A 576,716-nucleotide genomic window follows, 5' to 3' on the forward strand; every position below is an offset into this window, starting at 1 on the left:
CTACACATTTAAATTAAAAACTTCCATTTCTCAAAAGGCACTAGAAAACAATAAAATGATAAGCCAGAAACTAGGAAGTAGATGGCTGTCCAGAAATAACTCATACCAATCACTAGAGAAGCGTACAGAATTAATGAACAGGTAGGTGTTGATAGTGCGGAGGGCTGTGCAGCAGCAAGGAGTCTATTGGAAATCTTGGTACATTGTGCTCAGTTTTGCTGTGAACCTAAAATTGCTCTGAAAAATAAAATCTATTTAAAAAATCATAAACAAGCATTTCACTGAGGAGGAAACAGAAAAGACCTTAAACATAGGAAAATTGCTCACTTTTGATAATGATTATAAACATATAAATGCAGACTTCAATTAGTCACCATTGCCATTGATACCCAGTAGACTGGCATAAATTCTGTCTGATGATGCCAAGTGCTGGCGTGCATGTGAATCAATAGAACTGTTTTATACAGCTGGTAAGTATGTTTATTGTACAACCACTTTGAAGGCTAATTTGACATGGCCTTGTAAAAATGAATATGTGCATTTTCCAGTATTTTACTCTTTTACAGATGTGCTAGGATACAGTTATGTAGATGATATCTATAATAGCTAAAACAACTCACATATCCTTGGAAAAGACTGTATATAAACAAACTGTGGTGTATAAACAATGAAGTACTATACAGATATTTTTGAAATTATTAAATGGAAATAAGTGAACTATAGCTATATGGAATAATATAGAATAATATAAAAAAACTCGAAAAAAGATATCATGAATTACAGCAGTAAGATAATATTTTCCTTGCTCTCAAAAGAAAGCAAAGCCTCTACATACATAAAGCGATAAGATCATTTCAACAAAGGAAAGAAAGAAATAATTAGTCCAAAATTCCGGATAGTGGTGGAATCTGAAGGTGGAACAGTGGCATGGAATGAGGGCATACAAACTGGTGGATGTAAGGGATTGGCAATGGTCTGGATCCGAAGTTGAGTGGGGATGATAAAAGATAAATCCTTTATTACCAGTTTCCTAGCTTCTGTGCCAGTTACATATTTTCTCTTTGTTTAGGAATTCTGTTTAGTATGGATGCATTTTCACAACATCCATTTATTGCAGCAATCAATTATCAGTAAAACATATCAAGTATTTAAAAATTTGGGGGAATGACACATTCACAGAACACACTTATCACCTTGCAGTTTTACCTCCTAAAGATTCCACAGACTTACAATCAATTGAGTAAACAAGGGATTCGTTTCTCAAAAGTTTAAATTCGAGCTGAACATAATTCTACCCTAAAACCTGTTGCATTTCAATATAGGAATAAAAGTCAGAATCAGTACATTTTCTTCTTAACACTAGTATTTCTAGAAAACTATACAGTAGTGTTCAGGAGAAACTCCTGTTCAGAAGTACAACAAAGCATTCAAGGCCTTAATTCAGACTTTGAACCATTTTACTCCAAAGATGAGAGTCAGTGCTAAGTTGGGTACCCCGTGGGATTCTGGTTTATTTTATCACAGACTCATGTCTGCTCCATCATGCAGTGTCTTCCCTTCCTTTGGTCTAGATATGCTAGAAGCTGGAGGATTCAAGTACAGTTTACATATTTATGAGGAAAATAGATTTTGTATTACAGTGGTTATTCCCATGCCAACTCTGCGCAGGCTGACTCTTCCAGGAGAATATTGTAGATTAGAAAATAGCTAGGCTCATAAGAGGCATTCTCAATGTGCCAGGAATTAAAACGGAGAGAATCTGAGCTAAGTCAGCTGAAGTAGGACTTTTATAAATACACTATATGTATATCACTGTCTCATGATTCTTGGACATTTTGCCAAGACACTAGAGCACTCTTCTGTCATCATTATAAAGTACTTGAGCTTGATTCCAAGATGAGCTGATCTGTATTCTACCAAAGTATTTGCAATATTTATTTTTACAAAGCTTGACAAATGAATGAATGAGTGAGAGAATTAATGAATTTTGAGAAATAGCTTAAAAAAAAAAGTCTACACTTCCTTTGAATGATAGGAAATGTACTCCTCACGAATAGAGGTAAAATGTGACCTTCTTACCCTGGGCCCTAAATTACTGCTTTTATAAATTTCAGGAGAAGGCCCTGCTGGCCAATGCGGAAAAACAATCTTGCAGCTGCATCAGAACTTTGAGTTGTAAAAAAAACTCAACTGTTTTCTATAGAAGCCACATGATCAGAGTGTGGAAAATGTCATTAGAATAGGTTGAGCTACCGTCCCTCCTCTTCTGTGGGCATGTGGGCACTTGTGTAAGCTGTAGACCTGTAACTGGGGATGGGGCTACTTATTCAGGCAACTCTTCCTTCTCATTAGAGCCGGTGCTGGGGATACAAAGAAGTATTAAGACACAGCAAATACAACAGGTTTACTTAGGTGAAATAAAAGTTCATGAAGTAACCTTGTTAATTAACTAACCTTGTTAATTTAGAACTTGTCATATCATAGGCATTGTATGTAAATCAGGCTAAGCCATCTTGCCCTGACACAATTATAAGCACAAATATTTGAAAAATCAGTTGAGCACTAACAACAACAACAACAACAACAAAAAACCAAAAAAATCAGTAATAGTTTTTTCCAAACTAAAGTGGCAAAAAAAAAAAAAAATGCAGAATCCTGCAATATACATTAATTCCCGGATATTTTTATTTTAAGGAAAGATACTTGCTTTCTGTAATTGTCTTATTTTGTGTCACAGCTATTAGATTCATGTCCTCTCTGTAGAATCAAGGGTAAATGGCCTTTTAATGTGTGGTTCAACATTGCACCAACGGATACACTAAGCAGCTCAGACTCCAGACTCTTGTCACTTCCTTTTGTTCCTTTATTCCTTCTTCCCCAAAAGTTCTTTTTCCAAAGACATGTTAAAGCCTTCTTGCATTAAGAGCACCAGATAGCACTTCCAAATTATGTCTGGGGACCATTTTAAACAGCAAACCACCAACAAAAAGCACAGAAATGCCGGGGGAAGGGAAAGTGGCAATAACTAGACGATGAAAAGGACACTTTTTAAAGAAAAAGATCTGAAACAAGAAAACAGAGCATGGCCTCATTCGACCTCAGCTGGGAACATATATGTTGAGCTACTCAAATTTGCAATCTGCAGATGACTTCAGAGGCACACTCTTAGTATTAATTTTGGGTTATATATAAATAAATTTTAGTAAGTGGGTAAATTTTCAAATACCTTTTGAAATACCTTGAATAATTTTCAAATACCTTTTGAAATATCTTGAATAATTCATCCTAATGCTACTGCTTAGAGTCATAAGGAATAAGCCTATCCCCTTCACAGGAATTAACCTTCCCCATGTGTGAAGATAAATAGTTAACATTTGTTTAGCATTTGATAGGTGCCAAACAGCTTTTCAGAGGATTTGCATTTATTCATTGTTTCCTTATCACGGTTGTATGAAGTAGAAACATTTTTTTTTAATTTATTTTTAATTTTTTTTTTTTAAAGATCTTATTTATTTGACAGAGAGAGATCACAAGTAGGCAGAGAGGCAGGCAGAGGGAGAGAGAGATAGAGGAGGAAGCAGGCTCCCTGCCGAGCAGAGAGCCCGATGCGGGGCTCGATCCCAGGAACCTGAGATCATGACCTGAGCCGGAGGCAGAGGCTTAACCCACTGAGCCACCCAGGCGCCCCAAACATTTTTATTTTTAAGAGAAGCCAACAAGAACAGAGAGGTTCCATTATTTGGTCAAGTTACACAGTCAGTAAGTGGAGTAGATGGAATTAAATGCAGGCCGCCTGGCCCTAGGCCTGTCCAGTGAAGCACTGTGCTTCTGCTCACATAGCAACTGCCCTGTTCTCCCTACTGCCAAATGTCCTGAACACGTCCAGTAGCTTGGTCTCAAGTAATCCCTGTTTGGATAGTTAGGTTTTATCTCGGAGTCAAATTAAAGTGCAGAAAATTTTGTGTTTATATAATATGATCTTGGCTTCTTGGGAGAATACTTTTCACAGTATTTTGCCCTGGGCTTATACCAGAGTACACTGTAAGTAGGATATGGCACTTGTTACTTATTTTTTGGAGAGATTGTTTTTGAGGATATTATTTTCAATATTACTCCTTGTTCCCAACATAGAGAGCCATGTGAGTCATTTCTCTCAGGCCTACTGCCATGAAGAGCCTGAATAATTTGCATGTGTCTTTTTTTCTTTTAGGATAATGTGAGTCAGATTAATAACCACATTTTCTAAATGGGTGCAAGGAAACCCTAGGCTTCTAAAGACCATGTATCCATAACCTACCTAATCCTTGAAACTTACGATACTATATAATCATTACCTGTTTTAATTCTCCATTCTTTTAGACATTTTATTCTATTGGATTTCTACCTCTTACATATATCTGTGTAAGCTACATGAAAACAACTGTGGGATGAAATGGGGAAGCTATATAAATCAATCAACCCATAAATGATTTTGATTTGCAGTCCACCTCATTTTCCCTGTCACTGTCTTCTAATGCGTTCTAACTTGTGAACACAACTTTGAAAGTGGCATCGAGAACTGAATGTGAAATTCCAGAAATGCTCTGACCTACATTCCCAGCCTTGTTCCCACTTGCTTTGATCTACTTTTATTTAGAAGATATCATATACTCTGTGTCTAACTTATCTTAATTCACTGTTTATGGGATTCTATTATTTTATTAAGATATAAGGATATTTTTGGTAAGTTCCTGTTTAGATAAGCATTTTCTTTATTCTTCTTTTCATTTTGTTATTTTATTTAATGTTTTTATTGAAGTATAATTAACATACACTATCATATTAGTTTCAGGGGTACAATATAATGATTCAACAGTTCTTTGTATTTTTCAGTGCTAATCAAGGTAAGTGTACTTTTAATGCCCTCTATATAATTTCACCCATCCTCCCATCCACCTCTCCTCTGGAAACTACCAGTTTGTTCTTTGAATTTAATAATTTTTTTTTCCCTTCCATTTCTTCTTCTCTTACTCTCTACCTTTGTGGTTTGATGGCTTTCTTTAGCGATATGGTTGGATTCCTTTCTCTTTATTTTTGTGTATCTGTTCCCATTATATTTTTTTGGTTACCATTAGGGTCATGTAAAACATGTTACACCTGTAGCCATAGTGGTCACTCGAGTTTGAATCTGTTCTAAAGCACTAAATTCTTATTCCCCTTCCCATGTCTTATGTAGATGATGTCATACTTTACATTCTTTTATTCTGGGAATCACTTGACTGATTTTTATAGATATAATTGATTTTTCTGCTTTTGTGCTTTAACCTTTGTACTGGTTTTATAAGTGATTAATTTACTGTTTTTATTATGTTTGTATTTACTTGTGAATTTTTTCCTTTCATAATTTCTTATTCCTCATTATGGTCTTTTCTTTCCCTTTAAGATTTCTTGTAGGACATTTAGTGGTGATGAACTCCTTTAACCTTGTTTGTCTGGACAAGTCTTTTTCTGTCCTTCTATTCTGAATTATACTCTTGCTAGAGAATTCTTGGTTGCAGGTTATTTTCCTTTGATATTTTAAATATATTTTGCCACTCCTTTTGGGCCTCCAGAGTTCCCACTGCAAAATCAGTTGATAACATTATGGGGTTTCCCTTGTAAGTAATTTTTTCTTCTCTTGCTGCTTTAAAACTTTTCTCTTTATCACTACTTTTTTCCATTTTAGTTATTGTGTGTCTTGGTGTGGTCCTCCTTGCATTATATTTGTTGTGGGCTGTTTGTGCTTCCTTGATCTGAATGTCTGTTTCCTCCCCAGATTAGGGAAGTTTTCAACCTTTATTTCTTCAAATAAATTTCTGTCTCCTTCCCTCTCTGTCTTCCTTCTGAGGTGCCTATAATGTGAATGTCATTATGCTTGGTGATGTCACTGAGTTTCCTTAACCTATGCTTATTTTTTTATTATTCGTTTTGCTGTTCAGTATGGTTGCTTTTCATTAATCTGTCTTCCAGCTCACTGATCTGTTCTTCTGTTGCCACTACTCTGTTACTGATTCCTTCTAGTGTGTTTTTAATTTCATTTTCTGAGTTCTTCATCTCTGATTGGTTCTTTTTTATATTTTTCTGTCTCTCTGCTGAGAGTCTCACTAATATCCTCCACTGTTACACTGATACACTGAGTATCTCTATGATGATTGCTTTGAATTCACCATCAAGCATATTGCTTAACTCCATATTATTTAGCTCTTTTGCTGTGGTTTTGTCCTGTTCTTTCATTTGGGCCATATTCCTCTGTCTTCTCATTTTATCTATAAGTATATTTTTTAATAATTAAAACCTTATTTTAATATCATATGCATTTGTTTCTATACTTATTAAAGGTGTAGTTAAGCTCAGCAACTTATTTTTAAATCTTATGAAGATAAATCTAAACAGGGCCAAAATGACTACATTTTCTAAGAATGAGTAGATGAACCTATATGGGTGTGAGCAGTGTTACAACTGCATAGATTATGCTCCAAGGTAAGCAAGGGCTCTTAGCTTTGTAAATGTTGTCAACATAGCATCACCATCACATCAATTTAATTCTAGAAGTTCATGCTAATCATGATTAAAGAATATTACTTTTGCTACCATTAAATATAGTTATTTATTATGGGTTATAGATTTGCATATTTTTTAAAAAAAATTAAAACATGATAGGTTTGAAAAAGTGAAATTCCCCTATGAGTTTGTATATCTTAAAACTTTAAAAAATAATTCAAAAACATCAAGAAGAGAGAATACACTGCTTCCTGTCTTCTAGGAGGAATCAGTTAAGCATGTTGTAAAGTAAAATATGGCTTGATTTCTAAATAATTTAATTTTGTTTTATTAAGAATAATTTATATTCTATTTGAGACTTCTAAAAGATTTTAAATACTGTGTTAAGAAAAATGGTTTCTGGAGTGCCCAGGTGGGTTAAGCATCTGCCTTCAGCTCAGATCATGATCCCAGGATGTTGGGATCGAGCCCTGAATTGGGCTTCCTGCTCAATGAGGAGTCTGCTTTTCCCTCCCCACCTCCCCCTCCTCCTGTTTGTTTTATTTCCATGACTAAAGATATGATATTGAATATAGTTAAAGAATAGCTTATGGATTGACTTTTTTTTTAACTTTGATAAGTGCATTTTGCAGGAGATAGTTAAGTAGATAGGTAGGTAGATAGAAGATAGAAGATTATGTGTATGTATCTAATCATTAATATAAAAAGCAGAATCCTCACTATTCCAGAGAACCAAGAGGGCAGGCCTGACTAAAGGTAATACAAAAGGTAATACAAAATGAAAATATGGACTGCATTTTTCCAAGAATTTGCTCAATTTTAAACATTAAATTTAAGCTTTTTATTAAGACAGTTCTGAATTTTAAGTATGCAAATTTAAGTGGGGGAAAGTGGGAGAGTGGGTAACTAAACTTTAAAGTGATAAGAAGAAAAACTGCATTATAATACATAATATATATTATTGTATAGAATAGGTTATTACAGACAAGTATTGAAGAATTCTCTTGGCAAAAGATATACATTTTGATACCCAGTAGTTCTGATATTTGTAAATGTAGTCATGTAAATTATTTTTTAATGCTTCCACACAAGGAAAAAGTGCTTCCTTGACTTAATTATATCAATGAGTGAAATAACAGACTCTTCCTTAGGTATTCATATTCTTTTTGATAGTCAAAATCTTAATGTTTTAAAGATAATACAGGTACTTTTTGATGTATGGCTTTTTTTCTTGGCATGAATCCCTTAAAATAAAGTAAAATTCATCATTTCCAACTTATGTCAAACTTTGGGAAACAATCCTCCTTCTAAGTAGTGGAGACAAGTTTATTGGCAAAACTATAGAAAATATAAGTTCTACTGACAAAAATATTTTTTATTGGAGAAGATTCATTTATGTTTAATTTATCCAGAGTCTAAAGTCATCTGAAGTCAGCAGCGAAGAACTTCATCATGAAAGCAACATTTTAATTTCTATGCAAAGGACTGTATGTTAAGAAATCACTTAATGTGGGACTTTAAGCCATCTAAAACTAACATTTTTATGAACAGAGTCTAAAGATGATGGTATTTTTCTATGTTTGATACAAACATTAACTCTTGGGATTTGGAAATAATAGAAATAAAAACCACCGAATGAAAAAAAACCCACAAAATCTTATTCTGTCCTTTAATTTATTCATTGGAGGCATAATATTTAAAAGCTTTAATGGTAACATTCATTCAAAATTAATTGAGCACAACTCTGTGCTGTGCACTGCTTTAGGCACTTGTATTATGTAATTGAATCTAGAACTCAGAGATCCCATTTGCCTTCTCCTTGTCCTGACTCACTTATATTCTTTCTCTTTTTCTTACTTTCTTTTGCATATATTTGCATATATTCCAGTGGGTGCAAGTTTTTTATTATTTTAGTCATTAATCTAGACCTGTGCTGTATCTGATGGGATGGCCACTAGCCATAGATTACTGTGAAATTTAATTTAAATTTAAAATTGAATTACTCAGTCTCACTATCTACATTTTAGTAGAGTCCATAGGATTTTATGATGGATTGGATGAGAAATGAAGAGAAAAGAAGCCATCCATGAGGATTCTAAGTCCTTTGTCCTGAGCATTGCTATGGGTGGATTTGCTAACAATTGAAATGACAAAGACTGTGTATGGAGATTAGTTACTGCATTTATACATGTTAAACTGAAGACATCTATTTGACCTCTAGGTGCAGAAATTGGGCATAGGGAGTGAGTGGGCTTTGGCTATACAAGTCAGGCATTCAAAAGAGAGGTTTGTTTGAAGATTTTAATTTGAAAGTTAATAGCATACAGATGATAGTAAAGCCTGAATCAGATCACTAAATCAGCAAATGTAGACAGAGAAGAAGAGATAAAGGACTGAGACTTCAGACATGCCAAAATAAAGATACCAGGTAAAAACTGAGGAAAGGGTGTATGTAGGAGTGTGGTATCCTGGAAGCCCAAGTGAAGGGTATATCAAAGGGGCAAAAGAAACAATTAAAAAAAAATATTTTGTTTATTTATTTGACACACACAGAGAGAGAGATCACAAGTAGGCAGAGAGGAGGCAGAGAGAGAGGGGGGAAGCAGGCTCCCTGCTGAGCAGAGAGCCCCATGTGCGACTCGATCCCAGCACCCCAAGGTCATGACCTGAGCCGAAGGCAGAGGCTTAGCCCGCTGAGCCACTCAGGGACCCCAAAAGTAAACAATTTTGTTAAAGCCTTTGATAAGTCAAATATGATGAGAACTGGAAATTAACCATTTGATTTAGCAACCTAGATGCCTCTAACAGAAGCAGTTTCTGAGAAAAATTAGAGTGAAAGCTTGATTAGAGGGTATTTAAGAACATATTGGAGAGTTTCAAAACAGAGTGTAGAGGTGACTTTTTGAAGATTTTTGCTACAAATGGGATAGTAGCTAGCAGGGAAATGGAGTCAAGAGAAGGAACTTGTGTGTATGGTGATGGAATGGTCCAGCAGGGAAGCAAGAAGTATTGATGACGTAGAGGGAAAAGAAGAAAATTGTTGGAGGGAGGTCCTTGCTTAGAAGAAAGGGCATAGAATCAGTGCTCCCATGGAGTGATTGACCTTAGACAGGCTTGCAGGGCACTCTTCCATAACAGTGGATAATAGAGCTCATACATGAACAAATAGATGCTAGAGGAGGTACATGAGGTGGTGGGAGTCTTGGGAGTTCTCTTTTGAATACTTGCTTTCTTCAGTGGGGTGTTAGGTCATTGAGAGTGAGCATACAGGAGGAGATTTGGGGGAGTCGGGGTTAAAGCAGGAAGTGGAAGATAGACATTTATGAGTTTATGATACATAGTATCATTGGCTGGCAATACTGAGAGTCCTTTTGAGGTACAAGGCACAAAGTAAGATAAGTCCACATGATTGTGTGAGTTTTCCCCGGCTTTCATTCATGCAGATACAGTTGTGGAATAGGGCAGAATACATTTAACCATGGTCCTGGCTTTGCCAAACTAGTATCAGAGAGAAATACAGGTAAGGAGATTAATTTTATAGACAAGGGAGTACTTAAACTCATAAAGGGGGATAGAGGACCTCATGGAATGAGGAGCAATGACAAGATGGTAGCATCTAGAGCAGCGGTTGTTTGTGTGGTCTGGGCACTTCTGAAAATTCTCTCATATTCTTGCAGGGAATCCAAACTATTTTCATAATACTAGTAATATGTTACTTGCCTTTTTCACTCTCATTCTCTCATGAATCTACAATGCAGTTTTGCAGAAGCTCATGGTGTGTGATATCAAAACAGATTTAATACAGAAACAGATATGAGACTCCATCTGCCTTCTTTAACTAGACCTTAAAGAGACTGTCAAAATTCAAACAGTCTACACTTCTCTGTGAATTTATTTTTGCTTGGGAAGTGAAGTGATTTCCCAAATGTGGAACTTGCTACTAAAATGTGTATTTATATTTATGTATGATAAATTTACTCTTGCTATTTTAGTAAAGTTTTAAATCATTTTTTTCATTTTTAATTTATAATCCAACAAAAACAGTAAATATCACCCACATAAATAAAAGATTTTTGGCATCTTCAGTAATTTTGAAGACTGAAAATTGTCCTGAGACTTAAAAAATTTGGAACTGATAAATATTGGTAAAATTGGTAAAATTTGGAATTGGTAAAAATATTGTTGAAATCACAGTAAAATAAGGAATGATCTGGAAAGATAGGAGGTATTAATAAAAGAGTAGAATGCATGACATTGAGGTGGAGGAGGAATTAAAGTTATAGAGTGCAAAGTCTGTAGCAGTAGTGTCCAATAAAATTTTCTGTGATAATAGAAATGCTGTATATTTGGGGCTGTGCAGTATAATGGCCACTAACCATGTGGCTATTGAGCACTTGAAATGTGGATAGTGGAACTGAAAAGTGAAATGTTAATTTTGTATTTAATTTATTGAATTTAAATATAAATAGTCACATGTGTCTATTATATTGGACAGTGTGGTATAAGACTGTGTGGCTGAAACAGATTGGAGGACAAGACTATTGGAAAAGAAGAACTCAGCAAACATGGGCCAGAGTGTTGGAAGGATCAGCTATAAGTGTATTTTGTATATTGAAATCATCAAGCATTGGGGTGCCTGGGTGGGTCAGTGGGTTAAAGCCTCTGCCTTCGGCTCAGGTCATGATCTCAGGGTCCTGGGATCGAGCCCCACATTGGGCTCTCGGCTCTGCAGGGAGCCTCCTTCCTTCTCTCTCTCTGCCTGCCTCTCTGCCTACTTGTGATCTCTGCCTGTCAAATGGGTGAATAAAATCTTAAAAAAAAAAAAAGGAAATCATCAAGCATTAATATATTAATAACCAAAATGACTCATTTTCATAGAGCACATAATATGTACCAGGCTGATACCCTCACATGTATTTATTCATTTATTCAATACAGTAGCTCTGAGATTTACAGTACTCTGATGTCTATTTGATGAGGAAACAGACAAATAGCTGTTAGGTAATGGGTCATAGATGCCAGGTGACATGCAAGGAGGTTGAGGCAGATATAAACCCAGGTACTCTGACTTCAGAGTCCATTCTTTTAGTCTGGACATTATATTGCCCTTCTATCTGAGGTTGTTAATCTTTTCAAGTTGTTCTTTAAATATTGCAGGTAGCTGATTTGACGCTAGCTACATTTTGTACTAGTTGCTAGACACAATCCTACTTAAAGGGCTTAAGAAGCACCTCTAGCAAGACTTTACCAATAGAAAATACACCATATAAATAATTAACAGGTGTGCCCTGGCACAGTGCTTTTTTGAACCTCAGCCGGTGAGGTGTATTGATGGCTAAAATTCCTTTTCAAAGGGAGGATATCGGCCTGACTGAATTTACATTTTCCAGTTGAGCTAATTAGCCCTCCTGGCTATTTTAGTAGTGCTGATAATTGTAAACACTTGTAGGTATTCGTGATGATAATATGGAAACACTGCATAGATTTTTTCTCAGGGTACATTTAAATATCTCCAGGCAGGATTGATGTTCCTTTGTCCAGGACATGAGATGGTGCAACATTAGCTTTACCAAATCCTTATCAATACCAACGATGATAGATTTAGAATGCATTTTGCTTATAAGTGCATTTGGGTTAATGATAGATTATAGACAGTCTTTAAAGAGTTCTAGCAACAGAATGAAACGGTAACATAATTAAAAGAGAATTTAAACTCCTTTTTATTAAAACATTAAGAAAAAGGTAGACATATCAATTACTTAAAGGTAATAATTCATTTACTTATTTTTTATTCCTGTCTCTTGTTAAGTATTTAACATCTCAGGTAGTTAATGAATCAGAGAGGAAGAAGATGTGGAGAGAGTGCTGGTACTTAAAACACGGGCGGTCCTAATGGAATGAAGCTCTCAACAATTTAACAATCCTGTAGATAGGAATCATTACTGCAAAAGAAAGTGATGAAATTAGAAAGTAGTGTTCTTCAATGTTAAAGTCAGTAACAAGGCCATGGGATAGGAATTCCATAACTATTGTTCAAATGTAGTGACCTGGCCACCATCCTAGTTGATGGTGATCTAGAGTTGAACCACAAAGACATTGTCTCTGCTTTCAAGTTATAACACATAGTGTTAGAAAATTAAGAAGAACCTGCAATATTCAACCTTCTAAGAAGATTCAAGTATTTGATAGTGAAGAATAGTTACACATAAATAAAAATCTTATAAATATTACTTTTTTTTTAAATTAGTTTCTAGAAGAAATTTGTCAAGAGAAGTGTGAGGTCTGTATAAAGAGTAAATAGTATTTAGAGCCCTGATATTTTTCTCTATATATTCAGTGCCTCTAGTGTGACATAAGGTGTTATTATACCTCTCTCTGTGCCTTTTATTTTTCCATCTGTTGGATTATCATGATGACTAATATCTGTTAACAACTCTCAAAGGTATAATGAACCATGCTTACTTTTCACAGAGCTTTGAAAACAATTTTTATTACCTTCACAGTCTGATGCTGCTACAAGTTTGACAAATTTTATTGCTATAATACATTTTATATGAGTATCAACACATAGAACAGACATTATTATCTATTATTCAAAAAGTATTTCCAGCTATGGTATTTATTTAGAGGTAAACATTCTAACCAGTTGCTGTAAAATATCTCTAGTTACTTAAGTTTATTTTACTAAAACAAATGATGGTTTATTTTTCTTCTTTATCAGGGCAATACCTTTGTTTAATTTCTTTCATAATATATACTTTGGTGAACCATTATGTACATATTTCACTCAACAAACACATTTGGTGCTAGCATGTACAACTTAAGTTAGAATGATGTGAAGAATACAGAGGTATATACAAGTGATTTCTATGATATTGCACTTAAAAATTTAATTGAAGAAACAAAAGTGAAACAGTATAATATACTTATTGTATAGTATAATAAATATAGTACAGTAAAATTAATCAGTATTACAATGTACAGAAAATAAAATATATTTTATTCTTTATTTTTGTAGGTAGATGACTGGCTATTTTGCTTGCTCTAAGTGTTTTTTGTTTATATGTTTGCTCTAAGTCTTAAATCTATCATTTATATTTTCTTTCTGTGTATTTTTGTTATAGCTATTTCTTGATATATACTTAGCCCATTCTTTGCTTAGTTCATTATTGTTTTAGAACTTCATAGAAACCATTGAAATAGTTTCCTTTGGTCATCTATTTTTTGCCTTCCTATTTGGAAGTTTCTGTAGTGTGTGTGTGTGTGTGTGTGTGTGTGTGTGTGTGTTCCTGCATGTGGACCTTCATTTATTGTGTGGGTAATTGGAGCTTGTGGTGGTCAAAACTCTGAAGAAGTGGTTTTATTATGATGGAATTTACTTGTAATTTAAATTGCCCATCAGCCTAAAAATCTTTGTGTTGTGCGATTGGCTGAATTGTTCTCAATAGGAAAGCTTGTGTGGAATAGTAACAAAGTATTTTGTAATACTAGGTCAATATAAAAGGGCCAAGAATAGGAAGAAAAGATTATGACTGTGCAACATTTCCTCGTGATCTAAAATCCATGAAGATTTTCACATTTTAGCATTTTAGTGAACATGTTATAATTTTTAAAGTTACAGTATATTTTACCTTTGGTTTATTTTGAGAATTGCATCCTTTTATTAAAAGAGAGCTACAAGTTAGTGATCTCTTTAAAATTATAAGGTGAGCTATTTTTGGAAAGGAAGAAAACAAAAGATAAATCTATCCTTTTGTGCTGTGCATTAAGCATTTGTATCTTTTCTCTATTTTAGGATTTAGATAATTTAGCTCTTTATTTCCTAGCAGTAAGGGAAAACATTATCGTTACATCAGAGCATTTCTCCATAACAGTAAAATTGCTTATTTTCTATATTTTTGGGGATTTTCCACAATGCAGCATACACTGAATCTCTAAGTTTCTATATAACTTGGAAGATTTTATTAACTTTCTTTTTATATTTGGTTTGATAGTTTATTATTTTTATAGACAAGGTATATATATTTAACTTAAACTTTTAACACTTCACACTCAACACACACATATGTGTGTAAACACACACCCAGAAACAGAGACAGAGATTTAACCTTTTAGTGCCTTTTAACCTTACACTAGTAATTTATATTACTATGTTATACTAGTATTACTGATTCTATTACTTTGAAGAGTTTTACTCTTTGATGAGCAACAAACATTTTTGAGGACTTTGAGGACAGAAGGACATTGGGACTTTTACAAGACAGAACTTACAGATTATGAATTTTAACAACAATCAAATTAAAGAAAATTTTATTGAATGTCAAAAATCATGGACTGTTTAGGGACAGTGCTTGGCACATGCGATGATTGGTGTTACTCTCAGTACATATTTTTTGAGATAATGAGATACCTTTATCCACTTTATTGATTCTTTTTGCTGAACTACTTTCCTTTGGCTGAGGATGGCGTAATACAGTGGCCTGGCCACAGTGCTACAGGCTTGCTCCTGAGCTGAGTGAGCAAACCAAGGACTTTCTCCCAGCACTGAATCTCATCTGTACAGAGATTCTTCATCTTTAGTGATTTCTTAATACCCTTTCTTGAATCAGATTTTATTTGTCCAATCTAATCCATTGAGACATCTCAGCTAGTCACATGGTTTCAGCTATCTGTATTCACTTTGCAGAGTGAACCTGAATTTGAAGGGTACTTAGAACTGCCAAATAATGGTGTTCTTGCATAAGCCTTTTGATATTATTTTCTTGTGGGTAAGAAGCTTCAGTTATATAATGTACTTGTCTTAGATACCAAGAAGCTGAGTAGAAGAGTCATTAACCAGATGACAAACCAAAACTTCAGACGCATATTTGATCACTGTTTTCTTCTTTTTATTTTTAAAGGGCTTCTAAGAAAGTTATTTTTATAGCAAAAATAACAAAGCAATCATAGAGTTTATTAAAAGGAAATTCTGAATAAAATATTCTGTCTTCTTCTTAGTCTAATAGAATTGTTGTCAACATAGGTCAGATGATTGTGCCAAAACGCCAAGATTGGTGATGATGCCACCTAACAGGTACTACAAACTCAGAACAATATCAGCTCAGATCACACGAACTTTGGTGTATTAATTGCCAAAGCACCATATTTCAGACTGCTTCATACTGAACTCAGTGGTAGCAGTTTAAAGGTTTGGTCATTAGTTCAGAAGAAAGTAAAAAAAAAAGTCAGAAAAAGTCAGAGAAAATAACATTTAAGAAGTAAATTCCGGGGGCACCTGGGTAGCTCAGTAGGTTAAGCCTCTGCCTTCGGCTCAGGTCATGATCCCAGGGTCCTGGGATCGAGCCCCATATCAGGCTCTCTGCTCAGCAGGAAGCCTGCTTCCCTCTCTCTCTCTCTCTGCCTGCTTCTCTGCCTACTTGTGATCTCTGTCAAAAAAATAAATAAAATCTTAAAAAAAAAAAAGGAAGTAAATTCCTGACTTCACAGAAAAGAAATCACCTCAGACAACATTTGTTCTTACTGTGACTGTATTTTCTTGCCCTGGTTCTCCTGATTAGCTAAATTCACAGTTCTCATTAGAATTTCCAGAGAAAGATGCCACTCTGCATTTTGGTGTGGGCTGATGGAGGCTGTTGAAGACTGATTCTCATTTTGGGCCTAAGAGAATTTTCAGTTGAAGAAAGAATGATATATTACAAAAGATGACTTATTTTCTTCCTCTATAATTTAGATATTCTATTTCCCCCATTGATTTCCCAAGGTCAGAGATAAATAGTTACGCAATTTGCATTTTCCTCTCCATTGCAATATCTGGTATGTAACAAGGTTATATATTTCATTGAAAAAAACAAGTAAGGGGCACCTGGGTGGCTCAGTGGGTTAAAGCCTCTGCCTTCAGCTCAAGTCATGATCCTGGGGTCCTGGGATCGAGCCCCGTGTTGGGCTTTCTGCTCTGCGGGGAGCCTGCTTCCCCCTCTCTCTCTGCCTGCCTCTCTGCTTACTTGTAATCTCTTTCTCTCTGTCAAATAAATAAATAAATAAAAATCTTAAAAAAAAAAAAAACAAGTAAGTTGCATTATTTTCCAGTCTTCCCTCATTTATTTAATTTCACTAATAATAATTGGGGAAAAACATTAAATTTTAATAATACAATTTTAATATAGTATGAAATATACCTCATATAGTTTTATATTTGACCATAGTATGTTAATAGCGTATTATGTACTATAAAATATAACTGATGTTTCAAAGGAATGTACTGATATTCATAATAGAACATGAATATTATGTACTATATTATGTTATATAATTGTATTAATTATGAGTGCATTACTTAAGTTATATGTAATATCATCACATTAATATTATTGCATTAAAAGCTCTTTTGAGGGGTGCCTGGCTGGTTCAGTCAATAGGGTATGTGACTCTCAGTCTCAGGGTTGTAAGTTTGAGCCTCATGTTGGGTATAGCGATTACTTAAAATCTTTAAAAAATAATAAAAAAATTAAAGTTCCATTGAGTACTTGTTATGTGGTAGCTACTGAGTGAAGCACTGTATAGCTTCTAATGTAATCCTCAAAATTATTTCTGACTTATTTTCCCATTTTCCAGAGAAGGAAATTGAGGCAAATTAAATTGCTTGCTCAGTGAGCAGAGGAGCTGATATTCAAACCAAAATATGTTTAACTCTAAAATGACTTCAGTAGACACATCTTAACAACTCATACATCACATCCCTGTAAGAAACAACAGTGCACAAATCTGAATTTTTATTTTTTTTTATTTTTTTTTTAATTCTAGTTAACAAATAGTGAATATTGATTTCAGGAGTAAAATTATAAGTAAATTTATAATTTATAAGTAAAATTATAATTTAATAATTGTAATCATATAATTATATATAATTTAATATTCAATAATGCTAATTTAATAATTATAATTATAAGTAAATTTATAAGTAAAATTATAATGATTCATCACTTACACTTAACGCCCAGTGCTCATCAAAACAAGTGCCCTCCTTAATAACTATCATCGGTTTAGCCCATCCCCCACCCACCTTTCTTCCAGCAGCCCTTAGTTTGTTCTCTGTAGTTAAGAGTCTCTTATGATTTGCCTCCCCCTCTCTTTTTTTCCCCTTTCCCCTTTGTTCATCTGTTTTGTTTCTTCAGTTCCACTTACGAGTGAAAATATGTGGTATTTGTGTATACACACATATATATTTATACACACACCACATCTTTATCCATCTATCAGTCGTCGATGGATCTTTGGGTTCTTTCCATAATTCGGCTGTTGTTGACAGTGCCACTGTAAACATCAGGGGGCATGTGCCCCTTTAAATCAGTATTTTTGTCTCTTTTGGGTAAATACCTAGTAGTGCAATTACTGGGTTGCAGGGCATTTTATTTTTAACTTTTGGAGGAAATTCCATACTATTTTCCAGAGTGGCATTCCCACCAACAATGTTAGAGGGTTCCCTTCTCCTCATCCTCACCAACATCTGTTACTTCCTGTGTTGTTAATTTTACCCATTCTGACAAGGGTGAGATGATATCTCATTGTGGTTTTGATTTGCATTTCCCTGATGATGAGTGATGTTGAGCATCTTTTCATGAGTCTGTTAGCCATCGGAATGTCTTCTTTGGAGAAGTGTCTACTCATATCTTCTGCCCATTTCTTAACTGGATTATTTGTTTTTTTGGGGTGTTGAGTTTGATAAGTGCTTTACATATTTAGGATACCAACCCTTACTAGCTACGTCATTTGTAGAAATCTTCTCCCATTCTACAGGTTGCCTTTTAGTTTTGTTGGTTATTCTGACTAGGGGTTTATCAGTTTTATTAATTCTTTCAAAGAACTAGTTCCTAGTTTCATTACTCTTTTTGTTTCTACATCATTTTTCTCTGCTCTAATCTCAGTTATTTCCCTTCTTCTTTTGGGTTTAGGCTTTATCTAGTGTTCCTTTTCTAGATCCTTTAGTTGTAAGGTTAGGTTGAGTATTTGAAACTTTTCTTGCTTCTTGAGATAGGACTGTATTGCTATACTCCCCTCTTATGACCACTTTTGCTGCATCACAAAGATTTTGAACTATTGTGGTTTCATTTTCATTTGCTTCCATGTATTTATTTCTCCTTTAATTTCTTGGTTAACCCATTCATTCTTTAGTAGGATGTTCTTTAACCTCCATGTGTTTGTGATCTTTCCAAATTTTTTTTGTGTGTGTGTTTGACTTCAAGTTCTGTAGCAATGTGGTTTGAAAATATGCATGGTATGATCTCAGTCTTTTTGTACTTGTTGAGGCCTGATTTGTGACTCAGTATGTGATCTATTCTAGAGAACGGTCCATGTGCAGTTGAGAAGAATGTGTGTTCTGTTTCTCTAGGATGAAATGTTCTGAATATATCTGTTAAGTGTATCTTGTCCATTGTCTTATTCAAAGCCATTGTTTCCTTGATTTTCTGCTTAGATGATCTGCCCATTGCTCTAAGTGGGGTGTTAAAGTCCCCTACTATTATTGTATTGTTATCAATGAGTTTTTTTAAATATTTGTTATGAATTGATATATATTTGGGTGCTTCCAAGTTGGGGACATAAATATGTACAGTTGTTAGATCTTGTTGGGTAGACCCCTTTATTATAATAATAGGGCCCTTTTTCATCTCTTGTTACGGTCTTTGGTTTAAAATCTAGTTGGTCTGATGTATAGAGTTACTTCAGCTTTCTTTTAATGTTCATTAGCATAATGAATGGTTCTCTATCCCCTCACTTTCAATCTCAGGTGTCTAGGTCTAAAATGATTCTCTTGTAGGCAGCATACAGGTGGGCTTTGGTATTTTATCCATTTTGATACCTGTGTCTTTTGATTGGCGCATTTAGTCCATTTGCATTCAGAATGATTATTGATAAGTATCAATTTAGTGCCACTGTATTACCTGCAAAGTCGGTGGTTCTGGAGATTTTCTCTGTTCCTTTCTAGTCTTTGTTGCTTTTGGTCTTTCTTGCCCACTCAGAGAGTCCCCTTTAATATTTCTTGCAGGGTCAGTTTAGTGGTCAGGAACTCCTTTAGTTCTTATGTGTCTAGGAAGCTCTTACCTCTCTTTCTGTGTATTAGAAAGCTTGTTAGGTTTCCTGCTCCTGAGAGTGATGGCTGTATTAAGAAGAAGTTCTATAGTGTCTAGGGGCTGGTGCTTCAGAAAGGTTTTTTGGTGTATGCTGTGTGCACTCTTTTCTTGTGTTTTGGCTGCTCTTTCCCTCAGGTCAGTCCTTTGCAGAGTTTCTCCTTGCCTGCAGAGGGGAGTGTCTGGATCTTGTCCACCGTGTGTAGAGTTTTAACTAGGTGTGTTTGGTCTGCTTGTTAAAAAAAGGCTAGATTCTGGGGTGCCTGTGTGGCTCAGTCAGTTAAGTGTCCGACTCTTGATTTCACCTCAGGTCATGATCTCAGGGTCTTGAGATTACCTCTTTTTGTGGAATCTGCTTAAGATTCTCTATTTTCTTCCTCTCCCTTTGCCTCTACCCTACTCTCTGTCTCTTAAAAAAAAAAAAAAAGAATGCTAAATCCTATTTCCCCTAGAGTTTAAGATTTGCAGCACTCGATGGTCAGTAGACTCCTTGTGTGTTGGGGGTTTGTGCTGGTCTTCTGGGAAGGGGGCCTGCTGCTCTCACTCTCAGGCACACTTGTGCTAGTTCAGAAACACCTGCAGAGTGCGGGTAGGCAAAGCTTGGTGTAAGTGGCTCAGGCCTCCACTGTGGGGCACTGTACTGCTCAATGAAGTCCATGCATGCTGATGGGGAGGTTTGAGCGTGGCCTCAGCTGGCTCTCTCCTCCCTAAAGAGGGGGCCTTTGTACCCAGTGCTATTCAGTAAGCTCTCACTGAAGAGTGAATAGTCTCCCCTAGTTTGTCCTAGGCATCCCTCAGATGCCAGCATCCAACCTATTTGTGTCTGAGCCATATGCCCCACCAAGCAGCATGGTGCTTCTGTGTTTTATCTCAGGCGTACCAGCTGGTTTTCAAAACTACATATTGTAGGGACAAGGCAGGGCAGGGACCCACACTGATCCTCTGGGGATGGATCTCACCACATTGTGGCTAGGGCCAGTTTGTCCCAGAAGGACAGTCATGTGAATGCACAGGGGTCAGAGTTTATGGGAAAACACAGCAAAAAGCCAGCATCCAGGTTAGCTGCCCACACCAGGCATCTCTGTTCCTCTGCTAATGAATGGAGCAGCTCAGTGGTGCTTGCCAGCTCTTTTGTCCCCAGAGAAGCAGTGCCACCTCCCCTAAATGCACTCCAAAAGTGGGAGCTGTCTCTCCCAGTGCAACCCAAGGTATCCTCAGACCACACTGTCCACTCTGAGCCTCTGTCCTCCTTCTCCACAGGAGCACCTAGACACACACCAGCCTCCACCTCCTAATGGTGCAGACCTCTAAGACTTGAGTTTTTGAGCTCTGCTGCTTTTAAAAACTTGCCATAGTCAGCCCCTCTTGTTTTACATCAGTAGTTTTGGGAAATTGTTTCTGTTTTGCAATCCTCTCTGCTCTGTTCACTCTCCCTGTCTCTTTCATCTTTCCATGATCAGGGCTCCCTCCCCTCTGCAGCACTGTGAATTCTTTTCTCCCCCAAATCAGGGCTCCATTGTCTCTACCTTCCATGATGTGGCCTCTTTTCTCCTTCTAGTTGTGCAGTTTGCTCTCAGTCCTCAGATCAATTTCCTGTGTGTTCACAATGGTTTGATATTTATCTAGCTGTGTTTGAGGGTCGAGGCAAGCACAGGGTCCTTCCACCGCTCCACCATCTTAACTCCTCCCCAAGTCTGCATTTTTAAAAGACTATATCTGCTTCCAAGTGAAACTACTCAGTATGCCACCCAACATATAAATCTTCCTATACAGTATCACCAGAATAATCATAATTATTTTAGATGATACATGCATACTTTTCATGCATTATAAGTCGTGCTATATTTGTAATAATCAGACTGCTCCCAATAGCTCAATTCATCAAGGAGAGAAACAGACGGATGCTAACATGGCTTATCATCATTGTTTTTCTTAAATTCCAAATTTCAGTTGATATTAACCTAGCAAAAGCAAGCTAATTAAAGTAAAAAAATCAGCTGATTATTTTAATGCCCAAATGACAGCACTTGACGGTCTGTCACCAAATGTCACTCTAACACTTAGAATTTCTGAAAAGTATTATATTTAATGGAAGAGGATATGGGATATGTGTAACAGGTACTGCCAACTCTGTCTTCTTGCAAAGCCTCAGCTTTGCGTTGAGATATTAGAGCACTGGGGAATCAAAGGATACAGAGGCCTGGAGACACTCCTCTGTTGAAAAAGGAGCCCATAGCTAAAGCTTGGAGGTGCATTGATTAGCTCAGTAAGAGTACACAGCATTGAACACCTTGTAACTGTGCCTTCTGCCAATCAGTATGTCACCAATTATATTAACTGGCTATAATTAGTGAGTAAATTTTGTCCCAAATTATTTTAGTGTTTCTTTAAAGGGATGGGAGTGTGTGTGTGTGTGTGTGTGTGTGTGTGTGTGTGCGCTTTCTTTGCCATAGTGTTCTGAATGTATAACAAATTCTTTTTTCTTTTCCACCTCTGTAATTAGATGAAGAGCCTTACTTTTTGACAGAAACAGGGGAAGCCTTCCAAGATGACTACTTTCTAAATTTGTATAAATTTTTCCTAGATGGGGTTCTGATTTCCTAAATCCTTTTGTTCATCTGCAAATGTAGAAGCTTGCCATGTTCTGCTCTATCTGAATGGAAGCATTATATTTTAAATTTATTTCTTATGTATCTTTTTTTCTAAAACCTCAGAATAATTCCAGCCAAATATTCTACTGAATGCCAAGAAACCATGAGTATAAATATCTTATTCAAGTAATTATCTCACCGGCAGTATTCTTTCAAGAAATGACATGTCAGTTCTTTGTGAAAAGGATTAAGCAATTTAAGTGTAAAAATCCCTAAAATGAGTAGTTAAGGCTTTCCAACTTTTAAAAGTATTGTATGTTTAAGTTGAATTTAGACTGAAATATGAAGATTATGCAGTTTTTTAAACTAAAAATTGTGTCTGCAATGAAGTAAAGAAAGGCTTAATTTACCACTGAAAGACTCCTGTTCATTTAACTTGTGGCCATGAAACATGTTTTTCAATTAGTGTTGATGATTTAATGACATCCCAGAAAATAATAGAAAAAAACATTAAGATTTCACACGTATTATCTTTCCATTCTGGAAGAATCATCAATGACTATCCTTCTATAATAAGTTGTCACCCCAAGAAAATGAATGTATTATAACTCAAAATTCCTAAAGCATAAAGAAATCCTTTGCATAGATTAATAAAAATTAAAAAAAAACTTATAAGAATATAGTACTTATCAATTCACCTGAAAACTTTAATATTGCTGTAATAAATATTTAGTTCTGTTTCTAATCTTATTTAATAGTACTCTCAATCTGAGCAGGTTCAATGTCAGTGGGTAAAGATAGTAATGTATAAGATTATTAGTAAAATAGATACTTTACGTACAGTAATTGGTAGAATAAATTATAGGGAATTTTTTAGTTTCTTTTTATCTGGAATCCAAACTTTTATGAATGAGCCTACTCTGTTTCATTTTTAAGATTAAGAATTTCAGTGACATTGACCAGAGTTGGTCACATCTGTGTGATCCTTAAGTTGTATGATCCAGAGGCCTCCATGAAATGAGGCAACTATTTTCAATCCACTTTGGACATGCATATAGTCCTTAGGTATCTGCAAAAATAATGACTAAGAAATAAATAAAAACTTATAAGCGAACACCTTTGCAGTTATGGCTTACACAGCTAGTTAGTAAAAAAAAAAAAATAAAACAACTTTTGTTAAATTGGCTTACATTAATAAGCATAAAAATTTGGCACTAGATTTTAAATTTAACTATAAAGGTGAATTGATTTCATCAGTCAATAAAGAGTCCATATGCATATATTCATGACTTACTGTTAGTAACAGTATTTTCATGGATGTGTTAATATAGCTACTCTTAAGAGTAAAGCAAACGTTTGGGGCGCCTGAGTGGCTCATTTGGTTGGAGGGTCTGCCTTCAGCTCAGATCTTGGTCCCAGAGACCTGCACTGAGACCTACACCAGGCTCCCTGCTCAGTGGGGTGTCTGCTTCTCCCTCTCCCTCTGCCCCTCCGCATTCTTGTGTGCATGTGCACACATGCTTTCTCTCTCTCAAATAAATAAAATCTTAAAAAGAAAAAAAAAAAAGAATGACAAACCTTTAAGACAAGTAAAATAGACTGCATGACATCTCTAGCTTTTTCCCTCTCGGAGTTCAAAAGCTTGCCAAGTTATAAAAAGCACAGATACCCACTTGCACAAAATCTAACAAACCACAAAATAAGGGATAAACAAGACTAAACAGATCTTCATTAGGTAAGGCTAAGGACTCAGCATTAAAGCAAGGACTTCAAAATGGAAAATAATCCAAATTCCTTTAATATTTGGTATTTCAATATATCTTTGACTGTTTAGTGTTATAAAATATGTGAAACTCTGTACTCCACACAAAGATAAGAAGTCTGATGATGCGAGAGCATATAAATTCTAGATTATGACTCCTTTTTACTGTTGTCGCTACTGATACAAAACACAGCCTATTGATTCACCTTTTACTTTATAGAAATCCTGTGGCAGGAAGTGTAAATCTTGGGGTGTCTGGGTGGCTCAGTTGTTGGACATCTGCCTTCACCTCAGGTCATGATCCCAGGACCCTGGGATTGAGCTCTGCATCAGGCCCAATGCTCTGTGGGAAGCCTGCTTCTCCCTCTCCCACTCCCCCTGCTGTGTTCCCCTCTCGCTGTGTTGCTCTCTGTGGAATAAATAAATAAAATCTTAAGAAAAAAAAAAGGAAATGTAAATCTTTTAACATAAGGAGAAGTTGCAAAACTTTTGTCTGTGTCTGCCACTGACAGATTTCAGTATGGAGTTAAGTTAGAATAACAAAATAGTTCAAATTTTGTTTCTTGTCAATTAAAAGTGAGAAATAAAATGAGTAGATAAAAATTCCTAAAATATTGAAATTAGAATTTGCTAAATGAAACTTGACTTTGTAATGTTAATGTTTAAGTATTGAAAACATACCATATAATTTAAACAATAAAGAATACATAGCCATATTTACATTGTAATTTCTACTTTGGCCATGAATTTTATTCCAAAACTACTAGGTGACTGACAAGCATAGTCATGTGGAGTTGCATGTATGAGTGTGTGTTTTCTTAGATAACGTGAATTCTTATGATTCAGCATTTTTCATATTTTCTTTTAGAGCAAATTTGTATGAACCAATAGCAAATAGAAAGTTCATGTATAAACATTCTCCTCCACAATTTTAGTTTGTATACCTTAATCTGAAATAAAGCTGGGCTGCTGTTGTCTTATTGAGAAAATGAGTTCCCTTTGCAAAACTGCTCATTTCTAGAAGTACTTGAGCTGAAAATGAGAGATGTCTAATCAAGGAGCTAGACACAAAGGGAGCAAATTAAGGATCTTAATCCCAACTGTGATCTTAATTTTTCACTTAATTTTGCTTAAATTAAATATATCTTTCTAGAATTCAATTTCTTCAGAATTAAAAGGTCATATTAATTTTACCAATTGCCACTTACAAAAATAGTGTCATCACTTCAAGTCAAAAGTGTTAATATAGATCTCGAGAGTTCAGTATAAAACTTAATGAATAGTATCATTACTTGTAACAATTTCTTGTTTTACATAGAAGTTTTAATCTAGAATATCACTGTATTTAATAATAATAAAATGGCCATATAGTTTTTCCAAGACTTTGGGGCCAGATTTTTTGGAATTCAGGTTTTGGGAATTTGAAAAGGTTAAATGGTGTATATACTGCCATATCCTATGTCATATTTTCTCTAACAGTGTAGGGCTACAATTCATAATTAAATAAATGCCTGCAGTGGAAAATATATTATTTGCCTTATGAGTAGCCTTAATACCAATTTAGGTTAGATTTTGTTGCTAAGTGAATTACAAAAAGTCTATTATTTTTCAAAGTATTTGGATTTCAGAATTATGGACATGTAATATTTATCATTATTACAACTATTTGTTTTTCCCCTTTTAATCCTCAAAAGAATCCTGAATGCTGGGATTACTCACCCCACATTGTAGTAAAGGAAGTTGAGATTCAGAGAGTACTACAGATTTGTTGATTCAAAGTCCCAGTTGACTGATTTCCACCATATTATCTTTCTGCTAGGCCACGCCACATCAGAAAAGCAACATGAAGAGATAATGTAGGTGGAAGAGACATTTTTTCAGAATGAAGGGAAGAAAATTTCTAAGCCTCTTCCCACATTTAAAATTTATTAGGAAAGAAGGTGCTATATTTGTAAAAACATATTGTAAATTTGAGAATTGATAAAAAGGATATTTCTCGACCTTACTCATCTTTGAATTTGATCACTGCAAAATCTGACATTTCTTTCTCCAATTATGCATCCACTCTCCTATTCTGGAAGGTGTATATTCTGTTCTTGAAAAATGTAAGATTTGATTTAATATCTCAGTTTGCATAATAAAACTCTTGAAATCTCAGTAATAAAGCGTAACAAAGAAAGTTGTAACAGAAGATCAGAACTAGATTTGTATGAGTTTAAATCTCAGTTTACCAATTACATACCATGGGCAATCACCTTTGAGAAGTAGAATAATAATAGCTCTCCACCAGGGTTCTTGCGTGGGTAAAGGAGGTGGTAAGTGCTTAGTAAATAGTTGGTACTCAGTAAATGGTAGTCATGGTAAGTCCACTTTTTAAAATGAGGAAGAAGGAACGTTAAATTAGGAGACTTGCCCAAGGAAGTACGTCCTGAATCACCTGGCATCCAATTTAGTTAAGCAAAAGAAAAGAGGGAGAGAGATAAAAAGCTGTTCTTTAAGGATATGGATTCTATCTTTTTACTTTATTTCTTTAAAAAAATAAGAACAAGGAACTATGTTAATACATAGGTCAGAGTCTTCTCAGGAGGTTGTAGTCAAGCTGCCTGTCATCTTGAGTGGCAGTGATCCCTAGGCTCATCTACAGATGAAGGGTCAACTTCTAAGCTCATTCATATGGGTTTGGGCAGGCCTGGTTTTTATGGCCTCTTGGGACTAGGAGTCTCAGTTTCTCTCTAGCTGTTGGCTGTCAGACCTTCCTCAGTTCCTTGCAAATTGACCTCTCTATAGGGCAGCTGATAACCTGGGGAAATTAGGGAAAGTGGCTTCCCCCAGACCAGGTGATATAAGAGACAGTAAGAAAAAGAGAGCAAGAGAGAGAATGTCTAAGATAGAAACCATAGTCTTTTATAACCTAAACTTGAAAGTGACATACCATCATTTGCCCCGTCACCTACTGATCACTAGACCAACCCTGGTACAGTGTGAAATGGTACTATATAGGATATGAATTGCAGAGGGCAGGGTTATTGGGGAGTATCTTGGGGGAAATATTGAGAATGCTCAAGTAGAAAAATTTACCTTCATATTGGGAATCCAATGTGTATGCTGAAATAATATGTTCAAATGCTTCTTAGAGTATCTGTCATGTATTGGTACACAGTAAACAATAATTTCCTTCATTTTTTGAGTAATTACTATTAAATAAGAAATTCAGCTATTTAGAAGACTTTCTAGTTATATAAGCTTCTTTATTTTGCCACTCTGAAGTGAAAATAAGAGCAAACATTCTATTTTTGAAATTATTTCCATAATCCCCTTTCTCATAAACAAAATTAGACATGTTCTTATTCTGAGCCTTGCTTTGTTAATATCGTTTTCAACCTACAGTTTATTGAAAGGATTTTTTAGAACCATGTCCATCTCATGAGGGCATTTTATAGTATGCTAGATACCGTATTCACACCCGTAACAGCTCAGCAGACGAAAGCTGCAGTAGGTTGCAGGGCTTCCTTTCACAGAACTTCCAAGGCAAGTGAGCAAGTCACGGATGGGCTTACTCCAGCCATTTCATGGTTTAGGGCAACTGGACTGGTTTGAACCTCCACTCACTAGAGGTGTGATTCCCAGTAGTCTGCATGCCTCTGTGAATATCAGAATTACACATGGTTAAACTAATGATTATGGAACAGAGAGCCTGCAGTTGGGTCTTTGTGAAGCCATAAATCAGGGTCGTCTAAACAAAGGAATTTTGTACATGATAGAAGCCTAATTCTCAGTAGCGTTTTTATCTTCAAAAAACCACCAAGGAGGGGCGCCTGGGTGGCTCAGTGGGTTAAAGCCTCTGCCTTCGGCTCAGGTCATGATCCCAGCGTCCTGGGATCGAGTCCCGCGTCAGGCTCTCTGCTCAGCAGGGAGCCTGCTTCTCCGTCTCTCTCTCTGCCTGCCTCTCTGCCTACTTGTGATCTCTGTCTGTCAAATAAATAAATAAAATCTTTAAAAAAAAACAAAAACAAAAACAAAAACCACCAGGGATACAAATGTTAATTGATAATGGTAGATCTGAGCTCTTCTCCCCATTTGGTATGATGAATGTTATAGAAATTGCAGAGAATACATCCATCAATGTAATTCATGAGTGAACAGAAACACTACATCTGGGTTTGGGAGCTGTGTGATTTCCAGAAAGGGGGGACTATAGATACAAACTGCATAATGAGACGCTCCAGTCATACCCTGGAGGTCTGAGCCTGGATGCAAAATAATTAGCTTAAGCACTTGTTTGAATTGGTTTTGAACAAATGCATTGTTCAAAGTGACTGCAATTTTATTGTTGCAGGAAGGGAACACAATTAAAATTTGAATGTATAAGGAGATAAGGCCCAATTTGGAGTATTGCTGAATGATAAAATAATCTAAAATTGTTTATACTCAAAAGATTTGTTTTCTTATTACCACCCCCCTCCTTTTCTTTCTAGTCAAATGATAGGGAGAAGAAACTCAATTTAAATGAGTTAATTTGTTGTGTGGGGCTTTTGACATATTACCTTATTTAAATATTATGATGAAAGTAAGCTATGCCTTTTTATGCCTACTTTACAAATAAGGAAGATGAGGCTCCAAGATACTAAGAAATTTGCCTGAGATTACGAAGTAACGGAACGAAGCCAGATCTAATTTCAAATCCTATGTTTTTAATCCATTTACACTTCTACATTCCTGGCTGTTTGAAAATATGTTAATAATTATCAAAATATATTTTGGATGAAGCCAATTCAGTGTCTGAATATTTATCATTAAGAAAATAATTTAAGGGGCGCCTGGGTGGCTCAGTGGGTTAAGCTTCTGCCTTCAGCTCAGGTCATGATCTCAGGGTCCTGGGATGGAGCCCCGCGTTGGGCTTCCTGCTCAGCAGGGAGCCTGCTTCCCCGCCCCCTTCTGCCTGTCTCTCTGCCTACTTGTGATCTCTTTCTCTGTCAAATAAATAAATAAAATCTTTAAAAAAAAGAAAAGATTTAAAATGTATCATTTTAATATAGTCTGTAAAACATTGCAAAAGAATTAAATATCTTTAAAATAGCAATAGTTATTCATAATTTTATCACTAGAAAAATGAAGAATCTTTTTGAATTTTTTTTTAAAGCTCACAAATTTTCTAGCATAGAAATTCATTACTCATAAATTTGGCACTTTTCCACAATAAAGATGCATAGGTAGAGTGCTCTTATTCTTCAAGAGAATAGAAGTGGTTAATCAACCAAATGATCTTTCTTCTAGTAAAACATCTGGTGTCATACAAATATAATAAACATTAGAAAGAGCTTGGCTGTTGTGAGCTTTGACAGATCACTGAAATAGAGGGAGAGGTCCTTTTCTATTCTAAATACAAAATTTAACAAAAAATTCTCTTGCCATCTGGTTCTGGATTAACAGTATATATACTACTCATTGATATTGTTCCCAAGAGAAAGCGATAGGTCCCCCAATAATGGGTCCGTGATTAAAGGAGCGAGACTGATACAAAGTGAAGGTCAAGTAAAGCTTTATTTCACGCCAGCATCAAGAATCAAACCGAAAGTTCAGGGCTGCCCCTCTTACAAGAGAGGGCAAACTCTCTCTGGTTCACAGACTAGCTTTTAAGGGCAAAGGCCATGGGGTTGGGCCTAGCCACGCACAGGTGGCCAATGAAATTGTAACACACAGAGAAAGCTGCACAGTGACCAATTGAATTACAATTTACCCTAGTAAATTTACCCTAGGTATTTGAATCAGCCTATCACCTTGGTCAGAATTGGCGCCCAAAAGGTGCCCAGAGGGCGGGGCCCATACTCCTTGGTAACTAGGGAGACAGTATGCATCCCCCCACTGATCAGATGTCTCCACCTGGCCTGACCCACCGTTTTATTTGGCCTTTGTTAACTGGGGCTGGTTTCTGGGACTTGTTTTTAAGTAAGTCCCCTGAGGGAAGGGGAGCAGGGATAGTTTAAAGGTTAAACAACAAGGTTATTGCTTAACGGATGGATGGAAGTGAAGCACTCTGGCTAAATAGGTCCTTACAAAAGATACTCCTCATCAAATTGTAGAATGTACTCTCCTATGGTGCATATAATTAATTTGTCGAACTTTAGATACTCTAGAAAACATAGAACCATTACTTATGAAAGACCATACTGACAGCCAAGTAATAGAATAAGGCTTCCAGTCAATTCAGTCAATTTATAGTTGAAAAGCTTTTTGTATGGTCAAAATTGGTAACTAGATGAAATTACCTGGGATAACTTAGAGATCAGATTTAGATCAACATGTATTAACTTTTATTTGTATGAAATATAGTACCGTATTAGCTATATAACATGTTAAAATGTGTTTTCATTTATTACACATAATTAGAAATTGAAATAAAGTTTGCTACTGAGTTAAAACTGATTTTCTTTAAATACTGACTAAAATATTGTATGGCTTTTTTTTTTTTTTAAGACTTTATTTATTTATTTGACAGAGAGGGATCACAAGTAGGCAGAGAGGCAGGCAGAGAGAGAAGGGGAAGCAGGCTCCCCGCTGAGCAGAGAGCCCGATGCCAGGCTCGATCCCAGGACCCTGAGATCATGGCCTGAGCCAAAGGCAGAGGCTTAACCTACTGAGCCACGCAGGCGCCCCGGCTTTTTTTTTTTTTTTTTAGGTTTTTATTTTTATTTATTTATTTGACAGAGAGAGACACGACGAGAGAGGGAACAGAGGTAGAGGGAGTGGGAGAGGGAGAAGCAGGCTTCACGCTGAGCAGGGAGCCTGATGCAGGGCTTGATCCCAGGACCCTGGGATCATGACCTGAGCCAAAGGCAGACGCTTAACAACTGAGCCACCCAGGCGCCCCTAAAATATTGTATAACTTAAAAAATTAGTGACACATTGCTTTTATAAGCCAAACTTAAAACACTAAATATAATCTTCTCAAATATACAAATTATAATATCCAAATTCTTAATTATAGAATAAGGTTTATTTTATTTTATGAAATCACACCATCATCAAAATCACTGTATTTACACCATTAGCAAATAAAAAAATTAAAGCCAAGTAACAAAATCCAAAACATAAATGCATTTTTACATGCTAAATAGAAGTGTTCCAGACTTAATTATACAGATTTTAACCCTTTTTTTTCTTTTATTATATGTTAGTTTCAGGCAGATAACATCATGATTTGACATTTATATACACTGAAAAATGATCACCATAATAAGTTTAATTTCTCTTTCATCATATAAGGTTACATAAATGCAATTAAATATTATTAACTATAATCAGCATACTCTATATTACATCCCTATGACTGACTTATAATGTGACTGGAGTTTGTACCTCTTGCCATCCTTCTCCCATTTTACCTAATCCCTAACCACTTCTCCTCTGACAACAGTATTCTGCACCTCTGAGTTTTGTTTTAGTTTCGTTTAAGTAGTACTCCATTGTGTGTGTGTGTGTGTGTGTGTGTGTGTGTGTGTACCACATCTTCTTTATGCATTTGTCAGTTGATGTGTACTTTGATTCTTTCCACATCTTGGCTATTGTGAATAATGCTGTGATGAACATAGAGCTGCAGGTATTATACCAAATTAGTGTTTCCATTTTTCCGGTAAATACCCAGAATTGGAATTGTTAGGTCGTATGATAATTCTGTTTTTAGTTTTTTGAGAAACCTGGACACTGTTTTCCGTGGTGGTCCACCAGTCTACATTCTCACCAGCAGTGCCAGAGAGTTCCTTTTTCTCCATATCTTCATCAGCACTTGTTATTTCTTGTCTGTTTGGTGAGAGCCATTCTGCTTAGGTGAGAGATGATGTCTCATTGTAGTTTTGGTTTGAGTTTTTCTGGGTTGGTGATGTTGAAAATCTCTTCAGGTACCTGTTGACCATCATTATGTTTTCTTTTGAAAAAATATCTATTCAGATCCTCTGCTCACTTGTGAATCAGATTGTTTGTTATTGAGTTGTAGGAGTTCTTTATATGTTTTGAATATTAAACCCTTACTGGATATATAATTTTCATATATGCATATAATGTGCATGCTTACTGAGTTTAGTGGGACAAGGCCATGGTGGAACACAAGGCTGGAGTGTACCTATCCACTGCATTTAGCATATCAAGGCCACAGGAGAGCCCTGCACCAAGGTGGGCCCACTAGGTATATCAGGGTGGAACACAGGAAAGCAACAGAGCAGGGAAAGCATTGCCAGCCAGGTAAGAGCAGGGGACAGAAATGGTGCCCACCTGTGCCTCTGTCCCCAGAGAATTCCAGCAGACCCCCTTCCCCTGTAGCAGATGCTTTAATATTAGCCAGTGAAATCTTCTTCACATATTGTCTAGGCACTTTTCAACCTGCTTCTTCTGCACTAAGCCCTATAGTGGATAAGTCTATGCATGAGGTCTTCAGAAGCTGAGTCTCTTTTTCATAGCCCTTTGTGTCTCCTGGACATAAGCTCCATTGATTTTCAAAGCTAGATGTTTGGGGGTTTATCTCTCCAGTACAGGTCCCAAGGGTTGAGGTGCATGATGTGGGGCTCAGATTTCTCACTCCTCAGAGATACGTTCTGCATTTGTAAGAGTTCTCCTGCTTGCAGGTTGTTGTGTCAGGCGTGGGTGTTTTTGGTGAGATGGCATCTCTACCTTTTCTTCTTGTCTCAGTGTGGCCTGTTTATTCTTTGTTGTAGAAGATCTGTTCAGCTAGTTTTCAGGAATTTTTCAGAATTGTTTTATATGTAGCTGCTGATTTGGTGTGTCCATGGGAGTAAGTGAGTTCAGGGTCTTCTTAATGCTGCCATCTTGAACCATCACCCATATTTTTAACATTACACATTTTCTTAACCAAAAGTAATACTTGGTGTTACATGTCATTTTGATGTTACTGAGTAAATAAAGCAGGAGGAAATTTTGTCATTATTTCTTTCAAATCGTTCTTTAGAGCTTTTTTGCAGCCATATAACTATATACATTTTGTGCAGCCAAGTGAATTTCATATAAGGAAAAGGTCCCAAATCACCTTTTATAAATTTAAATGCTATATCATCAAACAACTACTTACCACTTCCTACTCAATGAATGTAATAATGTGGGGCTTGATCTCACAACCCTGAGATCATAACCTTAGCCGAAATCAATAGTCAGAGAGTCAACCAACTGAGCTACCCAGGTGCCCCTGCCTTTCATTCCAAAGGCAATGACTAGCTACTTAAGTCATTTTATACTTCCTGTGGGTTTTTAACACAACAGTAAAAAAGTGGTAACTTACTTAGTACACTGCATTCTTTCTGATCCGAGGCCAGTGCATCAAGTGAGACCCATCAGTACAAATTCATACTTACTGTTTCCTTTTTACATAAATATTAGACCAGTATTTAAACAAGATTCAAGAGAATTCTGTTTCTAAGCCAGCTGTTTATATGAGAATCATTGATTATGTAAAACACTTTGGTCAAGGTAGTATGATTTTAGGAATGTATACAATAGTAGTTTTGTTTATAGAGAAGCTAAATATACCAAATTTTGACAGGAAGTAAGAGTTCTTTTTCTTATGTATTAATTCATGGTAAAAAATTATAATTTGCTTTTATTCTGTTTGAGGACCCAAATAAATTTTCTTAACAAATAGAGATCAAGAAAGCTTAATGTAAAATGTAACTAATGCTGAAATTATGTAGTCAGATTCTATTCCTCATAGAATTTATCAAACCTCTGATAATATTAATATCTCATGATTTTGTATATATGTAAAGAAGGAGAGTATGATTTCATCAAAAAATCCTTGGGAAAGAATTAAAAAAATTAATATACAAATTTTTCTAAGAAATTTTTTATTATGAAAATTTATTAACATTTAAGTTGAAAAAAGTTACAGTAAATAACCATAAACACTTTAGCATGTATCATTAACTAAAAGTTCCAACATTTGTTTACATTTCCTTTTTTATGTAAAATTTACACACAGTTAAATCCACAATATTAGCTACACCATTCTCTGTATTGTGACAAATGCATATGACTGTATAATACAAATAGCTATTAAACATTGCTGTTCATACAAAAAGTTCCCTCCTACTCCTTCCCACTCAGTCTTTAATCCCACCCTTCAGTAGGTCATCACTGTTTTGACTTTTTCTTTATCATAAACTAATTTTGCCTATTGGAGAACTACATATAATTAGAATCACACAGTTTTTGCTGTTTTGTGTAAGGTTTCTATCACTCAGCATATCTTGACAAATCTGTGATTATAGATATATTTATGTTTATATATATGTGCTTTCTGTTGGATTTTAGCATTTTGGCAAGTATATTTTCATGATTCATAACACACACATTAGAAAAACACCACATATACTTTAATACTTTTGAGCACCAATAGTAGATAAACCCATATATTTACTTTTTAAATTTATTCAATGGGTCTGTGTTTGGGAGTTTACAGTTTGACTGGAGAAACATGAGAAAGTCAGAAATATCAATTCAGTTTGTTGACGTTAGGCAACACTACTCTCAGAGCAACAGAGCTACATACAAAAGAATGAAACTAGACCGCTTTCTTATACAAAATAGATATACAAATATGCAAAATATACAAAATAAACTTAAAATGGATTAAAGACCCAAATTTAAGATCTGAAACGTAAACTCCTAGAAGAAAACTTAGGAAGTTATTTCTTTGACATTGGTCATAGAAACGTTTTTCTAGATATGTCTCCTCAGAGAAGGGAAGCAAAAGCAAAAGTAAACTATTGGGACTGCACCAGAATAAAAAGCTTTTGTACATAGAAGGAAACAAAGCAAACTACCAAATGAGAGGAGATATTTACAGTTGATATGTCCAATAAGAGGATGATATCCAAAATATATAAAGAACATACACAACTCAGTGCCAAAAAACCCCAAATAATCTGATTTTAAAATGGGCAGAGGAACTAAATAGACGTATTTTCAAAGGAGACATATCATTGGCTAATAAACACATGAAAAAGTGCTCAACACCATAATCTTCAAGGAAATGCAAATAAAAACCTCAATGAGATATTATTGTCAAAATGGCTAAAATCAAAAGGGTAAGAAATAACAAGTGTTGACAAGGATATGGAGAAAAAGGAACTCTTGTGTTATGTTGGTGGGAATGCAAACTGGTGCAGCCACAATGGAAAACAGTATGGAAATTCCACAAAAAATTAAAAATAGAATTGCCATATGATTCAGTAAATAATTATACTATTGGATATTTACCAAAAGAAAATGAAAACACTAATTTGGAAAGCTATGTGCACCCCTCTGTTTATTGAAACATTATTTACAATAGCCAAGATATGGAAGCAACCCAAATGTCCATTCACAAATGAATGGATAAAGAAGATGTGAGGTGTGTATATATATAATGGAATATGTCTCAGCCATAAAAATTAATGAGATCTTGCCATTTGCAACACTATGGATGGACTTGCGGGGTGTAATGCTCAGTGAAATATATTAGACAAGGAAAGACAAATACCATATGATTTCACTCATATGCAGAATTTAAGAAAACAAATGAACAAAGGAAAAAAAAGAGACAAACAAAATAGACTCTTAAATGCAGAGAACAAAGCAGTAGCTTTCAGACAGGAAGTGGGTAGGGGGATGGGTGAAATAGATAAAGAAGATTAAGTGCACTTAAAAGGTGAGCACTGAATAATGTATATAGAATTGAATCACATTGTACACTTGAAACTACTGTAACACTGTATGTTAATTATGCTTTAAAAATCGGGTTTATGACAGAAGCAAATAACCAAGGATAATACAGAATTTACAGTATCACTCATTTTATATGGTTTACATTATATTAATAATGCATATGTATGTTTATTATATGTTATGCTAAATGGGAGGATTTGGGTGGTTGTTTTACTGGTATGGGCATGTCCTTGATTCTCTTAAAATGAAAACTGCCTTATATTGAATTCAGGATTCAGATGGTAGTGAGTGTGTTGAGTTGGGTAAACATATTCAGAAGCCTGATTTATAAAAAACATAAAATCACTAATAATTTTAAAAAATCCCTATCAGTCAAAAATATATAATTAACTTAAAAAGTCATAGTTGCCTACCTTTGCTATAAAATATGAATAATGAATTATTTAATTTCTTAATGAAATATGTACATTAAATAACCAATTGTAGCATAATAAAACAGGTATATTGCCATGTGAAATAAATGCATTGTTTCTTCATTATTTTTAATATTTAATATTTTAATATTTTATTTTTATCACTCTGTCAGTAAACTATTAAATCCACAACTCACCAAAAAATCAATTTGATGAATATTAGTTGTAGATAAATTAAAAATGATTTAAAAGAAAGCAATTCTAAAAACTTCATTATTTGCATCTTCTATAAAACAAACGACAAGTTTTCCTTTCACACGGTAAGTCCTTTACTCTAGTACATTTTAATCAGAGCCAAAAGATATTTTCAGAAAAGATTATATTTAAAATGATGACTAAGAAATTACTCAATTCATACGGTAGTCAATCTGTTATTAAGTGATAGCAGTTGCTGTGATAAGAGCATATCACAGCCTCATGAGGTTGGGTGAGATGAGGCCAATATTTATTCACACTCACATTAAAATAAGAGATATAGTTTTGTTTTCAAGATGTAGCCCTTTTATGTTTTTAAAAATAGATTTGAAATGATTATTTTTAAGGTTTTCTATCAAATGATAAAGGCAAAAATGGTTTAATGTGTGATTTACAGGAATCAAAACATGTACAGGACTGAAGATCCCAGAACTGACAGTACTATCAAGCTGGAAGCATAATGTGACAGATTGCATATATCTCTCACTTGTGCTAAGCATTATTAATAATTTCAGGCAGAGAGAACAAGTACCTGACAAAAACAAACATAAAATAGCTAACTGAAAGAAAACACAAATGTTGCTTAAAATGTAAATAGCATTCACGCATATGAAAACATCACCTACATGAGAAAAACACCCAAGATGTGGGCTCAAAAATGACAGTATCATAATGTAATTTAAAAACTCTCTTTGCCACTATACCTAGATTTGATCAGTGCATTTTCTATGGCCCTATCAATACCTGTAAAATACCATCTATTCATTTTATTTATGAATAAGTAGCATCTACAGACTCTATATGAAGCATCACATTAGGCACTTGAAAGAAATGTGTTGGTGAACACACAGAGCTTTGCATTTATCAGTGGGTAGCCTAATACATAAAGTAAATTACATAATACATTAAAAGGTGATCAGAAATGCCAGGCATAGTGTTGGGGGACCACAGGCAATTTTGAAAGGATGATTCAGGCTCATCCTCATTGAGATAATGGCAGTGGAGCTGCCATTATCAACTGAAAGAGCAACCAAAATGGTATCTAGAAGATATCCTACGCAAAAGGAGAACCATACAAAGAAAGACAGAGAGGACTATGTAGCTGATATAATAGAGATGGAGGGGAGCCATCACATACTGTATTTGCAAGTCACGTTAGGAACTTTGGTTTTGACTCTGAGGGAAACTGGGAGACAGTTTGCACAAAGGAGAGACTGTACTGGTTGGAGAAGGATTAAGTGGTGGTTGTATGAGGCAAAGAAAGGAAGCAGAGGTGACTCCAGGGTTCATTGGTTGGTTGGTTTTTTAATCAGAACATTGAAGAATGGATTTCTAGGGGAACCCTATATCCTAGTTATATATCTCAGTTTATGCCTGTAATCCAGTATAGTACATCTTTTACTTTGAAAATACCTAGTTGGAAAGATAAATTATTTAGTTTTCCTTTGGTCACTGAAAGAGAGATACTGTCAGGGAGGAGCAGTGTTTTTAGTTGAAGTGTTTTGTTTGATTTATCTGTATAAAATGTAGGTGGAAGTTTGAGTAGGCAGTTAGATATGAGTCTTACATCTCATGTCATCTCACTTGGGACTCAGTTCATGGTTGACGTTTAAAGCTATGAGACTATGTTAGATTATCAAAAAAGGTGAAATGCAGATAGAAAAGGAAGAAGGCCAAGGACTGAACTGAAGTCAGGGATATGAACGTTTACAGGGCAAATGAACCAGCCAAGGAATGACCAACAAAAAGAGAATAAGCTGTCATAAGATGGGAGGAACACCAGGAAATATTGCTGTCTTGGAAGCAATATCAGTAAATTATAATAAAAAGAAGCCACGTTAAGTCCCACATTGAGCTCCTTGTCTGCTTGGGATTTGTCGCCCTCTCCCTGTAGCCCTTCCCCTCCCTGCTCATTGTCTCTTTCTAAAATAAATAAATGTTTAAAAAAAGAAGAAGAAGAACATCCTCCTACATACCCATACCACCATTTTCATATCTAAGAAAATATCAATAATTCTTTACTATCTAATAACACATTCATGTTCCGATTTCCCTAACTATATCCAAGATGGCTTTTATAGCTGTTACTATTATTTTTTAAACCAGAGTCAATCCATGGTCATGCTTTGCATTAGGTTGTTATGTCTCTTTAGTGTTTTGGGTATATTTTTGGTACAGTCCTCATGATAGTTTTTTTTTTTTTTTAAAGATTTTATTTATTTGTCAGAGAGAGAGTGAGCACAGGCAGACTGAATGGCAGGCAGAGGCAGAGGGAGAAGCAGGCTCCCCGCTGAGCAAGGAGCCCAATGTGGGACTCGATCCCAGGATGCCGGGATCATGACCTGAGCCGAAGGCAGCCACTTAACCAACTGAGCCACCCAGGCGTCCCTGTCATGATAGTTTTAAAAGATTGATTGATTTATTGATTGATTTGAGATGGTGGGGGTAGGGGGAGGGTTAGAGGGAGAGAGTGAGTCTCCAGTGGGCTTCTGCTAAGCGCAGAGTGGAAGATGCAGGGCTGGAACTTGTGACCCTGAGATCTTGGCCTGGGCTAAGACCGGGAGTTGGAGGTTCAGCCAACTGAGCAGCCCAGTGATTAAAAAAAAGAAGAAGAAGAAGAAGAAGCCACCTTGAAACTTAGCTAGTTAAACAGCAAGCATTTTATTATATATAACAATTTATGGGTCAGGAATTTGGGCTGGGCTCACATGGGTGGGTGATCCTTTTGCTTTTCTTACTATTGGCTAAGGTCCTCAGTGGAGTTGGCTGGTGGAGGACTAATCTGAAGGGACCAGTACATTTTCCCTCATATGTGTAGCTTCTTACTAGGGATGTGTGGAAGGCTGAGTTCAACTGGGGATCATCTACTGGAGCACCTACAAATGGCATTTCCACCTTGGCAGTCTCAGTAGAATCAGACTTACTCTGATGGTGACTTAGGGCTGTTCTTTTAGACAATAGGTTGAAGCTGTCTGTCCCTTAAGTTCTGGTTCTAGAAAGTGGTACAGGGTGACCTCTACCATATAGGAGAGGGGGCACAGACCTCAATTCTCACTGAGAGAAGTGTAAGAGAATCCATGGCCATTTTTAATCTACTGTAGGAAGACTAAACGTCAGTTATGGCTGACAGCCAAACATAGAATTAAGATTGACAATTGGATTTAGTAACATGATGATCACTGGTTTCCTTTATAGGAGAAATTTCCATGTCCTGATGATGATGAAAGCTTGATTAGAGTAGATTTATAATAGAATAGGAGAGCAAGACATGTTAGATAAGGTTCCCCTTTAACCCTGGGTGATAAAATTGAGCAATTCTCAAAATAAAATTGCAGCTTAAATCACTCTGAATACTTTTCTAAGAAATAAAATCAGGTCTTTCAGAGCAAGCAGCAAATAGTGATCTTAAAATCCAAATAAAAGTTTCTTCAAGCATTTAGTGTTTTTCATGAAGTGGTCATGAGGAACTATATCGTACAATAATGAAATATCAAAAAATTATTTCATAACTTAAGCATAGATGTGTATTTTTTCATATCCTCAGTAATATCTGGCTCAATCGAGACTTTAAGGAGTAAAATTAAAACAACAACAACAATACAAAACACCTTTTCCCAATCCAGCTAAAATATAAATATTTGCCATCTTGTTTTATTATAATTTGTATTAATTTTGTAATTTTAAGAGATAGCTTTTGCTTACTAAATATACAGTTTTGAAACAAACTCAGTTTCTCAAGAAATATAAGAAAAATACCTGGGACCTGGGCAGAGAATAGCATTAATAAATAAGCCATTTTGTAAAAGGCAGAAGATTTGTATCATCTGAAGAGAAACGAGAGTTGAATAAGCCATTTGGGAGTAAAAATACATGACTTCAAAGCCATGTTTTAAATCTAAAATTCTCTTTCAGTATTTTAGCTTATTTAAAGATTGTTGATTGATCAAATGCTTCAATAAAAAATAAAACTACAGCATTCTATTCACTATTATTTCAGCTTTTGTACAATAAATGTGTAATACTAAGTATGAATATTTAATCAGTTAAATTTTCAATGATAATATTGCAAGGCTAGTAGATTTGAACTTTGAAATTGATTGGAAAAAAAACTGGATTTTAGTTTGCAGGTTATTTGCTATAAATATTTAAATGTATAAAGTAATTTTGGTATACCATATAATCTAAATGACACATATTAACTAAAGAAGGTATTTCTAAGGGCCAAAGAAATATGTTCCATAATTCAGACCTTGTAATTAATTTAGATGATAGAGAATAGAAGGATCATCTGTAATGGTTGGCACCCCTTTTTGCTGATGAGTATTTGCTGTAGCTCTTTGTTTTTGTTACTATTATGTAAATAATTTATGTCTTTAAACCTTCATAACATGTATTGGTTAAATTACGTTATCAACTTGTTTTAGCAATTCATTCCTTGCTAAGTAAGTAGTGAAGGATTATAAGGGAGTCTACAAAAAAGACATACGATTGATTAAAGAGTCCTGTGTTTTAAATTAAAGATTTTCAGATGAAGAAATATGTGTATTTTTTTTTTAAGATTTTATTTATTTGATAGAGAGAGACACAGCGAGAGAGGGAACACAAGCAGTGGGAGTGGGAGAGGGAGAAGCAGGCCTCCTGCCAAGCAGAAAGCCCAATGTGTGGCTCCATCCCAGGACTCCGGGATCGCGACCCGAGCCGAAGGCAGACACTTAACGACTGAGCCACCCAGGCGCCCTGAAATATGTGTATCTTAAAAAATTTTTTGAGAACTACAAAAGGTGCTAAACAAGCACAAATAACCTGTATTAATTTCCATTTTCATTCACCTATACAAGAGATTTAGACTGTAAGATAGCATGCAGGAGTCCTATTTGAAGGATGTATGAATCAACGTTACTGTTTACTGGCAAAAATTGTGAACTAAAACCAAGGTCATTCATGCCTTTAAATTATTCTCACCATCTTCACTCCCTATTCATCAACCCTTTTTCTAGTTCCAATCCTCACCACTACCCTGAAGTCCTTCTTCCTACTCCTCTGCGTTCCTTCAGGCTCCTCTGTTCTGAATACCCCTGTGGGTCTCTTACACCTCCCTCTGTGTAAAATGTCCAGTAGGCTGATTTTTAGCATGCCCCACTTAGTTGATAATAGAATGAAAAGGGATTGATATATCAAAGTGTTAGTAGCTTGGCCATTATTTATTGCTAAATTAATCGCCATATACTGTAGGATGTAGATAGATGACCTTGCTATACAACATGCGATGCAAATGTTGATTTCTTTCAGTTTGTATATACCGTATTATTAGCATATAGGGAACAGAGTTATGTCCATGGAATAGGCACCAGTTAAGAGAAGGGAAACTCTTATGTAGCCTAAGCAAACTTGTTTTAGTCAAAATTGCCAGAGAATCAGATCCAAAAGTATGTATTAGAAAGAGGAAGAGAGTGGGAAAAGGGGAGGAAGGAAAAGAGGAGACAGAGAGGGAGAGAGATTTATTATAGGAATTGGCTTATGAAGTTGTGGAGGACAAGATGTCCGACATTCTGCTCTCTGCAAGCTGCAGAACATGAAAAGCCAGTGGTGTAATTCACTGCAAATCCAAAAGCCAGAGGCTTTGATATCAGAGGACAGGAGACAGTGGACATCCAGTTCAAGAAAAGAAAGTAAATTCGTGCTTCCTCCATTTTTTGGTTCTTTGGGCCCTCAACAAGTTGGAAGATGCCTTCCCACATGAGTGAAGGCAGTTCTCCTTTACTAGGTCTCGTGATTCAAACGCTAATCTCTTCCAGAACGATCCTCACAGATAAACCCAGAAATAATGTTTTACCAGCTACCTGGGCATCCCTTAACCCAATCAAGTTGACACATAAAATTAACCACTCACATAGGTTTCTGAAACTAACATCATTTGCAGTCTACCTTCATGAGTTTTGCCATACTAGCATGCCTCATTTTTAAATTTTAAATTTAATTTTAAAATTTTAAATTAATTTTTAAATTTTAAATCAATTCCTTGTTTGATTTTAGTAAATGTATTTAGAAAAGAAATTGTATATCACAATGGTAAATGAAAACCCAAGGTCACTTGCCATAAGTAGTAAAGATTAATAACCACTATTTAGTTTTAATAATAATGATGAATATTAAAACTGAAAATATCTGTCCATGCACTGCCTAAAATAGCATGACACATAAAAAATGCAATATGAAGTCATTTACTTCCTGTCATTTAAAATATAAACAATCTAGGTAACCTGGGTGGCTCAGTGAGTTAAGCCTCTGCCTTCAGCTCAGGTTGTGATCTCAGGGTCCTGGGATCAAGTCCCACATGGAGCTCTCTGCTCAGCAGGGAGCCTGTATCCCACCCCCCCTTCTCTCTGTCAGCCTCTTTGCCTACTTGTGATCTCTCTTTCTCTGTCAAATAAGTAAATAAAATCTTTAAAAAATAAAATATAAACAATCTAATGGCAGTCCAAAAGAGCAAGTAAAAAGATCCATTGATATGAATGCTTTCTTTGCCCGATCTCTTTGTAAATCTGAAGATAATGATAGTAAACTAAAAATTGACAAGGAAAAGGAGATTTGAAAAGGGGGATGATGAGAAAGAGTTTGTGAAGTGGAAACAAGTCATGAAGCAAAAATCTTGTAACCTACCAAAAAGGAAATTCAAATATGCACAGAAGAAGCCTGTAAGGAGCCAGTAGATTTGCATTAATTTGTACTTCAGAAATCAAAGATGTTGAGAGCAGTGTATACAACCATAAATGAATCATTTAAAAAAATCATTCCTTCTCCTTTCTAAAGCTAATCCTTCCTTATGTACCTTAGTCCACATCACCTCTCATCTGCTCAAGAGTAGCGATCCAGAATTTCTCTCCAAAATCATCCATGCTTTATAATCTACTAGATCCTTTCCATCAGTATTCAAATATACTATGATTCCTGGCATCTAAAAACAAAAAAAAATCTTACGATTCTATTTTTTTGACCATTTAGCAGTCAGTTTCTTTGGTCATAGGGAGTTAGCCAGTTACTTCCTCCCATTCTCTGTTAAATGCACTTGAATGAGCACTTTGTTCTCACTTGGCCACAGAAACTAGCCAAAATCACCAAAGACCTTTATTTTACAAAGTTCATTAGCCAATTCTTATTACTCCTCATGCTTGACCTATGAAAACTCAATGTCTCCTGTTGAAACACTTCATTTGCCTTGCAGAACAACCCTCTTGGTTTTTATTTTCTCTCTCCCTGAATGACTTGTTATTTCTTCTTCTCAATCTCAGTCTCCTGTTGTTGGGATGCCCTAGTCTCAGGCTTGCCCTCTTTTCTTTGCAATGTATATTCATTCCTTTAGTGATACTATCAAATGTTCTATTTTAAATACAGTATTTATGCCAAGGATTTTCTAATTTTTTTTTAAAGATTTTATCCATTTATTTGACAGACAAAGATCACAAGTAGGCAGAGAAGCAGGCGGTGGGGGGGTGGGGGGGGCGGGAAGCAGGCTCCCTGCTGAGCAGAGAGCCCGATGTGGGGCTTGATCCCGGGATCATGACCTGAGCTGAAGGCAGAGGCTTTAACCCCCTGAGCCACCCAGGCGCCCCAAGGGTTTTCTAATTTTTATTCTTACCCATCTCTCTCTGTCTCTTTCTAGGTTCAAATTCATGTATTCAGATGCCTATCTGACTTCATTTGGATATTTAATCTCAATATCTCAGATATCCTGTCCAAATACATATCTTCCCCTCAAATTTCGTATTTCTAGGTACTCAGAAATCACTTTTTTGATTCTCTTTTCTCTCACATTTCAGAGATAATTAATCAGGAAGTCTTTCAAAATATATCTAATATCCAAACAAACTCAATTCCAGAGCACCATTTTCTCTCTCCTATATTACTGCAACCTTTCACTGGTTAGCTTCCTCACTGATCAATCAGTGTTAATTCAGCACAAGAGTTCTTTTTTAAAAGGTAAAAATTATTTTCACAAAAATGGAGCTTCGCTTTCAGTTACTATACCTGATTTAATTTGACTCTCCAGGGACACCTGGGTGGCTCAGTTGGTTAAGCATCTGCCTTCAGCTCAGGTCATGATCTCAGGATCCTAGGATCGAGCCCAGCATCAGTCTCACTGCTCAGCAGGGACTCTGTTTCTCCTCTCCTTCTGCCTCTCCCACCGCTCATGCTCTCTCTCTCTCTCTCTCTCTCTCAGATAAATAAATAAAATCTTTTTTTTTAAAAAACTGACTCTCCACAGGATTCAGAATTTCAAGGTCAACATAGTATAGCCTGGTCTTATTTAGGTATAATGATCCCGCAATATTCTTGCTATCTTTGTGCAATTCTTTGTCCTTTGTCTAGGAAAAATGGAAAATGTGTTTCTAAATAATGTAACTAGAGTAATTTTCAGTGACATGCTTATCTAAAAGAAACCATTTGTCTTCTATAGTAACATATCTTCCTATGTATCTAGGAAGCTTGAGTGATATGTTTAATATTTCAGAATATTAGCTCATCTGTGAAGAACCTGTGTAGCATTAATGACCTGTAATGGGAACCCCTATTGTTCTGACATGATTAATGGTGTAAACATGTATACTAAATAAACTGTTTAATTGTATCAACCTTCATGTCTCCAGACTTACATTTTTGTCTCCTCTACTGTAGAAAAATTGAGGCAAATATATAGACCCGTTCTTTGATATCTGACCATAGCTAGCTAAATCCAATAAAATCTTCAAAATACAGCTTTATTTAAAATTAAGGATGTTTTGAGAATGTGGTTTTCTTACTTTTATTTCTTTCTCAAAAAGTTTCAAATCAAAGTATAGCTCTTTCAGAAGATCTTGGTTCAGTTCCTTTCATTCTTCCTCCCTTCCTTCTTAAGAACGGAATACACTCACTTTATTCCTTTCTCGCAGCTCTCAGAAGGAAAACAAAGAATTGACACAGTGGATAGGATATAAAACAACAAACCATCTCATTTTAGAAGTATCTGTGTAACCATTTCATTGGTATAAATGTTGTTTCATTTTCCTAATGGCATTTGTTGATGCAGCAGCATGGCAGAATGGTTAAAATTGTGAGCCCTTGAACCAGCTCCTGTCCTCTTTCAGAACCATGTATACTGTTGTTCTGTTTCATCTCAGGGGTCAGTCATTTTGATCTCTGCCAAATATGATTAATTTTACTTTGTAATAGATTCACTATGCCCTTAACATGTAACTTTAGGTGGACAGTTTTAGTCAACAAGAAATAATACAGTCCATGCAGAAATTTTCTTTTGCATGATTCTTTCCCTGTTATTCCTTCACTCAAGTTTATTTATTTATTTTTTATCTCTCAGCCTTCGCAGCAAGATTTAGATTCTCAGTCATTTGACCTCATCCACTTTTCCGTCAGTGCAGATCATTTTAGATTGAAGACAAAATTTTTGACATCTCCTGTCTGACTAGCTCAGCATTGGTAGGTTAGTTGGTTACTCAAAATATTTTAAGTAGGGAATTTTTAAATGAATTCATATAAAATTTATACATCTTGTTTTAATATAAAGCATAAACATATTTGTTAACTTCCCAATTTTGTGATGGAGAGTCAGGCCTCTTCTTTGAATATGGGTCCATTAATCTGAAATTTATCATGGTATTTTACATAAAGCATACCCATAATGAGCTATAATTTTTTACTTCCAAATGTGTTAAAAGGATTAAGAAGTTAAAGATACATACAAAGCTGTCTGAGTGAACAGTAATTCTAGATTTTAGAAGTTTTTCTTCCAACCTTTAATAGCTATTTCTAGTACACTAAATTTGACAGCGATTTTTTGGTTGCTTTGTCCTTATCAAGATTTTCCAAAGCATTCTATTGTTAGTGGACACCACATCTTCTTCTTCTTTTTTTTTTTTCCCCCTATTTGGAGTCATATTTCATTTGGTTTGCAGAATAATGACTGAATTCCATAATTAAAATTAGGATAAATAGGCTCACGGAACAAACACCTGATTCTTCATTAGAATACAGCTCTACGGGTGAGCAGGAAAGTTCAGGTATTTTAATCAACAGCTTAGTATTCCAGACAATTCAGCATGTTGTAGATCTTCATGAATAAATTGACTCTGTAGTATATGTCAATCAATCTTGGGAATGGTTTAGGTGAGGTAAATTACAGTAGCTTTTATTGAAATTTTAATGGATCATGATGTCATTAGTCTCTTTTCTGTTTCATCTTACCTAAAAACCACTTTCAGTAATGAGTTGCAGCAGAAAAAAGAGACAAGGTGAAAGAACCCACATTTGAAACACATAAGTTATTTGTATGCTTAAAGTCTTAAATTGGAGTAATATATCCATGACATATTCAGTGCACTAATTTTTAGGAATATTTATTATTGCCAACAAGTGAATGGTGCATCTAAAGATGGATAGATAGATAATGAATGAACAGAAAAACTACATATTAGCAGAATAAGAAATGGTACATACTTGTTATTGAATCAATAAAATTTTAATTAATAGCCCAGGGTGATCACAACATTTGTTCTTAATTATTACATGTAGTTAGTTAATTTTCTTTTCTTTTTTTTTTTTTTTCAAATCTCTTGGTAAGTACTCACTTTTGCTTAAATTGTGCTAGTCTTTTTATCTGATGCTGACACTATAACTCACGCTTTCTTGGTTGTAAGCTTACTAGTATACTCTTTATCTCTATTTTATTGGTTTTAATTAGAAGGATTAATGGATGCTCATTGTATTAGTTGCTAGGGCAGCTGTAAGGAAGTACCCCAAAGTGAAATGTATCGCCTCACGGTTTTGGAGGCTAGAATTCCAGGATCAAGATGTCAGCCAGCTTGGTTCCTTTAAAAGGCTGTGAGAAAGCATATATTCCAAGCCTGTCTACCTAGCTTCTGATGGTTTGCTGGTTATCTTTACTGTTACTTGACTTGTAGAAACATCATCCTAATATCTGCTTTCATCTTCACATGAAATTCTCCCTGTGTATATCTGTCTCTTCACAGGTATTCTTTTATAGGCTCACCAGTCATATTGGAATAGGGCCCATCCTACTCCAGTATGACCTCACCTTAGCTTATAATAATTACATCTGCAAAACCCGATTTCCAAATAAGCTCAGGTACTGAGGTACTAGTGTTTAAGACTTCAGTGAATAAATTTCTGCAGGATATATTTCAATTGGTGTCACTTTTTATCTTTGAATATAAGAATTTATAGATAAATTCAACAAATGCAAATTTAGCTAGAAGAAACTGTCATGACTAATTTAACACCTTCACTGTATATCCCACAAGTGAGGTAAGAACCTGTATTACCAGGACACAAGAATTAAAATCCAAATAATATTATGACCTAAGAAATTTACATGGTTAAAAGCAGTAGATTTTTAAAATCTAATTTCCTCATCACAGGAAAGACAGAAAATCTTCCTTCTGACTTCTGCTTCATTTAGAATTGTATTTAAGAGTTATAAACAGGTTTGGTGCTTGGGTGGCTCAGTTGGTTAATCTTCCGACTCTTGGTTTTGAAGCTCAGGTCCTGATCTCATGGATCCCGGGATTGAGCCTGCCTGTGTAGGGCTCTGCTCTCAGTGGGGAGTTTGCTTGAAGCTTCTCTCCCTCTGCTATTCTTCCAGCTCTTGTGTGCGCACACTCTCTCTCTAAAATAAATAAATCTTTTTTAAAAAGAGTTAAAAACAAATGAAATTTTCTCTTCATCATCAATATCTCCAGATTTCACCTTCTTAATATGAATTGTCCATTTTTCATTGGCTATACTCTCTTCCTGTGTTTGCCTACATAAATAATTTAATTATAAAATATATGGTTCTTTCCCCTCTTCAGCAATGTTCACATAAATATCCTCTTTAAAACACAGAGTACTTTAGTGATCATGTTTTGTTGTTTCTGTTTACCATCTGGAGGTTTTCAACATTTCTTCTACGTCTCATCTTATGTTGTATATTTGCTTCCTTTCTCTTTTAGTTGCATTTGAAACTGATTTGTAAGAATTTCATTTGTTTATTACTCAAGTTTTAATATAATTTTCCTGTTATTCATTTTGGAAATTTATTTTATTTTATAATTAAATTTTCTGAAATTAAATTGTGTAAAATTTTTATCTCTGGGTGTTATGATATTTATAATACGCTGTATTTTTCAGAGTTCTTGTATGGATTTTAAAAGTAATTAGGCAATGGTGAAAACTGATGTAAGAATAGCAATTAGATCAAATAATCTAATTTAGACATTTTTAGAAATAATTTTTTTTCAAAATCATATAAACAAAATCTTACTCCAACTTTATAATTTTTAAATGTCTCCTTTTAGTGTTAAGAAAATTACAGCTAATAACATAGGGTCCCAAAGAGCACTTATTTGCATTTGTTACCCCCTCTAGAGATCAGCTCTTGCCATTATAACTCAATCAAAAATCAAGTTAAGCCTCTTGACATAATTGGAAGTTTCAAAGTGATCTGAAGAGCACAATTTTCTGTTACATATGTCAAAGCTAGATGGGAAAAATACCATGGGAACAGAAAGGTCAAGGGCTAATCCACTCCAAAGTCATTAAAGATCATATTTAAATTGCTTGGGAAACTTCAAGGTTTTTTAAGCTGTCATCAAATTTCCCACCAAAACAAGGTGCCTCTGACATGACAGCTGCTCTAGACAAAAAAGGAAGAGAGTTCCTTTTTCTGTCATGCTGAAATGGATCTTTGGCTTTCGAAGTTTATTTTTTCATGCAAATATTTGTATTACACAAATTTAGTTAAATTTTAAAACAAATTTGTACTGTGTCATAATAGGATTTTTTTTTAAGTCTAAATGAGCCTATTTCAAATTGCATTTTATAAGACTGTATTTGTAAAACTATTTGTAGCAGTTTGCACAATACCATCATATTACAAGGTTGAAGGTAAGGAGTTCCCCATTTATCCTGAGTATATCACCACCATTCAAGAGCTAGATCATTGGATTAGTTACATAGAGAATTAAGGCTACCAATGAGCATATTTTTAACAAATTGTCCAGATAAGATAATTATTTTTTTCACTTCATTTTGGCGTTGGAAGCCTATTTTATTTTAAGGCATTAAATCATAATTATTAAAATATGCTATAGGGATGCTATAATCAAAACAGTGTTGGACAGACACATATATATATCCACAACACTGTAGGTAAATTGATAGAAAAAAAATTAAAGTACATAAACATATCTAAATATGTACATATTTATGCATTTACTGTGTAAAAAAATCTGCATTTATTTCAAAGCGAAAATAAATGTATAACTAATGGTTTTAGCAGAAGATAAAAATAAGGGAAACAGTAAATCTAGGAGACAGTATGCAGCTTGGAAATGAAATATGCCAGTATGACCAGATGCTCTTTTATCCATTATATAGACAGTTGATTATTGCAGTATTATTCACAACAACCAAGATATGGAAACAACCTAAGTATCCTCAGATAAATGGATAAAGAAGATGTGACATACATGTCTGTATATCTATATAGACATAGAGAGATAATGGGTATATAGAGAGATAATGGAATTTTATTCAGTCCTGAGAAAGAATGAATTTCTCACAAGATGGACAGACTTTAAGGGCATCATACTAAGTGAAGTAAGTCAGAGAAAAACAGATACTTTATAATACCATTCATATGTGGAATGTAAGAAAGCTGAACTTATATAGAGAGTGTAGAATGGGGCAACAAGAGGGCTGGCCAGATTGGGTGGTGTTGGTCAAAAGATACAAATTCCAGGTATAAGACAAATGAGTTCTGGGGATCTGATGTACAGCATGGTAATTTTAGTTAACACAACTGTATTGCATACTTGCAAGTTGCTGAGAGAGTAAATATTAAATGTTCTCATCACAAAAAAGAAACGAAAATTAAGCGGCATGATGGAGGTATTTGCTGACACTATGGAAATAGGTGACTACAAGTGCTTCCTGAAACTCATTTCCCCCGCTAATTGCTAACATTTTGCAATATATAAGTGTATCAAATTAATATGTTGTACATCTTAAACATACACAATGATTTATGGCCATTTTAACTCATTAAAGTTGAAAGAATTGAGATGACAGCTCGCATAAAACAGATTGCCCTCCTTAATATGGGTAGATCTCATCAGATCAGCTGAAGGCCTAAAGAAAAGTTGACCTTCCATCAAACAAGAGGGGATTCTTCTGTCTGATGATCTATGAGCTGGGACTTCACCTTTCTTCCCGCCTTTGAACTCAAACTGAAACAGCCTTTTTGGGTTTCAAGCTGTATGAAATGCAGCTATGCCGTTAACTTTCCTGGTTCTCTGCCTTTGGACTTGACAGGACTATACTGTTGGCTTTCCTGGGTCAGTCCACAATTTGGAAACATCCTTCAGATTAGGAGACTTGCCATCATCCGTAATAACATGGACCAGTTTGTTATGATACACCTTTTTCTGTATTTATGCATACTCTGGCTTTTTTGTTTGTTTGTTTCTCTAGAGAACCCTGACCAACACAACCATTTAAAAAAAAATGAAGCAAGAAGGATTAACTAAAAATTCAAGTAGAGCTCACATCTATTAGGGACAGGGAGGAGGGGACACGCAGGGGAACTAAGCTCACGACAGGGTTCTCTTGCTTCATCTGGGTGGTGAACATGATGTTCACCTTATTATTAGCCTTTAAAGTGTACTTTATCATATGTTCTTAGTTATAACTACAACATTAAGAAATAATAACATAAAACAATAATACCAAGTGTTGGTGAGGTGGAAGAGACTGATAATCTTAAAAACTACTGGTGTAAGCATATGTAAAGTTTACTGATGTATTTGTTGAAGGACACTGGGCAGCTCTAATAAAATGTAAAATATGCCTACACTTTAAATAGCAGTCTAACCCTTAAGACTTTGCCCTTCTGAAATAGATGTGGCAGTAAATAAGAAGGTATGACAATAGTATTCATTGCAGCATTACTTGGAGTGACAAAAACTGGGAACAATAATGACCACCATTAGAAAAACTGAACAAATCATTCAATATCCATATTATATAGTTACTATATATAATATATATATTTTAATTGTTTATATCTTTAGATACTGACCCAAAAAGCCAATAGCTACAAGATATTATTTAGAGAGAGAAAAAAAAATTGTTTAATGTGTGTAGTGTGATGTCATTTTGTAAGAAGCAGTTTGGGAGAGCAATAGGTAATGAATGGAGTGTATCACTATGTTTAAGGCCGGTTTTATGCTACCTAAGTTTTATTTTAAGTCAAATCAAATATAAAAAGATCTAAACATCTGGATTGGTTTAACACTCTATATTGCTGTCATGCAGACATTTTGTTTAAGAATTTAATGTTTTAGACAGGAGAAACAGAAGTAAATTATTTGCTCTAGGCATACTGATTTTCAATAGGAAAAGTTCAAGTGCTAAAATGGGAAATAGGTGACTACAAGTGCTTCCTAAAACTCAGTTCCCCTGCTAATATCCAGAAAAGGTATATATTTCTCTTCAGCAATATCTGCGACCAGAAGGTAAGCAGTGGAGGAAGAGAGAAGATCCACAGCGTATCACAAATTCCCCCTTTCCTCTTAAATTCCTGCTTACCTTAGGAAAAATCATCCTTCCTCCTAGACAGAATGATAATGTGGCATATTACTGCATCTTTCTAATAGTTCTATTAACATAAGACATGTTCTAATGTGTATTTGATACACATTCCAGGTACAAAATGTGAATGTATTCTTGTATATGGGGTTATCATTTTACCATTTTTAGAGTCTAAAAATCTGTGTCTATTTGTGTACCTAATAAGATACATCTATAGCCAAACTCATAGTAACTAAATGTGCTACTGTTTTCCATTAATTAATTTTAAAATGTTTTAGACTGAATTGTGTCCCCCTTAAGATTTTTTATGTTGAACTCCTAACCCCCGAGGTAACTGTATTTGGAGGTAGGACCTTTCAGGTGGCAATGAAAGTTGAATGAGATCATAAAGGTATGTCCCTAATACAGTGTGACTGTTATCCTTGTAAGACGAGAGAGAGAGATGTCTGGGATCTGTGTGCGAAAAGACAGGCCAGACACACTGTTAAAAGATGGCCTTCATCAGACCTCTCGAGGAACCAAACCGGGCAATACCTTGATCTTGGATTCAGACTTCCTGGCCTCCAGATCTGAGAAAATAAATTTCTGATCTTTAGGCCATTTAGTCTGTGGTGTTTTGTTATAACAGCCCAAGTAGACTAATTTCTACATATGGCATGTTACATATATTGTTTTACAATACACAGTTATTATACAAGAGATAAAATTATATATAGTTTTATATATATATATACACACACACACACACATATATACAGGTTATATATATCATACAACATATAATTGTTACACAGCACGTACATAGGCAACATATGTGCATATGTATTTGTGCTAGGGTTGCCATAACAGAATATAAGACAGAAATTTATTTACTTTCAGTTCTGAAGACTGGGAGGTCCAAGATCAAAGTAGTATGTTATATATGTAACAAAAACTTAGAAATGTGTAAGGTTAGGTGAAACAGCCTCACTGTATTTGCTAAAATAAAAAAATATGGTAAGTAGAAATTCTTATCCTAATCATACAAATTCTATTGTACTTAGAATTTGGAAATGCTAGTTTTGAATGAGGCTGTCATACAGTTATTTTCCTTACCGCCTTCCTTCATCCTCCTCCTATTCCTCTATCCACATCTGGTATGAATGGAGAGAATGTTTGCTACAAACGACTGTAGATTTATGGTCCTAGAAAAATTGAAATGTGTACCAGGAGGTCAAGTTATTTAACCAGCTGTTCCTGGATCATGTTTTATTACTTAAGATTAGACTGTGATGATACAAAACCATTTAACGTGTCCCTGGGCCCCTAAGGAACATACAGGCTTGCTTAAGTGTTCATGAATCAACCACACTAATAAGGAATTGAATTGTTTTGGAAAATCTACTGGGAGGAAAATCCACTCCTCATTGGAGATAGTTATGAAGAAAAAAAGATCACATGGCAGGATAGGTTTTGAGATAAGGATACATAACAAATTATTTTCCCTCAAGAAATCTCTCTAGAAAGTAGTAAGTTTATCTTGAGCAAGAGAACATAGTTACAGTAAAAAGCACAATAGACAAGGAGTTCTGCATATGGAAATTTAGATCTCTACATCATGTAAACTCAATAAGGCTGATATTAACCCCTAAGGGGGCAAAAATTGGATCTTGGGGAGAGTGAAAAACAATTGGATACTACAGTGGTTTGTGGCCCTCCAAAGAACTGTAGTGTATAAACAGATATTCTGTATATCTGGGGTGGGGGACAGTTAGGAAAAGAATTATCTAAAGGTTCCTTAGGGAAGTGATTATTTAAAAAAGTGATTATTGTAAAAAAAAAAAAAAAGTTAAACACTGCTCTGGTAAACTGCAACATGGATTAAAAAAGTAGCTGGACCTGTCTGTTCCTCGTCTTCCAATAAGGAATTTGGCTGAAACACCATGTACTCAGGGCTCTCAGATCCCCAACCCGGGGATCTCCAAAGCACTTCCCAAATTTTCTCTGAATTTATATTCTCTTGTCCTTCTTCACCTCCTGAGTTCTTCTTTTAGTCTCTTTTCACCGTTCTACCAACCTAAATGCGGGACAGAGTCACTTTACAAGATTCTACAAAATAATATTAACAAAAAATTATATATATATATATATATATGCATGCACACAGGGGCACCTGGGTGGCTCAGTTGGTTGGGTGTCTGACTCTTGATTTCAGCTCAGGTCATGATCTCAGGGTCCTGGGATGGAGCCCCCTGTTAAGACTCTGCACGCAGTGTGGAGTCTACTTGAGATTCTGTCTCCCTCTGTCCTTCCTCTCACTTATGCACACTTGTGCATGTACATGATATCTCTCTCTCAAATAAATAAATATTTAAAAAATACATGCAAAGCAGGGCACCTGGGTGGCTCAGTGGGTTAAAGCCTCTGCCTTCGGCTCATGTCATGATCTCAGGGTCCTGGGATCGAGCCCCGCATCGGGCTCTCTGCTTGGCAGGGAGCCTGCTTCCTCCTCTCTCACTCTGCCTGCCTCTCTGACTGCCTACTTGTGATCTCTTTCTGTCAAATAAATAAATAAAATCTTAAAAAAAAAATACGCACAAAGCCTATGTGAGTCTGATAGATTTTACTCTGAAACTGAGTATAATAGGCCATACAGTTCAGTGGACAAAAAGTTATGTTATGGTACAAATCAGGCATTTATGTTCCTTGAAAACCCCTGTTGGCCAACCCACTGCCAACCTAGTTCCTGTCTGGCCTTTCCATCACACAGTGCTATGCAGGCACTCTTTCCTTTTTTCTCATTTTATCTCTCATATGCTGAACCCTACCTCCTAAAAACACACAAAACTTCTGCCTAAAAACACACAAAACTTCTCTCCCTTTCACACAAAAACATCCAAGATCTCTTCTCTGGAACATTAGAAATAAATGATATCTGGGTTACATCCCTAGTTCTTTGAAGATTTTAACTTCGGGCTTAATGTCTGTGATGGTTCATTCTGTGTGTCAAAATAGCTGAGCTAAGGGATGCCCACATACTTGGTGAAACATTAATTCTGGGTGTGTCTATAAGGATATTTCAGGAAGATATTAGCATCTGAATCTGCAGACCCAGTAAAGGAGATTATCTTCTTCTAATCCAGTGAGGGCCTGACTAGAGCAAAAAGGCAGAGGAAGGACGAAATGGCTCTCTGATTGAGCTAGGACATCCATTTTCTCCTATGCCTGGACATCAGTGCTCCTGGTTCTCAGACCTTTGAGTTCAGACTGATATTTATACCCTTGGCTCCCCTGGTTCTCAGGCATTTGAGTTTGGACTGGAACTACCACACAGCTTTCTGGAACTTCCAGCTTGCAGATAGTAAATCCTGGGACTTCTTAGCTTCCATGATCCCATCATGGGATCCAATACCCTGTAATAAATCTCTTTCTGTTTGTCTCTCCATATATATCCTATTGGTTCCATTTCTCTGGAAAATACTGATAATATACCGTGACTCATACGAAAATGACTCCTGTAACATTTCTAAGCAATTTTAACATCAGTAGTGATTATGCTTCTTATATCTCTCACTTAGCTCTTCAACTCATGATACTACTACCATTTTCCTTTCCTGCAACTTCCTTCATACCTTCTCATCCATTTTATATTCCATGTCCTAACTCTCTCACATCTCGTGTTCTACCATCTTTATTTGTTTAAAAAAAAAAAAATCACACGACCTTTTTATTTCTCCATGCCTATACCTACACAGCTTATTATGTATATATATGTATATATATATATATATATATATACACACACACACACACACACACACACACACACACACACTAGGTAAATAATTTTTTTTTCTTTTCTTTCTTGTTCCTTCATTACAAAATATAAAATGTATTGCCTCTGTATCAGTATTTAAGTATTTTCAACTTTACATCATGGATTTCAAGTTAACAGATATCAGGAGAACAGTAAACATCACTGATGGGTTTTACTTCTTCTAGGAAAGGGGTTAATACATTTTTGATTATACATGGGATAGTTGTATCATGTTAGGCTGAATTAAGACCTTGTTATTGTCTTTTATTTGGACATTAAGTATTATTTAAGATGTGTATAAATGTCAAGTTGTTAAGGGGTGAACTTATGAAGCTCATTTTTATATGTTAACTTTACTGGGCTAAAGAATGATCAGATATCTGGTGAAACATTTTTTCTGGGTATGTCTGTGAGAGTGTTTCTGAAAGAAATTAATATTTTAATTAGTAGGCTGAGTAAAGGAGATTGCCTTCACCATTGTGGGCAGGCATCCTCTCATCCATTGGCCTGAATAGAACAAAAAGGTGGAGGAAGGGTTCATGCTTTCTCTTCCTGAGCTGGAACACTCTTTTTTCCTTCCCTTGGACAGCAGAGCTCCCAGTTCTTGGGCCTTCAGACTCTGGGACTTAACACCAGTGGCCCCTACCAGGTTCTTGGTTCTTCAGATTTAGACTGAATTATAGCTTTCCTGTGTCTCTAACTTGCAGATGTTAGATTGTGGGACTTCTTAGCCTCTGTAAGCACACGAGTCCATTCCTATAATGATCTCAACTGTCTGTCTGTCTATCTATTTATCTATCTAGTTCTATAAGTCTGTTTCTCTTGAGATCCCTAATACATGTGTTTAGGTAACAAATTACCCCAAAACTTAGTGGTTTAAAATAACCATTTATTATACCCACTTACTTTATGGCTCAAGGATTCAGACAAGGCATAACAGGGATGACTTCTTTGTACTCAGAAATAGGCAAAGCCTAAAATGCAAATCCTGACATGTAGGAGCTAGAATTATCTGCCAGTTGGTAGATGCTAGCTGCCCACTGAGTCTCAGTTCCTCTCTAAATAAGTGTCTTCACAAAAGCTAGTTTGAGCTTCCTCACACTGTGGTGGCTGGCCCATCAGGAGTAGGCATGCCGAAAAGAGCAAGCCAGATGGAAGCTGTATTCTTTTTATGACCTAACCTCAAGAGTCACATAGTATCACTTCCACTGACTTTTGGTTGGAGCAATCATAAATCTCCCACCAGGTTTAAAAGAAGGGAACATCGACCTACCTCTTCAAGGAAGAAGTGTCAAAGTTTAAAATTAGATGAGATGAGAAATACCATTGTAGTCATTTAAGAGAGTGTTGTCATCCACATTTGCCTTTGTAGGTACATTCAAGAATATCCTGGTTCTTTGCCTCTTTACTGATGAATATAACTAGGCATTGTTAGTTTCTGTAATTCAGGATGAGAGTCAGTCACACATGTAACATTAGACCTGTTCTAACAACACAAACACTATACAACGTGTGTGTGTGTGTGTGTGTGTGTGTGTGTGTACAGGTATGGCAGTTCCTGACACAAAGCCCCTAAATACCATGACATTTCCTGAGTGATAGAAACATGTTTTGTTCTAGTAGGACAACTTTTGGCAGGCCCCTAGACAGCTTCAAGATGGGAGCTCATCGCCAGAAAGATGATACTTTGATTAGAAGCCTGGGACTTTCAGCCTCACCACCGCCCCCGCCCCAGGTTGTGAAGGGAAGGTGGCTGGAGATTTGAGTTAATAACCATTCATACCTACATGATGAAATATCTATTAAAAACCCCTAAACATGGGGCACCTGGGTGGCTCAATGGGTTAAACCTCTGCCTTCGGCCCAGGTCATGATCTCAGGGTTCTGGGATCGAGCCCCATGTCAGGCTCCCTGCTCAGCCGGGAGTCTGCTTCTCCCTCTCTCTGCCTGCCTCTCTGCCTACCTGTGATCTCTCTCTCTCTTTCTGTCAAATAAATAAATAAAATCTTTAAAAAAAAATGCCAAACAACAGACTTTGGCAAGCTTCTGGGTTGGTGAGCACATGGAGCTGCCAGCAGGATGGCATGCTGAGCGAGGGCATAGAAGCTCTATGCATCCCTCCATGTGGCTCTTCCCGAGTTGTATCCATTATAATAAAGTGCCTTCCTGAGTTCTGGGAGCCATTCTAACAAATTATTAAACGTGATCAGGAGTTTATGGAAATAGCCGTTTATAGCTAGTTTGATGAGAAGAACAGGAGGCCCTAGACTTGAGTGGAGGCAGTCTTGTGTGACTGAGCCCTTAACCTTTGAGCTCTGCAATAAGTCCAGGCAGTTGGTGTCAGAATTGAACTGAATTATTGGATACCCACTTGTCCGGAGAATTCAATTTTGGTATTAAAAAGCACTGCAGAGTAGGGAAGCACTGTCTCAGAAAAATCTTATCTTCAGGACATTTTAGGATTCACTTTTCTACATCCGCTTTCTGCAGTATCAATAATAGATAGACACCCAGTCTATTCTGAAGCTTTATTTGGAGATGCCCACTATTACAAAGTTATTTTTCAGAGTGAACACATCAACCAGAATTGGAGGCTAGCCAAATGATATCTCTTACATTCTCTTTAAGCAATTTACTTTAATAAGATTAGCATTTCCAGTTGTCTGATTTATACTTCCTTTATTATTGTTGCTTTCCTCTACTGTCCCCTTTGGACCTGTGCCTGTTGGTCCCAGATTTAACCTACATCTTATCACAATGGTCCAGACATGTTATGACCAGAGAATAGCATGTGATAGAACCTCAGTAAAGGTTAAATGAAGTTAAAGGGTTAAATGAATATTTCCTGACTTAATACTTGACTGCAACTTGAGAAGTATGTATTACTGTCTGCATTTTATAGATGAGAAAGAGGGCATGTTTAATCTTGCTATACTTTATTTAGGAAGTGGGAGACAAATTAGACCTCAAGAACTCTCTTAGCTTTCTATATGACCAAGATGCCTCTCTCTGGGGTTTAATTCTGCACCTGTTCTCCTTCATGGCTGAGGAGCTGCTCATTCCTGATCTGTGAGGCGTCAGGATTCTGCTGTCCTCCTGAGCCTACAGCATTTTCCTTGCTTTGTCCAATGACACATAACTATGGATATTGCAAAACTTTTGGGATGAACATTAGGACACCCTTAAAATAGGAACATTGTGATATGAGATCACCGCTGTGTTTAGGAACAGAATGTAATAGAATATAAACCTTGGGATGGATTTGGATCAGGCTGTTTTTTCAAAATGTTAGGCTTAGAATCTGAGAATCAGATAACCATATGCAGGGAAAAAAAAGAAAAGAAAAGAAAGAAACTGTCTATTTAGAATATCCCCTTTAAAAAAGATTATCCAAACTGAAATTTCCCAAATTGGGCTCATCCACCAAAGCAAAAGCCAATTGGAAAATCACAAACATTTAATTTGTGCTATGGAATGAGTACAGAAAAAGACAGAAAGATGCTGCTTTCCCTCTATGATTATAATACTTAATGATTCAATAAAATAAGTAAAAACATAACTACAATACAAGGCAAAATAAAGTAAGTGTTATAAGAGAGACCCCAGTAAAGTGTTATGGGGAGCTGAAAGGAAGGTCATAGGATTTTGTTAACCAAATGGCAGACCTTTCTCTCGGGCTCTGGGGGACTTGTTCATTGGTAGGGCAGCCTTTGAGAGCAGCAGAAGACTGTGCGGAAGTAAGGCCAATAGTAAGTGAATTTAATGGCTGAAACCGTTTTCTGTTCCTGGGCTTGTAATTGAAAGTCATTATTGGGCCTTTGAGGCTAATCCCAGTAGAACAAGTCTAGGGACTTTGGGCAGAGGACAAGGAGAGCAGGGTTGAAGCAGCAGCAACTTCTGGTAAACAAATTCTGAAACTTAGTATTAGGTAATCTCTTAGGAACAAAATTCCAGCCATCAGAGGGATTTTACAACTGCAATATATTAAGTTTATAGATATGGGTAGCAGCACAGGTGTGTCTTGAACTATAAAAATTGAAAATGTGAAAATAACCTAATAGTCATAAGAAGGTGGAAGAATGCCATTTTTTTTTTTTTTCTGTGAAATAATGGAAATGCATCTAAGGCCTGAAAATCCTTAAAGTGTTGAATAGGAATTAGATGACTTTAGTAACTGGACTGTCATTTTATTTATAAATAAAGCTTATATTTGTGGGTATAGATTGTCTTCTAAATCACTTGTATTTTGTTGAAGCAACTAATCCAACTTTAAAAGGAACATTTCGTTCTCTAGATCTCAGTTATTTAACTGAGTTATTTTATTTTCAATAAAGAGATGGATATTTAACAAATTGTTATGGGACATAGGAGCTTTTGGTTGTGAAGTTTTAATAAAGGTAGTCTCCATTTATCTTCCAAGTTAAGAAATAAAGTGGTCCCTTTAACCTATTAATCATATTAAGACTGATCCTTACTTTGTTTATCTAAGAAAAGATGAAAGCCTGGTCACCCCAGGCATGCGACATTGTCGACAGACTTTTCAGCACTCCTTCTAATTTATGGCTATTCCGTGGGAACTGAAAAATACTCAGGTGGCTGATGGTAGACATCCCAGTGATTTACTCACAACATCTGCCATCCGACTACATGGGCTCCATTCAGACGTCAGCTTCTTGTAAAAAGATGTTCCTCCTGATTTCCATCTCTTGTGCAGGTCGGTCTTGATTGACACTGGCCCTCAGATTGGTACTGAAAGAATCTGTCTCCCAAGAGAATGATCATGAATAAATTCACTTTTCTGAATCATATCATATTTAGTCAGGTAGTTAATAGAAAAAGGGGGAGATGAAGAAAGAACGATAAAAAGAAACAAAACCCTACAAAAAGAGTTAGAGGAATCTTAACCCTTAGGATTTCATATCTACTTATAAAATCCTGTAGTGTACTTTTATTTTTTTAAGAAAGCAGTCTTCCAGAATAAGCATCTGTGAGCTTAACCTTGAGCTTCTGACATTTATTTGTGAGAGATGATTACAAGGAACTGAATATAATTACTTTATTTTTATTAACCTGCAGGGAAAGTAAGAATGTATATGTCAGCACGTATTTGTGGACTAAACTCAGTGAGCTAATTATGGTTTAATAAAAGAAACAAATAATCTCAAATTTCTTATCTATCATGAGGATTAAAGTCAGTAAAGCTACAGATTATAAACAAACATTTTAACAATTAATCTGTAGTAAAAGCAGTTAGTTCCCACTACATTAATGGTCCACTCTGAGCTTATTTAATGACAAAGGAACACAATATAAGAAAGTCAACTAGCTCTAAAAATTGGGTCGCCTTGGAAGCATGCATGTTGCAAATACCCTGTGAGTTTTCCAAAGGCATAGTATACTGAAACCAAAAGCAAGTTTAGAGCTGTTAAGGAGAAACAATACCTTGATTGTTTTTAAGGTTACATCAAGCCATTTGGCACAGAATAAAACTTCTTAAACAAAACACAGGGAGCTCATCTAAAAATCTTTCCATCGTATTATTATGTACTCGACACCAAGATATGCTTGGGCTGGGCACACAGCCTCTAATTCCATCAGGTGCCAACCTTGTAGCAGCCCGTAGCAGTTTTCTTCTTTTACCAAAAGAAAACCCAGTACAGCCTCGAGATCAGGACCACCAATCAGAACCTGGGTTGGGATCCTGGCTGTACAACTTGTTGAGTTGGGACAAATCATGTCACTGTTTTGTCGTGCGTTTCCTCACTTGTCTAATGGAAATCATTTACTCACTAAATAGGTTTAATGTGATTAATGACTAATCACTAAAATGATTAGATATACGTGAGGTCTTCAGACAGCACCTGGCACATAATCAGTGCTGCATAAACATTAGCCATTATTAACCTGACTGTATCTGACTAGAGGGAAAAATGCACATCAAGCACATGGTGGCATCATGTACATGCATGCGTGTTATGTCATCTCCTGCGAACATCTCTCTGAATGCCCCCACTACTCTCTTGCCTTCTGCCCTCACCCTGCTCACATCCCCCACTAATCACCTGCATACATGGCTCCATTTCTCCCACAGAACAGCTTCTCTTTGTTTCAGCTTATCCAATCTTGGATCCTCTCACCTTTGCTTCATATTGTCTTCAGACACATGAAAGTATATTTACTGTAAACACCGAATGTGTTTCCTCTCAGCAGACAAAAGATCCATGAACTAGTATCTAGCCTAGTTATTCCCTACCCACTATCATAGATAAGTAACTGGGGTTTTTTTGCTAATACAGGTAACACTACTGTTAATGTGATGTATGCCTTATTCTCATAAACATTCTTTACCACCCAGTAACTTGGTGCCATTGGAAAAAAATGAATATATAGCAGTTGTTTAGTATAGTAATTTAGTGTAGAACATGAAAATGGACTTATTTACCTGTTGAGGCTACTTAGTCCCTAAAAATCATGGTTAAAAGCTATCAATAGGTAAAAATATGTGAATAGGTGTTCTTTAATCAGGACTTTACAAATACTAAGCAATATTTTATGTTTGCATATATTAGTGCAGTTTTGTTCATAGAGTAGTATTTGGTAATATTTTCATGCAGAGAGATAGTAATACAAGATAGAAGTATTTAGCCATTCTCCTGTAAACTTTCACTGCTTCCCCATTCAGGAAATGGTGAAAATTCAGAATACTTATCTAGCTGATTGTAAAGAAAGTCATTGCCTTCATTACAGATTATTTTTTTTTCATTGTTTCCTTCACTTTTTTTTTTTTTTTTTTTTGGATGCAATGGCCACTTGTTTCCCACTGGGACATTTAAAACCAGCTGTAAAAATCCCCTCTGTTAATTCCCTGCCACACATAACCACCCCCCCACCCCCCACACCCTCCCACCAGCTACACACACACTCTCAGTGCAGATTTAATTTGTGTGTTCCATCACCTGGATTTTTATTGATACAGTAATCTTTGCATTTGCTCTTGCAGATCTGAGGATTTCTGCTTCCAATACAATTTGAAAGATGCCTCTTCTAGTTAGCAATTTCTAGGACCACAGTATGTTTCTGTGTGGAGCTATATGAAGCTATCTTGCATTTTCTCTTTCTGAAGATTTGTTCTCTTTGTGTATTTGCTTAAATATGAGCTAAAGGTCTGAAGGCTCTCATTAAATCTGTGGTGATTTATATCATATTCAAACACCTTGGTCCTTCAGCTATAGAAGGGCAACTGCTTGTAGCAGGGGGGAGGTCTCAGCTTGGCAGACATAACTAACCATCACAGGTGTCTGAGACCACAGCCTTCCTCAGAAGGATTATCTTGGGGTCCACTGGGATTCAGTTTGCAGAAAGGAATGTGAGACTTCCTATGCAGCACGGGAAAGAACCCTCTGCCTCTCACCCCCAACCAAGAGTTATCAGCTTGGGCTGATGTAGGTCAATTGTATCTGCTGCTCAGAATTTCTTCTGGTCTAGTCTTTCTAGTGTATTCTTGATTGATGGCTGAACATAGGTGAAATAAAAGAAAAAAGAAAGAAACACCTAAAATGTGTTTTTTAAATTTTTTTCTTCACTTAACTGAGCAAATCTTAAGGCCTAAGATGGTAGAATAAATGTCTGGTGTTCTCAGGAGTGATGGAATGTGGCCCTGACAGCTCTAAGTGGGGTCCCTGCAGTCTCTGCACGGTTGGTGGGGACAACTGCAGCCTCTCATGCCAGGGTCACCACAGGCAGCCAGACAGGTGGCATGGAAAGTGTCATATGTTAGATTGCTTATGAACTAGAGGAAAGCAAAAGAGAGGGAGGCAGGAAGGAAAGGAAGAAGAAAAAAAGAAAACACTCCGTAGAACCAACAAAAAATGCTATGTGGAGATCAAACAATATTGCTACTTATAAAAAAAGACCAGTTCTATTAACTTTTGAAGGATTTTAGTAGTAATTTCCGTTACTATTTTCTTTCTCATCTTTGCAAAATTTTGCTCTAAAAGTTAAATCGGAGGGTCACCAAATAAGGAAAAAGAATGTAAATTAGAAAACTTTTGATGGCATTTCAAAATGTTTCAGCCTAAATGCGTTTTTTTCTTCCAAAATTAGCTTGTTCTCTTAAACTTACTCACAGTTTTATAGCTACTTCTTAAAAAGGGAAAAAGAAAGCAATGAAAAAGAAGAGAAAAAAAAATTTTTTTCTCTTTCCAGAAGAGAATTACTATTTTCAGGAGCATTTTCCTATGAGATTCATGAATCATTCTTGTCCTCTTTGAAGGGGGTTCTCGTGACAATCTTTATGCCTTAGCAATAATATTACAAATATTTGTTGTCACAACAAATATGCAAAGTATTTAATACCCTAAAATCTTTCAGTTTCATCCATCAACATCCTGATGTACTTAATGACACAATGTGAGCATAACTTAAATATATTGTATTTGGTAAAAATTAGAATAGGAGTAGTAAGAATAGTTATATTTTTTATAAGCACTAGATATAAAACTTAAAGACTAAAAGTTTTTGTTTCCTGTAAATGATAACAATGTGAACTTTAACATGAAAAAATGTTAAAATTTCTATAACATGTTAAAAATATTTATAAAATTGATAAGCTTTTAGCAGCAAATGAAAGCTCTTTAAATACAAATGTGTAGTCTTCATTAAAACTGTTTTTGTTTTTGTTGTTGTTGTTGTTTTGTTTTGTCTTGTTTTGTTTTCTACTGGGGTGCCTGGGTGTCTCAGTTGGCTAAGCATCTGACTACTGGTTTCGGCTCAGGTCATGATCTCAGGTCATAAGATCGAGCCCCTCATTGTGCCCTGCATGGGTGCCCCATGCTCAAGAGTGAATCTGCTTGAGATTCTCTCTTCCTCTGCTCCTCCCACCCCATTCTCTGTCTCTCTCTCTCTCTCTCTAAAATAAAATAAAATAAAATAAATAAATCTTTGAAAAGAAAGCTATTTTTTCTACTGATATTAAAATGAACCACTTAAAATAATTTTGAGTCTGATTAACTTGTTAATTTGATTTATAAAATGATATAGTTCATAGTATATTTTAATATTGATCTCCCAAAATGGACATTGTACCATATATACCCACTAGGAAGTATGCTAATGAACAGCCTTCTACATATGTCCCTTTGTTAAACATGAGGTAAAATCCCCAGAAATATTTGGTGCACATTTTTAAGTTAACCCAATGTGTGGAGCAAGTATTCTCCTTTGTCAACAAGAGTTGATTATTTCCTTAATTCAAGGGCTGAATGGGAAGGTCTTACCCTGTTTCTCTCACAATATGAGAAGCAAAAAATTGGGAATTCTACAACTTCAGACTTGTAATATCCATAAACCAAGTTCAATACAAATAATTATTCAGAAGCTTCTGTGTGCTGAAGACAGTATTAGATAATATAGAAGTATAAATGTGGATATAAGAAACAGCCTGCTTGCAAAAAAGAATCTGACGTGTACTAAAATAATGTCATACTAGGAATAACTGGACAAGGGCCATAAGAGAGCCACCAAAGTCAACAGAAGCTCTGAGTTTAAGTACATTAACATTGATTTTAAATTTGACTCCTCATAGTTTGGCTACTGTAAATAATGCCATAATAAACATCAGGATGCATGTATGCCTTAGAATTAGTGTTTTTGAATTTCGGGGGTAAATGAATGCCCAGTAGTGAGATTCCTGGATCATAGGGTATTTCTATTTTTAATTTTTTGAGGGACTGCCATAGTGTTTTCCACAGTGGCTGCACCAGTTTGCATTTCTACAATAGTATATGAGCCTTCCTTTTTCTCCACATCATCACCAACACTTGCTGTTTCTTGTGTTTTTGATTTTAGCCATTCTGATAGGTGTGAAGTTATCTCATTGTATTTCGATTTGCATTTCCTTGCTAATGAGTAATGTTGAGCAACTTTTCATATGTCTTTTGGTCACCTAGATGTCTTCTTTGGAGAAATGTCTATTCAGATCTTTTGCCCGTTTTTTTAATTGGATTATTTGTTTTTCTGGTTATTGAGTTGTATTAATTCTTTATATATTTTGGATACTAACCCTTTATCAGATATGTCATTTGTAAACATCTTCTCCCATTCTGTAGGTTGCCTTTTAGCTTTGTTGATTGTTCCCTTCTCTGTGTAGAAGCTTTTCATTTTGGGGTAGTACTGATAGTTTATTTTTCTTTTATTTCCCTTGCCTCAGGAGACATATGTAGAAAAATGTTGCTATAGCCCATGTCAGAGAGATTACTACCTATGCTTGCTGGAAGGATTTTTATGGTTTCAGGTCTCACATTTATGTCTTTAATCCATTTTGAGTTCATTTTTGTGTATAAAAAATACACAAAATTTTATTTTTTATGGGCAGCCATAAAAAGAATGAAATCTTGGTGGAATCTAGTTTGATTCCTTTCCATGTGGCTGCCCACTTTTCCAGACAACATTTGTTCAAGAGACCATGTATCCCATTTTATATTCATTCCTCCTTTGTCAAAGATTAATTGACTATATAATTGTGGGCTTATTTCTGGGTTTCCTATTCTGTTCCATTGATCTATATGTCTATTTTTACACCAGTACCATATTGTTTTAATTTCTACCACTTTGTAATATCACTTGAACTCTGGAAATGTCAGTTTTATTTTGTTTTGCTTTGCTTTGCTTTTTCAATATTGCTTTGGCTATTTGAGGTTTTTTGTGGTTCCATGCAAATTTTAGGATTATTTATTCAACTTCTTTGAAAAATACAGTTGTTATTTTGATAAGATTGCACTGAATCTGTAAATTGGTTTGGGTAGCATAGGCATTTATTTTATTTTATTTTATTTTATTTTTTTAAGATTTTATTTATTTATTTGACAGAGAGAGAGATCACAAGTAGGCAGAGAGGCAGGCAGAGAGAGGGAGAGAGGAGGAAGCAGGCTCCCCACTGAGCAGAGAGCCTGATTCGGGGCTTGATCCCAGGAGGCTGGGATCATGACCTGAGCCGAAGGCAGAGGCTTAACCCACTGAGCCACCCAGGCGCCCCTAGCATAGGCATTTAGCAATATTTGTGCTTTCAACCTGTAAACATGGTATGCCTTTCCCTTTCTATGCATCATCTTGACTTTCTTGCATTGGTATTTTGTAGTTTTCAGAATACAGGTCTTTCACCTTTTTGGGTAAATTTATTCCTAGATATTTTATTGTTTTTGGTGCAGTTATAAATGGGATTTTTTCTTCTTTTCACTTTCTGCTACATCATTATTAGTGAAGAGGAATTCAACAGATATCTGTACATTAACTTTGCATTGTACAACTCTACTGAATTCAGTTCTAGCAGTTTTTTGGTAGAGTCTTTAGAATTTTCTATATATAGTGTCATGTTGTCTATAAATAGTTTTATTGCTTCCTTACCAATTTGGATGCCTCTTGTTTTTTTATATTGTCTAATTGCTGTAGCGAGGACTTCCAGTACTATGTGAATACATGTGAATACATGTGAATACATGGATATCTTTGTCTTATTCCTGATCTTAGGGGAAAACCTCTCAGTTTTTTTTCCCATTGAGTATGATGTTTGCTGTGGGCTTTTCATATAAGGACTTTTTATGTTGAGGTGTGTTTCCTCTAGTCCTGCTTTGCAGAGGGTTTTTATCATGAATGGATACTGTACTTTGTCAAATGCTTTTTCTGTATCTATTGAAATGATCATATGGTTTTTATCCTATCTCTTATTGATGTTATGTATCACAGCAGTTATTTTGTGAATATGAAACCACCCTTGCATCCTGGGAATAAATCCCACTTGGTGATGTGTATGATTTTTTAAAAATATATTGCTGGGTTCAGTTTGTTGAGGATTTTTGCGTCTATATTCATTAGAGATATTGGCTGATAGTTCTCTTTTATTGTAGTGTCCTTATCTGGTTTTGGTACTGGGGTGATACTGCCTCATAGAATGAATTTGGAAGTTTTCTTTCCTCTTCTACTTTTTGGAACAGTTTGAGAAGCATGGGTATTAACTCTTCTTTAAATGTTCAGTAGAATTCACCTGTGAAGCTGTCTGGTCCCAGACTTTGTTTTTTTGGGAGTTTTTTGATTATTGATAGAATTTCATTGCTGGTGATTGATCTGTTCAAATATTCTATTTCTTCCTGTTTCTGTTTTGGTAAGTTATATGTTTCTAGGGATTTAGCTATTTTTTTTCTAAATTACTCAGTTCATTGGCATATGGGTTTTCATTATATTCTGTTATAATTGTATTTTTGTAGTGTTGGTTATTATTTCTCCTCTTTCATTAATGATTTTGTTGTAGCCCAAGTGTCCATCAGTAGATGAATGAATAAAGAAGATGTGTTTATATTTATATATATATCTACAATGAAAGATTTTTCAGCCATAAAAATAGAATGAAATCTTGCCATTTGCAACATCGATGGAGCTAGAGAGTATAATGTTAAGTGAAACAAGTCAGCCAGGGAAAGACAAATACCATATGATCTCACTCATATGTGGACTTCAAAGAAAAAACAAGTAAAAGGGAAAAAAGAGAGAGAGACAAACCAAAAAACAGACTCTTAACTATAAAGAATAAACTGATGATTACCCGAAGGGAGGTGGGTGAGAGGATGCTGGAAATAGGGCATGGGGATTAAAGAGTACACTTATCATGATAAAGTCTTTATATGCAAAGTTCCCAATTAAAAACCCTTTCTGTCCAAAAAAAGAAAAAAAGTTGACTCCTTAGTAAATTTTGTTCTTTTCCTTCTTTTCTTCCATTCTGTTATTCTTTTTTCAAAGAATTTAAAAATACAATATCTTGTCATTTCAATGTATAAAAAGGTTGGGCAAGATCTTCAAAGGGAATATAAAGAGGAACTGGAACTTGGATTTATTATCGTGATATCTATAATACATTTTATATTTTATTTTCTGAATAATGAGTTGTTGACAAATTAAAAAGACAATGGTGATTGTTTCACATGTTCAACCCTAGATGGAAATGACTCCACATATAGGAATCATTTTAGAAGCCAAGAATTTTTAAGCATCCAGGTGCTTTAAAACACACAAATTGTATTAACAGTGATTGTTCAGCATGGAATGCACATCAGTCCTCTATGGATTTTAAAACTTTCCCTTTCTTTCAGAATGCGTTTATGCATTTGGGACACAGTTTATAGAAACTTATGGATCTGGAGGGATAAACACTGCATGCACACACAAAAAAAAAACCTTCTGTGGTTATGGCGTAAGATCCCTAATCATTTGTTTTCAGTTTACTCAAAGAAAAAAGATAATTTTGGCAGTTCTTAATGAGCAAACAGATGATATCAGTTAAATTTCCTTCATAGTACATGCAAAAATATGAGTATCACCCCAGATTTCCATTAAGCAGAAGATTCTTTAACAAGGTTTGGATATATACTATTGATCTCAATTTGGGAATTTGGTATAAGATAGAGGATTATTATCTATTTGATCAGCAGGAGAGCCTTGGTGTGTTTGTGTGTATTTTGGGTTTGTGTTGTGCTCAAAGGTTTTTTCCCCTGGTATCTTAATTAGAAAGTGTAACCATCTTTCCACTAACATGTATAGTCTGGAAAGTGATGTAGCCTGGCTTGTGAAAATATTGCTATAAAGTTCTTGCCCTATTTATCCCCCCCAATTTTATAAAGAGTTGATTTTTTAAAGTTGTGATAATAGAAGAACTGTTCATGTAAATTATAACGTTCAAAACTTTGATGAATGACAATTAAAATGTATTATTAGGTATCATATACAGCAATACTACTCTAGAACTGATAAAACAGTACCTTAAATAGTAACCAGAGGGGGAATTGAAGTTTCTAAATCTCTGCTTTTCGATGCAAATACATATTTTAGCCAATCATATTTCAACCTGCAGGCAATAACCTAGAATTGACATCCCCGTCCCCTCAGAAAAGAAGTTGGCAATCTTTGCTGTAAACCAAGGGTAGAGGGTAGAGAACTAGTTAACTAAATAGCTTCCTGGGGCTGGAGAAAGAGGGACATGGAAAGGGGACGTGCTTGAAAGGAAAGAAAATGAGAGAGACATGTTAACAGGAATATTTTGCAACCTTTCCTCCTGCAAAATACAAGTTCCCACTAACAATATCAAGAAGTTGAGATTGCAGAAAAAGTATTCATTAAAAATATTAGTGATGAGGGAACAGAAGGCAAGCTGAGGACAAAGCAGAAGCTGACACCCTACAACCCCTCCCCCCATGGGATATCTGTGACATTCCTCAGGCACTCCTGGCTGCCCTAAAGCTAAGGAAAGGGAAAACAAATAGTTAATTTGTAGAGTCCACAATCCTGCAAGACCTGAGTCTCCCTCTGTTTACTTACAAAAGCCTTAGCAATAGGTTCCAGAAGGAAATGTAGATATAATTAAATGTCCTTATAAGCTGCAGCCCATTGACAGATACTTGAAGCGGGCAGACTGTAATGTTCCTCCAGGAAGTTCCCAACCGTCTTCATGTTAATGCCTTGCTAGAAGGAACAACAACCTTAACTTGACTATCGCTAGGCCTCTGGTATCCTGTGAGTCTTTAACTATGAAAATCTTTTTGAAACCTCCCTTTTTCCATACCTTATCCAACCCCATAGTATATAATCAGCCAATCCTCACAACCCCGGGGCAGCAGCTCTTTCTGCCCACGGGTCCTGTCCCTGTGCTTTAATAAACCACCATTTTGCACCAAAGACATCTCAAGAATTCTTTCTTGATTGTCTGCTCCGGACTCCACCCCACCGAACCTCACCTGTATTCCAAAACACATCATTAGGATTTGCCAAAATGGGTGGAGAGGTGCATTGCCATGGAGCTCTGGCTCTGAATCCTGTGACACCCTCTTCCTAGTGTTTCTTTGCTTTTGTCATCAAGGAGTCCATGATGGTCTTGTCCCTGAGCTCCTAAATTTACAACATCAGTCATTTCATTTCCCATTGCATTTAGAGGATATCATATATTCTTTCAATTGGAATTCAGTGTTATTAAATATTGAAAACTTACTGTAGACAAAACACTGAGAATATAGCAGTGAACAGGACATAGTCTCTGCTCTGTGTTTTGTGGTCTTACAATTTGAGATCAGAGGGGAGAGCACAGTCCTAAAATAAGTAACATCAAATAAAGGAGGTTCAGAAGTTTTGACAGTGCTTAAGAGCAGCTTGACTTGGGCTGATTCCTCAAAGTAAGACTTTCCTAAGCCATTAATAATTCATCTGATCTCTGAATGAGAAGTATATGGTAATTTACTCATGATGAGGAAGCAGATGGAAGGTTGTATCCAAACACCTGGAAGGGGAGAAAAATAGTGATAGTGTGTCTTCAGCAACTTAAACCAAACTCAGGGTGGCTGAGGCAAAGACAGGAAACAAAATGATATGGTGAGATAAGTAAGGAGAGAAATAGAGGCAGAAAATGGAACGTGTCGTAAGCTTTGCTATGAATCCAACTGAAAGGCCTCAGCAAGCCACCATCTCAGTGTTTTAAGCTGGAGAAAGATAGGACCAGATACACATATTAGACAAATAATTTTAGAAGCAATGTGAGGGGCGCCTGGGTGGCTCAGTGGGTTAAAGCCTCTGCCTTGGGCTCGGGTGATTGTCTCAGGGTCCTGGGATTGAGCCCCGCGTCGGGTCGGGCTCTCCGCTCAGCGGGGAGCCTGCTTCCTCCTCTCTCTCTCTGCCTGCCTCTCTGACCACTTGTGATCTCTCTGTCAAATAAATAAATAAATAAATAATCTTTAAAAAAAAAAAAAAAGCAATGCGAGAGCCTGGTATAGGATTAATAGGCTTCCCTGTTTTGATTGCCAGCTCTTCATCCTGTTGAGAAGGGAGGGTTCTCTAGGATGCAGATGGCTGAACATGTGACACCCAATGCTGGGTAGATGAGATTCACAATAGTTTATTTAGCCCCAGGGACTCATAGTTTGGGAGAAGAGAAAACCACCTATTACAAAGGGCCACATGGGGGCTGCACCAGGGCCTGTGGGAGGCAGGCTTTCCATTATCAGGGGAGTAATGTAATCTCTGTTTCCCACAGAGGAATGATTGGCTAATTTGAATAATATACCAGGAGCTGCCTGGAAACTGAAGCCCAAAAGTCAGAGTTAAGTGGGAAATGCACTTGGTCCTACTGCTAAACAGGTTGTTTGTCTGGGGGTCTTTATCCACAGTGGGGCCCAGGGGAAGCTTCAAATCCCTCTCCATTTTCCCATGTAGCAAGGCACACAATAGTAGTGGACCTTAATCTTAGGCCTTATGTCGCACTCCAGTGATGAAACCCCAGGGAAGAAAATTTGTGTAGATGTGAATCCTGAGTATCTCTGAAAGTTCTGAGCTCCCAGCCCTGTATGTGGAACTCCCTAGCTCACTCTCTCTCTCTCTCTCTCACTTCTGTTTTCTTCCCCAATCTCCATCACCATTTCCCAACACAGAACAGAAAGCCTTAGACTCAATTGTTTCTTTCCTATAATATGGAAGAATGTTTTCAGTGGAGCCCTCCAGGCTTGGTTCTTGAAATGCTAAAAAAGAAAAGGATTTAGAAAATCCTTTCTGAAGTCAGCAATCTGGCTTAACAGCTTTTTGTGGAACCAAAAAGGTCAAGTGCTCATCAGCCTTTGCCCTGGGGAGGCAAACACAAGAGTTTGTATTGGGGTGAAGACTTGCAAGAATAGGTTTTCAATCTTTATATATTATCATAGACTCTTGTTTTGTCCACAAGTTTTGAATACCTACATAAATATATCCTGATCATTTACCCAAAAAAGTCACTTAAAAATTTTTTTTTAAAGATTTTGTTTATTTATTTGACAGAGAAAGACACAGCTGAGAGAACACAAGCAGGGAGAGTGGAAGAGGGAGAAGCAGGCTTCCTGCCCGTCAGAGAGCCCAATGCAGGCCTTGATCCCAGGACCCTGTGGTCATGACCTGAGCCCAGAGCAGACACTTAATGACTGAGCGACCCAGGCACCCCCCAAAAATATCACTTAAAAAAATTCTGCAGAAATGTCTTTTGACATTTTCCCCATTGAATTATTTCCAGGATTTCCACTTACCTGCCCATGGAGGTGGTGGCTGTGCTACCCTGGGAGCTGGGGGATTAAGCAGGGGCTGAACACTGAGGGAGTGACAGAGGTGGGGAAGTCCTGTGAGTCACCAGAGAAAAGACCTGGTCTGGAGTTCAGAAAGGGAGTCAGTCTTGCAGGAAGGGTATGAAAGTCATCCTTTCATAGATCCAAGTAAAAACCATACTGGTGAATGTGATTTCCCAGGAGAGCACATCTAAAGAGAGAAGGGGGCCCAAACCCCAAGGACATGAGAGGTAGCATCCCTGAGCTTGTACCACCAAGAGAGAATACACTAATATTGACTTTCCAGATTTTCCACAGTAACCCTGAGTGAATATCTGTCTTAGGAATCAAGTTGTTTATACACACGTGCCCTTGCCATTTTGAGGTTTCAGCTCGGTCACCATCTGTGTGGAGTTTACCTAAGGAAACTTTATTTTATTGTATGTGCCTCTGAACAGGTGTTAGAAAATATTCACAACCTCCTGCTTTGGGCGCTGCTCTAGCTACATAATCCAAAACTCTCTAGCCTCTCACCCAAGTCATATCTCTGATTTGATACTGGACCTTCAGTGACAGTGATGATAGATTTCCAGAATATTCATTACAAAAATAGTCACATTCAGCACTGATACCTGCAGTCCCACGAATGCATCTCTCAGATATGCATGAAGAATATCTCTAATAGTTTTGTTCTCAAAGGATTTTATGCTTCTTTGGTTGGATAGAGGAAGCTTCGCTTTTAATTATAAACTTAAAATCATAGGGGAAATATGTTCCTTCTCACAGTGTCTTCAAAATTTGCTCTGCCAATTTGAATATTAAGATAGTGTTTTTTAAACTTTTTCTCCGCTTCACATTTCTGAGATCTGTACAGAACTTCTAAATAATGCATTTCTAAAATCCAGTTTATAATGGCACTGCAGGAGCTCATCGATAGTCCCTTCTGAATCCTAAGAAAAAGGAAACAAGAAATAATGTCTCCCTGTGCTTTGTTTTGAACATGTTAACTAAATATTACAAGAGCAGATTAGACAAGCAATTCCTTTATTTAGCTGAGTAATTGCCCACTTGAATCCCTAAAGATCAGTTATTGTAACATGAACTATAAGATTCCCACTAAGAGTCTTAAATGAGTCAATAAAAGGTCATGTTTATATTCATTAAAAACACTTGAAAGAATAATATTAACATTGACTTTGAGACCATGCCTGCACTTGCCCACTGAAAAGTATTTCTCTAGGAAATACACTGCTTTCGACATCAGTATTCTTCTAAGTATGCAGCAGATGTAACCATTAAAAATCACTTTCGATATCTTTTGATTTAGTATTAATAAAGTGAAGACTGTGTGAAGTTAATTTGTAGGGAAGGAGGTTTTGTTTAAACACTAATGCTGTTGATATCAGCCACTCAGTTCCCAGAAGCAGAAGGCTCCAGAGTGTGTAACTAATGTGCTGTTCAGCACTGTTGTTTTTAATCTGGCAAAGTAGATGTTAATGAGGGGATTTCTTACTATCCTTGTCAGTCCATTCTTAGCAGACAAATTGATACATATAGTTGAATTTGCAAAATCACTATGCACTTGGCTAGTATAAAAGAATATGGATCATTATGGGAAATTGTAGAGCACTAAGTAAATTATGATCGCTACTAAAACTTGGTTTAAAAGGTTTCATTGTCTCAGAATACACTTTTCGGTTACGTGCACTATAAAATGATGTAATGAAATATGTCACATGAATTAAGAGTTATAGAAATCAGAGTGGAAACATCAAAGAGCTAAAACCCCCAAAATTCAGTGTGTTCTTAGGCCCAGCGTAGTGTGGACTTTTCATTTATTTATTTTTAATGTTAGTAAAGAATTTATAACTTGAAATTATTTATTTGTTAGATTGTTTTTTTGTCAAATTAAAAAAAAAAACTAATCTCATTGCTTTTTGGTTTATACCTGTTACATTTGGGAGTCATTCTGTAGGTTTTAGGTCCTAAGATTAAAATTATAATTTTAGACCTAAATTGAAAGTACACTTCTATGATTTCCAATGTGTTGGGGAAAAGAAATCTGTTGGAAAAATATATATACCATTAACAAAGAACAGTAAGTCATCATGACTCTTGGAATAACACTAGAAAGCCAAGGAGAACTTAGGTTGATAACACCTAAGGTAGAGTTGCTAAGGTGAAAATGCAATGTTTCAGAATAGATTGTATCAAAGCATTCCAAAATTACGAGTCTGCTAGATTGACGACATCTAAGAATCCCCTTGTAAAATCAAACTCTAAATTAGTTTTTACACCAAGCTATAGAAACTCAATTCTTTACAAAATCAGATTAAATTGAGTCCAAAGAGAAGAGTTCAATACAACCACCATTGGCCTAATTCAAATCCTCAAGCCCTTTGTCACCAGTGGAGACATTGTCCTTGGGTATCTGCCATCTTGCAAGTAATAAGCAGGATTTGGGATTGCTGATGTGATCATTACCAGAAAATTGAGAACTTCAAAATGCAGAAATGCTTGGAACTTCATTCTAGTACCCCGAATCTAGGACTTTGAAAGGCAGTTAAGATGTGCAGCAGAAACCAGAAAGGTTGGGCGAATTTAAAGCCATAAGGACGCCACCATTTCTGTGAACATCTCTAAGGCCTTGCAATAAGAGTAATTTACAGACTCACACTCTTTACAGCCACTCTTATTATCTTAAGGAATGACAGGGATTCAGATCTCAAAATCTTAATTATGACTCATTTGGCAACTCATCCCTTGGCGTTTGACAGATGTCAAAGTTTAGTGTGGATGAGATAAAGCCAACAGCCATCTCCAAAGGGGTAGTACTCTCATATTCCAAAAAACCCGTGGGTCCTGAATATGGTCCAGCACTTTCTTTGGTTTTGGCAGATAGGAAGAGTGATTACAGCTATCACGAAATCATGTATTCCCTGTAAGGAAGAGAAAGGATCAAGGAGGTTAAGGAATCAACTGTTAATCCATGTGTCTCTTCTCCTTAGAAAGCTTCCTACTGGTAAACTGAGGTTTTACAGATGGGAGAAAAGTGGAATCTTCTTTTGCCAAATACAAGTGAATGAATTAAACAATGAGTCCAAGTGATGGTCTGAAAGAGAAAATTAGAAAGAAATGAAAATTGATGTCACTGGAAAAAATGAGAAAGAAGTTTTATTTTTAGGAAATTAGAATGATCTTATTCTGTTATTTAGAATTTTAATGATAATGTGTTAGAGGTAAAGAGGGCAGTCTTTCAAATTAATTAATTTTTAATTTTATTTTCCAGAATACAGATTTTGATCCTTTTTACTATTTTTGAAAAATAACAGTAGGAGTTACATTGAATATTCTTTCTAGATGCTTATCAAATTTTTCTTTCTCAAAACATAGGATCACTTCATGTTCTTGCATCTGGGTTGAATCCAGGTCTCCAACTTCTGGCCAATGGAAGTGGGTGAAAATAATATATGTACTTCTTGAGCTATTTCCAGGACCTTTTTTGGATGTTCTTTAGGGACCATGAATTTAAATGATCAGAATCACAAGATGTAAAGAGACTGAATCCCTGGGTACTTGCTTGAAGGTAAACTGCCAAAAAGAAGTAGTCCCAGTACACATCAGACTGTGAGGAAAGGAGGAAATAAATCCTTTGTTGGTACTGACTGTATAAGATTTCATGCTTTATTTTCAACCAGAGGATACTTTAGTGTACTCTGACTCACAAATTGGTATTATGTGAGGGGTAGTGCACAGTAAAGACCTAAAATATTTCATAGAGGTTTAGAGACCAGGTGATGGACAGCAAGAAAACTGATGTTGAAATTTAGAAAAGTGATGATACATATTGTACAAACATTTGGTAAAACTGATACACGCTGTAACTTAAAAGGCAGACTATGTGTCTATTTGACTAGATACTGTAAGGGATAATGATTGAGGGGAAAAAATCAAACAATTAGTATATTTTGAACATTATTGACTACTTTTAACAAGGTGTTACCATCAAAGAGAGGAACTTGAGAGTTAATTAGCCATTTGCAAGCAGAAATAAAGGAGAATAAAGTCCTGAAATTCTCTGCCTTGTAAAGTTGAAAACAAAACAAAACAAAACTAATTACAGACTCTAAGTCATTGTTGATGGTATTTTAAGAGGAATGAACAATGAAAAACTAGTAAGATGTCTTAGATGAATAAAATTAATCAAAACTAAAATCAGGGGCACCTGGATGGCTCAGTCAGTTAAGCATCTGACTTTGGCTCAGGTCATGATCTCAGGTCCTGGGGTGGAGCTCCAGTCAGGCTCTGCACTGAGCTGAGAGTCTGCTTCTCCCTCTTCCTCTCCTCCTTGCCCCACTCCAGTATATCCTCTCCCTCTTTCAAATGAATATGTAAAATCTTTAAAATCAGTATTTGTAGAACCTTCCTACCCATTGTCCGAAATAGGTGGTTACCATTAAGTTAATAAAGAAACAAATTAGTAAAAAGCAATGAAATGAAGATATTTAAGAACTACATCTGGAAAAGAAATTTGGTTATGGGATTACTGGTATAGTGGTCCTCCCTTTTCTACAGTTTTGCTTTCTGAGGTTTTAGTTACCTAGGGTCAACCTCTTTTGGGAAGTAGATGCTCTTTCTGACCTATCCTCCAAAGATCAGTAGCAGCCTAATGCTCTGTCACAATGCCTGCATCATTCACCTCATTTCATCTCATCATGTAGGCATTGTATCATTTCATGCCATCTCAAGAAGTCTAAGGACACTGTGATAGGGTATTTTGAGAGAGAATGAGAAATAGCACATTTATGTAGCTTTTATTATAGTAGATTGTTGAAATTGTTTTATTATTAGTTATTGTTGTTGATCTCTTGCTGTGCCTGATTTATAAATTAGACTTTACTATAGGTATTTATGTATAGGAAAAAGCATAGTATATACAGGATTTGGTATTCTCTGGTTTCAGGGATCCAATGGGACTCTTCTCCACTGTTCTATGAAAGGGAAGTATCTGCAAATGACCTCCAAAGGCTGAAGGGGCCATGAGACAGAAGAAAAAGGCTGATAAGTCCAGCTTGACAAGAAATTTTTTTAAAAAATATTCCTCTTTTTAAATTTTTTTTTAAAGATTTTATTTATTTGTCAGAGAGAGTGAGAGAGCACAAGCAGGGGTTGCTGTAGGCAGAGGGAGAAGCAGGCTACCCGCTGAGCAGGGAGTCCAATGTGGGACTCCATCCTAGAACTGGGGATCATGACCTGAGCCGAAGGCAGACGCTTAACCTACTGAGCCACCCAGGTGTCCCAAGAAATGGTTTCTTAAAGGGACTTACAGACAGAAGCATGTCTTGGGTGTCCACAGGATGAGTAGATCCCCATAACTGTATCTCTAGTAATGCCTGCTTTTATAGTCCTAGAGATTGGGGAGATAGTGCCGGTAGACTACCTGGGAAGAAATATTTGAGAATAGTTGTGTGTCATGGTCTTATCTCCAGAGCATATCAAAGACATGTCCCCATGATGTAGAGAATGATTAGATAGAAAGAAAGAATGTTTTGGGATGTGGGGTAGGAAGCTGTATTCAAGAAGTCTTCAGGTTACAGAGTGGTTCCTCATGGAGGATTTGTCCAAGATGGTGTTAGTCTCCCTCACACATCAGTAGATAAGGTAGAACAACTTTACATGTAAAGGGTAAAACAAATCAATAGTCTATTGGTTTGATAGAGTTTTATTGGAAAAAATCACAAATTTGAACTGAAGCCTTTGACTGCTTCAGACTTAAAACAAACAAAACAAAATAATAAAAATAGTAAAACCTTGAGCTCCCGATTTTCCATGAGCATGGGAGACCGCCTTTGGAGACTTATAACCCCAGTGAAGGTATTCTTGCTAATAATGCTCACTTCAGATATAGCCAGGGAGAACAGTGGACTAAGAGGAATATCCAAATGGGTAAATCAAGGGGCCATGGAGAAAAGAGAAAAAATAATTCCTTCTAGGGAAATGAATTTGTGCCTGATTGATGTAACTCCATGCTCAAGGCAATAGACCTTCAGAGGTCTTCCTAGTGGGGTTTCAGAATTGTAACAAGAGACAGTGTCCACTGTGTGTCTTCTATTCTTTCCCTTTCTGAATAGGAAATTCTATTCTTTATATGTTCCACCACTGGGTATAGTGTTATGTGTGTGCACGTGCATGTGTGTGTGCATGGGGAGGTAGCTAAAGAACTTGTTCATTTAGTCGATAGGTTGCCAATATAAAAGAAATCATAGCTCAACTATTGGAGAGGGTTGTGCTTTACCAAAATGTATAGAACGTTGAGCTTAATGCAGTCACTGGAAAGAACTTTGATTTTTCCTCTTCGGGGAGGAAATGAGTACATTACATGTAATAAAGAACAAGCAAAATTGGTAAATTATTTAATGATCCAAAGGGTAGAGTGTGTTAGAAATAATTAGGTATTCATGAAACTGTTTCCTTTTCCTTGGCTCAGAGTGAGATTATATTCGCAAGCCTTCTTTGCAATTAACCTGGGATCACATGAACAGTTTTATCTAATGGAAAGTGGGAGAATAATGAAAACCACTTCTGCCTGGCTGTTAATATCTCTTCTGGGAATATTATGTAGCTCTCTCTTGTCTTTCAGGTCTGATCTGAGGTTGTGCACTCAAGATAGTGGTGGTACAAGATGGAAGCATGCTCGGTCTCCAAATCCCCACTTCTAGAAAAGCCTAGGAATGTCGGAGGGAGAAAACATCATTTAAGGTATGTTATAATACCTAGTATTCCGTGTAATAGATCATTGACCCATTTCTTCCACTGCCACTATTTCCATTCGATCTACACTCTCTCCATTCTCACCCATCCGTCACGCAGATCAGAGTAACGTCCCAGGTGTGATTGTGTTCTCTGTAAACATTCCATACTTTGCAGACTATAGTTTCATCTTCAGATTATGAACATAGAATGTAAGGTTTGAAACACTCCTTTATTGTCTACCTCAGTTTTTTTCTAGTGCCTTTGAAAAAACACTCCCTGTTTTTATTTATCTGCTCGTAAATTTCCTATTCATTTCCCAAGGCTTCTTGTGTGCAGTTTTCCAGCCATCTTCAGGGGCAGGAGTAGGGGTGGGGGAGAAGTGAGCTTGGTTATTTTTTTCTCCATTGTCTCCCAGCATGTTACATATTTCTCTTATTTTATTATAAATATTTGCTTATGTGTATGTTTAACTGTAAATATTCTCCTCAAATAAAATCTGATTTAGAGGCGCCTAAGTTGCTTAATCAGTTAAGCATCCAGCTCTTGATTTCAGCTCAGGTCATGATCTCAGGGTAGTGAGATCAAGCCCTGCATCAGGCTCCACACTGAGTAGAGAGCCTGCTTAAGATTCTCTCTCTGGCAGGACATCTGGGTGACTCAGTGGATTAAGTGTCTGCCTTTGGTTTAGATGCTGATCCCAGAGGTTGAGTCCCACATGTGGTTCTTTGCTTAGATTCTCTCTTCCCTCTCACTCTGTCCCTCCGCCTGCTCTCTCTCAAAAAAATAGATCCCCCCCTTTTTTTTTAGTTTAATTTATCCTTATATTTCCATTTGCTGACATAGTTTATACACATATTAGCCCCATATATGTAATAAATATAACAAATTAAAAAGTAGCACTAGAAATGTTTTTGTATAGGCCAATTTATATAGTTATTTAATTGTCAAAAGTAGATTTTAGTCAAAGAATGTCTCAGGAAATTCCTTTTATCATACATTTTCCTGTCTTATATTTTTATTACCTCTTCATTCATTATTGTTGCTCTTCACACATAAAAAAGTATTCAGCATAAAGCTTCTGTGCAGTTTTTATTATGTCCTTATACTTTATTCATGGTGCTTTTATTAGCCATGTTTATCACAACCTAAGAAGTCTTCACTATGAAAGAGAAAAATAGTTGTATCATCCTTGCCCCCAGGTACAACTAAAATGTGTTTTTAATGTAGACTTAATTGTTACTGTAAAACTAAACTGGTAGTCCAAGCTGCATTCAAAATCAAATCACATCTCTAATTTTACAGAAGACAGTGAGCTTGGAATTACAAGCCCATGTCCATTTCTGTCTTATTCTTACTGAAAATTGAAAACTGACTTCTGGTTAAATTTTTAAATGTTTTGGTTTAGACTATAAAAAGTTGATTTCTATTTCCGTCATTAACACACTGAGATGAGATCAAATCATTTATGAATTCCTGCTTTGCCAGAAAGTGATGTCTCTTAGACCCTATCAAGAAGGAAATTTAAAACAAGCCCACTTTCTGACTTAGAACTTGATTTTATAATGAGGTGTCATTCTGCAGAAACAAGGAATTATTTTATGCTAATGCTGTATTTATTTCCTTGGCAATGTCAAAGAGACTTGCCTTGAACATTTTATAATGTGACTTAGTATTCATAGCGGTGACAGCTGAAGTCATAGTTTTCCTTCACATTTCTTCTAATTTATTTAGTTTGCAAGATATTTTGCCACCAAACACATGTGAGGGTTACTATAAGTCAACAAATACAAAACTGTGAACCCACGATGTAAGGCACTATGCTAAAATGGAGAGCTATAATGTAGCGCAATTCATAAGCCAACTACCATTCTGGAATTGAAAGAATCTCTGTTTTCATGTATATTATATCATGTAATCTTTATTAAAACCAAGGTAGAAAGAGTTATTACTACACCTCCTTCCCTTTTTACCGGTCCATTTCTATTTGAGTTCAGTATAGGAGTGAGTGCTTTTCCATTGTCTTGGCTCAGAAAAAAAAAACAAACAAACTGGGATTTATTTCGAAATACTTGAGTGGGGATGTTGAAGATAGGCATTTCTTTTTATGCACTTAGGGTTCCAGGATCCACTTTCCAGTTCTCTGGGGCTTATGACTGTCTGGAAATGACAGAAGGATTCTTTACATGAGGGTGGGTCTAGTGAGGACTCAGCAAATCTTGGGAAATGTAAGCAGAATCGTCTACGCTGAGTAGTTTCCAGGTAACATGCGGGCTACAGGTGACAGGAAGCATTCTTTCAACACCTGTGGGAAGAGAAATGGCTACTACTGCCCGCATTAAACTCCTTGGTGCCAGCCTTGGACATGTTCTCTCAAGTGATTATCCTGATGATTACTCAATTCCAGTACACCTCGTCCTAGAGTGAACCAGCCACTCCCTATGACCCATTCTTTGCCCATGTCTCTTTAGCTCAATTTTGTACTCCTATTTCCAGTTCTACTTCCTTAATGCTAGGATTCACTGTCTCAAATCTGTAGGCTGTAGTCACCTTTCCTAAATTGGTATCTTTGCTCCGCACCTCTCCAACCTCATGACTCCACATTGCCACATCTCCTAAAACACAGATCTGATGTTATTTCCTCAAGAACCAGGCTTCTTAGCGTAAAATTCCCCTTGTCTGACAGTCCCCATCTTTCATCTCCCCATGCTTCCCACTGTGGTCTAATACATGAAAAACTTTTTGAGTATTCTCTCCATTCACAATGCTCTCTAAACCATTAAATCTTTGCTCATGTTCCCACTGCTTGGAATGACCTTTTCCCTCCATTTTGTATGGAAAATTCAAATACCTTTACATCTGCAAATTTCCACACTGTTTTAACAGGGAAACGTAATGATGGCTCTTTCCTCAACAAACTGATCTTTTAGGCACACTTATTCTATCATTATCAAATGCATAGAAAAATTTTTGTGAATTTGTCTACCGCATTAATTGCCAAAGTTCTTAAAATCAAAGCAAGCAAAAACCATGAGCTTCAATGGCCCATTGCAAGCAAAATACAATTTATTTTCTACCTTCAGTGACTGTTAAATTTTCACCATAAATTCCTGCATCTTGCTTCATGATATACTTTTATTTGAAATACTCTGGCTTGTTTCCCATTATGTTAAATTTCTAAGATTCTATTTAAATGTCATTGCTATTATGAAACAATTGGTGTATGAATGATACAAACAAGATTATTTTCTTTTTTAAATGTATAATTCTACCCTGCTTCAGAAACTATTAAGGATTTCTTCTTCTATTCTACCATAGCACTGTATATATCAACAAGAACACAGAATATTGTTATTATCAAAGAGAAGTATAATGTAGTAGATAAGAACAGTGTCTCTGGAGACAGGCAGATCTAAGTATAAATCATAACGCATCCATGTACCAACTTTGAATTTGAGAGATTTTAACTTTGCTAAGATTAAATTTACCGGGAAAGCCAATTTCACTTAAATTCAGAGATTGTTTTATGTGCGTTGTGTTTATTAAATGACACATTTTCTATAAAATGCTTAATGAAATACCAGGGAATAATAAGTGTTCGACAAATGCCAGCAATACTAGATGATTTGTGCCTCTCTCAAGTGAGGAGATTGGGGAAACCAGATAAGTCCTATTTCAGTCCTCCAGGAAATCTGGCAATTCCATAACAGCCTGTCTAAGAGGGCAGGGCTGCATTTCGAAGCAAGACTGTCTACTATATTTGCAAGGAGCACAGCGGTAAACACTGGCTAAAAACCACTGTTCTAGATTTAATGTATCTTGAAGTCAAGCACACTACTTTAGTTGTTTTGCACCTTTATAAGTGAGTATAATTGTTGGCATAAAGCAGGTGTCTCAAAATATTTTGTAAACCTGAATTGGAAATCTGAAGTTAGATATTATTCCAGTTTTTCATTCAAAACCAGATTATATGCTAATTTTAATAGCTTCCCACATCCTATTTTCATTGTTGTTTGTTTTTTTGAGAAAGAAACCATTTAGCTACTGAGGAGAGGGTTTCAAGTTGGCACTGAAATAATGACATCACTGTGTAAGAGTATAATGAACAATGAATGGAATGTGGGCTTTTGAACATGGAGAGCAATATTTAGAGCAGCACATTTGCTCTGCATGGGTGGTAGTATTTGGAAACATTCATGGTAATGTCTGGGTCATTAACCAGGTCAACCAGACTGCTACTTAGAAGCCATGTCTACGAAAATAACTCAACCGAACTATTTCCTCCTGGCTGTTCAAAAAGTCATAGTGTGCCCTACACTCACACCTAAATCTGAAGCCTGTCAGTTCAGTAATCGTGCAAAGGAGAACAAAACTTCTCGAAGCTCTTGTTCCAGGTTAATGATAATCTGATCTCCAAAACATGGTTTGGAGAACCTGATTTTTTTAGTCATATATTTCACATTAGACTAAATTGATACGAAGTTGCTTCAACCTTCTAGAAATAAAAGGGATTTTTTTTTCTGATTCAGGAAAAATTTATGTCACAGGATTCTTAGACTCATTTATTTTCACAGAAAGATGAATGGAAGAAAACTTCACTTGATAGAAAATCATTTAGACTTCACTTTAATGTAAAAAAAAAACTGTTCATCTCAAATTTCTCAATTTTTTATTTTAAATATCTGTTAAAAGTATGTTTTCTATGTAAATTTTTCAGTTTTTTATTTGTCTCAGTTAATTGATTACCCTGTGGCTAAACTGTGATCTGTATTCCATTGTCATTTTTTTTTAAATACAAAATGAGCTGTAACAGTATTTACAGATTTTGATGGGCTTATAAGCTAGTATTTCTACAATAGCTCTTAATGTAATTTATATTTGCCTTTTAATATATTGAAAAAGTATTTGGTGATTTGGGCTTCCTACACAGGCAACCAAATAATATATATGGACTATACTACATAATACATGTGTTTCATTAAAATATATAGATTTCAGTTTTTTGTGGGCCAAGATCCAGAACACGAATTATATTTCCAATGTCACCTCATAAATTTATAAACTAGAACATGTTATATTACCCAGATGCTCTCCTTTCAGAATTGGAAACCTACTAACAATACATTTATATATCTTTTAAATATTAATGATGTAACCTTTCTCAAAGTATATTGAGGGTAATTGACTAATGATGTGCACATTTTTGAGTCTAAGAAAATTAAGGCCCTTTTAGAACATGTTTTTGGAGAAAAAAATCTAAATATAATTGGGGAAAACTACTCATTCTCCAAAATGAACTCTAAGTATCAATGATCAAAATTTGATCCTTAGATTCCAAATTAAGATAATAATAGCATCTCTGCCATGGAAATATAATGTAGATCAATGAAGTGTTAATTATATACATATTTATTTTTTCCCATCAATTCCTAGATTATTTCTATAATACATACATTTTATATTTAAAACATATATATTCATAGACATAGATATATTTTTATATATATAGTTTTTTCTAAGAGTCAAGAATGGTATTATAGTGAAATATTAATATTTTAAGAAAAAGGTTATCTTTTAAAAGTTTGGTAAATTCATGCCAGATATCCTTGTAGAAGTATCAGCAATTTAAAATATCTTGAACAGTGAATGAGAGTACCCATTTCTGTGTTTTCTTTTCTATTTAGAGTAATATAAATTTTAAAATCATTGCTAATCTGATAGGTAAAAAATACCCTAATGTTTTATCAATCTGTAACTATTTCATTACTAGTGCCACTATCATCTTTCATCTATTTGTATTTGGGTTTTTTTTTTCTTTTCCTTTTGTGATATTTTTCTTTTGCTGAACATTAAATGGCATACATGTAATGCCTAGCATCCACTCCACCTTTATGGTAGAGTGAGGATACAATAAGAAATAGAATGCAGAGGGGCACCTGGGTGGCTCAGTGGGTTAAGCCTCTGCCTTCGGCTCAGGTCATGATCTCAGGGTTCTGGGATCGAGCCCCGCATCGGGCTCTCTGCTCAGCAGGGAGCCTGCTTCCTCCTCTCTCTCTGCCTGCCTCTCTACCTACTTGTGATCTCTATCTGTCAAATAAATAAATAAAATAAAATAAAGAAATAGAATGCAGAGTGTACAACTGAAGGGTAGCAAGAATTCCTTCATACAGTGGTAGATAGAACTCGGGGTGCTTAAATGTCTCCTTTACCAGGATAATGATATATGTTTGACAAGACCTGAAACTCACAATCCACTCTGGCAGGTTGCTACCTACAGCTATCATTATGTATAAAACTTTAGGCATTGGGACTCCTGGGTGGCTCAGATGTTTAAGCATCTGTCTTCGGTTCAGGTCATAATCCCCAGGTCCTGGGATCAAGACCCACGTTGAGGTCCCTGCTCAGTGGGGACTCTGCTACTCCCTTTCCCCTTTCTGCTACTCTTATTCCTTCTGCCTCTTCCCGTGCTTGTGCTGTCTCTGTCTCTCTCTCAAATGGATAAATAAAATATTAAAAAACAAAACAAAACATGCCTCTGTAAAGCACTAGGGAGGCATGAGGGAGCCGTTTCATCCCTTGAGAGTTTTTATCCTAGTTCTGTTAGCAATCAGAGTGAAGAAAATTGCAACCAAGCTGTTATTCACTTTTTGTATTCATACTCAGACCATTTCTTTGTAGCCTGGCCTTGCCCTCACTGGAACAGGACTGAGGGAACAGGACTCTTGTTTACTTTCTTCCTTCCTTCCTTACAGCCTTCCTTCCTTCCTTCTGGCCTTCCTTCCTTCTTTCCTGGATTTAATTATTATTTTAGAGAGAAAGAGAGAGAGCACGTACAAGCAGTGGGGAGGAAGGTAGGGAGAGAGAGAATCTCAAGCAGACCCGCTGCTGAGCATGAGCCCTCTGCGGGACTGGAGGTCAGGATCCTGACATCATGACCTGAGCCAAAATCAAGAGTCAGATGCCCAGCCAGCTGAGCCACCCAGATGCCCCCAGGACTCTTATTTCCTGTGAGAAATCATCTCTCCTGCCTCCTTCAGTCTTCTTCACTTGGATGAAGGGAAGGCATGTAAAAGATTCATGTGATCAAGCATAACCAATAACAGAATTCACCTCTGACTTCATGACTGGTCCAAAATGAGTATGTAGCTCACAGCAGAGAAAATTCAAGCTTATTCTAGATTTTGTTAAGGGATCTCTTTTCTTCTTTGGTGGTTAGCTAAGAAAGTTGGATATATCCCTACACTGCCAGCAGTCTGCTTGCCATCATGGGAAAAGGGCTTGTCTGAAATGCAGCCAACATACTGGAACACAGAACAGAGAAGTGGAGAAAGAGTTTAGATGCCATAGTTTAAACAATTCATTCCAGCTATGTGTAAGTTTTCCAGCTTAATGAACAAATACATCCCTTTTCTTTTTTTTTTCCCCAAGATTTTTAATTTTAATTTATTTATTTGACAGACCAAAAACACAATCAGGCAGAGAGGCAGGCAGAGAGAGGGGAAGGGGAGCAGGCTTCCCGCTGAGCAGAGAGCCCGATGCAGGGCTCAATCCCAGGACCCTGAGATCATGACCTGAGCTCAAGGCAGACACTTAATGACTGAACCACCCAGGCGCCCCCCCTGTCTTTATAAATTCTCCATTTTTAATTGTGTTTATGAGGGTTTTTTCATAGGTGTTTGATGATTTTACCTTTTTCATATTTTTATGCAATTCAGTCTGACTTTTACAGTTTCTTCCTCAGGTAACAACATGTTTGCAAAATCATACTGTACCTATTCATTTCACCCATTAAAAAAAAAATCCCACTTGCAACATATACTAAATTCCCATTTTATGAGTCTCTTTTAGTTGGTGTTTCATTGCTTTCTCTGTCTTTGAAGATAGTACCATATTCATTTTTATTATTTTAGTTTTTGACACATTTTAATGTCATTATTTTTTATCCCTGCACAATTTTCCTTGCTGTTACTACATTTTGATTGCTGGGGTAGAATTTTAGAATCATTTTATCATGCTCCCAAGGTAATATATGGATTTTGATTTTAGTTATAGTCAGTATATAAATTAATTGATTATAATTCCTAATTTTATAGTGTTAAACCTTGCCATTTAAAACTATAGCCTATCTCATATGCTATTTAAATATCCTCAGTGATGTTTTATGGCATTTAACAAAGAGGCCTTGCAAATTTTCTTTTAGCTTTTTTCCCAAGGAACTCTATAATGTTTTCTTTTTAAAGTTATTTTTTTGCATTATGTTGTATTACTGTGTATTGCGAGTATACTAGAAATCTGTGGGTTATGGCATATCCCCTCCCCCCCTTTTTTAAGAGAGAGAAAGTGTGTCTGAGGAAGAGAGAGAGGGAGTATCTCAAACAGGTTCCATGCCCAGCACAGAGCCGGATGTGGGACTCGACCTCAACCCTGAGATCATGACCTGAGCTAAAATCAAGAGTCAGTCACTTAACCACTGAGCCACCCATGAACTCTGTGGCATATCCCTTTTTGTAAGACAGTGGTCATCTCATATTAGTTTTAATCCCCAAAAATTGTTTAACTAAATCTTTTGGGATTAATTGCTAGAGAGTTGCATTTTTGTAAACCTCAACGGTCTTTTCTCATCCTTTCCAGTGTTCATAATTTTTATCCCCTCTGTGGATTGACTAATATTTCCTATAATATGTTACATATTACTGGTAATGGACATACTGTTTTATTTCTGACACTAATAGAAATACTTCAAAAGTTTCTAGGATTATCGTGATAATCATAGTGTATGTGTATGGATACGTTTATATATATTGTTAAAAGGACAAACTGAGGCCTATTAAAATTTTAAGGGTTTATTTGTGCAAACATTAATTTTAACCCACAAGTGCCAAACAGGAGGCCCTTAGGAGCACCCGTGAACAGCAGCTACGGGCAGGATATTTGTTGATAGGGAACATGTGGAAACAGAACAAGGAAATTATTTGATTGGCTCCAGCTTAAGCAGTTGCATTATTGGGGAAAGCCTAGGTGACCGTGTTTGGTTGTTCTTCGTCACCTTGAGGCATTTTCAGGAACTGATTCTGTCTTAGATTTCATTTTGCTTGCTTGACCCACCAAGGCATGAAACACCGCAGTCTAATGGCCTCTTTGTTTGATTACACTAACAGTATTCATATACAACTTAAATTCACACGGTATATAATATGGTTGGATTGACAGGGAAGGGCTTAGGGCAGAGTTGTCAACATAATTTCTTCAGGGGATGCATATCTAGCCAAAAAGCTATGTGGGCACCTTGATAAACTGAATCACACACTGTTTACCTAAAGAGGCAACCATCATTCAATACTGAAACTGTTGATTTTCTGATTAAATTAAAAAACAGGCTTTTACGATACAAATGTCGACAAATCTTTAAAAATATGCAAAATGGGGGCGCCTGGGTGGCTCAGTGGGTTAAAGCCTCTGCCTTCTGCTCGGGTCATGATCTCAGGGTCCCCACATCGGGCTCTCTGCTCAGTGGGGAGCCTGCTTCCCTCTCTTTCTCTGCCCCTCTCTGCCTACTTCTGATCTCTGTCTGTCAAATAAATAAGTAAATAATCTTTAAAAATATACAAAATGATACTGTAATGGTGGACCATTTGAAAATGCCAATGCCCTAGGACAGCAACAAAATATATTTCCTGTCCATTCCATGGGGCATCACAGGTTGGCCGCAGCTGTGCTGCTTGTCTGCTCCACATCATATTCAGGTCAGGCTAGTGGAGTTGCAGCAGAGGGCAAAAGGAAGGTGTTGAGTCATTCAGTAGTTCTTAAAGCTAAAATTAGTAACATTCCACATGCCAAAACAGTCACAGGGCCAAAACTAACGTCTATGAGGATGGGAAATCTAATTGGCTAGAATGGGGCACAGCATAGTAACTACTTCAGTCTATAGTAACTAATTCATAATCTGTATGAATATAAAGTAGGATGAACAGAATTTGTCAGCAGGCCAGGTTTGGCTTGTGGGCTACCATGTTGTGAACTTTATTTTGTACTCTTTAGTTCTGAATTCTAGTACAAAAACCATATGATTGATAGTCTCCAATTCACTGAACCAAAAAATACAATTGATTCAGTGAATTGAAGCTGGGAATCTTCCAATATCAATTGGAAAATAGAAGAGTCAGAACTCCACAATAGCCTTTGGTGGCCTGTGGAAGAATCACTGAACCATCAATATTGAGTAATTATTTATAAAAACTAGAATTAAAATTCTTTCCTGAAAGTCAAGACAAACACACAATATCATTTTTTACCCTACAAATTTCCTAAACTTGTTTTAAAAGTCAAGCAATGAGGCCTCTATGTTAATTTCTAATTGTTGTATAGATCAGAGATGTTCATTTAAAAATACTTTTTCCTAATCGAATAATGGCCTTCAGAAATCACAAGCTCATTTCAGTGAAATCGGTTCATTAATTTATTACCTGTCAGCATTTCTTGTTATTTATTAGACCTTGTCAAGGTATTTCTTATTACCTGAAAATGTTTCTTGAACCAGTACAGTTGTTCAAAGAAAGACTTCCTGTCATAGCTGCAGGGAGGGCTGTCAGTGGACCACACGCAGCTGGCAGTCCCTTTAGGACCTCCTCAGCTGCAGTAGACCACTTTGCCCAAGCTTATGCTCCTTCCACAGCTGCCTCCATCCTGTGACAGATTGATCTGGGGATGTATCAGTCAGCCTGGTTGTAGGGATATAAGAAACTTGCAGTCTTGACCTAACTTGGAACAGTTCTTAGGTGTTAGCTCCAGAACTACCTATGGGATCAGCCATCAGTAGATGCACAACCTCTTCCTCCGTCCAGTTCAGCTGCTCTGCTCTCCCTTCTTACCTTTCCAAAGAAGCTCCTAGAAAGCCTTCCCTGGGCTAAATTTCATTTCGGAGTCTGCTATAAAGAGAACTCAACCTGAGGCAGTTTTGGAATATCCTTTTATTACTTTGTTGTCATATGAAGTAGGAAGAAAAACAGAAATTTCAAATCTCTAGAATTCCACATTCACATAGTACAAATTCTAATCAAATATGAAAATTAAAACATTTTTTAAGAGAATGAGAGAGAAAGAAACAATCTTAAAATACTATGGTAGAATAACTAAATATTTTTAACTGTGTCTATCGAGTACCTTGATTATATTTATCATTTATTATATATTTCATCTAATTACTAAATATTACTTATCCTTGTGTGGTGACTGTATTCTGTCATTAATGTGTGATCCCTGAATTGTTTTGTGGGCAGGTACTTCATGGTACTATTGCCAGATCTCCCAAATCTGTGCCATTGTTCACAACAGTGCACATATGGTCAAATGATTGCATCTGGGGAAAGGAATGAGGTGGGTAAGTTGGAAAGGGGACAGGGAAGAACTAGTTTCGTTCTGTTGTTTTTAACAGCACTGACTTTTTAAAATCATTCCATGAAATATTTGTATAAAAATAAATTTTTTTTAATATTCTAGGCATTGTTGTGTATACTTACCTCATTCAGTTCTTCCAAGAAGCTATGGTTTAAGTCATTTGTTCAAGGTTGCGTATATTTAGCAAAATAAAAGTAAACTTTGAACCCAAGCAGTCCAATTCTGAAAGGCCCCACTATGGGAATTACTGCATAGTATACTTAACCCCACCTTTAAACTAAATAATTGGTACAGAAAATAACTGTTCTGGAAATTCAAGCATGACATGAATTGGGAAAGATAGGATGGATTAAGTATTTGACCTGTCCTTTAAAGTACTGATGTGAATTTGAAATAAGGAGAGATATCGGGGGAAAACTCTGTGTGTCTGTGTGTGTGAACTCTATCTGCAGACAGCAGGAGAAGAGTGATCAAGGCTATGGAGATGAAATAATACAAAATAAACATTCTGTCCTAAATTATTGATTTATTTTAACATGCATAATTAATTAAAAAAGATAATCCTCCCTGGAAAATTCATGAACAAAAACAGTATCAGTATTAAACTCTCACAAGTTTCCATATAAACAAGTTGACATGAAAAGCAAAATTTACGGGGCCCCTGGATGGCTTAATCAGTTAACGTCTGCCTTCAGCTCAGGTCATGATCTTGGGGTCCTGGGATCTAGCCCCACATTAGGCCCTGTACTCTCTCACTCTCTTTCTCTCTCAAATAAATAAATAAATAAATAAATAAATCTTAAAAAATAATATAATGGCTGGTATATGCACACACATCTATATTTAAATATTCATTGGGAGGACATCTGTTCTCTCCTATGATCATTGCTAATCATACCCACTAAGGAAAAGAAAAGGCAGTAGTCAGTACCTGCTCTTCGATGCATGTACTCATTCTGCCTTTTTCAAAGGGGAAAAAAAGTAAAAACCTCCTGCACAAAACAGCTCTTTGTGGATGAAATGTGTCAGCTCAAATGCCAAGAAGTATCTTTGGCATATTCTTGAATTATTGATCAGATTTTTGTTTATGCTCTCCTAACTCTATAGAAAATTTTGACTATCACTCCCACATGTTTTCAGCCTTGTGTGATCATGTGCCCACTGCAAGGCATAGCCTGTTTTTTTTCCCCTTAAACAATGAGTTTCCATTGCTTAGCAAAACAGCTATCACAAGTCAGTGCTCAGTAAATATTTACTGAATTGATTCATAAATGGTCATTTGATGTAACACTGAGAAATTTTTCCATGTCTATTTCCCATTACACATTTGCTGATAGATTCTTTTGGGGAATGTTGCCAATGCACCACTTCAGAGATGGTAAGTGATATTTTAAATGACACATCACAAAGAAGAATAGTAATTGTAATTATATCAAGTCTTCTTAGTGAGCAACCTCTGGTATATATAGAAATTTCTACTGAAGGCTTTAAGTGGTTTTGTTATTTATGTAAGTGACCACAATATTGAATGTACCTTTAGCATTTCATTGGACTCCCAAACTAAATATATGATAAAGTGTATTTTTTGTTCAGCTGAACGTGAATATGAACATAGACTTGCTCTGTTTTAGAAATGTTCCAATTAATGTAGAAACTATAAATATGCTACTCTACTTTGTTTTCTTTCAACTTCCATAAAATCATTTTCATTTATTCTTTTTTATAATGATTGGCAGGATTCTTTAGGAATTTGCCAACCAAAATTAACAACTTTTTTTTTTTCAAATTAATCGGTGGCTTCTATTAATACGCCATTCTCCACAAAATGTGTGAAAGGGTTTCAATGCCAAGAATGCAAAGATAAAATAATATGCTGTATGGTAAAAATGCCAGTTAAATCTGAATGTATGGAGGACAAAAATTTATCAGATTGATTTAAAGAATAGAGCTTTTTGTTTATAAAATTATGAGGTACAAGACAATTTAAGAGAAAAATATTTCTGAATATTTCTTATTTGCTAGTGTTGCCTGATAAAAATCTCATTATAGAAGGTCAGATTTTCAACCTTCCATGATTTCCATTTGGTTTCTAAAATAGTCAATCTGGAAATATGAGTGAGCAGTTACTTCCAACTTTAAATTTTGGGGAATGTAACTAAAAATTGGCCCAAAAGTATATTCATTTTTGCACTGCTACAAAATAAAATCATTTTAAATTATTTTAAAATGTTAAAATTTAGACATATATATTTTCATGCCTAAGGAATATTATATATATGGTATATATAGTAATGTATTCAAATGTTATATATGTTTATTTTTCCAAACCCATTTAATTCTATTAATTTTATATTTTCATTATCTATGATTTTTTTTTTTTCTTTTAGAGAAAGTGTGTGTGCATGAGTGGAGGAGTGGAGGTAGGCAAAGGGACAGAGAATTTTTTTTTTTTTAGATTTATTTATTTCAGAGGGGGATAGAGAGAGTGAGAGCAAGCCCTGTGAGGAGGAGCTGGGGGAGGGGCAAAGGGAGAGGAAGAGAAGCAGACTGCCCCGCAGAACACAGAGGCCAGCCTGGAGCTTGATCTCATGACCCTAAGATGATGACCTGAGCCAAAATCAAGAGTTGGTCGCTTAACCAGCCGAGCCACCCAGGCACCCTCGTTACCTAAAAAGTTTTAACTGTTGTTTCTCACTTATGAGTACTTGTATTATAACCACAATATTTTCTGTACAATACTTAACAATAACACATTTGGAAAGTATGATTAAACATTTATAAATTGAGGAGAAATGAAGTCTTTTATTTTAATAATTCCACAACACATTACTTTCAGGATTTGGAAGTTTATTCATCTAGAAATATACATAGTATTTCTAAGAAATCCATTATCCCTTGAACATGGAAGGCAGCGTACAGGAAAAACAATGAGTTTTGAAAGCAGCTAAGGAGTGTTAGATAATTTCCTGTCTCTTAACGGTCATTCTTTTAGCAAGAAAATGGGGGATGATAATAAATTTTACCAGAATGGGTTCTTATTAAGGTTAAACTACCTAGCACATGCACCTAGCATATTAGTCATTCAGAATTGTTGGTTTATTTGCTTTTCATATTTTCCCGATTTAACCATGAAAGTGTGGTAATACATTGATGATTAAAAGTGTAATCTCTGCATGAGAATATTTGGGTGTAAACGTAGTTCTGTCATTTAATGAATATACTGACTGGGGAAAGATAGTCAGTCTCTCCTTGCTTCATCTGTAAATTGGGGATGTTATTATCAGTATTTACTTCATACTGTTTTCCTGAGTTTTAAAGAAGTTAATACATTGAGTAATGAGTTTTTAGATATTCTTAATACCTATAAATGAAGGTTGTGATTTCCCATTAATATTTACCTATGTTAGTGTTTTCCCATACCTGTAGGTTCAAGAGGGTCCCCCCAAAATTCGTGTCTACTCAGAACCTCAGATTGTGATCTTATTTGGAAATAGGGTCATTGCTGATGTAATTAAGGTAAGGATCAAGATGAGGTAAGGATCAAGAATGATGTAGATTTGGGCAAAGCCTAAATCTAATGAAAGTGTCCTTGTAAGAGACAGAAAAGGATACAGAGAAACAGAGAAGGTGATATGAACACAGGGACTAGAGTGACACAGCTGCAAATCACTGGAAGCTGGGAGGGAGGCATGGGATGGTTTCTTCACATCAGTGATAATGGAGTTTGAGGTATACAAGTGTGAGCAGATCAAGTCTCTGGCACCCCTGCATCCTTAGAATAAACCCTCTACAAACAGGAGACTCACTAGCATAGAGAATTATCTTCAAAGCAGCAATCATCTCCCTTGGGATATTTAGGTCTCCTTTTATGGAGCATTATAAATACTGCTGCTGACTGCATTGGGTCACAATGACTACTCTATATAGGAGATTAACTCTCCTAATCTGGAAATACCCTACCGGGAAAGGTTTGAATGAATTTAATGTAAAACTTACTGATTTTTCACAGTAATGTAAGTAAGTGGAGCATTTAACAAGACATTTGCTCACAGCACATGTGATAAGCGTCAAATAAATTAATCAATATGCTGACTCTGTACAATATTATTTTGTGTTTAGTCTCAAACACAAAATAATATTGTACAGAGTCAGTGTGTTCTTTAGAGGGTAGGAAGATCTTCACTTCAGTCAACATCCAGGAACAGTCTGAGCATCCCATTTACAAATTAAACTCTAAAAGTGATTTTGGACACAAAAGCTGAGTAATATGCAGTCTATTATTACCTTAAGTATTTTGCTACTTGAAAGTTGAGGAATTCACAAATGCTTTTACAGTTACATTTTTAACACCCATAATATTCTTAATAGTTCATCAAACTTTGCAAGGAAAAAATCTCTGAAACTCTGTCCTAAAGTAGGTGGAATTAATTGCCTAGATTTCTGAGTGGTTAGTACATTTAATGGGAAATTAGTGTTGTAGAATTGGGGCATGTTAAAGTTATATCAACTAGTTTTCATCCCAATTATAGCTTGGCTAGGGAAAGAAATTAAAAAGTCATTTGATGACAGCTGTATCTTAATAATAGGGATTTGGATTTATTTTAGAGTACATTTGATGTCTTTCTTTATGTTATATCTGATCATAGATTACATTTGGTACCTTATTTGACAGATCAACAAATTGCTTGCATTCTGCAATATTCTTCAGTAATAGAATAACCATCATCAATAACTGGCATGAGACTTTTAATCATTACCACTCTATTTCAGAACATTTGTTTATATACAAATCAATCCTACATATAGGTGATTAGCAATGAAATGAACTATGTGAGAAATTGCCTTTTGCTAATTAAACAAAACAAACTGTGTTGGCCTTAAAAACAAGCGTTACAATATAAAATATACCCTATCAAAAATTTCAAAGGAAATGAAAAATAGCTTAAATAAATACTGATCTTTTTATCATCTAATTCTAGGTTGAATTGTTTGCATGCATGAACCATCACAATATAGAAAGTTTCAATTACACAGATAAACTAGAAATCATGGGTCATTTACCAAAGGAGCAAAACTCAATAAGAGGTCTTATTGAACACCTAAGGGGATAAGATGTAAGTTGCCTTGGATGATTCTAGTGACACATACACAGATAGACTTTATATAAAGAAATACAAAACTTTGTCAGAAAGCTATTGTATTATCCTTGCAAGAGTGAAAAAACCATAACTCTAAGACACTACTTTGATTATCACAACATTGATAAATTGTGAATCCAGGCTAATGAATTCACCAAGGGGCTGGAGTTTATACCTGATCTGTTGGACATTAATTTGTACCATAAGACTCTGACTAAGAATACTCCTTAAGTTAGGAGTCTGTGTGTTAAGCTTAACTATAGTAGCTCAGTGAATTGGAAGTGGAATTTTGGTTTAACAGTACAAATAATTAACTGATCCACAGTTCAAGATTAATAAATTATCTAAAAGAAAATATGCCTATTAATGTCTGTTTTTGAGACAGTTGTATCTAATGACTTTAATTTGAATGTGTACTTTTATTTTCCATAATCTAATACTTAGTACATTTTAGTATGATATAGTAAGGCAAAAGAACCATGCAGGCACATTATCAGAGAGGTACATTTCTTTGTATTAAATAGAGTAACTTAATAGTTAATATTTCCCCAAGTTAGTTGCTTTATCTTTTTAAACTTTAGTGCATTTTAATCTGCTATTCTAAAATTTAGGTAAAATCCTTAAAACTGAATGATATTTTGTGATCTTTTCAATCAAAATACTGTAGAGGAATAGGAACTAATGGTATCTAATAGTCTTCTAGAGTGAATTAATGTCCTAAAAGATTTTAGGTAAGTGCACTATTGTGGTTACAACATGGCATGTGAAATCTCAAAGTGAACACAAGATGTTGAAACATTCACGTGATGGCTGTTCACTCAGCAAGCAGGCAGATAATAGAGCAATATTCCCACTTATGTAATAGAACACCTGGCTTAGAGACCTGTCAGCACACCTGAGGTCAGTCATCTGATCCAACACAGCTTCGGGGCTTAGTTTCTGCCTCCACCTACAGTGCTGCTCTCAGAAGAAAGGCTCAGTAGTCCTTCATATTTTATAGATCTGGTGTCCTTTCTTCTCTTCCACACCTTAATCCACAACTTTTCTGGTTTCTATCTCTCTACTTACTGAGACTATGAAGACTTAAGAGCTCATTCTGATTCTGTTCTATAATGATGAGATTGAATGGCTCTTTAGAAAAACTTAATTAGACTCTTTCCTTAACAACAACCAAAAGAACTGTTTGCCCTCCCTTGAAGATTAGGAATACCAGTCATTAATTAGAAGATGGTCAGTCTCTTCTCTTTGGAGAAGAGAGACTCTGTTCCTTTCTAGCAAATTATTTGCTGTCATCCTTACCATTACAGTCCTCCTCCACCCCAGTATAGGGAAAAAGGCTTCCTCCTCTAGTAGGAATAAAAACCATGTCTGCGCCTACCAGCATTTATCTGCATCATATTTTGATGAGGTCCTGGGACCTCTCTATTATCTAAATACCTGCTTCCCTCCACAAAGCTCCTTATATTTATGAAACTGAATTCAAACACTTCACCGAATCTCTTGTCAAGTCCTAACACCATTGCTTATTTATCCCTTAGCCTCAGTCATCTGGAAAAATTCCAGTTTTTGATTAATCCAGTTGTAGGCTTTTCGACCCACTGAACGTTTTGAGAAAATGCCACACACTTGGGAGTAATTGTGTAGAAGTCCATGGACTCCAACACAGACTGGGTCCTTGGCCTTGTCCAGAAAGGCAATCCTGAGTTGACTCATTCTATTGCCCATAATAACTATTTCAAACCTTTATAGTTTTGATAAAGGCATGCCCCCTCAGTACGTCCTTACTTTCTCTTTTCGCTTGATTTTAGCTACACCTCAGAGAGTAAAAGGGGCTCTCTCTGTTGCTCACTTCACTCCCATCCCACTGGCCTCCTTTCTCTTCCACCCCTTGAAACAGAATCTGCTCAGATGTTTTTTCCTCAATAGGGGGAAACTTGTGCTACTTTCCCTAAAACTGCAAACTCCCCATCTTTGATTTTCGATCTCCCTCTCTTAATTCTGTATTTCGCCATAGTACTCATCACCTTGTAACACACTGTATAATTTACTTAATTATGATATTTATTATTCTTTTCTGTCCACATGAATGCGTCACAAAGACTGGGATTTATTTGTTTGCTTTGTGCACTGAGTACTCTAAAACTACAACATAATAAACATTCAAAAAGTATTTGTGAAATAGATAAACAGATAGTTTTAAAGTCCATATAGAAATAAAGTGCTTCTAAGAAGCTTAGCTTTTTTGTTAAAGAGGAAGCTATAAAAAGAAATTATAAATTTTAAAATACTGATTAAAAATGACCAAGAAAAGACTATATCCCAACTGTGAAACATAACTAAATACTCAGAGTAACATTTACAATTTTATAAAATTATGTCAAAACAGAAAATTTACAATTAAAAAAACCTCTTAGGCATTTAGTAATCTGTAATCTAAGTAATTTTACAGGTGAGTTTTACTAAACACTTATTGGAAAGATAATCTCTAACATATTCATGAAAGGAAGTTGATGTAACACATTTTATCAATCTAGTTTAATTCTGATTCCAACACCATAAAAAAAGACTTTCAAAAAAGATTTTAAGGGCTCCTGGGTGACTCATTTGGTTAAGCGTTTGCCTTCAGTTCAGGTCATGATCTCAGGGTCCTGGGATTGAGCCCTGCCTTGGACTCCTGCTCCCTTGAGGAGTCTGCTTTCCCTCTCCCTCCTCCCCTCCACTCATGCTCTCTCTCACTTGCTCTAACTCTCTTTCTGAAATAAATTTTAAAAATCTTAAAAAAATATTTAAAATTTTTCATTTGTGGCTGTAAGTATGGAAATCCTAAGTAATACATTTAGTAACTGGATCCAATAATATATTAAAACAATGCAGTATTTCCAAGTGGGGTTTTCCCATTAGCAGAAGTATTTTTTATAACATTATTTTTTAATGTTTTGATGTAATTTATCACATTAATAGACTAAATGAAGGAAAAAGGACAGTTGATAAACTTCAAAACCCATTTATGTTTAAAAACATATTAGGAGGATTGGAATATAAGGCAACTGCCTTAACTTCTAGAAAACATTACATTAAATGAAGAAACTTTAGAGTCATTCTTATTATATTGAGGAACTGAACAACTATGTTAATACTTAGTATGGTATTATAATTTCTTGTTTATATTATGAGGGAACAATAGGTTTATGGATTAGAAGGGAGAAATAGTACTGTCATTATTATTGTATATTTACAGAAACAGAAATACCTTCCCGTATGTATTTAATAAGCATACCCAGAAATGACCAATACCAAAACAACTTTTAAAAATTCATTACTTCTATATTAGCAATGACATAAGTGAGATTATAATAATAACAAAGATACATTCACAATGGCACTTTTAGGTGGAACTTTTAGGTGTTTAGGAATCACAACCTATTAGTGCAGAAAATCATTATACCTTAAATGTTGAAGAATGGTAAACTTTTTAGAGAAGTGATAATACCAAATGTTAGCAAGGATTTATGGACGACACTTGGAAGTATTTTGCAAAATTATGTGTGGATACCCAGGGATCCAAGGATCCAATGCTTTCAGTTTATACCCCTCAGTTAATAGACTAGCTTATCCTCTGCACTTATAGACTGGGTTGTCCTCTGTTAATAAACACTCTCAAAATCTGAGTTTCTTAAACCAACACCGATTTATTCTCACATCACATGTCCATTATGGATCTCGTGGAGACTCTTCTCAGTGTTGTCTTCGTGTCTGGACACACACTGACAGAGAATTACCATCTGGGATATTGCTGGTCAATGTGATAAGATAGGGTGAGTGTTTTGGGGGGAGTATTACATCAACATTTCAATGGTTGGACCAGAATTGACCTATGTCACCTCTGTCACATTGTCGCATGCTTTCATTTGCCCAAAAGGCAGAGAGCCAGAAATACCTCATGAGAGGTATTAAAGGTAACCACAGTTTGCCCTTCAGGTCGTTTAGCACACTCTCCCTTCCACCAGCAAACTGCACTCAGTCTAGAAATCTTACAAGGTTATGGGCACCAACCTCAGAGTGTAGGACCTCTGGATACTGTGTGGTAGTCTCTTACATCAGGTCCGGATATGTCTCTTCTTGATTAAGAGACATAAAAGACCACGGACCTCCCGCACTGCCAATATACCATCATGGAACAGGGACAGCCATACCAAGTGCTCCGCTTCACAAAAGTGGAGGAATGAAGCATACGTTGCCCTCATTAGTCCACCGCAATTCTGAAATATATATGGCAAACACATTGGGAGCTAACGTGTTCTCAAAATGATGGGAAATTTCTCACATGGTTTCATATGGGGATTTACAGTAAGGTGATTAAGGCAACATTTGTGGTTGTCAGAGTTGAAAGTATCTAGAAGAAATGACTGGGGAGATGGAAAAGCAAAATATAGTAGATGTGTAATACTATGGAATACAACACTAGAATAAAGTAAGAAATGAAATACTGAACAGCATCATAAACCTATCTCATAATGAGTGTTAAAGAGTGAATAAGATAGAAAACCCTTTAACATAAGTTTAAGAAAATCATAAAAATTATTAAGTATTTTCCAATAATTTGATAATTGTTAACATATAGCAAAGATATCAAAGAAAATGCTCATATAGGAGGTAGAATAAGATGGATCCAGGGGACCCCTGGGTGGCTCAGTTGGTTTAAGCATCTGCCTTCAGTTCATGTCAGGATCTCAGAGTACAAAGATTGAATCCCACATTGGGCTCCTTGCTCAGCAGGGAGCCTGCTTCTCCCTCTTTTTGCTGTTCCCCCTGCTTGTGTACATGCATGCTCTCTCTCTGACAAATAAATAAATAAAATCTTTGGGAAAAAAAAAGGAGGGGGGTATCTGGGAGAAAAGAAAAAATAAAATGAGGTAAAGTGGAATTAAAGCAACCGTATATTGATTGCTAATGGCAATGCCCAGTGAACTGCAACGCTAGTTTACGTCTACTCTTAGCAGCAAAAGGTGGTAATAAGTAAAAGTTCACAAGGAACATATGAACAGTATATTGGCCTATAATAGGAGATCGCAATTAGCTCACAGCCAAGACCACAGCATATTTTGAATAGATGTTGTGAGTTACATATGCCAATTATTTGTGTAACGCACTGAGATGAAATGTTCTGTAGGGAATTTTCCTTACATCTTTGTGAAAACTCGATGCAAGAATAGACACTTTTTGTCAAATAGTCTTCACTGTACTTTTATATTCAATATTGGATGATGGTGTTCTGGATTTCCTCTCCCAAAAGTGAGTCCTATAATTCGGTTCACTCATTGCTTTAGGCATGCAGCCTATATTGGGTTTTCTTATTTTTCAAGTTTTGGGGTTTGTTTTATTTTGTTTTCCTCAAAAAAGCAAAGTGACTTCCATGACTTGGCCAGCCTGCTGGATGGTTTTAATATAGATTTGCTTCTCGAATGAAAGCCTAACCTCATTGACCAGGTCAAGTCCCATGAAACAAGAGGCATTTAAAGAAGGTAGAACTTAATTATACACAAGAGAACTTGGTTTCAGTGCTGTGGTCATAAGTGTCTGCTGGAAAATCTGAGACTGTAATATGAGAGTAGAGAGAGAGTAAGAGAGTCCACCTTTATGTGGACAGTGTATGCCTGATTATTTATATTTACAACTCATCTCTTCCTCGCTCCCTCCCCCACCCCAATCTTTCATTTGCACTTAAGTGATAATAGCCTGTAGAAGTCAGTATCTGTCTAAGTATCACTAGAAGTTTACCTTTAGATAAAACTGAGCTCCTTAAAAGTTTATAAATCAATGTGAATAACAGATTTTGGCCATTTTGCAGCCAATCAAAGCTACTTGAGATTGAAGCATAGATAAGTAAATACTGGGGAATTTTTTTTACAAGCAGAATTTTCTGGTATTATAAGAAAAGATAATAGTCTTATTTTGGTAAAATACTATCTACAATGTATACTCTTTTCATAAGAGTTCATAAGAATATAAGGTAGGTGTATATAAAATTCATTTCTAGTATATAAATTAGAGCAATATGCCAATTAATCTAATACTCACAAAACCATGCCATTATGTGGTTAGGAAGCTATGTAAGCTGAGTAAAGTTATAAAAAAAAGTTCCCCAAAATTAACACTGACTTTTTAAAAGCAAAATATTTCCTTCAGCAAACCACTGTATTATATGTCAACTTTGTTTGTTTATTTATTTATTAAAAGATTTTTATTTATTTGACAGAGAGAGTACAAGTTGAGCAGCAGGTAGAGGGAGAGGGAGAAGCAGACCCTCCACTGAGCAGGGAGCCCCATCTGGGGCTCGATCCCAGGACCCTGGGATCATGACCTAAGTCGAAGGCAGCTGCTTGACTGACTGAGCCAGCCAGGTGCCCCGATTATACCTGTTTGTGTGTGTTTTAAGATTTTATTTATTTATTTGACAGAGATCACAAGTAGGCAGAGAGGCAGGCAGAGAGAGAGGAGGACACAGGCTCCCTGCTGAGCAGAGACCCTGATGAGGGGCTTGATCCCAGGACCCTGAGATCATGACTCGAGCTGAAGGCAGAGGCTTTAACCCACTGAGCCACCCACGCACCCCTATACCTGTTTTAAAAAGAGTCCATAAACAGACTGATACTAAAAAACTCCAAGATATATTGTTAAGAGAAAAATAAAAATCAATGTTTAAGACAAATATGCATAGTACATTTTGTGTAAAAAGAGATAAGAATATATGTTTGTTCTTCATATATGCTTAAAGAAACTCAGGAAGGTTGAAGAAGACTTTTATATAAGAAGAATTTTATATAAGAAATTAATTAATATCCCTTAAGAATGGGAGTGGGGTGGTTAATGTCTAGATGGGGACTGGTATGAATGGAAAACTTTTCACTGTACATCTTTTTGCAGCTTTATTTTTCATTTGTTGTAAGCTATTATTCCAAAAGCTCATATTTTCAAAGGCAAACATTTTGCCAGATAATGCAGTTATGGAAAGATCATCTTTAAAGAGAATATACAGTCATTCAGGGAACTTGTTGTAAACTTTGCATTTTGATCTGTTTTCTTCTCCCCGAAATTCCATGGTAAGAAACTCAGTTTATTCACTTCTTAATAAATGCATTACTTGAACTTTACTGTAAGATTGATTTTCCATGTGATATTAATTTCTCAGCTTTTAGGTTCAGTGGGAAAACCAAAATACAGATCTGAATCACAAACTCCCAAGTTGTTTTCCTGGCAGGAAAGACAAGGTGCACCACTTTCTAAAAACAGAAAGACAGAGTTTACTTTAAAATGATTCATTCTTTTCTGTTGTTTTTGTCCTTTTGAGTAGTTTGGATGGCTCACCAAATGAGATCACAGTTGGACTTTGGAGGCTTACCACACAGTATTGTCAATTTACTATATTGGGACCGTGGATCAAAAAATAAATGGGGAACTCCCTCCCTGACTCTCTCTCTCTCTGTCTCTCTCTCTCTCACACACACAGACACACACACACACACACACACACACACACACATCATACAATGATGATACTGGTCCATACACACTTATCTTGAATTGCAAAAGAAAGAACTAAATAAAATGTATACAGTTATTGCTATAATGGAACATAAGCATCTATATAAAGCTACTTTAATATGGAGATCACACATAAGTGAGTTTAGGTGATCTGGAAATGATTAAATAGGGTTGTGATTCAAAACCAATGAAACAGGGACACTTGGGTGGCTCAGTTGGTTAAGTGGCTGCCTTTGGCTCACGTCATGATCTGAAGGTTCTGGAATGGAGTCCCACATTGGGCTCCTTGATCAGCAGGGAGCCTGTTTCTTTCTCTGCCTACTCTGCTTGCCACTCCCCCTGCTTGTGCTCTCTCTCTCTGACAAAAAAATAAATAAAATCTTTAAGAAAAAAATTAAAATAAATAAAACCAATTAAACAAAACAAAGCAAAACAAAGATGGAAAAAATTTGCTGAAATCAATGAAATTTCAAGTTTAAAACATTACTTCCAACAGAAAATGAGTTGGTGAAATAAAATAACTCTAATTTCTATCTATATACCATACACTTAATAAAAGAAGTAGAGTTTATTCTTTTTTAACTAAAATACCAAATTTAATTATTAACAATAAAGGGGTGTACTAAAACTTTGCTCTTTAATTACAAAGGCAAAGATTGAACTATGCTTACGTTTTGCAAAAATAGAATAATCTTTAGACAAGTTACCATTAACTGATGTCATTCTAACAGTTTATTTGTATTTAAGAGACATCAACAGGAAGAAGCAGCTATTAATTCTACCAAAGCTAACATTTATTTCAGTCAAAAATGCACAGAACTGGATTTCTAAGCCCCTTCTATGTGCAAAATATCAAGTGCCTGCTAGTCATCTTTACTGGGAAAAATCAGATTTTTAAAAATATTTTTATTTATTTATTTGAGAGAGAGAGAGGGAGGGAGAGAGGGAGCACAAAGGGAGAGCGAGGAGGAGAAGCACACATCCCGCTGAGCAGAGAGCCGATGTGGGCCTCCATCCCAGGATCCTGAGATCATGACCTGAGCTAGGGGCAGAGGCTTAACTGACGAGCCACCCAGAGCCCTGAAAAATCAGATATTTTTTTCCTGAAGAAACACAAAAAGAAGATTATTCCTAAAAAACCCAGGTTACCACATAGTGTTTGAAAATAATAATATATATATGTTCTTTGCTAACTGTTGTCATTCCCTGATCCTTTTCTTTTTCCTTTCTCTATTCCAACTACTGTACTTAAAAATGAAATAACTGAGAAGATCTTCTTAACTGCTTTTTGCTGCGATCCAATAGATCCCAGTCTTGTTTGTGGCAATAGTGGTCCTGGGTAAAAACAACCCATTCCCCAAACTCTCTTGTATCTAGCAGTTAGGAAATGACATAGTTTTGGCCCATGAGATACAGAAATCTACTGGGTGGTATTTCTGAGAGAAGTATCTTCTGTAAGTTTGTAGTAAAAGATGAGAAGGTTGCTTGTTTTGTTTCTCTGTCTCGAGACCTTTGCATGAATTGGTTTGAGTCCAATAGCTCTTTTTAACCATTTTCTAACGTAATAGAGCAGTGAGCTAGAAAGACATAGGAATCATCCCATTAGCCCTGTCCTGCCTAATTCTAGTCTTCTTAACATAAGACATCTATTTTATCTTACGTAGTAGCGTGTTGTTTTCTGTCAAATATGGCTAAATCTGATACTAAATACAGTGTTCTTGTGCTCTTCCACGATGCCCACACATTTATCACTAGATTTCTCAGTATTAAAATTGCTGATTGGTGTAATTAGGCCAGGTCTTTTAATTTCATGGAATATTATTGTTTCTTTAATAAATGAAGCAATTAAAAATTCTAATATCAATTCTACTCCTAATATCATTTCATAAGTGAAATGAAAAGTATTTTAACACCAAAAAGGTGGGAATGACAATATTAAAAAAAAGAGAGAGAGAGAGAATTTGGCTTTTTAAAAAAAGTTTTTATTTGCTTGTTTTTTTAAGATTTTATTTTTAAGTGATGTCTACACCCAACATGGGCCTCCAATTTACAATCTGGAGATCAAGAGTCACATGTTCTACTGACTGAGCCAGCCAGATGCTCCCAAGAATTTGGTTTTATAAACACTTGCGACATTGTCTCCCCAGAGTGCTTAAACTTTTTTGTAAATCAGCATGCACCTTTCTGCATATCATTTTTTGGGAATCATTGCACTGAATTATACATTTCTTTGGGAAAACCCACTATATTTTTCTCCTGAGCATAGCATCTGACACTGTTCAAGAAACATTTGCTGGATGATTGACTCATCCAAACAAATTTTCATACCCAAAGAGAAAAATGGTAAAGAGAAAGACAAAAAAATGTTCTCTCTTTTCCTTTACCAGCATCATGTGAAAATAATTTAAAGTGTTCTGTGGTGATCAGTGCAAAAATGAAAATGATGACTCATCCCTTGGAGTTTTGGTAAAATCTTGTCACTCTGAGAAGGAAAGCCTATCTTCTGGTAATCTAGTCCCACCTCTAGGTGCTTTCAGAGGCAGAGACCTTGGAGCAAAATCCGCAGGTTCCAGGCCTCTACCTACAGTATAACCTTCCACATATAACCTTCCACACAGACTCTCCTGCTGTGGCCTTGAATTTTCTCCTCTCTGAAAGAGTGGGGATTGTACCAGATGATTTTACAGTATTTTTTGCTCTGGCCTGCTATGATTATTATATATTAAATATATATGACGCAGTCCTCTTAGATGGGGTTTAAGGGTCCTTTCTTTTTCAGCCTCAGGGCAGATGGGGATCACCATCTCCGTGCTTGAAAATCACTGAAAACCATTACTAAGTGTATACTTCCATAGGCCTTGGCAATCTGAATAACTTAATTTCCTCTGTTTTTTTCTCCTGCTCCTTTAACTGTAGAGCTTAAATTGAAAAAAATGACTTAAATTATGAATAATACACTGGAAGGTGGGGAGGGGTGATTCCTATATTTGACACATGCTAGTGCTCTGCTCACGGGTGATAGGGATAGTAGAGAGAATTAGTAGTCACTTTTAAAATTGGTCCCATACATAGGAAAGAATGCTGAAATACAGTTATTAAGAGGAATTTTAACTGTTTACTTTTATACTCTCTATTAAACTGTAGAAATAGTGCCATGTGTGTATTTCCATCATTTATCTTGAAAGAGTGAAAATGCTACATGCGGACGGCTGCAATGCTGTTCTCTAATTCTGCTTTAAAAAAAAAAAAGTTTAACCTTCTAAAAGCATTAGGGAATAAGATCTGTGGAAGTCTTGAACAATATGAAAAGGGGATGGGGAAAGAGAAAGAGCAAACGGTTCAAGAACAAAGATTAGCCTAGTTTCTTTAGGCTCTCGCCTCATTTCTAGCACAGGAATTGTAGAAGCATTGTTTACTTATTTTCAAGCTTTTAGACAAAGACTCTCAGAACTGAACAATAAGATCTCAAAATACGAAGGTAATTAATCTAACTAAAACTCATTTAGAAATATCAGCGACATCAGAGAACAATAGCAAACTCATTGTGGGTGAAGAAACGCCTTGCAGATGGAGAGCTCTTTGTCATATCTCGGATCTACGGAGGAAGATCCAAGATACTCATATTAATGAATCCAAAATAGATCAAGTCCTCAGAATACATGTTTCTCTGGGGCTGTTTTCCTGGTTGGTGGTGAGTCTTTCTCGTGTTTACCTAAACATAGCCACTGAGAGCTCTGAATTCAGCCACCCTGGTGTCTTTTCCCTCAGGCTCCCTCCCTAGATCAAAGGACAACACCCTGGTTAAAAGGGAGAATAAATTCTTTTCAAGGCAGAGAAAAGGGTAGTGCTGGTCTATACCTGCCAAATTGTTGCTCAACAGTCCAATTCCATCACCCCTAACGCACTAAATCTTCTCCCAACAAACATTTGGATTTGAGATTATCAGGATCTTGTACAGTGCCAGGACCAAGAAGGCTCGATGACTCATTTGTGTTATGATCTCTAGCATTGCACGTGTGCAAAATTAGCACAGAGCAGAAGTGAAGGTAGTCTAAAACCGTTAATAGAAGCTTCCTTTTCTACATCTGTAAAATGGGTATAATATGACCCCCTATTTTAGTTAGTTGCTGACAGAAATAACTGAACCCACGTAAAACAGCTTAGTATCTATCTCATCTGAAGGATTGTTCTGTGGGTTGAAATGACAGCCTGTTTGTAAAGCGCCCATAGTGTGTGGTATAACCATGTTTGCTAAATAAAACAGTCAGCATTCAACAAATATTACCTAATAGTCTTATGACACTGCTGCCACTGATGTTGTTTTTCATGTTGATGACTGCCGATACTTTTAAGAAGTCTTTGTCTAGTGTAGAGTAGTACAAACAGACCTCCAGATCATTTTAAAATGACCTAATACAAGGAATACACAGGGCATTAGGAATGCCCCACACAGGTGCGCTCATATGTTTGACTAGCTCTGGGCTTATTTTTAAAAAAAGAAGCCAGAAAAGAGTCTATTTGTTGAACTATGTAGTCAGTCTTGCATCTTTCTGCATTTTTTTGTCCTGAAACGCCGAAACATAAACTCGTAAAAGCAGCTAGAGTTTATGAGGGGAGCACAATATTGGCTGTGTCCTAAGAAACCCAAAAAAGGCAGTGGTGGTAGTGTAGCTGTCAAGAGATTATAAGCAAGAGGAACACGAGGCTTTGGTAATAGAAATTCGTGCACTTGTATTGCCTTAGGCAAAGGAAGGAGGCATATTTAACCCTTTGACTGAAAGAGAAACTGAGTTGGAACATAGAGAAGCAAGACTACTTTTTATGAACGCAGATGGTGTTATCCTTGAAGTTACATATTTTCAAGTCTGGCTTGCTTCTCAAGACACTTTTCTTCTAAAATGGCCGGGCCTTTACTGGGACTCAGGATCAGCAAAACTGAGAGATCTACATGGCCTCAGCAATTGGAATATGGTAGTGTGAGCCCTTGCTGTAGGTCAGGGTCTCTTTGAAAATGTTCATCATGGTACCAAGGTCCCCTACCTTCTCTGTGGTTCCTCTACAGGTAGATCAATTCCAGACAACACTGGAATAAAAATCGCACTTCTGAGTCCTTCCTTAGGCACACAAATAAGATCTGTTAGGAAATATGCATGCGATCTGGAAATGTGTAATTTTTTTAAAGATTTTATTTCTTTATTTGACAGACAGAGATGACAAGCAGGCAGAGAGCAGGCAGAGAGAGAGAAGGGAAGCAGGCTCCCCACCGAGCAGAGAGCCTGATGCGGGGCTCGATCCCAGGACCCTGGGATCATGACCTGAGCTGAAGGCAAGGCTTTAACTCACTGAGCCGCCCAGGCGCCCCTGGAAATCTGTATTTTTAAAAAGTTCCTACAGGTAATTTTGATGCTTTGACAAATCTTGCCAAAATGCCAGATTCATACTCTGTAGTCCATTACTACCTCTCTGATACACTAAAAATAGTAAATGTGAAGGGCAGCCAGAAAGTGATAGTGACTTATTAACCTAAATTTTGAGAGAAAAAAAAAGTTTGTGAAATTAAAAAGCGCTTTAAAAAATCACTTTGAAATACCAATTAAAACTCTTCCAATTACAAGGAAATCAGTAAATGTATAAATCCCACTTAACCTCATTATAAAGAGTTTTAGGTATGAAAATAATATCAAGAAAAGAAAAATCCACACAAATGACTTCTTTATAACAAATTAATCTTTAGTTGTAGACTATCCATTTAATACTGTAAGCACATTAAGCAATGTCAGATGTAAGAGAATCTCTCTGGGCTGCATTTCCCTTAATGGGTTTTGGTGGAAAGCCATAGAGTAATTCTAATTCATATTTAATTCCCGAAGACACAGATAGCCCAGAGAGTTATCAAGTTAAATGCAAGTGATCCTAAAATACTTTTAGTATTTGAAACTGATGTGATATTCAAATTTGGATCTTAATTCAAAGGACTTGTTTAAATTGCTTATCAACCATTTGCTGTTTGTTCCCTAAATGTCAAATACCAATGAAGGTGAGTATATATTTCTACATATGTGTGTGTGTGTTTGTGTGTGTGTGTGTGTGTGTGTGTGTGTGTATAAATGTATGGATATATATGTATATACACTTATGCTACCCTGTATTTCAGAATACCTTTTGGATAAATTATCATGATGACATTAAATTAATCAAACCCCGTTTAGTGATCTTTCATATCAAGAATTAAGCAGTTGTTACAATTTGTAGGTATCAGTGCTGCTCAATATAATTGAATTCTGTTTCTAATATCCAAAATATACAATATTTAAGGCAATGGCCACATACGTTTTTACCCTTATTTAAGTTAGTTTTTGACAGTATTTTGACAGTTAAAAAAAAAATAGTGTTTGGGGGCACCAGGCTGGTTCAGTTGGTGGAGTATGCAACTCTTGACCTCAAGGTCATGAGTTTAAGCCCTGCATCAGACATAGAGATTACTTAAAAAAAAAAAAAAAAAAAAGTGTTCATTAATTCACAGAGCAATACTCATATATTCTCTGTTAAACTCATTCTTGGAGAGATTTCTAACAATGTCACCTATAACCTACACCAGTGTTTCTGAGTGTGGTGCCAGATCAGCAGTATCAATTATCAAGGAACTTGTAAGTAATGTACATTGTTGAACTCCTCTCAGACTTACTCAATCAGAAATTCTGCATTCCAGTGATCTGTAGCAACACTAGTAGACGTGCTAAATGCTCATAATGGTTGGGGCGCCTGGGTGGCCCAGTTGGTTCAGTGTCTGACTTCGGCTCAGGTCATGATCTTGGGGTCCTGGGATTGAGCCCCACATTAGGCTCCCTGCTCAGTGGGATGTCTGCTTTTCCTTCTCTGTCTGCCCCTCCCCCCTGCCCATGCTCTCTTTCTCAAATAAAGAAATAAAATCTCTAGACCAAGCCCCTGTTTGGTTCTGCACTCAGCATGGAGTCTGCTTGAGTTTCTCTCTCCCTCTGCCCCCTCCCCGGCACCTCTCTAAAATAAATAAATAAATAAAAATAGTTTTGTGTCTGTTTTTCCTTATTCTCACTAACAATAGTAAACAAAATATTAGTAACAAAATAGTAAACAAAACAAAATAGTATGCAAAAAATAGTAATTTCTGCCTCAATATGCTGACTGTAAAATAAAATTATTTTACTATTTTGTATTACCCTAATTATATGGCAGGTGAATATCTTCGTAGTTTATTGGCTACTCAGTAATCTGACAGGTAATTTCTGGGTTTTTTGTTTTGTTTTGTTTTAGTTCTTGGATATAGTTTTTAATCTTACCATTAGGGTTTTAATTGCATGTGGCTTTCCTTTGAATTTTTTTTAAACACTTTTTTTTTTTTTAATAGCTAGAGAAAGAGAATCTCAAGCAGACTCCCGACTAAGATTGGAGCCCCATGTAGGGCTCCATTTCATGTTCTGATGAGATCATGACCTGAGCTGAAGTCAGACACTTAACCGTGCCACCCAGGCACCCCAACCGTTATGAGCATTTAGCTTAACTGACTGAGCCACCCAGGTGCCCTAAAACTCTGCTTTTATATAATTTTACTTTCACATTTTTTTAATCTATTTATGGATGGTTTGAGGTAATGACCTAAATTTTTTTCATATGATGGCCAGTTGTTAAAGATTCATGCTTCTCTGCTGGTCGGGAAGTTATCTTTGTCATATTCAGTTTTCCTGTTGTCATGGTTCTATTTCTAAATTTTCTTTTCTTTTTCATAAGTCTATGGCCTTTTGATTATTATAACACTGTAACAAACTTATTATCTGGAATGATGTGTTTTACCATTTTTCTTTATATTAAATATAGTTAATTTTGGACCTTTTCTATTTCATGTGGATTTAAGAATGACTTGTTAGTTTCTCTGAAAATTACCATAAGGTTTAGATAAGAATTCCATTATGTCTTCGTGGATCAGTATGGAGAGAATTTACATGCTTTTCACACTGAATATCCCATCAAGAATACGGCTTACATGTCTTCATCTATTTAAGTCTTTGTCCTTATCAGCAAAGGTTAACCCCACCAGCCTGCATTTTATTAAGTGGATGTTGTAGTTGAGTACCTGTGTTGTCTTAGCTGTGTGTGTTTATAAGTCTGTGAGTTGCTGAGGCATACTAGTAGCTGTGTGCAAAACTGAGGTGCAGAGTGAGAAAGACAGGCCAGTCAGCGCTCCTTCCAGCCCATGTATGTGTGTATATATGTATGTATGTATGTATGAATAATGTCTCTAGTTTCTTTCAATATTAGGCCTCTCTGACATGACCAGGAATCTTATAAAAAAATTTTCAGGGCATATCTAAGCATGACTATTCTTCACTTTGGGTATTGCTGCCACAAATCACCTCTTTTTCTTACCATCGAGGTGGACTTTCTCCGGGATTTCCTTTTGTAGGAAAAGTCACATTGAAAACTGGGCAGAATTTGGAGGCAGGTTAGGTAAGGGATGACAATACCATGTAGATCACCACTTTCTGTGACCTACAAAATTGGAAATCTTGAAGTTAGAGCAGACTTTTCTATCAAATTAATTATATGTTGTAAATCTACCCCTTATAAAGATTAAAAACAAGACAAAGAAACAAATGAAACCTCCATGCCTCCTAGCCATAAATACTATTTACAAGGAACACAGGTAGACAATAAAGAAAAAGCACTCTGCAGAAACACACAGTGGGAGGGAGATTGCTAGACATGGAATTGTTTAGCTCTAGCTTTCTGTTTTCACTCAGCAGCTCCTGGCACAGAAGCGAGGTGAATGATATTCTCTCAGGAAGCTAAGATAGAGTCCACTCAAGTTCCCAGAACTTCACTGCCCATGCCTCCCTCTTCCTCGGCACCCTAAAACACTGTATTTGTACAAGGAAATTTCTCAACTCAGTTCGTTAAATTTACAGGATATATTTCTCATTAAAAATACCTTAGTCACGTATTGCTAAGTAACAGCTTACATAGCTCTAGACTGGACAGGGAAACTAAAAAAAATTTCCTCACCCATTTCTTTTTTCTCTGATTATTAGTAATTTGCAGCCTTTGCACTTGTAGCCCTCACATTAAGAAACACTGGGATAACTATTTGCTTGGCAGTTAACTAAAGAAAAATGCTCAGTTTCTAAAATATTTACTTCAAATCTCCAAAAATTGAATTATGTCAGCAACTACATGAATACATCAAAACAGAAGAAAGATGTATTACTATTTCCCCCAATATAGTCTTCTAGAGTTGGACTGACCAACCCAAAGACTGGCTGAAGATGAAATTGAAAACAACTCCATATTTAAATAACATCTTAGTCTGTTTTTCATTTTTTTACAAGATGAATCAAGAATTATTTATTTAATTTTAAATAAAGAAAAAAAATGCCAATGGAAGTACAATGCCAATATTAGAAGTACATCAAAACAATACTTCACAAAGCTTTGAAATCACTGATCTAATTAGTCAGTATAATCACGTACTTAAGGATATAGCTGCATTTTCATTTTCACACTGGACAAGCCTTTATTAGACATAAAGGTAAGTATTTTGTCCTGTAATGAAACATCGTATCCCTGTTCTTTACACTAGGTGGAAGTATGTTAATTTTCTTGGCCTCTTTTAGTCATCACTAATATTTAAAAGGAAATATTCCATTTAATATTTTTGTAGGTAGTCTTCCTTGTATTTCACACACTTGGAAAATAAAAACAGGATATTATTTTTACAAATATTGCTGAAAACATAGACATACATATCCAAGGAGCTGATCCCAAAAGGTGTGTTAAGTAACTTTCTAAAGTAGTCACAGAAGAACAAAATCAAAAACTTTTGTATACAGGGCACCTGGGTGGCTCAGTCAGTTAAGCATCTGCCTTCAGCTCAGGTCATGATCCCAGAGTCCTGGGATTGAGTCCTGCAAAGGGCTCCCTGCTCCGTGGGGAGTCTGCTTCTCCCTCTCCCTCTGCCTTTCCCTTGCATGTGCCAGTGCTCTCTCTCTGTCGTTCAAATAAATAAAATCTTAAAAGAAAAGTTTTGTATGCAATTAAAGTAATAAATTTAAATGAAGCTATTGATCTTTCATCTATACAACCAGATGGGCTGTTCTAGAATCTCTCTGTAGTGTGCATATTGGAGGCAGGAAGTAAAAGTACATAAAGATAAAGAAAATGTAAATGTATAGTGGTTTAAAAACATTTCCCCAGATTCTTTGACAATCCTTTCATCATGAAGTACAGCTTCTGTTCCCTCCCCTTCAAACCATGTGGGGCTTTATACTTGTCTTGACCAATAGGATGTAACACAGGTGACTTGCCTTGACTGCTAAGGCCACATTAGGAAAAGCCAGGTAGCTTCTGCTGACATCTCTTGAGACATTTACTCTGGGAGCCATCACTGTGCCATGTGCAAAGACAACACAGGCAGGTCCCATCAAAGGGAGGAGAGAGATGCCCACAGAACTCTGGCTCTTGGCATCTTCCCAGGTCAGATAACAGATAGAGATGTGAGTGAAGAACCCCTGAGTTAAGCCTCACCACTCCCTGACTGCAATCCATTGAGAGACCCTGAGCCAGAACTGCCTGTCTGAACCCAGATTCGCAAACAGAATAAATGGTTGTTATTCTTTGAAGACACTGTTTAAGATTGTTACACAGCATTAGAAAAGAATCAGTGTATGATAAAACTAGCATTCACAATGTATGCACTCGGGAAATACTATTTTCTCATAGTGCTTAATAGTATTGCCATATAAACTCATATAAATTATATGCCAGCCTAATACTGAAAACATCTTGGAGGTAGATGCTGACATATGATTTTCCAATGGTGGAAAAATTATAGCTTTCCTTATGTTATTACTATCAATAATTGCTTTGATTTCAGGAAGACCTTTTCTCGATTTCTGTGACACATTATTAGAATAGCACTACTACTTGAGATCAGAATGCAGAATGCAAGAATATGGTTTATTCTTTTTCTTATGAAAACAAGTTTGTCCTTATTAATCTGTCAGATTCTTTCCTAAGAAAATTGTGTATGTTCCCTCATTATAATTTCCATTAACTTACTCTATTGCATTCTAACTTGTTCTTTCTCCATTGGGTTATTGCTTTAAAATGTCTCAAACTTTTTTAAATGACTGCTGGTTTCCATGATCGTAGTTCTATTTTCCTAAATTAGATGCAGTGTAAAAATAGGATTTGGCTTTATTATGTTTCTTTTTTTTTTTTTTTCATTTTTTTCACTATAAAAATTCACTGTCATACTCCTTTAGTTTTATATATAGTGAATCCTTATTTCTAACTCCAGTGAAATGCAAACTAAAAATCCAGATGCTGTATTGCTATTCTTCTGATATTATACGTTTTCTCTCATTTGTTTCTTATTTGCATAATTTAAGATTTTAACGTTTTTACTGGTTTCCATGCACTGAGCTGTTCAGATGCATATTTGATTCTCAGGATCTGAAATCAACTAGGGACGGTTAAATCTTGTAGCGATTAGCTTTTTTTGAGTAACGAACCACTTCATCAATTAGAGGCTTAAAACAACAACCTTTTATTTAACTCAGATTCTGCAGTGGGGTATTTTGGATTGCCTGTGTTGTGTAGTTCTTTTGGTCTAGGCTGGTTTCTCAGACATGCATGCCAGGAGAAGTACATGTTTTATATAAAACTGATACTTTACCAAATACCTAATTCCTTTTAATTTTAACAGTTTTCAATTTCCACTTCATGAAAGGGAGAAGACAAAGAAATCTTCGTAGTTAAGGTGAATTGATGACTTAAGTTTTTCGGATAAACCCAATAATCCATTCAAAACACCATCTTGTTAATGAAGGAAATACTCATTGATGAATCATCCACCGTCTGCAACCCCTCTTTTCACCGCCGATAAAAAAGTACACTAAAGGGGCGCCTGGGTGGCTCAGTGGGTTAAGCCTCTGCCACCGGCTCAGGTCATGATCCCAGGGTCCTGGGATTGAGCCCCGCAACGGACTCTCTGCTCAACAGGGTCCTGCTCCCCGCCCCCCTCTCTGCCTGCCTCTCTGACTACTTGTGATCTCTGTCAAATAAATAAATAAAATCTTAAAAAAAAAAAAAGTATGCTAAACAGAAACAAGAAAAAATTGCATTGCTGCCTTAAGAATGATGAAGTAAATGAATTTTGGAGAGAGTGGTGCTTCTTTTAGGATACTTTCCTCTATCCTGTAAAACTTTTCCACAAATGCCTTCTTCCGTGGTGCTTACTGCCAATTTATGTTTTACAGAGAGGTTCTACTGTGATTTGGCCATAAAGAAAGAATTCCTCATTAGTTCAGATTTATTCCATGCTAAGGAACTTGCTTTCATAATGTGTTTTGGTTTCGGAAGCAGCAAAACTCATTGGAAAGAGATCTGTGTAAGAAGTTCAATAAACCTAAAATGATGTTCCTCTTTAGAAAATCAAAATTTTTTCTGCTCCAATTTTTCATTACTTTGAAGAAAAGAATAACATGTTTCAATGTCACATATGCATTAGGGTTAAAAAGCAGAGAACCATCATGCCAAATTTCACTTATTCATACACCATTTTATGAGGATCAGCTCTACTAAACACAGTATTTTGCTGTAAGTTGACTCATGTCTTAAAATCAAATCCCACATTATTCTCATCCTAAATAGTAATGTTTATGAAGTCACAAGCTGTATTCATTACTCTTTTCTAATAAACATGAACATTAACAGAAAACAATTATTCTATAAATTGTCTGAGGTCACTGTACATAAGACCCTTAGTAGCCATTATCTTGTATTTTGAAATTTTCACAATTGTTTGAGAATTAAGACCAAGAGTAACTATTTTCCTTTCCCTGGTGGTACCTTGTAAGAAAAATTGTGCTTATAACAGTGGATATTTAACACGAATTCATGGCAGCGGAGGTAATGTGGAGTAATTAGTTTTGTTCTTTGTGTCGTATTTTTAAGGCATCATGGATAAACTAGAGAATGTTTCTAATCAGAATAAGAAAATTTAGACCAGTTCAGGGCTACAGATTTTCCCAAGACTAAAGGTACTCAGACAGAGATGGAATGAGTAATTGCCAAAAAGGTGCGCATGGACTATATTTCACCAATAAATAAGTTCTAGGATCCCTTATAAGGTTTGTAGTCTTTATTATCCCAGTGCTTTGGTCCACTATAAAATACTTGTGATTTTTAATGTAGTCATTATTAAAACCCATTGTTTGATCTATTTATAGGGAAGAAGTTTTCAGGACTCTATTGTGGTTCTTCTTTAAAATTTAGTAGTAAAATAATTATAAGAATTCCCTAAAGTAGAGTTTTCAATGACCGTTCATCCTGTCTTATATGCTGGATCCTTTCTTATATGCCTGAAAGTAAGCTAGAGAAAAGAAAATGTTATTAAAATCTTAAGAAAGAGAAAATGCATTTATAAGTACTATATTGTCCTTATCATTATCATAAATTTATGTCATCAACTTGTAAGATGAGCCATGTCAGTACATATGTCAATACTGCCTTTATGACATGAAACACTGTAGATGTGACGTGTATTACTAACAGAAAGTCGAAAATGGAAAGGTAAAGTGAAGAAGAAATTCATATTTATTTATCGGTATAAGGATTTCATGCATTGATAACGAAGAAACAGTAATACGATTGCTTTACGGTGGCCTAATGTAATTGATGATAGCTTCATTGTAGCCTAGGCTATACTAATAAATGAATCTAATACTATTATACGGTCATGTAATTTTTTGAAAGCGAAGTCATAAAACAGCAAGAAAATGAACACATTATTAATTTTGTTTTGTTTTAAATATCACTCACCTCATGCCTATGTAAAAACGGGCTGTCCATGTTCGTATTTAAGTCTTGTGCACAGTGTTCTGCATGGTGAGTACTTAGGCAATGATAATGATGATGACACAGAAACGTCTCACACAGTTCTTGTTGTACAGTTATTAGATTTTCACACAAAAACACACACATACACACCAGGTAAGTTTAACTGTATGGTGCGATGATTATTTAGTCTTCATTAACTAGAAGTGGCTAATAATGAGGGTCTTCATCCTCATCATCCTTGCATTGAGTAGGCTGAGGGGGAGAAGATGGTGGGGGGGGCATTGGTCTTGCTGTCTCAAGGTGGCAGAGGCCAAGGAGGTAGAGCAGGTGGAAGAGAAGGCAGGGGAGCCAGGCACATAGGGTATAACTTTATAGAAAGACACTGTAATTTCTGTCTTTTTGTTTTTTCATTTCTCTAAAAATGTTTCTATATGGTACCAATCCTTCTTCTGCCATCTGCTTTAGTTTCATTGCCCATGTCAGAAAGGGTCCATGTCATAAAAGAATCAAAAGCAGCCTTGAATAACTGGAACTCTTTCTGCTAGACTGTCTAATGTCAATTTGTTTTTGCACTGCTTCTTCTATGTCTTCTTTCTCATTGTCTGGCACTTATATGAGAGCACTCATCTCCATCAAGTTGTCTTCTGTTAATTCTCTGTTAGTTCTTGAATTTCTCCAAGATCCAAGATCCATATATTGAAATTCTTCATCCCCTGCTCTTCCCCCCACCCTCCCATGTCTACAATCTCTTTCATGATTTCTTTGATTGGCTTTGTCATAAATCCTGTGAAGTCATGCACAACATCTGGACACAGTTTTTTTCCAGCAGGGATTTATTATTTTGGGCTCGATGGCCTTCACAGCTTTTTCTGTAACAACGATGGTTCTCCAATGATGTAATCCTTCCAGACTTTCATGATGTTCTGTCTATTGGGGTTGTCTTCCATGATGTTGACAGTCCTTTCCATAGCGTACCATGTGTAATGAACCTTAGAGATCCTTGAGATCCCCTGATCTAGAGGCAGAATAAGAAACATTATGTTTCGAGCAAGTAGACCACTTTGACACCTTTGGTGTTGAGCTCAGGGATGCTGGGTGGCCAGGGATTGTCTAATATCAAAAGGTGTTTAAAAGGCAGTCCCTTACTGGCAAGGTGTTTCCTGACTTCAGGGACAAAAAGCTTCCATGGAACCAATCCAGAAGAAGCGCTTTTGTTAACCAGGCCTTGTTGTTATACAATCAAAATACTGGCAGCTGGTATTCAACTTTTCCCTTTGAAGGCTCAGGGGTGAGCAGCTTTACTGTTATGGGCAGTCCTGATCGTAAACCTGACTGTATTTGTACAAAACAGTAGAGTTAGTCTACCCTTTCCTGTCTTAATCCTGCTGCTCACTTCTCTTCCTTAACTATAATGTCCTTCGTAGCATTTCTTTTCTAGAATAGGGTGTTTTCATCTGAATGAAAAAGCTGTTCAGAAAGATAGCCTTTTTCCTCAATGATTTTGTTAACAGTGTTCCGGAACTTGTCTGCCTCTTGGTCCTCAGATGTTTCTCCTGTTATCTTGATGTTTTTTTAAGCCAAATCTCTTTGTAAATTATCAAACCATCCTTTGCTGGCATTAAATTCTCAAGCTTTAGATCCTTTATCTTTTGCTTTTGACCTCAATTTTTCTCGAATCACAGTCTACATAACACCATTCTTATAGCAGTCTGGCCTCCATGTAAAAGCTGCATTTTCAATCCGAGATAAAAAAGGAATTTTGCAAAAAAGTCCAAGGTTTTGTGCCTGCTGGGGTAGTTCCAGCTACAGCTTCATGAATTTGTTTCCTTTTTTACATTGGTCTTTATCTGGAATCCTTAACTTGAAATTAAAATGGCAGGTAACTGTAGTTGCAGATGTCAATCTACAGTACACATCAAGTCATTCAACTTTTTCTTGTACCGTCGTGACTTTTTTCTACTTCTTGAGAGCCCTTCTGGCATCACTAGTGGCCCTTCCTGTGGGGCTCGTGGTGTTATTCAGAGTTTATGGTATTGCACTAGACACGTGAGAACCTGGAGAGATCACTTTTTACTGTGATGTGTGATTCCAGGAGAGACAAACTACTTAAACGCAAAAAGGTGATTAGCATCGCAGGGTGTTTTAAGCAGGTAACCGAAACACTTCAGCCTCCTGCAATAGCAACAGGAGGTGGCTATAAAATTCTTACAGTAGAATAGTATATACTACAGTTAATTGTATGTGGTTATGATTTAACAGTGCATCTTTTTATTTGCTTACATTTCTCTCCACTGCAGATTATACTATGTATCTTCTACAAGTGTTTGTTTTGATAAATTTTAACTTTTTATAATTGATTTGTACATATTTTATGTAAATGATAAACAGTATCTACGTATATTTTATGCATGAATGACATATCTAGGTTTTCCTTAATTTTTTCAATATGCTAGGCTGTGCAGTACATCTGCAGGTTTTTTTTTCCCCCCAAATTATTGCTGACTCCAAAACATTTTCCATTATATTTATTGAAGAAAATCCATGTACAGGTGGGCCTGCCCAGTCCAAATCCATGTTGTTCAAGCATCAACTGTGTACAAATTTTGGGGAAATTTTTTCATATTTTAAATCTAAATTTTTGAATAAAATGAATTAGATCGCACATTTATTTATACTACATACTTTTTTTGTTAATCCATTCCTTGTTTTTTTATTTATTAGACAGAGATCACAAGTAGGCAGAGAGACAGGCAGAGAGAGAGGGAGAAGCAGGCTCCCTGCTGAGCAGAGAGCCGGACTTGGGGCTTGATCCCAGGACCCTGAGATCATCACCAGAGCCAAAGGCAGAGGATTTAATCTACTGGGCCACCCAGGTGCCCTGGTTAATCCATTCTTGCTGAAAAGCCAGATGTTAGACTACAGAAGTCTTATAAAATCATTTTGACAGTCCAGCAGAGGAATTTTTATGAAGCATTAGATGAGTCACTACACCCCTATGCAAATGATAGTTATGAGTCTTCTCGTTCAATAAAATGTGATTTGAATGATGTGTGATTTCATTCTATTTCATGAGAATGAAACACTAAAAGACAATTCAAATCTCAAAAATTTCACATTTCAAATTTTCATTATCAAGTTCACATTATTTTTGAATTATACCAAAGTGCCAATTTGAATGAAAGCACAATTCAGCTTCTGTCTTCCTCCAAACTTGTATCCTGTACTTCATGTCTCAAAAAAAGAAGGAGGGAGATCATAAAAGATTTATGTTAATGTGTTAAATTGATGTAACATAGGTGTAATTCTCAAATTTGTATTGGACCATAGAAGTAAAATGTATCTACAGCAAGCTTATATTACTTACTTTTTATATCAGATCAAATCAAAATGGATTACTTGAGTATTGTATATGTCTATGTGTGTGTGTGTATGAAACTTGTGCTTTCTACCAGTAAAATTTTAAGTTACACTTGTTTAAACTTGAAAATATCTAAGTTAAGTCAGAATAACCTACAAAAGGAAACTTTTGAATTTTGAATATGAATATGTTGTGAATATTTTAATTAATCAGTAGAAAACTCTGATCATTAAATAGACTGTGCTCTTAGTTCTAAAGTGAACTTGGTATTATTTTGTATATCCCATAATAAAGAATTAATTTCCCTAAAAATAAACAAAATTTAGGCCTGTAGGAAATGTATTATAATTATTGTTACCTTGCTCTATTCCATTCTTATCAAAAGGGGCACTGAATGTTACTAAAGTTGGAAAACCGTTTCTTTTAAGTCCATCCATCTAGCTAGCATTAATTCAAAGGAGAATAAATTTCAAGTTACAGGCAATTTGTAATTGTTTCTAAACATGCCAGGTAATTCATAACAAAGTTTTTAGGTAATCATCCCAAAGTATGATTCAAGTATTTCTTCTAACTTTCAAGGTATTTAAATTTCAGGTGTTTATAATATGTGTTATAATGTCCTTCAATAAATACATCTTTAAGTGTTCTAAAATTAGATTGAGGTGATGGTCATAAATTCTTTATATATACTAAAAACCATTCAATTTGATACTTTTTAAATGGGTAAATTGTAGGGTGTGTGAATCACATCTCAAAAACTTTTTTTAAATGTATCATTTAAAAAAAAAAATATTTGACGTACATACCAAACTGTGTTTCTCCCCCTTGCTATTTCTCATACCTACATCTTTGTCAATTCTGCTCACTTAAGGACCCCACTTTGTACATATCTCTATCAGGAATGACCATATAGATTTTGTATAATCATCTGCTTATTCCTTACTAAAGTGTTATGTGGTCATTTGGCAGTAGAACTTGTGGTTTATTTTTCTCTTAATGCTTAACATGGTAAATAATACATAAAAATAAATATTGAACCAGTTAATTAACTCATGTGGTAAGGTAATAAGAACAGAAAATAAAAATTATTATCTGATAATTCTAAAAATGGAAATATGAAGTTATTACATATACTACCAAAAAGATGCCAAATGTTGAATATATGGATAGGCTTCAAGTTATGTGGATATAAACTTAAAAATTCTAGAGTAAGATGATTCAAAATTTCAACATACTTCTCCCCAACCTTACCCCAAAATAATACCACATCAGTTTTCTGTGGAATGCTTTTTCTTGCTGTATTAAAAATCTGGAAAAAAATTATAGCAATCAAATTTACATTCAGAGCCCTGCTAACTTACTTTTGGTTTGAGAAACTCTTCATGGTAATGTTGATAATTTCTCAAAATCATTAAATTTTGGCAGATTGTTGGATAAGCAGTAACATACCTGAAAGTCCAAATCCAAAAAAAAAAAAAAAAATTAGTGAAGCTGGAAAACAAAATAAATGGTCTAATATTTTGTTAGTAAGGTAACAGTTGAATAAAAATCCCCCCTTTTCTTTCTAATGAGACATGTTAAATATTTAATATGCAGTAAGGACTGTATATTATAGGATATTTGATACTCATGAAGTTATGTTCATGATAATATGTTTCACTGAAACATACCAATGTAAGTGGTCAAAGTGGTCAAAAAAACTTAAGTTCTTTTGAAAGAAAATGCATTGAATTTTAAATTTAGTACTTTTTGAAAAATCGTTAATTTGTACTACTGCAGTTCAAGAAATTTGAAAAATTTTTATTTAACCTGGCAGATTTATAGATCTCTTAAAAAAAAAATGAAATGCCACTTTTTTCCACTTAAAATGTAGCCATGCCTTAAATGAGTAGTGGAAACAAACCTAGTGTAGACTAGCTGTAAAACAGTGGAAGCCAGTTATATTATAACTCGTTGTTAAACAGACTGTATAATTCAAAATACTGTACAAAACATGGTTATATGCACTAAAACTTATTCTTCCATGATTGTGATTCATGATTTACTACTATATAACATTACTTTTCTAAAACTCTAGGATTACATGTGTTTCCTACTATATTATGATCATGGTAAAGAAACTCAGGCCCTCAGTAGAGTCTCAATTTGATGAAAGAAAAACGCATTTTGTTAGTGATCAATTATAAATTAAAAAAAAACTTAAGTATATAAAAACTGCTTTCTAGTCACTTGGAAAACCAACTGCTTGACACTGATATAATTAGGTAGACTTTAATACACTGCTGTAACACTTTTACTGATACCAACATAGAAAATCAATGCATTCATAAAAATTTTGTATTAAAAAAATCCAAGAGTTCCTAAATGCTTACTAACATTTTAGTTTATCAGTATTTTTAAAAAGTGAATGGAAAAAAGTCAGAGAAACTCATTTCTTTTTAACCATTATATATTCCACATTAAGTGTTATTACTTAAAATGCCTCATTGAATCCTTTTCAATAAAAATACAATACAAAATTTACATAACCTTTTCCATTTCATCAGCAGAAATGAGATTCTCTGCAAACACTTTGCTTGTCCGGGGTCTTGTGACTGAATCATTGGCAGGTGCTAATTGGCAAAAGAGAAGGCAGTTTGCAGTAAACACCTTTCTCCATGGAGAAAGTGCTGGGCTGCGAAACCCCAGTTCTTTGAACTTTATTGGCTGTTCAACAAATAGGCTTTTCATGGTAACAAATGCTTAGCGTTACATCATCACTGAACAAACTTATTTGTAACTCTGAGTATGTGGCAAGTTTCACTGGCTTAGTTTCACGATTAGTTTTATTACTTATTAAAAAAATAATCTAAACAGTCTGATAACATGGAACAGTTAAAAGTTTTTGTTTGGACAGTTATCCCTCCCACTGAACTACAGAAAGACCCAAGGTACAGGTACAGTTTTATATTTATTCTGCAGTGAAAAACTGCAGCGTGTGTAGAATTACAAGGCTCTAATTTCATTGAAAGTTTCTGTAATGTCATAAACCAAAAGACTGAAAAATAGAATCTTTTAAATCCTGATAGGAAAAGTGAAAGACTCATATTACCTCAATATGTTCTGTAATCTAATCTGTGTATCATTTGTTTCTTAAATGACCCATTTCCTACTCCCATATCAAAATTTGGAAATTATAAGATATTCAGAAAAAGTTAATATCTCGTTTAACATTCAATAATAACCAATTTAAAAACTCATTTCAGAAGGAAATTAACTATTTTCTTGCCCTAGAAATAAGACCAAATCATATTAAAATTTATGATATCAGTGAAAACATCTATTAAATTGCACATATAATTTGGAACAATTTAATCAGGATCTACCTTTTGCAAAATATTAGGCAATCATGATGGCAATAAATCCCAGAGTGACTTCAAGGGAGTAAGAATGTCTCTGTAAACCTTCCTGTGTATCTTGGGGTATTTTACAGTCTATAGCTTCTTCTAAACAAATATTGCTACCATTTCCTATTAGTTGCGGCTCAAACTTAAGTATGCAGATTGGCTTCGTGAATTTAATTTTTACCAGGAACAGAGTGCCTTTGGCTCAGGGAGGCTTCATTATCAATGGATAGCGGTATCCCAGGAAGCAATATTGTGAATAAACCATGCTAATCTTCATAAGAGTTTGTATCTTATTCCAAGCTGCCCATAGACTTGCAAATGTACTTTAAGGGCAGTAGAGGTACAAATAAAAGTTTCAAGAGTTATTTTCAAACAAAAATCAATGTGAGATATCTGGAAGCTGAAGGGAAGCAGATTTTGGCATTTTAAAGTTATCTTGTGCTAAAGGCAATCAAATCCCAGCAGATTCTGAGAAAGTTCTTTACCTCCCCTTTAACTGCCTCAATTTACTTTGGAAAGGGGATCTCTGCCAAGAAGAGAGCTATTACCAGAGATGCCTTTTTACCTGAGAAACTCATCTGCATAACAGGGCGACCTTTGATTTCCAGACTTCTCCTTTGCCTTCCTGTGAGTTGCCTTCCTTCCCTTTTATATACCCAGACCCCTGCCCCTTCCTTTAGCTCAGGATGTTATATAAGCATCAGTAACCTGGCTGCTCTTTGGGTCTCATATTTTTATGAGGTCCTGTATGTAAGAAATTGAGGGTTTTTTTTTCTGTTAATCTGTTTTATATAAATTTAATTCTGAGACCAACCAAAAAACCAAGAAGGGGAAATGTTTCCACTCTTATAAAGCTTATCGTAAAGGCCTAAGTCTTAGCCTCCTGATGTGATGAATAACGAATGCAGTGTGGCTTTGGCGTTTAGATGTCACAGCACAGCATTATTAGAGCACACACTGCAGTGGGTTTCCTCCGTGTGCTTCCTCTGCGTGTTTCCTTGTAATTAGCGCCCCATCTGAAACGACAGCACAGTGGTGGCGCTTGGGCAATTGAATCCAAAGCAACATGAGGCTGGAACTGCAGTGGAAACCACAAGCCCAAACACTAGCCCCTTGTTCACAGTGAGTGGATGCTTAGTGGCATGGTTGAGAAAGGCCAGCTTTAAATGTGCAGGCATAAGACACCCCACAGGGATACTTGGGGGAAAAAAGTGGAAGAAATCTTAAGGGATAAGAGGTTTCCTAGAAGTGGATGGGGAAGAAATATGGGGGAAATGTGTTGATTACATATGATCTGCAATGACACAATGTATGGACATATATCAGAGGTACTAAAGTTCTGGTTCCAGACCACTACAGTAGAGTGAATAATGCAATTACGTGAGTTGGATGAATGTTTTGATTTCCGAGGGCATATAAAAGTTATGTTTATGCTATCATGTAGTCTGTTAAATCTAAAATAGTATTATGTCTAAAAACCAATGTGCATACCTTAATTAAAAAAGACTTGTTAAAAAATGCTAACCGTCATCTGAGTTTTCACGGAGTCATCATCTTTTCACTGGTGGGAGCTCTGGCCTTGATGTTGATGGCTGCTGACTGATAGGGTGGTGTTTGCTAAAGGTTAGGGTGGCTGTGGCCATTTCTTAAAATAAAACAACAGGGAAGTTTGCCAAATGGCTTGCCAAATCCTGCTACTGCTTTATCCACTGAGTTTATGTAAAATTCATAGTATCCTCACCAGGAATAGATTCCCTCTCGAGAAACCACTTCCCTTCTTCATCCATGGAAGCAACTAATCATCTGTTCAAGTTTTATTATGAGATTGCAACAATTCAATCCCATCTTTAGGCTCTACTTCCAGTTCTAGTTCTCATGCTATTCCCACCCCATTTGTAGTTACTTCCTCCATTGAAGTCTTGAATCTCTCAAGGTCATCCATATGGGAGGGAATCAATTTCTTCCAAACTCCTGTTTCTGCTAATATTTTGACTTCTTTCATGAGTCACTCTCGTTCTGGGTGGCATCGAGAATGGTGAATCCTTTCCGGAAGGTTTTCAGTTGACTTTGCCTGGATGCATCTGAGGAATGGCACCTATGGCAGCTATAGCCTTATGAAATGTATTTCTTCAGTATTAAGACTTGAAAGTCAAAACGACTTCTTGACCTATGGGCTTCAGAGTGGTTGTTACATTAACAGGCATGAAAACGACATTAATCTTGTACAGCTCTCAGAGCTCTTGAGTGACCAGATGCATGAGCAGTAATATTTGAAAGGAATCTTTATTTCTGAGCAGTGGATCTCAAAGTAGGCTTCAAATAGTAAACCATGTTGTAAACAGATATGCTGTCTTCGGGGCTTTGCTCTCCCATTTATTGAGCTCAGGAAAAGTCAATCTCACAAAGCAATTAAGGGCTCTAAGGTTTTTGGAATGGTAAGTGAGCATTGACTTTAACTTAAAGTCACCAGCTGCAGTAGCCCCTAAAAAAAGAGTCAACCTGTCCTTTGAAGCTTCAAAACTGAGCATTGACTTCTCCTCTCCAGCTATAAAAGAAATAGATGGCATTTTCTTCCAGTAGAAGACTGTTTCTTCTACACTGAAAATCTGTTGTGTAGTGTAGGCACCATTATTAATGATCTTAGCTAGATTTCTTGAATAACTTGCTGCAGCTTCTACACTAGCGTTTCTACTGTTTCTACTTCCCCTGGCACTTTGATGCTGTGGAGGTGACTTTGTTCCTTAAACGTTATGAAACAATCTCTGCTGTCTTCAAACTTTTCACCTACAGCTTCCTCAATGTCTCTCAGCCTTCATAGAGTTCGAGAGGATTAGAGGCTTCCTCTGGATTAGATTTTGACCTCAGGGAGTATGGCTGGTTTGATCTACCCAGACCCTTAACTTGTCTCTATATCAGCAATAAGGTTGTTTCACTTTCTTACCATTCTTGTGTTCACCAGAGTTGTGCTTTTAGTTTTTTTCAAGAACTTTTCCTTTGCATTCACTAAGTGGCTCACTGTTTAGCGTAAGAGGCCTAGATTTCAGCCTACTGTGGTTTTTGACATGGCTTCCTCACTAAGCTTAATCATTTTTAGTTTTCAATTTAAAGTGAACGACACACGACTCTTCTTTAACTTGAACACTCAGAGGCCATTATGGGATTATGAACCAACCTAATTTCAATATTGTTGTATCTCAAGAGGGAGGCCCGAGGAGAGGGGGAGAAATGGGTCAGTGACCACTCACTAGAGTAGTTGAACATACACAACATTTATCGATTATGTTCGCCGTCTTATGGGTGCAGTCCATGGCGCCCTAAAACAATTATAATAATACCATCAAAGATCACTGATCACAGACCACTGTAACAAATGTAATAAAAATGAAAAAGTTTGAAATATTGTGAGAAATACCACAGTGTGCCGCAGAGACACAAAGTGAACAAATGCTGTTGGAAGAATGTACATTTACTGGTAGACTTGCTCCACACAGGGTAACCATGAACTTTCAATATGTAAAAAAGGCAGTTTCTGCAAAGTGTAATAACACAAGGTATGCCTATAAACTATGGACTTGCTGCCATTCTTCATTTAATAGCACTAACAGAACTCATTACCGCAAATGAAAATACTCTGGAAATACGCTGTGAACTTTGGAAAACTTTTGTACCTAGTGTAATGGGCAATGAGACACTCAGTCATGGAATGATTTTTGCCATATTGTTTTTAAATAGTTAAAATCAGATATTTACAGATATATGTAAGACAGTCTTATCCTGGATAATATGTATGTATGTATACATATATATATATATATATATATATAAAATAACTTTATGTAAATAAGATCATAAGCTCTTTACTCTTTTATAGTAGTCTTTCATTTTTCTGTTACTTGACTCTGTCTTTTCTCTTTCCCATACTTCTCAAGCAACATGCCTCCCATGACCTATGGTAGCACCTCATGTGAGTATCTTGTGCCTATATTTTGAATACCACTGCTTCATTTTTTTATGGAATTAATGTCTAGAAGTTAGACAATGCCTAGATTTCTCTGTTAAAAGTTAAAAAAATAGATGACTAGATGCTAGATAGAGCAATGATAGGTAGGTTGACAAGTAGATAATAGATTATCTTTCAGATGTATTTATTCAAAGATATTACCACATCATCTTTTAAAGAATGTAATTTACTCTTTTACACTGAATCTTCCACTGTGACAAGCATCCTAACTTGTTTGAATATTTGCTAATATTTGAGCATTTCCCTTCTCACCAGTTGGGTTTGAAAACTTTCCAGTTTATCAACTCTTCAGATTTACCTTTGTTTTTCTTTGTGTTTTCTGTTCATAGCCTTTGCCCATCATTCTCTTTTTGAGCTCTTTGAGCCTTGGCAGAATATAGTGGATATTCATATGAAACTGTTGGAATATCCATGACATATTGTTAATTAAAACTAAGCAAGTGCAGAGTAAGCTGTGCAATATAATTACATATTTGTTTCAAAAGTCAAGTAATCAAATACCTCTCTAGGTGTGCATTTATGCCCATGGACATTGAGTTAGTTAGGAGAAGAGTGTTGAAGAGTGTCACAGCCGGCTTTTCCCATGGGTTACAACTGGGGTGTTAGAGTGGAGGGGGACGTGGGGGGGGATGTTCATTGTGCATACATGCATTCTTCTAATGTATTGTTTTGTTTATATCATGAAGTACATTACTATGTTTGCCATTTATAATACTAATTTTAAATTTAATGAAATGAATTTAATTAATAATTGAATTGAATTGAATTGAATGAATTTAATGAATTTTAAATATAATGAAAGGTACTGTGACTTAAGTGGTAAAAGTAGGACTGCTTGGAAGAGGAAAAGTATATACTCCATTTCTCATAAAAGTACTCACTGAGCCTTCATGGCTCAGTCAGTTGAGCATATGACTCTTGATTTCTGCCCAGGTCATGATCTCAGGGTCCTGAGTATGAGCCCCCTGTTGGGCTCCATTCTGGGTGTGGACCTGCTCAAGATTCTCTCTCTCCCCCTGCCCCTCCTCCCTTTGCTCTCTCTTACTCTCAGTCTCTCTCTCTCTCTCTCTCTCATTCTCTCTCTTAAAAAATAATAAATAATAAGTTGTTTTAAAAATAATCATTGTAGGGACACCTGGGTGGCTCAGTCTGTTAAGCATCTGCCTTCATCTCAGATCATGATCTCAGGGTCCTGGGATCAAGTCCTGCATCAGGTTTCTTGCTCAGTGGGAGCCTGCTTCTCCCTCTGCCTGCCGCTCCCCCTGCTTGTGCACTCTTTCCCTCTCTCTCTCTGACAAATAAATAAATAAAATACTTGTTAGTAAATAAGTAAATAAAATAATCATTGTAACCATTCTATTTTGTTTTTTTAGATCTATTTATTTATTTATTTGACAGAGAGATCTCAAATAGGCAGAGAGGCTGGCAGAGGGGAGGGGGGGAAGCAGGCTCCCTGCTGAGCAGAGAGCCAGATGCAGGGCTCAATCCCAGGACCCTGAGACCATGACCTGAGCCGAAGGCAGAGGCTTTAACCACTGAGCCACCCAGGCACCCCTCATTGTAACCATTCTAAAGGCAAATTCAGAAAGAGAGAGAATAATCTCCTATTCTACTCTTATAAATTTAATGAATATTTTTGTAGCATTTTGAAATCATCTTTTTTAGTAACAGAACACTTGTTGGAATATATTTTTACTTTGACCAGTGAGTCTTTAGGACTATGGAAATTAGTGGGAAATGATGATATATGGAAAAAAGTCAATCAAATTTGATTAAAAGCCAAAAAATTTCATGAACCAGCCTTATCTGCCTACAACCACAGCTTGGAAAGTAGCTCTAAAGAGCTAATACTTGCATTAACTCATGAGACTGTTCCACCATTACTTATTAGATGAATATATTCTGTGAGATTCAAAGTCTATTTTTATGCTGCTAATGTAGGATTAAGACTATTTTAGAGTAAATATGATTTTCAAGAAGAAATCTCTGAAAAGGGAAATGTATATAAAGTAACAAAATTTGCCAGAACTTGTAAGTAATTTGGGGGCTCTAGAAAGATAATCAGTTAAAGGGAAGACTGAGTAATTCCCTAGTCGTTGCATAAAATTATATTTGATAATCTTATATTCATGATGAATATCTTAATGATGAACCTGTTCTTAAAATATAAAATCTACCAAGTGAAATCAGTCATTTAACATGAGATGCATGAACTATAATGTTGATATAATCTAATAATATTTTAGCATTAAGAAATGAAAAAAAAAAAGTAAACTTCCAGGCAACGTTTCCTCATCTGAAGAATGCAGTAATTCTTTTGCCCTTACCATACTTATAAGCTTTCTAGGTATAAATTAAATAGCTTTTTCATGTGTTTGAGTTCTCATTTAAAAAAAAAAAAAGGGATTTTCAGCTACAAATCACTGCATTGAAATACTAAACATGTGAAAATCAGGCTGCAAACTATAAATGTCAGATTGTAACATCTTTGTATTAGCAGAGACCTTAACTCAGCTTAAATTTATGAGAAATACCTTTAATGTGAAGACAACTAGAGATTATGGAAAATTGGAACAGAATATGGTGAAGTAACTTATCACTTATTTGGTCCAATTTGAAAGAGGTAAAGACATGCCCCCTTGCCAAGGGATCCTGCTGAGGGGCCTGAATTCTGACATTAATGCTCCTTTGAGAGTGTGGAGTTGTTACAAAGAAAGTATTATCTGGCCTACCCTTAACCCAGTAGTTCAAATTTCTTGAAACCATTCATTATCCAGTCTCCCAGCAGTGCACTGAGGTAATGAAATTCAAGATGGGTTGATTTTACATTACTAGGGGACTGGAAAGAATGTGGAGGGACGCATATTGACCGGAAGGATTAGGCACGTGAGAGGCAATGTGGCAGGTATTTAGGGGAAAAGGCAGTGATTTCCAGTGACCTGGAGCTGGGGCCAGGTGGAGTCGCTTGAAACGCTTCTCTCTGGGTTTCCTGTACTTTTCAGTCCCCTACACAGCTCTTCATAACAAAATCATTTGTCATCGTTTGTTATTGCCTAGGATTCTATCCACCATCTTCTCATGTTCTCCCTCTTAAGTAGTGTTTGAGTAATGTCTATAGCATTTCCCCCACTACTGTAAGGGATATATGTCAGTCTGTTCTCATTGATCCAGAAAGAAATGACCTTTGGTGATACCTCAGTTCACATTTTGTGCTTGCATTTTTGAATACCAATGCTTTCAGCCTAGAGCTAGTTTAATAAAGAAAAATGCAAGATAAAAATTCAAAGGGAATATATATCAATAGGACTGAATGGAAGTTGACTATATAAAAACCAATATTTGTAAAACATCTGGACCAACTAAATGAATCATAAAATGGTATTGAAATTCCAGTGAACTATTTTATGGGACAGCCTTAAAAGAGAATATCCTGTAGCCATTACGAAGAATAGAGCAGAAATAATAAAGGATAATTCTCAATATAAATTATTAAAGGAAAAAGCAAAACATATTTGCCACAAATGTTTTATTGATTTCCAAAATGTCTGCATCTTTTCCCATCATATATAATTCTAATGTCAAATCTGGTATCTTTTTTTTTTTTTCTTAAAGATTTTACTTATTTATTTGACAGAGAGAGAGCACAAGCAGGTAGAGCAGCAGGCAGGGGGAGAGGGAGAAGCAGGCTCTCTGTGGAGGAGAGAGCCCGATGCGGGACTCGATCCCGGGAACCTGGGATCATAACCTGAGCCGAACGCAGATGCCCAACTGACTGAGCCACCCACGTGCCCTCAAATCTGGTATCTTGTTTGCAGTTACTTTTTCAAGTATAGCAAGTCTTGCGTTTACCACATTTGAAGATAAATATTCATGTGGATGTATGTAAACATTTAAAAACATGGTGCAGTGTAGACTGTATATTACTCTATCATTGGCATAATCTTTTTCAAAGGGTTTAATATACACTTAGAGCCTTCTGAGGTTGAAATGTTTTCAGAAAGCAAAAAATTGAAATAGTTTCTAAGGAGGGGAATTGGGGGTCTGATGGTCAGGAGTGCAAAGAGGTTTATTTGGATAATAGACTGTATGCTACTGTTTCTTTTAGCTTTTTAACCAAATGCAGGTATTACTTCTTCAAAAACAATTTCATTTTTAAAAATTATGATCCTATAATGTTTACATGTATTTACCACTTTATCTCTCTACCTATACCATTAAAGGATGTTATTCCTTTAAATATTACTTAAAAAGTTTAAAATCCATGATATAAGAAGATTTAAATAGTACAATAGCTTATAGCATTAGAGAGCAGATCATCGGATCAGCTGATAAATATCATCATTGTGTTTCAGGATTTCTTTTCCTTTAGTGCCCAAGACTCTTGGTCACTCTGCCTCAAAGAAGGAAGAGGTAGACCAGAGAAAGGGTGGTGGGCAGCAAGAGTATAAAGCTCCCAGAAAGGGAGGGGACCCGAGAGGGTTGCCATTGGAGTTTCTAAGTCTACGTGTCTTTATCGGATTGTTGGCAGATGCTTTAATCTGATTAACCCTCCATGCATCTGTCACCCAATCACGTTTTTGTCCACACGCTCATCATCTACCTATCAGGTACTTGTTCATGTGGAAAGGGTGGAGGGCTCCTTTCAGGGTGGTGTAGAATAACAGGATGGGATCTTTTTCCTTTTAAGAGTAGCTTCCTCTTAGGACAGGGTTCCTTGCACCTACCTGCCTTTCTTCTGACTATCTCCAGAAGAGTGGCCCTGGTGGGTGACCACAGAGTGGTGTACAATGCTAAAGTGAGTGTTCATAAAAATAGGGACTTCCAGTTTCTTCACACCCTTGCCAACACTTACTATTTTCTGTCTTTCTAATTATATCCATTCCAGTGTACATGAAGCGATAATTTCATTGTGGCTTTAATGTGTATTTCTCTAATGAAGAATGACTCTGAGGATTTTTCATGTGCTTGTTGGCAATGTGTCTTTCTTCTTTGGACAAATGTCTCTGCAGATCCTTTTATAGAATGGTGTAGCCCTTTGTCAGCCTGGCGTTCTTCAAAATGTTAAGCACAGGGGCATCTGGGTGGCTCAGTCAGTTAAGCTTCTGACTTGAGCTCAGATCATGATTTTGGGGTTCTGGGATCGAGTTCACTGTCTGGCTCCAAGCTCAGGGGAGAGTCTGCTTGAGATTCTCTCTCTCCCTCTTCCTCTTCCCCTCACCCCCCCTCAAATAAATAGATAAATCTTTTAAAAAATGGGAAGCATAAAGTTTCCATTAGATCCAGCAGTACCACCTCTAGCTATGCAAGTACCCAAGAAAAATAAAAACACATGAGCATTCATTGTAACAACATGTCTCATAATAGCCAAAGGTAGAGACAATCCAAATGTCCATCAAATGATGCATGGATAAATAAAATATGGTATGTCCATATAATAGTAAATTGTTAGGCCATAAAAATGTCATGAATTACTGACACATGATACAAACATGGATGAACTTTGGAAACATTGTTCTACATGAAAAAACAACCATGAAAGATTGCATATTATATGATTCCACTCATAAGAAATTTCCAAATTAGGCATGTCAATAGAGACAGAAGATAGACTGGTGATTTTCTAGGGCTGAGAAGATGGAGGCAAATGGAGAATGACTGCTAGTGAGGGTTTCTTTTCTTTTTCTTTTTTTTTTTTTTTTTTTTAGATTTTATTTATTTATTTGACAGAGATCACAAGTAGGCAGAGAGGCAGGCAGAGAGAGAGAGGGAAGCAGATTCCCTGCCGAGTGGAGAGCCCGATGCAGGGCTCAATCCCAGGACCCTGAGATCATGACCTGAACCGAAGGCAGAGGCTTAACCCACTGAACCACCCAGGTGTTCCTAGTGAGGCTTTCTTTAGGGAGTGATGAGAATCTTCTAGAATTTTGATGGTGATACAACTCTGTATATGCTAAAAACCATTGAACTGTTTACTTTGAATGGGTGAATTGTATCAGATATGAGTTGTATCTCAATAAAGTTTTTTTTTTTAAAGAGAGGATAGAGTCCATTGTCTTCAAAAATCTTACAATCTGTATATTTCCAAATTATTAATGTTGTTGTTGCTATAAGCCTACTATGGGTACTGGGGAAACAAGGAAATAATCATGGTCAAGTATGAATCCTTGTTCGTATGTTGATATATTATTCCGCAAATGTTTCCGAGGGGTTTGCCATAGAACGATTAATACAAAACAGGATTAGAGATACAAAGTTGAATTACAAAATATCTGGATGGTGGGTAGAGAGACAAGAAGAGTGCTAGGTGTATGGCACTAAATTCTGTGACTTTATCCCCAGATATGGGAATAGTGGTAGAGGTGGAAAGATTTAACCAGAAAAGATGACACCAAAATTGGTTTCATAGAAAGTAAGCCAAGTAAAGGTTACCATATATTCTGAGACTCACCCTCCCTTCCCCACACCTTCCACCAGGGATTTGCCTTGACAGGCATATTGTTATTATTTGATCCTCTCTGCTAGCCACAATTGACTAGACCATAAATAAACCCTTGACCCAAACTGCTCCAGGTGTTCTCTCCTAGGAATTAGGAATTTGGACTTGATCAGTCCGTATGGTTGTAACTTGAACTGAAGGATGTCAATGCAGGAATTATAGGTCTGCCATTGTCTGTTATCTCTATAAAGAAACCAGGAAAGCCAGGCTGGGGAGATGGATAAAAGACCTTGAGAGAAGCAAACATAAGAAATAAAAAGCAAGTACTACTGGGTTACTGATAATTTGCTCATTTCTTCTTCCAGGCCCAGGAGCGCTTTTTTTGTTAGAGACTCCAGTACTTCTAATAAAATCACCCTTTTGGCTTTAGAAGAAAAAAATAAAAATGAGGGATAGTAAGGGTATGAAAGAAGTAGGAATTGATGTCCCATCTGAGGAGCTGGCATGTTCCAGGACACAAAACTGTGGCATTGGGCCATAAATTTATTTGAATATAAATTTGTGTATTTCATATTACATTATTTGTTTATCACAGTATTGGGGTTGTGTACAATCATTATCAAGCATGTATCCTTATTAGAGAAAATCTGGCAAAATCACTCTATTCATAGTAATGATACAGCAGTCTCCAAATATCAAAGAGCATAATGAGAATTCTCAATGGAAGGAAAGATCTGGTCCCACTGGAAGCTCTTATTCCTGCTCCTTCCCTAAAAATCCAAGCTATTTCATGTTTTTTTTTTTTCTTTCTGAAATTGTTATGTCACAGACGATATATTTGTAATTAGAAAGAAGTAAAATATAATAGCAGAACTTAAGCCTTCTAGATTAGAAATGTAAACCAAAAATACATCTAAATTTAAGATTCAGAGTGGTTTTTCCAAAGTATAAAGCAAAGAATGAACTTAATACTTAACTCACTTACATACATTAGAAGTTTAAATTTAAAAGGATTCAGAAACGAGAACTAGTAAAGAAATAGTCCAGTGAAATACTGAGGTAAAACAAGGATTAAAAGTACAAAAGTCATAAAAAATGTTCACATCCTGAATTAGGTAAAATGAATGAAAAGAAATAGAAAGTCACTAATAACTTTCTTACAGTTTATCATTCTCTGTGGACTTTTAGCCAAGAATGACAATCTCCAAGTTTATTTTGTTCATCTGACTCTTTCTCTAGCATCTCTTTGCGTGGATTGATCTGTATGCGTTTCACTATGTAGCAATCTCTTCCTATTATCATACAGAAGAATTTAGCAAAAGACATGATTTTTTCAGTGTCCCATCCAGACATTGTTCCCCCAGACCCTTATTATAAGGCAGCCTCACTTAGTATGGACAATGCCATTATAACCAGTGTAGTTCCAACAGTTAGCATATTGCATTTAAAAAAAAAAAAAAGAGGATGGCATTTTAAATTCTTAAGCCAAACCATTTATGCTTTACGTATATAATTCATGCACAATTTTAAGTAATGTTTTAGGAGGATTAAATGTGTCAACCAAGTTATGTCTCCAAATAGGAACATTTCATTGGTTCAGGCAAGGCTGGTGGATGCTTGAGGTTTTCTTCTTAATTTCTGCCTCATATAGCTGCTTTAGATCATTACAGGTGTAACTGAAATAATGCTAATGTCAGCTCACTCTTCTATAAATAACTCTATTGAAAATAATTTCGTATTCTGTATAGCAACATGATTCTACATATCAGACTCGATTACAGATGTTCCTGCCAATAAAGTTATGGAGTTCTTTATGATAAAAACTTTGTGTTGAACTGGATGTTATTTAGGAGAGCATTATACGTTTCAAGCGTTAACAGGAAACACCGACTGACAAAATCACATAGAGTAAACCAGTGTAATCTATTTCCCTACTATTCGCTCTGTATCCTCTAAAGAGCCCTTTCCCTACCCTACCTAAATTCTTTAGTTAGAATCTATGTCCTGTTCATCCTTTCATCTCCAGAGTCTGGCACAGTGCCTTTATACTATAGACGATCATTTCTTTAGTCCATTCAATTAATAGGAAGTTATTGTGTCCCATTCATTGCCAGGCTTTATTCTAAGTAATGGGTTAGAGCAATGTAATAATCCCTACCCTTATGGGGCTTGCATTCTAGAATAGGGAAACTTAAAATAAAAGGTAAAAATAGAAGATAGAGTACATTAGACATTAGTAAATGCTGTAGGAAGAAATATATCTTTGAGCAAGAATAGTAAATGATAGGGTAGAGAATGTTACAATTTCAAGAGAGGTAGTCGCGTGTGTTCTTGGTGAGGTTATTTCTGAGTGAAGACCCAAAACTGTGAGCCAAGCAGCCATGTGGAAATACAGAGGGGGAGCACTGCAGGCAGAGGGGAGAGCAGGTGCAAGAAACCCAGCAAAAGGCTGCCTAATGTGTTCAAAAAAAGCAATGATATCAGTGTACCTACTGTATGATGAGCAAAGGGGAAATTAGAAGCCAGAAAGCTAACAGGGACATCTAGGTCATTCTAGAAACTGGAGATTTTAGATTTAATGAGTTGGGAAACATTGAAGGATTACAGCAGAAGCATGACGTAATCTGCTTTGTGTATTTTACAAGATCCCTCTAGTCCCTCTGTTGAGACTGAGAAGAGAAAGGGCTGAAGCAGGGAGAACATGGCCATGTAAGGGGTGAAGAGACACCTGCAGCAGCAGGTGCACACATTTAAAAAAAAAGAATGGGAGATGCAAACAAAGTAGACCGGGAGGCGGGGAGAGAACTGCCTGCAAAAAGAAAATGGTAGAGTGTGATTTGCTGAGCTCCCAGTGTGTCACAGAGAGAAAAGGGTCAGGAGAAGTTGCTATTTGCTTGTTTGGCCTCCCACAGGTATGTGCTTGGGAAAAGGAGAAATCACATTTTTTAGATAATAATAGATATTCTTCTTTGTCACTATACTACAGCTCAGTAAACTATAGTCTCTTAAAGGTTAATTGCAAAAGAAATCTGAATCCATATCAGTAAACATTTTGCACTATTGCAATGAAGTTCATTGGCCTGTCTTGCACTTTTTAAAAAAAGATTTTGTTTATTTGGGAGAGAGAGAGAGCACAGAAGGAGAGTGAGATGGAGAAGTAGACTGCCTGCTGAGCTGAGAGCCCAGTGTGGGGCTTGATCCCAGGACCCTGAGATCATGACCTGAAGCGAAGGCAGATGCTTAACTGACTGAGCCACCCAGATTCCCCCGTCTTGTAATTTGATTGGGCTTTTTATTCATGCATGGTTTTATAACATCGTGTTTTGGTCATTTGGTAAATAACAGCTCACTGAGTTATGTATATATTCCACATGTTCACATATTTTATTATACAATATTTTTAAATATCATTTTCATTTATATCATGCCCATTTCAGTAAAAAAAAAAAAATACACACTTAAGTATTAGGAAGCAGAAGGTGGCAAATACAAATTGTCCATAATCATAATTTTCATTTGAAAGCTCAAAATTTATCCCTGGCAACAAATTGTGTTAGTTGTTTTCCTTGAAATGACTCATTTTCTTCATTTGTGAGGAAATGTCTGCCAAATACGCAGTCAGGAATTGCAATAATTTGTCTGTCAGTTGTTCTTTCAAATAAAAATGGTATTTCATGAAAAAAGCATATGTCGTTTTTCTAGGGACAACTTTTGTACGTTAGTATGCAGCAGAAGTGTTTTGTGTCACACAGAATGTTAAAAAGACATTCATGGAAGTGATGTGAATATTTTTACTGCTTCCTCTAGGACATTCTTAAATGAAAGTGACTTTTTTTTTTTTTTTTTTTTTTTTAACTCCAGGTGCCTGTTTGTGGCTTCTATTGTGGTTGGTGCCAGAACCTTGACCATGTGACGATAACAACAAATTTTATCCTCTGTTGCTTTTGTACCTTTGGAGCTAAGGTCAACATGGAGAAACAGGCAGACAACATGTAAATGCTAATATGAAAATAATTTTGATTTCATAGGCCCCCAAAAAAGATCATGGATATTTACAGGAGGCTGTGGATCAAACTTCGGAAACTGCTGGTTCAGGAGACTAGGAGAGTGAGTGTTCTGGGAAGATTATATAATCATCAGGTCGCATCCAGGTTCTTGGTATGAGCTTAACATGAAAACTGGAAGTCTGGTTGTGTGTTTCTTCCTAACCTTGTTCATCCATGTGGATATTGGCTAGGACTAGATAAAAGGTAGAATTAAACTAGGATTATAGCTTGGCTGAGCAAATATAAGGAAGGGAAAGCATCAAGAGAACTGAGCGTGCATGCCAAAGAGTGATAAGGATTGAGTCTGAAGTTCAAGCTGTAAGGTGAGGAAAGTTAGACATGATGGAGTGGGGAATAATAACCAGTAGGATTAGTGAATGCTATGTCAGAGTGGGGCCAAAGGATTGTTTTATTTGGTTCTAATTTGGAGCTAGAATGTTGGGAGATGACAGTTGGAGTGTGAAATATTTGAAAATGAGATTAAGGATATTTAAAATTACGAAAAGTGTTTTAAGTATGACGAGGGAGTGAGCAGCTGCAGTAGGGTCAAAAGTAGAATTTTTGGAGGAGAGAGAGTTAAGAACTGACAAATCATCTACCCACTAATATATCAGAGTGAAAAAGAGCATGCACTTTGGAGCTTTACTGCCAGAACTCAAATCAGGTAGACTTCTAGCTGTATAATTTGCTCAGTTCTCCTGGGTCTCAATTCTCTACATGGTTGATACTGTCAGTGATTATATTTATCTAATTCATGGTGTTGTTATAAGACTTAAATGAATTAATAGATATAAAGCACATAGAACAGTGCCTGGAATGCAGTAAAAAAATAACAACAACAAAAAACAAACAAACAAACAAAACCCAACCTTGTATCAATGGTAAATGTCATTAAATCTATTCAAGTCATCTGGAATTATGGCAAGAGGAATAATGAGAGAGAAAGCCTCAGTAAACCAAAAGTTAAACTGTTCATTATTGGAGAGATTATAACCCAGGGGTTATGACAAGGAGGAGAAATTGGTGACACAATGTGACGACAATTGAGATTCAAAACTGAGGGTTGTCAGAAGGAGGGAGGTAATGTGGTCTGGAAGTGACAATTAAGACCAGTTAGGATCAGTAAGGGCTCAGCAGTATGAGGAGTACTTGTGAGCACTAAGGGCAACGATGTCTTCAGGCAAAGGTTAGAATTAATCTTCCAGATTCTCCTCTACATTCAAGTAGCAATTTTTAATTATTTGTCATTGATACCTAAAATCGTAAAACTAAAGTTAACTCCTTCCTCCCAAGTGTCCACTTGCTCTCTACAAGTCACCATATCCTCTTGAATTTATCTCTGCACAGACTTTCATTGGTTTTGATTTTCCCCCTTTGTTTTAATTCTCAGTGCCACCAGCCAAGATCAGGCCAAATTACTCTGTGCCTGGCTATATATTATTATCCTAGCTGTTGGCTTTAACTCAAGTCTGTCACACATTTTTTTTCCCTTTTAGGCATTTCATCCTGAAGTAAATCTCTGTCTGATTCCTTTGCTTTCTCAAAAAAGAGAAGTGATAAAATTTTGTTAATATTTGCAGAAATCTCTTTGGCCTAGTTTCCAAGGTCTTCCTTTTAGCCACCAGCCCAAATAGCCTCTGAGCTTTACCTCCCACTGTGAGTTACCGAACATTCCCAGTATATTTTCCATTACTGTTCAAGAGAACTCTCTTCCTCCCTCTTCCTACCACACCCCAAGCAAATCAAGAGCTAAAGTAGGAGGCTCTTACTACTCATTTGATTCCAATGTGATGAAGACGGCAACATGTGGGCTCCACTTACCTGTTGTGCTCTTGTGGTTTGTACTTTACAAACAGTTGTTGGTGTTGGCCAAACCCAATGCTTATCCCTAGATAGCTGAAAACTTTAAGTGGGCTTGGCATTTCCTGACTTGTGACCTCAGGGAATTCTTATGGAGATTTGCCCTTATGAGGAAAATAACTCAGAATATACACAATTCTTCTTTTTCAGCTAAGAAGATAGACAGTGGATAAAAATGATATTGGAACCCTAACATTGAGGAATGTGTCTTTCAGGAAGCCCCTGTAGGGAAGATCTAATCCACCCTTGTAGATTCTTGGCTGAGAAACAACACTTGCCCTCACACCCCAGTATTAGAAGACAGATTAACCAGAGACAAACAAACAAGTCTAATAACATGTGTACCCCCTGTATACACAGTTGAGTAACTTACTGAAATGACTCAAGCCATGACCTAAAATATGACCTCCAGCTAAAGATAGAAGAAAGATGTTGGGAGTAAGGGAAGGGCATTTAAAGGAGATTACCAGAAAAAGCACAGTAAACAAGGTTATGGTTGTTATATGGATTTAAGACTGTGCCTTCTCCATTGATAAGAGTTTCTAGAGATTTAGTTATCCTTCCTGATACAGAGAGGGAGACACTCTTACAAATGGAGGTTTCCCTTATAAATGTAAATGTCTTTAGCAAAAGTGTAACTTTTACCTTCTTAATTGATGTTTCAGGATTTTTAGAGCTTCTTCTGTCTGCAGTTTCTTAAAAATAACAAGCGTAGATGGGCACAGTGGCTCGCGCCTATAGTACCAGCTACTCAGGAGGCTGAGGCAGAAGGATGGTTTGAGCCCAGGAGTTCTGGGCTGTAGGGTGCTATGCCGATTGGGTGTCAGCACAAAGTTCGGCATCAATATGGTGACCTCCCGGGAGTGAGGGACCACCAGGTTGCCTAAGGAGAGATGAACTGGCCCAGGTCGGAAAGGGAGCAGGTCAAAACTCCTGTGCTGATCAGTAGTGGGATTGCACTCCAGCCTGGGCAACATAGCGAGACCCCGCCTCTTATAAAAATAAATAAATAAATAAGCCTAAAATAATCCTTATAGCAAAGAGGTATATTTTGGGGTGGCAAATTCTGTTCCCCTTTACCCCACATTCTTCTGCAATTAGATTTGTCAGAAGAAAATTTTTTAGACCAAGTAAGACCTTCCAGAGGCATCCATTAAATATGGAAAAAGGGGATGGGATTCAACTGTATATAGAAGAAGTCTCTAGATGGGTTAATTAGAAATGGAGCCCTCTAATGAGTGGGGGTTATGTGACTGGGAAAAAATTTATTTATTTTTTTTCTTTTTTCAGGAAGAGGGGCAGGCAGAGGGAGAAGCAGGCTCCCTGCTAAGCAGGAAGCCTGATGTGACCCTCGATCCCAGGACACTGGGATCATGACTCTAGCCAAAGGCAGACACCCAACCAACTGAGCCATCCAGGTAAGGGACAAAATTTATTAACATGTACATTATAATTCTATTTTTTCCACTTCTGCAGTAACAAGACTATAATTTTTATAATGATTCTGCTGTACCTCTTTCCTCTTCTATGGTTTTGTCAACCGATTCCAGAATTTTTTACAATTCAGAATGTGGAGAGTGATGGAAATACACTGGAGTTTAGAGAGAGTAGGGAAGGATTTAGCATAAAAGATTAAGAGAAAAGGGGGGGGACGGGGAGTACAGAAGCTTTGTTCTTTGCGATGAACTGAATCTCTTCATTTTTGTTTAGAAAATTGAATTAGATATTGGAATTTTATTTATTCCTTATTTCTGGATTTATTCCCATGCTAGTCTATAGATAGACTGGACCATGTAGGCCTTGCTTTTGTTATTTTATTTTTATTTTTTTAAAGATTTTTATTTATTTGACAGACAGATCACAAGCAGCCAGAGAGGCAGGCAGAGAGAGAGAAGAGGAGGCAGGCTCCCTGCTAAGCAGAGAGCCCGACTTGAGGCCCGATCCCAGGACCCCGGGACCATGACCTGAGCTGAAGGCAGAGGCTTTAACCACTGAGCCACCCAGGCGCCCTGTAGGCCTTGCTTTTATAAGGATTTTAGTTTTACATGTTGCTCACAGTGTAAGAAAACTTCTTTGCCATTTCCTGAATATACATTACTATAATCATGGTTCCCAAATTTTGAACCAGCATGCGGTGGTATGCTGTAATAAACTCTCAAAGGCACTGCCAGATATTTTAAATATTCAAAGAAAATACACTAGTATTTGTTGTATACTGTATGAACTACTGAAGTAATTTGTTGGGATTTATACTACTTAGTAAGTGGATATGTTGTTGACTTTAAAAATATAATAACCAGTATTTTACTAGCAAAATGAACTTATTTGGAAATGTCAGAGGAATTGCAATTTGGGGCAAGCAAACTTTGGGGAACAGTTGGTAAGTATGGAGAATGAAAGAGAGGGACTTGTTTTATCCAGGAAAGAAGGAAATTTGGGAGAGTTATTTTGAACAAAAGTTTATTGGAGAAGGGTAAGGATTTGAGGTTGTGATGGTTTCTCATTGGCTTCGAACAGTGCTTAGTGTGCTGTTGCTTGGGCAGGAAGAAATCTTCCCTCTTTTTGTTAAAAGCAGATGAAATTCCTATGTGAAAAATGTCCTCCCTTGTCAAGATAATTCTTACCTTCTTTCTGCTGGTGGTGCAGGCTGCAGTGAGTGGTTCATTTATGAGAGCTCCTCCTTCAGGGATTTCTGAGTCCATTTTGAATGAGATTTCCTTTATTTATTTTCACATGGTCAAGTATTTTATTTTATCTTATTTTTTTGGTTTAAGATTGTTATGAAAGAAATACTGAGATACTAAGTCTCATGATAGAAAGTTCTATAACCTTTCCAAATTCCACACCTTCTCTTACTGCTTTCATTTGACCCAGAATGGTTTATTCCCCTATTTTTATTTGAAAAAAAATTATTCTCTACTAATTTTCATAATTGGTTTCAAAGGCTGCCTCCTCTAGGACTTCTTTTGTACCTAGTGACCTCTCTGCCACCATCCTCTGAACTTTTTTGGTCTGTTTTAAAGAGAAACAGAATTTGCCACCCTAGAATGTGCCTCTTTGACATAAAATTTTTTTAGGCTGACTATTTTTAGGAAACAGCAGACACAGGAGAAGCTCTGAAAACAAAGTAGGTTACCCTTTTGTAAGAGACACTTTAAAAGAAACCTCCATTTGTGAAGGTGTCTTCCTCTCTGTACCAGGAACAGGAAAATGACTAAATCTCTAGAAACTTTTATCAATGAAGAAGGCACAGTCTTAAATTTACCTAACAACCCTACCCTGTTTACTGTGCTTTTTCTAGCAACCTTCCATAACTGGCCTTCCCCTACCCCCAAAATTTTTCTTTTGTCTTTAGCCAGAGAAGGTATTTAAAGTGGTGACTTGGGCCATGTCAGGGAGTTACTCAATTTTCCTGGGTCTCTCCCAGATGTTCAGGGGGTATACATGTTATTAAACTTCTGTTTGTTTTTCCTCTGGTTAATCTGTCTTTACTACAGGGATGGGGTGTCTCAGCCAAGAACCTGGAAGGGTGGAAGGAAAATTATTTTTCCTCCCTTACAATTAAAACACTTGTAATGTTCTCTACTATCCTCTCCTATAACACTATACATTTCTCTGAGAGCAGAAACCACATCTCATTTATAGATTGAGATTTTTAAAGATGACAAGAACTTCAGAGATTATTTACTCCACACCATCTTTTTCACAAATGAGTTCAGGGAAGTAGGAAAAGAATAGTTAATTGATTAGAAAGCAGCCCAGTAATTTAGCGGCAGAACTGAGGAGTCCTATTATCTTCTCATTCTTGATAGCATTCCTTTCTGCAGAGAATCCCAAATGATAGATGTCTAAAATTATTTGATGACTGTATTATTAAAGTGATGATGGAATTAAATTGACTTTCTTTTAATAATCAGGATAATATAAATTTTCAAGAAATGCTCTCCTAAGAAAAAATTAAATTTAATTCACCATTTATTTTTCTTTGACATTGACCTTCAGATAATTAAGGGGTAATTTCTATTTACATTTATTTTCTGAGTGAAAAATCTGGGATTTAGGAATTTCCTTTACATTTCTACTTTAATGTGTCAGAAGTGTGACAATAAATACCCAATTCATTATATTTACTTGAAAAAATTATACATCTATAGAACATATGATGGTGTGAAATTTTGCAGCTCCCTGGAAATTGGTAATTTTATGTTGTAGTTAGAAATTATGCTGTTATTCATCCCTTCCTGATCAAAACTCTTCAAAGTGTAGGGATAGAGGGCACATACCTCAATATTATCAAAGCCATCTATGAAAAACCCATCGCAAATATCATTCTCAATGGAGAAAAACTGAAAGCATTTCCGCTAAGGTCAGGAACACGGCAGGGATGTCCGTTATCACCACTGCTATTCAACATAGTACTAGAAGTCCTAGCCTCAGCAATCAGACAACAAAAAGAAATTAAAGGCATCCAAATTGGCAAAGAAGAAGTCAAACTATCACTCTTCGCAGATGATATGATATTATATGTGGAAAACCCAAAAGACTCCACTCCAAAACTGCTAGAACTGGTACAGGAATTCAGTAAAGTGTCAGGGTATAAAATCAATGCACAGAAATCAGCTGCATTTCTCTACACCAACAACAAGACAGAAGAAAGAGAAATTAAGGAGTCCATCCCATTTACAATTGCACCCAAAACTATAAGATACCTAGGAATAAACCTAACCAAAGAGACTAAGAATCTATACACAGAAAACTATAAAGTACTCATGAAAGAAATTGAGGAAGACACAAAGAAATGGAAAAATGTTCCATGTTCCTGGATTGGAAGAATAAATATTGTGAAAATGTCTATGCTACCTAAAGCAATCTACACATTTAATGCAATTCCTATCAAAGTACCATCCATTTTTTTCAAAGAAATGGAACAAATAATCCTAAAATTTATATGGAACCAGAAAAGACCGCGAATAGCCAAAGGAATATTGAAAAAGAAAGCCAAAGTTGGTGGCATCACAATTCCGGACTTCAAGCTCTACTACAAAGCCGTCATCATCAAGACAGCATGGTACTGGCACAAAAACAGACACATAGATCAATGGAACAGAATAGAGAGCCCAGAAATAGACCCTCAACTCTATGGTCAACTAATCTTCGACAAAGCAGGAAAGAATGTCCAATGGAAAAAAGACAGCCTCTTCAATAAATGGTGTTGGGAAAATTGGATAGCCACATGCAGAAAAATGAAATTGGATCATTTCCTTACACCACACACGAAAATAGACTCAAAATGGATGAAGGACCTCAATGTGAGAAAGGAATCCATCAACATCCTTGAGGAGAACACAGGCAGCAACCTCTTCGACCTCAGCCGCAGCAACATCTTCCTAGGAACATCGCCAAAGGCAAGGGAAGCAAGGGCAAAAATGAACTATTGGGATTTTATCAAGATCAAAAGCTTTTGCACAGCAAAGGAAACAGTTAACAAAACCCAAAGACAACTGACAGAATGGGAGAAGATATTTGCAAACGACATATCAGATAAAGGGCTAGTGTCCAGAATCTATAAAGAACTTAGCAAACTCAACACCCAAAGAACAAAGAATCCAATCAAGAAATGGGCAGAAGACATGAACAGACATTTCTGCAAAGAAGACATCCAGATGGCCAACAGACACATGAAAAAGTGCTCCATATCACTCGGCATCAGGGAAATACAAATCAAAACCACAATGAGATACCACCTCACACCAGTCAGAATGGCTAAAATTAACAAGTGCGGAAATGACAGATGCTGGCGAGGATGCGGAGAAAGGGGAACCCTCCTACACTGTTGGTGGGAATGCAAGCTGGTGCAACCACTCTGGAAAACAGCATGGAGGTTCCTCAAAATGTTGAAAATAGAACTTCCCTATGACCCAGCAATTGCACTACTGGGTATTTACCCTAAAGATACAAACGTAGTGATCCGAAGGGGCACATGCACCCGAATGTTTATAGCAGCAATGTCTACAATAGCCAAACTATGGAAAGAACCTAGATGTCCATCAACAGACGAATGGATAAAGAAGATGTGGTATATATACACAATGGAATACTATGCAGCCATCAAAAGAAATGAAATCTTGCCATTTGCCACGACGTGGATGGAACTAGAGGGTATCATGCTTAGCGAAATAAGTCAATCAGAGAAAGACAAATATCATATGATCTCCCTCATATGAGGGAGAGGAGATGCAACATGGGGGTTAAGGGGGTAGGAGAAGAGTAAATGAAGCAAGATGGGATTGGGAGGGAGATAAACCATAAGTGACTCTTAATCTCACAAAACAAACTGAGGCTTGCTGGGGGGAGGGGGGTTGGGAGAGGGGGGGTGGGGTTATTATGGACATTGGGGAGGGTATGTGCTATGGTGAGTGCGGTGAAGTGGGTAAACCTGGCGATTCACAGACCTGTACCCCTGGGGAAAAATATATATGTTTATAAAAAATAAAATTTAAAAAAAAGAAAAAAAAAGAAAAAAAAAGAAATTATGCTGTTATTGCCTGCTCTGTGATTTTTTTGCCATATATAATTTTAGCTTACAGTTAATGAGTTTAGGACATTTTGTAAAATAATAGAATTATTCTTTTTATACTATCTACAATTAATTTTTCATAATAATCAGATAGTTTTCTTTATTTCCTTTGGAAAAGGAAAAAAATTTTCCTTTGGAAAATTATTTTGTGAAATAATAGAATTATTTTTATACTATCTACAATTAATTTTTCATAATAATCAGATAGTTTTCTTTATTTCCTTTGGAAATTTCCTTTCCTATTTATTTCTTTATTTCCTTTTATTTCCTTTATTTCTTTGGAAAAGAATATGTTAAAGGTTGTTGCTTTAAGAAATAGCATAAAGCAAAACCTAGTTTTACCTGATTTTAATAAAGCATAAAACTGATTTTCAAACTTAATGTGTAATGATTCTAATCACGTATTTATAATTTTATTTAATTTTAATGCCATATCTTTTCTATATAGTAAGGACTTTTTTTTTTTTTGTAGATTAAATGGACCCGAGTGACCAAATCTAATCATGAACTCTGAAAGTGGTTGTATATAAACCAAATGTACAACTGAATTCTCTTTAGAACACACATGCACACACCCATGTAAATATATATTATATAAATTTAGTTGTCTCTCCAGTCATAGAACTACCAGTTTTCTTGGGAAAGTCTATTTATAGACTTTTAATAAGTTACATTTATTTCTAGAATTCCATAGTAAACACTGTCACAGAATCAGAGTAAAGAAAATTTGAGTTTTAGGCTAGATTGCTCTATAATGCAGTAGCTTGTTTAAGACAATTATTTCAACTGTGAGGGAGAGAGAGAGAGATCTCTTTTTAAGCATGATTTAAGTTAATTTTATTCTTGATCTCAAGTATTTTCATATATGGCACCTTTCCCTTTCTTTTTTTCCCTTACTCATAGATTTTTCAAGTATTAAAGTGTCATATTAAGGGATCATGTTTTTATGGAAGAATCCATTACATGAGTTAGGTATTCAGGGTAAGACTGATTTCTCTTCTACACTAAATAAATGTCATAAAAATTTCAGTAAGATTTTGTTAATATCATATTAATTTGCGAATACTTCAACCGACGATGACCTGATTTTATTGTAAGCTTTGCATCTGAGGGCATTTCACAATTTACCTTCCAGTTAGCACTCTAGCATGGCAAGGTAGAGGAATTCAGATAACACATGCCACGCATATTTCAGCCCTTGGATTTCTGTTTGGATGATACTGGAATTGTAGACTTTCAGGCAACCAAATTATTTGCTCTAATGAAGAGGAATTGAGACTATTTTTACAACATAGCAAAAATTTCATCCTTTGAACCCCAGTTCTGCCTAACATGAAACACACCACTCATCATCTCTCGTACTCCTGAATGGTTCTTCAAAATGTTTATTTTAGGTAGAGAAAGCTTCTTAAATATTTCTGGAACTAACCATTTAAACAAAGAGTATACACAATACACTTTGGAATGAATATTACAGACAGAGAATCGTCATTACAACAAGCAGGCAAGCACAAAGTAAAGGCTGACCGATTTTTTTTTTTTAACCCAACACTAAAGCTGAGAAGTAAACTATCAGGAGATAAAGAGCAATCAAGATAAAAAGATCAAAATGGCTTACTCAAGTAGATTTCTAAAAGCCTTTCTCTATTATACTTGCTCCATAACATTGAACAGGACTGAATAGATTTAATCCCTGTGTGAATCTGATTTATCTGAGGATATTTTGTGATTAAAAACTCTACCTGCTTTTAGAATATCTGCCTTTGATTAAAAATAAAACAACCTCTTTGATTGTTTAGCATATACTAAGTAGTTTTAGTCTACTATGCTGATTATTCTAAAGCTTCTATAGCTTTATATTTTAAAAGTACTCCCTCGTATTACTTTTAGCTAGTTTGAACTGAACTCTGCAGTTCTGTGCAGCTGGTTTTCTAAGTAACCTTGGGGAAGTCACATAATATACTTCTGCGATTCCATTTCTTTCAACTGTTTAAAGAGGAAAAAATAACCCATGTGTCTCAGAAAATAATGGCTCTATAAAATATTAAGATTTACGCGATGGAAGATATTTAATAGATGCGCCTTTTTTATAAAACAAGAGTACAGGTTTCCCTCACTATCTGAAAGTAGAGTGCTCCTATGAAATCTTGTAAGTCAAAATGGCATAAAGCAAAGAAGCAATTACTATTAATTTAAATGGGAAAAATTTCAAGTTTCTCAGACCCAACAAAATAGCCTCTCTTAGGCTTTTCTGATCTGATTTTCTGATATTCTGGATCTTCTAATACATCTGCTAATGGATGCAGAAAATAAATACAGATAAAGCACAGGTGCTCACAGACACTGTCAGAGCTGTGATTTGGTGCCGAGTGTAGTTCCTGAGGAAGGAGCTTGGCGGTGCCATTCTCACCGCTTGGGGTGCAGGTTGCTTCTATGATGTGTGGCTGCACAATAAACACTGAGTGCTATTTTTTCTTTTTTTTTTTTTTTTGTAAAAGTGAAAATCCTCTTTAGCTTTCTTTCAGCTACTGAAAACAGGTACTAATGTAGGTCTTTCATTAAAATGAAATGTTGTAACGCAAACTTTCCAAAACGGGGTACTTGCATAATCTTCTTTAGCATTCCCTCAAATCCCCCATCAAATTTAAGGAAAAAAAAATCTTACCCATCATTAATAATCTTGATACATACTTTGGGCTCTTAGGGGAAAGGGCTCATCTGTTAAAGAATTAGTGACCCTCCCTCTCCTCCCAAGAAAAACCCTCTCACCTAAATGAATAAATAAGAGTGGAACAGGGAATGTTATTTTATTTAAGAAATCAGGGAGCTGGAGTGGGAGAAAAGTAGCAGGTTAGAGCAACTCACCCATCCTAGGCTTGGTAGGAGAAAGGGTAAGGAACAGAATTGACCTCAAACCTTCTGCTTTTAGGTTGAACAAGTACTAGGAGAAGTACAACGATGTAACTGTCTTCCCTCCTGTGCTATATAGGTGGTGAGCGCCAATGATGTTTGTACTGAGATGAATTGATGATGTTCAGTAAACAGAATAAAGCACAGTGATTTAAGAAAAAAAAATATTTTGCTAATGAATAGAACCACCTCAGACCTAATTTTAGTCCTCTGTTTACTAACTTTTTTACCTTGGGCACCTGAACAATCCTATGCTCTCTTTTCTTCATCTTTACATAGGCACGAGAACCTAAACTGCTGTGCTTTTTTTCTTTCTTCTTGTGGGCGAATGAAAATGCATTTAAAGCACAAAGCATGGTGTCTGATAAAAGGTCATTTTAAAATTCGGTTGATCTTGAAAGAACACGGGTTTGAATGGCGTGGGTCTATTTGCATATGAATTTTTTCTGATAAATACAGTATGTAGTATAGAACGTAGTATTTAATACAACATATAATACATATACAAAATATGTCTTAGGTGACTGTTTATATTATCAATAACAGTCAACAGTAGGCTCTTAGTAGTTAAGTTTCTGGAAGTCAAAAGTTATACACAGATTTTCAACTGCGGGGGAGGGGAGGAGAGGCACTCCTACCCCCAGCATGCTCAGGGATCAACTATAGTTGTTTTAAGACATTTGTATGAATGAGACATTTTTAAGTTGATGCCAGTTACAATTATAAAATAATTAGGTTGATTTGATAGCTTTAGACTATTAAAATTCTGCAGGATCACTCACTCACATCATGTGAAAAAAGAGGGAGAACCAAATTCCTATCTGCTCAGAAGGACGGCAACTCCTAGCTCTTCATTGTCACCCTGCCTGTTTCCAGAGTAGGGAGCCTGGGGGGCGGGGGCGGAGGCGGGGGACTGCTCTGCGCATGTCTCTCTGCTAATTGCCCTGTGAGAAGCCCAGGGCCCAGAATTATAGTTTAGGTTTTAACATTCTCGGAACCTGTCTACAGAGTGGGAAACATTGTTACTGTCAGAATATATTCTTGCAAACTATTTAATCTCAGCCATGTTAAAAGATACATTCATAGAAAAAAAATCACTGAAAGTTCAACAAAATGTTTACTAAAATTATGATGAATCATGATTTTTTAACGTTTTATAAAATTACAATGTTTTTTGATTAAAAACTGTCAAAACAGGCACTCGCATTGCCTTGGATGTAACAATTCTATTTCTTAGAATTTATCTTCAGGGACTATTCAGAGAAGTGTATAAAGGTGCCTACTGAAACATTGTAAACCATAACAGGAAGAAGCAGGTTAAATGTTCATCAGTAGATTATGTTGTTGAAATTATTAATACATAATGTCGATCAGCATTAAGATGATTTCTTACATGATATATATACATACAAATGTACATGCAGTAAAATATACAGCCATTAAAAATTAGGAAAACTAATACAGTCATTAAAAATATCCACAGTAGGGACGCCTGGGTGGCTCAGTGGGTTAAAGCCTCTGCCTTCGGTTCAGGTCATGGTCTCAGAGTCCTGGGATCGAGCCCCACATCGGGCTCTCTGCTCAGCAGGGAGCCTGCTTCCCCCTCTCTCTCTGCCTGCCTCTCTGCCTACTTGTGATCTCTCTCTCTGTCAAATAAATAAAAAAATAAAATCTTTTAAAAAAAATATATCCACAGTAGAGGGGAACCTGGGTGGCTCAGTCAGTTAAGTATCTGCCTTTGACTCGGGTCATAATCCTAGCATCCTGGAATCGAGCCCCACATCAGGCTCATTGCTGAGCAGGGAGTCTGCTTCTCCCTTTGCCTCTCCCCCTGCTTGTCCTCTCTCTCTCAAATATATAAATAAAATCTTAAGAAAAAAATCCAGAGTATATTTTAAGATGAAAAATTGATAATGAAACAGTATGAATAGTATAATCCCTATTTATTATATATCCATATCTATATATCTATATATCTAAAATTTGTACATGCTAACACAAGTGTATTATAGATTTCTCAGGGTGATGAATTTATAGGTTTTCTTAATTTGTAAATAGTTCTCTGATTCCTTTTTTTTTTCCATTGAGGATAAATGATTTTATACTTGATAAAATGAAAAACAAAACAAAATGAGTATTTGTAAGTCATACAATGCTTATAATATTTAAAACAGATCAACCCTTGTAATTTTAAAAATCAAAAACTTGAGATAATACGATTTTAAAACTGGCGATAACAGTCCAAATTCTCTATTTTTTTCAGCTAAAACAACTGAAACCCAAAGAGGTAAAATTACCTCCCAAGTTAGGCAGTGTATTATTGCTAAGTACCCAGTGTGTGCCAATCCTGTGTTTTTGTCATGGTTTTGTTTGCTTTCTTCATCCCATACAGTTAGGTAGATGTTACACGTGCGTCAGGTGTGTACGACATTTCAGACTGCACCACGGTTTTGTGCAACACCATCTTCTGGGTCAAAGATCTGGCCTGTGCCAAATCTAGAGATAGGCTTTTAGATAGTATGTTCTTGTACCTCCTCCTCTACTCCTTAATTTGTTGTCTGCTTGGTTTTATTTAAAAAAATATGTTTAAATAATGCCAAGATCATGTGATCCCTGAGGTTGTGGTAGTGTGGTCTTCACTTTGATTTATGGGGAAACCTGGGACTCTCTCCCAGGGAGCCTGAATACCTGCCACTGGCGGGGGACTTCCGAATGGTAAAGAGCTCCCCGTGGCTTCACAGCCCTAGGTAAAGTGGACCATCCACATTCCATCCATTCCTCCCAAGGAGGGAGCTTGTCAAGCCTGCCTTACAGAGCACAGCTGTGGACACCCCTGAGAAAATTCCCACAGCCCTAGGCCTTATCAGTTCAGAAACCTCCACTAGGCTTCCACCCCTGGAGCCCGCCTCCCACACCTGCGCCTCCTACGCAGCCTCCTTCCCTTCCGTGGGTCAGATGGAAACTCAGGGAACTTTGTGACCGTGTTTCTCAGTTACTCAAGCAAACAAGTATTCCCTACCCCATTTCTCATTATTTCAGCTGTGTCAAACTTCCAGAAATTCGAAACCCAGAAAATAGCAATAGAGTCAGAATTGTGGCAAAAAGTGTGATTTCCTGGAACTCTTAAAGAACTCCTTGAGATTTTATAAAAACAGCCACTGACTCACACTATGAATGGAAAGTAGATAGAATTTTAAACAATTTGGCAACAAAGATCAGCTTAATTTTTCCTTGGGAAAGTATACAAATGGGCAAATATTCCCACCAAATCTATTTAAAATGCATAGATGAGCATATCCCTACATTCCACAGACTGTGAAAAAATGTAAAACTTCTTTGAAGAAATAAGATTCCTTAGTTCAGTGACTTACATGGCTGCAATATTAAATAATTTTACAAGAACAGAACAGGGTTTGGGTACACAAAGACATGTAGTGTAATTAGGTACTTCGCAGTTCTGAACGATGACCCCAAAATGCTCGTAAAAGAATAAAGCTGTGAAATAATTAGAGTTTCTGAATCTTTCACCGAATACCAAGAATCTGGGCTAAAAGAACCGCCTTAGTGTTGTATTTTTCCTTTTTCCTTGAAGATATGTACTTGTCTTGGGTTTGCTATTTATTAAAAATGATGGGGAGGAGCTGCATATTCTTGAGGGCCTTAAAAAGGAAATTAATGGTATGTCTGTACAGCTCTTACTAAGTAACATGTTCCAAGACTTGCAGACCCCTGGGCTTTCTCTCAGTCTCCCCTGCTAGTTTCTGAGCCCAAGAAGGCTGAATTTTGAGCTGGAAGTTTTCCTAATAGCAACCATAGAGATAAATCATATTTGAAAGATTTTGGTGTCTTCATGATGTTCGTCAGGGTGTAACTAATAATCACCTCCTCAGATTGTAAAATCAAGTCGAAAAATTATTGAGGGAAGTAATGGCAGCTGCACGGACTTGTTTATTTCTAAGTCAGTACAAATTGTAGAACCACACATAATCATAATCATAGTTTTAAAGGAGCAGAAACACAAATCACTAGCCTGCCTTTTGTATGTAAGTGGTGAAAATTATTTTGTAATGTCTTTATGCATTGTGCATTAATCAACAAACCAACAACTAAGAACACAGACTAGTATTTTGCTCTTCTAATAGTTGAAGTTACAGAGAATGGTTCTACACATAATTTTGTATAAATTGTTTTATTTTTTTTAAGATTTTATCTATTTATTTGAGAGACAGAATGAGAGAGAGAGAGAGCATCAGAGAGAGGAGGGCCAGAGGGAGAAGCAGACTCCCCACTGAGCAGGGAGCCTGATGCAGGACTCAATCCCGGGACTCCAGGATCATGACCTGAGGTGAAGCAGTCGCTTCACCAACTAAGCCACCCAGGCACTCCGTAATTGTTGTTTCTAAGAATATTATAGGTCCATACAAAGTGATAAGAAACGAATATATGACATATACAACTTTAAATTAGTTTGGACATCAAGTTCCATAGCTTTGGTTGTCAAACCTCTGAGAAGAAGAGGAGGGGTTGTGAGCCTCCCAGCACAGAACCCAGAGAGCCTTCTCCAGAATAGATCAAGGTGATGATTATTAGGGGAAATTTGGAAATTCAAGGGAGTCTCAGCTTTTTTTTTTTTTTTTTAATATTTTATTTATTTATTTGACAGAGAGAGAATGAAAGATCACAAACAGGCAGGCGGGGCGGGGGGTGGGGGGCAAGCTCCCTGTCGAGCAGAGAGCCCAATGCAGGGCTGGATCCCAGGACTCTGAGATCGTGACCTGAGCTGAAGGCAGAGCCTTAACCCTCTGAGACATCCAGGTGCCCAAGCCTCAGCTTTTTATTCCTTCTTCAAGCAACCATGATTTAGCATCTGGTCTGCAGACGGTGACTGCATCATGAAGCAAACCAATCCCTCCCCTGATTGCTGGACCAAGGGTCTAGTTGTACTTAGAGTTTGTATTTACAAAGTGAGATACTACTCCCTTCTTGAAATTCTCTCTCCTCCCTTGGATCTTGTATGCTACATCTTGGGTTTGTAGTTTCTTTATTCCTCACAGGCTTTTTTCCCCTGTCAGACAGTGAAGTGTTACTGTTCTCTTGAGTTATTTCCTCAGCCAACTTCTGTTCTTGAATTTTCTCCTGCTGAATATTCACATCCAGTCTCACAGCTCCAGTCTCAGGTTTTCTCTGGAACCCACAAGCTGGTGACTGCCAAACAACAACCCCAGTCCATCAGCTCCTGACCTCTTCTCACACGTCCCGTCTGCTGCCTTACATCTCCATGGGATCTTCTACAGGAACTTCACATTCAGCTTGTCCAGAATTTAATGCAACATTTAGTATTTACTGCTGTGTTTTCAGTCTTATTTTTGGTTCCAGCGAGTACCCTGCAATCCAGGCAAGAAAACCAAGAGATGACTCCTCCTTATTTACTCACCTCCAAATAATGACCCCGACCTACTGATGACATGTTTATACATATGTTCCCTTTTCCCAGTCACAGTTGCCAATCCCCTGAAAATCATACGTTCTTTTTCCTGGATCATTGCCGTAACCTTCCAATCCCAAATTTCTCCTTCTCAAATAGATCCTCCTCAGAGCTGCCAAAGTGATGTATATAAAACACAAATACATACATATCATATCTCTGCTTCAGCTCATCAAAAGCCTCCCATTACAAAAGGGATTAAGTTAAAGCTTTTTGGCACACCCTCCAAGGCCTCCCTAATCTTACCTTTTCCTAGATCCCCAGCCTCATCCCTCCCCATTTCCCCCTCCACTCCCAACCCCTGCCTGCCTTCTTTGCTCATCCCATTTCCTTGCCCCTACCTCCAGCCTTTCATCTTTTAGAAAGTCCCTACTTGTCTTTTAGGTTCAGGAAATTTCTTACTTCCTCTTAGCAACTTCTGATCCCTCCCCCACTTCTTTCCCAGCAGGGATTGATACCCTTAGCAATCAAGAAAATGTACTACTATCTGTCACGTTATTACAGGAAACATCTTCACTTTCTGACTTTCAGTTCATGCCTACCAAAATCTGACTTTTACTATTCTATCCCATTGAAACTAGAAGGAAAAGCCAGTCACAATTTTGAGACTTTAGCAATGATCTCTGAGGCATTGCACCGTGTTGGCACTTTAGCCATATATTTGCAGCACATGTGAGTCTCAGTTTAGTCTCTTTCTCATTATGCAGTCTTTAGCAAGTTATTTGACCTCTCTCTGTCTTGCGTTCCTTATCTACAAAATGAGTATAATAGTGTCTTCTATCTCAAAGTTTATATGATGTGTAAACACATGGAAACTGCTTAGCACAATCTCTAGTCCATCATCACCGATATCAGTATTACTGTTATTATTCAGGGTTGATGTACATAGTAAATGTGTCTGTGTAGGTATGCAAGTTTTCCTATAAGCAATAAATAAGTCTTTTCTTAAACAATGACTTTGATGGAGATATAATAGATTTGTTTGAAAGCTAGATATAAATTTTTCACTTATTAAGTTAAGATGCCTTCCAAAGAATGACAATATAATAGTTTCAGAATATAATACAATAATATAGGTAAATATATTAGATGTTTCAAGTATCATATTTAGGCACAAGGAAATCTTCCCATTTAAAATATATATTTTCTTGCCCATCTTAAATCATTTTATTTTAGAAGATAAAATAATAGTAACTCTGAATTAACATTCTTATACATAGTTTATAGAAGTTTCTTGGCCTTTATACTGCATTCCTAATTCATAAAATTAAACCTGTCTGTTGTTGTTCTTGCTAAGAAAAATATTTTTTCCTAAATTTAAAAAAAGCAATTATATTGTCCCAGAAATGCAAATCATTGAATCTCAATTTATACTTTTACTGTTGTAGGTATTGTATAATTATTTTGCTTTCCTCAGAAAATAAAAAACAGGAACAAGATCTTAATTATGTAGTGAAAAGGCTATTTTAATCAAAAGCATACTACCAAGTGTCAATCTGTGGCTAATTGTTAAAGTGGAAAAGTTGTCTTTCTTTTCATTTCCTAAATGAGTCTTCTAATAGAAGCAGAGTGCCAATATACTGTCCCTTTGTCACCTCACCTAGACCCATCTCCCGTAGGCTGACTCCTTTCATCAAGATCTTTTCCTCCCCATATTGTTCATATTGTCTGATCAATGCTTATTCTCTCCATGATCTTTTCTGCATTTTGACTAGATAATGTAAAATAACTTCTGAGTCAATATCTTAAACCTCAAAAGTAACCTATAGATTTTATAGTACAGGTTTTTGAACATAAAATGAAACAACACAATGGTAATATTTCAATGGTTTGGGAAGCTGAGCTCTCTGGCATCTTAAATTTGAGTATATCTAGAGGTGACAGTTCAACTCCCTCATCCTCCCAAGGTAACAGTATTTCTGTTAACACAAGATGTTGTATTATTCTTTATAATAAAAAAAAGATTAAAATTCTTCGACATCTTACCAAAAACTCTTAAATACTAGTTTACATGAGTAACCTCTAATTTTATAGAGGAATATTTCTAGAACCTATGTAATCAGATAGATGGCCACAACATAGAGAATACATACTGCTATTCCAACATGCTTCCGTCATTGCTAAGATGGTAGGGTGGTGAGAAGTAAAGTAATTTTGAAAGTAAGAGAATAATAAAGGAGTAAAATATTAGCCAATAATATATAGCCATGATTATCTTAAAAGTGCCTACTGATCATACAAGTACTATTTTACAGTTTATTAACATTGTAAAAAAAGGTTTTGGAGGTCACCGACACTTTTTTTTTTTTAAGATTTTGTTTATTTATTTGACAGATCACAAGTAGGCAAAGAGGCAGGCAGAGAGAGAGAGAGAGGAGGAAGCAGGCTCCCCGCTGAGCGAGAGCCCGATGCAGGGCTCGATCCCAGGACCCTGAGATCATGACCTGAGCTGAAGGCAGAGGCCCTAACCCCCTGAGCCACCCAGGTGCCCCACTTTTTTTTTTTTTTTAAGATTTTGTTTATTCATTCGATAGAAAGAGCATAAGCGGGGGGGTGGGGGGGATGGGGAGTAGCAGAGGGAGAGGGAGAAGCAGGCTCCTACCTCCCAGCAGGGAGCCCAACATGAGGTTTGATCCCAGGACCCTGGGATCATGACCTGAGCCTAAGGCAGTTGCTTAACCGACTGAGCCACCCAGCTGGCCCTCACCCACAATTTTTGTGATGAAAATGTATATTTTTCCTCAAAAGCTTGTAAATGGAACATGCAGATGTTTACAAAAAAAGAAGTCACCTTCCTGAAGAATGGTAGTACCAGGTATTTTCCCAACTTTACAAGGAATTATGGTAAATGTCAAAGTGTGGGAAATTTATCATATAGAATTTTTATGTACACTGCCAATGCCCCATTTACTTATGAGACATCTGGAAATAACAATTATTTGTATAATCAAAATTGCAACTAATGACGGTCTTCTATTTTAATAAAATACATTAAAATGTAACTTTATCATAATCTCCTTTTTAAGAATTGGTAAAATGGGGGGCGCCTGGGTGGCTCAGTGGGTTAAGCCTCTGCCTTCGGCTCAGGTCATGGTCTCAGGGTCCTGGGATCGAGCCCCGCATCGGGCTCTCTGCTCAGCGGGGAGCCTGCTTCCCTTCCTCTCTCTCTCTGCCTGCCTCTCTGCCTACTTGTGATCTCTCTCTGTCAAATAAATAAATAAAATCTTAAAAAAAAAAAAGAATTGGTAAAATGGTTTCATAAGAGTTTGCCAATAATTAGATTAATATTAAGATTTTAAATTTTGTGGGTGTGCTCCATCCATTTCAAAAGTAATGAGAAGAATTAATAATGAACCTTCAAGTCTCTATAATAATACATCTTACTTCATTTTTAATCCTTTTATGATGCACTGACTTCTGTCCCAGAATATGTGTTTTGACTACTAATGTGGACAATCTATTTTAGTCCAGGAATTCTCAAATTTATCTCATATAGCTGAATCTTATAAGTACTCAAATGTTAAGGGTTAGGAACTTTAATTTTTAGATAATTAGAAAATCATTTAGTCCTAAATCATTATAAGGAATTTAGGTTATCCGACGCTAATATGGGAATAGAATATATATGTATCCCAGGAACCGGCCTCCCATAGGGAGGGACTCTGGCTAGGGAATGTCGTAACCAATTTTTGACTTAAGGGAACCATAGTTTATGTCAATTACATTAGTCTCTTGTCCAGGATTGACGCTGCACTCTACAGCCCCTTGAGCGCCTCCAGTCCTTGACCCTACCATCCCTACACTGTCCCTCCTGGCCTACTTTGGTTTTATCGCTCTTACTTAGCCTAATTACATCCTGTTGGTCAATCTGATCAATCTGCCTGCCCTTTCAACTTGTAAATCTTCCTTCATCATATTTGCTTAAGAAGATACCTAACCTGTGATATCCACTACTTTATACATGTTGGCTAATCAATCCACACTTCCATGCCTGGGTCTGACTCAGCTGTTGACCTCATACCTCATAGTCCGTTGATAAGCAAATCCCATCAGTTCCACTTAGAAAATATGTCCAGAATCCAAATAATTTCCCTGCACCTTCAGTATTGTGTCTCTGGACCACACGAAATTCATCATGTTCCTGAAATCTCCTAACAGCAATTTCAGGTTGACCACTCCTCCCTCTCATGCACCCAGTCAGTTCTCAATATAAAAGCCAGAATAATCCTTTTAAAAACATGATGTAGATTATGTCTTTCCTCTGCTTCAAATGCTACAGCTTCTGTTGTTATTGGAGTAGAAGCCTCCCCTTTCTGCCTCATCAACTCTTAGGTCCTATCTCCCATTCTGTATTCTCTTGTGCTTCACTGCAGCTGGCCCCCTCCTGGTCCCCAGGTTTCCTGAGCTATTCCCAGATCAGCCTAGAAGTGCTCCCTGGTGCCTCAGAGCCTTTGAACTCACCCTTTTGGCCTAGAATGCTCTTTCCCCTGGATGTTAGGTTGGACTGAAGATGGAGAAGGGCTTGTTTACTCACCTCCTTCAGGTCTTTAATTATCTTTAATTATCACCTTCTCAGGAAATCAGTCCTGACCACAGGATTTAAATTTTAACATCTCCACAACCTACTACCCTTTCTTGATTTTTTTTTTTTTGCCTCTATTGCATTTACCATCTACCACAATGCAATCTGTTTTTGTTTCTTTATTATTTATTGTCTTTTTCCCCTCAGAAAGCTCCATTAGGTCATTTGTCTATTTTATTCATTGTTGATTTTTTTGTTGTTGTTTTTTAGTCCCTAGAGCAGTGCTTGAATATAGGTTTTGCTTAACATAGGCTTGTTACATAGATTATGACTGTTCTACAGTTATTAGGCTTCTTTTTTCTTAAAACTTTATTTATTTATTCAGGGGAAAAATCAGTTTTTAACCATCATAATTAGTAAGCATTTAGCCTCTGGAATCTTGTGTTCTCTTTTTGGGTGCACTTATTGCCAGTTGCATGATGGTAGAGAAAATAACAATATCCACTTCACAGAGTGGTTGTAATACATTAGGCATGTAGAGTGTTTTCCAGAGTTCCTGGCCAGAGTAAACACTGGTCATGGTTATCCAGTGCTTTTATTAAAATGGGTTAGGTGGGCAGGTAGGTGCTACTGTATATCCTGCGTGCTGTAGCTCATGAAATCTGCTGACCATTGTGACACAATTACTATTGTGTTCGGAAACTCCAGAAATATCTGGACTCTTCCAGACTGCCAGGCCGGGAGGGTTAGTATTTTCTCTGGCCTTGTCTCATGTCATGTGTATACTATGGATATCTTAATTTATTCTGCAATGACTCACACTCACCAGTATTTAGTAGAAGTGTAAATAAACCCACAAATTAATGGTAAAAATGATAGGGAACTATAAGAAAAATTTAAAGTAACAAGAAATTGTCTCTGACACCCAGACCAGTGCAGACACAGCCGTGAGTCCCACAGGGCGTTCCAGGCTCTAGGGATCCCCGAAAGCCCCCCAGGGTTTGCCTTTTCCTTCTGGGTGTGGGCCTGTGACTCAGGCTGAATCACTACCACATAAACAGTCCAGCTGTTTCCATTTTCAGAGCTGGGAGCACTTCCTTGGCCTCCAGGTTGTCAAAGGTAGTCATTTGCAGTGCATTTAAAACTGTTGAAGTGATTTCGGCCTTAGAAAACCAAAAAATAAATCTGCCCTGTTTTTAGACTTATGAACCCACCTGGGAGCCCAATCCTAAATTATAAAAAGGAAAAAGTTACTCAGCTCTCCATTTAGAAAGCTCTCTTGCACCCGGACTCTTTTGCTTTAACAGCACATTCTAACATGGAGGAAAAAGAAAAGAAGAGAAACATCAAACGCTTTAAGAATGGCAACTTCAAAAAAAAAAAAAAATCATTGGTCACAATTTAGGACTTCAGGGACGAAAGGAACTAGAATTCATCTAACTGAGTAGCAGGGGATTGTTAGTATATACATTTATATGAAAATACACTTATTTTGGAAAAACACTTTGTTACTGTTTGCGGAAGATTTTGCAAGGTAGTACGTGGTAAAGTATTTAAAGCTATAAGTACTAAAGATGAGTTAGATCAGCCTCTGGCTTATTTCCCAGAAAATATAATATTCTATAAAGGAAAGCATTATAATCAGTTTCTTATGCTATTCATTCAGGTGTCTCATGTTTTACTGAAATTTAAACCAGATCTTCAAAGAGAAACCTACTTAAAATGTAAAGCAGTAAGACCAGATACCAGTAGGAGGTGAATGGTTTTTCTGTGTATGTATGAGAATTTAAGATGCATGAAATTTATAACTTTCATAGAATTAGTAGAAATAAAGTGTAACGCAATATTGATAAATTTATAAAATTAGTACAGACTTATGAAGGAAAAAGGGGCTCAGTTTCACTCTCATAGATAACATAATCAGATAATCCTATTCAGTTTCAGAAGCTAAAACAGATTAAGGAAATGCTAATCACTGCTCTAGGCACAGGCCTGTGCTTGGTGGATGTTGAACCAATAAATGAAGAAAATCAGCTGTCAGCCAACTGAGCGTGAGACAGGTAAACACCGAGAGGCTAAGAAATGCCTGGAATGAATTGCACAGGTAGTTATTAAGGATAGTCAAATGATATATAATGGCATCCAATTATTTCTGTTTTTATTAATTTTTTTTCAACATCCAGCTCCAATTTATTTTCCTTTTTCTCTTTTGGGAAGTCCAAGGGAGAAAAACACAAAACACGAGAAGGCCTCCAGTTTGGGTAGGGCACAATGACACTGGAATGGGTGGGTGGTCATGCCTGCCCGTTGTTGTGGATGACATTGGCAGTCCCCCTTTGCGTCTGACTTTGGTGCTATTCTCTCAGCTCTGGGTTCCACTGCTTCATCTGCTCTGAGAACTAACTGCCGGCCTGACTAGATGAGACTGGCCAGGTTGTTCTGCAAGGAACTGGTGCCAGAGTCCCCAAGGGGTTGTGGCCACCTGAAGTCATCTCGGACCCGAGCTGTTGAACTTGGGAGATGGCTCCTGAGGTTTGGTGCCCTATTCATGGAGTGCCGATTGTGCAGCATGCTGGCGAAGTCCGAGCTGCCAGCACCTCCCGTGGGGTTTGGCACCTGTCCCAGCTTCCTTCTCTGTCTTCGAGTTCAGCTTGCCCGTCTAATGCTGGGATCCAGCTTGGAGGCCCACTTGCAGTAAGCTGTGGCCACCGCCAAGTGCCTTGAGCACCTGCCGGCAGCTTCACTGCAGGACAGGTCTGTGTACCAGGTGGCCCGCGGTCCTCCCTGCCCCTGTCGTGCCAGGTTCATACAGGGCCGCAGCTATGTTAGAACTGAGGCGTTGGCTGCAATGGAGTGCAATGGCTTTCCTGTAGAAGTGCACCCAGCTTCAAGTTTTCTACTCTCATCTGCTCGTTTCTTCCTTCCGTTTTGAGGCGTTCAGGCTCGGCTCAGTCTTCTGAAGGGGCTTCACTTGGGGCTCTTCAGTTCCCGTGGCATCTCCTAGCCGGCTTCTGCCGCTTTAGATATTTCCAGAATAGTCCGAGGCGGTGCGCATTGGCTGTCCTCCACCGTCACACTGAAAGTAGTCTCCTGGCACTGGATTGGAATACATGGGAGGTACAAGAATGTATATTCTCTTGCTTTTGAAGTTACTTGAAAAAGGTTTATAACTTAAGTAGCCAGGAGAAGCTCAATGCTAGAAGAATTGAAGTAATGTACCCTGGAAAACTGTTTTATCGCTATTACTTAATTCTGTTCCTTTGCTCTGTAGTGTAGCTTCTTAAAATCGGTTTTGTACCAGCAGGGGACATTTACAATGATTTTCACAGTGACTGAGGGACACTAGCAGCGTCTGGCAGCTGGCAACTGGGGATGCTAACCATACTGCGATACAAGAACCGTTTGGCACAAGGACAGATCTCCCAGAACTTTGAAATATCTTGCTTAACATTCATATCATTGAAATACTTATTTATAATGATCTGAACCTAGAATCTTGTTTTTTACATATGAACACCTAAGTACTCAGGGCATGTTTTTAACTATACCAGATTTTCTAAGAATACAACTACAGTGTAAATGGAAGTGTTAAGGTGACATGTTTATTTATTTTTGTTTATTACCAGGGCTGTAATTGCAAAATACTGTGGGAATATCTCCTATCCTTCTATTTAAGGCCTAGACTAGAAGTGGCCCTCAGTGGCCTTTTTCCTGATGGTGTTCCTTAGAGCATCCTTCCCTATTAACAAGGGATGAGGAATTTTGACCTGAGTAAAAGACTATTTTTCAGTAAGGTTTAGAGAAGAGCCGCTGTAAACTGGCCACCCCAGGCATCCTTTCCCTGGTGTTGCTAAATCTTACAGGGACAAAGGACCTCCCAAGAAGAGGTAATCACAAGCTCATCCTCACCCTACCAGCCTAAGGGAAAAGGAAGCAATTTAGAAAGAGGAGAATCCAAACAGAGAGCACTCCACAGAGCAGAGCTTGTAACCCCTTAGTTCCTCCCTGGGAAAGCTCCTCCAACACAATGGCCTACTTTATCCCTCTATCAACACCGAGAAAGAGAGGCTTAGTGCTACTCCTACAGTATATAGCCAATACTTAAAACAATAATTCACTAGAGCTATTTTAAACTATTTTAAAAATCACAGGCTGCCTTAGCCTGGGGGCTATAATTTGATGACCTCTATTCTACAAAACAGTAATCTTCCATAAGGTGATTTATTTATTTATTTATTTTTATGTAGAAGTAATGGAAGATTTGAGAGGCAAAATGTAGAATTGCAATAGAGTGGATCTGGTCTCAAACACCTACAAATCATATTGAAGACAATAATAAAAGACAATAAAATCATCATGAAAGGAGAAGAAAATGTCCTTTATTGGGTATGTAATACATGCTTGTAGAATATGTTGGAAATTATAAAGGGGAAGGTTAAAATTATGGAAACAATTTCCTTCAGAGTGAAACACAGCTAAACTCTATTTAGCAAGATATTTTTGTTTACGTAAAAGTGTGACTTTATATACAACTTTATATTCTAATTTTCCCACCTAATATTATTTCATAAACTTTGGATGTGTTATTAAATGGGCTTCCAAAAACATGATTTTAAATGGCAACCTAAAATTCCAACATAAGGCTGTGTCACATTTTATTAGGTCCTGGTATCTTGACACACCAGTAGAAAACACAGTAAGGATAAGTGAAAGTTCAGAGGATGAGTAATGATTACTCAGTTTAACACGTTAAACCTAAAAAAAGAACGGCTGCAGGCATACCTAATTATAGATTTCAGAAGATGAATAGGGCATCATTTGAAGAAGTACCTCAAGGGAGGGTGGGTACCTTTATATTTGAAGGGGAGGGAGACACCTGGATGTATTTTTTCATTGTAAAGTTAATAGCTGTTTAGAAAAGCATTTTTAAAAATGGCCATAAGGTGTTTGAAAAGTCTTAATTCTTCCAGATATGTTCCTGAAATATAAAATAGAGGTTTTACACATCTAGACAGAAGAGAACACTTTGAAACCTACTGTAATCATAATTCAAGACAGTAAGGAGTTACTGAGCTGCTGCTAAGATGTTCCTTGTACATTGCCTGCATGGAAAAAACGAAAAGTAAATAGTATGAATAGGGTGGTTCCTCCTGCTTGAGAGTAACAAAAGTCTTTGCAGCAATGTTAAGACAGAGCTGATACGTCAAATACCAAACCGCCAAAATGAATTTTGCAGTTGAGTTGGCCTCTTGCAAAAAATTTTATCATTTGCAATTCTGACTTTCCCTCACTTGGTGTTATGAGTAAAAAATATCACACCAACATTTCTTATTATTAGAAAAGTAATTTATTGTCTTCTGACATGCAGATGAAAAAAACCAGACTAGATTAATTAAAATTTAATCATTTTTAAATTGTCTAAATTCCAAAAATGTAATTATTCTACAGAGTTAACAAATTACAGGCATTTGTTTTAATCTAACTAGGTATAAGCATTTCTCCAAAGCTTTCCTTAAATTTCCTGAGTTTATCGAGAGACTGTGTGTGTGTGCATGCATACACGTATATCATTTGTTGCTTAATGTAAAGCTATTCCATGGGATTTTTTTCTGTGAAAATTGCCTTATGGAAACATATTTTAATATAAGATCCCTCAGTAACAGCATCAAGCCTACACTCCACAATGGTGTTCAGGTACAGTTACGAATATTTTATGAGTGTCTTTTTTTTTTAAAGTGGCATTTTATTTATAAAAACAGGAAATTATTAGGTCAGATGTAACTTTGGTCACAACTTGGTTAGAGTCTGACCACAGAGCACAACAGCAAACTGTCCTAGCTTGAATAGAGATAGTCTCAAAAAATTATACAAATAGCCAAAGTAGATATAACCAAACTATTTTTTGCATATATAGATCTTAAAATTACTTTTTTATATCTTCTTTTTTCAAAAGGTTACTGATAGCTTATTAGAAGCCTTTCAAAATGCAAAGTGCCTCTCAAATAATAAATTATTGCAAAACAGCTGTTTAAAGAATAGGATGAACGTCAAACAGGAGGTGAATCATGTAATATGAAATGGGCTTTTATGTGCCTGTCTTGACCCAGGGCGCATTTCTCTCTCATCACTGCCTTATGGAATAAGGCAATAGAATATGGCAAAGGTGAAGGGGTGTACATGTTGATACGTATTGATTGTGTGACTGTGATATGAGACTGCACTGCCCGTCCTGTTGGAGTCTCTTTATCCGTTGCTCACTTTGAGGAAGGTGGTGACTCTGCTGAGGATTCCCACATGATGAGATTTTTGGGGGGCCTTCTAGGATTTTGGACAACCTTTAGGGGCCACCTGTAAGAAACAGAAGCCCTTGGTCCTACAGTCATAAGTTGCTGAATTCTACCAAAAACCTGGGTTAATTTGGAAGTGAATCCTTCCCTTATAGTGTCTAGGATGAGACCTCAGCTCTGGCCGAAACTAGGATTGCTGCCTTGTGAAACCCTAAGCAGAGGACCCAGTTAAGCCATGCCTGACTACTCCCATAGAGAGTATAAGGTAATAAATGTGTCCTCAACCCTTGAGTTTGTGGTAATATTATTCCTCAGCAATAGATAATATACTTACCTAGAAAAAAAACGTGGTTGGGGCGCCTGGGTAGCTCAGTCATTGTGTCTGCCTTCGGCTCAGGTCGTGATCCCAGGGTCCTGGGATAGAGCCCTGCATCAGGCTCCCTGCTTGGCTGGAAGCCTGCTTCTCCTTCTCCCACTCCCCCTGCTTGTATTCCCTCTCTTGCTGTCTCTCCCATTGTCAAAGAAATAAATAAAATTTAAAAAACAAAAACAAAACAAAAACATGATTGGTGTGTCAAGATTTTAAGGTTGTTGTGAAAAGAATTTTGAATATTTTTTAAAATATGCTCAAAGCATTCTTCTGCTGAGGATTAAATGTTTGTAAATTAGGCAATTGAAATGAAGTGGATCTTTAAATCAAGAAGGAAATGGTCATAAGACAGGTTGAATCTTGATATGTGTTGCATGCTCTTGATTTCTTCATTTTTGTTTTTGCTTGTTTTTTTTTATTTTTTAAATTTTATTTATTTATTTTTTTAATGAGAGCTGACAAATTAGTCATTTAGTGACATGGAGAACATCATTCACCTGTTTTGGTGATGGGTGGGTGGGGGGTGTGGGGGGTAGATTACACATTTGAGAAGAAAATTTTTGCAAGAAAGTACTGAGAGGAGCCATGAGTTAATCAGTAAAACTGATTCTAAAGAGGATAAAGAGCCCATCTGACTTAGTGTTTGCATCTTTAAAGTAACATCCTTCCTCCCTGCCATGACTTCCTGCAGCAATGCCTAGCTACTTTAGGTTTGGTCATGGAGAAAACAGGTAATCCAGTTAATCCAAGGTTGGAGTTTTGCCAGATGGTTGAGGAATAAAAGAGAAGTGTAGGAGTTTAGTTTATCGGCAAAGCGTCATTAGAATAGGGGAAATCTTAGAATCAAAGCAGGATAAAGAAGGACGTAAAGACAGAAGGCTGACAAATTGGAAGAAAGTCAAAAGGCAAGTAATCTAAAGGTCCAAATAAGATATATAACAGAGGTTGTAGACGTCAACCCACTGTTGGGCTGGTCCAGTTTTTCTACAGCCTGAAGCTGGAAAAAAAAAAAAAAAAGTATTTTACATTGTTAAATGGTCAAAAAAAAAATCAAAGGTGTGTATAATATTTTGAGACATGTAAAAATTGTAAGAAATTCAAGCTTCAGGTCCAAAAAATTTTTGTTTTGAACACAGCCATGCCCATTTGTTTACATACTGTGTACAGCTGTTATCACACTATCATGGCAGAGTTGAGTGGTTGCGACAAAGAGTGTATGCATACAAAACCTGAAATACTTGCTGTCTGGTCCCTGAGATAGAAATGGAAGGATTAAAAGGATTAGAAATCAAAGAAGTGAAAAATTAAACTTGTAGCAGGTGAGTTTTACTCAGAGGTTGGCTGCAGAATTAATGCTTTTAGAAATAGAGCCAATTTATAGTAAAAATGTTCAAATTATAACTATGAGATTGAAACCTAGAGAGACGTTCATTGTTGATGATTAGAAGGTCAAGGAATTGAAAGTGTTGTTGGGCAAATCAGTTATTTGACTACTGAAATTGTTTAGAATTCATGAGATAGGTGCCTTAGTCTTTGATGAAAAATGAGAGGTAATTAAAAGGTGGTAGGCAGAGAGTGGTTGGTTCAAAAAGTTTAAATTCCAAAATCACAGAGCTTTTTAAAAGGAGAATGAGTAGTTGCCTTTGAGAAAGATGGGTATTGAACTTAATGCCCTCTGTGCCTGCTTTCTCCCCTCCGGTAGACCAGAGCGGTGGGAAACCCACAGTGTCCTTTTGTGAGGAGGAGAAGATGAACTTGGAAGCCCTGTTCTCAATAAAACAAGGTCTTGGTCACTACTAAAAGGAATAAAAGTTTATTTTTAGACAAAATTTTCAGGAGTGTATATTAGTACCAAAATAGTTTTAAATGATCATCTTACTTATATTCAGCACACAGCATGATGATTTAAGATATTTTTCTTTTCAAAATTTCCTCTAGACTAGGTTTATCTTGAATTGAATATATTCTAAAAAAAATTATGTTAAAAAATGTATGCATAGTATATATATTATTGTTTCAGCTGCTTTATTAAGGTATAATTGACAATAAAAGAGACATACTTAAGATGTACACTTTGATAAATTTTGACAAATGTACACATATACTTGTAAAATGATCACTATGAATCCGAATGGCAAAGACATCCATCACCCCTGAAAGTCTTCATGTTTAGTCATCTATTTCTACTACTAGTAAGATTTTTTACCTAATTTTAACTTGAAGTATCTGGTATACTTCCTTTCATTCATTTGTTCTTTCATTCTTCAGTAATGAGTAAATGAGTACATTGAGATGAATGCATTGAGATGAGTATATATGCTCAGGCTTTAAATGGTAATGCCCCATAAACTGAGAGTATAAACATTATCAGAAACAAATATCATTATCCCAACATGTAAGTAATAGATATTTTTTAATCTCCTGGTAAGTCTATTTTTAATAAAGAAACAAATCCCTCAACTAAATGAAATTACTGTAAGGCACAGATTTTGTAAAATATTTTGTTCTGCAAATTTAGTTTTTCAGCCTAGTTTTCAAAAGCATTTTATACTCCTTTAAATTCTGACCTTGTCGTAAACATGTTAAAGAGTATTCCTATATTGATTGTAGAATATTAGCTCTATTTTATTCTGAGAGGCTGGATTGTCTTTCTGCAAAGGTCATTCATTTCATTAATGGGAATGGAGAGGCATTGGGTTGCCTACTACCTGTATCTCTTCCACAATACACAGGAGAGATCCCATATCTACAGCAATGCCTCTGAATATATAGAACATTAGGAATAACAGAAGAGCCAAGTTATTTAAATCTTGAAAAATCAATTACCCTTTTTGTAATGTTAGTTCCAGAAGTACCTAATAAGAGGTAGTTCTTAAGAGAAAAAAAAAAAAAAGTTTTAGCTCATTGTTTAAATGGTAGCAGGTTTTTTTTTTTTAATTTTTAATTTTTTTTAGATTTTATTTATTTATTTGACGGAGACAACGAGAGAGCACAAGCAGTGGGAGCAGCAGAGGGAGAGGGCGAAGCAGGCTCTCCTCTGAGCAGGGAGCCTAGTGTGGGGCTTGATCCTAGGACCCTGGGGTCATGACCTGAGCCAAAGGCAGATGATTAACCATCTGAGCCGCCCCGGCACGCCAAATAGTAGCAGTTTAAAAAAAAAAAGGTGTATTTAGAGGCTTCATGCAGAGGTTTCCATACCCCCCAAAATTGAAATGGAACTTATTTAATATCTTAACATGCTAATGTTAATACAAAAACAATATAGAAAATTCTATAAATTTTTATATTAAAGCTTTGAATATAAATGTATCAATTTCAAAATATTTATTCTGCTTAAGTGCACTCATTGTATTTGTCTCCATTACAGATGCTAGAAAATAATGCTCAGAGAAAGGTAATTAAGGGCACTCAGCTACATAGGATTAACTCAGGATTCAAAATATGCCTTTTTACTCTAAATATTATTCTAAAAAAATTCTTCCATGTAAAAACATCACATCATGATATTTATAGATGGTTGAGATATAAGAAACTAGGGTTTGACGTTATGAATTATAATGATGTTTAGTTTTTACCTTCTTAGTAATTACATCTTTTTAACTTTTTGACTTATAATAAAAATATAGAGTTATTATGATGTATGAGTTGGAGTTTTAAGGGAAGAGCTTAATAGGCAGAGGAAATACAGGTGTAAAGGCTCTGAAATGAGCATGTACCTGGTCAGGCTGAGAACTGTCAAAACAGTCAGTGTGATTCCAGTGGGGTGAGAGAGAAGAAAAATAGTTAAGGTCAAAGACATAGCAGGGGCCAGATCAAGAAGAACCTCATAGACCCCTTTAGGTATTTGACTTTTTATTCTAATTGATATGGATTGGAAAGGCATTGGTGGGAAGATACCAAGACATTTCCATTGCCTGAGATGGGAGTAGTAGGTTTACAGATTGAAGGGCAAAGAACAAGTCAGAGACCAAAAGTTCTGCTTTGAACTATTTATTAAACATCCATGTGGACATATATAGAAGGCAATTAAATATCCAAATCTGTTTGAGTATAGTCAAGGGGTTGAATTTTTTGATGTGAATTTGGGATCGTGAGTACACAGATTTTATGAAAAGCCCGGTCGTAGATTAGGTTAGTAGAGTGTATACCAGTAAGGGTTCAATGGAAGAAGGAGAACCTTCAGGAGATATGTGTGGATTTGTTACAGGGGTTTGACTATACACGTTTGTGGAAGGTTGATAATAGGTAAGGCTGGGGTCTTTGTGTCTGATGCTCGAAGTTGAAGTGCATAGAGAGGCAGTTAGAAGAGAGGAAGGGTGTAATGTTACAGGGGATGGGAGGGGGATAACAAGCTGGAACCCGTAAGTAAGAACTTGAATCCAATAAAGACAGAACTGAACTCAGTGTCAGCTCATGTTGCTTCTGACCTTCATGATGTGGGTGTGGAGGAGAAGCCAAGCTCCTGTTTGGCCCAGCCTAACTGGAAAGAGATAAGAAAGGGAATTCTGGGGAAGGTAGTTCACGCTTAGCCAAATCCTCAAATTGCAAATCCACTATAGGAGGTAGGTAGAGATGGAGAGGAGATGAGGGCATAGGTCTGAATCCTGTGGGACTCAAAAATTCAAAGGTCAAGAATATGAGGGTTTCTAGGAAGTAACCTTAAATGTAGAGATCATATCCTTCTTCATTAATTCCCAGTTATTTTTTGGCTGCAAAGAGGATGTGTTAGCTGGAGCTTGGACTCGGAAATGGAGGCCACCTACTGAGGACAGATAAGCAAGAAGATCAAAAATGCTCTTGTTTGTTATTTATTAGTTAGCTAGTTCATTGTAGTGCCACACCAGCCCTGGACATATTCCTGGACTGTGTTTATAAGAGAAGTCAGATTTGTCATATTTAAACCACTTTTATTTGGGGTTTTCTATTACCTGCAACAAAACCCAATTCTAATTTATAGAGTGGACTCAAGAGAAAATGAGAGGTGAACACATAAAGACACTATAGATAATATTTTGACAGAATTACCTATAAATTGGAACTCAGAAATCAGCCTCTAGCTAAGGATGAGGGAGGGCAAGGACATTTATTTTTTTTATTTTTTTTTTAAGATTTTTTAAAAAATATTTTATTTATTTATTTGACAGACAGAGATCACAAGTAGGCAGAGAGGCAGGAAAAGAGAGAGGGGGAATTAGGCTCCCTGCTGAGCAGAGAGCTTGATGCGGGACTTGATCCCAGGACCCTGAGATCATGACCTGAGCAGAGGCTTGACCCACTAGCCACCCAGGCTCCCCAGATTTATTTTTATGATGGGAAATGTTACATTTTTTTATGAGGTTGAGGATTATCCAATAGAGAGGAATTACTTAATCCTCTAGAAAAGAATTAACTCGATGCAAGGAATTATGAACTGAATAATAGAAGTAACAGAAAATCCCAAGAGAAACATGTAGTTTACTTGATTACTTATTCAGATTGGTGAAACTTACATTCACATTGTTCTCTTATTATATAGATATTAATATTTTTGTAGTTAAAGACAGCATTCTGGGAATTTAAGCAAAGTAGCATAATTTTTAATCAGGTAATCAGAAAGAGATGATATATCATTTTTTAAAAAGATTTTATTTATTTATTTGAGAGAGAGAGAGCATGCACACTCAGGAAGGAGGAGAGGCAGAGGGGAGGAAAGGGAAGGAGAAAGAATCCCAAGCAGACTCCGTTCCAAGTGTGGAGCCCAACACAGGGCTTGATCTCTTGATCTAAGCTGCAACCAAGTCAGACACTTAAGCAGCTGAGCCACCCGGGCGGCCCAGATATGTCACGTTCTTAATGCCATAAAAATTACTTCATTGAAAATAATTGTTAAAGCAGACTTTTTGTTTTAAAACTTACATTACTCAGGGAATCCTAATTCACTTTTCACCTTTATTTGTAACACACATTGTCATTTCTTGTATTTTAGTCCTGGATAAAGTTTATCAGATTTATTGTAGGAATATGATGCACCAATTAGCTTTTCATGCTTAGCTATGAAAATTTCATTCAAAGTGTGCGATTTTATTAACATTCCACTTTTATACCTTTCCTTACAATGGTAAGTGGTCCATCTTCAGATCATTAAGCAGTTTATTAAAATTCTCCTGCAATTAACTTTAGGCATAGTTAATTTTAGGCATCGCTATTGCACATACACTAATTTATCCTTGGAAACATTCTTAATTTCTTAGTCATATCTAATATAGTTAAAAATATTCTTTCTGGGAAGGACAGTTTTGTTTTTTGTTTGTTTTGGTCAGCAAGTATAGTGGGGTTGGTGTTCAGAACAATAGATATTTTCTGTTATTATTTTTGCATAATTTATGATGTATTATACACATAGGATTATAAAAAGAAAATGGAGTTATATGCAATTATATTATTATCCCAGAGTTATTGTAATATTAGAGGTGCTTTAGGTATGAGATACAATAATCATAACATCAGGGATGATTAAATTTAGTTCTAAAAACTATCACATTTTCAACTGAAGTTGCTAAAGTTCAGTCAACATGTTTTCACAAGACATATTTTCCTATTTATTCCCTTTGTTTCTGACAACATATATGGTCATCCCTTCAAAATGCAAAAGCCTTTTCATAAGAAATGTTTTCTGAACAGAAATCTTAATGTTCTTAAATGTTCTCCAAGAACATTTAAATTATTTTCCCTTAACTGGCAAGACCCATTTTATAGGTCATGCATAGTGGCCATGCTTGGAATATGAAGTGTGACATCACTGGATCAAGCACATTCTTTATTTTGTAATAGGAAACCAGTTGTGAGCAGGAGCAGGTTTGTGGTTTCGTTGATATATGAAAACCTGTAGTCCCAGTCACGGCCTCCACGTGGTGCTAGTGTTATGTACTGGACCCAAACTACCCAGTAATGCAAAATAACCACTCAGACTACCCATCAAAAATAATCACAGTAGTGAAACAACTGATTCAAATAAAAAGGCACCAAACCTGAAATTTTGCCTTATGCAAAATTTGGCTTGTGCACAATAATAATTTTGCCAAGTCATTTGTAGAAATTATAGTGAAGCTAAATAAAAGATGACAGGAAATAATGAGTTTAGAGATTCTTGTTTCATCTTGGGGATCTCACCAATGGGTTCAATATCACTTTTTGTTTTTATCTATGTATTCTTTTCTCTCTTCTGTAGATGGTTATTTGGAATGGTGTTAAGGAAAGGAAATCCTTGGAAAAGAGACTTCATAGGATTTCTGCCAGGTTTTTTTCTTTTGTCATTACGATTCCTTTGAACTCTAAAATTCACTTTCATAGCCAAAATCTGATTTATTTTTAATATTTTGATTTTCTGTCAGATTCTTCACAACTTTAGTGTTTTGTTTCCATTTATTTTAATGTGAAACAGGTATATTCATTGAGTTGATGGCAGCTTTATGTGATATATAAAATTTTATATCCATTTGCCAACTGTATGACAATTGAAGATACTATAAAATATTATAAAATATTTGGCCTTCTTGCTCAGTTTCTTGCCAGCTGACTAATGGATAATTGCACTGGCCTTATCTAATTCCTTCCTTTTCTTCTTTCATAATGGGACACAACTGTTTTTCTTCACTCTAGGCTTACACATTGGCCTTTCAAGACAAAGTGAACAATGAAATAAATTATTCAAATAATTAACAGAAATTATTTGGTCTCTAAATTTCTTAAGCCATACAGAGTGTATTTTACCTCTTTTTTCCCACACATTTAAGTATTTACTGAATAAATTACTCCATGTCAACTGGTTTGGTTCTGGCCTTAGCAGTGGTAGTTGAAAAACAGTGTGTGCAGCTTGCAGAGAAAATGAAAGAGGACTCAAGACTTGAATAAAGAAAATATTTTTTAAAATTATATTGAATTATCAATTCAATTACATTGAATTATTATTCCTGTCACTTACCTCCCTCCTTCTTTTCCCTTCCCTCCATTTTTTTTTTTTTTTAAGTAAATAATCCAGAAACTGACCTTGAAAAAATAAGATCACTTCGTGCCTGGAAGACAACAAACATAAGTGGTCTTAAATTCTAGAATGAGATTAAAGATGCCAGTTGGAGGGATAACTTCTTTACTGTAGTTTGTGGCACTTACTATTGGTCTTGTCCTGAGTTCATTTCTTAAGTGGACTGAGTATAAAGTGTTGTCTTTGGTTTAGGTACATTAGTGGTAATGTTCTTTGAAAATGTTGGACTCTTTTGGACAAAATCATATAAACATCAGAAACTATTCCTAAGTGATTTATTACCCTTAAATCCTTTCTTGGAAATGTCTTTCTTCTCCTGTAACTGTTTCTAGAAGTGAGTGTGTGTGTGTGTGTGTGTATGCACTTATATGTATATATATTTCCACCAATAACTATTGTTGCCTGACAATTTAAAAAATACCTATTTATTACACAACTATCAATATAGAATAAAGATATTTAGGGAAAAACTATTTGCTTAATTCCTTTGCAGATTTATTTTTTAATTATTTTGCCTACTGTGTTTAGCTCCAAGGTGTGCGGGATTACCAAGGTAAGAAGACAAAGCTAACAGCCTACAAGGGCCAAATCAAGTTAACTAAACAAATCACTAAAACCTGTGCAGTAGACACTTAACCTGAAGTGGGAAGAACAGAGTGTGTTCTGCCATCTGCCACCACCTCAGACAGAGGATTTTATCTGGTGGGTTCAGTCACAGAGGCTGTTGTCAACTGGATTACCAACTGCCTTGAGTTTTTATTCTAAAACTATATATATATAGCTCACTGTTAGAATTTATTAAAGGTAAGTTCCTGTTAGTATAGTAGTTCAGAAGGATCCCTGTGCAGTCTTATCTAAATAATACTTTCCGAGAAGACATATGTAACGGTTGGAGCAAAGGCCCTAGAGTATGGGTTTAAAATGGCAATTCTGTCACTCAGCAGTGTTTCACCTCAGGCAAGCTGCTTGGCATCTGTGTCCAGATTCTTCTTATGTGTAAAGACAATAAAAATGGTTTCTATTGCATGGGGCTATTCTCTGAGTTAAATTGGATTATATATGAATATGCCTTACGAGATGCCTAGCATATATGGAACACAACAAATTAACCTTATTATTAAATTATATTACATTACATTATATTCGTATTTTTATTCCATTAATGGAATCAGTTTGAAGTGCAGTGCTAGATGTTGCAGATGTGAGTCACACATTACTAACAATTCACCATTGGCGCCACCAATAACTCACAAATATATATTCCAACAGACATAAACCAATAAATTACAATGTATTATGGAAGTTTCTATTACATTTTTTATAGCAAGTGATTGGAACTCTGCCTTTTTTAGGAATTCTCTACAACTCATAAGGAAGAGTATAGGGAAACCTCTCAGGACCTACAAATTATTTTCAAATTAATAACACACAATAATTTTGTTTTGCCATAAAGAGGGCATGAGAGGCATCCCTACACTTTGCTTAAAATCAGTTAAAGCTGATACTTGAAGAAAGAAAAACATTTCCTGCTTTTCTTCATTGTCAAGGACCTAAAACAAAATTAGAATAAACCTAGTGTAAGTCAGAAACAAAGAATTCAAAATTTTATAAAATACAGGTTTTGCTCAAATTTTGAGGTTTTTCTTTTTGTTTTTTTTTTTAAATTGTTTTGTTTTTTAAGAATTGCTGGTCAAAATAGAAAAAAAATGAAAAAATCATTCTATTGAATTGTTAGCTCTCTAAATGGTGACGTAAGAATGGCGTCAAGCAAACCTCTTTTAGCAAGTGATGGGAATGTATCTCTGTGGTTCTTATTGATCGGATGCCATTCTTTGGACCGCTCTTGATAACACGCAAAAGGAAATTAGTTGTCAGTTTCTTCTCATCTACGTGAATCACGGAATGTGGGAAACGGCCAGTCCAGACTTGGGGAACTCTCAGCACGTCTATAGTATAAGGCCTTTGCACTGAGCAGCCAGTAAGTGCATCTGCAGTCTCGGCGTGTAAAGCCCGGTCGTAATGATGGCAGCAGGTGCAGCAGTGGCAGGTCCTATTGGTGGGACATTTGAGATGCTTTCACAGACCTGAAATGCCACGACCGACCACCGGAGAGAAAGTTTATCTTCAGTTCCTAAAAGGATCATCATCATTGCTGTTGCAATACTTTGATGTATTAATGGTTTTAATCCTAATTGTTCTTAAGATGTACTACTATCTATTCACCTCCCTTTACTGCTTATGACATCATTTTTGGGTACAGCATTCAGTTGGGAAAATGAAGGGCATGTCCCATTTTATTCTAAAAGTGAGGTAGGGATTCTCTGTATCTCTTAGCCCTCGGTTTCCACATCTCTTGCTGGCTTATGAGTAAGTTCTGCTGAAGTAAGTCTTAGTGACAGTTAGGAAGGAATTGCGATATTAGTGACTTACTGTGCTGTGCTTGTCCCAGAGCATGTTTCCCAGGTAAAGTGTGTGCATATAGTTACGAGAGGCTATGCCATGCTGTTGTAACAAATCAGGCAGTTCCTGTTCATGTAAAATGTACTGCGGGTCCAGAGAAGCTTTCAGGCCAGCTGACCCCAGTGTGGTGATTCAGTGATCTAAGATGCTTCAGTCTTACAATGTTACCATTTCAGTGTGAGTCCTCCTCTTCTTCTGCAAGCTGCTTCTCCTTTTCTGCTAGAAAAAAACTTAAGACAGAATTGTGTGGGAGCATTTCACTGCCTCGGCCCAGACGTGACACATTTATTTGGTGGTCAGAATTTGTCAGATGGCGTCATGTGACTGCTAAGGGGCTGAGAAATACGCTCTCTCATATATTTCTTTCCTGCCTGTCTTCCTGGGTAGGAAGGAAAGAAAGGATGGATATTCTTGGGAGCATTTGTAAGTGCTGTGTCCCATAGTAAGTGGGAACACTTTAAGTCATGCAGAGGTAAACTCTTACAATTTTTGTTGGTTTTCACATCTTTGAAAAATATCAGTAGCACATCAAGCCTATGAGGTAGTGATTTCATTTTATATAAATTTTTTTAATGGTTTTATTTATTTATTTGACAGACCGAGATCACAAGTAGGCAGAGAGGCAGGCAGAGAGAGAGAGAGGAAGCAGGCTCACTGCAGAGCAGAGAGCCCGACTTGGGGCTTGATCCCAAGACCCTGGGATCATGACCCGAGCCGAAAGCAGAGGCTTTAACCCACTGAGCCACCCAGACGCCCCTCATTTTATATAAATTTTAATTGCATACTATGTTATTTAATGTAATAACATTACATGGTGAGAATAGCAAACGGATGTCTAATGTTTTAACAAGACTGAGCTAAAGGAACCACTGTAAAACTCAGATTTTAGTATGTATAACTTTAGGCATGCTGGGAATATCAGGTGGGGCATATTTAGCAAATACCCGGTGTGATTCAGCAGCAGATTGTCTGGGATCACATACTGGGAGGGATTATTTCAGAGGCCAGTTGTTGTTCTGCTATTAAGCAGAGAACCAGTGACAGAATCCACCATAGGGAAGCCTGGGAATCCTGATGAGTACTCCATTCCCCCAGCCCCGTTTTTTCTCTCACTACCATGGTGTGACCCAGCAACAAATGGTTAAGATTTTAGAGTACAACATTTGATCTGGCAAGCAATACCTTCAGAATTGACATTTGCGCCTGGGTAGCTCAGTTGGTTAAGCATCTGACTGACTTTTGGCTCAGGTCGTGATCTCCTGGGTGATGAGACTGAGCCCTGTGTTGGGCTCCTAGCTCAGTGGGGAGTCTGCTGGAAGATTCTCTCCCTCTGCCCATCCCCCCACTCATGTGCACTCTCTTCTCTCTCTCAAATAAAGAAATCTAAAAAAAAAAAAAAAATTGCCATTTCCCTTCTTACCTGGTTTTCCATGTTGTCTAATGCTGTTCCGATTGGCAGTCTAGCTCCTCTGAAATCAAATATGATAATACCAGTAGGTACTGTTGCTAGTCCCAGAACTCTTCAGTTCATTGAAGCTATTCCTTCAACATTGGTGGCAGGTCAGTTTTTTCTCAGTTTGTTTTTTTGTTTGTTTGTTTGTTTTCTATTTCCATGTTTCCCAAAGGTACCTAGAAATTTCTTCATGAAGGTTAACATGTCATGATGTCCTGATTTGTCTATAATATTCTTGGCTTATATGTGGTTATTAATAGAAGACTCTTTTACTCTTAAAACATACCTTGTTTAGATGATACATTATGTGGTGACCCTGCTCCTGAGGGTCCTTCTTGTTTTATTTTATGATGCAAATGACCAATTTGGTCTCACAGACTATCGATCATTCCATCCATAGTGGCTGAAACCGCATGGGGACAGCTGTGGCTTTGGGTAGTTTGATTATTTTAGTATTTTTGATAATTTTTTTTTCTTTTGACATCATCTTTAGGTTATAGACTAGAGAGGAAGGTAGAAAGATATATGGAGGAATAAAAGGGAATAAGCAAAGGCATTGGTAACTGAAGGATAAACCAAAACACATTTTGAGAAACCCAACAAGCTCATTATTCTGGCGTGTACTTTAAAGTGCTATAATCAAATTTGAAGGATGACACGGAACACCGAAGATGAATCTTGGTATGTAGCTTGTAAACAGGTAACTGACATCCATAATATTCATTGTCTCACGGACAGTAATGGTTGAATTTTTTTTCCTAATGAATATGGATTTTGTATCCTAAATGAATAATCCTAATGAATCCTCAGGTCCATAATAGAGTTAGAGCAAGCACTGCACCATCTTAAGTGGAATTTCAGTTGTATGAGCCAGGCCATATATTTGTAATAAAAGTTATATGCCCAACGTTTACATTTCCTGGAATCCTATTAGATAACACATATAAAGGCTGCTATTTACTTGGTAGTTACTTCATTTCTGGAAGAGAACAAAAGAGGATTCCAAAGGTACATTATATCACACTTAGAGCAACCTTTAGGTCTGTAGCTCATCAGACTGGCTTTTAAAATATGCAAGCGCCTACAGAGACCACCCCAGGTTAAAAGTCTCTAAATACTTCATGTTGCTCCACTGTTAAATAATGTTTAGAGTTTGTTATCTTTTGTAGACCTTGGAAATCTAATTATTTATAATATCCAGTGACATTACATTTTACTAAAATATACTCTGCCTGTAATAGAACGTATCATGCTTAGGAAAATGGATAGATAATGCATGGCCCTACGTTTGCTTATATATAAAATGCAAAATATCAGGATAACCTGCGCCATCTTTTTGTTAGAATCATACGATTTTAAACATAGAATTCTCAAGAAGTGCCCTTAACAGTAACATTTAAAAACAGTAAGAAAAGTTAACAGCTGAAATCATTTGTTTACCATTTAACTCTCGACTATCAAATCACCTACCTATTCAAGTTTATTGGTATCTTAAAATAGTGACATCCATTTCCATGCCAACAGCTACAGAGTGTTTGGTTTAGTTTTTGAGATTGATGGAAAGTAGATTGTAAAGTTGACCTGTTGTGTTAAGCTTATTTACACAAACATAGTGTCTTGGAAAATAAACTCTGAAAGTGCATAGTGGGAGAATTTCACATCCTGACTCTTCTAATACCTGCTTTACTGGAATCTGTCAAAGAGAGAACCTCAACTTTTCCATAGGTACCTTATGTGGGAGAAAACTACTTCGAAATGTATTCTTAAACTTCGGCTGAAATTTATGACTAGCTTTAAGAAAAAAAAAAAAGAAGGATTTGCTTTAAATTGGTTTGAAGAATTTGCTTAAGTAAAATAAGTTTTTAGTATTAACACATTTATGAAACAATCACAGGTGACTTTTTTTTAATCAGGCTCTTGAAACATATGTTCCTTCCGAGAGTTGAAAATAACATTTCTAAGATGTAATCAATTAAAAAAAATAACCATAAATGTGAAAAAAAATACAATTTCAGTGGAAACAAACAAAAAAAAAACCCACTGTGGGTGCTGGATGGTGACAAATAGATTATTTAAAGTGATTTTGCATTTATTTAAGGGTTAATCTTGGTGAGTGAGCATTTAAAAGCCCCTTCCTGAGGCTCCATCCTCTTATGTTGTATAAACCTCAGTAATCAGCCTATTATATAGATCATTCTCCCTCCTGATCCGCCCTCCCCATCAAAGCATGGACTTGTCTCCTGTGCTGAGTGACGTGGGGCCAGTAATACTGGGAGGGCGGGTGGGAGCAGGGCACGTGGACCAGAAACACTTCCTAGAAACAGCTCAACCCTGCCTGAACTTTCCCTGTAAACACAGCTCGCTGACAGAACGGCATCCCTGCTGGGTGGATCCTGCAACTCCTGGAGGGAATGGCACTTCTTGTTTTTAATTAGCAAGGTGAAAGGTGAATTAAAACTAGCTGTTTGGCAAGTCAGTGCAAAGACTGACCGGAGAGTCAGAAGAGAAAAGAGCTCCACGGGGAAGGCAGTGCGTGTGCTCTGGGATTGTTTTTTTTTTTTTTTTTTTTTTTTTTTTTCCCCCTTTTCTGAATGAAGCGCTTGCCGAAGTGACTTAAAAAAAAGAAATACAATTTTCTCCTGAGTCTATCCGAATAGTTGCTGAAGAGAGCTCTGGACAGGACATGGCTCTGAAGGCTCACTCCTTGGAATGTCCTCTTGCTCCCGGCTTATAAACAACTGTCCTCAGGGAAGAAAGGTTTTGCATATTCCGAATACAGCCTGACAAATGGCACTTTGGGACTGTGCTTTCTGATGACAACGCGTTCATTCGATTTCTGACAAAGCCTCTCACGCACTGCCCCTGGAGGGGAGTCCTAAGTAAAACTCAGACCCACCTTAAAGTGAGGATCGGAGGGACGCCCGGTGAGCCCGGGGAGCACGGAGCACGGCAGCATGGCATCAGCTGCGAACCTTGTCACCTGGCTCCTGTGGGGTTACTTACTGGAGCTCTGGATAGGAGGGCACACGGCTGATACCCCTCACCCCCGCTTACGTCTGTCACATAAAGGTAGGTCACCTCTTTAGATCCTTTCGTTAAAAAAAAAAAGAGAGAGGTAGAAATTAAATTCTTTTAACACAGATCTCTGTTCTTCACAGAGCCTGAAAATGCAGCTGAAAAAAATGATTGCAAAACTGACCTAAGATTCTAAGTACCTCTAATTAGCATGTCAGTACTTAACCACACCTGAGAATAGTGCAAAACCGCATGCCAACTTAGAGATGTTATTTTTATCTTGTAAATATTAGGTTGTATTAATAAGAAGTCCATTCTCTAGCAGAGAAAACAGAAGAGGGCAGGACGCAGGTTGTGAATTGCCTTGAGGGGCTGAATCCCCCAAGTTAGCAGTTAGGTATTTAAATACCGATTTATGCATTTGGGGAAGCAAGGATGTGGGAGAAGGGCTTTAGAAACAGAAGTGGAGTTGATTATGGTTCTGTGTTGTCTGTAATGGGGATGAGGGGAGGGAAAAAGAAGCAAAAGGATTTCTTATCCAGGATAACAGAGTCATCACCATGTAATTAGAATGACTAACGAGTAGTTTTTTAGTAGAGTTATTAGAATTTCTTTTATGTCCAGCGAAAATATATTCAGAGTTTATTAGCAGTCCTTGTAAACTGATTTATACTGATTAAAGTATTAAGATACTATTCACTAGCATCTAGTCTTTTAATGTAAATTCATACTGCTTCACTGAATTTCTGTCTGTCAGAAAGTGCTTAAATATTTTATTCTGCAGCTATGTCTTGGAAAGCAGCATTTGCTCATAAATAAATTATCAAAAGATAGCTTTTGCATCAGGACCAGTAAAAGCCAGTTGTGAATAGGCTTGGTGATTCTTCCTATAAACAAACAAACAAACAAACAAAACCTGCATGTAGAGAGAAGGTGACTGCTGACCTAAAAGTAATTTGGAATACATTTTCAGAAAGAAGTATTTATTATCACTAATCATTGAGACAAATAACAGTTGCATAACAAGAATTCCATAAGAACCATTTTTCAATTGTGTGAGCTTTAATATTGTCCCTATTGTAGAATGAACAGAAACCTGTATTTTTGAAGCGTAGGTGTAATCTTTACCAGAGGGAGAAACAAAACAGGAAGCCTCAATCGCATATGACATGATTGACCTTTTTTTTTTTGGTTTTATTATAATCATCAGTTGATATTGACTATAGAAATTTCTTATTTTTAGAATAGTTAAAAATCTATGAAATACCTTTTTCATTTATATTGTTTTCCTATAGCACTCTCCAGGAGATAACATAAGTTTAAGAGACACATTGACACTAAATTTGTAAGAATTTGAAATAGAGTACCTAGCATTGACACTGATCATTTGAATTGGGAAGGAGTATCGTGGTATGTATCAAAATGCATATTTCTAAGAAGTTTGATCAAATATATCAAAATTTGGTGTGATGAATTATGGACAAAGAAAGATGTCAGAAGACGAACATAATAAATTGATTGTTTTTCTTAGGCAGACAAGCAGATAAGCTGCCAGTTTTGGCGAGTTACCATTCTGCTACACCTGACATTAGCCTTTTATACCTCATTATTAGGGTACTTGTTCTCAGTAGTTCAGTATTAGGGTATTTTCAGAGATACCTTCTTTCAGTATTTCATTAGCTTGTAGTATGGTCAGAGCATACCAAAATTCTCTAATGCATCTAAATGCTATGCATAATACTGTGATCAGACTTATCTCCATTACATCCTTCTTGTTTTTTTCATTCCATCTCTCTGTAATTGATTTTATGGGTTGTGTTCTTTGATGTGGGAATAGAACTGCTAGTCTCTGTGTGTACACTGGACTGGAAACTACCACCAAATTTCCCTTTGGTTTTTCTTAACCTTTTCATTTAATGGCACTGGCTGAAATGCTCACTGTTGGGCTTTTATTCAAAGACAGTGTATAGTTACCTGAAAATAGAATGTTCTCACTTGTGCAGTTTAGCTAGCTAGCAAAATCAGCTGAAAGATCACACAAGAGATGTAACCTAAGGCAGCAAACGCCTACCACAGGTGCCTCGGTGAAAGCAGAGGACTGGCAGAGCAGAAGTGTGCAGCCCCATCAGTCCACTGTAAGCCGCCCCCACTTACTCTTTACCCTTTGGAATTCAGTGGACCTTTTGGGGGGTATCCAAAAACTATGGGGGTTGTATTTCAGAGTATAATCTCTTACTATCTGGTCACATTTTAGTAATGGGTCAGTTAGTTGATTGATATTATACATGAGTACGTGATCCTTCAAAATAAGGAGCACTGGATATAAATAATGTAACACCTCTGAACTGCTGCCTAACCCTTAGGATATAAATCCAGTAGGGCTCCCTGGAGGTGGTCTCCTCCATTATCAGGATGGCACTTGAGACCACAAGCCTAGTGTCTCTTCCCAAAAAGGAGGCAAAAGTTTCAGTGTCATACACAAAGTTTGAGCTAAATTATGTGAAAATACCCATGGCATGCCCTTTCCTCTCTCTTCCATCCTTCTCTATTTCTGGAAGTGGCATGTTCTAAAAACAGAGCTTAAGAGCAGGGGAGACCAATAGAGCTAAAAGGGAAAAAAAGGCAGAGAAGGAGGGAAGACAAGGTAGAAAGTTGGTATCAGATATAGAGCATCCTCTTGCGTATTTCCCACTACCCTCCACCTGCAGTGGGATAAAACGGAATTCCTCCCTCATCTTACTGAATATCCACTGCACTCCAGTGTTAAGCAAATATGCTGAGAGCAAGCCTAGTGGATAAAGCTATGAGACATTTACTCTTGTTGAGGCAAAGAACATATCTTTTAATGTATTTTTTAGGTCTAAGATAAATTGGGCGAACAAATAAAAACTCAGCAAGGTGGTATCCTGCTTTGTAAGACTTTTCAGTCAAGATTTGAGTTGACATTAGTGGTACCAGAAAGATACTTAAGGGTTTATGGATAGTTAAGAATTACAGCCAACTTTATAGCCAGTAACCTAAAAAGGATGTTATTGGTGTGATTAATTCAGATTTATAATGTTCTACCCAAGGATTTCCTTAAAAAATAGCTGAGATCCTCATGACAGAAGTGAAGGAGAAAGAGAGGAACGGGAGTAGAGCCCTACTCGTCAGCCACTTCTCTCTGTTGATGTCTGTTCTCTCCTTCTCTCTCACTATCCTGCATTAATGAGGTTACAGGGAAGGCAAAAATAACTCTCTTGATAATAGAGCTCAGAGAAGAAAAAACAAATGAGCAAAGCCCCGTGTCAAAGAAGAAATCCCAATATACATGGAGAGCCCCAGAAATTCGGTCAAGGGAGTTTGGCAGATGAGGTAGGTAATCAAAGACCCAATAAAGAATGACAATCACAGGGGATGCCGGGGTGGCTCAGTGGGTTAAGGCCTCTGCCTTCGGCTCAGGTCATGATCCCGGGATCCTGGGATTCCTGGGATTGAGCCCCACATCGGGCTCTCTGCTCAGCGGGGAGCCTGCTTCCCCCTCTTTCTCTCTGCCTGCCTCTCTGCCTACTTGTGATCTCTCTCTCTGTCAAATAAATAAAAAAATCTAAAAAAAAAAAAAAAAAGAATGACAATCACAGAAGCCAGGGAGAGTAGTTGTGTAATCAGGGGATGTTTGGTGAAGAGATAGCGAAGTAAAGGCATAAATATGGCAGAAGATCTTTCCTAAAATATGTTGACATTATGAATGTAGATTCGAGCATTGTATATATACACATAAAATTGGGATATACAGTATTAATTAGTCTATATTTAGTTATAACCAATTAAGAACAGACTTCTCTTAGTTCAGAGTGTTCAGGATTTACAGTCTGAGGTCTCCACTCCAGCTCTAGTCCTTCCACTTATACTAATAGTAATTGTGACTCAGTTTCCTTAATTTGAAAATAGGGATAATAATGGTGCTTTTTGAGAGAATCAAATGAAATGGCAAAACTGTGAAAATACTTTATAAGCAAAAATTATTTTATTAATATTTCCTGAAGACTGATATAAATTGAGAAGTTTAGAAGGAAATGTGTCCTAAAGAGAAAAGTCTTTAGGAATGGCATGAGTTTGGATATCAATAAATGCTGGGATAATGTTAATAGAGAAGACAGAAGAAGTTGGTCTTAATTAGAATAAAATGTCTGTTTTTTTCTGATAGGTGGCATTCACTTGAAATCCCATCTTCCATACCTTTGGCTTCTGGATGTAATAATTTAGAAGATGATTGAATCATCAGTATATTTTTCTAAGATTCACGGACAATAGTTTTGCTTTAATAGTATGTGTAATATATCAATTAATTTACATTTTCATTTTATACTACAACATTCAATTTTTTTCCAGTTTTTATGAAAGAAAATTGAGGTAGAATTCTAGGAGAACACAGTAAAAGCGGAAAGTTTTAAGTGATCGATCATCCTGGAATCTATGGTATTCATTTCATATCCAGAGCAAATAAAAGAGAGGCAGTGACTAAGCCAAGTTTTTCCTGATGGAGCTCATAGCTCAGCGAGTAACTAGGTATTATCAGTAGTGATTCCCCGAGTGAATATGCATTATTTAGTCCTTATCTGGAGTTTGGGTATTACAGTGTAAAAACCTTTGTCCTTTATATAGCAATAGGGTGAGGGGAGGTCAGAGCTAGCAAAAACAGTAAATGGAATTTAAAATGAACTGGGCCAATTTTAGACTGAAGAATAATTTAGTTGCATAAAACCATTTCTTACAAGTTTTTCTGAAGAGCGTGTCCTGTCCATAATATAGAACCAATACTTGTTCTTGACTATTAAATATATGCAGTAGTCATGTTGTCACAGTGGAGTATTCTTTCAAACATTTGTTGCCCTATCATTACTTTGCTGTCTGTGTTAGATTTGTCGTGTAGCCTGAGGTGACTTCATAGAGGGGTTCTCTCTGGGTTTGGATCAACTTGGTGGCCTCAGTTCTATGACCACATAATAAAGAACCAAACGTCAAATTGGTCATTGGTGGTAGAAATTACTATTAGCAGTCTGCAAAGTCAGTGTTATTTCTTCAAAGATATCTACTGGAATCATCATCGGGAGTTCTTAGTGGGAGAGTGTGCAAGGATTTGCTCCTTTATCTTTGTGCGTAAAACTCTTCTGTGGTTTAGTAGAGGAATTTCGTCTGCAGGAATCCAGAAATGGTACTTTGCATACATGCATGCCCCTTTATCCATAGCCACCGCAGTGTTAAAGTAGTCTTGTAAGGTCAGTCTTAGAGAACTGAAAACAAAACAAAAGTGAAATCATACCATTAAAACATTTTCCAGAAGGTGTGGAGTGAAGTTTTAGATTATTTTCTTAGTTTCAAGATGCAGGGCTAAATGCTGGTTCTAGTCTTCTAGCACGACATCTGACACTTCGGAATATTATATAAATTCTACAAAGGATGATGGTTATTTTAATAATGATTTTCTCTCAGCATGGTTTTAAATAACATTTGAAGCATAAGAGACACTATCAATGTCACTAGTTATTTCTTGGAATTAGGCAAGCATTATTCTTTGTACTCATGATAAGGATGACAATGACAAGATTGAATATGACATAGGCTGGGTTTTCTGGACTCTGAATGAAAAGGATGTGTGAATGCCACAGTTGAACCCAGTATTATAGTCTCTGAAGAATGTGCTGATTTCAAGAACAGAGATGTCTTTGGAATTGATGACTTGACTTCATAGGATGGCTAAGGCAGCTGGTAACTCAAGAAATGTTCAGCCTCCATTAGTACTAATGGCTGGTTCAGGGTATTCCCACTATATGGCCCTCTTGCTCTGGTAATCTTGCCTCTACAAGTGTGGAAAAGGGAAAGAGAAATCCAGGACTTTCTGATTTCTGGGGCTTAGAAATGTATTTCCACTTCCATTCCTGGTAATAAACTCTCAGCCTTTATTGCTCTCTGTTCAAGGACTTAGCTTAAGGCTTTGGCACAGTACACACAGAAGGATAGCGTAGGCCCAGGAATTACAGAGCACTCTTACATTGTATTTTCATGGGCCTAAAGACTCTAGACTTTGGATGAGACATACTGAATGTGAATCTTGCTTCTGGCTATATGATCCTGAGGTCCTTATCTTTTCTGATTATGAATGTTCTCATCTATAAAATGGGGTAATATGTAACTTGCAGTAAGCTGAAAGAATTACACAAGACAAAGCAAATTATTTGACAAATACTTTAGCGTGGGAAGCTTTTTAGAGGTTATTCAATGAATCAGAAGCTCAGAGAGAACTAGTCTCCCCTGGTTCCCTTTTTTTTTTAATTCTAAAAGCCATCATGATTTAATCATTAACTTAGAACTGAAAATAAGGGAGGATCCTTAATCAGTATGGTTTTTTACTTGAAAGCAAAGATTTTTCTTTCATGAAATCTGGCACTCACTGTAGTAGGTGACGAGAAGGAACAAGGAATATTGGGGTCTGTCATGTTTGTAAGTCACTGTGGAATTATCATTATTATTATTATTATTATTATTATTTTTGGTAGTGAAGGAATTAAATTTTCCTTAATTGGAAAGTTAAAACTTAAAGAAAGAGGAAAGTTGGAACTTCGTCTGATGGCACCTGGGAGATAGCAGACCAAAGCCACAAAATAAACCAAAGTTACTAACAAAGGTTATTGTAGACCCAGCTTTATAAAGCACATAGAACTATTATTACTAAGACCAGACCACACTGTCAAAAGTTAAACAAAACAGTATCTTAGAAGCAGCTATCAATCTAGCATGTACTGCTTGCTTTGAAAGCAAAAGAAAGCTTTCCATTCTACCTTCCCCTGGACAAACAGGTAGGATAGCCTGTGTGGGCCGCAATTCCCCCCCTCTTTGTAGGTGTTTGATAATGCTCATTGAGTGGCTAGATACATGAAACAAAATGATTTAGAGCCCTGCTTTTGAAATGACAGTGTGATGGGGGATGGGGTGAGGAGTACCAAGGAAACTAAGGAATCCTGAAGAACTATTTATGGCTCCTTTGGTAAGACATGCATGAGGAGAGAGGCAGAGGGGTTAGGGCTCTCCCTGTTCCCCTCCATTCCTCTCAGGGCTATATGGTAGTGGAGTGACCAGAGCCTCTGGACATCCTCCAGACCTTGTTAGCCATATTCACACATTTATAATCAAGGTTCTTCTTCTTCTCCTTCTTACCTTTGGCTGCATTTGTATTTCCTGAGGGATTACCACACCCCTCCCATTTTTTTCTCTTATCACTTCATTCTTTGATTACCACACTGTGTTGCTGTCACCATCCTTTGTTTTGTCCTCTTCTGCTTTTTTTCCAGAGAGGTATTTTTATTTCTTCCCGACCTTAGGCCAGAAGTGGAATGAAAACATATTTGTAGCAAATGGTGTATATTTCTTGGCCCTCGGTTTATCTTCAGTATTTGTTTCGTTTTTGTGGTCTAATTCAGTGAATAGACAGGACCTTTGAGTTAAAAATCAAAGTTTAATTACACTCCTTTGGCATTCAAAATTTGTTGAAATTCATGACTTAAGAAATAATGAAATATGATACTGTGGCAAATCCTTTAGTATTTGCATAATAGCCACCTGGACAACTTGTCCTCTTTGTCTAGCCTGTGTTTCTAATGGGACCCTTGTGACTCTTAGGGAATGGACTGGGAAGGAATTAGGGTACCCAACAGGAGTGGATATTCCTGCCCCCCACTCTCTGTCTCAACTTGGGTTAAGTGTAAGTTAGCATATTCTATGTAAGTCTGTCTCTTTCTAGTCCATTTTGGTTTATTTTTTCTGAGTTTTAAGTTTTAATTCATTGAAACCAGAATAAAAAAGAGGTTTTTATTCACAGGGTAGAACAGAAGAGCAGCATCCCAGAGGATAAATCTTAGTGGTGATGTTAGATAGCTAGACTAACTCCAGAACCAGAAAGGAATAGCAGCAAAGAGATTGGGGATAAAAGAAGGGGAAAATAGAGGTCAGCTAGGGACACTGACCTTTTCCTTTCTGGCCAATTCCCTCCCAGGAAATGATGGGAAATGAGGAGGGCTTTAAATTCAAAGCTCAAGATGCACTGGGGAACTAAGCCAAAGAGGAATGTACTGACAGCATTGCATATAGCTATTCACGCCTCCTGATTGCTTTTTTCCTAACCCCGAGTCCAAGAGTTTATTATGGACCATGGGATTTCTCAGATCCTTTCCAATTCTAGAATTGTAGGACTCTGTTCCTTCCCTTATGAGACCTCCCAGTGTGTATAATTTCTCCAAAAGACATTTTAAAATTGTTATTAGGAAACAGTATGTTCTAGTGGCAAGAGTAAGTATGGACTCAGAATTTTAAAATCCTGGGTTTGAATCTACAGTGCGTATGTCCTATTCGATGCTGTATTATTCTTGCTAAATCATTGAACTTCTGAGGCTTACTTTTCTCACAAGTGTAAAGGGGCTAATGAACACAGTCAATCTCATGATTATTGTAGAAAACTTAAATGTATCATGGAAGTGGATATTGTGTTGTAATGACTTACAGTGTTCCCTAGTTTATGTGATTGTCTATAAACATTTTAAGATTTTTGAGGGCAAGGGGTATTTTTATTTTATTATTTTATTTATTTTATCTACCCTTGTGAATAGAATAAAACGACTTACTCAGATCTTTCCTAAAGCCAGTAATTAAAAGCTGGGTGTTTAGTATCTAGTGTATAAAAACCAAACAAAACTTTTTATTGTTGTTGTTGGCTTCTGTGTTACAGCCCAAATGACAAAATGATAAAAACTTACCTAATTTTTTTGAGAGGTAGAGCCACTTCTAAAAAATTCACCTGACAGAAGGCTTAGTTGAATTTCATTGCAAAGGAGATGAAGTTACTGGGGATTTTCTTTCGTTCCCTTTCCGAACTAGGGTCTCAGAGGGGATTCGCACTGGGGTGCTACGCAGAGTGTTAGAGACTGGCAACATCAGCATCCCTGGGGAGCTTCTGCAGCAATAATCCTGGAGCTTTCGGAAGCTGTGTTTTAACAAGCCCTGCAGGTGACTCAGTGATGGTGCTTCAGGGGAGCCTCACTTTCAAGTTACCTTTTTCATTTTTTTCCTCCTTTTAGGTCCATCACCTAGGTTAAGGGTGTCACTTATTCAGATTTCCAAATCACTCCCTTGGTCTTGATAAATATACTTACATTCATAATATCTATTATACCATTCTCTACCCACTTTTTTTTTACTAGATGATATATATAGGTAATTTAGCATGTACATTGTATCTGTTGTGAATGATCATCGATGATAGAAATTATGAATGGTGTCATTGAGTTCAGACAAGAAAACATCAAATATTGATGAGTTGTGGAATAGCATTTTATAATATTCTAGAACTCCTTCATCTCTCAGGGGAATGTTTTCTGGGAGTCAGAAATTAGGTCCACTTCATTTTTCTTTTGGTTATGCATCCTGATCGTTCCCTTCAGGGATTCAGAAGCTTCTGTACCTTTTTAAGAAATATTTATTCAGCCATTCACTTATTCCATGATTATTCTGTTGCACTTCTCCCAAGCTTTAGATATTGACTATCATGCTAGGGATCTAGGAATAAAAAGCACAGTTTTGTTAAATGTGATGCATTTCCTGAATGGGACCCTGGGACCGCAATAGTTAAAAACATAAGGAAATCTGAATAAAGTCTGAGTTTTAGTCAGTAATAATGGGTCAGTATTGGTTTATTAATTGTGACAAGTGTACCCATATTAATGTAAGCTGTTCATAGGGGAAATTGAGTGTAGATATATGGGAACTATCTGTACTGTCTTTACAACTTTTCTGTAAATCTAAAACTATTCTAAAATAAGAAGTTTAATAAAACACACACACACACACACACACACACGCACACACAGCATCTCTACTCAAAAACACTATTTCTGAGAAGCTTAAAGCCTAGTTCTAAGAAGAGACAACTCATGATGGAGCAGGATTTTTTTTCTATTTGGAAAGTTAACAAAGAGATCTTATGGAAGCATGGGGTTGGGAAGAACAACCAGAGGACAGTCTTGGAGATGAATAGGGTCAGAAGTGAGGAGCAAGGCATCTGTGTGTAATCCTATCTTGCCACCATTCTTCACCATCCAACTGCCTATAATGTGCTGTGTCCTCCTAGAAATACAGTTACCCTTGAATATCTAGGTCACTGAGTTCTACTATGTTCATAGTTTCCACACACGATAGTATCACAAATGTTTTGTGTTCATGCTCAATTAAATTGTCCCCATTTCTATATGACTTTAAGCAATTCTCCACTTTTTTTTTGCATGAGTAATATGACTAATGTAAACACAGGTAAATTTTGAAATTTTGGAAGACAAATTTATTATTTTATTGTTTGAACCCTTAGAATCTAATGCACTTTGGCTACTTAATGAATTTATTTCGTCAATTGCATTTAATATACAGAATGTAATTGTTAACATTTCTTCACATTAATGTCACCAATCTGACTTCTTTTGTAGCATGCCACATCTAAGTAGTTTCCTAATATAAGTGGCACAAAATAAGGTGTGGTAGGGCTTGCTGGGGGAGCATTCAAAACTCAGGAAAATGGATGAGAATACTTCTCTTCTGCTCCTGCTCCAAAATGTTAGGCTCTACTTTGGCTTCAGGTCTTCTGTTATGAAAGTTTTGAAGAGAAATCCAGAACTGCTTTAAAATTATTCAGGAAATATCTGTATATTATTGGAAGGCACAGTTTAGGCCTTTGGCAGAGAGTGGTTTGAATTCATCTGGGCCATTACGTGATCAATGTCACATTTCCAGCATCTTTTCTTCCCATTTGCTTTAAGTCATGATCTCCAGTGTCCAGTGTAGCCTTGCATTCATTTCTAGAGTGATGAACTATGAAGAGAGACAAAGAGCTAATGAATGAAATCAGAAACAAAGCCAAAAACAAAGGCCAGACCTTAAAAGAGTAATAACTTACTCAACACCTTCCTTTCTGGAGAATATTCGAAATGAACAAAAGCAAGGATATATGTTTTGTTTTTATCACTTTATCCCTGTGCAAAGGTTGGTTTATGAATAGTTTGACTATGGTGCCTTTGTTTTGTGGATTTATTATTTTAAAAGCATGGCTGTGGGCAATAATATAGTGAGAAGAATAAACAAGGTATATAAGTTTTATAATTAGAGTTAGTTTATGCAAGGTATTTTCAATTTATTTCCCAACTCAAGTTAATTGAGAAAAACAATAAAGAATTTATCTTAAGATTTTATCTAATAAAAATTGGCAGTGTATTTTGAAATAGTTGTATCCTTCAGGTTTTTTTTTAGTACCATACTAATTACTCAAATATAATAACCTAATATGAAAGAAGAAATTGATCGACAGAAATGGAATGGTGAAAAGTGAAGTTAACTCAGGAGAAAGCACACATTTGTCACTGTCCCTTTCTCCTAAAAGGAGTAAATAAATATGGAAACAAGAAGCACCTGATTATTTTATTTTTAGAAACTAAAGTTGTCAAAGTAAACACATAGGGAATAGGGTCATTTTGGTCATTTTGAGTAAGGTCAAAATAATATATTTTTAGAAGAAAATGTGGAAAGTAATGGAAATAAAATGATTTCTTTTGAAATAGCTCTGTCATTACTCATGAAACTGATAGAGCTTATTTTTCCTTATGAGAAGAAGAAAAAGGAAAGAAATTTCAAGTTTGACATTATCATGATACATGAATGTTATACATATTTCTGGTCAGATGAATGATAATATAATAGATACTTTATAATTGCTTAGAACTGGTACTGGAATATTGAGCTTGCTGACAGTTTAAGGGTGTGCTTAAACTTGAGTTAAACATATGGTGTATTCTTAGAATAGCCATACTACCCATGTTTAAAATTTAAACAGAAAAAAAATCTTTTTTCAAAGTCGAATGTTATCATTTTAATTGATGTACTCAGTTAGCCATATAACTATACCTTCTTATTAATAAGGGGATACAAAATATTTCCTTTTAATTGTCCAGAATGAAGAGAAGAGAGAAGCTAGGACTATGAAATACTACAATGGATATTATGAGCCATCAAAAAATATCAATTCCTATCTTGTTGTAATTATGAGAAGTTAATATGTTTGAACTTCAACACATTAATATGTTTTGATTTTCTAATAATTCCCCAATGCAAAATCCGCTTGTAATATTTAGATTACCACAGTAAGAAGAACAATATTACAGTTAAGTCAATTACACTTATAATTAAAAGAATGTAATTATATCTTTGTCATTATATTTCTCAGAAATAAGATAAAAGTTACGTACTGGGCGCTGCTTTTGACAGATTTTTTTGCCAAATGTTTTTTACTTGCTCCAAAATATGAATGCCCAAACTGAAGTCTGATGTATTTTAAGATTGTAGAAGAATTTTCCATATCTGAAGAACAAAAAAGAGAAGTCTCTAAGGCTTAAAATCAATAAAATTAGGCAAGAATAAAAATAAAAGGTTAGAAAATTACAAACAGTGGTAAAGTCTACGTGCATATAAAGCAGTAGGAACACATTAGATGCCTTTTATAATATTCTTCTCAAGGGATGCAAAATACATAGAATACAGGATTTTGGGGGGAATGCAGTTATATTTTGGAATATATAATTATGTTTACTAGGCATTTACATGCCTATATGAGCGAATATATAATAATAGGAATATATTTGTTCAGATTAGAATGCCATTTGTCCCATTAGCCTGCTAATATATACCCACTGCATTGTTAGCACAGATCTTGATATTACTTTAGTTTTGAATGTCCAAAATACTGGTCATACAAGGAAATGTACATACAACTGATCACTACTAAGTTTTGCTGTCTTGGAATAAAACTTGCCTGCAAAGGTCCTGCTGTAGGGAGTGCTGCCCCTGCGGAAGTTTGTGGAATACTGCAATTGTGTTACCTCCAGCTTGGGTGCACTTCCCTTCTCGGGTTCCCTAGCCAGGCTCCCAAGTTTCCATTCACACTGCTCCCAGCGCAGTTTCCCTTTGTCTTCACTGACTATTTTTTTCCTCTTAACAAATAGGCCCAGCTGCTCCTGCAGCCGGTTGCCCACACTCCCCCATGCTGCTCTTGCTGAGGACGGCAGCCAGAGCAAAACATAACAGCTGGGATTGGCTTACTTTGGCATCTAAATAATTTTGGGTGGGTCCATTCCTAACTTTATTATTTCATTTAATTTGTATAATCTTTCCTTCTGCTGAACTTTAAAAAAAAAATAGGTAAATGATATTGTTTCCCAAATGCTGTCTTTATCTGGCTGTGACTTTTTTTTTTAAAGATTTTATTTATTTATTTATTTAACGTAGAGAGTGACAGTGAGAGAGGGAACTCAAGCAGGGCGAGTGGGAGAGGGAGAAGCAGGCCTCCCTCTGAGCAGGGAGCCTGATGTGGGGCTCCATCCCAGGGTCCTGGGATCATGACCTGAGCCAAGGGCAGATGCTTAACTGAACCCCCTCCAGGTTCCCCCTGGCTGTGACTCTTACACCTGCCTGCTCAAGACAGATTAGTTCATTTTGCACACTTACTTTTTCCACTTTGAAAAAGTGGACAACAAACATTGCAGAAACAAATTTATTTATGTGATACTGGACACTGTACTTACCCTTTCTCTGACTCAAATAAGATGGAAAAAAATTGCCCCTCTGCCATGGATTGTGATAAGGATTAAATGAAGAAACGTTTGAATTCTTTTAGAAGAGTGCCTGATGCATAGTAAATGCTCAGTAAGTGTTTGATAGATGGAAAGTCAAAAGGAGAGAGGGGGCGGGAAGGAGCAATGGAGAGCACTGGAGAGTGGGAGTGGAGCAAGAGAGAGGAGGGAAAATGGAGAGTGGGTGACAAGGAGAAAGAAGAGAGGGTGAGAGAGAAGGAGAGATGAGGAAATAACTGCTGGAATATGGAAAACCAGTAAGTACGCTTGTATAGTTAAGACCAATGTTGCACATGTAGGATTTTTTTTTTTAAAGATTTATTTATTTATTTGAAAGAGTGCGTGCCTATGCATGAAATAATGGGGGGGGGGGCAGAAGGAGAGAATCATTTTATTTATTTATTTATTTATTTGAGAGAAAGAGTGTGAGAGAGAGCATGAGAAGAGAGAAGGTCAGAGGAAGCTTACTCCCCGAGGAGCTGGAAGCCGGATGGGGGACTCGATCCCAGGATTCTGGGATCATGACCTGAGAGGAAGGCAGATGCCCAACTGACTAAGCCATCCAGGTGCCTAGAAGGAGAAAATCTTAAGCAGACTCAGAATCTTAAGTGCAGAGCCTGATGCAGGACAGGATCTCAGGACCCTGAGATCATGACCTGAGCGGAAACCAAGAGTCAGATGCTCAACTGACTGAGTCACCCAGGCACCCCTCACAGAGGATTTCATTTATCTTATTACAACCAAAATAAAAATCAACAGTTAGAAAAGGACTGAAGTTTAGAAAAGCTTGTGGAATTTTACCCAAATCAGTGAATTTTCTCGAAGGTAGGAATTTTAGTGATTTAATCACATGCATGCCAGACAGGTAGTCAGACATGTTTATCATTTTGAATTTGTACACTCTTGTGAAAAGGGCATTCAGTACCAGATAAGGAAGTCCATTCCATTTTTAAAATTTTTGTTTTAGGGGCGCCTGGGTGGCTCAATGGGTTAAGGCCTCTGCCTTCCTTTGGCTCAGGTCATGATCCCAGAGTCCTGGGATTGAGCCCCACATCTTGCTCTCTGCTCAGCATGGAGCCTGTTTCCTCATCTCTCTCTGCCTGTCTCTCTGCCTACTTGTGATCTCTGTCTGTCAAATAAATAAATAAAATCTTTAAAATAAAAAAAATAAAAATAAAAAAAATTTTTTTTGTTTTAATTTTAAGAAATCTCAGCATCCAGCATGGGGCTTGAACTCAAGAGATGAAGAGTTGCATGCTCAACCGGCTGAGCCAGCCAGGCCCTGCCAAGTCCATTATATTTTTTAATGTTCTGAGGAGGTATTGCATACCTGATCCCGAATCTGACTGACTCTATCTTTTGATTTTTAGTTGTAGTTCTTTTCTCTAATACCATAAGGTTATAAGTCATGACAGAGGTCCACACGCTTAAGAGAGTCATCATGCCCTTTTGTGGCGATGGGTAGACATTTCTCCTGCCGTGGTTATCCTGACCATGCCACCAGGGTGCCCATCATGCTCCTCTTTGTCACTGTCCCTACCCCCCACAATGGAGCACCACAGTCAATACTCAAGAGATGCCTGCCTTGTCCTCACAATAGTGGTGCTGTCAACTAGTGACTTTTATTTATTAAAGCCACCTGAGTTTACAGCAGCTCATTTGGCAAATATGCCAACCTATTGGTTTATGTGGAGATTGCATTGCTGTTAGATTTTTCACATAGACTCTAAGGCAGCACGTTCCTTTATTTCACATGTGTGGTTTATTTGTTGAAGTGAAGGAAAACCCTCTCTTGCTCTCTCTAATGTAGAATGTGAATCATAAGCATAATAATGGCATTTGGTGTCCTGGAAAAGGACGTGAGCTCCAGAGTGAGACATTCTGAAATTTAAAGACTGTTTTTGCTATTGTGTTTAATTTTTCTTAACATCAGTTTTCACATTTATTATCTTTAGAAACTAGCTAGTTAGAAATGGTAAAACTTATGTTTATTTTAGAAATTCCTTTAAAGTTTTTTTTTTTAATTTAAAATACACATTGCATGGGCTTTCTCTAGAATGTCAGTAGTTGGAAGAAGTTTAACGCACATTTAAGACAATTTTTAAATTAACATATATGAAATATATGCTTTTGGCTTTCGGGAAGGATGTAGACCAATAAATGTCATTGCTGATTTTCTTCATAAACATTCCTAAGATAATTTATATAATTACAGTAAATTAAAGGTTAGTTTGAAATTCTTTAATATAAAGAAATAAAACACAACCTTTCTTCACAGCTCAAATAAACAGAAGACTTTTTAAATGTCTTAACAATTTTTATTTAAAAAGAATCTGGAATGGTCACCACAACAGAATGGCGGAATTAAAATACCACCATAGCTGTGATTGCTTAATTTTGTAACTTTAATTTGCTGTCATTTTGTAGATTTGCCAGTCTCTCTGGGTATTTGTAGAAAGTACTGAAATCTTAAAAAAAAAAAAAAAAGACATATGATTTTTCAGAATAATTTTTTTCATTAACTCCTTGTAAGTCAGATAGTAAGCTCTAGAAAAATAATTCACTGAGAACTTTATATGTTAAAAATATGTCATTAAAATTAAATTTTTAAAAAATCTGGTTTTTAATCAAACTTATTTGTGGTGTCTGTTCTGTTCTTGTTATAGGATTAACTTCATCAAGTGCTTTTTTCCTGTATACTGGTTTATGAGCTACTTACGCTTTTTTGGAATTTTGAATGTAGAGGAAAAATGACTCTAAAAATAATATTGAATCAGGTGGTCATCAAGTCCGAAGAACACTACATATCCATTGTTTCTTAAATCAATTTATAGCTTTCTGGTCTCACTAATGTAGTTATGGTCCATCTGCTTTATTACAATAAATTTATTACTCCTGACTAACATCTTACTGTCAGTCCAATTTACTCATCATACTACAAAGTGATCATTAAAAATGCAAATCTTACTCATTTCATTCCCCAAAATAAATCTTTAATGGAAGAATACCCATGGCTTTTTAGAGAAAATGCCTACTTCTTGGCTTGGTACACTTGGCGTATTGTGATCAGAGCCCCGTTTACTTTTACCCTTCTTTCTTGTTATATATCTTATTTTGAGTTCCAGTCTCCAGTGATTCTGAACTCCATGACATTCTGGACATCTGTCAAGCCTTTTCTTGCCTCCAAGCTTTTGTACTTTGCCTCTGCTTCCTAGGATGGCTTTTTTTTTTTTTTTTTCCTTTGTCTCCATCCTCCCTTTCTCTTCTGCTTACTCTTAATGTCTGCTCATTTTTTAGGACTTGATTTAGACACGGTATGCCTTTGCCAGTCTTCCATTAACCCTCACAGCAGTTACATTGTATTTCAGTTGTCGATTTATGTGTTAAGTTCACTAGGATTAACTTGTTGGGAATAGAGACAGTATTTTATTCATTACCATATCACAAGTATATATCTTAGTACCTAGCAGAGAGTAAGAACTCAATAAATAAATGGATGAATGTGTTGTGCTATGGCCAACTGGTCTTTTCTGGGTGTTCATTCTATACAAGAAATGTGGGAAAAGCTATACTTCATTGGCACAAAGAATCTTTCTCTAACTTAAGAGAGCCATAAATAGCCTGTTCACAGATAATTCCAAAACTACTCATAAATAAGTTTCCCAAAATCTTAATCATTGTTAGATTGATAAAATTTTCTTAGTGTCGTGAAAGAATACTTTTTTAGTACTACTCTTACTTTGTACAAATTCCAGATCAGCATCTTTGGTAACATCTAGTATATGAAACAGCCTTTTAAAAAGCCCATCAAACAGTGATTTACAATTTCCTCCTTCATAAAATCACTTAGTTACCCATGTAGCCAAATTATAAATTCTAGTAAAGGAAGTAGAAGCTCTTTATACTCTGTGACACAGTTATGGAAAAATATTTGGTGGGGTTAGTTTCATTCCTTTATAGTTAACCTCCTTAGAGCATTTATTAGCCCTTATATATGAAATGGAAATTGATCATTCTCAAAGGAGAAATTATATCTAAATACGGCTACAAAATGAAGATCATGTAGGGACATAAAACAGTAAAAATAAAAGTTAATGCTGAAAAGGAATTTGTTGACCACAAAAATACTTAAAATTATGCTAAGATTTGTTTTATACTTTGTATTTTTTATTTAAAACAATAATTCTTAACATATGTTTTAGAATTTTAACCAAATTAGTTATTTAAAATGGAGATAGAGTATGAATTGGAATCTTTGAAGAATGTTTCTTGGCAGATGTGGGATCTCATCTGGGACTTGAAGGATGGGTAGGACTTTAGTAAAGGGAGAACAAGGACGAAGACATAGCAGACTGATGCAGAAAGTCAAGACTGGTAAGGGAATTTTAGGGAATTTTTAGGAGAAAGCTGAACTTTGGAAATAGAGCAGGTAGTAGCACTGAGTATGTATACTGGGGACTGTTTGCTAGGTACATCCTTTTTCTTAGAAGGTGTTCAAGTGTAGCATATTGTGATTTTTGTAAACAGAAAAATTCAAGTGTAATTCCTTTTCCTATTCTGGCAAAATGTCCCATCTCAGAGCTAGTTATCTCTAACATGAGATAATGTGGTATTTCTATTTGCTCTAGAATGTACTTGTGCCAGAAGTAGGAAATGTAAAAAAGAGGGTTTTTTTCTTATGTTTAAAAGGTCATAACATGAGTGCTAATTGCCCTAGCTACTTAGATCAAGTTTTGTAATAATCCAGGTATTTCTATCTTGTTTATCAGATGCCATTGTTCAAAATGCTTTTTTTCTTTGTTTGCAGTCTGTATACCCCACTTGTCAAAAGATTAAGAAAATAGACTCACACACAATTCACAGCTGAATTTACCCCCAACTGAACATAATTATTGAAAAAAGAAAAGCATAGATGTGGAAGGAACCCCAAAGGTATCTAGTTCATGGTTTAATCTATTCAAGGGCAAAGATTGACCCTGCCACAGCACAGGTACTTACTGAAGACGTGGTTTTCTTTTCTTTTCTTAATCAACTTAATCCATTTTACTACCTCTAGGCAGGATTGTTTAAAACCTTTCCTGATGAAAAAATTCCATTTAATAAATAAAGCTTTCAGGAGAGAGATTCCACAACAGCTCCCAGTATTGAGCAAAACTCAGTGTCTAGAAAGCCGACTGAAAACATGTTCTTTATTATATCTCAAAGAGCTCATTCAGGCTACTTCCATTTAAGACCATCCTCTCTAGTGTTGTGCAGTTCACGTAAGATAGTAAAATTGCTTTATAGTTGCTAGAATCTGCCTTCTGGTGGGAAGGTGTGGGTGTCTGTGTGCAAACCTCTCTCCTCTAGTGGGAAAAACAATGATGGAACTATATAAAGTGTGGCATTGTTAATGTTAGTCTTTTTATGACCTGAGAAGGTTCATGTAGTTTTAACCTTTCTTTAAAAACAGAAATTTTTTAAATTCCTTCTTTAAAAGAAACTGCCTTTCTTTAAAAACAGAAATATTCCACCCCTGCCAGCTTCTAGGAGCCCCCGCCTTCACCCATGTGGTTGCCCATGTTATGGCACAACCCATCTGGGCCTGGTTTTTTGTTTTGTTTTGTTTTGTTTTTCCCCCCCTCCCCTCTGAGCCATAGTCTGAGCTTTCAAATTTTCTATAAATTTTCATCATCATTATTTTATTCCGTCTCCGGGTCCCTCACTGCCACACTATGTGCAAGGAGGGAGTAGAAAAACAACATGATAGTGAATTAAATGCCGTGTCTAACATGATGTCTACAGGCATTTTAGAACAGTTTAGAGGCATCAAATCACAAAGTAAGGATAACAGTGGTGGTCATTTCAGGTTACTTGTAGGGATAAAACGTAAGTCGTGCTACAGAAACGCTTACAAAAGTGCTGGGTGCAGAAAAGGTGCACAGTTAGTATTAGCTGTTGTTATTTGCTCTGATGAAGGTGGCATTGGTAGTAGTGTCTAAATACATTGCAGCGGGATCTGTGTCGTACTTGTTTCTATCTTCTGCAGGGAATAGAGTGCTTTGTCCTATTCATCAGTATGTTCAGTACATGTATGCATACATATATTCAATAAGCAAGTCTTGATTCAACCCAACAAAATTCTTTATTTAAGAACAATAGGTAGGAGGTGCATGGGTGACTTAGTTAATGAAGCATCTGCCTTCAGCTCAAGTCATGATCCCAGGGTCTGGGGATCGAGTTCCGCATCAGGTTCCCTGATCAGTGGGGAGTCTGCTTCTCCCTCTATCCCGCTTGTGATCTCTCTCTCTCTCAAATAAATAAATAAAATCTTAAAAAAAAAAAAGAACAATAGATAGGATGTTACTTAAGCATTTAAACTGTTGTGAGGTACTACTTGAGCTGTTTATTAATCTTTTAATTCTTCATTGGATACCTGATAGAATTGCACAGTCCTCCCTCCCCTTGGAAGTTAGCATGGCTTGTGACTTGATTTGGCCAATTAAATGAGGTCAGCATTGACAAATGGCACTTTTGTGCAGAAACTGTTATCCATGAGGCCGAGGGTGTGATTTGTCACATGTCCTCTTCCTGCCTCAGCAGTCACAAATCCACTTGCCAAGATGGAGCCTCAGTTACCCAGATGTCAGTGTTCTTTGCTAAGCTGGATCCCACATGACAACCTGCTTTGGATATGTAAACTGAGTCTGAGATTTCCAGGGTTGGTTTTGTTGTTGTTGTAGAGTAACCTGTCCTTTCTTAACTGACAATTGGCAATGCATTTATTTGCGAAGCAAACATTTTTGCTACTAGACATGACGAAGCAAACTATTTTCTCCACACACATAAATTACCTTCAGGTGTCATTCCGCGTAACTGAACACGCTGTGCCAACTTTCTCTACACTAAATGTGGTGAAATTCTTTCCTTACAAGGAAGAAACACAGCATCTGTTGTATTTGAACAGGAAAACTGCTTCTGGCTGGCTGTCCACAGTGCTGAATTGGAAATGAAATCTGGCTGGCTGTTTATCTCCCGATTTTTAGTACTTTGGAGCGATGACTTTGAGGAGCTAGACTTACCTATGTCATTGTATCTCACACTCGCTCTTCTGTCATCTTGCGCAATGCTAAGTGGAGAGTGTAGTGACTTAATTTGTGACAGGTACAACTGTTAAATAATCACTTGGGATTATTCGGGCCAACAGATCAACTCTTCTCTCAGTCGTAGCAAGAAAGACTGGAAGGTGGAGAAAATAATCCTCATCGCCATTCTTCTACACCACATATTGGTTTTTCACTGAGATATTCAGCAGTATTTCTGGAATTCCTGTTTCTTTGCTCTTATATATGAATCTTGCTTTGTATTTTAAATGCTTAAAACGATGTTACATCTTCAGAAGTCATCTTGGGTGTCTTTTTTCAGTAAATGATTATAAAGAAAATTACATTGCTTATTCTCTAATGGGAATGAGTAAGGAATTAAGATGAAAGACATAGTGATATTGGAAACTGAAAAAAATGTTATTTTGAAAGAACTGTCTTTTAAAATTTGTTTGCACCATCCTCAAGAATTTATCCTTAAGCTGTTGAGTTTATCCTTAATTTTTCACATTAGTTTACCATCTTAGTATTAAGAATTAAAAATTATGATATTATGGGGGTGCCTGGATGACTTAGTTAAGTATTTGGCTCTTGATTTTGGTTCAGGTCTGGATCTCAGGACCCTGAGGTAGAGCCTGAGATTGGGAATCCACACTCCACAGGGGGTCTGTTGGAGGTTCTCTCTCTCCTCTCCCTCTGCCCCTCCCCCTGCTGTTGTGTGCATGCTTGTGCTTGCCTTTGAGTAAATAAATAATCTGAACAAAAATTATTTCAAATTTGAAGTATGGATTGTAAAACAAAAAGAATATTAAATGCAGAAAAACACAAATAATCTTGATTCTAAAGCTTTGTTAATCATACTCATGTGGGATATTTTTAGGCCTGAATTCCTGGCCTCATGCTAGGGTAAGCCTATTTCTCTATGTAAATAGTAAATAGAACTCCTTGTTTGTTCAATTTTAGATGAAATGAGTAAAGAAAGAGTACTTTCTGAGAACAGTAGTCATTTCATATTGTTTTGTGGTTTACAGTGCTCCATTAAAAACAGCATGCTATTGTTGGGTCTATTTTAAACACTCATACAGTCTCATTCACAAAGGAGAATTGATAATTCCTTCCCATGGATTTTTTTTTTATTCTGTGTATTTTAGATTTAATTCTATATATTATTTACTTACTGATGGGAGGATGGTGAGAAGGGCAGGATAGGTTAAATGGATTAATTGACAGACACTAAAAAGGCAGTCTCCTTTGCTTTCATGTTGTAGGACAGTTATGATGTTAGGATGCTTCTCCCAGTGAATAAAAGTTACAATTTTTAAGTATCTACTTTGTGTTCCATGATGTAGATGCACTATCTCAAATCTTCCAGTTAACTTTATATTATTATTCCTATTTCACGCATAAGCTAAAAGAAGCTCAGTCATTTAGGTACCTTGCCCATATAAAGCCATGTAGCTGTTTAGTGACAAAACTGGATTCGAACCTGGTGTCTGTTCTTTCTGAACAAAACAAGCTGAATTATGAGTATAATTTTGAAAGATTATTTTCACTTAGGATATCACATTGTCTTTCCCTGTGATACATAGATTAGTCTTCACTGTGTTTTTCTATGTAAAATATTGATTTTTATCATACTAATGTTTTAAAGTTGGATAAATCTTGTTGAAGCATTACAGTATGAACTCTAAAACATGGCTTCCAAAGAACTCATTCCTCATGGTAAGAGGACACCTATCCCAGAAATAGACATTGATGTGTTTTACCTCGTCCCTGGTGAGAATGGAGCACTCTGTTCTTTGAAATCCAGGGATAAAATTAGACAAGGCAGGCCTAGAATGCACAAACCATACAATTACCAAAATATACTCTTGGCATTAGGAAGGCACTGGGGAGTCGGCAGGTATTTTGTTTGCTTATTTTTCTCATCAGCTGAGAACACAGTCAAATTTGGGCTATGTGACCTTGGGTATTTTGCTACCTAGGACTCAGTCCTTCATCTATAAAAATATACCAGCCTCCTGCCTAAGGTTACTTTCTGGATTAATTTGAATGTCATATATGAAGTTTAAATCACAGTGCCTATCATAGTAAAACCTTGAAATTATAAGTATTTACAGAAAACGTGAGAACATACATTAAGAAAGAAATTGTGTCACCATCTCTGTATTTACCTCTGAGGGATGAATATATATATGTATACGTATATGCATTAGTTATTGAGTGATACTCTGAATAAAAATAAAGCAGCTTACGGAGGATAGAATGTACTAGGGCTTCTTTTTTACATAGGGTGGTCAGAGAAAGCATCTATGACAGATGATATTAGAGATCTGAAGGAATATGGGAAGTTGGGGGAAAACATTATGGATAGAGAGACTCGCAAGTACAAAGGCACTGAAGCTGGAGCATCATCTCCTTTTGAACAGTGAAGTGAGCAGGAAGAACAGTGAGAGAGGAAATCCGTGAAGTGATCTATTGGTCTTGTCTGCGATACTGAAGACGATTTAGGCTATATGAATGGGAATCTGTTGGGGAGTTTTGAATGAAAAGGCTTTGTCTGACTTTCGGGTTGAAGAGGTTACTGACTTCTGCTTAAACAATGATAGACTTTAGGGACCAGGATTGAAACAGGGAAACCAATTTGGAGCCTTTCTTAATAGTTCAGGTAAAGAGACTTTGGTAGCATGGGTGAGAGTGGTATTGATGGAGGCAGAAAGAAAAGGTATCGTGGATATTAAGGTAGAGCTAACACAATTTGCTGATAGATTGTATCAGGATATAAGAGCTAGAAAGAAGCCAAGGATGAATCCAAGGGTTTTGTCCTGAACAACTGGGACAGTGTCATTGTTGCTTCTTCGTGGGGAAGGTTGCTGGAGAAGCAAGTGTGGTAATGCCGAGAACAGTGTGGTCGCTGGATGGTCTTAGGTCAAGGAAAATGACGGTTATTGGTGGGTGATCTGCAGCATGATTGCCTGGTGGTGGAATGATCTGGTGAGAAGAAACACTGGTGATGTACAAGTGGGACTGACGTCCTTGAGGAGAGCAGTGATAGGATTGACTAAAGCAGAGCACAGGCCAGGCTGCTGCAGCTACGCAGGACTGCATGGGATAGGAGTATTGACGAAGGTGATCAGCAGAATCGACAACAGGTGGGAGACCTTGGGATTTTTCTCTTGATAATTTCTAGTTTCTCGGTTGTATGTGAAGCAAGTGTCTCCACTGTGGGAGGAGCCGGAGGAAGGTGGTTGTATTAGTGGGCTTGAGTTGCCATAACAAAGTAGTACAGACTGGGTGGCTCAAGCAACTGAAATATATTTTCTCGCAATTCTGGAGACTAAAATTCTGAGATCAAGGTGTCAGCAGAGTTGGTTTCTTCTCAGGGCTCTCTCCTTGACCTATAGATAGCCATCTTCACCCTGTCTCTTACACAGTCACATCCTAACCTCCTCTTATATGGACATCAGTCATATTAACATAGGGCTCACCCTAATGACCTAAGGACTTCATTTTAACTTAAACTCCTCATGAAAGGACTTTTCTCCATATACGGTCACATTCAGATGTGCTGGGGACTAGAGTTTCAACCTGTGAATTTTGAGGGCCACAGTTCAGCCCATAAAAAGATGGCTGAGTTTGAGGAAATGGTCTGGAATGGGCTAGGGAAATTTAGGAAATTTCCCTAGGGAAATTAGCCAAAATTAGGAAATTTCAGTTGATGCTATAAACTGTTCAGTCACAGTTCCCATCGTTGTAATATCTATAACATTAAAAAAAACAGGGAGGGGTGTCTGGGTGGCTCAGTGGGTTAAGCCTCTACCTTCAGCTCTGCTCGGGTCATGATCTCAGGGTCCTGGGATCAAGCCCCGCACCGGGCTCTCTGCTTGGCAGGGAGCCTGCTTCCCCCTCTCCCTCTGCCTGCCTCTCTGCCTTATGATCTTTCACTCTGTCAAATAAATAAATAAAATCTTTAAAACAAACAAACAAACAAACAGATGAAAAAACAGGGATGGGGTGCCTGGGTGCAACAGTTGGTTGAGCAGCTGACTCTTGGTTCCTGCTCAGGTGGTAACCTCAGGGTCCTGGGATCAAACCTCTCTAGCGGTGGGCTCCAAGATCAGTGGGGGGCTCTGCTTGAAAGATTTTCCTTCTCCTTCTGCCCCTCCTCCCCACATTTGCATGTGCTCTTTCTTGCTCAAATAAATAAATAAATCTTTAAAAAAGAAAATTTAAGGGTAATTAAAGTTTTAATAACTCTATTCATGCCAATTCAATTCAATAAATGTTTTCTGTACCTATATTTGGTATTCAATAATATAGAAGATAAAATAGAAATTAAGAACAGTAGCTCTCTAGATTTCTTCAGTATACATCTGTGTGTTCCAGGTATTTTTGCCAAGTGCTTTACACTTGTTATTTCATTAATTATACCTGCAAAGGGTTAAGATTAGAAAAGTGGAAAAAGAGAGAGATTGGTAAATTGAGCTTTCATCCTATGACCTTCAGATTAAAGTCCTGTTTCTGCCACTTCCTCATACAATCTTACATTCTTTCTGAAAAGTCTCTGTGCATTACTTGCTTCAGGTATTTAATATATAACATTTTTGTTCATATTTTGTTTGTAGTTTGTCCTTAAATCAAGATTTAGTATTTTCCATAAATATTTTGATTTCATTTTACAGTTTACTGTAACGTGTATTTATGCTTTCTATCCAAATGGAGGGGAGTCTCTTTGATCTTTAAAAATTTGTTGTCTGTAATCGTTCAGTGGGCAGTATTTAATTTTATTGTGATAAAATGTAATGGAAAATTAAAAAATATAACACATTATATAAGTAGGAAACTAACATACATGATCTCAGGATACCATTTTTTGTATCACTGATGGAGCCTTTTTGGGCTTCATCGTTACGCTACATGATCAAATGTATAGCAGTGGTGAAAATTATTCAAAAAATGTTTAAAGAGAGATAAAATGTCTGTTTAAAAGTAAATTATAGGGCATAATGTTTAAATTATCTTTTTCAATACATAGTAATTTGCCAGACATTTCTCTATACTTTCTCAATACTTAGAAATTTGTCAAATGGTTTTTCTCTTAGTTCTTACAGTCATCCTTTTAATTCTTAAAATGAATGAAATTTTATGCTACAAATTATACCTTGGTCTACTTTTCTTTACTGAGCTCTCTGAAGCAATGAGACTTGGGTTTTTTACCACCTATGAAAGCTTAAATGTGCTCATAACAATTTTGGATCACATGCCATTTTAAAACCTGAAGAATACTGTGGATTCTCAAGAAAAATTCAAAACTTTGCATGTGCACTCAGAATGTTGTATGCAATTATAAGGGTAAAGAATGTGCTCTGTGGGCAGAGAAGATATTTACATTTCTAGTTTATGTCTTGAGAATCAGACTGATAACACAATCCTAAAACACCCAGTGATGTTCATACATTCAGAGAAAGTCGATTAAGTTGAAAAAAAGAGTTAAATGTGTCATTTATTATTATGTGGATACAAAAGCTAACTGATTGAATCTGTCCTTTTTTAAAGTTATGTGAGTACTGCCTGAGGTCATTTCATACTGGGGGATTCAAAAGGAAAGGCAAATTAGCTCAGTGGGAGCTAATCTGAGCATCATGTCAGTGGTTGGAGCACTTCTCAGTGCTCATTTAGAAGTTCAATATTCCTGAATTATTTCCAGTTGTACCAATCAGAGAGTGTTGGTACAGCTTGACATAGTACCATTCCTGTGGATTTAACATTTAAGGAATGGGAGTATATCTCATATCCTGAGTAAATAGCCCAAGTACAGCACAAAGATTGTGAAATGACACTATTTTTTTAAAAAAAATTAATTTTTTTTATAAACATATAATGTATTATTAGCCCCAGGGGTACAGGTCTGTGAATCACCATGTTTACATACTTCACAGCACTCACCATAGCACATACCCTCCCCAATGTCCCCACCACCCTCTCCATACCCCTTCCCCCCATCAACCCTCAGTTTGTTTTGTGAGATTAAGAGTCTCTTAGGGTTTGTCTCCCTCCCGATCCCATCTTGTTTCATTTATTCTTTTCCTACCCCCAAACCCCCCACGTTGTATCTCCACTTCTTCATATCAGGGAGATCATATGATAGTTGGGAAATGACATTATTTTTAGATTTAATTTCAAATATTTCTTGGAAACATCACCTTACTAGATCTTATTCTGTATTTTAATATTAGTCACAATATAATGTGGAGGCCGAGAAAAATCAAGGCCATCCCACCTCAGGTTTAGCCTTAGCATAAGTACAGCCATCTCAGACCCCTGTGCCCAAGGGCTGAACTTTCCCCTACTTTACTTTAGTTCTAAGGACCCCACCCTTCTTTAGTTCCAGGAAACCCCACCCTACTTTAGTTCTAAGGATGCCCACCCTACTTTGGTTCCAGAGACCCCCACCCTGCTTTAGTAACAGGAACCCATAAATACCCCTGCCTTAACTAAGCTCGGGGTCCAAGTCCCTACTCCGCTGTGTCGGTTATATTTGGGCCCAAGCTTAAGCTTGTCGAATAAACATTCGTGTGATTGCATAGGTGCTTGGCTCCTTGGTGGTCTCTCGGACGCGAAAACTCGGGCACAACAATAATACGCAAATAGGAAAATACATGTATTTGTTTAAAATAATAATATCTAACCTGATTAAAAAAAACAAATCTCGTTGAGATTGCCCAGGAAATGGATCAACTGCTAACATATTAAGGTTCACAAATTATCAGTCCAATGGCTTTTTCTAGATCACACTGACAGGAAAAAACATTAACCACTCTGTCTCTTTATTCTGTAAATCAAGACTTTCAAAGATTTTTCAGCTTGGGATGCATGGAAGGTAGCAATATTGCAAGTTCTCAATTTTCTCATCACATACAGTTACCTCAAGCTGCTGAATGCCAACCAGAGAGATAATGATTGCAGTTCACTGAAGTGTAATTAGGATTCTGGGTCTTAAAATATTTAATAAAATATTTGAGATATCAAACTTTTATTATTTGTTTCATCTGCTTTTAATTTTAAAATTGTATCTCCTTACATACTTAAAGGTTCATGTAATAACAGATTTCGATGCATCTCTAAAATAGTAAGAGAAAACCATTTAGGTTTAAAATCAAATCCAGAAAATTTAACACTTCTGCTTGAATTCGATCTAAGAGCCCTAACAGCCAGGCACTTTTTCACAAATTGTAGACAGCCTGATTCAGAGTATACACATAGGACTTAAATGGAACAAAATATCTGAAGAGAGGAGCTGCCCTTCTCTGCACATGCTTATTACTTATTAAACTAATTTCACTACACTTTTCAGGGGCGGGATGAAATTTCTTTGTCCTCCTTCAGTTGGTTTGCTTTGCAAATGCACTAATACACCTTATTCCAACAAGGAAGCTCTAGATGAGTTGTTAGAACCGTTTTTGCTTTCCAGAAATGTGGTTATCCTCAGGTCCATTAGGTGAACCACACAATTAGGGATATGAATCTTTATTCCCTGCGCCTGAAGACATTTTTGGCAGAGGATGATTTGGAAAGATAAACACATTTAACTTCCTATTCAGTTTCTTAGCACGTCAATTTTCTGCTTGTAGCCTTTAAAAAATATTCACATGGGCAAGAGGAGTAACCAAAGAAAAGTGTATGCAAGTGTTTGTATTATTACTCATTACAAGTACGGTGGTGTTGCCATAGATGACTACGACGATTAAATGGCTCTCTTTTCATGTAATATTTTAGAAGAATGCAAAGGTCTACAGCAGACAAAAATAAAATTGTGGCTTAAGAGATTAGAAGATATTTGCATTGTGAGAAAATCATTGTTTTTGGTCTTTTCCTTTATACTTTAAATAGAATTGTACCCATCTTACTGCTGGTATTAAAGTTAATTAAACCAGTATATTTAGTTAAACCATTATATTTAAACTAACATTGGGTAGACTATCTCCTGATCTCCTTAACAGAATGCCTACAGCATCATCTAGTTTTATTCTGACAAGATATGCCATTTTTCTATATGAGTAGTTATCAAAATAGTATTAGCACTTAAGTCATAAGAATACAAAACTTTAGGGGCACCTGGGTGGCTCAGTGGGTTAAGCCTCTTCCTTCAGCTCGGGTCATGATCTCAGTGTTCTGGAATCGAGCCCCGCAGCGGGCTCTCTGCTCAGCGGGGAGCCTGCTTCCCCCTCTCTCTCTGCCTGCCTCTCTGCCTACTTGTAATCTCTCTCTCTATGTCAAATAAATAAATAAAGTCTTTAAGAAAAAAAAAAGAATACAAAACTTTGCTACTTCTTTCTTGTAGTAACTTACAGATATCTTCATCTTGTGAGTAACTTACAGATACTCTTCATCTTGTGAGCAAGAAAGGATCAGCTGCAAGCTTTCATGTTTTTACTCCCTTTTCTATGTTTCATCTCCCTAACACAGTCAACAAGAACTGAAATAGCCCAATGCTCATATTAACACATGAACTTCAGGGATTTCTTTGGGTGAGAGCTAATGATGTACCCATTCGTACCACTTTGAAATGCTTTATTACACCCAGAAGTAGAGGTCTTTGACCAGCGAGTTAATGGTGTTTCGTGGAGAAATACAGCATTGGGTTAAAAGCTCATTGGAGAAATATTATATAATGTAACGAGTTTTTTCTTGGACGTGTACATAAAACAATACAAAATTGCACAGTGTGGGTGGGCTAAATTTCAATTTCAGTTTTACTTAAATATTATTGAGGAACTACTCTGTGCAAGTTGTGATACTTAAGAGGGATCAGTGTACTTTTAGCTATTAAGGGAATTATAACAGGAATAATGATACATGCAAACAAATGTGAATGGTATGGGTAAAACGGAGCAGCAGAGGGACATTATAAACGAAAGGTGGGAGGAATCATAGCAGGAAAAATGAAACTGATGTTTAAGAGTCCTTAATGTTTAAGGTAAGTTGGGACAACCAATTTTAATCGCTTTACATTTTGAGATTCAAGTTGATAGAGTCAAGAGCATTTTCCTTTGGTTCTAATGTCTTAGTTGGCTCCTGGATGCACCTGCAAATGATATTATTAGTCCTGGTGCACTTTGAATTATATCATGAGATTTAGAATCTGTTAAACTTAAGCACTCATCTGGAAAAAGAAAATGTACTTCTAAGTGTCAGGTGCTTTAGACCTCTGAAGGTAAGATGAGGGCACATCTTTTTTGGGAGGGAGAGGAGCCGTGGAGAAGGGCATGTTCATTGGAAATTATTGAATATTTGCTGTGTGAAAACAGATTTTTAGATATAATATCAAGAAGGGTTGTATGAAGGCAGTGGTAGCTCATATGGTAACAGTGACTCATGATTTGTGACCATCTCAACACTTCAGAGAATATGGTTTGTTTTTCTCACATTTTCTACTTCATCACATTGCTGTTACCGACTTTATTGTGTCTCCGGATGATTAAGCAGGGATGGAAAAAAACAAAAAACAAACAAAAAAAAAAAACCTACATTGCCCCTACCCTGAAACAGAATTAAAGAGACAAAATTCTCAGCCACCCTATTCCCAATGTAACCCAGAGCATATTGGAATCCTCCCTACTATTCAGAGTTAATAAAAATGTTCTTTTTTTTTTTTTTTTAAAGATTTTGTTTATTTATTTGACAGACAGAGAGAGATCACAAGTAGGCAGAGAAGCAGGCAGAGAGGTGGGGGGGAAAGCAGGCTTCCTGCTGAGCAGAGAGCCCGATGCTCGATCCCAGGACCCTGAGATCATGACCTGGGCCAAAGGCAGAGGCTTAACCCACTGAGCCACCCAGGTGCCCCAATAAAAATATTATTCTTCTTCCTCCCTCCTCTATCTCCCTCTCCCCTTGTTTCTCCTTCCTTTTTATAGTGGTGCTAATGGAAGTATACAAGCTTAGTCACCATTTATTGAACTCTTAGTATAAAAAAATTATGCTAAGAACATTAATTACATTATGTTTTATTCTTAACAGCTCTGCTTCAAGGTATATTTTGTGTCTGATTTTTTCAAGTAAAAGAAAATAGCATGTACTATATTAACCAAACAGGTTGGATTTATTATAAGGGACAGTTCATGATCCAAAGTACTACATATAACCACGCCTCAGGAAAGGAGAAGAATCAGGACCTAACAATATATTAGGAACTCAGGAAGGAAGCTCTCTTTTATCTTTGGTTTTAACTATATATCTGTAGCTTGGTTTTCTCTCTTTCTGTATACACAGGACAAGAGAAAGGTGGTCACTCTACAGGTTCCAGAGACTAGCCAACATTAATGACTATCTGTCAAGCCCTAGGCCAAATTCTTAGAAAAAGAAAAATTTGACTTTCCTAAGAGCTTGACTTAGCTATCCAAAACTGATGCAAAGACCTTTAGCTGGAGAGTTAGGTTTACTTGGATTAAAGATGGGTAAAGAGTGTGCAGAAAAACCATCTTGTGTGCATTCCCTAGGATGAGGATAAATCAAAGAGGGTAACTAGTTTATCCAAATTGACATAGTAAATAAATGGCAAGATGGGATTTCAGAACACAGATTTTTGAGTTTAAAGTCCAACTAGCTTTTGTTGAATTATGTTGGTTTTGTCTTGGTATCCTCTTAATACTATAATAGATTATTATAAATTTGGTCTTCTTAAACAACACAATTTTATTATCTGAACAGTTTGGGAGGTCAGAAGACTTAAATATGTTGGAAGGATCTATCTTCCTTCTAGAGGCCTTTGGAGAAATCTATTTCCTTACCTTTTATACTTTGAAGAGACCTCCTCCTTGCACCCTTCCCTCTGTTTTTCTCATCTTACAACTTTCTCTCACTGTGATCCTCCTACCTCCCTCTTAAGAGGACCCTTGTGACTGCATTGGATCTACCCATGTAATCCAGGATCATCTCCCCATCTCAAAATGCTTAACTTCTTTACATTGTTAAAGTCCTTTTTGACATGTAAAGTAACATATTCACAAATTCCAGGATTTAGGGTGAGAACATCTTTGGGAAGGCCATTATTCAGCCGACCACAACTCTCTAGATTCTACTCCATGCCTACTTAGTGCTGCCATTGGAATTACTGCTTAATCTTCTTTTTACAATCTCATTTTCTACACATTTTTAGTTCTTCTAGTTCTCTAAGATTATGACCTTGTTTGACATAAAAAGCACTATTTTTATTTGTTTCACCGTCATATTGGTTGAGATTCTTCCATTCTTCCAATAGTGAATATTTCTTGGTCTTGGCAATTCCTGGATCCTTAATTTCTAAAGTAATTCATCCATTTTTTGAGATGGACTTTGACACAGAGTTTTAATTTTGACAGGCAGAGATGAAAGCAAAGGGAGGGCATTTCCCAGAGATGGGAACAAAGGGAAGGATTTTAATGAACAAAGGCCCAGAAGAAGATATATATGGTATAGCCACAGAAAATAGTCTGTTACCTAGTCTGTAGGTAACATTTGATGGAAGGATGAAAGAGGGAATATGGATTGGAAGCTATATTTTGATAGTTTTAAAATTAATCAGAGTGTACTTATTTGATATGATTGATAGGCAAATGATTATTATCTAAAAATTAAGTTTTCTATAAATCTATTACTTTTAACATGTGTTTATTTATATGGAAAATGCTTGTATTTAAAAAGCCTGCCATTCTTTACATACACATAGGTTCTATCTTTAAAATTCCATAAAGGTCTTTCAAGAACAATTACATGATCTATTGTTTAGAAACAGATACACATACACACACATACATACCCCACACAAAGCCACCCACACATTAGCAGGACCTCAGGCCATGCTGGAGGTAAATAGCACTGGAACCCTATAGACATATAACTTTGAACTGGGATTTTTTATTCCACTTATCTCATTCTGTAGTTCTAATAGTTTCTAATTGAATGGTTTTCTGAATGTGGAAATTAAGTTTATATATAACTGTTAGGTAGTAAGTACCCAAATGGACTATATATGTACTCATTTCTATTGTATTCATCTTGGGTAGAACTATTTGTGTTGATGTTAACAAAAGCCAACTTAATTGTACAGTCATTAAGGACCAACTATGAAAGTTTTTAATAGCTATAAATCAGCCCTGGAGCAAAAGTGAGTTATTGAATTTAAGCTCACAGTATAAATGAACTATTTTGTCACCCATTAGATTAAAATGATTAAATTGCTTCTCTCCTGTGTCTCATATTCACATAGGATGTTTTGTACTTTTGCTTAACCACAAAATACCCTCTAGAAGGGAAAAAAAATAATCCCATAGCTTTTTAATGAAAGGGACATTGTGTATGTGTAACTTAATGTTTCCTCTAGATTTGCTATTTTAGAAAGGCCTAGAAGTGGAAAATATTAGACACTAGTGGCTTACAATGACATCATTCTGTATTTAATTAAAATGTGTCCTTAATGCTTCACTAAGGCTTTCAAAACCAGAGAGATTTATCTAATTATATTTTTTTCTTTTTTAAAAACTAGAATTCTTCTAATTTTCATATTTAACATTAATTTTCTAAAGGATGATAAGTGATAAACCCAAACATTTAAGTCTAGTTAACTCAGAACTGTTTTGCCTATGAAAATTTTCCTAGTGTCTGTGCTTATAAAGAAAAATTTCCTAATATTTACTGCTTATCCACTTATTTAGTTAATGTCTACTAAGAGCCACATATTTAGTGATACAGTCCTTTAGAAACAGGAAGTTTTAGAGATATAAAAATGCATAACATATAGATTTTGTTCTAAGGAAGTAAAACAGATGTAGAGTTAAGTGTATAGCATGTAATGGGTTAAGTGTTAGTAAAGACATAGAGAGATTTTAGGGAGCACCAAGTAGTGTCATGATAGGCTTTCTGGAGGTAATTTGTGTCATGATTATGTCCTAGGAGCCTTGTTGATTCTGAGTATTTGGTCCCTTTAAGAGAAGATTGGAATTCTCCCAGCTTAAGCTCTGCAAATGCTCAGAACAGCAAACTGCCAGCATTATTAATGCAGTGTATTTCCAAAGGGAGGACTCTAGCCTGTATAATAGCATCGACTCACCATTGATTTTTATATATAAACACTGACTCAGTTATCTATATGGGCAAAGAATGGATAACGAAGACCCAAGATCAATGTATAAAAGCCACTAGTATTCAAAACTTTGTATTATTTAATTATTTCAATGTGTTCCCTCACTAACCCATTTACTAAAGTTGACCAATAGAACATAATGACAACATTTATCATGGTGCCATTCTTATTGTCTTAAAGGCTTTCTAAAACAATCATATTTGATACTGTGAAAACTTGAAGTATACAGAAAGATACTGAAGAAATGCTGGATCTAAGATCTTACTGAATTTAAGTTTTGGCACAGCCCTTGGGCCACCTGGATAATCCATCCTAACACCTGCCACCACAGGTGGGTCTAGCTCACCTCTGCTCTGGCATTCACAGTTTCCGTGGAGCCAACTGGCATTAAACTCCATATTCATGAAAGAAAATAATATATGTGAGAGCCTTTTGGAAACCACAAGTGACACATTACTATGAGTCTTGATAATAATAGTACGAAGTTGGGTGCGGTGCCTTCCAAATACTCTTTCTCCTCTCAGTTTCCAGAGACGCATCACCGGAAATGTACCTGACCATTTTTTAATGTATATCATTTCTAAATTTCTCTCGTATATATTCCTCTGTACCTATACATATATATTTTTTCCATCAGGATGATTAAGTTCTTCCTTTATATCAAGTTGTGTTGTATTAGTTCTATTAGAACAGTGGGGGGTAGTGGTGGGGCATTAGAATTGGGTTTGATGACAGATTATAACAACTTGAACCTATATTATCTAGAGAGTGAATATTTCATAAATTCATACTATTTTACTGCAAAAATAACCAAGAAAAGTATAGTTGCATATTATTGTCTTAGATATGTTTAACCTATGTTTGGACAAAGTTGCATGTAGTATGGTGAAATGTAACATCACTTACTGATGGGAAGTGGGCAGGAGAATTAGAAAGCTTGCTAAATTATAACAATGTAATGAACATGTTCAAAGGACACTTTCTAATAGGTTTCATGAAAACCACAACCAATGAGTGAAAGCTGGTATCATAGGAACACGTGTTGAGTAAAACACAGTCAAGATAGTAAAACGCGTGAGCACGTAGAACTGAGTGCTAAGACTAAATATCACTAAAGGTTTTTTGGGCAGTGATACATTTCAGTTAGCAAAAATAACTATCGTAAAAAATACCAAGGTTTTTTTTTTTTTGTTTGTTTGTTTGTTTTTTCTGGCATGAGGTCTGAGTTGTACACTGACCTGATACTTCCATGACCACCAAGGTTTTGGTGGGCTTAGATCATAATTTCAAGTGTGTGTGTGTGTGTGTGTGTGTGTATGTTTCCTAGTCGACGTCTAGTCTAACATACTGGCCGTAAGATTTTGTGAATCACAATGTTAGTGTCAGAAGAGATACGTAGATGTATCTCTTGCCAGGAGTATAAAGTACATAAGGGCTATCCATAATATCCATAAAAGAGATGATTATACTGATGGTTCTATAAAGGTGAGTATTAGTGTTCTTTCTAGAAGTGTCAGGCAATCACCTGCCCAGTTGGTCTAGTCATCATTCCATAGATTTATTGAGACTAGTGTGGTCATGGTTTTGAGGTTTAAGTGGGCAAGCTGTAATTGGGCTAAATCAAAGGACCATTAATGGAACTGTCAGGTATGAGAGCTTTCTAAAGCCCTGCCTTAGGAAGTTATCACTTTCAGTTAGATTATAATATTGGTTTCTCTGTCATATAAGTTCTTATAAATACAGAAAAGCCCAAGATGCATCATGAGATCAGAGGGCACAGGAAAGGTGTAGGAAGGAGACTGGGTCACCAATAGCAAAAGATCCCATGTCAAGTAGAAGGACAAATAAGAATGGGAAACAGTACCTAGAGGCTGGCAAGCAACATCTCCTGCCCAGGGAGTAGAAAAGCAGGTGAAGGAAGAAGGTTGGAGAGTAAAGATTAACAGACTAGTCTCATGGCTTATTAAAATATATGTACAGATAGGGGCGCCTGGGTGGCTCAGTGGATTAAAGCCTCTGCCTTCGGCTCAGGTCATGATCCCAGGGTCGTGGGATCAAGTCCCGCATCAGGCTCTCTGCTTGCTAGGGAGCCTGCTTCCTCCTCCTCCTCTCTCTCTCTCTCTCTTTCTCTCTGCCTGCCTCTCTGCCTACTTGTGATCTCTCTCTGTCAAACAAATAAATCTTTAAAAAAAATATATGTACAGATAGATATGGAAGTAAAGTAGTCTGTGTTTAGTTATATATTTATTATATAATTAAACTACAACACTTACACATGCATGTGTTAATATATATACATATAGCTCTTGTCTTTATCCACTGAGAAAACCAAGAAGCAGTGACCCTCAGGCAGCAACAAGCATGTCCAGCATATAGCATTCTCTGCTAAAAGGAACCAGGGTTCCTTGGAGAAGTGGGCAGACCAGAGCAGGGAAGTACAAGATGAACTTGGAGCATTAATGTGCCATAAAGAAAAGGAAGAGAAGGGGTGCCTGGGTGGCTCAGTGGGTTAAGCCTCTGCATTCGGCTCAGGTCATGATCCCAGGGTCCTGGGATCAAGCCCCACATCGGGCTCTCTGCTCAGCAGGGAGCCTGCTTCCTCCTCTCTCTCTGCCTGCCTCTCTGGCTACTTGTGATTTGTCAAATAAATAAATAAAATCTTTAAAAAAATAAAAGGAAGAGAAGAGAAAGAACAAAGGGATGACAGACAGAAGGATGGAAGGAAGGGAAAAGATGGGTGGGGTGTTAAAAGGACACAGGAGCCAACCTGAAAGAGCTCACCAAGGCCAATGCTGGAACAGTTTGAACAACAAGTAAATTATGACATAGTGGATTATGACCAAAATATCAGTAGAAGATCTGTGAGTCCAAACTAACAAATAAATTACTAAATAAGTAAATGTGAGAAGGGACAAATGTTTCTTATAGAAGATTCTAATTAAAAGAAGTAATATTAATTATTTATTAATTACTTATTACTATTATTAAATAGTAATATTACTATTAGTAGTAATAACCATTGCAAGCAAGACACAATGATAGATACTGCAATTAGTGGACAGAAGTTTAAGGAGAAACAGAATGTTTGCATAGTCAAAAAGTATGCCTTCCTAAAGTAGCTTAATTACAAAGAAAAAAGATAGTAACTTTGCAGTGGGGAAATATGGCAAACATCATCTTAACCAAGTGTTCAGGGTAAACAGCCCCAGACTTAACCAAATTATAACCACCCCGGGCTCCCTGCCATGTGATGCACTAAGATGAGATGCACCTCTGTAGTGTCCTTCCTAACAATTCTTGACCTCAGTCTAATTTTGGGAAAACATCAGACAAATCCAAATTGAATGACATTGCATGAAATAGCTAACTAGTGCTCTTTAAGGGTGTCAGGGTCATGAAAGACCAGGAATGAATGAACAAATACCACAGAATGGAAGAAAACAAGAAGAAAAGACAACACTTACAATCTGGGATCCTGAGACAAAAACAGCATGAGTGGAAAAACTGGTAAAATCAGAATGAAGTCTGTAATTTACTTAACAGCACTGTACCAGTGTTAATTTCTTAGTTTTGGTAACTGTACCACAGTCAGATTTTAACATTAGGGAAACCCAGGTGAACAGTGTAATAACTCCATGCTGTTTTTGCAACTCTCTAAATCCAAAATCATCTCAAAATTAAGAAAAAAGAAATATAAGACTTGTCAGGAAAACAGCAGTCATTTTATAGGTCATGGAATTGTGAAAAGCTGCCGTTGAAGCAAGCACACTGCAATTAGGATGCTTTTGGTTGCAAGGAATGGAGAAACCAACTTAATTGTCTTAAGTAATTGCTTATTTAACTGAAGAAATGATGGAAGCAAGTGGGTACAGGATCAAGATGTTCACCTGAGACTCTGTCTTCTTTTGATTTAGATTCTCTTTACTTTAGCTTTACTTTACAAGCCAACTTTATCCTCACCCTAACGAGAGAGCTGCAGTTCTAGGCTGATTGCTGGTGTCCAGAGTGAGACACCTGCCGATTGCAGTGGCTTTCTTAAAAAAGTGTAAGGGTCTGCTCTCCTCGAAATTCCCAGGAAGCTTCATCCTCCAAAGATCTAACTGGAATATGGGGTGGATGCTCAGTACTGACCCAATGGCAGGTGCAAAGGGGATCACTTAGACCATTTGTCATGGACCTGGTTTCTAAAAGCAGTCACTGGCCAGGGGATTTGAACTATTCTGCCCACCCTGGAGCTGAGGATGGGGTGTTGAGCTGCATGGAGCTGTGTAAGTAGATGAACTAAACTCAGGATCTCAGGAAGGACAAATGATGGCTAAGAAGGAAAGAAACAGCCTGATATAATGTATTTTTCGAAATAGAAACTGTATGCTTGATTTGGGACTAATAAATCGATATTCCAATATGGAAACTATAGAAAAGAATATGGGGAATTCACACCCTCCTCCAAAAACTGGGAAGGTCTGCCCTCATCTCTCTATGGCCTTGGTATAATTATTTTCAGCAGTAAACCAATAGGTTTACTTATTAGGCCTTTAGATTCCATCACTTCCTAATCTGATCCATTTCCACTCATTTCAGTCAGCATCTTGGAAATGGTTCTTTTGTTTACATACATTTGGCGCATTTCCCATCCCTAATTTGATCACCTGCACCTGGAAAAATGGGTAATTTCATTTGAAGTTTCAGGTGCCCTCATTAAGGAACAAAGCATTACGTAAGCTTCCTGCTGGCTGAACACATTTAAATTGTTCTCACATAAGCGCCTCACCTTCTTACACACAAAATGTTATAGGAGAAGCAAAACAAAAGAGTGTCTTTTGATAGAGAAGGTAAAAATATTCCGTTGTCTCTAGAGAGAAAGAATCTTTAATTGGAGTAAGCTGGCAATGCTCTCTATATCGGCGCTGTTCACTCTATGGAAAACTCGCAGCCATAATGACACTAGTGAGTGTATTGTATAAAGAAAGGGCACAACTGGTCTGTGTCCCTCCAAACATTCACATAACTTTTTCTTTCTTTTTTTTTAGAGAATTTTTATTTATTTATTTGATAGAGAGAGAGCGAGAGCACAAGCATGCAGCGTAGCAGGCAGAGGTAAAGGGAGAAGCAGGCTCCCAGCTAAGCAGGGAGCCCGACGTAGGGCTCAGGATCCTGGACTGTAGGATCATGACCCAAGCTGAAGGCAGACGCTTAACCATCTGAGCCACCCAGGCGCCCCACATAACTTTTAATAAATGTGAAATAGAGCCTTTTCCACTTTTTAACAATTTTAGTTTTAAAAATTATCATCCATACGTAATTAGAGTTTTGCTGATGCCATCGTGGGAACTAGTTTAAGCTTTCTGTGTTTTCTTACATATTTCCATAGTGTATTTTAAAATATTAAAAATTATACTGATAAATTACCCTTGCACTGAGGCTCAATTGGATCCACAGCTATAGATCTGAACTCTTCTTTATCTCAAGATAAAGTATCTCCCTGTTTGATGGTTTTCTCAATGCGGAGAAGAAACCTTGACATCTTAGTCTGTTCAAAAGAGAATTCATTATAACACGGTCTGAACCTGTCCTTCCCACAACATGTTCACTTTCAGCTGAGAGCCGCTGGGAGGTGATAGCCCTGGTGGAGACCTTGGCCTTTAACTGGGGCTGCCATCTTTAATTCCTCCCACCTGCTTTTTGGCCTCCACTTACAATTACTAAGTACTCTTGATTTTACAGCTAAGTGTTTTTGTTTGTTTGTTTGTTTGTTTGTTTAAATCTGTGCTTTCTTTTCTAGTCCCACAATGGCCATCTTGTTACAACAGACTGTATATTTTCTACCTGGCCTCAGATTGTCTTCCTATCCCAGCAACTCCCCTCCCCCAACACCCACAAACACACACCCCCACTCACACAAACAGCTTTCAGGGAGAATACTACCTAGATTTGATTTCATGATTTTGTCATTCCCTGCTTCAAAATTTTTGATGGCTGTCTAATAACTAAAGTCTAATAAACAAGGCTGTCGATAATCTGGCCACCATCTGCCTTAGTAGTCTACTATAGTGAATCCTTTAGGTCTCAGCCTAATTGACTTTATTTGTGTCCTCCTTTTAAAAAACCCTTGCTTCTGTTATCTGTCATTCTCCAAGACCCCTTTCTCTCCTGTTTCCTCTCCTCTCCCTGTCTTAGTTGTGGCTGTTATATCAAAGAACCATAGCCTGGATGGCATGGAAACAGTAGGAGATTCTGTTGTTTTGGAGGCTGGAAGTCTGAGATCAGGATGCTAGCATGGTCAGGTTCTGGTGAGGGCCCTCTTTGGTGCTGTAGGCTGCTGAATTTTTGTTGTATCTCCACATGGCTTCCAGAGGGGCAACAAAGTTCTCCGGGATCCCAATTATAAGGGTGCAGATTCCATTCACAGGGATTATACCCTCATGACCTATTACTTCTCAAAGACCCATCTCCTAAGACCATTATCACCTTGGAGATTAGGATTTCTATCACCTTGGGGTTTAGGATTTCAACACAGGAATTTGGAAGGGACACAACATTTGATCCATTGCACTCCCTCACTAGGTTTTCTTCAGCTATTTGATCCACTCCCTATATTTTAACTAGCACCTCCATGGGAATTACTCCCAAGTTCAGTACTTTTAGCTGAAATACTTTCCTGACTCAGAACTGCGTATCAACTGCCTACTACTTTATATATCCCCCAGAGAACAGATTGAACCTATCACTTTCTTCTCCCCAGTCACTGTGTCCCTGTATATTCAATCATCAACTGTTGATAATTCTGCCTCCTAAACAGTACTGCGATCTGAGAAAAGTTCCAAGCTTTTTGGTGTAATGGGAATATTGACTATTGGTGGTGGGAGGGGGAGATAGAAAAAAATATAAATTTAATGATCTCAGGGTCCTGGAATCAAACCCTGCATCAGAGTCTGTGCTCACCACAGAGGCAGCTTGTCCCTCTCCCTCTGCTACTCCCCACCACTCTCCCTCCCTCTCTCTTCCATAAATAAATAAATAAATAAATAAATAAATAAATATCTTTAAAATTACAAGAACCAGAGAAAATGCTAAAAATATAGGATAGACTCAAATAGTACTTTAAAACCTGGAAATACTTAATGCTTTATAAACATAGCAAGCAAAGTATTACCCCCAATATATCCATTAGCCTAACCCTAAGTATATATTTATTTATTTTATTTAGCTTCTATACACACTTAGCACAAAGCCTAAGTTTGATATTGAATAATGATCTTCATTAAGAGCTGCAGAATAATTTAGAAGTCCCAATTTCATCCTTTTACATGTAAACAATATTTTAAAAATAGAAGCATCACCATATACAGTATTTCTAGAGTTTATGGCAAAATTTTTTTTCATTACATTCTCTATAAACTCTGTTAAAAATATGAAGCAAAATATGAACAGCATGGATTGTTAACATACAAATACTTTTTGTTTTATTCCCATAATTAGAACAGAACATTATATTTATAAAGCAGTATTGTGGTTGCATTTTTTTGTATGACTGTACTTACAAGACAGAATAATGTTACAAATGGATCAAACAATGTTGGATTTAGAATTACATAGGATACATTAGCGTACATCAACAAAAAATCTTCACCTAACCCCTATCCCATTTGCTATAATACAGTTGTTTTATCAAGGAGAGCTCTAGTTCTGGTTTCTTTTTTTCCTTTTTTTTTTTTTAAATTTTATTTATTTATTTGACAGAGAGGGAAAGATCACAAGTAGGCAGAGAGAGAGGAGGAAGCAGGCTCCCCGCCGAGGAGAGAGCCCGATATGGGGCTCTATCTCAGGACCCTGGGATCATGACCTGAGCCAAAGGCAGAGGTTCAACCTACTGAGCCACCCAGGCGCCCCTAGTTCTGGTTTCTTTAAGTGAAATGAACATTCTGCACTTATATGCTCATTATAAAAAGAAAAAGAAAAACAACTTTGAAATACAAAACAATACCAATTTTTTGTATCTTCTGGAAAAGTTTCAGCTGTTTATTTGAATTCAACTTATGTAAAGTCCCCAGTGTTTGATCATTTATATGGTTTGATTCCATCCCACTAAATCTGCCCAAACTATTTGCTTAATTTCTACATTTAAGAACTGTACATTAAGTAGGAATGTTGAAGGGATATTTGAATTCAGCTTTACCAAATGGTGGTTAAAACTATTGTTATTAGTATTATATTACATGTAATGAATATGAATGGATTCCTAATATAATAGACATTTTTATATTAACAGCTTCTTTAACTTGGTGTACGGAACACTAGACACACTCCTTAAATGATACACAGAGTGTAGTAATCAAATCTTCCTGTGTAGGAAGAAAATCACCACACTATAAGACAGCAACTACAACTTGCTACTGACAGGAGGTCCCATGATATCCTGTAATCCAATAAAGATTTGCACACATACAAAAACATTCTAAAATAAACAGTTCTGATGGTGTGTCTACATTCTGCTTATCTAAATTGTGTCAGTTTTATTTCTACTGGCAGTAAAACTAAACATTTATTTATCTATTCTTTGGAGAATTACTCTTTCTTTGCAAGTAACTTTAAGATAAAGTTATAGTGTATGGATGACATATGAAAATAAATGGACAGAAAATGAATAACTTCCTCATCAAGAGCTGGTGGCTTAAATTCTCATTTCACCAAAAAAAACAATTTCTTTTTCATTTTGATTAAAGTTTATAAAACATTTTTTGATGTTTTCATAAATGAAGATGCTTTAAGTTTCATGTAACAAAGCACAGCTGACTCTGGGTTGACATTGAGAAGGTTATCATGTCACATCCCAGGAAGATCCCAGTTCTTCAGTGCTATCAAAGATCCTGTTTATCATTTCATCTGCCAACTCCTGATATTTTCACTTCTCCCCTTAACCTGATTCCCTTCAGGGCCCTAACATGAGTTCTGTCAAAACAGGCATCGCAGGTGGACAGCAAGGTCCAGGAGAGAAAGAAGACTGTTCCCGTTTGTGAAGCTGTTATTACGAACAAGAAAACCCCTTCCTTATTTTTTAGACAAAATTATATCACATACCTCTGGCAAAGTCAGTCATGGCTAGGAAAAGGGAATTACCTAATAGACTAGCCAATATCCCATTTTTTAGTACTTCTCTGCACACATGGTAAAGGTGATAGTGGACGAGCAGAAAAAACAGGGGCTCTGATGGCAAGAAATGCCCTTGTTAGGCAACGTAACACTTCTGATAGTCACCAGACGTGTTTGTATGTTAGCCCTTGCTTATAAATTATTCGTCCTCATTTAAGAGAAGAAAATGTACATAAAATGTTTTAAACAAATTTGGGTATTTAATACCTTTTTCTAAAAACTCTCCTTGATATAGAAAGGTGTCTAGAATGATACACAGTGAACCTCTGGTAACTCCAGGGAACAAAATAGGGAATATGAGGGGAAAACACTTTTTAATTTAGTGCTTCTATGGTAATTGATTTGTTAATCTATTAGCTTAAAAATGAAAATAGGTTTTCATAGCTATGCAGTAAATTACAAAAATGATTGTATTCAGAGAAATATTTTTTCTATAATTTTAAAAAGGCAGTAGGGTGTGAATGCTGCTGGGTCGCATGCTGTTATGTATTTATCTGAGGAACCCATTTTTCAAGCTGTGAGGAGTCTATCATTGGACACGGTATACAGAAGGTATTTAAGGAAAGTATTAAAATGAAACAGGTTGTTAGAGCAAGCTTGAACTGTTAAGTCACCTTGAAACCTGGCATTTCAGGAGTGTTCAGATCTCCAGCATCCAGTAACACAGCCAGTAACTACACAGGGTTGTTAACCGCTGGAAGCATTGCTAGTCGGAATTAGGATCGCTGTAAGTGTAGAATACATACTCGCTTCCAATAAATATAAAATATCGCTATGAATTTTACATTGATTATATATTAAATGACATTTTGAATGTATTAGGCTAATGAAATATATTAAAATTGTTTTCATCTGATTCTTATTTACTATTTTAAGAAATGTATCTCATAAAAGATGTCAGGTTACATATGGGGCTCACATTTGTGGCTCACGTTACGTTTCCATTGCACAGCACTGTCTCGGTGTCTCCCAAGGAGGGCTGGTTAGAATTCTGTTGTGGGAGAGCTCTGCAGCCTCGTTGAAAGCAGCAGCTGGGCAGGCTACATTTGAAGTGAAATTACCAAACTCAAATCTTTATATCAGGGACAATAGCACTGCTTAATCTTATAGTTAATTGTAATCTAGATGTATATCATCTAGGCAGAATCTATATAAATAATAATCTTGGGTGGAGAAGAACCTTACTCTGAAGAAACTAGAGGAGGATACACCGAATAAGGAATGATGACTTGCTAAAGTCTGAGGATATGAGTAGTGTGGAGAGTAACAGAAGATCCTGTCAATCTGATAACTTCTGGACTAGTCGGAATGAAGACGGGGTAATATTACGGTGATTTCAAGAAAATGATAGTTGACCAAGTCAATGAAGTACCCCAAGAGCTGAGGACACACTTGATTCTGACTCGGGAATGGACCTGAACGTGACAGTGAAGAGGATTTCCGCCGCTTTCCGATACATGCATCTCAGTTTGGTGAGCCAGTGAAGATGAGAAGTGGGGGAGGCGTCTTCTGGAAAGTCCACGGGATGTCACCACAGAGACGGGCTCACCAGCGTCTCTTGGAAATCCCATGAGAAGCAGGATGCTGAGGTTGAAGAATGCCCCAGGAGCTCTAGGAAGTAGCCATAGGGACAAAATTTCCAGAGATTACAGTAATGGGGCTGTGGCTGAGATCGCACGTTGCACTGTTTTCTTTTTTGTTTTTATTATCATGAACTTCATCTACGTGTCATGCTAATATGCTGTGAGGCAAATGTGGACTACAATTTAGAACATTCAGGAACAAGATTAAGGCATTTAAAGACCACTAAAATAGAAAAAGGTTTAACACTTTTAAGCTTAGAGGTCTTAGCAAATCCATCTATAATAATGTGTGACTTTTGTCATCTGCTTCACTAGCTGGGAGTATTAATAGATGACATTGATTTAATATTCAAATTAATTTCTAGACACTCTTCACATTAGCTGGGCCTACCCTTTTTCTTGATCTCTCCACCTAGACAGAGAAATTCCTCACTGCTTTTAAATGTCCATCTGCCCCAACATTCAACTACAGAGGTTTTCACAATTCTAACTTTTTATTCTTTAAATAAGCAGGGATTTGGCTCTTTAAGCATATGAGAATCAATTATATGCAGTTTTAAAACTGAGGGACTTTTAACATTAAAAGCTCTCGGCTCAGTGGAGAGACTGCTTACCCCACCCTCTCTCTGCCTGCCTCTATGTGTGCTTGATCTCTGTCTGTCAAATAAATAAATAAAATCTTAAAAAATAAAAAGAAAAAATTAAAGAAAAGCTACTAAATAACTATGTATTTACTATTTTTATCCCAATCAAATCTAATTAAATTATATATATGAAAATCAAATTAACCTAGTGATAGCTGAAGTATAAAATGTTATGAAAATATAGAAGTTACTGCTTAGAGTAGCATTTAAATATTTTAATTACATATGTAATGCTCAAATACCTGTGTGGGTTAAAAAAATCATATAACAGATGCATATTTGATAAGCCATAGTTATTTCCATTCCTTTTATACAATCATTATCTTTAAAATTTTTGTAGTGTACTTTTAAACATTTTCCTATATAAGCTCATACATTTATAGATGTGCTATTTGATTTTTTTGTGCATGTATGTGTATTTACATGACCATATAGGCATGTTTTCACATATGTATATATTTTTATCTGTTTTCTATATAAATGAACTCACATTATATAATAATAGAATATTTGGGAATTGGATTTTCAGTCAACAATACATCCAAGATTCTTGGGGCGCTTGGCTGGCTCAGTCAGTAGGGAATGCGACTCTTGATCTCAGGGTCATGAGCTTGAGCTCCACAGAGAGTATAGAGATTACTCATTTAAAAAAAAAAAAAAAAAGCAGTGTATCTGAGATTCTTGCCATAGCTGAACATTTAGATCTACCATATTTTCATAGTATGGATAAAACACAGTAAGGTTGAAGAAAGCAAGTTGCTTTTCCGTTTTGTCTAGTGCTTTGTTGGCAAACTGTAATGAGAGAATAAACTATATTTTTTGGTCTAGAGTAGATGAGCCTCCAGGGGTTTCAGATGTAAGAGGTTAGCCAGTATCATCATGTCTGTTTACATACAAAGAAAATGTATCCAGAAAACATCAGAAACTTACCAAGGTCAAATAGTAAGCTGTGTGGTGCTGTCTGAGTGTAGATGGCAGCCTCCCATTTATGCCAGTGATGTGAGAACAGATTGTACTGGATTAAGGATTGTGTAAAAGGATGGATTTCTGAACTGAATACATAGTTGTGATAAAGCAGTATTTCTAAGGGGGGAAAAAAACCCAAATACCCAATAGATTTTATGGACTATAGGTTGTATTAAAAAGAAATTGATTCCCAAAACTCTGAGTGACTATGACAGCATGGCAGCAAATATCCAACACATGTGCGGATACATTGCTTAGGTGAGTTGGCATTTTAGTGGCAAAATAATATTATCTCTTTATATCAAAATTTATTTAAGTGAGCTACATTCCTTTTGCAAAGGATTGAACTCACTGAATTTCTACTGAGAATTATAGTGAATTCTTCTTAATACCCTAGGATTAATATCTGAAGACACAGTTTAGAACTCTGCAACACCTCCCGCCACCAATAAGTAGCATATGTATATCCACAGTTCTTTACCTTCTTGCCTGCTAAAAAGAATTCTGAGTCTGCCAGCTTGGCTCCTGGTCCTCTGCTAAGCTTCATCAGGGTAATGGGTAGGAAAAAAGGAGATGCCAGAAATACTAGGCTAAATTGGAAAGGATAGCTTTATTTCTGGAAGAGAAAAGTAATATATTCATGAAAGGAAGGAAAGGAGAAAAGTTTTTAAACATTTGGAGAAAAAACAGATTTTTGTGGACAGTTTCTGTGTGAATGTGAATTTACATTATAAATGGGATCTCTTTTTGCCATTTAAGAAAAACTTAGTAAATATTGTAGTAAACTTGTTATTATTTTTCAGTAAGATTGAAGTGGTTAAAGAAAGTAATTTGAAAAAAATAGACTTCCTTTGACAAAAAACTTTTAGCATGCTACATAAAGGTTACCATTAGGTGTGTAAAATTGAGCAAAACAACTGGAACAAAAAATTTTTTTTAATATTTAAAAAAAAAATAAAATAGCAAGGCTAGAGATAGAAAGTATTGGAAGGGAAAATACAAGTATGATACATGGTTGGTCAAGATTTAAAATACATAGGCTGAAGAGAGCTGAGAATAATGATGTCTTAAAATATTTCAGTATGAAAGAAATAGAACATCTAATGAAAACAGAATAATAAAAAAGGTGAATCTTTTAGATCTTTTTTTTTTTTAAAGATTTTATTTATTTATTTGACAGACAGTGATCACAAGTAGACAGAGAGACAGGCAGAGAGAGAGAGGGGGAAGCAGGCTCCCCGCCAAGCAGAGAGCCCGATGTGGGGCTCGATCCCAGGACCCTGGGATCATGACCTGAGCCGAAGGCAGAGGCTTTAACCTGCTGAACCACCCAGGCGCCCCTAGATCTTTTAGATCTTAAGATGCAAGATACAAGTAACTGAAGAGAAACAAGCTGTATTGAAATGTACTAATGCAAAGCAGGTGTGATTAAATAATAACGAGTTAACTATTTCCTACAGATAGGATTAAAAACATTTTAACCCAACAGGTGACAGGCACATAATTGAATTTCTGGCCTAACTCCAATTTATTCCTGTAAGAAATATTAAATGGAAAGTGGAATTAGTAGTATCTCTTGTATATTTTTTAATTAGATAGCCTAAATATCTGAAAGTTAAATACAAGAATGAATGATCAACATGTATATTTCCTAACAGCCTCAATGCCGTGATACTGATATATGGAATAACCTTTGAGCATTAGACTCAGGAAAGTGTTTATTAATTAAAAAAAAAAAAAAACTTTTTAAATAACACTTTGAATAACATTGTAGCCAGTACTTACTGGACACTTACTAAATTCCATGATTTTACTAAATTTAAAATAAGATACAGTATTAACTCATTTAATTCTCAAACAACTCTGAGAGCTAGTTATTATTATTACCTGCATTTTAGAGAAAAAGCTGAGATGTGCGTAAGTTAAGTCATTGCTAAGGTCACCCAACATAGAAGTGGTGGAAACAGGGGTGCCTGTGTGGCTCAGTCGTTAAGCATCTGCCTTTGGCTCAGGTCATGGTCCCAAGGTCCTGGGATTGAGCCGGATTGAGCCAGATCAAGCCCCACATCGGGCTCCCTGCTCTACGGGAGGCCTGCTTTCACTAGCCCTGCTGGTGTTCCCTTTCTTGCTGTGTCTCTCTCTGTCAAATAAACAAAATAAAATCTTTAAAAAAAAATGTGGTGGAAACAACCTAGAATCCAGGAAATCTGGGGCAAGAATATGCGCTCTTAACAATATTCACCATTGGCTCACTCAGCAGTTAATCCAGGCTATTTTTAAAAGCCACAGAAAAGTTCATTTTTAGGGAAAGGCAATCACTCTTCAAAGGCATAACTTTTAAAATCAATCCGATGACTCTTAAGTGGAAGACTTTTATCCCCCTAATTATTTCTGTGCTTTTCAAGTAATAAAGGGGCACTTACTGTGCATATGCCGTATAGAAAGAGCCATTACACCAGATCTACACCACCTTGTTCTAACCGAATAATTCATTTGCATTCCCTGTATTCTTTATATAAGTATAGTGAATAAAACAAAAACTATGTTTGCTCTAATTATCAAGAGACATTGCCTCATAATCCATAACATATTCTGAAGCCTCAAATAATTTAGAATTCTGTTAACTTGAATGAGTTAACACATATCATCTCGTTACAAGCAATCACTTGACATAGGATTTATTATTATGTTTGCACTTCTGACATTTCTTCACGTGATGCTATTCTGCAGCAGATTCTTCGGTTTCTGCTTACCAAACTTTAGAAAGGAATAAAAGAGAAGCAGTGAATTTTAAGAGCTTCACAGTATCCAATTTTTCAGATCCCTGTCCACTCTGACCTTTATTCTGTAACCTTCGGTGTACAAAATGTAGAAACATGGCTGTTCTCATAAGACTGACCTTGAAATTTCTTGCACTGAAAGAAATAAGGAAACCATGTATTTTTTATTTACTTTCTTTCCTCTGTCTTCATGCATACTATGACCCTTTAACTTGAATATAGCAATTTCCTAGCTCAAGGAAACCCGGAGTCTGTATTTATGCTGTTGACTATAGAGATTATTTCCTTCGCTGGAGCATGGTGGGTAATGACAGACCGAGCATGAGGAAGCGGAAACCTGTAGATTTTTATTATAATGTTTGGAGGAAGATAAGTTTACTTAAAACGACCTCTATTATAGTCCCTTCTTTGGCTTGTTGGTCTTCAAAGATAGGTTCTCACTGATTAAAATAGCATGCCAAATCTCTTTGGCTGCTTAAAGTGATATCAAACTGGAATATTATATTGATGGAACAGCTGAAAAGATCTTCAAGAGTCTCCAAACTTGAGATTATTACTCTTTTTTTGGCCACAAACCCATCTGAGATCTGATGGAAGCTCTACATGTTCTCCTTAGAAAGAGGTGTGTTTAACTATAACTGTGACATTTGCTTGATTGGCAGGGATTCAGGGGTCCTCCGGTCCCCCCCAAAGTCTCCTAGTATCAGATTCACAACTTTACTCTAGCCCAGTGCCACTGATTCATAGAGAATTAAAACAACTTGGTGATATGAAGATGACAACCTGAGGATGTGCATCCCGATGAATGCATTGATCTCTCCTTGCATATACATGTAGTTCCGTTTTTTATAATATAGTAAATTGAACTTAAGTGGTGACCCAGTTTCTGCCTCCCATTTTCACATGGCCTTCTCTTCCTCTCTCCTTGTGTCAGTTATACCAGGATACTTGTCATTGGATTTAAGGTCCACCAAAATGATTTTATTCTGAGATCCTTGATTATATCTGCAAAGACCTTTTTCCAAATAAGGAAAACTTATTTCCTAATAAGATTACATCCACATGTTCATGTTGTTAGGGTTACCATTCAACCCATTATAGTTAACCATTACTGATCATATGTTACGTACAGGGCATTTGATGTATTGTCCCTTTCGATCTTACCAAAATTCTGTGAAGTAGGGTACCCACCATAGATGAGGAGCTTCAGAACTACAGAAGTTAAATAACTTCCCAGACTTCACATGGTTTAGTCAGTGGTGGAGTTCTTGCTTGGCCTATATCCCCGCTATTCAAGGATTAAGGATTGTTAACTAGTTACCCAAAGTTAAGCAAAGCACAGGGAATTTCTTAAAGTCCTCTTGGACTTTGTGGTTTAATAAAATAGAAACTGTATGAACACAATTAAAGCTGAGATACAGAGTAGAAGATACATACAGTGAAGAGAAATCTGTATGAACTGTTCAGGGTTTTCAGAGGAAGCTGATTTTTCCAGCCACTTACCAATTTATGGTTTCTTAATACCCTAATATAACAAGGCTGATTATAAATGGCTTCTGTGATTTTCCCATTGCTTCAATACTCATTTTGCAAATCAACACTGTCTTACTTAGTGTGCATTCAATCATTTATTTATTCAGCTTATGTCAAGGACCAGAGAATGATGTTATACACTCAAGATGTAATGCTTAAGGGAAAAAAAAAAAAAAAAGGACAAATCTCCCCATCCCCGCCCCGTGTACATGTTAGTGAAGGAGATAAACAGCAACGAAATGAGAGGGCAAATACATAAAATGATCACTGTTTTCAGTGAGTGCTATGAAAGCAGTGAATTGGGGAGGGCATCCTAGTTTAAGTGGGGAGGGCCAGTCAGGAAAGACCTTTCTGTGAATGGGGTGTTGCTGTTGAAGTGTGAGCACAGAGAAGGATTTACCCATGAGAAGAGCAGTGAAAGGGCATTGCAGACTACGGAAACAGCTAGTACAAGTCATGGAAGACCAGAAAATGCTTAGCATCTTCAAATAACTGGAAACAATGGCTAGTGTGGGAATGCCACACACTGTGAAATAGGCAGGGGCTAGAGGATGAATGACTCTTGCTCAGGGTAGGGAGTGAGGCTATTTCCTGGGTGTATGGGGGAAATACCTGAAGGCTTAAGTAGGAAAATGATATAACTGAGTTCTTTTTGGGAAGATCGCTTTTGCTGTTCTCTGGAGCATGAACTGGAAGGTGGCAAGTATGGGGGAAGAGGGACAAATGAAGGGACTTTGAGAACTTAAAACTTACCTGTCAATATTCAAAGTTCATTTAAAGGATGGCCTGTCACTGACATACATGAAGAGTACACTGTACTTTTTAAAAAAAAATTTATATGTATAGTCAACAGTAGCTTATATTCATAGCAAATCAGTTATCTGGTACCAATTATCTTGTACTCCACAAATGTTGAATATATGATATATATGTGATGTAAGGTGGATATTGTTATGGGGTGATGTGTCATTGTTAATGTAAAAGAGAAATTCTATCTAAAAATAGTTTCTCTCAAGTAAGAGATGAGATGGCAATCTCATTTCTCCAGCATCTGGCCATCCAAAAGAAGTTAATTGATCAATGATAAATAGTGGGGATTTTTACCTGGTCTGTGTACTTCTCTGCAACTTTGTTTTCATCAACCATTGATTCTAGACATTTCACTTTTCCTTCATGAACACTTGACAGAAGTGGTCTACAGAGCAGAATTACTGCTGTTTTCAGACCTTCACTCAACCAAAGGAGAATGGAAGTATATAATTTATTGTCTAGATTTTCATGTATTTGGACTTGAACAGTCTAAAAATAAAGTTGCAATTTGTGTCTTAGGAAAACTCTGTTGCAGTTAGTTGCCAATTCTATTTTTCATTATCAGTACAAACTGCTGATCATATTTTTTTTTTTAAGATTTTATTCATTTGAGAGAAAGAGCCCCATAGGAGCTGGGTGGGGAGGTGGTACACAGAGGGGAGAGGGACGAGCAGATTTGGCACTGAGCCCCAAGCCAGGGCTAGATCCTGGATCCCTAAGATCATGACCTGAGGCAAAAGATGCTCAGTTAACTGAGCCACCCAGGTGCCCCCATTATTTTATTTTTTAGAAGTGAGATTATAGTCTTTCTTCCTTGGGGTGCCTGGGTGGCTCAGTCAGTTAAGAATCCAGCTCTTGATTTCTGCTCAGGTCAAGTTCTCTGGCTTGTGAGGTCCAGCCCAACCTCAGGATCCATGCTGGGCTTGGAGGTAGTTCAGGATTCTCTCGCCCTCTACCCCTCCCCCACCGCATGCATAAGCACTTTCTCTGTCTCTAAATTGAATGAATGAATGGATGAATGAGTGAACCCTTTCTTCCTTGTATGTATGAGAAAAATACTTGTATTTTTGACTGCAGTAGAAAGCAGATTTCTCTCCATGACTTGGATGTTAAGGAGTAGTATAGTTATGACCTTTCATTATGCTTGCTTTAATCAACTTTAGTTTTCTTATGATGTGTAATTCTATTTCTCCTCACAGCACATAAAGAGGAATAATGTTGGTATTTTGCAGTTAATTACTTTCCACTAGTAGAAACAGTGACAGGATTTCCTATTGCTAAGAAAAATCCCCCAACCACCACCCTTGATTGGCAGTGTAGACAAAACTTCTTGTGAATGAAATAAAAACATTCCCAATTCATTTCTACCTATATACTCTGACAGACTGTTTCACATAGAGTTTGAATCCTTTTTTTATTAACTCTGACTTCAGTAGCAGTTTAATGATTAGTTGGTCAGCTAATACCTTTCATCAAATTCCAGATTTTAGTTATCACTTGTAGTGATGAAAGTATGTCATCTGATGCCATATTTGTTTTTAGATTTAATCTACTGATGTTTGAAAACTTTCTTTTTCATAGTGCAAAATTTCATTTATTAAATTGAAAACATTAAAAAGTTCGGAATTTTTGTTTAAAGTTCTATGTAGGTTAAGTAAATAAACATTCCCTAAGAAAAACAAAATAAAATGGTATTTGTAGTTTAAAACCCAGTGGTATTATTATTCATTAGGGACAGGTCTTTCAGACAGGAAAATTGATAAAATTCAGTTCCCTTTTTTTATAATATAGAAGTTTAAGTTACAAGAAAAATAATTCATTGTTTGTGCCTGTAAATACTGCTGTGAGCAGTGCAGCGATATACTGCAATGGAGTATATATGGAACATTCTAAAACAGTTTGAAATCTTTAATGGTAAAATAATACATAATGGTAGGGGCTTAGAAAATATGTGTTGAATTTTATTTTTAAAGACACGTGAGAAGTGAAGGACCTCAGCCATGGTATGGATCCTTGAGCGATGTTGAATCTTACGAAGTTCTAAGTCTTAATTCCAGTTACCAGCATAAAATGACTTTAGCATTCTGATACTACTTTTCAAAGACGAGGTTAGTATATCAGTTTCAGAGTAGACATGGGCCAGGCTTAATTTATGAAACTTTAAACTACTTAAAATTAATTTAACTTTGTTCTTAAAACCCAAATTCATCATCTAGGGAATGTAACTATGCAATAATGAAGATCTGATATCATTTTGACGTGGCATTCAATGTATTAATAGGATCAAGGATTTTTTTTTTTAACTTTCGGCCCCTATATTCCTTAAACAGACATGCACAGTATTTAGCGCCTTGTATCTGCTTGGAGCAGGAGTTTAAAAAATAATACAGGCTTTGCCTTCAAGGCAAAAAGAAGAGGATTATATAAATTGACAATTATATATATATATATATATTTTAAAGATTTTATTTATTTACTTGACAGACAGAGATCACAAGTAGGCAGAGAGGCAGGCAGAGAGAGAGGAGGAAGCAGGCTTCCTGCTGAGCAGAGAGCCCGATGGCGGGGCTCGATCCTAGGACCCGGAGATCATGACCTGAGCTGAAGGCAGAGGCTTTAACCCACTGAGCCACCCAGGCACCCTGACAATTATATTTCAATGGCATGAATACTAAGATAGGATTAAGGAAACACAGAAATGAAATTTATCAGATTGAAAAGTTAAAGAAGGCCTCCCAGAGAAAATTCATTAAAATTAGCTGGGAAAGTGTACTCAGATAAGTGGAAAATCATTCATTTAGTAAAATACAACAAAGAGGGATTCCTGGGTGGCTCAGCTGGTTGAGTGGCTGCCTTTGGCTCAGGTCATGATCCTAAGATCTGGGATTGTGTCCTGAGTCCCGCATCAGGCTCCTTGCTCAGCGGGGAGCTGTCTCCAACTCCCCCTGCTTGTGCTCACTCTCTTTCTCTTTCTCTCCCCCACTCCTCTCTCTCTCCGATTAAAAAAAAAAAAAAAAAAGAAAAGATGCAATAAAGAAATGATCAAAGTCTAAGTAGAAGAAGGACCAATGTAGGTAAAGAGAAAGGGATACACATGATAGACATCATGTGGATAGAATATACAGGATTTCATGAGAAATTAGAAATAAGGGAGCTGATTGAAAGGAAGCATGGAGAATAACTTGAGTTGAGTCATTGATTTTAACTAAAATGAAGGTGGTAGTAAGGCTGAATTTACTTTTTTGACCACTTTACTTAGTACACAGAAGAAATGATTAGTGTAAGGAAAATGATTTTGAGAGTAATCAAGAAATTTCTTATTTTAAAAATAGGAAATAGAATATTCTGTCTGTTTGTAATTATTCTTGCTGTGTTTTAGGAAAAACGTTGGATAAAGACACTTAAGATGATACCAAGTTCATCCTCTTATTGAAGTCTAGATTTTTGTTGTTGTATGCATGATTTTTTTTTCTTTTTTTTATGGAATTGACTCATAGATTGGTTGTTTAGGCATAGAGTAGAGTGTGCTTTGGTAAACTAAATTGGTAAAAGCAAGAATCTTTATCATGTTTATAAGAACCTTTATCATGTTTTTAAAATTTTTATTTATTTATTTATTTATTTGAGAGAGAGCGTGGGAGGGTGGAGGGGCAGAAGGCGAAGGAGAAGCAGACGCCCCGCTGAGCAGGAAGCCCAATGATGCCAGGCTCCATTCCAGGACCCTGGTATCATGACCTGAGCCAAAGGCAGAAGCTTAACTGACTAAGCCACCTAGACACCCAAGAATGACTTGTTCTTTCAGTGAGTTCATTCATTGTTGGTCTTCCGAAAACAAATTTAACAAGGCAGTTTGGCCACTTTTTTAACTAGACCATCTTTTTCTTTTTTTAAGATTTTAATTATTTTAGAGAGAGAAAAAAGAGCATAATAGAAAGAGCAGGAGCGATAGAGGAGGGGCAGAGGGAAACGCAGACTCCCCAAAGAGCAGAGAGCCCAGCAGGGGTGGATCCCTAGACCCCAGGACCATGACCTGAGCTAAGTCAGATGCTTAGCCAACTGAGCCATCCAGGTGCCCCAGTAACTAGACCATCTTAAATTGGCTATGGGAAGTATGAATTAGGAAGGGAAAAAAAATAATAATTGTGGAAGTTGACATACTTGTTCCTAGTTTTTATTCAAATCCACATTGTATTTATTGTATTTATTTATTGTATTTATTGACTGGAAAATTACACAAAATATTTTGCATTGAACTAGGTTTCTATTAACCTTGTTTTCTTTTGCCTTATTTCTTAGCATGTAATGGTTGTATTCCTGGAGTTTTGTGTAGAAATATCTGCCAGTGTGGCAGGCCAGTTTTAATCATAATTTGATTTACTCTAATCCAAGTCAAAAATATACTAGACCCATTATGCAAATCTAAATTCTACTTTTTTGTCTATATTACAGATGATAAATTGAATTTTTAAAAGAGCTTTTTAAAAGATTTTTAAATTTCAATTTTAAAATTAAAAATTGGTTATAATTTTTAAAAAGAATACTTAAAATTGTTTTGCTCATCCAAAGTGAGATTATCACACTAGTCTAATCAAAATATATAAGTAGGTTACATTTATGTAGTTTATTACATAAGACACAGTTGATATATTAAAAAAAATAGCTATTAGTTTTTTTTTGAACCTCTGTCCTAATGGAGTTAAGGATAATTAAGTATGTCATTCAAATATCAAAAGTAAAGTCTAACAAAACTTCAATTCAGGATATACCTGCAAATAGTTGAGTTTTATAATGTAATAAATTATATCTTTTAGAATTTATCTTAATAAAGCATGGCCAAACTTAGCTCTTCATATATTCAGTACTTAAAATATGAGTAGTCATTAATTCAATTCCTATACATTTCTGATTAATTCAAATATTGGTACTAACTGACTCCATAACTTCTGTAACTTTTATTATTCAAGGTCTTAACAAAGCTCTTCAGGTCTATTTGAATAAGCTATCTTTTGTTATGTCTACATTTAATCAAATTTAGGCATAATACATTTTTATTCTGAAGTCATCTGCTTTTTATTATCCCGAGTCCTAGGTTTTCTCTTAGTTACAAGCGATTCTAGTGTAAGAGGGAGTTTGCCTTGAAATAGTTGTGGAAGACTATGTACTTTACCTGCATTTTAATAATTAGTCTTTCATTTGTTTTATGAATTGCCAGGAATGGTTAAAACATTTTTCTGGATTGGATGATACCTTTTGAATAGCCCAAGCTATGAATTCTATCTTTTATTGGCTTCAACAGTAGAAAAGGAATGTTAAACAATATAGCCATGAAACCAAATTAAATGTCAAAAGACTGAAGAAAACTTCTTTGGGGATGTGTTAAATATTTTTTGTTGTTTCTTTGAAGTACTTTCTTATGAGAGAGCTGTCCCAGTCATAACTGGATGCAAACATTGTTCTTTCACCAAAACTTTAGAAAGGTAGAAATTATGAGGTGATACCCCTTTCTTACATGTGCCAACATTGCGAGTTAATATTTAGATCTTTTTCAAAATTTGGCATCTGTTTAGCTTACATATTTTCCTCAAAAATCAATGTATTTCAGGTTAGTTTATTTAGAAGTAAAAAAGAATAATGTCAAAATTGAGATGGAATTTTATATGGAGACATTTTTTTCCATTTCCTTGTGATTTATTAAAATATAAATGCTCTAAGATTATTTATACTTATAATAAATATGAGAGAATAACACAGTATTACATTATTTCCAAACCTCCAAACTGAGATATATTTCTTTAGACTTTTAGAGCCAATTTTCATCTATTCTTGCTTTAAGCTGCCTGTCATCTAGCACATGCTTCATCTAGAATTAAAATAAGTGGATAATCTTACAACACTTTTAAAAATTTGTTTCAATTTTATCTAGTTTGCATTATTAGAAACTTATATAGTCAATGAATTTCATATCTATATATTACCTTACAGTGTAAAATAAATGCAGTACTAATTAAGTGGCTGCTTGCAAGACATACGTGAGTTTTTTAACTATTAGAATATGTCTTAGCTACTCTAATATTTTGAGAGTAACATCTTGAGCCTTGGCAAGTTACTGACATCCTATTGTTCAAATTCTGACTTAAGTTAAAATAGTCATGAGTATGGAAAAATACAAACTATACAACAAAGGGCTAGGGTACAACATACAGTTTTTAAAACTTTCTGCAATTTTGGTCCCATTGAGAAAAAGGAGCCCTGTATTCTTTTCATGTCAATTAATTTATTTTTTATCCTTTGAATTTCTTTTTTTCCCCCTTTTTTTAGATTTTATTTATTTACTTATTTGACACAGAGAGAGAGAGACACCGTGAGAGCAGGAACACAAGGGTGGGGGGGCGTGGGCATGGGAGAAGCAAGCCTCCCGCAGAGCAGGGAACCCGGTGTGGGGCTTGATCCTAGGACCCCAGGACCATGCCCTGAGCCGAAGGTAGACACTCAATGACTAAGACACCCAGGCACCCCTGTCCTTTGAATTTCTTGAGTTTTACATAAAATATGTCCCAACTCTCTTGTTAGGGCTAAGTAGTGCTATCCAATCAACCTGTTTCTCTGTATCTATAAATCAATCCATCTATCTATTTAATATTCTGTCCACATATATCCGTCATTCTGTTATGATCTACCTGTTTAAATGTAAATTTTAATGTAATTTTAAATTTAGGCCTAATTCTTTGGTGCTTTCGATAGGTAGTAAGTGGATAATACATTTAACTGAGGTGAATAGAAAACATATTGCATAAATGAGAGAATGCGAAATCCAACTTCATGGATTTTGAAATCATATAGAACACACATAACTTTCATGGAATTGTAGCGATGATAAAGACAGCTAAACATAGTTTGATCATCCTCTTGCTGCATAATACATTTTACACATTCATTGGGGGTACCCAAAACCACGCATTTGTATAACAAATCTACTTACGGAAAAAGAGCATTAATTAGAACTCCTTGGTAAATTTTAGCCATTTTGTGGTTATCTATTTTCTCTTCTACTTTAGAAACAGAACACCAATTTTTAGCTGGGATTAATGCTGGTTTAAAGTTTATATTTCCCATCCTTCTTTATAGTTTATATGCTATTTTCTTAACATTTGCATGTGTCTGAAATTTTCCAACTTAAGTTTTATATATTAACCATCATAATTCAATAGAGTGATAAACTTCTAAAGAATGAATGATCACGGTATTAGCATTTGCAAATAAAAATTTAAATTATTTTAATAAGTCCCTGGCTATAAGAAACACACTTTTAGTTGACTGTAGTGTATATAATATTCTTACAAAGAAATTTACTTTTCTCCATATCTTTCCAATCTCTTTATTTTTTTTTTTAAGATTTTATTTATTTATTTGACAGAGAGATAGATCACAAGTAGGCAGAGAGGCAGGCAGAGAGAGGCGGGGAGTGGGGGAAGCAGGCTCCCTGCTGAGCAGAGAACCCAATGCAGGGCTCCATCCCAGGACCCTGAGACCATGACCTGAGCTAAAGGCAGAGGCTTAACCCACTGAGCCACCCAGGCACCCCTCCAATTGCTTTATCCTGATATATATTCCAGTACATATTCTTTGATAGTCATGTGACACCATTCACTGGAATTCTCCTTTCTTTGTAAACTAATATAAGTGAATGCACTGTTGGAGGCTTGAAGCTATGCAACTGAATAAATATTTAACCACCCAAGTGCTTAACTCCGTGAATAAAGCTTTCTAAGTGGTGTTGTAAATAGATGAATTTATCTAGTTGTTCGTGGGTTTGATGAAATTATACTGTGAAGGTCAAAGCATGTAATCTTGTCCTTTTATTGAGGATTTCTAAGTTGGTACTTTCCCCAACAAATGCAAGGAAAAATGTTAAACTATCTTTCCTTTTTCAATTATTTGAAGGTTAGAAAAATCAAAGAGGGGAGATGATATAGATCTTTGATGTTCAGAAGGAAAATGACCTACAGCTTACAATAACATTTAATTATCACTGAGAGCAGACTGTGTTGCAGCTGTTCCAGATAATTATGAGCCCAAGGGCTGACATAAAAATAAAAGAAACCATATACTTTTGCATGAAAGTTTTGTTTCTTAAATCTCAAAAAGAGTAGAAAGCATAAATATGAGTAGAATATCAGGCACGTTGAACATGACTTTTCAGGGTGCTGAGTGGTGAGCGTTTGATTCTTGATTTCAGCTCAGGTCCTGGTCTCAGGGTTGTGAGGGTGAGCCCCATGTTGGGCTCTTATGCTAGGCGTGGAGACTGCTTAAGATTCTCTCTGTCCCTCTCTCTCTGCTGTTCCCCCTCTCCAAAAATAATGACTTTTCATAAATACTTGTTGAAATTATTGTGTAAACAAATAAAATTTGTCTCTGATAGCATATGTAAGTAAAATTAATCAATGATATTTGTATTATTAAGTCTTAGTGTATAGAATTATTCTTTTTTACTTTGTCACTAAATGATACATTGTGTTTAGGATATAGTTCATATAGTTATTGGAATATAATCCAAATCTTAACTGTGGTTTGATTCTACCTTGTACTGTGATCTGCTTTTATCCAAAGAACAATTTTAAGATACTCCATCTTTACTGCCACCTTTCTCCAACAAGGTGTAGGGGAAGAGTGGTGTGCTGTTATTTCTCGTCTTTTCAGCAAGGCTGTCTTTCAGCGTAAAAACAAACTTAAATTATGATGAATCAGACTTACTAAACAGATGCACATTTCGGAGGGAAGTGACATAATAACCTGTTTCAAAGCCAACAGCTGAAATGAACCACCAAATGGAGAATTTGTTTATTTTCTTCCTCAGCAAAAGCTGTTGCTCCCCTTATATTGTTCCTTATATCAGTTAGTTTTTGCTGTGTATCAAACCACCCCAAAACTGACTTACTTAAAAAACTCCAGTTTCTTTAGTTTGTGGTTCCGTGGTTGGAACGGACAGTACTTCTGGTTTGTGATAGGTTGGCTGATCTCAGCTGGGCTCTGTCATATGTCTGTTCAGCTGCCAGGTTGACTGGTCACTGGGTGATCTAGAATGGTATCACACGTGTCTGGCTGTTGGCAGAGGGTCAGCTAGTGGACTGTTGGCTGGCGCTCTTCACTTTTCCACGTGGGCCCTCATTCTCCACGTTAGCACAGGCCTGTTCACAAGTACAGTAAGAAGTAGGAAGTCTCAGGAGACAAACCCCAATGAAGTGACTACTTGAATAGTATTTGCTCTTATCCCATTGTCCAAAGAAAATCACATGGGTCAGTGTAGGCTTATGTGGAGGAGAATTACCCAAAGATGCAGATACAGGGAAGGCACTTATTCTGGCTAGCAGTCTACCTCACTCTCTCTTTCTCTCTCTCTCTCTTTTTAAAACAATTCTTTTTTTTCTTTTTTTTTTTTTTTTTTACTTTCTATTTTTTTTCCCCCTCAGAATATGGCCTTTCGGGGCACCTGTGTGGCACAGTTGGTTGGACATCCAACTCTTGGTTTCCATTTAGGTCATGATTTCAAGTTCATGAGATCAAATCCTGTGTTGGGCTCGTGCTCAGCACAGTCTTCTTAAGACTCTTTCTCTCTCCCTCGCCCTCTGGCTCTCCCACCCTGTGTTGTCACCTGTGAACACTCTTTCTCTCTCTCTCAAATGAATAAATCTTTTTTTAAAAAAAGATATGACCTCTTTGTCAGTGTATGTGTTATGGTCTTTGGAACACTTTTTCATGATAAAGATTTCTGTCCCGTGGCCGTACGCCTTTCCATTTTCTTTTCGAAAATTAATTTCATTTTCCCACTTCTAGTAAAGGTTTTTGACTACAAAAACACAATTATTTCCCTTTGTTTTTAAATTCTAAGTAATGCTGGGAACAAACTTGAGATGTTCTTCGGGCAGAGAGTGAGGCCTGAGCACTAAAAATTCTGCACAAAGATTTTTGTAATGCAAGTCTCTGAGGATTTGGTTTACATTTCTATTTAGTAAAGACCTGGGAGGAGAAGTCAAGGTTAATATTTGAAGATTAAGTTGCAGTCTTAGTATTTGCATATAAAACACAGCATTGATCAGAGGGAAGAGACATTATGGCTCTAAAATTTACAGTCATGGTCCATTTTTAAAGCCTTACTTAAAACGTTAAATTTTTTTTTTTTTTAAACAGGCTTCCAGGAGATAGTGACAAAACTGGTTTTAGTTATTTTGAAAATTAACTGTATCCTATAAAATCCTAAAGAAACAGTATTATACAAGACTAAAATATTTTAGTGATAAAAATAAGAACCTAAGAAGAGTGGAATATCTGATATATAATAAAGCAGCTATTTTTTTTAAGATTTTATTTATTTATTTGAGACAGAAGGAGAGAGATTGTGTGTGTATGAGAAAGGAGGAAGGGCAGAGGAAAAAGGAGACTCCCCGCTAAGCAGGGAGCCCAATGTGGGGCTTGATCCCAGGACCCCAGGATCCTGACCCAAGCTGAGGGCAGCCGCTTAACCAACTGAGCCATCCAGGTGCCCCATAATAAAGTAGCTATTTTTATTATCTCCAAAATTAAAAAGGATAAAATGAATGTATATATCTCTCTATTTATGATGAACTGCTTACCTTAAAGAGGTATTGTAAGGAAGCTTTTAAATAAATTGAATTCCCTAATTTTAAAGATTATAGTTAATTGCAGTGGTCATAGAACATTACAAACATATGCTCATTATTTATGCATAAATCAGAATGTCTCTCTCCTCCTGTTATTTTTATAACTGACCAGTTTCAAAATAGTGATAACAACAAACTAGATTGCCCCCCTCCATGTCAACTTTTGCCAGAAGATATCAATTTTCCTATGACAAAATTTGTCTTAAGACAAATTAAACATTTGCATTTATGTCCATACACTGATACATATGGTATGAATTTTAATTTTATTAAATATGATAGTATATATTTGATTAATTTAGGATAGTTAGAAAAGGATGCTTAAAGGAATGAATAAAAATTGACAATAACATTCTCCTTCAACATAAGTGTCCTTTAGAAACCAATTTTGAATAGTGTCTATAATTTTCAATGCTTCCAAAATTTAAAAAGCTAACATTTATTGAGTATATATTATATACTCAGGATATGTCATCCATAGTTCTGACAATATTGCCAATACTCCTTTACAATGAGATTGATAGGGAGAAATTAACTTGTCCAATATCAAATAACTATAAAGTCCAAAATGAAAAGATTCCAAAGTTCCTGTGCCACATTTTCTCTATAATTTTTTCTTGGATGGAAAAATAAGATTTCCATAAGCAAATTTTTAGGCAATGACTGTATGCATTTAGGTGTCAATATGCAAGATAACGAAGATGACTTATACAATGGTAAAGACCGAATAGGGGAAAGAAATTCTTCAAAACACATTAGAATTTAGAAAAGGTAAAGATGTTGGGACACATAGTCAACACTACTAGCTTACACTGGGAGATAGCCATGAAGGTATAACAGAATGATACTGTCTTGGACCTACGGGTTACACTGTGAAGTGAAATGAAGTGAAGCCAATACTACAGTATGACGTACTAGAACTTGTGTAAAAGGATGAGGCCAAGAGTTAGTAACACTGAAATAACAACCACACGTATGAAGTACAATTCAAATAAATGGAAGAAAGTCCAAAGAAGAATCAATTATTGAGTAAGGTTCCAAAGGTGGCATGTGAGAGAAATGAAATGAGTGGGGTGTTTTTAGCACCAAAGAGTGAAAACATTGAGTAAGGAAGTATAGAAATCATATACAACTTTAAATGTGTTAAAAAACTCACTGATGGTAAGATTTAAAATTCTCTGAAGGAGACTTTATTAAAAGAAACAAATTGTTATGAAGAAGCTATCTTGTGGGGGCAAAGGAGGAACTTCTTTATTGTCAGTGCAATAAAATTCAAGAATCCCAAAGAACGTCATAAAATTTCCACCTCTGTAAAGTGAGAAAAACGTGGACAGCTATGTGTTTTGTTTAGGCTGTAGCCTTGAGGCAAGGAAGCTGAGGCAGGAAACTTCTTATGATATAAAGTTTGGATATCAAATATATATTCTGGATACCAATATACAAATTGATAATGAATCACAAAACACATCACATCTTCATTGCACTTGCTTATCTATTCCCAAGAAATATTTTTCAGTTCGTAACAATTTCTAAGCCTATTATTACTTTCTCTTTTTAAAATATATATTTTTCTTTTTTTGTCAACCACATTATTGCATCTATTACATCTTTCCTCCAAATAGATACTGAACAGCAAGTATGAACCAGGCACTGAGTCAGGTGCCAAAGTTAAAAAGTTAAAAAAGATAATTTCCTCCCCTCAGGAGAGGACTGGGGGAAAATGATTAACAATTGTTAAACAGTAGTGACTAAAGAACAAAAACATTTACCAAGAATATTTTAGCCAAGTGGTATATTGATGGAAAACTTTTTAAAATATACTAATAAGAGTGCAATGTGGAGAACCCTGACCTTGAAACACCTGGACATGGCATTCCAGGAATGCAAATGAATGATTTTTTTTTTTTCAAATAATACTTAAAGTTCTTTTTTCTTTAATTCCTTGAAATGTGGTTTTCCCAAATTATGGTCCATTTTTTAAAAATGCCTCTCTCTGCAAAATATATTTAGAAAGACTATATAATGCAATGACTTCTTAGAGAAAGTGAACTACTGCCCACTGAAAAATAATATTTTAATTCTGTATTTTATTTTATTTCTAAGATTAGCTTATATATAGAATTCTAGGAAGTTTTACAGCTCTCATTTGGCCCTGTTTTCATACATGGTAGGTTTGAACTGATTGAAAAATGAAGGGAGAACTGGCCAATCTAGTTGAGTTGTTGTCATCTTGGGTTTAAAACTGGTTGATTATATTTCTTTTTTGGTGAGTTGAATTTTAGGCATCATTCCAGACAGATACCAAATAGGAGTTGATTAACAGCTTTGACTCCTGTGGTCAAAAGGAAGAATAATGTGAAAAGGTTTTGTTTAACTTAGAGAAAGGGAGGCTAAATGGGGATAGGAGAATCATTTTAAATAGTTACGTGTTCGTATTTCCTTATGACTCAAGTACTGAGGAAAAAATACGTAAAGAGTAGACTGACATATTTGGATTGAAAGCAAGGAGCAAGGATTGAAAGCAAAACCGATTCTCAGTTTTGGCGTGCATGAGAATATTGCTAAAACCCTGAGCACTGAGCCCCCACTTTTGAGTTTTTTGGTTAGGTCTGTGCTGGGACCCTAAAATTTATCTTTTTAATAAATTCCTAGATGCTGTTACAGCTGCTAGTCTGGGCACCATACCGGCATCAAGTATGCCTGGTTATGGGTGGTAGCCTTTGTGTATAAAAGTCGTCAGAACAATCAAAGCAAAAATAGTAATTAATAGTGGGGACAGAGGTATAGCCGTGGCAAGAGAAATAGTTACAGGCCAATTGTACTTTGTCTATAGCCTGTTCATAGAAGAATCTCTTTTTCCTGTCAAATGTATAAAATGACCACTACAGCCAGAGTCATATCTTAGAAAGGCACATTCTATCCAGACTATCCCTTGAGACTGGCAGACATCGGCAGCTAAATTCCAGAGGATCTTCCGTGTAGAACCCAGTTTGTCTGTCGTAAAACGAATTTGCTTAAACGGCTGACAGAAGTACCTTCTTCAACTTTTACAAGTGCCTATTATTGGCAACTGACTCTAGGGAAATAAGTCTATAGGTCCTAGCATGAGCTTTTTGGGAGCATGAAGCAGAGACATAACCAATCTCTCTCCAAAACAGAAAAGAGAGGGGAAAGTTATTCAGTAGATACTAGAAAACTGTAATAATCCAAGAAGAAGAAGCAGTAAGTAGAGCTAATTTTATGGACACAGGAAAGTCCATTGGAAGGAGAGGAGTTGCTCTCAAGGAAGATGTTACATACCTTCTCAGCTCTCTCAGCTATCTACTGACTTCTTTGATTCTTCGTGGTTTCCACTTCCTCGTGAATTTGGTGGAATCAGCTCCCTTCATAACTCTGTTGTTCGTTGTGGACAGGCAACCTTCTATACCTCAGTTCAGACTCATGAAATTCTTGGGACAGCTTGTGGGTTGAGTAGACTTGCAATCAGGGACAATGTGATAGATACAGTAATGAACAAAATAAATTCCTTCAAGGGAAACTCCTGGAGTTTACAGTGGTATGATTATCACTTGTGATAGGACATGGTCTTTTCAAGGTCATAGGACTGGGGAAAGGATTTTAAATCTTACCATCAGTCAGTTTTTGAACACATTTTAAAGTTGTATATCATTTCTATATTTCCTTACTCAATGTTTTCACTCTTTGGTGCTAAAAACACCCCACTTATTTAATTTCTCTCACATGCCACCTTTGGAAACTCACTCAATAATTGATTCTTCTTTGGACTTTCTTCCATTTTTTTGAATTGTACTTCATACGTGTGGTTGTTATTTCAGTGTTTCAGAGATTTTTAGAAAGTTCATTCTGGCTGCCACTACCTACAGCCCTGGATGTATCCCTGGGATTCAGAATGGTTCTTGGTAGAGAATATTTGGGAAAATCAGGCCCTTTTCAATTTAAAACGTTCAACCAAAAAAAAAAAAAAAAAAAAAACCTGTAAGAAATGATACCAAATGTAACCAGAAATCATCCTCCAAGAGTTTTCAGCTTTACGGTTAAGAAAACTCTGTGGTTTTTTAATTATTCTTTTAAAAATGCTCTTTTCAAATATTTCCTTTGAAAGATCTTCATTTCAAATATGCAGATTCAATTCTAACTAAAATGCTGAATGTGAGACTGATGAAGTATGAATAATATGCTTGGTTATCCATGCTTGGGTGGCTCAGCTGGGTAAGTGTCTGCCTTTGGCTCAGGTCATAACCCCAGGGTTCCTGGGATGGAGCCCTGTGTCAGGCTCCCTGGTTAGGCTTCCTGCTCTGGAGTCTGTTTTTCCCTCTCCCTCTGCCCCTCCCCCTGCTCATGGTCTCGCTCTCTCTCTTTCTCATGCTCTCTCCCTCTCTCTCAATTAAATAAGGAAAACTGGAAAAAAAAAAAAAAAGAGCCATGAACTACATGCCTCTTTCCCACCAGAGCTCAAGTCAATAGTGAACTTAGTGGGGATTTTCTCCATGGTTTTCTCTCAAGAGGGGTTCTGTGGCTCAAAACCGTTAGAAAATTCAGTCCTTAGGTACTAAATTAGTATGCTTTTCCACTTAGCTAAGCTAAAATGTCCTTTTTTTTTTCAGTTTTATTTACTCTAAAATCAGCGATGCCACGTACACAAGCAGTAGGTTATCATAAAATACCATTTGTGTTAGCATCTTGATAGAATACTTACCCCAAATGAATGGATGAACTTTGGGAATCCGTTTGTCATTATGCAGCTGCAGTAAGATTGGCACACAATTTCCAGAGTGAATTGAAAATGCTATCAGCTCGTTACCATGAGAGCTCATGAGACTGTAATAGGGTGCTCTCGCAAAGGGCATATGCTTAAAAAAAGCAGCTTAATTCAAAGCATCAATTGATTCCTTGAGGAACATGCTGTTAAGAAGGAAGTTGACTGCCAGAGGGAAGAATATGATCAGGGATTAGGAGGCAGGCGAGATTGAAAAACAGGAAAGGAAAAAAATGGAAGTGTTTGCAAAAACCTAAAAATTCTACTGTGAAATTATTTTAGAAGCTCAACAGAGAGGTAGGCCGTCAAAAATCTAAGGGAATCAGAGGAGAATGTTTTGTCATAAAGGAACAATAGAGGAATAAAGGATGTTTCCTTTGAATAAAACTTCTGGTTTACTTTGTGGAATATTAAAAGTCATTCAAAATGGATTGTTATTTTGAAGATCAACTTGAGTTCTCACTTCTGTCATGTTGAAAAGCATGGTTAACTCTCAGTTTATCCTGTATTTTCACATTGTCCACTTGGTACAATCGGGTAAATATAGATTCCTTGTTGGTTTTGTTAGGTCTGTGAGAATACCTGTGCTTTCTTAGCACATTTAATGGACACAAAAAGGACACAAAAATTCCCATATCATATATAAAGGACACAAAAATTCCCATACCATATATAGTAATTTCTTTAGGATTTTTTGATTAGTAATTTCCAATAAATTAAATCATAGTTTATCACATGTCTTGCTTTGGAAAACAGTACTATGTAATTGATAGTATTAGCTTACCTCAGTCCATATGCTTGAAACTCTCTTACATACTTCAAAAAAGATAGAGTGTGAATGTTAAAGATAAAGTAGAAACAGGTGCAGGGGGGTGGTTCATTTGGTTAAGTATCTGACTCTTGGTTTTGGCTCAGGTCATGATCTCACTCAGGGTCATGAGATTGAGTCCCCCCCACCCCCACCCCAATGGGCTCTGCACTCAAAGCTGAGTCTGCTTTGAGATTCTCTTTTTCCCTCTCCCTCTGCTCCCCCCGGCCAACTCTCTCTTTCAAATAAATACATAAATCTTTTTTAAAAAGATATAGGAACAAAGAATTAAAAGAGTTTTCTGAAAAAAGCCTTTTTGAATGTGCAAATTGCATTGGTATATAGATAAGGCGATTTGTTTAAAATGTAGAGCAGTTTTTAAAATTTATTTATTTATTTATTTATTTATTTTTAAATTTTATTTATTTGACAGAGAGAGAGAGGACAAGAAGGCAAAGCAGCAGGCAGAGGGAGAGGGAGAAGCAGGCTCTCCACTGAGCAGGGAGCCCAATGTGGCACTCCATCCCAGAACCCTGGGACCATGATCTGAGCTGAAGACATTGCTTAGCCAACTGAGCCACCCAGGCACCCAATGAAGAGAAGTTTTAAAGAATATTTTTTATAAAAGTTACAGTCTTCTTTCTTGTATAAATTAAATGAGTATGTATCAAAGATTATTTTAATTCATTAAAGAGAAACATAGTAAGACGTTATCTTACTAGTTGAAAAGAGAATTCTAAAAACCATACAATTACAGGGAATAAGGAACTTTAAAATGAATTTACAAAAAGATGCAAAGCATCTATCCGTAAGAGAATAATCAGTTGCATACCAACACATGTAATGAAATTGCACATCTTTAGACAAGAATCCTTTTGATGATTATCAGTTTTTTACCTAAAAGGCAATTAGGTGAGCTAAACATGACACCATGGTTTTTCCTACTTTTAAAGTAGGAGTGGAAAGGATTTTAAATCTTACCATCAGTCAGAGATTTTCTAGGGGTGCCTGGGTAGCTCAGTGGGTTAAAGCCTCTGCCTTCGGCTCAGGTCATGATCCCAGGGTCCTAGGATCGAGCCCCGCACTGCATCGGGAATCTCTGCTCAGCAGGGAGCCTGCTTTCCCCTCTCTGCCTGCCTCTCTGCCTACTTATGATCTCACTCTCTGTCAAATAAATAAGTAAAATCTTTAAATTACTCTTTTCTAAAAGTAATAATTGTTAGAATGTTAAAACAAATATGAAATAACTAAACCATTAAGACAGAATTTCCATTAATGATTACTTTTTTCCCAGCAAAATGCTAGTCTTTTATATATAAAAATATATATATGCATGTATATGTAAATATATATTATGTGTATTTATATATAAATGTATGTGTTTTATATATAAATATATATGTATATATATAAAATATACATAGTTTGTCTTCTAATTCTATCAAATACCATTAGAGGAAAGTATCATTTTAACAAAGAGGAAACCAAGACTCAAGAAGGTGACCTTCCCGTGCTACCATACCTAGTAACTAACTCTCTCAGGGAGGATTTGGACTTGTTCTCTTGTTCCAAGTCTCTTACTGTTTTTGCTACATTGAAATTGTTACGAAGAAGAGCAATAATTAGTGAAGCTTATTAAACACCAAAATGGGCTTCAGTTATCAACTGACCATGTAGCTGGTGAAATGTATACTTCATTTGAAACCTGTGAACCCAAATAAGGTAGACTAACCGTCACTTTTAAGTGATGAACTGCAAGTAACAACTCAAGGAAAGCCAAAAAGAGGGCCAAAATTGGAACATTATATTTGATTTATGTTGTATTTCTTTTTTTAATGAAAGAAAATACATTTCTTGAAAATTTGATTTTCGAGTGACATGACACATTATTAGTTATTACTAATAATTCTAAAGATAAGAATTTTAATCATCCAGTTTTAGAATGCTAAAATAGGAAGATTATTACCTCATTTTATTGTGGTTTGTCATACTAACATTGATTCTCAACCATATTTATATTAAAGTATATTCAAATATTGAGTTCAGTTCTGAAATATAGCCATAATTTAAAAACCCATCTGGAATACATCTCTGCTAATATTAGTGGCTCTGTTATTGTTTTCCAGCTTTATAATTTGACAACTGCAATTTTTGAAAAGTGGATAAATGTATATTTTTATAGCTATCTTTCCCTCCCCAAATGCCACATTTTATATTTTAAAGGGAAACTGCTGAAGAAATGCTCTTTAAACAGTGCTATATTTGTCTCTTGAAACCAAATACCAGTAGCAAAGACAACCACAAAAAAGTTATTCAGTAAAATCTTGGTACCAGCCCTATAAATTAAAACAATATGGAAAATATGTTGTTTTGAAAAATCAGGGCTGGCATTTTTTGAACTTTATTACCTGGGTTATTACTCATGGTAGAATAGGGCACCTTCGGTGATGTATTAGTCAGGGTACTTCAGAGAAGCAGAACCAATAGGATGGAGAGAGAGAGAGAGAAATTTATTATAAGGAATTGGCTCATGTGGTCGTGGAGGCTGAGAAGTCTCAGAATCTGCAGTTGGCAAGCTGGAGAGCAGGAGAGTGATGGTGTAGTTTCAGTCTGTAGATCGGCAGTCTGGAGACTCAAGAAGCACCAATTTTTCAGTTAAGTTCAAAGGCAAAAAACAAACATACCTTCAGCTCAGATCCCAGCTCAAGCAGAGAAATAGGTGGAGTCTCTCTTCCTCAGTGCCTTTGTTCTAGTTTTTAATTGATTGGCTGAGACCCACCCTCATTAGGGAGGGCAATCTGCCTCACCAGGCCTCTAGATTCACTGTTGATCTCGTCCCAAAAAAAGTACTCTCCCAGACACAGGCAGAATAATGTCTGACCAAATGTCTGTGCATTCCGTGGCCCAGTCAAGATGACACATAAAGTTTAATCATCACTGGTAATATCTTCAAATTATTGCCTTTTTCTTTTTTAATGGCTTGATTTATCCCAAGGGTTTCCCTCATCGTTTATTGAAGTTGTGTACTATCCGTTACATCTACTTTCCCAGGTTGCTAAATTACAAATACTATGAAAGTTATTATAAATATATTTTAGTTAACAAGTTAAATGGAGGGCGTATTTGGACGAGGACCTACAACTTCAGTGCACAGAAAAAATGTTTATTCCTCTAAATGATGTTGATACAGGAAAGCCATGTTACTGGTTTTAAAAACTTTATGTAGACATACAAATAAACCTAATTATTTTAGAATCCTATTTTATACATTTTGAATGAAGTGATAATGCTTTATTTCTTGGAATAAAACTAGAGTTTGCCTTCACACCTCCCTTCAAGAGTAATTTTTAATGAGGAAGATGGAGAATGGAGTAGTGTCCACTTAACCAGCTAAACTTTATTCTAAAGAGATACAGCCAGCTGCCACAATAATTTCATTGTTCAGAAGAGTAGGAGGAAATTGGAATATATTTCTTCCCAGCTGTCAGCATCTCTACTGACATAAATTATGGAATATAACTTGTTATTTTAATTTATAGAAACTCATGAAATAATTTCCTTGAATAATTTTTAAAATATTAACTAATGTTTGTTTAAAATAGCTATTTGAGGAGTGCTTGGGTGGCTCAGTTGTTAAGCATCTGCATTCAGCTCAGGTCATGATCCCAGGGTCCTGGGATGGAGCCCTGCATTGGGCTCCCTGCTCAGCGGGAAGCCTGCTTCTCCCTCTCCCACTCCACTGCTGTGTTTCCTCTCTTGCTGTGTTCCTTTCTGTCAAATAAAATAACTAAGATCTTAAAAAAAAAAAAAAAAAAGAGAGAGAACTTTACAAAATAACTATTTGAATCCCCTGAGAATTCTTAATTACTGACATTCATGATAATTAGTGAACACAGTTTAATATTTTTAAATTGGAAATTATGGGCATTGAAATGCTTATCATGTAAATGAGAGAGTATTAATTTTATTTTCCCATAATAAGAACACTGGTTATGATAAAATCCTATCATAATGTACTTTGTTAATTGATTAAACTGTATCAGCATAAGCTATTAATACTCATATGAAAAAATGTGCTGTAGTGATTATTTGATTTTATGTCCTGTTTATAGATGAAAACAAATTACTTATCTTTTACCTGCCCAGTGAAAATTAGGTAAATTAAAATTTATTTTAATTTAAATGCATATAATTGAAGAAACATTATAAATATAACTGTTACCTAAATTTATTAATAAAGAGTAAATAGGATTTGCTAACACATGGTAGGAGAAGTTAACATACCCAGGGGAAAAAAAAGAGAGAGAAGGCATCGTGAGGATGCAAAAGGAGATCCAGTTTCCTCATGTGCAAAATACATAAGCCAGAGTCTCTCTAGGGGTCTTTCCATCAGTAAAAGGTGTACAAGCTGATTCTTTCATTGATTTGCACTGAGACATGGGCAAATCGTGATCGTATTGTACATCAGTTTCTTACATGGGAAGTGTATTTGCCTCTAGTGAGAGAAATGAGTAGGTAAATAGCAAAAGTAATAGAAGTAATTCGGGATATGGATAATTTTAGCTGATAAAACTCATATGTTTGTGTCTCTAGTGGGAAAAAATGCTATGACTTTTACCATGTGCTTTGTTCTTTCAAACACATGTAAGTGGGAGGGGATAAAAGAGGAAATGTAACACACTCATCCACAAACATTTTGATGCAGAAAGCAAACTATCATTAGACAGATTTACTCCTGGGCTTAGTGTCAGAGCAGAATATTTTTTTTTGGTGAAATGAATTTCTAGTCCACAGTAAATGACAATAGGAAGAGTGATGTTTGCTTGACGATTCAAAGCTGCATCTGTTCTGTGAAAGAATGATTATTCCACTTACATTTAAATGTTTTCTATTGAATGGAATTGCTTCTATAAGAAATCCAGGGCTTTAAAATGTTTAAGAAAATGTTTATGCTTTTTATAAACCGAATGCTCTAAAATTATGCATTAAGCATAATGCATGAGAGACTGCTTTTACTTTAAGTGGCAAGATAATTGCATGTTATTATTACTGGATTAGCAAACTATTGACTTATTAAGCATTGTAACATGGATTTTTAAGTCCCAACGCCTTTCCTCTTCCATTTTTTCAAGTGTATCTACATTTCTAGAATTGCCCACAAAACTGGTTGAGCTCTATATAGATTTTGGAAGACTTACTAGTTGCTCATATCTATGCTTAAGGCCTGGAGAAGCATATGTGCTGCCTGATGTCAAGCAATTTGGTTAAAGCTTTTTTATGTGGATTTATCATTCAATTTCTTGTTAATCTGACAACCTTGATTTAAGATTACTATTAAAATTGAGAATAAATTATAAATTTTCACAATGCTTTTTATAGTAATTGTCATTTTTGTCATAAAATGCAAAAAAAATTGCTTTATACATACAAAATGCATGACTCTGGGTTGAAACCATGTCATAAAAGAGGTTTATTGGGTTCATTTCTTAATTTCTATTAACATAATGATTATATGATTATAACTATTGACATATTTAAGTGCTTTAAAAACTTGTATACTTAATATTCAGAGGGAAATACTTCTGATATATGGACTTTAGAAATAATTGAAAAAAAAATAAAATCAGAAAGAATAGGAAGAGCAATTTGGGCAAAATCATTAGACTTAAATCAAAAGTGCATGGGGATTCATAGTACTGTTTTTCTCAGCTCTTGTATGTTTGAGAATTTACATGATACAGTATAAAAGTCTTGACCTAAAAGAGACATTACCTGGTTTTTTGAAGATGAGTCATCAAGAGATTTTCTATTTAATTTATGGATTAGGATTCTGTAGATGAAGAAAAAAAGTCTTTTTCTTCCACTCTTTTAGATTCTCAGCTGTGGATCCATAACAAAAGACAGATTAACAAGAGGAAAGCATACAAATGTATTTAATATCACTTTTATGTGACACAGGAGCCTTCATAAGGAAATTAAGACTCAAAGAAGTGGTTAAACGGAGCGTTTTTGTTTTTGTTTTTTAAGATTTTTTATTTATTTATTTGACAGAGATCACAAGTAGGCAGTGAGGCAGGTGGAGAGAGAGAGGGAGGAAGCAGGCTCCCCACTGAGCAGAGAGCCTGATGCGGGGCTGGATCCCAGGACCCTGGGATCATGACCTGAGCCAAAGGCAGAGGCTTAACCCATTGAGCCACCCAGGCACCCCTAAACCCAAGCATTGATGAAAAGTGGGAAGTCCTGGGCAAAAGGATATGCATAAATGCAGTGAACCGGGGTGATACTTAGCAAGGCCTGCTTATTCAGATTCTCTTAGCATTCCTCATCTTCAGAGACCTGGATGCTCCTTCCCTCTGGGGTAGGAAGGGCACCTCTCATGTGAGCATCTTATAACCTGCTTCAGGAGAGAAGCCTCCTTGAGTCCTTCCAACACCTGCCATCCCCCAGTTCCTTCAGCTTAAGATATTCAATATGCCAAGGTACCGTAATTTGGGGTAGCATGTTCTAAACCCCATCAATTGGTAACCTTGTATAACTATAAACTTACAGACCATCATGAGAAATATTTAAATAAAAGTTAATTAATACTTAAATAAAAAATGTTAAAATCTGTTTAAGTTGCATTTTCAGTATTGAATAAATGGCAGAGATGATTCATTGTGGTGGCTTTTGTCAGCTGTTTTCAGAGTAAGCAAAGCCCTAAAATCACTTAATTCATTTAGTCATTCATACATTCAACAGGCATGTATTGATTACTTACTGAGGCCAGATACTAAGCTAAGCTTTGGAAATATAAAGATGAAGAAGACATGGTGCCAACTTTGAAGCAACTCACCTGAGGAAGCTGGAAATTCCCACTTGTGATAGGTAGTCTAGTGCTACACTGGAACACTGTCGGGGTCTGGATGGCCGTTACTTTGGTAGAGACAGAAGTCATTCTTGGTAGACAGAATGATGTGTGCAAGTTCATAAATGAGTGGAAGAGTATATGTATTTTTCAGAGTCAGAACTATGGTAGCATATCCAATTGCACAGTCATTATAGATTCTTTTGAGATGCCCTTCATATATAATACAAAGACACTGTGACCAATTTAAAACAGTGTCTAATAGAAAACACAATGTATGTGTGTGTAATAGTGGTAGCCCCAGGGTTTTTTAGTGTTCAACAGTTGGCTACAAGTGAGTTTGGCTTTGTTTCATGTGAATTCCACACAGTTTATCCCTATAAAACATTAGGTCTCAACCCACAGTGATTTTGCCAAGAGATATTTGGCAATATCAAGAGACATTTTTGTTGTTACGGTTGAGAGCTTGCTACTAGCATCTAGTGGGCAGAGACCAGGGAGGCTGCTAAACATTCTAGAATGCAAACAGCTCATAGCACAGAAAAATTAGCTGGCCCAAATGACAATAGTGCCAAACATAAGAAACCCTTCTCTGAGATTACTGTTGGCCATATTTTACGAAAAGCACACAAAAAACAAACCTCCGAGTTCTCCATCGTTAATGATATACATAAACGTTTTAGTATGAGTAAATTGTGTTACAAATTATAAAATATGTATACCTGTGAACCTGTTACCCACTTAAGATGTAAACCCTCTCCGTTTTATGTCATCTACCTGTGTACTCTTTCCCCAGCTCATCTTCGTAATTTATTCTGAGAGGTGGTTATTATCCTGAATTTTATGTTTTATTCTTACCCTTTAAAAATAATTATCCTTAAATAGTTTAATTTTGCTTGGTTTTGCACTTTATAAAAGCAGTATCATCATCTATGTGTTCTTCTGTTATGTATTTTTATTTTACCCAGTATTATGTGATAAGGAATCTAACTTTTTTTCCCTTTTTTTAAAATATTTTATTTATCTATTTGACAGAGAGAGATCGCAAGTAGGTAGAGAGGCAGGCAGAGAGAGGGGGAAGCAGCCTCCCTGCTGAGCAGAGGGCCCGATGCAGGCCTTGATCCTAGGACCCTGAAACCATGACCTAAGCTGAAGGCAGAGGCTTAACCCACTGAGCCACCCAGGCGCCCAGGAATCTAACATTTTTGAGAAAGCCATTCTTTCACTTTTGCTGCTGGATATACCTTATATAATTTATACAGCCATCATTTTTGACAGACATTTGGGCTATTTTTTTTAATTTTTTTGGTGCTTTAAAATGATTTTAAAAATGTTGTCATATGCCTCCTAATGGATCTATACAACAGTTTTTTAGGATTTATACTTAGAAGTGGAATTGCTAGATCCCAGAGTATGTGAACAAACATTTACATAATGCTGTATCGTTTATACCAATTTATAGTCCTACCGCCATGGGTGTATAAGTGTTCTTTTTGATTCCCATTTTTATCAACTCTTAGTATTATCTTATTTATTTTGGTTCCATCTGATGAGTCTAATATGAGAGCTCACTAAACTCTTAATTCTGTGATTATCACTAAGAAGATTGAAAATTTTTCATATGCATATTGACATTTATATTTCCTCTTTTATGAAAGTCCAAACATATTTTATGCTGTTTTACTGTTAGGATGTATCCATTTTTTTCTGCTGTTGATTTGTGAGTCTTTGGATGTATTTTCCAGTCCTCTTATGGAATGTCAAGAATTATAGCGGTAGGACTATAAATTGGTATAAACGATACAGCATTGTTGGAGTTTCTCCTAATCAGCTTATCAGAACTACTTGATTAAAACATGAATCTTCTGATGGATACATGATGAAAGAATGTTAAGAAAAGGAATTTGCAGGGGCGCCTGGGTGGCTCAGTGGGTTAAGCCTCTGCCTTCGGCTTAGGTCATGATCTCAAGGTCCTAGGATCGAGCCCTGCATCGGGCTCTCTGCTCAGCGGAGAGCCTGCCTCCCCCTCTCTCTCTGCCGGGCTCTCTGCCTACTTGTGATCTCTCTCTCTATCAAATAAATAAATAAAATCTTAAAAAAAAAAAAAAGGAAAAGGAATTTACATTTTGAAGTATTTTATTTTTGCCCTCTTAACTATTTATTTGCTTTTTAGAATCTCTCACAATTTAGTAACAGTGAGATATGGAAACTGGTGGCTAGTCTATAAACATGAAAAAAAATCCTGAAAAGATCATGTTTCAGGGCACCTGGATGGCTCAGTGGGTTGAAGCCTCTGCCTTCGGCTCAGGTCATGATCCCAGGGTCCTGGGTTCGAGCCCCACATTGGGCTCCCTGCTCAGCAGGGAGCCTGCTTCCCTCTCTCTCTCTTCCTGCCTCTCTTCCTACACGTGATCTCTCTCTGTCAAGGAAATAAATAAAAAATCTTTAAAAAAGAATTTTAAAAAAGATCATGTTTCCCAAATAAATGAATAGAATGTTAAATAGTAACTTCTTGTTTACACTTAGAATGTGTTTACCTACTGACAAAGGTATGTCACAACTTATAAAGAATCAACAAAAGGGGAGGAACAAAGAGCAATAACTCTATTTCCCCCTGTTTGGAAAGGAGAAATATAAAATGCTGAATTGAGGTATTGCCTGCTTATGAATATGTATATATTATATATATAATGTATATATTACATATATGTATGTATGTATATATGTATGTACACACACACACGTATATGTATATATAAAACATATGCATAGGAATTCAGAAGTTAGCCTGTGGGAATTGAATAGAATAACCATTTTAAGATACTAACAATATGATCAGTCTTTCAAAGCAGTAATTTCAGATTAACACAAAGCATCATCTGTCTTACACAATTGTGAATGTGGGTGTTGCCCCTTCTCCAAGTGATAGGTGACCTTCATATTCAAGACCATATGTATTTAATATTGAAGGGGGATTTAGACAAATGAAGACAGTTGATTTCCTTGGCTCTGGATATTTCTTTAACATATTTTCTGTGGATTGACTTGTGTAACCTCAAGCAGTGTGAATAAAACTGTGGTCTTTACTTTGCAAAAATAATGGACTAGAATAAATCTCTGCAGAATAGGGAAAGGGTATTCAAACATGCCAATGTTAATAGTGTGGATGATGGAGTTTGTTTGGATTAAACTAAAAAAGACTTACTGATTTTGAATATGAAAAGTCCTAAATGGGATTATTGACCATTCATTGCTAAGGTGAAATTGGTAAGGCAAGAAATGCAGAGAACAAAACAGGGGACGAGAATTGAATTTGACCTCACAAAGATTATGTTCTAGGAACGTGAGAAAACATTCACTTTGCTAACATTTAGAACTTGTAAGGCATTTGTTTGGGGTCTAGCAGAAGATGGAAAAAGAGGATAACTTACTTTAAGATATTGTTTTAGTGGTGATACTGATGGAAATATCCTATGGATATAGGGCTAAAGAAAGAGGAGTTAGACATTAGATATACATACAGGGAAGTTATGATTCAGTGGGAATTGATGAAATAGTAAAAGCAGAACTTCTATTAATTTTTAATAATGAGATAGGATAAAAATCAAACATAAAAATGTAACAATAAGTCATTAAAGAATTTGTGTTAGGGTGTGTATCAAGGAAACTAAATAGTGACGAACATCTAAAGCAGGAAAAGAATAATTGGATTCGAGTATCAGACGAAGTATTGGAATTAGGATTCTAACTCAGGTCCATCTGGTAGCTTTATGTTTAGCTGAATCCTTTAGAGTATGTGATGACAGTACTTGAATATTTAGAGATAATGAGGTTAGTATTGTTTCGTTGAGTGACTAAATGAGATAGCATGATAAAATACATCATAAATCAAAGAGATTTACAAAGACAAGTTGGTAGGGGTGTGGTTATTGATAAAAATGTTTCCATATGATTGGAAAATCACTTCTGTTATGTGGTAGAATATAAATTTCACTATTGAAAATTTATTTTATTTGGTGAGAAAAAAATGATAGCTTAAAATAAGATATGGTTTCTGTTTTGTTCTTTTTTTTTTTTTTAATTTTTTTTTAAATTTATTTATTTGACAGAGAAAGATCACAAGTAGGCAGAGAGGCAGGCAGAGAGAGAGAGAGGAGGAAGCAGGACCCTGAGATCACGACCTGAGCCGAAGGCAGTGGCTTAACCCACTGAGCCACCCAGGTGCCCCTGTTTTGTTCTATTTTTATATTTCTAAATTCCCAGAAGGTAATCACGCTGTTATATTCCTTTGTCTTGGGGGCATATATAGTAATGAAAGAAGTTACCAGACAAAAGTAAGCCCTCTTCCTGGCTTTTGTTTTACAAAACATGAAATATTGAGGGTTTATGCTTAGACTGGGAGAGGTAGGAGTTGAATTTGTGAATGAGAAGAATCTTTAGCTCAGAAAGTCTAGGGAGTTGGGGCATCCTGTTTTTCTTATTTGTCTCTAGTGGAGACTCCTACTTCCCTCATTTGTCTCTCTCCGGGGATCAGAGAGAAGGCTGTGTGGTATACTTCGGAGAGTGTGCTTAGTGCTCTAGGCACTAGGATTCTCTGCCTCAGGAAGAATCTTGATACCCAAGTTTTGGAAACACCAGAGAGCTAGACACCCTATGAAGGGACTGTGCACCCTGGAACCACAAACCTTTCAGAGGTGATAAGTGTGGATCCAAGACCAGAGAATATACCTACCAGATACTCTGTCCAGATATGAAAGACCTTGAGAATCTTCTCAACACTCTATAGAGAGGGAAGGAGTCTCAATAGTACATTTAATTGAAACTCCTCCTTCCTTTTTAGTGGAATCAGAGTCATATATAATTTTAGTTAGATAAAAAATGAGTCATTCTCGTACCTAACTAGGTACTGTAATACTCATAATTTCTTGAAAAAAAAAAATTCTGGGAACGGGAAAGGAGCAAATCACAGACCTTTATACATAGACTTGTTTCTAGCAAGCAGTGAAAACCTACTGTAGGGCTCTAAGGTGAAGCAGACTTAATTAAATATTTTTAATTCCCTACAGAATTGCAAATCAGTGTGTGTGTGTCTCTGTGTGTAATGTGAACAAGTTGGTCTCAGTTCTCCTTTTTTCCAAAAGCTCTTAAACATGTATGAACATGGGGAAAGGAGAGGCCTGGGGATAGACATAGTGTGTTAAAGGAGTAGAGAAAGATTAATTCTGGAACAAAGGTAGGAAGTAAAGGAAACTGAAGCTCTGGTTTGTGAGCCCATCTTGGACTCACTGGAGCCAGATATGGAAGAAGATATTCCACTGCGGGTAGGAAAGTTCACCCGTCTGGCTTTGGCAGCCTCATCCAGACTGGGAAATGCTACCAATTCCTCATTCTTACGTATTTTATTTTCTGTTGAAAGATTGGTGATTACTCTAGCATCAGAGTGGGCGATTTTCTTCGTATGTCTGCCTTAGTAAGCCTACTGGAGTCTGGCAGCTTGCCTCACCTGGCAGCTAAAAGGCAGGATATATACCCCTCTGCAAGTCTGTGGGTGGAAGAAAATTTGCCTTGGCCTGTGTTTGTTTTAGACAGACCTAATAACCACCATCTCGAGCAACAACCAAGAGATTTTGGCAAGTAGCCAGTTTTCTAAGGTTAAACATAAATCTTGAAACCTAAGTTGATAAGAATAAAATAATACCATGCATTCTTCATTTGGGGGGTGTTTATAGCAAAGTGTGTCTGACAAAACTGCCATGACTTACCTTAGTTAAGCTGTGAAAGTGACAGGACGGGTGGTTCTGTTGTGAAGAGAAAGTACAATCATACCAAAATTGGAGTTGATGGTATTTTTTGTGTGAAGTCTAGGCTTTCTGCTAAAATTTTAGCAACAATTTTGCAAACAAGATAAACAAGGAAAGGTTACAGACCAATGGTTCTGCAGGTGGCATCTTGATGAACGGGTCTTGGAATCTCAAACTTTATGTGTTACCTATGGGTAAATAAAACACAGTTCCATATACTGTGATTTTTTTTACTCTGCTTAAATCTTAAGTAAAAATAGCCTAAAGTAAGGCTTGTTGAAGCTTGCAAAAAAGTAAACTTTATAAATTATTCATACATAAAATAATAAAGCTCACAAATATTATGAATCTATCCATAATAAAGCTATATTATTATACATTATTTATTCATAAATAAAATTATAATGTTGATTGGAATATAATTAGGACTCTAATTCAGTATTCTAAGAAGAAAACTTGGCTCCTGTTAACATTTATTAATTCTTTACAAACTCAGGGCATACTCACATGGGCAGGTGGTTGAAATTTTAGGTAGGACAACTTACAGCTTCATTTGGGTTGCTTATAGTTTTCAATTTCTGCCATTCTTGTTTCATCATCAGACAGGATGCTTGCTTAATTTCATTTTCAATTTATTTTGTCACGCACTTTGTTTAAATAACTTTGAGTAAGATAAATATCTCCATCAATAGAATTTTGACCTAGACTTTAGTAACAATTTAACTAATGTGTTTGGTGTTTTGAACACATACTTGCCATATCTTTATTGCTAAGGAGATATATACAAATATAACCTGAATGTGCACTGTCTAAATTTGATCACTGGTTTATTCTTCATTCGACTGTGAGACTTGGTAGGATAATGAGATCTTTTCCTGGTTTCAGAGAACAGCATTGAAAAGTTTGAGAGACGCTGATAAAGAGTGATTTCAAAGTATTAAATACAAATCTAATTGTATTTGATATTGATACAAATCTAATTTTTTTAAAGATTTTATTTATTTATTTTAGAGAGCGAGAGCATGAGCCAGGCGGGGAGTGCAGAAGCAGGCTCCCTGCCAAACAGGAAGCCCAACACAGGGCTTGGAGCTTTATTCTAGGACCCCGGGATCATGACCTGAGCTGAAGGCAGGCCAACTGAACCACCCAGGTGCCCTGATAAAAATCTAATCTTGATGCAAAAGTGAAATTTAAATGAGCTACCAGAGAAAACAGAAATGCATATAAGACCTGGGAGTAAAACTGTAACAGGAAATGTTGGCCTTTTTTTGCTTGGTCTCCGTCCTTGCCAGTTCTTACTTCTCTTTTGCTAAGACTGGCACCTGTACCTTTGAAGATACCCTCCCTCCCTCTTTCCCACCCCCATCCCTGCCATTGACCCTACCCTCATCCTGTACTCACTGCATTGTCCTTCCTTCTGTGATCCCAACACACACATACAGCAATGTACCTATAACAGTGCATCAAATACCTGGTATTCACCTACCTAAGTTATCAAATCACCCAGTAAACCTGTAATTGTTCAGGTTACAGATCCCTATAAATATTGGTCCTTTTGTGGAACTATCTTACAAAATACTAATACAGTTAATTCCATTGGCTGAATGTAGAACTTTTTTCTAAAATGAAAAATTAAAACATAAAATATAAGCATGTAAGTTCTACCTCATCCAATATCCAAAATTGATATATTATAACACTAGTTATCTTAGAAATGCTTATATGAATATATCTGTTACAGTACTACAGAATGGTTTTGACATACATTTTCTCCTAGACTATCTGCACTAAAGGGAAGGGAGCCCAGTCATGGGTCCTTAATCACTAGAATTTGGCACTATGCTGTACTTTCCTAGTTTGACTCTTGCTGGCCCATGTGATTATTTTCTCCACTATGATCTCTCTTTCTACCACTTTTTGTTTCCATTTTTTTTAATTGTTTTGACCCAAGAGGGTGAACAAAAATTTTTGCCTAAGAAAAATATCATACTAGATATAAAACTACAGGCTTAATAGAGGCTTGAAAAGCTTTCAAGAAAAATCGATAGGCATTTGGAGATTGGAAAGAGACATTTGTCATTATGGAGGGCCCCATAAACATCTCTGCAGCCTGGAAGGACAGACACAAAATGGGTAAGACTGGAAACTGGGTGAGGCCATGGCCCAGAGGTTTATCTTGATGCCAAAGGTTTTTAAAAAAAGAACATTTGCCATTTTAGCAAATTAACATAGTTCTAAATGCACGGTGTGTCCTGCAGAGTTTTCTCAGTTATGGCTCCCACTTCCAAACATGCCTAACACTAAATGGGGTAGATGATGTACAGTAAAAGCATATCTTCAAATATTCATTTCGGTTATAGTGAGTCATAATTTAGTTGTTGGATTTAGCATGGTCAGTGGATCCTGATTTTCCATTAGTGTATTTTTGATACTTGCTCATTAATTTTTTTCAGCTGTTAAGATTTATTATTAGCTAGTACCAATTTAAACTTGAAGATGATTTTATCTAATACCCTAATGTTTCCCCAGGAATTAGAAAAAAAGTAAAACTTCTAATCTGATAAATGAACATCTTTTGTCCAAGTCAAGGGAACTATTGAATCATGGTTTTAAAAACACATAACTTCTCCAGGCAGCTCCAAAGGAGTGAGATGGAGGTGCCTGGGTGGTCCAGTTGGTTAAGCTTCCAACTCCTGATTTTGGCTCAGGTCCTAATCTCATGGGTTGTAAGATGGAGCCCCACATTAGGCTCCTCAGTGGAGGAGGGGGGTCTGCTTGGGATTCTCTCCCTCTTCTTCTCCCTTTGCCTCTTCTGCTCTTTCTCCCTCTCTCTCGCTGTCTCCCAATAAATAAATAAATAAATAAATAAAATCTTAAAAAAAAAAAAAAAGAAAGGAGTGAGATGAAGAGTCCCACAGAGATGGTATATAAATGTATGAATCCACAGCAGGAGACCCTGCTGCCTTAGGTGCAGAAACTCATCTTCGAGGCTCAGATCAGAGGCACTTGTCTTAGAATATCAGCTCTACCTGCGTATAGACAGTAAGCAATTAAGTCTAAGTTTTCCCATGAATGAAGTGAAAAAATCAGGTATCTACCATCCTGAGTTGTGATGAATAAATAAGGTAATGCATGTAAAGTACTTAGGACAAAGTACACAGGTGGGAACTTAGTATCTGGCAATTACTAAGTGAATTTTGAACACAGCGATTCAGAAATCTTTCTCTCACCAATGAACTTTCATGCCTCCCCCAATGCAGCCCTGTAGTCTCCTAGAAATCAAACCAGTAAACAGTCATCACCTTGAGGTTTAGAAATGATTACTATTTATATATGTAACTGCTCAAATGAAGAAGTAACACCATTTCTGAAGAATATTATTTGACAGGACACACACTGGATTTGTGTAAGCACTATAGTTCTCAATTATCTGTAATTAGGGTTTGAAGTAAATGGTGAGGTAAGGAAGGAAACAATATAAAGGATTTGTAGAGTCCACTTAAATATATTTTAACCAGCTGCCATTAAAGACCCTTAAAATGTTCGTATCATCTATGAGCCAATTATGCAAGTGCCTATTTCCAAAATGTCTTGTGAAGTCTTAGGAAACAATTTAATTGGTACTTTATAGAATTTTTTTGTTAATGTCTTTATTCTAAAAGGATCATACTCAATGAAAGAGGAAAGAGAAAGCAACAATTTAAAGATTTTTAAGAAAGAAAGCCAAATGGAAAATATAATGACTAAAGAATTATTGACTTAATTAAAGTTTAAACTGATCAGTTTGAAACTAGAGTGGTGTAAACATCACCCTGATATTGAGGTTTCAGCTTGTGTTTTGTTTTGTTTTGTTTTTTCTACTATAACCCAGCAAAAATGGGAGTATTATTCGCAACTCTGAAGTCAACATCGTGTACTGCATCATTTCATAGGCATGCAGGACAAGTCCAGGGAAATAAGTTATTCATGTGCTTCAGAAAAGAGAGCCTTATTTAACCAATTTCTCCCATTTCTTTCCATTTATGTCATCTTCTGCCAGGAGGAATTCAGTTTACTCTTAAGTTGCAGTTGAACTGTCTTAGCTTGTTGATTCCCCACAAGCACTTTTACATATATATCACCTTAAATTTCTGGAGCCAGTATACCACAAACATCCCATTACAAAGGAGCTTGTTAAGAGAATGATAGGAGTTGGAACTTTACCATATTGAGTAATCAAAAATACAAACTCAAGTTTGCATTAGTCCAGACACATACGCAGTCTCCTTGGAATCACAGACAAGGTATTTTAAATACTTGTAACCCTTAATGGATTTGGCTTTTTATCTTATCTAAGAAACAGAGAGAAATCTATTTAGTTTTCTCTTATCATTGCTTTTGGAATAACAAGTTCAGTATTTCAGAGGATCCATGAATATTAACTACCATATCTAAGACAGATCTGTTTTTTCTTTTTGATTGACTTATCCAAACTACTTTACATCTATTTGTCTCAGTTTCCCCAAATCCAGAGTCATTCCATCCATGTGTTTTATTAGTACAAAACTATCAATAATAATAACTCCCACTTTCTGAGCACAGACTATGCATAAAGGAATTTATACATTGTCTCTTACATCAGATGTACAAGTAGGTACAACTGGGAAAAACTGAGGCCCATATTAACATGGGAAGTAACCTTCTAAAGTCTCAAGACGAGTTAACTTCTTTATTTTATGTATATATACGTATAAAGTATCTTTTTTGGATGTAAAAGCCACAAAAAGTTTCAAACTTCTCCACTCTATATTTGGTTATAATATGAATATATAATTTGGTAACTCAGTCAAATGTTTTTGAGCATCTACTGTATACTACTTATAGTGGCTTGGAGGTAGAAATACATACAAAAACAGATAAATTACCACCTAACCTTTGCTTATTAGGAATTTACAGTCTAGTGAGAGAGACAGAAAATTTAAGTTGATTATAAAGTCAAATAACCATAATGAAAAGTTATAGGTATAATTTGATAGGAACAAAAATCTTCTATCTTCTCCCTGCTTTTTGGGTGCACTATTACATGCTATTTTAAGTTATCCTTTCTGATAGGACATTAATATTTATAGTATTTATTAAAGTACTATGTATTTAGAGTGATATATATTAGAATGCATATATGCATTTTAGAGACATAGAGGTGAGGCACACTCTAAGGACAAAGTATTATTAAATATATTTTGACCATATATGTTCTTAGAAAAGTATCTTCATAAAATATATTGGATTATTCACAGTTCAAAGACTAGCAGGACTATTTGACATCCTACTGATACTGTAATGTCCCAAATTGATATGGCTTACTAGATTAACATTAGATAAAAATTATGGACAATTTTATATCTAAAATGATACCTATATCCTTTTATACAAAAAAAAAATGTTCATAGAATAGCTAATTGAATTTGTTCTCCAACATCTTTTGAGATTAAAATTAACTTTAAAAAATAGAAATGAGACTTTTTTGTTAAACATGATAGACTGAACATGAACATTAGCCTTCATGTTTTCTCCAGACTTTAGATGTTGTTAATGCCAATGGAAAATTTGGTAGGAATGGCATTAGGAAAGGAGAAAAGGGTGGGGAACATGGCAGTAATAATGGAAAGAGAATCAGAGAGGAATTAGCAGCATTAACATTTGGAAGGCTGAAAACCCAAGAGGTAAGTGGTAACCAATTTAGCAAACCAAGAAAGCTGAATCCTAAACTGGAGTGAAGAAGAAAGAGTAAATGCAGTCTGCCAGAGAATACCCCGAAAGTTAAGGAATTGGCAATACCAGTTTATCTGAAATTCAGATAAGGTGGGGTTACATAGGAAGACCGATTGGAAGTCTGTTTAACAGGTAGTTAGAACATGGTCCCTGTGTGTGTCAGTCGGTTAAGCATCTGCCTTCAGCTCAGGTCATGCCCAAGGTCTTGGGATCAGTACTACAAGGAGCTCCCTGCTCAGTGGGGAGTGTGTTCCTCCCTCTCCCTCAGCCTCTCCCCTGGCTTGTGTGCTGTCTCTCTCAAATAATAAATAAAATCTTTAGAAAAAAAAAGTATTTAGAACATTAGACCCCCCTTTCCTTCTAAGCAAAGGATTTCTGAGTGGGGGAATCCAGGCATAGTTGAGAGGGAGGATAACTCTTCTAAAAATCAGGTGATGAAGAGAAATTTTACTAGCATGTGGAACTTCCAGCTCACCTGCCTTCTGGGCTCTCAGAGGCTGCCAGTAGGCTATCCCTAACAAAAAGTGTAGAAGTTTTGTGATGAATGACACTAGTCCAAAAGTAATATCCTATACTTTTTTAGAAAGTTGCCAAACAAAACCAACCTGTAGGTTTGTAGTTGAAGAGCCCCACTTACCCAGTTGGCACTTCTTACCAACTTTCCTGTGCCCCAGTCTCATATATAAGCAGATAGTCCTGAGATTCACCAAGTATCTGAGGTTTCCCTCCTTAAGAACCACTGCTCAGATGGGGAGTTGGAGCGTGGGGAGAGCTGCAATGTGGAGGCATGGCTATTTTTTATAACAAATATTGCAGAATTATTTGACTAAAGTGTGAACATGTATGTTTTAGCTTGGGCTGCTATAACAAGATACCATAGGCAGGATAGACTAAGGAACAGGAATATATTTATTTCTCACAATTCTGGAGGCTGGGGAGTCCAAGATCAAGATTTAGTTTCTGGTAAGCATCCTTTTCCTTGCTTTTAGTTGGCTGCTCTTTTGCTTTTTCCTCACATGCTGAGGAGGTGGGGAGGGAAATCTTGCTCTCTTCCTCTTAAAAGCCCACCAGTCCAATTGGATTAAGTCCCACCCTTATGAGTTCATTTAATCTTAATTACCTCCCAAAAGCCTTATCTCCAAATACACATTGAGAGGTTAGGGTTTCCATGTATGAATTTTGAGGGGAGAAAATTGAGTCTATAACAATGTATAAATTTGAATAAAGTAGAAACTAAATACTGGATATTTTCACAGGAAACCTATAATAAAATCAACAAAAATTATTCCTTTACTAGATTGCCAGTGAGATTTCTGTTGCTGAGGATGTTTTTTTGTTGGTTTTCTTTTACTTTTTTAAATATTTTATGTATTTATTTGAGAGAGAGAGATAGAGCTCACATGGGGGGCACAGAGGGAGAGAGAACAGGAAGCCCAATGTGGGGCTCCATGCAGGGCTCCATGCAGGGCTTGATCATAGGACCCTGGGATCATGACCTAAGCTGAAGGCAGCCCCTAAACCAGCTGAGCCACCAAGGTACCCCACTGGGGGTGTTATTAACAGTACTAGGAATACTATTTTGTTGTTGTTTTCTTGTTTCTGTTGTTGTTTTGTTTTGGATAGTTATATTTATTTGGCAATAATCTCAAATTGTTATTGTAAATTTGCAGTGGTTTTAAACACTATCTCAATGTATCTGGTTATTTAAAAAGTGAGCTGTTTTATAGTGAGCTGTTCTATAGGTAAGTTTTTTACATATTAAACAATTTTTAAAGATTTTATTTATTTACCTATTTATTTGAGAGAGAGAGAGAGAATGAATGGCATTAACAGCAGAGGGAGAAGGACAAGCAGACTCAGTGGGGAGCCTGACACATGGCTTGATCCCAGAACTCTGAGTTCATGACCAAGCCAAAGTCAAATGCTTAACTGACTGAGCCACGCAGGCACTCCAGGCAAGATTTTTTTTTCTTTTTTTTTCTTTTTTGCTTCTTTTGTTTTAGGTAGGCTTGGGCATCCATTTTTATCATATTGTTCATGTGATTCATGAAAAAAGAAACAAACATTCCTCAAGCATGTTTATATCACACCAGAAATATATAGACACTCTATTTTTATAAGTTGTTATCAGTTACTCAAAATCCTAAATATGGTATTAGTGACATACATTTGTCTTAGTTGGTCTAAGATGTTCTCCTAGCCGACTTCAATCATTTGATGTTGTGGTTATTTCCCTGTATGCTCGATCCTTTAAACACTCATTCAGTTTAAAGTTTTTATTTGGTCAGTTCATTAAAAAAAAATCAAATCTTCTTAGTCAAAGTGATCAAAGCTTTATTTAGATTTATAAACAAATAATTAATCTTAGTTTTACATATCACATTCATCAACATAGTAAAAAACTACAGCGTAGGTGCTTTTGAAAAAATTACCCCATTTATCAAGCTGACATTTTGGCTCTTTCACAAAAAAAGCAGATTCCATCATTGGTGTATATAGAGGCAAATTCAAATCAAATCATTCGTTCCACTTGGAGTTGTTTGATTAATGAGATCCTGCTTGGTTTTATTAATCTTTCTGCATTCCTCACCTCTCTCTTTTGACACATAACCATTCTCTTTGAAACCACCTTCATTTTTTTTTATGTATAATGCAAATTTGATTATAATTTAGGTTTAGAATTTGTTTCCTTCTAGAAATCTCATAAACCATTTATAGGACCTTTATTTGTAAGCTAATTATATTTATCTCCTCTACTGCATGTTGTGAAGGTGTTTTTCTAACCTCTGTTAATAAAACCCACCTGGCAAAGAAAACAAACATTAAAATAATTAATTGTGACCTTTTGCTTCAAGCATATATGTCTTACCATACCTTTTAGAATATGAAAAGTTATATTAGTGCAGCTTTAGATTTTAACATCAGAACAACATGGCCCTTAGTAGTCATTCTCAAAGTCAATGATAGGTCTTTAATGCTGTCTTTGAAGCAAGTGTGAATGGAATCAAAGTTGCTTTTAAGAATTCTATGGCTACTGTGATAACTGAAAGCCAAGTATATTTAATAGACAGATGAATAGTGTAAATGTTTACCATGTCAGCTTAATTGATTAATTAACCTTCTTTTACTGGTCTCTTGACCACCTTTAATGGGCTTGCTGCTTATCTTCTGTACTGTCAAAACCACCATAGCTTTAGGCAGGAAACAGAATTGACCACCAACTCGGCTGCTCCTTAGAGAACAAGGGAACTCTGCCTTTAATGCTCACTGAATATAGATTGGAGGTATGAAACTCCGTTATGACACTCAGGCAGGAATCTTTACCTAAAAATAGGAAGGTTATAAATTCAAGAGTTTGACAAAGCAGGGCACATAGCTCCTAGCTAGTGGATTCACAGGGAACATGGTCTATTGGAGATTAGAAGTGCACTAGAATCAAGACATAATTTCATCCCTGCCTCATGTGCTGTATTTTCAGGGTTTCAGAACCCAGCTGGAGACTGTTAATCAGAAAGCAGTCTTACTCCTACACGGGAATGGTTTCTCATTGCTCCTGCAAGAAAATCCAGTCCCTAGCTTGAAATCCAAGACTATTCAAAATCTGGATTCCGATTCCTTTTCTAACCTCTTTGCTTTTTACCCTAATTCTACCCTTTCTAAGGCAAAAATACTTATTTTAAGAAGGAGGGGAGGCCAACTGTCTGTAAGGTCAGGAAAGAAATCGGTTAGACTTTGTGAGCCATATAATCTCTGTCACAAACTATTGAGGCAGGAAAGCAGCCAGAGATCATACATTAAAATGTGGTGTGGTTGGGTGCCAGGACACCTTTATTTACAAAACAGGTGGCGGACTTCACTTGGCCCCTGGGCGGCAGTTCTCTGACTCCAGTTCTAGATCAGTTGGTTTACAAACGTGAATTGTGGCTGTTTAATAGTACATGGAATCAATTCATAGACCACAGCCAGGGTTTTATTTATCTGTGCAAGCTTAAAGTCCTCAGCCACTGTTTATCGTAAAGGTGAACCCTGATCCTCATGATGGGTTTATTTGTAGGATTTCTGGTAGCAAGCACTGGCACCAAGCCCTTGCAACTTTCCAGGATTAGCAGCAATGGGGATCAGCCACGGACAGGATCTGATCATATTGGATGAGGATGTCTTTGACGGCTCTCTTGGAAGCCTCACCCATGTGTTCCTGGTAATGGACTACTCTCCAATTCGAGGTGAATTGGCGATTGTAGAAATCTGGGCCACATGACCACGCCCCTCTGTCAGCCTCGGAGGTCCTCACATGTGAATAGCTCATTGCGCAGGAGCAGAACATGTCCAGTAGCTTCTACTGAAGCAAGTGTGGCTGGATTAGGGGCCTCACGTTCCCTTTGATGAGGCATTTGCCACGTTTGCAGTGTGGCACGGTGTGGCAGTTTTCTTGCGTCTGAAGACATGCATAGACTGCAGACGTCCCTTGGACTGCGTGGCCACAGGCATAGACAAGAGTTCCTCACCTTGTGGCTCTGCAACTGGAAAAGGCCAGTTTTTGTTTTATTTTTTAATAGATGCTTGTTTCTATTACTCTCATATTCTTTTAAAAAAATTCTGGGGGATGCCTGGGTGGCTCAGTGGGTTAAGCATTGAACTCTTGTTTTTGGCTCAGGTCATGATCTCAGGGTTGTGAGGTGGATCCCCGGGTGGGACTCTCGCTCTAGGGGAGCCTCATTGAAGATTTTCTCCCTCAGCCCCTCCCCCCATGCATGAGCTCATGGGAGCTCTCAAATCTTAAAAAAAAGAAAAAGTTCTGAAAGTATGATAAAACAAGAAACAAAATTAAGTATGATTATAAATGGAAAGATGTAAACTTATTTACAAATGATAAGATTATATTACTCAAAAATCCAAGAGGTTCGCCTGAAACCCCTTTGGAAGGGTGGGTCCCAAAGTTACCTATGCATGGGAATCACCTGGGGGAATGCCATTAAAAACTTAGTACCTGCTTCTCACTCCAAGGAGATTGTGATTTAATTGGCCCAGCTAGTGTTTTATTTATTTTTTAGAGCTGGGATTTAAAAAAAAAAAAATCAGAAAATACCAGTGTGTATGTATTACACATAGTAAGAGTACAAACTGTTTTGTGAAACCTTGTTTTTATTTAATTTAATTTAATTTAATTTTATTTTTTAAACATTTTTCAGTGTTCCAAACCTTGTTTTCAGATGCATGTTTTATGTCTATGTGTGTATTGGCTGTGAAGTGAAATCTATTTGTTACCCGTGAGCATGGTGTAAAAAGTTTGAAAGCTGCATGAAATTACCTATAATATGTGTAGACTTAAAAGGGGAGCTACACTGGGGTGCCTGGGTGGCTCAGTGGGTTAAAGCCTTTGCCTTCAGCTCAGGTTATGATCCCAGGGTCCTGGGATCAAGCCCCATATCCGGCTGTCTGCTCAGCGGGGAGCCTGCTTCCCTTCCACTCTCTCTGCCTGCCTCTCTGCCTACTTGTGATCTCTGTCAAATAAATAAAATCTTAAAAAAAAAAAAAAAAAGGCAGGGGGCGGGGAGCTACACTGACTTCCTTTGGAATTTGTTACATAGAATAATATTTGAATTATTGATAGAACTTGGGGTAAAGAGGAGAACTCCAGAGGCAAGAAGTCCTTCCAGAAATGCCATCATGGATATCACAAAGGGAAGTGAGCTCCTCTCTAGGACTCTGGCCTACAGCACAGCTGGGAAGGCAGGCGGCCAAGGATCTTACCCACCCGCGGTGCCTAGGCCATCGGACTGAGGACAGTTCCACGAACTCACTACTTTTCCTTTTCTGCCTTCTTAATTATTCATATTTCAGTTAAGCAGAATAAGAGAAGAGAAGGAAGTTTCAGATGAAGGTAGCTTCTCCTGGAATGAAATAATCCTGGTTTAGGTGAAAGAGGGACTTCAAACCCCTCTTCACCCTGTCTTGTTTCGGATGAAGGATCTTTGTGGCATTTTTTCCCTCTCTTCTCCTGCATCCTGACCTTGCTTGTCTTCTTTCCATAAGTGACTCAAACATAAATTGAGGTGAGAAAGGGGAGGTTATCTTTTAGATTGTAAATTCTGGAATTCTGTGATGCCCTAAGGAAATTCAGGTAATGTTAGGCCGAGGGGGAGGAAGAAAAGGAGGGAAAGATACGGAGGGAAGTTATTATAGAATGGCTTTTTGCTTTAGTTATTTATGTTTGGGGGAGGGAGAAATCCTACAGGTTTGTAGAGGGTGAATGAGAAAACCATGTGAAAACTAATTCATCTACATTTAAGATACAGAAAGGAAGTCCTGTTGGAGTTCCTTACCATACAGATCACATGGTATTTAGTAACAAATTAACACAAAGCAAGACCGTACCATACATTTATTTTATTTTTGTTTTTTGAAATGGGTAAGAGTCTCACCTAGATAATACCTATAAATCAGGAAGGACTTCAAAATCATATGCAATCATCTGTCCTTTTTTTATTTTAATTTCTATTAAACTGAAGTATTGAGAATAAGAGATAATAAGCACAGAGAAGAAAGTAGATCCCAGGTTTCAAGATTCCTGATTAGATTGTTTCCATTTTAGCAAAATTCTTTCTTCTCTTCATAAAGAAAAGGTTACATTTTGCCATATGTTATTATGGAGTCCATTCATATATTTATTCATTCAGGAACTGTTTATTGAATTCTTATTATATGCCACGCACTCTACTAAGTGCTTCTCTTTAAAAGTAGAACAAGCAGACTTGGTGTCTGCCCTCTGGAAGCTCATGCCTGAAAACATGAAGACATTGAATGTATCAGAGAGAGACATTGAAAATGAGAGATACTTTCAAAATACTCCGTTCTGGAGGGGAAAGGCAGTCGAATATGCGTTTCCTACATTCCCAGGAATGTCAGTGTTCATAAAATCCTATCTCCTAGAATGTGAGAACAGTTTCCTAGCTCCATTTTCTGTCTTTAAGTTAAAAAAAAAAAAAGTCAAAGACTATAATTAGAAAAATAAAGGTGTGATGAGATAAAGAAACCTCAAATGCTAAGAAAAAAATCTCAGATTTGTTTTTTTAAATGTTGTCTTAACATTTGCATTGAAATATCTCCTCAGTGTTTCCTTAATTCGCACATGCTTTTACCCAGAAGAAATAACAGCCAGCAACACATGCTAATTTTTAAAAAGTCACGTTTATCATGTGTTGGTTTGAGAGCCAAAAGCCAAATGTCCCACCTCCTGAGGATGGCCATATGCAGCAGTGGAATGCAAATATTTATACTGAAATTATTTTCATAGGTGTCAATCTTATGTCTTAATATGGTTCAAATTAATCGAAGAGAAACAGATCTTTCCACCGTAATTTATACAACAAAAGAAGTAAAATAATTGTTGAGTAAAATATTTTGGTATCTTTAAAGTATGCATTTTAATACTTACTATCTGTTCAAAATTAGAAAGTAAATTACAAATAAGTAATAAATGTCATACAAACATGAAAAACAAATACAGATATTTGAAGACATCTATAGTAGGCATATTCCAATCCAGAAGCATTTACACACAGAATACTTATGTTTAGAGCAAACTAAGATTTAGGAGTTTCCTCAAGTTGTTTGATTTATTTTAAATTATTTGATTTTCTTACAAAGTAGAAATAAATATTTTTATTAAACCAAATGATAACCTTAGGTGCTTAATAAGAAGAGTTATAATATTAGACAGCTATTAGGACAGACTGCTTGTAACTTATGTTTTATTGATTGTGTATACTAAAATAAAACTTTGATACAATTGCAAATGCCGAATTCCCTTTCTTTAAGAAAATCCATAGTAGTTTCAGGGGAAAAATGAGTATGTATATGTAGAGACATATGTATGTCTGTACATATGTGTAATGTATATATATATACATATATATACGCATGAATCCAATTGATAATATATGTAATATACACAATATAATATATATTTAGTGTAAGATTTATATATTGCCACAAACACATTGGATTCATGCTATACTTACTAGAATCTTAATTTAAAAATATAAATATTTTGGAAATTGTTCCATGCCCAACAAATAAAACAAATAAATAAAAAATTATTCCTGATTTTTAATGGCTATATAGTGTTCTACTTTATGATCCTTCCATAATTTACTTAAGCAGTTCTGATTGAAAGGTACAGTATCAGGATACCTGGGTGGCTCAGTCAGTTAAGCATCTGATTCTTGATCTCAGCTCAGATCTTGACTTTAGGGCCATGAATTCAAGACCCAACTTAGGTCCACTTAAAAAAAAAGAAAGCTACAATATCAACTTTAGAGCTTAGGAAAGAATTAGAACAATTAGTGCATAGTTGAGGGCACTGTGTCAGTGAAATGAAAAAATGTGCCAACCTAAAGAAATTGCATGATTTCCATATTTAATACCACATAAACAGAATTACTGAGACAATGAAACTAAGACACAGAAGGCTTAGAAGGTGGCAGATCTGATCATCAGTAAGTACAGTCCAAGTGCATTAAGATGTTATCTCCATGTCCAGTCACTGCTAGATGTGTTTTTTTAAGTTCACATAGGCAAGTGGATGGTTCCATTTTGTCACAACCCATGTATGTGACCCATAATCTTCCTTTTTTAATGGAATTATTAGTGCATTGTATTTAAACTAGCATTATCTAGTGTTAATGTTTTTTTAAAAAACATATTATTTGATTCCTCATCAAAATATTGTTAGATGAAGCAGACTACCGATGTTACAGAGGTGAAATGGAAGCTCAAAAGTTAAAGGATGTGCCTAAGACCGCACAGATCAAAAGCATCAGGGCTGGAACTAGAAAAGTTCATAAAGAAACTTTCAGTGTTTGTTGTCCTTTTGCCTCTCAACAAATAAATATGTACTTTTATTTTGAACCATAAATATTTTGTACACTGTTAATATCTTCCATTATGGTGGTGTGGCCATTTCTGTTCCCAAGAATTTCCACCCAGTCCTTCCTTGAGCAGTGGTCATCATAGCACCTTCAAATCACCAACCAAATGTGAAAGTCACCTTTGTCCTAGGGCTGGTTCCTAACACTCCAAAGAAAGCCTTGAGCATCTAGATCATCTCTGAGCGTAATGGTGGTTGTTCCATTTCCCTTGTCAGCCAAGAGTAACTCCTTTTCTTTAGGGGGTACTCCTGAATCCATGTCAATTTGGAGAGGCCGACAGTCAGGATCTCAAAAATCACTCACCTCTTCTCAGCATAGTGATCAATCACACTGTTCTATACCCTGAACAGAAAATTAGATTCAGAGATTGGGCCTGAGGTGTATCCCAGGATCATCAGAGTTAGGACCCTTAATTCTCCGAAATAGTGCCAGAAGCATGGTTTTCCCCGGGTTGCAAGAGGTCTGTCCAGATACAATGCAGCCCTCCCTGGGCCTGCTGACAACTGTACTGAGTAGTCCTGACTATAGGTGGAGAGAAGAGAATACAATCAGATACAGTCAGTGGTGGAGGGAGGCAAAAGATAAAGATCACTAACTAGTGATGAGTCCCTGATTTCAACTACCGAGGATCAAATTCCTTTGACTCTGAGACATGTGTCAGCATACCTATCAGTCACATGAATCCCTTTTAAAACATGCTTGGTATGATGAGAGTTGAAAGTCCGTGTCTGAGAGAATACTGGATTTCTGCACAAGTGTCTCTGCCTAGGATTCTCTTCCATGGATTCCCCACACGTTGGTAGGGTCTCCCTCATGCTGCGCAGCCTTTTGCCAACCCCCTTTCAGGTAATACTAAATCCCACCTTTACTAGCTAGTCAGTAGTGAATGTTCTCATCACCTTGAACAGCCACCTAGCTAACTACAGCTGTTCCAGGATTTAAAAATCCTTCATGTATGGACTACCTGCATTTACAAAATGTTGGTGAATTTTTTTGAAGGCAAGGTCTAATTTCTTCATGAGAAATTCAATCTCTTTACCCACTACTGATACAATTTTTGTAAGACACATTTTGCTAGCTTTTGACAGAAGTAGCTCAATTTTCCCCCAGTGATTTAGAGTATACAGAGATAGCTATTAACTGTTCTATGGCTTGGCTCATGCCTTTATCAGTAACCCTTAGCAAGGAAGTGACGTCGTGGGCAAACAAAAGCAAATACAGCGATGGGGCTATTGGAGTACAGTTGGAGGTCATGGTGCTGTCCCTAAAAAATGTGCCAAGTTACACTGCTCCCTGGAAGAAAAGAAATGGCCTTTCTCTTCTTTGATCGAGAATATAATTTTCTAGTTATTTGAAGAGGTGCTTCCACTGGGAGTCGTAAAATTCTTTAGTTACTATTGAAAACACTTATGTTACATTCCAGTGATCACTACTTGCATGATTTAAAATACTCCACCTGAAAGATAATCCTTAATGGGGGTAGAATAGGCAACTTGAATGCTCTTCTAATCTCAGACCTTGTCTGGAAGATTTTTCAAAAGATATAGCACTCTCATTATCTAAAAAGTATTTACTTGTCCACTTGAGCATGTTTTTCCACATATTTAAGCCCTTTACAGTATAGCTCATAAAAAATATCTGAAAGAGTCTCTAAAGATAAGACTAACAAATCACTACATTTTCTCTTCAATTTTGTTATGTCCTTTTATTCTTGTGTTACTTTCTGAAAATGTATTTGTTCTAAAGTTGTGTGTTTTTTTGTTTGTTTGTTTGTTTGTTTTTAAGAAATTGAGAATGTAGTAGCCAGGTTAAATGGATATTTTATTTTATGGCTCATACTTTGCAAATGGAGTCAGTAAGTGAAAGTGTTAAAATGATAGGAGTAGCTTCTTTAGTGAGATCTTGGCTTCTACTCATTCAGTCGTTCTTGTTTTTTGTTTTCTGTTTTACCTGTAGGGATAATTATTTAATATAAAAATGAATAGTAAGTTGAAGTGATTGTGAAGGAAGTTTAACAATATTTTTTATTTATGCCAAACTGTGCTCTTGATAATAGCGTCTTACAGTTTTGATTTAGTGCTTTATTACTCCAGCCATTTTCATGGCAGTCCGTGGTACATTCCAGCTAGTTTGAAACAAATCGTGTCATCAGTTCCAACAAAGGTGCTGCTCGGTTCTTGATGATAACTGTATTGCTCTTGTAATTTCAAAAGAAAGAGAAGGCAATGTTGGATGTTGTATTTGTGATTTTTGATGTTTAGCTTTTTATTCTTTCCTCAAGATGGAGTGTAATTTTTGGGTTTCCCCTAACCTAAAAATGTTTAATAGGTCCTTTGTTAAAGATGAGTTTTTACAATTAACAGTATATAAGACTGTTGGTACTTTATATTTTTTTAAACATTTTATTTATTTATTTGACACAGAGAGAGAGATCACAAGTAGGCAGAGAGGCAAGCAGAGAGAGAGAGAGAAGCAGGCTCTCTGCCAAACAGAGAGCCGAATGCAGGGCTTGATCCCAGGACCCTGAGACCATGACCTGAGCCCAAGGCAGAGGCTTAACCCTCTGAGCCACCCAGGCGCCCCTGTTGGGACTTTATACTGCAAACCTTTATTATGCTAACCTAGATGACAGTTACTTATGTCTTATCAAAGAGAGCATTATGCAAAAATTATGCCAAAAGCTATAAGCTTATAATTATATGAGTAATTAAATATAAATTAGAGAACCATTTTCATAATATGCATAAGCAGGGGTTATGAGTTGTCCCTGTAAACTTTCTATTTTTAACCATTCACTTCTTTATTTCCTCAATTTCTTTAGCAGAAACATTAGGTTCTAGCTGTAATCACTATGGAAATGTTTTTATAGTAGTTGACACGAATGATATAGTTTGCCTGCACATCACTAATGACCAAAGGTTAAAAAAAAAAAAAAAAAAGGAACTGATTAAAGGGCTTTGTAAATACTGTAATATACCTGATTCTGAGAAAAATGTATATTGAAAATGTTATCTTAGTTCAGGAAATCATTGAAATCATTGGTCTACCAACTAAAATTGAACTTCCTAAATTTCAGAGGTGGAATATTTAATCCCGAATGCTACTATTACATCTCTGCCACTTGTAGATTTTCAGTGTTGAAGTGAGATATATTTGGACATACACTTCTGAGGCTCTTGCACTATATAACATGACCTCTTGGATAACAGAGGTAATTGGACATATACAGGCAGAAGCAAGAACCTAAACCTCATATATCCCATAGGATCAAGGCTTAATGAGGAAAGGGTTATGTAAGTGCTGACTGCCTAGTCTTCCGTTGTCCCTCTTTGCCCACCCTACTCCAGGGAAAGAGCCAAGCCCAAACCCTGGAAGTAGAGCATTAATTTTCCTGAGCTGCCTTCACAAAGGACCACAAACCAAGGGGCTTGAAACAACAGTGATTTATTCTTTCACAGTCCTTGAGGCGAGAAGTCCAAAGTCCCCGTGTTTGCAGAGCCACGCTGCTTCTGAAGGATCTGTAGAAGAATTCTTTTTTTCTTCTTCCTGGTTTCCAGTGCTCGCTCTCTCTCTCTCAAATAAATAAAATCTTAAAAAGAAAAAGAAAAAAAAAAACAACTTGGAGACAACAGAAACTGTGATTGAAGGAAAAAAAAAAAGATCTTCATACAGATTAAATACTGCATCTGTCAGACAAGATCAGGTGTTGTTTTTGTTTTTGTTTCTACACCCATCATGGGACTTGAACTCATGACTTCAAAGTCAAGAGTCACATACTCTATCAGCTGAGCCAGCCAGGTGTCCCCCCCCCCCACTTTTTAATATGTATGTTTTAAAGTGAACTCAGTATCCAATGTGGGACTCAAACTCATAACCCTGAGATCAAGAATCATGTGATCTACTGACTGAGCTAGTCAGGCACCCTTGATCAAGCACTGTTTTTTTAGAAAGGTAAAAAATAAAACAGCTGTGTGAATTTAGGAGGAATAAAAAAATCATAGGACAAGTTTGGGAGATTAAATTTGAGCTAATATCCCAGAGGCAGAGAAGAGAAAAAAAAAAAAAAAGACAAGAAAGGATGGAAAAAAAGGAGAGAAAATAAGAAAATTTGGGACCAACCCAGAATTTCAAAAAATAAGCATTGAATGAAGAGAGAAGAGGGACTGTGTGAGAAAAGTCATCAATAAAGTCATTGAGGAAAATTTCTTAGTACTTAAAGAAATTTATTTCCAGATTGAGAGAGCCCATTATAATGGATGAGAACAAATTCATACCAAAGCAGCTCATAACGTTTTAGAACATGGGGAGCTGTAGGAGGCTCTACAAGGTTCTCAAGGAAATAAAGAAGTTACACAGTTTACAGGGATTAGAATTGCTTTGTTCTTCAATAGATTCGGCCCTAAAAGCCAGGAGGCACCAGAGAAAAGCTTCTAATTTCAAAGAAAGGATTTCCAGTATAAGATTCTGTATCTAGCCAAAGTATCAAGTAACCTAGAGGGCTGCATGCATCCGTTTCAGACATGCAAGTTCTCAGTTAACCTTGATGCACCATTTCTTAGGACACTGTCAGAGGATGGTTCCACCAAAACAGGAGAGCAGACCAACAAGATCCAGAAAGAGGGGATACAGGTGAGGAAGGAGTAAAAGGAATCCCTGGGATAAGAGTGATGGATCATCTTTAAAAAAAAAAAAAAAAAGATTATTTATTTTTAGAGAGAGAGAGCACAAGTGCAGGAGGAGGGACAGAGGGAGAGAGAGAGACTCTCAGGCTGACACTTTGCTGAGCTGCTGAGCGTGGAGTGGGGCTCAGTCCCATGACCCTGAGATCGTGACCTGAGCTGAAGTCAAGGTCAGATGCTTAACCGACTGAGCCACCCAGGTGCCCCAAGAGTGATGGATCATTTTATAATGAGGGCGTGCACCGACAGTGCAGCCAGTCCACTCTGCTTCTGGGCAGAGGCTCTGAGAGAGTTCTCTAGGGTGGTGATGCTGACAGACTGCCAGATACGCCTGGAAGCATCGAGAAGGGATTTAGGCAACTGCTGCAGGCTGGACATGGGATTTGTGATATGGGTATAGAAAACTAAGCAGAAAAAAATCCCCCAGAGAATATTCAATCTGATGATTAAAAATACCAGGAAGAAAGAAAGCATATCCCTATTATAGTATCACTTTGTTCAAAGATAAGCTTTAAAAAAAAGTAACAATATTTTATTAGTCCAAGAACCCAGAGTTCCGTGCTGTGTACAGAGACTAAGTTGCTAAAACACACCACCTGCTTCCAGGAATGCAGCTCAGCTCCTGCACAGATTGTGTTGTCCGCATTCCCGGAAGTGCTAGCTCAGTGCGTGATGAAACAACTTGGAATTTCTTTCTCTTTTGACTAAGTACTCTCAAAGAGCAGTCAGAAGCTGCTCTGCTTTCAGAACATGAGGTCCAGGTTTCCTAGAGATAGTTTTGGTCCTTTTATTTTATTCTGCTAGGGAAGATTTGAGAACCTCATGTCCTGTAGTGTACTTCAGGTAGATCCATAGAACACTGAGACATTCAGAATTTTGTAAATTTCTCTATGGATATGACTTCTCTATTAAGGGGAAGGGAGTGCTCTCCTTTTGAGTTCTGTAAGGTAAACTTGGCTGAGTATAAATAAAAAATGTAAGCTTTGCTCAAGCCGTGTTACAGTTTATGAAGTCTTAAGTAACAGTATTTTAGTTATTACAGTTTCGTATTCACTCATGATTATCAGGCAAATAGGTGGGTCCTCTTGTATGGAATTTTTAAATGAGATTTTAAAGCATTTTCCCCAAGAAAGGTGTATGAATTTTTATTTTTTTTTATTGTATGTTAGTTACTCATTCAGAATGCAGCTACTAGTTATCATCTAGGTCTCAGGCAACGGAATTGCAAGGACAAGGCATGGTTTGCCCTCATAATGGTGTAGTCTCAAAAAAGAAAAACACATCAGTATCTTTATAATCTGATAAAATGCATCCGCAATCATAGATGTAACAGGAAAACCAAAGAAAAATACGTGCACTGGGAAAGGCCTTAATAATATCCTTGTTTATGGAAAAGCTGAGGAAGAAAACTCTACCAAGGAAATAGAGTGATGTCCGGAGTACAAGAAGAACATACCAGAAAGTATCAGGAAAACCCAGGACAGGCAGAGTTCAGGATGGCAGAAAATTCCAGGGGGAAAGAAAGAAGGTAATGACAGGGAAAAGTTAGCAGTCACTTTGAGAGGACAGAAATGTCTGATTATTTTCTTGAACAGAACTTCTGTGGATTGGTGAGGTTGAAACCCTTTGTTGCAAACTTGTCTATTGATACCGTTTTTGTGGTATTTTTAAAAACACCACCCTGGGCTGCCTTGGTGGCTCAGTGGGTTAAAGCCTCTGCCTTCAGCTCAGGTCATGATCTCAGGGTCCTGGAATAGAGCACCACATCAGGCTCTCTGCTCAGCAGGGAGCCTGCTTCCCCCACTCTCTTTGCCTGCCTCTCTGGCTACTTGTGATCTTTCTCTCTGTCAAATAAACAAATAAAATCTTTAATAAATAAATAAATAAAAATAAAAAACTAACAATACCACCCTCTGATTCTTTCCTACCTCCATTCTCTAACTTCTCTCCTGAATAATCTCTCTCATTCTTTGCTTAACCCAAAGCTATTTTTTTTTTCCCTAGGACCACTCTTCTTTGTGAAAATCACTAGCAGAAACTTTTCCTAAATCACCTAACGTTGAGATTAGGTGGATGGCCATTAGGCCTCTTAGTCCTTAATAGCGCTGCTAGTAAGGAAGATGCAGAACCTCTGCTGAGCGAGTGTGTGGTGTGAGTGGCCCTGAACGGGTTTCGCTGACGGGCATTGACTCGGGCGCATCCCACTAGATCTTTGTCTGATCATCCCCTTGTCTGTTTCCTTGGATCCATCCCCTCTCTCTGCTCGGTTAGCCCTTACCGTGTGCTGTTCAAGTCACGGTCAGTAGTTGCCCAGACACTACAGTCGTAGGCTTCCCTGCCTTCCTTGTATTTCCTTCAATCCTGAAACTTGTTCTTTGTGATTCATTAAGGGTACCAGGAGTGATAGGAAAAAGTGGGAAATGAGGAGAAGCTAAATGTCTCAGGCAAGTTGAGCAAAGTGTGACGGGAAAGAAGTCCTGGATGAGTCAGTGAACCAAAGAATGAGGGATTAAATTTGAATTAGTAACGGAAAGCCCAGTAGAAGGAGGTCATAGTAAGAAGAGTAATGCTTAACATATCCTGTTTATCCCCAGTATATCTCCTGATAATGTCATAGATGTTATCTCAAGTGCTGTCTTATACTGCATTCCCCAGAAGATCTTTTTTTTTTTTTTAATTAGCATATAATGTATTACTTGTTTCAGGGGTCCAGGTCTGTGATTCATCAGTCTTACACAACACTCAATGCTTACCACAACACATAACCCTCCCCAGTGCCCATCACCCAGCCACCCCATGTGCCCACCCACTCCCCTCCAGCAACCCTTAGCCTGTTTCCTAAGATTAAGAGACTATGATGGTTTGTCTCCCTCTCTGGTTTCATCTTGTTTCATATTTTCCTGTCTTCCCCATGATCCTCTGCCTTGTTTCTTAAATTCCGCAGAAGATCTAAAGATGTGTACTGGAGTGCAAATGATTTACTTAAGAAGTGGTCCCAGGGGAGACTGGTAAGGGTCATGGGGGTGAGGGGTGGGCTGGGCACAAAAATTAGGAGAAAGACAAGGATCGCTTCAGCCTGTTCTCACAGGGAAACTTTAGGTTGTAACCTAAAGTAACCCCTAGAGGTGCCCTGACTGAGGCGAGGGATTCGGGTTTTTATATCATTGAGTCTGTTACATACTGGTCAATGGCTGGCCGAAGAAAGAAATTGCCGGCCACTTCGGGCTTTCTGTGGTGTTGGCAGAACAGCTCCGGTACCTGAGGGCAGTGATCTGAAAACAACCATGAATATAAGATGTTACCAACTTAGAGGTAACACAGAAAAAGAAACAAAACAAAATGGGAGAAGTGACCTGAGGGGATCTAGATGAAGCATTCAAAAGTTAACAAATTGTGTAGGACTGGAATGAAATGGCACCTAAATTTGCTCTCAGACCTTTCCAGCGATACCTAAAATGTTGCCTGTTGATCTTGGTAGAAGTCCTTTTTTCTATCCTTAGAAAGTCCAAACTCTGCATCCTGGCAGGGACTGGTCTCTAAGACACTATAGGAGGGACTGTGATGTGAAAAGAAAATGTTCCTTGGCAAGAGCGGCTACATACATCCCTATAAAATTTCCACCGGCATTCCGTGCATCTATACACAGGATCTTAAACAAATCTTAAAAGGTCCAGGTGCTTCCCAGAACGGGGACCAAAGCCTCTATTAACTGCAATGAAAACACTGTATTTACAGGCCGACTGCAGAGGAGGGAGTTAGCCATGTGGCTGACATCTTACCCTGCACTCGAATGCCCCGCACTCAAGGAGCCCCAGGGTGCTGTTGGGAGCCAGCCAGCCAGAGCTGGCTGCTCTCCACCTTATTCTCTAGGGCAGGTGTTAGTAACAGGCCAGTTACAAAGAATCTGAACTTGCCAATTTGCTGTAATCAGCAAGGCTAAGTTTGGCTAAAAATTGTCTCTGAGTGGCTCTGTCTTCAGGTAGACTCAGCAGTAACATCTGTCTATCCCCAAAGCAGTATTTGAATTGGAAATGCTAGATGTGCATATTTTCCTTAAATGAAATAGAGGTTAGCATTCCAGTCCTGATGAGAGGGGTGGATCTTGTTCCTTGAGAGACTCTTACTCCCTTCCTGTTGCAGAGCTGGTCTTGGGCTCCTTCTCATTGGTCCTCCCCAGCCTTCCTTCCACTGAGCCCACATCCAGATTTAGTTCCATTCCCCACTGGTAGAGCAGTCGTGGTGGTAGACATGGGAGGTGCTAAGAAAAAAAAAAAAAAAAGCATAAGGGTGAAAGGTCATGTTGGTTCCATCACCAAATCCTTCTCTTCCAGGTCCTTTTGTGGGTGAAGGAGCTCAGTAACTGAGATGGGGGCAGCTCTCCAGCCCATTGCTGAGATTCCCCCAGGCTCCTAATGAGTGGAATTTGCTAGCTGTATTCTCCTAGGAGAACTTGAGAGCAGAGATGTGAATGGCTCTCAGTAAATATTTAAATGGCTGCATGCTGTCTGGGTCAAAATAGGTTGGGTCTTATTCTACAGGGAGAGATCAGAAAATTGCCCCAAAGGAGGTAACATCTTAGCAGCACCACAACAAATGAATGCCAGGGTCGATTTGACTGTTAGCCTTCTTCAGCTGTCGCTTCTATATCCGTTTATTTTTCACATGTTTATTGAGCATCTACTATGCAGCAAGTGTGGCGACTGAAAGGCAAGTGCAGTGCTAAGGAGCACTGGGCAGATGAAGCAACCTGCCTCACGTCCTACCTCTGAACCTGGAAAGTTTGTGACGTTGAGCAAGTTACTTAACCTCTCTGTGCCTTGGTTTTCTCGTCCATAAAATGGCACTGAAGAAAGTTCTGTAAGGGGTGGTTGTGCAGGTTGTGTGGCACGTGGGGGAGATGTTCAGGGTAATAACTATTGTTATTACTGTTCATGCTTGGTTCTACCCATACAGAATCAGTAAGATAAAGTGCCTAAGACTCTTCTAGTTTGATCAGGTCTAAAGGGAAGAAAATTAATGATTATAGTTCAGTATGATAAGGGCTGTAATCGGTCTATTCCAGAGCTGTGGCAGGGGTTTCTTAGTGCAAGGAGAGGAGGGTGATGTTAGGGTTTGGTATGAGTTTTGAAACGCTTAACCTGAGAGACAAGATGATGAGGTCTCCGGAAATGACACAGACCTGAAAGAATGTGGTGCCTTCCAGGAATGCTACATAATTTATTATATCCACTACTAGAGGAGATTCTGGAAGCCTGGTAGGGAATGAAATCAGGGTAATGGGAAGTGCCAGGGCCAGGCCATGCTTTAAAAAAAAAAAAAAAAAAAAAAGTCAATTTGCTTTGGAGAACATTAGGTAAATAAAAGTCTAGAAAGTTTACTCTTGGTCTAGTGAGAACAATATATTTGAATTGAGTCTGAAAGCCAAGATAGGAGAGAAATTTATGAGAAAGAACTGCAGGGAGGGGTTTCGTTGGGCTGAAAAGCAGGGAAGGAGACCCCTGTGGAAACAGTGGTCAAATGTTAAGACTGTGGAATAACAGAAGGCCATGTGGAAGCTTCTGTGAGCAGAAGGCGTTGTTCTAGTCTGGACCCAGAGGATCTCAGGGAGGAGAGAGGAAGGACAGGAAGAAACATTACCACAGGCATTCCCTGACATCGGGTGCACTTTATCCTCTCTTTTGATTAATGACTATAATTTTCCGCTATTTTGCTGTTTTACATGAATCTTTTAATTTTATCCTTATAGTAATTCTATCTGGTAAGTGCTATTATCACCATTGTATGGATAAAAGAAACTGATACACATGAAGTTAAGTGATTTGCCTAAGATGAAATAACTAATAAGATAAGCTTATACTTGAACTCAGACTGAAATCAAAGTTGATTTTTACAGAGTTTTTCCAGTCTTTGAGCCTCTTTCCTAGTTATATGTCCTCTTACTTTTTCCTAGTCTCCAGTTTCAACCACTGGTATTACTATCATTGTAGATTTCCTTTATCTTTTCCTTTCTTTACCTGTGATTCTAAAGTGTTCACTGATCGGCTGTCTCTTATTTCTGGGCTACTGAACATATTCGGTAAAACCCACAGTTATTAATTCACGTTCTCAAACTTCAGCTGAATCCTTATGATGTTCCTCAGACAATTTCCTCTATGTATCTTGTCTGGTCTGTGGCCTTTCCCCATAAACACCTCTCATAGTGAGACTCTAATCCTTACGTACCGTCTACAAGTCCATCTCCAACTCAGAAAATGTCATATTTTTCTCCTTTCGTGAGGAAAACCAAGGCGATCATGTGGACTAGCTCAAATTTCTGTTCCTTCTGTAGATTCTTTCTGTCCACTTTTTACAACTCCTCCCACATTTATGTGACTCTAAGGCAAACAGTAGCTTTGGGATTTCTAAGCTCCTAATGGAATTCACCCTGCTAATTACTTTCCTCACCCGCAGTCTCCAAACCATTCTTCATGGTCCTTATTTACTATGCCTGTATAAACACATCCTTATTTACCTCTGGTTCCCCTAAAAATTTACCTTCATATCTTCCAATTTGCTCTTGCCTCGGATTCCAATAGCTGTTAAAAGCTAGAAAATCTCTTTCCACTGCCCAACAGGTACATGTCGTATCTCACTACCATCTGAATTTTGATCTCTAGAGGTATTTTTGCTTTTATGTTCTCGTTCTCTCATCCCTTACTTTACTTTTTTCACTCTTCTGTTGATGATTATTTTGCTGCTGTAGGCTTCTGCTGTCCTTCCCCCCACCCCCAATCCACTCCATTCTTCATGATAAGGTAAGGGAATAGCTTAGTCAAGAAAAATATTCTCTCTCCTTAGAAGAGGGCGGGTGATAATGAGGAAGCTAGTATACCGTGCATTACAAATTTTTTACTTAGTGATTTTCATATATATATATATATATATATTTTTTTTTAACTTTTCCCTAGCATGGATTGGAGGGAGTATAGCAAAAGCAGCATTTCTTGGAGTATGAATGCAGTCAAATTCTGCAATAGGAATCGCTGTTCTTCTCCTGAACTTATGGGTAAATAATGCTTGTGAAGTCGTCCATGTATTTAGAACAGACTCTGGAAGCATCAGTGCTTCATGGCCTCTTCCTCCTCTGCCTCTACAAAGCCAAGTTGTTCTAAAGGCCACGAAGCAGTCTTTCATGCTCTGTCTAGCATGAGGCAGCTGCAAAAACACATGATGAGGAGCATCAAGGCCATGGCTGAAGTCTTTCCTTGTCAAGGCAGGTGTGCAACTTCAATGCCTGGCGTGTAGGCCCTTAAAGGAATGGGGAGGATCTGGTATAGGAACCGTAGACATGTGTGGTGGTCCTTTCATTTTGGTAGTCACAAAGTACATTGAGTTTAAAATTGTATCCTGGGAAGGAAAACGTTCAATGAAATGGACACAGTATTCTCATTGTAACATTCCCTTTAGATATATATATATATATATATATATATATATATACTCTCTTTGCTATATATACTCAGAACATGCACATAGGATGCCTTGGATTGTTCATCTTTACTTTCACTGCTAGAATTTATTATTGTAGTTTCACGGGAAGGCCCTGGTAAGAACCAAGAGCTTTCTAAAACATGTCTTGAACAGTTAAAAACAATGTAGCCAAGTGAAGAAACCCGACTATTGAAACACACCATTTTGAGTCCACTCATGTTAAATATTTAAAATTAGGTGCTTTGAAAATATCAGAATACATTGGCTTTCTTGGTGACGATAAAAGTGTTCTGTCTGTTCTAAGGATTTCTGTACAGTTATTTATAATTATTGAGTTTACATAATACTTATGTAATTAATGTCTTACATAATTATGTTACATAATTATGTCTTACTCTGTTCAGTTACATAAGCAAGTATTTTCACTCAGCTGTGTCACAAATAATAGAAAATCATTTTCTTTTCTTCTCTTTTTTTAGGAGATTTATTTATTTATTTATCAGAGAGAGAAAAAGAGAGAGAGAGACAGAGACAGAGCGCAAGCAGGCTCCTATTGAGGAAGGAGCCCAGGGAGCCCAATGCAGGCCCCAATGCCAGGACCCTGGAATCATGACCTGAGCCAAAGGCAGACACTTAACTTACTGAGTCACCCAGAAGCCCAACAGAATATCATTTTCATGTTGACATTTTTTAAGTATGGATTACATTCTGAAAGATTTCAGATTGCATTATCTTTATTTTTAATGGAATTATATTTTTCCTTAAATAATTATAACTTACTATGAATTCTCCAGGTAAAATCGGTAGGCCCAAGTATCTTTACGTTTCTGTTTGATTGTTCGTTTGTTTTTGTATTTCTGTGAAACAGTGTTTAAAACTTACTAAAGTCCTGTTTGGAAAAAAAAAATATTTAAAAACAGAAAATATTTGTCATTTAAAGGAGGGAAACTGAAGCAGCAACTCTTTTATACATTAGTATACCTGGAAGTTAGTATTGTGCATAAAAATGCTTATTCAGTTAATGACTACAACTAAGTTTACAGGAAGGAAAATTACTTGATGGTTGATTGTGATATGTTACATAAAAATGTAATGACCTAAGGGAGTCACTGACAACTAGTTGTTTTATTTTTTTTTAATTTTTTTTAAAGATTTTATTTATTTATTTGATAGACAGAGATCACAAGTAGGCAGAGAAGCAGGCAGAGAGAGAGGAGGAAGCAGGCTCCCTGCTGAGCAGGACCCTGGGATCATGACCTGAGCCAAAGGCAGAGGCTTTAACCCACTGAGCCACCCAGGTGCCCCAACTAGTTGTTTTATATAAAGACTCAGTATTTGGGGGGAAAAAAAAAATCAAATCCAATATCTTTTTTTTAACAGTCTAGAGGCCTTGCCATTTCTGGGTGAGCAGTCTACTGTAAGGATCCCTGGTAATAGTTATTTCTGTAGTAAACTCTAAGGCTTAAGGGGATGGGTGAGAAGTCACAGTGCAGGCACATCTTCTTGGACTTTTCCCAGAGGCTTTTGTGATGGAAAGATGATGCACATTAGGAATATCCCCTCTTCCAAGCAGTCCTTCCTTAACAGGGGGGCAATAGGCTGAGGAAATCTGTGCCATTTTCTGCTGGTTTTCTTGATAATTTGTACACAGAATTCAGATCATCTTGAATATAAAAGAACAATTCAGGCTTAAAGCCCCAAGAACTTTATAACCACAATTTCTTGGGATTGAGGACATTCCTTCTTTTCCTAAGAAAAGTCCTTTATTGAGCTTAAAAAGTGCCCCACAAAGTAAAACACCGGCAGGGCAGGGAGGTTGCCTGAGAGGCCTCTGCCCCCTGCCTGCGGGTGCTAGAAGGCAAGGGAGGTGAGGGGGGAAGATGACGGGCTGAGGGTTGGAGGCTCTGGGTTGGGGGCGCCTCCAGTGGACTGATTGTTTCTCCATCCCATCTGACGAGGCCCCTGCTTTGTTTAAATTCAATCTCTTATTTGCCCTGGCAAGGACAAAGCACATTTCAGCTAGTCAGGCCTCTGCTGGGGAGTGGTTACTGTTTCAAGGGAGGGGAGAGAGTCATGCATGGGCAAAATAATTTTTCTTCATTTTTTTACTTACCATATATATGCTTCTGTAGGAAAAAACATGTGCCGGTTAGCAGGCAAAGCATCTAAATAAATAGGATACTAATCATTCCCCAGTTAGGATGCAGTTACTCCATGTTCCTCTTACTAATTCTCCCAGTTCTTACAAAAAAAAAAAAAAAAAGCTTCACAAATGCTCATATAAGCAGCACATTTCTATTTCACCAGATACTGTTATTAAATGTCTAGTTAATAACATGTAAATCTAACTTCATTGGTCTTTCTTCCTCCTTAGATTAAGAATAGGAATTTTTTCTCCTTCTACAGCTGAGGAGTTTCCAATTAAAGAGGGAAACAAAACCTAGATTGTGTGTTAAGCATGATATTACATCAGCCAGTAAAAAAAATAAAATTTATTTATACTTTAAAAAGTCAAGTTTGGTATGCAGTTACATTGGGCAATTAAGAAAGTTTTTATTTTTCTTCATTTTTAAGAAACACAGTCTTTGGGCAAAAAAATTTACAGAGATGTACTTGTTAGATCCTGAATTTGGACCACTGGTACATTTATACCAGAAACTTTGAGATTTTGAGAGCTTGATCAAAATATTATGGCATTTATGGGAGACATACATAACTGATTAATGACATTTGAAAACCCATTTTTGTAAGTTTGAAAAACACAGTGTAATTTTTGTTTCCCTAAATGTGCTGGAGTCACCCAGCTAAATTGCTTCTCTTGTAATATGAAAGTATATGTATAGGTGAATTTTTTTAAAGGAGACCCAGCCTTTAATGGTAAAAGAGATCCTAAATACGGTCTCACAGACATTTGATTTTGTGGCAAGTGCACATTAACTATGAGTGATGTATTTAAATCGATAAGATTTTAGAATTTGTTGGTGTAGCCAACCTGGGGCAATCATTGCATTAATTTGGTTTTAGAAAAATGTCTACTTTTTGCTTCTAATTTAAAACGTTTATGGAACCTCTGTGCTGATTCCCCTGGGAACTTTGCACAGAGCATTTGGAAGTGTTATGGGAAGAGGTAATTATGCTGTCCAGGGAATTTGTCAGGGAACAGAACTGTTGGAGATTAAAGGAGATGTGATGGGTGCAGGGGTCACAGCCTTGATTTTGAGCCAAGACTCACTATCACTTTTTTAATTGAGTCTGAAAACTAGAAAGCTGTGATGTGGTAGCCACCTATTACCAGGGAGGACACATCTAACTAATTGGAAATGAGTGAGCATGGGGCTTAACAACTCCAAAAACAAAGAACCAGAACTCCCAAATATGAATGGCAGTTCATTAAAACAAATAGATAAATAGAGACTTTCATAATTGATGTGTACCCTTCCTTCCTTTGATATTTTAAAAATAGAAATTCGTTTTGTAGACTATGAATACGTTTAGCCTCTATTCCAGCTTCAGTAAGACACTGAGAAAGTCGCTCTGCATTCCCAGTGATGCTTTGGATTTCAAAGCATTTTTGTTTTTATATATTAAATGAAGTTTGTAAAATTGTATTGTAGTATTAGCATATCATATCCTCATTTCTGTATCACACCAAAATTCAAAAGCCAGTAGAAATTATGTCATGTTGTCATATTGAAAATACAGAAGTTGCACGTGTTGGGATATTTACAATGTACTAATTTGCTGAATTTAGCATAATTGCCTTTGTGAGGGCTCCAGTTCCTTTTTAGCACTTTCTCATTCAGACCTCAGATGATAAATGACTAATTTCAGATACTACTTTTCATAAGACTCAGTTTTATAATTGCAAAATAGTTAATATGTAGTTATAAAGAAATCGGGCATCTATTTTGTTTCTCCTTCTTAAACTCCAGTTCATATCAAATACAACTGTCTCTATAATTACTTAATTTTTCCCCATTTCCTTCTTTCAGAAGTCACAGAGTATCCAAATAACATAAAATGCCTTTTTGGAATGTAATGCCCATCCCTCTGCCTTGCTTTATCCAACGTCTGTGGACACAGTGCAACTAATCCATAGTTTCTATTTCGAGAGTTCTGTGGTTTGGGAGTCCCTGTAAATGAAAACAGATCAACAATTTCAGCCATTAGTAATTCTACCGCGTACTTACAGCTGCTTGGGGGTTGCCAGCCTGAGACACCTGCTAATTCTATATCTCTGTGCAGAGACTCTTCCTTTCCCCCATCCCCCCTTTTCTTTTTTTTTCTTTTACTGTCTGGGAAGTGTATTTGCTTTCTCCCAGCACAATTTTAAGGGAGTAGTAACAGGATAGACTTGGGAAAACAGAATAAATCAGCCACTTGGATGACCACTTCAGTTAACTTAACCATGGGAGTCAAGTAGATGAAAATGTCAGTCCTGGGAGATTTCTGGAAAATACTTATCTTTATGTGTTGTTCAACCTCCACAATCAATTATAGTTCTCTTTTTTCCCATTTTCTGGGCATAAGCAAATGAGATCAACAAATTGTGATCTTGAATCTCTTGTACTGGAGTAACGCTGACATTGTGTGCTCTTTTCTCAGAAAATACTACTCATATACTGCAACATGCCATGGTCTCTGGCTGTTTTAATGTTGATATTAGCGAAGAGAGGGGGACCTTCTCCTTGACACTAACCTTGCTAGACGTGTGGAGATCTCATTGGTTCAAATTCTTACCCCTTAGGAGCCTTCTAGCTGCTGCTAAGTAGGGACTAGATCCACTCAGAGCTTTTGAAAATGCTCTGCTGAGCAGAGGACTGCGGTCACTTGGAATAATCACGAATGTTGTTTTATACTCGACATTAGAACCCTTTGACAAGTCTGTTTCTTCAGGTCATAAAATGTCCACTTCATTTCTCACTGTTTAATAAATACACTTAAGCCAGACCTGGAGAGCAGATTCACTTCTATTATTGATAAGCACTGTGTACAGTGTTCTAGCACATTTTTGCAGTGCATGAGTTAGACATGGCCTGATTTCTTTTAGACTAGATTTTTTAGTTCAGTTGCTTAAAAACCTTACAGATGACAGGATGACACTTAAAATTTACTAAGCTATCTGGAGAGTGGAGTTGCTCAAAATCAAACTTGGAGAACTCAACACAGACATTTATTTTTGAGTTTATTCCCCTTTTAATCGTCATAAATCTGAATGATGAAACACCATCTTTTAAAAATAAACTTTATTACAGGTTACATATTCAAGGTTGGCCATCGCACAAAACATGTGAAATCTTAAATAAATTAGCTTCTCGAACATTGTACAAAATAGATTCATCATGTAAAAGGCGCCTTATGGGGCAGATGAAGGACATACCACTAAGTGTCAATTAATCACGTCATAGACTACGTACTGAAGCACATGGGAGCAGCCACATTCCCTTCCATTATTAATATGTTGATACAATATTCAAGTAAGCTTTTTCCCTCACCCCTTCTTGGTCTATCTGTAATGTCAAGCAGTGATCAGTTTTATTTTCCCGCTGTTGTTGACTCAGGATTGGGTGAAGACTGGAGCATTTTGATAAGTTTGGTATTCTGACACCTCTTTGTAACCAAACCATATGCTTGTGCTCCTGTGGCTGTTTGCATATCGTTTTTGAATCTTGTCCTAATAGCTGAGCTCCAGTGGAATCATTCTACAGCAGAGGTTCTCAGATTTGGTAGCCTGTTAAAATTCCCTGGGGAAATTAAAAATGCCAGCGACAGACCAAAAATACCCAACTCTCTTGTCAAGGGATTCAGGCATCAGTCCTTTCGTTCTGTTCTTTTCTTTTTCTTTCTTTCTTTCTTTCTTTCTTTCTTTCTTTCTTTCTTTCTTTCTTTCTTTCTTCAGTTTCCTGGGGATTTCTACATGCAACCAAAATTCTAGGAAAGAACAGATTCAAAATCAGCATGAAGAAAGTCTCCCTTTCTGAGCCCTGAATTTACCAATAAAATAATGTTTTTCTGTCAGGTTGATGGGTGCCAAAGTGAATTCTTGGCCAAATGACACAGACTATTGTGACACCATTCAGACATACCCTCATGTGTCTGGAGTGTGTCTGGTTGCCTCCAGAAAACCAGGCCAGAAGTGAACAATTCAGTTAGCTCTGGACTTCCTGTTTTGGCAACATAGCAAAGCTGTGTGCCACAACGTAGACACCTAGGGCAACATTATGAATGTTGTATTGGTGTCAACCTCTGCATTCCCCCAAAGCTCCCACAGACCCCTAACCTAATATTATTCTTTGTTTCCACTTGAGAAACCCACTTCCTCTAGGCTCATCAAATGTTTCATTTACACTAGACCCAGTTTAAGGACCCAGACAAAGCTAAGTTATTAGTTGATAAAGGTTTAAGCTATAATCCCTCCCAGAGGTCCCAAAATTTTAATAGGGTCTTTTGAAAGCCAGAAATATCAAAGTTGTGAAACTTTAACAACTGGAGAAACCGGGAGGGGATTGAATAATTGGACTCAGAGGCCCATTGGCAGTGCCCCTCTTCAAATTATACCACATAGGCAGTCTTGCTCATTAGGTTAGTCCCTCTGGAAGGCATTAAACTTCTGTTCATAATAAGTTCAGAGGACTCACTGTTACACGATCAAAAAAAAGTAATAATAATTTTTGTCTTTTTGATTCCAAATATAGTGTCTTTTTTCCCTAACTGTGGTATCATATTGGTCATAGATGTAGGGTAGTCAGTTATGTTAGAAATTATTATTTTAATCATGGTAATTTGTCACTGATAAACCAGAAAAACCTTTATTTACTAAGGGAAGTGTGCTAATGAATTGCCTTCTAAAATTTTAATTTACTCTACGTAATTTATTGTCATAAGATTCTTATAAGATGTCATATATACTATACTTTTTCAATGAATATTTAAGACATGAATGGGATGACTATAGAATTTTTTAAAAAAGCAATTGACTTTATAGGAATTTTGACTTTTTAGTAGTTTTGACTTTTTATAGGAATTTTGTAATTTGTAATATAGTAATTTGGACTTTTTATAGGAATTCGACCTTTTAGTAATTTTGTCTTTGCCAGAGAAAATTATGTTACCAGTCATTTCATTCATTTTTTTAATATTCTTGGATGTTCTCCCTAGAAACATTTTAGTAATTTTGAAAGTATTTACTGATTCAGGTATAGTAATGCATGTTTTTATTCCTTATGTAGGAAATCAGGAGGCTCTCAGGGCTGGTATGGATAAGTTCTCCAAAAGCGGGCCTTTAATACTCAATGCCTTTAAATACCTGCGTCTCATGTCCGTTAATTTGCATTATTTTTAGCAATATGCCCTGCAGCCCAGATGATCATTTCCTGATATTACTTGCATCCGTTTTAATTTCCATTTTTCTTTTTTCCCTTCTGAAGTGGAAGATGTTACACTCCTGCTTACCGTTCCTCCGTACATTAACATTCTTAAGTTTCCTCAAATTCTCAATCTCTCTCTCTCTCTCTCTCTCTCTCTCTCTGTCTCTGTATCACACACACACACATACACACACCTCTGAAGGTGATAAATTCCAGCAGTCACCAACCGCGAGCATTCTAAAATATTGCATCATCCCTGTGAGGGGTGTCTGCTGGTCAGGGAGGTTAATGCGTTTGCTCCTTTCCAGTGGCAGAAGCTATCTCTTCTTGGTCATGGCAGGAAGAGAAAATTGACCTTCTGTTCCCAATTTCATATGGAATTTTTTTCCTGGATAGGGACACTGACCTTGCCAGAAGGATCCAAGCACATGTAAAATCGTGTTTGACTTGATGATGGATGACCAGTTACCTGGGTACAGGCATCTGCTCTGATAAAATCGGGGGCTGGGGATAGGGCAGCTGTCTGTTACTCTTTTCAGCTGCATTATACTTTTGCTTTCAGCTGGCAGAAAAGATGTTTTCAGAAATACAGTTGATTCTCAAAGGAGCTGATGGGCAGTTCTATCATGAACGATAGAACAAGGACCCAATCTAGAACGTCCTGGCAGAACTTTGGTTTCAGTCTTTCAACTTGTTCTACTAATAAATTGCTTGTCTGTAGCTAATTTTGTAGAGTTCTACAAAGCGCATTTTAATTTGTCCTCTAAAACATGTCTAAGTTTTCCAGACTTTTTCTTACTTACCATCCATTCTCTTGTTTTCAGCATGTGTGAAAGGGTATTCACTTTTGCCAAGTTATTTCCTGAGGGGTAAGGCTTTGGCTTAGGGGACTGCCTTATAATTTACAGATGTATTATCAGATCTTTAGTTTTAATTGTAGTATGACCTAATTGACTTTTTTTCATTTTCTTAGTATGTGAGGATGAAATTAGAGGATATTTGATTCATGTCTTCCCCTTTATATGTAAAGTCTATCAAATATTACAGGAAAACTGATCAGTAATGATACTTTTATTGTTTTTATACTGATAGTGATAGACTTTTTAAAAGATTTTATTTATTTACTTGACAGAGAGAGAGATCACAAGTAGGCAGAGAGGCAGGCAGAGAGAGAGGTGGAAGTAGGTTCCCTGCTGAGCGTGGAGCCTAATGTGGGACTCGATCCCAGGACTGAGATCATGACCTGAGCCGAAGGCTGAGGCTTTAACCCACTGAGCCACCCAGGTACCCCAATGATAGATTTTTTTTTTTTTTGACATAAGATTTCAACTGATAGAAAATTTTGTCTTCAACACTAATTCTTATTTTCCTGTGCAGCTAAGACTAATGTTGCAGTTCTCATAGCTGATAAAACTAACAAAGTAAAAAATTCTAGAGAGCATCCTTTGGACACTGCTGCTCAGTATTTTCCCTAACTGGAGGGGATATAGTTCATGATGTGATACAGTTTGTGAAGCTAGAAGGAACTTAAGTGATGATTTCATCTATTCCTCTTATCCTACAAATGGGGAAATTGATCTCCTGTAGATGGTATATTCAGTAGCAAAGTTGGGAACGGACCATAGATGTCTGTGTTTATTTAAATTAATTTTTACTTTTGGGGTGCCTGGGTAGCTCAGTGGGTTAAAGCCTCTGCTTTTGGCTCAGGTCATGGTCCCAGGGTCCTGGGAGCGAGCCCTGCATCAGGCTCTCTGCTAAGCAGAAAGCCTGCTTCCTCCTCTCTCTCTGCCTGCCTCTCTGCCTACTTGTGATCTCTGTTAAATAAAATAATAAAAATTTTTTTTAATTTAATTTTTATTTTTAAGAACATTATATCTATCCTCTTACTTAAAGTCAGTCAGTGGGTCACAGGTTTTTTTTTTTCCCATATATTTCATTTATTTCTAATCTCTTTCTTGTCTGATCCTCTGCAACTCGTGTTTTTTTTCTGATTGTTTTGATTGGATTGCACAACAGAAACATGACTGCTGTGAGGTAGGTAGCCTTTAGGATGCCTGAGGCAAGTTATGAGAAAAGGCTGAGGCACAGGTTGAAAAAAATGCCTGCTGCAAAGGTGTCTGTGGCCATTTATCAGGGCTAAATATTATTTGATAAGTGCATGAAATATGGAAAAACACCCGTAACACATTCCTCTTGTTTTTTTTTTTTCCTGTAACACATTCCTAAGAGATTTGTTGTACTGAAAACTTCTGAGTAATTTGTTTATGAAGAAAGTATGTAATGATACAAACTCTTCTGTTACGGTCAAATAACAAAATGAACGAAATAACATGTAAGATCCAGAACTATCAACATTGAACTGAGTTGTGACCCACGGAAGTTTTCAACTTTTCCTGTGAGCCTCTATTCCTCATCTATAGAATGAGGAGCATTATGCATCCATTGTTGGAGAGTTATGAAGGGCAAGTAGAATTATGTGAATTGGATATTTCACGCCACACAAGACCTAGCACGCAGGAGCCTTTCTGTGAATGCAAGTTCTCTCCGCTTCATGGTTTTCAAAGAAAACACAGGTGGTCTTTTAAGGTACTGTTTGCCCTGTGACACATTATAAACAACAAGGGTTTCTGATGGGAAGTGAATCTGTGCTTATTGAGGATTGCTGGAAAAGGAAAACAGAAGAAGAATTTGTTAGCAGCTTAGTCACTAAGGCAGCTTCTTGTGAAAGAAAGTCATCAGTGAATTGTACACATAGCTTTGGTTTGTCTCCTCTCTTGGCGTTCCTCAGCCACATTTGAAGAGAACCCATCTCCCCAGGGGGCCGATTACCTATGAAGAGGCATCCGGTTCACATGGTAGCAGCTACAGTAATTGAGGCATTTAATTTCAGAGCAAATGAGCTTTTAGTGGTTGTCTAGCATTTCCAGCGCTCTCAGATGAGGGCAAATACATAGCCTCATCTCTGTATCCAGATACACATCTACCAGCAGTATTATTGGTATGATTTTCTTTGTCTTATAATGTGAATGAGTAGATTCAATTCCCCTTTAATTAATGGGATGTCAAAAGATTATTAAATTGCCCTTTAGTCTGCCTGGATTTGAAATTCAGTTATTATTCTGTAAGAATTGAAACTATGAGGAAATGCGATGTTAATAGAAAAAGTATCCAAGTAACACAGTAGTCACTACTTTATGTTAATATGTGAGACTGAAAACCACAGATTTTTTAAAGGTACACATGTTCAGTGTGTTAGATGCTCAGGTGGGATGTCTGCAATTCATATTTTTTTAGAAAGGATAATTTTTAGGATTAAATTATATGGCTTGAGGGGAGCCTTTATAAAGATGAGACTGCGATCTTTATTAGAGGTCAAGGAGTGAGAATGCAGAGGCTGTTGAACTGTCATGTTTTAACAACAGGTCAAACCATGCACCTACCTAGGAATTGACAACTCTGTTCTTATAAAAACAACTACCAAATTAAATACTGGAAAACACATAAAAATTCAGTTTAGTAATAGCCAAAATGTTGAAAGAATTTGTACCTGCCTGCTCTTCTGGTACTTAAGATTGAAATTTCAAGGGTAGAGATAGTTTATGCATTTTATATTGAGCTTATAAATGAATAAATGATAAAGCAGATTAAAAAAAAAGATAAATTTTCTCTTGCCAGCTGAGGTAGATGTGGAATGAAAGAAGGAATTGAAAATTGTTCCAGCCTACTGTTAGTAGCAAAGCAAGGTTTTTTTGTTTTTTTTTTTAGATTATTTATTTATTTATTTGACAGACGAGATCACAAGTAGGCGGAGAGGCAGGCAGAGAGAGAGGGGGAAGCAGGCTCCCCGCCGAGCAGAGAGCCCGATGCGGGACTTGATCCCAGGACCCTGGGACCATGACCTGAGCCGAAGGCAGAGACTTTAACCCACTGAGCCACCCAGGTGCCCCGCAAAGCAAGGTTTTAACTTAAAATACAGAATGGCTGTTTGCCCTGATCATAGTAATCAAGTAGTTGCAAAATTTCCCGTTTCACTTTAAGCATATATAATAAGTCTAGAGAGTCACTATGTCACTTGACAGAATATAATTAAGAAAGCCCTATTTTTACAGGGGATGTTTTCATTCAATGCCCAATAATTTATCAACATCAAAGAGAGGAGAAAGAAATCCATGCATATCGACCATACATTATGAATCCTTTGATTCTTATGGCAACCCTACTAATGAGTTATTATACCATTTCATACATAAAAACTTGCGATTCAGAGAAATTCTTTTCATTCCACACAGCTTTATCCAGGGCCTAGCAGATGCCTAGCACTGGTCTAGGTTCTGGGGCTATCACAGTGACCAAGATGGAAAAAGTCAGCGCTCTCATGGAATTTATTTCTTGTCAGAGGAGGAAGAAGATACATAAATAAAGGAAAAAAACAAAACCAAGTAACATTGACCCAGTGAAGGATGCAACAGCAAGTGCCTAGGTGGGAACTTTCAATTCTGTGGACTGGGAAGACTTCACAGAAGGAGGAGCCCACTCTAAGGGAGGTCAGAAGGAGACACACATCAGGCAGAGGGAAGAGTCAGGGCAAAGGTCTCAAGCCTGTGCCCTTCAGCTTCCTGAGCAAGGGAGAAAGTGGGGCAATATCCAGGGTGAGGTGGACGACAGCCAGATCACATTGTGATAGACTTTGAACTAAGATTTTAATCTAAGGATATTGGGAAATGGTGGTAGAGTTTATGCAGAGGAAGAAACATCATGACTCAATATTTGTAATGAGTCACTGGCCACTAAGAGGTAAACAATAGGAGGATGCCTCCAGGAGGGTAGAAGCAGAAAAGGAAGAGATTCTCACTGGTCCAGCCTAGAAGTTGTAGTGTAGATGTTGAGAATAGATAGTGCTGCATTCAGAGCAAGAAGAATCACAAGAAGAATCTCTTGTGAAACCAAATACTTCACAAGATTAAAAATGCCATTTCCACTTACTTGTGGAGCATAAGGAATAACACGGAGGGTCTTGGGAGATGGAGAGGAGAAGTGAGATGGGGAAAATCGGAGGGGGAGACAAACCATGAGACACTGTGGACTCTGAGAAACAAAGTGAGCGTTTTGGAGGGGAGGGGGTTGGGGGTTGGGTGAGCCTGGTGGTGGGTATTAAGGAGCACTGGGTGTGGTGCACAAACAGTGAATTTTGGAACACAGGAAAGAAATAAAATAAAATAAAATAAAACAAAACAAAATGGAAAAAAAAGTCCCATTTCCTGAGGGTAGAAGACTGAAAGAATTTGTTTATAGGTGGAAATAAAGAGTTTATTCTTCATTTGCTACATTGGAGAAGCCCATTTGTTGAACTCTAGGCGAAGATAGCAAGTAGACACTTGGCTGAATGAGTATGGATTTCGTGATTAAAAAACTGAGAGTCAGGTTACTCTGAAGAACTTCAGACATCAAATATTTGAACCAGTATGTGAGAAAGTAAAAATGAGATTCAGATTTTAGCTAATTTGCTTGCTTCTTGTTGTGTGATGGTTAGTTATTGGATAAAATATTTTATGTGATAGACCAAAGATCAATAAGATTGTTGTTAGAGGGAGATACAAAATTTTCACAAAAATATAAAAATGTAGAGGTGGGGGAAATGGATGAAGGTATTCAAAAGGCACAGGCTTCTAGCTATAAAATAAATAAGTCATAGGGATGTAATGTACAGCATGGTGTCTTTAGTTAATAATACTGTATGATGTATTTGAAAACTGCTCAGAGAGTAGATCATAAAAGTTGTTACCATAAGAAAAAATTATGTGAAGTGAGAGATATTAACTTATGGTGGTTATCATTTTACAATATATATTACATGTAGATAAAATCATTATGTTGTATATCTTAAAGTAATGTTATATCCCAGTAAAACTAAAACGAAGAAAAAATATGCTATGTATTAGCAAGTTATATTACTCTAACACTAAAATTATCAAATACAAAATGAAAAAATAGACTTTTTTTAACTTCTTAGCATGCCTTAAATTTAGTTTAAACATACAGATTGTTAAGGATACATTAGTTTTATAGCATAAAGCATTTCTGAGTTAATATTGAAATATATAATTTAATACCCGATTACTCTAATTACATTTATGTACGAATTAGCCAACTTCAGAAATCAGAAGGCATCTTACATGCATGTTTTTCGTGGGAGTATAGATTGAGTATCAGAAGTCAAGATTGTTTAAGTATGTGTTAGAAGGAATGAATTACAAAATACTAGCATTCATTGATCATAAACCTAATTCCAACAGAATATGATGTCAATTTATGATAGAATTATATTTTATTACTCTTTCAGCTTTAAATACAAAACAAGAGCCAAGCCATTGTGAAATGTCATCATCCAGAAAAACCGGCTTTTAAAATATGAATGTGAACAAATCCACTTAGACATGTCTAACATTAAAAAATAAGCAACACATGAATAAATGAAATCAAAGCCTTGTTACTACAGACAGTTTCATAGACTGTTTGAAAATATTTTGAAAGAAGAATGTTCGCACAGTGATCAGACCTGCAGCATGCTGTTAGACTACCAAGAGCATTTTATAAGACTTGTAGAAACATGCCCCCCACCCCCGACATACCTTTTTAATGACTAATAGGATAGAAAAAATGATAGTATTTCATGTGTATTCTTGGCTTCCTTACCTTCTACTTTGACTGAATGTTTCACATATTTTCTAAAATATTTGTTGCTTGGATTTGCGTATTTCTCAAGGCAAGTGTCCAGAAATACCTGCAGAGTCAAATTCATAAGAGGCTTAAAGGTCAGCTTTGGGTGAATCATTTTTCCCCCTCATAGGAAAGAACCTTTCTCAATGGCTAGTATTCAGTAAAGCCTGGCCATAAGTAAAAATTGCCTCCATAGGAGTGGCCTTGGTAAATTATATATTGAGTACATTTCCTATATTTCATTCTAGTGATTGAATGACTAAGAAAATACTATATGGTAGCCCTTAAAAGAACTCCTAGTTAATCTGTATGAGGAAGGGTAGTAAATTGGAGGTCACAGATGACAGAAAACAATTGTTCAAACCAAGTGAGCAAAAGTGGATTCAGTAGGGAGCTTCAAAAATGGAACTGTAGCAAAAGTCTAGCAGAAGTCTAAGGGAATTGGAGTGTAAAGACACAAGATGGAAAATATGGTCCTGAAGGCAGGGAGGATAGATGAGAGGATAGAAGAGTTTGGATCATTAGCAGTGTCCTAGGAAAGGAACCATCTCATCAAGGCCTCTGGTTGTAAAACCGTTATCACCATGAGGACTAAGGCACTTCCGCTGGGAGCAAGGCTGCTCATTGCCTCTTCCCCCATCAATCCCCAGCAGAACATTTGTGCATGGGAGTTTGTTGACATCCAAATTCAGCCTCTGGGAGACTGAGCAGGTTCTCAGGCCACTTCTGCTTTGTAACATTGTGTGTGTGTGTGTGTGTGTGTGTGTGTGTGTGTGTGTGTGTCTGTGTGTGTCTGCATGTGCATGCTGTTAATCGACAGACAACTGGTTAATTACCCTAATCAAGAATTAGCTACTTACTGAAGTAAAACCATAACCCATTAAAAATATATTTCTAACATGGTTGAAGCACGCATTTCTGTATTTAAGGGTTTAGCCTCCATCTCTCAACCATAACTTCCTATCACATAGAATTTTAACAGTTTGAAAAGTTCTGAAGTTCAGATGTTGACAAAGCAGCTGTAATCCCATGGAAAAATAGGCTATGAACAGAAAGAGAAAAATGGCAAAAATAAAGACAAAGTACTCTATGTGAAAAGATGCCTTACTTCACCCATAATAAAAGAATTGGAAATTTAATTTGTATTTCCCCAATCAGACCAGCAAAAATCCTTAACTTTGCTAATATAGTGTTGTTAAGGCTGTAAGGAAATAGTCACTCTTACACAGAGTAGTAGAATATTAAGCTGGTAAAATCCCCACTGAGGCAAATTGGCAATATCTGTTTAAAAAAAAAAAAAAGTTATAAATTCGTGGGGTTTTTTTGGCCCAGTAATTCAGCTTCTAAAAACATATCTTAAAAATATTTTTCCCATATGCAAATCAACATATGTTTATGTATATACATTGTGGTACTGTTTTTAAGAGCAAAAACTTAAAAGAATTCAAATTCATGCCAATAGGTGATTCCTAAAATAGAATATCATGCAACTATACCCTCTCTAAGTTTTGATCAGAAAGATTTCTGAGATGTATTAAGTGAACAAAAGCAAAGTAAACAAAAGGGTTTACATTTTGGTTCTTTTTGTGCGCAAAGTTGGAAAGGTATTAGAGATCTCTCTACCTTGATTGTTGTATATGCATAAGAAACTCTGGAAGAATACCTAAGAAACTAGATACAGCTAAGCCATTGAGGGCAATGAAGTGATAACTTTGGGGGGGGGGGAAGAAGTCTAGACAGGACGAAGTTTATTATTATAAACCTTTATGTTCTTCCTGGTTTTGAACCATAACATGTATTTTCTTTTTTAAGATGTATTTATTTATTTATTTATTTACTTTAGAGAGAGAGAGCATGCAAGCAAGGGGAGGGCAAAGGGAGAGGGAGAGAAGCAGACTCCCCACTGACTGTGGAGCCCTGCATGGGGCTCGATCCCATGACCCTGAGATGATAAACTGAGCTGAAATCAAGAGTTGGAAGCTTAACTAACTGACCCACCCAGGCACCCCAATGTATTTTCTTAAAGAAAGAGAAGAGAAGTAAATGGGCCTAATTATTATCAAGTATGTAAGCTTGGAAAACCTTACCTCTAAAATTATTTTAAACAGGGTTCCTGGTCACTCTGTCAGTTAAGCGTCTGCCTTTGACTCAAGTTATGACCCCCATCATAAAGCCCCATGTCAGGCTCCTTGCTCAGCAGGGAGTCTGCTTCTCCCTCTGCCCCTCACCCTGCTCATGTTCTTTCTCTCTCAAATGAAATAAATAAAATAAAATAATTTTAGAGAAATAAAATGAGGGATACCAAAATCTGTTTGTGTTATTTTTACAGAATTACAATGATCCTTATTATCTCTGAAATCCCCCAAGGAGTGCCTAATACAGTGGATGTCTTTATATATATATATTTTAGAATTTTTCATCAAATTGAGTGACTGTGTTATCCCAATCTTAAAAAACTTAAATTTGAAAACATGAAAATATACTTTTACCTTATTGTGTAAAATTTGATAGCTAGCTTTTTTCCATTTAGTCACTCAGGTCTCTGTGTTTACTAGGTACCTGGTTTTGCTACTACCATTTTCCTCTCCTGCTGATTAAAAAAAAAAAAAAAAAAAAAGTTTTCAACCCTCCTTTTATCCAGTGTTTGCCCCCTTTTGGTACATGAAAAACAGTATTTTTGAAATAAATATGGTCATATAATTGCTCATTGAATCTTTGACAGCAAACCACCCCCACCCCCCAACATCCTTAAAGGACTGTCGAGTGAATGACATACCAAAGTCCCAGTTCAGAGTAGCCTCGGCACACAGGCTCAGTTTAGGAAGCTCATTCACACAGAACTTGCACTTTAGCCTCCAGTGAAATGTAATCCTAATGAAACATTTAAAGAGGCAGTCAAAAATTAATTGTTTAGTTATCCACTTTTAAGTAATAGCACTTTATATACTATGATTTTGTTCAATAATTTAAATACATGAATACAAATACACGTACAATGAATGGATAGAGACTGATTCTTTGTAATCTTGTCCTTCCGTCACCTTGCTTTTGTCAAGTTAGACACCAGTAATCTAGAAGAACATGTATAGTACTAAAAAATGATAATTTATGTAAGATAAGAAGACAAGGAATCTTAAAATTCTGACACTATCTTGTTTTCCTTGACCAAGGAAATAAAAGGCTAGTCAGATATATGCTTGAACTCTTCTTGCTTTCCTTGGAAGTGGTTTATGGTTAAAACCTGGGGCACTGCATTGCCTTTTGAGGGCCTCTGCCTTGTTAAGACAGAATTGAAAAGTTCAGAGAATGCATGAAGGCTAGCCACTCCATTGCTAGAAAAAGCAATTAGGAAACCACTAAGCTATCCCCTATTTGCACTTAAAAAAAAAAAAAAGTTAATTGCTTTTTTTTTTTACCACTCTGTTTCAATATTATTACAAACCATTAGTCATCATTGAGCAGATGTGTCAAAGTCATCATTTGGTAAGAAATCTTTTTTTTTTGAACCATTAAGAAGTCAAAGAAAATTTCTGATGGTTGCTTCATTTCTCTATTTCACTTTCTTTTTTTAAATTTTTTTTAAAAAGATTTTATTTATTTGACAGAGGGAGAGACAGTGAGAGAGGGAATACAAGAAGGGAGAGTGGGAGACAAAGAAGCAGCCTTCCTACTGAGCAAAGAGCCCAATGCGGAGCTCAATCCCAGGACCCAAGGATCATGATCTGAGCCGAAGGCAGACGCTTAACGACTGAGCCACCCAGGCGCTCCTCTGTTTCACTTTCACTAACAGAGCTTACTATATGCAGTTCAGTGTTTTCTTGTCAAATTGAAGACATGCATTGATTCAGGAAATAGTGAAAAGTTTAAATTCCTGGGTCTCAGGAAGTCGCTACTTTGCAGGTGACAGTAGAGGAAGTGTGCATTCGAGAAGAAAACATTCCTCCCTTTGAAACCTTTTTGCTTGAGAGCTGAAAAATGTGTATCCCCTCCTTCCTCTTCTTACACATGGGCCTGTGGAATTTAAATATATTTTGACAAAGTGAAGAGAACTGTCTCTATAACATATTGATGCCAATGAGTTTTAAAACTATTTCCCTTGCAGGTTAAAAAAGAAAGGCCCTGAGAGGAAATGACTAAATCCTTTGTGTATATCTTCATTGACAGCTGATAATTAGCATGCGGTTTAGCGATAATAATTAGTTCCCTCTTGAGAACATTTCCGGATGAACTCTAAGTTGGTGCATCTCAGTTTAGTCTTGTTTTTGTCCAGTCCCTCCCCCAAGTAATTCATGTTATTTTTGGAGTAGGAAGAACTCGAGATGAGCTCTCTCCTTTTACCCGAGTCAGCGCTGTCCATTATTCACACTGTGTTTTCTGGAGATTACCTGAGATTAGAGTTTCTTTTGTCCCCCTCTTCCTGTATGTTTTCCAATTCTTTCATCTAGGCGGCTTGAAGCAGTGCAGATGGATAAAGAAGTTAGCTATTGCTTGCTAAAGATGCCAAGCCCATGGGCTGTAATTTGGAGCTAAAATCACTAATACGACTTGAAGTGCTGGCTTGAAAGCTAACAGAAGGAAAAAGTCTTGAGGGAGGGAAGCTTCTTGCTTGAGTTTCTTTTGCATTTAGTCCATACCTTAAAACTTCCAGTACATCTTGGAAATGAAGCAAATGAAGTAAAAACATTTTCATTTTCTCACAAGAGATGTACAATGTGGAAAATGTCACCAGTTGACAAGTCAACAACAGGAAAACTTCTGTAGTTACTTGAGATAGTTTATGTAATACAAATTAAAGGAAATTAAAATTGATATTAACCTCAATTTTCCTGTTGATGTTGCTGCTGTTGAGTTATTTTTAATTAATACCAACTGTTCAATGTTGGGGAAACCTTCCATTTTATCTTATTTATATCAGCTCTGCAAAAATACTTTAGACTTCAGACACATTTTAATCCCTTGATAGACTAGATTTTTCTTCATTGCTTCTGTGAGTTCTATCTGTAATAGGTTATGGAGTCCTTGTTAGTAAGAAACAAGCTTTTTTTTTTTTTTTTAAAGATTTATTTATTTATTTATTTATTTGACAGACAGAGATTACAAGAAGGCAGAGAGGCAGGCAGAGAGAGAGAGAGAGAGAGAGAGGAGGAAGCAGGCTCCCTGCTGAGCAGAGAGCCCGATGCGGGGCTCGATCCCAGGACCCTGAGATCATGACCTGAGCTGAAGGGAGAGGCTTAACCCACTGAGCCACCCAGGTACCCCAAGAAACAAGCTTTTAATAGGTCAGTCTTCCTGCTCATTGACTCTGGAGGCCAGAACGGGGGATGACTGTGCGAGTTCATAGTGGTGGTAGACACCCCATCTCACAAGCATTCTTCATGGCAAAGCACTTCATTCAACTTCTCTTGCACAAATTTTCACACCAACAGTAACCAAATAACCCTAACTGTGCACCAAATATTAAAAAACCTCTTTCTGCATCTAGAAGATGGGGATAGTTGTAGGTCCTACTTCATGAAAGTGCCACATGATTGAATGAGATAATAAATGCCAAGCCCTTAGTATGTGACATATAACTACTCAATAAAAATTAATAGTTATTACCCCCCCTCGAGATTCAGGGCTGAGAGAAGCAGTATTGGGAAATATGAGGAAATTTGGTTGCATAAAAGAAGGTGTCATTTCTCTGCCCTTTCCCTTTTGTTTAGGACACAGTTTTGTTGTTTCGTTTTGAAGATTTTATTTGTTTGTCAGAGAGAGAGAGAGATAGTGTGCAAGCAGGGATAGTAGCAGTCAGAGGCAGAAGCAAGCTCCCCACTGAGCAAGAAGCCCAAAGCAGGACTCGATCCCAGAATCCTGGGATCATGACCTGAGCCAAAGGCAGACCTTAAAGGACTGAGCCACCCAGGCATCCCATGATGAAATTTCATTTTAAATAAAGTAATACGTGTCCACTGGGAAAAATTTTGGTAATACAGAAATGTTACATTGGCCTCTAAAAGATTCCAAATAACAATACACTGAACCTCATTTTTACTGGTTACTGTACTTTTTCAAAATACCCTTTAAATTGATATTTTCACATTTCTTTGTGAAAATTTTTTTTGTTAATGAAGTTGAATTCTTTCTACGTGAATTTGGTTTTGCCTGTCATCTATTAAGACATGTCTTTTTACAAAACAGAGGTGATAGTTCTTCTTTCTTTCTTTATAATATTCTTCAACATACTGAAAGATTAATAATTTGTTTTTATAGCTGTGCTCTAATTAAATACTTTCCACTAACTTTTTCCCTAATAATTCTGTTTCTTTCTTTAAATTTTGGAATTCCATAATTTATCAAACTTTACTGCTCTTGTCTTATTAATTGCTTTTATTTTTACAGTGCTCTTTTTACAAATAAAAGCACACTTGCATTCCTAGGAATTTCATATGGATGAACTAGATAAATGATTCCCTATCCCAAAAGAGAACAAAAATGGAAGTAATATTCTCTGTGCAGACAGTAAGATTTATTCTCCACTTGAGAGAGGGACTTTAACAATTCACTTATTTTTATATTTGAAGATTTTTTTTATATTTGAAGATGTTCCTTAAAACTTGGTAAGATTATACTGAATGTCTCTAAACTGTAGGTCAACTTATTCAGTCCACTGGAAATACAGAATGCAATGAATTTATGTTACTGTACATTTATTTATGAATAAAGACAGACTAGATAGGTCTGTCTCAGGGATTGATACATGTACTTAATGGCGACAGCTCTGACCCTCCCCCCCCATAATTATAGGGACCACACTATTTACCACATGGCTTCTACATTTAATCATGAATGGTTAATTGATTCCAAAGTAGCCAGTCTTCAGAAAGCCAGCAGTCTATGAATCGTGAACACTGGCTAAATCAACTACATTCTTTTCTTTGGGAATTTAAAATCAAAGATGCAAAAACTATTGTCGTGTTGTGGTGGGGTGGGAGCTGGATGGTCATACAACTGAGGGCTAATGTACACCTATTTAGCATGAGCAAACTAATGAATAAACCCTTAGAATCAGTATAGTGAAGTAGTGGCATGAAGAAAATCAAGAAGCAAATATGCACCATTTTTCAATGAAGAAATTGCCTTGTGCTTCTCTTGGTTTTCCAGTTAATATGAGGCTTGGTTTTTCCATCCTTGGACCTATATTACCCTAATTTAATCTCTGTTCATTGAAATAATTAATGTCCTTACTAACATGGCCATCAAGTCACTTTTGGTAGATTGCACTCTGATATGAATTCAGGTGGCTTGCATTGAGGCATGGAATTACAAGCAGAGGTGTGGCTCCTGATACCTAATTTTTTTTTGGTTTGTTTTTGTTTTTGTGGTGTTAGGTGTCTGTCATTGTATTTTTCAGCCATTAAGAGGACCTCTGGTCAAGTTTCTCTTAGTCTTAATACCAATGTTAATACTTAATACTTAATAGTCAGGGTTCTCCAAAGAAACAGAACCTGTAAGAGATATATAAAATGAGGTAGTGGCTTACACAGTTAAAGAATCTGAGAAGTCCTGTGGTCTTCTGTCTGCATGACAGAGAGATAGGAAAGCTGATGGTTTAGTTCAGTCTGATTCTGAAGGAGTAAGAACCAGGGGAGCTGATGATGTAAGTCTCAGTCTGAGGACAGGCAAGAACCAGCTCAGTTGGATAGGCAGGGAAAAAAAAGGAAAAAGAGTTACTTCTTCCTTCCTCCCTCCACCTTTTATTCTACTCAGACCCTCAACACATTGGATGACATCCTCCCATGATGCTTTAGTTGGTGCATCAAGTAAATGGTAATCTCATCCAGAAACACCTTAACAGATATACTCAGAAATAATATTTAGCCAAATGTTTGTGCAATCCTGATCTAGTCAAATTGATATATACAATTAGCCATCACGCCAACCAATGTTCCTAAGCAACTGATAGACTTTTTCTATTGTGTATAGTGACTTGTACTTTGCATTTTGGGAAGTGTGGGGTAATTTTGGTATTCACTTTAACGATGTATAGGGATATTAAAGAGTATCTTTCAGTTAATAAAATTAATTACAGTTTTATATTATTTTCCTTAATTTTTCCCCTTCATCTTGATAACCCTAACATTATATTTGTTCAGTTAACTGTATTTTTATAAGTCATCTCAGATCCTTTTTGGGAAGAAGCAAGTTAAATAATCAGATAAGAATAGCAAATTGGAGTTAGTATTGAAGTATAAATATGTACAGCCTTTAAAAAATGTTTCTATTATAGAATTTATTCATAATGGATACTTTTAGCCTTTCCTGACTTACAGTCTAGGATGTTAGAGCATCACAGACAGTTAAGAAGGACAGTTTGGGTCATAGAGAAAATTAAGGAACACAATCAGGATTTATACCTGCAGAAACTGCCAAGAAATATATAAACCATCACATTGATATGTATTGGGCAGTATCATGATTCTGAAATAATATATCTCCCTACAAGCCCAGACTTCTTAGGAATCTGTAATTGGCACTACTGGGTTGTATGGTGATGGTCAAAATAGAAAGTTGCAGAAGCAACTCAATAAGCTTCTCTCATTTTGTGAAAAAGTTTAAAAAAAGTAAAGTGACTTTAGGAATTATTCTAGGAAGTGTCTTCATAAGTAACATGAAATTTATTGACTTACCGCCTGAGGCATGTCTATGATATTCAACTTAATGCATCCAAACGTATCTTGGCAGCAGTTTCCTTTGAGGCAACAGAAATAAAATAAGATCCACAGTTCCTTATAACTTAAAACAAACTGTTCTTAGACCCTATATATCATTGAAATATATGAGAAGTCATAAATATTTTAACTACTTCCCTTTAGGCAAGTTTAAATATGGCACGTGTGATATTTACACTTGTTCATTATACTCCTTCCATTTGTTAAAATTCCAAAACACAAGTTTTATGCTGTACTTTGAAAGGCTCTAAAATATCTGTGTGGCTTTTTTGCAATGTTTTTATGACCTCCACTTTAGAAATGCAATGTAGTCAAAGACGTAAGAATTTTGAAGGTGGAATGGGGGTTGACATGTAAGGAAACCATCAACATAAATGTTAGTTGGTATGACCAAGAGGCTTAGATGGTTGTTCAAGGTGACACAGGTAATTAATGGCAAAGCCAAGATTTGCATGTGGCACTTCAGATTCTCTGTCTACAGGACTTGTTGTTATGACATACACATCTGTTGTACTTTAATTCTCATATTTTTTTTGTAATTTGAGTGATTTTTTTTGTTGTAATAATGTATGTCTGTAGGGTGGTTATTTTAATTTCTGGGCATATGAGTTTATCAATAAAATAAAGGACGGTGGTAATTTATTTTATTTAGAAAAAGATTTTATTTATCTATTTAATATAGAAGAGAGACACTGCAGTGCAAGGGGCAAAGGGGGAGGGAGAGGGACGAGTAGATTCCACACTGAGTGTGGAGCCCAAGGCGGGGCTTGATCTCAATAAAGCAGGAGTGGGGTGCTTAACTGAGTCAACCAGATGCTGCAGGACAGTGGTAATTTAAACAGTTACTCCATGGCTGTTCACTGTTGTGGGAGGAAAAAAAAAAGATAAACGTAAAGGCCATAAGCAATGAACATTTTAAAAAATTTGCATTTGTTGGACGTACGTTTCAGTTTTTTCTCTTTGCATTTTCCAGACTGTTTCTCCATGGGTACATGAGTATATTTTTGTGATCTCATGGGATAGACCTGGCTACCAGAATGGGAAGATGGGTCTGAATAAAAGGTGATATACCAGAGTAAAATAAGCTTGATGCAATCAGTCTCTATTACTACAGACAAAAAAATAAGAACTACCACCTTTAGACTGTTAGAGTAAGTGTGGCAGAAATTGACAAGTTATAAAAATAAGTAGCTGTTAATGTCTATCTCTCTTTATACAGGGGTAATAAGGTCCCACTGACCTCACTGGGAAATAAGTAAGGTGATCTGTAGAGGGAACTGATTCCTGGAGTGCCTCCTTTACTGGTTGGGCTGCCCTACATTTGATCTCAGACTTTTTCATATGGGCATAGACCATTCCATTCTGGCAACACTTAGGGTGTGCTCTTGAATTTTATTCCTTTCATCACTTTATCATTTTCCAGCAAACTTAATTACCCAAACTCTGCACCTTACTCGATATGGTTTAGAGACCTATTAACTCTAGATGATGGGGCTCCTGGGTGGCTCAGTGGGTTAAAGCCTCTGCCTTTGGCTCAGGTCATGATCCCAGGGTCCTGGGATGGAGCCCCGCATTGGGCTCTCTGCTCGACAGGGAGCCTGCTTCTCCCCCTCTCTCTCTCTGCCTGCCTCTCTGCCCACTTGTGACCTCTGTCAAATAAATAAATAAAATCTTTAAAAAAAATGTCTAGATGATGTGTAACCATTCTTTTTTAATTGCATCCTTTCAGATAATGATTTCACTATCCATAAAACTTGGAGAATTTTAGCAACCTATTAGAATAACAGGGGGACATTTTCTGGAAAAGAGTCCATTTAGCAGGACTGATATAAAACCATAAGTGATCATATGTAAAGACAAGGTGTAATGCCACTAGATGGTGTTGATCCATATTTTTGTTATGGTATCAAATCCCTAAAATATGCATCCCTTACTGTTGGTAGGTGCCTAAGAAGAAAGGAAAATGATATGATTTTACCTTGACAAAATTATTAAATGGGAAAAATTGGTCTTTCAGGATTCAGAACCCCTGATCATTCCTCTTTCCTCCTTTCCAGATAAAGCACCTAATCATTCTTTGCATCCCTCCCTTAAAATTTGTTCTCAGATTCTTTATTTAGGTGAAGAGTCAAATGACAGTATCACCAGTTTTACCTCTGTAAGAGATACTTCGATTTAACAATATTTCTTATTGTATTTATTTATTTTTAAAAAGATTTTATCTATTTATTTGAGAAAGAGAGAGAGAGAGCACATGAGAGAGCACATGAGCAGTGGGAGTAGCAGGCTCCCTGCTAAGCAAGGAGCCTGATGTGGGGCTCGATCTCAGAACTCTGGAATCACAGCCCTAGCCAAAGGCATCTGCTTAACTGACGGAGCCACTTGGGAGCCCCAGCAATATTTCTTATTTCAAACTAAAGGGTTTTTATTATTATTATTATTATTATTATTATTATTTTTAGTGTAGTTGACACCTTGTGTTACATTAATTTCAGGTGTATTAAACTAGAGGTTTAAACTTAGCCCTATTCCACAAAATTTTGGACACCTACAATTACAGAGTAGAGATTTAGACAGTAAATACTTTTATTTTTTATTTATTTGAGAGAGAGAGAGAGAGAGCAACCATGAGTGGGAGAGAGGGGCAAAGAGAGAAGCAGACTCCCCACAGAGCAGGGAGCCCAACAAAGGGCAAGATCAACGCAGGGCTTGATCCCAGGACCCCGAGATCATGATCTGGGCCGAAGGCAGATGCTTAACCAACTGAGCTATCCAGGCACCCCAAATACATTTTTTAAAAGATTCTATTTATTTGACAGACCACAAGCAGGGGGAGCAGCAAGCAGAGGGTGAGGGAGAAGCAGGCTCTCCGCTGAGCAGGGAGCCTGACTCGGGGCTCTACCCCAGGGGACCGGGATCAGAACCTGAGCCGAAGGTAGAAACACTCAACCGACTGAGCCATCTAGGTACCCCAAATACATTTTTAACAGAGGGGGGAAAAGGTCCTTCATCTTTCTGTTCCCAGAAGCAGAGCGGGCACAGTGCATGGAGATTGGTCACATCTCATCCTGCTTTCTGGAGTTTAGTGTCTGGTCACCAGTTCTCCCCATTCTCTGTCAAAGGTGTTAGGCTTTGACTTTCAGGAAATGAAGCTGTCTTTGAACTTGTCAGCATTTCCCAAGGAGGCCTCTTTGGGAATTTTTCAGCATGCAGGGTCCAGTCTTAGGGGCAGTAGTAACATCATGGAAGGCTCTCCTATATCACCTACCAAGCTTATGTCCTGAACTGCTATAAACAGTTAAATACCTTCAACAAGCAAACAGATGCACACGCGTGAGACGTGTGTGTCAGACTGTGACTTTCTTTTTTTTCTTTCTAAGGATTTTATTTATTTATTTGACAGACAGAGATCACAAGTAGGCAGAGAGACAGGCAAAGGGGGGGGGGGGAAGCAGGCTCCCCGCCGAGCAGAGAGCCCGATGCAGGACTTCATCCCAGGACCCTGGGATCATGACCTGAGCCAAGGCAGAGGCCTTAACCCACTGAGCCACCCAGGGGCCCCCAGACTGTGACTTTCTAAAACTAAGTGTATGGTAGTTGAAACAAATCACTTGCGGTTTCTGCTGTAGGCATGAAAACATAAACACCAGCCAAAAATCAAGAGAGATCTCTTAGAGGTCCCAACCAGTTTTATCAATTGTCCCTGCTGAACTGAATGCTATCAGGCATTACCTCATTTTTTTTTAAAGATTTTATTTATTTATTTGACAGAGATTACAAGTAGGCAGAGAGGCAGGCAGAGAGAGAGGAGGAAGCAGGCTCCCTGCGGAGCAGAGAGCCCGATGCAGGGCTCGATCCCAGGACCCTGAGATCATGACCTGAGCCCAAGGCAGAGGCTTTAACCCACTAAGCCACCCAGGTGCCCCGATTACCTCATTTTTTAACAACCTGAGAGTTTCCAGACTTGGACACTTTGATTTTGGATGTAACTTTCAGAACCAATATCAAGTGGAGACATTTTATGTGTATGTGTGAGTTGGTGTGCATCTCGAATTAAATGGACATGCTTTTAGAATATTTTTTGTAGATTTGGAATTTTTGTTGCACACAGAGAAGTAAATATAAAATGTGCAGTAAAATGACTTTTCTACATAGCACTTTACATAAAGATCATGAAGGTTAACTCTTTTTGTATTTAAAAACATAGGATATCTACTTTACATATTGAATTGAACTTTTTAGATTCACAAACTTGTAAAGATTTTAATTTGTGCACATTAAAATTTATTCCCAGTTACACTTTTTTACTTGTTAAACAATTTTTTTAGTTTTTCTTGTTTTATTAAGAAAGACCCTTATCGATATGGAGCACTGAATAAATTTAAAATGTACATGATTTGATAGACATACATATCATGAATAAACTACTACAGTAAATTTAGTTAACGTCCATTATGTCACATAGAATTTTTTTTCTTGTAATGAGAACTTTCAAGATCCACTCTTTTAGCAGCTTTCAAATATGCAATACACTATTGTTAATACACTGCGTATTTTTAATCTTTTGAGTAATAAATTCTAAAGACTTCATATTAGTGATAAAATGAATGTTGTCATACCTAGGAGAACTATGTAGTTAATAGAGCCATGATAAAAGTGTTATAAAGGTATTTGTATTTTCCCTTTTGTTTACCGAACATTTTCTTTTGCATTTCAGAACTCTTGGACCTAAATCGAACATCGATCTTTCATAGCCCTTTTGGGTTTCTTGATCTCCATGCAATGCTGCTGGATGAATATCAGGAGAGACTCTTCGTGGGAGGCAAGGATCTTGTGTATTCTCTCAGCCTGGAACAAATAAGCAATGGCTATCGAGAGGTATGGAAACATCCAACTGTGTATCAGGAGGGAAGGAAAAGGGCATGGGAGAGATAACTTCTTGCATGGTGTTACTTGAATTAGTTTTTGATTGTTGGCCATTTTAATATTCTGAGTGATTATTTTATTGGAAGAAATAAAACATTCATGAAAAATGAAGTCCTTTTGAGAAAAGTCTATAAAGTATCAAGAATGAACTTTTCTAGCCCACCACTGATCTCTGTATTCCCACAAGACTTTGGATTGGTGTGTTTGACATTCCTGTTTGCATGAAGGCCCTTGTCACCACACCCACTGTCCTGAGACCTGGGTTTGGAACATGCTTTTACCAGCTGTCCCTCTAGGCTTTATGACTACAAAAACCCCAGCCTAAAGAAACAAGGATGCGTGACCTTGCTATAAATATTAACTCAGGTGGGTGCTCCTTAAATGCTGGTGGATTAAAGTATATTAAAATAGGCAAGTGTCCAACATTTTCAAGCAAAGGTTGAATGTGATGAAAAAAGATAGCACTTAAAGTCTCTGCTTATACAGAGTTGAGTCTAGCTAAATTTTTTTTCAGACCCAAGTCAACCTTAAAGCATGAAGAAATATTTAGATGATAGTATCTTTCTGGCATAAAACATGAAGAAATATTTAGACGATAGTACCTTTTTGGCATAAATGTATGTATTACATAATACATTTTCTTTACAACACACATTTTTATGTTTGTCAGAATGATCAATGTCCATATTTTTTAATGTCACCTAAAAAAAAAAACAGCCTCCTTTCATCTCTGCCAGTTCCTAACCCCTAGAGAAAATTATTTTATCTCTTGTTACTTCTTCTGATTCTTACCTCCATTTTTCTAAATAACATTTGTATGCTATTCTTTCTTGATACCATTGATGTTAGACATTATCTATAGACTTTCTACTAAGGAAGATGGGGATTTTAACATTCTTTTTTGCACTACCATAACTTAAATATCTCTGCAGTATGTGAGAAGCCCTCACTTATCTGTCCCTTCATCTTCCCAGTTTAGCTATAGCACAATTTTTATTTAAGTAACAACTATCTACATTAGTGTAATTAGGAAATAGATCACACTTACTTTTTTGCCCCTTATAGGATTAAATATTATCCCTTCTTTTTTTCTATTTGCTTAGATTTTTTTATATTACTTTCCCTAATTTTTCACCAAATACCAAACTCTCTACCCAACTTCCTCTCCTCTTCTCAGTTTCCATCAGTTCCAAGTTTTTGGTTTTTAAATTAGAGATATCTTTTCTGGTTTTCTTATCGTCCCAGAGTTTAATGTCATCATTATCCTTGAGCATGCCTCTACCTCTCACCTGTAGAGTTTTCTTGATGAGTTTATGTGACCTTTTAGTGAAATATGCCTTCTGGTAGCTTCTTGAAGAAGGATCCAAAGTAAACTTCTGAGTTTTTTATGTTCGAAAATAATAATATTCAAACTTCACATATAATTGATAGATGAGTATAAAATTCTGGAATGAAAATCATTGGCTTCAGAATTTTGAGGATACTGCTCCATGTTTAAAGACTTTCAGGATAGCTGTGAGAAGTTAGTGTCTTTCTAATTTCAAAGTTTTGTGTGTAACCTCTTTCATTCCACTCTATCCCCCTAATCTTGACACTAAGTGCCTCTGTATTTTAAATTTTTCTCAAATTTCTCTTAGAGTTGGTATTTTTTTTTTTTTTTCATCCACATTGATGAGGTCTCTACAGGGGACCTCATAGCCTTCAGTTCTGGAAAATATTTTTTAAATGTTTTTTCTTCTTTCCATTTTCTTCTTGATTCTCTTTCCCTCACTGTTCTGACCTGTTTATTGTACAAACTTGGGACCATTGCTCCTAATTTCACCTATGCCTATCCAATTCCTATTTTCTGAAGGACCATAGACTTCCAATTTCTGAGAATCTCTGGAGTTTTCATGAATCAGCTTGCTTATTGGCTCCCTTCACCTTGTAAGCATTTAGATTTCAGTTTTTCTAGTGTGCAGAGCCATTCAACACTTTTCCATATGTCAGAGAACTTCCAAAATGTTGCTGACATTTCTTTGGCTTCTCCACTCAAGTTCTGTCTTGTCCTTTTTGGATTATGTCCTTTACTATCATTTGAGTAGTTGCAAGAAGGAGTGGAAGCACATAGTCTTTTCTTTTTACTATCATTTTTCATTATGTTCTCTCAATAGTTCTTAAAAGACAGGATATCTCTTTATATATGTAACACATATATAGTATTTGTATTACATACACACTCACATGTACGTATACCCATCTATAAGACCATCTATGACCTCCTCCTTCCAGTCAAATTCAGTGGTTTTTCCTCTCTATGCTCAGATAGTCTTTCCCCCACTAACTGTGATGTTCACCATATGGCTCTCGTCTTGTTCTCTCCGTTACATCATCTACGTGCTCCGATTTTCTGTGAAGGAATATCTAAGCTTGGGATCCTAAGTATTGGATTCATAGAACAACCTCTGTTATGGACTGAATGTCCCCAAAATTCATATGTTTAAACTCTAACCCCAAGTATCTCAAGTATGACCATATTTGGAAATAAGACCTTTAAAGAGAGAAAGTTAAAATGAGGCCATTATGTTGGGCCCTAACCCAGTCTGATAGGTGTCCTTATAAAAGGAGGAAATTTGGTCACACAAAGAAACATCAGGATTGTATGCCTACAAAGGAAATACAGTGTGAGTCACAGTGAGAAGGTAGCCATCTATAAGCCAAGGAGAGGCCTCAGAAGGAGCCAATCTTGCCTACACCTTGATCTTGGGCTTCCAGCCTTCAGAGCTATGATAAAACAAATTTCTGTTGTTTGTGCCACCCAGTCCATGGTATTTTGTTATACTACAGCTATAATAAACTAATACAATCTCTATAAAAATTTTAAGTATGTGAATATGGAAAAATCCTTCAAGGGATGGGACATCCTTAAGATTAAGAATCTTTGTGTTTCGGAAGTGGTTTTTAAATTGTTATCCTTGGGTCAGGATCATGTAACCCTTATGGAGTTTGTCCCTGGAATCCACATTTATAGCAAGCTTTCTCAATGATTCTTCTGTACACAAAATCTCCTAATGATTTTCCTCAGCTGTTGTTTCTGACGTGGAGCTGAGACCAAGAGGTATCAGCTTCCCACATTAATGTGATTCCCCTTTTAGAGTAGAGGAAATTGAATCACCTACTTATTCTCCTTAGTTGTTTTGCCCTAATGGTTTCCTTAGGCCTGTAATGCTGGAAAGACTGGGGAAATGACCTGGGAAGACTCTATAAGGGACAAGAGAGTGGTAGGGTTTCATGAACTGCATCTTAGGGAGCTAAATAGAATAGTATGTGACCTTTGAAGCTTAAGGGTGCCATATCTCAAGAATATCAAGGAAGGTAGCTACACAAATTATTAAATTCAGTAACTTTGCTGCATTCAAGAGTAAGTCCTCATTTTGTGGAGCCTGAAGTGTATACAATTTAGTGACCCCTTCAGGAAATATCCTTATTCAGACATAAATCTCAAAATTGCTAAGGTCCTTCCCTGGGTCACAAAAGAGTCATATTCCAGCAAGGAGCCCTGAGGTAACTTCACCTCACTGAGGTAAAGTTCTGAGGTAACTTCACTCTGAGGTAACTTCACCTCACCTGCATTTATGGTTTTGTACTTTTCCTTCTTGGTTCCACTAAGTAATTAGCAGTAAAAGTTCAAATAGAAATTTTGTGTTTGCTTTCAGTAGCAGCAGGATTAAAGCTAGGTCTGCCTGATACACCTTTTGTTTAAAGGAATGAACTTGAGAATGAACGTGCCTTGATGTTTTCCAGGCTCTGAAGATGCAGTGTGTCTGCCTCCGGGCCAGGCTTTCCTCTGATCTTTTCTGAACCTTGTTCCCTCTATTTTTTTTTTTTTTGTAACCTGTTATTCCATTTTTAATCTCTCCTGCTTTGCTTTATCTATCTCTGGGTTTCTCGTCATGAGTTCTATTAACATTATGAATAGGTGTGAGTTGGGGAGGGAGGTGTCCTGTGCATGGTAGACTGTTTAGCTGTCCCTGGGTTCTGTGTAATAGATGTCAGCAGAACACATCCCCCCAGGCATGACAATCTAAAAGTCTCTGGACATTACCAGATACCCCTTGGGAGGCAGAATTGCTGAGGTCAAACCATTAAGTCCAGCCCATCATTCTATGAGCAAGATCCAGACCCCACCATAGAAAAATCTCCCCTTAAATATGTATCCATGTGATCCCAACTCCCTCCTTTTCCCCCTGAGATCAGGTACCTGAGTGTAGCCAAAGCCCACTATATTTATCTCTTAGCTTTTCATAACTTTTGAAATGTAATATTCAATACATAAAAGAATATAAATAATGTAAACATGTTAGAAAGCATAATAATGAAACCAACGCCAGTGAACCCCGCACTCATCCAACTCAAGAATGAGAATATCACCAATCCCACTATAGGCGCATCTACCTTTACCTCCCCATCTTTCCCTCCTCATGCCTCCTGCTGCATACAAGTGATTACTACCCTGTATTTTATGTCCGTTTTTTGTTTTTATTTTAAAAGTTATTATAATAAATGTTTTCCTGTATACTATATTATTTAGAACTACTTGTTTTGGGCTATATAAAACTGATAGACAGTGGTATATTGCAGTCTTCTGGGATTATTTTTGTTGTTGTTTTGCTTTATTCAGTATTATTTCTTAGAGTCAGTCATCTTTCTTATAGTTACTGTTCCTTTGTTGTAGCAATAGAATAGTGAATTAGGACCACAAATTAGATTTCTACATTCCAATCCTGACTCTCTTTTATAACACTTGGCAAATTCCTTAGCCCCTTTATACCTGTTTCCTCATTTGTAAAAGGGGGGAAATGTTAATCTTTTCTGAGGACAAAAATAAGTTAACGTAAGTAAGGGACGAAGAAGTATGCTTCGCACACGTTGGAAGCTATGTGTAAGCTCTTATTAGTCACTTTGACTGGTATGTAATATATTCCATTGTATGACTCTAGCACAGTTTACCCCTTACCTATCAAAGGACAATTGGATGGTACCCAAGATTTTGCCTTATTGATGTTTCTATGATTACTATAGTGATATCTCCTAATATGAATTCCTGAAGGAATGCCTGTAGGGCATATATTCTGGATATGTCTGGTTACAGGTTAATTGCTATTGATGTTCACTTATACAAAATAATGCCCAATACTTCTCCAAAGTAGAAAGTAGTTATACAAAGTTCCACTCCCTCCAATAGTGTTTGAGTTCCTGGGATCCGCACACCCTCCAAACCTTCTTCCACTGGTCTCTTTGATCCACATATTTTTCAGCAGTCTTCCCTTAATTCATTTGTTTATCCCCACCAATACCTCACGGTCTTGGCAACTACAATAACATTTTTATTTATTTTTAATTTTATTTATTTGATTGTAATTTTCATAACCCAATAGTTATCTCAGAAGCAGGACATATACATTGTAAAAGATTAGAAAATACTGACTTAAAAAAATACCATACAATAATAGCAGATAGTGATAACTGCTATGGAGAGAAATAGAGCTGGTTATTTCAAGGTTCAGTAGCCGGTTGTGACTAGTGGCTCGTATAGTGGACTGTGAGGGCTACAGAAGCAGCATCACAGTGTGTGGCTGAGATTGATTTCAAGGGAAGATCATCGAAAGATCAGAGGATGGGGCATCCATTAGCTAGGGTAATAGCTGATGATTCATCCTTCTGAAGAGAAAGACAGTAATCTAGGTGAAAAAAATCTTTCCATTAATAAAGAGCACGTGACAAAGGATGATGGATGACTATGAGGAGGGAGAGCAGGTGGTATGGTTGTGATCACATGAGATTCAGAGCAGCAGAGGTTTTATGTTTACTATTTTGTTTTTAATTCTTATGGGGTAGATGAATTTAGGGTGAAAATTAATTAGGAGTGGGCAAGAAGGATCACTTAAAATACCTTTCTTAACATGTGAGTTTAGATTAAAAAAAGCCACCACCATTAGAGATGGCTGGTAGAGAAACAAAAGTTTCAGGGCACATGGTGGTTTCAGTGAAAACAGGAAGGTCAAGGAACACTGGAAAAAAAAAAGTGGGAGTTTCAGTGGATTTTGCTCAAGTCAGAGCAGGAGTTTGAGATGATCTAATGGAAGTATTTGATGGTTCGGAAGGGCGGAGTCAGATTGAGACCTGCGCAGAGCTCTATGGGGGTGAGGGAATGAATCCAGCTATTAGCTGTTGAGCTCTTGGGGCCGGGAGTGTCCATGCTTCCCATGGGGCCTGCAGTCACAATGTAGGAATGTGTCACAATGGATTAGCCCTGATAATCTCCTCAGGAAGATGACTAATCGTAATTTTTAACTTTAGTAGGAAATAGAAACCATTAAACAGGTGGATCCTCTGTCTCCTATCACCAGTGCTGCTACTTCTGTGTGACTTTTCTCCCTCCCTCCTTATTACAGGTGGGGGTGTGCTTTCTCCTTTCACGCACTGCCATTCCTGCTATCCCTGCTCTGTATCCCACCCTGTTGACTTTTTTTAAGGATTGGTTATGTTTTATCTTTTCTATATCATTTCCTCTCTTTCTATAAAATCAGCAACAAATACAGTTTTGTATAGGGGGTCTTAAAAAATTTTGTGTGTCATGGATCTATTTGGCAGTCAGGTGAAGTCTTTGGACCCTCAAATGTATTAAATCATTTTGTAGGATTACTAAACAAAATATTGAAAACAGTCATCAAATTATAAATATTTGGAGATAAACCTATCACACTATAAGAATAATATAATTAATAGTATAAAAACATGTAGCTTCTTAATTAGTGTATTAAATAATAAGATGTAGCAACTGCTCTTTTCAGTACTATAATTTCAAAGTAATGATGAATGTTAATAATGTTTTGAGATACCTGTAACAACTCTCAAGTAATATTAAGATATCTTAATAAAGATATTTTAGGAATATCTTTAAAATAATATGTTTAAATAATATATCTAAAAATATATATAATATAATATCTAAAATAATATCTTTAAAATAAAGATATTTTAAAGATATCTTAATAAAGATATTTCTTGGGGCTCCTGGGTAGCTTAGTTGATTAAGCATCCAACTCTTGGCTTCATTTCAGGTCATGATCTTGGGGTCATTAGACTGAGCCCTGCAAGGGGCTCCATGCTCAAAGGGGAATCTGCCTGAGATTCTCTCTCTGCCCCTCCTCCACGCATGCACACATGATCTCTCTTTCTCTCTAAAATAAATCTTTAAAAGAATTAAATAAAATATCAGGTATTTCTCTTCATTATTAAGCTACGGGTATTAATACTTTGATTTATTTCTTGCATTTATATTATAGAGGTGCTAATTTTAGTTGGAGATTATGCAAATAAATAATAATGTAATTTTTTCAATCAAAGCTGGTAGATTTCCTGAATTCTTTTTTCATGCCATAGTTAACAGCTCTTGCTCCATAATCTTCATTTATAAAACATTCTAAAAAATTTGAGTGAAAATAAATGGAAAGCTCTCATTATTGCAAAGTTATAGATCCTTGTTTTCTACTCTCATTTACCTTTTTAGTCTCATCTCCATTTGCCACACCAGCGCATTCCTAGCAGATCACTTCTGTTGTCACTTTTTCCAGCTTTCTTGGGATATAACGACACATAACATTGTGTAAGTTTAAGGGGTATAACATGTTGATTTGGTAAATTTATATATTGCAAAATGATTGCCACCATCGTGGTAGCTACCATATCCATCATGTCACGTGGTTACAGTTTCTTTTTTGTAGTAAGAACATTTAAGATTTACTATCTTAACAACTTAACTTTTAGTATATAATACTAAATTAGTATTAATCATCATCATCATGCTGTATGTTAGGTCCCCAGAACTTACTATGTTATAACTGGGAGTTTGTACTCTTTGATTAACATCTTCTATCTCCATCCCTCCAAGCCCCCTTTCTGGCAACCACTGTTCTACTCTCTGCTTCTATGAATCTGACTTTTTTAGAGTCTACATATAAGTGATATCATACAGTATTTGTCTTTCTCTGTCTGACTTAGTTCACTTAGCATAATGCTCTCGGGGTCCATCCTTGATGCAAATGACAGGACTTCCTTTCATCTCATGACTGAATAATATCCCACTGTATACATGTACACCACATCTTCTTTATCCATTCATCCATTGACAGACTCTCGATTTCCTTTGAATATACAACTAGAAGTAGAATTGCTGGATCCTATGGTCACTTTAGTTTTAATTTTTTTGAGGAACTTCCATGCCATTTTCCATAGAAGCTATGCCAGTTCACATTTCCACCAGCACTGCAAAAGAGTTTCCTTTTCTACACATCTTCACCAACACTTTTTAAAATTTTTTTTATAATAGCCATTTTAACAGTTGTGAGATGATATCTTGTTGTGGTATGATGATAATTAGTGATGTTGAGTACCTCTGTTTGCTCTTTAATATCTCCTTATTGTTACACACTCTCCTTCCCTCTAACATACCCACTTTTTTTTTTTTTTTAAGTTACCTCCTTTCTCTTCTAAACTAGATTTGGAGAATGTTCCCCCACCCCTTTCTTAATCTTTGTTCTTATTTTGATTCTCATATTATATTGAAATTGGCTGTTTACTTGCCAGTCTACTGTATAAGATTGCTCCTTTATAATAGATACTGTGTTATATTCATGCTTGCAGTTGTAGGCACTCAAAGAACATAGATACTAAAAGAATGTAACTGTGTCTATTGTGAATCCTAACTTCATCCAATATATATGTTCTCTTCATCCTCTGCTCTTTTGCATTTGCCCTTGTACTTACTGCCAGAAACACTTTGAAACTAATTATTCTCTAATTTCTTTTAGGTTAATTTTGTCTGCCTTCTGTCCCCACCCCTACCCCCACCAACCACCTACCCACTTCCCCACTGGCAAACAAGGTAGGATCCTGTTTTAGTGTGGGGGTAGTTGTTACTTTGGCTGCACACTAATAACATTATTTATAAGGTAAATAATATCTGGGCCATGATGTCCCCCACCCCAGACTGAAGTGCAGTTTTTAAACCACCCCCCAGGTGATTGTAATGTGCATTCAAGACTGTGAAATATTGAAGCATTATGTGTCCCTCTAAGCCTTAGGAAATCTTGGTCCTATATGTGGTGCCAAATAAATAATTGTTTTATGTATAATAGTCAGAACTTTTATGAGTACACATAGGTAAGCCTGCAATTTTGAAATAGATAAGAACTTACCATTTAACAGACTCAGGTATATTTGCTTTATGAATTACTTAGTTCATAGAGTTTCCCAAATGATGTAATAATAGTCTTTTGCACTGAAATTCTGCTTCATTCAGTCTGTATTTTGACTCACACTCAGAAAAGTCAATCCAGGTGTTAAATCCTATTTACTGTGAAAATTTCAATTATAATTATATTTGTTTTATCTTGTGGTTTTATTTTATTTTATGAGAAATTCACACCTGCCACAAGAGAGTAGCTTCTACAAATTGCTGTCTTCAAAGATCTCTAAAATCCATAGATAATGTGAGACTTTGTGATTAAACTCTGATTTCACCTGGAACTTTCTGAGAAATTAAAAATTTTTTTTTTCCTTTTTATCTTTAAAGCCTTTGGTGTTAAAAAAAGAAAAACTTGGATTAAGTTAGAGGAAACCATTATTTGAATGAAAAATCTTAAAACATCTTGCAATTTTCTGATCATAATATGACAAGATCAGGACATTCGTATGAGTAAAAAATGTGGAAAGGGAAGGACAAAGCATCCTGGCAGACATTTTTCACTTGAATTCCGATAGGTACAGCCTGGATCTGTATCTCACTTTCAATAAGTAGTTGTGTGATAAAATCCCATAGTTTCTAAATTGGGATAGGGCTCTAACCATGGAAATTCAGAGCTACTCGTGTTTAAATTGGCTTTTGTTTTTCATCTGTTAAAAACATTCCTCATTAAATTTTCTTTTACTTATTACTTAATTTTAAAATTACAGTTTTAGGCCCGGGTGGCTCAGTCATTAAGCATCAACCTTCAGCTCAGGTCATGATCCCAGAGTCCTGGGATCGAGCCTGCTTCTCCTTCCCTTACTCCTCCTGCTTGCATTCCCTCTCTTGCTGTGCCTCTCTCTGTCAAATAAATAAATAAATAAAATCTTAAAAAAAAAAATACAGCTTTGTATTGAGGAAGCACTTCCAATCTAGATAATTTGAAAAGGAATGTATATGTTTCCCCTCACACCTTCCACCCCAATGCATTTATACTTCTTGTAAAGTCAAGATGTAGCCAGAAGAGATAATGATAGTTTATTATATTATTATTAAATTCTCGGGTTAGCAGCTTTATACTCAGCAGAATTAAATTTTATTTTTATGTGATGCATAGTTTTTTGAACTTTAATCACTGGTGTAGTTTAATTGGACTTAAGTCTAAGAGGATTTAAATAGAATCATGGAAAATTAATGAGTTAAGTTTTTTTAGAGTTAACTCATAGAAAACTGAATATGTTAGATATATCACAATTATGCTCAAGAAGGGGGAAAAAAAGCACAAAAAGTGCTGGTATTTTCTTAGCATTTAAAAGCCAACTCGATATTTACACAATTATTTAGTAACCCAGTCTTTTAAAACAGGGTTAAAAAAATCTTTTCATGTAACTTTAAAATATTTTAATAATGTATATGCTTTCAAAATGATGAATAATAATATTCATTAGTAAACTAAAACTAGTATAATCAAAAATAAAAATCCCTTTGATATTACATAAGGTAAATTTTTTCAAATAGCATCTAAGAATTATTGAAAACATTTTTGTACTATTTTTTATATTCCATGAGAAAAATTTATTTCCTTATTTGCATTTATCACATTCATTTAAGGTTACCACTAAAGAAGTGTTAGATACAGTATATTTGTGTTTCTTTATTGGTCGAAAGGGTGCCCTTTTTTGTCCTGATCAATGTTTTATTTCTAAAATGAGGTTCAGCTGACCACAGTTAATTTTTTGAAATTTAATAAAAACAGCGAACATACTAATTTTACTTTTTACTTCATTTTAACTGTCTTAATTCATAGATACTCTAACACTTTTTACAAAGAACAGAATGTAAATACAAAGAACACAGGATACGTTGCCATACTGCATGGACTCCCATTTCTGGTCTGCCTCTTATGAGTGATCTTGGGCAACTTACTCCACATCCCTATTTCTCAGTTGTCTTACCTGTGAGGGAGAGGTGACCATAGTACTTACCTCACAGCTTTTATGAGAGGATTCATTGAGTTATTAGATGCCTAGAACAGTCTGTAGATCATAGTAAGTGCCATCTACCTGTTTGCTACCATGATTACTGTCTGAACTAGACATTGAATCAGCACACAGTTGTCATGCACTGCCATATCTAAGTAAGGTAGAAGAGTCCGACATATTTTGAGGGCTATTGAACTACATTTTGGATACCTACATGGAGATATGAAGAATGAAGACATGAACAAAACAGTCTGTACCCTAAAATATGTGTAATATAGTGGAGAAGATGCATACACATTTGCCATATACAGCACAATTTAAATAAAACTGTCATAAATGTCTAAAATAGTAAGGAAGTATACAAAAGCTAGTGGGTGGGGGTTCCTGGAGGAGATTAAATTTGAATTGGACTTTTAATGATACTTAGAATTTCAATTTGTACAAATTGGTGGTGGGAAAAGAGTGAGTAGAGGAGAGAACAGAAATTTTTTTAGAGCAGTTTAAAATATTGACTAATATCCGAAGCAGCTATGTAAGGGGCGGAGATTGGGGGGAGGGTGGGATGTGAGTGGTGGGAACAGGGTACAGAGTGAGAATTAAGGTTGGAAGTATAGTTGGGACCAGATTGTGAAGAATATTGACTGACGTGCTGATGAAACTTAATCGAGGCAATGCATGAGCTGGTGGGAGATTCTGAATATGTGCATAACATAACTAGAATTACAGTTAGCATGATTGCTTTAGCAGTAGTACGTTTAGGGAACTGGAGCTCGAAGCCATAAAATAGTAGGGAGAATTGAAAACCGGGTCTGTCTGTCTGGGGAGCCTATGCTCTTTCCACTGTGTCTTACCACTGAGAAGCAGATGACTGCTTTGGTGCGAACCCCACGTCTCCCAGCTGGTCTTCACTCTGCCGTTAGCCCTGCCTTTCGTTCAGTGGTGTTTCTTTTCCCTTGGTTCTAACACTGTTAGCATGACAGCGTTTTACCTTAGTAATGGTGAAGTACTAGTGGAATGGTTAGTTGTTGGTGACAGGAATGGAGAAAAACTACTGATTAGTACAAGAAGGAACTATTCCCCACTTGTTAACTTAGGGCAAAGATTGAGAGCCACACTGACTCTCAACCATGGTATTCAGCCATGGTAAGAAATTAGTGTGGCGGTGTTCAGTCTTTATAGTGCCTTGCCATCAGTGCTTATGTGAGGATTACTGAAATTTCCTGAAAAGTCAAAAATTTTCTCTGGAAGGTAGATAACAATAGTAGTTTGAAGGATAAAATATTCTTTTCTCTTTTTCCATTTCCCAAAGAAATCAAAAGTAGGTATGTTTACTTAAAGTCCCCAAACCTAATTGGACTTTATAGGCTATCCCATATTAGTAATAAACTTGAATTTAACAATCATCGATAGTTTTCTCTAAGTTGATAAATTTTAGGCTTTTTTTTTTTTTATTTGACGGAGAGAGATCACAAGTAGGCAGAGAGGCAGGCAGAGAGAAGAGGAAGGCTCCCTGCCAAGCAGAGAGCCCGATGTGGAACTCAATCCCAGGACCCTGAGATCATGACCTGAGCTGAAGGCAGAGGCTTAACCCACTGAGCCACCCAGGCACCCCAAATTTCAGGCTTTTTTCTAAAATTATTCCTACCATTATTCTTTTAGGCTAGCATTACACTAGTTAATTAGGATATCTATACATACCACTCTTTTAGACACTTGCTTTTAAAAGTATTTCTGTTTTTCCCATTAATTCAACTTTATTGCATCAAAAATAAAAGAAATTCTTATATTTTAGAATTTAATATTTTTACTGAGTAGAAAAAAGCATTAAAATATAATTTGCATATAAATAGCAGATGGTAGTTTACATTAGTGTTAGCAATTGAGTAAATTTCATCCATTAAAAAGGGCATGCATCAGGCCAATAATGTTTTTGTAGTAATAATATTGTCCTAGTTCAAATGCTTTGGCATATAAACATTTCAAATACAAATCTTGTTTATAGTTCAAAAGATTATAATTCTGGCATATAAACTACTTAAATAATGACAGTCATTATAATTAAGTATAAAAGCATAAACACTAAAAATGATTATATGTCAGGTTAAAGATGACCATTTATAAACCATTAGGACTCTTAGTGTGTTATACTCAAAATATATTTTTTTCATGATATTTATAGGACAAATGGTTTAAATATGCATTGATGGACATGGGTACTATGTGTAGATGTAAAATGTAGAAGGAAAATCTAAAATATAAATAAACGTTTTTATTAGAATAATAGAATTAGAGAATATATTAGATGAAATTATAATAGTGTCTAAGGTAGTGAAATATATTCCACGAAGAGAGATTTACTGGACTGATTATTTATTTATAAGTGGAAATTTTTTTTAGACAGTTAAATTATTCCTTCTTTGTGGATTTGTTTTTGCCTCCCTAAATCTCAGCGTCATAATATCTTTTAACAGTAAGTTGTTAAATCTTCAACTGTAGCATAATTATGAGACTCACTAGGGAGTCCAGAAAAAAGAATAGCTTTGTAATTTAATTTTTATTTTATATTTCTCCTTTGAGATATTCAAGAATAGTAAATTGCCTGTAAATGTGAATTGGAACAATTAAATTGTATTATAGGAGGATTGTGATGAAATGATGTGTATTTAACCTTTTGCTTTTTATACCTTTTTGAAACAGAAAATTTGGAAATAGTGTACACCCTGTTGTTTAACTGCCTTTAAAAAATGTTGTGTGCAGAACAAATAGCTTAGTTTGATGGGGTTTTGTTGATGATAAACTCTGGAGCAGAACCAAAATACATCATGACTTCCACAACAAATGAAGAAAATAATTTCCTTTGCTGTCTTGGCAGAATACTTGTACATGATGATTTTAAAATAACCCCATTTTCACAAGGTCTTGCTCTCTCATCTTTTTTCACTTGAACGAACATTTGAATGCCATCCTAGGCCTGTAAGGGTTGCTAGAAAATCAACCGAAAACAACAACAAAACTTGAGTAAATCTATAATGACATTGTTCTTCGGAGAACTCCTGGCTATTGGGCTCTAGAGTACTTAGTGCTCATAATTTAATCTTCTGCATTTCTCCCATCCTCTCAAAGTGATCTGGTTAAGACCCTTCTCTCTGTCTTCAGAAATCCCACCAGTCTTTCAAAGCTGAGATTTTTGTTAATTCATACAGAATTTCCTCCCTGGTTAAACTGAAAATTGTTACTTATCTCATTCCTTTGCCACTGTTTACAGCAACCTCTCATGTCAGTGAAGCTTATCTCTCACATTTTACTGCTGATGGATTTTACAAAGAATGTGATAATAGTATATTGATTGATATAAGTCAATCAATAGACGTTGACTAAGCAGTAACCACATTGAAGGTGTGCCCCGTTAGGATTGTGCACTGCTGGGGATACAGAAATAAGACATTGCCTTCCTCTCTGTAACTTACAGATTAATATGAGAGCTAAAGTTAAGTACATAAATCATAATATAATCCTAGGTAGAAGAAAGTAAGAAGAGCAATATAGGGGATCAAAGCTGGAAGAAATATTAAGAAAATACCAGGAAAGGGTTTTTTAGTGAAACACTTTGTAAGATGTGCCTGCAAAATGACTTTTTCTTTCTAAGAGCAATGGACATTATTACATTTGCTGCTAAAAACAATACAGATTCTGACAGTCCTTCAGAAAGCCATTTTTCGTATTCACTATCACAAAATATATTATCTTAAATTGTAAAGGGTCTGAGATTTCTACCTCACTTGTAAGAGAGCAAGTTAGCATAATACCATTTCCAAGATTCTGCCAGAAGAGATGAGATTCCTGGGTCAGAGACAAAGGACTGTATTAGCCACAGCTTAGCATGTAGCATGGCCATCATGTTTGCAGCAATTGCTTTGCCCCTTTAAGTGCCACAGGGGGTGGCACATGGCATCCCAGGTAGATGCTGCACACACACAGTGAGTGTGTGTTATGCCTGATAAACCTCAAGCTTAGGAAATAGGAAATCTCCTAAGGGCGTTAAAGCAAACCTATTCAGCCTTTGTCTAGAGGGAAACATTCACTTTATTATCCCAGTCAGGAAACCAGTCTTCGTTTTCCCTGGAGGGAAATTCTATCTCTACCTTCAAGCCTGTTCGAAAAAATAATGGGGAACAGAAGCTGTCAGAAGACGTGTAGAAATTCTGTAGAGAATTGCCCCCTAAACAATGTATTCAAACAGTCCTAGAAATAATGGATATGAAGCAATCATTTAGGGGAATAGAAGATTCTGTAGTATGCTGAGTTAGTTTTGCTGGTCTGGATATTATTTCAAAGTTGAAAAGCTCAACTTGATATATTTTTCCAAAGAATTGGTTGAGTTTTACTTGGAAATTGTGAAAATGCAGTTTAAAGAAGTCATCATTTTACATAATGAAAAATGAATAAGAAGGGATGCTAATATTTCAAGAGGAAGAGCCCTGTATTTCCCAAATTGTATAAGAATATAAAGTAAGATTCAAAATTACAAATGAGGTATTCTCTGATTTATTGATGCTGGTAACCGAATGAGTCATGAAAATCTTTCCAGTGATAGATGATTCTAAAATAAATTTATATTTATATTTACTTGTATATATATAATATGCAGTATATATAATATATACTATATACATATATATATATATACAGCCCATAGACATGTGTCTACATATGCACATATTCTAGCATATCCTTTTGAATAATTTATGCATCCACAGTAAAATCATAATTCCAAAACCAAATTGAATCTCAAGTGAAAATGGGCCTTAGAAATCATCTGAAAAATATCTCACCCCATTTGCAAAATGTTTTCCAAAATCATTGGTCAGTAAAGTTTATTAATTCTACAGCCTCACTTCTAGGATGCGTACCCTTTAATGGTATCAGTGACTGTGCTGAAGCTGATGCAGGGTTGCATCTGAACTTGATGCTGATATGATACGTGATGTCTTTCCTAAATCACATCTGATTCACTGCTGGATTCACTGCTACCATCATGAACATTGATTCTAGTATTTTATGTGTGTGCTTTTGGCGTTTTAGTTGCTTTTCTTTTACATTTTTAGATTTTTCTTTTGTCTTTTTTCTGTGTTGCAACATAAATGAAAACACATGATTTTTTTTTTTAAGTTTATATACTGCACTGTGAACACCTGATGTTGAATATTGTTAGTAAGAAATTTGGGGGGTCCATTACACTGATAAGAATATCAAAGTATTATTTTATACCTGTAATTGAAACCAGAGAGTGCTTACTCCTAGGATAATACATGTAATTATGTAAAAATCATTATAATAAAATGCCTTTGACATCACTTTTATAAATTTCCAATATTATTCATGTATCAGGGACTGGATTTGGCTCCGTAATGTGTGGGTTAAGAGATAAGCCTCTTTCACTTCTAACATATAAATACCTAACATGTTATTTTATGGGGCACAACTTTAAAAAAACAAAAAGATTAAATCGTGACCATATTTGGGATTCAAACATAAATATATCAGTTTTCAAAAACTAAAATGACTACAGAGGTCAGTCAGGTAAAAGAAAGTCTGAAGCAGATCAGAGAGGAGAGTGCCTGGCCCATTTAGAAAAACCAGAAATCTTGATTTTTATGCAGAATTTCTCATTTGTAAATGTTGACCACTAAAAAAAATAATTAAAGAGCGTGCTCACTAAGTAAAAAAAAATACTTCCTTATCAACAATATCTAATATTTAATTTGATACCCAGAATGGTTTCTCAGGCTAGCAGAGCACAGAAGGGGATGGTGGTAGGTGGGAGGAGGGAAGAAGTCAGGGAGAGATAATAGGAGCCTTAAGGGGACAGATTGCCATAGATAGGAAGAGGGTCTGGTCACTGACACAGGCCTAAACAATAGTCTAATGACAGTAAACACTGACCCTGGGTAGTAGGAAGCTATACCTAAACCCTTCCCCTGGGAGCTCTTGGAGGAAAAGTTTATTTGTAGAAATATTAATCTCTTGAGAGGCCCAGGCTACTCTGTTGGTAAGTTCCTACTCCTTCACCAAAATGTTAACTTGAGAACAGGAGATGATCACCTAAAAAAGAAAAGAACCAAAGAAATATTGAGGTAGCCTGGCTCAAAGTTCTTACAAGGAGGTAGGAGAGGAAAAGAGGACATCATAGGAGTTCTGTACCCCAGTCCATATGGATCTAAGGTGAAAGTATTTGAAAGCAATGCTGAAAAAGTTACAGGGTATTCTGGTCAGAGCCAGTATCCCTCCAAACAGAATCTGTCATCAGGATGCTGGTAATTCGGGTAACCAGCAGGAACCATGAAGATGACACAGTAGCATGAGATGTTGCGCCCCAGAAATCTGAGGGAGACACAAGAAAGGGGTCCAGTTGAGCTTTTTCAGCCTGGTGGGAGCAGGGGATTGATCCACCAGATGTGGAGATAAACTATTAATAGGAAGGCTTAAGGTCTTGGGGCAACTTACCACTAGCTACACTTACTCACATGGATCCCATTCCTTGGTTCCCATCCATAGATGTACGGCATTGTGGGGCTGGACAGAGAAATGTACTTTGTTTTGTTTTGTTTTTGAAAGGAGCTCCCTGGATAATACTATATCTTTGATAAAGTTGTGGTAAGAGTTAAATTGAGTATTGAATCTGAGGTGCTTAGAACAAAAATTAAAAAGCTAACAATGCAAGTGTCCATGAAGATACGGGGATATTGCTGCTGGAATATGAACAGGATACCATTCTGGAGAGCACTCTGGCACTGTGTTAACAGATTAAATATATGCTTTTCCTAAGACCCAGTAATTCTCCTCCTAGGTTATATATACGAACCTCACTCCATTCCTCGTACATGCCAGTGATGCTCTTTTACTGATGTCGGAGGGACATGTACAGAGATGGACCATGTTTGATGTGGTGGTGATCTGGAGGCAGTCTGGGTGTCCCTCCAACATACAGGAGTCCTACATCCTTTAATCCCTCACTTAGCTTTCATTACCAAGTCCCCACACACCACATTCTGGGCTAAGTGGTAAAAATGCAAAGGGAACTCAGGGAGGTGCCTGAGTTGGAGGAGCAGATGGTCAGATTCAGGGGAAAGACTTGATGGTGGAGGTCATGGCAGGTCAAGCACAGAGCAGGGCTTCCTGAGGCATGCGTGGCCTCTGAAGGGCTGAGTCTTGAGGGAGCCTTTAGAAAGCCTTCGTTAAACCACTAAGTTTTAGCATGAAATAAAAGCTCAAATATAAGTGTCTTTATTAGGCAAATATTGATTATAAAAAAGCTAAAGGCTTGACTTATCATCTCAGGAAATGGAATGAAATGAAAACATATTGGGAACACAGCAAAAATGAAATGGTTTTTCATTGTGGTATATTTTTGCATTTGCATAATAGTACATAATCTTTTATTTCAGATACACTGGCCTAGTACGGCACTAAAAATAGAAGAATGCGTAATGAAAGGAAAAGATGCGGTAAGTATTACTCATTGTAAATTAAACACATCATCAGGTCTGTCCCTGGTTAGTCACAAGGGACTGACTCCCTAACCTCTTATTTGCTCCTAAAAGGCATATATGCAATTCATTCAGGAAGAAAAAAAAAATACATACACATATTAGTACAGACATATACATTGTATAGAGATCATTATTTATGAGTTGATTACGATGTGAGCTTAGAGTAAAGGAAGCTGAGGTGTCTCTAGATCTTGGTTTTGGTTTTATTACATATTTATGAACTCAGATTTATGAATTTCTTATAGTAATGCTTACTTCCTACATAGTTGGGAAAAATAATTTCAGGTAAATTTTTAATTCAAGGGAAAGCTAAGTGGATTCTTTGTGAGATTTCATTTTTCTTTGATGGGCAAATTAGAACCAAATGAAGAAACAAAAGGAGAAAAAGCAGAAAGAAAGGAGAAGCCAAAGGCTTTACCTATCCCACAGCGTGCTTAGGGTCTTTCCTTCTGGAAGAATCCATCTTCAGTCTGTCCATAACTTCCCCAAGCCCGTGACGTTGTACCAAAGCAGCAGCTCTGACCCAGGGCCGAGCCGGCTAAAACATGCGCGAAGGAACTTTAAATGTGCTAGGAGTCGGTGCCTGATGACAAAAGACACATCTTTGGAGGAAGGCATGTGCACATCCCCTTTTGAAAGTTAACTCATTCTTTCTTTTTCTTTTTTTGGTGAGAAAAAAATATCATGTGAAAGGCTAACACATGTCATACCAAGTCCTGAGTCTATGGCAACTGGGTCCCAGCCAAGGAGCGAGTCAAGACCTTCTTGCTGCCTTAGCCCACAGCATGATGCTGACTAATTGAACATACTCATAGGCTATGTCAGCCTAAATCCAATAGAGCCAAAATGTAGCCTAATTCGCTCATCCTAGGTGTGACTGTTTCATGACATAAAAAGCAAGTGCTTATGGTCATAGGAAAATAGACTGTTTTTTCCCCCGCTGAATGAATGGTCACATTTTCCCAATAATAGGGGGTCACCTTCAAAATAGAATGATGTATGAGTGGGAAATTGAGGAAAATATATCCATGTGCTCTGGATAATCAGGTCAGTAGTATGTTGCTCGTTCTGAACAAGGGAATGCTCTAATCTGATCAATTCTGGTTAGATTGTTCTGGTGGCTTTTGCACCCAATACGGTGCTATAAGAGATTTTAAAAGTCATAATCTGTCCTTATGAAATGTTACATTTACTGGCTACTGCATTGTTGATATCAGAGTAATATTTAGCATTTAAAGAGTTTAGTATTTTGTAATTTATTTAACATGAAACAGCAGTACCTAATTTACCAGGAAGATGTTTGCTAGAATTAATTTAGACACATTGTTTTGAGCAGTTGTAAACTTTTTTCATTCATCATATTTTTTTATTATGTTATGTTAGTCGCCATACAGTACATCATTAGTTTTTGATGTAGTGTTCCATGATTCATTGTCTGTGTGTAACACCCAGTGCTCCATGCAATCTGTGCCCTCCTTAATACCCATCACTGGGCTAACCCATGCCCCCACTCTCCCCTCTAAAACCCTCAGTTTGTTTCTGAGAGTCCAGAATCTCTCATGGTTCATCTTTCCCTCTGACTCCCCCCACTTAATTTTCCCCTTCCTTTTCCTACTGTCCTCCATGCTATTCCTTATATTCCACAAATAAGTGAAACCATATGATAATTTACTTTCTCTGCTTGACTTATTTCACTCAGCATAATCTCTTCCAGTCCTGTCCATGTTGATACAGAAGTTGGGTATTCATCCTTTCTGATGGCTGAGTAATATTCCATTGTATATGGACCACATCTTCTTTATCCATTTGTCTGTTGAAGGGCATCTTGGCTCTTTCCACAGTTTGGCTATTGTGGCCATTGCTGCTGTGAACATTGAGGTGCATGTGGCCCTTCTACATCTTTTACTACATCTGTATCATTGGGGTAAATACCCAGTTGTGCAATTGCTGGGTCATAGGGTGGCTCAATTTTAATTTTTTGAAGAACCTCCACACTGTTTTGCAAAGTGGCTACACCAGCTTGCATTCCCACCAACAGTGTAATAGGGTTCCCCTCACCTTGTCAATTTTGGCCATTCTAACTGGTGTAAGATGGTATCTCAGTGTGGTTTTGATTTGACTTACCCTGATGGCTAGTGATGAACATTTTTTCATGTGTCTGTTAGCCATTTGTAGGTCTTCTTTGGAGAAGTGTCTGTTCCTGTCTTCTGCCCATTTTTTTACTTGATTATTTGTTTTTTGGGTGTTGAGTTTGAGAAGTTCTTTATAGATCCTGGATATCAGCCCGCCAATATCTTCTCTCATTGCATGGTTGCCTCTTTGTTTTGTTGATTGTTTCCTTTGCTGTGCAGAAGCTTTTTATCTTGATGAAGTTCCAAAAGTTTATTTTTGTTTTTGTTTCCCTTGCCTTTGGAGACGTGTCTTGAAAGAAGTTGCTGTGGCCGATGTTGAAGAGGTTACTGCCTATGTTCTACTCTAGGATTTTGATGGATTCCTATCTCACATTGAGGTCTTCCATCCATTTTGAGTTTATCTTTGTGTATGGTGTAAGAGAATGGTCAAGTTTCATTCATCTGTCTATAGCTGTCCAATTTTCCCAGCACCATTTATGGAAGAGACTATCTTCTTTTCCATTGGATATTTTCTCCTGCTTTGTCGAAAATTATTTGATCATAGAGTTGAGTGTCCATATCTGGGCTCTCTATTCTGTTCCATTGATCTCTGTGTCTGTTTTTGTGCCAGTACCATGCTGCCTTGGTGATCACAGCTTTGTAATACAGCTTGAAATCAGGCAATATGATGCCTCCAGCTTTGTTTTTCTTTTTCAACATTTCCTTGGTGATTCGGGGTCTTTTCTGGTTCCATACAAATTTCAGGATTGTTTGTTCCAGCACTTTGAAAAAATGCCAGTGGTATTTTGATTGGGATGGCATTGAAAATACAGATTGCTCTGGGCAGCATAAGCATTTTAATAATGTTTCTTCTTCCAATCCATGAGCATGGAATGTTTTTCCATCTTTTTGTGTCTGCTTCAATTTCTTTCATGAGTGTTCTGAAGTTCCTAGAGTATAGGTCCTTTACCTCTTTGGTTAGGTTTATTCCAAGGTATCTTATGGTTTTTGGTCCTATGGTAAATGGAATTAATTCTCTAATTTCTCTTTCTACAGTTTCATTGTTAGTGTATAAGAAAGCAAGTGATGGGGCGCCTGGGTGGCTCAGTGGGTTAAGGCCTCTGCCTTCGGCTCAGGTCATGATCCCAGGGTCCTGGGATCAAGCCCCACATCGGGCCTCTGCTCAACAGAGCCTGATTCTTCCTCTCTCTCTGCCTGCCTCTGTGCCTACTTGTGATTTCTGTCTGCCAAATACATAGATAAAATCTTAAAGAAAAAAAAAAAAAAAAAAGGAAGAAAGCGATTTCTGTGCATTGGTTTTGTATCCTACCATATTGCTGAGTTGCTGTATGAGTTCTAGTAATTTGGGGGTGGAGTCTTTTGGGTTTTCCACATAAAGTATCATGTCATCTGCAAAGAGAGAGAGTTTGATGACTTCTTTGCCAATTTGAGTACATTTTATTTCTTTTTGTAGTCTGATTGCTTTTGCTAGGACTTCTAGTACTATGTTGAACTATAATGGTGAGAGTGGGCATCCTTGTTGTGTTCCTGATCTTAAGGGAAAGGCTCTTAGCTTTTCCCCATTGAGAATGATACCTGCTATGGGTTTTTCATAGATGGATTTCATGGGATTGAGGGATGTTCCTGCTATTGCTCTACTCTGAAGAGTTTTAATCAGGAAAGGATGCTGTATTTTGCCACATGCTTTTTCTGCAAGAATTAAGAGGACCATGTGGTTCTTCTCTCTTCTCTTATCAATTTGTTCTATCACATTGATTGATTTGTGAATATTGAACCACCCTTGTGTCCCAGGGATAAATCCCACCTGGCTGTGGTAGATAATTCTTTTAATGTACTGTTGGATCCTGTTAGCTAGGATCTTGTTGAGAATTTTGGCATCTGTATTCATCAGGAATATTGGTCTGAAATTCTCTGTTTTGATGGGGTCTTTGCCTGATTTGGGGACCAAGGTAATGGTAGCCACATAGAGTCTAGAAATTTCCCTTCTCTTTCTATTTTCAGGAGAATAGGTATACTTCTTCTTTGAATGTTTGGTAGAATTCCCTAGGGAATCCATCAAGTCCTGGACTCTTATTTTTTGGGAAGGTTTTGGTCACTGCTTCAATCTCGTTACTGGTTATTGGCCTATTCAAGTTGTCAGTTTCTTCCTGTTTCAGTCTTGGAAGTTTATAGGTTTCCAGGAATGCATCCATTTCTTCTAGTTGCTTAACTTATTGACATATAGCTGTTAATAATAATTTTTGATTACTTTTTCTATTTCCTTGGTATTAGTCCTGATCTCTCTCTCTCTCTCTTTTTTTTTTTTTTTTTTTTTTTTAGTCCTGATCTCTTGCCTTTCATTCATAATTCTATTAACTTGGGTCCTTTATTTTTTTCTTTTGGATAAGTCTGGCCAGTGGTTATCAATCTTATTAATTCTTCAAAGAATCAGCTTCTAGTTTCATTGAAGTGTTCTACTGTATTTCTGGTTTCTAATTCACTGATCTCTGCTCTAATCTTAATTACTTCCTACTTATGCATGGGTTAGACTTAATTTGTTCTTGATTCTCCAGTTCTTTAAGGTACAGAGATAGTTTGTATATTCAGGATTTTTCCATGGATTTTTTTTTTTTTTTTTTTTTTTTGAGTGACGCTTGGATGGCTAGTATTTCCCCCTTAGGATCACCTTTGCTGTATCCCATGGGTTTTGGACAAATGTGTTTTCATTCCATTGGTTTCTGTGAATTGTTTAAGTTCTTCTTTGATTTCCTGATTGACCCAAACATTCTTGAGCAGGATGGTCTTTAGCGTCCAAGTGTTTGAATTTCTTCCAAACTTCTTCTTGTGATTGAATTCCAGTTTCAAAACACTGTGTTCTGAGAATATGCAGGGAATAATCTCAGTCTTTTAGTATTGGTTGAGACCTGATTTATGACCCACTAGGTGATCTGTTCTGGAGAAAGTTCCATGTGCACTTTGAGAAGAATGAGTATTCTGTTGTTTTAGGGTAGAATGTTCTGTATGTATCTATGAGGTCCATCTGGTCCAGTGTGTCATTCAAAGCTCTTGTTTTTTTGTTGACTTCATGCTTAGATGATCTGTCTATTGCTGAGAGTGGAGTGTTAAGGTCCCCTACAATTAAAGTATTAGACCTTCTTGTGGGATAGACCCTTTAAGAATGATATAGTGTCCTTCTGTATCTCTGACTATAGTCTTTAGCTTAAAATCTAATTTTTTTGATGTGGGATTGCTATCCCAGCTTTCTTTTGTGGTCCGTTGACATTGAAGATGGTTCTCCATCCCTTCACTTTTAGTCTGGATATATCTTTAGATTCAAAATGAGTCTCCTTTAGACATATAGATGGGTCCTGTCTTTTTATCCGTCTGCAACCCTGTACCATTTTATGGGAGCATTTAGGCCATTCACATTGAGAGTGATTATTGAAAGATAGGATTTTATTGTCATCATGCTGCCTGTGAGGTCCTTGTTTCTATATATTGTCTCTATAAGTTTCTGTTCTATATCACTCTTGAGGTCTTTCTCCTTTTATAGGACGCCCCCCTTAATATTTCTCACAGGCCTGGCTTAGTGGTCACATTTTCCTTCAATTTTTGCTGGTCTTGGAAGCTCTTTATCTCTCCACCCATTCTAAATGACAGCTTTGCCAGATAAAGTATTCTTGGCTATATGTTCTTCTCATTTAGTACCCTGAATATGTCTTGCCGGCCCTTTCTGGCTTGCCGTTCTCTGTGGACAGGTCTGACATTATGCTGGTGTTCCTCCCTCTGTATATAAGGAATCTCTTCCCCCAGCTGCCCTTAAGATGGTTTCCCTGGTTTTAAGATTCACAAGTGTCACTGTTACATGCCTGGTTGTCGGTCTCCTCTCCTTGATCTTGGGGGTGTTCTTTCTGCATGTAGGACATGGATGCTTGTTTCATTCCCCAGATTAGAGAAGTTGTCAGCTAGGATTTGCTCAAATATATTCTCTCTCCACCCCCTCAGGAATCCCAATAATTCTGACATTAGAACATTTCATGGCATTGTTTATTTATCTAATTCTGTTTTCAAGGCCTTTAAGGTGTTTGTTCTAGGCCTCTTCCTGTTTCTTCCTTTCTGTAAGTTTTCTTCTAGATCACTAATTCGTTCTTCTGCCTCGTTTATCCTAGCTGTTAGAGTATCTAGCTTAAATTGCATCTCATATATAGCATTTTTAGGTTAGTCCTGATTAGCTCTCATTTCTGCCCTTAGAGAATCTGTGTTGCCATTAATGGTTTTCTCCGGCATAGCTATTGTCTTTATAACTGTTACCCTGAAATCTATTTCTGACATCTTCCTTATGTCCATATCCATTGTCTCTGGTTCTTTTCTTTCTTGGGAGTTCCTCCTCCTAGTCATTCATTCAGCATATTGATCATAAAACTCATGTGGTGATTTAGGTAATAAGATTTGTTAAGCATATAATATGTATTTGGTACTGTGTTTAAGTAACCAGGGAATATGAAGAAGTGTAAAATAAATATTCTTTTCTCACAAAACTTCTAGTTGAATCCCGATGTAGGCAAACTAGAGCTCCTCGGCCAAATGCAGTCTGCCATCTATTTTTGTAAATAAAGTTTTATTAGAAACCAGCTGCACACATGCATTTTTGGATTGTCTATGACTGCTTTCATGCCATATTTACAGAGGTAAGTTGTTGAAACAGAGACCAGTTGGCCATTCAAACTAAATATATTGCTCCTTTGTCCTTCATAAAAAAAAGTTTGCTGATTTCTGCACTGCAGTCTTATAGTAAAGGTGTAAGATGTAAATATAAGTGTAAAATGTTATTTCTCTTGGTTAGCTTTCTGTGTATTTATTGAAAATTCTCTATGAAAGTGCTTTGCATAAATTTATGAGTTTAAAGATACAACTTATTTTCCCAAACATCAAAACTTTGTAATGCCTTAAAGCCTGCATATGTTTCTTTAAGGGTAGCCAAACTTTCTCTAATTATTGGTTTTCTGACTTTATGTGGTTCATTTCTTTATATGTACTTTATTTTTTTTTTAATTTTTTCTTTTCAGTGTAACAGTATTCATTGTTTTTGCACCACACCCATGCTCCATGCAATCCATGCCCTCTCTAATACCCACCACCTGATTCTCCCAACCTCCCACCCCCTGCCCCTTCAAAACCCTCAGAAAACATAACAGTATCAGGAATAAATTACTTAGTGGAACATGCATATTGCCATGTAAATCTTTGTGATTGAATAAATTTCTGAACAGTACTATTTTTACTCCTCAGTTATGTGCTAGAATACCTGAAAAATGATATAATCCCATTATAGATATAATTCATGTGGTGTAGCTAATATGGTTTTGGTCACGCCAGTTGGTTCTTCCACTGTTTCTTGCAGCCCCAGCCAAGAGAGAGTTGAACATGAGATTTGTGGGGTTAGGAAAAACAGAAATCAAAAATGGGCTGAACTCTTTTTTTTTTTTCAACCTTAACCAATTTCTTCTTTCTGTTTTTCTGCTTTAGAGTGAATGCGCAAATTATGTTCGGGTTTTGCATCACTACAATAGGACACACCTTCTGACCTGTGGTACTGGAGCTTTTGACCCACTTTGTGCCTTCATCAGGGTTGGATACCATTTGGAAGTAAGATAATTTCATTCATATCAAAAAAATTCATGCTTAAAATAACTTTTTTTTTTTTTTTAAGAAAGGCTATGGCATTTTCTTTGGTGAAAGAGAAATGCATTTGTGATATACTGATTAAGTTTTTCCTAAGTCAGGTAAATGATCTCTCCAGACCTTTTTTTTTTTTTAATATTTTATTTATTTATTTGACACACAGAGAGAGAAATCACAAGTAGGCAGAGAGGCAGGCAGAGAGAGAGGGAGAAGCAGGCTCTCTGCCGAGCAGAGAGCCCGATGTGGGGCTCGGTCCCAGGACCCTGGGATCATGACCTGAGCCGAATGCAGAGGCTTAACCCACTGAGCCACCCAGGCGCCCCTCTCCAGACCTTTAAATTCCTTGTCAGCTATATTACCTGTGAATCAATTAATTTTTTATGAACTCATTCCCTGAACAGCTTCATTCACTTAATTGTTCCCTTTAAAATATTTCTTCATATCAAAATGTGTTCTCTGTTGTGTTCTTACATAAATTTTATTAATTTAACCACCAAATTAGAATGTACATATAAATATATATAAAAATAAATTTCTACAAATAATACTAGTACATATAGTATTTTACAAAGGATAGGCAAAGACTTGTTGATTTTGTAATTTCTCTTTTTTTAGACAGGTGAAATGAAGGAGGTGGAGTTCGAGTTGGGGGATGGGGTAGGTTATAAACTACCTGAAACAAAATATTAGTAGGTGAGAGCTGTATGCCCCACACCCCACTACTAGGTGGTTAGTATAAAGAAAACAAATCTCAAAAAAAGAAAAGAGAAGACAGAAAAGAAGAGAAAAGAAAGAAAGCAAATCTCAACTGAATTCTATTATACAAATAACATTGACTAACAAACAGGCTTGATGATCAATTAAAAAGTACTCTATGCTACCTTTCTTTAGGTCAGAAGGCAGAATCCTACATGAAGATGGCATAAAGATAAAACAGACATCTCGGGGCGCCTGGGTGGCTCAGTCAGTTAAGCATCTGCCTTCAGCTCAGGTCTTGATCTTAGGATCCTAGGAGATGGAGCACCACATCGGGCTCCATGCTCTGCATGGAGTCTGCTTCTCCCTTTGACCTCCCTCCCCCACCCCATCATGCACTCTCTCTTGTGCTCTGAAATAAATAAATAAAATCTTGAAAAGAAAATGAAACAGGCATCTAGATATTCTGTAGTGAAACAGCTACAGTCTTTTGATTCTTTATTTTTCAGCTCTTGATTCTTATAATCTATTTATGAAAGGATAGTAGTAACCCTAAAATATTTTCAGCCGCCATATATAAAGAATAACATTCATTTCACTGGTGAAAAATTATGTCTGATATTCCTTACACTAGTTAACACTCAGGTGTGCATATAATTAGCAGTATCTGAAAGGCTTCATTTTGCTGCCTCTTGAGAGGTCCCCTGATTGAGGTACGTCAACTCTTAAGAGTCCTTATAGGCAGGATTTTTGATTAGCATATTTTCAAAGTTAACTAACCACCTCTACTTGTAGATTAAAGCTAAGGAGCGTACACAAACACATCGAGTGTACTCACTGAATTATTTTAAAGACACAATACAGCTGAACTAATGGAAGAACTTTAAAAAGAGAAGTATAAAGCAAGTCAGCCCAGTGCAAGGTCAGAACATTTACATGTATACAAGGTGTACAGACTGACATGTATACCTGTATGCGAAGCCAGAATATATACATTTTGTGGTGCCGACCTATTGGCAGCAGATCCTCTCAGTTTTCATTACTTCTGAGGGGTATTGTCCCTGGATATAGAATTTTGGGTTCACAAGGTTTGTCTTTTTTTTTTTTTTTCCTTTCAGCTTTTCAAAAATACTTGATTGTCTTCTAATCACTTTCTGACATATATTCAGGTTTCTTTCATATTGATATTACCCTGTGTGGAATCACTTTATCTTTCAAGGTTTCCTCTTCATTTTTGGTTTTCTGTAGTTTTTCCATAGTGTGCCTGTTTGTGCATGTGTGTATGGTAGTGGTGGTGGTGGTGGTGGGAGATTGGTTTTTATATTTCTTGAAATATTGAGATTTTTAGATAAAAAGCTTATGTTTTGTACCAAAATTGACAACTTTTAGGCCATTACTATTTCAGATAATATTGTTTCATGCTCTTCTCTCTATCATAGATGGTGTGTGTACATGCCCGTTGGGGCAGGGGGGCAATGTGCCACAAATAACTGAGAGTTTATTCATTTTTATTCAATCTGTTTTCTCTGCTTTTCAATTGGATAATTTCTATCCATTTATTTTCTCTGCTTTTCAATTGGGTAAATTCTATCCATTATTTTCAAGTTTATTAATCCTTTCTTTTGACATCTCCATTATGTTCTTAAGTCCACCCCAGTAATGGTCAAATAGGATAATATACTTTTCAATTCTAAAACTCATTTTGTTTCTATTTCATTTCTTTAATGAGCATTTCCTCATATTTTTATTCATGGTGACTATTTTTCTTTAAGCCCGCAAACATATTTTTAACAGCTGCTTTAAAATCCCTATGTGCTACTTTTAACATCTGGGTCAACTTAGGTACGTTTTCATTGATTGCTTTTCCCTCTTGACTATAGATCACATTTTCTTATTTCTTTGCATGTCTAGTAATTTTTATTGTGTACCAGACATTATAGATCATATGTTTTCAAGACTGCGGATTTGATTATCTTTTAAGAGAGTTGGTTTTTATTCTAGCAGGCAGCTTATTTGTCTGGACTCAAACTCAAACATCTCTTGTGATGGGTGGCAGACAAAAACCTCTTTCAACTTTCCAGACGGTGCTTTTTATGCTCTGCTTGCACATGCCGTCAGGTGTCGGCCAAGGATTTGGGAAGGAATGTATACATGCGTTTGAGGGTGCCTCCTTCCATTTCTGGGTATCTCCTCTTGGATTAGCTGACCTGGTACTTTAAGTCTCTCTACTGACTTTCCAAGCTAGTAAGTCTATAGGTTTCTGCTTGAGTTCTAGCCGTTCCTCACCATATGGATTAGGGAATTTCCTTGAGTGGAAAAACTCTCTAGTCTTTGCTCTTAATGGATTTCCATTTTTTAAATGATATTTAAAGAAATTATTAGTTTATCATCATTATCTGTGTGAGAGTCCAGACAAGCTCATTGTCATTGGCAGGGGTGGAACTATGTGTAATTCATCTTGGTAGATATTATATTGAAGATTTTTTTCATGTACCTATATAAGTATCAATGTGATTGAAAATGCATTTTGGAAAAAAAATCTACATGTGTCATGAAAGGAACTCGTGAATAATAGGATAATAAGAACACTGAAATATTTATTCTCAAATCTTCATGTGGAGGCTTGATAACATTTTATATGAGAATGAGAAGTTCCACATTATTGTAGGCAAGGAAAATACTTAGTTTAAAAAACACAGAGGCAGGCACATATGGGATAGGTTTGCAGACATTTAGTCGAGTTGGTTGGGGGAGTGTCAGAAGATAAAACGGGGGCAAACTGGCAGAGGACTTTAATGCTAGACAGTGGCATTTTATAGTTACTTCTAAAGACAGCATAGAGACCATGAAGGAATTTGAGCAGGCTTGAATGACATGACATGAGTAATATTTAGGATTGATTCAAGCAGAGAGAGATGAAAGGCAGAGAGAAATTAAAGGAGGCAATTACAAAAGTCTGGAAGATCATGAGGATATTTAACAGTGTTATCACAATAGCAAAGGAAAGGAAGTGTGGAACTGATGTGAGAAGCTGCTCAGCAGGAAAGGTTATATAACAACATTCTATTGGATGTTGCTGCCTAACGTGAATTAAAAAACAATTCCAATTTTATTTCTTGATGACTGAGAAGAAAAATAAGAGGGAGCTGAGGAGGCAGAGTATGTTTTGTGAAAACATTTTAAAAAATGCTCAGTGTTTCTAAGTTATAACTTCTTCATTTCTATGTATAGTTATTAGAAAAATTGATCTGCATGCTAGGAGTGGGTGTAATCAGAATAGGTTGAATTATTAAGCCCTGGGTAGTTAATTGTCCCTGAATGAGTCTCCTCTCTCTTTCTCCTTGTCTCCCCGCCTCCATCCAACCCTCCATCCTATTCCTTTTCTCTCTCCCTCTCCCTCTATCCACATGCTTGGAAAATTCCATTACTTAGCTGGCAGCACATGTCTAGGGGGTATCAGTCTAAATAGAGACTGAGCAGACAGAGTAATATAAGGCAAATCAGGTTAGCACACAAATTTATAACCACTTGAAATAGGAAAAGAATATTATAAAATGACAGACAACATCAGTGCTACAGAGAGGGCAGTTTGGCGAAAAGAATGAGTCATTAGAATGCAGGAGATTAAAAAGTGACTGGATAGTGACCAAATAAAGACGATAATATTACCTATTTAATCCAGAAATAGAATTGTACAGATTTGGGAATTAATTGTGTGTGTGTGTGTATGTGTGTGAAAGCTAAGATCTTTAGACATGATGTGATTGCCTAAAAAGATAATTTGAGTAAAAAGGGAAAAGAGCTAAATATGGAGCCCAGAAACGCCAATACTTGAACTTATAGTGGAGGAAGATACGCATTCTCTCAAATAAATAAAATAAGTCTATTTTTCTAAAAAAAGGAGGCCTAGGTGGCTCAGTGTGTTAAGCAACTGACTCTTGATTTCATGTCAGGCGGTGCTGTCAGGGTCACTAGATCCAGCCCCACATTGGGCTCTGTGCTCAGCAGGGAGTCTGCTTAAGATCCTCCTTCTCTGCCCCTCCCCCTGCTTGTACATGTGCTTGGTCTCTCTCTCCCTCTCAGCTAAATAAAATAAGTCTATAAAAAAAAAAAAAAAAACAAAACAGAAAGGCTGGTGGAGGAAGAAAAACCCACAAAGAGATTTGGAAGGAGGGCCAAGGAGGTTTAGAAGAGAAATCGGATTGAGATGGCACAGAAATAAAGGAGTGATCGCCAAAGTTAGAAGTTTTAAAGAGTCAAAAGTGTCACGGGACCTAGAAAGTCTTCGGAGGCATTTATGAGAGAGTTTCAGTAAAATGTGCATACAAACCATGGTCTTCTGGCAGTAAAGATTAAAGCCACTTTTCTCTTGAATCACTTTTATCTCACACTGCATTATTTTCCAATTTTTATGGAAATATAATATAAATACAAGAAATATATAGCATGTGAATGAATAGCTAGATCATTTTCACAAATGGAAGATCCCTTTTTTACAAGTACCCAGATCAAATGCTTTATTTTACTTTATTTTATTTTACTTTATTTTCTATTTTCACCTCTTTTTCTTCTTATAGGGTGTAAACTCTTGGGATATTTTTTCTCATATGCCCCTTTTAGTTTAGTCTTCATTTTTAAAATTGTTTTTCCTTTTTATTTTAAAGTTCTTCCTGACTTATGTCACCTCATTTTTGGGTATTTCTAATTTTGCTTGTGGTTTATTTCTTCTATGATTTTCTTAATTTCTTCGAAACTCTATTGAAATACTAAATTGTGGTTTCTTTCCTATTTTGTGGCATATTTTCTGACAAGCTGTCATTATCTGTGGCGAATGTTTTTCTGTTCCTTATTTTTTTTCTTACAAGAACACTGTAGTGGATTTAGCTGTGATCTTTCTTTGTTGCTCATTTTTATGTAAAGTTAGTTTTCCTGAACTTCTAAAAGGGAAGTGTGGATCAGAATAGGTATCTAGGACCTTCGTGTTCCAGAACTCACCATTCATGTTAAAAAATATGGAGAAGTACATATACACGCTTCTCCTGGCTATCTTCTCTTCATCTTTTAATGGGATATTGCTCTTTCTCTGACCTTCTTTATCTTTTTCTTGGACAAATGGTATTGTAATTTCAGCAGTTTCTTCTTGGAAGGGAGATGGGCTGGTGAATTTTGAGGGTTCACAGAGGTTCATCCTTCCCATGAACCTCTTGGAATCCCTCACAGATTGAATTGGCAAGAATTCCTCCCAAGTTCAGCTGATGATCTAAAGTGATGCTACACCCTCAGTGAACACTTGGAAATTTGAGGGTTTTTTTTTCCCCCCCCTCAGGTTTATCAAAACTTGGTTGCTTCTTTTTGCAAGATACTAATACCCTGTGTGGTTTATGGCTCATGGTAGTTCATCCACACCTGCTCGTATTTGGGGACTCATGGGGATGGCTCAACGGCCAGTTTTGCTCTAAACGTGGTCAGTGAGGTTTTGGTTTTGCATTTCCAGTCAATCTATCTGTTTTTCTGGGAGAATTTATAGAGAATAGAATGTGTGCCTCTGCTGGTATCCTTACAAGCTCACAGTACCATTTTTTAAAAGACTTATTTATTTCAGAGAGAGAGAGAGCACAACAGGAGGGGCAGAGGGAGACAGAGAATCTCAAGCAGACTCCATGCCGAGCACAGAGCTCAGTGCAGGGCTCAGCCTCAGGACCCTGAGATCACAATCTGAGCCGAATCCAAGACTCAGAAGCTTAACCAACTGCATCACCCAGGCGCCCCTCACAGTGTCAGAACACAATGACTTCAATACGATATTAGCATATTACTGTTTGTATTAGTTTTCTATGATGCAAAAAAATTATCAACAATCTGGCAGCTTAAAACAACATACATTTATTATCTCACATTTTCTGTGGGGGAGGAGTCCAGATACTACCCAGTGGGCTCTACTGCTCAAGATGTCTCTAGGACTGCAACTGTCTTTCCAGAGTGCAATGTCATATCCCAAGTTCTTGTTGTGTTTGACAGAATTCAGTTCCTTGTTGAACTGTAAGGCTCAAGTCCCCATTTTCTTGATGTCTGTCACCTTCACAGCTCATGGAGGCCACTGCAGGTCCTTGCCACAGATGTTTTAAGAGACGAGACAAAGCAAAGGCATAGAGGCAAGGGTGAAAAATGAAGTCACTGGTTTCTAAAGTTTGTCAGCAGCTCTCCTCTTAAAAGAAAGCACATTCCTTTTGGCGAGAACCATAGGAATTAAGGGATGAATGTGTGGGCCATCTCTAAAGTTTGCCCAAACTTGGGAAAATACGATTATCCTTGTGGGCATAAGCATTTGAATATAGATTGCTGTGATATGTCCTTAGTGTAGGGTGTATTTTCTCAGTGTATTTTTATTAAAAGCCTATTTAGATCAGTTTTTTTTTTTTAAGATTTTTATTTATTTGACAGAGAGAAATCACAAGTAGGCAGAGAGAGAGGGGAAGCAGGCTCCCCGCCAAGCAGACAGCCTGATGTGGGACTCGATCCCAGGACCCTGAGATCATGAGCTGAAGGCAGAGGCTTAACCCACTGAGCCACTCAGGTGCCCCTAGATCAATTTTTAACTATGCAGACTGAATTAAGCATGCAACTGTGCTTGGCACTGACTATTTTCAATAACACATTCTTTGATTTTCAGTGTACAGTTTTGACACATTTCCTCAGCTATTTAAGTTGGGATATTATCGCCTTCAAAGTCATGAGGTTTACACATATCCCTCCATCCAGTATAAGTCTCTTTTGAAAATGTGTTAGAAACTGTACGTAAGTAGGGGTTCCTAGCAATTAGTCCATATTTGTACTTCACAGACTGAAAATTTGCATTTTCTAGTTAAATATTTTATAATGTGCCAGTAAGAGATTACAATTTAGACGTAACAAGACTCTTGCCTTTTAGAGTTATACATTTACATACTGAATACACTCATACATTTTACATACATACATTTTTAGATATTTTACATATTACAGCCATACATTTACATACATTTACATATTACATACAGAGTTTGGACTCTGTATTTTCAATAAATATACGTTCAGACATTAATACCTAAACATCCAAACTAGATCAAAGCATCCATGTTATGAATACATGGATTTTTTTTTTACATCAAATATATTTTTTGACAGGTACTTAATTTGTATTTGTTCCTTAGTTAAATTTTGGTTTTTGCTTATATCACAGAGTAAAATTCCATTGGGTAGCCAACAAAACTAGTAACAGTTTCTAGAGATTTAAAAAAAATCACCCAGTAGAATTATATAACTGATGTCAGTATTTTGTTTTACACAGCTCTGATCTGTTCATTTAATATTCTTCATGTTTTTCACGAAGAGATAGGTTTATTTTTATTTCATGAATTATTTTGTTAATACCAACTCTTGCCACACCCAGCTTCTAAACCCACAAAAGTATAAAGATTTTTATTTTTAAAAAATTTTTTAAAAGATTTTATTTGAGAGAGAAAGAGCACAAAAGTGGGATGGGAGAGGCATGCAGAGGGAGAGAGAGAAGCAGATTCCCTGGTGAGGTGGGAGCCTGATGCGGGACTTGATCCCAGGACCCTGGGATCATGAGCTGAATCGAAGGCAGAGGCTTAACCCACTGAGCCACCCAGGTGCCTGCACAAAGATTTTTAAATTCATTCTTTCAGTGGCTTTCTGTTAGGTCCCTGTTTATTTCTGTTTGTTTAACTGCAATTATCTTAACAGTTGGTGAAAAAAAATGTTAAGGTAATCATTTTTTAATAATTTTGTAAAAATCAATGGTGGGCATTGGCCATTTAAATAGAACAAATATATAAAGACTGTGCATCAAGTATTATGCAACATTTGTACTTTCAGGATATTTTTATATATTAAACTAGCCTTTAGTTAACAGAAATGTCCAGATCATAACTCATACCAAGGTATTTTTGTAAGCCTTATTGGTCACATGTTTTGTAGGGTAACCCTGGTTGTAATTTCCTGATCTATTTTTGTGAAAGTACATAGAAATATTTTATTGATTTAAAAATTATGGCAATTTTTTATGTTCTCATTTCAAATAAGTGATTAAAAGGCAATATAGATCACCCTATGAAATCAGGTTTAGGTTTTGTTTTGGTCTCACTCTACATTTTTCATTCTGTGGACCAGGTGCTTGTTTACGTATTTTGTACTGAAAATGTAGTGAAAATTATGGCAATGAAAATAGACATTACAGTAAGACTTTGAGGGTTTTTTTTTTTTTGGCAGCAGAGAAAATGGAAATATTTCATGTTTTAAAATATTGAAAATTAAATGGTGGAAGGGGAAATTATATATACTAACATAGTAACTATCAAAGATAATATATCAGTAGTTCTTTTAAAAAAAAGACAAAAATCTTTTGAGTAGGTCAAGAAGACTCTTTCAGGTTTAATAGTGCACTGTATCAAGACTTATTTAGAAACTAGCATTAGGAGATCTTTAAACAGAATCAGTATTTTAAAAGAAATGATAACATTTTGTCAGCTGGGTCCTCCAGTCATTCTGTATATTGTTTCTTCTGCCTTATTTACTGCAAATCAAAAGTGAGTGTGGGGCTTTCACCAGGAGCTTTGCAGTCGGTTATTTTTGTGATGTTTCAAACCCCTCGGGCATTTTAAAGTGCCTGCAGAGAGAGGGATTGCTCCTTCAGGTCCTTCTCTCTGTCACTTCTAATAGGAAAGCGTCCTCCATGATCTGGTGGGAAGGAAAACAGGTTTCCTTGTGCTGCTTTTTCTCTGAGGATGATTCCATGGAAGCTCTTGGAAAGGCAGCCTGCCTGACACACTTTACTTATGTCGTGGCTCTCTACTTTGCAGCCTCTCTCTCCAGCTCTGTGTGCTATGAGCAAGTGGAAGGTGCAGAGAGACATTGGGTGATGGCTGTGTGGTCAAGCAGCTTCCCCGTTGGCCCCTGGGAAACGAGGGAGCAGGAGAGGCTGATGTCGGTCTATCCACAGGGAGCAGAGAGCTCTGCTATAGGGCTTTGGGCTTTGTTTCCCCTTAAAAATATGAATACATGGAAGAAGTCAATTAAAAAAATGTGAAAGTGCTGCCATGTCCACTTTGGCCCACCTCTTCCATGGCACCTTTGTGATCATACTTGGATGCTGAATTTTCCAAGCATGGGTGCGTGTATGTGTTAAAACAAAAATGTTAAGCTCCACTTGAGGTTCTGATTTTGTTGATTTGAACTAAAAAATATTTCATGGACATTCATTATATGCTAGGACATAATAATCCTATCTCATTCATTTAAATGACTGCATAGTATTTCACAGTAAGTGCAAATCATAATGTACTAAATGAAGCGTTTTATTGTAACCCCGAGGCCACAGTGAAGCAAAGAATGAACGTGGTGCTTGGATGGTTGGGCACCTAAAGGGCAAATGAGCTCCTCCTGGCTCATGGAGCAGTAAAGCATTCATGTCCTTTTAGTTTAATCAGTTGTTAGAAACTGGCAGCCGTATGCTTGATTCTGCTCCTAGCGGTGCTCTGTGTCCCAGTGTTTCTGGTTTGTTCTGGTTTAAAGAGCCTACTTTTGAAAACTGGTTGGTTTCACGTTGTCAATTATGAGTCCTCTTGAACTGAAATGTAAAGAATCAGTTGGTGCTGAGTAGTTGCTGCTGGACTCCTCACACAGCGGCCATACCAGCAGCAGTGCTCCGCCGTCCCCATCACTCCCGCGTGCGGCCAGGCTCTTGCCCGTCTGTCATCTCCCGCTGGTCCTGGCAGGCATTGGGATTTGATGCCCAAGCACTAGAAGAATTAGGAACTGCCCCCAGAGCCCTAAGTGCTTAGAATCTAGTAGTCGTCCAGTAACCTTGGAATGAATAAATGACTGTGTGGACTAATGAGTAGGTGAATGGGTTTGTTACATTCCTACTTTGGTGTAAAACTCTGTTTAGGATACCGAGAAGTCCAGCTTGAGAAATGAGTGGAAGCGTTGATAAAATACAATTTTTAAGTACCCTCTCCCACACCTTTTTTCTTTTCATGATGTAGATTTGCCCACTCTTGAAAATGCTTGGTGATGAAATAATAATAGATATTTGTTTTTACTTCTCTGGTCTTTATTTATTTATTTATTTATTTTTTAAGATTTTATTTATTTATTTGACACAGAGAGAGAGAGAGAGAGAGATCACAAGTAGGCAGGGAGGCAGACAGAGAGAGAGGGGGAAACAGGCTCCCTCTCTGCCCAGTAGAGAGCCTGATGCAGGGCTCGATCCCAGGACCCTGAGATCATGACTTGAGCTGAAGGCAGAGGCTTAACCCACTGAGCCACCCAGGCACCCCTTCTCTGGTCTTTAGAACATAAATTAGGCATCATGACGTGAAGAGCAGAGACATTCTTTAGGTATGCTTTTTTGTTAATTTACAAAATGCATACAGAAAAGTGTACAGATCAAAAAATCGTACTCACAATTAATTTTTACAAATTGAGCACATCTATCCACCAGTATCCAGATCATGAAATAAAACATCACCGGCACTCCAAAATCTCTGCTCTGTACCTTCCCAGTTACTATTCCGTGCAGATTACCACTATTCTGACTTCCATCACTACTGATTAGTTTTGCCAGTTTTAGAATTTTATGTAAATAGAATCACATGGCATATATTTTTTGTGTGCCCAGCTTTATTTGCTTAGTAGGGTGGTGAGATAAATCTGTGTTGTGTGTAGTTGGAGGTCATGCGTTCTTGTTGATACATAGTATTTCTTTGTATAGATATACCTCAGTGTATTTACCTGTTCTTCTTTTGCTGATTATTGGGTCATTTAAATTCTGTGCTTTTGTGCTTTTCTGTTCTGTTGTGTTTTTGTGAACATTCTTGTGCATGTCTTTGGTAAACATTGGTCTATCTTTTTGCTTAGTGTTTTCTGGGAGTAGAATGAATGCATCATGGAGGATACATATGTCTAGCTTTAGTAAGTACTACCAAACCGTTTTCCAGTCATTGTACTGATTTCATGCCCTCCAGCAGTGTGAGTGGTCCAGGTCCCCCATGCTCTGCAGACAATACTGGGCATTTTCTTTTTTCCGGCCATTTTGGTGCATACGTAGTGGTATCACGTTGTGGTTTTAGTCTTCATTTTCCTGATGACTAATAAAGTTGGAGCATTTTTCATATTTTATTGATGCTTAGAATTTTTGAGTTACTCTTGAAATGAAGTCTCTGGCTGGCCAGTGAAGAGCTGTTTGACCTTTGCCAGATGGGTTTGCTGAGGGAGTTTATGAGAGAGCAAATATAAAATATGCAGGTCAGTTTGGGAGAAAATAAGTATCTATCACTGATAATTATCTATCACTGCTGGTATGACCCCTTTCTTTGCTTTTCAAAACTGATAGAAAACTTAAAATAAGGGTCGGAAATAAAATTGGGAGGGAAAATAGTGGAAGAGAACTGTTGGATTATATATAAAGAGATGGTGGGAAAAGAGGGAGCAGGGAGGTCAGTAAAACTAATACTTCCTGATAGTGATATTAACCTTCTTATCAACCAAGGTAAGTCTATGAAGAAAGAATTAGGTCTTACTGGAAGGAAAAGTATAGAGATTTTGGATTCACGAATTTTTGATTTTGGTTTTGGATTCACGAATCCCTGAGTTTTCTTTTTTTTTTCATTATAACTTAACTAGATATTTTACAGGGTTACCCATTACACAGTCATCAGTCATTAGTGAGAATTAAATACATTAAAAAATAAATATAAGAACATTTTAAGTATAAAAGTAGAATATAAGTCACATATAAATAAAAAAATGTAGCCCAATTGTGAAGTAAGTATGCAACAAAAAGTACCTACTTTTATGACCTTTTCCATCTTTGAGCTTTGAGATATATTTATGACATAATTCTGTATATAAGGGACACTGACAACATAATGAACAGTATCCACAGTATAAGTCCATCACAAAGAAAAAGAGACTTTCTACATGTGGACTTTTGTACCTCATGCCAAAAACTTAATGTTTTCATAGTTTATTGCTTTTCACATTTATAGTACTCTGACAGCTAGAGATGATCTCTTTCCCTTATGTGATGGCTGCTGGGTAATGGTAGATGTTTTGTGGTAGGTACATTAGCTTGCTTTAGGTTGGAAATGATGTGAAATGGATTCAGCTTTTAAATATTCTCTTGAAAGTATCTGAAGAAATTTTGAAAAAATACACCTTAAGATGTTAATAAAATTCTCTAATTCTAAAGATATGTTTGACATTCATTGAAACTTAGTAACTGTTAGGAGAAAATGTGCTAACCTGGTGGGTTTTTCTTATTTTCAAGAATGTTTTCACGAAGACATTTGAGTAACATTAGGTGATTAAGTAATATGTTGGCTCCTTACAACTAACTTGAATTTTATTAGTGTAGTCAACTTAAATTAGTTACAAATTTAATCACATGCTATACTGCTAATTCACGAGCATGATATGGAACAGATGTACATAGAGTTAAATTTGGTGGTCTAATTAAAATATTGGCTTAATTAAAATGACTTGCTTATTCCAGTCTGGCAAATTGAATTTTCTCAGCTTTCACTTCCCAAAGGGAGATATATTTAAAATAACTAGACTCAAATTTTACTCATTTATTGTATTAACTTTTAAAATTCTTTAATGTTGTGGGTTTCTTTTCCTGAAAATTTGTTTGTGTAGATGAAACAACGAGGCAGAGAAAGGTAAGAAGTAGTGGAAAAGTTCCATAGGAATACAGGATTCTCGGTGTGTTGACTATCACCATAATTTTGGTGAATATGAAAGAAAATGAAGAAAATAAGAAGAAAAGGAAGAAAAAATAATATAAGAGACTCAAGATTTAAATGTTAAATATGCTTTTTATATGTCCATCCATATTCTCACACCTGAAACATTTGTCCAACTTTGGTAGTCTGTGTAGATTGAGGGATCAACATGTAGATTCAATTTTATTTCCCAAATAAAATTCTGGAGCAGCATTAACAAGGTATAATTTCCTCCCATCCAGTATCCTCAGGAAAGTTTGTTTTCCTGCATAATTCCCCATTTTCTCATTTGTAAGATGAGATAAAGGGTCACTTCTAATTTAAAATTACGTAGCAGTGAAATAATATCATCTTTTTCACAGTCTTATTGTGAATATCAGATCATCCCAGTAAGAATCTTAATAAATGTAATGACTGTGTATTGAGTACATGCCACGTGCCAGATGTTTTTGTTCCTTTTCTTTGAGCTCCTAACTTCCCACAAGGGAGGAATAATCACTCTCATATAACAAATGAGGAAAGTAAAAAGAAGGTAAGTTGCTTCTTAATGCTGCACAATAAATATACAGACTTGGACTTCACGGTCCAAGGTCAAGTTTTTTGCATTATGCTGTGCTTTGCTTTGCTTCATGACATACTGTCTTAGGGCATTTTGTTAACCATCGAGTGCCATATAAAGAGTTTAATGATGGTGGTAATAACTAAGTCTAAACAGGCATCATCTACATGAATCTGTGCCCTCCACTGCTCATACTCTCTCAACTTGACTTTCATCCTCTGCTTCCTTCCATAGACATCATCCCTTTTCTCTAATCCTTCAATCTCTTCAGATTTTACTACCTTCTTGATACAGCGGAGACCTCACTGCCCTGACATTGACAAAATACAACCACAAACGAGTTTGATCTTTGTGTATCTACCTTTATGATTTATTAATCCTTGTTCATTTGAACCTTTGGCTTTCTCCAGTGGACCTTTCAAACTGCTGAATATCATTAGAGACATTTAGAAGATGTTGGTTATCACAATTGTTATTCAGATGAGTCCGTGTACGTGTGGTCCAATCACTTTCAGTCCTTAATTAACTGCCCTGGCGTTATCCAGGTCACTGTGGTTCTGGAGGTAAAATGATATAATGAAAAGAATATAGGCTTTGAACTGGACAGATGCAGTCTCAAATCTGAGTTCTGCTGCCCACTACCATCAGTACTTCACCTATTTGAATTTTGGTTTCCTCATCTGTAATTTAAGTCTCTTCTAATACCTTGCTTGCCAGATTGCGTGGCTTTTCTGACTGATGACTCTCGCATCTTATCCCCAGGCTTGACCTCTGTCTAGCACCCTACATCCACATTTTCTACACCTGCTATACCCCCATGAGATAATGTCCTAGAGACATTGCAAAGAAGCAGTTCTTTTCATAATAAAACTTTGAAAATTCAGGTTGACTAAGGAAGGAGAATCTTCTGGATGAGGAAGGAGGTAGGTCCACCCTACTTTTATGATTCACCTCATCCTAAGAGACCAACGAGGCGATCACAACAGTATGTGCCACATCTCAGACACTGTATTCACTCATTTGCTCATGTCTTTGTTCATGCTGATCCCTTTGCTTGAACAGCTTATCTTTATTCTTTGTTGAGACAATTCTAACTCATTTTTCAGGGCTGAGTTTACACATCAGCTCCTTTGATGTTTATCTCAACCTCCACCTGGTAGAATTAATTACATTTCCTTTGGATTTCCATTGTACTTAAGTCTTAATTATGAATTATGATTTCTATATGAATATCAAAGTGTCTCTAAGGAAAGAGGTTGTCATTTCTATTACTGTCAGCAGAATCCTGACAGTAGTCATTGAAATTATGCACTAAAAACATGGAACGAGGAACTCTTCTTTCTGATGGAAAAATAAAATGTTCGGCCTTTTTTGTGTGTTTCTTTAAAGTATTATTAGAATTTAATATTATATCAATATAATTCACTTTTGTTTGATAAACTTATTCTAAATTTATCTCATGAATTTTAAACACATGCACCCTCACTGATGGTGATTTGCTGTCATCTCTGTCCCCCTCCCCAGCCCTTGACAGCTACTGACCTGTTATCTGTTCTAATAGTTTTGTAATGTTGAGAACATAGTTTAAATGGAATCATACAGTAGGCAGATTCTGAGATCAGCTTCTGTCACTTAGCATAAAGCATTTGAGATTATATCCCGCAGTGTGTTTATTAGTACTTTGTCCCCCTTCATTGCTGAGGCATTTTCCTAGCATGAATGTGTCCTAGTTGGCTTATCCATTCTCATACTGTGGGGCACTTGGGCCATTTCCAGATTTTGGTGATTATGAATAATGCAGATTGTGGTGAGCCAAATTCCAAGATGAGCCTGAGGACTCAGACCCTGTATCATCCCCTCCCCTTGAGTTGGGCGTGGGGAGGGACCTGTAACTTGCTTCTACCCAATAGAATATGACAAAGGTGATGTGATGTCACTCCCATGACTAGGTTATATTGTAGGAAAAAGGTGAAGGGAGTCTGCCGGTGTAATTAGTTCCCGGTCAGTTTTCTTTAAGCTGGCAGTTGCTAACCCTTGTCAGTAGATGGCACTGAGGAACATTCCAGAAGGAAGAGGCAGTCTTTGGTTCTGGTCTGGCTCCTTCCTTCACCAGGTTTCTAGAGACTGTACTTTCTCTTTATTACCCAGACCCGTCATTTTCTAAGTGTGAGGTGTCCCATGGACACAAATTTCTGCAGCACCTGGCCGCAGCTCTCCACTCCAACAGACACAGCAGGGGAGCCCAGGAGCACGTGGGGCTGCACCCCAGAGGGGGCAGATTGCTGACTCCCCTGCTCCCTTTCCTCACCATGTGGGGCCAGTGGGCCCACGGGGCTGGTCATCCAAGGAACCGCCCAGTTCACACCCTGCCGGCATGCTAGGTTCTGTAGAGGGAGGCCTCTCCAACAGAGCATCTGTTCAGGTGTTCCCCTGATGCCCCATGCACACATGACTTTCTCTGTGGGCCCAAGGGTTACAGCTCTTGCCTGGGGACAGCGAACCCCTTCAGACCAGGCAACAGCACAAGCTACTCCTCCATCCAGTGGTGGAAAAGCACACTTTCTCTAGTGAGGTATGACTCTCCCCCTCCCAGGGTTTTCCTTCCTCAGGCTTCCTTTCGTCATACTTGCTCTCTTGTCATCACTTCATCATGGTTTATATTAAACATTGCTGTTTAATCCACTGTATCATTTTTTGGTCACTTGATTGGATCCAGACTGATTAAAAAAAATAATAAGCTATTCCTTTTACCACTTAGGAACTACATATTTGCTGATTTTCGATTGAAATTACCAAAAGGATTTTACCAAAGCAGAAAACTTGCCTCAGTGTGTGCTCCTGAGGAGGAGGCTACCATATGCTAGAAGGTCCAAGTATGTTTTATTAGCTATGATACAGAACCAGATTGGAGGAAGGCACTTAGGGTCGAATAGTGCTACTCAACAGCACAGTGCCTTCTTATGGGATTTTTCTGGCAAACTCTCAGGACCTTGCTGGGAACATCTGGAAGGGGGCTAGGTGAAACCCATTATATACATGACGTAGAGCCTGGCCTAACCATAAAGTTGTATGCAGAAAGCCTACAAAACAAAACAAATACACACGAACAACTGACCCGCAGGGTGGCAGTTTTAGCAAACACAGGAGGGGGAAAGCACAAGTCAACAAGCCTTGCACCCGTGTTGTTTTCCTTTCGGGACTTGCCACAGGATTCCCTTCCAGTCCCTTCCCCCCAGGTGGCTAAATCACTGTTGAGATCGTGTAACATTTGGGTCAGCTAGATGTGTGGGAGGACAAGTGACAGGAGTCCAGAAGACCCTGAGAGACTTAATGGGGAATGGCTCACCTCACTTCAAGTCATACCAGGCCTGTAGACACCTCTTCACTCCAGTGATGTGTAAATAAGAATTGACGAACCTCGGGGCTTATAGAAGAAGTTCTGAACCTAAAATATTGTAGAACTAGAGAATGAAAAATATTTGTTGGAGGAACGCAGATAGAATATAATATTTGACATCCACGTAAACCCAATGTAACATGGGCTCTGTGAGATTGCATATCAGAGATGCTATAAAGACTGGGTGGAAGTCTAACACAGCTTCAGCAGTGGTTCTCCAGATACTAGGGTTATGAAGAGTCATCATTTGCAACCTTTATTTATTATTAGTCTACATTTTCCTCCATAATGATATATTGATTCAATAGCAATGATATTTTTTTCAGTCATTTATAGTCCTTACAAGTCGCTGCCTTTTCCTCTGTAAAGAGTTTAAAAATAAAAGGCAGAGTCAAATTAAAAGTATTTTTTTCAACCTTTGCCCAGTCTCATTCCCTTTTCCAGAACGAAACACCACCCCCAGTTTGAGTTGTGTCTTTCATACTTCTCTTTTTCTCTCTGGAAGTGCTCAACCCAAACAGTGTGGTTGTGTGTGTATGTGGTGGGGTGGGGGGTAACTTAAAATCCCAGTCTCCTGTTGTCTGTGTAACTTGGGGCAAGGCACTCTTCCTCTCCATGCCTCAGTGTCCTCCTCCATAAAATGAGCTTATAGTAGTATTCCATGTATAGGGTCATTGTGAAGATTGGATTAATACAAGTAAAACACCTAGAACAGTGCTTGACAAATAGGGACCGTCAGGGAGTCATCAGCTTTCACTGGCACCACCATCAGCAGCATCTCATTCCTTTAACTTTCCAGTGGGAACCGCCCTCGTGTGTTAGTGCCCTCATGTGTTCATTCACAGACCTGAATTCCTAGTTCTAACATACCTTTTGATATCTCCTATCAAGTCTGGTATCTCCTGTTGTTTAAAAAGTATCCAAATCAGTAAATCAAACACATTCTTAGGGTGAGATTTACCATGTTTCCTTAGAAATCTTTTCTTTCATCTTTTCCTACTCTGCTCCTTAGCGCAGTTAAGATATTACTCTTTTCTCTCTCACCCATGCTTAAAAACCTCAGCGTTGTGTTGTTAACCCAGCTTTCTCCCCCAAGTTGAATCAGGAGCGATGTGATTTTTTTTTTTTTTTTTTTTTTTTTGGCTGTGTCTTTAAACTACCTTTCCAATTCATTCCTCTTTCTGTTCCTTCTGCCAGAACTATTCTTACCCCTGACTGCTTCTCCTCGTTTCCTTAGGGTCTCACTGGCTCTTCAGTCTGGCTTTATCTCTGCTGTCAGATTAACTTCCCGAAACAATAAGTCTTTTCAGAACGTTCACGAAGTACCGTTGCCCATGGAGTGAAGGCCGCCGGAGTGCCTCATCTCAGACAGCCCGTGTCCTTCACAGTCTGCCTCTAACCCACTTTCTGTCTTCTGTCTCTCCTGCTCACTAAACTTCCCCAGTGTGAATCTGGTGACAGTCAATCAGGGCCACTCACTCTTTTCTTACCCATCTCTTCATCTTGAAATGTTTGTTCCTCCTTTCAGTCTTCCTATAGAAGAGTGGTTGAGGGGCTTCGGAATTTGACCTTTCTGTTTCTAGCTGTATGAATTTGGGTCCGTCTCTTTATATCTCTGAGCCTCGGAACCTTTATTTGTAAAATTGGGTAAAAATACCAGTCTCGTAAGGTTGTAGCGACAATGAACTAATAAACAAGTAAGCAACGTTCTTGGAACAATATCGGAGACATTGAAAGTGTTCCCAATATAAATCTTAACTGTTTTTTGTTTGTTTGTTTGTTTGTTTCCCTGGGAAAAACATTTCAGGGTATTACCACTCCGTCTTTCAGCCCAGACCACTCTGCCCCCAGGACTAAAATTAAGTTCCAAGTTGATGTTGTCATCAGAGTGTGTACCTCATTATAGCACTTTTCACACCGATGCACTCATTATAGTAATTATATTTCCGTATCTAGAGCCTGAAAGACATTGTTCTCATCTTGTGATGTTCTTTGAAGAATCACTGTACATTTAAATACCTATCTTAAGGATTTGTAATAAGCAATGAAGGAGACCATTTAGGTAAAAGCGTTTTGTATCTTAAGGGCTCTGCAGGAATGAACCTTTGCAACAACTATCACAGTGCTGCACAGAGTAACGAAGTGAACATTGGAAGATGACCCCCACTGAGATGACGCCATAGAGCATTAGGCGCAATGTTTATTCTCCATTCTGTTATCACAGATTATGGGATCCTAGTGAAACATGCTGGTTGTCCCTTTTAATTTGATTGTGTTTCTATTCTGTCTCTATCCATAGGCATGAGCTGCCACAATAATCATTAAAAGCAAGAAACATGCTAAGGATATGCTCACCTTCCTTTTGTGTTTGTGTAATAAGCTGATTTTTGTGGTTTGATGGATGAGATGCAGGGAGAATGACTACATCATGGAGCAGGTTTTCCCATTTCAAGTATATAGCAAATTAGGCTGTAGCCCAGACATTATAAAACCAGAAAGGGTTTAATGATTATTAGCTTTGAAAATAATTTTGGAATATTCTTCTCTAACTGTATGAGAATACCATAATGAGGATACAATCCCCCATATGCATATTTCCTATGTCCCTAAGAAAAGAAACCAGGAATCCCTTAACCTAGACTCCCGATAACCATGAAAGACTACTCATTAGCCCTATTTTCCAGAATTCCCTTTGTTGACACTGTTAACTCCAAGAGCTGTCTGGGTCCAACCAGGACTGAATGACAAATCAGCTGTTAGAGAAAGCGTCCCTTCCCCTCTAGCTGTCCCGTTCTTACTGTGCAGATGGTGAATTGATTTTTCCTTTACCAGCAATTCTTTTCTTTCTTCTCCACATAGGACTATGATCCTTTGTGATCATGTTTGACTCAGTCAGCAGTGGGAACACTCAGAAGATTGAAGAGTTTTCAAATGTGTCCAAGTGAAAGGGAACAGGATTTCAGAAATGAGGAATTGCTCCAAAGGCTGTCTGTAGACTAAAAAGGGGCTATGACTTCCTCCCCATGAAAAGTAGATATTCATAGTTTTATAAAAAGCATCTTTGTCCTCAAAAAAGAATTTTGATTCTTGCTTCATTGTGGGTGGTCAGAATAACAGTGAGAGTAGTCAGCCCCAGAGAAGGTGGACAGGAAAAACAGTCCAGAAGAGAAGTCCAGATCTTAAAGTTAACTTGAGTCAAGATGGATCTTTTCTTTCCATAGAAATGTCTAAATAATCACCTGCCTCTTTCAGTTAAATTTTTTAAAAATATGCATGAAATTTTATTCACGATTATTTTTAGCATCCTCCTATTTTACAGTTTTGATGTTATCATTAACAGAGTAGTTGACGTTAATATTTCATATTTCACATATTGATATATAAATACTTTTATTGTCATATGTGGATGATTATATATACATGTATATGAATTAAAATATAGGTATCATGTATTTTATCTAAGAAACAGACACAGTTTAATTGCTCATTTATGCTATACCAATTATTTTATTATACAGTATATAGAGAATATCAGAAATTAAACCCTGCTTATACTGTACAAATATTTACTACCACTATTTTTTTCCTGCTAGATTTGCCCTAAAATCTCTATATAGGATAGATGCTCATAATTGCTCAAAAAATAGCCATTTGTAGGTACATTCACTAGCATTCTTAGGATCTTATTAAGCAACTAAAATCATGAAATAGAGACCATGGTGCCCATTACAGCAAAACTTTTTTTTTTAGCATTTTTACCTGTAGACCTGCTTTGAGTATTATATAATTTATTGATGTAAAGAGATTCCAAGTCAGCTACCTTAGTAACTTACTACACAGTGGTGTGTTTCAGTTGCAATATCCATTGTAAATATAGCACCAGATTAACTGGGTATCCCAGGCAGGGATTGACCAGACATACTGTGATAAATTTTCTAATTAAATTTGACTTTTTCAGAATCAAATACAGATCATCATAAGGTAAATGAATCAAATTACAACCAATGCTATAATTATTAGAAGACAGGCTCTGCTGACTTTTCACATAATTAAAATGCCAAATTTCTTAATTTCAGAACTAGATATTTAATTATAATGATGTGACATTTTCTCATGTGGCCTTATAGGGTATGCCCAGCAAATACTTCGGCAGCCATCTCTCTATTTTCTTAGGCTTATTTCAGTCCGTTGCGGTTCTTCTTATTTAAAAAATGGATTGCACCATCTTTGTCCTGCAGGTACCTCTTTAAGCTGACATACCTCTTCTAAGTCTTTGTGATGTAACTCTAATAGTTCTCATAGCTTCTTTGCTTCTTAGAATAAAAAGAATATTCCAAGACTATTTTGTACTTTTGTGGGCCCAGACTATTTTTTTTAATTTGTTTTGTGGTCTTTATTGGTTCCTGGGAGTTCATTATATAATAAGGAAAGAAGAAAGCCTCTTTTTGGCTGAAAAAATGTTTATGGCTTTTCCCCATGTAAGATTTTTTTTCTCAAAATCATTAAGCTCTATTATTTATCAGTCTTTCTTTGATGTCTCCTAGATTCTGTGTCTTGTTTTAAAAGGCCTTTTCCACACTCAAGATTTCATACAAAATTTTTATGTCTTTTTCTATTCCTTGTATAATCTTATTTCTTATGTTTAAATTATTGATCAATCTGAAATTTGGCTACAGGGCTATGGGACATGAGGTAGTAATCAAACTTTTTTTTTTTTTTCCCATATGGCACTCCAGTTGTCCAAACACCATTTATTGAATAATCCATCATTTATCCACGGGTCTTTGAAATACTATCCATATTAACTTGCATTCTTACACTTATGGCTTCTCATCATATAAAATAAGGTTTTAAAGTTAACTGCAAAACAACAAAACGAAAACAAAATAATACAGAAGGAAATCAGTATTATGCACCACTGTGTTTGATATAAAAGAGCTGGTTGCCAACCCTTGGATTTGCAAGAGGTTGGTTTTAGGTTCCTATATAGTTAGGTCATATTCAAATTTTCTGATTCTTAAATTTTTTTAAATATTCCTTCTTATCCTCACAACAGTCATAGGATAGAGAAACACGGAAATATTATTTCTTCTTGTTCGCAAGTGTTGAAATTGAGGTTGAAAGAGGTTACGGGACTTAAGCCATAGATCAAATCAGAGGCTTTCTTATCTCCACTTGGTATTAGCTCTCTTTGTAAAAACATTTTGACTCTTACTTCAATTCTTATTCCTATTCCTGTTTTCATTCTCCTCCTTCTTTTTCCTAGTAGTTTATTAAATAGCATAAAGACTTTATTTCTGCCATTGAAGTGCAGTTAATATACTGTTTCATGAAACAAAATTAACTAGTATATTAGTTGTAGTCACCTGTTGATTTTGGCTTTCTGTTTGTGAAATTTACAATTAGAAGGGGTGTTTTGCTTAATTTTTATGGGGTCCCAAAGGAGTCGCATGCATCATGTTTCCTAAATTCAGTATTGATTGAATGCTTGGAATCTAGTAGACTTCTTAAATGCTTGAGAATTACCCATATGTATGTACTCAGAGTGTAATGGAAATAATGTTACAAGAGATAGGTAGCATAGCCTATGGGAGAAGTTTCGCTTGGTAAAGTCTCCCAGAATATCAGCAAAGTCATTTTTCAGCATCGTTTCCTCATTACATAGGGGTTTCTGCTGTAGAGAATAGGAAGAATTGAGTTCCCTTTTCCCAAAGGGAAAGTATAATGGAAGAGCAGAGGGTATTATCAGGCATACAACTTTTAAAGAAAGTCAGCCAGCTTGTGCTGCTGGAGTTTTGGTGGGATGGTGGGAGTCAGAAGGCAGAAAGCCCAAGACAGAGCTGTTAAAATACTGAACTGCCCTTCTAAAGGTGAGATATAACAGTGAGGAAGCACCAGAGAGAGAGTGACATGATTATATTTGAGAGGAGAGTGAGGAAGAGGTAGGCAGCAAGGATGATGCTGTTTTCTAATAAAAGCAGGCTTCAGGACAACATAATAATTAACGTTTAAAGAATATTTGTTTCCAGTACTCTTAGTACACCAGGCGTACGTTTCTGGTAGACAGAGCTAATAGTGTAGAATTTAAGAGACTATTGGCATAAGATAAGAGTGAAGAGAATGGAACTGTGAAGTAATTAAAGGAAACACAAAAGTGGGGGAAAGATTATTTTACCCACAAATACCGATTTAAGCAAATATTTATTTACAAGTCAGCACTAGACAATTGAGTTATAATTTTACTGTAGATGTATCATATATGCCTTTAAAAAATGTTTGGTAGCATCTGCAAGCTATTCAAATAATGTTACAGGAAATAAAACATTTGAACATATAATTTAATAAGTAGATAACTAAATAATGATAAATATTTTCTTCTTTAAAAAAATCTTAATACATATTTTCAAACCCTGACTATACCTTAATTACCTCATACAAGACACTCAGCCATACACAGCAGCACAAACATATATCCTGCTCTCCGTCTACAATGGTAAGTAGGATGGATAATACTATATGTAAAATGAACATGGAGTGAAGTTAGAAGACACTCTTTGAGACTTGCTAAGCCTCACCCTGGCTCTAATTTCTCACCTATGAAAGGAAAATAATACTTGTGAACAGTATTATTGACTCTATTTTACCTCATAATCTTATTTTGAAGGTGAAACAATATATGCAAGAGTAGTTCCTACATTTTAAAGAATTATGCAAATATGACATTGTGCTTTAGAGATTAAAAATGTCAAAAAAATTAAAATGCAAAACTATTAGTGTCAAGATGTTGACTTAAAATTTCATTCCCATTTTGTATTTTTTTCTGCTAGTTTATTCAGTCTTTGGGAAATGTTCCAAATATTATTTAACACGTTTTTATTGATTGACAGAAGAAAGGAAAAAATTGTGTAGTTAGTCACTTTCAAAATTAATTTGCTACAGGTTATTAGATAGCTGTTATGTAAAGAACTGAAGTGTATGATACAGTAATTTATTCTAGACATTTACTTATCAAAATTGTATCTTTATTGTTCATTGTTGACGGGTACATGTTTATATGCCTTGTCTATTTTATGACTTTTTCTCTAAGCATTAGAAGTAGTAATAAAATAAAATAGGGTTATTTGTTTTGTCCTATAGTATTTGTAATGCCCTAGATTTTTTCTGACATCTTTCAGAATTTACCATTGACACTAAGGGCAAAAATAGTTCACCACACTGACTCATTTAAGGGAAACTCTCATTTCATTTAATTGGTATCCCATTTAACACCTGATACGCAATAACTCACACCTCTTGAAAATAGCTTACAGCAGTCTTGCTGGATTCCAAGCGCTCTCCTCAAGGCCTGAAGGGGAAAATCCTCCTGGAAAGACATATCATTTATTCTTTAAACTTTTTTTTTCTGAAAAGCCCTTGTATCTGCCCACCTTTGCAAACTGTACATGTCCTGCTTTCTCTCAAGCACAGGAGAACCTATTGAAAAACTTCTTCTTACCACACTGAAACAAAAAGTGTAGGCAACACTGCTAATGCTAGTGATGTCTTCTAAATTTAAGCCACATTACTCAGGCAGAAATTCCAGCTGTTAAAACACAGATAATGGAAAGCCAGTGTAAGTACTGACCAACATTCTCAATAAGGTTAAACACCAGCATTACATATTACTTGAACCAGAAGCGCAATTGTTTTGGGGTCATTGACAATGTCATCGTGCCTCCAGTTTTCTGGTTGGTTTAGTGGCTAAATTCCACTTCAGGGAAGAAAATTACATTACTCGCCTTTTAGTATTTTATTGGATTGTGCACTAAGTTAAACACTGCATTTAACATCACAATGAACTCTCAAATCTGAGAAACTTCATTCTTGAATTTATAGTTAATTTTGGAGTCAGCTTGATCTGTGCAGAACAAAGCAATAGACGTTTGGAATTGGCCTGTTTTCTGTTATCGGTATTATCCAGTCTAGGATAAGTTTTTCTCCTTGTACCTCTTCTCGGCAGTTTCCACATCTCTGCTGTATGAAGTTGCAAAAATAATATATTGAGTCTTGGGGAATTAAGATGAATCAAACCAATGTGTCTTTCTTTCATATGTAGCTTAACAGGGTAAAGAAAGCCTTCAGTCTAAAATCATGAAAGAGGAGGTAAATTATTAAAAGCTGCTGCCAAGTTAGTTATTTGAAAAGAATTAAAAACTCAATCTTTCCTCTTAGCTCAGTATTGAAATTTCATGACCATACTCCGCAATATCAGAAGAATATCTTGTTAAAAAAAAATCAGTCATGTGGAGAAATACCTCCATGTCACACCTCCATATTACTTCAAGATGCATATTATCATTAATAAGGTCTTTGGGGAGAAAACAAACACCACTTTCCTTCTTCAGTATTTGATTTTATTTTTAATAAATGCCAGGTAGAATTTAATATTTATCCTAAACCTTAAGGTATTCATCCTGTTAAGAATCCCTTATAAATTGTAAAATGTATATGAAAATATATTATCTTCATGAAATAGCTTGAGAAATAAAGAACATAGCTCTTCTTCCTTTAGTTGTTTTAACAATGTGATAGTTTTACTAAAGCCAGTGGCAATCAAAATGTAGAAAAGCAATAGGACCACGATGTTGCTTCATGAGCAGCTCTCAGAAAGCATGCAGTTTGTATACGTCTGCTTTCACATCAGCACACCTGTCTACAGCAGTCCGTGAGTTCTTTTAGATACGGAAGAAAATAAGCAAAGGCAAAAAGAAAAAAAAAGTTTGTTTCTAGAAAGGTATTTTTTTCAAGTGTCATCAACAGTTGTGCATTTATTATGTGCCAGTTACTTTATTTGATAGAGGGGATCAAAGATTAACATCACATGGGCAGTTTCCTCAAGAAAACCCTACAAACTAGTAGGAAGGAGGGTCAAACAGGCAATTATAACGCAGAGAAGTAAATGATACAAAAAAGGGATGCACTGATGTTTGGTGGTAGGGTCTCTCTAGGAGAGAGAGTCTAGGGTCTTTCCTAGGAGGAGATCCCAGGGCAGACAAAGAGGTCAGATCAGGATTCCTGGGAGTTCCAGGGTCTCTGTGGAATTTTTAATATTATATGGACATTATTATCCTGAACACTTTGAAAACCAAGTAAGAGATCTTCAGGAAGCTACAAGTAGTTCATAATGACCGGCATGCAGACTGCGAGATCAATTTCAGAATTTTCAAGAGTTCAAAGCACCTTTTCACTATTTTGTTATAAATATGATAGTCTTCAGAATGCACATCCCAGTAGTTTTCAAATTTAAGAAGTATCACACTCTCCAGTCCAATTTGTCATTGTCTTTTTTGTTGTTGTTGTATTATTTGAATCCTGGAATATTATTCACCAAGTGCTATATATAGATGAAATGACTATACCCTCTAAAGTTTAGGATCTTTCTTCTCTTTGTGCATAAAGATAATGTTGCTTCTCGAAAGCAAGGGTGCTCCAGTGGTTTATCTTTTTTTTTCTTTTTACACAATTAGAAACTGAAGAACTGGAGCACCAGGGTGGCTCAGTCGGTTGAGTCTGCCTTCGCCTCAGGTCATGATCCCAGGGTCCTGGGATCAAGCCCAGCTTTGGGCTCCCTGCTAGGCAGAGAGCCTGCTTCCCCCTCTCCCTCTGCCTGCAGCTCCCTCTGCTTGTGCTATCTCTTGATCTCTGTCTCTCTCTGTCAAATAAATAAATAAAATATTTAATAAGAAAAAAAGGAAGATATGCATTTTTAAACTAAAATACTATCTCTGTCCTTTATTCAAAAATACGGATTTTTTTAATAGTGATATAAAAAGCAGGCAAAATAACCTTTTATTATTTTTAAAGGACTATATGTCGAAGCAGCTATAGCCATTAATCAAGTAAATGAGATAGATACTTGAAGTCTTCTGTGTTAAAGTGGAAGGGTTCAGTCAAGGGACATGAGTTTGGACAGGAGGCATAGGTCTGTGAAAATATTGGAGTAACCAATGCTCATTTATTCTCAGGTTTAAATGTGAGGTTTTGTAAAAGAGGATCCTTTTACAGACTCAGCTAGATTTGCATACTGCACAGAATCAGGCCTCATACATAACTAAAAATTCCGCCTGATTCTGGGTTCCACTTCTTTTCCTAAATGTTAAGGTTCTAAGCATCTTTTCAAATATAGGATTCTGTTGATTCAAGCAACTTTTCTTGAAAGTCAAAGACACTAATATGTCAGATAATTGAAATCTCAGACCTGTGCTAAAATTCCCCAATCAACAACAACCTCAGGAGCCTAAGTGGTGACTTAGACTTTTGAAAACCTGTGACTTTTCCAAGAAATTGTGACTTTATTCCCTTTACCTAACTACAGTCCTTTGAAGTCTGATATTCTCTTAATCTTAGAATTCTTAGTTTGCATTTTCTATGTTTCTTCTACTTGACAGGTTTTTTTTTTTTTGAAGTTTTTATTTATTTATTTGACAGAGATCACAAGTAGGCAGAGAGGCAGGCAGAGAGAGAGGAGGAAGCAGGCTCCCCACCGAGCAAAGAGCCCAATGCGGGGCTCGATCCCAGGAGGCCGAGACCATGACCTGAGGTGAAGGCGGAGGCTTAACCCACTGAGTCACCCAGGCGCCCCTGTTTGGCAGTTTAAACTTAATATATTGCGCTGGCTCAAATAAATATGCAACACATTTGTTTTTCGCTTGCGGTTTCAATTTTAGTGTTGAAGGTGTGTAATTTTATCCATTAGGTAAATCACCTTCACCTGTCATTGGTGATAAAAAGTTGAGTGTCCGAATTCTGAGGCTGTAGAAAGTCTTGATTTTTTTTTTAAAGATTATTTATTTATTTATTTGACAGACAGAGATCACAAGTAGACAGAGAGGCAGGCAGAGAGAGGAGGAAGCAGGCTCCCCGCTGAGCAGAGAGCCTGATGCTGGGCTCGATCCCAGGACCCTGGGATCATGACCTGAGCCGAAGGCAGAGGCTTTAACCCACTGAGCCACCCAGGTGCCCCGAAAGTCTTGATTTAAGAGAGCAGTTCAGTATATCTCTTTAACGGCTTTCTCTGACCAAATATTTGGACATTTGACTGGAGTAGAACAAATATAAAATGTATGTCCTACCTACTTTGTTTCAAGTAACTTCTAAAGTGGTAGTGACTAAAGGGTCACACAAATACTACATTCACGCACTTGGTCACTTTCTCCTTCACATAACGTTGAGGGTCAGTTTTCCAAATTGAGATGCTGACCGTTCAGCACAAGTGTTAGCTGGGCACACCAATAATTCTCTCTCATTTAAACAAACTTTTTCTCATGTCATTGCAAATTTGTCATCTGAGTAGCGGACACAAAAAATTCTCCAATTATTTATGGGTATTCTTGCTCTCTACTGATGTGTGCAAAGTGTGTAAACAGGAAAAAAATTGGGGGGTTAAAAAAAGTTTTTTGGCTTTTAGCCACCTCTGAGTCAGGAGCCTCCATTTGTCCCCTGCGCGGTGGTTCAATTCCAGGAAGGTTGTAGGGGTCAGGTGAACTCTGCATTACTGGAAAGGTTTTAGAATCACAGGATCTGAATGGTGATTTTGGAATCAGAGAGAGGAAGAAAAGTGTGTCAAATAAGGATGGCAAGATCAGGACAGAACAGATAATGGGAAGTAAGGGGGGTGGCTAAGAAAGTCCAATTCAAGTTTGAGAAAAGTGGCTGCAAATCAGAAGTTACTCAGGACTTTGGGATTGTTTTGAGGTTCATGGTTCGCAGATGGGCAGGGCCACTGATAGCAGGGGCCAGCATCAGCAATGTTCTCTTGCAGAGTATTTTTTTCTTTTCCTACAAAATTTTCAATATTGATTCTTATTGTCACTTTTCCAAACTTTCTTTTACCCAAACCATTTATAGCACACTTAATGAATAATAATTATGAAAATATATTAATGAGAATTTTGAAATCTGAGAATAGAGAAAATTTCTGTGGTTAGGTGCTTGCAGTAAGAACCAGTGAAGTAGTCGTTTTTCATAGAAGTACTTTCAAGCTCTTATTTATGTGACACAAGTCTGAAACATTGCTCATAATATGACATTTATCTATACATCTATATTCCAGTAATTGTTTATGCAGCCATCATTTTCTAAATTATTAAATTTAAATGTCTATGCCAAGAATATGTGATGAAGAAGAAACATGATTGGAAATAAATAATCTAAATCGATAGAAAATTTTATCAGCTTCTTTTGCAGACCCTTCAGAAAAAATCAGTAGTGGCCTTTGTGGGATAGCAGTCAATTTCTGTATTTATCATTAAGCCTCCCTTTTTCTTTTTTAAACTTCCCCTTTAGTAACCTTTTTTTTAGCTCATTTTCATTCCTTTGGCATATTTACTGGACACCCCTCAGAATAACTATTACTGTCTGCTCATGTGATTAAAAACTGTTAATGTCTTTTATTTCATCACCTGTATACTTTCTGGGAGGAGTGGGAAATGGACCTGAAAACCCATATATTTATTTACAAAACCCAATTTGGCTTTAAGAAACTTGGTACTCATGGTATCCTGTTTACACTGTTTGCAAAAGGTCGGGTTTTTATATGTCTTATCTGAGCAATTAGATTCTTACTAAAGTTGGCAAATACATAATGGCTTTTCTGGTTTATTTGTTGTTGTTGTTGTTGTTTTTTTTTTCAAGGATCCTCTATTTCATCTGGAACCACACAGGTCTGAAAGAGGAAGGGGCAGATGTCCTTTCGATCCCAGCTCCTCCTTCATCTCCACATTAGTTGGTAATTATTGTTGCCACAGACATCATTTGGTCGCCATATTGATTTTGAAACTTCGCTTAGGTTCTTCTGGTGTTTCTTTATACGTGTGTTAGAGTTGTTTTTATTTATGGTGCTGGAAGCAATGATATTAGATTTCAGGTCATGCTAAACTGAACCAATTTTGACTCTAAGATAAATGCAGCTACTCTGAAGTATGTGTGTCTCATTCTGGAAACACAAGTTTTATTTAGTATCTGATAGAAAACATCCTGTATTATGGCCGTTTACTATTCAAAAAATGCAGTTAGAGAAATACTTTATAAAAACCTGGCTGGAGAAACTCAATTATTACAATATATGTTAGTTCTTTTTGTTTTAATTACTCTGTAATTTTAGGAAAACTTTTAATATTCTCTTCTTGGTGCCCTTCTCTGTATCAGTAGAATTCATCAGAAGGTCATCTCAGTTGAGAACTTTAAAATTATTTATCTAAACTCTTGTTTATCTAGAATCTTAACAATAGAGGTTGACCTGTTCAAACTTCCACTAAATGTCCACATTGAAATAATAAAATAAGTTGGCATGTCTGATCTAGATTTCCATTCGATTCCATTTAATTAGATGAGGTACCTCACCTGAGTACCTCACTTAGGACACAATGAAGTTACTTTTCTTTCTGTTTATATTCTCGGGGTTTAAAACTGGCACACTTGGCAAAGTACTCCAGCACTGTGATGGTACAGACAGATGAGTTCCCAAGTACAAAGCTGAAGTGAGCTCTTCCTGATACCTAACTAGGAGCTATGAGGAGTCATTCTTTTCTCTCAGGGTTCTGAGGTTCTGATATAAGTATGGTATAGATGTACAGATTTCTATTATTACATTTGCAACACTTAGAGTTATAGGCTAATACTAGGTCACCCCGTTGGCAGAAAATGGGAAAGTGTAAAATAACATGTGGGGACTTCCCATCCTAAATAAAAGATTAACACTTAAAACTCCCCCACTGATGAGTAATCAGATTACAAGATTTTGAGTTGATGCAGATACTCCCATGTATTCTAGAAACTGTACAATCCCTGAACTTTTCCAGATAATTCATTTTGATGGGCTTTGTGTCCCACTCTGTACTTCCCCATCCCGGTCATGGCACTTACGTCCATGTCAGCAAAGTTTTTTTTTTATATATAGTTGACCCTTGAACAACACAGGTTTGAACTTCATGGGTCCAGGCACATGCAGTTCTTTTTTATGAATATAGTGCAGTACTGTAAATATCTTCTCTCCCTTATGATTTTCTTAACATTTTCTTTTCTATAGTTTGCTGTAAGAATACAGTAGGTAATACATAAAACATGCAAACTATGCATTAATCAGTTGTTTTGTTATCCGTGAGGCTTCTGCTCAATTAATAGTTAAGTGTTTGGGCACTCACAAGTTATATGCAAATTTTCAGCTGCATGGTCAGAGCTCCCAACTTCCATGGTGTTTAGGGGTCCACTGTATATCTGTAGAGCACAGATCTTCAATTAGCGCTAATTATTAGGGAAAGATGGATTTGCTTCAGCCCCATAGTTTGAAAAGGCTCTAAAATGAGATTTCACATAGTAAGTTCTTTCAAAGCTTGCTCCAAGAGATGTAATATTCTTAAAGAGTATAATGTTTTAAAGAAAAATAGTATATTTAAGATAGCTAGCGTTGCTCTGCTAGCCTGTGTGTGTGTGTGTGTGTGTGTGTGTGTGTGTGTGTATAAACAGAATATAAGGAAGGGAGACCTTAAATATGAAAATAAGATCGCCTAAGTTTAAACTTCAGTAGGAATCAAAGTCTTGGGAGGGACACTGAATGGATGCCAGCTAGATCTATGTTAGAAATGGCACTGGATGCATTAAAATACATGCACTTGATAGATAATTTTTTCTAATGCTTTCAGTGCTTTTGGGGGGTAATTTCATAAATTTAAAATTTGAATATGTTTGGAAGAGATTTTCTTATCATTTCTTTTACCTTACGTCTTGCACAGAACAGGCCTCCTATAAATATTCATTGAATAGACTCAATATTCCTAAATAGGCAAAAAACAAATTTTGGGATATTATTCATAAGAATATTATAAGTGATACTGAAAGTGGAAAATTACTGAGTAAACACTACTTCTGTGGTGAAATCCTAAAAAGATTAGCACACCATTTAATTTTAACATTTCATTGAAATGGTTTAAACAATTCCTCTAGTCACCCTGCCACTCACCACTAAGCCTCCCTGGAGCTTATTTATGTATGAAACCGGGAACTTAAAACTGAATTTTTTTAAGAGGGGAAATATTACTGGAGGGACATTTCCCAGCGAGTTTCATTGAACTTCCAAATCAAATTACACTGTGCTGACATGGGAAGTGCTTGCCATCTGGGTGGCTGTTTCACACATTCAGAAGAGAAATCCAATCGTAAGAGCCCTCCAAACTAAACACAAACACTATAGGAATAATCCCTCCACAAAGAAGAAATAAAAATATCATTCTTCACCTTTATCCACTAGCTTTCATCCCAAAGTACCTTTGAAAGATTATTCGCTCACTGTAGATACGAGGTGCCACGGAAACCTGATAACCTCTACCTGAGCCAGCAACTCTGAGAGAGAGGAAGTAGGAATAATTCACCCAGTCGAAAGAACAGCAGGAGTTTGGGCTGGAAAAATGGAGCTACCTGTGTTGGAATTTGGCAAGCCCGGTGTAGCTTACTCTGACAGGGAAAGAATGCGTTAATGTGGTATTTTATGGCCACACATGTTCTCGGTTGATGGGTTAGGACAAGACTCCAGCAGAAGGTTGACCATCTTGAGGCCACGATCCTTGTTTCTTTGTTAATTGTGGGTCACACTTAACTCTTGAGTGCCTGTTCACCTCAAGTTGTGCTTTCATGATAAGAAACTCCAATTTGTAACAATACTCATAAAGCTAACAAGGCCCCCACGGAAAAAAAGGAGGTGCTGGAAAATCAAAGTGTGTCTTATAATTTCTTAACTTCAGGTACAGTTTTCATTGCAGTTACCTTAAATTTAGTTGGCTGAAGATCACGTGAACTAAAAAGCTTACCGAAACCTGAATAAAGAATGATTATTTGTTAGGTAAAAGACAAGTTAATGAACACACGAACATGTTTTAATTAAATTTATCATCTAATTTAGAAATGAAATGTTAGTATCTCGCAGTGATTCCATGTGAAACAGAATTAAAGGAGTGAAACAACCTCTTTGTTTAGCTCTGTTCTGAATGTTTACAAATCAGTCGAAATGAAATCATACATTAATTAGGGTTGCTCTCCAAATGCCACTTGATATTAACATAATTTATCTTGGTGGCATATAAATTCATATAACAGGTGCAAATATTTCTACACATTTAGCCACATCTTCCCCTACTGTGATGACAATTTTTATTGAAAATGGTCTTCAGTAAGTGTCTGAAGAATATAAGACATTATAGCCTGGTTTTAAAAACACTTTGTTGAAACAACGACTTACTTAGTAAAATAAATTGATGTATTACTTGCCTATACCTTTTATTTCATCCAAAGATAGTACTTATATTGCTATCTAATTATTGGGTTTGGTGACTAGCCAAATAAAAATTCAGGAAATACACATATATATATATATATACGTGTATATATATACACGTATATATACATATATATATGTATTTAAGAGAGGGAGAGGGGATGGTGAGAAGAGGGAGAGAGAGAGAATCTCAAGCAGACGCCATGCCCAATGGGGAGCCCAACACAGGGCTCCATCTCCACCAGAACTGAAATCAAGAGTTGGACACTTAACTGAAATGAGCCACCCAGGCACCCTAGGAAGTATTTTCTTTATGTCATATATCATTTTGGCCAGCAAGGAAAATATTGTCTGACTCTTTTTCATCAGCTCTGTTGGATATACTGTTGCAATATTCTTAATACATTTATAACACCTTTAGTAACTGCAGGATTTTCCTTGTACCTTGCCCTCTCAATTCTATTTCCTTTCTTAAAAAATATTTTATTCTGACTCAGATTTGTAGTTCCAGGTGTAATTTAATATTTACCATACCTGACATGACTATGACATGCTAGCATGCATGTTACTAGCATTTGGGGGAAAACCACTCTAATTTATCACATACTTTTTCTTTGCTTTCAGAGTGTTAGCTTTGTTATTAGGATATTTTTAGGATGACTTCTCAAGTTAAAGACTTAACTCAATTTTATTTCAACAAACAACCATGAATAAAATATCGTAGGCCCTGAAATTTTCTTTCTACATTCTATTTGGTCCTATCTTACCATTTTTAGCAAATAAAATTACAAAAGCTTATAGCTGCTGAAATTTCCTTCCTGTACTTTTATTCATAATAATGAGACCTTTGTGAATATATCTCCTTGTTACATATTCTGTACATTGAAGGTCAGTGTTGACTGAATGAAAGGGAATTGGAATATATGCTGAGGAAATTTAAGTGATTATTTCAAGCTATCAATGGCATTTTTTAAAACAAATGTTCCTTTTAAATTAATTATATCTAGGACAGAGTTATGAATGAGTAGTTCTGGCACAAAATATGACTTAATAATATTTGAAAAATCTTAAGTGAAGATAAAATGTATGTCTTTATAAATGCAACCTCTGTAAATGTAACAAATGAAGTATATCTCCTTATTTCTTGAATTCACCTCAACTGTACAGAAATTTGGACTTAAAGTCATTCCTTTGCCATGTTCCTGTCCCTGAAGCATGTCTATAATTTCTTACCCAATCCTCTTGCTCTCTCACATTTGGTGCAATGCCAGTTATCCACATGCTCGTGGCTTCTGGCTTTATCTACTAGAGTCTGTGAGCCTCTTTGGATATTTTGCTTATGGATTCCTCAAAACGAACAAACAAAAATGATAAGGCTAGAAGAAAAAAAATCCAACTACAACTGTATAACTAATTCAAGGATATATATTCTGCCTGGTTGCTTTTAGCACCCTAAGCAGAGTGTGACTGTGAACTGGGATGTGGATATTGGAATATATATCTCATTCTTATCCATCCTCATCCTTGCACATGTATTTTGTTTTATATGCAATGACGCATGTTATAGTGATTCTATAAAACAGTGCATCTGATATTTGAATGACTTTCTAACAAAATTATACAACTCAGTTATGAAATGAAGCAGTTAATTCCATCATTAGTCATGTACTGTCCATGAGGCAAATATATTTCACATTATTTAGTTGTGTAGATGTTTACAACACAAATAGGAGAAATGCTTGAGTAAAACCTAAGAAGATAAAAAGCTTGGAAAACTGTGATGTTTGTCTTACCAAACAACTAAAATCTGTATTTCTAATGTGGTAACTAAAAACTCAAATCAAGTAATAAGTATCTAGCCCATGAGCAAAACTGCTGAGAATGGTAGGTTTCATAAAACATGAAGGCAATGCAGTATGCTTAACTGAAACTTCAGTTAGAGTTTGTTCTGATAAAAGGAATTATGTAGAAAACGATTGTAATGATGCATTTTAACTTAAAATTATTTACAGTGGATTTGTTTTTATATATTGGCAAGAGTCAAATGATTCTTACTTTCTTTCATATAAGCAGTTTAGTGTAGACACAGTCTTTGGGGCTGAGACTATTAGGGACAGATACTGGAAGAAAATAGAGCCCTTGTGTTCATGAATTAAAATTATTAAATATAGGAACAAAAAAATCAAGGAACTCTGTTATTCATATAAATGCCTAATATTTTTTCTTTCTCTTAATGTTTTTTACTGAAGCTTTATTGAAGAATCAGAATCTTATCCTGAGTTTTTATTGCATTTCATAGCTTTATTTAATTTAAACACCTAAAAGAATTTTTAGATATATTCACAAATTAATTCACTGTGCTCTTCATGGATTTGACAAGTGTTTATTGAACATTTCCTATATTCCAGACACTGTACAAGATATTGGGGGAAAAAGAATATATAAGACACATCAAGAGGCCTACGTTCTAGTGAGGCATAATGTCAAATGTATAAGCAGTAGGTTAATACAGTAGGGTGAGCAATATGGTAGAAATAGGCACAGGGGCTTTGGTGGTACTAGGAATCACTACACTAACAGAAGTTTAGTCAAGGAAGGCATCAGAGAGGAAGTAGGCAATAGCCAGGCACATGGGAAGTGAAGCAGGAAAGGAGATGCAGAATTTAGGCAAAACATTTCCAGGAAGAGAGAACGGAAAAAAGTTTGGCAGGCTCAAGAAATTACATGTAAGTCTCTGTGATTTTATAAGCAATGAAGACCATGAGATATCGAAAAGCAGATTTCAAGCTGGGGGCTTAGTGTGACAGATTTCCAGTGCAGATCTGTTCCCACTGTTATTGTGTCTGTACAGAGAGCCTATGTTGAGCATGACAATAATAAGTTACAGTCACCTGTCAAAACACCCTGCAGATGCTCTATTTTTTTAAATTATAACCACACTTGACCATCTAAAATTAACATGACATCCGTCACCCTTAGAATTCAATGCTATAACAAATGAAATGTAATATATGGCATAAAAATCAAGTTGGTTATTTATATTCAGAAAATTGAAATAGATACCAGTTAAACTTGTGGCTAAGCTAATACATTTATTAAATATCATGTCTTCATAGACCTACAAAACCGAAAACTTGGATAGTTCTATTCTTATCATTGAAACTCTAGAAGATGTTTTTTATTTATATGAAAACTTTCTCTTTTTAGTCCATGAAAATATGATTTATCCAGGTTTTTTTATACTCTGTAAAATACCAAGGTAGTGATTCACATATTTACCCTAATTATATCAAATGGTTATAATTTTAAAGTTTTCAGTTGAGATATCGTACACATGTACTTTATGTATTGCTGTAAGTAGTATCAATTATAATGATGCTGAATATGTTGGCTCATTAATTACTATTAGGTAATAGTTGTGCCTAAGGCTTATTCTACTTGACGATTTTTCATAAAAGTTTTTTTTTTCCTTTAGGAAGATTTTTTTACCGAACATGACCATTATCTGTGACTATGAATTTATTTTGTTCTTTACACTAATAATAAGCTATGAAAGGAGAATCTTTCCCTTCTGAGGAAAATCTAACATTTCCAACAGAAACACATTTGGTTCCATTTACACAGCATCGAGTTTTTAGCACCTGTCCAGTTTCTTTGAAGTTTAAATCATACATCTCATATTGTGTTATTTGAATTGTTCACAAACTATTTTCTTTTATCTGAGTACAAAAAGGGAAATTGGGTAAAATTGGTAATATATCATCTTTTCCTTTGTGCCGATAACGTGCCTTGGATGTGGTATTATTTGGTATCATAGGGCTGCCATCTAGTGTCTCCAAGGGGTACTTGTTTGTTAAATTTATGAAATTGATTAAAATGAGCAGAACTTTGATAGGGTGTTTCAGATTGGGATAAATGCAATAATTGTTGTGAACTAATATGAAGATTTTTTCTCATAATAGTAATGTTTTCAAATATTGAAGTTCTAGAAGTCTTTTAAGATATTAAGCGAAATCAGATATTAAAAACTTAAGAAATAAAAAATTTTCATGATTTTTAAGAAATTTATTTTTTTGTACCTGTTGTGCATTAAGCATTTGGCCAAGTGCATATTAGAAAAATAAGTTTTGTTTAGAATAATTCTCCAGGGGCGCCTGGGTGGCTCAGTTGGTTGAGCGACTGACTGCCTTAGGCTCAGGTCATGATCCAGGGAGTCCTGGGATCGAGATCTGCATTGGGCTCCCAGCTCCATGGGGAGTCTGCTTCTCCCTCTGATCTCGCCTCTCATGCTATCTCTCACTCTGTCTCTCTCTCTCTCAAATAAGTAAATAAAATCTTTTAAAAAATAGGATAATTGTCCAAAATGGCCTTTATATTTTATATGGGGAATATAAGTTAAAAAATAACAAAAACATTTCAGAAAAATCCTCACTCTGGTAGTTCAATAGTCAATGACCCACCTCTTGTGGGTCAACTCATTCTTTTATGCTATAAAGTTGATGTTCCCCAAGGCCTTTTAATGAATTTAACATGACTCTTATCCATGTTCAAGTAGTGCAGAATGCCTCCCACAAACAGTTTATATCCCTAACCACTAAATGCATTTTATCTCAAAATATGCCTTCACCACACACAGATATAACTTTCTGATGAATATAACATTAACTGGCTCTGATATAAATTATGTTGCTTTTTTTCCTTCTGTTACCAAAGAACATGCTTAAATAAGAGTTCTAATGTAATTTTTTCTATCAAATTATGTTTTAAGTCCAGAGATAAAGCATCTTTGTTTTTCTTTTCTGTTACTTTCCTTTTCACACCTCTCACTTAGCATACATTCGAGTGTATGGAATGAACTCAACAAATCCAGTTTTGTTTTTTTTTTAACTTGTTAACTGGAAAATTTTCAAATCCAGAAAAAAAAATGAAAGAGGAGTAAAATTTACACCTTTATACCATTTACCCGAATTCATCAATTGTTAATTCTAATACTTTGCCACATTTACCTCTTCTTTTCCTGTTTCTCTCTTATTACTTAGATGTATAGTTTAAAAGCAAATTCCTTTGTGGGAAAACCTGGATTTTATTTATCCTTTTCCTATATATTTTTTAAATATCCCTAGTGGATTTTGTGAACAAAAGAAGCTATTTACACTTACTTGTCTTTGTATAAATGAATGTTAGTTTGTTATTCTAATATTTTTAAAAGCTTATTTTTCCTAAGCCTTCAAATTCAATCGATATCTCATTTTTTCTATTTTTAAATCTGCTATAACAAAAGCAATTATCTTTACTTTTTAAAAAGTAAGTCAGTTAATTCAAGTTGAAAATGAACTTCTCTTATAAAGTGTCCTGTTGACAGCACATTTTATTACTTTCTCAAATTTTAAACCATACAAACATATTTGGTTTATTCAAGTTTTTTTCAAAGTTTTAAAGGCCTTATCTTAGGAAAAAAAAAAAAAAACAACGCCTTATAAATATTGAAATAATTTTAAAAATCTAATAAAATTCATAACATGAGGATCACCTGGGTGGCCCAGTTGGTTGAGTGTGTGACTCTTGATTTTGGCTCAGGTCATGATCTCAGGGTTGTGGGATCAAGTCCTAAGTGGGGCTCCATGCTCAGCAGGGAGTCTGTTGGAGATTTTCTCCCTCTCCCTCTGCCCCCCACCTCTCTCTGTCTCTCTAAAATAAATAAATAAGTCATTAAAAAACTAAAATTTATAAACATGAAATCAAGTTTTCTTAAATTCTGTTTATATACTTGGCTGGATTTTTATACCTGTAACTTTAATAATTCTAATTCTAAAATCAATTATTCATTTAAATGTACTAAGTTAGAGATACAGTTAATTTGAATTCTCTTAAACTTTAAAACACTTCAAATGCCATATGTACATGTTTCATATTTAACAGGAAAACATTAATACATTGAGCTCACTATCAGCTCTATATTTTTAAACCGACCAGAGTTGTATGATACTCATTATGAGAATTTGTACTGCCCTAAATTGAGGGTGCTGCTTCTATTGATCTGATACTATCATTTGCTTCTTTTAGAGATTTTTGCCAAAGACAGGACACCTGAACTGCATATGTCCAGGACAATGCCTCTGGCCCCACTCATGGGCACACTGATTATCTTTTGTTGTCCCTTGGACAAAAGAGAACTCCCAAGTTCCTATGCTTGAGAGGTATTAGTCTTTCTGCAGTTCCCTTTACCTTTATTTTATTTTTCTATTATATTTTTTCCTCTTCCCATAAGCTATTTTAATGTTTTTCTGGTTATTTCCAAGGACGCACATTGTCGTTTCTTGGGAAACCCTGCATACATTTGTGATTCCTTGATTTGATTTTCAGTCTGGGTCCTCCACCACATGTTATAACTAACTTCGTTCATTCTGTTAACTGATTAAATTATAAATTCTTTATATCATTCCCATCTATGCCACAACTTACAAATTAAATGACAGTGAATTGGATTATTTACAACTTTGTCAGACATTGTGGTTCCTATACTAAAATCATGTTCATGGAAGCAATCTCTTGTTCCAAGAAGGATTTGAGTTAGCTGTCTTACATGTAATACCAATAATAATAATATAAAAATTAATAATAATACCCTGATGGTATAAAGGTTAAAAGAAGTTTAGTTAAAATGAACCAGCTTACTTGTCAAATACTCATATAGGTCTGGGGCACCAGAGTGGCTCATTCGGTTAAAAGTCAGGATCTTGATTTCAGATCAGGTCATGATCTCAGAGTCATTAGATCAAGCCTTTCAGTGGGCTCTGCTCTCAGCGGGGAGCCTGCTTGAGATTCTTTCTCTCTGCCCCTCCCCCCCAATCTGTGTATGTGTTCTCTCTCTCAAATAAATAAATGCATCTTAAAAAATAGATTCGTGTAGGTCTTATGAATATATATGCCAGCTGTTGTTTGAAGTGCTTCACTCTTTACAATACTTTTGAGCACGAGTCCTATTTGGGAATGGGGAAACCGAGGCACAGAAAGGTTAAGCAACTAGCCCAAGCTCACACAGCTCATAAGTGGCAGTGGATATTCCAATCCTAGCGATCTCACAGTACCATCCATGCTCTTGCAGTAGTATTCATTTCACAAGGTCATATACACAGTAAACCTGGATATGTTTGATGTCATTGTGGCTTATAGATTGTTGTCAGATCCAGAAACAAACACTGGCTTCTTTTTAACTCCTTTTTCCATGTAGGTAGTGAATTGTTTACTGGACTCTACAGTGATTACTGGGGCAGAGACGCTGCAGTCTTCCGGAGCATGGGGCGACTGGCTCACATTCGCACCGAGCATGACGACGAGCGCCTGTTGAAAGGTAGGGTTCAGGAGGAAGGAGCATGTAAGTCAGAACTGAAAACAAGTCTAGAACTCATGGGAAATTTGCTGTTTTGATCATAATAATGATACAAATGTCTTTTACAGTTTTTACAAATTTCAGAATTTTAGTAATATTCCTAAATTAAAATATTATTCCTAAATTAAATTATATTAAAATATAATTTTATATCAGCATGAACTGGCTCTATTATAAAACCAAATTGCCCTCATAGCAATACTTAGTAATCAGGATTTAAATGAAGAAAATAAACCAAATATATGAAAAGCAAAAAAAAAACCCTTTTTATCGGATAGTAAGTTGTTTTGTTCTCTTGTCAGTTGGTATAATTTTGGATCCATTGATTGCTTTGCTTATTTTAATGGGATCACATTGTCTTTAGAGATGAATAAAATTCTAGGAAAATCACTAGTCATTTACTGACAGAATCCTTGTAAGGAATAATGTTTATGTTTTGTCACAGTGGTCTATCCAGGGATTGAAGTATCATTTAATAATGAATTTTTTAAAATTATTTTAGCTTTTTTTTATTAAGCTTTAGAGTACATAATCATTATTGGTAGCATGTTTTCATTAAAGTATTTGACATAGTATATTAAGCAAGGGTTGTTCACTCCAATCCCCTAGACTACAAACAGAAAGACTTAAAATATTCTTTTTTTTAATATTCTATTTATTTATTAGAGAGAGAGAGTACAAGTAGGGGGAACGCACAGAGAGAGAGAGAGGGAACAACAGACTCTCCACTGAGCAGGGAGCCCAACATGGGGCTCGACCCCAAGACCCTGGAATCATGACTTGAGCCAAAGGCAGACACTTAATGACTGAGCCACCCTGGCGCTCCTAAAATAAATTTTCTACCTTAAAACTAAAATGGTCTTCCATGAGCTGCACTGGTAGATAATCTATGAATTTGAAAAAGGGATAAACTTCTCTACTCAACTATTTTACATGTACTTATGTTGACTTTTTACATACATGGGAGGAAATTTATGCCTCTAATCTGTTCTTTGGCTGCAATTTTAAGGTATGTTGTTTGACATTGGTTTTTCCTTTCTTGACTCTTATTTTCCATTTAAATTGTGCTCCTAGATCTAAACAAAACTGTTGGTTTGCAAAGAGATTGGAGATCTCTACATGACTTTACCGTTGATAGAAAAATCTCAAGGAAGAGCCTTTTTTGAAACTGAAGCATCCATGTGATACACAATTTATTAGAATAACCTAGCATTTTATTTTTCTTCTACTTTTCTTTATATCTGTAGAGCCAAAATTTGTAGGTTCATATATGATTCCTGACAATGAAGACCGAGATGACAACAAAGTGTATTTCTTTTTTACCGAGAAGGCCCTGGAGGCAGAGAGCAACGCACACGCAATTTACGCCAGAGTGGGGCGACTCTGTGTGGTGAGGACCGCCTTTCTTTCCCGTTGCGCGTGCTTATCTCCGGATTTACCTTCAGGTCTTGGTGATTGTATTGTAGGGTTTCTACTTGAAGATATTTTCTGGCAAAAATAAATAAATAAATAAATAATAAGGAAGATGTTCTAGGATTCTATAGGCTGCCTAACAGTATTTGCTACCTCATCTTTAGACTTAACATCTCCCTAAGGTTTGATCTTAGAAGAGCTGTGCCTTTTGTGTGCTCTTCCTCATTTTCCAACCCCTACTAAGAAGAGCTAGTCTGTAGTTAGGCTGTACTTCTTCCCACACAGAAGTTTGAGCTCCCCTTTTAAAAATTAATTTAACCAAGGTCTTTTTAGTTTCTTTAGTCCACATACTAAGTAATGTATGTTATGTTTCAACAGATCATTTGATTGATTCCGTAGAAAAAACATCTGTGGTTGGTTGGGTATTCAGATAGGCTGTTAGTGAATATTCAAAACCAACTGATGTAGCAATATATAGTGAGAGAATGCTAATAATATTGCAAATGTGAAGTTTGATATTTAGGAATAAATTTAAGAGGAAGTTTATATATACATATCTATGTCCATGTATGTACATTTGTGTGTGTGTATGTGTGCAAATAATATGTACATACTCTTTATGTATGTATTTCAAACTATTTTTTTCTTTTAGAAAAAAAGAGTGGTTGTTTTCTGTATCTCCAAGATAAGCAGATTATTTATCATTAAAAAAATAATAAAGTTTATTGTATTATAAAAGCCACTACTTTATATAGGATAGACCACTCTATTAACATTCTTTAATGTCTGGGAAGTATATTTAATGGCCCAGAGTGAAAGTATACTAACAAGGCCAAATGTGCAAGCCTCAAATAGTTTTTATGGGGAATTGAAGGTATGGTATTATTTGAGGATTCGGCTACATGTTCCAGATTAAATTAAAAAATTGCAACTGTTCTCATCTGCATGTTTAATAATACACAGTTCGTTGTGGTTAGAAGCCCTTTAGGTACTCACTCACCTGCTTTTCTTCATTGCAGAATGATGTAGGAGGACAGAGGATACTGGTGAATAAGTTCAGCACTTTCCTAAAAGCCAGACTGGTCTGCTCAGTACCAGGCATGAATGGAATTGACACCTATTTTGATGAATTAGGTAAATCTTCTTGAGAGAATTAAGTTGTGCTCTTTGATGTGTATTCCTCTCTCTACCCCTCTCTATCTCTAGCATGTATGGAAACTTGCTTCCCACAATGAGCTAGTTTCTCTTCTTTTCACTGGGGCCTGGTCTGCATGGTGGGGTCAGGGGAGTTGCGGGAACAGGCGATCGTCTCTATAGCTGGCAGTCAGCACCTCGTTTCTTCCTTGTGGCCCAGCTCAGGGTCATCCTGAACAGCCAGGTGTTTCACTCTGTTGTGATTTGGTCATGGTCGTATGACTGTGTATGGACAGAAATTGATGTCTTACATCTGCGGTGGGTTCTAAGCTATTTTATGTCAATGTATTTTCTTTACCTGCAAAGAGGACTAAAAATACTCATCTAATGGTCTTTAATTTTCCAGAGGATATTTTCTTGCTGCACACCAGAGATCATAAGAACCCAGTGATATTTGGACTCTTTAACACTACCAGGTAAGAAATTCATAGGATCTATAAAAACATGATGAAACAAAATATGCCTTATTCCTTCGCTGTGTGTGTAAGTTGGAAATACTGTTGACCCATTGTCGCCGTTTATTATTTTATGTCACCAATTTCTCTTTATTCTCTTATGTTTGCAATTGTTCTTTTACTTTTAAAGCCATGATCTCAGTTCAGATCTTTATTTGTTTCTGTTTGAAGCGCCCCAGGCTCCGTCTGTGCTCAGTATCCTAATCCCCTTCTGCTCTGACCTACAACAGAATGATTTGCTTCTCACGGTTTATAAGGTATTTGTTCCGTGCTATAGAGGCTAGCATAATTCTTTTAATTGTCACGTAGTTTTCCAAGTCACGTTTTCAAGGCTCTCTGTCAACTGTTAGCCACTCAGCTTTGGAAGTTTTCCTGTAAGATTATGACTTCACAGAATCTATTTCTAACTTATTAGGGTTCGTTCCATCACTATGATTTTATTTGCCCACTTGTTTTGCTTCAAATGACTCTCTTCCAACACTGACTTTCATCAGTTCTCTAGTGCTGGTCAGTTGCCATCCATAAGAAATATTCCTTGATACCTTAATCACAGAGCACTTTGCTCACTCCTTTACTCAGGTGGTCCTGCTCCCATGTACCTTCATAGCAAACATGTATTTGTGATTTGCCTACCATGTTTTAAATTTAAATAAGCTGTTCAAGTTTAGGGCATATAATCTATTATTTTTCTCTTTAACATGTTTGTATTTTGCCCATCGAAGAGTGTTGGAAAAATGTGAAATATCATTTCATATCCATGTGTCAGTATATGAATGAAAAAATATCATTAGAATCCATTTTGGTTGAAAGTTTACATATATAATTTCCTGAGTGTGTCTTTCCAAATAGGAGAGAGTGGATATGAGATGCCTGGAATGAGAAATCAAGAATATTCCTTTGGGTGCCTGGGAGGCTCAGATGGTTAAGCATCTGGCTCTTGACTTTGGCTAAAGTCATGATCTCAGGGTCTTGAGATGGAACCCCATGTTGGGCTCTGCTCTCAGTGCAGTTGGCTTGAGATTCTCTCCCTTCCTTTCTCCGTTCTTCTACTTTCCCTTGCACTTGTGCTTTCTCTCTCTCTCAAATAAATAATTCTTAAAAAAAAAAAAAAAAAAGAATATGCCTCATATCTCTTGAAAGGGATAGAATGATCAAGTTCCCTTCTTCTTTTGCATTGCACTGGACTTGAACTATTATAATCATGTTTACTTCGTTTGCTCAGGGTCTCTCCACAAAGCTTTTGTTTGTTTGTTTTTTCAGCAGAAGATTTCTTATGCTCACTTTGAAAAAAATAATAAAGTTCTTTCAATAAATATTGTGCTATTTTAAGGAGACCTTTTCTTCAACAGAGAAACATGGAAACAATTTTGCTATCAGCTCGTCGTTAATGCAAAGGAAAGTAGTGAATGTAGATTAGTAGTTGTCACAGTCCACAGAAAATCCTTTTTTTTTTTTAAACTTCATATTTATTCTTATGCTGGTGAAGAATTTATATACGTTGTGTTCTAATTCCATGGCTTTATATAACAAACAAAAGCTACGGGATCACCAGAATAGGTTTTCTGTGGGTTCGTATGATCAGTTTATAAGCTACTTTCCTAAGTGTTAGCATAATGGATCTGTCTAGATTTCAAAGACAACACGTTATTTTCTTCCATAATTTCAATTTGACTGTTCAGTTTATACATAAATCTGTGGAAAAGGCTTCCCAGCTGTTACCTGACGTAAAGGTTGATATTTGTAGCATGGTGATCAAAGGTTTATTGCCACTTTGGTTGGGAGACCATCTCTGGTTTTCTCACTATCGCAGACATTTCCAATTGCTTCAAGGTGTGTTACAGAATGTGTGAGTTGATGTTCTAGGACAGGAACGTAACTGCTGTTCTACAGGTGTCTCTCTGCATAGGACCTTCTACATTTAAAAAGATCTGTACATTGTGCAGAGCACGTTCCCAAACATTAATTATTTTGATTCTCACAGGAGACTGGGGACATGTTAGAATACATTCGCATCATGCAAAATTAAGGAAAATGGTCAAATTTTTAAAACAAATCACTTTAAAATGTCCTTTCACAGAATCTTATCACAAATGCTCCCAGTAAAACTTGCTATTGTTAGTCATCATTGACTGTCTTTATCCTTTGCAAGTAGAACTTTAAAAAAAAAAAAAAAGTGATTTCAGTTGCTGCTAGTTCTGGAGGTAAAGAATTCAAGTTTTATATAATTTAAGTCATTCTCCCCCAAATTAATATAGTTCAGCCCAGTCATCTTTCCACTCCGGTACCAGTTTCAGTGGCCTGTTGGTCCCTGGAGGAAGGGATATACGGCAAGCCTATTGATGCCTCTGTGACCCCAAGGTAAAGAATGGAACAAAGCCCCAAAGTTTCATAAGACTTTAACTTGTTATTTGATCATATGCACTGAGAAATCAAATAAAATGAACAGAATTAGCAGTATTAAAAGCATAATGATTGGGCAAACACTGTCTACTCTGAATTTAAAACAACAGACAAGGAGACAAAGCTTAAAATTAATAATTCAGCTTGGGAATAAATCTTTTTAAATAGTCAGGCCCTATTTTCCTTCATAAAAATATAAAAACACAATATCAGATTAACAATAATGTGAGGTGACAGGTGTCCCTTTTTTTAGTCTAACAATGTCATTTTCAGTTAATTGTAATAAGAAGATAAAGAAATGGTAAGTTTTAGAGTTCCAGTACTTGAAATATTGCAGTAGTTAATATTTCTAGAATATCCTCTATTTAAGAGATAGCAACTTTTTTATCCAAAAGACTTCTTTTCTCTGTACTCTGAGGTGTGTGACTAGCTGACTGCTAGTCAGTTCCAGAAGAGTAATTATCTATTTTTTTTTCCAGTAATATATTTAAAGGGCATGCAATATGTGTCTATCATATGTCTAGCATCCGGGCAGCCTTTAACGGACCATACGCGCATAAGGAGGGACCTGAATACCACTGGTCACTCTATGAAGGAAGAGTCCCTTATCCAAGGCCTGGTTCCGTAAGTTTAGGCATTTAAAAAAGTATTCTTATTTTTTAAAAGGCTCTCTTAGTAATATTTTGTTCAGTGTTTAAGGTGCTTTACAAAACTTTACAAAAGCAGTTAAGAAATTCTACACCCCAAAATAAAGAAATAACGGTAAAGAAATATCACTTCTTATATCTGCTTGTATGCTTTTTATTTAATGAGAAAAATCTGTGATGGGTACATCTTAGCAACATTATAAAGTGTATATTATCATTGCTATTTTGGCTAAGTAACCTCAACTGAAATTGTATTTTTAAGATACTGGTGAACACAGAAGCATCCAATAAAAAGAGCGTCATCCTCCTCCATTTCTTCAGAAGAATGAGTGCCACATGCAATTGAAAGGGGGAGAAAGTAACTAAATAATTACACTGTAATATTTGAGTCAGCCTTTAAGTTCCCTAGGCCATACTTTCTCCTTACTTCTCACTTTAGCTTAACTGGAAGAAGCTTTTTCTCTGCCTCACCAGAATACTTAGCATCTCATTCAACATCCTTGCTGACTCCTAGAAGAAAAATTCCAATACAAAAGTGCTACTAGAGTTCCAGAAGTTACCACTGGCCCCTGCACTCGTGCTGCCAAGATTCTCCCTAACAATCCATGCAAACTTTTGTGCTCTTTACTTATACGTGTATCTAAAACCGATGATGACAATGACAATGATGATGATTTTGTATCGTGTATCCTGTGCACGACTAGGTTGGCAAAATGTAGGTTCATTGTGTGTGCTCATGGACCGTGGAGAACAGACATTTAACTTGTCATACAAGTCAAAGTCTGCACTTCTTTGAGCAGCTGGTGAAAACCCATCACTGTGTTGATCCCACAAGTACTTGAAAGTCAAGTAGAAACCATTTTTGCGAGCCAAAATCCAAAGTGGAAACAAACCTTACCTCCATTAACAAGTGTAAAGCTTTACCATTTCAATCATTCTCACTAGCTTAAAATTATTACTTCCAGTAAGACATAAAATATACTTTATTTCACTCTATTGATTGAAATTACAATTTAAATGGAGAAAACCCACTCCTGTGGCTTTGCTGGAAATGCTTCTTGAAACCACATGGTATTAAAGGAGATTTGGAGGAAGTGACTGGTTACTGAACTGTTTCCAGGCCGGTCCAGAATGTTTCCAATTATGTATCATGTAAGTACACTCCAGTGAAAACTTCAGGCCAAATTAAGAAATATGACCTGAATTTTAAAACAAACCATTAAAAATGCCCTCTTTGCAGAATCTGATTACTACACTACTGTATTTATACCCAAAAGTGGAAAATTCCTTATCAACATAACCATTTTAATTGCTGCTGATTCTGGAGGGAAATATGCAAAACGAAAGAGTACTTAATAACAAGCATGAATCAACACAGTTAAAGGTATTCCAAGAAGTAACTGAGATGCTATTGAACATTTTATGTTTTGAGTCAGTGATTTAAGAATTCAGGCATGTTATTGAAATATTTCTCATTTTCTCAATTTATTGTATTGAATCCATACAGAAATAATATAAATTCATACAGATTACAGTAGAACAGAGAGGGTTTTTTTTTTCTCAATTAACACAGACATAATTTGAATAGCTTTCTTTGTTACCTCACTAGAATTCTATAGTCAGTGAGTCCATTGGAACCATCACATTATTATTTTAGTCTTAGTAATGGGAAAGCTATTCAGTGCAGTTGTGATCCTTAATCCTGGGTGGGGGATTTAACACAACAAAGAGGCTTTTGGTTTTGCTATGAAAATACATTGTTTACCTTCAGAAGTTAATTTACACTGTGAAAAAATAAATTTCAGAAAATGGGGGAAATAATAACAATATTTATGGTGATACATATTTTTACCACCTTTGAATTGTACCATTATCATTTAGTACCTCATTTTTCAAAGTTTTTGCTAACTTCTGTGTTTTTCTAGAGCTGCATGCTTGGAATGATTCGGTCTTTCTCTGCAATCTTTAATGCAGATTTTATTTTTCTAATGAAGAATTTGTGGTCACTAAATATTTCTAACTGCAGTCAATTAATTGAACACATCCATTTTCTGATAGCTTTCATAATTGATTATAAATGTGCTCCTTAGATATAAGGCAAAAAAACCCTATCTTATCTATTTGCATTTCAGTGTGCCAGCAAAGTGAATGGCGGGAGATACGGAACCACCAAAGACTACCCCGATGATGCCATTCGATTTGCAAGAAGCCATCCACTTATGTACCAGCCCATAAAACCTGCCCATAAAAAACCAATCCTGGTAAAAACAGATGGAAGATATAACCTGAAACAAATAGCAGTGGATCGAGTGGAAGCCGAGGATGGTCAATACGATGTCTTGTTCATTGGGACAGGTAAAGAGGTTACAAAGTACTGAGGCATGTCTGTGGAATCTTAAAATCAATAACATTATTAGTATTTTAAAAAACTATCAACAAATCTTCTGTTAATCCGTTAGCCCGTTTGAACACTGTTTATTCGCTGCAACAGAAGAGAGGATTTGGGGCAGTTACAGCACATAATTTCTGATACACAGTCAATATTCAGTATCTTTGAAAAGTGACTAAGTGGAGGATTGAGTAATTGATGTTAATTAACAACACTGGTTCCAAGCAGAGCTTCTCACAGAGGAAGGAGCCCACCAAAGCAAGGATGGCTGTGCTGTCTGTCCCCCAGGTCCATTACCACCTTTGGCTGTTCAGTAAGATCTCAAGGCTCTTAACCACTTGGACAATAGCTTCACCTAAATCTGTAATCACAACAGTGCTTATCAGGCCCCATCAGAATCAACCATTTGTACCAAACAGGCCAAGTGTTCATCATAATGGAGATTAGCTTTTGGAGCAGAGCTATAATACCCTGCATTAATGAAACAAAGTAATATATATGCTAAAAAGTGAAATTTTCAAATAAATCTACAACTTCACTTAATTCCATACCTTAGATCTAGCTGTGGAAGAGAATGTGGAATCTTTTAGCATCTGGGTAATACATGACAAATTCTGTCAAGTACTTTAAAATCCTATAGCCATTTAAAAAGCCTTTTAAATCATCATTTCTTTCTTTTTTTCGTATGCATGATAGTCATTGCTACTCCAGTTGCTCTTTAGAGGAGGAAGTTTCCTACCATACATAACCTCAGTCATGGACATAATTCTGCAGAGACATCGCAGAGACCCCGCGCAGGAACAGGGATATAATATCAACACTGGTGCTTCAGCCTCTCCGTTCATACTTTCTGAAAAAGCAAAGATTTAAGTGAGGAAACATTCATCTGATTTGCAGAGATTGATCTCTGGTGTAGGCTATGTTTTATCCTTATTTTAGGAGGTTCATGTTAATAATATGCTCTGCACTGTGGATTCAGGATTTACAAAGCATCACATTTCTTTAACAAACTTAAAATTACTTGGCCATGCATGAATTCACCCATAATGACATCTAGCAGAGCTTTTTTTTTTTTTTAACTTCCATAAGCAAGAATAATATTTGATAGGAGGAAGCATGGGAGAAGTTATGTTATTTTTAAATGTCCTGGAAAGGAGCAGTCATACACAGTCTATCAGTTCAAGACTGTTTTTGGAAATACTCTTTCATTAGATTGACCAAAGCTGTTTGAAAGAATTCCAGAAACATCAGGTATATACTTATGCTATCATGCAAATGATGTTTAACTCAGAGATAGCATTGTATTGAGCCACAGCTCTACAGCACAAAAGAACCTATTTGATGAAAGTGTGATAAGTACAACATTGGAAAACCCCACCAATGAGAGTTATTTTTGCACGCGTGCTTTAATACTCTGCGTGTGTGTGTGTGTGTTTATAAAATGCTATATATAGGGAGAGAACATCCTTACTGCAAATCACTAGTTGGAAATTAATAATTTGAATTTCATCTTTGCTTTTTGCTTGATATAATAATAATTGAATAATAAAAAAATGTATTATGTGTTCTCAGCTTAAAAAATTATAGTTTATATTCCTTTTCAGGTACTATCCAGGTAACTCTTACTAGTTTTATTTTATTTTATTTTATTATTTTTAAGATTTTATTTACTTATTTGACAGACAGAGATCACAAGCAGGCAGAGAGGCAGGCAGAGAGAGAGGAAGCAAGCTCCCTGCTGAGCAGAGCCCGATGTGGGGCTTGATCTCAGAACCCTGAGATCATGACCTGAGCTGAAGGCAGAGGCTTAACCCACTGAGCCACCCAGGGGCCCTTTACTAGTTTTATTTTAAACAAATTTCATTAACCCAACCACAAAATTTGATAATTTTTTAACAAATTAGTTAAATACCATATAATTATTGGGTCATTACCTCCAAAGTGCTTATTTTTTCTGAGCTGTTTTTAGCACTACATTAAATTATTCTTACAGGCAAATTAGTGTCTTATTAAATTTTTTATTGAAAAGACCAAGCTCAGAATATCAGATATAATAAAAATTATTATTTTAAATTTTAAATTATGAATTTTAAATTATGAATTTAAATTTATAAAGCTATTGATAATTATAGAAACTAAATGGTTAGTGCAAGAGTACTTATTCTGTTCTCTCAATAGTATGTACTTGAAATTTTTCTTATTAAAAATGTGTGTGCATATATATCATGATATCAAATATTGTGTATATATTAATACTTTTTTAAATTTTTTTTTATTTTTTTATTAACATATAATGTATTTTTATCCCCAGGGGTACAGGTCTGTGAATCGCCAGGTTTACACACTTCACAGCACTCACCATAGCACATTCCTTCCCCAGTGTCCATAACCCAACCACCCTCTCCCTAACCGCCTCCCCCTGGCAACCCTTAGTTTGTTTTGTGAGATTAATAGTGTCTTATGGTTTGTCTCCCTCCTGATCCCATCTTGTTTCATTTATTCTTTTCCTACCCCCCAACCCCCCCATGTTGCATCTCCACTTTCTCATATCAGGGGGATCATATGATAGTTGTCTTTCTCCAATTGACTTATTTCGCTAAGCATAATACCCTCTAGTTCCATCCATGTCGTCACAAATGGCAAGATTTCATTTCTTTTGATGGCTGCATAGTATTCCATTGTGTATATATACCACATCTTCTTTATCCATTCATCTGTTGATGGACATCTAGTTTCTTTCCATAGTTTGGCTATTGTATATATTAATACATTTTGATTTCTCAATCTTTGATTGAATTCTGAATCAAATTATTTGAAAAACAATTACATTTTATTTGGTCTTATTTTTTAGCCAATCATATAAAGTTATATTTTGCTAATTGAAAATATGAATATGTAAGTAGTCATATTGTTTCAGCCAGCGATGATTAAATGTTTCATGCATCTAAATCTCAAAGCGTATTCAAATTCATTGATCCCACATGGTTTTTAATTGTTTTGAAAACCAGATTGTGACAACCTTCTGGTTTATCTTTTCTTTTCCTTTCTTACAGATAATGGAATTGTTCTGAAAGTAATCACAATTTATAACCAAGAGACAGAGTCAATGGAAGAAGTAATTCTAGAAGAACTTCAGATATTCAAGGTATTTTTTATAAGAAGAAAAAGGAAATAGCCAACATTTATGTATTACAGACAATTGCAAATGAGTTGTAAATAGGAAAGATGTTAGGTCAGTTTTTTTTCTAAAGGGTAGGTTGTGAATTCAGAATGAATTTGAAGTGAAGAATGGTTTAAAATCTATTTGATTATTGCAGACTATTCAAATGAGAAGGCCAATATTTGCCCAGCCAGCATGAAAAGAATTTCAGTATATGAACTATGACTTAAAGAAATAACACATAGCACATACAAATTCCAGAATCATTATTACAAAGTCTCATTTTACCAATGTACTACCAACCTAAACAATTAAAGCAAAACAGTAGATTTCATATTGTGGACATTGTGATGAGTATATTGCTTTTTTTCATAACATATCAATTACCACAAAGAAATTTGTAAAAAACTAAAAAATGATAATGCAAAGATTAGACATGACAGTTGTATGTATGCATATATGCACACACACACACACACACACACAGAGACTCAAGTGTCAATATTTTTGACAGGTATGGTTTTTAAAATCACTATGAGGGGCTCCTGAGTGGCTTAGTGGGTTAAAGCCTCTGCCTTCAGATCAGGTCATGATCCCAGGGTCCTATCGGGCTCTCTGCTCAGTAGGGAGCCTGTTTCCCTCTCAGTCTCTCTGCCTGCCTCTCTGCCAACTTGTGATATCTGTCTGCCAAATAAATAAATAAACTCTTTTAAAAAATAAATTAAAAAAAAATAAAATCACCATGAACACCACATTAGTGAATACTGGCGAGTGCTCCTAGGGGACATACAGGGTTAGGTTCCTGTGAGTCTCTAGTCACGTTTTTGTCAACTGGTCAATATATAATGTTGTTCTCGGTGTGTTTTTATTGGAAGACACCTTATTTACTGTATATATTTTTTATTAACTCACATGGAGCTCATGGGCCACAGCACTATAACGTGTACACGAACAGAGTTACTTAACCTGTGTATTTTCTCGTAATACACATCACAGCCCTTTTGAAGCTTTGAAACACTAGAGAGCACTTCAGCACTTTGCTTAGAGGCCATTTTAAACATCAAAATTGCCAGTAAAAAGCACAAAAATGTGAAAAACCATGGCATTAAATAGACCATGAAAAGGACACTTGTTTCGAATAGGAAAGCTGAAACAAGAAGGCAGAGTGTCGCCTTCATTGATCTCAGCTGGGGTTATACTTGTCGGGCAGCCAAAATTTATTGCCTCTTGGTGCCTGCTCGTGTTCACGAATGACCCCAGAACACTCTAAATATTAATATTGGGGTTACAAATAAATTTTAGCAAGTAAGCAAATTTGTTTTTAAAAAAGGCTGCAAATTATTAAGATTGTGCATGTTTGTAATGGATACATAGGCAAATATGTTTATTGGTGAAAAACAGTTCATTTCACCTTGGCTGCCCTGGAGATTACATTGCCCGTCGATGCACCAAGGGTAAGCATGTTCTATCTCAACCAGAGCAGCTATGTTTTTGTTTATCTTGCATATTGGATTTCTGTGTCAGATTTCATTTCACTTCAGGGACCATAGCTCCCCTGTGAGGAGCACCTGCCACAGTGTTTTGTTCTTATCAACCCTAAGAAACATTGTCACCTAAATGAATAAATGAGGGCATCCGTGCCTGCCTAAAGCATTCTGTAGTTTAAAATATTGACACAGGGGATTAGATTTTCTCTTTCAAAAAATAATTCTTTGAAGGATAATCATCCACTGAGCGGATCCCACCTGCCTGTTGCTTGTCTCCTGGCAGAAACCACCTGAGTTTGTGGTGCTCATTTGAGACACGTTAGTCTTAATCACCAGCCCTGGAATAACACACAGGCTCTCAAAGCTGTGTTATAGATCATCTTTCTTCTGTTGCATTTCGAAGACAATGAACTTATTCATCTTGCTCAAAGCAACCTGGGCTCATATTGATTGACTGTGATAATTCCAACAGAAAAAGTATTTTGTTAGGCCTGGATTTAAGCAATTAAAGTCACATGGTTTGTTAACAGTATCATCTATTCAGAGACAACTGTTTCACTTCTAATGGTTCTAATACTTCATAAGAAAGAACACTGTGACTCTGCTATTTATTAAAGATAACTTGAGTTTCCAAAACTTGAGTAATATGCAAATGCAAATACAAAAACTACATTTCAGAAACAAATGGTGAACTATTTAGATTATCCACTACTTTTTCCATCTTACATATCTAACCTATTCCGTTAAAAAGAGTTTTTAAAAAGAAAGCTGTATTTTATTTTATTTTAAAGATTTTATTTATTTATTTGACAGACAGCGATCACAAGTAGGCAGAGAGGCAGGCAGAGAGAGAGGAGGAAGCAGGCTCCCTGCTGAGCAGAGAGCCCGATGCAGGGCCCAATACCAGGATCCTGGGATCATGACCCGAGCTGAAGGCAGAGGCTTTAACCCACTGAGCCACCCAGGTGCCCAAGAAAACTATATTTTAATGTAATTATAAGTTCCTATTGATTTGCTAAAATGAAAGCTATAGGCTAGCATAGAACTAGTCACATATCTAATATGAGTTCAGATGATTTGCAACCATATTAAAGTATGTTTCTGTATTTCTTTAAAAGCTTAAACTTTTTTTTTCAGGACCCAGTTCCTATTATTTCTATGGAGATTTCTTCAAAGAGAGTAAGTTTGTGTGTATGTGCAAGTGTACTTGTGTGTATATGGGAGTCATGGTCAATGAAAAAGAGCAGAATTACACATGCTTAAAGATGAATAAGTTACAGTTTTACTCTGATAAAAATAGTGATTTACATGTAATGGATTTCTTTTTCTATTATTGGAAAAAGGTAGGTAAGAGTAGATTTACTTCTATAATCATGATAGGATGCTCTTCTGTAAGAGCAGAAGAGCCCTTACAAAAAAGAGCTCTTGCAAAAATAACGGTAAATGATGGTAATACAAAAAAGTGTGCAGTGAAACACAAACCTCCTCTCCACTTTACTAGAACCATTTTCTGGTGCAAATTTCTCCAGAAAAAGTTGTTGCATATATTACCTCAAATATATTTATAAGTGACCATTTATGTCTAGGCAAACAGGAACTTGTAATGTTAATTGTTCTGCTACTTACTGTTTTTACTTAACAATGTATCTTAGAGTTTATTCCCTCATTCTGTGTATATATCTGTATCAGTGTTTTAACTGTTGCATGTTAGTGTGCATGAATGGTGGGAGTGCAAATTTGTGCAGCCAATATGGAAAACATTAGAGAGTTTCCTGAATGTATTAAAAATAGAACATATGATTAAGCAATTTCATTTCTGGGTGATTTTCCAAAGAAAACAAAACACTAACTCTGAAAGGCATCTGTACCCACATTTATTGTGGCATTATTTGCAATGGCCAAGACATGGAAACAACCTAAGTGCCCATCAGTAGATAAATGGATAGGGATAATGTGGCATATATGTACAATGGCATATCATTCAGCCACAAAAAGGAAGAAAATCCTTCCATATGTGACAGCATGGGTGGACCTTGAGAGCATTATACTAAGTGAAATAAGAAAAGGCAAATACCATATAAACTCACTGATAAGTGAAATTAAAACTAACACCACAAAAAAATGAGGGTTTTGTTTGTTTGTTTGTTTGTTTGTTTTGTTTTGTTTTTTAACAGAACAGTTTGGTAGTTGCCAGACACAAGGGATGGGAGGTGGGCAAAATGGGTGGACGGGATCAAAAGGTACAAACTTCCAGTTATAGAGGAAGACCTCGGAATGTAATATATGGCATAGTGATTATAGTTAATGAAACCCTAATGTATATTTGAAAGTTGCTAAGACAACACATCTTAAAAGTTTTCATCACACGAAAAGCAATTCTACCTATACGGTGTTGAGGAATGTTAGACTCACTGTGATCATTTCACAATACATACAGATATTGAATCCGTATATCATACTCTTGAAACTAATAAGGTATTACTTGTCAGTTACGTCTCACTTTTAAAAAATGCAACAATAATAACAAGAGACCATTTACTTACTCTGTCTGTTATTGGACAACCCTAAAGGTCTTTTAAAAAGACCTACAGGGTTAAATGATGAAAGAGGCTTTCTATTTAAATAACAAAAGAACAGGCAACTTCTTGAGAGTTTGTCAAGCTCGCTCTTGCAATTTTGTTTACGGGAGTCCAGGTCTATAAATGTATTTCAGATCTTAGAGAACTGAAAGTACCAGTGTTTTGTTACCTCTCCTGAGTAGCTGCAGTAATTCAAATTCAAAAATTCACCGAAGTGAATGTGTATAAATGTGAAATTCACTGAGAGTTCCGTCCATTTCTGCTAGCGGCCTCTCTGTTGTTTGATGTCTCTAGCAACAGCTGTATATTGGATCGGCTTCTGCTGTGGCCCAAGTCAGATTCCATCAGTGCGACATGTACGGAAGTGCTTGTGCTGATTGCTGCCTGGCTCGAGATCCTTACTGTGCCTGGGATGGCATATCCTGTTCCCGGTATTACCCGACAGGCACCCATGCAAAGAGGTGAGAGGCCTCAATGCGGTCATTCCCTGCTTTAGAAAAGCCATAACACTTTGTCAAATATCTTTTTTTCTGCACCCATCCCATGAAAATAACCACATTAGTTTTGTTTAAGTAAGCCCTCGTAGTCATACTTTGTTCATAATATAAGCTCTGAAAGTTGAATTTTCCCTGAAAATAACTCCTCTCAATTACTGTGTAGAGATTGGAGTTTTTATTGGGTTTTTATATATTTTATTTTTTTTAACCCATGTTTGAATCAACTCTTCCCCCTTCTGACACTCGTATTGCAAGACATGAAACCAGTTTAGATAAACTTAAAATGTGGAAATGGCAAGCCACCACACATGAGGGATTCAAAGACTTGAAAGAAAAATAAATAAATAAATTCTAAAATACATCCTGCATTTGCCCCATGTCCTCTCAACCAGCTGGTCTTCATTTATTTCATTTTGAAAGTGAATATTTTAATTCCTAGGCAAATGTATGACCTGTATAATTAATGAAACGTGTGATTTAATTCAACACAAATGAAAGGCACTTAGAGACCTCCAAACTCTGATATGTACAATTCAGCGAGGTCATTGCCACTTGTAAGAGAAGGTAGGTCTTGGGATTCTTTGAAAAGAAGATCTTGAGGTCTAGAAAGTATTTTGAAGGATGGAGATATTTCTTTGCTCAAGCTATATGAAATTGTGTGTTCTTTGCGGGGAAACATAAAGGAAAATATTGTTATCTGTTATAGAATAAGCATTTATTTTTTCTCCTAGTAAAGTGGCCAAAGACACTTTAAAAAATAAAAATAAAAAATAAAAATAAAAGAAAAACATCAAACTATATACAGTTTCCTTACTGAAAATTAAGTTTTTACTGATTTCAGTTATTTTTACTCTTCTATTCTGGATTATTTCAAACTTTTAAAAAATCTAATTTAACCCACCTTAAAATAGTTATTATTTTTACAAGGTCACATATGTAGTAGAATCTCGTTTTTAAAAAACGTAGTCACCGGTTCAAAACCTTTGTTAATTTGACATTAGCTAAATTAACATTCGGTCTGATGAGTAATTAAAGTATATCATAGGCGGATAGTGAAAAGATCCTTTGAGAGGATATTTGTTAATGAAATAACTTACAAAGTGTTTTCAAGAATCAAGCAAATTGATGTTGTACAAAGGCTTATTGCTATTTAAAAACACTTGAAGAATATAGCCGTGTTACTATGTAAAAATAGTGTTCAGTGAATTATTCACCCATTATGCCAACTACTGTACTAAGTGTGAGGAGGATGAAGAAGCGGTCGATAATCCTTGGCTATATGAAATCAGAACCTAAAGTGGGAAATGTAATTGTAAATAAGGATGATAGTAGTTCATTATTGAGCACTTATTATGTATAAAGTACTAGACTAAGCGCAGTACATGTTAGACATTATTTAATTCCCAGAATAACTCAACCTTTGAGCTCAGTCTTGTAGGTGGAGATATAAGAAGATTCCAGCTAAAGGGAATTATACAAAAGGCATAGAACGTTCATGGAAAACCATGCAGTTCCCTAGGTTAGGAGTAAAGTAGCTGGTTGTAAGGGTGGAAAGATAATTTCACCGAAAATAATAAAATGAATTATTTTATTGTTATTAGCGATAATAGTAACATTTGAAAGCCATGCATCAAATACTTGTGAATAACAAGGTTTTGTTTCAGGTATCCAATAAGGGTGATGAATTCTTCTAACTGAACAGTTTCCATACCTAAATAATTCTTGCTCCATGGTGCATCTTATTGAAGTATACATCCACAGGCTTGCTAATATATTTGCAAAGGGTGGACAGAAAGTTATTTAGTGAAAGTCAAACGAATGGGCAAAATCTTAGGAAGGCGCTAAGTGCTCGAGTCAGGAACCGTGATCACAAATGAACGAGTTCAGTTCAGTGGCATGTAATGGAGATCTCTCAGTGGTGTCAGATCCTTTTGAACCATCACTCACCCCTGGAGGAGAACTTTTTGGATGGATTCCAGCACATGAAAAGGAAAATAGTTTGCTTTTAGAGCAGATCGTTTTTGCTTCAGACCTGACTAGAAGCAGAAATTGAAAACTGGTCATTAAAATAAATACTTTTCTGTTCACAGAGTGAAAATGAGTCAACAGAGGAAAAACATTAATTCGCAATCCAAACCACTTGTTTAAAATAGTCTTCCAAAATACACTATAATTTATATAGCTAAGTCTTTTACTTCCCCTGGCTCTTGTATGTTGTCTCTTTCCGGTGTTCTCTTTAAAAGTTTCTAAGTGGCAAGATAGAGAAGAGAAATAGGCAACTTTGGGAATAAAGGGCAACTTTGATTAACCTTTCTCAAGCTCTTGAACATTTACAGTCTTTTTTAAATGCTGAGATAAAAGACAGTTATATGAAGATAGTATAAAATGAATTGAACCCTTGTTGGGGGTTGAATGCTTGCTTTCATGACTTTTGGCATACTCTTTGCGTACTATTGACATTGCAAAATTTTGTATTATTCTTCACATTGCATACCTGAATTATCTCATTGCACCTCCCTTTGTTCTCACTCCACATGTGTAATAAACCTGATACAGCATTTCTGCAGAGTAGAAACGATTTCCCATTTCCTTGATTTACCCCTGCTCCCTTACTCACTACTGCTCAGCAGACTTTGGATTCCCAATACCAATGCAATACTGAATGAAGTAAGGAATCTGTGGAACCAGTTTACTTCTCATCCAGAACTGTTACCGGTTATCTATACCTGTGCACATGCTAGTATAAAATAATAACAAAAGCATAAAACTTTTTGTTTTTGCTCCTTTTTTGTCAATTTCTTTTTTCAGTTTTACCCAGTGGGATGATTCATACAGCAGTTTTAATCTGAAGTTTATTAAATCCCAGGTTTCTAGACAATGTCTTCTAATCTACAATCTCTGTATTTTGAAAAAGCCAGCTTTGCACACAGGTCATAATCCTAAAAATTGCCTGTAAATAGGCATCTGCTCTAGCTTTCATTACAAGGAAATACTTAAACCATTGCTTCTCAAGTATTGGTCTCTTAACTAAGATCTGAACTGACATGTGAGAAATCACTTCATCTCTTGAAATGATGTTCCTTTATCATTATTGGGAGGCAAGAGGTAAGCCTAGAATGAAAAAAAAATTTGATATTGGAATAATTTTTAGATGTCAGATCAACTTCATTTTACAAAGGAGGACAGGAAGAATCAAGCAAGAGAGAAGATACGTACGAGATCAGATGGCACGTGAGTGATGGCATTGGGATTTGAATCTGGTTCCTTTTTCCAGATTTTATCATTGCATATGGTTAGAGCATTTCATTGTCACTTCAGAAGCCTAGCCATCTCCCTCTGGGGTGAAAATTCTGCTCTGCCTTCTGTTTTTTCCTTAGTCTTGAAGAAATGCCATGATTTAGAGAAGCAAGTGGTATTTTCTGCACTTATGTAATACTTCTATTTTTATCTTTCATCTGAATTAATATGCTGAAGATTTTGATCTTAGAATTTCAGTGCTAATAATGACAATTTCCATTGTCCAATCCCTCAGAAAGTTGCTTACTAATTTAAAACAAGATCTATACTATAGAATTTTCCCCCCAAGGGTAAAGAAATTGTTATTTTTTAATCATATATCTAAATAATCTATAAAATATTAAAAAACCACTAGAAGTTATTCTAAATCTAATAGGCAGTCTTGCCATACAGCCAGTTAAGTATGTATAACACACAATCACGTTGCATAGAGGCATATAATATCTATATATACTATCTGAGTAAAAGAGTAAATTGACTACATTATTGGTTTCTGTCTTTATTGCCAATTGTATTTGTGCTATATGACTAAGATGGCCGTAGAAGAAAATATTTGGATTCTAATACTGTTACCCTTTTTAAATGCCCCTTATTATATGTAGGAGTTTTGTGATTTTTGTTCAAATAATCTGCCTCAATTCCCACTATCTTTCCTGCATACCTACCTCCCTTACTACCCCAAACCCCCCATTTGAAACAGAAGAATTCTTATTGCACTGGATTTTTAAAAAAAATATAAAAAGGGATTTCTCAAGTTATGTCAGGATCCAGAATTCAAACTTATGTGAACACTTAAGTAAGAGTTTTATATAGATCTTACCATTGAATAACACTCAGTGGAAATATAGGGAACTATGAAACTTGAATTTTATCCTTGTTTTGTATGACAGATCAATTTTTTTCAGTAGCTGAATACTACTTGAATCCTTAATGCAGTTGGTCGCATTTTAAAGTCTGGAAAATTGAAATCTGACCATCTCCTACATGCATCTACTTTCTTTCAGGCGGTTCCGCAGACAAGATGTTCGGCACGGAAACGCCGCTCAGCAATGCTTTGGACAGCAATTCGTCGGTAATCCAGAGAAAATCAATTGCTATGGGTTACTGGGGTTAGGATAAACTGCAGACCTCTTAAAATGGTCCTTGTTTTCTTTGTGATTGATATATAGTAGAACAGTGTTACTGAAAGTATTCTTTTTTCTTCCACATAGCTAAAATTTTGTGCATTTTAACACCAAAATTTTAATTCTGGATGGACCTAAAATTTTTAATTAATTAGGAAAATAAATTCTGTATACCACCATGAAAACCTTACTGTTAGACCTCAGAACAGGGGGATGTTAGAACAAGATGCCACAGTGACTTGTAGGACCTCTCTCTGCATCTCAGCCCCAGGAATATCTTCACCATGTCACACAACCTATGGTAATCCTCTTAAGGGTGATCAAACTTGTATCAAGTCACCTACTAAGCCTTAGGGTCAAATAAAGTGAAAAACTTGAAGTCTTCTACAAGAGTGGGATAGATGAGAGTTTCTGCAGAAAGTTAGTACACGGTCTGATGGGTAAAGGATGAGAGGAAATTTGCTTCATCAAATGTAAGGAAGTCATACAAGATGGAAGACCATGGTCCTGACTCTCCACACCATGTCGGTTGTGGAACTGGCTGTGTAATTGGTGGCCTCAGTTGCACAGGAGGGACCAGGGAAATGAAGCTTTGTGACTGGGAGACCAGGAGCGCTTGCATACAATCCAGAGTTGCATAGCATCGTGATGTTTAATAGACCCAAGGTTGACTGAGCATTTAGTGTAGGACATAAGCCTCGGGCAACATTCGCTGGAGGAAGGCAGGATCTTAATCTATGAAAATGTAGGCATCAGTTTTGAAAGTGAGGAGAACTCAGACACAAGGAAAAAAATCCCAGGTTCTAGTTGCTGAATTTGATGTTGGTTAAAACACAATACATCCACTTGCTGTTTTTATTTTTTTTTTAAGACTTTAATTATTTATTTGAAAAACAGTGAGTGAGTGAGCCGGGAAAGCACAAGCTGTTCTAGGGGCAGAGGAAGAGGGAGAAGCAGACTCCCTGCTGAGCAGAGAGCCGGATGGAGGGCTTGATACTAGGACCCTAAGATCATGACCTGAGCCGAAGGTGGCAGCTTAACCGTGACCCACCCAGAAGCCCTATTCACTTGCTTTTATTCCCCACTGCAGTTAAGTAGATTAGTCTGTGTGCAGATTTGAGTTCAAGTCCAGTGAGAGCCTCTGTGGGCCAAGATGGATATAATAATCAGGAAGCTCCGGATCTGAAGTCCCTAGTCCAGTTTTGTACCCTTTTCTTACTGAAGGAGCCCAACATTTGGATCAGTGCAGTCTCTTGATAAGATCTCACTCACCCTTGTGTTTAATGTAGCATCATATCACGTTGATTTCTGCTTTCTGCTTTTCTTGGTAACTATGAATTTTGTCTTATGTTTTACTTGAATGTTTAGTGCTCACCTTCTCTTGCCTGCTCTGTTGGTTCATGTTGTCACTGATTTTCCATGCATTTAACACTGATGCACCTTCTTAGTATCCTGACTGCCCCGTACTTGTTCCCACACTCCCATTTACTTCTTTCTGGTCCTTTCCATAGTCTGCAGTACTCTCTAAAGCCTAGATTTTTGGTGTGCCACTGCCTCATCTCCTTTAAATGGCCTTGCATAGAAATTAGTAGTAAATCATGAAAGATACTCGCTTTACTCCAGGAATCTAAGTGAAGAAGCTTTTAAAATTATTATTTGCTGGGACACCTGAGTGGCTCAGTTGGTTAGGCATCTGTCTTTGGCTCAGGTCATGATTCCAGGACCCTGGGATCAAGTCTCTCATCGGGTTCCTTGCTCATGAGGAAGCCTGCTTCTTCCTCTGCTTCCCGCTCCCCATGCTTGTGTTCTGTCTTACTCTGAAAATAAATAGATAAATAAAATCATTTTAAAAAATAGTATTTACTGTTAAAGTCAAAGTCTTAACATTAATTTTAATATTTATTTTGTAGGGGATGCTTTGGATAAGACTGAAGAGCGACTGGCCTATGGCATAGAGAACAACAGCACGTTGCTGGAATGTACCCCACGATCTTTGCAAGCAAAAGTTATCTGGTTTGTACAGAAAGGACGTGATGGAAGGAAAGAGGAGGTAATTCATAGCTGCACATTCACGCCATGCTGTCTTACTAGTGGTGTGTGATTAGTAGATAGATGATGACTTATTTGATATTTAAAAATGAATCTTCCATTGTGCTATATGTGTGTTATTTAAAAAGTGGATTTATTTACAATGTGTGATTTATATACATATAAAAAATTTAAATACACACATATATTTCCATGTGTATATAATTTATATATGCTGTAAAAACCTAGATGTATATATAAAATTTTATGTGTATAATATATATATAAAAATACATATATACATATATACATATATTAAATACAAAATAAATATATACACATATAAATAAATTCTATACATATGTATATGTGTATGTATAAATTTGGATTCTGAAAATTGGATTTTTATTCAGTAGGTACTCAGAGTTTCATGATTTTAGTATCATGTCAAAATGATTGTTGTAAATTTCTAGAAAATTATCTTAAATGTTCTAGAAAAATAACAAATTTAAACACCATTAACATACATATCTCAGACACATGGATAATAGAATTAAAACAACAGCAGCAACATTAAACCAATTGTTTGATAAAGCAATTGAGTCATACATGAAACATTGCCACAGGGGTTCCATTGGTGCCCACTGGGAACAAAAGAAAGGCATCAGTTTGTTTGTCCTTTTAAGTAGGTTTAGTGTGGAGATTATATTTCTATTATCTAAATAATGAGTGAGGACTCATTGTGCTCCTTTTATAGATGAGGAATAGGAAGCAGTTAAAGCACACATAAGGGATAGCCTGGAGGCAGTTACTGGATAATCTTTTTATGAAACTCAAGGGATCTGGTTGTATATTGGCCAAGGTCAAAGGCATGACCCAGTTAGTAAAGGCAGGTAAAACATTATGGATGCTTATGTGGGCTTTGAACTCAATTTTCACAAAAGTGGAATTATAAAAGCAGTAAGAGTGAATTTTGGTTAATTAAAGGGAAATAGGTCTTGGTGACTGCTAGCAAAATGTTTCTTGGTAAAAAGAAGGTTGCAAATTGAATAAGGGGAAAAAATTGTTTGACACCTGCCTTAGAACCTAGAGAAGAAGTAATAGGTTCACAGTGGGTAGAGAAGGAATCAGTGAAGCCATCAACTGTAGGTTCCAAATGTAGAGCACACTGACTTTTTATGCCTTTTTTTTCCTTTCTAGCCTATTGCGAAACTAAAAATGCAACATGTTTTTGGTCTAAAATCATGCAGTATATTCTGGGAGAGGATTAAATTTATAAATCCCAGTTTCCTGGAATGGTTATTAGAGAGGAAGACACTCAACAAAGGCTGTTAAAGTTAATCTAGAAAGGCAATCAAGGACGGGAAGATTCTCCTAAATTTTCATGACCTCATAAGAATAAACATGTGTCCAAAAATGTTACAGCATATTGCACTAAAGTACATCGTTGATTTAGTACTGAAGAATTTGCCATTCCACAAAGTTGATGTGAAATTGATTTTTAAATTCTGTCGTAACTCACTTGGCAGGAGAGGACCCGGGAATATTCTATAGCTCCTCTCATTGAATGGCTTCAGAGGACAGAGAAGTCATTCTTTCATCGGTGGTTTTCTTCCCTCAGTATGTTCTGGTTCTAATTTGAAAGTCACTGTAATCTGCCTCATTGGAAATCTTTACCAAATCATTTTGACATGCAGCATCCATCAATGTTCAATTATAAGCTTCTTTCTCCTATTGTTGATAAAATGTGCTGCTCCTTTCCCCAAATTTTAGTTTCTGTTTTCAAATTTCCATGGCTGATCTATTTACTGATCCTTGAAATTTTGAATTTGTGCCATACATTATTTGTTGCCATCATATAATCCTTGGTTTCTGTAGACACCGTAATATATATTGATTGATTCAGAATCTAGAACAAAACACAAAATTGCTGACTTCATAAAAAGGGAGATGTATTTGCTGAATACACAGAGAAGAATGACTCTGATTGTGGGTCCTTTTAGAGTTTGTTTTAAAGTTCTTTGAGAGTCTAATTTTGGAGCTTTTAGAGGTTTTTAAGATCGTTTTTTTGAAAACCATTTTATTATAGTTACTATGGACAGAGGATTATTCTGTTATCAAATCTTGACCACTGTATAAGATACTGAAATTCCTCCACCGTGTTTCTTACCTCATCTGTTAATGCTTTTCACACACTCCTAGACAGTAGCCAGCCAGGTTCATCATAGACACTTTTAGCTGTAAGTAATTAATTTATAGTCAGCCCATAACCTTTGTAAAAAATTTTGGTTGTCACACACACACACACACACACATACACACACACACACACACACACCCTTTTATGGAATTGGAACTTTTGACTCTGGAACTTTTGCCTGCAAATCTAAACTCAGCCCCGTGGAATTCTCTGGAAAGCATATATTCAGGTGAATAAAATGTAGTTCACATAAAGCTTTTGAAATGCTACATAGCTAAATTGCTAGAATGCATCTCGAAATTCATTTATCTAGTTTCTAAACTGGATTACTTCTCTTCTCTCAAATAGGCACTTTATGGTGTGCTGCTTTCTTAACACCTATGAAACACAATCTCTGTGCATTTTATTAATTCCACAAATGTTTGTTGAAAGCCTGTTTTTGTAGGTTTTCCCTTGGCTCAATGACCTTAGTTAGGATGTGCCTCAGTTCTTGTGATACCTTTAGGGAAAGGATTTTAATAGAAGTCTTTATGGGTGAGGCTGTTCCATTTACCACGCACAGAATCTGCAGTGGTAGGTAGGTACTTTACCTCACTGTTCTTACATCTTACAAATGCACATTCAATGTCATGAACCTCTTCTTAAAAACGTAGAAATGAAGACTGAGGGAGATATAGGTCCTAAACACAGTCCATGACAGACCAAAGGTATGAACTCAGATATTCCTTACTCCAAAGCTCTGCTACTTCACATGTAGTCATTGTCTAAGTACCAAGGAATTTGCTGTGTGCATTTTATAGAATGTACCGTTTTATTCTAAAACCTGATTTACCGGGGACAGAGACACAGAATGTTTAATCACTTCCCAGGTTACTGACAGGTAGTAAAGTCAACTCAAATCCATGTGTCTGTGTCCTCTCTACTAAACCACACAGCCTTCTGAAATCGGAACCCCAAATACAGTTGCAGATGCTTTGGGACATGTAGCAAATGGAAAACTATTTCCAGCCGAAGTTCTGGAATTTGACTTTTGAAAAATGGTCCTGATATCTTCTTGATTTTTACGTATATTTTTTTTCCATCAAACTTCGGTGAAACATGCTGCTGCAGCCTTGGGAGCAAGAACAGTAGTTCTCATGTTTATTTATTTACTTTTTTTTTTGGTATTGTGTCCTTTATTTATTTATTTATGTATTTTTGCACAACAACGGGAATGTGCTTTTTTTTTTTAATTGTCTTAGTCACCATACAGTACATCATTAGTTTTTTGATGTAGTGTTCCATGATCCATTGTTTGTGTATAACACCCAGTGCTCTATGCAATCAGTGCCATCACCAGGCTCACCCAGCCCCCCACCCCTCTCTGTTCTAAAGCTCTCCATTTGTTTACCTGAGTCCATAGTCTCCCATGGTTCATCTCCTACTCTGATTCCCCTCCTTCATTTGTCCCTTCCTTCTTCTAATGTCCTCCTTGCTATTCCTTATGGTCTTCAAATAAGTGAAACTATATGAGAATTGACTTTCTCTGCTTGGCTTATTTCACTCAGCATAATCTCCTCCAGTCCCGTCAATGTTGATGGAAAAGTTGGATATTCATCCTTTCTGATGGCTGAGTAATAGTCCATTGTATATATGGACCACATCTTCTTTATTCATTCGTCTGTTAAAGGGCATCTCAGCTCTTTCCACAGTTTGGCTATTGTGGACATTGCTGTTATGAATATTGGGGTGCATATGGCCCTTCTTTTCACTACCTCTATATCTTTGGGGTAAATACCCAATAGTGCAACTGCTGGGTCATAGGATAGCTCTATTTTTAATTTTCTGAGGAACCTCCACACTGTTTTGCAAAGTGGCTATACCAACTTGCATTCCCACCAACAGTGGAAGAGGGTTCCCCTTTCTCCACAGCTTCTCCAACACTTGTTGTTTCTTGCCTTGTCCATTTTTGCCATTCTAACTGGTGTAAGGTGATATCTCAATGTGGTTTTGATTTGAATTTCCCTGATGGCTAATGATGATGAACATTTTTTCATGTGTCTATTAGCCATTTGTATGTCTTCTTTGGAGAAGTGTCTCTTCATGCCTTCTGTCCATTTTTTGATGTTTAGATATTAAGAATCACCTGTAATTTGAACAGTTCCCACTCTAAGCACTGATACCATGAATCCTTATTATATAAGGTATACATCAGTGTGTTCCCATTCTCAGTTTCCTTTTCAGGCTTCTACTTTGAGAGTAGAAAAAAGATTGGTAGAAATAGGATTCTGTAGCAAATTAAATGTTCTCTCTCATTTGAGCCTATATAGATAGAAAACCAAGAGCACTCTACCTCATTTTCTTGTTTTTTTTTTTAACCAAAATAATGCTTCATTAATTCTTTGGCAACTTATCTATTGAGTACCCAATATGCCCCATTTGCATAGAACCTGTATTCGGGAGAACAGAGGAAGATGATGGTGTTGACGAAAATAATAGTACAACTAAATAAGAACCATATTTCATGTATCTGATGATCTGAGAAGAAAAGTACAAGAGAGGTTACTTATAGGAGAGATTGCATTTTAAAGGGATGTTCATGGAGGGTCACCAACTCAGTGACATTTGAAAAAGACTTGAAAGAACTGAGGTAGTAGGCCGTATGCTAGTATTGGAGAACTTTCTGGATAGTGGGAACAGTTGATGTAAATGCCCTTGTGATGGGAGTGCCTCTGATCTGTTCAAGGAGCCCTAGAATGAAGGGCAATGTGGCCAAAAGGGAATGTGCAATAGAAACTCTAATAAACTATGAGTCAAAGAGTGAGGGAAAGGGCCAGCTCATGCAGGGCTTTGTAGGCCCTTACAAAGCACTTTGGTGTTTGCTGTGAATTAAATGTATAACCATTGGATAGTTTGCAGCAGAGCCATGACATGATCAAAATTTGGTTTATAAAGGGTCTATTAAGAATATAGTATGTGGAGGTGGAGAGAGAGGCAGAAGCAGGTGATCATTGAGGTGATAGGGACATAAATTCTTATGTTCGCTGATACAACATGAACTCTGTATGTGCCCTTTACCTTCAAGGTCAAATGATGTGCTCATGACTGCCTGATACACATGAAAGCAATGTGATTTGCATATGCTCTCTGTTCTTATTGAGAATCGTGAAGGCTGTTTAACTTCTCAGGTAGAATACTTTTTCAACCTTCTGGTCTCATCTCTCTTTAAGTTTCTGCAATTAGTGTTTTAAACACAGTAAGTACTCAGGGTACATTAATAGGTGATGAATAATTCATAGCCTTCGCCCTTTAGAAACCTATAGTCTTACAGTGAATACAAGAATGTCAACAGATTAATTATAGTATAATTTTTTATAAAATTATAAAACTTATTAATCTTATATTGAAACTTCAAGAAAAGTGTCCACCAACAATTTGAGTATGGAGGTTGCATGATGGACAATCAGGAAAAGATTCAAGGCACAGGTGACATGTGAGCCAAGTCTTAATGGATAAGTAGAAGTTAACTGTCAGAGAGAATGGGATAAACACATCTGTGGGGACAAGAAACAACATAGTATGTGTAGATCTGTGGCTGGAAATGAGGATGCAAAAGTGAGTGGATAGATCAAGGGACCACTTCACTTTATTTATAAGCCATGAAAACCCCTTAGACAACTGTTTAGACACATTACTCTAGAAACTTGCATATAGGCTTTGAGGAGAAGTAGATGTCAAGAAGACTATTTAAGAAGGTATTTCAATAGTTGGGTAGAAGATTTTTGACCGGAACAAAACAATGGTAGTAGGAGGGGAGAAGATAGTTTTCATTTTTATGAGATGACATGGAATGCATTTGATTTTTGAGAAAAAAGAGAAGCAATCAAAAATGATTCACATGTTCTTGGTTTGGGTATTTGTGAAGTTCATGGTGCAGTAACAGGGTCTACAGGGAGGAATAGGAGGTTTAGGAGAAGAATGTTGGGTCATTTTAGCCATGTTGAATTGGGGTCTCCTGTAAAGCATTTAGGTGGAAACTTTGGTAAATATATGTTCAGGAATCTAAAATACAAAAGACAGATCTGGAATGGCAAGAGATATGTGAGAGACGTTGGCATAGAGGTAGTAATTAAATTGATGGAGGTAATAAAAGTAAGTAGTAGAGCAGCAATCAATACTTAAATATCATTTCCTGTGTGCCAGGCAGTTCCTAACAATTTTAAGTATATTAATACTTTTAATCCTCACAACAGCCTTATGAAGTAGATACTGTTATTGCCCCCTCTTAATAAAGAAACCAAAGCACAAAGTGATTGAATTACTTGCACACTATCACATAGCCTATGAAATCAGTCTGAATCTGAGACCAGATACTCTGGTTTCAATTCTGGGTCCTTAGTCACAGTGTCACAGGTGCTTCCAACTGCCTGGGCTTCCCCTGGAGAATGAGTAAATAAAAGGCAGTATGAACCAAGCCTTGAAGCAAAGGGGAAAGAAACCCCATCTAAGGAAAATTCAGAGGATAAATTCTAAAAGATAAGGTGAAAACAGAAAAACAGTCCTAATTATAGTTCACTTTCATTTAGGGCTGACTCAGTGCCCTGTGCTAGTCTAAGTGCCTGATGTGTAGTGACTTACTTAAAACCTACAACAGTTCTCTGAAGTAGTTAGCAGTACTGTGAGCATCATGGAGAAGAGGGTAAGTAACTGATGCCAAGTATGACACTGGCAAGTACCTCCAGAGTAGTGTTGCTTAAGTAAGTAGACACCATGGAGTCAGGGGAGTGTGAAATAATTGATCTCAGGGAAGAAGAACTGTATAAGGAAAAAGTCATAAACCCCGTGAAATTTTCAGAAATGAAGTATCTAGTGTCCCCTGAGAATGTGCTCAGGGGGGTGGTTATGCCGGGAGCCCTCTAGAAATAGGCTAAGGGATGAACGAGGCTGTGGAGAATTAGAAACAGCTAGTGCAGCGTGTTTTACCTAAAGGTTTGAAGAAGAAAGAGAGAGGTCAACAGAGGGAGACAAGAGGAGAGAGAATTTGTGGGTTTTTTTTTTTTTTTTTTTTACTTCAGAAAGAAGGTGACTTGGTCATTTATGGGTTGAAGGGAAAAAGCCATGGAGAGGAGAATTGATAAAACAAGATAAAGAGCTTATGAGAGAGAACCTAACTATAGACAAAGTTGAAGGGGTGGGTTTCAAGAAGGGAGAGAAAAACCCCTCATTGTCTGAATTGGGAAAAAAGAAATTAAAGATTTTTATGAATGTGGATAAGGAAGATAATTTCACAAAATCCAAGTTGAGCTCTAATTTCCAAATTCCTTGTCTATGATTATTTACATTTGGCATACTAGTTTGAATCTTCCTTACCTATATAAGGATGTATAAATGATATTTTTGTGATTGCAGAGGACAAAACTATTGTAAACATAACTAAATCACCTAAAGTGATACACCCTAGTTTATGAATTCTCAGTTCATGTACTTGAATTTATAAGCTTCCAAAATAATTGCAAAAGTTTCATCTTGAGTAACATTCCAAAGGAAAGGAGTTCATACTTGTTAGGTCACTTGGTTGGACAATTGAAGTATTTCTTTGTGCATTTCTCTTTCTCCAAAATGCATAAAAGGACTACATTTTAAAACTTAAGGAAATGAAGGAAAATTTAAATATGTATTTGTTGCTTAGATTTCAATGTTTATTAGTTCACTGCATGTGCTTTCCAGGTTATCATGGTAAAGAAAACCGTAGTTTCGTCAAGCTCTTCACAAGATTAGTAAACAATTTTTTCCTTAATTATAATACTCATCTGGAATGTTGTAAATTTGGAATAGATGATTTTAACCTGAAAATAGAGTATTTCTTTGAACCTGACAATGATTTAAGGCAGAAGTTGCAAACTTCTGGCCCTCCACCTCCTTTGTAAATAAAATTTTATTTGAAAACTGTCTCACCCATTTGTTTACCTAGTGTCTATGGACATTTCCATCCTATAACCACAAAGTTGAGTAGTTATGAGAGAGACCATATGAACTGCCAAGCCCAAAAAACTTTATTGTATCACTCTTTACAGGAAAGTTGTTGGCCTTTGATTTAAGGTAGAGTGAAGCTTTATTAAATGAGCATTATTGTGAAAAATATCTCTGTATTTTGGAGAAAAAAAAATTTCACTAATAACCAAGCCCTCACTTTGCACTAAGCACTATAAATTCATTAGAATGAGTTTTCGATAAAACTAAGCAATATGAATATTTTTTTTGGAGTGTGATCTTTTGACTTATTCTTTAGTCTTTTACTGACAAAAGCAATGTATATCCTAAAGATACTGTAAATAAGGTTGAGTTCCAGGAAGGAGTTGAATTACTATACACAAATCCCCAGTGCAGAAACTGGGGGGCAATCCCAAAACACATAAAATATTCTCCAAAGTGATATAAGACAGGCAAGTAAGTTGCTGTCCATAAGACCAGCGCCACACTTTTCCCAAGCACGGAAGTTTCATTTTCCCCTTGATCCTCATTGATCTTCCATTGTGGATCCTTTCTTTAAGGGAAGATACTTCTGTGTGTGCTTGTGTGTCTTAAAATATCTCATTTTAAAATAGCAGATGGTCTGCATTGTATAGACTGCTTAAATAATGCACAAGTGTGCATGTTTATTATAGAAAAATCCAAGAAACAATATAAGTTGACATCAAAACTCCAAGACTTCAGTTTCCCCCCACTCTCTGAATTTCTTTTTTTTTTTAAACTGGATGCCAAAAGTTGTTACTTTCAACTCTGTTCTCAGACCACCTACTAAGTAGGATGAATTCATCAAAGTTATTTGAATACTGTTGAGAAATCTAAGAAGCATGGTTAACTTATCAATCAGTGGTTCCTTCCAGATAACTTGGAGCTCATTGCATCCCTGCAGAATTTGCACAGCTTTAAATAAAACTAATTTTATTGGTGATTCAGTGCATTGTGGAGACACCTTCTCTTGTGAAACCAAAAGAAAAATGGAGTAAATAAGTTACATCTTTTAATGTTACAGATTTATTACATCATCAACACTAGAAGAATTACGAAGTAAAATCTCATCCTTATTCTACCATGTTGTTTGCTAAGTGACCTGTATTTTCTTGACCTTCCCAATGCTAACCCACGACAGAAAGCCCAAGGGATCAATGACAGCCATAAGTTTATGATACTGTCTTTTTACACATGTACTGAAAGCATGAGGTTTGTTCCACATGAATATTATTTGTTTTTCTTGTTGTCATAACAGAAAGTGCATGAACTCTGCCTCATTTGAAACATCTGCTTAATAGTTTTGATGTTTCTATTTCAGTCTTTAAAAAAATCTCCACTCATCTTTTCTAAGCCTTGACAAGCATATGTTTATAATGTCATTTGCCCCATATTTTATTTCTGGAGTAATTAGCAGTGTAGCCCATTAATTTCTTTCTCCCCCCCCCCTTTTTTTTTTTTTATTACTTCACAGTTCCTGTAAGTGGAAAATAGAGAGCATTATTTTGGTCATAAGGATAGAACTGAATCTAGAGGTTTAGATAGAACTCTCTTTGGTTAGTTTTCCAAGAGAATACTGAATATCTTTGAAAATTAAATATGCATTCCAGAATCTATGGAATCAGACACAGACCTGTGTTTTATCCCTCACTCTGACATTGGGCATCTGATTAAACAAACTAACATGGTAACTCTGCAAGCCCAGTGTCAGACACATGGTGGATGTTCAACAACATCAAAATATGAATTCTCTTCACTCTAATTCCCCTGATTCCAGGATAAATTACAGTTCCTGTGGTCTTCTAGATAATAGAAGATGCATCAGCATAGAAATTTATATCCATTCCACATTGTGTGAGTCCTGTAGAATAGCTTATATTGAATTGTACTTGGGCATCTTGTCTTGACCTTGAGATGTGACCTTAAGAGAATGTGTTTAGTATAGTGCTATTTATTGTTTGGATGCCTGTATCTCATTTTATGAAAACACAGAAGAGATTATTTTTTTCCTCAGTCCTCAGTGCTGGAAAAAGATGTTCTTGTCATGAAGAGTAACTTTATTTTTGTTCTAATATTTTTTTTTTTTTAGTATAGTCAACACACCATGTTACATTATTTTCAGGCATATGACACAGTGATTGAACTTCTGTAGCCACTATGCTGTGCTCCCCACAAGTGTAGCTGCCATCTGTCACCAAACAAGGCTATTACAGTATCATTGACTATATTCCCTGTGATAATGAATAATTTTAAAAATATAATTTAGGGTCATTTGGGCCTTAGAATTCAGCATACTTTCCTCTTTCCTTCAATCACGAGGTAACTTAGTGTTGACTTTGTAGTCTAAATAGACCAGTTGTTTAGTTCCTTATGGTATGCATTTTTGTGTTCAAACATCATCTTTCTTTCATCCCTTCCTCTTATTTTCCCTTCATCCTGATTATCCCAATATTCTTCCATATGGAAATTTTTAATAAAACATTACCCTTACACTGCTGTTTGTGTATTTTGCAGCATTATTTCTAAAATCGTATGATTATGGTATACTAGAGCTTGAACAGATCTTACAGACTTAGTTTATTGGTTGCCAAACCAAGGTAATCATTATAAGCATATCATTTGGTTCACAGCACATTGTCATAATGGGTTCACACAAATCTTTCTTGTTTGACTTCATTTTTCCTGGACCACCTTTTTCCACTTTTATGTTTGCTTCCCCATATGCATGCACTGTAATGATTGGAGTAAGTCCAATACTACATCATTTGCACTATATTGAACAAGGATATAACATTTTGAGTACCCATGAGCTGTAAAAATAAATCTATTGAGTTCTAGGTCTTATTCTCCTTCTCTTTATAACTCAACACTGTGTTTCACGGCTTATCACTGTGGCTCTTCGTGTCTCTGTTTCATTGTTCCTGATTGCAACGTAGCATCCCATAGCATGGCTCCATTGATCTTGATTGATCCGTCCTCCTCAGAGTGGACCAAGAGTGTCATTAATTCCCACTACCACATCTTTAAGGATCATCTCTTCAAGTACCTCTTACAGACCTGGGTGCAAATCTCTGCATTCTTGTCTTGTGACAACCTTCATTTCTGCGATTCTGTCAGCTTGCTTTCCAAATTTTGGCATCATCTCCACTCTCAAAGTGGTTTATGTGGATTCCCATTTTCCCATACTCTCTCCAGTTTTTGGTATTTTCTATTTATTGACTGTCTTGCTGGTAGAAGGTCGTGTTTTATTTACATTTGTATTTCTAAAATTGCTAGTAAGATTTAACATTAACTTGTGTACTTATTAGACATTTGGGTTTCTTCTTCTTTGATTTGCTTTTTGATAGGTTTTTTCCCTATTTTTCTCTTTTATTTTTCAATTTTCTTGACTTTCGAGAGTTCTTTGCATTTCTATATATTCATTTGTTCTTGGATATAAATGTTCCAAGTTTCCTCTTTAATATAGTTGATGTTTCTCAAGATAACATTCTTTCACAGTATGGTTTTGAGTTCTTATTTATGCTAACTTTCTTCTCAGCATCTTCTTGTGTTAGACAAAGGTTTTCCAGTTTGGATCTTTAGTTAATCTGAAGTATATATACAACTTTATTTCTTCACTACATAGTGTGATAGGTTTCCCTAAATGAGCTATCAAGTAATTCACCCTGTTCCTACTGGGCAGTCATCTTGATCATAAAGCAGGTTCACATTGAAAAGTGTTTTTTAAAAGAAGAATTTTATTTTTATGCTGTTATGTATGATATATTTTCTGTAAGTCAACTGATTTTTTTTTTTTTATTGAAGGTAGGCTAGATAAACAAACAAATATATGTTATTGGTCTTTATTTCTTGACTAAAACTCTATTTCAGTGTTAAATATATTCTGAAAGAAATGAGTTCAAGGCCTATGTCTTTCCTTTTCCTATGAAAAGCTTGGACCCATATGGTTGATACACATGGAAATCACTGCTTCTTCCTGACCAGCTTCCAGATGTGCTGGGTTCTTTGTTCAATTACTTTTTTTTTTTTATTTGACATTACAAAACATACTGAATCAATCTCTATAACTCAGAATATTAAAACCATTTTCAGTAAGAAATGCTATATTTTTGTAGATTGCCTATAAGAATATTTGATAAAGTGATGTATTATGTATCATCTTCTTGACCATGGAAATCGGGTGTACAGACATAGAGAAAAGTACAGCGGATGAAAACAACTGTGTGATCAAGATTTACTGCTGAAGGTGCCCATGTGGACTAAAGTGGAAAGATTAAATCATGGAAGGACTTCAAATACAAATTTCTAAGTCACTTTTATTTTTAGGTATTCACAGGCTACGGAAGATACATTTAACTTTCACAATGATTTAACATTCATAGTGTACAGCCATCCAGATTTTGAAGTTAAAACATCTTTTATTACTGAAATTTCTAACTCATTGTAACTGTGAAGGGAAACGTACATTCTGAGACAGGCACTATCTCTAACTTGCAAATAATTGTTGGAGGACAGTTCCCATTATAATTTTCACGCTTCCATGTCTTTGAACTTGGCTGGACTTTATATGTACACAATAGTGTTTCTCATATTGGGCTTCTGATTTTAAAAGAATTACCTACTTGAGGAAAAAAAAAAAAAGATGCACTCCTAACCCAGTGGCCAAGAATTTGTATTTATTTTCATTTTTGCTTTTTGTTTTACTTTGTTTTACTTTACTTTGTTTTACTTTAAACCTTGTTGTTATATGCCAGAAATTACACTGGATGTCTTTTGTATGTTCATATTTGCCCTCTCACGGGAAAAAGAGTAGGGAGAAAACAAAGGACCATGTTCAATGCAGGTGTTTGTAAGCAAATGCCTTCCAGGTGAAGACAGTGTCCTAGGAGTGCTTTTCCTATGTATCTGTGAAGCATGGCCCTTCCAGTAGTTACTGACTGCTCCTGAAATCATGCTGGCTTCCTCCCTGTCCAAATCACTACTGGATCTACATAGAAGAAGTGAATCACTTCTGTGCATACCTTTATGGGGATACCTATGGCCTTGCATTCTTGTACGCTTTGAACTAACTAGTATGTTCTCATTTTCACTATGTTCTGAGCACTCTACTCATATGGAATACTCAGTATAGTTAAAGGATAGGCCTTTGCTCTTATGAAACTTACAGTTAAGATGAAACTTGCATGGCAAAATTATTTGATGAGGAATATAAATGTCAGCTTGTGTGCTACAAATGCAAATGCTATTGAATTATAAAAAGAAAGATGAGATCTTTAGGGCTGAAAAGAAAGTATTCATTAAGAAGTGAAAGTGTAAGCTTGGAAAGAAATTTTACAAAATGGATTGGTGGATGGTAGAAAGGAATTTACTAATGGAAAGGAAGACTAAGACCAGAATAAGCCATGCAACAGAGAAAGAAAGTGGCAATACAAGGAACCAGGAACAGAAGGAGTTCTGAAAGGAAGACATGACTCTGGTGTTTGTATAGGTTGTCCCCACCATCTGCCCTTGCAATTAAAACATGGTCTTGGGCTTCTAGCACCACTTGTATTAAAATGTTTATGAAATACTCATAAGAATGAAAGAGAGAATGCATTCTTTATGCATGTAACTTTTATTCAAGTATAGAAACAAAATAAATTTACAAATAAGATACAGACAAATATATGTATCATTTAAATCTTTATTTAATGTGATCATTTTTTATCACCAAAATAAGGCATCTCCATGAACGTAACATGGGACACAGACTCCCACATACATGTGTGCACACATGTGCTTAAAACAGCTGTCTGTAGCACTTTGTGCCATGTGCTGACTCAATCCCCCTAACTCTCTATACCATTGACTTCAAAACTTTTTATGTACTTTACTGCATAGGGATGTTGTTTGGTTTTTATTTGGCTGGAACGTATCATTAACATACTACATTCATCTTTGTTCTCAGCAGCTGGAAACCATTAAAGCTCTGAAAATGGTTCAGAGTCTATGATAAACACCAATACTAATGATGAAGTTGATCTTCCCCATGATCCCAGATATAGTTTATTAATTTACATGATTATCATGAAGGTTAAACACAATCATCCAAGAAGTCTTTACAGAACACTCATCGATGTCCATCCAGAAATGTACCTATTCCACCAACCCTTGAGAAGTACTAGAGTACGCTGTTCGGGGGTATGGATTTAGAAAGGCAGGATCTTGTTAACTGAACAATTCTTACCTGCTTGGGCAAGCAATAGAATCTGGATAAGGAACGTGACAAAAGGAAGTGAAATTTGAAGCAGAGTAAAATACTACTCTTTTGTTGAAAGAAACGGGAAAGGTTTCAGTCAAGAGAAAATCGTTTGAAGGACTTGTTATTTTTTGCAGGTAATATTGCGTGCTCGGTTGACAAAAGTTAACAGGTGACATGATGGTAGTAAGGGAAGGAGGACAGTCTTACAGGGGTGTGAGGGAGGCCCATTTGAAGAGATGATGTTTTAATTCAGCCTTTTCCAATATGGAACCAGCAGTAGGGAAGTCCCTCTGACAGGTACAACAGCGTGGGTCATGACACAGAATCAAGCTGAGCCTAATAGACAGAGAAAGCAGGAAGATTTGGGAGGAATCTACTATGAGGTAAGATTGAAGTATCCGTCACAAAGTATGACACTGTGGGAAATTAGTGAAATGGAGTGACGGTTCCCACCATCACCACAGAAGAAACGTTGATGGGAATTTATAATGTAGTGGGTATGAGGGCATAATAATGAGAAAGAAGTAGAGCAACACATGAGGATAGATGGACTAGAAGAGTAATAATTGTCAGGAATAAGAAAGTTAGTAAAGGGGGGGTGTGGTTTGCATGGAAAGACAGTGGATTGTAAATAATGAAGGCTCAGGTAAGTTTCAGTCAGTGTTCTGTAATTAACAGGAAACACAAAACAGTAGACCAGACACCGTCTTAGGGAAGCTCATTGAAATGAGGAAATAGATGAGTTACCAAATGAATGCAAATAAAACACGGGATCAGGGAAGGATGGAGGATTGTGCCTTAGAGGGAAGGAGACATCTACAGAAGAGACCAAGAAGGAACCAAGAAGAGAACCGGGACAGTAAAATGGCATGTACCAGACTGTTTTGAAAAAGAAACAAACAAAAATAAGGTTTAAGAAGGCAGATCCCTCTGTCACATACAACCACGAGTTTAAAAACATTGGAGGCTGAGCTTCACAGTCTGAATCATCCATGACATGTGATAAATTTATGGAGAAAGTAGTGGTGAACATGAGCAGGGACGCCAAGTCATTTGAGTTCCTGCCTGCGGCAGGAGTCTTGGATCCCTCCTCAGCAAACCTGTCGACAGATGAACAGTTGTTTGATGTAGTGATGGTGGTTTTGGTTCAACAGCGCTTCCTGCTTGCTCACAAGAGAATTTCTTGAGTTAACGGCTGTAGCATTCTGCCTACTTGGACACGGTCCTGCCAAGTCAAGGGAAGCCCCTGTCTGGGATTTATGGAGCTCCTTCATCCAGTGATGTCATTCTGGAGCTGCTGAGTAATTAATTTACCTTACATGGCTTGTGGTGGGGGGACAAAACCCTCTGAGAGCTTCATAATTTGTCTTACAGCGCGGCCAATGCCATTTCGCCATGATTCACAGATTATGTAGTTACATAATGATATACAATCATGTGTTGTCCACACTGCAACTTTAGCCATGCAGGATCTGATTAGGGCTCTGGAGAGCTGAACCCAGCAGGCCTGGCCAGGACCTGCCCCTGGAACCAAAACATGCTTGTCTTAATGGCCTTTACTGCCAGAGTGGTTGTGGCTGCTTAGTCTGCACCTTTTGTCTTGGCAAAGATGAATATTGTTTTTGTTTTGTATTCTCAAGGGCCAAGTTAGCCAGTGTAATGGGAATCACCTTTATAGCACCCATGGTATGATCCTAGGGCATCTGAAAACATCTCCCGGGTTGTTTTTAGCTGGAGGATACTACACAGGAAAGGGAGAGGTAGGTGCCTGTAGCACCGTACGAAGTGTTCTCACTTACATTATTTTATTTAAATTTCACAATAATCATTAGGGTGACAATAGGCTTATCTCCATTTTTAGGAAGAAAACTAAGGCAGAGAATATACATAAATGCCCTAGATCACACAATTAATAGATAGTGGTGGAAATATTTGAGTGTAGCTTTGATGTCAAACCATAGATCTGCCATTTATCATATGAGCTGTATTTTTCAAAAGCGTTTTTGTGCTCTTCTTACCTTGATTTGTATTTATTTATAGAAGTCATGTACGTAATTTATTATGTCATAGACATAAAAAGGTATTTGAGCCCTGAGGTTATGTGCAATACTAATATTTACTGGAGAGTGAGATTCTTCAGAGCAGATTATGGATTTTTCTGGCTTATTTTTAAGTCTCTGTGAAATAGAAAGCCTTGTAGAAATATAAGGAGTGCTCACTTCGTTAATGAATGGGTGATTTTTTTTTTCTTTCTTCATAAGGAAAGAGAGTGAAGGTATCTCAGATCTCTTAACAGAGTTCCTTATAGAGACACTAGTCTTTACTTTCTGGAAGGATAAGAACCCGCGAACAAACAATGTGAGAAATGGCTTTTGTGCTGTCTGCTAAGAAAAAGTTAAATTAACTGGACAGATTTGCACTCTAACGTTGAGTGCTCTACTGAACTCGATGGCTTTTTCTAATGATTAATTGAAATCATTAGGGAGAAACCTCTCTCACTCTGCTCTTAACAATATTGATGTGAAATAACCTTAAAATCATCAGTATGCAGTGATTTCAAATGTAAGTAAGTTCAACATACACACGTCGTCCTTCTCACTCACTCGGTCACTCAGATGCATCTATGACTCTCAGGATTTCATCACGGGATCACAAACATTTCGAAAGAGTCAAGACGGACAGTGAAAGGGTTTATAGGTTGGCGTTCTATCCTGGAAAATATTCTAGTGGCATTAATTTTCTTGTTGTTGCAGGTGAAGACAGACGACAGAGTGGTTAAGATGGACCTCGGTTTACTCTTCCTTAGGGTTCGCAAAATGGATACTGGGACCTATTTTTGCCAGACAGTAGAGCACGGTTTTGTCCATACCGTCCGTAAAATTACCCTGGAGGTAGTGGACGAGGAGAAAGTAGAGGAAATGTTCCACAAAGACTATGAAGAGGACGGGCCCCACAAGATGCCTTGTCCAGTCCAGACCAGCATCCCACACGGGGCAAAACCCTGGTATAAGGAATTCTTGCAGCTGATTGGTTACAGCAACTTCCAGAGAGTGGAAGAATACTGTGAAAAGGTCTGGTGCACAGAGAAGAAGAGGAAAAAGCTCAAAATGTCGCCTTCCAAGTGGAAATATGCCAACCCACAGGAAAAGAAGCTGCGTCCCAAAGCCGAGCACTATCGCCTGCCCAGGCACACCCTGGACTCCTGAGGGGGCGAAACCATCTACTGGCTTCTGGAGAATTTCTGTTTGGAACCGAAAATCAACAGGACGACCATGGCCACAAGGAAGAGAAACCATTCAGCTTCTTTGTATTGCTTAAAAGAGTTCTGTAACACAGAAATGACTGTGCAGGTATTATGATAAATTATTCTATGTACTCATTTGACTGGTTAAAAATCTCATAGAATTAACTAATTTTTCGGAACAAATGTATTCCTCAGTGGCTTCCCACTATATTTACCAAAAAGTGACCCTAGCTGTAGTTTTGAGTACTTGGCTGCTTTTCCTTGACAATTATTATTTTACCCTTGGAAGACTTAGGATTACTGGAATATTGGAGAAAAATCAAGAGATTTTCATAAGCATGAAAAAAATGAAATATATATTTTAATCTTTCTGAATTCTGTCTTTCCTCCATGATGTAAAATATACAGAATATCCAGTACTTTAACATTCTCATATGAGCTGTCTGTACTTTTTAAGAATTCTCGTGTTAGTATCTAAGCTATGTGTTGTATGAAGCAGGTGTGTTGTAATTATCGTAAACCATGAAAGAAAAATTGTGGTCACCTTGAGGTTCGTGCCCTTCATAAAACAATTCATTCAGTCCCATTTACGATAGTTATGTTTCACGATGAAAACACGTCCTTTCAATTTCACTCCACTGCATAAAGAATGAAGTTAAGGTAACTTCCGAAAAAGATATATATTAAAAAAAAAAAAAAAAAAAAGCCAAAAAAGTTGAAGTTTCAGTTAGAGTCTAACTCAAAAGTTTTTGCTGCCCTCTTGTGGTAGAAAAAATATATTCTCTTTTTTTTTCTCTTTTTAGAGATTGTCTAGTAAAGATTTAAAAGCGGCTTCTGTTAATCCATCTTGTCCATTTTCAGGGAAAAAAAAAACTTAAATAAAAATGTCTTAATATTTATGTCTGCTCTAAGATGGAGATAATGTGTTTATGAATAATTTATTACCTCACAAGCCAAAAATGAAGATATTAACAGCACCGAAGCTCTATTAAAACTTAAATTTTATTCTTTCTAAATAATCTTCCCTGAAATATAAAAGGTACTCCAGAAACATAAGTTTGTTATTTTAAAAATGTTAAAGCAGATTGCTATCAGGTATCAAATTTCCCTATTTTAATGTTAACAAATAAGAAAATTGTTTCACGAGTTCACTTAACTCGAAAGATATCTGGAATGCTTTTTGCTTCATAAATAGTATCAAAAGTTTTCATTTTCAAGAATGCTTGTTTCTTGAAGTCTTTCCTTCTCCTTTTCATTTAGTGATTGCCTTTCTAAAGTATGAAGTTTTGTTGAGATTTTTTTAAGTTTTTTTTAAATTTTTATTTATTTTTTTAATTTCTTTACAGTGTTCCAGCATTCATTGTTTATGCACCATACCCAGTGCTCCATGCAGTATGTGTCCTCCTTAATACCCACCACCAGGTTCACCCAACCTCCCACCCCCACCCCTCCACAACCCTCAGTTTGTTTCTCAGAGTCCACAGTCTCTCATGGTTTGTCTTTTAAATAAAAATTAAAAGTGAGAGAATTACACATGACAAAAATTATAAATATTTATTTAAATGTTAACTTTATTCATTTCAGTTCTCAAAGTTAGCTTATAGGGTATATAACTAAGAAAGTCCAAGTGTTGATAACTTGTAATGACTTGCAATTTCATTCAAAAACTAAGAAATACATAGTTTGTTTGTTTTTTTTTAAGTTTAAGAAGTTCATTTGTTAAGCCACCAAGCTCCAAAAGGACTAAAGTGTGGAAATACTTTGAAAATTAACATTCTCTGAAAAATACAGTTGCTGTTTGCCCATGAATCCACTGGAGGTCATTGCTGCCCACCAATATTAACTGAACACAGCATATTTATCAGTAAAATCCTGCCCAATTGTGGAGAAGAAGAACCATAACCACAGATCACAGGGTCTTTAGCAAAGTTTATGTCCGAAACACTCAAAGTGAACAGATAAGTCAATAAAACACAATTTACTGAAAACATTCTGCCATTATACAAGAAAAAGGAAAGTGGGATTTTTTCCTGTGTTCAGATTTCTTTTTTAAGTAAGGCAGATAGCACATACGTTGTTGCCATTTTTGTCCAACTGAAGAGATAAGACTGAGAAGAATAACTTTTCTATGATTTAGGCCTTAAGAATTAAATATACCTTGAAGCTGTTCAAGTAAATGAGATGACTAGTAAGAGGGGGAGCTTTTTAAGGTGCTAATTTGAGAGAAGTCTGATAAGAAAATTTAGAGGACTCAAGTCCATAATTTAGAGAGAGCACTAAATTTTCATACATATATATGTATACTTCCCCCTTTTGCTCAGTCTCTCCCCCTTTCTTCCGTCAAACATGCGTGCCTGTCCAGTGCACATGCGCACACACATCACGACGTACTTTAAGATAAACCGGCATTGTCCTCTCAAAAGACAAACCAACAAACAACCTATGTTGCTCTGTCCTTGAGAATCTGAAACATATCTCAAAATGCATACCCCGTCTTTTGTCCTGTCTGGTATCAGAATTCAAATTCAGGATCTCCTTTGAGAAATGTCCAGGCTTGGAAAATCACAAATGGATTGACCAGATTTATACTCTTTTTCTCGAACTCAGGAAAGGACATGTGTTTAGCTACCTGCAAGACAGGGAGGAATTAAGAGTGGGCCCTGACCCACCGCATTTTGCCCAGTCATGGATAGACCTGGGGAAGAGAAATTGTGCCCTCCAGGAGCAAACATTAGGCTGAGAAAGAGTCATAACCACCCATCCTACGTTCAAGGAGGCACCTCCTTGTAAGATCAGTCTCCTGCTTCTTCAGACCTCCAGTGTGTTGTCCTCTGTGAAGGAAGAGGTCCTGGGAGTAAAATGAGCCTTGATACAGAAGAGTGTATATCTCCTCTTTCAACTTTTCATCAGCCCTACTGAGGGAGGGGTGTGGATTTGTTGGCAGAGAGAATGGCACCTTGAAAAGGTTTTGCTTCATGAGGTTTCTTCCATGTCTAACATTCTACATTGCCATTTTTTTCCTTTGTTTTTATTGCTGAATATTTCAATGCAAAGCTATGAACTTGGAGAAACAGGGATTAAAGTGGAAATAAACACAAAGAAGAGCTCTAGGGGGAGAAAAAAGGAACAGAAAGTCTTTGCCAGTTTAGTAAATGACAGGTCTGTATATACTTTAGAGTTTTTTCTTTGCCCAGATTAGTTACACACTTAGGATGTTTTTTTGGAGTGTTTAATATCTGCTATAGGGTGTAGGGCATTGTAAATCTTCATAGCGACTCTGAACATTTGTAAAATTTGTAAAATACAATAATAGTTCTGAGTGTTGGTGTTAAGCATGAAATAAATACAGCAGCTGTTGTCCTTAAAAATTAGTTGTCTTTAGCCTGCCAGATACATTAAGAAAACCGCTTGGGATCGGGAAGATATCTGAGCTCCCAGGGCAAAGTCCCGCGTAGTTGCCAACGGGGAGCCCAGGTTCTTGTTCTTACAGCAGAGTATCGCATCCGAGTTACTCTTGTAAGAGCATTGCTCATTTTTCAGGCTAACAACTGTTGCTTTGACTCAGTTATAAATAATAGACTTTCATGAACACTGTTTTGATTGTAGTGTGTTATTTAAGCTGTATGTTTATTTTTTTCTTGGGAAGAGAGCATTATATTTTGGCTTTTGTTACAACTGAATGTATTCTGTTTGTGTTTAAATGGCTTAGTTACAAGCTAGAGTACTATATGGGGAGGGGGCGGTTCTTGCCTCTCTGATTCCCTTTTATGTGCCCAGGTCCAAAATAGCATTTGCTTTCTTACTTCTTGTCACCAGTTAGAAGCCATGAGACTTACCATCTAGCGGTCAGGTCCAAAGACCACTGACCCTGCTCGGACTATCGTGTGGACCTGCCGCTCTACACTGCATCCTTTGCCTGTACCATTATGTACGATTTCTATTTAGTGAAACTTAGATGCTAAAGAAATAAATATTTGCTAAACCCTTACGTGCTGTCCGAGGCGTGTTTTCTAAGGTTGTGTGAGTTAAACTCAAAAGTTTCAGAATGTGTCAAAGCCCGCATGTAAACATACAATGCTAGCTAGTGCTGGTTTTCTTTAAGAAGTTAGAAAAGCATTCAATTTCCCTTTTTTTCTTTCTTTTTTTTTGGAAATTCAGAAGTCCACTTCCTCAAGGAGGAAAATGTCCACTCATCTTGTTCCCTTGCAGCATTTGGGCTTATTTTTGCCACATCATGTTTGTAGGACCAGTAGCCGGAAATGCCTTTCAAAGCTGCATCATTCAGATAAGAGGGATGATGAAGGCTTTTGTAAAGGTAACTCATAGGATGGTTACAATTTTTGCAGGCCTCAACATCTACCTTAATATACATAAATGACTGTTTTCTCTGCTATTTTTATTAAACCTCGTTGGAGAAGTCATTTAAATGAGATTTGGTGTTAAGTGAATCTCTCTTTGGGAGTTTTGTTTCCAAGGCCGATTTTGTTGTTTGGGTCAGTAACTAGTTACCATATTTTGTTTATTTTTATTTATTTTTATTTTTGTGGTACTTAATGCCTATTTATTGAGTGAATGAACCAGTGGATACTTAATGTTCAAAGAACTCTTTAAAATGATCCAGTAGAAAAAGTTGGCAAAGGATACAAATAGGTCGTTCACAGGTACAGAAATCTAAAACAGCCCATTTAGCGTGTTTTAAAGCAGGAATCTGGCAGAAGCTTAGGGATGTTGTTTCTGGCAGACTTATGATATGGTTATGCCATTAATGATAACTGTTTCCACTGGTTTCAGACTTGCATTCCTGTATAATACGGCACCCTGTGTTTGTGGGGTACTTGATGAGCCCATTGAAACTGCCCTTTGGCTATCAGTTACCAGTCCAGGAATCATGGAGAAACAGTTGCGGTCCCTAGGACTCTCTTACCTGTTACTCAAGGGAACAAAAGCATATACCCGTTTTGTTTCCTAAAGTATAGACATGCTAAGCGTGCCATTAAGTTATATGAATAAAGAAAAATTGAGTTGTATTTGTCCTGAGAATGTGTTTACAGTTTTGACCGGAAAAATTCCAAATCCTACTTTTCACTTGATGCAACTTGAAACACACTCAGCATCCAGCTTTGAAAGTGCATTTCGAGTGTTTGGAATGTTGTGTAGTGTACTTCCACAAGTACAGTGGAGTGAATCTCGAGACTCCTGCTCAGGGTGGCTTTGAAAAGCACACTTGAATCCAGAGAAACCGCAATGAGGGAGCAGTGATAAATGGTATGCAGAAAGAGAAAATAATTTAACAGAAAAGAGACAGTAAGAGACAGCAAGAAGATGGCTGTCTGCGAGACAGGAAGAAGGCTCTCACTAGGAATGACCCAATCAGGACCTTACCTTGAACTTGGACTTCTCAGCCTCCAGAACTGTGAGAAGTAAATGTTTGCTGTTTAAGCCACCCAGGCTGTGGTATTTTCTTATAGCAGCCTGACTGGACTAATACTCGAAGGAAAGCAGACACAGATAGAGACGTTCGGCATGAACAGAAACATGCAAAATGAGCCCATCGACAAATATTCCATAACATCTGAAAAGATCTAAAGTTAAGTATACAATCATATATGGGAAAAGTGGCTATGATAAGCTTATATAAGTTATCATGACTACTGGCTTATATTTTCCAAGTTGTAGGTGGGATTTCTTCTCTGGATCAGAATAGGTTCTTGGGGAAGGAGAAAAGAAAATGATCTACTCAACTGTCAACCAACAAAAGCTAGTGACAAGTAGAATGATCCCTTGGAGTGGATTCCATGAATTCAGCCTAATTTGAAAAGAAGAGTTGAAAAGTTTCTTTTACATGTTTGATGGTTGGTGGGTTTTAACCCGCACAAAGCAACTCAGATTTATTATCTTGTGATTTTTTTATCAGTCAGAAATCAAGGTACATGCTCAGCTCGACTCCCTGCTTGAGATCTCCACAGACCAACATCACTGCACCGGCTGCCTGGGCTTTGGGGAGGAACTCACTTTCAAGCTCATCCAGGTAATTGAGAGAATTCTGGTCCCTGGGGTCCTAGGACTGAGATCCCTGCCCCCTGCCTTCTGTATTTAGTGTCAACAATGGACTGTTAAGTCCTCCTTATTCTTGGCATCTCTGACTCTGCTGCATTTCTCTGCTTCAGACGAGAAATTTCTCTGCTTTTAAGGTTCATGTAATCAGGCTGGATCCATGGAGATAATCCAGGCTAATCTCTTTCTTTAAAGATTTATTACCTTAATGACATCTGCAGAGTCCCTTTCACCATGGAATACAACATATATTCAGGTTCTAGGGATTAGGATGTGGCCATATTTGGAGCACACAGTCCATCCCCTGCCTCCCCCCCCCAAATTTACGTTCTTCCCAAATGCAGATTACATTTATCCCATCTCAAGGTCCCCAAAGTTCTCTTTCTTTTACATCGTTGACTGAAAAGTCCCAAATCTTATCATCTGCCTTTAATCAGGTGCAGATGAGACTCTTGGTATAATCCTTCACATACCCCTAGGGCATGATTTCTTTCCATGTGTGGTTCTGTGAAACTGAAGCAATCAGTTATCTGCTTCCAACATACAGTGATGGGACAGACAAAGGGGAAGAGTTTACAGATACTCTGTTTCGAACAGGGGGAAAATGGTAGGTAAAATGGAGTCTCCATCCAAAGCAGTTTGATATAATTCATCAGGGCAACCTCCACTAGGTTTTAAGGCCTGGGAATATTCTATAGCTCTCAGTGTTGCCTCCTTTGAGTTTACCTTTGGCCCTATGAGCTCTCCATCTGGATTCATTGTGTTTTTGTTTTTTTTTTAAAGATTTTATTTATTTATTTGACAGAGAAAGAGAGAGATCACAAGTAGACAGAGAGGCAGCGGGGAGCAGGCGCCCCACTGAGCAGAGAGCCCAATGCAGGGAACCTGAGATCATGACCCGAGCTGAAGGCAGAGGCTTTAACCCCCTGAGCCACCCAGGTGCCCCTCACCCTCTGAATTCCTAAGTGGCTCAGGTAATTTCCATCTTTCCCTTCTGCTATCCTAGGCATTGACTTTGCCCTAAGGCAGATTGGTCAAGGCATCTGTTTTTCTCACAAAACCTGCTAAAGGCAGTACTCAGAGATAGATTATCTGTCCACGCTTCATCCAACCACCCACACCAAAGCCTCTAGAAGACTTCCATGCTAAGACTGTGTCAGCACCTATATAAAGGAATCCAGGAAAGGTAGTTTCTAACCCTGTGCTAGGAGACCAGCATACCTATAAGAAAAAAAGACAGTGGGAGAGAGAGCTGCCGAGTAGGAAAAAGGCATCATCTGCTACAGACATCATCTGTTGAGGCAACAACAAGCAGATTGAAAAGTTTAAATTAAAATTAGTACCACTGGTATGGGATGGGCAAGGAACTCATCCATCTCCTGAACCCATAATTTAGAGACTTAACACTCAACTTAAAAATCCAATTTTGGGGGTGCCTGGGTGGCTCAGTGGATTAAAGCCTCTGCCTTTGCCTCAGGTCATGATCCCATGGTCCTGGGATCGCGCCCCACATCGGGCTCTCTGCTCAGCAGGGAGCCTGCTTCCCTTCCTCTCTCTGCCTGCCTCTCTGCTTGTGATCTCTGTCTGTCAAATGAATAAAATCTTAAAAAAAAAATCCAAATTTTGGCAAAACATTATACTCGGGCAAGGTTAAAAAAGTCTCTTTTACTTTGTTGGTAAATGCTGCGTGTTTGACCTTTCACTACAATAGTTTATGAGAAAGGAGTATTTGGGCAAGCTTTCTGAAAATATGTTAACCGTGGATAAAGATTCACTTTACATAATTGAAGCAAAAGGGTAAAATATTGACACCAAAAGGAGTATTCAGAATTACATTTTCTAAGACATAAAAGGACAGCACATTTTTTATCACGCAATTCTTAAAGAACAGATGGGAGAAGCAGGGACACTTCTGGAGCATTCTTGGAATGTCTGTTCCTTGTCAGTTTTGTCACTGTTCATATTAGGAAATTTGGTCTTATGGACAGTAGAGCAAAAAACTGCAGCAATGTGTGAAAGGTATCCTAGCCTAAGCCAGCAGAATGGCACTCCAGTTCTCATGTTGACAGGTAACGTAGAAAACCCATGTAGTTTCTCTGCTTCCAAATATGTAAAATATATTTTGGCTACCAAATATGTAAAATGAAGTGATTGGACCAGATGATTTTGGAAGGCTTTACCATTTATAACATTGTTAGGGCCTATAAAATGGGATATCTTTTCCAAAGACTGTGTTCAAGTACTTGCAGAGAAAAATCACACTCTTTAGTAGGGCAGCCAAACTACTTTATCTTTCAACTGTTATTTTTAAAGCTTTATTGACACAGAGTTGATGTAAAATAAACTGTACATATTTAAAGTGTGCGGTTTGGTGAGTTTTTGTATGTATATTATATATACATAATATATATAAGAAGTTTATATATGTATTATGTGTTCATATATATAATGAGCTTATATATATTATATATATATAATGAGTTTCCATATATATTTATGCATCTGTAAAACTACAACAATCAAGATAATGAACATATCTATTACTCGCAACATGTCCTCATGACCCTTTTCAATTTATTTCTCTCTCCCCACCCCTCCCCCTGCCCTGGCCCAGACAACCACCCGTCCACTTTATGACACTATAGAGTAGTTTATGTTTTCTAGAACTGTATAGAAGTGGAAACAATACAGTATATCCTCTATTTGTCTAGCTTCCTTCACTAGGCGTAATAATTTCCAATTCTGCCCCATTGTCAAATGTCTCAACGATTTGTTCTTTTTTATTACCAAGTAGTATTCCACTGTGGTGGATGGACAAAATGTGGACGTTTTGTTGTTCCAGTTTCCAGCTATTACAACTAAAACTGCTTTGAACACTCAGGTACAAGATTCTGATAAATATAGCCGTTTATTTCTCCTGAGTAGAAACCTAGCAATGGAGTTTCCAAATTGTGTAGTTGGTATGTATTTAACTTGCAAAGAATTGTTTTCCAAAGTGATTGTACAACTTTACGTTTCCACAAGTAGTGTACGAGAACTCCATTTCCTCCAAATCCTTACTAACACTTGGTATATTCAGTCGTTTTGATTTTTTGCTCAGGTACTAGGTGTGGCCTGGTATCTCATCGTGGTTTTTCATTTGTATTTGCCCAGTGACTGATGATGTCAAGCATCTTTTCACATGCTTTTTTCTTATCCATATGTTTTTCCCGGGGACGTGACTGTTCAGATATTTTGCCCATTTGTATTTGGTTGTTTCTCCTCCTGTTAAGCTGCAGAAGTTCTTTACATATTTTAGATACACAGCCTTTGTTACATTTAGATGACATAAATATTTCAGTCTTCTGCGTGTTTTTGTTCACTTTGGTAACAATGTCTTAGCACCAAACATTTTTACTAACTCCAGTTTTTGACACTTCAGGTTTTTTGTGTTAAATTTAAAAAAGTTTTGCCAAACACAAGGTCACTAAAATTTTCTCCAATATTTTTTCTAGAAGTTTTATAGCTTTACCTCTTACATATAGATAATATGTATCCATTTGAAATTAGTTTTGTGTGTGCTGTGAAGTATGCACCAGGATTTCTTTCCTTGTGTATAGCTTCTCAACTCTTCCCAATCCTATCTACCATTTCTTGAAAATATGACTCCCTCAGGGAATTACCTTGGCATCTTTTTTTCACCCCTTTTCTTTTTTTCTAGAGAGAGACAGAGAGAAAGATTATGAGCAGGAAGGGCCAGAGGGAGGAGAGAGAGAATCTTTTAAGCAGGTGCCAGGCTCAGCACAGAACCCAACACATCACTTGCTCTCATGACCCTGAGAATATGACCTGAGTCGAAACCAAGAGTCAGGAACTCAACGACTGAGCCACCCAGGAGCCCCAACCTTGGCACCTTTTGATGAAGATAATCAGCTAAAGAAGTTTAAGGTTAGCTGAGTCACAAAGACCTACCAGACTTAATGCTATACCCCGGTTGCATGTGCAACATTTTGTGTATATGAAAGTTTTTTAGTCTCATCTTAAAAATTCTGTCAAAAAGGGGCACCTGGGTGGCTCAGTTGGTTAAGCAGCTGCCTTCAGCTCAGGTCATCATCCCAGGGTCCTGGATTCGAGCCCCGCATTGGGCTCCCTGTTCAACGGAGAGCCTACTTCTCCCTCTTTCTCTGCCTACTGCTGTGCCTAGTTGTGCTCTCTCTCACTCTAATAAATAAATAAAATCTTAAAAAAAAATTCTGTCAGAGAAAGACATCTTTGATTTATCCAGCAACCTTCTTTAAAATGCTAATAACTGTTGTAGAACTGAGTGGGCTAAATTCACAGAAGCAGTATCAGTCAACCAGCTAAAAGCCATCTGGGGTCACCTGAACTGTTAAAATGACATGTTTAATGGGGCGGAGGTGGGGGAAGGAAACCAGGGAAGGAAAGAAACTACTTGGCTTTTTCAGACAGGAACACTTGAAGAGAAAGTTCAAGCCTTGGTTAAGAGACTTAAAATAACAAAGAAGAATGTTCCCCTAGGTGAAGAAAATAGGAAATAAAAAGATGTTTTATGCCATTTTTCCCTATAGTTTTTTTCCCTTTATTCAAGAAAAGGGATAGTTTAAAACTGTTTTCTGTCATCCCCTTCAGGTCAGCTCTCCACTTCTCTTGTCCCCTTCCTGAGTTCCCAGATGCCAGGACCTTCCTCCTCCTGCTTTGCACACTGTGTGACCTTTGTTCTCACAGAGCCAGAGCGGAACTCAAGCCAGTTCATGTAGGGGAAGTCTGTCAGGGACATATCACTTGAAGATTCTTACAGTCTCTCCAAATAATCCAGTCGCAGTCTACAACATGATCTCCTTAGCTACAGTATCTTTTTGAGATGCCAAATTAGTTTGCAAAGGAGTGTAACCTGTCCCTTTATACAGTTTCCTGTGTTATGTCATCATAAAATGTCGTCTCAGTCCTCAAAACTTAATTACATGCAAAATAATACTAGTGCTAATATATTTTGGGGGAATGTCATCTTCTTAAATATGAAATGCCTATATGAATATAATTTTTTATTAGGCAGACTTATAATAAGCAGAACAATATGTCAAATATAAGCCAGTCCCTAAAATGTGTGCAGAAATGGATGTTTGCTGTTTCAGTTTTACTCTGTCAGGAGGGATATTGCACATATATTCTTGGTAACAATCTGAAAATTAACTTTGAGTTTATTTTTAAATGTGAGAATGTCTCATTTCTTCAACTAATTAATTCTGTTTAAAGAGGACACACATTGGAACTCTGTGAATTTATTTATTCCGGTTTGTCACATCTATATGTAGACTAGCAGTCAAAGCATTTCTAAACAGGAGACTTAAAATTGCGTTCATTTTACCACATTTTATGGTATAGCGCCACATAGCAGAAAAAAATACTATAAAGTGTTTTCGGAGACTCCATAAATGAAAAACGGAAGCACTTTACTGAGGAGCTCACTGTTTCTTTTGCTACAAATATCAGTTCATCTACTGTATTTGAGGGACGTGGTAGATTCTGTCTTTGGTTTGGTGCAAGGCTCTCTCTGTAAAAGTATCTCTATCCAGGGGCGCCTGGGTGGCTCAGTCGGTTAAGCGCCCAACTCTTGATTTTGGCTCAGGGCATGATCTCAGGGTCGAGAGATAGAGCCTGGCATCAGGGTCGCTGCTCAGCGAAGATTCTCTCCATCTCTCTCTGTCCCTTCCCCCTACCACTTGTTCTCTCTCTCTCTCTCTCTCTCAAATAAATAAATAAATAAATAAATCTTTTTTAAGAAAGATCTCTCTGCAAGAAGGGCTGTCCCAATTCCGGCTTTCAATACCAGCCTCCTGCCTCATGTCATTTTCCTTCTGACTGTTTATACTAATATGCGTGGTGTGTATATTTTAATTGAGGGAACCCCTCCGAATTACATCACTGATCATCTTATTACCCTTGTGAAAATCCCCTCCAAAGACTCTCTTCTTTGTATAGAATAGAGCTAAACTCCTCAATGTGACATTCTAGGCAACTGGATTATCTCTTATACATTCTACAATATACAGCAACTGAGACATCTTAACAAACACACCTAACTGTTTAAATTTTTTTACCTTCTGCTCTCCTCTGCCAGCATGTTACAAAATGGAGCCACAAATCTACTCCCTTTACAACTCAGATAAGCAGAGAAACTGTGGTTTCTTTATCAATGCCTGGCTCTCTTCCACAAGCTCTTGGATTCCAAGTGTCAGGAAAACGTCTTAGCCCTTTTGATTTCAATTTGGTACGATGAAATGAGTCTGATAGTCCTTTCAGGTAGTCCAGAGTCCTCCTTGGACACTAATGCTCAGTTTTTCAGGTGGCCAAATGTTGTCTCTCCCAACTTCCCAAGTTTTCTCAAAGGTACCCAGGGAGGGAGCCTGGGTGGCTCAGTCATTAAGTGTCTGCCTTCACCTCAGGCCATGATCCCGAGGTCCTGGGATCGAGTCCCGCATTGGGCTCCCTGCTCAGTGGGAAGCCTACTTCTTCCTCTCCCACTCCCCCTGCTTACATTCCCTCTCTCACCATCTCTCTCTCGTCAAATAAATAAATAAATCTTAAAAAAAAAAAAAAAAAAGGTACTCAGGGATATGTGGGAAGGAACACCTCCTTGTTAATAACTGTGTCTTCATACCTTGTTAACAACTGTGTCTTCACGGTGAGTCCTTGTTAATAACTGTCTTCATACCCAAGCCATGACTTAGAGGGTCCTTGAGCTCCTAGGGTATTGAGTTGAATTGTGATTGTGATGCCATTAAAATATTCTTTTCCCTCAAGGCCTTGATGTTTCAACCTCATCTCCAAAGTCTCTAGTGTTAAGTTGTACTGGGATCTGGCTATGCCACCATGAAATGCTTAGCCCAAGTAGTCCTCCTGGAGTACGACCCCATCTCTTCCCATAAGTTAACTGACCAGCACACTTGACTGTCTTTCACTTCTTTTCAAAAGGACAACAAGGTTTTCTATAATTTGGTTCAACTCTCAGAGACCCACGTGTACATTATGAGTTAATGTCCAGGCCTCTATCAACATAATCTCCCACCATGCCACCAGGTTTCTTGGATGAGACCTAGTTCCAAGTGGCCATATGGGTCATTTATAAAGTAGCCTTCTCTAACTCTTCCAGGTGGGATGTGGTTTCTTCTACCCACAGGGACCTCTCCATCTTTGTATACTTTAGAGCTTCAAAGCAACTGAGAGAGAGAAGGTGTCAAGGCCTGAGATGTGACCCTATGTTCAAGATAACAGGTAACCTGTTATTTGTTTCACAGATGCTACCAGAAGACACGGAGCTCCAGGTCAGAGACAAAGGATTTTACTATAACAGCAAGCAGCATGAGTATGATGTTGGCACCGGTTATCTTTGCCAACAATTCCCATGGAAGTGACAGAAAATGGCCTATGTGTTTACTGAGCATCCAGTGAGTTTGATTCATAGCTGAAGAACACTGATCTTGGGAAATCTGCTGCTTTTCCATTAAGCCTTGTCTTTGTTCTGGAAGGATACATCATATCATCCTTTAAAATTGTTTGCTGCCAATACAGCCCCAAGAAATGGCCCAGGTAAGTGCAGTCAAGGCTTTGCATTCTTGCCATAACCAGCAAGAAAATGCGGGAACACCTATGTCCTATGGCAGAGTGCTTCTCCCAGCAGAACGTTTGTATGCATTTCTTCCAGTCAGCCTTCCCTACATCTCACTTCTGTCCACAACTTTCCAGGCCAGAAGAAGTGAGCTTTCCTTCTCCTTGCCCTACAATACATCCACCTTCTTTATCATTATTGCTTTATGCTTAGAACTGTCACAGATAGGAATATTATCCCTATGCAATAAAGTTTCCCAGATATCCTTCATACCTAGCTCTTGAAAAATTTACTGGGAGCTGAGTCGATTCAGGTACTCTGGAAAGCAGACATTAAGATGGGTGAGTTCAGCATTGGAAAGAAATGACAGAACACAGGTATCCCTGCCACACCCAATCATCCATTTGCCCTGGGAGAGAGCACTGGTGAAGGGCCATCAGCTGACTACACTACTTGCAGCTGGTTTTCTCTTAAGGGAGTCCTGAACACTGTACTTCCTTGGCTGCCATAAAAGCCAAAGGAATTACACATGTCCTATCTTTTCCTTATGGCTTGTTTTAAAACTTGTCATCAAACCAAAGAACTCAAGACCTGCTTTGTCTGCCTTGGAGCCATAGTTGAGTGAGTCTAGCTAAAGGCCTCCCATTATTTTTTTAAATTAATATATAATGTGTTATTTGTTTCAGGGGTACAGGTGTGTGAATCATCAGTCTTACACAACTCACAGCACTCACCATGGCACATACCTTCGTCAGTGTCCATCACCCAGCCACCCATCCCTCCCACCACCCTCTTCTAGCAGCCCTGAGTTTGTTTCCTGAGATTGAGTCTTAGTTTGTCTCCCTCCCCGGTTCCATCTTGTTTCATTTTTCCCTCCCTTCCTCCCATAACCCCCTGCCCTGCCTCTCAAATTCCTTATATCAGAGAGATCATATGATAATTGTCTTTCTCTGATTGACTTATTTTGCTTAGCATAATATCCTCTAGTTCCATCCATGTCATTGCAAATGGCAAGATTTTGTTTTTTTGATGGCTGCCTATTATTCCATCATATATATATATATATCTCACATCTTCTTTATCCATTCATCTGTTGATGGACTTCCAGGTTCTTTCCATAGTTTGGCTATTGTGGACATTGCTGCTATAAACATTTGGGTGCACGTGCTCCTTCAGATCACTACATGTGTTATCTTTAGGGTAAATACCCAGTAATGTGATTGCTAGGTCATAGGGTAGCTCTATTTTCAACATTTAGAGGAACCTCCACACTGTTTCCAGAGTGGCTACACCAGCTTGCATTCCCACCAACAGTGCAGGAGGGTTTCCCTTTCTCCGCATCCTCTCCAACATCTGTCATTTCCTGACTGGTTAATTTTAGCCATTCTGTCTGGTGTAAGGTGGTATCTCATTGTGGTTTTGATTTGTATTTCCCTGATGCCAAGTAATATGGAGCACTTTTTCATGTGTCTGTTGGCTATCTGGATGTCTTCTTTGCAGAAATGTCTGTTCATGTCTTCCGTCCACTTCTTGATTGGATTATTTGTTCTTTGGGTGTTGAGTTCGATAAGTTCTTTATAGATTTTGGATACTAGCCCTTTATCTGATATGTCATTTGCTAATATCTTCTCCCATTCTGTCAGTTGTCTTTTGGTTTTGTTGACTGTTTCCTTTGCTGTGCAAAAGCTTTTGATCTTGATGAAGTCCCAAGAGTTCATTTTTGCCCTTGCTTCCCTTGCCTTTGGCCATGTTTCTAGGAAGAAGTTGCTGTGGCTAAGGTTGAAGAGGTTGCTGTCTGTGTTCTCCTCAAGGATTTTGATGGATTCTTGTCTCACACTGAGGTCTTTCATCTATTGAGTCTATTTTTGTGTGTGGTGTAAGGAAATGGTCCACTTTCACTCTTCTGCATGTCACTGTCCAATTTTCCCAATACCATTTGTGAAAAAGATTGTCTTTTTTCCATTGGACATTTTTTTCTGCTTTGTCAAAGATTAGTTGACCATAGAATTGAGGGTCCATTTCTGAGGTCTCTATCCTGTTCCATTGATCTATGTGTCTGTTTTTGTGCCAGTACCATACTGTCTTAATAATTACAGCTTTGTAATAGAGCTTGAAGTCTGGAATTGTGATACTGCCAGCTTTGGTTTCTTTTTCAACATTCCTCTGGCTATTTGGGGGTCTTTTCTGGTTCCCTATAGATTTTAGGATTAGTTATTCCAGTTCTGTGAAAAAAGTTGATGGTATTTTAATAGGGATCACATTAAATGTGTAGATTGCTCTTGGCAGCATAGACATTTTCACAGTATCTGTTTTTCCAATCCATGAGCATGGAATATATTTCCATTTCTTTGTGTCTTCCTCAATTTCTGAGTATAGATTCTTTGCCTCTTTGGTTAGATTTCTTCCTAAGTGTCTTATGGTTTTGGGTGCAACTGTAAATGAGATTGACTCCTTGATTTCTCTTTTGTCTTGCTGGTGTATGGAAATGCAATAGTTCAATTTTGGTAGTTTTTATGTCTCTAGGAATGCATCCATTTCTTCCAGATTGTCAAATTTGCTGATATATATATATATTGATGAACAGAACAGAGCCACACACTTGATTTGGGGTGTATTTTGGTCTGTTAGAAGAGAATGCATCCCAAAATTTTAAGGAAAGAAAAACTTATCTATATACAAAAATAAGGGTAAGTACAATGAAGGGATGGAATATGACTATGAAGGTAAAAATTTAAAAGGATTATAAAAAAGGAATTGATAAGATAAGAATTTGGTTAAAAAAAAGAAAAAAAAAGGAGAAAATGTGATCAGACTGGAGACTAGAACAAAGCCATATGCTAGATTTAGGGTGTATTTTGATCTCTTAGAAGAAACTGTATCCCAAAATTTTAAATAAAGAAAAACTTATATGTATACAAAACACAAGGTTAAATACAATGAAGGAATAGAATATGACTAGAACAATGAAAATTTAAAAAGATTTTTAAGAAGGTATTGATAAGATAAAATTGTTACAAAGATTAAAATAGGAAAAAGGAAAAATTAAAAAAGAATAGAATAAGAAGAAAAATAAAATAAATTAACTTTGAAAAACTAAAGAATCATAGGGACAAAGCCATGAATTCTATGTGCTGTTTTCCCCAACTCTGAAGTTCCACACTTCTCAGTGATCAGTAAACTTGATCTTGGCTGTTCGTTCTTGCTGATCTTTTGCAGGAGGGGCCTGTTGCAGTGATTCTCAAATGTCTTTGCCCCAGGTGGAATTGCACCATCCTTTCCAGGGGCCAGGCTAAGTAATCTGCTGAGGTTCGCTCTCAGAAGCTTTTGTTCCCTGAACGCTTTCCGTAGAGTTCTGGAGGACAGGAATGAAAATGGCAGCCTCCCAATCTCCAGCCCGGAGGAGCGGAAAGCTTGGGGCCCCACTCCTCAGTGCACCCTCGGAGAAAAGCAGTCAATCCCTCCCATCTCCTTGGTCTCCGGCTGCACTCCGAGCTCACCTGGCCTGTGACCAAGGGTTTCAGTCTCTCTCAGGTGCACGGCCCCTTTTGGAGTCTCCAAACCCAGCAGATTACTGTAGTACGCTCCTGTACCACTCCTTCCAGTGGAAGAAGGAGGGGGGCATCTCCCTGGATCTGCCAGTTGTGGGGTCCCTACTCTAAAAGCAGTGGACCACCTGCCTTGGATCATGGTTTAAGGTAACCCCAAGCTGACAGCCCTGCTCAGTTCTGTCTATGTAGCCGGCTTCCCTCCTCTGATACCTTGGAGCTCTGCCACACTCAGACACCCCCGGCCTTTCTGAGGACCCCTGAGGGTCCTGAGATCACACCATCCCTGCGAGGGCTTAACTTAACCTCTTAACCCCACTTAACCTCTGGACCAATGTCCTTCAGTGGAACAGACTTCTAAAAGTTCTGATTTTCTGCTCCACTGCTCTATTGCTGCTGGGACCTGGAGCCTCCCCCCGCAGTCTATCTTCCATCTGTTGCCTTGGGTTCACTTCTCCGCACATCTTGCCTTCCAGAAAGTGGTCAATTTTTCTAGAATTGCTGCTCTTCTTCTCTTTGCTCACCTGCTGCATTTGTAGGTGTTCAAAATACTTTGATAAATATCTAGCTGAACTCCTGGGACCCCATGAAATTTAGGTCTCCGAGTGCCCTGCCATCTTGCTTCTCTCCCTCTTCCCATTATTTTTTTTTTAGTTTTATTTTATTTTGTTTTATTTTCCAGTGTTCCAAAATTCATTGTTTATGCACCATACCCAGTGCTCCATGCAATATGTGCCCTCCACAATACCCACTGCTAGGCCTAACCCCCACCTTCTCCCCTCCAAAACACTCTGTTTCTCAGTGTCCACAGTCTCTCATGGTTTGTCTCTCCCTCCAATTTTCCCCAAATCACTTCTTCTCTCCATCTCCCAATGTTCTCCGTGTTATTCCAAATGTTCCACAAGGAAGTGAAACCATATGATAATTGACTCTCTATGCTTGACTTATTTCACACAGCATTATCTTTTACAGTCCTGTCCACATTGATACAAACATGGGTATTCATCCTTTCTGATGGAGGCATAATACTCCATTGTATATATGGATCACATCTTCCTTATCCATTCGTCCATTGAAGGGCATCTTGGTTCTTTCCACAGTTTGGCAACTGTGACCATTGCTGCTATGAACATTGGGGTACAAGTGGCCCTTCTTTTCACTACATCTGTATCTTTGGGGTAAATACCCAATAGTATAATTGCAGGGTCATAGGGTAGCTCTATTTTTAATTTCTTAAGGAATCTCCACACTGTTTGCAAAGTGGCTGCACCAGCTTGCATTTCCACCAACAGTGTAATAGGGTTCCCCTTTCTCCACATCCTCTCCAACACTTGTTGTTTACTGTCTTGTTGATTTTGGCCATTCTAACTGGTGTAAGGTGGTATCTCAATATGGTTTTGATTTGAATCTCCCTGATGGCTAATGATGATGAACATTTTTTCATGTGTCTGTTAGCCATTTGTATGTCTTCTTTGGAGAAGTGTCTGTTCATGTCTTCTGCCCTTTTTTTTTGATGTGATTATCTGTTTTGTGTGTGTTGAGTTTGAGGAATTCTTTATAGATCGTGGATATCAGCTCTTTGTCTGTAGTGTCATTTGAGAATATCTTCTCCCATTGCGTGGTTGCCTCTTTGTTTTGTTGATTGTTTCCTTTACTGTGCAGAAGATTTTGATCTTAGTGAAGCCCCAAAAGTTTATTTTCACTTTTGTTTCCTTTGCCTTTAGAGACATATCTTGACAGAAGTTGCTGTGGCCGATGTCAAAGAGGTTACTGCCTATGTTCTCCTCTAGGATTTTGATAGATTCTTGCCTCACGTTGGGGTCTTTTATCCATTTCGAGTTTATCTTTGTGTATGGTGTAAGAGAATGGTCGAGTTTCATTCTACACATAGCTGTCCAATATTCCTGGTACCATTTATTGAAGAGACTGTCTTTTCTCAACTGTATATTTTTAGCTCCTTTGTTGAAGATTATTTGACCATAGAGTTGAGGATCCATATCTGGGATCTCTACTCTGTTCCATTGGTCTATGTGTCTGTTTTTGGGCTGGTACCATGCTGTCTTGGTGATCACAGCTTTGTAGTAAAACTTGAAATCAGGCAACATGATGCCCCCAGTTTTGTTTTTCTTTTTCAACATTTCCTTGGCAATTCGGGGTCTCTTCTGGTTCCATACAAATTTTGGGATTGTTTGTTCCAGCTCTTTGAAAAATGCTGTGGAATTTTTATTGGGATGGCATTGAAAGTGTCTTCATTCTCATTGCTTTCCATGGCTTGTTTAAGTTCTTCTTTGATTTCCTGGTTGCTCCAAACATTCTTAAGCAGGGTGGTCTTTAGCTTCCAAGTGTTTGAATTCCTTCCGAACTTTTTCTTTCTTTTTTTTTTTTTTTAAGATTTTATTTATTTATTTATTTGATAGACAGAGATCACAAGTAGGCAGAGAGGCAGGCAGAGAGGGGGTGGGACGAGAGGGGGAAGCAGGCTCCCTGCCGAGCAGAGAGCCTGATTTGGAGCTCTATCCCAGGACCTTGGGACCATGACCTGAGCCAAAAGCAGAGGCTTTAACCCACTGAGCCACCCAGGCACCCCACCCTTCAAACTTTTTCTTGTGGTTGAGTTCCAGTTTCAAAGCATTGTGGTCTGAGAATATACAGGGAATAATCTCAGTCTTTTGGTATTGGTTGAGTCCTGATTTGTCACCCAGTATGTGGTCTGTTCTGGAGAAAGTTCCATGTGCACACCAGAAGAATGAGTATTCTGTTGTTTTAGGTTGGAATGTTATCTATATATCTATGAGGCCCATCTGGTCCAATGTGTCATTCAATGCACTTGTTTCTTTATTGATTTTTCTGCTTGGATCTTTCTATTACTGAAAGTGGCATGTTAAGAACCCCTACGATTTTTTTTTTAAGATTTTATTTCTTCATTTGACAGACAGAGATCACGAGTAGGCAGAGAGGCAGGCAGAGAGAGAGGAAGGGAAGCAGGCTCCCTGCTGAGCAGAGAGCCCGATGTGGGGCTTGATCCCAGAACCCTGAGATCATGACCTGAGCCAAAGGCAGAGGCTTTAACCCACTGAGCCACCCAGGTGCCCCAAGATTCCCTACTATTAATGTATTCATATCAATAGAACTCTTTATCTTGATTAACCCTTGTCTTATATAGTTGGCTGCTCCCATATTGGTGTTGTAAATATTTACAATTGTTAGATATTCTTGGTGGATAGACCCTTTAAGAATGTTGTAGTGTCTTTCTTTATCTATGACTATGGTCTTTAGTTTAAAATCTAATTTATCTGTTATGAGAATCGCTACCCCAGCTTTCTTTTGAGGCCCATTGGCCTGAAAGATGCTTCTCCATCCCTTCACTTTCAGTCTGGATGTATTCTTAGGCTCCAAATGGGTCTCTTGTAGACAAAATATGGATGGGTCTTGTCATTTTATCCAGTCTACAACACTGTGCCATTTTATGGGAGCATTTAGGCTGTTCACATTGAGAGTGATATTGAAAGATGCGTTTTTATTGACATCATGTTGTCTGTGAAGTCCTTGTTTCTATAGATTGTCTCTGTAAATTTCTGTTCTATGACACTCTTGGATTCTTTCTTCTTTTATAGAAAGCCCTTAATAGTTCTTGTAGTGCTGGCTTGTTGGTCACATACTCTTTTAAACCTTGCTGGTCTTGGAAGCTCTTTATCTCTCCATCCATTTTGAATGTCATCCGTGCTGGATAAAATATTCTTGGCTGTATGTTCTTCTCATTTAGTGCACTGAAAATATCTTGCCAGCCCTTTTTGTCTTGCTAGGTTTCTGTGGACAGATCTGATGGACCTTCCTCTGTATGTAAGGAATCTCTTCCCCCTAGCTGCTCTCAAAAGCTGTTTTCTAAAATTATGATTCACCAGTCTTGCAATCAAGTGCCTTGAGATCTTTCTAGATTCGTTCATCTTGTGGAGTGATCTTTCTACCTCTAGAACACAAACACTGGTTCCATTTCCCAGATTGGGGAAATTTTCATGGAGAATTTGTTCAACTATATCTTCTAGTCTTCTTTCTTTCTCCTCCCCCTCAGGGACCCCGATAAATTTGATGTTGGAACGTTTCATGGCATCATTTATTTCCCTAATTCTGTTTTCATGGCTTCTAAGCTATTTTTTCCAGGCCTCCTCCTGATCCTTTTTCTCTATCAGTTTGTCCTCTAGATTACTAATTCTATCTTCTGCCTTGGGTTACCCTAGCTGTTAGAGTATTTAGATTAGATTGGATCTCATTGATAGCATTTTTAACTTCTTCCCGGTGGCTTTCACTTCTGCCCTAATTGATTCCATGTTGTCACTAATGGTTTTCTCCAACCTAGCTATTGCCTGGATAATTGTTACCCTGAATTCCCTTTCCAACACACTGTTTGTGTCCGTATCCAATAGCTCTGATAGAGAGGACACAGTCTCTGAATTTTTCGTCTCTTAGTTTTTCCTCCTTCTGGTCATTTTGATGAGAGGTGGTTGAAGGGATGTGTAGCTGAATATATCAACCATGATCCAGGCAAGGTGTACCCTGGAATGCTTCTAAGCAATCAGAAGTCACAACCAAAAAGAAAGAAAAAAGAAAAAAAAGAGAGAGAGAAAGAGAGAGAGAAAAAAAAAAAACAGAAGACCCAGATAGAATAGGCCCCAAAGGTAAGATTTATAAGGTATACAAACAAAAATGGACAAACAAAAAGACTGACAAAAGTAAATGACAAGAAAAAAAAAAAAAAAAAGAACTCAGCCAAAATGAATCCCAAGAATGAGATTTATATAATACCAGAACAAAAACAAATACACAGAAACGCTGAAAGAAGAAAAAGATGGGAGGGTGGTTATAAATCCTCAATGTTGGGTGAGAAAGGTTATTTTGATTCTTCCTGGATGTATCTTGATAACTCTGTTAAAGGACTCAACTTTCCAGAGAGAAAGGGAGATTAAAACTAGTTTAAATATAGGAGTAGTATTGATTAGGGAACAAGGATTACCTTGAAGTTTCTATCTATCTATCTATCTATCTATCTATCTATCTATATATTAAAAAAATAGAAAAGCAAAAGAAAAACACAGGTATATGTATGAAAAAAGTTCAAGTTAAAAGGTTATTATGGAATATGTTGTATTAACCTCTGGTTTTAATGGTAAATAGGTTAAAAAAATTAAAAAGAACAAGAATAGTGAGAACAAATTAAAAATAAAAGTTGTATCTGTGAAATATACAGCTTTTAGGGCAATACTGGGAGCTTAATATATTGGTTTCCCCTGATATTGGGGTTTTACAGTTTTATGGGGACCTTGTGGTGGTTGTCCTCTCCTTCCTTTGGCTGGATTTCTGGGGGAGGGGCCTGCTGCTTTGTTTTTCAGGCAGTCTTGCTTGTGTTGAGTCCTTCTGCCGCCTATCAAGGGGCTGGGTTCTGTGGAAACCGGTTTTTCAGGCTTTTGTTCTCTGGAGGCTTTTGTTCTCTGGAGGTTTTTGTTCTTTGGTGGCTTTTTGCAGCTTTTCAGAGGTTTAGTGGAAAGTAAACTGCACCCAGACCTCTGTCTCAGAGAGAAGCCTCAGTCTGCTCCTCTCTGGGTGGTCCAGGACACACATCTCCCCCTTTGCAAACTCCACTGAGCTGTGAATCCTCCCACAGGCAGTGCATGTCCCAGCCACTGTCTGAAGGGTCACCTGAAGCGCCTGCCTGTCCCTGTGCCCCGTGCCAAAACCACAAGCGACATTGGTCCAGGGATCCTGCTTCCTGGGGCTGCCATTGCTGGGATTGCTGTCTGGGGTAGTTCCTTCAAGTCTGGGCTGGAGTGTTCACTCTTGGCTAGTCCTAGAGACCACTGACTAGCACCTCCACAGAGCACTCTCAGGTGCGGGTGGGGAGCACGGTTCAGACCCCAGTACTGCAATGAGAGCAGAGTGCAAAGGGCTGTGGTTCTAGAGAGCGCCTGTCAGACCCCCTCAATCCATGCAAGCCTGGGGCCTCCAGGACCAGGAACTGGAGGCTCTGCCGCCACACTCTGTCTGGGACGGGTGGTCACTGGCAGTGGCCATCCTGGGTCCCTGGGCTTAGGGCCGTTCCCATGACCGTCTGATTACACCAGTTGCCCTTTAAGATCTTTAACTCTTTTTGAGTGCTTTTAACTAGACTCCAACTCAATGCTTGTCCCCAATCACAGGGCACTTTCCTATTGGGGTATTACTTTCCAATGGGTCACTTCTGGTGGCTCCTTCTCCCTTCTGTTTATCCTCTGATATCAGTCTGATCATTCCCAATATTCTTTACCTGTCCACTGGCATCTTCTGCCACCGTAGAGATCCAGAAGTGTATAATCCTAAATCTCAGGCTGGTTTCATAGTTGTTCAGAGTGTTCTTGTAGATAATTAGCTCACTTAAGGGGACTGGTTGAAACAGGTTCTCCTACTTCTCTGCCATCTTGCCCCTCCTTTCCTCCCATTATTTTTAATCTTTTCAAAGAACCAACTCTTGTTCAATGATCTTTCTGATTTCCTTTTAAGTCTCTATTTTATTTATTTCTGCTGTACTCTTTGTTGTTTCCTTTCTTCTATGAACTTTGGGCTTCATTTCTTCTTCTTTCTTTAATTCCATGTTAGGTAAAGTTAGGTGATTTATTTGAGTCTTTTGTTTCTTGAGGTGGGCATTTATGGCAGTGAATGTCCCTCTTAGAACTGCTTTGCCTGCATCCCACCAATTTTGGTGTGCCATATTTCCATTTTTATCTATCTCAAGGTATTTTTTAAATTTCTCTTTTGATTATTTCTTTGACCCACAAGGAGCACAGGGTTGTTGGTTGTTCAGTAACATGTTTAATCTCCACATATTTGTGAGTTGTTTAGTTTTTCTCATGCAATTATTTTCTAATTTCATACGACTGTTTCCTACCATTGTGGTCAGAAACAATTTTTGCTGTGATTTCAATTCTCTTAAATTTATTAAGACCTGTTTTGTGGCAATACATAACCTATCCTAGAAAATATTCCATGTACTTGAGAAAGATATGTATTCTGTTGCTTTTGGGTAGAAAGTGCTGTATGTATTTATTACATCCATTTTTTCTAATGTGTCATTTAAAGCCTGTGTTTTCTTATTGATATTCTGTTCGGATGATCTATTCTTTAATGTAGGGGTATTAAAATCCCTTACTATTATTAAACTGCCATCTATTCTCCCTTTAGGTCTGTTAATATTTGCCTTATGTATTTAGATGCTCCTATGTTGGGTGCATAAATGCTTCCAAATGTTTCATTTGTAAATGTTTCATTGGAACTTGTTGGTTTGGCCTCTTTATTGTTATGTAACACTCATTATTACCTCTTATTATGTTCTTTGTTTTATTTAATTTTTTAAAAGATTTTATTTATTTACTTGACAGAGAGAGACACAGTGAGAGAGGAAACACAAGCAGGGGGAGTAAGAAAGGGAGAAGCAGACTTCCTGCTGAGGAGGGAGCCCAATGCAGGGCTTGATCCCAGGACCTTGGGATCATGACCTGAGCCAAAGGCAGACATTTAATGACTGAGCCACCCAAGTGCCTACATTCTTTGTTTTAAAGTCTGTTTTGTTTGATACAAGTACAGCTACTCCAGCTATCTTTTGGCTTCCATTTACATGGAATATATTTTTATATTCCTTCACTTTTAGTCTATGTGTGTTTTTATATCTAAAGCGAGTCTCTTATAGGCAGCATAGAGATGTGTCTTGTTTTGTTTAGCGTTCTTTCCATTCAGTTACTCTGTGTCCTTTGACTGGAACATTTAGTCTATTTATATTTAATATAATTATCAATTATTATATACTTATTGTCAGTTTGTTGATTGTTTACTGGCTGTTTTTGTAGTTCCTCTCTGTTTCTTTCTTCTTCTCTTATTCTTTCCTATGTGTATTGATGCCTTTATTTAGTGCTATACTTATATTCTTTTCCCTTATTTTTTGTGTATTTAATACAGGGATTTTTTTGTGGTTACCATGAGGCTTACATATAACAACTTATATTTATAAACATCTATTTTAAGTTGAACAATTTAAGTTTGATCCTAAAGATCAACATCTTTACACCCAAATTTTATGTATTTTTTAAAGATTTTATTTATTTATTTGACAGAGAGAGAGAGAGATCACAAATAGGCAGAGCAGCAGGCTGGTGGGGAGGCTAAGTAGGCTCCCCGCTGAGCAGAGAGCCCGATGCAAGGTTCGATTCCAGGACCCTGAGATCATGACCTGAGCCAAAGGCAGAGGCTTAACCCACTGAGCCACCCAGGCGCCACCCAAATTTTATTTTTTTGATGTCAAATTTTACTTACATATCAATGAATTATTATAATCGTAATTACTTTTGCTAATCTGTCTTTTTACCTTCATAGTAGATTTATAAGTGATTACTACCTTTGCCATATACTCACATCTCCAGTGAGACTGATTCATCCTTATGCTTTCTTGTTACCAGTTAATGCCCTTTCTTTTCAGCTTAAAAAATTTGCTTTACCATTTTTTGTAAGGCCTTTTTTTTTTTTTTTTTCCTCTTGTGAGACCATTTTAGTTGTCATGAATTTCTTAGTTTTTGCTTGTCTGGAAAACTCCTTATCTCCCCTTTAATTCCAAATGATAACTTTTCTGGGTAGAGTATTCTGGTTGGAAGTTTTGTTTGTGTTTTTTCTTCTTTCAGCACTTTAAATATATCATGCCACTCTCTTTTGGCTTGCAAGATTTCTGCTTAAAAAATCTGCTGATAGGGGCGCCTGGGTGACTCAGTGGGTTAAAGCCTCTGCCTTCGGCTCAGGTCATGATCCCAGGGTCCTGGGATCAAGCCCCATGTCGGGCTCTCTGCTCCGTGGGGAGTCTGCTTCCTCCTCTCTCTCTGCCTTCCTCTCTGCCTACTTGTGATTTCTGTCAAATAAATAAATAAAATCTTTAAAAAAAAAATCTGCTGATAATTTTATGGGGACTCCCCTGTATGTAACAAGCTGTTTCTCTGTCTGTGTTTCTCTTTTTTTTAAAACTATGTTCCTCTCTCAATCTCTTCTTGTAACCATACCAAAATTTCTCTGAGATATGGTTAAGTCCTAATAACCTACATAGCCAATGTAGAAAAATCATTCAGAGCACCTTGGCCTAAGTTTTTTTTTTTTGTTTTTTTTTGTTTGTTTGTTTTGAAAGTCCTGAGTATTAAAAAAGCTCAGAAGAAGTGTTCTGTCTCAGAAAAAGAGTGGAATTGCATAGTGCTTTAGCAGAAGGTATCAGCTGAAATCAGCTACTATCAGCAATAGTCAGGCAAAAATGGTTCTCAAAAGAGGAAGGAATTATTCTGATGGATTAATAACCACTGGGATGGAGAGAAAGATCTAGCAGATGAGATCATGGGCAAGAGGGTATGAGAGGAACAGCTCTGGAGGCAAAGACATAGGAAAGATGCAGTAGAAAATTCTTAGTCCTTCTGACGCTTTATACCTTGAAGTTTCTGTCTCTGCTTTTTTAATTTCCTATGTATCTAGCCCAAATCCCTGAGCTTCTCATCCACTTCCCATACCCTAATTTCTGATCACTTATCATGCCTCATGCTTCAGCAAGTTGCTGCAACTGCCAAATATATGTAAGTACTAATATCCTTTTTTATCCTAGTGTTAGACCATTTACCCTTTGCTCCCATAATCTGTCAGCGTTCATCATTGAAGAACACATTTTATGATGTTACCAAACACACTAACTTCTTTCTTAACTGGTCAACAGCCACAGTGTTGAACCCTTCTAAACTATGTCCTGCTAGTACAGATAACCCTGAGCTTTGTGTAACTGGTCAGATTGTGTGCCTGCCCTCACTGTGGCAGAGAGAACTTTTGCCTCAGTAAGCAGGTCTCCACTGGGCTTGCTTCTCTTCCCTACTGTTTCCATTATGCCAAGGTTATGGATTATTTCACATCTAGACATAATTCTTCCCAAGTCTCAAAGGAAAGATAGATAGGATTTTGAGAGATAAGATATAAGAGATATAAAAAAGAGATGTAATGAGATATAAAAAAGAAAAGCTGATAACAGAAGTACAAAGGGAAAAATGAATTCAAGAAGCTGCAAGTTGCCCACTGTGACCGTTGTAGCTAGAATGGGTCATGGAGAGCTTATTTAGCAAAGTAGACAGGGATGCAGTAGGAACTAACGTGCACCTTTGATGAGGGAAGGAGCCAGTGCTGCAGATTGCTGATCACCCCCGACTGACATTCTCTTTCTTCTTGCAACTAAAGAATCTTTTCAGTTGCAACTGGGCATGTAGCCACGACTCCCTTTCAGCTCGTGACTACGCTCAGGCCAAACGTGTTATATGTGTAATCACTGGGGAAAATTCCTTTCAAAGGAAGTTGTCCTTTATCTTTCCTTTTTGTGCTGTCAGAAATTGGTGAGCATTGGATCTGCTGTCTCGGACCCCAAGGTGAATTCATGATGAGAATATTAGGGTTACACCATCAGTCCTGGATCTTTGAGCCTTTATGTAAGAAAACAATGAAATTTTATCATATCTAAGCCTCTTTTACACAAAGTAAAAAGAACCTTATTAATAAAGAGGCTTTGAAGTAAATTTTAAGGAAAGGTTAAGATCGCTAAGCCAGAAATAATAACACCAACCAAGTAACAGTTATCATGAAGCATGTTCAAGCCCAAACCAACCCTGATGCCAGAATGAGTCTCATAGTTTCTCCTGCTTCAGTGCTTTTTCTGGCCAGTATCATGTTAACAAATACATCGAGCCGAGACACCTCTTCTTTCTCACTGGGCTTGACTGGTTGTATGTTTTAGAAAACTAATTGGCTTCAGAACATAATATTGCCTTTTGGTGTCCACATTCAGCTGCAGGGCAAGCCAACACCCATTTTTTGATGTGATATTCCGCTCCACATAAAATACCTCTTTTACGTTCCCACCAGAGTAGCTCTTAGCCCTTCCCCTAGGCATTTAAATTAAAACATTGTTGATGTTCATACAATCCCTAAAAGGGAAGACCAGAGTCTTCTGATATAATTATCTGCCCAAGCAAATTGCTTCATTAGAAGTCATCACTTAGATCAGATTATGATCCAGGGTCCTGGGATCGAGCCCCGAATCGGGCCCCCTGCTCAGTGGGAAGCCTGCTTCTCCCTCTCCCGCTCCCCCTGCTTGTGTTCCCTCTCTCGCTGTGTCTCTCTGTCAAATAAATAAACAAAATCTTAAAAAAAAAAAAAAAAAAGTCACTTAGTATCAGAAAAGTGGATACCAAGCAATTCAGTTTTCCTAGGAATTTTGGTAGCTGAGGCCTTCTTCCCAGCAAAGGCGGCTGTGTGCGCTCTCAGAAGTTTTTTTGTCAAAGGCTAGCACTAACAATGGGCAAGGCCCTTTGCAAGCATTATCTGCTGTAATGTTTCCAGGACCCAGAGGGAGGACTCTTTACCACCCATTTCTCAGACGAGAACACTGGTCTAGCAAGGTTGAAGGACCTGCCCAAGGTCACAGTAAGTGGTAGAGCTGATAGTCAACCTCAGTGAGACTGACTTCATAGCCCTGGGTTTAACATACTCACTACACTGCCTCAACATATTATGGCTCATATGAGGAGCGGTGTACAGCCTACCCTTGCCTCTCAGGATGGGCATGGCATTGGACGCCAATTCCCCACCTGCAAATAGGAGATTTTATATTGCAGAGCAATATGTAATTGTAGCTGGAGTGCTCCTATTCTTAACCCTGGAAAGGCAATGATCAGAAGGAAATACGTGCGTAGTAGAACCAAAGTTTGATAGATGTTTCTGAGATAAAAATTTTCCACAGTTTCTAAAAATATCTGAGCCTACCCTATCATTTCATTAGTTATAAACCAGGTTGATATTTCTTAATACAAATCATGCCAAATCCAGGTTTAGGATCATTTCCGTTCCCTTTGAAAATGTGTTCTTTTAAAGTTTTAAAATAGATATTTCCTACACCTCTTCTAAATATATCACTTTTATTTTTTTCCCATTTAGAGATCATTTGAATTTGAAGTATAAAGACAACCTGGAATGACCGGAGGCCAGGAACAAGTACAGCCCCCTTTGGCTGTGATTTCATCAGTGGGTCTGGCTGTGAATTTTTCAAGTGAGTAGCCTCTGTAACAGGCTGCTTCTTTTCCCAGTTATCATAATAGAAAGGGCATGATCCAGAATCTGGTTGCAGAGGGAGGGCCGCGTGACTGTCGGATAAGAGGAGGAGTTGCTTTGCAGGCGCGCCTGTGACTCAGCTCTGTGAAATTCACCAACAGCCGTCCCCTAGATAAAGACAAGTGGCAGAAGGAGAAATCTGTGAAAGTCTCTTAATGGAGAAGGAGGAATCTGAGTACTGATTCCAGCTGATCTAGACAAGAACTGGTTGAAGTCTTTTTTTTTGTATGCTACTGAGATTAGTACAATTGATGATCCTCTAGATTTTTGTGAGGTAACCAAATTCTTTGGCTTCACGTGTGGCTCCCAGCTCAATGTTGATTTCTCTCTTCTGAGCTATAGAAATTGGGTTGCAGTTTCTTCATGAAACTAACCACCTACTGCCATACCGAGCCTTAAAATGTAGTTGTTTATGTCAATAATTTTTTTGTCCTTTATTGAATTCAGTTTTTCAAAGCTTTCTGTGTCATACTTATATTTGTTTATGCTTGAGATTAGTGTTTTGCAATAGATGTACATATACTTATTTAATAATGAGGCAGAAGGATTGCTCTCTTTCTTTTAGGTATTCTGAAGAATTTTCCATGTAGTTATCAGTGTTATTCACTTGTTCTCTGACTATAGGCTGCTTAGTGAAATTGATTGTATTTGATCATTTATGACCTACAAAAACAAGTAGATCCACACTTCACCTTAAAATTTCCACACATCAGGACCCTCATAAAATATGAAATGAAATTTACATTAATAAACATAACTTAATGGGAACTGTATATTATATCTAAAATCCTACTTGAATTTCTATGATATGAGCTTCAGAGCACTGATCCTTGAGTCTACCTCTCTCAACACATAAACTCCCTGCTTCCATAAGAAATATATTTATGTCCTGGTTTATGTTCCACAATATAAGAAGATACTACTTACCACCTAGACTTATTTTTATGTTATTCAGGGAAATTTATAAAAGCAGCTCTAGCTTGAATGCATGGTATATTTCTAAGGACTATTTTACTTTTGGTTAGTAGATTGCATAAATATTAAAATCATAACTCTTACTGCAGAATAAAATATCAAGTATTTACCCATCCACTTAACAGGTCTTTCCTACATGCCCAACATAGGGAGGCAGAAGTATGGAGCTCATGGACTGTGGGGACACAGACATGAATAAGGTGCTCTCTATCATCTTAAGGAATTTACAAAAAAGATGAACAATATCCACTGCACATATATTTCTGTCACTTAAATCCTTAAGTTATGTCATCATTCTCTAATGATTTAAGCTCTGATTTACTGATAAAAGAAAGTTCTTTCGTCTATGATTATAACTTACCTTCTAGGTAATGTTGACCTAAAACTTGTGGTCGTTACCCTCTAAGGCTTAAGTTCCTTTATTATGTTCAAATCTTTCATTTCTAAGCCTGTGTCTAAGTGAGGAAAATGCTTTAGGAACTAAATGCTGCTTTTATTTCAAGGAGCCTTTAAGAGATCAAAAAATAAAGCAAAATAGTTCACAGAGAAGTACTAATTAGTGCTAACTCACTTTCACTGCTTCCTCTTAAAAGCTGTTTAAAAGAGCTATCAAGTAAATCTGTGAGCATCCCCACTTACAAGTAATGGAGGTGGAGGGCTCTCTGCTGTTCCCAAAGGCTGTGACAGGCCTGATATATTTGCATGGAGAGAAAGTGAGCCTCTTACTGAGCAGTGGGGAGCACATTACAGCTTGGTAGTAGTATCATAGGCTGCTTCTAAAATGGCTCTCAGTCTCCTAGAATTCATGCCCTTCAGAAATCCCCTCCTCTCGTGGCCTCCTTCTGAAAAAGAGAACACAGTGCAAGTCACGTCATTTCCAAGATTGGGTCATAAAAATAACAGTGGTACTCCTTCTCCTGATCTCTCACTTGCATATTCTGATGAATCCAGGTGTTAGAAGCAAATTATCCTTTGAAGAGGCCAGTAGTAAGGAACCGAGGGCAGCCTCAAGCCATTAGTCAGTGTGCCATCCTGTAGGAACTGAGTCCTACCAAGACCAGGTGTGTGAGCCTGGGAGCACATCCTGTCCCAGCTGAACCTTGAGATGGCCGCCACCTCAGACAGCGTCATGGCTGCCGCCCGTCAGAGGACCAAGCTCACCTGCACGGGATCCCTCACTCAGGGGACTGTGAGCCAGTAAATGTAAGTCATTTTAAACGACTGCATTTCACGTCAATTTATTACATGGCAAGAGATGACCAGTACAAATTCCTACTTCCTAGGGTTGAAAGGAAAGATTTTAGCTGTGAAATATGATGGTGGAAGGAAATGGAAAAGACAAAGACACTTAGGATGGCTGAATCGAAGGAGGGCAGATTAGACTCATGACCACAGGTGCCTTTTTTTCTCAGTCAAGATTTTAAGAGTCAGGTGAAATAAATGAGTACAACAAAACTAAGAGCTTTGTAACAGTTCAGTCAGAACAACTGCCAAGACACAGTTAAGCATTGTGGGAAGTCTTCTATTTATCCTCAAATACTGTGCATCAACACAATATGTATGAACATGATCAATTCCAATGGCAGGTATAGTTAACTTTTAAGATACTGAAATGATTCATCAAACTAGATTCGTCAACTCAAACAATTCATCAAACATGCACATATGTTATCTTGGTGACTCCCTAGGTAGGTGAACTATGGAAAATTATTTTACACCACCCTAACCCTTTTCCTGTATGTCTAAAAGGAAGACTGTACTACCCACCACCTAGGATTGTAGAAATGAGAAAAGGGATAAAACCACCTGATGCAGTATCTGCCACATGAAAATCAGCTCCTATCTGTATGGTCTAATTTCTCTCTTACATCATATAGATAGAGTGTAAGAGTCTCATTCACTGATTATGGCCACTCAGTGTTTAACTTGAATAATGAATGTCCAAGTGTTCACAGGAGTTTTTGAGAAAGGCTGTGAGGAGGCTGGTGTGTCTGAGCATTAAGGCTTTACCATTTCTATTTTGACGAGATGATTTTCTAATCACAGACAGAAAGTTCCTTATTTGCTTCCAAGTGTGGAATTTGGAGTTCGCATTTCAGAAAAGAAATATATTTTAACACCCACTCTTCCACACATATATAGATCTAAGTCTGTGACATGCTATCTTAGCTGAGCTTTGAATTTCCTGTTTGGGGCTGCCTGAAACAGGATTGCTACTTGCAAATAACCACAAAGCCTCTTTCTCTCTCTCTCTTTCTTTCCTTCTTTCCTTTCTCTCTCTTTCTTTCTGTGTCCTCCTCTTCTTCCTTCTCTCTTCTTCCCCATTTATTCCTCTCTTTCTCCTTTCTTCTCTCCTTCCTGTCTTCCTTCTTTCCCTCTCTACCTCCCCTTCCCACATCTGAGGTAGCAGCTGACAAAACATTGTGTACTTTTTTCCATGTGGATTTTTTTTTTCTCATGTGGCATCATATTTTCATCTAAATTAACCTTTCAGAATAATCATGTTGTGTTTGAATACACCAATGCCAACAATTCAACTAAGGGAGGACAAAGTCATTACCTAATGAAACATACTTCTTCCTGAAAAATGGCTGTCCTAGGATCACTAATTAACCAGGACCTGTAATATGTAACAGCTGAAAAGCAATGAAAACCAACCCTATAAGTAGAAAGGGAATTTATTAGAAGGATGTGAAGGCACTCAAGACTGAAGGGAGAACTGAGAACCAAACGTGAAGGGAAGAACTTTTCACCTAGATGGGCAGGGTCTCCGTAGCAAGGACCGCCAGGCAGTCTTCTTCAGGCACCACTGTGGGAATGAATAAAGAAATGAACACAGTTGTCGTTTTTGTTTTCTTCTCCATTTGTGACATTCAAATTTCATAAATTTCAAAGTTCTGAGACCAAGTTTGATTAGGTGAGCATGGGTCTGCCAGACAAACTTCTGTTTTCATCAATGAAGCAAATCAATCAATCAATCAATCAATCACTGTGAAAGAGACTCCTGGTACATTGTAAGCTTCTGAAAAGTTGGGCTGAGCTCTAAGGTAGATACTATACCTTAACTGACTTCCTTTCCAAGGCTGTATATGCTTTGGAAGACCTAATTTCTCAAGAAAATCTCAGAGCACTAGTGGGAAGTAGAAATGGATGCTGGCTAGCTTAAAACGACCAATATCAATCACATGTAATTTTTACACATTGATTTGACAGAAAGAGCTATATGTGAGATCCAGGCTCTGAAATTCTGGGCATCCTCAGCTCAGGTGAGAAGAAGTATTCCATTATCTCTCAGAACACAGCCTCTAGAGTCGGACTGAATGGACTCAAATCCCCGCTCTGCAGTTTCATGACGAGAACACTGTGACACATTGCCTGTCCTTGCTGTACCTCCATTTCCTCATCTGTTAAAGGCAATAGTAAGCATACCTGCCTCAAGGGGACGCTGTAATGATTACTGGTATTATATGTGCAGCAGTTAGTAGACACTCAATTATGTTTGCTGTAAAGTAACAGAATGTAGGGTTAGACATGTGGAGTCATGAGACCCAGGAGGAAGCTCAGTCATCTGGTTAGTGGTCATCCACTGGGTTGTAATTTGGGGAGCCAAACCCACCAGTAATCAAACGGCAGACTGATGCAGTTAACAAAATTCAGGTGCCATCAATTACGGAGGCCAGGGCCAGCTGTGAGAATGACACCAGGTGAGCAGGCACATGAGAATCAGGATGCATGTTCTAGTGAGAAAGATAGGGGTAGAAACAAATAATCTAACAAATGCAGAAATGGAGGTGGTTTTTGTTTTAGTTTTTAAAGCGCAGCAGTTTCCAGCAGTGATGACATGCATTGTCTGGGGCTAGCAGTCATGTGCAGGAGTGATGGGAGGAAACAAAGAAAGGTAGTTTATAAGACACAAGAAGTCGGAAGCGTCTTCAGCATGATGCCTAGGACAGTAGACTTTATTTTGTCAAAAGTAGGAAGACGGCAGGATTAATGTGTTAAGTAATAATGTACCACTGATTTGATCAGAGTGAAGGAAGATGGGTAATAGGAGGCCAAGCAATAATGTAGGGCCGATATGATTAGGGCCTGAAATGAGATTGTGGTAGTGGATCTGATGCAGAATCACAGGATTTAGTGGCTGATTGAATTTCATCATGAAGGACAGGGAAAATCAAACATGACTCTCAAGATCCTCACTGGAGTAGGCGGGAGGGTGATAACACCATTAATCCCAGGATCAGAAACAAATGGGAAGAGAAGATCTGTCTAAGGTAGGGAGAAAAACCTATTGCAGATACATTCACCATCTGAAGTATTTCTAAAAACTGAAGAAGGAACTAAAGCACATAAAATGATCCAAAATTCCTTTTTTGTGTTGCGTGGTCTTACACGTGGAAATTAATTCTGTTACCTCAGCTCTTGTTGGTTTTGTCTTGTTTTTTTATAGCTGCTGTCTCCTAAAACATAGTTCCAGGGTTATCGTTGAATGAAATACAGTTTACTTGGTTCCAGGGTTATCGTTGAATGAAATACAGTTTACTTGGATGCGCTTTAGTATAAAATTTTTCTTCCTCTGGCTGCTGTTTTTATGTTCTGGAACTAACTGGAGCTCTGTTCATAATCTACCAGACACAGTTTGGGTTTACAGTACTTAGTTTTGAAGTTAGTGGCCAAGATGGTCTCATTTTGAAAAGTCTCTGAGAAGATAATTTTTGCATTTGGAATAGCACTCACAAAGTCTTTTCCATAAGTTTTTAACTTGAAAGAGAGTACCCCTGGAAGAGAGGAAAACTTCCCTAAACACAGGATCAATGAGGAAAAGAGCAAGAAATCTGGATGTTCTGAGGACCTGTCCGTCAGGTGGGTCATCGATTTGTTAGAATGAAGAGAATTTGCTAGAATGTTGAAAACTACTTGTAGTCAACTAACTCTTCACACCTCATTAGTTAACTGGCATCATTAGGATTATTTAAACCTTAGGAAGTCTCCTAGCCAACTTAATTGCTTAGCCAACAGTTTTTTTTTCTTTCAGCTTTTTTGAGGTATAACTGCTATACCAAAAGAATTGCATATAATTAAAGTGTATAATTTAGTGAGTTCAGAGATATGTATACACATGTTACTGTACCACAATAAACATATCCATCACTTCCCAGAGTTTCCTGTGTCCCTTTGTTTGTTTGTGGTAAGCACACTCATGAGATATACCCTCTTAATAAAATTTTAAGTACACGTACCTTACTGTTAACGGTAGACACTATAGTTAATTGTATAGCAGATCTTTGTAATGTATATTGTCTAATTATAACTTTATATTACTGGACAAACCCCCCCATCACCTTCTCCTCATCCTCTGGTGACCATCATTCCATTGTCTTCTTTTATACTCTTGTTTCTTTTACATTCTCTAAAGTTCAAGAATCTCTGGACCCAGTTTTTGTTATCTAAATTTGAGAGAATAAGTTGAGAGTATTTCCTTTCAAAAGGCATAAGGACTGATAAAATACTATACACCCCCCACACACACACACGCATGCACACATACACACACACACAGAAGAGATAGAACTTCCAGGTGGCAAAGATGACATCCATGAGTGAATAAATTTATGATTAATTGCTTTTAAAATGATTAATTGCCTTTAAAATGATTAATTGCCTTTTTCTCTATATGTCTGAGAAATGAAAAAAACATTAATTTTTATGTTTAAAGGTATATTTTTGTTTGAGATATAGAGACTACAGGGCTTGATAAACCTACCACAGAATTTTTGCCGTTGTTTTTGTTATTGACACTTGAAGTTTTAATTTTTTTTTTTATGGCTACTGAGGAGACCTATTACAGACTTTTATATTCTTGAAGGATAAATAATTAAGAGAGATATCTGGCAAAATCTATATTCATTAAATTGATTTCTTTATAATAGGGTTATTTCCAATTGGAGCAGTCTGCAAACTATCATTTTTATGTCGAATATAATAATTAAATATAGAAGGAATAACAACACAGCTATGGGGTAGCAAATAAACTACCAGGGTTTCCTCTTTCATCCAAGTATCATCTTAATATTTAATGAAGAGAAAATCAATTTACAAATTTTAAAAGCATTAAATCTAAATATTTAATCTAAGGGACTACAAAAAGTATATCGTGATTTATCAGTAGATATTAAAACCTGAAAACCTTATTGTCTATGACAACGACTACCATTTGTTCCTCGTTCATGAGCCCCTATTCTTGGTTTTCTGGTTCTACCACCCAAATTGGATGCACATATGATCATTTTTTGTATTTATCTTGTTGGTAATAATTTCTTTTTGAAAGAGAGAGAGAGCGAGAGCAAACATGAGTGGGGACTGGTGGAAGGGCAGAGGGAGAGACAGAGAGAGAATCTTAATGAATGATCCTGAGATCATGACCTGAGTTGAAATCGAGAATTGGATGCTTAACCAACTGAGCCACCCTGGTGCCCCTTTTAGGTAATGATTTTAGTGTTTATGCAGCGCTTTCTCAAAAAAAAAAAATTAGTTGGCCTTTAATTTAGTTAAACTTCTTTTTATAGGTGATCAGTTGGGGCCAGTTAGCTAGGAAAGGTGATAATAGTCACAAAGAAGAGTAAGGATGAAGGGTGATATTAGTAAGTTCATTTTTCTCCGCCTCTTTTAATCCTTTGAAGGCTTGATTAATCAGTCCCTTGATTTTTTTCTTTTGCACACAAAAGGAAAAACTAAGGTTTCTGGATATGAGATTAGAGTCTTCAAGTGGATATATCAAAATTTCTCCTCTCCCAACTCTGTTCCTGTTTCAAATCTGGTTGATTACTACTTTCTTAGTGTTTTATAAGGGTTTTAGAATAATCTTCATCATTATTACTATTATTCATAAACATTAAAGACTCTCAATTGGAAAAGCTGGTTAAAAAAATGGATGTAGAGGGTCTGAGGTCTGTCTCTGAAAGGATAATGATTCACAAAGCAACTATTTCTCTATGGCAGATGTTACAAGTACCAAACAAAAGTTGATCATTTATGTCTGATTCCTGATTGAAATTCACCCCAGCCATTCCTAAATTTAGAATGAGCTCCTGAATTGTTACTTGAATATGTAAACTAATAATAACAGACTTGTTAAATTGTATGGTTTAGTACTTAAATGGCAATATAGAATAACTACAGTTTGGGTACCTGCTAAAGAATACCGTCTTAAAAAGATAAAAGTTCATCAGAAATAAAAATCTTGGGGCACCTGGGTGGCTCAGTGGGTTAAAGCTTCTGCCTTTGGCTCAGGTCATGGTCTCAGGGTCCTGGAATCGAGTCCCACATCGGGCAGTGGGGAGCCTGGTTCCTCCCTTCTCTCTCTCTGCCTACTTGTGATTTCTGTCTGTCAAATTAAAAAAAGAAAATCTTAATGAATAGTTACCTAAAGAACCTGCAATCTCTTTCACGCAATAATCTATAATTTGCTCCTCTGTTAATCTAAAGCAGTAAGAGTTACCTACTGGAGGTTTATACTCTGACCACTCCATGGAACTGCAGTTACTGAGTTGGGTTCAAATTCATTCGTCTGGCTTGTGTTGAGGTCCTCCTGAAAGAGGATTTGTATCATGAAGCACTTCTCTAAAACTTGTTCCTGACTTTACTGGAAGGATATTGTTAAGGACACATTTTGTTACACAGAACCCTCTTTGTGATGATTTTCAGAGTAAGTTAATTTTTATTATTAGTGTTAGGAATTGCTGAGCTTTTCCTGAATCATTGATTTACAGATTCTATGAATGGAATAGCCCAGCAAATCCCAAACTAAGACTCACCGAGGAAAACTTGAAAAAAATACTGAATCTTGGGTCTTTCCCTGGATAGACAGACTCAGAATATGGAGGTACAGGTCCGGGAATTTGTGTTTTTCACAAAGCAGCCCAGGTGGTTATCTTTTAAAAGACTCTGAAACTCACTGGAGTGACTGATCAACTTGCCCATTTTTCACTGCCAACTAGAAATATTAAGAGGCAACATCGTAGTCTACCCTTTATGAGTCCATATGATTTCATGTTCAGTATGTCTTTTTATTTTTTTTTAAGATTTTACTTATTTATTTGAGAGAGAGAGAGAGAGAGAGAAAGAGAGAGCGCATGAGAGGGGGGAGGGTCAGAGGGAGAAGCAGACCCCCACCGAGCAGGCAGCCTGATGCAGGACTCAATCCTGGGACTCCAGGATCATGACCTGAGCCGAAAGCAGTTGCCTAACCAAATGAGCCACCCAGGGACCCTCAGTATGTCTTTTTAAAATGAACCTATTTAACAATTATATCCTACCTTGATTTCTCTTAGTTTTAGCCTTAATGCTAAATTAATTAATTAATGCTAAATTAAGTAAATTCTACTTTATACTCTATCTCATGTTAGACAAATCATTGCTTACCACCTTTTAACTTTTTTCTCATCAATGAGGTAAAAGTATATATCCCATAAAACACACAGATTTTAAGTGTCTTATTTAAGAAATACTGATAAATTACACATGGTTTGTAATCCAAATATAGAAGATAGAATAACTCCCAAAAATGTCCCTTTCTGCCCCATCTTCCCTTTAATTATAGCAATGAATTTCTCCCCCATCTTCCCTCTAATTATAGCAATGAATCATCTAAGCTACTGCAGTTGATTTAGCCTGTTCTGGAACTTCTAATATATGGAATAATAGAGTACGTACTCTATTGTATTTAGTTTACTTTCAAAAAAAAAATATTTTTAAGATTCATCCATGTTGCTGTATTTATTAGTAGTTCTCTCCTTTTTGTAGTCAAATAGCAATCCGTTTTCTAGAACACACCAAAATTTATTTATTCATTTATCTGTGGATGGACTTTTGAGTTCTTTCCAATTTGGGCAGTCATAAGTAGACTTTCTTGTACAAGTCTTTTGTGGACATGGGTTTTGATTTACCTTGGGGAAAATCCTAGGCATGGACATGTTGGGTCATTGGGTTGTTATGTGTTTCACATTTTAGAAACTGCTTTTCCAAAGTAGTAGAATTATTTTACACTTTCATGAGCAAAATATGAAAGGTCCATCTGCTTAATAGCCTGCCAACAATTGAAATTTGTAAGTCTTTATTTATTTATTTATTTAGTAGGTTCCATACCCAGCATGGAGCTCAACAAGGGGCTTGACCTCATGACACTTAGATCAAACCTGAACTAAAATCAAGAGTCAGACACTTAACCAACTGAACAACCCAAGTGCCCTGAAATTTGTAAGTCCTTTAAAAATTATGATATGTAACTGTATCTCATAGTTTAAATTCACATTTTCCTCATATCTAAGGATGTTGAGAACATTTCCATACACTTGGTCATTTGTATATATTTCTCAGTAAAGTGTCTTCCCAAATTTTTGTTTTATTTATTACCTTGTTTGACTTTATATTATTGAATTATAGGGATATTTTTCCCATAATATATCCTGATTACAAGTCTTTTTTTTTTCAGATATGTATCTCACAAATAATTTCTTCGAGTCTGTGGCTTGATTTTTCATTTTTCAATAATATAATTTGAAGGGCCAAAGTTATTAATTTTAGTGAAGTCCCTTTATCATTTTTTAATTTTTATTTTTACCTTTTTGGGATCCTGTAAAAGAAATCTATGTCTCCTCCCTCTTCACAAAGATATTCCCCTATATTTTATTCCAGAAGTTTTATACTATTAATTTTTATGCTTAGGTCTGTGATCCATCTTGAATTAATTTTTGCATAAATGTGAGATAAGAGTTCATTTTAATTTTGATCTGTACAAATATCCATTTGTTCCAATGCCATTGTTAAAAAGATTTCTTGCTCATTAACTTACCTTGGTGCTTTTTTTGAACAACAGTTGAACATAAATATATTTAGGTCTGGTTATTGTCTACCTATTTTCTGTTTCATAGATCTCTTTATCCTTAGGACATTTATATAACATTTTGGTAACTAGCTGTACAATGAGGATTAAAATCAGAGAGAATAAGTAAAATCAGGCAGTAGGAGTATAATGATCCTTTCAAAATTATTTTTGCTAAGTCTTTGGCATTTCCATATAAATTTTAGAATTAGACAGTCAAATCCTCCATATAAACTTCTGGGATATTGCTTAATATTTTGTTGAATCTAAAGGCAAATTGGAGAGAACTGACTTCTTAAAAGTATTGACACTTTATGTCCATGAACATGATATATTTCTCCATTTTTTTGGTCAGATATTTTTCATCTATTGAGTTGATCATAAGGCATTTCCTCTTTAATTTGGTAGCATGATAAAAAGTCATTATTAATGCTTAAATGTTGAACCAAACATTTTTACTCTTTTATTGAAATAATTGCCATATAACATTATTTTAGTTTTAGGTGTACAACATAATGATTCAATATTTATATATATTGCAAAATGATAACAATAAACTTGCATTCTTCTTTTTTTTTTTTCTTTTATTTTTCAGAGAGAGAGAAAAAGAGAACAAGCAGGGGGAGTGGCAGGCCGAGGGAGAAGCAGTCTCCTTGATGAGCAAGTAGCCCCACGTGGGATTCAATCCCAGAACCTTGAAACCATGACCTGAGCTGAAGGCAGATGCTTAGCCAACTGAGCAACCCAGGTGTCTGAAAACTTGCATTCTTGAGGCAAACCCACTTTCTGAGGGCATATTGTCATTTGGTGTAATCCAAACTCACTTTGTTAATATTTTGTTGAAGATTTTCAGCATGTTCATGAGTAATACTTGTTTATAATTTTCCTTTCTTTCTAATGTTCTTATTGGGTTTTGCTATGAGGTTTATCTCTGTTTCACTTTACTTCCAGCTATCTGCTCACTATTCAAAGGAGATGAAAAACTGATCATCTCACTCTTCTAACTTGACAACGTGTCTCGGTTGCTAGAGTAATGTAAAAACATTACCACAAACTTGAACTTGGTGGCTTAAAATAACAGAAATTTATTCTGCCACAGTTTTCCAAGCCAGAAGTCTAAATCAAGGTGTCAGCAGGCCTGAGCTCACTCTCAAGGCTGTAGGGGAGAATCCTTTCTTGAGTCTCCCAGGTTCTGGCAGATCCCATGTCCCTTGACCTCTGGCTACATAACTTCATTCTCTGTCTTCATCTTCCCATGACTCTCGTTTCTGTGTTTTCTATGTCTTATGAATTGAATTTCAGGTCCACCCAGATAATCAGGTGTGATCTCATCTCAAGAACCCTAATGTAATTACATGTGAAAAAAACATGTTTCAAATACTGTCATAGTGACAGGTCCTGGGATTAAGATACAGACTTTTTGGAAGGACTACCATGGATCCCCACCACACAGGGACTGAATCTTAATTGTGTTAAGAAAAAAAAAAAAAAAGAAAGAAAAACCTCCATATGTATGTTTAATTTTAACCCCAAGGACTAAAAAAATCATGTATTTTTCTTTACTGGAAGAAATGTTGTTAATACAGAGGATTTCAGATGGGGATAAAGTCACTTGATGCTTCAGTTCAGGTCCTCTGAGAAGAGAAAGCCAGAATTAGAGGAATTAGATCTATGAGAGACTAATTGAAAAAATGCCTATAAAAGAAAAGGGAAGTCAGAAAAGGTGAGGAGAACTCTGACCCCTGTGAAGAAAGATTAAGGAAGGGGAGGCCTGCATAGGCAGAGACTCAGACTGCAAGTAGTTCCAAGAACTTGTCAGTGGGGGCGTCTTTGAGCCAAAATAACTCATCAAAGAAATTCTCCATCTTGGAGGAATGGGTATTTCTTAGTCACTGGCTGAGAGCAGCCCACTAGAAGTGAAATGTAGGGAAAAGAAAGTGGTAGAACATTCAGACAAGAGCAAGGGCCACCGGTCAAATAATGTTCCCTGCAGCCAGAGATCTGAGTGGAGCATTTTCAGGGCAGCCATGCTCAACATGTGCGAAGTTAAATTTAACCGGTTTGGGGACACCAGTGAAGAAAATTATCTTTAAATACAGATCTCTGCCCATCTACTCCCAAGTGTTCTCCTCAAGCTAAGATGGTTTTAAGGGATTTTTACTTCATACACAGAATTTATTTTTTCCAAGGAAAGAGGTTGGCTCTTCTCAGGGCTAACTAATTCGGACCATTCATTTAATCTAATTTAATCTAATTTCATAATCTCTCTGTAAACTATTACAATAGTCTTTTTAAATAAAAATTTGGTCTGTCATTAACAAAACAGATGTTTAACCCTTCTTTGATTTTTTTTAATATTTTCTATACAGATTTGGGTATTTGAAAATTGAGGGTTAGAATATGATATCATTTTATTTCCTTTCGTCCTTTTTACAGCCTTTTCCAAACCAAAATCAAGAGGTCTAATTTGTTAGGAAAACTTGTGAACCTATAGAATTTCCTGTAGCTGGGATGTTGCTGCTGCTGCCACCCCTCCCTTGAGCCACACCTCCACACTCCACTTGCTGCATCCACACTGTGGGGTCGGGTCCTCCAGAAGTCCAGCCAGGGCAGTGAAATGACTCAGGATGACCTTTAACATCAGTGAACCAATATTTACTTTATTCTTTAACCACAGTGGACATCTGTGCCAGAAGGAGCTAAATGCTGTAGGTCTCACCCCTACTTTAGAAAGTCCTGTTGTGGGACTTCCCTTTCCTCCATGCTATGTAATTTTATGACTGAATCCTTGTTCTTTCTCTCCAAGATAGAACATATGTTGTTGGGGGGAAGGTGGTTTGAGCTTCAAGTGATTATCACAAAAACTCCCCCCCCTTTTTACCCTTCCTCTGCCTGTTTACTGTGAAATGTGTTCCATATCACCCCTCTTTCCATGTCTTACCAGGGGAAGATCGGCTTCGTAAGAATATTCGTAAGAAATTCAAAAGAATGAAGCCTGTATGCATCTGGAGGTTCCTGAAGCTAAAAGGGGTATTTAAGGTTCCTGGGCTTCAGATAGCTGCTCCTCCAGGTGAGAGCTTTCTCTTTCTAGCTTTCTAATTCAGCATTAGCAATCTGGTTCATGCCACATACATTGTTAATAACCATTTTAATAATGGATCCCAAAAATGCAGATATGTATGTTGATCTTAACAAACTAGCAAAATTTGAGAAATAGCTATTTATAAATGTATTTTTAGAGCCATGAGCTTTGGAAAACACTTTACAAAATAAATGAGATAGAGTTCTTGTCCCTGGATGCCATAGTCTATCCTGGGGGTAGACCAGTAATCTTAGTTGCAGTGCACATTGTATGTACATGCATGATTACATAGGTATAATGTCTATGATGTGTCATTTACATTGATTCTTTCTGGGAAATCTATGGAAATGACATGAATGGTAACTTGATGATCATTACGAGTATACTAGCAACATCTGAAGCAAAAATATACAGAAGTAAAAGAATGAAAATTGGAAGGTTATAGTCTTTCAAAATTTTTAATAATTCATCGTGGTGGGGAACCTGGGTGGCTCAGTCGCTTAAGCATCTACTTTTGGCTCAGGTCATGATCCCAGGGTCCTGGGATCGAACCTGCATTGGGCTCCCTGCTCAGCGAAGAGTCTACTTCTCTCTCTCTCTCTCTCTCTCTCTCTCTCCCTCTGCCCCTCCCTATACTCATTTTCTCTCTCTCAAATAAACAAAATATTTAAAAAAAATAATTCAGTGTGGCTAGCATTCAACATGCGTGTATGTTAAAAACTAGATTTGAGATTGGAAGTAGTCGGCCAAGGCCAGGCAGCAAAGGTCTCTATCTTATAGACAGTGGGTACTCCTGGAAGTTTCAAAACAAAGGCAGGGAAGATGACAGGGTAGAACCAAAAAAAAAGCAAGATTCTAAGAAATTTAAGGACATTTCCTGAGAAAACTATTGAGAAAGAGACAGGATACAATAAGCAACTAGGGCTCTATGAAACCTCGCTATTAGAGAAAACCTGTCCAAGCCAGTGCTGGTGGGCATTTACAAACAAGCTTGGGCCTAGTACATGTCCAGGTGGAATGAAATGTATTTTGGCTTTTCCAGTAGTGGATAGTCAAATAGGACCACAGGGAAATACTGTACATGAAGTTCTACTACATCACACACACACACACACACACACACACACACACACACACACACACAGTGAGAGAGACAGACTGACAGGGAGGGAGAGAGAAAGAAATTCACAGAAGGTTCTGACTTTTCAAAATTCTGTTTTCCATTTAAAAAAGATTTGTATGGCTCCATGATCTCTTACCTGTAGTAACCTGGACCCTTTACAATGCACCCTTGGGTAAGAAGTCCCTTATTGGAACATTTTTTAAAAGCTCTTTTTATCTTTCAACGATGGCTTCCAAGCATCTTCTCAACATCGCTTCTCCCCTGCACACCTGCTGGGTAACATTCACTTGATTTACAAGTCTTCCAAGCTGCCTTTGATTGTTGTTATTGTCAGTATAAAGCAAATAGGCACCCTCTCTCTCCAAGGACCCAACACACTTGGCCTTGACAAATTGTGATCACGGGTTATATTTATAGCAGATCCCTCTTTCTGACAAGTATTTAAAAATAATTTTGCACTTCACTGAAAACTCCCAGTCATGCTGACAGAGTTGTTCATCCTGAGAAAGTAAAACCTCTCTCTTTCTCTCCTTTGACTTACTGATTTAATCGGCGCTCATCACATGGGGAAAGTGAATAGCGACGTTGAGTACCTGTTGGGAGAGCTGTTTCTAGCCCAGACTGCAGAGTGGATATGGATCTGGTATCATAATAGTGAGGGTGGCTTTTTGTTCCCTGGATTGCCAGCCCTCTCCACGTATTTTATGGGACTCAGAACCCTTTTATGGAAATTACCTCTGATGCCTTTTCACTCTCAGAAAGCTTTCGATGACAGACTGCAGCAGAGAGAAAACAAACATTTGAATAGGACACAGAAACATTGTTCTAATTTACAATTGTGGGAGGTAGGTGTAAGGGTGGGGAATCATCCTGATGGAGGCCATGTGGAGAAGCTTGGAGAAGCTTTAAAGCACTTCCAAGTGAAGTTGGGCTTTCTTGACCATGTGGACAGATTCAAGATGAGTGTGGCATGTGTGGGAATTTTAATAGTATGGACTCTGTGTTAAGAAAAAAAAAATCCAAAATGATGAGCAAGGAGTCTGATGTGGGGCTCATTCCCAGGACCCTGAGATCATGACCTGAGCCAAAGGAAGATGCTTGATTGATTGAGCCACCCAGGTGCCCCTGTTTTTAAAATTTCTTAAAAAAAAAAAAATCACTTCTCGGCCTTTTGGCTAAGATCAAGTGTAAAATTCCTTAAAAGTACAAATAATTCAATAGTCTTATAATGGTCTAAAAAATAAAAGCTAAGGAATAACAGAGATCTAATTCCATGCATGATGACAGTGAACATCCACCTGCTGGACGCTTAGTACAGTTTCTGAAGGAGAGGAATGAGTCACGAGGAAGGCATGACTCAATAGTTAAAGCCCCAAGCAAAACACATCTCCTGTACTTAAAGGAAAATGAGTTCAGTACCTTCAACATCAAGGTAAAATGGCAAAAGATTGAAGAGTCAAATTTTGCAAAATGTGGCAAATAAAATCCGTATAGCAATGCTTCTTAGACTTCAGTGCACGTGTGAATCATTTTGGGGAATTTTTTTTTTTTTTTTTTTTTTTATTTAAAGCAAAGATTCTGACTCAGCCATTCTGGGGTCTGAGATGCTGCGTTTCTAGCAAGTTCCCTGGTGCTGCCAATGTGCTGGTTTAGGGAGTAACAAGAAATAACAATACTGGGATTACATGTGACTATGAAATGAGGCAGCTATAGTCATTTTTAGCAGTTTTCAAACCATAAAGAGAACAGTTAGCAGTGTTTTGCTGCTGGAAACTAAGGATCTGATGAATTTATAATCTGCCTTAAAATTTTTCCCTTAGATACTAGAGAAAGAGGACACCTGGGTGACTCAGTTGGTTAAGTGTCTAACTGTTGGTTTCAGCTCAGCTCATGATCTCAGGGTCAGGTTTACCTGCGTAGCATGGACTCTGCTTGAGAGTCTCTCTCCCTCTGCCCCTCCCCTGCCCCCCAGAAGAGCACAAGGCCACCCACTCTCTCTCTCTGGCTCTCTCTCTCTCCCCTCCCTTTCTCTCTTTCAATAAAAAATAAATAAGTAACTTTAAAATAGAATGAAAATGGATGAAGGAATAACAGGAGGTGACATATGGAGCCCCCATTCTATGCCCTGCACTGATGCAAATGATTTGCCTTTATTATCTCATTTAGTCTCCATAACACCCCTTTGAGGTAGATAGGTAAGAAGACCCAAAAAATGACTTCCACAGACTAATCATAAACAAGAAGATACATGAGAGGGTAAAATAAACACTTTCCCATTTATGTAGAAATGTAATTCTGCACAACTATCAGGTTGAAATAATCTTCCTACCAGAAATTCAGCTACAAAAGACATGGTCCAGTTAGGACACTGAATATTTAGTGTAAGCTAACTGTATGAGTTCATTGTTAAACCAAAGACATGCATTTCATGCATTATGAGAGGTGACACATAACACATAGCAGGAACATTAAAACTGTAATGTTTAGACCAAAGGTGTAAAATTCCCCTGCACCTCTGTCCTAGTTAGAATGTATTTACTGTAATTTATTATTAAGTCTTGTAGCCAGAAGTGAGAGGCATCAACAAAATGGGGAAGATGAAAATAAAGCAGGATTTTAAAGTAACTGAAAAACAAAGGAATTCTGAATGTCTCCAAGTCATTTCAGCCTTGTGGTATCAGTTTTGATAACATAATAAACTGATTCATGCTTCAATTCCAGGGAGAAAAGGAAATCCATCAAACTTCCTGAGATTTTGTGTTTCCTGAGCAACTCTTTGTTTGCCTGGTTATCCCTTATTGCAAATTCTTACTTTTTCCCTTGATGATACATTCCCATCCCTGGTTTTGTGAGGTTCTTACCCTATTTCTATAACATTTTGCCCTATGCCTGGCTACTATTCCTTCTCTTATGTTCTCCTAAGCACCATTAACACAAAGCTCTTATGTGCAACAACCTCTTTTTGTGGGGATTAAAGATAATTCAGTGTTTAAAGCAATGAAAAATTTCTCTTTCTCTCTTCCTCTGGGCATTTTAAAATAGGAGGGGAAAAGTAAATGAGTACACAAGGCACTGATTTCCCTATATGATTATTTACTTGGATTTTTATTTTAAATTATTTTGGTTTTTAGCAAACAGTAAATGCATAGGAATATAACTGAAAGATCAACAAGGACATAATATAAAGAGTAATTCTTCCCACTCAATTTCCCAGACAACTACAATCCTATTTCCCAGAGGCAACCCCCATTATCTCTTCCTCGTATATTTTTCCAGAAATAATCTATACTTGAGGATTTTGAAAAATAACATATGTTCTTTAAAAATACATGTATTGCATGGAGCACTGGGTATGATACATAAACAATGAATTTTGGAACACTGAAAAAAAAATAAAATTAAATAAAATTTAAAAAAAATACTTTTCTTTTAAGATTGCTCTAAGCACATTCTTAGTCTTTTTGTTGGGTTATAATACATTGGTTAGAGCTTAGCCCTGAAAACAGCTTAGAACTCACATTTAATCTAACTGTTCAAAAGTCATTTTGCCACTCGAACAAGAAATGTATCACCTGTCATCTCTGTCATTCTCCTTGACACTTGCACCTTCCCTTGGGGCTCCTAAGTTTGCCAGTCTCTTATTCAGAATCCTGTCTTCTCAGGAGAGCCTTCCTCTCTAGACTAATTCCTACCAAATCCTTTGTCTTTCAGTCTACCGGTTTAAAATCCTAGTTATGTCATTACACAGAGCAATTTAACATTCTGTAGCTATTTTTTTTTTTTAGAATTTATTTATTTGACAGAGATCACAAGTGGGCAGAGAGGCAGAGAGAGAGAGAGAGAGGAGGAGGAGGAAGCAGGCTCCCTGCAGAGCAGAGAGCCCGAAGTGGGACTCGATCCCAGGACCCTGAGATCATGACCTGAGCCGAAGGCAGAGGCTTAACCCACTGAGCCACCCAGGTGCCCCTATTTTTTTTTTTTTTCTCATTGGTTATCCCCAAGGAGGACTGGCCTCACATAACAAACCACAAAATTCTCTTCCTAAGAGGATTGTTTCTTATATCTTAAGTAAGCCCTCAAACCTCAGCCACCTGTATGATAACACTCCTTCCTGCACCTCCTAGCAACTCCATTGTTGTTTTCCTCAATAAAGTTTTCTTAAATCATTGACTCATTCCCAGGGCACAAATTCTTTCCCCAACTGCCTTTGTGGACGGGAGAGAAAAGATGTTCTTTAATCACAGCCCACAGGCACTAGGCTTGGACCTGAGGTGTAGCATCTTCCTCATGCAAAGAAAACTCAGCTCTGTGACAATCGTCTGTGCTCAGCACTGTGAGAACAAAAAAAGGTTTCTAGCCAGAACAAATTCCTACCCCACCTCTGAAAGTCCTGCTTATCACGTGAGCTCTCCCATCCCAATCTTTCAGGGCAGTAATTTAGGAAAAGGAATTCTGAGTCAGAGAAAATACCTTTCAGACCTTGTGTACCAAGGATGGGGACGGCTCTTCTCTCCTCAATGATAGTAGCGTGGGAGTTAGATGTCAAAGAGGATAGGTAAATTCTTCATGTTCCTTCATGCCTTTCCTTTCCCTTTCACCCACCCTGCTGCCTGGGTGAGAAGAGATGCTCAACAGATATTAAGCCGCACACATCCCAAGTCAGGTACCAGTAGTCAGACCCATCAGGCAATGACAAAAATAAAGCAAAGGCAAGTTAGACTTTATCCCAGAATCATATCAAGATAATATCTCTGAATGAATACTGAACAATGGAAAGTCTGCTAATGTAATTTTTCATATGTAATAGACTAACAGAAAAAAAAAAAAGGCATCTTAAAGGTGGCTGAATTGGTCAAATTTAGCTTTCGTTTTTTAAAAGATTTTGTTTTAGAGAGAGCATGAGCCAGTGGGGAGAGGGTCAGATGCAGAGAGAATCTCAAGCAGACTCCACGCTGAGTGTGGAGCCTGATGAGGGGCTTGATCTCATGACCCAAGCTGAAATCAAGAGTTGGACGCTTAACCAACTAAGCCACCCAGTCACCCAGCATTCGCTTTTTGAAAAACAATTTATTTTAAAATAATAAAGGTTATTAAAGGTTAACAAAATATGGTTTTATAGAAATAGTTATATTTTCCAGAACAAGTATTAATGAGAAGAGTGATATCCCTTTATGTATTTTGCAAATCTTTTTACTATCTAGCTTATCGAAGACAAATTCTTATATCTGCTTTGGCATTCAGTCTGTTGCAATGTTACTTTTAATAAAGTATCTGAAAACAATCTGGCCTCTCACAGACCTGTAGCTGGAGAACAGAAGACCTTTGAGCCTTCTGCAGGGCCCGAGTGCCCCTCACAGTTCTTTAAACCACACTCAGAGAGTCACCGCTTTAGAGAATCTGTATTCAAATCTCAATAAAATTGATTCAGAAATATTTCATTCTGTGTTAACTGAGTCAAAACTTACAGATCAAGAATTAAAAAATTATTTTGTAAGAGTTCTGATGAATATATGCATATATATTCATCTAAATTTATGATATATAATATCAATACTAAGTTGAAAAAGTATGCCTAATTCATATTAATTCATTGAACAATTATTCTTTAAGCGTGTGTGTGTACTGGACACCATCACAGGTTCCAAGGATAGAACAATAAGAAAGCCAGAGAACAAGGTTTTATGAAAATTATATTCGTAGAAGAAACATATTAAGTTATCAAATAATAATAAAAGTCACTGAATTAAATATCATTTTATGCTCATTTGTTTGGCAAATATGAAGAAGCCTTGTGATATTGTTAGAGATGATGTGGGTTGGAAGAATATTTTAAATACGGCTGGTAGAAGTATAGATTGGATGACAATTTGTTTTTGCCTTGCAGAGATGAACCTGACCTAAGATGTAGTAATTACCTTCCAGGTACATACTCAAGAAAATTGAGTTGCACAATTGCATCCGGGGATATATACAGAAATACGCACAACAAAACAAAGTAGCAGACGACTGGAACCCTCCCTCCCCGTAGGCAGGAAAAGTGGGAAAAAATGGTATAGATACACTCTGAAATAATACACAGTGTAGGAAACAAATAACCACAGTTAACCTGTCCCGGCATGATTAGGCTGTATTTGAGCACAAGAAGTGGATCACAGAAGATTACATTCTGCCTATAAATGTTTTATAATTTTTAGAAGAATTCTATTATAAAAAACCATTGTTCAAGCATGTGTATGTGTGTTTAGGCAAGAAAATGATAAAGACAGAATTTAGGATAGTGGTCAATTGCCTCTAAGAAAGGCAGGAGGATGGACAGAGTAAGAGGGAATTGTGAGAATTTTTTTTTTTTTAAAGATTTTATTTACCTATTTGACAGAGAGAGAGAGCCAGAAACCATAAGCAAGGCGAATGGCAGAGGGAGAAGGAGAAGCAGGCTCCCTGCTAAGCAGGGAGTCCAATGGAGGGTTTGATTCTAGGAATCTGGGATCATGACCTGAGCCAAAGGTACACGCTTAACTGACTGAGCCACCCAGGTGCCCCGTGAGAATTAATTTTTAATGTTTTATATCTAGGGGTTGGATGTTGGGTTCAGGAGTGACTAAAGCATTCATTCCTTATACAAGCCTTCCAACAAGTTAAATGTAACAGATAATGTCCCAAAACTGATAAAGAAAAAATAAAAACTATCTACAAAAAGCACCATCAAAGTAACCCCAATTAAAATAATTCCTTTTAAAGTCAAGAGAAAGACAAGGAAGTTATTATATTGGCTACAATTTAAGAATATTATAAAGATTAAAGTCAATTCCAACAGTCAAAAAGGAGAAGCAAGCTATGTTTCTGAAAAGTTTGACATTATTTGAATCTAGTGTAGTTGTGTCCTATGAAAAATGACTTAGAGCACCTGGGTGGCTCAGTGGGTTAAGCCTCTGCCTTCGGCTCAGGTCATGATCTCAGGGTCCTGGGATGGAGTCCCGCATCGGGCTCTCAGCTCAGCAGGGAGCCTGCTTCCCTCTCTCTCTCTCTGCCTGCCTCTCTGCCTACTTGTGATCTATCTTTGTCAAATAAATAAAATCTTTAAAAAAAAATGACTTAAACTACTGTTATCCATAAAATATTTTGTTTTGAAATTCATCTAGAAAAGGAAGTATGAAGCAAAGGTGAGTGAATCTTGCTTATCTATGTAATAAGAATATATTGGAATATAGAAATAAAAAGAGTAATGGAACAGAGTAGGCAGTCTCTCTTTGTGTGTGTGTGTGTGTGTATATATATATATATTTTTTTTTTTTTTTACTTTAAAAATATTTTTTAAAGGTAAGAATGAGGAATAATTACTAGGGAGTGGTAATGTAGAACAAAAGGAAAGAAAATCCCCCAGTGGTCCTGGATGTGAAACAAAGAAGTAATAAATGAGACAACACTGGATGAAAGGGATGCTGGGAGACAGGGTTTTTACTGATGACCAAGTCCCATAGTGTTGTTCAATAAGGACCTTTGGCACATCAAGTTGGGCACATCTTCTTCTGTAGGACTTGAAGCATCAAGGTCATTTACTATCCCTGATCTCTGTCCACTATATGCCAGGGAAGGTTTCGAGTCATTGGGGCAGACAATCCTCCAAACTTTTCTAGCCCCATGGGCTGGGAGTCTTTCAGAGAAAGAAGTGCTCTGGATCAGGGAAGAGGTTGAACATTTGGGAATTTTCTTTCTGAGAGATCATCAATTTAGAGAGAAGTGCAGCAAATTTGAGAAATTCGAGGTGTATGGGGCTTGAGTCAGATTACAGGTTATACCCAGAGAGCCATAAGGGACCAGGCCATGGGAGGTGTGGTTTTTGGATAGTGACAATACAACCAGTATATGGGGTTTGATGGGATTTTCTGGATGATTTCTTAAAAAGGCATAATTATGGCAACTTCCTTGTCAAGCTCTTTTCTCAAGAAATTCTTAGTGGTAGGACAGATAATATGACCTAGGGAATGGCACAGGAGCATTTAGAGAGAAACCCATGGATCCTCACATCACACTAGCAGAGGGACAGCCATAAGGATAGAGACATATTCCCAAAAACATATTTTCTCATAAGTGATCAGACTATTATCATTCCAAAAAATATATTCAGTTTATTTTATGATTCTCATTTACAATCCCATGACTTCATATCTGAAACTAGCATAAATCTGATCTGAGACATTCATCATATGGCATATTCTAATAATTCTTGCCAACCATCTTTACTTTTGTTATCCTGTTTTGGTCTGTTTTATTGTGTCAAACCATTCTGCAAAATGCTACCAAATCAGTAGAGCCTGATTAAAACTTGTTAGAAATCAAAATTTCAGCATTTCTTATCTGGGGTGAATGTTATGGCTAATTCTGATTCGTTTCAGATGCTTCTGAATTTTAATTTAATTGAAATTAAAATAATTTAAATCAAATTGACTGTTAATTAGACTAATTAAATTTAATTTAATTTAAATTCTTGATTTAGATGCTTTCCAATTTCAATTTAGAATTTTAATTTATCTCAAATATAAACTAATCTGAATTTAAAATTCAGTTTTCTTTCAGATTCTATTAGAATACACAGCATTCAATTTGCTCTGTGATTTTAGTCCATCAGAAGAGACTAATTAAAATTATTTATTTTTATTTTATCCTCTTTCTTTCCCTACTTCCCTCTAATGGCTTACCAAAGGCTAAAAGAGGAGAGCGGACTGCCTATGTGCAAGCTAGAAGGGTGTGTACTGTCATATAAAATTGATAAGAAAACCAACTAAAAGTCAGTCTGACTTTTATTGTCACAATACACCAGCAATTCTAAAAAACTGATAAATTCTAGAAGAATGATAAAGTATTCCTCTCTGATAAAAGCTTTTATTGGCCTATGTTCTAAATAATAGTGGTGGTTAGTATTCAGTTTTAATTATATAAATATAAACCCCAAATTAGCGCAATTTTGTTACCCATCTTTTAAAAACACTATTTTTATAGGGCAGGTGTTTTGGAGAACTCGCAGGTAGATCTATGTGGACTCAGGTCCGTGGGTTCCTTTGGAGAGTAAGCTTGTAACGATTTAGAATTATGCAAGTTAACTCGGTGATTTGTCTCCACGCCCAGTTGCCATGTTATATTTCTACATTTAAACACTAGATTCAAAACAAAGAATGACAGCAGAGCTACTGTAAAGATGAAGAAAAGAATTTAAGTCACTTCAACTTTGTCTTTCTGTGTGACCACTTGGAGTTATTTTTTTAAAACAATAAAACAGAGCCCAAAATGCAAGGTGTGATATTTCTATTGGGCAAATACAAATTTTAGTTCAGTAAGATATTTTATTGAATTTGAATAGTATCTTTGGAAGTAAAATCTAAGTTTTCAAGAATTGTTATTCCTATTCATTATTAAAGCATACTGATATTATTCATAATGATAACAAACTAATATATGTCTTCCCCCTCTGATAAGAAATACAGTAATACATGTAATTAAGAAGTATCAATATAGTACTTTATTTTCTCTTATCATACTGATATAACTTATCTTATTATGGTATGATTTTATATACACATATACATAAAAGCTTTACTGCCTATCTTTTTTTCTATCAATTTTTGTGATGATCAAAGAATGCTTAAATACCTGTTCTGCTTATCATGCATGGTAATATTCTTTGGAATTTAAATTTTTTAAAGAAAATGTAATTACAAAAAGAAGTCTATGAAATTTTACTTAAAGAATGAAATAGAACTGGCTGAGTAGCAGAAAATCGTGGGCAGAAAGTGATAGGAAAAACAAAGGAGTCCTCTGTGTCACTCGTATGCTTTATGTCCAAGTTCTTAAAGAGCTACAACAAATTCCCAATTCTATGACTATTAATACTTACAATAAACTGTTGTTTTATTCATAAACTTAAGTAAGTTTTGTTGTGGCTGAGTCTGAACAAATAGTTGGAGATTTTTCTGTACTCTAAAAACTAAGGCAGACTTTATGACTTCAGCACCATATCCATCAATAGAAATGAATCACTAAGACAGAAGCCCCAGACACTAGACACAAGTGCTTTTAAGACTTTTTGAAAGGTGAACCTCATTTATCTGTAACCTCTACAGGCAGACTCTGGAGACGATTTTGGTCTGAATAGCATGTCTGTCACTTAGATGTGTGATCTTGCAAGTTTCTTAACCTTTCACTGGGAAAAAAATTATATATATAAACTATATATCTATAACGTAGAATTTATTTACTAAATTATATAAATTTATTTTGTAAATTTAATAAATTATATATAAATTATATAATATAAATTCTATATACAATGCAATTCTCTCTATATAAATTATATACACAATTTGAATTCTATAATATAGATGTATTAAAATGGATTCATATATATAAAATACCTAGAACAATATATATGTTTATTGTTAATGATGTTACTAAGTAAAATATCATTAATGTTTTTATTCTTTGTCTTTGATTCACTAACTTTAACCCTGTGGTACATGACTAAGTAGATTAATTATCCTAATTTTCTAAAATGGAACACCAAACCTTAGAAAAGTGATTTTTCTTTAGATCAGCAAAATGGAATTGAATGACATATTTTTAACTTTTTTGCATAGTTTGATGCAACCAATGCATGTAGCGTATATGTAGAGGGTTTATTTAACATGAAGAAATGCTTTATTTGGCTCCTTTTTTCCAAAGGCTTTTATTTATATAGCCTACTTAGAATTTTTCTGGTTACCCTCTTGTCCACATCCTCCATGAGTCACAAGGGCTGTGATACAAATGAGTTTTTTTGTAACATGGTAGTTGTTGAGATTATAATATTTCCCATATCAACAGGGATTCCCAAAGAACAAAAAACAGTGTTTTTGAAAGAACATACCCAAGGCTGCATCCCGGGTCCAGTATGACTAACCACCATTTTTTCTGAATAATTGTTGTCTTTTTACCAAAGATATATCCCCAGTCCCTCTTTATTCTTCCACCTTATAAATATAAATATAATACTGAATTGCTGAATTGCCCCCAATTAAGGATGGCATCCAATTCAAAAGTAGTCCTTATCCCTCCTTAGAAGAATTTAAGTCAAGTCCAAAACCCTGTGAGAGACACTGTGACATCCCATTCTTATGGGTGTGTTAGCTCCTGCTGGCAGTAAGTCAACAAATCTTTCTGTTGTTTAAGCAGATGTATTTCCTGTGATCTTTAGTCAGCGGGCTTTAGATTTTCCTTTATCTCAAAAAATATCAAAAGCTATAAAATAGTATTGCACACTACACACACACACACACACACACACACTTTTCATCTCTCAGTGTATTTGTCCTTCTATACCGTTTACTATAATTGGCCATAACCAGTTATTAATTGGCTCTAAAACAAGAAAGTTAGGGAAGATGGTACTGTATCTGTACTAATGTGACTTTAATAGATCAGTGGTTGGTCTTTTAAAAGTGTGCTCTGTTAGACCCATAAACCCAGAGGTTTGCCAGAGGGAAGGAGGGTGAGCGGATGGGCAAAATGGGTAAAAGGGCATGGGGGAACTCAGGCGTCCAGTTATGGAACACATAAATTATCAGAATGAAAGGCACAGCATAGGGAAGATAGTTAACGGTACCATAACAGACATGTATGGTGATAGAAGGTAGCTACACTTGGGGGGAGCACAAAATAACATGCAGTGGTATAATCACTATGTTGTACACCTGAAACTAATGTAACTTGTGTGTTCCTCAATTAAAGAAAATGTTTCTGAAGTGTACTCTTTCAAATGCCTTAGAAAGATGGGTGTGTATTTCTCTCTGATTGATTTGCTCAGTCCTTTGTAAGTCATTCACCAAAATAGATAAAAAATAATTCCTCTTTTGTTCAGATGACCACTAAAACAGCAACCTGTGGAAAAATGTTCATGTTAAACCAAAATTGTAAAACCACTCCATACTCAATTACTTGTTAAGCAGATGATGGGAAAGTGTGATGTTATTTAGAAATGCATAGATTCGTATTTTATAAAGTTAGTTAATTTTAGAATTTATAATCTGTCACACTAGGGAAGATGCTGTCAATATTCATCCTCTCCTCCTCTCCTTTGTGTTTCTGCTCGACCCAAATGATGCACTTTTGGCAAGCAACCTGTACACTAGAGAAATCTATAAAAACAGTCACTGCTGTCTGGGTTCAATGGTGTACCTGAGGATAAGTACCATTTAATGGTTCTTTATCTTTTTTTCTTTTTTTTTCCTTGAGTTTCTAGTTTGTTTTTGCCTTTATGTTTTCTTAGGAATAGGAATGTGCCTATGCTTTCAGAGTGATCCAGAAGGATTGCTCTTCTGTATCTTTATTACCTAATGAAAATCACATTGATCTGTAAGCATTCAAAGAAGAAAGAAATAATTTCGGCCACAACAGATTGAAGACTTCAGAATGGAGACAAATCCCCCCAGCCCACCACTTCTCCTAAGCACTTTTAATTTCTCCCATCTGACATCTTCATCAGTATTACATGCTGTGTTTGATAATGGGGGAGATAGAAGGCATGGTGGTATTTGCGTGTCACTACGTCGTGAAATGAAACTCTGGGGCAGGCTAATACCTTCATTAGATAAGCCCTTCGAGGTAATAAGGCTTTTAATTCCATTATGAATACCAGTCAGGTTATTACTCTAGGTAGATATACACTCACTTGAGGTTTATTGAATTTTAATCTGCTTATGTACTTCCAGCTGTTAAATAGAGTTACAGAATAGGTCTGCATTCCCTGAGAACTGCTGTAAAACAGAAAAATAGCCACTAGCAGCAGGAAGGACAAGGACCTATTATTTTTAAATGTTGGCATTGAAGCTAAGCCTGGAAGAGCCTCCTCACTTTAAGCCAGAAGCTGAGTGAGCGTTTTTGAATCCCAGTGATTTATCATCACTCCAGAGTCTAGAACTAGGACCAGATGACTCAGAAGCGGCCCCAAAGAGTGACTGGGGGCTTACAGAAGTGCCTAGCCCACCCAGCATGAAACTTTTTCACAACGTACCTAGCACACAATTCATTTTACTAACATTATTGGACTCTCTTTTCAGTTTTAAATAATGTTTCTTGGAAGCATTAAAATCTTTTTTTTTTTTTGAGTCAGGCAGACTGAAATCCATTAAAAGTAGCGTATCATTAGTAAGTATTGCATTTTTCTTTACAAAGCAATATTGGAAGTGCAAGACCCAAAGATAAAGGGTTGGAATTCTGTTGTTGTTTTTTTTTAAGATTTTTTTATTTATTAATTTGACAGACAGACATCACAAGTAGGCAGAGAGGCAGGCAGCGAGAGAGAGAGAGAGAGAGAGAGAGAGAAAGAGGGTGAAGCAGGCTTCCCGCTGAGCAGAGAGCCCGATGCGGGGCTGGATCCCAGGACCCTGGGATCATGACCTGAGCTGAAGGCAGAGGCTTTAACCCACTGAGCCACCCAGGCACCCCTGGAATTCTGTTTGAAGAAGAAGAAGAAGAAAGCTGAGATGGGCGAAGAGTTTAAATAAAATCATCAAACAACTCTGTGGGAACATCATTTCAAATGTTTTAAGTTTTGGATTTTAAAATTTTGAGGTGAAACACGGTCCTCTTTTAAATTCTTTGTTGTCATAATTCGTGACCTTTTCCATCCATTAAGGACTTGGCTATGACATGCTACAAATGGAATTGATAATCAGGAATTTATGCAAAACACTCAAGTGCCTTCTGGGTGCCAGGAAGTCTCCCAGTTGAGAGATGTAGAGCCATATCCTATAGAACCACTTGTCACATACCCATGTGCTCCTGCTTGTGGCAAAGCCACATCCTACAAAGTCAGAATTCTTTTTAATGTCCTAGACAGCTTTTTTGTTTTTAATTTAAATTCAGTTAGCGAACATATAGCACACCATTAGTTTTTGATGTAGAGTTCAGTGATTCATTAGTTGCCTATAACACCCAGTGCTCATCACAACACATGCCCTCCTTAATGTCCATCACCCAATTATCCCATCCCCCCACGCTTCTCCCCTCCAGCAACTATCAGGTTGTTTCCCAGAGTCAAGAGTCTCTCATGGTTTGTCTTCCTCCATGGAGAGCTTCTTAATTCAAGTGTGGTCACCTACTTCAAGTCTCAGCTTACGTGTCTCCGCAGAGAGGCCTTCCCTATCTGGCCAGTCCTCATAAATTAGGACTCCACTGTCATTTCTTAGGTCAGTTCTCTGTTGCCTTCATAGATGGTGTTGACATTTTCAAGTATGTATTTAATTTCAATTTTGCCTTTCATTTTCTTTCTACTCATTGTACGGTAGGTTTCCTGCGATCGGGGACCCAATCTGTAGAGTTTACTAACATTAGCTCTTTGGCAGCCCCAGAACAAGTTTATTTTGCCTTCACCTAGAGTCTCAACACAATTTTAGTCTTGACCATGTTATTATATTTTCAACTTGATAATACCATGATGGATTTCTAAATTAACTTTTACTTCACTTGCTTTGAATCCCAACCAGAGTAGGAAGGAAGGAAGCGAGGTAAAATGTGTCTACGTACTTTCTCTTTTTATCAATTAATTAGTTTATTTATTTATTTATTTATTTGAGATTTTATTTATTCATCTGTCAGAGAGTGAGAGAGAGCACAAGCAGAGGGAGCAGCAGGCAGAGGGAGAAGCAGGGTCCCTGCTGAGCCGGGAGCCAGATGCAGGACTCCATCCCAGGACCTGAGCTAAAGGCCGAGGCTTAATTGACTGAGCCACCCAGGTGTCCCTGCTTTCTCTTTTTAAATAACGAACAACCTTTTATTCCCTATCAAAGAATAATCACTTGAGAAAATTTGAAACTACAGAAAAACATTTTTGAACTTTTAATTTTGAAATAATTATAGATTCACAGGAAATTGCAAAGATGGTACAGAGAGATTCTCATGTACCCTTCCACCCATTTTCCCCAATTTTTACATTTTAGGTTACTATAGGATAGCATCAGACTCAGGAAACTGCTGCTGGTGCACTATGTGGGAATAGCTCTCTATCATGTTAACACGTGTGTAGGTTCGTGTGACTGACACCACAACCAGGACAGGGAACTAGTCTCTTACAACAAAGATCTCCCTCATGCTACCTCTTTATCATAGTAGAGTCACTCTTTCCTTCCGTCCCACTGCCATCCCTAACCACTGGCAACCACTAGTATGTCCTCCATCCCTATAATTTGATTATTTTGAGAATGTTAAATAAATAAAACCATAGGGTATATAACATTTTGAGACTGGCTTTTCACTTATCATAATGACCTTGAGATTCACCCAGACTGTTGTATAGATCAGCGGTTTCTTTTTATTGTGGAGGAGTGCCCCGCGGCATGAATACAACACGGTTGGTTTCATCATTCAGCCGTTAAGGGCAGGTGGGCTGTTTCCAGTTTTCAGCTATTACAAATAAAGCGTGTATGAACAAGCACGTAAGGTTTTTGTATAGACATCGTTTTCATCTCCATTTTTAGACAGACGTGGTTTTTTGTTATTTTATTTGTATTTATGTTTATGAAATAAGTAACAATTATCTGAAAAGATACTCACCAGAGAAAATGTGAAACTTCAAAGAAATTTTTAAAGGGAGGAAACACAGTGAGTTGCATCCTCATAAGTGAAAGTCAGTCACTATTACTATTTTGGTATTTTTCTTTCCAGTCTTTTCTATGCCTAAGATTTTCATTGTTGTTTATAAATTGTTATGATTATGATACATAAATGAAATTCTATATCCTGACTTTTTCTCTATTATTATGAAATAACTGGTGTTACAAAAATGCAAGAAAGATATATCCAATACATGTAAACATGTTTATTTGAAATAAAGCGGATAGTGAAAGAAATACCCCTAAGCCCACCAGCCAGTGTAAGAAAGAGTGTACATTGCTACCACTCACACTCTCTTTGGGTCTCTTTGTGTTTTATCCTTTTATTTTTAGGTGTTTTTCAAGAGACCTTCTCAACCATACTGCTGAAAACAATAAAAATTTGATGAAGCAAAATTTTAAATGAGAAGAGGTAGGAGGCCCACTGATTTTCTTCTTAACTAACTGTGGCTGGAAATCCATCTCCTTCCTTCCTCTTTACATATTTTCTAACAATTGTACTAAAAGTTCAAAACAGTCTTCCTTTGGGAATCCTATGATTGATGTTTTTTCTAAGTGAAGGGCCAGTTAGTACTAGGTTGTAGAAAATCATTATAAAACCACTGCCATTTAAAATCTTACCTGTGAGCATTTTTCATAATTTGTTTGTTTTGTAGTTAAAGCAGATGGTCCATCTTTTTTCTACATCATTATTGAGATGGATGAACTGCTCTTGAATTGTTAATACAGATTTTTTTCCTCTGAGTATGAATTAATTTCAGGGGTGCCTTGGTGGCTCAATCAGTTAAGCGTCTCCCTTCAGCTCAGGTCACAATCTCGGGGTCCTGGGATGGGATCAAGCCCAGCATCTGGCTCCCTGCTCAACAGGAAGCCTTTTTCTTCTCCCCCTGCTCCTTCCCCCACTTGTGCATTCTCCCTCTCTCTCTCTTTCTCTCAAATAAATAAATAAAACCTTATAAAAATTAATTTTATTTTATGCACTGCATAAGATAATTTTTTTGGTCGTGATTATGCATTGCGACTACATGATGTTTGCTTTGTTTCATAGACTCTAACTCTAATAAATACCATAGAAATTACATATATTTCAAACTATAATTATCCCAACTTCAAGGAGAAATGAAAATTAGATTTATACATATCTATCTGTCTTCTAACTTTGTTGTCACTGTAGGGCTCTTCCTTAGTCCCAGAAAAACTGCCATTGTTATGCTATTTATTTACAACATATTCAAATTCTAATTAGATTCAAATCACTTGACATAATTGGAAATACTACAAAATTAGATTTGGGAAGCTATATATAGATTCCATTGATTTTCTATGTGTTATTATCTGCTGGATATTCTGAAAGTTTAAATATGAGAATATACTTCTATTGAGATCTGTAGATCTCAATAGAAAGGAAGTGATCTATGGGTAGAAGGACAAGCTTCCTTATAGAGTTTGCAGTGAGGCAAAGGCATATGTAACAAATTCTGCAGTTCAAGCAGTTCTGCTTTCAGCTGTTTCTTGGCCTGGTGATAACCTTAGACTACAGCACTTCCTAGAAAAGTAATACAAAAACAGTGACCTATTGATCAAGGAAACTGTAGTATAAAATACACTAAAAAATTCTTCAAGATGAAAACTGATCCTCACTTATGATCCTAACCAGTGGACTCCAGATGCCTAGACTTTTACTTTTAGGTCATATTATAGATACACACACACACACTTATTTTGAAAGAATCAATTATGGCAACTTTAACCATTATGAGTCTGACTGCTAGACATTAGTTCCACTCAAAGCGCCCGCCCACTGTTTCTCAGTTATTTAACAGGTTTTTCATGTGTGCTCAGATTCAGTCTGTCAACTCTGATCATTGCAATATCTACCCCAATTTTTTCTTTCTCCCTTGTCTACTTCTCTGGCTGTAAACCACTGGAAAATGCCCAGTAACCACTGCCTATCCATGACTGATTTCAGATGTGCTCTAGACCTCAAGGTGCCAAGGTTCTTCTGCCCCAGGAATAACTACTCTTCTGTGTCCTGAACCCTAACAAAGTGTTTGTTTTGTTTTGTTTTGTCTTTTTCAGTTCTAGGACCTTATATATTTTTTGTGCTAGCTTCTAACCATATCTTACTTGTATGCTTCCCGAGAGTCTCATAAAAATGCGGATTTCTCTGCTCTATCCACAGAAGCTCAAGTTCAGTTCGCGAAACCAGACAGGCTAGAGACCACAGCTGTATCAGTTCTCCATTGGGTTGTACGTCAAACCTCCTTCAAGTTGCCCCAGTTACCCTATGCACTTGGTGTGCATGCTAGTTTCTTGCTATGGACGGTTGCTGGGGATGGAAGACTGTGGTTCTACCTATACTCACAGCATCTGGGAACTTGATTAGCAGTCTAATCATTTATAAATTATTTATTGCGGGTGACTGTTATGTCCTAGATACTAGGTAGGTGTTGGAACTTACCTCCGTGCGGTTTACATTCTAGAAAGAAAGACAACACAAACAAGGAAGGAAATACATGCATTTGAGAGTTGGAGGCTGTGCTGATGGCAGATAAGAATATTTGTCAGCAGAGAGCTGGAGAAGGACGTGCAACTTATCTGCATAAGGGAGTCAAGGAAGGGTGATCCCTGAGAAAAGTTTTGAAAGATGAGACTTTGGAAATGACTGAAGGAAGAACACTCTAGGGAGAGGGCAATGTGCGACAGAAGATAAAGTATGGTTGAACTCAAGAGCAGAAGAAGGTCAAGTACCAAGTTCTCCTGGAAGGAGAAGAGAGATTGAATAATTGCTGGATTGGGATATGGTATTTTGGGGTGGAGGGCTTTGTGCATACTTCTAAAGTGGGAGAATGATGATTGGCTAATCCAGTAGAAAGGAAGAGTCTGATGATTTATGACAGAGCAGAGGGCAGAGGAAGTGGGGAAGAGCAGAGAGGGAGGCAGAGGCATCTGGAGAGATTCACATTTGACAGGAATCCGAGCACTTTTCTCATTGTAGCAGAAGATAAATATAGACTCGAGTAGGCTTATAGACTTGGTGAAAGAAATAGGAGGGATTTCTGCTGAGCTAGCAAAACACCCTTTGTTATATGCGAAAAGGTAAACAAATACCAGTAGATATGATACTTGAGTAGGAGCCAGGTTTGTTTGTTTGTTTGTTTGTTTTCCTTTAATAAGCAAAGTCTCGTGTCTTTTTTTAGGTCAATATTCCCCGCCACAATTTGAAAAGTCAAATGATTCTTAAAAAAAACAAAAACAAAAACAAAAAAATCTATAAATTTACTTTTCACCTGGATTTGTTGGATCATTTACCATTTGTTAAGAGGAAGAACTTTAGTTTTTCAGTCTGGTAGAATCTTAAGTTCCTTGTATAATGTATAAGAATATCTTGGGCCTGTTCTACTGACACAAATGGTTTGTCTTTTGGCTATAAAATGGCTCAGGTCAACTGACATTCCTACGTTATTAGCTGCATGAGAAGGCTGATCAGTAGGAGGCAGAGAAAAGATAAACTTGATATGGAAATAGAATATTATTCAGAATTTCATTTTTAAACTCACATAAAGAAGGAGTTTTCATAAATCTGAGCACTCCTATTAAAAATTGTCAGTGAATCAGAGGACATTAGGAGGAGGATGGTTATCACCACCTAAGAAACATGGGAAAATGAAATTGATTTCATGACACAATACTTCTCTAGATGTTTCCTTTACTCTTAAACTTTATAATGTATGCTTGTTCTAGAATTAAACTTTTCTTACATTTGGTAGAAGAACAAGTTGATTTAAGATGACACCCAAGATTTATAACAGTATATATAACCATTTGTGTAAAAAAGGAGAAAACTTATGTATATAATATGTATTTTGCATTTATGTTTAAGTACATCTTAGAAAATAATAAAGTAATAAGAACATATAAAAGTCTCTCTAGAAAGATTATCATATATGTATTGTTTTGCCCAGGAAGGGTAACTGAGTAACAGGGAATGAGAAGAATGTTTTCTATCTTCTATTTTATTTTTTCTATCTTTCTATTTTATTCCTCGTCATTATTGATCAATTTGGAAGTGTTACTTGAGTATAAAATTTTGTGAAAGAAAGAAAGGAAGGAAGGAAGAACAAACAAATGAACACGCACATATTTGGTAAGTAAGTACCTGCTATTTATGTAATTGTGCTTCAAGTCTATATCCCCCCCCTCCTTTTTTAGAAATCTCCTGAGGAGTAAATATAATGAGCAATATAACTATGCAGTTAAAACCCTTTAATGTCTGGTTCTGGTTATCTCTTAATTAAATTTTTAAGTTTAGAATAGTTATTACTGTTCTGTGAAATCAGCCAAGTGTCAAAAATCATACCTCCTCCCAACATTCTCTTTAATAGATAAGTTTAACATTGGTGGCAAATTTTAATAGAGTAGAAAGCTTTCACGATATACTGTCTAATTTAAAGCTTATTTATCTTTCCAAAGAGAGAAGTTCCACGGCTAATGTGCATGGAAGATAAGAAATTTAAGAAATTAAGTTAACTACTAGTTTATTCAAGTTGCTTAACTTGGTGGTTACAACTTGTTAAGTTAAAGTTATATATCAGTTTGAGAGTGAATGGTGGTGATAAAAATTATCCAAAATGACGGGTCACAAGATATTTGGGCTCTAAAAGGATACTGCACACCTAAAAATACCAATGTTTACCTGTTAGGAATAGGTCAAATTTAAAGATACATTTAATGTTGTGTTTCAGTCTATCTAGTTTACTTCTCAAGATAGTTGTTGATAAAATATTGATATAAACCCACCATAAAGGGTTTATTTCCCAGAGGGACTTCTGTCGTGATCCACAGCTTCAAACACCCATAAGTATAAGTCATCTCAGTCACCAGTGCTTGTTTCTCTACCTTCTCTCTGCCCCCTCATCTGACTGCCACACTCCGCCACCTCAAGAAAATTGTCATCTTCATAACCAATTCCCAGACCCTCAGGTCTATCAGACTTCCGGGGGCACCTGGGTGGCTCTGTCGGTTAAGTGTCAGACTCTTGATTTGGGCTCCCGTCATGATCTCATGGTCCTGGGATCAAGCCCTGCATCATGCTTTATGCTCTATTGAGGATCTTCTTGAGATTATTTTTCTCCCTCTGCCCCTCCCCACCCACTCTGTTTCTAAAATAAATTCAAAACAAAACAAAAAAACCTCAACCCTCTCCCTGCCCCATCCATTGCTCCCCCCACCCCCCCATACACTTCATTATAAATTAGTACATGCATTGAGCAACCTTAAGGAATTTCATGTGTCATTGTACCTTTTTTATTTTACTTTTTTAAGTTTTATTTATTTAAGTAATCTCTATACCCAACATGGGGCTTGAACTCATACCCCCAAATTACAAGTTGCATGCTCTTTCGACTGAGCCAGCCAGGAACCGCAATTTCTGTCATTCTAAATATCAAGTGGCTGGGGAGTCCTGGGGCAATCCGCGTGGGGGCCGCTTTGGTGGCATGGCTAGAGCTGAAGTGGGTGTGGGTCAGAGTCGTCCCCGGGCTCTCTGTGCGGGGAACACCCTGGTGGGAGAGCTGAAGCTGAAGCAGGTGCAAGCTGGAGTGTCCAGAGTGCCGCGTGCAGTGGCGGCCTGGCTAGGACTCTGAGACTCCGCTCCTGTCCGCACCACCGGGGTGGAGCAGGAATGGAAACCGTGGTGCTGGGGAGACTCTACTGGTGAGAGAGGAATTCGGCAGTTCCCCCACTGTTCAGCAGGGTTCTAGGGCTGAACGGTTTATATTATATTCTACTTGCTCTTGTCAACCTCTGCTTATTTTCTGTGTCCTGGGGCATCTAGGCCGGTGTGGGCCAGGGGCCCGGGTGTCTGAGGCAGTAGGTGAGCCATGGCAGATGGCTCCCTGCTCCCACCTGCACTCTCAAGTTGGAGGGGAAGGGAAGGTCATCCATGGCACTTCTCAGCACCTCCAATCTGAGAGAGTTGAGTCCCAGCAGATCCCGTGCCATTTGTCAGGGTTCTAGGACTGGTTACTTTATATTCTAGTTACACTTTTAAACCATGCCTTTTTTTTTTTTTTTTTTTTCCTGTGCCTCAGGATATCCAGGGCTGGTGTGGCCTGGGGATCTGGGGCTCACTGAGGTGAGGGCCAACTATGGTGCCAGACCCATCTGCACTCTCAAGGTAGAGGGGGGACAATAACTATGGTGCTCAAGAGCCCTTCTGAACTAGAAAGTTCCAGCAGCTGTCCCCCCGACTCCACAGTTTGGCAGAGTTCTTGGGCTAGATCCTTTTTATTCGAGCTTCCCTTTAAAATGGCAGCTGTTTTCCTGTGCCCCAGGGTAGACAAATCTACACACCCTCCCTCAGTACTATCCCTCCCTGCCGTAGTTTGTAGCATCTAGGGTGGGGGTTCCCTTCATTACTGTTTTTCTGTCTCTCTCTCTTCTGCGTGCTCTATTTTTGTTGTACAGAGCAGTTCAGTTAGCCCTCAGTACTTCCTCAGGAGAAACAGCTCTATAAAATATGTGTAGGTTCAGCGTGGCTGTGGAGGAGATGGGTTCAGGGTCTTCCAACGTCGCCATTTTGGACCAGACCCAAGCCAGGAATTGGCATTTTTAAAAAAGTCCTCCTAAAAAGTGATTTTGTTTCAGGTGATTTCAGAATTGTCCTTTGAGGAACTCTGATAAAGGAATCTCAATACCAATTATGCTCATACAGAAGAGATGAATTCAAAATGCATAGTTCATAGTATTTCAACTGACAATAGCTCTCCTTTCCCTTCTGTCCTCAGTAGTTATCTACAAGACCAAGAGTCATTTCTTTTAGACCTTTACTCAGGGAAAATAGTATCCTAGTTGCATACATGCTGCATGACCTCAGGTTGAAACTGTTTTCCTCAAAGTCACAGAACTCCATGTCCCTGGAATTCCCTATATCCAGGGCACAGCTCCTTTGTTAGGCCCTCCCTTCCTGAATAATTCTGCCGGCATCCAAGCTCTCCTCACCTCTCTGTCCTCCAGGTTCCCCATAGTTGCCTAGATCAGAAGATCCCATCTTTCCTGGTGTGAACAGCTCCCATTTTGAGCATAATCCTGCTGCCCCAGGATTATTAACAGCAAGGTGCCAACTACCAGTGTGGTGTGCTCACATGCACTCTCACAGCTGAGAAGAAGCTGCTTGCACGACGGCCTTGGGCCATTGTATCTTCTCAGACCCTGTGTCAGTGGCAAAGAACATTTTCCATTTTCCATTTTTTTTTTTAACAGAATGGCTGAAAATAATTTTTGTGAATTCAAATAGTACAAAATGAAGTTCCTGGTCAAATGATATATTAAGATACATTTGAGAATATGGTCCCTACATTAGAATCTGAAGCACATTCGTGTGTTTTAAGCTATGAAGTCCTGCATGGTTTTTTGTGGTTAGTTTCTGCACAGCCAAAACCTATTTCACACATTTGACAATTTAACCTTTCTTTTCACTGTTGAGCGTTCAGAGAGTGGCCTATGAAACAGTGACAGAGAATTTGAAAACCTGACAGAGAATAGTATTATTCTCATAGCTGAGCCATCTTGCCGTTTCTTGGTCATGAGCCAAAGGAAAATATTAAATTATATATATGATATTTAGAAAATCCTGTGATGATAAATGCAAGACTCTTTACAACTACAAGTTCACCTGAATTTGGCATTTTGGGAGTTATTACTAAGTTAACCCTGGGGAACTGGTTTGTGGACAGTAGATCAAATTGCACAGTTCAGCAACAAATAAATTCAATCAGACAAAAATTGAACTTTTTGTCTTCTTAATATTGGATTATTTCTGTAAAATGAGATCTACCCCTTTGGATGAGTCAGAGTAGAGCTAAAAAGAAGTGAGTCAGTAATATTTGTAATATATTCTATGATACATAGAATTTTTTGCATTGTGGAAGAAGAAGTAGAAGGAAAGGGAATAACTTGCTGAGTACATATTTTGAGGGCAGGCAATGTGCCGTACATTGAAAGGCTGAGGGCAGGGGTGAAAGATGGCAATTGCTGCTCTCACTTTAAGTAGCACCAATCATATGACATTAGATCCAGAAAGAGTATAGCGTTATAAGGACTACTGTATCTATCAGCATGGAACATTGTAGAGTCACAGAACCTTAGCATGCATAAAATATTCTTTTGGGGGGGCACCTGGCTAGCTCAGTGGATAGAATGTGCGAGTTCTGATCTCCGGGTTGAGTTTGAGCCCTATGTTGGGTGTACAGAATACTTAAAATCTTAAAAAGGACAAAATTCTTCTTCATGGATTTACATAAGTAAACCAAATTTTCTTCATGAGCATTTGTCTTTTTGCTGGGAGTGTGGGGCATTAAAGTATTGATGTTTATTTTGATTTACATTTATAACTGGTTGAATAGTGGAAACATAATATATGATCAGAATTTGGGGTGATAGACATAAAGGGGAAAAATAGCTGAGGAGAAATAATGGAGTTGGTGCTCTAGACCACAATGTAAGACCAGGGTGCCACTAGAAATTGATTGAATTTATTATGGCATCCTTTCCAATCACTTATTAAATCAATGATGTAATTTCATTTGGTCATTATGAGAAAATCTTATTTCTTTTCATATCAAAAGTTATTATCTATGTTTCATGGATTATGCTAGGCAATCGAAAGACTTTAGACCTTTAAAGCATCTTAAATCAATCAGAGTGGGGGAAAAAAAATAAAACTTTGGCATTTGAAACAAAGACAGAAAATTATTTAGAAATATGGGGTATTTACTTTCCTAAGGAAGAGGGTAATTTGATAACTCGTGCTGTCATGGGCTCATGCTGAGCATGTGACTTCCTGATGACTTGGGAGTTTTTAATTCATTAAAACTAGTGAGAGAGTGAGGCGGTGGACGATTTTTGTTTACAGCAGGAGGACATTAGGCCAGAAGAATTCAGGGGCCTATGTCTAGGTTCAGAGATTTAGCTGAATAATGATGACTGACTGTGATGAGCTAGGTTAACTAATTATGGCAAGGTCTAACGGCAAGTGAAAACAAATTCAGAGACTGTCTGATGGTGCTACTGGGTTGGAATAAGCATGGTTCTGGGTGATTTCAGCAACTTGAGACACTGATTAAAAACATTACAATTAATTATTTTGAGATTATTAATAGTCGCTAAAGGAGAATGTTTTTCAGAGTATGGGCTTGGGACAAACAACCCTCTGGTTCTTGTCTCTGACAGAGCTCAATTCTGTACTGAGTTCTACCCTAATAGATTTCAGACTGGAACATTTAACAAGTGCCCCGTGTATTTTTATGCATGTGAAAAGTGTGAGAAATTACTGGTGTATATAGACAAAAGGAGTCATCACACTGCATGTTTCAATTAGTTTAAATTTTGTTTCTTTTATTTTTACATCATGCAGAAGTTGAGTACTCAAGTCATATGTCTAATTACTAAAAAGGTCTTTATTGTGGACAAAGAACTATTACACCAGATTCTAGTAGTGCCTATTAAACATTATTTCCAGTCATTTTTATTCCTTCCTGATAGAGAAACTTCCCACCCCAAACCCCACCTTATTAAAGGTTAAAAATGCCAGAGATATATTTTCTCTAATTTCAGCCCAATTTGGATGAGGAAAAATTGAGAATTCTTCTGGAGAGCTTCTGTGATACAAAGACATATACAAGGAGAATTCCTTCCTTTCTCCTTTGAATGGTTTGTGTAAATTATGGTGCTTGGTGCTTTAGTATTCATCTTATGGACATCAAATGAACATTAAGAGAAGCCAAGGCAAGGGGCTGACATCCCTGATTTAGGTCTAGAACCAACTATTCTGGATTTCTTGTTGTATTATATATTAAACGTCCATTGTTTGAGCAAACTTTAATCAGAAATACAGCATTTGCAAAGAAAGTATCTTGATACAACCTATATTCAATTTATGTATCTCATATAAAAATGTAACTTGCCTGGTCAGTAGTCTGAATTAAATTTTCTCTTTTCTATTGCCACTGTTTCACATAGCAAACAATACACAGGACAAAAACTCTGTAACCTTAACATATTACTCTTATTTTACTGTACTAATCAGTTACCATAACTGTAGATATCCAATAGAATATATAAAATAAAATACAGAATCTTTTTTAAAAGAAAAAAAGATATTTATTTATTTATTTATTTATTTATTTACTTACTTGAGAGAGAGAGAGAGAGAGAACATGGGGAAAGGGACAGAGGGAGAAGGAGAAGCAGGTCCCTGCTGAGCAGGGAGCCCGATGTGGAGCCCAGTCCCAGAACCCTGGGATCATGACCTAACCTGAGCTGAAGGCAGATGCTTAACGGCTTTAGCCTGCTGAGTCACCCAGTTGCCCATAGTAGAATCTTCTTAAAATAGAATCTTTTTAAAAACCTTGACGGTAGTAGAGAATGTATAAATTAAACTATGTTGTTCTAAATAGGGACACCTGGGTGGCTCAGCATGCTGAGTATCTAACTCCTGACTTCTACAAGGCTCAGGTCATGATCTCAGGATCCTGAGATTGAGCCCCACTCCCACCTCCAACTGCCGTCAGGCTCCACGCTCAGCACCGAGCCTGCGTAGGATTCTCCCTCTGCCCCTACCCCCACTCATGCCCTAGTGCTTTCTCTCTCCCTGTGTCTTTCTCAAAAATAATTTATTACTAATTAATTAAAAAAATTAAAAGACGTAAGTATTTCCAAGGCTTTTCTGACTGGCTAATAATTCAAATGTAATCCTAACTTAATACAATTAATACTTCTCTCAGTTTCTCATTCTCCCTTTTCATCTTAACATCTACAGCGTATTAAAAATGTCTTCCTTCCAAATATGTAAGTAAATGTAGCAAGTTAATGAATTATTATAAAGCACACATTCTTGTTATTATCAACCAGGTCAAGAAATCAGATTTTCTTCAGTAAATCTGCCCTTTTGGCCCAGCACAATCAGAAGTACTTTGTCTCTCAGAAGCAAAACAAAACAAAACAAAACACTAGCCTTTTCACAGGAATCCCTTCCTTGTCTTCTTTTACATTTTGTCACTTTATGGGCCACCCAAAACATTACAGTTCAGTGGTGTCCATGTGGAACGTTTGATATGCCTCTCTATTCCCTTTTCATCTTAATTTCTCTCTTCATCCCTTTCATTTCCTTACAACATATTTGTGGGGAAAAAATGGGCCATTTGATCTTAGAATTTCCCACAGACTGGATTTTCAGATTGGAGACTCATCCTACAATTCAGCATGTTGACAGCCCTTTGTCTTTCTTAAGAATGAAATCTGAATTTCATTCTGAATCGGAGGACTTGATTGGACATCCTTTTGACAAGACTACAGGCATTGTTATATTCTTTCATCAGGAACACTGGTTGTCTCTCTTTTCAGGATAATAGATGTTGACACTCAGTGCATAGGTCCCATTAAGGGGTAGGAAAGTGGTGATACTTGAATCCTATTATTTCTTTGTATTTTATTTGCTGGGAAACCTCTATGAAGGGACTCCTTCGCTCACCTATCATTTACGTAGAGTTCAAATACAGAGACAAGACAATTGCTAGGTGTTGTCTTTTATTTCCCAGTATTCAAGATAACATTTTTCCTTATCTTTCTCCATATGTGACCAGTTACTTTATATTATCATGACCATGTTTGCTGGGTTTATCCAATTCAATTTCTATTTTTAATAAAAACTCAAGTTGCCCCATCTCTGACCAGTCAGGTTTCTTGAAATTGGCTCTTGAGTCTTTTGGATGTGACCGTGGTAGTCTGATGGCTTCCTTGCTATGTAGTGTAACAGAATGTCCCAAGCTTGTATTCGTTTTCTATTACTGAGTAGCAAATTACCACACATTTGAGGTCTTAAGACAACGTACATGCTTGTATCTCACAGTTCTGTAGAGCCTTATAAGGCTGAAATCAATGTTGAATGAGCTACATTCTTATCTGGAGATTCAAAAGAAGAATAGCTTTGCACTGTCTGGGTGGCTCAGTCGGTCAAGCGTCTGCCTTGGGCTCAGGTCATGATCCCAGGGTTCTGGGATCAAGTCCCAAGGGGGGCTTCCTGCTCTGTGGGCAAACTGCTTATCCCTCTCCCTTTACCTGTTCCTCTTCTCATGCATGCAGCCACGTACTTTCTCTCTCTCTTTCTCTCAAATAAAATCTAAAAAAAAAAAAAAAAAAAGGAATTCTTTCACATTTATTCAGGTTGTCGACAGATTCAGTTCCTTTGCTGTAGGACTGAGGTGCCCATTGTCTTTCTGGCTCTTGACACATGGTCCCTCTTGGGTTTTAGAGTCCTATGCAGGTTCTTTCCTCATGATCCCCTCTCTCTCTTCAAGTCAGGAGTGGCATGTCAAATCTCCCTTATACTTTGTGGGGGTTTTGTTTGTCTGCTTGCCTTTTTTGCAGCTTTACTGAAGTATAACTGACAATTAAAATAGTAAGATATTTAAAATGTAAACGGTGATGATTTGATACACATCTCCATTGTGCTTTCAATTTCTTATTATTTTACAACCTGCAGGAGAAACCTCTGTAGTTTTTGAACAGGTCATCTAGCCAGGATAGTCTCCATAGCTTTGGGATTTTAATTTCATCGCAGTATCTAGATTGTGTTTGGTTAAATAGCCAACAGGAATCTGGGGATATGTGTACACATGCATGTAATACATAATATTACATATAACCTCATAAGTGTGTACTAATATTTCTAATTTGAATTCAGGACTATAAGATTTTTACTTAATTTGCATATTACATGGGTATCTCCATTCTTCTGACCAGGAATTCTGGTTTTCAAAGACATATGTGACAAAAGGAATTAGAGTTTCCTATAATTACTTAGCACTTTGTAAAATATTATACACACAAATGTTTCAGAATGGCAGTGCTAATAGTAAAACCACTGATAAGCTTGTTTACCGAAAAAAATGTCAACTTTTTAAACTTAATAAAACATCTTGCATATTCTCCGACCATTAAAAATAGTTGTATTGTCTATATTTTCAAACACTCATTTTATTTCAGTTTTACAAGTAAACTATTTAAGAACTGCTCTGCTACTGGTGCACATGGGTCGCTCAGCCGGTTAAGCATCTGACTCTTGATCATTGTCTCAGGGCGGTGAGATGGAGCCCCGTGTCAGGCTTTGAGTCTGCTTGAAGATTCTCCGCCTCTGACCTTCCTCCCACTCTCACTCTCTCTCTCATAAATAAATAAATCTTAAGAAAAAGAACTCTTCTGATATGTGGAAGGATTTTATAATCCTATAGAATATAAGACTTTATAGGGGCGCCTGGGTGGCTCATTGGGTTAAGCCTCTGCCTTCGGCTCAGGTCATGATCTCAGGGTCCTGGGATTGAGCCCCACATCGGGCTCTCTGCTCAGCGGGGAGCCTGCTTCCCTTCCTCTCTCTTTGTCTGCCTCTCTGCCTACTTGTGATCTCTGTCAAATAAATAAATAAAATCTTTAAAAAAATATATAAGACTTTATAGATTATGTCCCATAATTTTATAGACTATGGCTTGGTGTTGTTCACTTTAAATCAATAGTTTCAAGTATGCGATATGATCTTTCATTAAGTGGTTTCAAAGAATTTTTTAAATTCAGAAAATGTTTGTTATTTCTAAATTGAATGATCTTTCTCCATTTTATTTATATATACATACACTTGAACATGCATACATATACATACATATATATACACACATATATACACACCTGCATAAAAACACATATATATTACTTTATTTTTGTCCCTTTTAATCTGTTTTTCATTCTTTTTTAATTTGAAGATTTTTCCATCTTTATATTTCTTTGAAGGCTATTTGTTGTATTGTTCAACTTATTTTTTTTTGTATTTTTAGGTTTGATGTTTTAATTTTTTATTTATATTATTATTATTATTATTATTAAAGATTTTATTTCCAAACAATCTTTATACCTAGTATGGGGCTTTAACTCACAACCCTGAGATCAAGGGTCGCATGTTCCTCTGACTGAGCCAGCCAGGTGCTTCTAGATGTTTGAATTTTTAATTTTTGAAATCTTTCCTGAGTCTTAGCCACTCATTTCTGAGGGTTTTTTTTTTAATTCTTATTAAGACTTTTTTTCTCACGTTCGTCATCATTTTCCTAGTATCTTTCTACTCATTTTGTTCTATTCATGGGTGTGTCTTCTGATGTTCTTTAATTTGTAGAAATGTGATTGTTTTCCAATGTGTTTTTCTTGTTGTAATTATGTATAGGGTTAGATATTCATACTTTTATTCTTAGTTTTCCTAAACTTTGAGAAGGAGATTTGGTTCAGGGTAAATTTTCTAACACTATAGTACTCCCTTCTCTCAAGCAAGCACATTGCATTAAAAATATGACAGCTCACCTTCTGGAATTTCATAGTTCCCTTCCCCCTCCCTACATTTCTCTGGATTTTGTGGAACTCAGGTCAAGTGAATACATAATAGCAAAAGGCTCACACACTTACTCTAAGAACTGGGACTGCATCTGTTGTGTCCAATGTCGTATATCCTGCAGTTAGCACAGTGTGTGACAGATAAGAACTCAGTAAATATCTGTGAAGATAAGAACAAATGAAAGTGTACTAACGTACAACCTTCCAATTCCAGCCCCCTTAGTCCCACGTTAAGAGCTGAACTGAGTTGACGGACACCAGAGCCAATCATTACGCAGGCAAGTGTTTAACTTTTCATCAGGGTTAAGCAGCTTCAACCTGTTTCTACTTTTGGCATCTTCCAGATGGGGCCTTGGATCAGGTAAGGTTGACTACTTTAGGATTCATTCACACAATACTGTGTGAGGGGCTGGTATTAAAGATGAAAAAAGGCAGAGCCCTTGGCCTTTTATAACAAGAAACGGGTGTGTTCTGTATCTGGACAGCTTGAGTACCCTAAGACTCAACCCAAGAAGAATGCCAAAACCTTTTTTTTTCTTTTCTTTTCTTTTCTTTTCTTTTCTTTTCTTTTCTTTTCTTTTCTTTTCTTTTTCTCCTTTTGATTTAGGGTGGGGCAGAGAGGTCATTTGGAGTAAGTGTTTTTGATGCCGACGTCTCAATGTAGAACCGACCAGGTGAAGGAAATGAGGGGCTTTGGGAGTGTTCTGGAGGAAAGATCTTCCAGGAGCCTTGGAGGGAAGAGAAAGCATGTTAAGTTTAGGGGAAACGCTAAGAGTTTATCTTGGTTTTTAATTCCCACAGCAGCGTATTCTGAATTCATTTAGAGTGCTTACAACATTCGCAGTAATTAAAGTTAAGGGTTTTTTTTGTTTGTTTTGGTTTTTAGTAAAAAACCGGTTGGGCATTGTCTTACTCCATTCAGACTGCTGTAACAAATTACGGTGGAGTGAATGGCTTATAAACAAGATGCATTCATTTTTCACAGTGCTGGAGCCTGGAAGTCTCAGATCAGCGTGCCAGCTGGGTCCTGTTCTGGTGAGTACCCTCTTTGGGGTTACATCCTGCCAACTTCTCTTTATATCCCAAGGCAGAGAGCAGAGAGGGGAAGGAAGCGCTCTCCTGATGGTTGTTTTTAAGTGAAGATTTATTGGGGCCCGTGCTTTGCTGTTTAAAAATTACATTATGTGGAAATGTTAATACAAAAGGGTTTTTCTGTACCAAACTAATGTAGATCTTTCCTAATGGTTTAATGCTTCACTTCTCCGTGGAAGCTGTAGTTTTAACAGTAGCTTTCGGTAGCCTGGTTAAAATCATGGACGCGGTCTTAGTGTTTTTCATCCCCAGAAACTAGGGCAGTGCCTGCAGCAGTCCTGGAAATTGAGCCTAGGTCTCATTCTTGTGTCTAAATTAGCTGATTCATTAAAATATTAAATTGTTTAAAGATGAAATTGAGTATCCATGCTTTACATTTGGAATTTTTGTGGCAACTTTGAATGCAAGTAGTTAAACTAAAGTGGAGATGCAACACAGCTGTCCAGATGCCTGAGTTATCAAAAGACTTCATAAGTAAGCAGTTCTTTAGAAAAATGAGCTCTTTTGTTCAATTTCTGTAGCAGAGCCCACATTTATTTGTATAGAAAAATTCCATTCCACAAATAGAGTAAGAGTAGAAATTAAGGAAATTTTTAATGCATGTAATAATTTTTTTCTGAGTCTAGAAAAAATATTCAGTGCCCAAGTAACTTACAGGAATGACTATGGTAGATCTACCTTGATTTACATCTTTTTCTTGATGTTAATATCTAAATTCCCTTTTAAAAATCCATGTTATTCCTGAAGTTTCTTCTGATGACACCTTCAGAATTTTAGACTACTGAAGTATTCTTTAGTAAAAACATATCTACAAAATTAACAATTGTTTATGAGAATAAACTCTTAAGTTTAATTTATTTAATCAGGGCTTTATTTTACCTCATTAGAAAAGAGAAGGAGAAATGCTCTGATCTTGCTTTCATAATCAACATTTTGAATAAACGATGTCTCTTCCTCCTTGAGTTTACTTACAGAAAGAATTACTAAGTTGAAAGTGCCATTCTGTTCCCTCCAGTTCTTTTCAGGAACAGCCTAGATTCTCGCATCAGCATTTGAGAACTTTTTGACTAAAATAGCTAACCCTAGAAGATGTTTTCACATCATGAATACATTTAATAATATTGAGTAGAAAATTGTTTGCCACTGTTTTAAAAGATAATAGTTCTCTTCCGTGGAATTCAAACTTTTTTTCTATTTAAAATGTGTTTTCTAGACAAAAATGCTAAACGGAGCAAAGTCCATGAATAACAATTGAATCAGAACAACGTGTTCAAATTCATTTATTCAGGAGATGACTTTTTTCCGTAAAGTGCTGCATATGTTTAGTTGAGAACATTTGTGTACTATGCATTATATTTTGAAAATCAAGAATGTTGTTTCTTAGCTTGCTGTTGGAGGAAGTCTTTTGGAAGTTTTATCACTAGCATTTTCTCTAAGCATAAGATAATTTTAACTCTGTATCTAGTAGTTTTACCCTGGGGAGATGCTAAATATGTAGACCCATTTTGTAACCTCCAGTGGTCTTTTGCATTGACTTAACATACTTTTTGAGTATTGTTTACTTGGTAGGATATAACTTTCTGGAGAAGATTCTCAAAATTGAGCGATCCAAACATTATTGTTTTTAATTTCTGACTTCTAATTTTCATGGAAAAAATTAACATGAAGACACCATGATACTCATATCTGTTCCTCACTGCCTGCTGACTTTATAAAACCTCTAAATTTTGGTGCCTATTATGCAAAGCACATATTATAATGTGCAGATGCTCTATTCACTAAAAAAAATTACTTCCTTTGTCACGAGATGGCGCTGCACACAGTTCTAAATGGGCTCTTCTTTCTTAGGAAAGAAATTGTGCAGCATTCAAGAGAGAGCAGCAGAGCTTTTGAACACTCCCACTTTGCTTCCACGGTACTGGAAAGTAATATAAAATGGCTAGGCAAAAGGAAAAACAGTTCTCCAAGAACTGAGAAACAGAACAAAAATGAAAGGGAAGGATGAAAAAAATAGGAGTATTAAAGTGAAGATTTTGAGCATGTAATTATTATTTAAAAAAAAAAAAAAACTATTTGGGATCCTTAATATTGCCCAAAAAAGAATCCCTTCCTCCCCATTTCCTTCCTCATGGAACCTAAGTACAAATTCGAAGTTGGCAAGAGAATCACACATCACGATGTTTTCAATCCGCCAAGGTAAGCCGTGGGCAGAAATAGCCATCTCTGGTTTTTTAGCACATTCGCAGTGAATTTTTGCAGAATGAATACTACTTTTCCACTTAAAGTTTTTAGTGCCTTTCCATGGCATTCAAAGTTAAATCCAGGCTCCTGGAGTTACTCAGAGTAGCAGATTATGAACTGTTTTATGTATTTGCCATGACATAACGTACTTATTGAAAAAATCAATCATGGCATTAAACACACGTCTTAATTCAGCTGACCTTTTTCTTTCTTATCAAGGCTTTCTTGAAGAAGGAGCTAGTGTATCGATTAGCTATAAGCACAGTAGGACTGTGTTAGAGCACTCCTCACCTACCTCTGTCAGTCTGCGTTTTTATGCGTTTTTTTTTGTTGTTGTTGTTGTTTTTCTCTTGCTTCATATGCTCCCTCCCCTGTGGCCTTTCCACACCTAAAGTCAAGGAAATGAGTTATTTTTTGCATTAGGGCATCTGTACACAGTGCTTCTTTTTCTGAAATGCCTTTGCTGGATTTCTTTTCATCCCTCATGCCACACTTCGGATCTCACAGAGGTATTCCCTGGGCCACCTCATCTATAGTCACTGATTCTATTTCATTAGCACCCCTTCTTTTTTTTATGTCTGTTTCCAGAAAATGAATTATATAAATGAGGCACAGCCTTCATATTTCAAATAGATTTGAGCAAGCCGTATAATGGGCCCTCTAGTGAGCCACATCATACATTAGCCTAGGATAGATTGTAAAGAAACATTCAGAATTTTATTTAACCCTGAGCTTCTAAAAATTACTTTTTAGTATTAACATTTCAGAAAGCTATCCAGAAGACCTTTTAGAAAACACTGCTCAAATTCATCCAGGCTCTGCATTTTGTAGAAGAAGAAACAGACTCAAGTTAGTAATTGCCCGTGGAATAAGTCGAGCCAGCAACAACTCTGACGGACACAGTTCTACTGAGAGTGGATTTATTTCCACAGAGTGATTGATCCAGCTCCTATCATTATTTTTCATTGCTCCTGTCTTACTATATTTGGGCTGCATTTTATCAACCTTGATTCCAGTAGATCTCTTTAAAATCATCACAGACCAAATTTTATCACAATATCCAAAATATTTATTTGGATTCACGCTTCTTTTCTCTCTGCTTCTACCCACAAAAAACTGTTATTCATTATTCAGTTGCATTTTGGCAGGTTTCGTTTATAGCATGGATCAAAGAGAATAGCAGATTTAGTTCAGCGTCGCCCTCCCCCTTCTAATTTAAACTTTTAAAGGGAAGTGATTTGTTACTCATTCTTGTTACTCTTAGAAAGCCCCCCAAAGAAATAAATACTAGAGGATATATATATGAGGACTTTTTCTCTGGAGTTATTCACGGTCTAGCGGGGAAATTGACGTAAATACCAGCAATTATAATGTGTCAGGCTGTGATATATTCCGTGACAGAGAAAGGTTAGCTGCGATGGTGTGTTCCAGCTTCGCCTTTGTGAAGTGGAAATATGTGAGTTAAATGGAACTAACAGACAGGGTCTTATCATGTGGAGGAGGAGAAAGGCTGAGGTAACACCGTAACACAGTCATGCTGTATCTCCCACCTCAGAATGCTCTAGCCTGACTAAATGCTGCAGACCTTAGGATTAGCCGACAACCCCACAGAGATCTCTTTCTGGGACCTTCACAAAACAAGGCAGTGTCCCAACTGAGATGACCACTGACACCTTCTAACCTTGCTTCATAAAATCTCAATTTAATATTATGCATGAAATTATGTAATTTTATTGATATCTCCTAGTGAAATGAAATCTTCGTAAGAGGAAGACACTGTATGTTGATTGCTGTTCCCTCAGTGCCTAGCAGAGTGTCTTTTTTTTTTTTTTAAAGATTTTATTTATTTATTTGACAGAGAGATCACAAGCAGGCAGAGAGGCAGGCAGAGAGGGAGGAAGGGAAGCAGGCTCTCTGGCAGGCTCCCTGCTGAGCAGAGAGCCTAACATGGGGCTTGATCCCAGGACCCTGAGAACATGACCTGAGCTGAAGGCAGAGGCTTAACCCACTGAGCCACTCAGGAGCCCCGCAAAGCGTCTTGAACATAGTAGATTCTCTATAATTATCTGTAGAATGTGAAAAAGCAGAGAAGTTGGTGAATTGCTTGTTGTGAGTTTTAGGGGGTGATAGAAGATGGAAAATGTAGGAGAGGAGGTTGATTTTGAAATTTATGCTAAAGACGTAGGATTTTATTCTATTGCTTACAGGAAGTCCTTGAAGGTGTTTGAGGAAAAGAGTAAATGGATGAAGAAAAGTATCTTAGTCAAGGTTTCATACTAAGTTTTCTGACTCCCTCATGAACTGTACCACAATAAAATCACTGAACCTAACAGAATACACTGTAAAAATAAATAATATGTATATGTATTCTCAAAATGTCAGTCAAGTATAAAGAGAGGTTCTATTAGCAATATAGTTATAAAATAGAGTTATTAACAATATGGTCATTAATAAGTTACGTTCTTAATCTTAGATATTTTAAAAATAATACTTATTTTTAAGGGAGCCTCCCCAGAGAAGCCTCGAAATTTAGGTGTCATTAATTTTTTATCTCCTCTAGACTAACCTGCATTATCAGGTTAGTGGCTGATTATTTGCAAGTGTTTAAAAACAGTCTTGGAGGGGTTGCCTGGGGGGTTCAGTTAACGGGCGGATTCTTGGTTTGGCTCCAATTGTGATCTCAGGATCCTCTTCTCAGTGTCATGATCTCAGGGTTGGAGATCAAACTCGGGCCTTGGTTTTGTGCTTAGTGTCAAGTCCCACTGGAGATTCTTTCTCTTCCTCTACCCCTCCCCTCATGTGAGTGTGCACTCACATGCACGCTCTTTCTAAATAAATAAATAAATAAATAAATCCTTTAAAAAATAAATACAAAGACTTAGAAGTAATAACTAATAAAACTCCTTAATGTCCTAGAGCTGTGCAGATAGGTTAGTCACTAGGTAGATGTGCCCACTTAAATGCAACTTAATTAAAATTAAGTAAAATTAAAAAGTTGGCTCCTCCTTCACACTTACCAGATTTTTAAGTGCTCCTTTGATCACTGCAGAAAATGCCACCGAAGAGTATAATAATAGCTTAGAGGGCAAAAACGACAACAACCCAAAAGCTTCATCATAGTAGCTTCATTTTTGTACTACATTTTTCTCAACACCCTTGTTTTCTGTGATTTCTTACTTGACTCTGGGCATGAGCTGTTGAGGTAGAATATATAGGAATCCCCATCATCACCATCACTAAGAGGAGGGGAGTAGGGAAGAGCAGTTCAGATGACTCACCAGCTCCACATTGGTCACAGCACCAGAGCTGAAATAGAATTTTGACTCAACTACAGACACATTTCCTGGGTGAGAGCTAGAAAAAAAAAGAAAGGAAGGAATTAAGGAGGGTGGGAAGGAGAGAAGGAGGCAAAGAAGGAAGGAAGGGGAAACAAACAAAAAAAACCTCTCAGTCATGGATTCGGAGAAGATCCCCTTCTAAGAGCGACCTGGAAATGAGGAAAAATGAGGTGAATTTGCACCCCTGACTGAAATCACCCCTCCTGTGATTCGGTATGCCAGGTTCTTAGCAGTGTACTGTGGAAACACATGGCAAGATAAGATGGTAAAAGAAGCACATGCATTTTCATCAAATTGAAGGAAATGAAAGTAGGAAAGTAGTGGTCAGCAAATCCTGTCAAGAGCTCAGAATCCCCTAGTCATCCCAGGCCAGGCTGTTGATCTGATTGGCTGTGATGAGGGTTGATTGGTGGTGAGGGCAGCAGCTTCCTAGCAACGTCTGTGGAGTCTGGCATTCTGTAGTCACTCGGGCATCCCAGCCACACTGCCATTTGCTACTTTATCTTACTTTTGTTTATAAATACAGGCAAATGAGGGAAAATAAAAAGGGAATGCTATAGTAGCAGCTCTACTGAGGAGGATATTCTCCATAATGTAGATTAATGGGAGAAATATGTTTAACTGATAAAACAGAGTGTAAAACCTTCAGCTTAAAATCCAAAGCTGTAAATCACATAAAATTCATGGCTTGGAGGACAATGTGTGACTCATAAAATTTCAATTTGTGTAAGTGGTTGTTGTTCCTAGCTACACATAAAGACGCAGAGCTGCAAGACAATTTCCATAGCAGGCACCGTGGCGACACCCACCTTCACTTTGCAAGTGGCCGGGGGAGTTTAGATTGAGGACCTCACCGTGTACGTTTGGGGATGCGAAGGACAGCGTCTGAGTCCTGACCCTTTAAGGAAAAGTCCACTTGCTGCTTATTAAATTTAATAAAGCAGGATCAAAGTTAATCAAGCTGGGAGAGAGTGAGGCACTTGCTAAGTGAGAATGAGTAGTCATTGAGTAAACAAACACATTTGCAACCATGATTTTCCTCTTTTGGGTCATCTCATGGATATTCATTATTTTATTATTCACCACAAGAGAGAAGCTTCTTAGTAAAATAATAAAATGTATCCAATGACTTTGCTGATGTTTTTGACCTTCCCACCTTCATTACCTCCCTCCCTCCCTCCCTCCTTCTCTGCCCAACTTGGTCCCATCCCCCTCAAGGCAGTTGCTGTATTTGTACTTTGGCCAGGATCAAGAACTAGTTGGCTATTTTAACTCAGAAAATGCATACTTAAACATACATTGTAAGAGAGAATAAGAATTAAGAAATACTTTTTCCGAAGGGAAAATAGGAGAGATGAAATCTTTCAATGGCCAATAAACCCCCTAATTTCATAATCTATTTGCAGATGTTTTGATAGCAAGGGGATGATTATTTCTGCTATATATAGAGAGAGCGAGAGAAGGCAAGAGCGAGCAAGGATCCATCTTTGCTCTAATTAGCATTCCTTATATTGATACATGATTACTAACCTCCATAAGTAGGGTGACCATAACACTTCTCTTCCAAACCAGGGAATGTTTAAAAGTGAAAGGGCACTATTAATAATGAATAGCGTGGCTCATACAGCAGTACCAGTACGCGTGCGCAGTACCCGGCTAACTGTGATGTGTGCTCGTCCTACTCTTTGTCCTACAAGGTTATTGTGATCAAAAGCGTAACACCTTCCAGACTTACTTGCTGACAAAGGTAGAATGTTATCTTCTCAGTAATAAATATCGTAAAGTCCAGCCAACACTTTTTGGCCTGCATTCTTCAAAGACTCTCTGTTTACCTCTTGGTGAAATGTATAATCTTGTTATTTATTTATAAGGGTCTGAGGGCTGAGCTGGTTAAAAAAGCAGCATTGCTTTCACAACTCTCCATAACCAATGGCAGTGGTTTCTAGTTTGAAATTATGGGAATCCTTCCTCAGCGACTCTGGCCTAGCAGAGAAGACATCTCTCTTTTGGTACGATATCACACAGCTAGAGAACTTTGAAAATTATCCTGGGCGCTTGGTTCAAATATTTAATATTCTGTCTGCTGGGCAGGATTTGAGATATATTATTACCTGGCCACTTTATGATTCATGTTGCAGATTCTCACTGACTAGCAGAAGATTGAAATACATTTTGTGATTTTTTTTTTTTTCTGGTACCATTCATGGTAACCCAGAATAGGTCAATAATTAAAGAATGGGTTAATTTATTTTTTAAAGATTTATTTATTTATTTGACAGAGATAGGGAGCGTGATCACAAGCGAGGGGTGTGTGGCAGGCAGAGGGCAAAGCACGCAGAAGCAGGCTCCCTGCTGAGCAGAGAGCCCAATGGGGGACTCGATCCCAGAACCCTGGGATCAAGACCTGAGCTGAAGGCAGATGCTTAACCAACTGAGCCACCCAGGCATCCCAAGAATGGGTTTATTAACTGCATACTTTAAATAATGTTTGAGACGAGAAAGTGATCAAATTTAATAGGAAGACAACATAATCTGACAGCACCTAAATTAAGAAAGAATATAATGGTATCTTCATTAAAATACAGACATAGAAGTAAAATAAATAAGATTAAAAACAAACAAACAAACAAAAAATCATCTGTCAGCTAAAGAACTGAGGGCATAAAAATACCATCAATGAGAGAAAACCAGGAAGGGAGACTGGAGAGAGAGAGAGAGAGATTGATAGATCTAGAAATCTGACTTATAACCAGAATTTTGTGCACCTGTTCTTTTTCAGGATAATTAATTAGAAAAATGCAAGAGAATTTCTAAATAAACAAATGAAAACAGTACACCAAGTTTAACTTCCAACTCCTCTGCCTAGCACTCCCCCATTTTCCTCTTCCTCTCCTTTGTTTAGATCAATGTGGATGTTTCCAACTGAAAGAAATATAAAACACAAGCCAAATTTGACTAAAATATTAAGGGGGAATATTTAGTTCGTATACCTACAAGTTTCAGAGGAACTGTGATGTGCAGACATGGTTTAAATGGGACTCTAGGGCCTACACACTGCGATTCTCTTGGGCCCTGTGTGCCATCTTCAATGCCAGAAGGCTTTTTTGTGGTGGTAACTTTGCAGTTGTTTGGATGGAGATTAATGTTCATGGTATGGTGGTTAGTATTCCTGACCAAAGACTCAAGTTCCACACTGGTTTCTTGGCTTGGGTAACCAGAACACATTTTTTTTGGTTAGAGATCTGCTCTGTTCACAGAGTCATGGGTGAATTCAGGCTTACTTCCAAATGCCTGGCTTCAGGGCCATCACACCATTGGGTAAGTGTGGGATAAAGGACGAATTAGCATAAATGGCACCTGCCCGAAGGAAATTCTGGAGATCATTATGCATATTCCAGTAAATAAATTATCAGCCTCATTTTTTTAATGGAAAAAACCCCACATTAGATGCCCATCTTTATTTTTTCAACTTTTTAAATTTATTTAACAAAATACTGTGGACCTATCAATACACCAGGCACCTGGCACCAAATATGGAGGCGCAAAGGCAGGAATGGGTAAGCATGTGATTATTGCATATTGATTTCTACCTGAAGCTCCTCTTTCTTCAGATCTTGCCATCCTCCTTTCACCAGTGGACTCTGATGTTCTCGTGTTCCCTACCCATTTGGAGAATTTGTTATAATAAAACTTTTACTTCAGCAATGTTTAAAATATATTTTTCAAGAGAGGATTTCTCTGGTAGAGCAGCCATCCCGTGTGTTTTCTTTGTAATGTAAATATTAAAGATCTTCCTCTATCTAGCCCTTAACATTCAGTCTGGCCTATTTTAACGTCGTCTTATTTTCTCTCCTGCCAATCTTTCCTTTCCCCCAGTTATTTCCCAGGTGGATTGAATCCTACTCTTTTCTACTATTTTAGAGAGAAGTTGCAATACATACAGTTATTTTTATAAGAAACAAGATTAGGTGCAAGAAACAAGTCCACACATATTTCCTAAAATAACATTGATACGTTCAAACTTAGTAGTAACATTTGTGGGGCATATTTTGTTCCTGCTGAATTTAAACATGATGGAGGCAAATGTGAAATAGAATATGTTAAGTAATTACAATAAAAACACTGCTAAAAAATGTTCCAATATCTTTTCTTAATTAGACTGATTTGTCAGTTGGCTATCAATATTGGAGATAGGTTAAAAATATGGTACAGTTGTATAATGAAATCTTGTGCAGTTATAATAATTGAAGGTCCACTTTATATATTGATAGGTCCACAGTATTTTGTTAAATAAATTTAAAAAGTTGAATAAATAAAGATGGGCATCTAATGTGGGTTTTTTTCCATTAAAAAATGAGGCTGATAATTTATTTACTGGAATATGTATAATGATCTCTAGGAGGATACATAAAAAACCTGTAGCGTTTGTTCCCCAATATTGAGTAACACAGGAACTGGACAATTAAGGGACATTCTATGGAATTCAATTTTAATTTTTTAAAAGATTTTATTTATTTATTTGACAGGCAGAGCTCATAATCAGGCAGAGTGGCAGGCAGAGAGAGAGAGAGAGGGAAGCAGGCTCCCCGCTGAGCAGAGAGCCCGACGTGGGGCTCTATCTCAGGACCCTGGGATCATGACCTGAGCTGAAGGCAGAGGCTTTAACCCACTGAGCCACCAGGTGCCCCTTCAATTTTAATTTTATGTTAAAGAATGCCATACAAAAGATTGTATAGATCTATATGTAGAGACAACATAGAGATGTATTAACTTTGGAAAAGAAGTCAGACTAAAAATAATAGCCTGAATTTGCCAACTATAGCATATTTAATGCATTGTGGTCTTATTTTTTGAATGCTTGAAAATCTTGAATTGCTTTGTGGCTTTGTTCTGAAGATTGATTCTCACCTTACAAAGTTCTAGAACAAGATGTTGGAGAAAATCACTACTGTGTGTGTGTGTGTGTGTGTGTGTGTGTGTGCATGGTCACCTATTGAATATTTCTTTTTACTCAGGTTCCTCTTTTCTGTGGCACCTGATTATTCTCTTTGCTTTGCTGAATGGAAATTCCATGAAATAGGGATGCTTTTCTTTTTCATTCTTTGCTTTATGTGCTAGGATAAAGGAGTGCATGATATACAGTAACCAGAGCATAACTATTTCTTACATGAACAGTATTTTTAAATGTGTTGTGCCTGGGGCACCTGGGTGGCTCAGTGGGTTAAGCCTCTGCCTTCAGCTCGGGTCATGATCTCAGGTCCTGTGTTCGAGCCCCACATTGGGCTCTCTGATCGGCAGGGAGCCTGCTTCCCCCTCTCTCTGCCTGCCTCTCTGCCTACTTGTGATCCCTCTCTCTTTGTCAAATAAATAAATAAAATCTTTTTTAAAAAGTGTTGTGCCATTCTTAAAATTTTTCTTATTCGTTTTATATTTAGTAACTTTTGCTTAATATATTACATTTATAAATAATTGTTGTGGCCTCTCCTGAAGAAATAGTAAAAATATCAAAGCAAGAAAGACACAATCTAGAGGTTAGGCAACATTCACAGATTTTCATAGGATGACTTTCTGAGTAATCTATAGATCGTTCTCCCAAAAGCAGTCCTAATTATCAAGACAGTAACTGAATTGATGTGTGGGTTATAGAATATTGTATGAGATTGTCCTTGATAGAGAGGGCACTAAAAAAAAATAGGACTTTTTAAAAATATCAGTTTCCCCATTATTTTGGTCAGTCTAAATATTAAAAGCACGTAGAATATCTGCTTTGACAACATGTTTTAAATCTTAGAAAATGCACTGTACCACCTAATGGACCTAATGTTCTCCTATAAACAAAGAGCATCTGGTAATACTGTTCTTCTCTTAGTGGTTATCCATTGGTCTCCTCGAGATCCTATGATGGTATTCCAAGTGTGTGGGGGTTTTTTTGTTTTTTGTTTTTTTTACTAGACCCTTTGGTTGTAATTAGTGATGAACATATTCAGTACTCACCATGATGAACATTTTCTTGATATTTGGCTGGAAAACTTAAAGGCCATATATATCTACACTGGGCAATTTTGTAGCATGTATTAATCTCAAGCTACATAGGTTGGTGTGCTCATAAGAGATACTAGTCATGAGACCATGCTACATTTAATAAAAATGTTTATTTATGGCAAATGTCCCTGATGACCCGTTTCCAATTTAGCATTATTTTTTCCTTAGTATGTCTCAAGACTTCTTCTTATATCTATAAATGATGCAGAAGGAAAGTTATTTCATTTCACCTAAATTGTTATTATATTAACTTTAGCAGTGACTTGGCAATGAAGCTAAGTCCCTAACCAGTGCTTTGAGATCTGTCTCTGAGAGCTGGGTATATTGCAAGCTCTGTAGTATCTTGCATGTTGAAATGATCCTCAAATTGGAATATGAAGGTCTATTTAAATATTTTGAACCATGCATTTTCAAAAGACCAATAGGAAAATGAACAGAGGGCATGAACATAGAGTTGGAAAAAATATGTATGTTAGCCATGTGAAAAGCTATTCATCATTGCTCATAAATAAAGAAAAGCAAATTGAATCATCTATGAGCTATTTTTTGAGCAGTGAATTGGCAAAAGATGAAATATTTAAGGTTGTAAAATAATGCTAAGGATGTTGGAGAAAATTATTTGTGCATTGTACACAAAAAGTTGATAGGATAAAAACTTTTATTGCAGCTTTTATTGTAATAATAAAGGACAATTAATCACAATCATCATCATAGGACACTAGATAAAGTGTAATGCATTCCTCCACTGGAATGCTTTACAACTATTAAAAAAAGCAAAATAGATTTACATGTGCTGATAGGAAAATATCCCCCAACATTTATTATGAAATTGAAAATATGTAATGAGAAATTGTAAGTACAATATTCTTCCATTTGTGTTCAGAAAAAACCTATATATCTACACACCCTTAAATAGATACTAAGTTTTTCTAAAAGAATATATAAGAATATTAACACAGTGGCTTTCTCCAGGGTAATGTGCAGAAGTACTATGATAGAAAGGAAAATATCTTTTTAAGTCTGTTAGACATTTTTAAGCCAGGTACATATATTGTATTAATTTGTTAATATGGAATTTATATTGCTTAAAGGTATAAAATCAATGTTTTGTAAAGTTTTCTATGTACTTCAGAGCTCATATAAGCTTCACATTCCTTTTTATCTGTCTCATGAAAAATGAATCAATATTAAAAAATCAAAACATATTAGCTTATTAAAAGGATGTTCTTTGAATTGAGTAATGGGGAAGGAGTAGTGGTACTGTTCCAATTGCTGAAGAATGTGTAGAACAACACTGGGCAGGGTGGTCAGAACCCTGGGTGGGGAGAAAGCCCTGCAAAATTTAGGAAGTATGGTTTGTGGGTGTTCAGTTTTCCTGGGCAAAAATTAAAAGGATTTCATAGTCATATATACTTGAAAAATGATTGGTTAAATGTTCTTAACAAAGGGGATGCAAAAGCTTTCTTGAAGCTCTCCTGGGCATTCTGAAATGTTGATAGAGTCTTACTTTCTCAAGGTTTTTGTCCTGGGAAAAGGAATAGAACTGTGGGCACACTGTTGAACCCTAATCTAGTAAATTTATGCATCCAGTAAGTAAAACTTTAAAAATCATTTTTTGAATGTTTAATGCTGATGAAAACTAAATGAAGTTTCTTTAAATATTTAAACTGATGGCAAATGGAGTTTGATCAGTTCTTTTGAGCTTTTCAAATATTTTTAATAAAATATTTATAACTACAACTATTAGAAATGTATTACTGTGTTGACACTGAAACCCTTTTAAAAATATCAGCACAAGCATTTTAGTTTCTTTTATTCTAACTTTCTACCAATTTTTAGATTGAAAATGATGCTAATTGAGTTGGGCTTTCAAATGTGAAGTAAGTTGACCCAAAGAGAAACAATACCTGGGATTCAGTATCTGGGTTACCAACCGTTATCAGTGGGCTGTAGAACTTATGTTATTTTTCTGAATTCTTGGATTTAAGGTGGGTCTCTGTTTTTCTATTCAAAATTACATTTAATTTTTATCTTCTAGATTTTTAATTTTTAAATAAGGTATTTTTTTTCCACAAAATGTCATTCACTTTTTATTTTATCACTGCCAAGATTCTGTGTTAAACCACTGCCAAGTCATTATGTCTTGGCTTAGTCCGTAGTTGCCTTTGGAAATATAAGTTTGTTTCTCTTTTCAGCATTGCAGTGTAATTAATAGAGACCTCTTAAGCGGTGTTTTTCAACCAGGAGCAGTTTTGTCCTATAGGAGACGTTTGTCAATTTTTGTTTGTCATAACTGGGACAGAGGCTATTGGTCTCTACTAGATTGAGGCCACAAACGCTGCTAAGCATCCTACAGGGCTCAGGGGAGCTCCCCCAAAGAACTGTAGAACCCCAGATGCCAATAGTGCCAGGTTTGAGAAAACAAAATCTTATACGGAGATCCGTAGAATCTGTATTTTAAAGTACTTCTGAAAGTTTAACATGCAGATGCATTTATAAAAGCAGATTCTGATTCGGTGATGAATATGGAAAAGGACCAACTGTACTCACTTTACCCTTTCTGAGCTGCTCTCAGTTTCAGAGCCAGTGAGTAGGCGGGTTGCCTTATATAAACATACAGGGAAGGCTCTATCCCGAGTCAGCCGGGGTCAATGTGCCTAGTCCAGCTGAAGGAGAGAATCAGCCAACAAGTTGAGCTATATATCCAGTGCCATATTGGATTCATTATTCTGACTGGATTCATTGTTAACAACAAAATTGACCATCTGAGCTCCAGGAAGACTGGCCTTAGTGCCTTTTTTTCACCCCCTATTTACTTAAAGGGGAAGAACAGTGTTATTTGTCGCCCCTTCACAAAAATTCCCTTTTCTTTTTTAACCTTACATAATCACAGGTTGGCTGGTGGGCACTTTAAGTTGGCCCCTTAATCTCCTATCCCCAGCCCAGTTAACATCAAGGGCATTTTTGCTTTCTGGTAACAAAAGGCCGTTCCAACCTAACTCGATATTTTTCTAGTTTTTGAGCATCAGCTACCCTTGGGAGTCTTACTTTCTTTCTAGTATCCTATTATACTTACTATTATATTATACTACATCATATAGATATTACATTATATCATAGTTAATATTATAGATTTTTTTGGTATAGATGAAAATCTGAAGACTGGAAACATACTTGAGAATCCATCATGGGAAAAGTGCTCTTGATGATTTTGGTATTGGGCCACTGTTGGGCAAAGCAGCCAATGTTTTCATTTACCCGCTAATCTTAATATTTCCTTCCTTATACTTTAAATTTGGTTTGCTTTTTCCCCCTACTCTTTTAAGGCACAAGGTTATATTTGTGGTGGGAGATCTTTCATATTTTTTAATACAGGCATTTACTGCTATAAATTTCCTTCTAACCGTGGCTTCTGCTGCATCTCACAAGTTTTGGTATGCTATGTTTTCATTTTTATTCATCTCAAAATATTTTCTAATTTCCTTGTGATTTCTTCTTTGATCCATTGGTTGATGATATTAATTTCCACACGTTTGTGAATATTCCAGATTTCTATTACTGACCTCTAATTTCATTCCTTGTGGTCAGAGAAGATAATTCTGTGTGATCTCAATCTTTTTAAAATTTATCGAGACTCTTTTTGTGACTTGACATTTGGTCTATCCTGTAGAATATTCCATGTACACCCGGAAAAAATAAGTATTCTGTTATTGTTCCTCACAGGTCTTTCATGTAGTTGGTTTACAGCATTGCTAAAGTTTTTTTTTTTTTTAAAGATTTTATTTATTTATTTGACAGAGTGAGAGAGATCACAAGTAGGCAGAGCAACAGGCAGAGAGAGAGAAGGGGAAGCAGGCTCCCCGCCGAGCCGAGAGCCCAATGCGGGCTCAGTCCCAGGAACCTGAGACCATGACCTGAGCTGAAGGCAGAGGCATAACCCACTGAGCAACCCAGGCACCCCAGCAGTGCCAAAGTTTTTTTTTATCTCCTTGATAAATCTTCTGTCTAGTTGTTCTACTCATTATTTAAAGTAGAGCACTGAAGTTCCCAAATATTGTTAAATGGTCTGTTCCTTTAATTCCATTAGTTTCTGTTTCACATATATTGATGCTCTTAGAGGTGCTGTTAGAAGACAGTACACTTATAATTTATATATATATATATATTCTTTTTTTTTAAAGATTTTATTTATTTATTTGACAGACAGAGATCACAAGTAGGCAGAGAGGCAGGCAGAGAGAGAAAGGAGGAAGCAGGCTCCCCGCAGAGGAGAGAGCCCTATATGGGGCTCGATCCCAGGACCCTGGGATCATGACCTGAACTGAAGACAGAGGCTTTAACCCACTGAGCCATCCAGGCGCCATAATTTATATATATATTCTTGATGGTGCGTCAAAATCTCCCAACTTCCTTCACTTTGACTATATATTATTTATTCTTATATCATTTTAATTGATCTTTATTTCTTGTAACAACTTTTTTTTCCAACTTTATTGCAATATAATTGACATATAACTGCACTTTTTGTCTTAAAGTCTCTCTGTCTGATATTAGCATAACTACTCAAGCTCTCTTTTGGTATATATATATATATACATATATATATATATATATATATATATATATATATATATATATACTTTTCCATTCTTTCCCTCTGAACTTAATGGTGCCTTTGTATCTAAAGTGTCTTAAATTAACATAAATAAATTTCAAAAATCAGTTTTGCCAATCATGCTTTTTTTTTAAGGATTTTATTTATTTATTTGACAGAGAGAGATCACAACTAGGCAGAGAGAGAGAGAGAGAGAGAGAGGAGGAAGCAGACTCCCTGCCGAGCAGAGAGCTGGATGCACTACTCAATCCCAGAATCCTGGGATCATGACCTGAGCCGAAGGCAGAGGCTTAACCTACTGAGCTACCCAGGTGCCCGCCAATCAAGCTTTTAATTGGAGACTTCAGTCTGTTTATAGTTAATATAATTTCTGATAAGGAAGGACCTATGCAATTTTGCTATTTGTTTTCTATATGTCTTATATCTTTTTTTTTCCTCTCAGTCCTTCATTACTGCCTTATTTTGTGTTCATTTTAATTCCCTGAGTTATCTTTTAGTGGTTTTCCTGAGGATTACAATTAACCTCTGAATTCAGAAAAATTTAGTTTGAATTAATGCCATTAAAATTGCTTTTAATGGTATATAAAACTTTGATCCCATGTAACTCTCCCCTTGGCTTCTTTATGTAGTTATTATCACAAATTACATTTTTATATACTCTGTGCCCACTGACATTGATTTATAATCACTATTTCTGCAATTTCCTTTTAAATCATATAGGGAAAAAGAGGAGTTATAACCAAAACTACAATTATACTGACTTTTATATTTACCTATGTAGTTATCTTTATTTCTGTTTTTTATTTCTTTGCATGGGTTCAATGTATATCATTTCAGTCTGAAGGACATTTATATAACATTTCTTGCAGTTCAGCTCTACTAGAGATGAACTCTCCACCGTGTTTTTATCTAGAAATGTCTTAATTTCTCCATGACTTTTGAAGGATGATTTTGCCAGATAAAAAGTTCTTGGTTGACAGTTGTTGGTTTTATCTTTAAGTACTTGAACGGCATCATCCCATTGCCTTCTGGTCTCCATGATTTCTGATGAGAAATCAATTGGTAATCTTATTAAGGAACCTTACACAGACACATTTCTTTCCTGCTGCTTTCAAGATTCCTTGTTTTTGGCATTCAACAGTGTGATTATAATATGCCACAGTGTGAATATCTTTGGTTTTTATCCTACATGGATGGTGTTAAGCTTCTTGGATGTGTATGTTAATGGGCCTTATGCAATTATGAAGGTCAGCCATTATTTCTTCAAATATGCTGTCACTTTATCTCCTCTTCTTCTGGGAATCCTCTTAGCATATATTGGTGTCCGAGGGCATTTAAATTCTATTAATTTTTCTTCTTTGTTTTTCCCTTTTTCTAAGACAAGATAATTTCAGTTGTCTCCTCTTCAGGTCATTGATTCTTCTGTCTGTTCAAATCTGCCATTGATGGGGGGCACCTGGATGGCTCAGTTGGTTGAGCGACTGCCTTCGGCTCAGGTCATGATCCTGGAGTCCTGGGATCAAGTCCCACATCGGGCTCCCTGCTCGGCAGGGAGTCTGCTTCTCCCGCTGACCTCTCCCCTCTCATGCGCTCTCTCTCTCTCAAATAAATAAATAAAATCATTAAAAAAAAAAAAATCTGCCGTTGAGCCCTTCCTGTGGTTTTTTTTTTCAGTTCTATTACTGTACTTCGCAACTCCAACATTTTTTTTTCAGTCCATTTTTAAAAAAATTCTGTGTCTTGATTGATATTGTTTATTTGGTGAGACATTGTTCTCATAGTTTCCTTTAAGTCTTTATATATGGTTTCCTTTCACTTTTTGAGCATATTTAAAATACTTAATTGAAAGTCTTTGTGTGGTAGGTCCAGATATGGGCTTCCTCAGAGACAGGTTCTATTTATTGACTTTTTTTTCCCTTTTACATTAGTCATACAAAAACAAACAAACAAAAAACCAAACCCTGGTTATTTGCATATTTCATGATGTTTTGTTGAAAACTGGCCATTTTGAATATTAAAATATGACAACTCTTGAAATCAAAGGCTGCTCTCTCCTCGGGGGTTTTGTTGCTTTTTGTTATGTTTGCTTGTTTGTATAGTGACTTTTAAAAAGTTAATTCTGTGAAGTCTATATCTCTTCTAGTATGTGGTCACTGAAGTCTTCTTCATTAAATCACTGATCACCTAGTACTCACCTACTGACTGGAGCTCTATTTCCTTACATGCCTGGAATCCAAACCAGTAACAAATACAGAATTTCCCAGTATTCGTAATGAGTTCTGTGTATGTATTCATTCTGTTGCTTTTCTCTAGTATAATTTACAGTGAGTTTTGTTGATTTTTACTGTTTTCATTATTTTCTTCCTTTTTCTTTATTTGGACTTATATTCTTCTAGTTTCTTTACTGGAGCTTAGTTCACTGATTTTCAATATTTTTCTTCTCTGATTTATTAATTTAAAGCCACAAATTTTAGCAGAGTCTTAAATTTACCCCTAAACTGCTCTAGGTGCATCCACAAATTTTTGATGTGTTGCATTTTCCTTATTGTTCAGTTCAAAGTATTTCTTACCTTCAGTTGTAATTTGTTCCTAGATCCATGTGCTATTGATAACCATATTTTTTACCTTGCAAACATTTGAGATTTTCTGGGTATCCAGTGCTACTTTTTTCCATTGAGATTAGAAACATTATTCCCTATGATTTCCCTTAAAAAATTATTGCAACTTGCTTTATGGTCAGTATATGGTCTACTTTCATGAATGTTACTTGTGTACTTGAATGCAAATTCTGTACTTTTGGAGTATAATGTTATATAAATGTTATTTGGGTCAATTTGATAAATAGTGTTTTTTTTCTTTAAAGATTTTATTTATTTAGTTGACAAACAGAGATCACAAGTAGGCAGAGAGGCAGACAGACCGGGGGGAAGCAGGCTCCCCGCTGAGCAGAGAGCCTGATGCGGGTCTCGATCCCAGGACTCTGGGATCATGACACGAGCCGAAGACAGAGGCTTAACCCACTAAGCCACCCAGACACCCCAGATTAATAGTGTTTTTGTATCTCCTACATCCTTACTGATTATTGTCTGATTGTACTGTCAATTACTCAATGAAGTATGTTAAAATCTCTAACTTGACTTTCTCCACTTTGAGTATGACTGTACTCGTGGGTTTGTCCAATCCTCCTTCAGCCTGGTGAATTCTTGCTTCATTTATTCTGAAGCTATATTAGGTACATACGTTCTAGGATTGCTATACCTTCCTGGTACACTGGTCCTGATATCATTAGTAACTGTTTCATTTTATATCCCTTGTTTCGAAGCCTTAATTTTTGAATATTGATAAAGTCATTCCCATACTGATTCTCATTCTCCCTCTGCTGCTTCCCCTGCTTGTGCTCTCTCTCATTCTCTCTTTGTTAAATAAATAAAATCTTTAGAAAAATAATAACAAAAAAGTCATATCCTTTTATTATTTTTAATGTTTGAATAGTATAACTTTTTCCACGCTTTTACCTTAAACGGTTTCCTTACACTTAAAATGTGTTTTTGTAATCAGCATGTAAGTGGTTTGGTTTGATAGGTTAACAAGCTGTCTTTTCATTGTAGTCTCTTTAGCTCATGAACTTTGAATGTAGCTGTTAATACCATGAGGTGTAAGTGTACCATCTTGCTGCTTGTCTTATTATGTGTCCAACTCTACTATGTTTTTTTGTTTCTCCTTTTTGACTAATCAGGTATTATTCCATTTCATGTATTGTTGCCATATACTTTACTTTTACATACATTTTCAACCCCATAATACATAGTATTTGCTTTTACTTTAAAAAGTTAATAATCTGGGCACCTGGGTGGCTCAGTGGGTTAAGTGTCTGCCCTTGGCTCAGGTCATTATCCCATGGTCCTGGGATAGAGCTTTGTATCATTCTCCCTGGTCAGCTGGGAGCCTGCTTCTCCTCCTCCCTCTGCCACTCCTCCTGCTTATGCTCTCTCTCTCAAATAAATTAAAAAAATCTTAAAAAAAAATAAAAAAATAAAAAGTTAATAATCTTTAAACTTTAAAAAAATCCTCTTTTGTACTTAAAAACATTTTCCCATTTATATTGTTTCTCTTGCTTCTTGGAGCCATGCTTGAATCTGGAATGAAGTCACTTTCGCCTAAAGAACATAATTTCTTAGTTTTTGTAGGCTGCATCTGCTACTGCTACATTATTTTTAGCTTTAATTTGTTTGAAAATATCTTTCATTTTCATTCTTGAAGTATATGACCCTGCATATAGAATTTTAGGGTTTTTTTTTTTCCTCTTACCACTTTAATTATGTCATCCCCTTCTCTATTGACTTCCATTTTTTAGGATGAGTCATTAGATTTCACTCCTAGCCTAACCTACCTAATGCAACATGTCTTTCTTTGACTTTGTTTAGATTTTCTATGTGCTCTTGCTTTCCTCCAGTTTCCTAGATGTAGTTTTCTGTATTCATTCTCAAGGAGATTTACTTAGCTTCTTAACTCTGTGGGTTCATATTTCATCAATATTGAAAAATTCAGTCATTAATTATTCAAGAATTCCTTCTGTCTCATTTCTGGAATTCCAATTAAAAGCATGTTAGAATTATTATATATTCTTCCACACATTTTCCATGCTTATTTCACTATTACTACTATGTTGCCATTATCATCACTATTATTTTCTCCTTATTTGATTACATTCAAGTAATTCTTTTCCTCTTTGAGTACTCTGATTTTTTTTCCTACTGTATTGAGTCTTATGTAATATATCTCTAGTACATTCTTATATTTTTTCCTAGTAAATTCTTATTTTTAAAATGCTATGTTATTGTTTGGGGCGCCTAGGTGGCTCAGTGAGTTGAACCTCTGCCTTAGTCTTGGGTCATGATCTCAGGATCCTGGCATCAGGCCCCGCATCATGCTCTCTGCTCGGCAGGAAGCCTGCTTCCCCTTCTCTTTCTGCCTGCCACTCTGCCTATTTGTGCTCTCTCTTTCTGTCAAATAAATAAATAGAATCTTTAAAAAATAAAAATAAAATAAAATGCTATGTTATTTTTTAAGTTCTTGTAGTGCAATTATTCTTTTTTTGAGATCACATCTTTTGAATTTTTCCACCTTGATGCTTATTTTGTCTAATTTTTGCCATAATTTCTTTAAAATGTTTACATCAAGAAATTTTATCTGTTAATTCCAAATTCTGGCCCCTTCTAAAACTTGCCTATTTTTTTTTTGTTTTTGTGTTTGTTTGGTCTTTTTGATTATTGATCATATTTTCCACTTCTATCTTATAATATTTTATTATTTTCTGGATCTTGTGTTCAAAAGGCCCATAAGACCAAAGTACTTAGTATTTTCACCCAACAGCAGCATACTCTTCCCTCTTCCAGGAGGATAGTGTAGGTGGATAAGCATTTTTGACTCAATCCAGTCAGTTGGCAAGCTGAATTAGAGTTGTATTACTGCTATGGTTTCTTTTTATGTCCTGCTTCAAAAGCTATTAAGGGCTACCTGTGCTGTGTATCTATTTGAGGCCGCTTTCTCTAGCAAGAAATTGAAGAATTGGAGAAACCTGAGATTGTTTCCTTTCTAGCCCAGATGTCAAACTCTATGTTGTACGTACACTGCTGCAAACTCAGTAAAAATCCCACACAGGAGACCTGGAGGTAGAAAGATCTAACTCTTTCCCTTGTGCTCGTGTTCATTTTCGTCATTTACAGTGGCCACGGGGTTGTTAACAGCTTCTCATGATTCTTTTCAATCCAGCAGAATTCCTCTGCCTGTGGCAGATCCAATCTTCCCCTCTCAGGGACCCAGACTCAGGCAACAATGGCTACAGATTACTGCTGGTCCAGAGAGGATTGAATAGCCATTGAAATTGAGTTGCTTTTGGCCTCTTTGTGTTTATTGCCCTTGGGTGCCTTTTATAAATGCATGTTTGTTGTTGTTGTGGTGGTGGTGGTGGTGGTGGTGGTGGTGGTGTGTGTGTGTGTGTGTACAGTCGGTTCTCAACTTAGGATGGTTTGACTTATATTTTTCAAATTTACGATGGTGCAAAAGTGACATGCATTCAGTAGAAATAGAACTTTGAATTTCGAACTTTGGTATTTTCCCAGGCTAGCAATATGTGGTACAGTTGTCTTGTGATGCTGGGTGGTGGCAGCAAGCCACAGCTCCCAGTCAGTCATCCAAAGTTGAGGGTAAACAACTGATGGACTTACAACCATTTTGTACCCATGCAACCATTCTGTTTTTCACTTTCAGTATATTATTCAGTAAGTTACAGGAGATACTCAACAGTGTGTTATGACACAGGCTGTGTGTTAGATAATTTTGCCCAGCTGTAGGCTAATGTAAGTGTTCGAGCATGTTTAAGATAGGTGAGACTAAGTTAGGATATTCAGTAGGTTAGGAATTATAAATGCACTTTAAACTTATATTTTCAATTTTCATCATAAGTCAAGGAAGATCTGTGTATTTTTTATTGTTTTGGCTAAAAGCTGTTCTGTTTGCACTATGTCCCTCTCATCTGGAAGCAGAATTCTACAGAGATTGCCTTTAGAGTACTGCATTTACTACTGCATTAATTTTATTCCTGGAAATAAATTGAAAAATATTGAAAACCTTAGAATACCTTCTTCATTTTATCAAATTCTGTTGAAATCCAAGGCCACTAGAATGCATACTATCATTTCCTAGTGGCATATCTTGAGTTTTCATTTTTCTTTTTTGAAGAGAAAATTATTAAAGCAGTTCCAAGACAAGAGTTTATGAACCTAACATTAACTTCTGTTAGTCTTTAAGTCACTAAAGTTTATTTTTATTATTTAATAATAAAACTTATATTTTACACTACTTGTAGTTTAAGAAGTCACTGGATTTGAGAATTATCTAACTCCATCATTCCAATCTACATGTTTTCATTTTAGAGGCCATTATCTTTTCCTGCTTTTACTTTCGAAATTTACAACTTATCCAACTTAGCAAAGACATTTTTTCCCTCCCTTTTGTTCCTCTAAAATTGCTTCTTCCTGAAACATTCAAAATCAGTCTCCACATAAAAACAACAAAAAATTGTTTTTGAACAGAATGGCTTAATCTTACCAACAAAAAATCATGTTTATTTAGTCTTTAGTAAATTTCAAGAAAATTTTGCCCACCTCAATGCAAAACCATTTCCTGCTCAGTCAGCTCTCTTACTGAATAATTGTCTTTTCTGATATGTATTCAGTCAGTTCCTTTTCTGCTAACATAATTCAAATCTGGAATAAAAGAAAAAAATCTGTCTTATAATTTAATGACTCATGAATTTTCCCTTTAACTGAATACATGATTGCTCCATTTGTATCAACTGATAGACTCATCTTTACTTTCTGTACATTTACGTTTGGAGATCTTGGTCCCCTTTCCCTAGTATACCTCAGGCAGACTCATTACAAAGTAAGTAATCAAAAACCCTAGTAGTTGTTGCATTGCCAAGAGAATATTTAGGGATCCTAAAAATGTCCCTCCCCAAGCTTTCTTCACGTCTAATAAATACAGCTACGATTTGTTTAGCTATGTATATTTTGTTTTTACCTTCACAATAACCCTATGAGGAAGGTACTATCATATACTGTATTATAGATTTAAAAACTGACGGTTGAAGAGTTTAGAAAACTGCCCAATGTAATATATGTTTAACAAGGATATGGTGGCTTCTGCATTCACCAACAGTGTGACTCTTGTCACAGCTTGTCCTCTGAATCACTATATGGAGCTGCCACTTCACACGCGGCCATTGCTTTTTATCTAAAATCCACTAAACATATTGAAGGAGTAAAATGTTGATTTGCCAATACATAAACCAAACCATTTGGCTTGGTATGCATTCATGGTAGTGCATTCATGTAATAAGGACCACTGAAGATCTCTTTCCAGGTACTTTCCTCTCTCCGCTCTGAAGGGGGTAAAGGAGAAGCTGCCAAATTTCACATTTTAAATGGGATGTTGTTGTTGTTGTTGTTGTTGTTGTTAAAAAGTCCTTTTTCCAAGCTCCCTGTTACATATCACTGATTCAGGATTCTGTCATCTTCATATTCACATCAGATAAGGATTGTTGAATAGACGAAACTTAAACCAGAATCTATAACTTTATATAGGTAGCTGATTGTTGACAGTAAACATCAAATTACTAAAAATTAGTGGACCCTTTCTGTTGTTGTTTTTTTTTAATTTAATGCATCATGATTTTTTTTTTCATTATATAAAAATTAAATTTGGTGTAGTTCTGCATCCTCATGTCTATGAACTTGAAAGATATTCAGTCTCTGTGGTTTGGGTGTTTTGTGTTTGTATGTTCGTACTCATGGGGGTGGTCTTCTATCTCCTTCCATGTGTAATGTCATGGGGAGATGTTTGGCTAACTTAAGCTAAGAGGAATTTATTGGAAGAGTATTGGAAGGGGGCTTGGGCAGCACACTCAAGATGGATGTACATACATAGAGTCCTACAAGGAAAGAGGCAGGAAGCTTAGCAGCCAGGACATCTATCGTGACTGATGTTACCACTGGAATCATCATGGTGAAGAGTCTCCAAATTCTTTCTATCCTCTTGTCACTCATTTGAGACTTAGAGTACTAGGGGAGACCAAGTGGTTGTCAGACCTTACCCTCATGCCTATTCCTGGTTAAACCAAGATACGAGGAGAGGGGAAATCTGACTTCTATAGGCACATGAGTTCTACAGGCTTGACTTCCCAGGCACACGGAAGCTTCCTCATACCAACACTACACAACTGAAGAAGTTTTCCCCAAAGATAAATGGGGTTACTGGTCAAACAAATGACTATGCAAACACCTAAAAAAAGTGAAAAACTTTCTATGTTTTTGGTACACCTTTTCAAACTTTTGTCCTTAATATTCTAGTTGCTTGAGCTTATCTGTTTCCATGAGAGCAGGTAATGCAACTCGATCCTTCCCATAAATCTGCATAAATCTTAGCAGAGGCAGAAAATCTAGGGTTTTAGTATTCAGCCTTCTGAGATCCTGCCACCCCTCTCCCCCCCAGAGACCTTGCTATGGAATTGGGTCAGGCTGATCCCTGTTGCTTCCCAATCGTGGAAAACTCACTTCCACTCTCTCACCATGACCCATCTCAGCCACAAAAAGATACTCTAGTTTTATCCCTTCACTTCTAGATTATGGTTGTGAAATTTTTTTTCTCTTTACTCTCCTAAAAATTATTGAGGATCCCTGAAAACCTTTTTTTTGTGTGAGTTCTATCCTATTGGTATTTATACCCTATTAGAAACTAAAACTGAGAACATTTTAGAGCATACGAATATGTGAGCACGCATTCTCTTAGCTGTCAACATAATGGTATCACCTGTCATGTAGTTAGCTATAAGCAATTATTATGACCTTGTGGGCCCTTATGAGTGTCTCAAGGACCCCCTCCCCCCCGCAGGGATCCTCAGACACACTTTGAGTACCAGTGACCTTGTCTAAACTTCCTAGTGACTTTAAACCTTTTTGACAGCTGGAAGCTTTTTGTGCAGACGGTGAGTTTAAGCTCATATAAGAAGGCTGTCTTTACAAGCTTCTGTACTTTCAACTCCATGAAAAGTCTAGTTACTTTCTTGGAATGGAGGGAAAAAAATAAAATGAAACACAAATAATCAATATTTCTTCAAGAGTTTAAAGCAGCGAAGATGGAATATAATTTAATATCACAATATGGTATCTTAAACTTCCTCTCCTGATAAAGCCTCTGGTACTAAAAGAAAGTATTTAAACCTGTTTTCAGCAGATAGACTAATGTCGGATAAGTAGGATTTTGCCTCTGTAGATACACTTAGCAAGTACCTAAAACGTATATAAACATAACAACAAAATCACTTATTGCCGTATGGATAGATTTCTTCATTACAATCTTTGAAATTATTCTATTTAATTACCAGTGAATTGTGAACCAGAATGTAATGAAAGCCATTTTTTGACTTAGCAATGTTGAAAACATGTAAAAGTATTGTTAACAGTAAAGCTTTACAGACGTAAGAATGTTTCTTTGATTCTTACTTTAAGAATTGATGCAGACAGGCCAGTTCTCTATAAAATGTTGTTTGCTCTGATATTTAACTTGAGAAGTATATGGTTATATAAATGGTCATGTTGATTACTAGAGGCCAAGAGGAAATTTGTGCCAAAGCCTATAAGGTGACAGACGTCTATTTGGGAAGGAACATTTGCACGCATGGAAGAACCACTTGTAGCTTTTTGTAATCATAAAGAATTCACCTAATTATCACACGATTATAGCTTCAGACATTAGAGTAAGAGAACAAAAGTAATAAAGAAAATATCTTTTTAAGACTTTTACTTCAAAGGGTCAGTTTGAATCAGAGATGATAGGAAACAGTGACTTCTTAGAGGATTTTTCTCTAGTTTGTTTATTTCCCTCATAAGAGGGCTGCGGAAGAAGTTTCCCAGCGCCTCTGCCTAATAAACACTCCAGGCAGGTGCTTTTTCTTGACACGTTCATGGTCTGCCTTCCTCCAGAACTTTGTTTTTGAAGAGTTCCTAATAGCAAGATTCCATGTCTGCGATCTCATTGTTTTGATTTTTTGAAAGGTTTCTAAAGTCTTCTGAGAAACCATTTGTAAGCTTACAAAAAAAGGGCAGTGGGTCTGTACTTTTATGTCTGAAGATTAACAATAGTTGATTCATTAATCAGGAAGTAGAGGTCAAGATAACTGCTAGGTTCTGCTGGGGCAAAAAAAAATATATCTATCTATCAATATAAAAACATAAAACATTAGCAAAACAGAATTAGACTTTTTGACAGTATTCTTTTTTTTTTTAAGATTTTATTTATTTATTTGACAGAGATCACAAGCAGGCTGAGAGGCAGGCAGAGAGAGAGGAGAAAGCAGGCCCCCTGCTGAGCAGAGAGCTGGATCTTGACCTGAGCCAAAGGCAGAGGCTTTAACCCACTGAGCCACTCAGGCACCCCGACAGTGTTCTTTGGCCTCTGCTTTTCTCCTGTGACATGAATAAATATAATATTGTGATGAAAAACCTTAAAATCAAGCTGAAATTTAAAAAAAAAAATCCAGAAAATGTTGGAAAGTATTACTTTGGTGTATCTCTCTACTTAATTATTTTTTTAATCTGATGCTGCATATAATCAGTGGTTACTTGGTTGGTTTCTGTATGTTCTAAAAGATGTGTAATGCTTTTCATTGGTGAATACAAAGATGTGAGCTCACATTGTTTCTGTATATCAGTAGTTAAATATTTTCAGTTGTCAATTTACCTATGACTCATGTCTTTCTCACTGTTAGGAGATATCTAACTATCTAAAGATATATACACACGTAGTAGGAGATAATGACTCATGTCTTTCTCACTGTTAGGAGATATCTAACTATCTAAAGATATATACACATGTAGTAGATATATATTATATATATATATATATATTACACACACATGCACCTGTATATATTCATATAGGAGAAGATAGGAGATATATACACACACACATATATATATAAACACACACACACATATACATGCATATATACACATAAAAATATATGTATGTATATTGTATATGCCCCTTAATCAGTTTTTCATATTTATGTAACCTTTTGAGTTTTAGTTCTTTTTCTCCAGCTACCAAGTTTATATTCTCTAGGTAGCTTCTGTAGTACTTTCACAATATGGTGTTGAATTTTTTTTAATTAACAAATAATTCTTAGTGATTTGTTCTATACTGAGCATTATTCTCAGTGGGAAAAGAGACAAGGAATGGAATATGGCTATTAAAGTAAGTCATTACATCTTCTCCCAGAAGAGTTTTCATTGCTTCTTGGATGATAGGCGTGCCCAGATAACACAGAGTTATGAACTAAAATGAAATTGTTTTCTTCAGGGTTACAGGGGCAGACTTTGGGTACTTTCCTCATTAGAACCCACTGGGATGGAGAAGCATCCTGTTGGTGGTAACGGTCAATGGTCACATGCACAGTGCGCTCCCACGGGCAAACCCGGATTGGCATTTTCACACAGACAATACAGACTGCAAGTCCGGTGTGATTCCCATTGAAATAGCTCAGCAGTTCTCAAACTTTTCGGTCTCTACTGTCTTATAGATTATTAAGGACGTCAAAGAATATTTGTTAATGTAAATTGTATCTCTTGATATTTATCATAGTGGAAATAAAATTTGACTTCTAGAATTTAAAAACCTATTTACTAATTTACACTAACAACAATAAGCTGCTTATGTGTCAACCTAATTGGCATATTTCGGCAAAAGACATACCTTTTCCTAAACAAAACAAAAATATGAAAAGAATGCTCTTGTATACTTCTGTGCAAATCTCTTTAAGGTCAACTTTATCAGAGGTAGTTGACTACTTATATCTGCTTCTGCATTCAGTGTGTTGGGGTATGATGTATATCTGTACTATAATATATATAATCCAGCATCACCTGGGTATGAATTTAGAAAAGAGAGAAACTTGCAGACCCCTTAGAGTACTTGGGAGCTCTGAGGGTTTTTAAATCATGCTTCGAGAACCACTAATCTGACTCTCCTTCTTTTTCTCCATTCAAAGAAGCTTGTGGAAATACAAGTAAATGAGCACGGCAGTTTTAAAAATCAAAATTTTGTTTTTTTTAAAGTGCATATTTTGCAGTATTCCGTGACACACACCTTCTGACACAGGGCACTTCTGGTCATCTGGTCCCGCCTCATGATGCTTACAGCGACCTTGACTGGTGTGGGAGGGGCTGAGGGCTCCGTAGAAATCCTTTCTGTGGGTGGAATGCAGCAGGACTTACTTGCCTGCCTTCTGCTATTTGCTTTATTTCTCTAAAGCCAATCACTCCCTACCGCAGAAAGGGCAGGAGATAATTATAGAATTAAGCCTCAATACTGATGAGGTTTAAATCCTTTCTGACTTTCAGCCTCTCTTGTTATTTAAATTATTTACTCCTCAGATTCAGATGCTGCTGGGATCAAGTAAAAGTCCAAGTTGAGATCATATTTTTTTAATGTAATCTACAATGGAGATGCCTCTTCAAAAAGATTTTCCCCTTCCAATCCCTCCCGTGAGCTGTGTGCGTTTTTCCTTGCTCTGGTTATTAGTACCCAGACCTCTGTAAGCGGCTCAGGCCCGCAGGCGCAACAAAGTACACTGGCCTGGCTTTGCTTGAAGCCAGGATTTCTTCTGAATGTCTGACTTGCCAATCCTGTTTTCACTAAGGAGGGAGGTGCTAATGTTTTCTAGAAAACAAATCGTGAATTTTATACATTTGTTCATAAGAACTCATTAAGGAATGTGATTTGACTATTCCTCTCAGTCCATGTACTTTTTAAGCATTACTATTTTGTGAAATGGAGAGAGCTGCAAAATGACCTCCCAGGGCAGAAGAGGCCCGTCGGACCAAAGAAACTGGACCACTACAGGTTCCGCTTGGCCAGAACTGGTTTATTATGGACACTTACAGACAGCTTCACACCTGCTTTTAGAGCACTTCAGGCTGGGCGTACATGCTAGGAGACCACCTGATGTAGTTTTGCAATACAAGTGAGGTCCGGAGCCGACGACCAAGAAAGAATTCTTAAGACGTCTCTGGTGCAAAAAGGTGATTTTATTAAAGCGTGGGGACAGGACCCGTGGGCAGGAAGAGCTGCTGCCCCGTGATCCTGAGGACTGGCTGATTATATACTCAGGAGCTGGGGCAGTGAGGACAAAGGGGGTGTTCAGAAGGGCTGACATATGGTAAAGAAGACTCTCGGGGTACTGGAGGCCTGGTTATGGTCAAGCCAAGCTGTGTTTTGTTTGTTTGTTTGTTTGTTTCTCTAATGAGGGACCAAAAGGAAGACAGTTGGGAGTTTCCTGGTGGGATGTCACATTTCTACTATCCACATCCTTGTCAATGAGCTTTAGGTTTAGAAGAAGTTCAGCTTGATTTACATTTCCTTTCCCCTCAGCCTCCTTCAATCTTAAGGAGGGGAGGGCAATGTTAGGGCTACAGGAACTGAGTTATGGGTCTTTGGAAGTAGGCTATTGATAAGAAAGCCTCTTGTAGATCACTAGGACATCTGTAAACCGAGGGAGACTCCTGTCCTGCAGGACTGTGATCCCTATTATCTTTTAGTTAACCATTTGTTCTTCCTGTAGGGCAGCCAGCAGTTCCTGAGGAATGTCACGTATGTCACAAGGGGGGCGGGTGTAGGTGCCAGCTTCTGTTTGTCCTTAGCTAGCCTTTTGCTCCCTCACCAAACCCAAGAGGAGAGTGTTTAAAAAATAGGTGTGTGTCATAGTCATACCTCCTCGGGGGCAGATCAAGAATGTTAAGCCCTAAGAGTGTACTTCAGAGTGTGGTTAAAGGAAAGGAAAGAAAGTGAGTGGGGGTGCTGCACTCAAAAATGGAATTCATGGAGGATTTGCCCCAGATGACATTAGTCTGGTTCAACAGGATCTGTCTTCACTGATGCTCAACAGTTCCTTCAATTATCTGCTATTTGTCAATTATCAACATTCTATTGAGTGTGGCTCCAGACTTCCTTCAAATTCCTTTTTAAATTTTGTTTTCTTTTTAAGTAAGCTCCATGCCAATGTGGGGCTTGAACTCCTGACCCTTACACCAACAGTCACATGCTCTACTGTTTGAACAGCCAGGTGCCCCAAAACTCCTTTCACATTTTTATCCTTACCATCGCCTGCTCTATTGACCGCAAATATTCATATGTGATCTACTGAAATCGAAGCCATTCAACTCGAACTATGCTTTATCCATCTATCTGACCTCTATCATCATGTCCTTTATCTCCAAAAACTCTTCCTTTGATCCTGCTGTCCACTCATGCTGTCTTCACATATCTCCATTTGCTCGTTCGGCATGGTTTGATGGATCAACAAAACGTTTCAAGCATTTTGATGGGTTCCTGGATAGGCCTGCTTTCAAAGTGATATGTTTATCAGTAGAAATGAAAGTGGCAAGGTACCCAAATTATGAAGTTGGAATTACTGCTCCCAGGGAGTACGGCAGGAAGGGAAGAAAGAAGAGGAACAGGTAGGCTGTCAACAGGCTCTTGCTGGTTATGTTACCTGGTAGTGGATTATGAAATTCCCCAGTTCTTGTCTTCTTGAAGGAAAGAATTCAGTTGAGACATCGGATAGAGAGTTAAAGCAGCAAGGTTTTAGCAAAGCGCAAGAATACTACAGGGATGTGGGAGCAGCCTCGGGTGGGTAGCAGCCTGCTGATTTTTGCATTGTTATTTTTGTGGGACGTCTTTTTTGGTCTCCTCCTTCCCATCATGACATATCCCACCAACCTCTGAATCCACCCTGGTTTCCTTCCCTTCAACCTTCTCTGCGAGTTTGTGTCTGCCATCTTCCCAAGAATGCCTAAGCGAAATCCACAGTGCCAAAATCACAATGCAAACGATATTATAATGATATTATAAACAGGCTACGTGTTACAACTCAACAAGATATTCCCTAAATGCTCATGCTCCAAAGTTGAGCCAGTCCCTGCGGTGGCTGACTTCTGCTTATCCGCCTGTGCTAAAACCCCAGCAGAGGTTGGTCTTAGGGAGACCTGAGGTCTGTGGGTGGCTAATGGGTGGTCCCTGGAGATTTCCCATCTGCCGCCCTTCTTTTTCCTCTCTTGCTCATGTCTAACTGCCTACTCTAGCAGATAGACAGAAGTTGGACATACTAGGTGGGGGCAGGAGAGTATATTAGTTTGCAAGGGAACCCATGACAAAATAGTACAGACTGGGTCGCTTCAATGATGAATTTATTTTCTCGCAGTCCTGGAGGCGAGAAGTACAAGATCAATGTGTCAGCAGCTTGGGTTTCTTTTGGGTCTCTGTCAGTTGACTTGTAGCTTGTGTTCTTGTACTCAAGAATTTGTCTCAATTAAATTTTAAATTATTTTAAATGTATTACAATGTATTTTATAATGGTAAATTCATACTTAAAAGATTAACATAAGATAAAGGTTAAAAATGCTTAAATGTATTTATTGGGCTTTATGTAGTAACTTTTCTTATTCTACCTTGTATGAGTTTCCATTTCCTCAGTATCCTTCAGAGAATGTTTATAATGAATGCATGAATGACAGGCAAGCATGAGCAAGAATACAATGTATTATTTAATATTTAGTTGTAATTCAATCTCTTGTCAAAAGTAGAGTCTGTATATTGAATATAATGTTATCATCTTTCATTAAAATGTAATAATAAATATTTTTGGAAAGTTTATAATACAAAATTTCAAGAAAAAATGATGCAAGAAATAATCCTTAATTCATCAGTCATACCTAAGAATTTTGTGAGAATATACATGCACGTTGTCATATATCTATGTATATGTATCTCATATATTTATATGTACATATGTGTAAGTATACACAAACCTTAAAAGTACACATAGACTTACATGTTTGGTTTCCTGTATTTTGACCATTTTAAGTGAATGTAAACTTCAGAGTGCCCAGGTGGCTTAGTGGGTTCAGCATCCAACTCTTGATTTTAGCTCTACTCATGAGCTCAGGGTCCTAGGATCCAGCCCCACGTTGAGCTCCACGCATGGTATGGGGTTTGCTTGAAATTTTGTTTCTCTCTCTCTCTCTCTGTCCCTTCCCCTACTCACACACACACACTCTATCTTTCTCTCTGAAATGACTAAATCTTTAAAAAAAAAAGTGAATTTGAACTTCAGTAGTTTGAATTCTTAAATGAATATTGAATAGTTTGCATTATATTTATTTAGAAAAGTTTATTATAAAATATGTGTTCTCCTTAAGAGGCCAAAGGAATGGAAATAGCATAAACCACTGTTTCTCATGTTCCTTCAACTTAAGAAATAATTTTAAAAAACATGGAAGAGCAACCTATTGATTAATGATATTTTGTAGGTAATTTTTATGATTATAATACAAATATCCTGAATTCCTATTTAAGCCTCTCTCAAAGTCTTCTGAACAGCTGTTAGATTCAAGAATCTTTTAGTCTAATGACAAGTAGGGACAATTTGGCAATATTAATTTGGAAGTAAATCAGACTTATATTTGTGAAGTCAATGTTGTAAAAATTTTAGTAGAGCTCTAATATTAGTAGAGCTCCTTTAAAAGATCTATCTATAAACAAACTATCAAAAGATTGTAAATCGTGCTTTAGAACGGAACACATTTTTTTTCTTGTTTCCTCTTTGTTCAAAGTCCTAATGACCGTATTCAAGTACTCCTCTTCTTAAACAGTAAGACTCATTATAGACCATATTATAATAGATTTAACACATTTAAATTCATGTCAGATCCTTCAGTGAGTCATGAGCAAAGTTGGTAAAAGAAAATGAAAATGCATTTTGGATAATGAAATAAGACATTCCATTTTCCTCCTGAGCCACCCCCATCCCCCCCACCCCCACCCCTGAATCTCTTTCTATTAAGTTTCCACTCTGTTGCTGTTACTTAGTAAGGAATAGAAGGTGGCTAAGCACGACATGGTGTCTATGATTCAGGGCATGACTAGTGCCATTCTTTGAGTTTAACAAAAAAAAGTTGAATTGTTATTTTAAGATTTTTGATTTCTTGGGTAATAAGATTAAACGACATTATTCCTTTGTAAATGAATTCAGAGGAAGATTAAGTCAAATCTAGAAAATTACTGTTTCAGCCTAGTACTTAGGGGATTTAAAAAAAAAAAACCAAAAAACCCAAAACTTACTTATTTGAGCAGCTTCATGCTGTGAACGTGTCTCATTTCCTACTCCTACATCCTTTCTACTATTTCACTATATATAGGGAGCCATGGTAACTGTGGGTTTTGCTGCCCAGCATGGTCTTTTTTCCTTTTTTCTGATAACAAAATATCCTTTTGCAAATGGTGGATAACCCTCTCCTCTAGTGTGAGTATGGCAGAAATAGGGGCATTCACATAACTCAAGCCTGGACAGTTAGATTGCCTGACTTTGGTTACCACCATTATTAGTTCAGGGATTGGTAAATGGTACAGATCTGAACAGACATAAATTCATGGAAGAGTAAGCTGAAATTGACTATTAAAAAAAATTTGAATGAGACGATGGACTATGTGAAGACTATGTGTATTGTTTATTTTCTAAAGTGCTTAAAACACTTTTTAAATCTACCTGGTAACAAACAGGCGTGCTTCACAAGTGAAATCATTCCCACGGACTGGACATGGGTTGACAAAAGACAGAAGGATGGAAGCAACGGTAATCCTTGTAGGGGGTGGGAAAGCATTAGAAATGGAGACATGTAAGGGAACAGATAGCTTTTTAGCAAATTTTATAAGTTTTAAAGGTGTCATTAGGGTTTTATAGAAAATATTTCAGGCAAAGAACTTGAGGAGAGACAACAAATGCCAAGTGACTATGGATCAAAAGGATAGAAAATGGAACTCCCAACAATAGAGCAACCAGCAAGTTGAGAGCATAATGGGCTGTACTCTCTTCATGATAGTACAAATGGAAAGATTCTCTATCTTTACCGTGACTGAGTTGATAAGCACCCATACAATAAGAATGGGCATCTCAGGACAAAGTGTATCTAAAAATTTTATATGTGCCAATACCAATTATTATTATTGACTATAGCTTTTTGTCAGTTGAGTTTCTCACTATAATTCTAATGCCAAGAATGTAGGATAATATAATAGATTAGAGATAATGACCATAATATTGAGATATTAGAAGACCTTAAAATGACCACTGGGCTGTGATGGTTTGTTTTAGCGGGATTGAAATTAGCCTCAGATGTTTTACTGAAATAGGAACGTACTATGCACTGATGCTTGGTCAAAGCATAACTCATCCTGATTAATAATTTTGCTTTGTAATCATGGGTCTGAGGAGTCTTGGAGCAGTTTAAAGCAGCTTGATAGCATTATTTATTGATAAGAGTGAGATGGTTACTTGCAACTGGTCCCATTGAGACATCCTGAAAGCTCTGTCATTAAGGCTGGTCATATAATAGTCATGCCTATAGGACTGCCAGGATAGAAGAAACCCTGGTGTAGGCTCCATATGGGCTTCCTGATTCTGAGGTATTCTCTATGCTCACCAGTGATTCCTGATCTAAGAGAGAAAGTGCATCCCAAGTGATCTTTACAAAGGAAGGTGATTGGATCTAACACGTCCAGATTGAAGCTGGGCCTGTCTAGATTCATTGCTAGGAGACAACCACTGACCATGATGCATATCCTTCCTTTATGATTCTGTTGTGTTATGTCCTTTTCTTCTAATAAGCTATAGATTTGTAAGCATTGTCACGTGAAGTCTTCTTTAGTAATTGAGAACACACTCAGTAGCATAGTTAGTTTCAAAAGTGGGATTCATTGAAAGACCACTAACTCATTAACGAAAAAATAGGACTAAACCGTTTTTTTAGAAATAAAAATAACCTATTTCTAAAGAGTATTAAAATGATCCACTGATGCTGCATGGTTGTCTAATAAGATTTTAAAATTGTTTACTCATAATAAAACTTTCCAGTGTAATCTGGAAATGGTGGAACCTGAACATAAGGAGCTATCAAAATAAATTAAGAAGAATTGCAAATTAATAGCAAATTGGCCTAAATTTCAGTTCAATGATTATTTCTTTCAGCACGATTCAAAGCAGAGGTAGGTTTAAAGAATCTTTCAGTTGACTTTAGCCCTAGATGTTAACTTGAAAAAACAAACAAACAACAAACAAACAGATAGTTATTTTACCAGCAGAAATGGGTTTATCAGTGGTGAGTCCTGTTCCCTGGCTTTGATTCTTGAGTTTGGCTAAGAAAGAATTCAGAGCCAAACTCTTTGTTTATTTATTTATTTTTAAGTTTATGTAGGTATGTATGTGATCACAGACACCCAAAGTGGGGTTCAAATCCAGGATCCCGAGATCTAGAGATGTATGCTTTTCCAAGTGAGCCAGCCAGATGCCCCTTGAGCCAAACCCTTAAGCAAGTAAGGATTTAACAGCAGTTGAAGCAAAAGTACACTCTCAAGATGGGAGAGGAGGAGGCCCAGAGGTGGCAGTTGCACTGAGGGTCAGGGTTGTCTTTGCTTTTTATGTTTGGATAAGTAATGGGTCATAGCTAGGGCCATTTCTGACTAAGCTTACTGCCAGTCATCTAAGAGACTCCTTTTACCAGTTGGGAGACTTTATGGTCCTTGTCAGAACTGTCATGGTGGCCGTTTTCTGCCTGGGAGAAATTGAAACCACAGCGTATTATAGTGAAGCTCTAGGATACTGTACGGCATGGGTGATAGGGAAATATGCATGCGTATCCTCTGGCTCTGCCCTGGCAGTTTGGGACTTGGCCTCCTCCCTTTTATCAGTCTGAAGATAGATAAAACCTATCTATATCCTTCAGACCTAACAGTCAGAAGGTACTTACTCCCTGCTTATATCTAGCTAACTGCCTAGTCTCTCAGGAATAGCAGAGCATTGCAAGCAAGCTATGGCAAAACCATAGGTAAGTCTGGAGAACAAAGGAGAGGAATGCTTTTTTACAGAGAAAAAGGGGCAGTTGAGAAAGACTGTTTAAACTGAAAGTCCACTGGTGTAAATTGGGAGTTCAGAGTATAGTGGCTTTCATTGGCTGAGCTGCGACTGTCTCTTATTGCGGTGCTATTGCCAGGGGAGGAAAAAAAATCTTTTTTTCCTCTTTCTGGGATAGTAGAGTAGTAGTATCTGCTTGGAAGGTCCCTTTCTTCCTGTTGGGTGCTGGACATGAAAACTCCCTGGGCTGGCCTTCCTACTCCATTCTAAATGAGATTTCCTTTTATTAATTTTCACATAAGCCAGTATAGCTCCAACTGAAGGATTTTGAGAAACAGTAACATTTGATAAATGGACTAATGTGAGACTAATTATAACTAAAATGGTTAAGTAGGGAAAGTTGATAAGAGAAGGAAAAAAAGCCCTGAACATAAGGAGTAATATGAGATAATTGAGTCACTTTGTAGAAGATTATAAGAAGTTCCCTCATGAACCCTTTAAAATGGCTTCTGAGAATTTTAGAACAAAGGGTTTGTCTCTGGCTTTAAACACTTCTGAGTAAGGGGGAATATTTGGGTTTACCTGTCTCCTCAATTAGTTGTGCCCATTCAAAGGATGGTTGTGATCCTGTGATTGACAATAAAAAATACGGATTTGGTCTTGGCTCGCTCTAACATAGAGCTCCTAAAACTTTTGGAATTTCCTAAGTGATGAGAATGATAAAAGTGTCTTTTGTTATGTTAATCAGGTGATTTTTGAAGTGCACCTAGGTTACCTGTTAATGGGGGCGGATTGCCAGGAAACCAACCCTGAGAGTGAGGGTTGGAATTTTCAGTTCCATCTACCCACCCATTTACCCCAGAACAGTGGAAAGAGGTAGAAGATTGAGTTTAATCACCAGTAGCCAATGATGTAATTATGATAAAGTAACAAAGCATCCATAAAACTCCATAAGCACAGGGTTTGGAAATTTCAGGTTGGTGAACATGTGGAGGTTGGGGAGAGTGCCACACTCAGAGAAGGCATGGAAGCCCCATGCCCTATCCCCACATCTTGCCTTGGCCTATGCTTCTCTTCCACCTGGCTGTTCCTGAGTTAGAGCCTTTTATAATAAACCAGTAATCTAGTAAATAAAATGTTTCTCTGACTTCAGGGAGCTGCTTTAGCAAATTAATCAAAACCAAGTTAGGGATAGTTGGAACCTCTGATCTGTAGCCAGTAGGTCACAAACTTAGGTGACAACCTGAACTTGTGATTGAAGATGGGGGGTAAGGGGAAACAGTCTTGTGGAACTGAACACGTAAGCTGTGGGATCTCCATATAGATAGTATCAGAATTAAGTTGAATTATAGAACAGCTTGTGTCAAGGAATTGCTTGATGGTATGCAGAAAAACCCTAACATACTGGAAACTGGTGATCAAAATTATAATGGTTCATACAGAAAAGTCTCCTAATTCACTAGCATGGATTTAGAGAAAGACCCATCATATATATGAAGAGAAGAGCAGTAGTCTTGTTTCTCTCTTGTCATATAGACAGACATGCTGCTGTGTTTTTTTAAATGCTAGACTATGGTAGATTTTTCACATATGCTCTTGTTTATTCTCATAATAGTCCTTTAAGGAAGTTATTATTATGTCTTTTTCCTAGAAGAGTAAAGCAAAGTTCAGAATGTAACTTACTTCAGATCAGGAAAGATGAAGATCGATAAAGGTTATAACATTTTATAAATTGTAGGGCTATATGGAATGATAGATTTAAGAAGTTTGAAAAAAATTATAGTTGAAAGAACAATTCTGGAAAATATGCAAAAATAAAGGTTGAAAGAATGAAAGTCAAGATTGTATTTTGGTTTTATGTAAGAATATATATTATAAAATTTTCTAGACACTTGGCCATAATGATTCCCAAGTTCTTGGCTCCCTCCCTTTTTGGTCTTTTTACTACAATATCTGGTCCTTTTGTATGTAGCTCCTCACATAGAGAAAATGTTCCAGCCTGACTCTTGTCCTCTGTGCCTTCATACATTTGGTTTTACTTTGTGTCATTTCTGTCTGCTGCTTTAATTAAAAGATACTCAACTCTAATTTCACGTATGTTGTGAAAACCTGCAGAGTTATTATCTACCCAATGGTAAGAACCATTGTTTGTAGGAAACAGAGTGTTTGTATTACAAGGCCTTCTCTAGAGTTAGAATAGACTATAAGTTTGGAGGTAAACTTAGGTATAGAACGTTGAAAAATGCTGGATAAAGTATTAAAAGAACCATTTTAAAAGTATGACTGAGTCAGAGGGAAAAAAATATATAAAATATAGTAGGAAGCCAGCAATGACAAAAAAGTGCTAAACAAGAGAAGGAGGTAAAGAATACAGTGTATACCTGGAGAGAATGTGCTCATCCTTAAAGGCCTAGATATTGGACTTTAATGCAGTGGTTCCTTGAAGCAACCAAAGGCCTGTGCCAACATTAGACACGCAATAAAACCTTAAAAAAAAAAAAAAAAAAGCCTTAATAAAATCCACAAGAGAGACAGAGTTAGAAGATGGACCCAACAAGTTAGAGGGACTTGGGAGTGCCTTCAGCTTTTTGCAGATGCAGTTTTAGGAATACAACCATGACTTTTCAAGCTCGTGGTTGGTTATCCACTGTAAATGAAATTCCTGTTAACACTGAATCAGAGTCTGTACTGTGTATGATCCACAGTGTTCTAAGTTTTCAGTCAGTAAACAGTAGACGCATAAAGGAACTGGGAAACAGCCAATAAAAATCAAATCCAAGATGGCGCCATTGTTTGACTTAGCAGACACATACTTCAAAGTCACTTAGAATTTATTAAAAGAATGAAAGAAAAGTATGTTGAAATTATTAGTGAAAGACATGACATTTAGTAAATTAGGAAATTTCAACAGTGAAATGAAAACTATAAATCAAATGGAAAAATAAAGAGTCAAATTGTTGTTCTTAGCAATAGCAAGTGTACTACCTTTGGTAGGAAATCATGATTAAGTCAGTAAGTGAACAGGCCTTAGGGGGACATCCATGCTCACTACCACCTGAGGGCATAGAGTCCTGTCCCCTGGCAGCTTGTTGCTGAAAAAACCTTACCCAAACAATGGCCTGAACATAAACACAAGGGTTACAGACCCATTCTTAAACACAAAAAATAGGAGAACAGTTCCTCTGGAAATCCTAAGTTAGAACAATACTGTTTAATTTGAAATGTTATTGTGGTAAGAATACTTGATATGAAATCTACCCTCTTAGAGCAGTGTTGTTGGTTTGCTCTGCTTTTTTATTTTTTTATTTTTTTAAAGATTTTATTTATTCATTTGTCAGATAGAGAGAGTACAGGCAGGCAGAGGCAGAGGTAGAAGCGGGCTCCCAGCAGAGCAAGGAGCCTGATGTGGGACTCGATCCCATGACACTGGGATCATGACCTGAGTCGAAGGCAGCCACTTAACCGACTGAGCCACCCAGGCATCCCTGCTTTGCTTTTTTATTTCATTTTCTCTACCCGAGCCCAAAGAATATGAAGACTGACCATAGTTCAACAATATTTAGTGTTATAACAAAAATCAGAAAAATAATCTAACATACGTTTAGGAAAGCATCATAGAATAGGGAACAGAACACTAGAAAAAAATGAGAGGATCTGCATTCTGATCACAATTCAGCCACTTACTAATGTGTGACTGTAAAAATCTGAGAGACATATATGTTCCTTGCCTGTGGAAGTTTAGCAGTGGATTCGATTTCTAAGGCCTCTTCTGGTACTAACACTCAATGATGTGCACTTAAAGCCCTGTGTACCCGCTGCTCTTTCATGGTAAGGAAAACACTTCTGCTGTCCTCTCTGGCTCCTACTGAAAAATGGAGTTTCCAAGTCCTGTAGGACCATATCAGAAACATACCTGTAATTGGAGTCACAGAGAAAAGTACTGATTGAGGTAGAAAAAGAAAAACTATTTAAAAGATAGTCTGAAAACTCTCCAAATTTGATTTCTTTTTTTTTTTTTTAAGATTTTATTTATTTATTTGACAGACAGAGATCACAAGTAGGCAGAGAGGCAGGCAGAGAGTGAGAGGAAGGGAAGCAGGCTCCCCACCAAGCAGAGAGCCCGATGTGGGGCTCGATCCCAGGACCCTGGGATCACGATCCGAGCCAAAGGCAGAGGCTTTAACCCACTGAGCCACCCAGGTGCCCCCCCAAATTTGACTTCTTAAAAAACCTGACTTGGACATCAGAGAAGCTCAGCAAACTACAATGAGAATAATTAAGAAGAATGACAAGTAGGTATACAGTGATTGAGTCACTAAACTGAGTTACTGTAACTAAGTTACTAAAGCAAAGAAAAAGAGAATGCAACCACAAGAAAAAAAAAAGTATTAAGTATAGGGAAACAAAATGAAAGATAATTGAATTTAATCAAAAAATGGAAATTAAGCATGATTTCATATTGTCAGGATGTATTTCATTTGTTTTTGCAATTCATTTCTTTGACTTTTGTCACATAAGTTTGTATATTTGTTTTTATTTTCAGAATTTCTTTATATATTAGGGATTTTAAACCTTGTGATGTATCAAAATTTATATACAGTTTTCCATTTCTCTCTTTATTTTACTTATGGTGTCTTTTCCATGTTTGTTTGTTTTTTAAATTTTAAGGTTCTATATTTTATATCCTCATTGGGCAAGTTTTCCCAATTCCAAGATTATATAGAAAGTCACCCATATTTTCTTAGGATACATTTATGGTTTCATTATTTACATTTAATTCTCTTACCTAATGATCCTGGTCTATCATATGAACTATGTTTCAAATTTTGTCTTTTTTTAAAAATCATAATGCTATCTTATTATTATGGTACTACTTATTAAAGAGATAGTCCTATATTCTCTAATAATAAATGTAATTTATTTGTAAAACAGAAATCTAACACTAGTATATGATCATGTTGGGTAACAATGAGAATTCTCAAAGGCTAGTAGGAAAAAAAACAGGATTATCTTCCCAATATTTTATGCAATGAAATAATTGGCTAAAATTAGTATTTAAATAACATTCATTTTGTAGTACTAAGATGTAAAGTTCAATCAGTTAAAACAGGAAGTGTGAGATCTTTTGGTCAGAAAACAGACCATTTACTCACAGAGCATTTTATCAGCGCCACACCCCAATTTCCCATGTACGGGGCAATGAGGATCTGATGTTCTTCCTGCATACAGTGTGGTTTGCATTACAGGGAGGGTATCTCCAAATTCTGAGACTTCGGGACTTTTATAAGAAGGCTGAAAGAGAGAGACAGAGATAGAGTGAAGGAAGGAAGGAGGGAAGAAGAGAGACTTGTACTCTATAATGCCATACTGTAAACAAATCCTCTCCAGAGAGGGGCAGGGTCACACTACTCTGGAAATAAGCAAAATTCTTTAAAGGAGAGGGGCGAAAAGGCATCTCTGGGTTTTATTACCTTTAGAATGTAAGCACACAACTTTGGGAGATATGTCTTTCAATCTTTCTAGAGCAGTGCATTATCTTTAATTTCCAAGATTTATTTACCACTCAGTTTCCTTTCACCCACACTGTCAGTGCTCCCCTCGGAAAGCCCAGACTGTGAAGAAACGTGGAAATAGTCTCAGAGAATTGTTTTCTTAACAAAGGCTGGTTGCGAGGAAGACTAACATTAGGAATCTAGCTAGAAATATGCTTAACACTTAGGTTCTAGGAGATTATCCAGATTCAGAGTGTTCCAGTGGGCATGAAGAGGAGGGACTAGATCTGAGAGGCATATTTTATATTAAACTTGACAGAATTTTGTGATTGAGTAGATATTAAGGGGTATGAGAATAATGAGTTAGAATTAGTATATACTTTCAAGGATGGATGATCAAGGAAAATTAAAGGGAAATTTTTTTTCAATAGTGGAAAATAGGAATAGGTTTGAACCTATAGTGTTAGAAATGTTGGGAACAGAATTGGAGTGGCAGATGAAAATTCACTGTATTAAGCACTTTTAGAAATAAGACACTTCTAAGGCAGAAGTGACTGGTGTATGTAGGTGGAGAAAAGGATCTAGAAAGTGGCAGAGACTTTCAGGGAATAGAAGGGATAATAAAATAGTATTTTATTATACATATAAAATATACAATAAAATGACATACTGGGGTCATGCATTCCAATGGAGGTGTCTTCCAGAGAAGTAGATTGCATATAGCACAGAGAGTGCTGAGAAAAATTATAAACAGAAGCTATTTTATTTAGCATGAGAGGCCACCAGTGCCTATGTGACAACAGCTCATTAGAGTGGTTGAGACAGATGCAAGTAATATGGTTAAAAGAGGAGGTGAGTGGAAAAGAAATGAAAATAAATATGTTACTCCATTATACAGAGGGACCACTATCCAGCTGGCACAAACAAAATAATTTCTCACTGTTCTGACAGCTTCGGTTTTGCTTCTCAACCGTCTCGTGCTCTTAGTGACTTGACTTGGTTTTCTTCTGAGACCCCCACATACAAATGCATTTAGAGAAATTTCTGTATTGAACCAAATCACCAGCATTTTCTTTTCATAGATTTACTTTGTTGCTGGACTAATACTTCTGGGATTGTATGTGATCTTCAGGGATTTTTTTTAAATTAACTTAATTTTTTATTAAATCAGCAAAATACAGTTATAATAGGTCATAATCCTGGGCAGGAAACAAAAATTTACATTTAGAATATATTAGTTTAAAATATAATTTTTATCTGGAAATATATATATATGTGTATGTATTTTAACCTTTCCTGTGTTTATTATTCTCCTCAAAATTCCTTGACTTTGTCGAAAATAATTTTGAGAGAATCTTTAAGTGACCTTTAGACATAAGTAGAGCTGAGGATTGTTCATGAGTATAATTATAAAGAGAATTTCATATTTGGAAGCAGGCATCGATAGACAACCCAAACTAGAAGTCTAAATGGCAGCCGTGCCAGGTGAAAGTGTTACACAGCCATCTGGCTGTCCCCTGGGGGGAGAGGAACATTAGAGGTTCTCTTGGCTCCATATTTGGTTTTATTCTTTAGATTAATATATACTCTGCCATGATTCCTGAGAAACCTCCTAGTAAAGATTTCAGGTGTCTAAAATATTCAACCCATGCACAGTTTGAAATTGTATTAAAGTAACTAGAGAAACCTATGTAATTCATTCGGATGCCCAAATTAGTGTAACATTTGGCTTTTCTTTGCCAACTAATTAATTCTGTTCAGGGAGTTTTCAGAAGGAAGTTCAAAAGGTTCCAAGGTTTCTAGACAGAAGCATATGTCAATAAGTTTGTATAAAGCAGCTGAGTTATTGCCCTATAATTTTGCTCAATCCTTTTCTCACGTTAAGAGAGCAGAGAAGGAACTAGATCTATTGTGTTTTTTTTTAAGGTTTTCTTTATGTTAACTAACTGGAATTTAAATAAAAAACTTAAAAAAATAAAAAGGTTTTTTTTTTTTTTCTTGCAGTGGCAAGTAATTTGTCTTTTACATAGTATTAGAACATTGAGGATATGTTAAACTTCAAGGAAAAAAAATAAGTATTGTTTTAGATGTCATCGTAGGAAAGGTTTACACTGAAGACTTTTGGGAGTAAATCTGAGTTTATACTGGACACAGTAGCAAACTACTATGTCATATCTCCACTAAAGTGGAAATAATCTAGATCACCTGATGTCTATCAGGTAATCTAAAAGTCTCTCACAGTAGGTTGTGAGGAGCCTAGACAGCAGTCTGATGCTCCATGACAAACCCTCTTTTCTACTCAGACATGAAAACTATGTCATTCCCTGATTACCACCTGGTTACAGATTACTAATAGTAAGAGACTGCACCAGCAAAATATTATCAGTTGGGTTATATTCTATGAGTTTTGCATCTATTAATTCATTTACTCATAAGTCAGCTCGTGGTACAGTTGCTATTATATAGGATTCTTCTTTTTATGGAAGAGAAATTAAAGTGACTTGCCAAGAAGAACAAACCATAAGCAGTTTACAAGTTACTAGGAAAAGCTTGGATGCAACATGGTCGTTTACAGAACAGTTGGAACTTTGGTTCCTAGCTCTTTTTTTTTTTTTAAAGATTTGATTTATTTATTTGACAGAGAGAACACAAGTAGGTAGACAGGCAGGCAGAGAGAAAGGGGGAAGCAGACTCGTTGCCGAGCAGAGAGCCCAATGCGGGGCTCGATCCCAGGACCCTGGGATCATGACCTGAGCCAAAGGCAGAGGCTTAACCCACTGAGTCACCCAGGCGCCCCTTGGGTCCTAGCTCGTATATCAGAATTTCTGGGTGCTTTTAAAATATATATATTCTTAGCTTTGTCTCCTCAAAGCAAGGAGTTCCATCAGGCACCACCTGAGTTTTTCCTTTGCCAACCTGGGAACTCTGTCGGGGCATTCATCCATGGGAATCCTACAGACCAGTTTATTTCCCTCTCCTCAGGTTCTCTGTCCTGCATTGACTAATGGCCAGTGTCTTGAAACCCAATGGTTCCCATGTCTTGTCTGTTGTTTTTGTTATTTCAGGTGATAGATCTGGATCAGAAGTAGATGTCCTATGGAATTAAAAAAAATCATATTTTATTGTTATCTCTATACATACAGAAAAGCACATCTGTCATTAAGGATGCATTCATAAATGTTCATAAACTATAATCAAAATAGGACAAGACACCACTCAATATCTAAAACAAAAAGATTGTTGAATATATTGCCTATTTTAGGAAAGAGAGTTATACCAGTCAGACACATTGTCTCTGAACAGAGAGAGGGCTCATCTTACATAAAGTTTTGGGAGAAGCATAGAATTCTGATATTGACAGTTGGTAGGTGTTAAGTGAATTAACATTATCTGCAGTATCCACTTAGGTGAGACTTTTTTTTTTTTTATTGATTAGTTATCAGAGGCATCCTTATTTCAGAGAATCCATTTCTGATGAACTGACTTTCAGAAGCAAGAAGCTGTCACTTATTGTAGAAGTACCTTCACTGAAAGGAGTTTCTAACCAACCAAACAAGTTTAAAGCCAGTAACCATAGCTATAGAATAATCCATCTTTATGAGGGTGTGTGAGGCTTCTTTTGTCATTGACTATATCTAAGTAAAGAGCAAGCAAAAGCAAAACAAAAATTTGGAATATTCCTAGTCCCCAGAAAATCCAGCTGGGGCTCTCTTCTTGTTCCTATGCCTCTCTTGAGGAAAGCCACTATTTTGACTTCTAACAGCATGGATTTGGTACTTTACATAAGTGGAATTAGCATATACTTTTTTCTTGTTCTAATTTCTCTTGCTCAGCATTAAATTTTAAAGATTTATCCATTGTTAACATTAATTGGCGTATGTATGAGCATGTACACACATTTGTGTTGGGTATGTCCTAAGTAATGGGATTGGTGAATCAGAGGTATGTATATGTTTCACTTTAGTAGACACAGCTAAACCCTTCTCTCTTGGGGTTGAACTAATTGCTGCTCTCTGAGACTTTGCTTTGCTCCACGTCATCACCAATACATGCTATTATCAAATGCATATGGTCATGCCACATTGTAATTTTAGTTTGCTTTTCCCTGATGATCAGTGAAGTTGAAAAGCTCTTCTCTGGTGATTAATCCCCAAACTCTGTTCATATCGTGAATCCTGGAGCCTTGGAAAGTAGGTTTATACCCTCTAAGCAAGAGATGGGAAAATTACTCTCCAGGAAATCTAGCAGAAAACATTTAGAGATACTGGTACTGGTGGTATCACCCCCAGAAGAATTGAGTCGTATCATTCTATGGTGAAGCCTTATTTGACAAATTTGTCCATGCACACCAAGCTTCTATTTAACAGTCTGAAGTCCAGCTCAGTTAGGAGCAGGCATACAATGGACACTAAACATTTTTGAGAATTAACTAACATGCGTTTTAGACCCAAACTAAAAAACAAAAACAAAGAGATACAATAATTGGAAAGATATGGTAACTTATTCAAAGAAAAGCGGTTTTTTTATATTTTATTTATTTATTTATTTGACAGATCACAAGTGGGCAGAGAGGCAGGCAGAGAGAGAGAAAGGAGGAAGCAGGTTCCCCACTGAGCAGAGAACCTGATGCAGAGCTCGATCCCAGGACCCTGGGATCATGACCTGAGCCAAAGACAGAGGCTTTAACCCCCTGAACCACACAGGAGCACCAAGAAAGGCATTTTTTGTCATAATAATATAAATGGTAGATACTGGTGTAGGCAAAAATTATGTTATAATTTAATTATAATTATAATATACATTAATAATAAATTAATAAATAATAAATTGTCACTATAAATATAAATAAATTAATAACAATTGTAATATAATTATTCTGGGAGGACGGAGGCTCTGGATGCTTATTTGCAGGGGGTGCATACATTGGGTATATGTAGTGGGTACAAGTGTGTACTGGGTGTGGGAGAAGTTATACAGATGATCTAAATTTTCATCTTCCATTGTGAAAAGTAAATACATATGGCTTAAAATTGGAAAAAAAACAAACAAACAAGGAGGCTTAGTATCTGAATGAATGATAGGGATGATAAAATAGAAAGAAACAACAAATAGTTAAAAAGTGGCTGCCACTGGGATGATAACTTAGTGCCTAGTAGGAAGAGGTGCTTTTCCATAAGAACCTTTGTAAAATTAAGTAACCCCTAAAACCGTGCAGGGATAAATATAAGAAGAAACCAAACTGAAAAATTCCTTCTTTTTAAATGTAATAGTTAAGATAGTAACTTTTTTTTTTTAAAGATAGCATTTATTTATTAGGAAGAGCATGAGTGGGGAGAGGGGCAGAGGGAGAGGGAGAAGCAGACACCCCCTTGAGCAGGAAGCCCAATGCAGGACTTGATCCCAGGACCCTGAGATCATGACCTGAGCCAAAGGCAGATGCTTAACTGACTGAGCCACCCAGGCGCTCCAAAGTAGTAAGTTTTATGTGTTTTTTTACCACAATAAAAACAATGGGAAGAAGCTTCCTTGATGGTGATTTTGGTGAGTGCCTCCAGTGAAAAAGAAGATAAGAATGTGGATATACTTGGCCATATTTAACCAGTACCTCTCCAGTAGATGTTACAAGTGCTCACCCCAGAAAGAGAATATGTAAACAGGAGGTAATAGAAGGAAAAACTGCATGATTTTTAAATTAAAAAAAAATTCAGCATTGCTATATTAATATACATAATCTCTGCAAAGAAGGATACATTAATTTTTTAAAAGGTAATAATAAAATAATACCACCTCCTAAATTGGATTATTCATCCTGTTATCAAACGTTTATCTGATACCAAGTGCCAGATGACAGAATGATGAAGACACTTTTTTTTTTTTTTTACTTTAAGTTGTTTGATCTGGTGGAGGAAATAAAAAGCCATACAATGACATTGCAGGGAGTGCCAAAGGGCAAATGAGCACACCCAGACCATGATCACAAACCTCAAGAAGCTGTGAGTGCTTCCCTGAAGAGCATCTGTTTGAGCAAGTCCGAAACGTGGGGAGAAATAACATTATATGAAATAATAGAAAATAGCTATTTGCCTGATGTTTTTTGTTTCTTAAGTATTTGGCCCAGTTATGAGAAAGAGAAAGTCAAAAGAATGAAGTGAAGGTGGTATCTGAAGGCACAAGCTCAGTATTGTGAGTTCATTCTCAGGTCAGCCCCTCACAGCTGTATGTTGGACAAATCTAGTGATTTCTAGAAGATATTGATATCTGGGACCCACAGTCACAGGCTCTGATTGAAGGGGTCTGGCATGTGGCCTGGGCATACCCTATATGACTCAGCAATCCCACTCTTATGTATATACCCCAAAGAAATGAAAACATATTTTTAAAAAAATCTATAATGTTCATTGTAGCATGATTTATACTAGCTGAGATTTGGAAACAACCTAAGTGTCCATCAGTGGATGAGAGAATTTAAAATGTAAATAATAAAAACATATCTATATGTAAAATATATATAAATATATATAAAAATACATTATATATATATATATAAAATAAAGGACTATCATTCAACCATAAGAAAGAAGAAAATCCTACCATTTGTGATAACATGGATGTTCCTTGAGAGCATTATGCTAAATGAGGTAAACCAAATACTGTCTTCTGTCACTGCTACATGGGATCTAAAATAACCATACTCCTAGAAACAGAATTGTGGTTACCGGGGTCGTGGGGCTTGATGGAATTAGGGAAACGTTGCTCAAAAGGTACAGACTTGCAGTTAGAGGATGAATCCATTCCGGAGACCTGATGTACAACATTGTGATTATAATAGTACTGTATTACATACCTCAAAGTTGCTAAGAGACTAGATCCTAAATGTTCTCTCCTTAAAAGGATAATTACGTCACTTGATGGAGCTGTCAGCTGTGGTAATCACATTGCAGTATGTAAATGTATCAGGTCAACAGGTTGTACACCTTAAACTTGGTGCTATATTTCACTTATAACTTAATTTTAAAAAGAGGTTTTTTTAAAAATATATATAAATAACTCCACAGGAAATTCAGACGTGCTGCCAGTGTTAAGAACCAAAGATGTCAACTGTTTTCAGAGCTAAATTTCAGTGGGAGAATATCTCCAGAAGAATGTCTCAGAAAATAGGTTACTGCAGAACTCTGAGACCCCCCACAGGTACACATAATGTATGTATTGTTTTCACATAATATAATGGAAATAGTGCATATTGTAGTTGTAAGACAGGAGTACCAGGGACTAGGAACTTAATTTTCTTTTTAAATATCTTATGGTTTTTAAACTCTGAAGTAGTAAAATCTCAAAATGATTACACCAAATTTTGACTTAATGCGAACGTTTCTGGAATAGCTTCAAGAATCTGACCGTTTTTCAATCTTTGCGTTCCTATGGTGGACATTGGTGTCATGTTGTGTGGTTTGTCTCTGGGTGGCATCTCCCTGTTTCCCCAGTGCTAATAATTCCCTCCCAAACCATATGTCCTTCTCACCAGAACAGTGGCTCCTTAAAACATCCATTTATCCTGGCCATGCTCTTAGTATGTGTGTTTTCCCCATCATTAACCACCTTTTTCACCATAATTGCCTTAATTTCAATAAAATCTCATTTTTTACCTAAAAGACAAATTTCAAGTATTTCTTAAAGAAGATGGTCTCTTTTATTATCTGTCAGTATTATTTCTTGGTTTTACAATGAAATATTGTGAAAAATTCAGATGTATAGATCAGTATCTAAAACAATGTAAAGAGTGTATTGATATACACTGACCTCTAAATGAAGGAGATACTATTTTTTTGTTTTGTTTTCTCATACTTCTTTCTTTTCCTTTACAGGAATAAGATAGATGCAGATAAAGTCACTTTTCCCAATGATTTCCTTCTCTTCATTTCCCAATTTTTTAAATTATAATATATATTTTTGTACTTACTAAGGGTAACCATAAAGTACATACATGATTTCAGGTGGGGTGTATCATCCTGCACTTGGTTTCCCACCCCCACCAGTGAATATTATGTACTTTGTTATACATGTACAATAGTTCAGTGATACTAATTGTATTTTAATAATCTACTGAATGGATAAAGTATAGTTCCTCTGCTCTCTTCCTGAAGAAGAATAGTTAATTTAAAAAAAAAATTTTTTTTACAGTTATAAACTACTTCTGTGAACATTCACATAAATATTTCCACTCTGTTTCTATTCATTGGTTGGCGCTATCCCACTGTAGCTTTAACTTAGGTTTCCCTAATGAGTATTCTATGTGATTGTTGACCATTTAAGTACTATCTTCTGTGAAATGACTTTCCATGTCTTCTGCCTTTTTTCCTTTATTGAGTTGTCATTTTCTTACTTATTGGTAGGAATTCTTTATATATTCTGGTTATGAGACCTTGGCCCATGTAAGTTTTTGGAATATCTTCACTGTCCTGCTGTTTTTGGAGGGCAGAATTCTCAAAATATCTATGAAGTACAGCTTATCAGTCTTGTCTTCTATAGTTAGGGCTTTCTGTCTCCTTTGGAGACAGATAGCTTTCTTTTCCCTAAAGTCATGCAGATACTCTCCATTTTTTTTTTCTTTTAAATGCTTAATGACTATACCCTTCACAAGTAAGCTATATGATCCACTGTTTGTTTAACTTTTGGTATAGTATAAAGTAAGAATCAAGATTTTTTTTTTCTTGTCCTTATATCCAATTATTTCAGTTCTATTTTTTTTTTAAAGACCATCTTTTCCCCAACTATTTGCAATGGGAAGTATAAATCAGTAGTTAACATGTGTGTAAATCTCTTCTGAGCTCTCTTTTCTGTTCCATTGGTCTGTTTCTCCTCAGAGATATTGCACTGTGTATGAACCTTGGTCTCAGTATAATTCCTCCAAATTTGTTCTTTTCAGGATGAAATAATATTTATTATAGGCCCTATGCACTATCATCTCAGATTGTGTGTGTATCTGTGTTTTCCTCTGATGAAAAATTTGAATCTATAAATGTTTATGTGTAATTATATGAAATTAGATTGAATATAATTATTTATATTGTTTATATTAAATTATATAACAGAGTATATATATATATATATTTACACCGTTAAGTGTTGGTGGATGACACTGAAGTTGTTCCTGTTTGTTTGAATTATATTCTATTTTCCTGGACTAACACACCTGTTCAGCGTATGAGCCAGTGGTTGAGAGAAGCTATGAGACTTAGTTCTTCAGTTCATTTTTTCCCCTTCTTCAGTTGTTAGAGCATAGAGCACTTTCTTTTAAAATAGATGGTGCATTTTATTATATTTTTCTCTTCTGATTTTTTGTGTTGCTTTGTTCAAGAATTTTCTTTATCTTTAATCTCCTTTTGTCCCTTCACCAATACATTTGCAAGAAATATGGTGCTTTCCAAGATAGTACTCTCTCTCTCAGGAGTCACACATTCCTGAGACTGCCACATCAGATCCTGCATATTTTCCAAGACCTTCCCCTTAGATCCTCACTCTCCAAGACTCTCATCTGCCATGACTTGTAAATGGTTTCACTGGTTTTTACTACAAGTTGGGTCTTTTCTTTCAGGCAGTGAACCCTAACTGATGTTATCTGTTTACCACTGCTAATAGAGCCCAATCACTTCCCCACTCTCTCTTTTGTATGGATGGATTCTGGTGCCATTTTTCCTGCTTTCCTGATGGTGTTTTGTGTTTATTTTCTCAATTACACGTAGATGGGTGTGTGTAGACCCTTATGACTTCGATTTGTGCTAGGGGTGTGAGCTAGGGGGATTTTAGTTGTTATCTCAATCTATAATATCTGTATGAGACTTTTTGTAGTATTTGGAATGTATGTGGCTACCATTATCTTATAGGATTCTAAAACATATTTATCTTTCATTTTAAAACTATTCCAAAAATATCAACAAATGGCAAATATATAGAAATTTCTTACTTTATGATGGCGTATTTTATACTCCTCCCAGAGGGATAAACATGGGGTTACCTATTACTAAAGACACCTATATATATATATTAGCTCATTATGTCATTCTTTGGATTGATGGAACTCATACCTCAGAATACATAATGATAAACCCAGGGGTTCTTAAAATTCCATAACTGTCCTTATTTTATGGTCTGAGAGAGGGCCCAGGAAACTACATCTCTGAGAAGCCCCTAATGTAAAACAGGTGGAAGAAGAGTAATACTTTCTGATTCTCTTCATCTTATGTTGAGATAATATAAACCGCTGTCTTCTTAATGATAATCAGAATACCTTACAGTCTGTGAAATATCTTCAGGCATATGAACCCAAACCCTGATTAAAGAGCGGAATATACAAATAATTTTTAGACCAAAAATTATTTGTCAAAAAATTCAGAATTTCTGCCAGCTAAATGCTCTCTGATCTTATTCCCAGAAATGCTCCATGCTGACAGTCTGTTTTCTAAGAACTGGTTGAAAAGAGATAACATATGATTCAGCAGTTTGTGATCTGTGTTCTGAATGATCTGATTTTTAAAAATTAATGATAGTGGAGTTAAATGATACCTCCTTTATAATTAGTACCTGAAAAAAATAAATGTATCTTACAGTGCACATATCTTTTATAGATATGGTTATGACTTAAAAGTATCCAAAAAGGACTTTATATCCAGGGATTTGAATGCCTTAGCTTAAAGATGGAAGTTCTAGGGGCACCTGGGTGGTTCAGTGGGTTAAGTGCCTAATTCTTGATTTTGGTTCAAGTTATGATCTCAGGGTCTTGAGATTGAGCCTGGCATTGGGCTCTGTACTAGGCGTGGAGCCTGCTTAAGATTCTTACACTTGGGAGCCTGGGTGGCTCAGTGGGTTAAAGCCTCTGCCTTCGGCTCAGGTCATAGTCCCAGGGTCCTGGGATTGAGCTCCCTCAGCAGGGAACCTGCTTCCCCCCTCTCTCTTTGCCTGCTTCTCTGCCTACTTGTGATCTCTATCAAATAAATAAATAAATAAATCCTAAAAAAAAAAAAAGATTCTTACTCTCCCTCTCTATATGACCCACCAACCCCTTCCCCGCCCATGTTCATGTTCTCTCTCTCTCTGGGGAAAAAAAAAAAAAAAAAGTCATATTATAACTTATTTGTAATTATATATAAGATTTATTGCTCTTCCTCTATCTTTAAAAACACTATTGTTTATAATAAGATCCCCTTAAAAGAAGCACTCATTATTATGAAATTTAATTCTCTCACTCAAGAATGGAGTAATTTGCCTAAATTATATAACCTTTAAAAAGTAATTTAACATTTCTATATAATGATTTCTTTCACATAGAAAAAATGGCTATGCATTAGAGTGCTGTTGTACATAAGAGAAATTTAAAGTTAAGACTTTAAAAACAACTTGCCTATTAATTATCTTTAATTTTACATACTATATATGTTCACTTATTAGGTGACACCAAATGTAAATTAATTCCACATTTTTCTAATTATAACATCCCAAACATTGTTGTGATTTAAATTCTCATGAACCTAGATAATATTGTGTTTTCATGTTTACAAATATATTTAAAATCACACATGTGAAATATTTAAAGAATGTTATTTTTACCTCCATATTTAATGAAAGCATTTTGTTTAAAGTCTTGACAGATAACCTTGACTCTGGTAACTTTGTAAAGACTATAGCCACTCTGGGACTTATCTAACAATTTTTAAGAACCTCCTGCCTTTTCTTTTGACTGCCTAAATTGTTTAGATTTATCACGTTTCAAAATCAGCATGTAAAAAAAAATAATAAAATCAGCATGTCATGCTATCATTGGAATTTTTTACTAGCCCAGTTACTGATTCATGTAACTTTATGGTAGTTTGGGTTTTGTTTTTAATATTTTCCCTGTGCATATATATAGGTATCTCTAGTACATACTACTTAATGTATGGCTTTAGAAAGAATCACTTAAAGGATTTTTAGTAATAGTGATAGCCATCACTTGGACGTGTGAGGTTATGCCTCTTAGAATGCCTAGATCATTCTAGATCAGTGTCATCTAGTCATTGAGATCAATGACTAAAATGACTAAGCCTCTTTCTCCCTCTCACTCTCCTTAATGTAATCTACAAGGTAGCCTCTATAAACATCCAAAGTAGATCAGTTACTGTCATTGCAGGTTAAATTCCCAAACAGTATTTTAAATCAAGAGATGGAAAGAACTGTGCAATTAGAAGGTGTGGGATGACTTAAATAGGAAGCCATTTCTTTCTGAGAGGAGATGGAAACAGAACTTTCCAGTCATGCAATCTTCACTGATTATTTATTTATGCCACAATTCATTTCTTCTTGAGAAATATTTGTAATCAGACACAATTTAGTTAAGCTTCCTTTTTTTTTTTTTTTTGAAGATTTTATTTTTTGATGGAGAAAGAGGGGCTAACACAAGCAGGGGTAGCTGCAGAAGGAAAGGGAGATGCAGGCTCCCCACTGATCAGGTTGCCCAACATGGGGCTCAATCCCAGCATCCCAGGATTATGACCTGAGCTGAAGGCAGACGCTTAACTGATTGAGCCACCCAGGTGCACCTTAAGCTTCCTTAAAGTTAAAAAAAAAAAAAAAAAAAGAACTTTTAGAATTTTCTCTTAATTTAGAAGTTGTTATTATTATGCCCTTTGCAAAGAAATCAGAAGAATTTTCCTTAACCATTTTTTAGAGGTAGTTTACAAGAGGTCCTCTGGCAATTCCCACCACCACCCTTCTGGATGTTGGAATGTGGTGCAGAAGAGGGCCTGTTGGTGTCACCCCTACAGTGATCACAGTTCACATGGGTTCAGAAATTTTCTGCTCTGCTTCTACCTCAATCCATGCTGACATTTTAAAAGCAGTAGCTTATATTTTACATTTTTTTCTTATATTTTTCTTAATGACAATAATATATCTTGAACACTCAAATGTTTGTGTATTCTTTTTAGTTCTTATCCATAATTTTTAAATATTAAATGGAGAATTTTGGCTATTTTCTTTTTTCTTTCAATTATTTCATTGATCTTTCCCAAAGCAGAATATAGGCCATCTTGACTTTTGTTCATAATCAAAATATCAAATGAAATCAATAAAGATTTCATTAAAAACAAAGAAGTTTTATCAACTATACTTCAATAAAAGACTTTTAAAAACTTAAGAAAAAAAGAAAGTTTCTATAATTCTCAACTCAGATAAGAAACATGACTTTGCTTTTCTTATGTAGAGCTATCTAAAAGAATTTAGCATGTAATGATACAGATTAGTATTGAGTCTTCTAAAAGCAGTTAAAGAATATTAGTACATAGGCTGAGATTCCATATAGAAGTATTACAGTAATAGGATCAACCAAGAAGAGTATGTCCTTCATAAAGAAAAGTTCTTTTCATATATCAGTTTTTGGAAAGTATCAGTGAGTCTTAACCTAGCAAGCCACCCTGTATAGAAGATACCACAAAAGGAAATATAATTTAGTCTAACCTGATTTCTTGGCCATTATTAAGTATAGTACAACAGAATTAGTCTTTGAATTACTGATAGCATTTTAGGACTATGTGTATTTTTTTTTAAGATTTTATTTATTTGAGAGAGAGAGTGACAGAACATGAGTAACGGGGTGGGGTAGAGGGAGAAGAAGATCCCCTGCTGAGCAGGTAGCCTGATGTGGGGCTCCATCCCAGGACCCTTCTAGGCTTTGGGAGTTCTAATTATAAGAGAGAAAAACCTTCTCTTGTAGTTACAGGATAAATCAAGTGAACTTGATTTTAATATAATAGATGCATTTCAAAAGTATATATTTTAAAAACTTGATTAATATTTTTAATAATGCTGAGAATTTTGATAATGCATATCAAACCTTTATCTAATTTGCATGTCTTCATGTATAACTTTTGTTAATAAAGGATATACTGTTTTAGTTAAAATATTTGCCTAATATCTCTGGAGAACTTAAGAAAGTCACAGAAGTTATGGAATATAAAGGTAAGTTTGGACAACTATTTCCTCTAGTCAGATGAGGTCTCCATTTCATCCCTCGAGGTCAGTTCCCTTACACTGATCTGTCCCACAAACTGTGAAGACTCATCAATATCATCACCTTTGATGGAAAGATTTATATAGGCTGTTCTCTCATCATTGCCAATTTTATACCTGGCCCAAGTACCAGGATCCATGTCTGCATAGGGCATTCTCTTCCTCTGGGGCATATTATCAATAAACAATTAAAATTTAAGGGAAGAGAGAATATGGGATAAAAAAAAAAAAACAGACTAAAACCAAAGCGTTGCATATGTTGTCATCAGAACAATATAGTCTGATGTATTGTTTTTTTCTCCATTTCTGGAATCCACTTAAAAACCAAGACTCTTTTAGTAGAATAAAAACATTCCCTCCTGATATGTGCACCAGGACCCATTTTTATTCTTTAGCTCTGTTTTTCACCCTTAATTTAAAAAGAAAAACAAGTATACAGCCTCTGTCCTACCGCAGTGACACTTTAATAGCATCATGGAAATAATTTTTCACTTTTTTGTTTTAAACAATAATACCATTGACATATTTTCTCGCTTTTTCTGTTTTAAACTGTCAGCTTCTTAGTGACATATAGGAAGCCTCCTTAAAATAAGATATGGGGAGGGGCGCCTGGGTGGCTCAGTGGGTTAAGCCTCTGCCTTCAGTTCAGGTCATGATCCCAGGGTCCTGGGATCGAGCCCCACGTCAGGCTCTCTGCTCGGCAGGAAGCCTGCTTCCTCTTCTCTCTCTGCCTGCCTCTCTGCCTACTTGTGAACTCTCTCCCTCTGTCAAATAAATAAATAAAATCTTTAAAAAAAATAAGATATGGGGAAAGGAAAAAGCATGAGTTCGCAATCTGAAAAGTTGAGCCCGTGTTAGTTCTTCAGTGCAAGGATCATAAAATTATAAATAATCGAAGGATTCGAGGCCTTTTTTAATGAGTTTCCTCACGTATGAAAATAATGTGGTAGATTGAATAGTCAAAATTGTTCACTTAACTGTCCTGGAATAATAAAAACAATGAATGTCTGTGTAGAATTTGGCACTTAATAAGGCCTTTCTCATATAATTTCATCCTACAGCATTCCCACTCTTTTAAGTCCCATATTGCGAAAGATATTTTAATCCCAAAGAGGAATCTTTTCCATAATTAAAAGGTAATTTGGGAAAGTATGTTAACTTCAGTTTATCTATGGAATAAGTGATAATAAATGTCTCACAGTGGTATATAGATAGTGGTGTATAGATCTCTCCAGTGTTTTTTTGAGGGAATAAAACTCAACTCTAATTAGCTATTTAACTCTTAACCATGTAACTAATTGCTATTGTATGTAATTGCATATTTTCCAGCCAGAGCTTTCTATATATGTGTGTGTGTGTATATAGATACACACACACACACACACACACACACACGGTTTAAGGCTATCAGTCTGTGGTTTGAATGAAGAAGCAAGTTTATAATAAAATATGTCAAGTGGGGTGCCTGGGTGGCTCAGCCGTTAAAGTGTCTGCCTTTGGCTCAGGCCATGATCCCACCATCCTGGGATTGAGCCCCACTTCAGGCTTTCTACTCAATGGAAGCCTGCTTCTCCCTCTGCGGTCCCCCTGCTTGTGTTACCTCTCTCACTGTGTCTCTCTCTGTCAAATAAATAAGTAAATTCTTTAAAACAATATATGTCAAGTAACAATGGCCAGCATAAGACAATTGGATTTCTTTATTTGTGGCAAATAATTTTCTTGTTAAATGGTGATGCACCACTCAAATTTTCCTTCAAAGAAGCCACAAAAGAATTGTCTCCCTTGCTACTGTGGGTGTCCTTAGGTACCCTTCACCTGCCAGCCCTTCTGGATTGTCTTAGCTGGAGAGCCTCCTTGCCGAAGGCCGCATGGCATACATCCAGTAAATTGTGGATGTGGAGGTACACAGGACCAGTCATCCCCTTTAAACTCAAGATAACTTTGTAGAACAGTCCTCTGAATCTTCCCCACTGGGGTGGGGGGTTGTGTGTCAGCCGAGGCTGCAGCTTCCCACTCCCGGTTTCTATAGATGTTGATCCCAGACATCCCAACTAAACAGCCTATGCGCGCAATCCTTTCTCAGAGTCTGCTTCCTGGAGAACTCAATTTGCAAAAAATATTTATGAGACATAACATAAGATGATGTACAATTTATGAGAGAAAATTCATTCAGAGGGATAACTCATGTGACTTATCTTATATAAAACATATAATGGTATTTAAATAAGACTTGAATATTTAAATGGAAAGGCTGTAACCCACTTACAATGAGATCTTAAGTTAATGTGTGTGCATATGTGTGTGTGTGTGACGTACTAGAAACAAACATGTAGGTCTACGGCAGATGGTGTTAATTTTAAACCAAATATAAATTTCCTCCTTCTTCTTTACTAACCAAAATATAATTTTATTCAGAGCAATGTTATTTCTTATCCAGCCAAGATGCTCATTGTTCTGGTCTTTACCATAGAACTAATTTCAGGTCTATGAGATAGAAACAGCATCCGGCTGCCTTTCTGGGAAGGTGTTTGTTCATTTGTTTTATTCTTTTTCTTTTAATGATGGGTTAGATGTGATTGGCCCTTCCCTTTCTAGCCTTCATTCTGCCTTGAGCACAGATGTGCTATTGGAGCTGAGGCATCCATCCATTGGTCATGAGGAGAAAGAAAAGAGGACAGGGAGACCTGAGACACTGGCCCTTATATGGCTGAACTCCCGAGGCAGCCTCAGCAGCCATCCGTTCCCAGACTGCCTGAAACACACGGACCAAAGAGCCCCTAAATTAACATAATCACAGGACTGACTTTCTTGAGTCTTTTAAGAAGGTAAGAAAATGTTGCTTTGTCATGAAATTTAAACAAAATTAATAAATCCCTTTAGCTCGATTTCAGTGTCTTAAGAACATACCAGAGCATCAAATTTTACATAAAGGATGAAGAAGGGAAGAGAAGAATCAGTCCTTTAAATTCTGGTGGATCATGGCGAATAAAAAGAAAGAGTGAGGAAGAATGAGGTTGTCAGATGCCCAGAGTTCTCGTGCCCCATCCTCTACCTCATCCACACCTCAAGTGGGTGCTGTAGAGGTTTCGAAGTATCTGATGGAGCACAGTATCAGAAAGCTGTAGGTCCTTGGGATATATCTACTCTTTAGTTCAGCTATGGCAAAATGCCCTGGCAGTAGGGACAAGAAAATGGCAGAGGAAAGTAAGTAAACTAGATGGGCCTGGGGGCTACAGTCTTGGTTCTTCAAGGCTCATGTGGCATATTGGGAAGAACGGAATTAAATGTCTGGCCTAGGGTTCCTTTCTGCCTTTTAGGAGGGCAGGCGAGAGTGCTTCTGGGAAAGAAAGCAGGCACCCGGTTTAATCTGTAAATATACGAATAACTCAGTTCCTAGAAAAGAAGCCAATATTTATCAGGAGTAGAATTTTACCTATTGAATTCTCTTAGCAGAATGACCCTGCTTTAGGACTGCTCATGGCAAACAAATGTAGAATCTGGTTTTGTGAAATAGGACTTGAAGCAATGTCCTGTGAGCTGTGCAACTATCTGGGTATAAGATGGAGATGTTCCCTATTTTATGGGGTAGCCCTATGCATCTTATCAAAGACCTCATATATTCTTCTGCATCACAGATCATGACTGATGTATCCAGATCTCTCCCTCCTTCCTCTGGTCCTGATTATCTGTATTCTTGACATTACTAATAAGGCTTGACACTGGGTAAGATATCTGTATAATGTTCTGTTTGTTAGATCTTACAATCTGATATTTGTGTTAGCTCATATATATAGGACCCTAGATTCCCCTTATGTTGTACAAAGAATATTCAGAGGTGCTGAGAAGGCCAGGAGACTAACAAATAACTTATATTGAGGGGAAAAACACTGCAGTTTTAAGGGAAAATATGCCTAGTCCAATTTTGGTGAGCTTAGTGGGATCCAATAATTTCAGTAGAATAAAAGCTCTGTGAGAATGGAGATTTTTAATTTTTTTTACCCTATTTCTAATATATTTGCCAAGCACATAGTAACTTCTCAATAAATAAATTATATAAATGTACACATAAGTAAATACATATTTAATAACTGAAGTCATCTGTCTAGGTAATTCACCCTCTGCTAGGATATCTCAGCAATGTGCTCAGTGCTTTAGTCTTCTTGGGAGCCTCTCTAGATGGTGTCAGTGTGTATACAGTAGGAGCTTATGTAACCATGTGACAAAGAGGAAATGAAGGAGGTCATTGAATCAATGTCAGAGTCTTCTGAGTCTCCTGAGGTCTTTCCTGCGGTTCAAGTAAGAGATCTCGAATGCCAGTGTGTTGACATCATATGTTAGAAGCTATTGTCCTACCTATTTGACTCCTTCTATAATGTCTTTGAATAAATTTCCATCTTTGTTTAGAATCCAGGCAAGCCTTTACTCATCCATTGGCCCTCACTGAATTGCCTTCTTTCCTCATACGGACATGGTGGAACTTTTAGTTTCCTTGTACACATCACAAAAGACTGAGAGGCTTGCCTCGCCATAATTATATTTGCCATTCTTAATCTTTCTTTTTTTTCTCCCATGCTACAGTGCATATGGTACTTTTACTGAAGCTGGACATATCTGGGGGTTGGGATGGTCTCTAGACCCTTGACTTTCCTCCCAAAAAAACACTTGTAACCTGTTGTGTCTAGGTTTTCTTCTGGTAAATTTGGTCTTAACTTGGAAATCCAGCCACTAATTCCTTGTTTTTCCTAAATATCTCTCTTCCTTTGAGAGGCCCTTAAGAGGAAAGAAGTTAAATTTTAGCTTTTTATTTACTTTGTGTTATGACTTGCTAGTATCCCAGAAAATATACCTCCTGAATTATCCACCAGTAAGGAAGGGTAATCTTTCAGCAATATTGAGTAAAACCCATAATCTGAATTCTCTGTGCTTGAAAATAAAACTTAAAATTTAAAAGGAGAGATGAAACTTGTTTCTCTGTATTTTGGCATTGATTGCCACTACCAAACTTAAGAACTGAAGACTCTGCCTCAGGACCCCAAACGGACCGTTGACCTCCTTATTCTAGGCTAAATGTATCTGTTCCTTCCTGGATAACAAACTATCTGATTAGAGCTTGCATTTGGAAGGCTGCAAGAGAAAATGTTTTAAGGGCAAAACAAAGTCAATGTTTTCGTATTTGCAAACCATTATCTCTGTTACCCAGAATCACAAAGATCTCCCACCTAATCTTAATTTCTTTATCCTCTCCTCGACAATCCTGCTACCTTTTACACAGCAGTATAAAATGGTAGTTGACTCACAGGATAGATTGGTGGTCAAGAAGCTTCAAAGACATGAAAGAAGCTGGTGGTAATGGCCACAACCTAAGAAAAGAGAAGTAGTAGGTGAAGACATGGAGAAAAGGTGGTCTGAGGGATATAAGGTCAATGAGTGTATATGTTCCTCTCTAGTTAAGGAAATAGCCATGCAGGTATTTTTCTCCTTCATCTTCAGCCATTGGCAGGTACTTTAGCCATTCCCACAGTGAGCCTAGAAATGCAAAGAGAATAAGTTATGAAGCTTGTTCAGTGATCAGAATTGATGAGAAATACCAGATGCAATTTAATGTTTTGAAGAGAGAGGGAATCAGGACAGTTAGCAGAAATGGAATTTAAGAAGGCAATGAATCCAGGTCATTTAGATCGGTCAGCAAGGCCTTGGGGAGAAATAGAGAAAAGGAAAGGAAAACTGTAAAGTGTTTATATTCCTGTGCCTACAATATGAGGAAAGGAAAGAACTAGTAGGAGTTTAATCAAGTAGTTAAGAGCTTTTGGCATGTAGCTTGAGAAAGAAAGAAAACATGTAGAAAAGAGTTTACACTGTACTTATAGACAGCCATTGAGGGGTGGATTAGTCCCATCCTAGAACATGCCCAAAGAAAATTTGGGAAGGTTTGTGCTGCAGAGAAAGCAAAGTCTAGAAGTGACACATCTGAGTCTTATCAGTCCTCCCACTAAGAAGTATGGTTTGTGAGAGACAGACTACACAATTGTAGAGGAAACCTTTGCTGTCTGTCTAATGGTATGTAGAGCAAACCAAGGATCAGCACAATTTAGGAAAATTCACAGCATGATAGAAGACCTAATATAGACAATCAGAACAAATGACACGGAAGAGAACAGATAATTTTGAGAACAAAGGAAAAAAATTGTGATGAGTGTCCTCAGAGGGATTATAGAGGATGTGCTTCTGAAAACAAGATCAGGCTTCTAAAAAAGGAACAGCCAGAGAATAACAAAAAGTTTGGGAGATATTAAACATAGATTGAAAAGTTAAAAGAAAAAAAATCTGAAAAGGCTTAAATATTTTAAATGACTAAAAACCAAATGAAGATTCTGAAAGTGAGAGTCAAAAAATTGCCCCAGGCTTTCCTAAAAAGAATAAACACCTTTCTCTCCTTTCCTAAAGAGAGATCCTGATGGAAATAGATTAAAAGGTAGGAGAAAGAACTATCAAAGCAACAAGAAAAGAAACTTTCCTTCGCTTGAAAAGCATACTTTTTCATACTGAAAGGAGCTCTGTGGATTGAGCAACGTTAACTGAGAAAAGACTAGCACTTAAACAGACCCTGGAAATGTGCCACAGCTCCAAAGATAAAATCATCTATAACTTTTCTTTTTTAAAGAATTTTAAAAAACAGGTGGATTTCAGACATTTCTTATCTAATAATGAGTACAAGAAGAATATGAAGTGTATTTTCCAAGTCCTAAAATAATGGAAAAAAGAATCCAGAATTTATTATCTAGGCCCATTATTATTAAAATATGGGGGAAATTAAGTTTGTTTTTTTGTTTTGTTTTTTAAGATGTCTAGGATGATGACGTTATACCATGTTTAGGCTTCTCTGAAAGCTTTGTTCGAGTAAGTACTACTGTGTGTCAAAAAATAAGTATAAGTCCTAATATTTAAGCAGTGGTTAGAAAAGAGATAGTGGTGTTTGTTTGTTTGTTTGTTTGTTTGAAAGTGAGATAGTGGTTATTAAAAGAACTCACAATTAAAGAGGTGTAACTTGAGGATGACATAAATTTCCGTAACAGAAGAGTTAATGTTAACTTTGAAGCTTGATCTCTTTCATCAGTCATAATCAGCAAGTTAGGTTGCTCAGGACATGAAAGATAAGTGGGTTTCAAATGGAATTCCAGGTCTCTAGGTAAGGGTATATACAAAGCATAGATACAGAAAAGAGAAAGTGGCTTGAGTCATTGTTGGAGAGTAGATGGTGATTAGAATGGAAATATTGATAGGAATCATAGTAATTTTGGCATTGAAATCAAAGTGATCAAATAGAATGTTGGTTATTTCCATTTTTAACATCTTTTTTAATAAAAGAAATCCAAAGCAAAACCAAAATAAAAACAATCTCAAAGCTTTACCAAGTATTCTCCTTACTATCTTTATAGCTTAACCGGTGATCTTGGCGGGGGTAAGGAGGCAGGGTAGAAGAAAGGACCATTACCACTAAACTTATCAGTACTCTCCTTCTATAGTCCATATTTTTGTTCTGAAATATAATTCTTTCTTTTATTTTTGTGGTGGTCTAGCTATATTCCATAAGTCACTGGTAAGAGTGGGATAGGTAGATAGTAGAATTTTTTTTTAACCTCTAAATCAGTATTCAAATAATACTATAGCTTACTGTGGATATCCTAATAATCAATAATATACGTTGTCTTTAAATATTAATTAAAATATAAAACAGCAGATGTGCAAATAGAACAGAAAGTTTTAGTAATACACTTCAGCTGACATGAGATACCCAAAATTTGGTCTTACCTATGTGAAGAATATGTACAAGCAATGATAAATAATAACATATTTCCTGGAGAAGCTTTGTGTTTCCATGTACTTTATGCCAGTAGAAAGTCATCATCAGTGGATGGGGTACCTACGTGGCTCAGTGGGTTAAAGCCTCTGCCTTCAGCTCAGGTCATGATCTCAGGGTCCTGGGATTGAGCCCCGCATCAGGCTCTCAGCTCAGCAGAGAGCCTACTTCCCCCTCTCTCTCTGCCTGCCTCTCTGCCTACTTGTGATTTCTCTCTCTGTCAGATAAATAAATAAAATCTTAAAAAAAAAAAAAGAAAGCCATCAGTGTAATCTTCCAAAATGCCTTTAAAAATGTGTACATATTAGTCATTACCCAACAGTAATGGGTTTTATTAAATTACCTTGGTAGCAGCAGTCTTTATTTCTATGTATTTGACTGAATATTTACATCCTCCCTCTTCCCATCCATTGCTGGTTTATTTTATGATCTGTCACCCAGCCAAAAGGAAGAATTCAATGGAAGCAATGCTTTAAGACTTCTCTTTCATTTGGTAGCTACTTTCAGGTCATTAGAAAAAAGTGATTAGCAGTTTTCAAACCTTGCTTCCTATACCTAGATAGAAATGCTTGTTCCTAACATGTAAATTTATTGCCATACACCTGTGGGAACCAAATGGGGATTGCAGTTGCGTGCCCTTAGCCCACATAATTACAGAGAAGCTATTAACACCTCAGCCATAAAGTCAAATAATTATCTTACCTCTATTATATCCAAATCCTCTGACTTAGGGACCACATGATAGTGTTCGATAGAAGAGTGTAATGTGCTATATAACTGACAAAGTAAACTTTATGAAGAACCATAAAAGAATGTCTATCTGGTGGAATAGCTGCAAATTGTTACAGAGGCTTCAGTTTTATGTAAAAGCAAGAATGCATTATAAAAGGATTTATTACATGAGGTTTCTCAATGAAGGGCAATGAAAAAACTTGATAGACCTTAGCAGAGAAGCCTATGAAAGTTAAAATATCTATTTAAATAACTTGGGGTGATTTGATTTTTAACCATGGAGAAAGAATCAAGAACACTTTCTTGGCTGCCTAAGAGCTAAGCTCCAAGATTTGAGAAAAACGTGCCTGAACGGACTGAAACAAAAAATTTGCATGCCTCTGGAGGATTTTAATTGTTAGACATAATGGTAGAGGAGAATTGAGATATGATCATTGCTGAGCCAGATGACTCAAAAACTCGTGGTATCCCTAATTTAGAAGGACACGAGCATAGAGGATATCTCTATCTCCTTCTTGACAAATGGTATGAATTTTTTGAGAAAGGAATGTTCACACATCGAGTCCCTTATGTCTGGAGTCTTCATCAGTATAGTAGCCAACAAAGACACAGCTGGTAATTCTTATAGTTCTCCAGTTACCTTCCACCATGATTTCAGCATAGTCAGTGTTTTCATCAATATTCCAAATTATCAGCGAATGTGTCCTATTCAATTCAATAGCAAATATTTCCTACGTATTTCCCACTCTACTTTTTTAACTTGAAAGTACTTGAGTCTTCACGTTTAATTTTTAATATTGAGACCTTGTTAGCTGGCCTTCATAATCTCGCTTTGAAGGAAGCATTTGTCATCATAAATACATAATTGAAGTGATGTCCTGGTTGGGTGGCTGTGCTGAAAGCTTGTCATGGTCAAAAAAAATTGTAGTCACTTGAATTAATTCTAATTATTTAGCTTTTATTCTGTCTTGTCTTAAGAATCTACTTGGGCTTCTGAATGCAATGGGCATCAAAATAAAAGTTCAAAGCCTTGTGTTTTTGAACAGCCCTGGTGAGGCTTGTATTAGTTTGCTAGAACTATCTTAACTAAGTACTAAAGACTGGGTGGCTTAAACAGCACAAGTTTATTTTCTAATAATTCTAGAAGCAAGAAGTCTGAGGTGAAGGTGTTGGCAGAGTTGGTTTCTTCTAAGGGCCTTTCTCCTTGGCTTGTAGATGGACTTCTCTCTGCATGTGTGGATCCTAATCTCTTCTTTTTTTTCTTTTTTAAATAAAATTTCTAAAAAGATTTTATTTATTTGAGAGAGAGAGCAGGAGCAGAGGAAGGGGCAGAGACAGAGGGAGAGGCAGGCTCCCTGCTGAGCAGGGAGCCCATGTGGGGCTCATTCCCTGACCCTTAGACTGTAACCTGGGCTGAAGGCAGACACTTAACCGACTGAACCACCCAGGTGCCCCTAAACATACAGCCCTCAGTGACCATGCAGGTCACATGCTCATGAAATAGCCCTGATTCTGAGATATCTACCAAAATTGGATAAACTATTTTTTATAAATAATCAAGAGTTAAAAAATATAAGTCTGAAAGTTATGAGTGCATGTGTATCTTTTTCCGTCCCTTTCCCCCAGGAAAAATTTTCCTAGGAAAGTTTGAAATGCAGTTTTGTATAGGACACTTTAACTAGCTAAATAAGGGTACTCAGTAGAAAGCACATATGGTAAAAGTAAAAATATTTTTTGTTTCATTTTTAATTCAAAGTTTTATTGTGCCAATACTGGCCAAGGTATATTTAGTCCTAGGAATATTTATCTCCCCAGTTGAACTCAAATGTCACTATAAATCAGTGTTGTCATTTGATAGCAAGGAAAGGAGTAATTTTATGGTTGACTTAGCAAATGAAAGATTTAATAGTAAATTATTCAAGTCACGTGAATGTTCTGTGTTAGTAGATAAATGCACCTGAGACTAGTTCAGTAATCCAGTTACGTTAGACATTGTGTCCTTAAAATTTAACCTGTTTGGTTTTGTTTGTTGACAATCAAGCTCTTTATTTCACTTAAAATTCTTACATGTCCATAAATGAAAAACAAATGTTTATGTGAATCTAGGATGTGCTTCTGTTTATGAAAGACTGTCAGGTTACCCTAACTCAGCTAACATCTGGCTTTCGCCTTTCAGCAAAGCTGTAACACAGATGAGGGGGAACTGTTAGCCATTAGGGCAATAATCTGGAAACCATCTAAAGGAAAATGACTTCTAGGAGGTGAACAATTTTTAAGCATCCAAATCTGGAGGGATATGTGCAACATTTTTAAAAGCATGAAAATATTTTTTAAGTACACAGTTTTCTTTAACATTGCCAAATTATTTCAATTTTCATTACAAAGTCTTTGCCTCTTTGTTTTCCTTCTCATAAATTACCTCCTAAATTCTTAGTAAAAAGTGACAAAGTAGTAGAAACCAGTGGATGAAATACTATTAATTTAATGTGTAATTATTTTAATTAAGTTTGAGGACATTATAGGTAGTATATCTAAGTCTTATAAGCAATTTGAGCTATGGCAGTCTCATGTCATTTCCAAAAGGAGTTCCTGAAAGGCAGGCAAATTAATAAAACTTTGGAAAAGCTATATTTTCTCTTTGCCTAAAACAGTGTCTTCTTTTTTTAAATCAGTGTTTAGATATGGCTCTTCTCTATGGAGATTACCCATACACAAAGAAAACCTAAAATGAGTAGTGGTAGCCTTACCAAGAAAGAATTCTTTGTAAAATTAATGAGGAAATCCAGAGAATTCTCTAAACTGCACAAACTAAACACTGATGCCAATATTTCAAGAGATCTAGGAGATTAGTTAGTTTGGGTAGAACTAACTTCTGGACCTCGGGCAACTGAACATCATCTCTTTTTCTAAGAACATAATATGTCCCATATAATCATATAATCGCAATAGGCAATTAGCCAGTCCATTGGCCTGTGGTTTCTTCCCCTACCTCCCCTCACAATATACACCCACCAAAATACTTGCAAAAGGACTTGCAAATTCCTCTACACATATCAAGAACACAAATCAAGACTGCCTGGCACAGTTCCTGGCATGTGAAGGTCTAACAGCCTCTTTCTTTAAAGAATATGCCTTATAGCTGATAATGCAGAGACTTAGCAAGGGCCAGTGACTTACCTGAAGGGATGTCTAGAGGATAAGGCAATGGCTTCCCCACCCACTGCCCTCTGCATTTCACCAAGCTATCCCCTAGTGTGGAAGCCTTTGATACCTGACATTTCTATAACAACAAATACTATGTGTGAGTTGAGAAACTACGGGTTCAACATCAGTGGCGGACTAAGAGTCTATCATTCATGTAAATCTTGTGCTTAGAACATTATTATCAGCACCAATCAACACCTAAAACAGATTCCTGAATTTGCCAACTGGGATAACTATTTTTTTTTAAGATTTTATTTATTTATTTGACAGACAGAGATCACAAGTAGACAGAGAGGCAGGCAGAGAGAGGAGGAAGCAGGCTCCCTGCTGAGCAGAGAGCCCGATGCAGGGCTCGATCCCAGGACCCTGGCATGACCTGAGCTGAAGGCAGAGGCTTTAACCCACTGAGCCACCCAAGTGCCCCTTGGATAACTATTTTTCAAATCCTTTATTGCATGCTAAATATTCCTTAGATCCTTTTCAGAGATCAAAATTCTGTGCACTTACAAAACAGGGTTGATATTTCAAAATTGGTTTATCTAATTAACATAAGTGATCTTCCTGGGAAATATCTTGCTTTTCAACATTATGTCTGGTTTATCTGAGTTTGAAATCTAAATTGAATAAAAACAAGATAATCTCTAAAACTCCATTTTATCATTCCAGACACTATAGCTACTCAACCACCAGCTTAGCAACTATAGCATTTAGCAACAACTGATGACGGGAAAGGCTTTGACATCCATTGACCATACTAAAATGTATTACACTGTGATAGTAGGCAGAGCATACCATAATAGTCACTCGTGCCATCATTTCGTAGAGGTGTAAACTGAGTTTTGAAGGGGTGTGCATTTGTGGTTCAGAGCATTGGCTCTGGAGATGGACTACCTGAGATAGAATCTCAACTCTACAACCAAAGTGAACACGGAGCAGCAAAGTAACCTCAATTTCCTAATCCATAAAATAAGTCTGTTGCAAATCTTAACTGACACAGCACTTAGAACATCATATGGCCCATTGTAAGCTTCCTATAGGTAGGTTGGCGAACATGACTCAGCAAATTGCACAGATCACAGAGCAGAGGTAGAGTTTCCAACCTTCGCATTAAAGCACTAGGTTATACTGCTTCTCTGGTTGCTATTTCAGCCCCCCACCCCACCCTTCACCTCAAGTGGGCAACATTTAAGGAGGGTGCTTCTGAGTACAGAATGGATCACAGTTTTACTAGGAGGACCTAAGGCCTTATGACCACATAGGACTATTTTCTCTTCTCTTTTTATTTTTGTTTCTTTTAATTACTGCGTTTTCTATTTGTAAATACGGGTATGACCTGAAAGTATTGAAAATCCCCCTAAGCTGTGGACAAGGAGAACGAGATATCAATTACCTAGTATTTAGCAAAATCAACAAGATAAAATGTAGCCATTTCATCTGGACCTGCATTCAAAGTGGTGTGAAATTTGACCATGAACAATTAGGAAAGCAAACCTCTAAAACGGGTATTTCTTATAAAATATAGTTTTGGGGAGCCCGGGTGGCTCAGTCGTTAAGCATCTGCCTTTGGCTCGGGTCATAATCCCAGGGTCCTGGAATCGAGCCCCACATCGGTCTCCCTGCTCAGCAGGAAACCTGCTTCTTCCTCTCCCACTCCGCCTGCTTGTGTTCCCTCTCTCACTGTGTCTTTCTCTGTCAAATAAATAAATAAAATTTTAAAAATATATAAAAATATATATAGTTTTAAAAGGTATACCTCATATCTGCTTGCAGTCTACTTACAAATAAATAGGCCTTTTAAAAATAATATCTGTGTTCATTCTCTTTAATATTTCTATTGTATACTTTAGTAAAAGAATAATAATATTTCTGACATAGTCATATTTAAGGGCCTTTAGGAAAAAATTGTGTTTAAAAAGTTAATTATGCTCTATTTGGCATTCATTGTGGTATGTGTGAACTTTATAATTAATTATATGGGATTATCTATTTATAAAGCAGATTTCCTTACTAACTGGAAGACTAATCATGTGTTCTAATTTCAAATTACTGTAAAAAATTTATTTGGATAAGGTAAACACTTACGTGAAAGGATTGCTTATTTTATGATCCATGTATAGTATTGAGAGTAAGTTAATGCATTCATTTGTTTCAAAAAGAATACGAAAAGATTGGTGAGACTAATGTATCAGTTTTACCTGTTTATACTGAATGTATACCATGAAAAGAATAATTATTCATCTAATCCTCTTTTAAAAAACAGTCTCACTGAGAGAAATAAAACAGTTTTGAATGTGTGAAACCACAGGAATTGATAGTATGACATTCTTTATGCTTGTTAAGATATCCTGTCTAAATAGAAAGCCTTTTAAAAAGCAAGATTAGTAATCCCACACATGTAGTGTTAAGAGTCTTAGTACCTAAATTGCAGGTCCAGAAAAATGCTGTTGCCATCACAAAAGGCTTTTTTAGTTGTGCTAATGAATTTTTCATGCTCTAAATGTAGGAGGAATTAGAAGGAAGTACAGTTACTCATATAGACTCTCTCAAAAATTTTAGCAAAGCCTCTCGTATATTGTCACATGATTTTCAGGAACCAAGGACAATGTATTTCTAATGTGAAATTTTTCCTAATATATATTCAAATAATTAGGAAGCTTTCTTCATTGTTTGTTCAGTCAGTAACAAAAAGTTCAATCACTAAAATCACTTAAAAACATCATGAGGGGCGCCTGGGTGGCTCAGTGGGTTAAGCCTCTGCCTTCAGCTCAGGTCATAATCTCAGGGTCCTGAGATCGAGCCCCGCATTGGGCTCTCTGCTCAGCAGGGAGCCTGCTTTCCCCTCTCTCTCTGCCTGCTGCTCTGCCTACTTGTAATCTCTCTTTCCATCAAATAAGTAAATAAAATATTTTAAAAAATCACAGAGACTACAAAATTTTAATTGAAACACTAATTCAATTAGCCTGTCTCTCAGAAAAGGTTTCATCATAAAATTTGGAAGTTGTACAATTTATTGATTTTTCTTAAAGTTTTATTTATTTATTTGACAGACAGAGATCACAAGTAGATAGAAAGAGAGCGAGAGGAGGAAGCAGGCTCCCCACTGAGCAGAGCTTGATCCCAGGACCCTGGGATCATGACCTGAGCTGAAGGCAGAGGCTTTAACCCACTGAGTCACCCAGGTGCCTCTTAAATTAATTTTCCTTTTAAGATTTTATGTATTGATTTGTCAGAGAGAGAGAAAGCACAAGCAGGGGGAGCAGCAGGTAGAAGGAGAAGTTGGCTCCCCGCCAAGCAAGGAGCCCAATGTGGGACTCGATCCCATCACCCTGGGACCATTACCTGACTTTAAGGCAGACACTAAAGGGACTGAGCCATCCAGACCTCCCTTACAATTTATTTTTTATATTTTATGTATTATACTTCAGAAATAAGTGTGGTTATGTTTTATCCTTTACTTTCAAGTGTAACACTTTCTGTGTCTCCTATTTTTAGCTACCTCTTCTAACATAGGGGCCACTGAGCCATTGTCATATATATATTTTTTAATATAAAAGGAGAATTCAGCCACAGAATGTCATCTTTTCTGCTAAAGGTCCTTTCAAGGATGCTTTATGAATGTTGCATAGTAGCTAGGCAGAGGGAGGTAAAATACACTTTCAAGGCCATGTAAATAGAATGAGCAGTTATGTTAATTTAGTTCCAATTTCCTAAAATTCTGTTTCTAAGACCGTGACAATTCACATGCTCTAAAGGAGGTGGTAGGGATACATCCTGGAGTATTATTGGAATCACCATACTGATTTTACTGGCTTCTCTCTTTAGGGTTCCATTTATTTGTACTGCTCCCTGGTACCCTGAGGTCTTCATAAATCCCAGGCATTCGCTTTTCATTCTCCAGGTTTCTCTCACATTTTCTTCCTTCTGCTCCTAAGTCTTGCCTTCTTGCCTGCACCTTGGTTTTACTCTTATAAGTTGATTAATAGATAAATTAATAACTGTTCAGGTCTAAGTCCACTTTTCCAGCTGTCAGGATTTAGAATATTATCAGCACAATTCACACACAAAAAAGACAGTTGTTGTGTTAAATGATACCAGAAGGTGAAGTGAGAGGTATAAAGTCTGGCTACAAGGGGACATGCTTTGGGTAATGTCCCTCAAACTGCATCTATACAAGCAAACCCATCTTTCCTTTCATCTTATAGAATTAACTAAGAGTTAATAAAGGGTTAAAATGACTTCTTTTAAAAATAATTATTTGTTTGACAGAGGGAGAGCACAAGTGGGGAAATGGCAGTCAGGGGGGAAAGGGAAAAGCAGGCTTTCCAGCCAGTGGGGAGCCAATGCTGGACTTGATCCCAGGACCCTGGAATCCTGACCTGAGCTGAAGGCAGATGCTTAACCAACTGAGCCACCCAGGTACCCCTAAAATGCCTTCTTATGATGTAAAAAAGAAAAGCAAAACAGATGGGTGGGGGGAGGTTTGGCAAAAACATTTTGTCAGCTTTTCTTTAACGCGTAGAGTCTGAAGGGATTTTCAAGTTTAAGAAATCACAGAAGTGGGGTGCCTGGGTGGCTCAGTGGGTTGGGGCCTCTGCCTTCGACTCAGGTCATGATCCCAGGTCCTGGGATCGAGCCCCGTGTCAGGCTCTGTGCTTGGCGGGGAGCCTGCTTCCTTCTCTCTCTCTGCCTGCCTCTCTGCCTGCTTGTGATCTCTGTCTGTCAAATAAATAAATAAACACTCTTTAAAAAAAAAAAAAAAAAAGAAAGAAATCACAGAAGTGCTAGGGTGCCTGGGTGGCTCAGTGGGTTACACATCTGCCTTCGGCTCAGACCAGGATACCATGATCCTGGGATTGAGCTGCACGTCGGTCTCCCTGCTCACTGGGAAGTCTGGTTCTCCTTCTGTCCCTCCCCTTGCTCATGCTCTCTTTCTATCAAATAAATAAAATCTTTTTTAAAAAGTCATAGAAATTCTAAATCTCTCAGAAAGTTAATCTTCTAGACACAAGAGCTTTCTTAACTCACCTAGAAATGTGTTCCCTAGTCCCTTGACTATGATTTCCCAAAGATGGTCACTAATTCCTCATTGAAGTTTCTAACTCTCACAGCCATGAGTCTGAAACTATGCTTCACACAATGAGTTGAAAACACAGCAATTTTCTAGAATGATAATTCAGCAAACATTTTGTTCCAGGTAAAGCTTGGTGAAGCAGAATATATTGGTACAGTTACTCCTACATAGACATGATAAAAGGCAGGCTACATTTCCTATCAAAATTAAAGTCACTGATTTATTGATTGATTTATATTAAGTAATAAGATGACTGAGGTCCTGTACTGTTACTCCTTTCCTAGTTTCATGGCCCTACAGGGGACTTCGACTTTCTACTGTGTTTTGACATCTAAACCCTGTAGTTTATTAGGGAAGCCAGAAATCTAAGCAACTGAGCATGTCACCATCCTATGATATGTGCTGTAAGTGGTCTTTAAGCAAGACTATTAGACACACATAGACCCAGAAAAATATCTTTTATTTCTGATTCCCATTGCACAGTCTAGATTCTTATTTCCAAATCTACTACAGAAAGTGGGCATTCCCAAACAGCATCTCTGATCTACTGTGCCATCTTCCTTTCCTCACAGACCTGCAGCTCTGAGGTCTCAAAATGATGAGCCCCAGGGCATAATGGGAGTGAGATCTTCCTTCACCACACCCTTCTCTTATTCTCTCTGCTCTCCACGTAAGGCCCCACAGCCTAGGTGGTTGTCCCTGTCTCTGAGCAGTGGGCTCCCATTTTGAAATCCCATGGAGTTGGAATAGCAACTCTTCATAGTGCTCTCCCATTGAGAAATGGCACTCTAGAAACCAATCTGGGATTGTGGCACTGTTTTCACACAGAGTATGTGTCCATCTTCATACTAGGAGATAGCATCAGGAGAGATGATACAAATCTTATTTGTATCTATTGGTTGAATTTTTATGCTACTAATATTTTTTCATGAGCTTGTATGCTTCAGACACTATACTGATTGTTTCCTATGGATTATTTTGCCTAATTTTAGTAATAGCTAGATTAATTGTTAATATTGTGTCTAATAGATTTAAAAACTGAGTCAAAAGGATGCTTTATGTTGCTTGGGGCAAAGTAGAATTAGAAACTCGCCAAACAGTGATACAGTTACTAAGTAGAAAATGCGGAACACAATTCAGATTTGTGATTCCAAAGTGTATGTGCATAGCCATTAGGCTATTATTCTCCTATGTGTAAATCCACCATGTACTTACTGAATGTTTACTCTGTGCGAGGAACCATCAAAGGTGCTGGAATCACGGCAAAATCACACAAAAATTTGCTGAGACCAGAGCTGCTCTCATTTGCTTCCTGATACGAAGAGTACAGAGCAGACCTTCAAGGTGGGAGCCATGGTCAGCTCCTCTAGCCGAGCCCTTGAGCTGGTGGCATCATTAGCTCCAGCCTACAAGGCTGACCTAACCTCAGTCACCTTCCTTAAAGACAGGTTGTGTCTAGTTGGTAAACCATCCAGCTGGTAGATATTACACTGTGCTAGTTTGTTTTTTGTTAAGTAAACTTCTTATTTTAGAATAGTTGTAGATTTGTAGAAAAGTTGTGAAGGTAATAGAGAGTTCCCATATACGTCATGGCCAATTTCTTCTATTATTAACTTTATGTTATGAATATGGTACAGTTATCCAAATTAAAGAATCAGTATTGACACATTATTATTAACTAAAGTCCATGCTCTATTCACATTTCTTTGTTTTTACTTGATGTCCACTTTCTGTTCCAAGATCCCATGCAAATTACATTTATTCAATGTGCCTTTTTATTCTCCTCTTGGCTGTGACATTTTCTCAGATTTTCCTTATTTTTGATTACTTTGAGAGTTTTGAGTAGTAATGGTATTTTGTTGGCACTGTTTCTCAAGTGGGATTTGCCCCATATTTTTCTCATGATTAGACTGAAGTTTGGAGGAGGAAGAGCTCAGAAATAAAGTGCATTTTCACTGTATCATCTCAAATGTATGTATGACTAACATAGCTTATGATCATTAGTGTTGACCTTGGACATGTAGCTGAGGTGCTTTTTGTCAGGTGTCTCTCCTGTTTCTCCTTTAACAGCCTTCCCATGCTGTCTCCCTCCGAAGTTACTTGGTGCAGCTTATACATAAGGAATAGAGTAATGCTCTGCTCCCATAAGGCAGAGGGTTTAGAATTCTTCTGCATGGGAGACTTGTCTCATAATTCCCATTTATTTATTGAATTTTTCTTTCAATTATACAATCAGTATGGACTCATGGATATTTATTTTATACTTGGGTTATAATCCAAAGTTACTTTAGTTATTTTGTTCTTCAAATCATTCCACCCATGACCACTAGAAGCCTTTTCAGTTGGTTCCTGTTTCTTTTCCATCATACCCCTCATTCTAGGTTTTCTTTTCCTTTCTTTTTTCTCGATTGCTTTTTTACTTTCTGACACTATAAGATGCTCTAGAGTCATCGTGTATGTTCCCTGTCTCAGTCCTGGAATTGTTCATTTTTCCTAGGATCTCCAGTTCTTTTTATTGAAGAATAGTATAAGAAACCAAGTACTGGGAGCTAAGTGTGCTCATTGCACTAGAATGTTGCTGCTTTTAAGCTCTCTCTTTTGACAGAGCAATGAAATATATGTGTATTCTATCTATGTAAATATGTATCTATAAATAATTCTCTTTGTATATATCTGTACCTATATTAAGCTAAACAAATTCATACTGATGTCTTCAACTCTAATATATTATCACATGGCTCATTCTAGCCTTCTGCCTTTGCTTTCTTGCCTGTAAGCAACCACTTACAACAGTTTTTTTCATCCCGAAGTAATTGTAACTCATTCTCTGGCTAATATACCATCAGGAATTGAGGATGAAAAGATGAATAAAATAATTCTCTTGATACTTTTGAAATTGTTCTCCACACAGCTTCCAGAATGATCTTTTAAAATTGTAAATCAGACTGTTACTCTTATAATTAATAAGCTCTATGGCTTCCTACTGCTCTTGGAATAAAATCCAAATTCCTTACCTTGGTCTAAAGGACCCTGCATAATCTCACTTCTTCCTGCTTCTCCCTCCCCAGGACCTCCTTTCCAGTTAGACAGCTTGCCAGTTTTTCTGTTCCTTAAGCCAATCAAACTCAGTTTTTGATCACTTGACTTAGGTATTTCTTCTACATCAAATACTTTTCCCTCCAGTCCTCACATATTCAGACCCCTTTGGGGTCTCAGCTCAAATGTCACCGGCTCAGGACATCTTCCCACACTACTAGATCCAGTAT

At 36.8% G+C, this 576,716-nt stretch overlaps 1 protein-coding gene across 1 annotated transcript; it reads left to right on the forward strand.

Annotated features, from left to right (window-relative positions):
• The first annotated feature begins 181,403 nt into the window (after window positions 1-181,403).
• On the forward strand, window positions 181,404-424,697 carry SEMA3E (semaphorin 3E). The gene is made up of 17 exons (XM_032873241.1): window positions 181,404-181,851; window positions 316,408-316,568; window positions 335,312-335,371; window positions 343,054-343,173; window positions 373,322-373,415; window positions 384,184-384,303; window positions 385,590-385,732; window positions 386,775-386,889; window positions 387,296-387,365; window positions 390,284-390,428; window positions 392,584-392,806; window positions 395,894-395,985; window positions 398,625-398,666; window positions 400,361-400,527; window positions 404,865-404,932; window positions 406,895-407,034; window positions 424,198-424,697. Exons 1-17 carry the CDS (start codon window positions 181,737-181,739, stop codon window positions 424,648-424,650), a joined length of 2,328 nt encoding a protein of 775 aa, XP_032729132.1. The 5' UTR covers window positions 181,404-181,736; the 3' UTR covers window positions 424,651-424,697.
• Window positions 424,698-576,716: the final 152,019 nt, after the last annotated feature.

This window comes from Lontra canadensis, unplaced genomic scaffold (assembly GCF_010015895.1).
Source record: "Lontra canadensis isolate GAN:19392208 unplaced genomic scaffold, GSC_riverotter_1.0 scaffold48, whole genome shotgun sequence".
NCBI classification, from domain to species: Eukaryota; Metazoa; Chordata; class Mammalia; order Carnivora; family Mustelidae; genus Lontra; species Lontra canadensis.

Excerpts from the sequence above, each read along its gene's own strand:
- SEMA3E (XM_032873241.1), top strand. The coding sequence starts at position 181,737 with ATGGCATCAGCTGCGAACCTTGTCACCTGGCTCCTGTGGGGTTACTTA. Across the intron at positions 373,416-384,183 it reads CTTCATCTCCACATTAGTTG|GTAGTGAATTGTTTACTGGA; the intron begins GTAATTATTGTT and ends TTTTCCATGTAG. Across the intron at positions 384,304-385,589 it reads CGACGAGCGCCTGTTGAAAG|AGCCAAAATTTGTAGGTTCA; the intron begins GTAGGGTTCAGG and ends TTATATCTGTAG.